The sequence below is a fragment of the Oncorhynchus tshawytscha genome, linkage group LG26, assembly GCF_018296145.1.
Source record: "Oncorhynchus tshawytscha isolate Ot180627B linkage group LG26, Otsh_v2.0, whole genome shotgun sequence".
In the NCBI taxonomy this organism is placed as follows: Eukaryota; Metazoa; Chordata; class Actinopteri; order Salmoniformes; family Salmonidae; genus Oncorhynchus; species Oncorhynchus tshawytscha.
In genome coordinates this window covers 11,116,844-11,588,350 of record NC_056454.1, presented here as the reverse complement: position 1 = coordinate 11,588,350, position 471,507 = coordinate 11,116,844, and the positions used below count along the sequence as shown (strand labels likewise).

The window sequence follows — 471,507 nt, the reverse complement described above, 5'->3', positions numbered from 1 at the left end:
AAAATCACAAAAATGATCAATGGAAATCAAATGTATCAACCCATGGAGGTCTGGATTTGGAGTCACACTACAGGCTGATCCAACTTTGATGTAATGTCCTTAAAACAAGTCAAAATGAGGCTCAGTAGTGTGTGTGGCCTCCACGTGCCTGTATGACCTCCCTACAACGCCTGGGCATGCTCCTGATGAGGTGGCAGATGGTCTCCTGAGGGATCTCCTCCCAGACCTGAACTAAAGCATCCGCCAACTCCTGGACAGTCTGTGGTGCAACGTGGCGTTGGTGGATGGAGCGAGACATGATGTCCCAGATGTACTCAATTGGATTCAGGTCTGGGGAATGGGCGGGCCAGTCCATAGCATCAATGCCTTCCTCTTGCAGGAACTGCTGACACACTCCAGCCACATGAGGTCTAGCATTGTCTTGCATTAGGAGGAACCCAGGGCCAACCGCACCAGCATATGGTCTCACAAGGGGTCTGAGGATCTCATCTCGGTACCTAATGGCAGTCAGGCTACCTCTAGCGAGCACATGGAGGGCTGTGCAGCCCCCCAAAGAAATGCCACCCCACACCATGACTGACCAACCGCCAAACCGGTCATGCTGGAGGATGTTGCAGGCAGCAGAACGTTCTCCACGGCGTCTCCAGACTCTGTCACGTCTGTCACATGTGCTCAGTGTGAACCTGCTTTCATCTGTGAAGAGCACAGGGCGCCAGTGGCGAATTTGCCAATCTTGGTGTTCTCTGGCAAATAAAAAACGTCCTGCATGGTGTTGGGCTGTAAGCACAACCCCCACATGTGGACGTCAGGCCCTCATACCACCCTCATGGAGTCTGTTTCTGACCGTTTGAGCAGACACATGCACATTTGTGGCCTGCTGGATGTCATTTTGCAGGGCTCTGGCAGTGCTCCTCCTGCTCCTCCTTGCACAAAGGCGGAGGTAGCGGTCCTGCTGCTGGGTTGTTGCCGTCCTACGGCCTCCTCCATGTCTCCTGATGTACTGGCCTGTCTCCTGGTAGCGCCTCCTTGCTCTGGACACTACGCTGACAGACACAGCAAACCTTCTTGCCACAGCTCGCATTGATGTGCCATCCTGGATGAGCTGCACTACCCGAGCCACTTGTGTGGGTTGTAGACTCCGTCTCATGCTACCACTAGAGTGAAAGCACCACCAGCATTCAAAAGTGACCAAAACATCAGCCAGGAAGCATAGGAACTGAGAAGTGGTCTGTGGTCACCACCTGCAGAACCACTCCTTTATTGGGGGTGTCTTGCTAATTGCCTATAATTTCCACCTTTTGTCTATTCCATTTGCACAACAGCATGTGAAATTTATTGTCAATCAGTGTTGCTTCCTAAGTGGACAGTTTGATTTCACAGAAGTGTGATTGACTTGGAGTTACATTGTGTTGTTTAAGTGTGCCCTTAATTCTTTTGAGCAGTGTACATATATATATATATATATATATATATATATACATATTTGTTTAAATGTGTGTGTGCATGTGAGAGGTAGGCTATATGGAGGAGATTACTGAGTAGTTTGGTTCATCCAGCTGACCAAATCTTCGCTTGAAGTTATTGAGGGATGATGCCATTTTTGCAATGTGAAGATAAGAATTCCTGAGTATAGTACCTCTGTATCTGATAGAGAATTGACTATGTGAGGTGCGGCAGTGGGGAGGGGGAAGGTTATCACAGTGTCTTGTGGTACATTGATGGATGTCAGACTGAACCTGGAAGAATCCATTGAAGGTTTTAGGTAACTGTCTGGGACGTGTGAGTATTTGTAGATGAAAGTGCAGAATTGGAGTACATTAATGTCACAAGATATTGAGTTTCTTAAACAAAGCTGAGGTTATTTTGTATGATGGTTAATAAGTGTAAGTAGGAAGCATATGTACTGGCCCAGACAATATTACATTAAATGAGATATGGGTAAATGAAGCTATGGTCTAAAGTTAGGAAGCAAGCCTGATGAACCAAAGCACTAATCTTTCTGATAGTACCAACAGATTTCATCACTTTGCTTCAGAACAAGTGACCTTGACAGGCCTGCTCAATCTCCCGCCTTTTGAAGAGACACCAGGTATCTATTAAACACATTTACCTGGTGCCTTTTGAGAGAAACAACATTCAGGTGAAACAACAGCGGGCAGAGTATGTGTCACGTTCGTTGAATGGAGGAGACCAAGGCGCAGCGTGATATGAATACATGTTACTTTAATGACGATGACGAAGAAACACGTAAACAAACTACAAAACGAACGTGAAGCTAAATAATATATATATATATATATATATATATATATATATATATATATATATATATATATATATATATATATATTGTGCAGACACTGGAATCTAACATAGACAATAACCCACGAAATACCCAAAGAAGATGGCTGCCTAAATATGGTTCCCAATCAGAGACAACGATAAACAGCTGCCTCTAATTGAGAACCAATCTAGGCAACCGTAGACATACATAAACACCTAGATGGTAAACAACCCCATAAACCTACAAAACCCCTAGACAGTACAAAAACACATACATCACCCATGTCACACCCTGACCTAACCAAAACAATAAAGAAAACAAAGAATACTAAGGTCAGGGCGTGACAGTATGTTCAGGTACAACACTATATACTGTATTACTTTTACTATTAGATGCACATACTACTTCACAATATCATATTGGAACTATACTGTAAAAATAACTAACCAAAATATATTTTTAGAGGGAGATGGTGCTTGATGCTGCTGTGAACCATCACAAGTATATCTTTGTTGATGAAGCGTGCTTCAACCTGGCCAAAACTCATCGGTCAACGGGCGACCATCCAAGTGCCTGGACAAAGTGGGGGAAACATCTCCATGTGCGCAGCTATCTCTGAAGCTGGGGTGGTAGGACCTGGGCCATTGTGTTTCTAAATGAAATTGAGCAGGCATGTCAAGGTCAAGGGGTCACCTATGTCATTGTCAATGTCAGGAATCCACCATAAAAGCATGGTTTCGGGTCCAGATTTGTGGCCCTATACCTGCCCCATACTCTCCTTTTCTCAACCCTATTGAGGATTTTTTTTTCCAGCATGAAGGTGGAACGTGTACGATCACCATCCCATGAGCATGCCACCCTCTTTCTGGCCATGGATGAGGCCAATGTCAAGCTTGGATTCGCTATGCCAAAAGGTTTTTCCTGCGGTGCATGGACAATGAGGACATTCACTGTGATATGGATGAGAATTTATGGCCAAATGCTCAAGACAGGCTTGATGCAAATGAGTGCGTGCAAAACATTGTGTTATTTTCATTAATTCGATTTTTTGTTACATTTGATTACACACAGTGCACCTATGTTGCAGTTATATGAGAAACATTTTTGTTTGCATGAATTGTTTTAGAGGATGACTTCATTGATCACACCTTTGATTACACATTGGATAGATATTATGTAGAATATTCCTTTCAGCATGTCTAAGTGTTCTGAAACGCGTATCTTGCATTATTTACTATTGGATTAACTGACAGTTAAAACGACTAAATTGACAATATATAATTATATTGTGGATTGATCATTAAACCAATGTTATCATTAGATTTCAAAATCAATGGTTGTGTGGTGAGAAATGTTTACAATCTAAGTGAATGCACAATGACAGGTTTTGACTGAAAGACTGGCTGCGTTACAAGTGAGACCAGTTTGGAGTTTTGTACTAAGAGTTGTGAAAATTTACCACATACTTGTGAAAATAGTACCAAAGCGATATAAAAGAAAACTTGTAAGATCAAATGTTTTAGCAGTCAATGTAAAGCAGAAAAAAATACTACTTCGAGTCTAAGTTAAATATAATCATATTTATTTCCACTACAATGGGACCTGATTGACAGCCTGTAAAGATGAATCAGTTAGTTGGATCCAGACGCAATTTGCGATTGTTGATGAAGTCTGATACTTTTACCACACCGTTGTTCGAGATCCTGTGAGAAACAAAACAGGATACGGAGAAAATAAAAGAATAATTTATCATCTTCAAATCCTATCTATTGAGGTGTCATAAAAGCTTTGTACTCACGCTCTCTTTTGCAGATAGCTGAGAACTCTGTCAATCTGCGACTGTGAGATGTTCTCATTCCCAACTGCCAGGTAGGTGTAGAGAAACCGGAAGGTTTCAAAGGACACACATGCATCTGGAGGCTTGCAGTTGGAATCGCAGTTCATTATGTAGCAGGCCTGAGTCAAGGCATCTTTGACATTCTGTCAAGAGATGGACTAAGAGGTTGACTTTCTTTTGAATATAGTGTACTTTTTTAATTTAACCTTTATTTAACTAGGAAGTCCCATTGAGCTCAGAAGTCCTCTTTTTCAAGGGAGACATACTTCATTGGTAATGTGAGAGATGCACATTCTACAATGAAATTACATAAAAATAATTACATATTGAATGCATTTACATTTAGTAAATATGATTTACCTTTCCAAGATAACTGCAGCATGAAGCAAGAAATTTATTCCATTCAATTTCTTCACCAAACTTTCCCATTGAAAGGATGTGGTTCAAGGTATTCTCTGGCATATTCAAACTTTTCCATATGAGCCCAATCTCCAACTTTCTAACGGTCTCCCTTTCAGATAACTGGGAGATAGATTTTAAAAGGACTCCAGGTTAGTTGGCCTAACCTGTGTTGCTTGATTCGGCATCATGACAATTTGTTAACTGCAAGTGTACTCAAATCATACATCAAGAAAAGACCTGAGATATTATACCTGGGAATGTAGAATTCCCAATATCTCATTTGTCAGTTCCAGTTTGGTTTCAGGATTTGGCTTCACTGAAAAAGGCTGTCCTTTCACCATAGCTGTGAAGTACCTACACAAACAAAATAGTATGGGCTTTGAAACCTCCTCACTGTGTGTTTACAATAAAATGTGGTGCATACAGTGAAATGCTGGAATGCAAAGAAGCATCTGCTTCTTCAAGTGTTTTTTGAACTCACGCAGTGGAATACTCAATAATATCCTCTGGCTGAGCTCTGATGGCATCTTTGGTGAACTGCAGCAAAAAGTCTGGCAACTCTTGTGGAATATGAACACTCATTCCAGTGTGACTGCATCCACTTCCACTTGAATTAGGCCTAGACATGTCTGGGAACACAAAGGGTCCTAAAGGTGTTCTGAGAGAGAGAGAGAGAGAGAGAGAGAGAGAGAGAGAGAGAGAGAGAGAGAAAGAGAGAGAGAGAGAGAGAGAGAGAGAGAGAGAGAGAGAGAGAGAGAGAGAAGAGAGAGAGAGAGAAGAGAGAGAGTGAAGAGAGAGAGAGTGTTAATTTTTGTTGTTTTTCACTTTATATATTCACTTTGTATGTTGTCTAGAGAGCTTTGGCAATGTTAACACATGTTTCCCATGCCAATAAAGCCCTTGAATTGAATTGAATTGAGAGAGAGAGAGAGAGAGAGAGAGAGAGAGAGAGAGAGAGAGAGAGAGAGAGAGAGAGAGAGAGAGAGAGAGAGAGAGAGAGAGAGTGAAGAGAGAGAGAGAGAGAGAGAGAGAGAGAGAGAGAGAGAGAGAGAGAGAAGAGAGAGAGAGAGAGAGAGAGTTTTTTTCTTTTCATTATTCTTATAATTTATGTTCACACCCCTATATCATTTCATTAGGCTGTTATTTAATTTAATTATGTTACATGTGTTTGATTGTTATGTCACCATGTCACCATTCAAATCCTGATGCCCGGATGAATTGGTTTGCCATGCTGTTTTTACATATTTCTATCGAAATGCCAAGTAAATCAAGTGTTTGTTTTTTTTTATCAAGAAGTTCATCCCACTGTTTTTCAAGTTTGCCTTGATAGAAAATGTACAAAATTTTCAAAAAATGTTTTGTTTAGGACTAACCATTAGCTTTAGTGGTAACAATCCAACATGTTTTTCTGCCAGTGAACACAGGCATGTTTTTTTTAACATAGGTATGAATTCCAACATAAATAATAAATAAGATAAAAAAAATAAAAAAACTTACTTAAACTCTTTTAGCTCTATCCCAAGAAAGAAAACACATCTAGTATAGCCTACTCCACTCCGTTTCTGTTTAATATGTTTATTTTTAAACGAATACCTGCCAGGTAGGTAGCCAAGTAACGCCGCTAGCGTGACGTTCTTGTGACGTTTAAGTTTAATTGCGCTGTCTCACGTTGTTGGTGGTCAACAGAAAACACCAGGCTACCACTAGAGGGTAATGTTTGGCTTTCTATCGAGCAGACAGACAACAGCGTGATCACAGTGCCACATTGAATGCGATCCATTTATGATTTTAATAAGCCTAATGAAATATCAACAGCGAACCTTAACCTTAATCTTCTTTCATGTTTGGGGAAAGCTACACAAATACTTCATTCAAATCCACCGGAAACTGCTGACAAGAATCAGGCTACTAAATGTCATAGAATTACTTTTGGGATTGTTCCCATGTGCTCCCATATCGAATTTCCTCCTAATTAGGCCTATTATGACATATCTCTCGATAGAGGGCATCAGCGGGACCAATAATGGTGCATTTGAATAGCAGGACGAGGTCTTGTTAACTCATGGGATGAAGGGAGCGAGAGGGGTTGGACAATCGATTAACAAATCGTTTTTTTCTAGTCATGATCCTTAGCAGGGTGATTTTTAATTTTGTGATTGCCCCCCCCGCTAAAAAAACATAGGTTTGTAGAAAGTAGTTATATTTAATTTACATGGCATCTTGTGTAAACTTTCTCTACAGCGAGCACTTTACTCACCAGCAATTACCTGTTTTGGGAAAGGGGTTTGTTTAGGGGGCGTGTGTTTAGGGGCGAAGGAGGGTGCGGAGGGGTCCGATTCTGAGCTATTGTTAGGAATACACCCCTGATGATACTGCTTGTATCTGCGCGATAAGTGGATTTTACAATCAATAAGAATACAATTAATTTGTTGGAATATACGGATATTAGCCTGCTATTATGCGTTTTTTTCCCTGAAAACGTACAGATGTAAAATCATGTTGATGCTTTTTTTTATATAGCCAGACCAGTACCATTATGCAGATTTCGTGACATCACTAGAATTAACTGCCAAGAAACCGTTCTAATGCAACCACATGCTGATGCCTTGTCTTTGTAGGCTACATCTGCTCCGGCTGTATTATACTCAAGACGTGTGGCGTTTATAATACATCCGTTGTTTTGCCAGTAGAACAACCCATTTGCAATCTTACGGTATCTTCAATTGTGTCACACGCGCCTTGGCTTCCTTTTGTGGCGCCGGGGCTGCGAGAGGAGGAGGTAGAGTTTTAAACAATAGAGCGCAAAATACAGCCCTGCTCCTTGGAGCTTGTAACAAGGACGGGAACCTACGACTGGAAAGCGAACAGCTGTGACAAAGAACTCAAGAACATGAAGAAGCTCGTGCACTGATTTGGTTATAGTAATCACTGGATATATTTTGCGCTACATTGTCTCTGACATCCTCCAGGAGAAAACATGAATTCAGCTGAAGGAGCCGAGGAGGGTCCAAATGATTCCGATACAGATGCGTTTTTCAAAACCGGTAGGATGAAAGTACAGTATTTGAAACCCTTTCCCTCTGTGAAGTGAAACGTTTTGAGACATCCAGTGTTGTTTGGGGTAGGCTATTGTGTTGAACCTATGGCAAATCCATCTCATTCATAGCCACACTTGGTTTCTGTGAGTTCCTCGGCTTAGTTACCAGTCCAAAGAGTGTGGTTTTCACAGTCATTGGTATTCATTTACACTCTGTAAGCATTGAATTGAGGAAATCCGTAAAATTCTGTCATATTTTGTATATGAATGTTCAATTAGGCTGTATTGGGGGTGGAAAGTGTATAAAGGACACTTGCTTTTGTTGGACATTTACCCTCATACACTCTTATTGCAGGACCGTGAACTAATGACTTATACACACACACACACACACACACACACACACACACACACACACACACACACACACACACAGTATGTGTTAGTAAACACTTGGCATCAGGGGACGTGAAGATGATATTATGCCATTCATAAAGTAGAGTATACACACCCTGGACTGCTTAATGGGTGCCTGTATCCGTCAGTGGGGGACTCCCATCACAGTGGAAAGGCAGTTTCTCAGGGACAACCCTAGCCGTCTGACACTGCTCATGTTTAGTGCCTCTACACAATGTGTATCCCTGAGCAGTCTGCCGTGTGTGTGTGTCACACACATTCTGCCTGCTCTACTGGAGAAGGGGGGACACACCCTGCCTCTCCATCTCACTCTAGTCTAGTGCATGGGAATCACACCCAGCTCTGCCGCCACGCACCCACTACGAAGTAGATATGTATCTCCATTTACAGCTTAATTAGTGGGATAAGCGGTTATTAGGGCCGGGCAAAAGAGTAGGTCTACATCCCAAATGGTACCCTATTCCCTAAATAATGCACAAAGTTTTTCCAGGGCCTTGGCTTTGGTCAAATCTAGTGCACTATAGGGAATACACTGGTCAAAGGTAGTGGAATAGGGTGAAGTAGTGCACTATAAAGGGAATAGGGTGCCATATTCTTTTAGTTGTGGCTGTCTGACTGTGTTCCCTCCTTTTTTGTAAGTCAGTTAGAATGAGAGTAGGAGCTCCCTTCCTCTTTCCTCAGAGGGAGGTCATACTGGAAAGGCTCTTACTGTTTTTATGCAAAGCATCCTCATTGTAACTGGAGCATAATCTATCAGGCATCCTCCACTGTAGGTGGAGAGCAGATAAGAACCAGGAAGTGGGACAAAACACAAGCTGGGGGAAAAGTGGCGCCCCGGGCCCAGATACATTCTGCCTTTGGTGTCAAGGTCTGCAGAACCACACTACAGCAGCGCTGGCTTTTTCTTCTTCTACACTAAGATGGAATTGAAATGACTCCCAGATGGCGAGATCTGTAAAAGCCACTGGCGAGGAATATGACTTTGCTGTGGTGGTACAGTGGAGACCAAAAGAGGACATCTGCTCCTGTTTCTCCATCTACGATCTATCATTGATAGTTGTATTGATACAACATGGCAGGCCCTACCCTGGGGGCAGGCAGGCAGGGGGAGAGACCATAAACCATGAAAGGCCCCTTGCCCGGTCCCACTCAACCACAGCACCAACCAGGAGTGGGTGTTTACCGTGCGAGAGAGAGACATTATGTGGCTGAATGAGTAGTAATCCATTCACAACGGCCGGCTGAAAGAGCACTTGAAGTGGGTTTATGTCCCGGGTCTCACAGGAGACTCCAGGCCTGCTTATTCGGGGGCTTAGAGGTAGATTAACCTCGAATGCGAACTTTAATTCACCCCTCTTTGTAAAGTGGATTCTGAGTCGAAGCATTTTCTTGTGTACATGACATAGGTCTTTTCCTCTTCAGGCTCACAAAGTAATCAGAGGGCTGTGTAGAACTGTATTTCTCCCTCCGTCTGCCTTTTTGATTATATGTCATTGGTAGCCATGGCAATCACTTTGCTGGGTAATTTTGGCTGCTGCTCTTGGCTTTTAAGTAGTTCCCTAGCAGAGCGAGGGCCATCATCAGTCCGGATAATAATTTCTGAAGATTGACAGAGGCAAACTCGTGGATTAGTATTTGATTTGCTTTAGCATTTCAGTCTGCCAGAAATAAGTCAAGCTGAGAAAAAAAAACCCAGAGCAGCTGGGTTGAAAGGGGCTACTTTAGCTGATTGGACCTTCCCGACATTGTGAATATGAAGTAGGCTTATTAACCAAATGAATTGATAACACAACTAGACCTACATTTTGTATTTGTGTTATAAAACCCAAATTATATTTACACAGTTCCTTAGTGGCTATTGGGTGTTGTAGAGGGTTAGCTCTATTCATTATTAAAAGCCCTGGCCAGTGTGTTGGTGCTAAATATGAGAGTGGGGTGTAGTGTGTGTGTGTGTGTAGTCACACAGCTTGCTCAAATCTGCTAGGGCAGCTGGTTGACCCTGGTGCCCCCAGGACCTTTTTTCATTTTCCACTTCACCGTGTGATATAGGACCTGCTCCCTCAGGGAGGCAGTGCTTGCATCCCAAATGGCACCCGATTCCCTATATAGTGCACTACCTATGTAGGAAATAGGCTGCCATTTGGGATCCACTCAATGACACAAAGGCAGCCTGGACTGGACGGTTAGGCTTAGGTTCTGATGCTTATTATCTGAGCTGAGTTTGGTGAGGGGCGATGCTTTTTCACTTAATTTAAAAGCTAAGGTTGACCGTTATGCCGCCCTGCACCTTAGAGGCTGCTGTCCTGTATACATAGACTTGGAATCACTGGCCACCTTAATAATGGAACACTAGTCACTTTAATAATGTTTACGTACTGCTTTACTCATCTCATATGTATATACTATATTCTATTCTACTGTATTTTAGTCAATGCCACTCTGCCATTGCTCAATCTAATACTTATACATTTCTTAATTCCATTATTTTACTTTTAGATTTGTGTGTATTGTTGTGAATTGTTAGATACTACTGCACTGTTGGAGCTAGGAACACAAGCATTTTGCTACACCTGCAATAACATCTGCTAAATATGTGTATGTGACCAATAACATTTGATTTGATTTGGATAGCTCCACTTTGTTGGGTAATGTCATGGAACTGCAGATGAGGCACTCCATGCATTCAGTCACCTGATTCATGCGTGGTGCATCACATGCACGTAAAACATCACATAAAAACACCTCAGTGTAATTGGCTCCCCAGTGTCAGGACAAATATTTACGTTAATTCACACGGCTCGCTTTGCTTTGTTATGTTTTCACTTCATTTCCCCCTTGGTAATAGGCCCATACAATTAAACGTAACAGATCATTATTACATGATTGTTACAATGGTAATTTAATGTGTAGTCTACCTCCGTGCAGTGCCTATTTTGCCAGGTCATGCATTGACAATTGAGACAGTATAGACCTACTTACAAAACGGCACATCTGCTCTGACCAAACATAAACAATGCAGGCCAGGGTGTTGTGATCTTGGCACATGAAAGAGAATCTGTGAAAGGGAATGAAACACCGCAAACTGAATGGAGTCATGGTGTCCCTGCAGTCTGAGAGGCAGACCGACAGACAGGCAGGTTCCACCCCACCGTGACTAGCCCTGGCCTGGGTACTGCATCGCCAGGCAACCCCCTCCTCCTGGTAGTGGTACCACACTGACTGACTGGCCTGGGGGGGGGTCTCCGATGCCCCCACTGTCACCCGGAACAATGGGTGTATACTGAACCCTCTCTCCCCGTCCCCTCTCCCCTCGGGCGGCCAGCCAGCCAGCCAGCCAGCCAGCCAGCCAGCCAGAAGCACCAGACTCAGTCTATACTGCACCGCACCACCAGGGTGGCAGATGGCTAATTGGCCGACATAAACCACTAGGATAATAGAGAGAGTGAGAGAAGATTTGTGAGGATTATTGAGTCATGATCTGACGTGGAGGAGGGATAGGCAGAAAGAGGGATGTCCCCCACTCATAAAAGCAGCAGGCTCGTCACTGCTCATGTCGAACCATATGCTGCATGTGTGTTGTTGAGGGCGGTCTGGTTGGTTAGCCTGAGAGGGTAACGGAGGGAGACCTTATTAGCAGATCGCTGCTGCTGGAATATAAAGGCTTTTAGAGAAATTGACAAAGCAGTCGAAGCAGTTCCCTAAGGACAGCATCTGTGTTTATTCTGTCTGATAAAGAGTCTAAAGACATAACAGTAGTTGACGTTTTCTTCTGCCTGATTGTTTATCAGGAGTGGCTGGTTTTAGAGGCTTTCATTTTTGTTTTCCTGCATAATATTTCCTTGTCATATTTAATACATGTGCTACTGCACAATTTTAACCAGTCATTGCAGCAGTCATTTCAGTCTTGTCGTTTCAGTATATCTAATAAAACCTGTGATGATGACAGTAAAGTGTTACATCTCACGGTCACAGAGACTATTATCCATTTCTGCTGGGAATTTACAGGATTGACTAATCCTTAACAAATCTCAACATAATTGGTGCTGTAATATCTCTACATTTGTGTTGAATGAATTAATGTACAGGCTAATCTAGATATGTATGGTTATGGGATTTTATAAAAGGTTTATTACACTTTTAGAGTACACTATTAAGGAATCGGTGTCTGTACTTTAGATGACATGGGTGCTTGGGACTCCACTCTGACCTGTGACGTAAAGGCACCCTACTCCATAGTGCACTAATTTCCAGAAATCTTGGTTGGCGGATTCTGGATTCTCTGCTTATTCTCTCCTGATTCTAGAAGTCTTCAACCGGGATTTTGGGAAAACCAGGGAATTTATTGAAAGTTCCCCAAATTTTGCAAACCTAGCCACAGATATAAAGTGCTCCGCATTAACAGTTGTAACAATGGCAAAGACTGAGGCAGGGAGGCGACAGCAGCGAAGTCCTGTAAGGCAATACTTTGAGAAGTTTAAATGAAAAGGTGCAAACTTTGTGAGCTGGAATTGAGCTACAGTGGCAGTACAAGTGTAATGCTTCACCATTTGAAAGGGAGAAATGCTGAGATCCAAACCATTGCTGGCAGCAGCTCTTCACAAGAAAGAAGGGGCGGAGTTTCGAAAATCACAGTGTTGATGTCAATGGTTTTTCATTTATTTAAATTGAACAAATTCTTATTTACAATGACAGCCTACCGGGGAACAACTGCCTTGTTCAGGGGCAGAACAACAGATTTTTTACCTTGTCAGTTTGGGGATTCGATCCAGCAACCTTTCAGTTAATGGCCCAATGCTCTAACCACTAGGCTACCTGCCGCCCCAATGTCTGGGGTTGGGGGACAGCAGTAAGGTGAGCTCTGTCTGATAGCCATGACTTCGGTAGATGGAACTGCATCGCTCCCTAGCTGTCATATGCAGAACCATATCTGCATTGTGAATTCATGTATCATTTAAATAAACAGTGAAAAAAATGGCTGTTTTTAAACGCTAATATATATTTTTTTGCATTTGTCACATCCCTAATCAGGAATAGGGTTCTATTTGCGATGTAGCCACGGCAACCAGCTTAGACCACCTGCTCACCCCATCTTTGTCGCCTAGTTTAATATATTTTATATCCACTCAAGTGGATAGGCCTATTCCTTTATTTCCCCCCTCTTGTCCATGAACTCTCAAGCATTTTGTAAACTCTAGATGGGAAATATAGCGAGGCCTCTGAGATTGAAGATGGAAAGCATACTTGATAGGGTAAGCTTGAAAAAAGCTTAGGGGTTACAACCAAATAGTTGCCAGCTGTAGTAGCCAACAGATTTTAGCATGATGTGAGAGGCCTAAATAGTGCTGTTTTTAAGAGGGGTAGGTAAGGGGACTGGTCATTTTCTAATCCTATACTGACAATTATGGAAAACCAATGTGTTGCGGTGATCTTTGTACGAACTTGAACCAAGTCACAGAGAAACACAGCAAGCAGAGGTAAAGGTAAATTCACCTCTTTACTTAAAGTCTTGACAAAAACAAGGCAACAGCACAAGAGTGCACTAAAAATAAGACCTAAGCACAGATACAAGCAACATAGGAACCTAATTAGCAAGGCAACCAGGTGAACTAAGAAAGTAATCAAAACCTGGAACATAAGGCAAGGGTGCCCTCCAGCGGTAACCCAAGGGAACAACAACCACATAAACGGAACCTGTGACAGAATGGCCGTGAAAATTTTTTAAAAATCGACCGCCAATCGTTTAATACATCAATTTGAGAAATGTGTCTGTCTGGTTTGAGCTTGCGCTCTTCCTAGCGAATTTGCAACATCGTTCCAGTCTGCAGTTTGCTGAGCAAGTGAGTGTGACAGACATTGCTGTATTTGTGCAAGGTAGAGATGCTATGTTCAGGTATTTTATAAAAGTTTTCTAGATTCAGGGATGCAAACTAGTCACCTTTTGGCGAAATTCTGCATTTTGAATCCAAAATAGGTGACCTACGTGATTCGTGTAGATCCGATGAGAAAAGTTTGGGAGAGGGGACATACAACTGGCTGTAAGCGAATGAGGGATGTGCGTTTGGAGCAATCCTGGCTGTATCCAAGGCTCAGCCAATTGTTCACATAACAACAGAATGCAGCACGCGACTGAAGAGAGAATAGACAACCAATTTGCTAGTTACAGCATCAGCGTGCGCTCTGGAAAGACAGCGGAGAGTGGAATGGCAGTTTGCCAGTTACAGCAGCACATCCCCTGAACGATAAGCAGCACATCCCCTGAATGAAAGTTTGAGGTGAGGGAGAAAGTGTGAGGGAACAAGTATTGTTTGGAATTGTTAAGTGTCTTGCTAGCTGGATCGAATTCTCTGTTAGCTAGCCAGAGAAATGTTGGGCAACATTAGCCAACTTAACTGATCAAATAATTGAGTTTATGGTGTGAAAATTAGCTGGCTAATAAAGTCAGACCGCTAAACGATGGCTAGCTAATGCTACAACATCAGATGAGCTAACATTAGTAACCCTAACCAATTCACTATAGTATCAACTGGTAGCGTATAGGACTCCTTGCCGTTCCTCAAGTTATAAAGCGTTAGTTGCTTACTGGACCCCGACAATCTGTGAGAAACTAGCTAACAAACTAACTACTATCTGTGAACTAATGTTTTCCTTCTACAGTCTGTGGTTAATTTTCAGAATGAGAGAATTCGGTGAAAATGAGGCATTGCTTGTGGATTCAGGGATCAAGTGTAGCTGGAACTGGGCCTGGCTTATGCTGGATGCCACTATAGAGTTGAAAGGAACACCACACACTCTCCCTCTTTCTCACTTTTTCAATATGGTGGATAAAAAGGGGTATGCCAGGTATACTCTCTGCCTGAAAGAGATCAATTATGTGTACAAAGGCAGAAAGTGTACAAGGTAATAATGTGCTGTGTAGCCCAAAGATATTGCTTTTGTTCTGTTGAACTTGACAGTGACTCTTGTGTGTGAGTGAGCAGGTGTTATTACATGTTTTACTCATGTAACGTTATTTTTGTACACATGTAGCCTTGTGCACTTGATTGATGTCTACTATAGTGGCCACTATAATAGAGCAAAACTAGAATTGCTGTTTGTTTCATTCTATTTGTACTTTAAGAAGTTTTTTTTCCCAAGAACAATATTTAGATGTGTGTGGTCACAAGCATTCGGTTATAAAGGTGGTTATGGCTAACTGCAATATCAGTGTATTGTTTTTTTCTCAAGACTTGAGTGTCATTTGCAGTAAAGTCTAGGCAACAAATAACATTGAATTTATTTCTTTACATTTTTTAGCTGTAAGTTAAGTTCACATTAACCACTTTTTATTTTACACACAGAGACTGATCATGTAGATCAGTGGTTCCCAAACTTTTTATAGTCGCGTATCCCGTCAAACCTCCAGCTGCTTACCCCTTCCAGCACCAGGGTCAGCGCACTCTCAAATGTTGTTTTTTGCCATCATTGTAAGCCTGCCACACACACACTATACAATACATTTATTAAACATAAGAATGAGTGTGAGTTTTTGTCACAACCCGGCTCGTGGGAAGTGACAAAGAGCTCTTATAGGACCAGGGCACAGATAATCTATAATTTTGCTCTTTATTTAGCCATTTTACATATAAAAGATTGTTCATCGACAATTGTGAATAACTCACCACAGGTTAATGATAAGGGTGTGCTTGAAAGGATGCACATGATGCTGCAATGTTGGGTTGTATTGGAGAGAGTCTCAGTCTTTTTTTTTTTTTTTTTTGTAACTTAATTATTTTTTTTTAACCCCTTTTCTCCCCAATTTTGTGGTATCCACCAGAGTCTCTGGTGGCGCAGCTGGCGCTGCAGTACAGCGCCCTTAACCACTGTGCCACCCGGGAGGCCCAGAGTCTCAGTCTTAAATCATTTCCCACTCACAGTCTGTGCCTGTATTTAGTTTTCATGCTAGTGAGGGCCGAGAATCCACTCTCACATAGGTACGTGGTTGCAAAGTGTGTCTTAACAGTGCGATTTGCCAAGGCAGGATACTCTGAGCGCAGCCTAATCCAGAAATCTGTCAGTGGCTTCTGATTAAATGAAATTTTCACAGAACCACAATTTTGATGAGGCTCTCTTGTTCAGATATCGGTAAGTGGACTGGAGGCAGGGCATGAAAGGGATAACGAATCCAGTTGTTTGTCATTCGTTTAGGGAAAGTACCTGCGTGATTGCGCACCCAACTCACTCAGGTGCTTCGCTATATCACATTTGACATTGTCTGTAAGCTTGAGTTCATTTGCACACAAAAAATCATACAATGATGGAAAGACCTGTGTGTTGTCCCTGTTAATGCAGACAGAGAAGAGCTCAAACATCTTAATCATAGCCTCAGTTTTGTCCCGCACATTGAATATAGTTGCGGAGTCTTTCAAATTTAAAAAATGTGTCAATACTTTGCCCCTTGATAACCAGCGCACTCCTGTATGTTGTAAAAGCATTACATGGTCGCTGCCCATAACATTGCAAAGTACACAAAATCCACAAGAGTTCAGGGGCCTTGCTTTAACAAAGTTAACCATTTTCACTGTAGTGTCCAAAATGTCTTTCAAGCTGTCAGGCATTCCCTTGGCAGCAAGAGCCTCTCAGTGGATGCTGCAGTGTACCCAAGTGGCGTTGGGAGCAACAGCTTGCACACGTGTTACCACTCCACTATGTCTCCCTGTCATGGCTTTTGCGCCATCAGTGCAGATACCAACACATCTTGACCACCAGTCCATTTGATGTCACAAAGCTGCCCTGTACTTTAAAAATATATTCTCCTGTTGTCCTGGTTTCTAGTGGTTTGCAGAAGAGGATGTCTTCCTTACTTGACCGCCCCATAAATGTAACGGACATATACCAGGAGCTGTGCCAGGCCCGCCACGTCTGTTGACTCATCCAGCTGTAACGCATAGAGCTCCCTGGCTTGTATACGAAGTAGTAATTGTTTCAAAACATCTCCTGCCATGTCGTTGAAACAGTGGTGTTTAATGAAGGTATTGTCTGTATAGTTTTTTGGGCCTTTCCCCCCAGCATTGTACCAGCCATATCCGCGGCAGCAGGAAGAATTAAGTCCTCCACAATAGTATGGGGCTTGCCTGTCCTAGCCACTCTGTAGCTTCTAGCCCCTTCTTATTAATGGTACCTGTTGCTTTTATACATGTCTTACTACTTACTATTTGGCGTACCCCCAATGGCATTGTGTGTACCCCTTTGGGAATGCCAGTTTGGGAATACCTGTGTAGATCATATTCTTTGTTGTATAATTAGTTATAACCTGCATTTCCCACTAGCAGGATTGTTTTTGCATGTTTCAGTGCAACAACAAAAAAGTGGCACCTTTTTGGGCCCTCACTAGTTTGCATCCCTGTAGATTTATCTCCCTATAAGACAACTGACATAAATAGCATACAAAGGATGAATCAGACACTTTATCAATAGCAACAGCTCATGGTGCTCCTGGAATCAGAAGCTTTTTTGACTTAATGGAGGAACGTAGTCAGAGAAATGCTGATGAATGTCTTGCTTGAGCTGTATATGCAACTGGCTGACCTCTGATGCTCACCGGCAATGTGTATTGGAAGAGATTTCTGAATGTCCTTCACCCAGCCTACACCCCTCCAACCAGACATGCTTTATCTACTCATTTGCTAGATGCAGAGTTCAACAGAGTTCAAGTTAAGGTCAAGCAAATCATAGTGAAAGCAGACTGTATTGCAATCATCTCTGATGGGTGTTCGAAAGTTTGTGGGCAAGGAATAATGAACTACATCATCTCCACCCCTCAACCAGTATTCTACAAGAGCACAGACACAAGGGACAACAGATACGCCGGTCTCTACAATGCATATGAGATGAAGGCTGTCATCAATGTCCTTGGACCTTGGAAGGTATTTGCACTGGTGACAGACAATGCTGTGAACATGCTTGGTCTAAAGTGGAGGAGTCCTACGCTCACATCACACCCATTTGCTGTGCTGCTCATGCATTGACTCTGCTCCTCAAGGACACCATGGCACTGAAAACAATGGAGATAGCCAAACATTGGAGAGAGCCAAGCAAATGGTTAGGTATGTGAAGGGTCATCAAGTTATAGCAGCAATCTACCTCACCAAGCAAAGTGAGAAGAATAAGAGCATCACAATGAAGCTGCCCAGCAACACCTGTTGGGGTGGTGTTGTCATCATGTTTGATATGGCAGTCGTGCCAACATCTCATCAGCCACCTGGTGGAAGGGACTTTGTGGATCTGAGCCTCGTTCCCCTTTAGTTTCTAGACTATCATTTTACAGATGTACTTTTAAAGCGTTTTTGGAAGATGTGATGGATCATTCAATATTTACTTTCTTTGGTTGTTCAGTGAAGTCATTCCATGTGAAGAGTCGACTCGTTTGATTCAAGTTCAATTCGTAACTAAATAGTTTTTAGAATTTCTATTGGAAGGATTTAATAATTTGCAATTATGTCTAGGTAAAAAGTAATAGGTTTATGTTTCTGTCTCCCTATGATATGGTAAATATATGCAATGCAAAAAACATCTACCTTTAAACGGTGTTAATATTAATTAGCATATATTTCCGGTTAATTCCCATATATTCCCGTTAATTCCCACGGAACGTTTCGAAAATGTGCAACCCTAAATGGCAGTGGTTAATTGGTGGGCTCAGGGAGTCGGTGGTAACTAATTACATGGGGGTCAAGTACGGCGCTGCCACCTGAAAAAGTCAAATTAGCTACTCATAGCAGTAATGTGAGGATGATAGTTGGATGGCTGGGTCCCAAGTGGCTGCCTGCGTGATAAGGGCCTACAATGGCAGAGTTAAGCAGGGAGAGGAGCCGGCTAGTGTGTGTGTGTGTGTGTGTGGTGCTGCACGTGCGTGCGTATGTGTGTCAGAGAGAGAGATTACACTCTCAAACACCACTCCACATCAGGAGTCCACAGGGAAGGAAAGCATGTAAACCAGAGCATTACTATTGGAGGATTTTCTATTGACTTTCTCTCGGTTCGGACTGGCGCTTACACATGCCCATAGGGAAACCACTCCTTCAACCCTCCGTCCTTCTATCCACCTCTCTCTCTGCCAAGAACAAGGGATTGAAAGGAGTGGTGAGGAGACTCAGCAGAGTCTCAATGTTCTGTTGTTTTGCCTTGTGATGAAGACATTGCTTTTGAGACCCCCTCTGACGCCAGTGTCTATATCTGTCTGCAGGAGTCTCCGGGGGTAATAGCCATGATATAACGAGAAAATGAAAATGGATATGAGAGAGTTAGTCATTTCAAGGGAAAGCTCGAACAGTCTCCTGTTTTATTGTTCTCCTCCTTCAGATCCCCCCCCCCCCTTATCCTCATTCCCTGTCCTGTCCACAGATGTGTGTGTGTGTGTGTGTGTGTGTGTGTGTGTGAGTGCGTTCATGTGCAATTTGTGTGTGCGTGAGTGAGGGGGTATTTGTGTACGTGTGTGTCTGTGTGCCTTAGCCCCTGACCTCCCTCCTCTCTGAGCACTCAGCCCTGACTCACTGTCAGCCACAAGGTCGCATGGGATGGAACTGGAGAGCACTCATGAATTTTTCATCATCTCTTGCTCTGCTCTCCTCCAGTCAACTTACTGTATTCCTCCTCTGCTTTATGCCAGGGTCTGCGTCTCAAATGGCACCCTAAATGGCACCCTATTTCCTGATATAGTGCACTACTTCTGATCGGAGCCTTATGGGCCCTGGTTAAAAGTGGTGCACTACTTAGTGAATAGGGTGCCATTTGGGGCAAAAGGCACCACTGTCTGTCTGCCTCTTATTAAGCCTCTGTATTAAAGATGCCCCTGCAGCATCAGCTCTGTCACCTTGTTCCTCTCTGATGATTAATCTCAGTAACAAAAATGGAGCTGAGGGCTGTTGCACATAAAAGTTGTCCTATTGTCCTATTGTCTTAACGACTGTGTCGAGATGGGCTAACTAAAAGGCCTTATGATGCCAGCAGTTAAGACCTGTTCATAAATAGCCTGTTAAAAAGTGGTGTTCAGCACACAAGATTGGTCTGGTGTCAGCATGCACCCAAAAAGCCCTAGTTATGTCAAATAAGGGGAAGAGAGAGCCAGAGAGACAGAATCACACTGTCAATGGAAAGATGGTTCGCTTAACACTTTTCCAACACAATATTTCACTGTAACTGGAGCAGGGACGATTGAGGAGAAAAAGGATGTGAACAGGGTGTAAGAGGCGCCCAATAGAGATACTACAGGAAGTGATGCCAGTAAAATGCCTTTTTGAGCAACCGCCTCTCCCTCTTACATCTTTGTAAGCTCTCTGATAACTGTAACAGGCGACACACCAATAGTATACGCATCAAGTAGTACACACCATAGCTGTAGCAGCATAGTAACAGCAGTAACAGCATAGTACTTTAGTATCCATGCTGAAGTGCTATGCTGTTACTGTCGTAAATACAGCATTACTACACAGGTAGACGGGCGAACGTAAAGTGTTACCTACAGTGCAGTTCTTTTCACCTACAGAGTTACCCTGAATGTGTCTCTAACACGTGGGAACCCAGGAGAGTATGGCAGAGTATAGTTTAGGCCTAAAATGAGTAACCATGCTTGGGTTGTTCCACCTCAAAAAGCACAAGAAAGAGGATTGTGACACCCACCATGTCAGATTGTTCTGAAATCCTCTCTGTAGTTAGAAACAGATCAGATTAGCATTCCTGAAACATTTTGTTGAAATATAATTTGATCTCTGAGAAAATAAGCTAATTGGTAGCACCCAAATTAGCCATTTCCATTCCATTTCCATTTTTTCTAACAATGAGTTAGAATCCAAAGAAATGGTCAAAAGACACCTATTGACCCCCCACACATCCCACGCCAATCCCACTGTATTTCACAAACTTTAAAGTACTTGTTAAGGAGAGAGTGGTCTGTGCACGGGCAGAAGGCAGGCAGGCTGGGCACTGAAGCTCAAGATTATTTGATTGACAGTTCTGCTTGCCTAGTGATGGAAGCGGGCATTCCTTTACAGACAAGTGAAATGCCTGTTCATATGTCCAGGGAAGGTTTTGTGTTGGCATTTAAGCCGTTGTGTAGCCTACCGTAACAGACAAACAAACATACCACAGCCGAGGTGCTAGAAAGGGTCACATTCCATTATGTCTGAAAAGGTCACCGATACGGATACGGTAGCCTACTGTAATTTCATATTATGAGACAAACACTCCCTCCCACTCAGCAACATAAAGTACCCCATGCTCACAAGACTGGCCCGGAGATGCCTCTGTATCCCAGTGACATCGGTGCCATGAATAGCCTAGGATATTCTACACCCAACAGACCGAAGACTGAACACACACTGGCATCATTAGCAAAGAGGAAGTGCAGACAGGTCAGCGAAATGGAGAGAGAGGGGCAGGCAGAACCATATGTCTTGGTAATCTGCATCTTGCTATGTCCTGTCTTGCATGACTTGCAAATTCACCGAAGTAGCCTAACGCTTCCCTCTCGCCCTCTGGTTTCATTTAAATGACGCAACTTTCCCCAGCCATTGCAGCCTATCGTCTATTTAGGTTATAACATGTAAAAATGTGTTTTGCGATTAACTGCACTGTGATTTTAATTATGTGTGGAGAAGAAAAAATTGAACAAATTGAAGAATCCCAACTTCGTTTAAACTTTTAGCGTTTAAATGTTCACACACATAGCCGAAGTAACATGGAAAGACCCGCTTGTGATGAAGTGTGACTGGCAGTGGAAGCCGACTGATGAAACAAAAACAAAACACAACATCTTTCTCAAAACGTCCCAAAAGGCACCCTATTCACTACAGTGTGCCACTTTTGGTCTGAAGTAGTGCACTATGTAGGGAATAGGGTGCCATTGTGGACACACACACTTAGTTCTTACCGGGCTCCTGTCTGTTTAGTGTATACGGCCCCGGCCCAGGCCCAGACCGACCCAGGCTTATTCAGCCACTCAGCTCAGCTGGTCCACTGCTGTGTATCTTGGCCTGAGCAGGGTCATGTTGATGACTCCCCAGGGCTAGCTGGCCCGGCCTGGCCCGAAACTTGATTACAACGAAAGCCCAACTGACTGCAGTCATTGTTAATGGGCTGACCCTTTCACAGCGACCTTCGCTGTGTGTTTAATGTTAAATAAGCCCTTAGTAGATGTGCTGTTTGCGACATGCTGAGGTGGGCTACGCCTGTGTGTGTGTGTGTGTGTGTCTGTGTGCAGACCACGCTTCTGCTTCTGCTCCTCATCTGCGTGGGGGAGTAATGAAAACGGCATCATGTGGATGACCTCATTGATATGCGTGTTCCTCCGAGGTTCTGGCTTATGTTTTATTAACGTGTAGTGTGGACTGAATTCTCCTGGTTTTGCTCAACACCACCCTAACACATAAACAGCCTGCCATTGAGTGGACAGGGAGAAAGACTCAGCAATAATATGTCTGCTGTCGTTGTTTTCTTTGTGGTTGTATGGTGGAAAACCTCCTCTGGTTTTGTTCTGGTTCAGTGTTGATTCAGTCTGCGATTGTCGATGATAGGATCTCTGTAAGTAACAGTCATGTATTTAAAAAGGCACACACAGACCCTATATGGATTGGCTTGCAGGAGATACCAGCCGTAAGTAAGACTTCCAAATTCTATTAGCAGTTAGAGGTATGTGCTTAGCATGCTGTGAATGACATGCCTCTCAAAGGGCAGAGTAAAAACCCAGGGTTGTATTGGGGGTTAGTTTTAGCAATATCACAGGGTTTAGATTTGCAGGAAGGTAGGGTTACACACACGCAGGGATTACAATGGGTCCCCCACACTGACAAGTTCACTGTACTGGACCCATAATACCCATATATTAGAGCTTACTAGAAACATCTGGAAAAGCCATTCGCCCAGGGAGAGACCAGCTCATCGCATTTAATAAAAAATAAAAAAAGCCTTTAGACTTTGCCCGAGTAGGAAAAAAACGTCTTTCAATGGTACAGAGCTGTTGCTCGCCCAATCATGGCTGCCTGCTCTTAGAATGTTTAAGCGTCCCAAATGACACCCTATTTTAGTGCACTTATAGGGACCTGGTCAAAAGTAGCGCACTATGAAGGGAATTAGGGTGCCATTTGGGTCGCAGTCTGTGAGACGAACAGTGAGGCCACCGATTGGTCCCTCATTCCACTCCAGCGCATTCCACCTATCTCCCTTTGCGAGAGGGAATTGGAAAATAACTCCGTCAGCCGAGTCAGATGTGTGAATGGTGTGTCATGCAGGATCTGTAAAGCAGTTGAAAGATGGCGAGCGCACGCTGCCGAGCGGCCCGGGCCTGATTGCTGTTTTTCATACCGTGGTGTAATGGTCAAGTTCGCCCGGCGTATATAACACAGCTGCTGGATTAATGAACGCACTGGGAGCATTGGCACCAGCGTTGTGCAGCTGCAGTGCCAGGATACACTAACCGTGTGTTAAAAGTCTCAGTGAAGGAGAGAGAGCGGAATATGACCCTTTCTCACTCCACTCCAAGCCTGATCATTGGGCCACTTCAAAGGATCAAAGTGAAGAAGCCCCATTTACTAATTTCAGTCTGGATCATGGTTTGGATGCACACACAGGACTCACATCTGGTGTACTATAGGTGTACTATAGCTATTGAACCGAATGTAATCAATGGCGTGCCACTGTCTCATTCGCATTCTGTCCTCAGTTTGTTTGAGTTACACGCCACACTTGCATGTCTGTTAGTCATTGTCATAGGCACTTGTCAGCGCTGTTTCATGCCACCTGGGTTGATGGTGTGCCAATTTACAGCTCACAGCCTGAAGACGATCCATTAGCTTGATTGAAAAATAAATGGATGTTTAACAAGGGTTTGCTAACAAAAATATAAACGAAAAAATGAAACCATTTCAAAGATTTTACTGAGTTAAAGTTCATGTATAAGGAAATCAGTCAATTGAAATCAATTCGTTAGGCCCTAAACTATGGATTTCACATGACTGGGAATACAGATATGCATCTGTCGGTCGCAGATACCTTCATCAGAAAACCAGTCAGTATATGTTGTGACCACCATTTGCCTCATGCACCGCGACATATCTCCTTCGCGTAGAGCTGATCAGGCTATTGATTGTGGCCTGTGGAATGTTGTCCCTCTCCTCTTCAATGTCTGTGAAAAGTTGCTGGATATTGGCGGGAACTGGAACATGCTGTCATACACATCGATCCAGAGCATCTTAAACATGCTCAATGGGTGATATGTCTGGTAAGTATGCAGTACATGGAAGATTTGGGACATTTTTAGCTTCCAGGAATTGTGTACAAGTCCTTGCGACATTGAGCCGTGCATTATCATGCTGAAACATGAGGTGATGGCTGCAGATGAAGGGCACGACAATTGGCCTCAGTATCTCGGTGTCTCTGTGCATTCAAATTGCTATCGATAAAATGCAATCGTTTTCGATGTCCGTAGCATACGCCTGCCCATACCATAACCACACCGCCACCACTCTGTTCACAACGTTGACATCAGCAAACCGCTTGCCCACATGACGCCATACATGTGGTCTGCAGTTGAATCAGCATGATCATGGACATTGATATTTGAAAAAGTCCTCATCTGTAGAGGGAAACCAGTTAAAAGTAGTTCTGCAATAAGAAAACCAATGTGTTGAGGGAATTTGTCAGTCTGAGGTGGTGAAAGAATAAAGTATTTTGTTTGCTTTAGCCTTGCTGGTTTGTTACATTTTGAGAAAGATGTTGCATTTGTTCCATCAGTCGGCACCTGTCAGGCGGATGGATTATCTTGACAAAGGAGAAATGCTCACTAACATGGATGTAAACAAATGTGTGCACAACATTTGAGAAACGTAAGCTTTTTGTGCATATGGAACATTTCTGGGATCTTTTATTTCAGCTCATGAAACATGGTACCAACACTTCACATGTTGCGTTTATATTTTTGTTCAGTGTACTTATCTCACTTGGAAGCCTCATTCACCTTCATTGTTCTGCAGATTAAGTGTCCTGCCACCTTGCTAAACACAGACTCTAGTCCAACGGAATATGCCTGCAATCCAATCAGAACTAAAACACAACTGATTACAATATGATTGGTTCCATTTCATAGACAAATGCACGAAAATAACTTGTAGTTATATATTTTATGGCATTTGGTCAGGAAACACATAGAATTCTGCTGTTTGTGAAAGTGTGATGATGGTGCTCGGGAAGGCAGCTTTCAAAATATGGCAAGGAGTTAAACTCCACATGTAGGGTTTTTGTGAGGGAAAGATCATGAGCCAAAGTGTCAGAAATGTGAAATGTGTTCATTTGACTTGGATTTTCTCTGTCTGGCTGCTGTTATTCAAAGAAGACATAGTCAGCTTTAGAGTCCGGGGGGCATTGCATGCAGCGGTTTAGACGGCTGGATAGGCTTGGCGTGTGTGTATCCTAGACCTAGACACTTGGAAAAGGCTGCGTTGCCTCTTGACATAAGACATTTTCCTCTCCTTTTACCCCACAATCCCTCCTTATGGAGATGATTATGGAGATCAATCCTATTTGCTTCACCACAAATGCATTTATGCCAGCTATGTCATCTGGCAGGGGATCAGCCTATTTCTCACCATACTGCCAACTATGTGTGGTCAATTTAGATTTTCCTATTCTTTTGAAAAAAAAAAAAAAAATTTTTTTTTTGGGGGAATAACACATTTCTCAACTGGTGTTCTTTTATAAGCTCTGAAGTGCCCTTGCTTACAAATAAATCTGTCAATGTGTAGTCTACTTCCTTCCGGAATTGTATTTAAAAACAGAGCGCAATTAAAGCAAATTTACTCCAGGGTTCTTATTTCGTCATTGCACTAGATTTTATTAACTGAACAAAGAGGGAAAACTTGACCAATGGCTTTTCAGTTGGGTGCATAGTAGAGGTCGACTGATTATGATTTTTTGACGCCGATACCGATTATTGGAGGACCAAAAAAGCCGATACCGATTAATCGGGCCAATTTAAAAAAAAAGAAGTTTTTATTTGTAATAATGACAATTACAACAATACTGAATGAACACTTATTTTAACTTAATATAATATATCAATAAAATCTATTTAGCCTCAAGTAAATAATGAAACATGTTCAATTTGGTTTAAATAATGCAAAAACAAAGTGTTGCAGAAGAAAGTAAAAGTGCAATATGTGCTATGTAAGAAAGCTAATGTTTAAGTTCCTTGCTCAGAACATGAGAACATATGAAAGCTGGTGGTTCCTTTTAACATGAGTCTTCAATATTCCCAGGTAAGAAGTTTTAGGTTGTAGTTATTATAGGAATTATGGGACTATTTCCCTCTATACCATTTGTATTTCATAAACCTTTGACTATTGGGTGTTCTTATAGGCATTTTAGTATTGCCAGTGTAACAGTATAGCTTCCGTCCCTCTCCTCGCTCCTCCCTGGGCTCGAACCAGCAACACAACGACAACAGCCACCATCGAAGCAGCGTTCCCCTTGCTCTGCATGGGTAACAACTACTAGAAGGCTCAGAGCGTGTGACATTTGAAACGCTATTAGCGCGCACTCACTAGCTGTCCATTTCACTTCGGTTACACCATCCTCATCTCGGGAGGTGATAGGCTTGAAGTCATCAACAGCACAATGCTTGATGCACAACGAAGAGCTGCTGGCAAAATGCACAAAAGTGCTGTTTGAATGAATGTTTACGCAACTGCTCCTGCCTACCACCGCTCAGTCAGATACGTAGATACTTGTATGCTCAGTCAGATTATATGCAACACAGGACACGCTAGATACTATCTAGTAATATCATCAACCATGTGTAGTTAACAAGTGATTATAATTGATTGTTTTTTACAAGATAAGTTTAATGCTAGCTAGCAACTTACCTTGGCTTACTGCATTTGCGTAACAGGCAGTCTCCGTGTGGAGTGCAACGAGAGAGAGGCAGGTCTCTTATTGCATTGGACTAGTTAACTGTAAGGTTGCAAGATTGGATCCCCTAGCTGACAAGGTGAAAATCTGTCGTTCTGTCCCTGAACGAGGCAGTTAACCCACCGTTGCTAGGCCGTCATTGAAAATAAGAATGTGTTCTTAACTGACTTGCCTAGTTAAATAAAGGTATAAAAAAGTACAAAAATAATAATTATTAATAATAATAAAATAATAAATCTGCAAATCGGCGGCCAAAAATACAGATTTCCGATTGAAATCGGCCCCAATTAATCGGCCATTCTGATTAATCGGTCGACCTCTAGTGCAGAGTACGTGGGAAATCAACATAATTAACTCTGCTTTTGAACAGTCATAGCAGGACTAACAGCCTTGGTTTGAAATATTGATAGCGATAGCAGCACATGTGAATCGAATCATGCTATGCTACAATGCTATTAAAACAGATGGACAAACAGTGTTATGATGAAAGCTAGATTCATTATTAACAGGACTTGAATGTATTTATTTCAATCATAAAGCAGACAGAAAACTTAGTGTATCAGAAGCAGTCATCCTGTGAGCTGTTTATAGGACAAACTGTTGGCAGTTGGTAGACCATTTGGCGCCAGTGAGTACCTGTTTGTCATGTCTCTGTTAAGGGTCCAGCAGCAGCTGATGTCTAGTTCATGTATGCACATGTCCTCTCTAGTCATCTGGTCTGGAGGCCCACTCCCTTCCTCCGCATCCACTTCAGCCCTGCACATGCAAGGACAACCCCAGCTGCTCCGTCTGAGAAAACTGATACAATTGACTGTAATTCAAATAAACCCAAGAAAATATTGGTTATGGCATTACCTATGGGAAACATGTGCTGATTGTCTAGCTAACTTGTCTAGCAAGTGATTTTACTCCCCTTGGTAGGAAAACAGCAATTCGTTGTCTTAGCGGCTGACCCACTGGCTTTTGATACACTGGTTCTTTTGCCCTCTTACATTTCTACAGTGGTTGTTGTGCCTATTGTCTTCTGGTGGTGTAGTATGTTTTTTTTCCCCCTCGTATTCAATTACTTGGATCTGAGCTGAACACATTAGAATCAAATGCCATTTAATTCACGGCTCATGTGTGGGATTAGCTAGCTAATATGGGGAATTACTGCTGGCAACACAGCTGAGCCTCACTGAGCACACGTTGAGACCCAGGAAGGTATTAGCAGCTCCAATCAGGTCAGATTGAGTTTAATATCCCCATTCCCCAGGTCTCTGTTTTAGTATACCAGGCAGGGATATCTTCACACCCTCTACGTTCCAGGTGCCCAGTGATCTATATGAAATAATAGAAGAAAGATAAATGTTTTCTTTCTCTGCGCACACCGACCAACGTCTTCACTGTGAGGAAGGCAGCCACGAGGGGTTAGCATTTGAAAGGCAAAGAAAAACAGGAACACCTCTGTTTTCTCAAACTGAGAAACATGGTTGCCCTCTCCTCAGGGTAAAAACGACAGACTCTGCTTGGTCTGTGTGTGTGTGAAAAGCACACTCACGTGTTCTTCTGTCATTACAAGTGTTGGGTTTAGCACAAGGGGAGGGAAGACTATTTCACTCTCTACTATTTCAGTCTCTACCTTCTTGTTGTGTCTAGATCCATTTCCCCTTCATCCGCGGTGGATGTCGGCTCAGTGCTCAGTGGATCAACTACTCTGCCTGGCCCACGATACCACGGAGGTTATAAATATGAAGGTTGATTGCCAAGGTGTGAAAGTAGCAAACACAAGCACTACACTATACTCTAGATGTTAAGACAACAGAAACACGACCCCGGGAAAAGTGTTTGTGGCTGCTCTATGGAAGTTCCCCTCAGGCCGCAAGTCCATTGTCCCGTGTGGTGTTTCTTAGCCCCGGCCAGGGACCTAGCTGGTGCTGTCAAGTCATTGCTCTTTACTGCTGCTGACTCAGCCTTCAGAAGGCACTTTCTCTCTCATGCCACTGAAGCCATGCAGGAGGACAGCGGCACAGGGAACGGAACAGGGCTGGGGCTAATGGAATTGGTTCCCTCTGTTGGTGAAATGAGTCATGTATTGATGTTTTTTTTAATGCGACGGCATTTGATGTGAGAGCCACTGAGTCCGAGAGAGGTGTTGTCACAGTTACTGAAAGGCTGGTGTTCATTTGAGGAATATTATCATACAATTGGTATGAAAAGAGGACATGAGAAAAGAGAGGAAAATGTCAGATTTTTCAGATTCTCCTCAGAATCGACACATTTTAGTCTAGTTTTCATTCCAACCCTGCTCTATTTTGCACTCTGCAGTTCAATCGAGTACAAAAAAGACTGAGTGTCAGCGTATGCGCTACTGGTGTTTGAAGTCAGGTGCAGGAGAGCAGAGAGTTGTGAGCAGGCGCACTCTTTATTGGGCAGGAGCACAACAGCGTCAAACCTCCAGCCAAAATGCAAAAGAGAACTGCGCAAAATACAGTCACAAAAAACAAACGTAATAATCCAACCTCCGATGGGTTACACAAGAATACCCAGGGGGGAAATAACCAGCCTGGCGCAACACACTGAACATGTAACAAAACAAACAATTCCACACAAAGACATGGGGGGAACAGAGGGAATACATATGTAGTGTGATTAGAGAATGTAAACCAGGTGTGCGGGGAAACAAGACAAAACAAATGGAACAATGAACAGTGGAACGGCGATGGCTAGAAGACCGGTGATGTCGACCACAGAACACTGTCCGAACAAGGAGAGGAGCCGATTTCGGCGGAAGTTGTGACACTGAGTGCAATATGACATTTTATTAAATATACTGAACAACAATTTAAAAGATTTTACAGAGTTACAGTTCATATAAGGAAATCAGTTAATTTAAATAAATTAATGGATATATGAATATCACATGACTGGGCAGGGGTGCAGCCATGGGTGGGCCTGGGAGGCCATAGGCCTACCCACCTGGGAGCCCATAGGCCTACCCACTTGGGAGCCAGGCCAAGCCAATCAGATTGAGTTTTTCCCCACAAAAGGGCTTTATTACAGACAGAAATGCTCCCCAGTACCACCCTCTCCCCTCTCAGACGAGCTCGCAGGTGAAGAAGCTGGAATTGGAGGTCCTGGGATGGCGGGGTTACATGTGGTCAGCATTTGTGAGGCCGGTTGGACGTACTGCCAAATTCTCTAAAACAATGTTGGAGCCTGGCTTATGGTAGAGCAATTAACATGAAATTATCTGGCAACAGCTCTGGTGGACATTCCTGCAGTCAGCATACCAATTGCACGCTCCCTCAAAACTTGAGACATCTGTGGCGTTGTGTTGTGTGACAAAACTGCACCTTTTAGAGTGGCCTTTTATTGTCCTCTGCACAAGGTGCACCTATGTAGTGATCATGTTGTTTAATCAGCTTCTTGATATGCCACACCTGTAGATCTGTAGGTAGATGTATTATCTTGGCAAAGGAGAAATGATCACTAACAGGGATGTAAACAAAGTTGTGCACAGAATTTGAGAGAAATAAGCAGAAACAATGTTGACGATGTTACGTTTGTATTAATTCCCACTACGTCCGTAGAACAGGAAACGAAGTGAATGATGTTATACTTACTGGATTAAGTTAAATGAACATTCAGACCAGTCTTCCTGATTGAATGTTCGTAAACTACATTTGAGAAAAACTCAGCCTAATCAGGCACCCTGACAGACAAGACGTTTCTTTGTTAATAATCGCTGTGTGTTGATTTGATTCATGAACTTCAGCTGCATGTTGTTTTTGTTTAATAGAAGGAAAAGCTCATTGTTATTGCGGTGGAAACGATGGATGACGTTTCTCATTTTAAGTCGATTATCCAGAAATATAGGCCATGTGAACTCTGAGAGAATGCACCCAAAGATTTGATTTTTTTTTGTTACAACTCTTAACTGCAGCACCAGAGAGAGAGAGAGAGAGAGAGAGTTTAATCACTACCATACACAATACCTCGCCTTCTCCTGCTCTAATGGTTTGTGTTGCATTTTGATTACGTATCTAGATATACCCATAATTGTGAAATTGAATTGTTTTTCCTTCTATCATCCTCTCTGTGTGTGAAATGTTGGGTTTTGGAGGTGTGAAATGCAGGGGGAGGATATGCCCATGGCTTCTTCCCAACTGTCCTGTGTTATTACCTCTAAAAGCCAGAGCTGTTAAGGAGAGGGACTGTGGCGTGAAGTAGAAACAACATACAAAACGCTCGCCTTCGCCTTTGAATGGCAAAGTGTTTGGAAACGAAGGAGAATGACTGGTGAAAAAGACAGATGATTGATGCTTGGGCATCATGGCGGCTACTTGGAAACTCCTCTCAAATGTATAATGCATACGCTGCCTAGCATAAACTCTGTGGATATAATGACGCGTGTGTGGAGATTGTGTGTGACCTACGTCTTTCTCTAAAAGCATGGGCTCCTTGTGTGCTCATTTATGGCAAGCCTAATGACTGGAAATGTCATTCACTGTCATTTCTTGAAAATGGCTCCGGTGATGAATTTCGCCCTGAGGCTGCAGGAGAAACCCAAGACAGTTTAGCATTAGCCTCTGCAGCATGATGCCTGGCAGGAACGACCTCGGGCAGACAATGAGAGATTGAGAAAAGATGATGTGAAATGGCAGGATCCTCCCTGTTACTGTACAGGCTGCTGATTTTAAAATGGAGCAATGTTTAATTTTCTGCCTACAGAGGCAGAGACGAGCCTAAGGCTGTCTTACACAAGCCGCAGGGTTTGTAGTGCTCTCTTTGGCACCAACCTGCCTGTAACTGCAATACAGATCCACTTTGGAGAGGAACTGCAATAAGAGCCTTTCTGTGCTGCTGGTATGGGCTAACCATCCATACTGACCATCCAGATCGACAGCGGTGTAGCGGAGTGAGTCGAGAGTTTCAAGTTCCTCTGTGTCCACATCACTAAGGAATTAACATGGTCTACACTAGAGGTCGACCGATTAATCGGAATGGCCGATTAATTAGGGCCGATTTCAAGTTTTCATAACAATCGGTAATCTGCATTTCTGGACACCGATCATGGCCAATTACATTGCACTCCACCAGGAGACTGCGTGGCAGGCTGACTACCTGTTATGCGAGTGTAGCAAAGAGCCAAGGTAAAGCGCTAGCTAGCATTAAATGTATCTTATAAAAAACAATCAGTCTTCATATAATCACTAGTTAACTACACATGGTTGATGATATTACTAGTTTTCTAGCTGGTCCTGCATTGCATATAATCGATGCGGTGCCTGTTAATTTATCATTGAGTCATAGCCTACTTCGCCAAACAGGTGATTTAACAAGCGCATTCGTGAAAAATCACTGTCGTTGCACCAATGTGTACCTAACCATAAACATCAACACGTTTCTTAAAATCAATACACAAGTATATATTTTTAAATCTGCATATTTAGTTAATATTGCCTGCTAACACAAATTTCTTTTAACTAGGGAAATTGTGTCACTTCTCTTGCGTTCTTTGCACGCAGAGTCAGAGTATGTGCAACAGTTTGGGCCGTCTGGCTCGTTGAACTAATTTTACTAACCGAATGTTACATAATTATGACATAACATTGAAGGTTGTGCAATGTAACAGGAATATTTAGACTTATGGATGCCACCCGTTAGATAAAATACAGATTGAAATACAGGTTGATGATATTACTAGTTTATCTAGCGTGTCCTGCGTTGCATACAATCGATGCGGTATGTATTCGCGAAAAAGGACTGTCCTTGCTCCAATGTGTACCTAACCATAAACATCAATGCCTTTCTTAAAATCAATACACAAGTATATATTTTTAAACCTGCATATTTAGCCAAAAGAAATCCAGGTTAGCAGGCAATATTAACCAGGTGAAATTGTGTCACTTCTCTTGCATTCATTGCACGCAGAGTCAGGGTATATGCAACAGTTTGGGCCGCCTAATTTTCCAGAATTTTACGTAATTATGACATAACATTGAAGATTGTGCAATGTAACAGGAATATTTAGACTTATGGATGCCACCCGTAAGATAAAATACAGAATGGTTCTGTATTTCACTGAAAGAATAAACGTTTTATTTTCGAAATGATAGTTTCCGGATTTGACCATATTAATGACCTAAGGCTCGTATTTCTATGTGTTATTATGTTATAATTAAGTCTGATTTGATATTTGATAGAGCAGTCTGACTGAGCGATGGTAGGCAGCAGCAGGCTCGTAAGCATTCATTCAAACAGCACTTTCGTGCGTTTGCCAGCAGCTCTTAAAGCATTAAAACTTAGCTTAAAGCATTGCGCTGTTTATGACTTCAAGCCTATCAACTCCCGAGATTAGGCTGGTGTAACCGAAGTGAAATGGCTGGCTAGTTAGGGGGGTGTGCTCTAATAGTGTTTCAAAAGTCACTCGCTCTGAGACTTGGAGTAGTTGTTCCCCTTGCTCTGCAAGGGCCGCAGCTTTTGTGGAGCGATGGGTAACGATGCTTTGAGGGTGGCTGTTGTCGATGTGTTCCTGGTTCGAGCCCAGGTAGGGGCGACGAGAGGGATGGAAGCTATACTGTTACATTGGCAATACTAAAGTGCCTATAAGAACATCCGATAGTCAAAGGTACAGTGCCTTGCGAAAGTATTCGGCCCCCTTGAACTATGCGACCTTTTGCCACATTTCAGGCTTCAAACATAAAGATATAAAACTGTATTTTTTTGTGAAGAATCAACAACAAGTGGGACACAATCATGAAGTGGAACGACATTTATTGGATATTTAAAACTTTTTTAACAATTCAAAAACTGAAAAATTGGGCGTGCAAAATGCACCAAGTCTAGAACCAACAGGACACCGAACAGCTTTTACCGCCAAGCCATAAGACTACTAAATAGTTTACCAAATAGCTACCTGGACTATCTGCAGTGACCCTCTTTGCACTAACTCTGGACTCATCACATACACTGCTGCTGCTGTTTAGTGTCTATCCTGTTGCCTAGTCACTTTACCTCTACCTATATGTACATAGCTTCCTCAATTACCTTGTACCCCTGCACATCAACTCACTACTGGTACCCCGTGTATACAGTCAAGTTATCATTACTCGTTGTGTATTTATTTGTTGTGTTATTATTTTTTCTATATGTTTCTCTCTGCATTATTGGGAGGTACCCGTAAGTAAGCATTTCACTGTTAGTCCACACCTGTTGTTTACGAATGTCACGACTTCTACCGAAGTCGGCTCCTCTCCTTGTTCGGGTGGCGTTCGGCGGTCGACGTCACCGGCTTTCTCGCCATCGCTGTTCCATTGTCTCATTGTTCCATTTGTTTTGTCTTGTTCCCTGCACACCTGTTTTACATTCCCTAATCACACTGCATGTATTTATTCCTCTGTTTATACGTTTATTCTTTCAGTGAAATACAGAACCTTTCTGTTTATTCCTCTTTATCCCCCGCCATGTCTTTGTGTGAAATTGTTTTGTTACGTGTTTAGTGTTATGCGCCAGACTGGTTTTTCCCCCGGGTATCCTATTTTGACCTATTGTATGTATTTGTCATACATTTGTGTATTTGTGAGTATTTTCGAGCTGATTGACTTTTACCTGTGGCTGGAGGATTTTGGGCGCAGTTGCGTCTGTCTTTTGTGTTTTTTCCAAATAAAAGTGTGCCTGATCACAACTCACTGCTTTCCTGCACCTGACTTCGTACCAGTAGCACACAACCTTTTATGCTGGGCAACCACTCAATCGCAGACCATCTGAGAGCAATAAGGGCTAGTGCACATCTGAGAGGAAGGAAGGGGAGGGGAGCATGTTTATTTGAACAAGGTCATCAGTGTCTCTCCTCCTCATTACATGATGTTCAGGTTGCTTCCCACCTCTGGCCCTCTCCTGCTGGGCCTGCTGGTTCCTGGCGCTCTTCAGGAAATACTGATGATCGGGGGGGGGGTCTTTGAAACCTGACAGGAGACAGAGAGCAGTGTGCTGCTGATGGCTCATTACCCCAGACCTGCCTGGCTCCTCATACCTGCTCTCTATTGTTGAGTGTCTGGCTCTGGCATATATGCATTACAAGACAAGTCTTTTTTTTGTGGGGATGTGCCAGTTACCTCCACTTAAAGTGAGGTGAAAATAATCCCCTCCCTGCCACCTGAATGTGTCAGTGTGGTAGAGAGGGAGAATGTGAAGGTTCGTGTGAAGGCTCATCAGCCTTCTACTTCCCAACCACATTGACATGCTCCACACTCCACCATCTCACCCAAAGGGTGAAATGTACATGCTAGCATCGTGGTCTGGGTGGGTGTTTTTCTCTATTGAAATGAGGCTTTATTACAGTTTCAAACCTCTGCTATCTAACGGCAGCCATCTGAAAAATGAGGTACGGTACGACAATTGGATTACGGTTGAATGAGGATGGCGTTTGTGCTCCTCTGGTTCTGTATCTGTCTTTGCTTTCCACTGCAGTCGTCTCTAAATGGCCATAACATTGAACGGTGTTCTCTCTGCCATTTTATAAAGACAAACATGGTTTGGATAGGCATGAGTTGTCCTACTACTGTAACTCATCAAGTCGAGATCCATTCTTTCCTCTATTGTGGTTCAACATGTGACATGGACAGTTGACCTCTTTTTAACCTCTCTAGACTGAAGGAAACGTTGCCAGTGTCCCAATGCCCTATATTTGACTCTTTATGAAAAACCTTGCCCTTAGTATAAACGTCTTATTCGGATACCTAGTCAATTCCAATCCCTAGAGCTAAACAAAATATACAGCCATCCTCCCCAGCAGAAAACCATAAACGTCAAACCTGGCTTCCGTATCTCAAGCGTCAAGGTAGACAAACGTCTACGTCAAGGTAGACAAATGTCTAATAAAAGTCCATCTTAATGTTTCCCCCCCCCACGCTTGTATTGTAGCCCAGATGTTTTGTGGAGCTAGCTGTTAGCAGGGGCTGGCACAGCCTGCAGGCCTCGACTTGACTGGAAGTCTTCCTTTCTCTAGATCACAATGCATTGTCTTCACTGAGCAGCTGAGTGGAGGGATGACGTCCTCGTGCCGGGACACACACACACGCTTTCGTCCAGTTTCATACGGTGGTGGTGTAGCCTTCACAACAGCTGTCTGTCTGTCGGTTCAGCTGGACAGTTGAAGACAAAATGTGCACATTTTTAGCATCTCTTCGAATTGTCCTTTATTTAAGGTGTCGAGCGTTGAGTATGTGTATATGATATGGCTGCTTCTGTCGGTTTCCAGTACCTGCCAAACACTACACTCCCACAGAGCCAATCAGATTGATCGCTGCAGTTGAAGTATGTAACCGTGCCACTCACAGACTATGCACAACATCCATCAACTCATATGACATGAGCCACTTGCAGTATGTTCTACAAATGCACGCATTGAAACCAACCCAATGTTTACAACTGCCCGTTATAGCTCAGCATTTCCCAAATGAGCGGTGGGCAGGCTGATATTGGAGACGTCATTAGAGAGTCAGTGAGCTCAGCCAGCCCAGTCTCCATTAATCCCTGCAGACCAGACCTGGGTTGACTGACTGGTGCAGCGGCAGACACACATGCCAGACCGGCAGGCCTGTGCAGCGGAGCGGCCAGACAAGGCCTCTAAACTCTTTTTGATTTAAATCAGTTCCTTAATCCGATGCTCACTGAAACGTGTGTTTGAAACTGGATGAGATGGAGTTTTAAAATGGATCCACTACAGCTGAACAAACACAGACAAGGGGGTTGGCGTTTCTAGCAACAAACAATAGGTTTGAACCTGCACCTAGCTAGAGTGATGTGAGATAACAGTCGATACCGTTCAAAAGTTTGGGGTCACTTAGAAATGTCCTTGTTTTTGAAAGAAAAGCACATTTTTGTCCATTAAAATAACATCAAATTGATCAGAAATACAGTCTAGACATTGTTAATGTTGTAAATGACTATTGTAGCTGGAAATGGCTGTCACGATCGTCGTTGGAAGCATACTCCAAAGCGCAGCGTGATCTGGGTTCCACATATTTATTGAAGTGGAACTTTGAACAAGACAAAATAAAGAAACAACGAAACGTGATGTAAATGAAGTGCTCAAAGGCAACAACACAAAAACAAGATCCCACAAAACACAGTGGGGAAATGGCTGCCTAAATATGATCCCCAATCAGAGACAACGATAAACAGCTGCCTCTGATTGGGAACCATACCAGGCCAACATAGGACTAAACAAACTAGATAGGAACAACCCCCCCAGTCACACCCCGACCAAAATAGAGAATAAAAAGGCTCTCTATGGTCAGGGCGTAACAAGCTGATTTTTTTATGGAATATCTGCATATGCGGACAGAGGCCCATTATCAGCAACCATCACTCCTGTGTTCAAATCCATTTAAACTTTATTTGCCACATGCGCCGAATACAACAAGTGTAGACTTTACCATGTAATGCTTACTTGCAAGCCCTTAACCAACAGTGCAGTTCAAGAAGAAGAAAATATTTACCAAGTAGGCTAAAATAAAAATTAATAATAAAAAGTAACACAATAAGAATAACGAGACTATATACAGGGGGCACCGGTACCGAGTCAGTGTGCAGGGGTACAGGCTAGTTGAGATAATCTGTACATGTAGGTGGGAGCTAAGTGACTATGCATAGGTAACAAACAAACAGTGAGTAGCAGCAGTGTATGGGGGGGGACAATGTAAATTGTCCAGTGGCGATTTTTATGAATTGTTCAGCAATCTAATGGCTTGAGGGTAGAAGCTGTTGAGCAGCCTTTTGGTCCTAGACTTGGCGCTCCAGTACACCTTGCCGTGCGAGAACAGTCTATACCTTGGGTGACTGGAGTCTTTGACAATTGTGATGTGATGGATTCAAACCATGGAATGCAGTGACACCTCTTGCACTGAGATTCAGTGCCTTAGACCGCTGCACCACTCGGGAGCCCTGATGCTCCAGATACTCAACTAGTCTGAAGAAGGCCAGTTTTTTTTAATGCTTCTTTAATCAGCACAACCGTTTTCAGCTGTGCTAACATAATTGCAAAAGGGTTTTCTAATGATCAATTAGCCTTTTTAAAATGATAAACTTGGATTAGCTAACACAACGTGCCATTGGAACACAGGAGGGATGGTTGCTTATAATGGGCCTCTGTACGCCTATGTAGATATTCCATTACAAATCTGCCGTTTCCAGCTACAATGGTCATTTACAACATTAACAATGTCTAGACTGTGTTTCTGATCAATTTGATGTTATTTTAATGGACAAAAATGTGCTTTTCTTTCAAAAACATGGACATTTCCAAGTGTACATTATGGAGGTATTTGGATTAGTGTCTATGCATAGGGTCTATTCTCAATGGGAGTCTGTGATTACGGTTTGAGTAAACAGTGCAAAGTAAGGGAAATATTAAATATATTTGCAGCTGGCCATTTGAATGGAATAATTCTAGTAGAATGAAGCTTTTGCTAAGAACTTAGACCAGGGCTCCCCAATTTGGCCCTCGTGTGATTTTATTTGGCCCCCCAAGTTTTCTGAGCAAAAAATATTTAGAAGAAGGAAACCATGGCACCAATGGTGACTTTAAAACAGTTAGAGTTTAAATGGCTGTGATAGAAGAAAACTGAGGCTGGATCAAGAACGCTGTAGTTATTACTCCACACTACTAACCTAATTGACAGAGTGAAAAGAAGGAAGCCTGTACAGAAGAAAAATATATATTTTTTAAATGCATCTTGTTTGCAACAAGGAACTAAAGTAATACTGCAAAAAAATGTGGCAAAGCATTTCACTTTTTATTCTGTATACAAGTGTTATTTTTGGGCCAAATCCAATACAACACATGACTTAGTACCATGTTCCATATTTTCAAGCATAGTGGTGGCTACATTATGTTATGGTCATGCTTGTAATCGTTAAGGACTGGGGAGTTTTTCAGGATAAAAAAAATGTTATAGAGCTAAGCACAGGCAAAGTCCTAGAGGAAAACCTAGTTTTGTCTGCTTTCCAACATTCACTGCGAGACGAATTCACCTTTCAGCAGGACAATAACCTAAAACACAAGGCCAAATGTAGACTGGAGTTGCTTTTCAAGACGACATTGAATGTCGTGGCTGTAACAAGTGGCCTAGTTACAGTTTTCACTTAAATCAGCTTGAGAATTGATGGCAAGACTTTAAAATGGCTGTAATAATCCACAAACAACATGACAGAACTTGAAGATTTGTTTTAAAGAATTATGTGTAAATATTGTACAATACAGGTTTCATACAAATGTTATCCAACACGATATCTAAACACAAACGGCTTTACATTGAATCAAATGGCCTTGTCCTTGCGATTTTTGTCCTGCTGAAAAACGTAATCTTGTAGACTGTCCTTTTTCAGATTTGATTAGTATGATCTGCAGGGAAACATTTACATGCAAAAGTGCTCCAGCAAGAGAGACAAAGAACTTTTTGACCACATTCATTCTCCTGCTGCTGAAAAATGTCCCTAAACCGGATATGATTAGGGTCAGGGTGTTATCGTGGCAGCTGTTGCTAAGATCCAGTAATTGAACCCCGGGTCTCACCTGCCATTTCCCCTTGCCATATATACAGCCAAACGTGACAACTGAGAGCAATTCAAGACAATCACTTTTCTGGGAACGTTACAGAAATAGGACTTTGTGATTCTGAGGGTGATAACCATAAAGCATGAATGTATCCCACTCCTGAGATCCATGCTGAACTGAGCGTTCATGTAATCAGTCATGACTCCACCCTGAGGTTTTGTAACGTGCCGTTGAAGATGGCCGTGTTGACCAGGCTTCCTACACTATCCTTTCATTATCATTTCCAAGAACTTCATGCAAAACAGGAACCATTATTCAAAACGAGAACACAAAGGCTTGTCAGCAGACATACAGTCCAGTCTTCTGATTGCTCACATAGCAGCCCAAACCATGGTTTATGACACCTTATCTCCTTCACAGGCCAATTTGGAGGGTCACCTCAGGGCTCAGTGTTAGGCCCATTGTCGAGTCACAATAATATTGTATTGAAGAGATGCAGCTGGCAGAGTTTCTCTTCTCCGCTCAGCATTCCTCACTGGACATCTTATCTGATGCACTATTCACCCTCCCCTCACTGCACAACACTGCGTAATTGGGATGAAGGAAATGAAACAGACATTGTTTTAATAGCTGGGGATGGAGTTTGAATGAGTGCAGTTGTTTTTAGATATCTCTGGCTTGTCTCGCTGAGCAGCCCAGGTTCTCTTCGGAATTAATCTTACTCTGCAGTATTCCATTCCGTGCTCAGATCTTACATCATTCAGTCTACTTTCTTGCACTCTCTATTTTTCTCTTATGTGCTGTCTTTTCCCACAGTGGACTGCTGCTCCTTCCTCTCCCTCTACTGCAGAGTAACACCAGCATTTTGAACAGAGCTGATGGCTGGTCTCTAATTAATAGCCTTTTGCTGTGATGTCAGATCACTTGAGTGGGGATAGGATTATCTATCCTACTTCATTATTAAGTGGAAACAACATCAATCTCTTTTGAGGAGCTCTCTTCTGTCCAATAATCTGAAGGAGATGTCTCAGTCCGATCAATGAGCACCACTATCATTCTACCAGGGTGAGGGGGCGTGATCTTCACCTGCCAGTCTTCCCACACACAGGGCAGAGGAGTCAGAGGGTTACAGCCAAATATCAGTCTGTATCCAGAGAGACAGGAACCCAATCGCCTGCCTGGATCACAATAGCCTTCTTAGCTTTCCTCCTCTCAGCTAGGCTCAGGGGCACTTACGGGTGTGAAATGTCCTACTGATTTACACCCGCAATGAATACCTCACTGCACAGGAAGTATGCTCTGATTCCTGTCTGCTCTTGGACTTTATGAATCATAAAGCAAGTGTTGGTGCAGGGGACCGAGCCGGCTGAGGCTGAAATCAAACCCTGCTGCTGATGTTTGCTTTCACTCAAAAGCACTTAATCTCTGAGATTACATCTGCTCAGAGATTTTGTCTTCAACGCAGGTGAACTTTCAGAAGTTTGCAGGGAGTATTTGTGTCAGTTCCAATAAGACTTGTTTTCCTCCATTCTTCTTTTTTTGCTATTCAGCAGAGAGAGGAATGTGCGTCATACTGAAGCCCAAAAGTCCTCTCCTTTAATTGGGTTCATATTTCACTGACCAATGCAACTTTTTCATGATCTTTCGCTCCACCGAATGTGACAAATCTGAATATCTGAGACGATAGAGTCAGACAGTTATGGCATTGCTATCTGGGCTTGTTAAACTTGGCTCTCATTCCAACCACACTGTTTGGGTAATTGAGGCCTTTCTTTCCTCGACATAGAATACTGGCTGAATCACATTGAGAATGAGTTAACGTTTCCTGTGTGTGGAGAAGACTTTGTTCTGCCTCTGGGGTTAAAGCAGCAGCAGATGCAATACAAACAACAACCAGTCATTACACTACAAATACAGATGAGATATTGACGGCACTAAATTACACTTAATAGTATTGCTTTCCTTTAGGGAAGCAATAATGTATTCCTGCCCCATAGAATCCAATCAACCGAGATTGATAGTGTATCAAAGAGAACAGAAACGCATGGATATGTTCCCCCCCTATAAAGCATGTTGTGTAGAGTAATGAATTGAATGCAGGTTTTTTTCAGGCAGGAGGCTCTTGAGTGTAAAATCTGTTCGAAACAGGGCAGCTTTACTCTCTCGCTCGCTCTCTCACTCTCTCAAAACATGCTGTGTCTGGAATTTCCCACTTGGACTGCTGGCATCTCTTGCCACTGCAGGGGAAATGAATGGGTGGCGCTCTATGAATGGTATTCACAGACAGGAGAACCCGAACGGCGCAAGTTTGTTAAACAGGGGTCAATTTTTTATATTCTGCTCGTCTTGTTTCTCTAGCAGGGGGCTTATATATGTAGGTGGATAAGCTCTTTATGTGAGTGATTCCTCGCGAAACCCATGATTTTGGGATATTTTCACAAAATGTAATAAATAGAATAGTCCTTTGGAGGAAGGAACGTTGACATATATTTGACATTTGTATCTAAAAGCATAATTGAGATGAATCAAAGTTGGCATATGTATGACATTTTGGCCTTACCCAGGCCTTCTTTTAAGACTCCATAGTGTTTTATTTGTAGGTGCTACAAAGCAAACAATGGTGTCATATGAAGCTATACAGCTTGCTCTGTAATATGAGTAGTATTTTGATTTCCAAAACCTTTGTTTCTTACATTATTTTCTGATTCATACAACAGGTGGTTTGGAATTCCCATTCTTAGAGCATCTCCTACCCACGATACAGTTGAAGTCTGAAGTTTACATACGCCTTATAGCCAAATATATTTCAACTCAGTTTTTCACAATTCCTGACACTTAATCCTAGTAAAGATTCCCTGTTTTAGGCCAGTTAGGTCCTAAACGACTTGACAAAACTATAGTTTGTTTACAAGAAATTTGTGGAGTGGTTGAAAAACGAGTTTTGATGACTCCAACCTAAGTGTTTGTAAACTTCCGGCTTCAACTGTATAATGAGACAGCGTACACATGGCCAAGGTCATATAAAGTGGCGTCGTTTACATCATTACCTAGCAACACACTACCACTACTGCAGTTGCACTTTGGCCGAAGAGGCAACGTAGGGAATCGAAAACTGAAGCCAGACTCATTCGTAATAATAGAGGACACAAATGGATCGAGATACGCAACGTTGAGTTTCAATGAAGAAACCAAGAACCACAGAAATCCAATGGAAAGCAACAGAGAGAATCATCACGGGTGCATGTATGAAAACCTAGGGAACGGGCTCTGCCCCGTGGAATCGCTAGAAAAATATCTCTCTAAATTACCCGAACATGCCCCAGCCTTTTATTGAAAATTGAACATTTTTGATTTGGCACATGCGATTCTCACGATTCTATATGTATCGCAATTCGATACTGCAATTTCATTGTGATTTGATGTTCCAAACATTGCTCACTATGTCTACTGCAGAGAGACGAGGGAGCATGAGAAAACAACTAGTTTTGATCAGTCAGGGAAATAAAAGTGCGGAAACATGTTGTCTGACTATTTAAAAAGAAGATGGAGAACCAGGTATAGGATGAAAAATACCAGCGTTTGGCGCAGGTACTTCTGACTAACGCTGCCTAATACTACCTACAGTAGCAAAACAGGGATGCTGGCCCATGCTTCCCACGTTTACGCACACTGTATATAGACTTTTCTATTGTGTTTTGACTGTACGTTTGTTTATCCCATGTGTAACTCTGTGTTGTTTGGGTCGCACTGCTTTGCTTTATCTTGGCCAGGTCGCAGTTGTAAATGAGAACTTGTTCTCAACTGGCCTACCTGTTTAAATAAAGGTGAAATAAAAATACAAATACAAAATTGGATCATAACTCTAAAAGTAGTAGATATCCCACTCTGGAACTTTGATATTCCCATTAAGTATATTATGTTCAACAATATATTGAAAAATGTGCCAAATCCAAAATGTTTATAAACAGTACCAGGTCAGCATTTTGGACACATCTACTCATTCAAGGGTTTTTCTTAATTTGTACTATTTTCTACATTGTAGAATAAAAGTGAAGACATCAAAACTATGAAATAACACATATTGAATCATGTAGTCAACAAAAGTGTTAAACAAATCAAAATATATTTTATATTTGAGATTCTTCAAAGTAGTAGGACCTTTGCCTTGATGACAGCATTCTTTGCTTTCTCTCAACCAGCTTCATGAGGTAGTCACCTGGAATGCTTTTCCAACAGTCTTGAAGGAGTTCCCACATATGCTGAGCGCTTGTTGGATGATTTTCCTTCACTCTGCGGTCCAACTCATCCCAAACCATCTCAATTGGTTTGAGGTTGGGTGATTGGAGGCCAGGTCATCTGATGCAGAACTCCATCACTCTCCTTGGTCAAATAGCCCATACACAGCCCAGAGGTGTGTTTTCGGTTATTGTTCTGTTGAAAAACAAATGATCGTCCCACTAAGTGCAAACCAGATGGGATGACGGGTCGCTGCAGAATGCTGTGGTAGCCATGCCGATTAAGTGTGCTTTGAATTCTAAATAAATCACAGACATTGTCAGCAGCAAAGCACCCCCACATCATCACAAATCCTCCTACATGCTTCTCGGTGGGAACCACACATGTGGCAATCATCCATTCACCTACATTGCGTCTCACAAAGACAAGGAACACAGATATTGGTTAATAGAATTAGTTATAAGAAAAGCACAAACATTAAAATTCCTTCCAATGTACATACCACGGGAGTCCTCTTACATTTGGGAACTTCACAGTCATGTTGATCAAACAGCCTACCTTTTCATGGTTATCTGTCCTTCGGTTATGCACATCAATAACAACAAGATCAACAACTAATGCTAGCCAGGGCGAGATGAGATACAAATCTAATGAGGGAACATTAGATAAACCCTCTCAAACTTTTTCATCTAGTTGGCTGTCAAAATTGCACTGATAAACGATGTGGAATAGTAGCCTGTTCATCCTTCTGCAGCTTGCCTGCCAATGCATGCTTGTCCCAACCCACGTTTTGACAACTGAATGGGAACTTCCCTGCCTGCCCGTCCATTTGATCAATGCCAAAATACATTTGATTGATGATTTAGATTTAGGCAACCCTGTTTCCCACTTTCTGGTGTGGGATCTTGTCTATGTATAGTTGCCTGTCTGCACTATTTGTATAGCGGCATGTTTCGTTTGGTTGTTTTGTTAGGTGAGTTTCATTTTAATAAAATTAGGTGGAACTCTACTCACGCTTGGTCTCATCATTATGACGAACGTGACACGAGGCCTATTGCAGAAATTAAACTACCCAACAAATGACCGCAATAGGCTAATCATATTTATTTTAAAACAGGCCTAACTTTGAACCTATCTTGAATTAATGGAGCACACAATTAAAAAGACAGTTCAAACATAATTTAGCCATCGAAAATGTTGCAACAAAATGAAACAAAATATTTGTTTTGCATATTTAAAAAACTGGTTTCGATTCTTCAACCTAGCCTACAATAATACCAACGATATAGGATAGGATAGGCTACAATAATAATGACAAAACAATTTATAATAAATACAAAAATAAATCAATCAAACTTAGAAGATTTGCATCAAACCTGAATAGGTAGTTGCACACAGTCCATTTGGCCACACCAACATTCTTCTCATTTTTGTCCACAACTATATAAAAACGTGTTGGCTTCTTTTCACTATACTCATTCTCATCTACCTTTAGTTTTACTTCAATGAAAAAGGCTAATGTGACGGCCGTGTGGCCTGGAATGATAGTGGGACCACAGTGGGTGCTCTGTTTTATTTCCTCACAAATGGAAACCATGTGCATGTATGCGTCCATTTGTTGACTCACAGTCATTCTGCTTCTGAACTGGGAATGAGGCGAACTATTACACACTATTAGAGAAATGCACAGGCATGAGGGATTCAGTATGTGCCAACGTTAGCACTGATAAAACATTAAAATAATCCCCAATGTTTCCTCTATGATGTTATGGCTGTGGAAAGAAGTATAGCTTCTCATTAGCCTTCATCTTACTGAAATGCTACTGAAAATCTCTCAAGTTGAACACGTGTGTGTGTGTGTGTGTGTGTGTGTGCGTGCATGCATATGCATGTGTGTGTCGACAGTTATGTGTGAATGTGTGTGCTTGAGAGAGAGCCAGGTTCCAACACGGCTGCTGAAAGCGGCGCCGCCAAACACAGACAGCTGTAGTCTGCAGCAGTGTGTGTTGCGGGCGGCCTGCTCCTCATGCCGGAGACTCACTGGGGAGGTGGTAGTGCTGAAAGCTTCAGAGTCACTTGCTGCTGGGGTTAAGGAAATACAGGCCTCTGAATCATCCTTCAGCACGCCCTCAGTCCCTCTGCCTCAATATGTCCCCAGTGCAACATCAGACCTGGGTGTTTGACTAGCTGAATGATATTACTGTCGATTAAGGTAGACATGGCCCTGTCCACGGTGCCATCAATAACCCAGACCTCCAACCAGTAGCAAGGGTCTCGCAGTGAAGGAAAGTCCCCCATTGCATCATGGGGCTGCAGGTCTATAGCTCACCTCCATAACTCTCCTGTCCCCATACTGCCTAATGGAAAGAAGTAAGAGTGCTGATCTAGGCCCAGCTCCTCTCTGTCCATGTCCATCATATTCATTGTGATCTAAAAGGCAAAACGGATCCTAAATCAGCACTTCTACTCTGAGACGGTTGATACATAGGGCCCCAGGTCTGTACTGGCCAGGCTCAATGTCTGCCTATTTTGTACAGCCATTGTGTGACGGTCCAATAGTGCGTTGAACTGGATTTCCTTTGTTAGTTAAGGTCACTGGAACAGAAGCCCTTTGTAAAAGTGGTTAGTTGATAAAGTCTACAGCCCGGGGCATGTTGTTTCTTAGGATGACCGCTTAAACATCTGCACTGCTCAAAGACAAAACACACTTTCTGTAGTACGAAAAATGTGATATTTGGAATAGTTGGCACAGTCCTGTGAGTAAAATTAGTTTTCTCAATAATGAAAAAATGTAAATGGGACAAGGACATCCCAGTACTGTAAAAAAGAAAATTGGCCTGGTCCATGTCCCAAATGGCACCCTATTCAGTGCACTACTTTTGAACAGGGCCCATAGGAAGGCCAATAGGGCTCTGGTCAAAAGTAGTGCGCTATATAGGGAATACGGTGCCATTTGGGACGAGGCTTGGGAACCAGCTGTATGTATGTGTGAGTGTCCTCTCATGCCTTATTACTGCAATCTACAGCCCTGTCTGTCTCCGCTCTTCTGCCTGCTCTGCTAATGCGCTAAACGAGGCCCACCGGCTTGTTGTGTCCCACCGTCCGCTGTGTGTTCTGCTCGCCAGCCAGAAACACATTAAGCTAATTTAGAGAGCCGGGGCGAGAAATAATTCAATCCATCAGCAGGGCGTGCGGTGTCAATTGTTGTAGTCCTATCAGGGAGACACAGACAGAGAGCTGGTGCTGGTGGGCTGGCTGGCTGGCTGGAAGTCCCAGGGGAGGGGAGGGACTCTGGCGTCCTGCCTCTCTCCCTCTCACTCGCTCTATTTATTCTCTCTCCCATTGTCCTCTTATTGATGATGTTTACGTCCCAAATGGCACCCTATTCCCTTTTATGGTGCACTACTTTTGACCAGGACCCATAGGGCTCTGGTCCAATTTGTATTTTTTTTAAAGCAGTGCACTTCATAGGGAATAGGGTGCCATTTGGGACGCCTCTCATGTCCTCCTGTTGGATGGCTGACGTAATGATCCTGGCCATGTCTCCTCCTCTCCTCCCCACAGCCCTTACCTCTGTCTATTGTTTACCCGTCATCTGTCAGTGTCTGGGCTTTCTGCCGCACCAAAAGGACCAGCTATGCCCCCAGATCCCAGCTATCACTCTTATCGCCAGTCCTCTTCTGTTTTACTGCTTCTGGAATATTATTTGATATTTTCCTCCCTCCCGTCACTCCCTCTCCCCCTCCCCTCTCTCCCTCCCTCCCCTCCTCCTCTCTCTCTCTCTCTCCCTCCCTCCCTCCCCTCCCCTCTCTCCCTCCCCTCCCCCTCCCCTCCCTCCCCTCCCCTCCCCCCTCCCTCCCTCCCTCCTCTCTCCCCTCTCTCCCCTCCCTCCCCTCTCTCCCCCTTCCCTTTTGATCTCTCTTACTTTGGGGTCTTTCCAATAATCAAGTCAGTGAGCACTTAGCTCTAAGGCTTGCTATGTCTCTTAGCAACAGCTCAGCCTAGCTCTCTCCTCTGCTGGATGTACAATGGTGTGATGCCTTATGTGAAAGCAACCAAACAACCTGTATGTTTAAAAAAAAAAGAAGATAATTCTTTATAGACAGGTTGGTTGTTTAGCAACAAAACTGACACGTGCGCACCTATGGGGAAAAACAGACGGGGTTGGCTTAGATTGTTGACAACATGTAAACTATATTTCGTCTCCAATGTTTATTGAAAACATAAATACATTTTCACAATGAGCACTTGTCTCTCAAATACATCATTACAGTTGTTGGTTAGCTAGCTAGTGAATTATTTTGCCATATTAGTATAGACGTGACATCAGTCAAAACACATCAAAACAAGACATGGTATAAAGAACAAGATAAACTAGCCGAAACAAGCCACCTACGATTCCCCAGATGGCAGCTTCTTGTCATCGTTGCTAGCTATCTGGCCATTCAGAACCACAACCCACGGCCTTCATTGACTCGTGTGCATCGTTTTCGTGACGTTGTCAGCTAACCCGTCTCTACATTGTATGACTGAGAGTATTTATGCATTGGGTCCATTTTTCATTTTCACCACTAATGGTTAAGGTTAGGATTGGGGGAGGGGAAGCGGATCCTCGATCTGTACCTATGGGAAACTCTGAAAAGAGACTAGTTATGGCTCTGTCTGACAGCACTAAATACACACAGCCTGAGTAGTTTAGGTCTGAGCTGTCTGTCTGCTTTGTGTCTAGACTGCGTCGCAAATGCCACCCTATTCCCCACTTAGTGCGCTGTTTTTTTAAACCAGATCCCTATTGGCCCTGGTCAAAAGTAGTGCGCTATATAGGGCATAGGGTGCCATTTGGGAGGGAACTCTTTGTTCTCCAGTGTGACACATCGGAGTAGAGTGATGCGAAATTAGTTGCAGCCCAGACTGACACAACATTCCCCTGAGGTGCTTTGCTTCATGCTGCTGGATACCATGCACATATGTGTGTGTTTTTGGTGATGATACGCTGAGCTTTGTGTGTGTGTGTGTGTGTGCGTCTTTTTTGGAAATCTGTGTCTGTCAGCGTCTTGTCCGCAGTTCACTTGAACACTTTCATGTTTATTCTTTTTCCACATGGCTTGGTTTACTGCTTCCTCTTTTCCTCAAAAGAGACCTGGTGTAGACGGGCCGATCTCACAGTGTCATTAGAAAGCACTTCCCTTAGTGTAAAGATATTTATTTGTTTCAAAATCAGTCATAATCAGTTAGAGCACTGTCACAAATCCAATGAGGCTGTGTGGCCAAGTGCCTTGCAGATGGGGGATAGCTACACCCGTAGGAGCTGTCTGAGTCAACATGGGCTAGCATCCCTGTGGAATGCTTTCGACATCTTATGTAGTCCTTGCCCTGACGAATTTAGGCTGTTCTGAGGGCAAAGGGTGGGGGGTGCAACTCAATATTAGGAAGGTGTTCTTAATGTTTAGTAAACATAACAAAACAAAAAGGAGAAACCTATATTCAGCAAGGTGAATTGTTGTTTTGATTCTAATCATTGCAGATAGAAATATAATGAATATGTACAATCTTTGAATCCCAAATGGGATCCTATTCCATATTTAGTGCACTACTTGTCATAGGGATCTGGTCAAAAGTAGTGTACCATATAGGGAATAGGGTGCCATTTTTGGATGCATACAATCACTAAAATACACTTTTTTTTTGTGTGTGCTTTTTAACAATTTTTCTCCCCAATTTCGTGATATCCATTTGGGAGTTACAGTCTTGTCCCATCGCTGCAACTCCAGTACGGACTAGGTTGAGAGCCATGCGTCCTCCGAAACATGACCCGCCAAGCTGCACTGCTTCTTGACACACTGCTCACACTGCTCCCGGAAGGCACCAATGTGTCGGAAGAAACACCATACAGCTGGCGACCGAAGTCAGCATGCTTGCGCCCGACCGCCACAAGGAGTTGCTAGAGCGCGATGGGACAAGAACATCCCAGCCGGACAAACCCTCCCCTAACCCAGACGACGCTGGGACAATTGTGCGCCACCTCATGGGTCTCCCGGTCACATTTAATAAACAAATTCATGTAGTTGATGGGTTTGGTTTTCTCATTACATTGTCTGCATCCCAAATGGCACCCTATTCCCTATATAGTGCCTTACTTTGACCAGAACCCTATGGGGGAGGCAGCCATTGTTACACGGTAGTGCCATGTATCACGCACCATTTCATAAGCACAGCACAGACAGGTTATGATGAGAATCCTCAAAGAATGCCTTGGAGGTGTGCTGCTCTCACACGATCTCAGTGGAATAAATCCTAGTGAGTTTATGAGGTCAGGGAGAAGACATTGATGTCAGATATTTCACTCAGTAGAACTGCAGTAACTGCTGGATATTAGGCTTGGGCGGTATCCAGATTGTCATACCCAAAAGTTAGCAATGCTAACAAGTATATGTAAAATCCCGTAGAGAATGCTAACTAAATGCTAAAGAGAACATTATACAGTCTCTGACCAAAGCTATACAAGTAACTCAAAAATGCTACTCACAGTTTGCTTCATGCATAAAACAAATATTATACAGCAAGGTCCAGGAAGGGATTCTCAGCTGTTACCAAGTGAATACTTGAGTTTGGAAGAAGTTAACCACTTGCTAACTAGTTACTAAATTAGCAAACCAAATGCACAACTGCAGAGCATTTTAGCACATTTTACGGTTAACTTAATAGTTATAAGATATTTAGCTGGCAAACATTTAGTTGTGAATTTCATACTGTAATTAGTAGAGGTCGACCGATTATGATTTTTCAACGACGATACCGATTATTGGAGGACCAAAAAAAAGCAGATACCGATATATATTTGTATTTGTCATTATTACAAATATATATAAGGAAGTATAAGTGTGTGTGTGTGTATACATACATACATACATACATACATACATACATACATACATACATTTCCTTTTATACAGTGGGGCAAAAAAGTATTTAGTCTGCCACAAATTGTGCAAGTTCTCCCACTTAAAAAGATGAGGCCTGTAATTTTCATCATAGGTACACTTCAACTATGACAGACAAAATGAGAAAAAAAATCCAGAAAATCACATTGTAGGATTTTTAATGAATTTATTTGCAAACTATTCAACTTCATAGTTGAAGTGTACCTATGATGAAAATTACAGGCCTCTCATCTTTTTAAGTGGGAGAACTTGCACAATTGGTGGCTGACTAAATACTTTTTTGCCCCACTGTATATTTGTGACAATGACAATTACAACAATACTGAATGAACACTTTTATTTTAACTTAATATAATACAAATAAAATCTATTTAGTCTCAAATAAATAATGAAACATGCTCAATTTGGTTTAAATAATGTAAAAACACAGTGTTGGAGAAGAAAGTAAAAGTGCAATATCTGCCATGTAAAAAAGCTAACGTTTAAGTTTCTTCCTCAGAACATATGAAAGCTGGTGGTTCAGTATTCCCAGTTCTTCAATATTCCCAGTTAAGAAGTTTTAGGTTGTAGTTATTAAAGGAATTATGACGCGTCAACTATTTCTCTCTATACCATTTGCATTTCATATAGCTTTGACTATTGGACTTTAGTATTGCCAGCCTAATCTCAGGTGTTGATAGGCTTGAAGTCATAAACAACACAGAAATACGAGCCTTTGGTCATTAATATGGTCAAATCCGGAAACTATCATTTCGAAAATAAAACATTTATTCTTTCAGTGATATAGAACCGTTCCGTATTTTATCAAACGGGTGGCAAACCTAAGTCTAAATATTGCTGTTACATTGCACAACCTTCAATGTTATGTCATAATTATGTAAAATTCGGACAAATTAGTTCGCAACAAGCCAGGCGGCCCAAACTGTCGCATATACCTTGACTCTGCGTGCAAAGAGAAGTGACACAAATTCCCTAGTTAATATTGCCTGCTAACATGAATTTATTTTAACTAAATATGCAGGTTTAGAAATATACTTCTGTGTATTGATTTTAAGAAAGGCATTGATGTTTATGGTTAGGTACATTCGTGCAACGATTGTTCTTTTGTTAAATCATCACTCATTTGGCGAAGTAGGCTGTGATTCAATGATAAATTAACAGGCACCGCATTGATTATATGCAACGCAGGACAAGCTAAATAAACGTGTAATATCATCAACCATGTGTAGTTAACTAGTGATTATGTGAAGATTGATTTGTTTTTTTATAAGATAAGTTTAATGCTAGCCATCAACTTACCTTGGCTCCTTGCAACACTCACGTAACAGGTGGTCAGCCTGCCATGCTCGATTGTTATGAAATCTTGAAATCATCCCTAATTAATCGGTCATGCCGATTAGTAATTATCACCTGGCGCATGCTGCTCAACAGTGAGTGACTCACAAGGCTCCCGTCTCTCGTTGTTCTGTGCTAGTAAACAAACACCATGCGACTGGGGACTACTGGTAAGCTTCATAAGGAAGAAATATGTGACTGGTGAAATGAAGAACGTAATCTTCGTTATCTCCTAACGTATTACACAAGTTGACTGCAGGTATTTACTTAAAAGTAGCTACAAATATTCGCATTTATTTAAAAAAAACTTCTAACAAATAGTTTAACTGTATTGACAGTATTGAAAGCCCATCCTATGGTTAAAAAAAACATTAACCCATCCACCACCAAGTTCAGGAATGGTTAAAAAAATCACAACATTCACTTAAAATTAACCTTACAAATAGCGGTGTTGGGGGATTTGGAAAGCCATAGACAATTAATCAATAATATGATAATACTCATAGGAAAGATTTTAATCTCTTCGGAGGACACATCTTTTTATGTTTTTTCAACTTTTCGGCTACATACAGTGTACATATATTTTTTATGTACTGGAGAACCATTTTGGGTTTAAGTATAACTTATGTATGCGTAAAGCTTTTGGTGAGTTGTTTAATGCTTTAATATTTAATAAATTTTGACCCCCAATTCATATAGGCACATTTAATTTTGTCTGGCTTAGCATTCCAAAGAAGGTTAAATATTTTTTGATCATATGATTTAAAAAACGAGTCATCTGGAGTAGGCAGCACCATTAGTACCATTAGTACCAAGTATGTCAAGGTAGTGTAAACACTGTCTTTTAATGATCCAATAAATAATATGATACACTTGTCATAATTAGGCTTTAGTCCAGAGATGCTAAAAAGTGATCAAAATCTTCAATGAGACTGTGCAGGGATCCAGAAATACATATTCTATGTGCTATGCATTTCACCAGGATTTCCGCATCACAACATTGAAGTGTAAGAGGCCTCCAGTTTTTTAAAAGGACTGGATCTTAATACTTACCACCTGGGTCCTGTTTCAGTAGTAATGAAATCAGACCTTCTTGTTGACAACCTGAAAGTCTAGCAATTTTATAGGAGTAATTCAAACATGCTAATATACTTCTACTGGTACACCATCAAGCCCTGATATTTTTCCAGACTGAAAAGATTGAATTGCCTCAAAAGGTTCCACCTCTGTTTTGCTTTGCTTTCTATTCGTCCTTTGTGCATATGTTAAATATGATGCTGCCCTTACCGCAATATTGCTGTATCGATTTATCCTTTTCCATGTTAGCCATTCAGGCCAGGAAGCTAGTATGTCAATGAAATATTTCCTTGGCAGTCCCCTGTCAGTGACTGGCCACACACACACACACACACACACACACACACACACACACACACACACGAGAGAAAGAATGGGGAGGTTGTCTAACCTGAGGTTAGCTTTCTTTTTAATTCAAAACAAGCATCTCTGCTGCTACTATGATGTTGACAACACCAAACAAGGTTCATTCTGCCATCTGTAAAACTCTATGATTCCTGTTATTTTCACCAGTTACACTGCAGAATACTACTACAGCAACAACTTCACACCAAACTTGCAGTGTCATTCTCTCCTGAGTAACTTTCTACAAGTGTGAAAGGATGGTTCCCTGTCAGAGAATATATCATATCTGTAATCACCACCAATTTCCCCAAAGTAAACTCAATGAATCAAATTTGAATAAGGCTGAAGCAATTAAATGTTGAGAGTGGAAGGTTATAAATGGATTTGAACAATGGGTAATTACAGTTCCTGAAATGAAGGCATCACATTAGGAACATAGCACCTTGACTGCATCCCAAATGGCATCCTATTCCAATATAGTACTCTCCTTTTTACCAGGACCCATATGACTCTGGTCAAAAGTGGTACACAATGTAGGCAATAGACTGCCATTTGACCACTTGAATCTGGAGATGATCCTGCTTCTGTATGCAGTTGAGTTGCATCCAGAAATATCCCACTGTTTCAGTTTTATGCAGTGTCTGAAATGTCTAGTACAAGGTATGGAAAGGATGAGTGGTTAGACATGTATCTCAGTGTGTGTGCACGTGTGTCTGTATGTCTCTCTCTGTCGGTCTGTTTGCATGTGTGTATGTGTACGTCTTGTAAAATGGTTGACAAGACCATTCTGACACCCTCTGACTTCCCTTTCCCACATCTAGATGAGTGAGTGTGGCGCTGAACCGTTGCTGTCGGTGCCCTAACTACAAACATGCCATTGTTCCTTGGCATAGTAAACGCTCTCCTCTGACCTATTTGCCCATTGTTCCACGTGATAAAGACAAGGATCAGTAGCCTAATATCTGTGGAACAATTCCACGATTGTCCGAGCCTCTGCTGGTGCTGCTGCTGACCCCACTGACTGCGTCCCAAATGGTACCCTGTTCCTAATATACAGTGGGGCAAAAAAGTATTGTCAGCCACCAATTGTACAAGTTCTCCCACTTAAAAAGATGAGAGGCCTGTAATTTTCATCATAGGTACACTTCAACTATGACAGACAAAATGAGAAAAAAATCCAGAAAATCACATTGTACGATTTTTAATGAATTTATTTGGAAATTATGGTGGAAAATAAGTATTTGGTCACCTACAAACAAGCAAGATTGTACAGTGGCTTGCGAAAGTATTCACCCCCCTTGGCATTTTTTCTATTTTGTTGCCTTACAACCTGGAATTAAAATATATTTTTTGGGGGGTTGTATCACTTGATTTAAACAACATGCCTACCACTTTGAAGATGCAAAATATGTTTGAGGGTGAATCAAACAAGAAATAAGACAAAAAAAAACATAAAACTTGAGCATGCATAACTATTCACCCCCTCAAAGTCAATACTTTGTGGAGCCACCTTTTGTAGCAATTACAGCTGCAAAGTCTGTTGGGGTATGTCTCTTTAGGCTTGGCACATCTAGCCACTAGAATTTTTGCCCATTCTTCAAGGCAAAACTGCTCCAGCTCCTTCAAGTTGGATGGGTTCTGCTGGTGTACAGCAATCTTTAAGTCATACCACATATTCTCAATTGGATTGAGGTCTGGGCTTTGACTAGGCCATTTCAAGACATTTAAATGTTTCCCCTTAAACCACTCGAGTGTTACTTTGGCAGTATGCTTAGGGTCATTGTCCTGCTGGAAGGTGAACCTCCGTCCCAGTCTCAAATTTCTGGAAGACTGAAACAGGTTTCCCTCAAGAATTTCCCTGTATTTAGCGCCATCCATCATTCCTTCAATTCTGACCAGTTTTCCCAGTCCCTGGCGATGAAAAATATATGGTGTTCTTGGGGTGATGAGCGGTGTTGGGTTTGCGCCAGACAGCATTGTCGTTCATGGCCAAAAAGCTCAATTTTAGTCTCATCTGACCAGAGTACCTTATTCCAAACGTGTTTGCTTATTTTTTTCTTTAAGCAATGGCTTTTTTCAGGCCACTCTTCCGTAAAGCCCAGCTCTGTGGATTGTATGGAATAAAGTGGTCCTATGGACAGATATTCCAATCTCCGCTGTGGAGTTTTGCAGCTCCTTCAGTGTTATCTTTGGTATTTTTGTTGCCTCTCTGATTAATGCCCTCCTTGCCTGGTCCGTGAGTTTTGGTGGGCGGCTTGTTGTGGTGTTATATTCTTTCCATTTTTTAATAATGGATTAAATGTTGCTCCGTGGGATGTTCAAAGTTTCAGATATTTTTTTCTAACCCAACCCTGATCTGTATTTCTCCACAACTTTGTCCCTGGATCTGCCAGAGCCGCCAGTCAGCCAGGATCTCTCTCGCTCTCCGGTAAGCACAGGAAGTTGGCGCAGGTCTCCTACCTGGCTTCGCCATACTCCCTTTCCCCCAAGATTTTTTTGGGCTGACTCTTGGGCTTCCAGCCGCGCCGCCGTGCTGCCTCCTCATACCAGCACCACTCCGCCTTCGCTGCCTCCAGCTCTGCCTTGGGGCGGCGATATTCCCCTTGCTGTGCCCAGGGTCCTTTTCCATCTAGGATTTCCTCCCACGTCCTGATTGCGCTGCTCCTCCTGCCGCTGCCTGTCACCACGCTGCTTGGTCCTGTTTTGGTGGGTGATTCTGTCACGGCAGATTTCCTCCTCTTCCTCTGAAGAGGTGAAACAAGGATCGGACCAATACGCAGCGTGGTAGGTGTCCATGGTTTTTAATAAGAAAAACTAAACATGAGCACAAATACAAAATAATAAAGTGAACTGGCAACGAAACAGTCCCGTGTGGCACAAACACTGACACAGGAAACAATCACCCACAAAATAACCAAAGAACATGGCTGCCTAAATATGGTTCCCAATCAGAGACAACGATAAACACCTGCCTCTGATTGAGAACCAATCCATGCAACTATAGACTTACATAAACACCTAGAATGAACACAACCCCATAAATCTACAAAAACCTCTAGACAGTACAAAAACCCTAGATGAGACAAAAAACATACATCACCCATGTCACACCCTGGCCTAACCAAAATAATAAAGAAAACAAAGATAACTTAAGGCCAGGGTGTGACACCCTGACCTGTTTGGAGAGCTCCTTGTTCTTCATGGTGCCGTTTGCTAGGTGGTGCCCCTTGCTTAGTGGTTTTGCAGACTCGGGGGCCTTTCAGAACAGGTGTATATATACTGAGATCATGTGACAGATCATGTGACACTTATATTGCACACAGGTGGACTTTATTTAACTAATTATGTGACTTCTGAAGGTAATTGGCTACACCAGATCTTATTTAGGGGCTTCATAGCAAAGGGGGTGAACACATATGCACCCACCACTTTTCCGTTTTTAATTTTTTTATAATTTTTTGAAACAAGTTATTTTTTTCATTTAACTTCACCAATTTGGACTATTTTGTGTATGTCCATGACATGAAATCCAAATCCAAATTCATTTATATTACAGGTTGTAATGAAACAAAATAGGAAAAACGCCAACGGAAGGTGAATACTTTTGCAAGGCACTGTAGCTCACTACATTTGACCAGGGCCTATAGGGCTCTGATCAAAAGTAGTGCACTATGTAGGTAATAGGTTACAATCAGGAATCATTTACAGTGACGGTCAGTCAGTGGGAATGGAGAGCAATGGGCCATGAGGCCGAGGTCTTGGGCCAGAAACCTTGAGATAGCCTTCAGCAGGACATTTCCGTAATCTGCTCTCATGAAGTGTGTGTGGGGAGCTTTGTCCCATTCATTTCACATTCATTACTCAGTGAATTGTCTGCTAAAAATGTTATGCCTAGAACCTAAATGGGTTCTTTGGCTGTTCCAATAGGGTAACCCTTTGAATAACTATTTTTGGTTCTAGGTAGAACCCTTTTGTTTCTGTTAGAACCCTTTTGGGTTCAATGTACAACCCTTCCCCTATGGGAACAGCCGAGGACCCCTTTTGGAACCCCTTTTTCTGGGTGTAATTCTGAATCCCAAATGTCACCCTATCCCTAATGCAGTGCACTACATTTGACCAGAGCCCTATGGGCCCTGGTCTAAAGTAGTGCGCCATATCAGGAATAAGGGTGCCATTTGAAACACAGCCTCGGTTTCCTTGGTTTTGGGTCATTGATATAAGCTGCATACAGAGCAGCCGCAACACTGCTCAGCTTCCCATGAATACTTCCTTACTGGTAATTAGTGCTGGTGAAGTGTCTTTTACCTCAGAGTATTCATTAGGGACAAATATTTTGGAACTTATGCACCATGTAAATGAATGCTTCTCACAGTGCAATGGGCCTATATGTGCCTCTTGTTCATCTGTTAGGCATATTCCTTGAGGGCAGATAGGGTCAAAAGTAATGCACTATATTGGGAATAGGGTGCCATTTTGGACAGCCTTGGACCTGGGTTGGTTCCATTGCGCACTCTGTCACAAAGTGTCCAACGTGTCCCCCGGGTCATATAGGCTAATTGGGGATTTCCATGGCTATATCTCAAATGGGACCCTATTCCCCATATGCTGTAGTACACTACTTTTGACCAGTGCTCTGGGCCTACCTATGTGCCTTGTTCAGAATTAGTGCACTAAATAGGGAATAGGGTGCCATTTGGGACACAGATCCGCTCGCAGTCTCCAGTGCAGGATGAAAGACTGTCTTCATCACGACTGACGGATGTGTCAGAATTCATTATGCACTGCTGAGCTTCAGTGGTCTGCCCCCTCAATCTCCAATCAGCCTTTAATTGCAGTACAACAGAAGCACTAGGAGAGAGAGCCACATCACTTCCTAGTTTCCAGTCAGTGTGGGTGTGTTTGTGAGTATGTGTGAGCGTCTTGCGCGTGTGAATTTTGTTCCTGAGGTATAAACATCACATTGGAGGTCCATTGAAGTGTGTGTGTGGTTTGTGTGTGCGTGAGAGTGTGTGTGCATTTGTCTGCGTGCTGGCTGACAGGTCAGGGACATCAGTGTTAATGGTTTAAGCAGGGGTGACACATGACCTCTAACCCTACCGCTGCTGTAACACACTGGGCCTGGCCAGGACGAATCTCTCTCTCTCTCACACACACACACACACACACTTTGAACAATATTACTGTCAGATAACTTTCTTTGTGAGATAGAAAGTGGCTATAACGTAATTTTTGGTGTGGCACTGTGTAGATACGGGAAGGGATGTAGTTCTATTCTTTTGTCAGTCAGTGCAAGTAGATTTGTGTAGAGCTGCTTTCCTTTGTGGAACTGACGCAGTAAACTCACGCACTAAAGACATGTGCGTCCGTGCGTGCACAGATATTTTGTGTTTGTGCGTGTTGGCCCTATGTCCTCCTCTCAGGGGAGATTTGGTCAAGCAGGGGAGTTTGTGCTCTCAGATTTCCCTCCACACTGAGAGGCTGAATGACTGACCTCAGAGATCTGAGAGAGTGTCGACACACTCACGCCTGCTGGCATTCCTTCTCAGTCTGAGACTTCAGAAAAATACACAAACAAACCAGCACCATGATACTCTGAGACCACATCCCAAATGGAACCCTATTCCCTATTTAGTGCACTACTTTGACCAGGGCCCACACAGTAGGTTACCCATAGGGCTCTGGTCAAAAGTAGGGGCTCTGATCAGGGAGGCAGGTAGCCTCAAGGTTAGAGTGTTGGGCCAGAATCCGAAAGGTTGCTGGTTCAAATACTGGAGACGACAAGGTAAAATAACAAATCTGTTGCTGTGCAAGGCATGTAACCCTAATTGCTCCAGGGCAGCTGTACGATGGTGGCCATGACCCCACTCCCTGCCGGTGTCTCAGGGGGATTTAGGACACGCAAAAAAACAAAAACACATTTCCATTACACACGTGTGTGTAAAAGTTCAAATACAAGCACCCCCAAAATTATTATAAGTAGGGCACTATATAGGGAATAGGGAGCCATTTAGGATGTATCCCCTGTCTTAATATCGAGCGCTCTATGGTGCCCCACCATCATCCATTGAAAATGAAGGTCAAATAGAAAAACAAGAAATGTCAATCGTGTGAAGTCTGAATAATTAATTCATTACCTTATGGAGCTTCCTTCTAATCATGCGGGCTACCGGGCTCTCCTCTCTGCTCAGGTAGGGGGACAGTAACTAAAGTGTGCCTGCCATTGTCCCCCCAAAGCCTTTCTGGTTATCAATGTTGTTAGCGTGTCTCCTCTGGCTTGCCCTTGGTGCCTGATTGTGAGGCTGGCGTGGTGGCTGGCATGGCTTGCGCCTTGTTCTGTCCAGTACCACCTCTCATCCTGACACTCTCTGCATCCCAAATTGCAGCCTATTCCTTATTTAGTGCACTAATTTTGACCAGGGCCCATCGGTGCCATTTGGGACACAAACGGATTCAGAGGCTGCTGGTGTTACTGGATTGTGCCCTTGTCTTGCCTTGAGATGTCAGGGGAACTGGTCTGGATCCCAAATCAAACCCTGTCCACTATATAGTGCACTTCTTTTGACCAGCACCCTATGGGTCTCCCTCTTGGCCTGGTCAAAAGTGTTACACTATATAGGGAATAGGGATGCCATTTGGGACGCATCCCTGCCTGGTACTAGAGTGGATCAGTATCTGCTTACCACTGCTGCACCAGGAAGTGACCAGCTCATCACAAAATCACATTACACTGCTCTCTGCTATGCTCTCTCTCTGCTCATTGTGAGGTTTGTCTGAGTGGACAAAACCTGACTGAGCAGAGGCTCAAATCTTTCAAGTACACTGGGCAGTCAGGAGATGTATCCCAAATGGCACCATATTCCCTGGTGGACTACTTTTGAACAGAGGCCTATGTGCCTATGAGATATTTAGGTCGCAGCCTAGGAGTAATTTGAACCTGCCTCCATTGCCTCTGATTTACCTGCTCAAATTGAGCTCCAGGTTAGCATAACTGTTACCCATTCAATTTGGGAAGTGTATTCTTATGTTTGGAAACCTGCACAACCTGTTCTCTGTCTCTGAGAGAGTCTCTACTATTTATTTTATCGCCAGAAGACAGAGACCTTGTGCTTTACCAGTTTGTTTCCTTAGTGATATTTTTTCCCATTGGGACTTCTGTTCTTTCCACTGAAGTGGTGAAGTAGATGTGCTTTTGTCTGTATACTGTTCCAAACATATCTTGTTGTCAATCTGATTGGAGAAATTCAGGAAAGAGCCATTCATATTTGATTTGGGGCATTATGTAATGTTAGAATTTCCTCCCCAGTATCAAATCAGAAGAACCGACTCAAGCCTTTTCTGTTGTTGCTGCATTTCTTCATTCATTGATTCCCGAGGTGAGAGAGTAAAAAGAGTTGAGTTGGTTTAACAGAGTGACCATACGGCCCTAATGAACTTTAAAACATGGCTGTCTGATGACTCAGCTGCCCGGTCCTATGAAGTGGTGCTCAGGAATGTGCAGTGAGACCTGTTTTCTAATTGAAAAGCTGTATTGCTAGGATGTTACCCTGTCGTTACCCTATCTGAAGCTTTCGTTTTTCTGCCTTCCATTTCCTGGTTTAGCAAGCGCTGATGAGGCTCTGTGCTGTTGTTGAACGCATCCCAAATGGCACCCTATTCCCTATGTAGTGCTCTGCTTTTGACCAAAGGCAGTGCACTACATAGGGAAAAGGGTGCCATTAGGGATTGAAGCTCTGGCTGTTGTTAGTCTCCGTTCCCATGCAGTTCCAGCTCCTCTCTTGTCTTCTCCTCCCTGCTCCCCGCCTGGTCCTGCCCCACCAATGAAGAAATATGGCTGTAATATTGAGGAGGCTGACATGATGTTTTCCTAGTACATGCTGTGTAGGAAATTGGCGCGATCAGGAACAATAGAAGCAAGACTTAGTGTAGAGTAGAATAGGCAGTGGAGGCCAAGGACAAAGGAGAGGTGTGTGTGTGTGTGTGTGTGTGTGTGTGTGTGTGTGTGTGTGTGCCTCTTTGTTTGTGCTCATCCATGACACTGGGCAGGGAGGGATGTGATGTCACTGAGTGGTACAGTAGAAAGGGGAAAAGCAACGTGTCTCCTGGTCTAAAGCGTAGCTTCCTCACTAATTCTAAATAGCCTCTGACTGAAGTCACACCACTGAAACAGAACATGAACTATATTTGCTGCCCATTGGTGATATTTATGTACCCTCTACTCCAATGTAAACGGAAAATGATTTTAGGAAAGAAAGGAACAAATCCTAATATGCATGTCTAAAGCAGTGTTTCATGGTGAATCTTGATGTTGACTTTGGAATCTTGGTGTTGGGTCACCAATTAAGAGGTGTCATTTGTTTTCATTACATTTTTTTTTTTGACCTTGCATTTACCCATGTTATTGTAGAGGATAAAAATACCAAGATATGACTACTTTTCCGGTGGAAAATTTGAGCGGGAGTTCCTCAAATGGCCTCCCACTGGAACCTCTCATGGTCAGTTTAAAGGTGCTAACTGTATTGTGTCCATAGCTAGCAGTCCATAGCAAGCAATCTCCCCAAACGACTCATCCTCACCATAGGAAATGACCTTGTGTTCCTGCCAGAAACACAAACACAGAGCCTACATTCCAAATAGCTCCCCTATTCCAAATATAGTGCACTACTTTGGTTCCTATGGAGCCCTATGATTCCTGGTCAATAGTAGTGCTATTTAGTTCAAGTCGGACGTTTACATACACCTTAGCCAAATACATTTAAACTCAGTTTTTCACAATTCCTAACATTTAATCCTCGTAAAAATTGCCTGTTTTAGGTCAGTTAGGATCACCACTTTATTTTAAGAATGTGAAATGTCAGAATAATAAAAGATAATTATTTATTTCAGCTTTTATTTCATCACATTCCCAGTGGGTCAGAAGTTTACATACATTCAATTAGTATTTGGTAGCATTGCCTTTAAATTGTTTAACTAACTATGGCTAGGGGGCAGCATTTTCACATTTGGATGAAAAGCGTGCCCAGTGTGAACTGCCTGCTACTCAGTCCCAGTTAATATATGCATATTTTTAGTAGATTTGGATATAAAACACTCTGAAGTTTCTAAAACTGTTTGAATGATGTCTGTGAGTATAACAGAACTCATATGGCAGGCGAAAACCTGAGAAAAATCTAACAAGGAAGTGGGAAATCTGAGGTTTGTAGTTTTTGAACTCTTGGCTTATTGAATACACAGTGTCTATGGGATCATTTTGCACTCCCTAAGGCTTCCACTAGATGTCAACAGTCTTTAGAAACTTGTTTGAGGCTTCTACTATAAAGGAGGGGCTCATAAGGACTCTTCGAGTCAGTGGTCTGACATGAGAGGTAGCTCGCGTTCCATTGCTTTTCTGAAGACAAATGAATTCTCCGGTTGAAAAATTATTGAAGATTTATGTTAAAAACATCCTAAAGATTGATTCTATACGTTGTTTGACATGTTTCTACGGACTGTAATATGAGTTTTCGTCTGAACTTTTGCCTGGACCTACCCGCGCATCGTGAGTTTAGATTGTGTACTGAACGCGCAAACCAAAAGGAGTTATTTGGACATAAATTATGGACTTTATGGAACAAATCAAACATTTATTGTGGAATTGCGATTCCTGGGAGTGAATATTTATAATGCTATTTCTGACTTATGTTGACATCATTTTCTAGAATTTTCCAATCTGTTTAAAGTCAACTTAGTATATGTCAACTTCTGACCCACTTGAATTGTGATACAGTGAAATAATCTGTCTATAAACAATTGTTGGAAAAATGCACAAAGCAGATGTCCTAACTGACTTGCCCAAATACAGTTTTTGAACAAGAAATTTGTGGAGTGGTTGAAAACGAGTTGTAGTGACTCCAACCTAAGTGTATGTAAACTTCCAACTTCAACTGTATAGGGAATAGGGTGCCATTTGCGACAGAGGACACCTAGTGCCTCCACACTACAGTGATATAAACTGCATAAACACATAGTAGAGAAAAAAAGATCCGGCACATTGTATCTTCTCTCGGATGTATTAGCGCAACTTAAGTGGTTTGGGCTTTCAGAGAGCTTGGTAGAAAACAAGTTGTGTTGCCACAAAAGCTGCAAAAACAGTGTGAGAATTCAAATTGTTTTCTGAATCATTGTGACTTTTCTCAGGGCAGTGTTTTATAGCCATTAAAGGTTTTCATTAGAAATAGAAGCTTCCGGTGCATTAGCGGAGGCTGTGCTTCATGTCTTGAATATAGCATTTACTCCCACAATTCCTGGTATCTAGGGGAGAGAGCAATTGAGCCAATTTAATACATTTACATTTCAGTAATTTCGCAGATGCTCTTATCCAGAGCATTAGTGCAGCCTGATCGGCTCTCTGAAATGTGTCCTCAGTCTTGACTGGCTGAAATATATGTTTTAAGGGGGTCCTGGGTGGTGCATCTGTCAAAAGCATGGCAACGCAGTCCTGAGGCGCCACTACAGCCTGGGGTTCGATCCCAGTCGGTGTCCCAACATGCCTTGATCGGGGTCCCCATAGGATGGCGCACAATTGGCCCAGCGCCGTCCGGGCTAGGGGAGGGTTTGGCCAGTGGGGCTTTCCTTGGCTCATCGTGCTCTAGTGACTCCTTGTGACAGGGCCGGGCTCCTGCAAGCTGACGCCAGTCATCAGTCGAGCAGTGTTTCTTCTGACGCATTGGTGCGGCTGACATCCTGGTTAGAGAGCAGTGTGATAAGTAGGTGGACAGGCGGGTCAGAGGACGCATTAATTAGTGATTTTAATCAATAAATTGAGTACAAGGGAGGAGCGACACTCAGCCCTCCATGGAATGAGTTTGACACTTGTGTTTTACAGGGTCATCCATAGTAGTGCAGTGCTCCTGGAGCACATTAGGGTTAAGTGCCTAAGGGCGCATCAACAGATTTTTCACCTTGTCATGCTCGGGTATTCGAAGCAGCGACCTCTCGGTTACCCAGTGCTCTAACCGCTAGACTAGCTGTCGCCCCTCAGCAGAGCCTTGGAGGAGCAGGATATTAACTCAATATATCCAAGTGTAACCCCAGCTAAATGAATGGTCCAATCATTTTGCTATTTAAGTTCTAGGAGAAATTACAGATATCTCTTGAGTATTTATTAGTAGTGTGTGAGTGTGAGTGTGAGTGTGTGTGTGTGTGTGTGTGTGTGTGTGTGTGTGTGTGTGTGTGTGTGTGTGTGTGAATTCAGATGACCCACAGAGACCATTCTTTATCTGTGGTTGCATCCCAAAGGGCACCTTATTCCCTATCTAGTGCTCTACTTTTGACCAGGACTCTGAGGGCTTTAGTGCACTACATAGGGAATAGGATACCATTTGGGAGGCATACTCTGTCTACACTCACATGTACTGGCTCTGCAATTCTCCATCCAGTGAATGATTTGTATTTCTTGCAATAGGACCCATGGGAGGAATGTCCTGTTTTCCACTTGTTCTGGCTCACATGCTCTATACTGAATACAAATATAAAAGCAACATGTACAGTGTTGGTCCTACGTTTCATGAGCTGAAATAAAAGATCCCTGAATTTTTCCATTTGCACAAAAAATATATTTCACTCAAATCAAATGTTGTGCACAAATGTGTTTATATCCCTGTTAGATAGCATTTCTCAATTGCCAAGATAATTCCTGACTGCAGGAATGTCGACCAGAGCTGTTGCCAGAAAATTGAATGTCAATTTCTCTACCATAAGCCGTCTGCAACGTCGTTTTAGAGATTTGGGCAGTACGTCCAACTGTTGTGTGGGTGTGGGTGAGCGGTTTGCTGATGTCAATGTTGTGAACAGAGTGCCCCATGGTGGCGGTGGGTTTATGGTATGGGCAGGCTATCAGCTACAGACAACGAACACAATTGCATTTTAGCGATAGCAATTTCAATGCACAAATACTTTGACGAGATCCTGAGGCCCATATTTTTTTTACGGTATCTGTGACCAACAGATTAACATCTGTATTCCCAGTCATGTGAAATCTACAGATTAGGGCCTAATGAAATTATTTCAATTGACTGATTTCCTTTATGACCTGTAACTCATTCAAATCTTTGAAATTGTTGCATTTTGCGTTTATATTTTTGTTCAGTACACATGAACATCCCACGTGTTCAGTGTCTGTTACAATCCTACATAGTGAGACAACAATATGAAATAGGGGATGCAGAGATGAGAGGCTCCTGAATGGATGGTTTTGATGTCAATATGAATTATGATGGCTAATGGTACAAACCAACACTATTCTCTATATAGGGGGCCTCTGGTCAAACATAGTGCACTATATAGGGAATGGGGTATGATTTGGGAGGCACCCGCAAAAAAGTTTCTATCCCTGACACCACTTTCCTGTCATTACAGCACATTTGTGTTGTAAATGAGATTATTTCCGGGTTGAATGCAGTATATTGGTTTAATGGCTTCAACAGAGATAGTGGTGCTGTGTAAGTTATTGATTGAAATATAAGTTTAATGAAATATGCATTGGCCAGAGTACAGCGGAAGTGTTATAATTTATTATACGGGTAATGCATTCATCTCAGGCCTTCACAGTGACTTGGGCATACGTCCCAAATGGCGCTCTAGATCCCGTAGGCTCTATTAAAAAGTAGCGTGTCATTTTTTTTTTTTTTTTTTTTTTTTACAGGTCAGGGAATTGTCAGAGCCATCGTTCTTGGTGACAAATAGTGTTGTTAATGTGACTTTGTTACTGTGAAGTGATTGATGAGCGAAGGGTTTATCTCATCAATATGCATAGGTTACATTGTATTTTCACCACACAAAGCCAGTTTTCCTATTCTGCATATTCAGTAGCTGACCTATTCTGTAGGTAGAAGAGCTCTTCGGTTATTAGGATAACCAAACAATCGTTTTGGCGTAGCTAGCTGTGTGTGTGTGTGCGTGGCTTCCAAATGGCAAGGACAAAACATTTCACACACAGGGAGTTTCAGCACTCAACAACATCCCTCCCTGCACTTAAGAGGCCTTCTAAAAGAAACTCGGGCTCTTTCAAGATCTGGGACGGTGATAATGCATTTTCCGAATGTGGACTCTGCCTGCATCCCAAATCGCACGATGTTCCCTATTTAGTGTGCTACGACTAGGACCCATAGGGCTCTGGTAGAAAGTAGTGCACTATATAGGAAATAGCGTGCCATTTGGGACACAGCCTATGAGCGTCTCCCTCTATAGATTACAGAGCTCTCTAAGGTTTACACTGTAACCGCTGTGAGAGAGACACAATGGTTGACTATGACCTCCTCAGCCTCTGGAACAACCATACATCTGCTAGTGATTGCTGTATTGAGATGTGAATATGAGAGATGGAGAGCAGCTCAGCAACACTCTCTGCATGGCCAGTCCTCCTGTGTTCCATGTGCACAGTGCTTCAGATAAGTTCTCAAGACAACACAATGTCAGTTATTCAATCTGTTATCCTGGTTGGAGAATTCCAGATTTTCCTGCTTATTTCCTCCTGATTCCAACCAGGATTTCTGGAAAACCTCCTACTCTTTTCCTATTCTCTATTAACTATGAACTATACAGATGGGGGCCAAAACCAGCTGCCTTTCTTTCCCGCTCGTTGTTCACTAGTCAACTGTTTTGTTAGAGAAAGGGCGACTGATGATTCCACCTCGGACTGATAATTGGCTTGTTGACCAGGCCTAAAGAGAATTACTCCATATTCAATTAGAATCAAAGAGGCTTTTTTACTCTAATTCCTCTCGCCGTTGTAATTAGAATATCCTGCTTCATGTCGCCACATGCGACTGTGATTTATGACTGTATCCTCTTATTGTTGCCAAACTCCTAGAGAAGATTTGTTGTATTGATGCTTTGTGCCCACAGACCCTGTGTTTCTGCCAGCCTAGGGCTGTCCAGGGTCTCTGGTGGACTAGCCTGTAATTAGGAGACAATGGCCGCATCCCAAATGGCGCCCTATTCCCTATGTAGTGCACTACTTTTGACCAGAGCCCTATGGGCCCTAGTCAAAAGTAGTGCACTATATAGTGAATAGGGTGCCATCTGAGTATAGAGAAGAGGGACAGGGAGAGAGTGGTCAACTGTTACACTCACTCAAAGCAACACAGCACCAAATAAACATGAGAAAATGGTCAACCTCGATCTCCCTCTTCAGATGTGGAAATTCGCTGTCAGCACCTAAGTATGAGATTTATTATAATTTTTCAAAAAAAAAAAAAAATGAGTCAGGTAGAGGAACATTTACTGTTTCAGTTGCCCATTAGGACAACATGCAGGGATCATCAACATAATCATTTCAAACCTTGCTTTCAGTTGTGTACGATCCCGTGTCTCTATATTATGATTGGGAATACTTGGGAACAGATTTCTTGAATAAAAATCATTTGGAGCTGATTTCCTTGTGTTTTTACAGTCTTTTTATATCCAACAAGGAAAGTTACCGAAATCTTTTGGTGGGCTCAGAAAACTTGGGAGGCGAAATAAAACCAGCTGCGGGCCTCCAGTTGGGGAACCCTGAAATAATGCATACAGCGCCTTCAGAAAGTATTCACACCCCTTGACTTTTTACACATTTTGTTGTTGTTACAGCCTGAATTTAAAATAGATTCAATTGAAATGTTGTGTCACTGGCCTACACACAGTAACCCATAATGTCAAAGTCAAATTACTTTCTTAGAAATGTTTACAAATTAATAAAAAATGAAAAGCTGAAATGTCATGAGTCTAAGTATTCAGGCTCTTTGTTATGGCAAGCCTAAATAAGTTCAGGATTAAACATGTATTTGCTTAACAAGTCACAAAAGTTGCATGGACTCTGTGTGCAATAACAGTGTTTAACGTGATTTATGAATGACTACCTCATCTCTGTACCCCACACATACAATTATCTGTTAGGTCCTTCAGTCGAGCAGTGAATTTCAAACACAGATTCGACCACAAAGATGGGTAAAGAAATGTATACATTAAATATCCCTTTGAGCTTGGAGAATTTATTAATTACACTTTGGATGGTGTATCAATACACCCAGTCACTATAAAGACAATAGCATCCTTCCTAACTCAGTTGACGGAGAGGAAGGAAACCACTCAGGGATTTCACCATCAACAACCAACTTAGCAGAGCTTGAAGAATCTAAAAGAATAATGTGCAAATATTGTACAATCCAGGTGTGCAAAGCACTTAACAGTTACCCAGAAAGACTGACAGCTGTAATCGCTGCCAAAGGTGATTCTAAGATGTTGGGTAGAATACTTATATAATCAAAATATATGTGTTTTTCACAAATTTTATACAAATGTTAGAATTTTTCTTACGCTTTGAGGATTTTGTGTAGATCGTTCACAAAAAATGACAATCAAATCCATTTGAATCCCACCTTATAACACAACAAAATGTGAAAACAATGTACGGGGTGTGAATACTTTCTGAAGGCACTGCATGTGTCCCACATGGCACCCTATTACCTACATAGTGCTATGAGAGCCCTATGACCAGAGCCCTATGAGTTGTGCACTATAGAGTAGTGCACTATATAGGGAATAGGCTGTCATTGGGGATGCAGACGATATCTTGCTAGTGAAAGCGTAAGGATACAGAACCAGCCTGTCATTATCATAGCGAAGCTCCCCGGTTTCCTTTGACTGTTGTCAGCTAATAACCTCTGGCTGTTTCCTTCCGTGTAAGCTGGAGCAACACCTGTGTGCCTTGTCTTGTTAACTCATTTAACAAGACAAGGGGGCCTCGCTGCTCACATGGTGGAGTGATCACCACTAGCTAGCGAACTATCTCCACAGTCACAGGGCCACAGTCAAAAAAGAAAAAGGTGCTTTTCTCCAGCGAACATCTGTAATTGGGATAGCATGTGGTTTCAGTTCAAAGGAGGGTGTGTGTGTGTGTGTGTGTGTGTGTGTGTGTGTGTGCAGGAGACAAAGCAGCCTGCCTCTCCACCGTTCCTCCAGCTTCTCTAATGTTGATAGTTCTGTCTTGGATGTAATGTTCTTTCTGTGTATCTTGTGTGGCATCACACCCTCTTCCTCTCTCCATCACCAGCAGATTCTGACAACACCATGAAATAGCTGCACTGTCACTGTGCTGATTTAAGTGCTTATGATATTGATATTAAGTAAGAGAAAATGAGCGCTGTCAGTACAACACGGTATGGTCTCATTTGCGTTTGACTCCTATCGCCATGTTGCCTCCCTGTGTCTTTGTGTTGCGTCAGAGTGTGGTTAACAGAAGTGTACTACTTTTGACCAGGGCCCAATAGGGTGCTATTTGGGACACAGGCAGAATCTCTCTCTGTGTTACTGGTGTCAGCAGTGCAGTGCTGGCAAGGGTTCTCTTCTTGTCTCCTTTGCACATAAATAAACTTTGAAACTTGAAGCTCCCCGCCTCTCAAGTAGTGTTTTGGTCTTAAGCTCAGCAACAACAGAGCTCCCCTCAATGTTTCTCCTGAGCAGGACCAGTGCTCAGTCAGACCCAGAGAGCTCTCTCTCTCTCTGCAGAGCCCTACTAGCTGGCAGAAGTCCCTACACCAGATGGCGTGCAGTTTGAGCATTACGTAAAAGCAGGTTGCCACTTGCCAGAGCTTCGGCCCCGTCCGAGTCCAAGGCTTGATCTCCGAGTAAAGTGCACATGATGGGGTTTGATCTGTATTACTGTAATACAGTTAAGTAATTGGCATCACTCTCCGAGAGAGAGAGAGCGAAATGCTGATGCAAGACTACATAGCGCCTGTAGGAAATCTGAAACGTGACTGGTGTGTTGCGAGTGCTTTTTGTGAGTGCTTTCGCCTCCACCTGCGCAGTTTTCTGGGATTGATTGTGCTCAAACAAGCGTCTCTTTTCTCTCACTACGTGGTAGAATCAAACCAGTGATTCATTTGCGGAGGGTCCACACATCAAATTAATTGATTTTTGGCTATTTTATTCATTAGAGGCAACACTTGCAAAAAAACCTTTGAGCTGTTAGTCCTTCGTCAATGATGTAAAAGGTTTGATTACACACTAAGAGGCTGCATGTTCTCTTCCTCAAAATAAGTTTCACAGAATCTCTGCATTTAGCCATGTTGAGAGAAGGCCTACTCTGTTGTCATGGAGACCCCTTGGAGTCAGGGCTGAGTGCCAGTGCGGGCGATGTGATTGGCAGGCATGTATGGCCCACTGCACGGAGGCTGACTGATTGACAGGCAATGTAATGTGAATGACTTAAGAATTGACTTAAGAATGTCTGTGTCCCAAATGGCATCGTATTCCCTATACAGTGCACTACTTTTGACCAGAATCCATCAGTCTTTGGTCTCTGGTCAAAAGTAGTGCACTATATAGGGAATAGGGTGCTATTTTGGAATGCAACCTTAGAATGTTGCGTGGTGGGCGAAGGTAGGTAGGCAGACTGGCTGAGTGGAAGAAGGGAAGGTGTGAAAGACTGTTGGAGGAAAAGAGGCTGCTGTCAGCTCTCCCCTCCATCAGCACATCAGCAGCTCTCCACGTCTCTCAACTGCAATCCATTGTGCCCTCGACTCATGGAATAGGCTACACTATGTCTCACCTCTGTGATTGTAGTCTTAAAATGCGCTCACTTCCCGCAATGCAGTTTTCAGTGTTCTCAAGGCCCCTTTTGTTCATGCGCGACAACAGCAGTTTGAGTGTGACATTTTTCCATTCAACTCGCCTGCGGATTGTGACTCGTGTTTGCTATTCTTATGAAGTGCTGTATGACCTCAAAACCGAAGAATGGCTTATTCCTCACTCCGACACACCACATGACCTCATGCACTGGTGACATCGACAGCCAGGAAAGATTGTCTTTACACAGCTTGTGTCCAAAATGACACCCTATTCCCTATTGGGTACACTAGTTTTTACCAGAGCTCTATGGCTATGTCTCTAGGACTCTGGTCAAAAGTAGTGTACTATATAGGGAATCGGGTGCCATTTGGGGTGCAGACGGAATCACTGAGTGAAGGGCAAAAACGGGTCCCCTTAGGTGCTGTGGAGTGACAGAAAGCTGGACCACGATGGCTCAATCAGTGTTCCATGATGGTGTGGCTTTTTAGACCCTATGTGGGTCCAAAATGGCACCCTATTCCCTATGTAGTGCACTACTTTTGATCAGCGCACCATTTTCCCTTGGCAAAATTAGTGCACTTAAAAAAGGAATAGGCTACCATTTGGGACCTATCCCCTGTGACAGCCTTGTATTGACCAGCCATCAACCACCAGCCCTGCCCAGGCAGTTATCGGGATTTGCATTCACACGGAGGGTTTGCTTCGCATTGTTCACACAGCACGGTGACTCAGCCAACCTGAACTCTGACGTAACTTTGACGTAACGTCACATTACCTATTGATTTCCAGTCAGATGACAGATGAAAGTATCACACAGATATGGAGCGAGAGGAGGATTGGAAGGTGTCACAACATGTCTCTCTGTGTTTTTTTGTTGAGTGGTTCTGGTGCGTATGGGGATGCGGTCGTGAATGTGGATGGACAGGCGTGTGCGTACACGAAAGAGCTTCAGCGCACAGTTACACACACCCAGATCTTTTTACTCTGCCGAACGCCTGTTGCCACGGAAACGGAAGCGCAACCGCTGCAAACTCTACAGGACCTCCTTCACAGATACTGCTGTGTAGACGGTGAACTTGTGGGGCCTAGTTGGCTTGCTGCCAGGTGGTCCCATTTCTTGGGCCTCCTCGTTATTTCCCTGTACTCTAATTGAAGTGACACGTTTGAACATTTGGGAATGTGGGATAGATTCTCAGCGGGTAGCAGAGTGTTTGGTCTGGCTTGTTGCGTGCCCCTGCCATTTAAACACGGGATACCTTAATATATGTCATCACCTGTGTTCACATCTGACATGTGTGTGAAAGTGACTAGGCTGCTTGTGGGGAAACTTGCTGTGTGTGTGTAAGATAATTGGACTGGTGTTTGTGTTTAATTGTAATAAACACTGTGTGTGTGTGTGTGTGTGTGTGTGTGTGTGTTGTAGCTGGGGGGCTGTCTGGCTCTGACCAAGTCACTCTGGCTGTGTCAATCCCTCTTTGTGTTGGGCTGATGGCCACAGCCAGTGACATCGTCTGGGCTGGTTAAAAGGCCAGCGATTTGAGTGTAACAACAGGAGTGTGCTGTCCTGGTTGTCTGTCCTTTCAGCTCCAAGACTTCCTAGTGCTCCCTAGCTGCTCTCCCCACTGATAGGAACTGACAGAGGAATGAGCTAGAGAGGGACCTGTGTGTGTGTGTGTGTGTGTGTTTGTGTGTGTGTGTGTGTCTTTGGTTTTGCTATCCTTGTGGGTACCAGAAGTCCTCACAAAGATAGTAAAACAATTATAATTCGGACAAGTGGGGACATTTCACCGGTCCCTACAAAGAAAAAGGCTATTTTTGGCTTAGGGTTTAGGGTTACAATTAGGGTTAGGGTTTGGGGTTAGGGTTAGATTAAGGGTTAGGGTAATTGTTAGGTTTAGGGGTGAGGGAAAATAGGATTAGGATGCCATTTGGGACGCAGATGTAGTTTCCCCTGTAAAGAATGCTCAGCTTGGGAGAGAGGGAGCAGGAAAACATGGAACAATCGCTGTATAATAACAGCGTGGCAGTGTTACCATGCCATGCCCCCCACGGGACATCCAGCACTGTATAATAGATCAATAGAATGTTGTGGACAGGCAATTGCTCAGAGCTCGCTTTGCTGTGCTCGTCTGAACACAGTGGGAAATGGGTACTGGAGGGAGAACTTGCCTGGTGTAATGTCGTGGTTACAGGAATACTACACACAGAACCTATATTTCAGTATTTTGTTTGTTAGTTCACTTTTAATACAATCCCAACCAATGTTGCATGTCGGCGGTCAAGTTTTCAAGATAGAGCACCTTTTTTAGCGCAGGGCAACAACAAAAGGTTTTGCTCCGTCTCGGGAGGTTATTGAGTGTAGGGTTCCTTTAATTTGGTAGGGGGAAAAAAGAAATCTGCAGGAACTCTCAGTATCTCGTCTTGAATTGAAATCCACATTTGACACGGAAGCATGAAAGATGGATGTGCTCCATCTGTTGAGGAAGCACAGGCTTTAAGAAGGGGGAAGTGAACAGTTAGGGTTTACAAGGGCTCTGCATCTGGAGATGCCATGATGAAGACAGACAGACAGACAGACAGACAGACAGACAGACAGACAGACAGACGGAGATTATACTGATGATGAGAAATGGAAACCATGTGGAGGTGGCCCATCCACCCCTCTCTCGTCAAGTTGGACTACAAAGCTTCCAAACTCCAGCCCTATAATTAATGACAAGCAGAACACTTGGGGTTTTTCACCGTTTTTATGTGGCATTGCCCTTCTGTGGTTCTTTCATTTATTCCATGCTCCTTTATCATTTAATATGACAGGCTGGCAGGGGCTGCTGTAACCACCTCAAGCCCAGGGAACACCTTTAGCTGGTTTTAGAAAACCAGAGCAACTCAAAACAAACATCAACAAACCAACGAAAGATTGCCTGAAACCCTTTATTATTTTGGCGCTCTTCCACATTAATTTGCAGTTACCATTGGTTTAGTGCACAGAAGGAGCTGTGCCTGTTTGGCATAACGATGGCAAGTGAGGGCTCTTTGTGTGTGTGTGTGTGTGTGCGGATTCGAAGGAGCACATGGTAAACGATGTGTATCTATCCGGGCTGCTAGCATGTGCTGCTGGTGGAAGGGCCCTTGTGGAGCTGTGAAAGATTGGCCACAAGCGTGCATTTGTATGTGCTAACGCTGGCCAATGCTCCATGTCGGAGAATGTCATCGGCCCATTTCCATACTCAGGGCTTTCCCTGTGGTGCTCAGAGGTGCTTTACTGCGTCCGGCGTCCGCAACACTCATTACTGTGCCCACACACACACACACAAACACACTCACACACACACACACACACACACACACACACAACACACACACACACACACACACACACAGAATCCCCCCCGCCCACCTCCCATAAACACAGTGCTAATGGCCTAAAGTGCCGCTCCATTTTGATGCACCGCCCTTGAATGTATGACCTCATGCTGTCATTAACGGAGCTCGTCTCTGGCTCTTAAGGGGATCCTTTTCTCTCCTCTCGTTCTCCTCCCGTCTTATAAAACAGCCATGCTTCGGACTCCGATTCTCCCGGGTGGAACAGATTTGAGTCGGTCACGTCGTAAACCCTGTTGATCGTGCGGTCTGTGTCCCAAATTGCGTCCTATGCCCTATAATGCGCAATACTTTCGTAGGGGGGCTGGTTAAAGAATTCTTCACTATGTAGGGAATAGGGATCAACTCCAGCACATGCTGCCACAGTAGAGCACAGTATGTGATGCTAGTCTCCCAAGGACAGAGAGATGGAGAGGGAGATCTCCGGCTGGGCTTCTATGGGGGATTAACCAAACCCTGATTTAATTAGATCATGTGAGTCCCTCCTGTCACACTTACACATGCATCCAGCAGCCCTTTTGTGTGTGTGAGCATGTGTGTGTGTGTGTATTGACGTCAGTGTGCGTGTGTGTGTGTGTGAGAGTGAGCGATTGGCTGTGGGGTGGCCTTTGGGTGAGTTTGGTTGTGGTGGGGCAGGATAGTGATGTGACGACTCACAACTGAACATCTGTTGATGGACAAATCAAAGTGGCATGCTGGCGAGCTGTTTCAGCACTGGAGAAGCAACCAAGACAGGTATTTATGGAGATGAGTTTAGCAGATTAAGGACTTGAATGTCTTGCCTTTGTGTGTGTGTGTGTGTGTGTGTGTGTGTGTGTGTGTCTGCCTGCATTATCTGCTGTATTTGGTCCACCAGTGACTTTAGTTGAGTCTGTCAGAAGCGAGAGCCGCATTTCAGGTCTGTTTATCTGACATTGTCATTCTAGTGTTCGATTGTTTCATTAGGGATTGCTGACAGGCTGACAGTGACAGCTGTCTCCTTGTTTTGGAGCTTCCTAGATAAAAGAGAGAGAGGGCTTTTTTTGTGTCACTTTTGATTAGATATCACTTTTATCTGGGCTGACCAAATGAGGGAGGCTCAAAGCTGCTTACCCCGGTGAAATATGCTCTGGTGTCCTCTTCTGAAAGTTCTGCCATTTACCAGCATTCCTTTTGAAGTATCGTTGAAGGAAAGGCTTTTGAAATGTTGGCCACCGACAAACGTATCCTGCCGACTCATAGTCTGTGTCGCAAATGGCACCCTATTCCCTATTCAGTGCACTTTGGACAAGGGTTCACAGGTCTCTGGTCAAAAGTAGTGCACTTTATAGGGAATTGCGTGCCACTTGGGACATGGTCAATTTGCGACTAAAGTGTTGAGAGAGCATAGGACCTGCACAGCAATTCCAACTATTTCTGAGAGCAACAATACTCATGTTCAAATATTTCCAATTTAATTTCTTTGTAATCACCACTACGTTTGCTACAGTTGAATTGTATTGTTATGTCTAATAGGCTTTTATGATGTCTATACACATCTTTCTTCCTACAAAAGGTTAATAGATACACAGTACGATATAAATAGCCCAGCCACGCCACACAGGGATGGTTGAAATGCAGGTGCGTGATCCTCTGTGGAGCAGTGGCGTTCTCAGGAGACTACAGCTCAAGCAGGGAAGCGTAACACTGGGTTTGTCACAAATGGCGCCCTATTCCCTTTTTATAGTGCACTACTTTTGACCAGGACCCATTGGGTACCCATCTGCATGAATTACCAGCCCAAATCCCCCGTAGACCAGGTTGTATTTCCATTCCCATTAGTTCAAATTAATATACCATGAACAATCACCCTCTCGCCCTGAGATATTCTCTAGTTTCTTGGTGTGGGAGACAATGTGCTCATCTAGGCTACCCGATTCCCTATGTAGTGCACTACTTTCAACCAGAGCTCTATGACACTGCCTGTGGGCCCTGGTCAAAAGTCGGGCACTACAAAGGGAATCGGGTGCCATTTGGGACACCAGCCTTCGACACCTACAGTAGTAGTCAGAGTGCTAGTTTTCTCCATCTCTAGCTAATGAAGTGTGTCTGCTTTTCATGCGTTGACTAGCAATCCATATCAAGGGCTTATTCCAGCCCTGGAGCCCAGCCTAGTGCACACGTGTTACAGCGTGGTCCAGCATCCACCATTGATTCTACTAGTTCGGAGCAAGGTCGCATTGATTAGGCACCAAACTGAAGAAAACAAACTGAACCTGGGAGACTACCTGCATTTGTCCAATAACAAACACAATTTTTCCGTCTTCCGTTGCAAAACGTTTTTCTGCGGTCTGCCATAATGAGTACTACCCAGAAGAGGAAACCCATAGGGTTTCAGCATAAGGTCTCCCTTTCTGCAGGAATCACAGGAGAGGCGGGAAGTCCCTGGACCTATTAGGATCCTCCCTGCAGAGCCATTATTCTTTCCTATGAAGAGCACCCAGCATGTTCTTGTTGTATTGGAGCTCTTTGGGAATGTTTTGAACACACACACTCCCTCCTCTGCACTCATACTCCCCTCTCTGTGTATTCCTCTCTTGTCCATTTCCCCTCCTCTTCTCTGCATAAATGAGGGAGCGAGAGAGATTGTTGATGTCATTATCTCACTTCGGCAACAAAAACATTTCAACATAAAATGCAACAATCGTCTTGTCATTCATGCTTACAGTATAAAGCTTATCTGAAGCGCTCTGCCCAAGGGACTTGCCACCTGATTTCTATGAGATGGAGTCATGCTTTTCAGTTGTTATGACCCGTCGTTTGCATGCCTTTTTTTTCCCTCTGAGCCCGAGTGTGTATTAGCACCAGACGCCTTTCCCTCGCTGTCGCTCAGCCTATGCCAGAGAGCGAGCCCCCCTTCTTTCTCTGTCTCCCTCCCCCATTCCTCTCCCTGCTTCGTTCTATAGTCCTTGCTCTTTCCAGAAGGCTGCCCGATGAAAGGGATTGTGGCATTTCATTTCATTGACATTGTTAGGTTGTTTTGTAAGGCAAATGTGGTTTGTCACATTTCATTAATGGCAGTGTAGTGACAATGCCCCACTGGGCGCAGGCATCATTTTTAACGTCTAGTTTTGTTTTACATTTAGTTGAGTTGTCAACTAACTTGAATGAAATGTTAAATCAACAACAATGTTACCATGTCATTGGATTTAGGTAAAAAAATTCCCTTACATTGATGGCTTCCAGCATATCGAGTAAGTTTTCCAAGTTGATTCAACGCCATCGCGTTTTCTTCAATGACGTGCTAACAACGTTGATTCCGTCAGTGTTTGCCTAGTGGGACACTGCGTGTTGATTTCCCAGGCAACATTTTCTAGCACAAGACACATTTGTACCACCTGAGGAGCAAGCCCTAAATATTCTGTTAAAACACTTAACCAAGTGGTGCATCAATATTGTCTCTCTCTCTCTTGTCCACGGGGTTTTTGTTTCTTAGTTAGGACCTGTGGTAAAATATTGGCTCGTATCTAGGACTCACGGTATTGCAGAAACCAGCGAACCTCAAAGGTGTATATCTTGTTAGTTGACTTGTCAGTCTGGCTGTTAATAAAATCAACATTATATGGGCGCTGTAGTGAAGTGATGACTAGCAGCATTGACCTGTGTGTTTTTTCTCTATTTTTCTTCAGTCTGAATTGGCTTTGCGGCGTGTGAGTGTTCTTCCTCCCGGGGCTCTAAGGCTGGTGGTTAGGGGTTAGCGGGAACCTAAATGGGCAGTCCCCTGGGTGCTGTTGTACTGGGTGGCTGGGTGAGGAGGTCTGACAGGCTGGGCTCTGGTTTAGTCTCCCTGGGCTGAGACGACCAGTGAGTGATTGGCAGCTGTGACATTTGCCTCCGTTCCAGGCAGGCTGGCTGGGCATAGATACAACATCAAGAGCAGCTCTGATCTAAACCTTGGAGACTCTCTGTTGGATGCATGTGCTCCAGCTCACACGTGTGTCCTTGTTAGTAAAGGTCATTTACAGGTGAAGGGACCCATGAGCACCAACAAGTTCATATGAGCATATCAAATGAAGGCTATATTTTGGGGAGATGAACCCTTTTCCATAGGGGTTTGGCATAAGTATTGGCTTTGATTTATGATCAAACCGTTTTGAAATGGGCTCTTAGAAACATCTACAACACATTGTGTTAAAAGGTATTAAAATGAGATGAAAACAAGTGAAGACTAATAGCAACAACAATTATATTTTCTTTTGGAGAAATGATTTGCCTTCTGTAAGTTTAAGAAACATTGCATTGTGCCTTGTAATTCCGTTGCCAAAAAACCCACATATCTTGAAGCTATTCCCTAATTTCTCTCCGTCACGAGGAGGCTAATTGAGACTACATAACTGGAAGTGTGTGCTTTTCTCCACTTCCGAATCCTACAGCAAATAATGACAACTCCATTCAGATGATTAGGTAGCAGCCTACCTGTTGGTTCTTGCTGTTATAGTCTGTCATTCTCATATCACTTTTAGTTCTGTCATTTTTGCCAGATATCTCCTAATGACTTAGCACAGGCTCTAGCTCTACGACTGTAGCCTAGTGGCGGTTTGATGACTTGTGATTGGACGACAGCGACAACAAGCTCCACCAGCCACTCTTGTGGAATGCAAAGAGCACGAGCAGCATAAATTATACCAAAAAAAGTTTATCTCCGTGGGAAGCGAGATGTAGACAGTCTGCCTCGTGAATTCACGTGGAATTGTATGATTGTTTTCGTATCGTTTTAACAGAACTGATAACAAAATGGCAGTTTAAACGTTAAGAAGAATCATCCATTTGTCATATCCCAAACACACATCAAGCCCCGGCCCATCACTCAAGCAGCACAGTTCCTCCTCGCTGTTAGATTCACTATAAGTTCACATGCTGTTCTGTTAGGTCAAATGCAGTCAACAGATTGTTCATAACAAGAATGATGCTGCTTTCCACTTCGCTTTTTAATATAAAGCATTACATTTATATGCTTCCAACAGTTCACCTAAGTGTTTTGGTCTGCAGGTATCTGCCAAAATAAAGAGAACACCAACATAAAGTGTCTTAATAGGGCGTTGGGTCACCACAAGCCACCAGAACAGCTTCAATGCACCGTGGCATAGATTCTACAAGTGTTTGGAACTCTATTGGAGGGATGCGACACCATTCTTCCACAATACAGTCCATAGTTTGGTGTTTTGTTGGTGGTAAAATTCTGTCTCAGGCATATTACAGAATCTCCCATAAGTGTGAGGGTTGAGATCTGGTGTCAGCCATGGCATATGGTTTACATCATTTTCATGCTCATCAAACCATTCAGTGACCACACGTGCCCTGTGGATGGAGGCCTACCGGGGCATAGCCATGGTAGCCAAAATAATGGCCTGCCCAGCATTTTTAAACATTTATTTTTCTATTGAACCTTTATTTAACTAGGCAAGTCAGTTAAGAACAAATTCTTATTTACAATGGTGACCAACCAAAAGGCAAAAAGCCTCATGCGGGGACGGGGGGCTGGGATTAAAAATAAAAAAATATATAAATATAGGACAAAACACACATCACGACAAGAGAGACAACACAACACTACGTAAAGAGAGACCTAAGATAACAACATAGCAAGGCAGCAACATATGACAACACAGCATGGTAGCAACACAACATAACAACAACATGGTAGTAACACAACATGGTAGCAGCACAAAACCTGGTACAAGAATTACTGGGCACAGACAACAGGACAAGGGGCAAGAAAGTAGAGACAACAATACATCACGCAAAGCAGCCACAACTGTCAGTAAGAGTGTCCATGATTGAGACTTTGAATGAAGAGAATGAGATAAAACTGTCCAGATTGACCCTAAGCATGGTGGGATGTTAATTGCTTAATTAACTCAAGGTCAAAGACCACACCTGTGTGGAAGAACCTGCTTTCAATATATTTTATAGCCCTCATTTACTCAAGTGTTTCCATTATTTGGGGGCAATTGCAATTAGATTTTTTTTGCCCATATCGTGCTGCCTTAATATCTGTGATTCACAAGTTTGGACAGCACAGTACAGTAAAGGAAAAATAAGAGTATAGTTCAATACAGCAGGCCTAGAGTTCAGTTCAGTAGAGCACACTAGTACAGTGTACTGTACTGTAATGATGGACTCCAATGGAAAGTTTATATTAGAGAATAAACTTTTCCCAAATAAATAGGTGGCAAAGTTATGGTGCCCCAAAACAAAGAGCGCTATGGAGCTCTTGACTGTGGCCTAACTTGGCTCCCCAAGCCATATCATCATTCACACGGGGACCAACGACCTGCGTGCCCAACAAGAGAGGGTGGCCACATCACTAAGGGGAGAGATAGAGAGGGCCTCCACCATCTTCCCCCCTGCGAAGATATATCTACCCTTCCAAAGGAGAGAATTCCACCCTGCCACCAACCAGAGGGTAAATGCCAGCTTCTCTTGGGACTGTGTGCTATGGCCCAACGTACACCTGGCCCACCATCCCACCCTCAGCCTGCACTATCTTTACGACAATGTACACCTGTACAAAGAGGCAGTTCCAACCTTCACTAGAACGTTAAAGGATGTTGCTCTGGTTGGCCAGTCCACCTCTCCCCACAGGAGCAACAGACCAGCCACCCACTCCCTGAGACAAATCAGACACTCCTTTTAGACCTGCATCCAGTAGCACCTCACAGGGACTAGAGAACAGCCAGCAACACTGCCCCCCCACCAGCCTTCTCTCCCAGGAACTGCATGCAGACACACTGAGCTACTCTATGCCCATGCCATACGCAGTCAAAGAGGCCCCATGCAGAGTTTGGAGCTTCGCCTGCCACACTGCCCTCCATACAACCCTCCTCAATTCCCCCCACAACCTCCCTCCCAGGCAAGTTTTGGTTACCCTCCCTACTCCCACACCCAGGACAGGCCTGGGACACTCCCACTCTTAATGGCAGCCCCAACTCTGCAACAGGAGCCACACCAATGCCTCCTGTGCACACCCAGAAGGGAGCATTGGCAACCACTCCGGCCCCTGCCGTGGCTCCACTCCTTTGGCAGGAGCTTGATCTGGGTGGACTGAGCTCTGCCGACACTGCTCTCCCAGTTCCTGCCCCCAGCCCCTTGCATCCAGCAACTTGAGGGAGGTTTGTTAAATGCTGGGTTCTGCTCTGCTCTCACGTGGTTGGCTAAGGACCTTGGCAAAAGTCTCAGCTCACTCAACAAATAACTGCAGATGACCCTGTGCCTGTTTAAATCTGAGTTTAAATCTCATAGGGGGCTTGGGCAATGCACCTAAATGTGCAAAGTATCAAAAAATCAATAAATGGACACAATTAACATTTGGGAGCAGGACTCTGACATTCTGGTTCTCTCGGGAAACATGGTTAAATAGGTCTGTCTCTGATAAGGACATTGAAGTAAAATATTATAACATACCTAGATGTAACAGATTACAGAAAGGGGGAGGAGTGGCCATATATGTCAAATCTAATTTCATGGCATCCCAATCTTTAAATATTTCAATTCCCAAGAAATTTGAGCTCCTGGTTGTGCATCCAAATAAAATCAAACCAAATCAAATTGATTTATATAGCCCTTCGTACATCAGCTGATATCTCAAAGTGCTGTACAGAAGCCCAGCCTAAAACCCCAAACAGCAAGCAATGCAGGTGTAGAAGCACGGTGGCTAGGAAAAACTCAAATGGCCAAAACCTAGGAAGAAACCTAGAGAGAAACCAGGCTATGTGGGGTGGCCAGTCCTCTTCTGGCTGTGCCGGGTGGAGATTATAACAGAACATGGCCAAGATGTTAAAATGTTCATAAATGACCAGCATGGTCGAATAATAATAAGGCAGAACAGTTGAAACTGGAGCAGCAGCATGGCCAGGTGGACTGGGGACAGCAAGGAGTCATCATGTCAGGTAGTCCTGAGGCATGGTCCTAGGGCTCAGGTCCTCCGAGAGAGAGAAAGAGAGAATTAGAGAGAGCACACTTAAATTCACACAGGACACCGAATAGGACAGGAGAAGTACTTCAGATATAACAAACTGACCCTAGCCCACCGACACATAAACTACTGCAGCATAAATACTGGAGGCTGAGACAGGAGGCTGAGACAGGAGGGGTCAGGAGACACATCCATAAACCAGAATGCACATGTATTTGTTGCTGGGATTTTACTGCCCCCCTGCTGCCGTGGCGGATGCTATTGGTGTTATATCCGAGTGTTTAACACCTTTGTGTCCATGGATTTGGACATTTTAGGGGTTTTGAATTTGGATTGGCTATCCCTGGCATCAGACAAATGTAAGAGTATATGCATTGATTTTAATCTGACTCAATTGATCTTAAAACCCACACGGCTAAATGTGGAAAAACCCTGGTAACTCCTGCTTGATTTACTTAATTCTTACCTACAACCCTATACATATTTGTCTAGTGTGCTCCCTCTCCGGCCTCTCGGTCACCAGGCTGCTTGTTAAGGCGCACACCAGTCACCATTGTTACGCGCACCTGCGCGCCATCAGACTTACCTGGACTCCATCACTTCCCTGATTACCTTCCCGATATATATGTGACTCCCTTTGGTTCCCTCCCCAAGCGTTATTTTGTTTCTGTTTCTTGTCTGCGTGCTGTTAGTGGTTCCTGTTTTGTATTATGTTCCATTTATTTTATTAAAACACTCACTCCCTGAGCTTCCCGACTCTGAGCACACATCGTTACAAGTGGAGTATTTGCATATGATTTCAGTGATCATTTTCCAGTAGTATGTATTACAGATATGAAACAGCCAAAATGCTAATCCTTAAAAAAAGGTACTATCCTCAAGGGTTTTTACATGAAATGTTCTACTCTGATTTACCCACCATCTCCTGTATTTCTGACCCTGACTTGGCTCAAGAAAATGTATCCTCCATATTTATTCTTCTGGCAAATAAACTCACCGCTTTTAAACACTTCAGAGTCAAAGATAGATCAGAAGAAAACCAAGGGTTAGATCTATCTGAAATCAGACCTGGGCCAGAGCATGGAAAACTGACTCTGTAGTGGACTGGCATCTTTATGACAATTGAGAAACAGATGTACTATCTGTCTGACTCCGGCATAATAACTGAGAAGAATGGGATAAGTGATGCTTTTAATCATACTTTTATCATCTCGGCAGGTTTTTTATTTGAGAGAAACGGTGGTTTAATTGACCCTGGTCAGTCAATCGACTGCTCTTCCCTCTGCCAGCCTCTAGCTGACTCAACGGTTAACCCATCAACTTCTCATTTGAACAATTTACTATCTGTGATGTGCGAGATGGTTTGCTTTAAAAATATCCAATGGGGCTTACATGCTTGATCCATTTGTGCTGCAGCTCTCTGCCCCCCTGATTGCTGAATCATTAACCCATATTTTTAACCTGACAAGTATATCTGGCACTATCGCCAAGGTTTGGAAGGCGGCCCATGTACTTCCCCTTCACAAAGGTGGTGACCTAAATAATTTATTGCCCTATTTCTAAACTTTCTTGCCTAGCAAAAATATTTGAATCCTTGATTAATTCTCAGCTAAGATCTTTCTTATCTTTGAAATGTATTCTATATGTACATCAGTCGGGTTTTAGACACGGTCATAGCATTATCTCTCTGCTGCATCCCTAGTTAAAAATGATGTGGTTAACTGTATGGATAAAATGCACCGTTGAGCTGCCAAAGGCGTTCAATACTGTTGATCACTCTGCTAATTCAGCGGCTTTCCTCAATTGGCCTATACAGTGCCTTGCGAAAGTATTCGGCCCCCTTGAACTTTGCGACCTTTTGCCACATTTCAGGCTTCAAACATAAAGATATAAAACTGTATTTTTTTTGTAAAGAATCAACAACAAGTGGGACACAATCATGAAGTGGAACGACATTTATTGGATATTTCAAACTTTTTTAACAAATCAAAAACTGAAAAATTGGGCGTGCAAAATTATTCAGCCCCCTTAAGTTAATACTTTGTAGCGGCACCTTTTGCTGCGATTACAGCTGTAAGTCGCTTGGGGTATGTCTCTATCAGTTTTGCACATCGAGAGACTGACATTTTTTCCCATTCCTCCTGCAGCCTGCAACGTTTTAATTTGTTGGCTTTATGTATGCTATATTTACATAGTTGACAATGGCAATCAAAATCATTTTAAATGTATCATTTTCATTTAGATTTTGTATTAATCACATGACAATGATTTGAGAAACAAATACTTTATTATAAAAGACATGAAACTGTTCCAAGAAAATATGCACATGAAAATCATAACGGGCATGCAGATTGGTAGAAATGGTAAGATAAATTGGCACTCCAAATGAAAAAGGTTGCGGGAACGTAATGGCAGAAGGCCAGCAGCAGGGGGAGGTGGAGTTTTTTTTCCTTCTGGTTAGGCTATCTTGATCTCTGGCTCCCTCTTGAGTCATTTGGTTGTCTTAATTATTCAATCACAGTGTGCTTAAAGCATCAGACAAGCTCAGTAGCCTACGTATAGTTGATTTAATTAAAACACCACCTGTCTACATATGGAAAAACACACGTTTTAAAATGGCGACCATTCAATTGGTCGAAAGAACAGACGTCTCTTGGTAGACCAATATTTTTTTGTCGGGGCAAGCCCTAGTTTACAGTAATAGCAACAGAGCTGGACTGTCGAGGTTGCATGTACCACTCAGATACGCCATATTTTACCATGCTATGACAGAGTGATTGTTAGCAAACTGTAGAGGCCTCTGCTTTGTAAGGATTTCTCAAAGTTTAATTTGACTGCATTGTCATGTTTTATTGCTCCTCTGGTTTGGGTATTTTTTTAGGAATGTGGAGAGTATTCTAACAGCAAGAATAGATTGGCATTAATCCTACTGTGGGGCTCTCGTTTGGTTGTAAGTTCAAGACCTGAACATTTCGCTTTGAGAAAGCACACACATGCTGCTGCCAAAGCATGTCCAAATGACAATGATTTCTTACTTCCATCGAATACTATACTACTTTTGGCTTTAAAAATCATCTTGTTCAAAAGCCGCCCTTGGGAAATGAATATCTGGTATGGTCATATGGTCACTTGGTCCAATTTTTATGGTATTCATTCTTGAATGAACCACGTCTCACAGCCCATATGACATGCAATGTCTGAAAGATTTACCTTGGAGTGATATACTGCAGACTGCAGAATGGAGTATTTAGAAATATATGCTATCATTGACCCAACATGCTGTATAGGTACATTAAACAAAAGTATTTTTGAACTTCAGGCATGTTCTAGAAATCAGTGGCCCGCCCTGTCTCTTTATGTAGCGTTTGATAACACTGCGATTGAACAAAGTTGATTTAGTGGGAATAAATGGGGATGTAATTATGAGGGTTTTACTGTCTTCAACCCAGTGTGTTCTGGGTAAAGGATTAGACACAGAGCTCTTTTGTTCCGTCTTCAGGATCGGATGCAAACCAATTTGGTCTCGCTGTTCTCTGATCATTACCCCATGAAGGGTTTTACAGCAGGGGCTGGGTCGTGTCGCAGGCCGTGCCTGTGTCTGCTCTGTGACCCCCCCCCCCTTAAAATGGGAGCAGGGACCTTTTTTTGTCTGGAAAGTCCATAGTAAATTTAGCAATTTAGCAGCAGCGATATAAAATCCCCACAGTGGTGGGTAATTGTGGTGAGGCTGGGGCTGGGTCTCTAGCTGGATGCTTTATCTCAGAGGGAGGTGGCGGGGCTTGACCTGGTTTCCTTTGTGGATACGTTGCCATGGGAAACCGTTGTCACAGCCAATAGAAGGGTGTTTCTGGAGGAGGGCAGATGAAAGAAAGCAGCAGTGCAGCTAGAAGACAAGGAGATAAGGAGCCTGTCTAGCTCTGCTCAGCCATGTTGACTGTCTGGTTGTGTCCCAAATGGCACCCTATTCCCTATTCACTACTTTTGACCAGGGCCCATAGGGCTCTGGTCATGGGCCCTGGTCAGAAGCTGCGCACTATGTAGGCTAAAAGGTTGACATTTGGGATGCAGCCACAGTCTGTGTGCCCTCTGTTTATTGTCTCAGACAGTTGTCAGGCTAACACCGTGTTTGGTGTAGTAGTTCACTAGTCTATTAAAACATCACATTGTTGAGACTTCACAGTAAGGTGAACGGTGTGGAAAAACATTTATTGGAATTGCCAGTGCATGTAGGCCTAATTGTGTGGTTTTGTTAATATAATTTGAGCGTGCCTAATATAAATATGAAATGCCTGATTTTCTAGGTTAGATTAGGCCATTTTCATGCAAAAGCACCCATGACCACCAACGTGAAGTTTATAGAAATATGTCAAATTGGGTGTCAAATGAAAGCTAAGATTCTTTATTTTTTATTAAGGCATATATACTGTACATTTTCCCACTATTTTCCCTACTAAAAATTAGGAATAAGCAAAGGCATTGATTTCTTAGCAATACATCCAAATCCAATAATGTTGAAATAAAGACCCCTGCCAACTAATATCAACACGTATATTTAGTTTTCTTCTGCCTTCTGTAAGTTTAAGAAACATTGCCTAGTGCCTTGAAATTACATTACCAAAACCCCACATACTTATCTTATCAAATGTCTCTCCCTCATGAGGATGGAGGATATTGAAAGTTCACAGAAGTAACAAGTGAAGGCAGACCTTGTCACGCCCTGACCTTAGAGAGCCTGTTTATTTCTCTATTTGGTTAGGTCAGGGTGTGATTTGGGTGGGCATTCTAGTTTTCTATTTCTTTGTTGGCCGGGTATGGTTCCCAATCAGAGGCAGCTGTCTATCGTTGTCTCTGATTGGGAATCAAACTTAGGCAGCCTGTTTTCCACCTCAGTTTGTGGGATCTTGTTTTTGCATCGTTGCTGTGGAGCCTGCAGAACTTTACGTTCGTTTGTATTTTGTTGTCTTTTGGTGTCATTTGAAAAATAAAGTAAAATGTACGCCTACCTCCTAACAACGGACGTAACAAACCTATCAATTAGGTGGAGTGTTTTTACTGATATCAATTTTGTTTAGGAAATATTACGTGTTTAAAACACGGAATTCAGCCTCCCGGGTGGCGCAGTGGTTAAGGGCGCTGTACTGCAGTGCCAGCTGCGCCACCAGAGACTCTGGGTTCGCACGCAGGCTCTGTCGTAACCGGCCGAGACAGGGAGGTCCGTGGGGCGACGCACTTGGCCTAGCGTCGTCCGGGTTAGGGAGGGTTTGGCTGGTAGGGAAATCCTTGTTTCATCGCGCACCAGCGACTCCTGTGGCGGGCCGGCGCAGTGTGCGCTAACCACGGTTGCCAGGTGCACAACGTTTCCTCCGACACATTGGTGCGGCTGGCTTCCGGGTTGGAGGGAGCTGTGTTAAGAAGCAGTACGGCTTGGTTGGGTTGTGTATCAGAAGAATGCATGACTTTCAACCTTCGTCTCTCCCGAGCCCGTACAGGAGTTGTAGCGATGAGACAAGATAGTAGCTACTAAACAATTGGATACCACGAAATTGGGGAGAAAAAGGGGTAAAAAAAAACACAGAATTCTGTTACCAAAATCCGTAATGGAACTCTCTTCCATTGTTATGTTCAGCTGATAACGGGTTTCCTTCTCTGTCTTCTGGTGGTCAAAGCATAGTGTGAAAAGTCTGGATAACTCCCTCTCTCTTCTCTCTCTCTCCAATTTATGCCACCTTTCCCAGCTCTTACTGAGCCCCCTCTCTCTACATTTACTGTAATCAGCATCCTCCCCCACTGAGCACCGACCGACACCGGACGTCCATTGACGTTGTAAAGTTGTTGAAATTTGGTCAGTCTGCCTTGGCCTTGATTTCGACGTCCACAGACATCGTTTTTTGGTCCGGTCCGAACCAGCCTTTATTTCAACGTTCACAGATGTCTGGACCGACCTTCATTTGGCCCAAACATGGACGTCCATGATTGGTTCAGATTTGGTCTGATCCGGATCAGAGAAAAATAAAGCATAGTGCATTAAAGAAAGTGTAGAGTGTAGTTCAGTACAGTAGACAGTAGAGCACACCAGAGTTGAGTACACTATAATGTACTGCACTGATATTCTACTTTACTCTACTCTACTGAACACTACTGTACTGAATTCTACTGTTCTATACTTTAATGTCCAAACTTAAACAGAGTAACTTATTCCACATTTGGTTCTGTTACAGCCTAAATTCAAAATATGTTACATCTACACACAATACCACATAATGACAAAGTGATAATGTTTGGTTGGTGAAATCTTTGAAAATGTATTAAAAATGAAATACAGAAATATCTGATTTACGTAAGTATTCACATCCCGAGTCAATACTTTGTAGAATCACCTTTGGCTGCGATTACAACTGTGAGTCTTTAAGAGCTTTCCACATCTGGATTTGCCCATTATTCTTTTCAAAATTCTTCAAGCTCTGTCAAATTGGTTGTTGATCATTGCTAGACAACCATTTTCAGGTCTTACCATAGATTTTCAAGTAGATTTAAGTCAAAACTGTAACTCGGCCACTCAGGAAACATTGTTTTAAAGCCACCTTTGGCCTCATGGTGAAATCCCTGAGTGATTTCTTTCCTCTCCGGCAACTCAGTTTGGAAGGACCCCTGTATCTTTGTAGTGACTTGAGTGTATTGATACACCATCCAAAGTCTAAATAATAACTTTACCATCCTCAAAGAGATATTTAACGCCTGCTTTTTTTTCTTCTTTTTTTATCCATCGACCAATAGTTGCCCTTCTTTGCGAGGCATAGGAAAACCTCCCTGGTCTTTGTGATTGAATCTGTGTTTGAAATTCACTGCTCGATGAGAGACCTTACATATAATTGTATGTGTGTGGTAAAGGGATGAGGCAGTCATTCAAAAATCATGTTAAACACTATTATTGTACACAGAGTGAGTCCATGCAACTTATTATGTTACTTGTTTAGCAAATGTGTACTCCTGAACTAAATTAGGCTTGCCATAACAAAGGGGCTTAATAGTTATTGACTCAAGACGTTTTAGCTATAAATGTTTTATTAACTTGTAAAAATTCATATTATGGGGTATTGTGTATAGGCCAGTGACAAAAAAGCTCAATTTAATCCATTTAAACTTTTAAATAACCAAATATGCAAAGGAGGATATTGGATATTTCTGCCTTTGTGTTCTTATTTAGGATACATCACCATGAAGAGAATGACATACATATACATAATTATGCATTTCTGTGTATTACAAATTAGGGGCCGATGATGAAATTCTGTTACCACAATTATTTTACCGGGTGTAAATCCACTACACTTAGTGTAGTTCAATAACCCACATTTTTTTTTCAGTTAAGGTGTCATGTCATAGCTGACATCCTATTCTTTCTGGAGACATCTGAATCTTAATTCAGAGCTGTAACGTCTGCTTCCAACTCACACTCTCAAACACATAGATCCCCTGAACACAACTCACTTTCCAGGCCACTTTCCAGCTCACACTCTCAAACATGTTGATCCCCTGAACGCAACTCACTTTCCAGGCCACTTTCCAGCTCACACTCTCAAACACATAGATCCCCTGAACGCAGCTCACTTTCCAGGCCACTTTCCAGCTCACACTCTCAAACACATAGATCCCCTGAACGCAGCTCACTTTCCAGGCCACTTTCCAGCTCACACTCTCAAACACGTAGATCCTCTGAACGCAGGTCACGCTCCTGATCCCAATCACCTGAATACTGATCACCTGTTCAGACACCTGTATGTCATTATCATACACTAATTAGTTCAGTTTTTTTGCACCCTATCATTGTGAGGTATTGTTTGTTTTGTGACACACTTCTATTCGGAGCGCTGGTTTCCCACCGTAATTTAATCCTCCTGTGTAAGTTTTTGCCTGCCTCGCTAACGACGCCTTTTTGCCTATTCCCTGCCTTATTGCCTGATATCCCGGGCGACGTTACTAGCCTTTTCCCTGCCTGTACTGTTGATTTTTTGGTCCCCCTATGTATTATGACCTTCTGCCTGCCCCTGGACCCAGCTACCTGCCTTCTCCTGTGGTCCTTTACAAATAAACACCTGCTGCACCCTGCGCTTGAAACCAGCTCTCTGTCTCCCACCGTGTGCATTACAAGAGCAATTAACAGAGGTTTTTGGAAAACATGGTCACATAAATAAACTGAGGAGAATTTTTACCGGCATTCTGTTACCAAACTTTCCATCTGTATAGTTCTCCTGTAAATGTGTTATTTCTTAAAAATGTTAAGTGTAAATTGTTCAAAGTAGTCATTGTGCATAGAGTTGTATGGTTTTGTTAAACTTTGAAATCAATGGTTTTTGTTAGGCATACATTTTAAGTGAAAAATCTTAAGCAATTATGTTACGCTGGAATTGCCCATTAGTAATCAATTGATTTACTTCAATCAAATTTTTCTTGTATTTGCACAATTATTGCCTCATGTTGTTTTGTTTTTTTGTATCACAAAAAAAAATCTGATTAGAATCATGCACCTTGCCTTTATAGTCAATGACAGACAGTGAAAATAAAACAAAATTCAATTAAGGCCAATTGAACTATCTTCTGATATTCTGCCCATGATCATGGATCATTATTATTCTGTCCCGCACATAACCCAAGGATGTGCTGAAGTGATATCACTATTATATGACTATGGCAGTCTCAAATGGCACCCTATTCCCTATATAGTGCACTACTTTTGAGCTCTTGTCAAAAGTATGCACTGTGTAGGGAATAGGGTGCCATTTGGACGTAACTTGGATTTTTTAGTTTTACCCCCATAAATCTATGCTATTCAGAAATGATTGGAAGTCTTTGAAAAGTACTCACAGCCAATCAGATTAATATGCCGATTGGCATGTGTATTTTTCTGTTGCTCATTAGAAGGTAGGTGTGTTTCCTGACCGATTCCCCCATGTGACACTAGAAGCGCGGAAGCCTATTTCACTTCCTCAAAATCCGCAGAATGAATCTGATAACTCAAGAAATCTGTAATAAATGTTGAAGTTTTAGTAGCGCAATTTCACATCTAACTAAGGTGTTTGGTGCAGTATTTCTCTAGTAATAACATTTGCGACGTGCTTTCTTCTGTAATCAAAGTCGGAGCTGCTTGGCAGGTCTGTCTCACTGTCTATGCTATTGGATAGAGACCAATCACCGCAGTTGTTCACCCCATGTTAATGGAAAATGGACATCATCAAATCAAAATCCAACCTTCATTTACCCGTTGTGACGCACGGATGTTCCAAACTCTGTTTTGGACGAGACTTACTGTATTTTTGTATTTACACTTTGTAGACTCATGTTGATGCCACATGCTGTTTTCAAATGGATTCGTTGCTTTTTAAGGGTGCCTTTCCAAAGACCCTATTCTGATCTTTTTCCCACTAATTGATTAATCACATCAGATATTTTTTTAAGGCTGATCTAACTGAATTTATCCAATAAGAAACTCTAGTTTTTGTTGCGAAATGTTTTACATTACAAAACATTTTGCTACAGTGTGCACTAATAAATACACCCCTTGTGTGTTGCTATGAAATCAGCTATATATCACTCTTGTCTGTATGAAAACAAGAATCTGTTCGTGTGTTTGTTAATGATTCTAATCAGAGGTGGTACAGGCCACCTATGCACAAACTGCAGTGCCCAGTGATTGACCCTCAGTTCCTTCACTGTCTCAGCATATTCCCTACATAGTGCCCTACTTTTGACCAGGGCCCATAGAGGTCAAAAGTAGTGCGCACTGTAAGGAATAGGGTGCCATTTGCAACACATCCTTAGTCTGTATGACCGATTGGATGTGTCTGCTGCTTTTCCAAGCTCAATCATCATTGTCTCTCCTCCAGTTGTAATTGGTGTGTTTAAGGTAAATGTAATTACTCACTAAGGGAATTTGGAAAGTGTCCAAACACATCCACCCCTTCATTGCTGTCTGTATCAGGCTCCGAGGAAGGCACTTAATCCCAGCAATACATTTAACATGCGTAGGGATGGAGGAAAGGTTTTAGGTTTAAATGCAATCATTCAAAGGGAAGGTTGTAAGCATAAAGAATGCTATGAAGGGTATCAGAAACAGATTGAAGAGACAACAGAGACTCCCTCCCTCCCTCCCCCTCCCTCCCTCCCCCCCTCCCTCCCTCCCTCCCTCCCTCCCTCCCTCCCTCCCTCCCTCCCTCCCCTCCCTCCCTCCCTCCCTCCCTCCCTCCCTCCCTCCCCCCTCCCTCCCTCCCTCCATCCCTCCCTCTATCATTAACTTGTTCTGATGTCCTGTCCTGTTGGTCCCTGTGCCCCCCCAACTGTCAACACTAGGATTAGTGAGGCAACAGATTGCTCTCCTAATGATTTACTCCTAACTTCAAAAGCAGACCGGCTGATGTTTGTGACACTCTGGTGCCGAAAAGCACATGTTTCGGCCTGAAGCAACGATGGTGGTGGCATCTCAAACTTAGCTGCGGTTATTATTGAGTAATAACATCTTTTAAATCAGGTTGAAGTATTTGAAGTATTTTTCTATGATTTGGCATGCGTCCCAAATGGCACACTTTTCCTTTTGAAAAAAGCAGTACTTTTGACCAAGATTACAAAGTAGTGCACTAAATAGAGAATATTCTGGTGAAGATGTAGTGTGCCATGGACAGGTTGTACCTGTGGAGTGCACTTCCGCTGTCTTTACGTAGCGCACCACAGGCCAGGATGAAGAATGTCTCTTGTGTTTTATGGTCACCTGGGTTAGAAGGTGAAGAAATATCGAGAATCTGATATCCAGAGCTGGGTCATCCTCCTTCTCTCCTCCTTTCCTCCCTCCTCCTCTCCACTCTCTGGATCCCAGGACAGATGTTTTTACAGGGTTCTGTGGGATTGGATGTCTGCCTGCCTCTGCTGGCAGTCTGCTCCACTCCAATGGGCTGGGTTAATCGCTCGGGGAGGACAAGGGTCTTCCACTAAACTGAGAAGAAACAGCCTTTGTCAAATTAAAACAAATGGGAATCCATCCTGCCTGGTGCTACGGCCCTCAGCCGTCTGACAGGCCATGTCAGGAACAGGCAGTAAGACATGAAGTCAACTCCATGGGAGGTGAGCTCTTTCTCTCTCTTAGAGGCCTACAGAGTCCTCCTGTCTTCTTCTTCTTGGCTCCTCTGTACTGTTGAGATATCACTCCACTTGGTCTACTCAGGATACTCTGGAATGTTCTTTGGAGACTGTGTTTGGTAAATCATGTTCTTTGAGAACGCGGTGTCTCATAGACACAGCGGGCGATGGTGGACATGTACACTTGTTTTTTGAATCCTGCCACTTTTGGACACTGGGTTTCATAACACAACAGACAGTCGTCCATCTGAAGGAACTGAGAGTCCTGCAGGGAGGGAGGGAGGGAGGGAGAGAGGGAAAAAGACAGAGAGAGAGAGACTTTATTGCTCAAACAATGTGGGGCCATAGGGACAAGTGACCTTTTCTAATAGAAATCAGTGGGAAACCGTGCACACTTTATGATTAGATATCTAGATGTAATGACTCGTTGCGGGGCGGTTTTCTTGGTCATTGATGTCGTGCATATGCTATGCTCTGATTGGGTGCTCTATATTGGACAAGACAAATCATTGCATATTTTGGTCAGATGATTCTGCATATATTGAGTAGTAGACTTTTTCCTGTCTATTTTGTCCAGTTTTAAAAGGGTAATCTGGGATTAGTACAATTTTTGGTTGATTTTGATATCACGGATGGTGTCCTTGCATTGCTGAATTTAATTTCGCTGCTCTATCGATCACGACATACATTCAGTCTGAAACTGCCACCCAAGAAGTTATTTGTTTGACTTCATAATGAAGAGCGCTGTACAAAACAAATTAATTAGGGATTGGATCGTCTAGCAAATTGAACCAATCAGAGTATGAAAGTTGATAACGTCATCATGTAGGCTCTGGCCCAATCGGTTTGTAGGACCAATCAGAACGGTTAGAATATTTTTGCCTTCTAGAAATCATCAGGGAGGGAGGCAAATCCACTCAACGTGGAGAACAAACCTCAGTTGGCCAGGAGCGATGTGGATGGGTAGCCAGGCAATGCATATCAAGCTCTGTCTATGAATTTGAGAATAGTTACATTTCTCCAGCTGCCCCATGCCCCAACTTTTTCCAAATAAAAGTGGTGGGGTGCCTGCTTTGTTGTTTTTCAAATCCCAGAATGCCCATTTAAGCATTAATCAGATGAGAAGCCGCTGTTGTTTGTAGACATGAACTTGAACACACGGATGATTCAGTGCTGCTGTGTGTTTTCCACATCACGCTGTGGTGTTGTGTGGAGAATGCTCTTCATCCTCCAGCTCGTTCATTGTACTAGCTGCTGTGTTATGATCGATGCCCTTGCCTCGCCTCTCCCCCTGTGTTTTTGTGCGGTTGAGTAGATCAAGAGAGAGAGCCTGAAGAAAGTGGCCGGGCACTGGTGTGACTACCAAGTCTGTGTGTGGTGCAAAGTCAATGACAGGAAAGAGTGGTAGAAACTATTGTTATATCCCAGCTAGCACATAATGTTCTGAGAACCATATGTTTCTTAGAGCTTGGTGAGAGCATGGTTGTCCTATGGTTATTTTGCATATAACCTTCCCACAACTTTCTGGGAATGGTGCAGGATAGTTGCCTGGCTTTGGAACATTCTCAGCACATTTAAAGGCCCAGTGCTTTCAAAAACATGATTTTTTTTTGTATTTTATATATACAGTTGAAGTCGGAAGTTTACATATACTTAGATTGGAGTCATTAAAACTTGCTTTTCAACCACTCCACAAATTTCTAGTTTTGGCAAGTCGGTTAGGACATCTAATTTCTTCAACAATTGTTTACAGACAGATCATTTCACTTATAATTCTCTGTATCACAATTCCAGTGGGTCAGAATTTTACATACACTAAGTTGACTGTGCCGCCTTTAAACAGCTTGGAAAACTCCAGAAAATAATATCATGGCTTCAGAAACTTCTGATAAGCTAATTGACATCATTTGAGTCAATTGGAGGTGTACCTGTGGATGTATTTCAAGGCCTACCTTCAAACTCAGTGCCTCTTTGCTTGACAGCATGGGAAAATCAAAAGAAATCAGCCAAGACCTCAGAATACAAATTGAAGACCTCCACAAGTCTGGTTCATCCTTGGGAGCAATTTCCAAATGCCTGAAGGTACAACGTTCATATGTACAAACAATAGTACTCAAGCTCAACCACCAAACACCATGGGACCACGCAGCCATCATATCGCTCAGGATGGAGACGTTCTGTGTCCTAGTGATGAACGTACTTTGGTGCGAAAAGTACAAATCGACCTTGTGAAGATGCTGGAGGAAACAGGTACAAGGGTATCTATGTCCACAGTAAAACGTTTCCTATATCGACATAACCTGAAAGTCCGCTCAGCAAGGAAGAAGCCACTGCTCCAAAACCGCCATAAAAAAGCCAGACTATGGTTTGAGAGTGTACATGAGGACAAAGATCGTACTTTTTGGAGAATTGTCCTTTGGTTTGATGAAACATAAATAGAACTGTTTGGCCATAATGACCATCATTATGTTTGGAGGACAAAGGGGGAGGCTTGCATGCCGAAGAACACCATCCCAACCTTGAAGCACGATAGTGGCAGCATCATGTTGTGGGGGTGCTTTGCTGCAAGAGGGACTGGTGCACTTCACAAAGTAAATGACATCATGAGGCAGGAAAATGATGTGGTTATTTTGAAGCAACATCTCAAGACATCAGTCAGGAAGTTAAAGCTTGGTCACAAATGGGTCTTCCAAATGGACAATGACCCCAGGCATAGTTCCAAAGTTGTGGCAAAATGGCTTAAGGACAACAAAGTCAAGGTATTGGAGTGGCCATCACAAAGCCCTGACCTCAATCGTAAAGACATGTTTTGGGCAGAACTCAAAAAGTGTGTTAGAGCAAGGAGGCCTACAAACCTGGCTCAGTTACACCAGCTCTGTCAGGAGGAATGGGACAAAATTCACCCAACTTAGTGTGGGAAGCTATTCCCTCCGCAAGGCTATCAAACAAGCTAAGCGCCAGTACAGAGACAAAGTAGAATCTCAATTCAACGGCTCAGACACAAGAGGTATGTGGCAGGGTCTACAATCAATCACGGACTACAGGAAGAAACCCAGCCCAGTCACGGACCAGGATGTCTTGCTCCCAGGCAGACTAAATAACTTTTTTGCCCGCTTTGAGGACAATACAGTGCCACTGACACGGCCTGCAACGGAATCATGCGGTCTCTCCTTCACTGCAGCCGAAGTGAGTAAGACATTTAAACGTGTTAACCCTCGCAAGGCTGCAGGCCCAGACGGCATCCCCAGCCGCGCCCTCAGAGCATGCGCAGACCAGCTGGCCGGTGTGTTTACGGACATATTCAACCAATCCCTATACCAGTCTGCTGTTCCCACATGCTTCAAGAGGGCCACCATTGTTCCTGTTCCCAAGAAAGCTAAGGTAACTGAGCTAAACGACTACCGCCCCGTAGCACTCACATCCGTCATCATGAAGTGCTTTGAGAGACTAGTCAAGGACCATATCACCTCCACCCTACCTGACACCCTTGACCCACTCCAATTTGCTTACCGCCCAAATAGGTCCACAGACGATGCAATCTCAACCACACTGCCCTGGCCCATCTGGACAAGAGGAATACCTATGTGAGAGTGCTGTTCATCGACTACAGCTCGGCATTCAACACCATAGTACCCTCCAAGCTCGTCATCAAGCTCGAGACCCTGGGTCTCGACCCCGCCCTGTGCAACTGGGTACTGGACTTCCTGACGGGCCGCCCCCAGGTGGTGAGGGTAGGCAACAACATCTCCTCCCGCTGATCCTCAACACTGGGGCCCCACAAGGGTGCGTTCTGAGCCCCCTCCTGTACTCCCTGTTCACCCACGACTGCGTGGCCATGCACGCCTCCAACTCAATCATCAAGTTTGCGGACGACACAACAGTGGTAGGCTTGATTACCAACAACGACGAGACGGCCTACAGGGAGGAGGTGAGGGCCCTCGGAGTGTGGTGTCAGGAAAATAACCTCACACTCAACGTCAACAAAACTAAGGAGATGATTGTGGACTTCAGGAAACAGCAGAGGGAACACCCCCATCCACATCGATGGAACAGTAGTGGAGAGGGTAGCAAGTTTTAAGTTCCTCGGCATACACATCACAGACAAACTGAATTGGTCCACTCACACAGACAGCATCGTGAGGAAGGCGCAGCAGCGCCTCTTCAACCTCAGGAGGCTGAAGAAATTCGGCTTGTCACCAAAAGCACTCACAAACTTCTACAGATGCACAATCGAGAGCATCCTGGCGGGCTGTATCACCGCCTGGTATGGCAACTGCACCGCCCTCAACCGTAAGGCTCTCCAGAGGGTAGTGAGGTCTGCACAACGCATCACCGGGGCAAACTACCTGCCCTCCAGGACACCTACACCACCCGATGCTACAGGAAGGCCATAAAGATCATCAAGGACATCAACCACCCGAGCCACTGCCTGTTCACCCCGCTGTCATCCAGAAGGCGAGGTCAGTACAGGTGCATCAAAGCTGGGACCGAGAGACTGAAAAACAGCTTCTATCTCAAGGCCATCAGACTGTTAAACAGCCACCACTAACATTGAGTGGCTACTGCCAACACACTGTCAATGACACTGACTCTACTCCAGCCACTTTAATCATGGGAATTGATGGGAAATTATGTAAATATATCACTAGCCACTTTAAACAATGCTACCTTATATAATGTTACTTACCCTACATTGTTCATCTCATATGCATACGTTGATACTGTACTCTATATCATCGACTGCATCCTTATGTAATACATGTATCACTAGCCACTTTAACTATGCCACTTGGTTTACATACTTATCTCATATGTATATACTGTACTCGATATCATCTACTGTATCTTGCCTATGCTGCTCTGTACCATCACTCATTCATATATCCTTATGTACATATTCTTTACCCCCCTACACTGTGTATAAGACAGTAGTTTTTTTTTTGGAATTGTTAGTTAGATTACTTGCTCGTTATTACTGCATTGTCGGAACTAGAAGCACAAGCATTTCGCTACACTCGCATTAACATCTGCTAACCATGTGTATGTGACAAATAAAATTTGATTTGATTTGATTTGATTTGATTTGAACCTTTTCCCAAATGAACTAGGCAAGTCAGTTAATAAGAAACAATTCTTATTTTCAATGACGACTTAGGAACAGTGGGTTAACTGCCTGTTCAGGGGCAGAACGACAGATTTGTACCTTGTCAGCTCGGGGATTTGAACTTACAACCTTTTGGTTAATAGTCCAATGCTCTAACCACTAGGCTACCCTGACGCCCCAATTGGCCAGATGTCTGAATGGCCAGATAGCTAGCAACAATCACAAGAAGCTGTCATCTTGGGAATCATAGGTGGCTTGTTTCAGCTAGTTTCTTGTTCTTTATACCGTGTCTTGTTTTGACTGATGTCACTTCTGTACTAATATGGCTAAAATTTGCAAGCTAGTTTATCAAAAACTATAACGATGTCTTTGAGAGACAACAAGTCTTTCAAATACTTTTAGTGTTTGTTTTAGATGGGTGGGATTTGCAGTTTTGCAAGTATGCTATTGGCTCTGTTGCCGCAGGCAAGGTCAATCAAGCATAGCTACATTTGAAATGATTTAAAATAGAGTTTGAACCCATGTCTGGAGAGAGGAGATTGAAATATCCATGACTATGCTCATTAATACAATGCTGCTGGCCAGCATCCCTTTTAGTACAATGCAGCCAGCCGTGTCAATGAACAGGGTAACCAGGTAAAATGCTGGCAAAGAGAGCTGGCGGGGAACTGGACCTGACTGGAGCGCTGTTCTAAAAACAAGCTTAACGCCATGTAAAATAGGGAAAATCTACTTTACAGTGCTGCACAGTCAACTCGGTGTATATAAACTTCTGACCCTCTGGAATTGTGATACAATGAATTCTAAGTGAAATAATCTGTCTGTAAACAATTGTTGGAAAAATGACTTGTGTCATGCACAAGGTAGATGTCCTAACCGACTTGCCGAAACTATAGTTTGTTAACAAGAAATTTGTGGAGTGGTTGAAAAACGAGTTTTAATGACTCCAACCTAAGTGTATGTAAACGTCCAACTTCAACTGTGTAATCGCTATACATTTGTATCGGTGATGTGTGTGTACTATAGAGTAAGGTGACCGGATTTCTGAAATGAAAACCGGGGACATTTCCAGTTCGGCGGTCAATATATCATTAAAATATCCAATGGTATTATCTATGAAATAACAAAGAGGGACAATTCCAGGCACACTGTGACAGACAGAGAAAACAACTATATTACAGAAGCAATACAGACAAGACAGAACTGTCCTGTCTGAACAGCCATTCAGTGGTCCAGGTAGTCTTGGTAGAATGAGAACATGATGAAAATTTAAAAAACAGGGACAATAGTATATGTGAAATACTTAACAAGATAATAAAAAAAACAAGATGCTGATGAGATTGGTAACTAGATAATATACTTATACCAACCTAATCTGTATATTTCTCAGAAGAATGTATCTTCTAAGGTAACTGAGCTAAACGACTACCGCCCCGTAGCACTCACATCCGTCATCATGAAGTGCTTTGAGAGACTAGTCAAGGACCATATCACCTCCACCCTACCTGACACCCTTGACCCACTCCAATTTGCTTACTGCCCAAATAGGTCCACAGACGATGCAATCTCAACCACACTGCACACTGCCCTAACCCATCTGGACAAGAGGAATACCTATGTGAGAATGCTGTTCATCGACTACAGCTCAGCATTCAACACCATAGTACCCTCCAAGCTCGTCATCAAGCTCGAGACCCTGGGTCTCGACCCCGCCCTGTGCAACTGGGTACTGGACTTCCTGACGGGCCGCCCCCAGGTGGTGAGGGTAGGCAACAACATCTCCTCCCCGCTGATCCTCAACACTGGGGCCCCACAAGGGTGCGTTCTGAGCCCTCTCCTGTACTCCCTGTTCACCCACGACTGCGTGGCCATGCACGCCTCCAACTCAATCATCAAGTTTGGGACGACACAACAGTGGTAGGCTTGATTACCAACAACGACGAGACGGCCTACAGGGAGGAGGTGAGGGCCCTCGGAGTGTGGTGTCAGGAAAATAACCTCACACTCAACGTCAACAAAACTAAGGAGATGATTGTGGACTTCAGGAAACAGCAGAGGGAACACCCCCCATCCACATCGATGGAACAGTAGTGGAGAGGGTAGCAAGTTTTAAGTTCCTCGGCATACACATCACAGACAAACTGAATTGGTCCACTCACACAGACAGCATCGTGAGGAAGGCGCAGCAGCGCCTCTTCAACCTCAGGAGGCTGAAGAAATTCGGCTTGTCACCAAAAGCACTCACAAACTTCTACAGATGCACAATCGAGAGCATCCTGGCGGGCTGTATCACCGCCTGGTATGGCAACTGCACCGCCCTCAACCGTAAGGCTCTCCAGAGGGTAGTGAGGTCTGCACAACGCATCACCGGGGGCAAACTACCTGCCCTCCAGGACACCTACACCACCCGATGCTACAGGAAGGCCATAAAGATCATCAAGGAAATCAACCACCCGAGCCACTGCCTGTTCACCCCGCTGCCATCCAGAAGGCGAGGTCAGTACAGGTGCATCAAAGCTGGGACCGAGAGACTGAAAAACAGCTTCTATCTCAAGGCCATCAGACTGTTAAACAGCCACCACTAACATTGAGTGGCTACTGCCAACACACTGTCAATGACACTGACTCTACTCCAGCCACTTTAATCATGGGAATTGATGGGAAATGATGTAAATATATCACTAGCCACTTTAAACAATGCTACCTTATATAATGTTACTTACCCTACATTGTTCATCTCATATGCATACGTTGATACTGTACTCTATATCATCGACTGCATCCTTATGTAATACATGTATCACTAGCCACTTTAACTATGCCACTTGGTTTACATACTTATCTCATATGTATATACTGTACTCGATATCATCTACTGTATCTTGCCTATGCTGCTCTGTACCATCACTCATTCATATATCCTTATGTACATATTCTTTATCCCCTTACACTGTGTATGACAGTAGTTTTTTTTGGAATTGTTAGTTAGATTACTTGCTCGTTATTACTGCATTGTCGGAACTAGAAGCACAAGCATTTCGCTACACTCGCATTAACATCTGCTAACCATGTGTATGTGACAAATAAAATTTGATTTGATTTGATTTGATTCTTCAGGATTGCTTTGTCTTTGTCCAGCTTCTCCATAAACTCCTGGCAGGGGAGGTTGAAGTTTGTCTTCACAATAAGCATGGTCTCGATGGTAGGTACAGTGCACCTATTTCTTGCTGCTGTCCATATATCATTCATTTGGGAGAACACTCTCTCGACTGGTGCATTACTTCCAGGTAAGCACATGACAACAGACGCTAATCTAGCCAGGTTAGTGTGTGGGATGTCATTCTCTTTGAAGTGGGTAACCACTGTGCTCCAACTCTGACTGAGTGGTGTCTCAGATGTTTTCCATTCTTCAAGCGATCCCCCCTTAAACTTCTTAGGGAGGATGTTCCTCTGGCGGGATCAAATCAGCGGATATTTTAGAACGCCACTGATTGTTTTCGATAAAACTCAAACTTTCATTAAAACACAAATGCAAGGTAGTGAATTAAAGCTACACTCGTTGTGAATCTAGCCACCATGTCAGATTTGTAAAATGCTTTTCGGCGAAAGCATGAGAAGCGAATATCTGATAGCATGCACCCCCCCCCGAATACCAGACCGTCAACAAAACAACAGATTTAGCGGTAGCCGACGCTACCCAAAACGCAGAAATAAAATATAAAACATTCATTACCTTTGACGAGCTTCTTTCTTGGCACTCCTATATGTCACATAAACATCACAATTGGGTCTTTTTCCCGATTAAATCCGTCATTGTATACCCAAAATGTGATTTGCTGACGACCGGTCTGATCCAGAAAAATGCCCCTTTACATGACGCAACGTCACTTTTTAAAATTACAAAAGTTACCTATATACTTTTACAAATCACTTCAAATTGCTTTTCTAAACCAACTTTAGGTATTAATAAACGTTAATAGTCTATTAGATTGATCACGGGGCGATCTGTATTCGATAGCAGCAAGTCTTGAAATCATCGTCCATGTTTTCACTTTCAAAACATCCTGTGGTGAGCCCAAAGAAAGGAAATGCGTCACGTTTCCAAACCAAGGATAAACTAGGCCCAAAATGACAGCATTGGCGACATCGTGTGGAAGCTGTAGGCGTTTACAGGGGCTTGATAAGTATTTTCCTTCGCCTTAGGCAATACATTGACTGGCGGATGGATATTATTATTTTTTTAGTGACCAGTTTTTCGAAGGATTTTGACTCCTAAACACGTTCTGTTATAGCCACAGACACGATTTAACCAGTTTTAGAGACTTCAGAGTGTTTTCTATACACACACACTTATCATATGCATATACTATATTCCTGGCATGAGTAGCAGGACGCTGAAATGTTGCGCGATTTTTAACAAAAAGCTGCGAAAATTCGCAGCCTCCCTAAGAGTTAAGAACTCTTGCAGGCCAGTAACCTTGTCAAACAATGCATCCTAATTTGATGGTCACATTGGGGCATTTTTTCTGCAGTGTGGCTGTTGCCTTCCGGATCTCTTCATGCTGAGGTCGCGTTTTTAGAAGGAGACAATGTAAATATTTTCTATTATCTGTGTGCTTCCTCCATGCTTGGTAGTAATTCACAGCCGTAGTGAAGAATGATTGGGATGTTTTGTGAAAGCTCTCTTTGGACATTGCTCCATTTTCCTCTAGTTCTCTCAGAAGACCTCTGATCAAAACTGGAATGAAGTTCTGCCTCAATTTTGCCTCAATGTTTCTCAGAATTGCAGCTGACTCCACAGCACAGCGGTCCTGGCCTTCAAGCATCTTGATCGTGTCACTGAATACGGTCAGGTTTCCATAGACAAATGCCAGACAAAGTTCAGTAGGTGAACCTTTGAATATTGTTCGCAGGACAACAGGGCATTTGTCTTCAGAAAGAAAAAAGGATTTCAATGGCACATACATTTTCAGGACTCTTTCTAGAGCAGGGAGCATGGACAACCAGCGAACATTGCTGTGTCCTAAAATGCTATGGTACTCCTGGCCAACAAACTCACAACATCTCTTCTGTCTTTCTACTCTGACGGTGAAAATATCCAAATATCTTTGTGAGCAGGTACTCAACATCATGGGGAATCATATCCAAAGCTGTTCTGGCCGTGTTATGAATGATGCGGGCTGGACAACCTAAGCCATTCATCTCCTGCTGCAGAGCATTTTTAACTTTGGTATGGACATTGACCCTCCCCAGCCTATTCAGACCTCCAAAGTTGGTATTTGTGTTGTCGGCAGAGAACACCACAACTTTGTTTTCCAGGTTAATTTTGATGATCACCAGGAGCTCCGCTGCAATTTTCTCTGCTGTTTCTCCTTTCAATTCAACAAAATCAAGCAGTTTTTGTTTCCACAGACGTGCTGCCATCATATATCTTACGATATCTGACTACTATTGGCAGCAGCTTCACATGCCCATGATTTGAATTTGTGTCCCACAAATTCAACCTGGTCTAGGTCCTGTGTTACCAAAGTAGTTACCCATGGTGCTAACATGTTACTCACTATGGCGTCACATTTTGTCCTAGCACATGTGAACTTTGGCTCATAAAGCTTCTGTGTCAGTTGTGCTGGGCAGCGCATAGATCTGTAACTATGATTGTGTTGCATAGTGTGGTATGCAAAGACCCTCCTGCACAGCTAAATCATATTCTTCTTGGGAAGGTTCTACCTTCTTGAAGAATGTGGTGACAGAGGGCATACAAACACGGCCAATCAGAGAGGCTTTATGTTTTGTCGTCTGTTGATGTTCTACCACTCACTGCCGTTCTTCCCCCGCTGCCAATTGAAAAAGAGGAATTACAAAGAGTGCAGTGAACCATTCTATCGTCTTGACCTGAATGTATAAATGGAAATGATCTCATGTTGTCATTAAAATGTCATTTCCGTTTCTGCGAAAGAGCCATTGTACCTCCTCTGTCTGCTCATCTTCACTCTCCTTGTGTCACTCTTCTTACACTCTTAACTTTTTCTACTCCTCCAATCTTTCTCCTTCTCTTTTCTTCACTCGTCTTCCTTCTCTTTCTTCCTTTCCTTCTCTTTACCTTTCCACCTCATTCTCCTTTGCATCACTTCAATTTTTCCGTCTTACTCTCCAATCTTTAATAATAAATAGTACACTATTAGATCAAATACTTCTGGTTCACAGATTCCTATTGCCTCATTTTTGTATTTTATCTCAAAAACATTGTTTGGAATAATACATTGTCAGGCTCTGTAATCATATGTTTACCTTTCCTCCTTCATCTCCTTTACTCTTCTTCCTATCCAATCTTCCTCCTCTCCTTCCTATCCACTCTAACAGAAAACATTATGCTAACGTTATCCATGAACATTTCTAAATATATTTTCACACCACTTATTGCAATGCCAAACCATTTAAATACAAAATAAATATTCCCAAAATTAATTGTGCATTCATTTAATATAATCATATTTTCAAAATAGCCCGTCCACTGCATGTTTACCTGTGAACTTTTTTTAAACCTAGCTACCATGACAGTAGCTAGCTAACATAGCTAGCTAACTTAGTCTACATAGCTAACGTTAGCTAGCATAACCTATTTAAAACCTTACAGAGCAGATCATCTATCTATATAATAAATTGTGACATTATAACATCACTAGCTAGTATCTCAAACAATTGTAACATACCTGGCTTGAAAACACATTTGTGGTGATGTTGTGGATTCACTTGACACTTGTTAGCTTCTGGCCAAGTTTTCCACATTCGTTTTTCTAAACTAGTGCGAGCAAGTAGTTAGTAGAAGAAGAAGAGTGAATGAAGCTGCTATAGCCAGCAGCCCCCTCTGTTGGCCTAAACAAGCACAACGCGATTGAGACATCAACGGGTAGGCTCTGCTGTCCGGTCTTTCTTGCCACGTTAAATATTTTTTCACTTTGCAGTCTTGTTTTCAACGCACAGTTAAAAAATGGGGACTGTCCCCGGAAAACGGGGACATCTGATCACCCTACCACAGAATCCTCTAGCAGAGAATGCTGTCCGGCCTAATTCTCTGTTTTATCGTTGTTTATTGACTTCTAAAAACGTTGGAGGGAAAAAAAAGTTCTCAGGGTCTGGGAATAACTTTAAGAAGAACACTGAGCTTATCTTTCTGTTATCATCATCAACCTGTAGTTATGTGTTCCATTTGTCCAGGAATGTAAATCTCTTAATGAGATTACAGAAGATGAAAGTTGATTATCTGAATCTTGTCCTGATCTGTCTCTCTTCTCCAGGGTCCTTCAGGAATGATGGGATTAAGGCATCTGATGTCCTGCCTGTGCTGAAAGAGAAAGTGGCCTTTGTGTCAGGTGAGTGTGTCTCGCGTCCCAAATGGCACCCTATTCCCTAGTCCTATCAGTCCTGTTCTAAAGTAGTGCACTACATAGGTAAAATAGGGTGCCGTTTGGTTTGCAGCCTGTGATGCTTCATCTTGACTAATCCACTATGGGAAATCATGAAGATATTTTCTGTTCTGGCTGTCAGTGTTCTTGGCAGACCTGTGCTGAGGAAATTCCCATGACAAGCATGATTAGTAGTACATGACAAGCATGTTGACATTTAACCATCGGCAAAACAACTTTCATGTGCGGGAACTTCCTATTACACTATCATCTTCATTAGTGCACAAACCAATTATGTACCAAAGACTTCTTACATTTATTTTGTTTTCTGTTTTTCTGCCGTGCGTAATATGCGGAAGGCTATGTATTGTATAACGGCGCAATCATAATTTTAATTCAGTTTGCATAGGCTCATAAGCCTATGCATATGCATAAGCTCTAATATATGCGTATGGTTGTTTTTTGAATTAATCATCACCTTAGAAAGCAGCTGTCCATTTAGTTGAATTAGGCTTTGAAACAACATCCACAACGTCCATGTTTTAAACTCAGTTTCAACCTGCTGTTGAACTTCTATTCTTCAAATTGATCATCACAGCGAGGGGAGTTTTAAAAGCACAATACTGTTTTGATGTGAATTGTGATTGCATTTGCATTGACATCAGAGGGACAATAGAGCCCTGAGTACCAGGCCATTAGGACCTGATGGTACATAGCAAGTTGTGTACACATGTCCAGAGGGCATAAAGGAGATAACCGTGACTCAACGGTCATGTAGAATTTTACTGCGGTCATGACTGCCGGTGTGGCGGTAATACAATGCAGCCAGCCGTGTGACTAAAAACGGTTTCTGACTCATCTCTCAATGAACAGGGTAACCAGGTAAAATGCTGGCAAAGAGAGCTGGCGGGGAACTGGACCTGACTGGAGCGCTGTTGTAAAAAATAAGCTAAAAGCCATGTAAAATAGAGAAAATCTCATTTAGTCTAATAAACACAAGGCTGTTAACTTAAGGCAGCCTTTGAGCTGTTGAGAATAGATATCTCATCTCTCCCTCTTTCTCGCTCTCTCTTTGTCTGTTGTTCTCCGTCTCACTCTCTCTCCCCTGGGAGATGGGACTACTCTGGCATGCATCTCACTGATGTTTTTTTCTCCCCAAAATACATCAGAGGTTTCCCCAGCAGCAGTAGAGTAATATTGTTGGCCTTATCTCTTTTGACGAGGCCCAGTGTGTGGTACACACATACACACACACAGGAGGGGGGCTTGAGGATGACAGACTGGTGGACATGTCAGAGAGTCGAGGGGAGGGAGAAGCACGGGGAAGCACTGCCATCCGTGGGGGTTGGTGCTTCTAAAAAGTGTCAACAAAGATCTGTCACCACCAAAATCCCTCCATGCCCCCCCTCTCCCTCCATGCCCTCCCTCTGGGGCGCTGCTGCTTTGCCTCCCTGCCTCCATGTCTGCCTTCCTGGTGCTGCTCACAAAGTCCCATGAGCACCGGGGATAAACAAACGTGCACTGTACTTCAACCTCAATCTGGTCATGCATCTCTCCAAACATGGGATGCGTCCCAAATGGCACAATATTCCCTGTTATAGTGCACTACTTTTGACCATGGGCTCTGGACAAAAGTAGTACAGGGAATAGGGTGCCTTTTTGGACAAATACCTACTAAATAAGAGATATGAAGACAGAGCCGTTCTACTCTCATTATGTTGTATATCATGTCATCCTGTAAATGACCTATACAGGCACTTTGAGAGAATGCTGAGAAAATGGAGGGATGTTTTTGGGCCCTGGTCAAGAGTAATGCACTACATAGAGAATAGGGTGCCATTTGGGAAGAACCCTATGTGCACTTAAAGCTCTATCTATCTCTGCCATAGGGCTTTCATAAATCAGGAGATTTCTGCTATCTGTGTTCCTACAGGAGGTCGTGATAAGAGAGGTGGCCCCATACTGACCTTCCCTGCCAGAAGCAACCATGACAGAATAAAACACGAGGAACTGCGGCGGCTGGTGACCTATCTCTCCACTGTGCCCAGGTAAGAACAGAGGATATGTGTCTGATCGAGGATCAGTTTAGCTTTTTAGGTCACAATGAATAAGATTACATGGACAGGTGGGACCTGATCCTAGATCAGCACACCTCCTACTCTGAGACGCTTGATACATGCGGGCAATACGGCCCCTGGACTACCTGACCGTGCTAATGTAAACATGGCTTAATGTATGTGGCTAGCTGGAGGAACATGCTTTATCCATGTACAGTGCCTTCAGAAAGCTTTCATAACCCTTGACTTATTCCACATTTTGTTGTGTTAGTCTGAATTCAAAATGGATTAAATACAAAAATATATACAGTACCAGTCAAAGGTTTGGACACACCTACTCATTCAAGGGTTTTTATTTATTTTTACTATTTTCTACATTGTAGAATAATAGTGAAGACATCCAAACTATGAAATAACATATGGAATCATGTACTAACCAAAAAAGTGTTAAACAAATCCAAAATAGATTTTAGATTCTTCATAGTAGCCACCCTCTGCCTCGATGGCAGCACTTCTTGGCTGCTTTTCCTTTACTCTGCGGCACAACTCATCCCAAACCATCTCAATTGAGTGAGGCCAGGTCATCTCATGCAGCATGGCATCACTTTCCTTCTTGGACAAATAGCCCTTAGACAGCCTGGAGGTGGGAACTACACATGCAGAGATCATCCATGAGGGTAGGTAGCAACACATCTGCCACACTGATCCTCAACACTGGAGCTTCACAGGAGTGCATGCTGAGTCCCCTCCTGTACTTCCTGTTCACCCACGACTGCATGGCCAGGCACGACTCTAACACCATCATTAAGTTTGCAGACGACACAACAGTGTCACCGACAACGACGAGACAGCCTATAGGGAGGAGGTCAGAGACCTGGCCGGGTGATGCCAGAATAACAATCGATTCCTCAACGTAACCAAGACTAAGGAGATGATTGTGGACTACAGGAAAAGGAGGACCGAGCACACCCCCATTCTCATCGACGGGGCTGTAGTGGAGCAGGTTGAGAGGACCCAAGTTCCTTGGTGTCCACGTCAACAACAAGCTAGAATGGTCCAAACACACCAAGACAGTCGTGAAGAGGGCATGACAAAGCCTATACCACCTCAGGAAACTAAAAAATATTTGGCATGGGTCCTCAGATTCTCAAAAGGTTCTACAGCTGGGCCTCCTGGGTGGCGCTGTGGTCTAGGGCACTGCATCACAGCGCTATCTGTGCCACCAGAGACCCTGGGTTCGCGCCCAGGCTCTGTCGCAGCCGGCCGCAACCGGGTGGTCTGGGGGGCGATGCACAATTGGCCTAGCGTCATCTGGGTTAGGGAGGGATATCCTTGTCTCATCGCGCACTAGCGACTCCTGTGGCATGCCCGGCGCAGTGCACGCTAACCATGTCGGCAGGTGCACGGTGTTTCCTCCGACACATTGGTGCGGCTGGCTTCCGGATTGGATCTGTCAATTATGCTTATTCTAGCATCTGGTCCTGAGAAATAGGCCGTTTACTTTGGGAACATTATTTTTCCAAACCTAAAAATAGTGCCCCCTAGCTTCAAGAGGTTATTAAGAAGCAGTGCGGCTTGGTTGGGTTGTGTTTCGGAGGACGCATGGCTTTCAGCCTTCGTCTCTCCCGAGCCCGTACGGTTGTCGCGATGAGACAATATAGTAACTACTAACACAAAATTGTGGAGAAAAGGGGGGTAAAATTCAAAAAAAAAAAAAAGTTTCCACAGCTGCCTGGTACGGCAATTGCTCGGCCTCTGACCACAAGAGGTACCGGAGTGCCAAGTCTCGGACAAAAAAGGCTTCTCAACAGTTTTTACCCCCAAGCCATAACGCTGCTGCTACTCTCTGCTTATCATATATGCATAGTCACTTTAACTATACATTCATGGACATACTACCTCAATTAGCCAGTGCTCCCGCACATTGGCTAACTGGGCTGTCTGCATTGTGTCCCGCCACCCACCACCTGCCAACCCCTCTTTTACGCTACTGCTACTCTCTGTTCATCATATATGCATAGTCACTTTAACCATACTACATACTACCTCAAATCAGCCTGACTAACCGGTGTTTGTATGTAGCCTATACCTGTTGTATTCGGCACACGTGAGAAATAAACTTTGATTTGATTTGAATATCCTGCGGATCTGTTACTATTTTACCCTTCTCGTCTTTTATTTTGTGAATAGCTCTAGATGCCTGTACATGTCTTAGCTGTCAGTGTACCAGCCACAATAATATACCAACCATTAGGATATGAAATCGAGGATGAGTAAACAAAAATAATGTTTTTCCTTATCAGGATTGCTACCCCTCTCGCTTTTGAATCAGAGTTAGACTGATATATCTAACCGATCCAGCCGACTTGTGACTTGGCCTGAGCGGAGTGTTTAATATGAGTTTCTTGAAGAAGCACTATGTCAGCGCCCAGTGATTTAAAATGAGAAAAAACCTTAGCTCATTTGACTCATTTTTATTTACCTTTATTTAACTAGGCAAGTCAGTTAAGAACAAATTCTTATTTTCAATGACAGCCTAGGAACAGTGGGTTAACTGCCTGTTCAGGGGCAGAACGACAGATTTGCACCTTCTCAGCTCGGGGATTTCAACTTGCAACCTTCCGGTTACTAGTCCAACACTCTAACCACTAGGCTACCCTGCCGCCCCAGCATGCCCTAAGCCATTACAGTTCCAGCTGACTATCTTTATTCCACCAGGTCTACTCTGTGCTCGGTCACTATGTGGCATTTCTTATTTTAGATTAAATTGTTGCTGTCATACAAAGCCCAAAAGAAAAACGTCCCGCCCTGTGGGAGCTTGTCACGCCGCCTGTATTAATAAATGTGAACATAAAACACAGACCTCATCCCCCCTCCACTTCCCATTACTGAGTGACTTCCCCAAACGAAGCACTCCCTGACTAACAGGCTGACCACACGCGATGCGAGCGTTGCAAAATAAATGTAGAAATCTTTGTTATTCAATTATTGCACCCACACTGCTCGTGCGCCAATGAGCGTCTGCGTTGCCAAGGGCTAAAATAGAAGTCAGTTCTATTTCTGACGCAGATCGAGTCCTGCCTCTCCCATCTCCTCATTGGTTTATAGAAGCAGGTACCCACGTGCCATCTCCTCATTTGTTATACCCACGTTGACTGAAAGACGAACGGTAAATGCACCTAATTTATGAAAGTTGCCAATCGCATTATAAAGTCAAGAGAAGAAAAAGCCTGGAAGGAGGAGAGATGACTAGAAACTATTCGGTTGACTGTTTTATGTGTGGATTAATTGTCGGGGCAGAGGACCTTGTGCATTTCAGGTGAAATAACAACTGCATGTTTATATCCCAGGACAAATTAGCTAGCAACAGCAAGCTATCCAAATAGGACAAATTAAGGACAAGTGCAAGCTAGCTAAATTGCCATACATGTTTAATGCTTTGACCTGTCCCCAAATTAATATAATTGGTTCAGAGTTGGTTTTGATATTTTAACCTGCGTGTCGTGATCGCGTTTGGTGTGGGGGGACAAGATACATTCATCCACGATGGCGCACGCGCGCAGCGGGTTTGGGTTCCGTGTAACACACAGACTTTAGGGAGTCTAGACATACAGCTTGAACTAACTCGTCATCTATAGATGCTCCGCATATAAACTAAAGTTAAATAACACTTAACTCTCACGTTAGGGGGTGAGTGGCGCTAAAACATGATAGGCCAAACAATGCTATATAAATGCCATAACATCTCACCCATCACATAATCCCAATTTCTGATCTTCTGATCGAAAAGACATAGGCAGGAAATTCAAACACATTCCTGGCCTGTATTTGGCCAATTAGCCCGTTGACACAGCCGTTCTGTATCCTCAGCCAGGGAGCTTGCTTGACAAGAACAGATCGGCCTCTTTTGGGTTGTTAAACGTGCGTGTTGATCCCTCGACTGTCACCTTAAACCGGGCTGGGAAGAGGAATCCATATCGGGTGTTGGCAGCCCTGCATTTCTTACGTCGTAACTCATCATACTCTTTCCGTTGGTCCCTCACCTCCAAAGTAATATCTGGGTAGAAAGACTCCCTGGCTCCGTTATAGTTAAGGAACTTTTGACTAGCCAGCTTGAGGATGAGATCCCTGGTCTGGGGATAGTGCAGCCGTACAATGAAAGGCCTTGGTGGCACGCCCGCTTTGTTGCCTGTGATCTGTTTGCGCGGTCGTTCAGGATGGCCGTTTTGAAGTGTTCACTCTCCGGCAATGCCGGTATCAGCTCCGAGACAAATTCAGTGGGTTTCCCTTTCTCAGTGTCCTCCTGGATCCCAAATATTCGGATATTCTGGCGTCTTGAATGCAACTCGAGCATTTCCAATTGGGCTTTCAGGGTTTTGTTGTAATTTTGAACTTTGTGCACTGTTTCTCTATGTCCTGTAGCCTTTCCTTGTGATCGACTGTCGTCTGCTGAACCTCATGCACCCTGCCCTTAGTTGCCTTCACAGTTTCAGTCAAAGTCCCAATTCTCTCCACCTTCTTGCTTAGTGAGTTTACTGAGTCACTTTGAGTAGGTTCTGTGGGGAACTCTTGGGAGCTAGCATCTTCAGCTAACCCTTCGTGGGTCGGCAATGTTGAAATTGGTTCGTTGTCTATCTTATTCAAATGATCTCTAGAGCCCCCCCCTGCAATTTCTGAGGTTGGTAACTCTAATGAACTTATCCTCTGCAGCAGAGGTAAATCTGGGTCTTGCTTTCCTGTGGCGGTCCTCATGAAAGCCAGTTTCATCATTGCTCTTGATGGTTTTTGCAACTGAAATTTTCCAGTTTGAATGACCTTCATGTCTTAAAGTAATGATGGACCGTCATTTCTCTTTGCTTTTTTAAGCTGTTCTTGCCATGATGTGGGCTTGGTCTTTTAGAGCTATCTTCTGTAAACCCCCCATCTCTTCACACCACAACTGATTGGCTCAAACATATTAAAAAGGAAAGAAATTCCACAAAGGATTTGTAACAAGGCACACCTGTTAATTGAAATGCATTCCAGGTGACTACCTCATGAAACTGGTTGAGAGAATGCCTAGAGTGTGCAAAACTGCCATCAAGGCAAAGGGTGGCTACTTTGAAGAATCTAAAATCTATTTTCATTTGTTAAACACTTGTTTGGTTACTACATGATTAAACATGTGTTATTTCATAATGTTGATGTCTTCACTATTATTCTACAATGTAGAAAACTCCAAATAAAGAAAAACTATTGAATGAGTAGGTGTATCCAAACTTTTGACTGGTACTGTACGTGTGTGTGCCTATGTGTGTGTATGCATATGTGAATATGGCATGCGTGCGTACATGGTTGTGTGTGTGTGTGTGTGTTAGGGTGCTGTCAGCCATTGATCAGGCCTGGCAGTGGGCCCTATGAAGTCAGCTTCAAAGCCTCTGTGTAGCTCTGAACAAAGACCTGCTTAATGAGAGTCTAAATGGCCAGCCAGCCCGGTTGGCTGGCCCGGAGAGCCAGTCAGAGTCCCCTCCGACTCCCCTCTAACTGACCCGCCACTATCACCAACACATGTCGAGCATGGAAATGGATACCCCAAATGGCACTCTATTCCCTATATAGTGGACTTTTTAAAACATAGACTTATGGGACCTGGTCAAAAGTAGTGCACTATGTAGGGAATTGGGTGCCATTTGGGACTTAGCCAGGAGAGGAGTATTAGAGAGTGGGGAGCGGGGGATGGCCACATGGCACACTTCTAGAGCAGTGCTGTCAACCATTAAGAAATGAGAGCCTCTCTCCTGATTCAAATCAAGAGCACTTTTGTGGTTTTGAGTTTCTCTCTCTCGGAGTAGCTTTACATCTCTCCGTCATATCCACAGGAGGTATTGGAGTGAGCTGGGTTTTTCCTTCGGTTCCCTTCTTTAAAAAAATTCCGCACATGAAATTAGACAAAACGATAGAAATGATTTGTTTGTTTTTGAATGTATTTTTTTGTTGCTTTTCAGTATTATGGTTTCATAATGAGTGGTGTGACTATGAACGTCAAGGCTTGTGTTGATACAGTAGCTCCAGATCACGATATCCCAGTGATTTGTTGCTGGTCATCAATGGTATTGATCCCCCATCCCGTACCCCAGGCATTTATTGGAATTCCCCCTCTGCATCCAGGACATTTTTATATCCTCACTATTTATAACTCTCGGATATGCATTCGCTAAGCTATTTGCTGTGATATTTTAGCAACAGTCTGTTTGTTCGGAGCTCTTTGGAATTAGCTGTGCTCTCGTGGGTCAATGAAACTACAAACTGAGACGATGATGTCATTGCCTAATCACTTCAACATGTTCCTTCAATTAAAAGGGAATTAGCAAGTCGATGGTTGCATCCCAAATGGCACCCTGTTCCCTTTATAGTGCACTACTTTTGACCCCTAAGGTCATTAAGGACACATCCCAAGTTCATGAATGCTGCTTTTCACTGAAAATCAGTGTGGCAAAGCTAAAGGCTACATATCCATTGACTTTTCAGCCTATGTGAAAATGAGTGTTTTCATGTAGCACCTAATTTATTCAACACGAAGGAGAAAGTCATCAAATCAGTAGCACTTGCCTTTCATACTAGTATGACTGTGTCATGGCTGTTTTCTGTTGTTCTTGGACCAGTGACCCATTGAGAAGAATAAATTGCAGAAAATAAAAAGGGTTTAATAGGGATGCTGTTGTTGTGGGAATTGCACGGTGCTGGTACAGATTTATTGGTTGCATCTCAAATGGCACCCTATTCCCTGCATAGTGCACTACAGTAGATATAACCAGAGTAACCTCATCCGCTAAGCTGCAGTAAGGTCTAGGGCAGTGTTTTTTTCATTTTTAAAATGTTTTATTTCACCTTCATTTAACCAGGTAGGCTAGTTGAGAACAAGTTCTCATTTGCAACTGCGACCTGGTCAAGATAAAGCATAGCAGTGTGAACAGACAACAACACAGAGTTACACATGGAGTAAACAATAAACAAGTCAATAACACGGTAGGGGAAAAAAGGAGTCTATATACATTGTGTGCAAAAGGCATGAGGAGGTAGGCAATAAATAGGCCATAGGAGCGAATAATTATGATTTGGCAGATTAACACTGGAGTGATAAATGATCAGATGAGCAGGTAGAGTGGAGGATACTGGTGTGCAAAAGAGCAGAAAAGTAAATAAATCAAAACAGTATGGGGATGAGGTAGGTAAATTGGGTGGGCTATTTACAGGGGGACTATGTACAGCTGCAGCGATTGGTTAGCTGCTCAGATAGCAGATGCTTTTTAATTTAAAAAATATATATATTTTATTTTTGCATTTTCCAATTAAGAACATTCAAAACAAAAGTGAAAAGGTATTAGACAACGATAGGACAAAGTGACAGTAACAGACGAGCGTAACAAAAAAAAATATATATAATAATTATATAAAAAAACATACAATAAGAAAAATAATAATAATGAGATATTGGATCACCTGCCGTAGGCTACATATTATTTATTACGTGTGAAACATTATGTGAGGATTATATATAGATTCAATCAATGAGATGTGGAGGGAGATTCTCCATATAGTCAATAAAAGGTTGCCAAATTCTGTAAAATGTCTTTAACTTATTCCTCAAGCAGTAAGTGATTTTCTCCAAAGGGATACAACTATTAACTTCCGATAGCCACATTGCAACTGGCAGGGAGGAATCCAATTTCCATTTCAAGGCAATACATTTCTTGGCAATCGCTAGCAATATTTCTGTTAGCTTTATAGTATGGCTTTGCCTAAGATTGGTGTTAGTAAAGTTACCCAGTAGACAGACCTCCGGGTCTAAAGGGAATGCAACCCCGTGAATTGAGGATATGGTATCGTATACCCCCTGCCAGAAACCGTGTAGTTTTGAACACTGCCAAGTGGAATGGAGGAATGTTCCTTCATCTGAGCCACATCTAAAAACATAGGGAGGAGATATCTGGGTTGAACTTGTGCAGTCTAGATGGGGTGATATAGAGCTGATGGAGGAAATTAAACTGGATCAGTCTGTATCTGGAGTTCAATGTGGATGTAACACCATCCCTGCATAGGTCACTACATAGATCCTCATCAAGATCAATACCCAGATCTTTTTCCCATCTAAGTCGGGGTTTAGCTAGCCCAGGCAGTGTTAGTGCTGACATAAGAGCATTGTATACACGGGAAATGGTCTTGAACAGTGTTTGGTCTGCGTGGCAGAGTTGTTCAATAGGTGACATCTTAGGTAGGTTCCATTGTCCCTTGAGAGTCACCCTAATAAAGTGTCGTAGTTGTAGGTAGATAAAGAAGTCCCTGTTAGACAAGTGGTATTTCTGTTTCAGCTGATCAAAAGACATAAGAACTCCCTACTCGTAACAATGTTCCAGAAGAGTGATCCCCTTATCAGACCATGGTCTAAAGTTACTATTCTGGAAAAACATAGGGATCAATCTATTGTTCCATAAAGGCGTTTTAGGGGAAAGGAATCCCCCTCGTCCGAACAGCTCATGCAGTTTACATCATGCCAGGACAGAATGTATGATTAAAGGGTTGTCTGTGATGGTTTGTATAGATTTTCTGTCCCATTTGTAAAACAATTCTGCCCCAGTGTCATCATTTACCTCAAGCTTTGCAATGTTCAACCATGAGGGAGAGGGACCATTGTCAAACCTCTGAGCCAGAAACCTAGACTGTGCAGCCCAGTAGTACATTCTAAAATTGGGCAGGTTTAAGCCCCCTTGACTGTAATCAAGGGTCAGTTTATCCAGGCCAACCCTAGGGGTTTTGCTGTGCCAGATCTGGTCAGGTTGTCGAGAGATGAAAAAAATGCTGCGGGAACAGGGATAGGGAGAGATTGAAACAGATATAGAAATCTGGGCAGGACATTCATTTTAATTACATTGATTCTACCCAGTAGAGTGAGAGGTAAGTCCATCCATTTACAAAGGTCAACCTCCACCTGTTGCAACAAACTGGCCAGATTGAGTATATAGAGGTTGTTCAGATTACCATCCACCATTATGCCCAAATATGTGAAGCCCATAGGCGACCATCTAAAAGGAAACTTGTGCTTGATGGTATGATGGTCAAAGACAGACAACGGTAAGATTTCGCTTTTATCAAAACTGACCTTATATCCAGAGAAAGAACTATAACACTGTAGTAGGATCTGCAAGTGAGAGAGGGAGTCTTCTGGTTTTGTTAGAAATAAGATAAGGTCGTCCGCAAAGAGTGATAATTTATGGGTATGGGGGCCCACCTCAAAGACATGTATGTCAGGGCACGTTCTAATAGCCTCAGCCAACGGTTCGATGGCGAGGGGAAAGAGGTGGGGGCTAATTGGGAAACCTTGTCTGTTCCCCCTATAAAGAGGGAAAGAGGAGGAAGTAATCCCATTGGTAGCAATCCTAGCTTTAGGAGATTTGTAGAGTGATTTTATCAAATTTACAAACACGGTACCTAAACCGAACTTTTCCAAGACGCGAAAGAGGTATGGCCATTCAACCCTATCAAAGGCCTTTTCAGCGTCGAGGGAGACTGCGACACTAGGTATTTTGTTTTTGTTAGCAAGGTGAATTATATCAAAGAACCTTCTGAGATTATTGGAAGACAATCTATTAATTATGAAGCCAGTCTGATCTGGGTTGACCAACAGGGGAAGACATGACTCCAGTCTCTTAGAAAGCATCTTGGTGACCAGTTAACAATCTGTGTTAAGGAGAGAGATTGGTCTATAGGAGGCGCACTTTAGCGGGTTTTTCCCTTTCTTGTGGATTACAGTAATCACTGCTTGAGAGAAGGACTCTGGAAAGCAGTTGTCTTCTCTGGCTTTTTTAAGTACCTCCATAAGGTAGGGGACCAACAGCTCCCTAAATTCTTTATGGAACTCTGGAGGGAAGCCATCCTCCCCAGGAGATTTATTAGAAGGTAAGGATTTAATGGCCTCCAACAATTCAGGAACTGAGAAGTGTTCACTCAGGCGCTCGCTGTCTTCCCCTGACAGGCATGGGAGGTTGACTGAGGAGAGAAAGGAGTCGATCTCTGATAGATCATCGCTTGATTGGGAAGTGTAGAGGTCTTCATAGTATTTCTTAAAAGTATCATTCATTTCAGTAGGGTTGAAAGATATCTCATTAGTAAGAGTTTCTATGGCATTAATTGTCCTCTTACTTTCCTCTGCTTTCAGTTGCCATGCCAATACTTTGTGAGCTTTCTCTCCAAGCTCTTAATAACGCTGTTTTGATTTAGTGATGGCCCTCTCAGCTTGATATGTGTTCAGAATATTATATTTAAATTTTTTATTTACCAAAAGCATGTATAGATCTTTAGTCGGGCCTCTTTGGTAGGTTTTCTCTAGCTCGGAGATTTCAGATTCAAGGGCACTCAGTTCTGCACCGTGTTTTCTCTTCAGCCCTTTAGTATAGGAAATAATCTGTCCCCTCAGATAGGCCTTCAATGTGTCCCAAAGAATGAAGCTGTCAGGAGCAGAGGGTTTGTTTGTCAAAGTAAAAATATTGATCTGCTCTTTGATGAATGCACAAAATTCAGGTTGCTTTAGGAGTGTAGAATTTAGTCTCCATCTATATGCTCCATTTACCTTGGTAGGAATGGAGATTGATAATACCAGAGGAGAATGGTCACTAAGCAATCTGGGGAGATACTCGACATCTAACACTCTATGAAACAGTTGTGTCGAAAGTAAAAAGTTATCTATGCGTGTGTGTGTCTTGTGTGGGTGTGAATAAAAAGAGTAGTCCCTATCCTGTGGGTGCAACTGTCTCCAGATGTCTAGTAAATTGAGATTTTTCATGAATGACATGGTGAGCTTGCCAGCTTTGGTAAGAAGTGAGGGTTTATCAGAAGACCTATCAAGAACTGTATCTAAGCAAAAATTAAAATCTCCTCCAACCAGTAGCCATCCTGGTGGTGCTTGAGCAACCTGAAGGAAGACATTCTGAATAAACATATGGTCATCAAAGTTAGGAGCATAAATATTCAATAGGGTCCAAGACTCTGAAAACATATGCCCCTGCACCAAAACAAACCTGCCAGAGGGATCAGAGATGGTGTTGTTAACGCAGAAGGGGATGTGTCTACTTATCAAAATTGCAGTTCCTCTTGCTTTGGAGTTAAAAGAGGACGCAAAAACTTGTCCTACTCATTCCCTCTTCAATTTCTTGTGTTCACTGGCTGTAGGATGTGTTTCTTGTAAAAACACAATGTCAGCCTTTAATTTCTTCAGGTATGTATAGACTCTTTTCCTTTTAATCGGGCTGTTAAGACCTTTTACGTTGAATGTGACATATTTTAGTGGATTAAGCATAGGTTGCGTTTCAAATATGTAACTGAATATAAATCTATCATATGCAGATAATTAGGAAATGTTTCAACTTTGGTTTGAGCACAAAAGTGACCTGTGTCACCTTCTTCAGGAAGGAAACAATAAACATAGAAAAAAATAATAAAATCCCACCCACCCCGATTGTCAGACTAAAACAACAACCAAACATGAATACACTTGTAGAGATACGTTGCTGCTCGCTTTCCATCTGGCTCTTACTAGCTAAAGCTTGGCGTAAACTAAAACCTGCGAGCTCTCTAAATTGAAAACAAACGTTGTGAATAGATATTTATGGCTGAATATTTACTGCCCACGGTAAGGGATGCTTGAGTCTCTTTTCGAAAGATTAACATAAATGAGGGGGAAAGCAGTGGGCCTAAGCTCACTTATTGCTTCGCCCAGTAGATATGGACTAAACCAAAATATACTCTCCTGTAAATGTAATAGAACTCACCCCGGAAAGATACGGTTAGTTGAAAATGAACAAATCAATTATAGTGACCGGGAGATACCAGCAGTTCAATCCGGATAAGAGAAAACAAACAAACTGCATTTTATCCCCCAGAGAGACCGTCCTGGCTCAGACGTTGCTCAGTTCTTTGAGAAAAGTGTGCACTTCTCCCGGTGTGTTGAAGAGATGGCTTCGGCCTTTGTACTGAACTTTCATCCGCGCAGGGTGGATGAGGTAGCCGGTGATGTTCTTCTCCTTCAGTGCTTTGGTGGCAGGTCTGAACTGCTTGCTACGTCTGGCGAGATCCGCGCTCATATCTGGGAAAAGGCTGACCCTCTTGCCATCGATGGTGATGTCCCCTTTGGCTCTTGCGAGTTGCAGTATCTTCTCTCTGTCTTGGAAACGGAGGAACCTGATCAGGACGGCTCGTGGGGGCTCATCTGGCCGGGGTTTCGGCGCTGATGTTCTGTGGGCGCGTTCGATTTCCAGCGGCTTGGTGAAGTTGATTATGCCTAGGACCTCTGGGATCCATTGAGTGAAGAAACGGACCAGGTCACGGCCCTCACTGTCCTCTTTCAATCCCACCACATGGATATTACTACGTCTACTCTGGTTCTCTATCTGATCTACCTTGTTTTTGAGGTAGGCATTGTCCTTTTGCAGTTGTATCAAGACCTGGTCATGTCTAGCGATGGTATCGTCAACTGTGCCAATGCGCAACTCTGCCTCAGTCATCCTCAAAAGGAGATCATTCATGGAGGATTTCAGGTCGTCAATGGAAGAATGGAGTTCAGCCGATTTCTTATCAATTTTCAGAGAAAGACCTCTGTTACCATCCTGAATTTCCCGGAGGAGAGTAGCCAGCATGTCGGCAGGCTCGCAAGAGGCTGCTGAGAGCAACAGTCTGGAACTGTCGTCTGAGTTATGAGGGCTAATGCTATTCTTGCTAGCTGTAGCGTTATCGTTATCTTGGGAATCAACAATGTTTTGGTCATCCTTCTTGCCTCTCAGTCGTAGGTCCATGGCTCTTTGGGAAGGTAAGTACTTGACAATTTATCAGCCAATGTTAGAATATTGTTTCAACGTTGTTATTTAGGTAAAAATAGAATAACTTTGAAGAGCTCGGTTTGTCAACGTCTGCTCAGCTCCGCAGCATCACGTGCTCCCCCCAGATAGCAGATGTTTAAAGTTGGTGAGGGAAATAAAAGGCTCCAACTTTAGCAATTTTTGCAATTCGTTCCAGTCACAGGCAGCAGAGAGCTGGAAGGAAAGGCGGCCGAATGAGGTGTTGGCTTTGGGGATGATCAGTGAGATATACAGTGGGGCAAAAAAGTATTTAGTCAGCCACCAATTGTGCAAGTTCTCCCACTTAAAAAGATGAGAGACGCCTGTAATTTTCATCATCATCAGGTACACTTCAACTATGACAGACAAAATGAGAAAAAAAATCTAGAAAATCACATTGTAGGATTTTTAATTTATTTATTTGCAAATTATAGTGGAAAATAAGTATTTGGTCACCTACAAACAAGCAAGATTTCTGGCTCTCACAGACCTGTAACTTCTTCTTTAAGAGGCTCCTCTGTCCTCCACTCGTTTCCTGTATTAATGGCAACTGTTTCAACTTGTTATCAGTATAAAAGACACCTGTCTACAACCTCAAACAGTCACACTCCAAACTCCACTATGGCCAAGACCAAAGGTCAAAGGACACCAGAAACAAAATTGTAGACCTGCACCAGGCTGGGAAGACTGAATCTGCAATAGGTAAGCAGCTTGGTTTGAAGAAATTAACTGTGGGAACAATTATTAGGAAATGGAAGACATACAAGACCACTGATAATCTCCCTCGATCTGGGGCTCCACGCAAGATCTCACCCCGTGGGGTCAAAATGATCACAAGAACGATGAGCAAAAATCCCAGAACCACACGGGGGGACCTAGTGAATGACCTGCAGAGAGCTGGGACCAAAGTGACAAAGCCTACCATCAGTAACACACTACGCCGCCAGGGACTCAAATCCTGCAGTGCCAGACGTGTCCCCCTGCTTAAGCCAGTACATGTCCAGGCCCGTCTGAAGTTTGCTAGAGAGCATTTGGATGATCCAGAAGAAGATTGGGAGAATGTCATATGGTCAGATGAAACCAAAATAGAACTTTTTGGTAAAAACTCAACTCGTCGTGTTTGGAGGGCATAGAATGCTGAGTTGCATCCAAAGAACACCATACCTACTGTGAAGAATGGGGGTGGAAACATCATGCTTTGGGGCTGTTTTTCTGTAAAGGAAAGAATGAAACGGGCCATGTATCGTGAGATTTTGAGGGAAAACCTCCTTCCATCAGCAAGGGCATTGAAGATGAAACGTGGATGGGTCTTTCAGCATGACAATGATCCCAAACACACCGCCCGGGCAACGAAGGAGTGGCTTCGTAAGAAGCATTTCAAGGTCCTGGAGTTGCCTAGCCAGTCTCCAGATCTCAACCCCATAGAAAATCTTTGGAGGGAGTTGAAAGTCAGTGTTGCCCAGCAACAGCCCCAAAACATCACTGCTCTAGAGGAGATCTGCATGGAGGAATGGGCCAAAATACCAGCAACAGTGTGTGAAAACCTTGTGAAGACTTACAGAAAACGTTTGACCTCTGTCATTGCCACCAAAGGGTATATAACAAAGTTTTGATATAAACTTTTGTTATTCACCAAATACTTATTTTCCACCATAATTTGCAAATAAATTCATAAAAAATCTGTGCCAGAGGACCGGACAACATGCCCTCCGATTTGACACACTGAACTCTATCTGCAAAGTAGTTGGTGAACCAGGCAAGGCAGTCGTTAGAAAAACCGAGGCTACTGAGTCTGCCGATAAGAATATGGTGCTTGACAGAGTCGAAAGCCTTGGCCAGGTCGATGAACACCAACTGGTTGATCGCAAACTGAAGAAGACCAACTGGTTGATCGCAATCTATTGGTCTATTTCAGCAGGACTATAATCTAAAACCAAATGTTAAATATCCACTGGAGTTGCTTACCAAGAAGACATGGAATGTTCCTGAGGGGCCTAGTTACAGTTTTGACTTAAATTGGCCTAAAAATCTATGAAAGGACTTGAAAATGACTGTCTGACAATGATCAACATCCAACTTGACAGAGCTAGAAGGAATGGCGGATTGGCCACTGTGGTTGAAAATCCAGCACTTGCAGAAAGAGGTAAGTGAGCGAAAATAGCTCTAAGTAGCAGTAGGAGTATTGTTGTCTGTTCATTTATAGGTAGGGTTGGGGGGGGTATATACACAGTATATATACACAGTTGAGGTCGGAATATTTACATATACCACTCCACAAACTTCTTGTTAACAAACTATAGTTTTGGCAAGTCGGTTAGGACATCTACTTTGTGCATGACACAAGTATTTTTTCCAACAATTGTTTACAGACAGATTATTTCACTCATAATTCACTGTATCACAAGTCCAGTGGGTCAGAAGTTTACATACACTAAGTTGACTGTGCCTTTACAGCTTGGAAATTTTCAGAAAAAGTCATGGCTTTAGAAGCTTCTGATAGGCTAATTGACATAATTTGAGTCAATTGGAGGTGTACCTGTGGATGTATTTCAAGGCCTACCTTCAAACTCAGTGCCTCTTTGCTTGACATCATGGGAAAATCAAAGGAAATCAGCCAAGACCTCAGACAAAAAATTGTAGACCTCCACAAGTCTGGTTCATCCTTGGGAGCAATTTTCAAACGCCTGAAGGTACCACGTTCATCTGTACAAACAATAGTACGCAAGTATAAACACCATGGGACCACACAGCCATCATACTGCTCAGGTAGGAGACACGTTCTGTCTCCTAGAGATGAATGTACTTTGGTGCGAAAAGTGCAAATCAATCCCAGAACAACAGCAAAGGACCTTGTGAAGATGCTGGAGGAAACAGGTACAAAGTATCTATATCCACAGTAAAACGAGTCCTATATTGACATAACATGAAAGTTCGCTCAGCAAGGAAGAAGCCACTGCTCCAAAACCACCACAGAAAAGCCAGACTACGGTTTGCAACTGCATATGGTGACAAAGATCGTACTTTTTGGAGAAATGTCCTCTGGTCTGATGAAACAAAAATAGAACTGTTTGGCCATAATGACCATCATTATGTTTGGAGGTAAAAGGGGGAGGCTTGCAAGCCGAAGAACACCATCCCAACCGTGAAGCACAGGGGTGGCAACATGATGTTGTGGGGGTGCTTTGCTGCAGGAGGGACTGGTGCACGTCACAAAATAATTGGCATCATGCGGAAGAAAATGATGTGGATATATTGAAGCAACATCTCAAGACATCAGGTCAGGAAGTTAAAGCTTTAGTCACAAATGGGTCTTCCAAATGGGCAATGACCCGAAGCATACTTCCAAAGTTGTGGCAAAATGGCTTAAGGACAACAAAGTCAAGGTATTGGAGTGGTCATCTAATGCCCTGACCTCAATCCTATAGAACATTTGTGGGTAGAACTGAAAAAGTGTGTGCGAGCAAGGAGGCCTACAAACCTGACTCAGTTACACCAGCTCTGTGTCACGTCCTGACCTTAGAGCTTTTTATGTCTCTATTTTGGTTTGGTCAGGGTGTGATTTGGGTGGTCATTGGGTGGGCACCAGATGTCCAGTGCTCCCCCACAGCCCAGTTCGACCTGTGCCTGCACTCGAGTGGCCGGGCTAAAGTGAGCATTCAGCCTGGAGGAGTGGTGCCAAGGCTGCGCTCCAGTGCTCCCCCACAGCCCGGTTCATCCGGTACCTCCTCCACGCACCTCCCCTGTAGGTCTCCCCAGGCTGTCTCTGCGTCTCCTTCCTCCAGAGTCGCCTCCGGTCCAGAGCCTCCAGTGTCGCCCTCCGGTCCGGGTCAGCGGCGAGGGTCCCCACTCTAGGGGCGCCACCTAAGTCGGCCAAGCCAGAGGTGGAGCGGGGTCTACGTCCCTCACCAGAGCCGCCACCGCGGAGAAATGCCCACCCAGACCCTCCACTATAGGTTCAGGTTTTGCTGCCGGAGGGGGGGATGGTACTGTCACGCCCTGACCTTAGAGCTTTTTATGTTTCTATTTTGGTTTGGTCAGGGTGTGATTTGGGTGGGCATTCTATGTTCCCTTTTCTATATTTTTGTATTTCTTTGTGTTGGCTGGGTATGTTTCTCAATCAGGGACAGCTGTCTATCGTTGTCTCTAATTGGGAACCATACTTAGGTAGCTTTTCCCACAGGGTTTTTGTGGGTAGTTATTTTCTCTTTTGTGTTTCTGCACCTGACAGGACTGTTCCGGTTTTCGTTCATTCTCTTTGTTATTTTTGTTATTCAGTGTTCAGTTGAAATGAAAGTATGAACACTTACCACGCTGCGCTTTGGTCCACACCTTCTTCAACAGACGATCGTTACACTCTGTCAGGAGGAAGGGGCCAAAATTCTACTTATTGTGAGAAGCTTGTTTAAGGCTACCCAAAGCGTTTGACCCAATTTAAAGGCAATGCTACCAAATACTAATTGAGTGTATGTAAACTTCTGACCCACTGGGAATGTGATGAAAGAAATAAAAGCTGAAATAAATCATTCTCTCTACTATTATTCTCACATTTCACATTCTTAAAATAAAGTGGTGATCCTAACTGACAGAGAATTTTTACTAGGATTAAATGTCAGGAATTGTGAAAAACTGAGTTTAAAAGTACTTGGCTAAGGTGTATGTAAACTTCCGACTTCAACTGTATATATATAAAAAGGGAGGTTAGACATTTTGCAAACAATTATATTGATAGAACCGTAAATCTAGCTGCAATATTAAAGCTGATCTTCAAAACCAATAGGAAACCAAAAATGTACTTTCCCATAACTTCCAAGGAACCAAATGTGCTAGCTGGTGATTCAGTTGCCCTGCTCGCTGGGTAGTCGAAGTGTTCCCATTTTGGACCATTTTATGTGTCTGAAGGTACAAACTCCGCCTACCCGGTGGGCCCGGGGAGCAAATCAAATGCATCTACAGTATACTACTGCTGGCCAGTCAGATAGCTCAGATCACCTATGCCTGCAGCGTCCACGATCCCACAGCGAAGTTGATACTGTGACATTTCAAAACGTTTAAAACCATGACTAGAGAGAGACTTAAATGAATACAGCAAAGAGCTGCTGTTGTTATGAGTAAGTTCATGTTTAACTTTTTCTTCAGCACTGTCAACACTTCATTCAACACTTTAATAAGCCATAAAACGTGATTCTCCCTATCAACTCCGACTACAAAGTGTATCGATTGGCTTGCATTGTTAAAATTGACATTTTCTGGACAAAAAAACATGAATTTGTGCATTAGGCAGAAGTAAAGAAGTGCGACTCCAGTTTCACCATCAGCTGGAAGACAGTGTCTCATCTCAGCGGAGGGAAGGAGACCCGAGGGATGGTGAGAGGCAGCCTCCACTGCTCTCTCTCTCCCTCTCTCCCTCCCTCCTTTTGCTGAGAGACTGACCATTAGATGCAGGCACCATCAGTCCAGTAAAATATGCAATTTATGCTCAAGTAATACAACAAGTGACCAGTGTGATCATACACCTCAATTTTTAAATATATTTTTTGAATGGTCTGAGAAGATCCAAATTAGCAGGGCAATTCAAGCATTGCCAATATGCCTTAATAATGTATTGGGCCTATAGCCTACAGCCTACTGCACAACCCTCATGGCTACATAACTGCTTTTAGTAGGTATTAATGTTGCATAAGCTTACATTTGTTAAGTCATGTTTAAATAAAAATGTTGGCTCAGAAAAGGTTGGTGACCACTGGGGAAGGAGATGCTTCATGTAATAAAATGTGCATCCCAAATGGCACCCTATTCCCTATATATTCCTATGGGCCCTGGTCAAATGTGGTGCACTAAATAGGGAATAAGGATCCATTTGGGATGTAGACATTTTCCCTTGTTTGTCCCCCAGTCTTCCAACACAAACGATGTGGAGAGGATCATATTAATTCCAGAAGTAGGGGAGGCTTGAGGAGGAGGGCATGTGGCGGGCCAAAGCAATTACAGGTTATTTTTATCTTCCAATCACAGTCAAGTGCTTTCAAAGCATCGGGACCTAAGAATAGACCATTAATATCATTTCAGCCTCATAACCTGTTAGAAAAGTGAGGTCTTTCGTTATGGGGGGGTGAAATTTAAATGAGAATCCCAACAAATAAGCCTACTACATCAAAAGAGGACATGCCCAGGAGGAGAGAATGAGATATGTGTGTGATAGTCTTATTTGTATGTTGATCCAGAATGAAAGAGCTTAACGTCGATGACAGGCTTGTCAGAGAGTTAGAATCGTGGGAGCTAATCATCACTCTGAAGGTAGAACGAGGGGGCTAGCTTAAAACAAGTCCAATTGAATAGCGCTTGTCATTTAGCCATAGCAGTTAAATGAGTTCCGGTGGTGTAATGGCTTTAGTATCACCGTGGTTGGCTCAGAGTCCTGGGGAGTCAAGGGACCAATTCAGATCTAACTTGGCTGAAGGACATTAAGTAGGGCGTGTTGGAGGATAGTGTGGAGAGCCCCCCCCTAGCCCGACCCAGGCTCCCTTGGAGTTGGTGTGATGTGTAGGGCATGCTGCGTACTAACGGTTGGTTCTCTCTCCCACCCCCACTCTCGCTCTCCCTCACCTCTCTCTCTTTCATTCTCTCTCTCTCGCTTCACTCTCTCTCTCGCTTCACTCTCTCTCTCTCTCTCTCTCTCTCTCTCTCTCTCTCTCTCTCTCTCTCTCTCTCACTTCTCTCTCTCTCTCTCTCTCTCTCTCTCTCTCTCTCTCTCTCTCGCTTCGCTCTTTCATCTCTATCTCCCAGTGAGGATGTGTGCAAGCGGGGCTTCACAGTGATCATTGATATGCGTGGTTCCAAGTGGGACCTGATCAAGCCTCTACTGAAGACCCTGCAGGAAGCCTTCTCTGCTGAGATCTGCGTGGCGCTCATCATCAAACCGGACAACTTCTGGCAGAAGCAGAAAACCAACTTTGGCAGTGCCAAGTTCACTTTTGAGGTAAGGGAGAGCTCAGAATGGGAAAAAACTGAGCCTTGTTTTAGTTGGCATGTCTGGTTGCCCATTGTTAAAATATTTTATATTTCTCTCGTACATGCATTTTCTCTAGTCAGCATGCCTGTTTTGATGATGATTATGTATTTCATCCGGAGTTGAATAGTAAACATTTTATTGTGATGTTATCACAGGACTATAAGCACTACTTGACAACAGTTGTTAATTTTGGTCTGTCTCTAAAATGGACAGGAAGCACAGAGCCGTATTTTCAAAGGAACTGGTGAGAAAAGATTGCAAAGAATGATTATCCCCCCCCACGATTTTCCCCATATTCTCTGCATGTAATGCTGTACAGAAGTCAGCCATTAGTAGTGTGCTAGGTAGTGTGAGGTTAAGCTTACACCCCTTGGTCCTCCCCTTTCTCATTCCTACCATCCACAGTGAACTGTAGTGCTAATGAGAAACAGAATGTCTGCGTTCCAAATGGCACCCTTGGCCCCGTATGCCTCTGGTCAAAAGTAAAGCGCTATATAGGGAATAGGGTGCCATTTGGGACGCATCCAATGAAGCCTATATATGTTTTGGCTGGGGTAACATCATGCAAACCTCTTGATTGTGTGCTGTTGAGCGAGTCGAGAGCTTCAAGTTCCTCAGTGTCCACATCACTAAGGAATTAACATGGGTCACACACGCCAACACAGTCGCAAAGAATTTTCAGTAGGCTGAAAAGATTTGGCATTGTCCCTCAGATCCTCCAAAAGTTCTACAGCTGCACCATTGAGAGCATCTTGACTAGCTGCATCACCGCTTGGTATGGCAACTGCTTGGTATCTGACCACAAGGCACTACAGAGAGTACAGCGCAGTGCATCGCTGGGGCCGAGCTTCCTGACATCCAGGACCTCTATACCAGGCGGTGTCAGAGGAAGGCCCTAAACATTGTCAAAGACTCCAGCCACCCAAGTCATAGACTGTTCTCTCTGCTATCACACGGAAAGCGGTACTGGTGCACCAAGCGTGGAACCAAATGGACCCTGAATAGCTTCTAACCCCAAGCCATAAGACTGTTAAATAGTTAGCCAAATAGCAACCCAGACTATCTGCATTGACTCCCCTTTGCACTAACTCTTTTGACTCACCACATATGCTGCTGCTACTGTTTATTATAACTTTACCCCTACCTATATGTACATATCTACCTCAATGACCTCGTACCCCTACACATCGACTCGGTACTGATACACATTGTGTATTCATTCCTTGTGTTATCTTTCTGTTATTTTTCTCTATTTTTCTATTTTTCTCTCTCTGCATTGTTGGGAAGGGCCCCCTTAAGTAAGCATTTCACTGTTCGTCTACACCTGTTGTTTACGAAGCAGGTGACAAATAACACTTGATTTGGATTTGACTTGACAGACTAGCATGGTGTCAGTGGAGGGCCTGACTAAGTTGGTGGACCCGTCCCAGCTGACAGACGACTTTGAGGGCTCTTTGGAGTACAACCACGAGGAGTGGATGGATCTTCGCGTGGCCCTGGAGGAGTTCATGGGCTCGGCCGTGCACCTCCTCTCCCGCCTGGAGGACCTCCAGGAGCTGCTGGCCAAGAAGGAGTTCCCGGTGGACGTGGAGGGCTCCCGGCGGCTCATCGACGAGCACACGCAGCTCAAGAAGAAGGTGATGAAGGCTCCCGTGGAGGAGCTGGACAGGGAGGGCCAGAGGCTGCTTCAGTGTATCCGATCTAGCGACGGGTTTTCTGGGAGGAACTGCATCTCGGGTAGCGCTGACTTCCAGAGCGTGGTGCCTAAGATCGCCAGCCTGCTGGACAAGCTGCACTCCACCAGACAGCACCTGCACCAGATGTGGCACGTCCGCAAGCTCAAGCTGGACCAGTGTTTCCAGCTCCGCCTCTTTGAGCAGGACGCAGAGAAGGTGAGTGACCAAGCTCAGAGATCTAGAAACATTCACAATAAAACCATTTCTGAATTGAAAATCTTTATGTCCATTGAAATATTTTATGGACTTTTGTCTTTAACTCGTGGTTACAAATGTGCAAATTTAAGTAAAATTACAAACAAAACACAGATCAGACAATGTGATATAGATGATACCAATGATCTCTGCTAACAGAATAACAAAAATGAACCCACAGTACATTAAATACACTGGTGATTTGACGTTCATAATATAATATGCAGGGCGTTTAGCTAGTAAGACCATTCTAATTGCCAAACGTGTGCCTTGTGTACAGTAAGGTAGACAAATGTCGACATGGAATTTATATTTAAAGGTTGCAAACTGATTGAGAGGTTTTTCGCATATAAATATCCCTGATCCTTGGATGCAAATATTTATCCTAGAGACACATTGTGAAAGTCCTCAGTATGATAGCAATGAACAAACTTCTGGCTAGATGTTATTTAAGGTTGCATCCCAAATGGCCCTCAATCCCCGACTGTATATAGTGCAATACTTTTAACCGGAGCCCTCTGGGCCCTGGTCAAAAGTGTACAGATCGGGTGACATTTGGGACACAGACTTTCACTGTTTATATGCAGGGCCTGAATACATAAACGCTGGCATTTTGTTTATTTATTTGAAACGCATATTAAATGGGATATAATAACAGCCTGTGTTTTTAGAAGGATATGTGCTTTTACAAGATTCTGAAAAAACAGAACAGTTCAGTACCTCATTCCCGAGATGCTATTTTAGGGAATAAACATGTATTTTGCCCACTTTTCCAATTAGTGAGGTATTTTTAAGTGTGTATTAAAAACTATTTATTCTCCCCTGCGCACACATCGCTCTTGACAATGGCAGTAATGTTGTCCAGATGAGCCCAAAGGTATATATAATAATTTCAGAATCATTTTTTAGGTCATTTTTTTGTTTTTTTTAAAGGAAAACCTCATATTGCCTAAATACCCCAAAACTCATTAGGAATAACACAACAACAACAACATGACCTCATGTTAGGACCTATATAACTCTGGCAAGGTCAGAGACACAGGTGAGCCTGCGAGAAAAGGTGGTTGTGTTTAGATGACAATGATGATCACACATTCAAAACAATGTTTTACATTGCCAGGTCATCTGCCGTTTCCCAATGCAACCGGACAAATGAACTCAAACAAATGGCCACACAGCTAGTTTATACAGACAGAAAGGAAGAAAAACGGCATTCTCCTAACCATGCAATATTCCCTCCAAGCCTTCAAGCCCGCACTCTCCCCAACATACCCTACAATGATGAAGTAGTAGGCCAATGCCTGCTGGATTCTAGACAAAGGCCTTCATCTGGATAAGTGCAGTCAGTCCCTTTTCTAATGACAGTGGAGCCTCATGGTTCCTCCTGATGATTAGGCCAGGCCCAGATAAAGATTAATTTCCCTGGGGACAATGCCAATTAAGGCCTGGCACACATACTCTGTCTGTCCCTCCATGTGTCCTCTCCAATTGGTCTGTGATTGCCTGCTAACACTGCACTAACAATGTGTTACGCGACTCACAGTCTAACAGGATAGCTACAGCAGTTCACCTACTGGTCATATTGTAAGCTCAGATTCCATAAGACTATTTTTAATTCTGGTCCGACCGAGCACTTGGACAGTCATAGTAGCGTTTGTGGTTGCACACCTGCACTCCAGCCATTTGAACAGTGACTGTAAACACTGAGCGTATTATAACAGGGCACCTTTGAAGCTCAAGCATTAATACGGGTATTTTTTGAACAATGAAATGAAATTGTCAGTGTGCAACCCCAGTAAAGGCACTACATATCTGTGTGGATCAAGATCAAAGGGAACAATAACAGACAGAGAGGAGGATGGAGGGGAGGATAGACCCATGTTTATTTTGGTCCTCCATAATGACCTCGTGCGCTCTCTTAAGCTTCCACCCCAAGTGGCACCCTATTCCCTACATAGGGGACTTATTTTAACCAGGACCTAGAGGTCGTTTTCAGTAAAACGTCACAATAAGGTGCAGAGCGTTTCATTTGACTGCTGGGGGGGGGGCTAGGAGACCCAAAACTCCCTAAAACCATTGACACCCAAGTGCAGTTTTTAAGGGATTGTCAAATAAATGTTAACTTTGGTTGTAATATTATCAGCATAGTCAGAACTAAAAATGTTTGATTATTCCATGCAAAACAATTTAGCAGCAAATAACTACATGCGTTTCACGATCAGTACACGATCAGTACTCTGAATGATCGGCTATGAAAAGCCAACTGACATTTACTCCTGAGGTGCTGACTGGCTGCACCCTCGACAACTACTGTGATTATTATTATTGGACCATGCTGGTCATTTATGAACATTTGAACATCTTGGCCATGTTCTGTTATAATCTCCACCTGGCACAGCCAGAAGAGGACTGGCCACCCCTCATAGCCTGGTTCCTCTCTGGGTTTCTTCCTAGGTTTTGGCCTTTCTAGGGAGTTTTTCCTAGCCACCGTGCTTCTACACCTGCATTGCTTGCTGTTTGGGGTTTTAGGCTGGGTTTCTGTACAGCACTTTGAGATATCAGCTGATGTAAGAATGGCTATATAAATACATTTGATTTGATTAAACATCAATTGATGGTGTAATTTCTGATACGTGAAGGTAGCCCTACGATATCTCTCAATATTGGCCACCATTAATTTGATATTTTACTGACATAAAATTAAAGGGAACTCTACCTGACAAGTATGAGTGGTTTAGGTCAATTACCCATCCTTTGTGGGCTCTGCTTGACAAGCTACCCGTAGAAACTTTGTACAGTTGACTAAACAGAGTGATAAGTATACCTAATGTACTTTTTTCCAACCAATGTAGGCCTACCTAGTGAAGTTAGCTAACATTATCCCTTTTCAACATAGGATTAAACACGCTTAAAAACAGATTGCTGCCGACAGATGTAGCCGATGTGAAATGGCTAGCTAGTTAGCGGTGGTGCGCGCTAGTGGCGTTTCAATCGGTGACGTCACTTGCTCTGAGACCTTGAAGTAGTGGTTCTCCTTGCTCTGCACGGGCCGCGGCTTTTGTGGAGCGATGGGTAACGATGCTTCGAGGGTGACTTGACGTGTGCAGAGCGTCCCTGGTTCGCGCCCAGGTCGGGGCGAGGGGACGGACGTAAAGTCCTATGCTGTTACACTTGCAAGTAGAAAAAAACATGTTCACTCACCCTACTTGTAGAGAAACGCCAATGGCATCCTCCTCTTTCATGTTGCCTAAACGGTCTATGTCTCTGTCATACAGTACACTCTTTAAATTGTTGTTGTCCTAAGCTACCAGGCTGAAATGCTTGTTCACTAGCCTAACTTCCTTTCATGGGCAACAATGCGCCAGGCCAACTAACAGTCCAGGGGCACAATGTATGAATTTATGGTTGGATCAGAATCTGTGTTATAATAATTGGCCAGTACGGAGAATTAAGTAAAATCACAAGTCCAAATCCCCATCTCCATCCATGGCTAATTTAGGAAAGGGCCTATTTGAGCTAGCTAGCTAACCACCGGAGGACAACAATGCAACGACATGCAACAATTCAATGACGTTTGGTGAGAAGCCAAATCCAAACAGGCTTCCCTTGACACCTTTTTTTTTGATGCGCCAGGACCATTCACAGCTGAGCTCACTCAGTTTAGCTCAATGCTGATTGGCTAGTATTTTATTACTTTTTTATCCAGGGAGGCCAAATGCTCCTGCGAATTGAAGGAAATGTATGAAACACAGAGAGAACAAAGTTAAATTATTTTGTATGTTTTTTTCTTGGTGACATTTTTGCAACCAGTGATCCGGGTCAACAGCATCAATGTAACAGTATAGATTTTATGTCCGTGCCCTCGCCCCGGGCGCGAACCAGGGACGCTCTGCACACGTCAACAGTCACCCTCGAAGCAACGTTACCCATTGCTCCACAAATGCCGCGGCCCTTGCAGAGCAAGGGGAACCACTACTTCAAGGTCCCAGAGCAAGTGACGTCACCGATTGAAACGCCACTAGCGCGCACCACCGCTAACTAGCTAGCAATTTCACATCGGCTACACAAGCACGCACACGGGCATACACACAGAAATCAGTACCATGGAGAGCCACATCATATTTAGATTACATTTATTGGACTACATAGTTGTTGGTATCTTTTAGTTGTCACTGCATAGATGATTAGATGACGTTGAAATGCTGACGTTGAAATAGTGGATGCAGTTTTCTTTGTGACTTGCACTAACTATCCGTGTTTCTAAATCAATAGTTGTTTAGCGATCCAAAAATGGAAACATTAACTTGCTTGACCATGCTGTAGGTCATTTAACTGTTTGTTACATGCAATATGTTTTGTGGACTTCACCGGATAGATGTTGCTCTCTGGTTTTGTGATGAAACAACGGTGTGGTTGAATTTATTCTGCCGCCTGTGTCTTCTTATTGTCTCGGCCATAGGTGTCAAAGCATTTGATTGAATTAACAGGTTAGAGAGCAAAGAGTGCAATTATCACAACACATAGGTTGTAATATTGGCTTTTCCCCCCTGGCATGGCTTCCCCTGTGATGTTACCCACTCACCGCTACTGGTGATAAGACCTATAGGGATTCTGGTGCCATTTGGGACCCAGTCAAAATGAACAATTACTGCTCCTCTCGCCTGGCCTCTACCCCGCAGACTTCCTCTCCCATCATGCACTGGTAAAGATCAACGCCATATGATGGGAAAAAAATCACACTTTTTTTTTTTTAGTCAGGAGAGTTATAGATTAAAATCAATGTTGTTCTCCATAGAGAGAAAAAAAAAGACCTCTTTTGATGCAATCAATATATTTCTTTCAAGGGATATGTCATTTTTACAGAGTACATTTTAGGTTTATGATAAGGAAGAAGTTGTTGTTCATTTTGGATAATGATACACAGATGTAGGATCACTCTTTTGAACACTCTTTCGTTGCCAAGAATTTTCCTGCGCTTGCAGCAGGAAAAGCAAACTTGTAGTGCAAACGGTTCCTTATCGTCAAGTGAACATGATAGGGAGTCATTTATCGGCAACTGCACTGAGCCAGAATTGTCCCCCATAAAAAAAAGGAAACAGTCATTGAGCTAATTATTCTTTAGCTAGCTTCTCTCCGTTTAATTTGTAAATGATTAGATTAAGCTGTCAAGATGTGATTTAATAAGCATGACAAGTTAGAGAATTTCTAAGTATCGTTTCAATCATATGGTCTTTTGAAAATAAAGTTGATTAAATCAAACCCTACTTTGAGGGTAAGGGAAATATGATTCAAAACCAAAATATATGGAGGACCATTTTTTCCTTGCCACTTTTCTGCTTTTCCCATTCTATTTCCTAAAGTTATTGCTTATTGAAAGAAAAGCCATTGTAACTTTTTACTGCAATTGATCATGGTTTAGTAGGATAATAATTACCATAGCACTATCATTTAAAAAATGTCTAAATCAGAGCAAATTGTCTATAGCAACACCTGCTCCGTAATCTGTTATATCAGTACAAACACATCAGACAACTCATGCCTTTTATAAGGGCTTACATTGGAAGGCAGGGCTGAGAGGTCACACTTGCGCCAATGTTTAATTAACAGCTCAATCAAACCTGATTAAATAGATGTATTCTAATGTCGCAGGCTCTTCAGAGCGGGGGTGTAAAGCTGCTGGCCGAGAGGGCTGTCCTAATGTGACCCTATAATCATGCTTGTCACACCACCGTTATTTAATTTTTGATCATGTAGTTGAGCGTACTGGTGCAGGATCTTAATAAAGAGCGATGGCAAGCCTCCCAATGATCATTAGGGTATAATTAACACCAGAGAGAGGACTACAGTATCATGTAAAGCACTGAATGTTTATCTGCCGTGTCCTAGGATGGTCTAGTGGTCTAAGCTGCTGCCTCTGGGTCACATATACTGCTGAAGCATGGGTTCAAATCCAGCCCTTTGCTGTGTCTTTCCTCTCTCTTGATCCTGTCCAATGCACCTGCAAATGAAATAATGTCTGTCTGCTGTGCTGTGATGAGTTACAACAGCTAAACCATCAATGGGAATGTTCAATGATCATTATGATGATTGATTGATTATATATAGTAAGCTATTTATATGCGTGCAAGCCGTGCATTCATTTCTGAATGGGTGTGCCCAGCGGGAATCGAACCCAGAAGCACCATGCCCTAACAACTGAGCCACACAGGACCAGTAACCCAACCAGCAACCTTAACTAACCTTATGTATCTTTGTTTGTTCCCATCATAGATGTTTGACTGGATCAGTCACAATAAGGAAGTGTTCCTGCAGAGCCACACAGAGATCGGAGTCAGCTACCAACACGCCGTGGACCTCCAGACGCAGCACAATCACTTTGCCATGAATTCTATGGTATGTGAGGACTATATAGTGTGTGACGACTATATGGGATGTGGGAACTAAATGGGGTGTGGCAACTAGGTGAGGTGAGAGGACTATGTGGTGTGAGAGGACTATGTGGTGTGAGAGGACACAGTGTATGGGGATGGGGGAATCTAATAATATGGATGACATCAATACTCTGAGTCATGGCTCAGTGATTTCACTTTGTATGAGCGGAGTAAAAGCGGAATTATTGAAAGACAGACTGGTCGATGTTCGAGGAGCGAGTCAAAAAGCCTTTCAATTACTGTATTAGTATTTCAAATAGGGTTGTGAAAGAAACATGCTCGTACAGCTACCAATGATCTAGCGCAGGCCACTGGCGATGGAGCGCTGGAGGAAGTCCATTTTGCATATGAACACACACGTTCAGATTAGTATTGCTCTACTGAAATCGCAGGCTACTTCCTCAATGTTGATTTGATTTCCTCTGCTTCTACTCTACCAGTTACACTGCCATTAAAATTACTGTTAGGATGTTTCCCAAATGGCACCCTGTTACCTACATGGCCCTGGTCATAAGTAGTGAATAGGGTGCCTTTTGAGATACACCTTAGAGTAGGGAATGGCCTCTACTGCAGTTTTGCTCTGACAGAATGAAGACATGTTTGGTGCTATTTGGTTCAGAAATCAAGCCACATACAGTGCTGAGAAAAAGTATTTGCTCCCCTTCTAATATTCTCTACTTTTCCATATTTTTGATACTAAATGTTATCAGATCTTCAACCAAAACCTAATATTAGATCAAGGTGAACAAATAACATAGCAATTACATACTTATTTCATTTATTTCATAAACAAAGTTACAGTATGCAACATCCAATGCCCCTGTGTGAAAAAGTAATTGCACCCTTGCACTCGATAACTGGTTCTGCCACCTTTCGCTGCAAAGACTCCCAACTAAACGTTTCCTGATCAGATCTCTCACGTTGCTGTGGAGGAATTTTGGCCCATTCTTTCATGCAGAAATACTTTAACTCAACGACATTTGTGTGTTTTCAAGCATGAACTGCTCATTTCAAGTCCTGGCACAACGTCTCAATTGGGATTAGATTGGGATGTGTTGCTTTTTAGTCGTGCAGGTCCAGGTCCTGAGGCAGACAAGCATCACCAAAAGCATCACACTACCACCACCATGCTTGACCGTTGGTATAAGGTTCTTACTGTAGAATGCGGTGTTTGGTTTCCACCAGGCATAATGGGCCCCATGTCAATGACTTTCTTTTTCACACAGGGGAGCTGGGTGTTGCATAACTTTGTTAAATTAAATTAATGAAGTAAGTATCAATTTGTTGGTTATTTGTAAACACGCGTTTCCTTTATCTAATATTAGGTTTTGGTTGAAGTTCTGATAATATTCAGTATAAAAAAATGTGCAAAAATAGAGACAACCAGAAAGGGGGCAAATCATTTTTCGCGGCACTGTATGTACCAAACACACCACATGCACATTTGAATGGCATGGAAAGTCCTAGCATTTAGGGGGTAGATCAGCTTTAATATTGTTGATAGATTGTGCCTTCCATCAGTGTTATTGTCTGCATCATTTCCAATCCCTCAATATATATATATATATATATATATAAAGTAGAAGTGTTGTTGTCCATTAGTTTACTCCAATTAGGTGGTAGGGGTGTTAGGGTTAGGGGGAAATATATTAATATAGAGTAAACTAATGGACAACAACGCTTCTACTTCCAGCTTATACATACTAAATACATTATACAGACGCAGTATATTTTTCAATACTTATATAGTTTTGTTTTTTAGTCCCATTCTAGCCTTCTATTGCCATTGTATTTTTTACAATAAAAACATCCCCACTCAGAGGCCGCTTGGCTCTCACTGAAGAACCACTCTCTCTCACTCTCTCTCGTTCTCTCTGTCTCGCTCGCTCCCTCCACACTCTCTCTTGCTCTGCCTCTATCTCTCTGTTTCTCTCTCTCTCTCTCTCTCTCTCTCTCTGCTCATACAGACTCCTAAATCATGCTGTTATTATGTTTTGACGTGTCTTGGCTCAGCGTGTCCAGCATGTAGCTACCATGTCTGAACGTAGTTCACTAAAGCCCTGCTTTAAACCAGCGAGCTGTTTGTTTTTCATGCCTTCATTACCAGTTCTAATCAGGTTTAGCGGTAAATAAAGCCCACGGTGGGTGCATCATGTGAAGCTGATAAATGGTTGGGCCTAAAGCGGCCAGAGATGATTAAACTCCCATAGTGGAGGGATGGGTGGGTGGGTTTTGTGGACTACAGAGCCATATGGCAGCACAGAGGATGTAAATGTCTGTCTACCTGTTTGTGTGCGAGTGTCATAGACATCAGGGGTGGCCTGCTAGAGATTCAGTCAAAGCTGCAGAAATCTGTCATGCTTGTTGTCGCTAAGCTCTACACCATAATTTCATGCCGGACTGGCTCACAGGTCATACAGTATCTCTGTAGCATTGATTGTTTGGCTAATAAGCGATACTACGTTGCTAGGTATAGCTAGACACGCCACAGAGACCTAGATTTCTTCATTTGTTTGTCCACTTCGATTCAGTCATCTCTATGTATGAATAAATCAAATCCAAGTTAATTTGTCACGTGCGCCGAATACAACAGCATTACAGTGAAATGCTTACTGACAGGCTCTAACCAACAGTGCAAAAAAGGTATTAGATGAACAATAGGTAAGTAAAGAAATAAAACAACAGTAAAAAACCAGGCTATACATATAAAAGTTGAGGCTTCGTACAGACACCAGTTAGTCAGGCTGAGTTGAGGTAGTATGTACATGTAGATATGGTTCAAGTGACTATGCATACATGATGAACAGAGAGTAGCAGTAGCGTAAAAGAGGTGTTGGTGGGTGGCGGGACACAATGCAGATAGCCCGGTTAGCCAATGTGCGGGAGCACTGGTTGGTCGGCCCAATTGAGGTAGTATGTACGTGAATGTATAGTTAAAGTGACTTTGCTTATATGATAAACAGAGAGTATCAGCAGCGTAAAAAAAAAAGAGGGGTTGGGAGGGGACACACAATGCAAATAGTCTGGGTAGCCATTTGATTACCTGTTCAGGAGTCTTATGGCTTAGGGGTAAAAACTGTTGAGAAGCCTTTTTGTCCTAGACTTGGCACTCCGGTACCCCTTGCCATGCGGTAGTAGAGAGAACAGTCTATGACTGGGATGGCTGGGGTCTTTGACAATTTTTAGGGCCTTCCTCTGACACCGCCTGGTGTAGAGGTCCTGGATGTACTGGGCCGTACACACTACCCTCTGTAGTGCCTTGCAGTCAGGGGCCGAGCAATTGCCGTACCAGGCAGTGATGCAACCAGTCAGGATGCTCTCGATGTTGCAGCTGTAGAACCTTTTGAGGATCTCAGGACCCATGCCACATTTTTTTAGTTTCCTGAGGGGGGATAGGCTTTGTCGTACACTCTTCACGACTGTCTTGGTGTGTTTGGACCATTCTAGTTTGTTGGAAGATGTGGACACCAAGGAACTTGAAGCTCTCAACCTGCTCCACTACAGCCCCATCGATGAGAATGGGGGCATGCTCGGTCCTCCTTTTCCTGTAGTCCACAATCATCTCCTTAGTCTTGTTTACATTGAGGGATAGGTTGTTATTCTGGCACCACCCGGCCAGGTCTCTGACCTCCTCCCTATAGGCTGTCTCGTCGTTGTCGGTGACACTGTTGTGTCGTCTGCAAACTTAATGATGGTGTTGGAGTCATGCCTGGCCATGCAGTCGTGGATGAACAGGGAGTAGAGGACGGGACTGAGTATGCACCCTTGGGGAGCTCCAGTGTTGAGGATCAGCGTGGCAGAAGTGTTGCCTGTGTTACCTACCCTCATCACCTTGGGGCAGCCCATCAGGAAGTCCAGGATCCAGTTGCAGAGGGAGGTGTTTAGGATCCTTAGCTTAGTGATAAGCTTTGAAGGTACTATGGTGTTGAACGCTGAGCTGTACTCAATGAATAGCATTCTCACATAAGTGTTGCTTTTGTCCAGGTGGGAAAGGTCAGCATGGAGTGCAATAGAGATTGCATCATCTGTGGATCTGTTTGGACAGTATGTAAATTGGAGTGGGTCTAGGGTTTCTGGGATAATGGTGTTGATGTGATCCCTCACCAACCTTTCAAAGCACTTCATGGCTACGGATGTGAGTGCTACTCATTTAGGCAGGTTGCCTTTGTGTTCTTGGGGACTATGGTGGTCTGCTTGAAACATGTTGGTATTACAGACTCAATCAGGGACATGTTGAAAATGTCAGTGAAGACACCTGCCAGTTGGTCAGCACATGTCCTGGTAATCCATCTGGCCCTGCAGCCTTGTGTATGTTGACCTGTTTAAAGATCTTACTTATGTCAGCTACGGAGAGCGTGATCACACAGTCGTCCGGAACAGCGGATGCTCTCCTGCATGCCTCAGTGTTGCTTGCCTCGAAGCGAGCATAGAAGTGGTTTAGCTCGTCTGGTAGGCTCGTGTCACTGGGCAGCTCGCGGCTGTGCTTCCCTTTACAGTCTGTAATAGTTTGCAAGCCCTGCCACATAAGACGAGCGTCGGAGCCGGTGTTCAATCTTAGCCCTGTATTGATGCTTTGCCTGTTTGATGGTTGGTCGCAGGGCTATAAGGAGCAAATAGATCCTGAATTAAATTAAAAACAATATCCTGAATTTAATTCAATATATCCTGAATTAAATTAAATAGATCCTGAATTAAATTATATTGACCCCTCAAACTCAACTCTGGCAATGAATTATCAGGTAGAATGGAAAACCAGCTCCGGACCTCATCGGGTACAAGTTGAATAACCCTGATATAGACCCTGGATCTTTCCCATAATATATGATGTCTTCTCTATGTGTGTCCCTCCCTCCCTCGGTGCAGAATGCCTATGTGAACATCAACCGGATCATGTCGGTGGCGTCGCGGCTGTCGGAGGCGGGCCACTACGCCTCGCAGCAGATCAAACAGATCTCGGCCCAGCTGGACCAGGAGTGGAAGAGCTTTGCCGCCGCCCTGGATGAACGCAGCACCATCCTGGCCATGTCGGCCGTCTTCCACCAGAAGTCGGAACAGGTTGGCAGTAGACAGTAGGCGTACGGGCTGCAACCCTCATACTGTTGTCACTCAGTCACATAGCCCTGAATTCTACCTAACTTGAAGTTTGAGCACGTAATGCAGACATTTGTGTAAAACATGTACTGACATCAAAGGGGACAATTCAAGCGTTGCATCAACGCTTTGACCATCCTTCCAGCCCACAGGCCGTCTGAGAGAGATTGTAGTGTCAGTGTTGTCCTGTATTTCTCTGGCTGTTGCCTGTTGCTGTGTAGAGGTCGTTAAGATAGACCTGCGTTGCCTTGGCAGCAGCTGCTATGATGCAGATTGTTTGGGGCTACAGGTGTGCCTGTCGGCTGTAGACCATGCTGCTTTACAGAGAGCCAGGCAGGCAGGCGGGGTCCAGGGTTTCCTCAGCCTCTCGTAAAGAGGGTCTGCCTGCCTGTCTGCTTCCCTCCCTCCCTGCTTCGCTACCTCCCTTCCTCCCTCCCTGCTTCCCTACCTCCCTTCCTCCCTCCATGCTTCCCTTCCTCCCTCCCTGCCGGCCTCTCTCTATGAAATTTATCCCCGGGCTCTGTTGATTGATCTATCTGTCTCTGTTCTGTTGTGTGAATGTGTCTTTTTGGGCTGTGTTCATACAGTTCCTGGCTGGGGTGGAGGCCTGGTGTAAGATGTGTAGTGAGGGGGGACTGCCCTCGGATATGCAGGACCTGGAGCTGGCCATCCACCACCACCAGACCCTCTACGAACAAGTGACCCAGGCCTACACCGAGGTGAGACACCCTCACAACACAAACCAGGGTTGGGGCGAATTCCATTTCAATCCCGGTCAATTCAGGAAGGACACTAACATTTCAATTATTTTCAATGCTTTTCAATTGGGAATTGGAGAATATGGATTTGGAATTTGGTTTACTGTCTGAATTGATATGGTATTGTCCCCAATCCTGACACTCACCCAGTTAGAGCACTAACTAAACTCAGGTTTATAGTGGCATTCTGTGGCTAGTTTAAGATCCCACCACATAGCTTTTAATGGGAATGACCACAATTGTAATCCCCCTTTTTATATGATATATATACGATGGTTTTTAAAAGACTGTCATAAGTTATCTTAACATTATCATAAGCAATCTAAGCATGGATGTACTCTGCACATAACGTTGAAATGTTGCCCTTAAATGAAGAAGTCCTTAAATCAGACCGTACCAGACACAAAACTCTTTCATGTAAATGTTTCCCTGTACTACAGTTTTATATCAAACATGACCTTTACCCGCCACATTGAATCCAACTGCATTGCACCCTGTGTGACACGTGGCCTGTTATGCATTACGTGGACCACTGTCCTTCCATGTCAGATTTACTCCCCACAGAAGATCCTGTATGATGATAGGTTTGTGGTTGTGTAGCATTTCACTCGATGACTCTGCACTCCACTTACTTTTTTTCCTCCTTGGTTGTTTTATTTTAGTGTCATCTCTGAATAGGTTGCTATAAACGTCTCTGTGGTTTGAACCAAAAAAAGAAAGGCTTTGCTGTTCTCTTCCATATTGTGCCATAGATGAAGAAGAAGAAAAAACTCATCCTAATGCACAAGAAAGTGCATGTCATTTAGCGATTTAGCTTTGACTTTGCTTAATTTAGGATGGTGCATGTGCAGCTAGAACAGAACAGAGGTGATTAGCAAGGAACTGACTTTCAAATCCCTTATTTTCCTCAAACTTTTCTTTCCACATAATGAAACTAAGATTTGACTGACATGACAAGCTTCAAGATTAATTGTGATTACTGTATCTAATGCAGACATAGAGTTTCAAAATCTCTGGGACATTCTCAAAATTCCCAGGTTTTCCCCAAAAAATCCTGAAATCGGGAGGAAATCCAGGAATCCTCCAAATGTGATTTGTGGAGAACCTGGGAATTTTGGGAAAGTTGCAACCCTGTAGTCAAATAGGGGGTGCTTATATTTGTCGTGTTTCAATGCATGTACAAGTGTGAGGTGTAAAATGGGAATGTGTTTTTTGCGTATCCCATCTCCCCCTGAGACAGTGGTGTTACTGCCAGGGATCAGATATTATTGACAGTGACCCTGGAGCCATTAGGGTAAAGTGCTTTGCCCAAGGGCAGATTGACAGATTTTTTTCACCTTGTCAGTTTGGGGATTTGAACTAGCAACCGTTGTTTTGTTTTTGTAAACCTTTATTTGACTATGCAGGTCAGTTAAGAACAAATTCTTATTTACAATGACAGCCTACTGGGGAACAGTGGGTTAACTGCCTTGTTCAGGGGCAGAACAACAGATTTTTACCTTATCAGCTCAGGGATTCGATCCAGCAATCTTTTGGTTACTGGACCAACGCTCTAACCACTAGGCTACCTGCTGTCTCTATTAGTAGCATTAGCCTAGCTCTAGCCTAGCAGTTAGAGCATTGGGCCATTAACCCGGCAGAGTAGCCTAGTGGTTAGCATAATAGGTTGCAAGTTCAAATCCCCGAGCTGACAAGGTGAAAATCTGTCGTTCTGCCCCTGAACAGGCAGTTGTTCCAAGGCTAGGCCGTTGTTCCTAGGCCGTTGTTCCTAGGCCGTTGTTGAAAATAAGAATTTGTTCTTAATGGACTTGCCTAGTTAAATAAAGCAACAAAAAAATATATAATAATAACAAATAAATATCACACCCCTCTCTGTCAAAAGGTCAGTCAGGATGGCAAGGCACTGCTGGATGTCCTCCAGAGACCATTGAGCCCGGGGAACTCGGAGTCTCTGACGGCCACAGCCAACTACTCCAAGGCGGTCCACTGTATCTTGGACGTGGTCCACGAGGTCCTGCACCATCAGAGACGCCTGGAGAGCATCTGGCAGCACCGCAAGGTCCGCCTGCACCAGAGGCTACAGCTCTGTGTGTTCCAACAGGACGTTCAACAGGTAACTAGCCTCGTGTTTATATACACGTGCACACGCCAGAGTATTTGAGCGGTTGGAAATTCCACTCATCGATCTCGGATTGGTCTTTGCACACCGTTCTGGCACTCAACATCTTTTCCCCGCTCTGCAAAAAAATCGCTCAGTGCTCACGGGGGGATGCCGCTCCATTCCTTTTTTTCACATTTCTTTTTTTCATTTGACAAATACTTTTGTGACTATGTACCATTTGGTTTTGAAGTAGAATGTCGTAACATTTCAGCATCATGTCGTAGGCTATTAAACAAGGGCTTACCTACAGTAGGTGATAGGCTGTGGCCACTGTGTTAAAAAACAAATAGCTTATTCTCTAATCTATTCATCATCAGATACTTCCGTTGTAACTGGCTCTGTTGCGCCTCACATTTGACAGTTGCTAGACAACTTTAGCACTGTTACAAACGTAGCTCCACGCCGCTCACATCCCCTGGCAAACCCACACAGGCCATCCGTCCAACAGGAAACAGTAAGATGGCCAGTGTTCGGCCTCCTACTGTACATCACTAACTGTATTGTAAATAGCAAAATGAACATGACGACACAGTGTAAATGAAATGCTGCATCTCGATTCATATGTTGGTGCACCGCCTCTTCAGTCACTTGTCAGGGCTGTGGGAGTTGTAAGGACTTAGATATTTGCCTATAGAAATGCTTTATGGCACACTAGTTTATTAACAGTATGAGGTTAGTAGGTCACGGTGTCAATCTGCTCTGTAGAACATGAGTCATTTATTGTTTTGGTTGAGCCCATTTTAGAGAACACAGTTCCTTGCCCTGATGCTGCAGCAAAATATGAATTTACATATCATAACTCATATGGCTCTGTGTTGATTCCGGGTTTGAAAAAGGAGTCCATATTTCAAATGAGCAGCGTGAAGATAGAGGAGTTTTTCAACAGTTAAGGGGAATGACTTTTCATGAGCAGAATTGTTACTCTAATATTTCTCATCTGGAACGTGCTCAGGAGGACAGTTAGTATCCCTTGTGTTGGCCATTTCGGAGAAGGGATAAGCTGCAGTCTGGGTCTGCGTCCCAAATGGCACCCTATTCCCTATTTAGTGCACTATTTTTGACCAGGGCCTATACAGAATGGCGCTGGCATGTACAGTATAGCGGCCGTTTTACGGGCTCCTGACCAATTCTGCTATTTTGTATGTTTTTTTGCACTAATTGGAAACTTTTTTTTGAACATAATGTTTCCACCATTGTTTCCTATGACGGCAAAGAGCTTCTGGACTTAGAACAGCGATCACTAATCTCGATTTGGATGAAGAATTATACTCGACACTAGGAAGAGGAAAATACGACGATATAGAAGGCGACGTGGGGGCAGCCTGATAAACTACGATATAGAGGCCAACGTGGGGACAGCATTATGAAACTCCGATATAGAGGCCGACGTGGGGGCACCCTGATGAAACTACGATATAGAGGCCAACGTGGGGTCAACTTGATGAAACTACAATATAGAGTCCAACGTGGGGACAGCATGATGAAACTATGATATAGAGGCCGACTTGGGGGCACCCTGGTGAAACTACAATATAGAGGCCAACGTGGGGGCAACTTGATGAAACTACGATATGGAGGCCACCGTGGGAAGACCCTGATGAAATTACGATATAGAGGCCAACATGGGAAGACCCTGATGAAACTACGATATAGAGGCCTTGACCTGTGGGGACAGCCTGATGAAACTATGATACTGAGGCCACATGGGAAGACCCTGATGAAACTATGATATAGAGGCCAACATGGGGACAGCCTGATGAAACTACGATATAGAGGCCGGCGTGGGGGCACCCTGATAAACTATGATTTAGAGGCCAACATGGGGGCAGCATCATGAAACTACGATTTAGAGGCCGACGTGTGGGCACCCTGATGAAATGAATATATAGAGGCTGACTTGGGGACAGCATGATGAAACTACGATATAGAGGCTGATGTGGGGGCTTCCTGATGAAATTACGATATGGAGGCCAACGTGGGGACAGCCTGATGAAACTAGCGAGTGAATAAACCACCTCTACTCTCTGTTCCAGTGGAGAATGTACAATCACTGGAGAACAAACTAGACGAGGTCCGTTGGAGTCAGCTCTAATTCCAGCAACAGCACCGAGCCAAGTCTGGGATACAAATAACTGACCTCTGATCAGCCAAGCCAAACAATGTATAACCAGTCCACCAGGGACACTGGGGCGCTGTTGACTCAAGCCTCACTTACCTCACAAACTTAAGGAATAATTACTAGGCATAATCTTAGAAAATGTTACCAAGGATTCAATAGCCTAAAAAAGCAATACTGTGTAACGTGTGTGTGTTTGTGTGTTTGTGTGTTTGTGTGTGTGTGTGTGTGTGTGTGTGTGTGTGTGTGTGTGTGTGTGTGTGTGTGTGTGTGTGTGTGTGTGTGTGTGTGTGTGTGTGTGTGTGTGTGTGTGTGTGTGCGTGCGTGCGTGGTAGGGTGCGTGTGTATCAGCTTTCTTTGTCAAGTCAGGGAGATTCATAATCACACATCGTCTCTCACACCTTCCTCCTCTTGCAGTGTAACTGACAGTTAGACTTACAGGTTATGTCGTTGTCTTTTGTTTGAATTGTTTACGTATCCGCTGTGCGGGGGAAATGATAATACAAGCGGAACTACGTAGCTAATACTGTTGTAACGGGGATCCTTATTGTAGCAACACACTTTTGGAGGGAAGGCAATCCTGCGCTGCGTTAGCTAAGTTTTCATGTCATCGGGTGTAGATCATAAAGGTTGAAGAGTGTATGTTAGGATGAAGTGTGAATTCATGCCAGGAATAATAAGTGTGAAGTTTGATTTCCTCCCTTCTGTAATAAGCAGCCAATGAGGTATTTTTTCCTTTATTCATGTGTTTAATCTGAACCCGTAATAACGCCGGTTAAACTGTTATGTATGTAAGCACTTCAGAGTTATACAAGCTAATAAGTCACTCGTAAGATAAGGTTGTAAGAGTGTGCTTAACTGTATTTTTCATTTACTTTATAGTTCTCACGGAAGGTGATAATTCTGACTAAAACTACAGAATAAAGCCGCCAGTTAAAATCAAGGAACGGTTGTGCTCGTGGTTACTGAAGGGAGCTACATGCAGTATGGCTCATTTTGGGTGAATACCTCTCACCACTGCTCTCATATCTCCTCCTCTCCCTACCTCTTTTTCACTGTGATAACGAGTCCACTCCCCCCTCAATGAGGCCAGTCTCTACTATTCATCATCCAATGTGCGTCCCAAATGACATCCTATTCCCTTTATACCGTTCTACTTTTGACCACGGCCCATGAGGCTCTGGTCAAAAGTAGTGGACTATATAGGGAATAGAATGCCATTTAGGGATGCACATCCAGTCATTGAAGTGTGTTTATTAGAGAACACATGCCAGAAAGTACTTCACAGGCACAGCCAGTGAAATTAGTGTGATCGGATTTATCATTCCTTGATTAGGGCCTATTCAATATAAAAATGAAGAAAAGACAAGCTCGACTGTCGGTCAGTTTTCATTTCAATCCGATCTGCTTCAGTGTCTATTGTGCTTCCGACGTGTTTTCTGCTGTTCTGATTTGTTCCGTAAACCAACCTACCTTTCTCTCTTTCCCTGAGAGGGTATTGAAATGGCTGTCATTTGGGAAGCAACTCGAGTAATAGAACAATGTACTAGATAGAATACACCACAGTGAAAGCCACACTGGAGAGACGGAAACAGAAACAGTGTAGTGTGCAGTCCAGTGAGTCCACCTGCCCACAGTCAGAGTGGAGCTCATTTATAGGACCCAAACTGAACCCTATTACCGGTTAAGTGCACTAGTTTTGACGAGGGCCCCATAGGGTAATGGCCAAACGTAGTGTACTCTATAAAGAATAGAGTGCCACTTGGGATGCATCCATGGAGAGAGTAGCATGCATTTAGTTAGTTCATATGCTCAGTGTATACTCACAGTGCCCTAGTTTATTTACATTTACTCAAGGGAACCACATCAGGGTAGTTCATTGATATTCATATCATGTCAATGATGTTTACTTGGAGTGGTTTAATGAACACCCTTATCTGTCTGACAGCACCGACTGCTGTCAGCAGCTACAGTATGCATGCCTCTCTCTTTTTCTTTCTCTTTCATTTCAATCCGATCTGCTTCCGTATCCGACGTGTGCTTTCATGTTCTGATTTGTTCCGTAAACCAACCTTTCTCCCTCTCCTCTGAGAAGGTATTGAACCCTGTCTCGCTGCACTGCACACATTCATTTCAACACAAAACGAAGAGAAACAATTCGTGTCTCTAGTTTCATCTGAGAAATAGAACTCCTTCAACCTGTGTGTCTGCCCAGCTAGCACATTTGGTTCCTTGGAAGTTGTGGGACAGTACGTTTTTGGTTTCCCATTGAATCTGTGTCACTCCCTGGCCATAAAGGGGCTTTTTATTCTCTATTTTGGTTAGGCCAGGGTGTGACTAGGGTGGGCGTTCTATGTTCTTTTTTTCTATGTTTTTGTATTTCTGTGTTTTTGGCCGGGTATGGTTCTCAATCAGGGACAGCTGTCTGTCGTTGTCTCTGATTGAGAACCATACTTAGGCCGCCTGTTTTCCCACTATGGGTTGTGGGTAGTTGTTTTCATGGTCTGTGTTTCACAATACAGAACTGTTTTGAGTGTCATTGTTTCACTTTGGTTATTTTGTATTCAGTTTTCAGTTATATTTTATAAAAATGGACACTTACCACGCTGCGTTTTGGTCCGATCCTTCCTATTCCTCATCCGAGGAGGACAACGATCGTTACAATCTGGGAATGAATTCATACGTTTAAAAAAAAAATGTTGCCTGTTCTGGGAACATACATTTTTAGGTTGCAGGGAGGTTCTGAGAAGGTTTTACTATGGTTCCCTGAAAGTTTTCCTGGGAGGTTTAATTAACGTTTTGAGAACAGAAATGATAGGTCATTTGAAGGTAATTCATTAACATTCTAAGAGCATGTAAGACTTTTAATATCACTGCTTGCTTAGTTTGGGTTAGCTGTTTTAAACTCCAAGCAAAGATAGGACACATGGAAATTCATTTGCTTAAGCATTAGTCATTGAAAACACATTTATTTTTTATTGTGGCACAGCATCAGTGAGATTCTAACCTATGATATTCTGTTCTCTCTCCATGGAATTAGTCCACTGCATCACCAGGATGGAGCTAGCATGCCATGTTTTTTAAATTCATACAAATCAAAAATCTCAAATGTTTGTCTATTAGAAACAGACCCCTTTTCAAAGGAAACATGCACTTATTAAGATCGGGTGTGGCCAATTAGTGGGCTCAGCTAACACACCTAAACAAACTTAACAAGATGGAGAGTTTTGTTGATGCTGACAACAGAATTTATATGTTTTTAAATAACATTCTTAGAATGTTCTCTGAACTTTACTCAAGTTTTCTTGTGGTTTTTGTGGAACGTTTTCTTAACGCTCTCGGAACAATGAGAACATGACTTTAAATAGAACCATGAGGAAACCTGTAGGAAACGTTATGGTGAAGTTCTGAAATTCACACAGAAGAACGTTGTTTCTTAACGGTCTCTGAACTATTTGAGAACATTCCTTATGTCAAACCAGTTGGAGGACGTTCCTGGAGCATTACCAAAATGTCATTTAAATGTAACCATGTTTGAACTTTTAGGAAACGTTCTGCTGAAGTACAGAAAAAACTAAATAAAGTTCCTTAAATGTGCTGAGAATGCCAAGTTATTTTATTTTTCATCCTGCAACATTCCCAGAAAGTTGTGGGAAGATTGTATGCAAAATAGCCATAGGACAACCATGCTCTCACCAAGCTCTAAGAAACACATGTTATTACAGAAAGTTACGTGCTAGCTGGGTGTGGAGCTTCAGATCAGAGCGTCAGCGTTTTTGTTCCAAATGGCATCCTATTCCCTATATAATGCACTACTTTTGAACAGAGCCCTATGGGCACTCAGTAGGCAATAGGGTGTCATTTGGGACACACACAGCGTAATACAACAAATGTACGAGATAGAATACACCACGTTGAAAGCCACGCTGGACTTGCTGAAACAGAAACGGTGTACTGTGCAGTCCACTGTGTGTCTGGCCCCTGCCCTCGGCCCTCTGCCCGCAGTCAGAGTTGAGCTCAGTGGTAGGGGGATGACTTTGTTTACAGCCCACTAATTACATATTGTTAGGAACAGATGTCCATGAAGACTGTACTGTACATTTAGTTAGTACACACTGTATACACATGGTTCGCCTAGTTTACAGTGCCTTCGGAAAGCATTTAGACCCCTTGACTTTTTCCACGTTTTGTTACGTTGCAGCCTGAATTTCAAATCATTTCAATTTAGATGTTGTGTCACTGATCTACGCACAATAGGCCATCATGTCAAAGTGGCATTATGTTTTTAGAAATGTTTACAAATGAATTTAAAATACAAAGCTGAAATGCCTTCAGTCAGTAAGTATTCAACCCCTTTATTATGGCACGTTTATATAACTCCAGGAGTAAAAATGTGCTTAACAAGTCAGATAATAAGTTGCGTGGACTAACTATGTGTGCAATAATAGTGTTTAACATGATTTTTGAATGACTACTTCATCTCTGTACCCTACACATACAATTACAGTGGGGCAAAAAAGTATTTAGTCAGCCACCAATTGTGCAAGTTCTCCCACTTAAAAAGAAGAGAGAGGCCTGTAATTTTCATCATAGGTACACTTCAACTATGACCGACAAAATGAGAGAAAAAAAATCCAGAAAATCACATTGTAGGATTTTTAATGAATTTCTGTCTGTCATAGTTGAAGTGTACCTATGATGAAAATTACAGGCATCTCTCATCTTTTTAAGTGGGAGAACTTGCACAATTGGTAGCTGACTAAATACTTTTTTTGCCCCACTGTATCTGTTTGGTCACTCAGTCAAACAGTGAATTTCAAGCACAGATTCAATGACAAACACCAGGGAGGTTTTCTAATGCCTTGCAAAGAAGGGCATCATTAGTAGATACAAATACATTACAAAAAAACTGCCATTGAATGTCCCTTTGAGCATGGTGAGGTTATTAATTGCACTTTGGATGGTGTATCAATACACCCAGTCACTACAAAGATACAGGCGTCCTTCCAAACTCAGTTGCCGTAGAGGAAGGAAACCGCTCAGGGATTTCACCATGAGGCCAGTGGGGATTTTAAACCAGTCACAGAGTTAAATGGCTGTGATAGGAGAAAACTGAGGATGGATCAACAACATTGTAGTTACTCCACAATACTAACCTAATTGACAGAGTGAAAAGAAGGAAGCCTGTACAGAATAAGACCATTTCAAATCATGCATCCTGTTTGCAATAAGGCACTAAAGTCATACTGCAAAACATGTGGCAAAGAAATTAACTTTTTTGTCCTGAATACGAAGCATTATGTTTTTGTTATATCCAACACAATACATCACTGAGTACCACTCTTCATATTTTCAAGCATGGTGGTGACTGATTCATGTTATGGGTATGCTTGTCATCGAGAAGGACCAGGGAGTTTTTTTAGGATCAAAAGAAAAGTAATAGAGCTAAGCACAGGCAAAATCCTAGATGAAAACCTGGTTCATTCTGCTTTCCAACAGACACTGGGAGACTGAATCGCTGAATCCACCTTTCAGCAAGCCAATAACCCAAAACACAATGCCAAATATACACTGGAGTTGCTTACCAAGACGACATTGAATGTTCCTGAGTGGCCTGTTTACAGTATTGACTTAAATCAGCTTGAAAATCTGTGGCAAGACTTGAAAATGGCTCTCTAGCAGTGATCAACAACCAACTTGACAGAGTTGAAAGAAGTTTTAAAAGAATAAGGGGCAAATATTGCACAATCCAGGTGTGCAAAACTCTTAGAGACTTACCCAGAAAGTCTCAGCTGTTATCGCTTCTAAAGGTGATTCTAACATGTATTAACTGAGGGTTGAATACTTATCTAATCAAAATGTGTGAATGTTTTCTTTACCATTAATGCAATTTTAAAAAGTTCAAAGTTCTTTCACTTTGAAATTACAGAGTATTTTGTATATGTTGTTGACAAAAAAAATACAATTAAATCTGTTTCAATCCCACTTTGTAACACAAGAAAATGGGGGGAAAGTCAAGGGGTGTGAATACTTTCTGAAGGCACTGTTCTATTTAAGTGAGAGAATAACTGCATCAATGATTGCGAGTGACTTAATGTGAATCAATAAGAATGAGCTGAGATGATGTCTTGACACCCCTACTTTCTGCAATGTTTCTGTCTCTCACTCAGTTGACAGACTGTATCAGGGCCTGCAGACTCCCATAATCTCTGTTACTCCAGAGATCTCTTTCTCATATGAGTTGGTACAGCTTCTCATTTTCCTGTTCGGATTACCCTGTCAACAGTTTAGCAAGACAAGATGATGCTTTCTCTCTCCGCCCCTCTCCCCCACCCTTTCTCTCTGATTTAGAGGGGTTGGATTAAATGCGGAAGACACATTTCAGTTGAATGAATTCAGTTGTACAACTGACTAGGCATCCCCCTTTCTCTCTGTCTCTCTCTCCCTTTTTTCTTTTGATTTTGAATGCAGGGCGGTCTAATTTAGAGATAATCAAACGTAATCCTTTGTTCTAGGTTTACTGACTAGGCCGGGCTTTTGGTCAGTGATTGAAGCCTCCACAATAGCAGGTCAGGGCTGGGGTTATCAGCAGAGCACATGAGTGACCGCTGCGCCGCACTGCACCACCAAGCAACAGACCGTGTTAATGGGACACATTTCAAGCCTCTGACTCATAGGGTGTGTCCCAAATGGCACCCTATTGCCGATTTAGTGACCTATTCCCAATAGGGCTCTGGTCAAAAGAAGTGCACTAGGTAGGGAATAGTGTGCCATTTTGGGATGTGGAAATACTTTGGGCTTCCAACTGCAAGTGGCTTGTCAGGAGGAAGCAGTGTTGGAGGATACGTGGAGGAAGTTCTGCGCTATCCAAGGTCATCTGCTCTATAACTGTAGCCAGATTTAAGAGGAGTTGGGGAACCTGGGGCTCTCTCTATACTCTCCTCCCTCCACATTTGTGTTAATCTAATGACATTCCTCTCATTTTTCACAAGGTATAGCATATTTTTGGATAGGGGTAAGATATAGTGATGCTCTCACTCAGGTTTATGTGATAGTGGATAACGAATGAAAGGGATAGCACTCAAATGAAATAAACTGTTACTTAGGCAACAGCAAGATGGTGCTTTATGTATCTGCGTATTCGTGAAGGTCAGAAATTCTCCACCCCAATGTGCTATTCACCCAGCTAGCACATTTGATTCCTTGGAAGTTGTGGGAACTTCCAAGGTTTCTCATTGGTTCTGCGAACAAAGCCATATGTTTCCGACCAGTAAAACGGAACTTTTTTTATAACATTCTGAGAACTGAAGTGAACATTTCACCTGTTTTGGGGACAAAGATGTTTAGGTTGCAGGGAGGTTCTGAGAATGTTTTACTATGGTTCCCTGAAGGCTTTCCTGGGATTTTTTGTTAATGTTCTGACAAAGGAAATTATAGGTTATTTGAGTGTAATTAAATAATGTTAACAGAACTTTTAATAAAACCGCTAGAGACTAAGGAGATGATTGTGGACTACGGGAAAAGGAGGACCGAGCACACCCCCATTCTCATCGACGGGGCAGGAAACTAAAAAGATTTGGCATGGGTCCTCAGATCCTCAAAAGGTTCTACAGCTGCAACATCAAGAGCATGGTTGCATCACTGCCTGGTACGGCAATTTCTTGACCTGCGACCGCAAGGCACTACAGAGGGTAGTGTGTACGGCCCAGTACATCACTGGGGCTAAGCTCCCTGCCATCCAGGACCTCTACACCAGGCGGGGTCAGAGGAAGGCCTTAAAAATTGTCAAAGATCCCAGCCACCCCAGTCACAGACTGTTCTCTCTACTACCACATGGCAAGCAGTACCGGAGTGCCAAGTCTAGGATAAAAAGGCTTCTCAACAGTTTTTACCCCCAAGCCAAATCGATTCCTGAACAGGTAATAAAGTGGCTACCCGGACTATTTGCATTGTGTGCCCCCACCGACCCCTCTTTTACACTGCTGCTACTCTCTGTATATCATATATGCATAGTCACTTTAACTATACATTCACTTTGCGACCTTTTGCCACATTTCAGGCTTCAAACATAAAGATATAAAACTGTATTTTTTTGTGAAGAATCAACAACAAGTGGGACACAATCATGAAGTCGAACGACATTTATTGGATATTTCAAACTTTTTTAACAAATCAAAAACTGAAAAATTGGGCGTACAAAATTATTCAGCCCCCTTAAGTTAATACTCTGTAGCGCCACCTTTTGCTGCGATTACAGCTGTAAGTCGCCTGGGGTATGTCTCTATCAGTTTTGCACATCGAGAGACTGACATTTTTTCCCATTCCTCCTTGCAAAACAGCTCGAGCTCAGTGAGGTTGGATGGAGAGCATTTGTGAACAGCAGTTTTCAGTTATTTCCACAGATTCTCGATTGGATTCAGGTCTGGACTTTGACTTGGCCATTCTAACACCTGGATATGTTTATTTTTGAACCATTCCATTGTAGATTTTGCTTTATGTTTTGGATCATTGTCTTGTTGGAAGACAAATCTCCGTCCCAGTCTCAGGTCTTTTGCAGACTCCATCAGGTTTTCTTCCAGAATGGTCCTGTATTTGGCTCCATCCATCTTCCCATCAATTTTAACCATCTTTGCTGTCCCTGCTGAAGAAAAGCAGGCCCAAACCATGATGCTGCCACCACCATGTTTGACAGTGGGGATGGTGTGTTCAGGGTGATGAGCTGTGTTGCTTTTACGCCAAACATAACGTTTTGCATTGTTGCCAAAAAGTTCAATTTTGGTTTCATCTGACCAGAGCACCTTCTTCCACATGTTTGGTGTGTCTCCCAGGTGGCTTGTGGCAAACTTTAAACAACACTTTTTATGGATATCTTTAAGAAATGGCTTTCTTCTTGCCACTCTTCCATAAAGGCCAGATTTGTGCAATATACGACTGATTGTTGTCCTATGGACAGAGTCTCCCACCTCAGCTGTAGATCTCTGCAGTTCATCCAGAGTGATCATGGGCCTCTTGGCTGCATCTCTGATCAGTCTTCTCCTTGTATGAGCTGAAAGTTTAGAGGGACGGCCAGGTCTTGGTAGATTTGCAGTGGTCTGATACTCCTTCCATTTCAATATTATCGCTTGCACAGTGCTCCTTGGGATGTTTAAAGCTTGGGAAATCTTTTTGTATCCAAATCCGGCTTTAAACTTCTTCACAACAGTATCTCGGACCTGCCTGGTGTGTTCCTTGTTCTTCATGATGCTCTCTGCGCTTTTAACGGACCTCTGAGACTATCACAGTGCAGGTGCATTTATACGGAGACTTGATTACACACAGGTGGATTGTATTTATCATCATTAGTCATTTAGGTCAACATTGGATCATTCAGATATCCTCACTGAACTTCTGGAGAGAGTTTGCTGCACTGAAAGTAAAGGGGCTGAATAATTTTGCATGCCCAATTTTTCAGTTTTTGATTTGTTAAATTTTTTTGAAATATCCAATAAATGTCATTCCACTTCATGATTGTGTCCCACTTGTTGTTGATTCTTCACAAAAAAATACAGTTTTATATCTATATGTTTGAAGCCTGAAATGTGGCAAAAGGTCGCAAAGTTCAAGGGGGCCGAATACTTTCGCAAGGCACTGTATATAGCCTCGCTACTGTTATAGCCTCGCTACTGTATATAGCCTCGCTACTGTTATTTTTCACTGTCTTTTTACTGTTGTTTTATTTCTTTACTTACCTATTGTTCTCCTAATACCTTTTTTGCACTGTCGGTTATGGCCTGTCAGTAAGCATTTCACTGTAAGGTCTACACCTGTTGTATTCGGCACACTTGACAAAAAAAACTTTGATTTAATTTATCCAAACAGATGCCATTTCAAAGGAAACAAGAACTCACTAAGATCAGGTACGGCCAATTAGTGTGCGTGGCCAAACCATCTGAACACACTTCAGAAGCTAGAGGATAGAGTTGTCTTTATGCTGAGAACAGAATGTATACTGTATGTTTTTAAATAACATTCTTCGAACCTAATAAATGATAACGTTTTATTGTGGTTTTTATGAAACGTTTTCTTGGCGTTCTTGGAACAATTTGAGAACAAACCTGTTGGAAACATTATGCAAAGTACTGAAATTCCAACAGAAGAGCGTTGTTTCTTTAAGTTCTCGGAGCAAAGGTGAGAACATGACTTTGAATCAAATCATTAGGAAACCTGTAGGAGGCATTATGCTGAAGCACTGAAATTCCCACAGAAGAATGTTGTTTCTTAACGTTCTCTGAACTACTGGAGAACATTCCCACTGCCAAACCAGTTGGAGAAAGTTCCTAGAACGTTATGAAATTTTTATTAAATGTAACCGTATTTAGGGCTGTTACGGTGACCGCCACACCTGCGGTCACAAGTCATGACGGCAGTCAAATAGACCATTCCATTATTGTGGGCCGGCTAAGGAGTATTGGTTTCTCTGAGGGGTCTTTGACCTTGTTTGCTAACTACCTCTCTTAAAGAGTGCAGTGTATAAAGTCAGAACCCTCTGCTGTCTCAGCCACTGCCTGTCACCAAGGGTGTACCACAAGGCTCGACCCTAGGCCCCACGCACTTCTCAATTTACATCAACAACATAGCTCAGGCAGTAGGAAGCTCTCTCATCCATTTATATGCAGATGATACAGTCTTATACTCAACTGGCCCATCCCCGGATTTTGTGTTAAACGCTCTAGAACAAAGCTTTCTTTGTGTCCTACAAGCTTTCTCTGCCCTTAGTCTTGTTCTGAACACCTCTCAAACAAAGGTCATGTGGTTTGGTAAGAAAAATTCCCCTCTCCCCACAGGTGTGATTACTACCTCTGAGAATTTAGAGCTTGAGGTAGTCACCTCATTCAAATACTTGGGAGTATGGCTAGAAGGTATACTGTCCTTCTCTCAGCAAATAAGTTAAATCTAGACTTGGTTTCCTTTATCGCAATCGCTCTTCTTTCACCCCAGCTGCCAAACTAACCCTGATTCAGATGACCATCCTACCCATGCTATATTATGGAGACGTAATTTATAGATTGGCAGGTAAGGGTGCTCTCAAGCGGCTAGATGTTCTTTATGATTCGGCCATCAGATTTGCCACCAATGCTCCTTATAGGACACATCACTGCACTCTATACTCCTCTGTAAACTGGTCATCTCTGTATACCCGTCGCAAGACCCACTGGTTGATGCCTATTTATAAAACCCTCTTGCACGAAACCCAATTTGGCTGTGCCCGTGCGCCATCGTGCATAAATATATTTTGTCCCGACACACCAAACGCGATCACGACACGCAAAATATCAAAACAAACTCTGAACCAATTATATTAATTTGGGACAGGTCTAGAAATATTAAAAGTTTATGGCAATTTAGCTAGTTAGCTTGCACTTGCTAGCTAATTTGTCCTATTTAGCTAGCTTGCTGTTGCTAGCTAATTTGTCCTGGGATATAAACATTGAGTTGTTATTTTACCTGAAATGCACAAGGTCCTCTGCTCCGCCAATTAATCCACACATAAAATGGTCAACCGAATCGTTTCTAGTCATCTCACTTCCTACAAGGCTTTTTTTTCTCTTGACTTTATAATACGATTGGCAACTTTCATAAATTAGGTGCATTACCGTCAATGACCTCGTTCGTCTTTCAGTCACCCACTTTGGGTATAACCAATGAGGAGATGGCACATGGGTACCTGTTTCTATAAACCACTGAGGATATGGCAGAGGCAGGACTCGATCTGCTTCAGAAATAGAACTGACTTCTATTTTAGCTCGTTGGCGCGCGCGAGCAGTGTGGGTGCAATAATTGAATAATATAGATTTCTAAATGTATTTCGCAACGCGAGCGGTGTAGTCAGCCTGGTAAGCCTCACTCCCCCCGTATCTGAGATACCTACTGAGCCCTCATCCTCCACATACAACACCCGTTCTGCCAGTCACATTCTGTTAAAGGTCCCCAAAGCACAAACATCCCTGGGTCGCTCGTCTTTTCAGTTCGCTGCAGCTAGCGACTAGAACGAACTGCAACAAACATGCCAAAAATATCTTAATTAAAAGACTAAATCATGGACACTCTTACTGACAGTTGTGGCTGCTTTGCGTGACATATTGTTGTCTCTACCTTCTTGCCCTTTGTGCTGTTGTCTGTGCCCAACAATGTTTGTACCCTGTTTTGTTCTGCTACCATGTTGTGCTGCTGCCATGTTGTGTTGCTACCATGTTGTTGTCATGTTGTGTTGCTACCATGCTGTGTTGTCATCTGTTGCTGCCATGCTATGTTGTCGTTTTAGGTCTCTTTTTATGTAGTGTTGTCTCTCTTGTCGTGATGTGTGTTTTGTCCTATATTTTTATTTAGTTTATTCTTATTTTTAATCCCAGCCCCCATCCCCGCAGGATGCCTTTTGCCTTTTGGTAGGCCGTTATTGTAAATAAGAATTTGTTCTTAACTGACTTGCCTAGTTAAATAAAGGTTAAAAAATAATAATAATAAATTCCACGTGACCTATTATGTCACGGTAATTAACTTATCCAAGTTCTGATACTGCTGATTGTCATTAGTAGCCTACCAAACTTGCTAACTGCCTGGTACTCAGCACTCTATTGTCCCTCTAATCAATGCAAATGTAATCGAGAATGTAATCAAACACTTCATGAGAGCGCATGAGCTCATGTTTTTGCAACATTTATATAGGCTTTGCAATTGCGTGAGAAAACAGAGTTTTAAAGGCCTCTATCAAAAGAGGAGGATCCCATCAACGTTCTATAGGCTAGGCCTACTATATTTATTTCTCAACTTTCCTAATTTAGCACATTAGAAAGCAGATTGCTTCTCTTTACAGCACAAGTATAGCATGGCTGGCATGAACATTAACAGTGGGAAATCGTCCTCAATTCGCTATTTAAGTGCATAGATGACGTGTATTTTTTTCTCCCTGCCCGTGTTTCGAGACAGGTGCATGATTGAGGTCCATTCTAAATCAAAACTAATTTCACACATATATTATTTAGTATATGTAAAGGACAAAATTAAATCAAGAATAGTCTGATGGGTGACAATATTAGCCTATCACTTGTGAATTATATATTACCACTTGTGAATGATGCCCAGCTTGTGTGCAGTAAGGCAAAAAGCAGCGCGTGCCTCTTTTGGGCAACTTTTTCTAATCATAGTTGCACACCTCATGTAGCCTAGCCCATAGGTCTACATATTTTGATAAGGTTTGTATCATAACTAAAGTGGCCAAATAACTTGTTAAAATTAAGCAAATTAATGCGCTTTACAACGGGTGTAGAGCCTAACTGGCATTCATACAGTACACAGTGCATGAGTTTCAAATTTGGGGTAGATAATTTTCACCGTAGAAATTCACTTTTATAATAAAAGCATTACATGCATAATCACATTCGTGGTCACTTTTGAGAATGGTATTTTCCCACTAATTGATTCCATTTTGGAACATTCGCACTTATAGCCTACTGCCGTGTGTACATTGCTGTGCTTATAAGTGAAGAAATTGCCTGATAGTTTATCAACATTTGAAATCAAATCAAATTGTATTGGTCACATACACGTGTTTAGCAGATGTTATTGCGAGTGTAGTGAAGCTAAACGTTCGGATTTGTTGCATTAGCCTTATTTCTTTTTAAAGTTTTTTGATGCTAGTGGTTGTATTATTTGGGATCTATGCTTGGAATATTTATGTCTCGCACAGGATAGATTAGGTCAACTTTTGCACTATGGGGGATAGTTGACTGACATAGGCTAGTGCATTCGCTGTTCGTTAGGCCTGCTCATCTTGTTGGCTGATGAAAAGTAAATGTGGACAGTTCATTCAACATCTTCAATATGCACCTCAGAATTTGATAAGGACGCTCTCAGTTGCATCCCCGATGTGTCTGTCTTCACTTGTAGCCTGTGAGAAAGACCCAATCAGATGATGGGCATTGGCTAATGGGAATTGAGATATCTGAGAGAGCCATGTGAGTGAGAAGTGCTTCGGAGCACACAACCGGGAGAAGGGAATTATAATTATTATATTCAGGCCAAGGGCACAACGGCAACTGGCCGCAAAAGGCCTGGATTTTTTTAGGGGGCATTACAGCCACACAAAGGGGATGCCACTGGGAAATTTGAGCATTATCAAGTGCTTGTCAAATTGTGAATGAGAGACTGATGAAGTGTGCAAAATGCCTTTTATGCACCTTTTTTAAAATCATCATTAGAATCGCATCATGCAACCTTAGAATGTATTTAAAAATCAAAACATATAGCCCAGCATTTGTATCACATCTAAATTTGCATAAATAACTCAAAATTAAGCATTTTATTTGTTAACCACACAGAATAGCCAACACAGAATAGCCACAAGAAATAGTATTTATATTTTATTCAGATATGTTCAATTGTATTAATATAGAATCATTTAAAATAATGCCACAGAATTCTAAGCAAATCTTGTCTGCTAAATGAGCTAGTGTAGCCCACAGCAATATGGCATAGCCAAAATAAATAATGGATTTATTGTGATGGTGTAGGATACAGTATATTAAATGTAGATGTTCCAAAGGTCTGCATCAGTGGCTTGTAGGCTGTGTGTGTGGAAGCCAGGAGTTGCTAAATGTGTTTATGTTAATTAACTGTCAATTACTGTGAGTCGGGCAGTTATTTGCTTGACAATAACTGTCTGACAGAATTTCATGTCCGCCACAGCCCTAACCATGTTCAAACTTTTAGGAAATGCTCTGTTAAAGTAATGAAATACCAACAAAATACTTTTTTTTGTCAAGTTCCTTTAATGTGCTGAGAATGTTCCAATGCCAAGCAACTATCCTGCACCATTCCCAGAAAGTTGTGGGAAGGTTGTATGTGTCACGACTTCCACCGAAGTTGTTCCCTCTCCTTGTTCAGGCGCGGCGTTCGGCAGTCGACGTCACCGGCTTTCTAGCCGCCACCGATCCATGTTTCATTTTTCCTTTTGTTTTGTCTGTTTACACACCTGGTTCCCATCTCATTAATTATGTTCCTTATTTAACCCTCTGGTTTCCCTTTCTGTTTTGTGTGTGATTGTCTTTCGTGTATTCCGGTGTGTTGGATTTTGAGTCCTGTTTTGTTCCTTGTTTGGAACGGGATTTTGTTCAATCTTTTGATTGAGTAAATCAGTGTTTGTTACTCTTACCTGTGACCTGCGCCTGACTCCTTCGCTATCTTCTAGATAGACTCTGACAGTATGCAAAATAAACGTAGGACAAACACGCTCTCACCAAGCTCTAAAAAACATGCAGTATGGTTCTCAGAACGTTATGTGCTAGCTGGGCATAGTGTAAGTCTAAAAATTATGGTCTTTTCTTTGTGTTTTACTGCCTCTGTCTGCGTCCCAAAGTGCACCCTATTTCCTATACGGTGTCCTACTTTTGACCAGTCCCATAGGGATCTTGTCAAAAGTAGTGCTCTATATATAAGGAATAGGATGCCATTTGGGACGCAGCCTCTGTTTTTATCTTTTCTATGGCCATCATATAACCAGGAACTGAGGACTGCTTTCACTTATACACTGTCAAAAGAAATAAAACGGTGAAAAGAAAAAGCACTTTTGGCAGCCTCTTCTGTACAGTACATTTTTCAAATGCCTCCTTAGGGGCTTGGATCGTATGTGTATACCCGGAACAATTAACAGATTTAGACCAAGATCATGTTAAGCACCACAATGTTCACACAAGTGCTGCTCTTTCCTATGGACCTCGAGTTTTAATCAAGAAAGTAGTCGTCCAGTGGTTTTGCCTGCTGTTTTTTCCAGCTTCATCTGTTTACTTTTATGGTCTTGTTGTCTTTTATGGTTTTGTCCAGGGCATCTTTGTTTTTATGCATCGGGCTTCTGGTGAATCATGTTTTTGCGTACTACTTTTCCAGGAAACTGTCATTTTCATGTACTGTACTTTTCCTCTGATTTGTTAGTGGTGTTGGGCTTCAGCATCACAAACACAGGTTGCGTCCAACTATTGAAGAACTAACAAGCAACGTTTGAAATATGTTCTACCCTCTTGTGGCTTTGAGTCAGTGACTCTTATCACGGACCCCTAGGCTCTGGTCAAAATTAGTGCACTAAATAGTGAATAATAGGGTGTTATTTCAGAGTCCAATATTTCAAGCCCACTTCCTCATCATCATAACTTGCATATCATCTTGGTGTTGAGTGACTGCTGAGACATCACGAGACTGATAGCACATCCCAAATGGCTGGCGCCCTATTCCCTATGTAGTGCACTACTTTTGACCAGCGTCGTATGGGCGACATAGGGAATAATCCAGAAGTGACCCTCCTGTCTGAGGCATGGTATCCTCAGACAGATAATAAATTATATGTATCTCTTCTAATAATCTCTTCTATTCTCAGCCCTTTCCATGTTCGTGTGACAATTTTTTACCATGTTCGAGCCAGGCTACTTTTAGACTCCTGCTTGTTCCTGTGCATGCAGCGACTCTAATCAGTCAGGGGAAAACAAGGGTTGTCTGCTCAGCCACTGACATGTTTATTAAACATTCCTGTACACCACACGCAATCAGAGGACCCTTCCGATCTCCTACTATACACACACACACGCATGCACGCACACACACACACACACACACACACCGGCAATCAAACGCGATCAAGACAGGGAGGCTATACTTGAGGACAACACAGGATAACAAGATAATTGAAGTGGGGCAGGACTGGCAAGCTTTGGTTTCACATTCCCTCAAATGACCATAGAGAGAGTTATTAGAAAAGGGAATAAAAAAAACAGACCTGGGTTCAAATAGTACTTGAAATCTTTCAAATATGTTAAATGTTTGCTCTAGCCTGCCTAGAGTGCCAGATGGGCGGGGTTTATCATTTTGGGACTATTCTATTGGTTCCATTGAACCAGGCAACCTCAATCGAGCACAGAGAAAGTATTTGAAATTATTTAGCATAGTGCTTGAACTCAGGTCTGCCAGAGAATGGTGAAAGCCACTGCCACAGGGTGCTGCTGTGCTCTTCTCTGTTTCAGTCAGACGCTGTTTGCTTACACCCACAGGGACACGCAACACAAATCCACACAGATGATCTCATTTTATGACCTCTCAACTATTCATTAACATCTCGCACTGTAAATTCTGCCTCGCTATTCTGACGATCATGTTTAGTCACGCAACAGTTTCAATTTGAACTCTACAGGGGAGTTATGCGAAGTTCACTGCACTTTTTGTCTACCCTTTGCTATGCACATTTGGCTTCCTTCTCATTGACTGCCATCAAGATATATAACTTAAAGTGAAAGTATTCCCAGGCTAAGTGAAAGCCCAGCATCAGGAGAGAATGATGCTATTGGATATTTCAGAGACCCCCTATAGTTTGGCTGAAACAGTTCACAAAACCTCCTCTTCCTCCTTGAAGATGGACTGCTGTTGTGATATAGGCTGACAGAGTGACAGTGGTGTCTCTTCCCCTGGAACCCAACATGCCAGTCTCTTGTACAGTGTGAGTCTTGTCTCCTTTGGAGCTAGGGGTTGAGGGCAGGAACATGGGCTGTTCAGAACATTGGTTAACATGAGTGTCTTTCTGTGTGTCTTGTGTACAGGTGATGGACTGGATAGAGAACCACGGGGAGGCATTCCTCAGCAAACACACGGGCGTGGGCAAGTCCCTCCACCGCGCCAGGGCACTGCAGAAACGGCACGACGACTTTGAGGAGGTGGCACAGGTGAGAGTACTACTATGTGTGCCAATGAGGACATTTTAATAGTGCTAATGGCTTGCTGTTGGTCATATCCTGGTGGGAATCTCCTCCCCACATTGTTGAGTAGGCCCCGGGGTGAGTTCCCCCTAGGTACAGATCTAGGATCAGCCTCCCCTCTCCCAATCCTAACCTTAACCACTGGTGGGGGAAATACAAAGCTGATCCAAGATGAACGTGTATAGGCAACTTCCCCCTACTCTGTTGAGGCTGTGGATGGCATTTTTAGGTTGAAATGCCTCATCAACTGTAGCCTGGGTGTCAGTCTCTTTAGCAATCTTCAAATATGAACATTCTATCGTTAATGAGCTCGAGGAGATCAGAGGATTTGATCCTTATTCGATAACCCTCGCAGCTATCACCCAATCACAATGTTTGTGCAAGTTAGACTGATAGGAGAATGTTCAAACTTAATTCATACATTTGATTGGACACATTTTAACATTGGGCATTCTGACGTCATACATTTCATTGTGAACATAAATATTGGGCGTGGGGAGAATAGTGGAATCCTTGTTTATTGCACCAGAGAAGCTGTGGCCATTCAAACTTCCCATCCAGTTCATTGTGAACGCTGAAGCCTATTTTATATCCAGCAAGCGAGAGCAAGGTGCTTCTTTCCTCGTGTATATATACAGTAAATACTGTATTAATGTTTAATCGCTCAAAATAAGGGAGCAAAACTGTATTGCTACTTCTGGGACACGCATTGGGCTAGGCTACTGGTTCTAGAGCTGTAAGAGTAATAGAGAGAGGAAGAGAGAGAGAGAGAGGCCAGTGGAGATGTCGGCCCGAGATGCATGAGTTGTGCAAGAAGGGAACAGAGAATTGTACGTTACAAGTGAATTCATAGGCTGGTCTATTAATCCACCGTTCGTATGCTAGCCTATATATTTTAGCCTACCCTACTACAGTGAACTTAGACAACCACCACCTGTGCTATGCAAGCCCGAGACAAAACAGTGTTTTGCTCTGACGCACGTTTTGTGCCAATGAATTCAAGTGGAACGTCGCCAAATGCCTCAGTTTAATTAAATGTGCGATTGAAAAGAATAGTGCCTCTGCCTTTTTAACGAAAGCCCGGATGTTGACGTAGGCAACAGATCGCAAAGCAGGGAATCCGCATTACCCGCTGAGCTCGTTTTTAGGAAATGGGAAGTTCATTTTCTCATCCATAAACACATATCAAGTACACTTTTATGATCACATTTCCTCATTTGAAATATTAGACCTATGGGGACACCTTTAGCCTATATTTAGCAGCCAATCATGAGTGATCATTGTATCCTTTGATCGTCTAGATCAAAGGATATATCTTCCTCTAGAATAAGTCACTTGCTTGGATAATCATTTCATAACCAACTTCTCTAGTAATACCATAGCTGTCTCTCTCTCCCCCCTTCAAACTTTCCTTGTCAATTCATTTGATAGGCAACTTTATTTTAGCATTAGGCTATGCTATAATGTAGCCTAGACCTACTTTCTGATGGACTTGAAGGTGAGCCTATGTTTTGAATACATTTGTTAGTGTGTGTCTGAGATGTGCTGGTGGCTTTGATTGATTTAAGGTCATTTTAGTGTGTGTGCGTGTGTGTGTGCGTGTGTGTGTGTTCGCTAATTCTCTCTATGTCTATTCAGAAAGTTTCCTAAAGTTTCTCTTAATAAGAGAGGAGGGGCAAATAATATAAGCGTATTTTTTGTTTGTTGTTGTTGTATGCAAGTCGTGCTTCTGTGGTTACACAGTGCCCCATGGTGGCATAATGATCATCATATGTGCAAGGAATGAGGACAGGTGCGAGTGTTGCATTTATTTCCTGCTTACTCCCTCTTGATTCTGGGAATTGTTGCAACCCTAAAAGCAGTGCTTGCGAGATAATACAGATGTAAGGTTATAATTTGAGTCAGTTTGCTACTCCAGGAAATCTATCCTGCAGCAACTGGAAATGTGAACAATTAACGGTTATTTTTGGTCAGGGTTGATACAAAGTCGGAAGTCTGATTCAAAGTGGAAATTACAAAGCCTTTTTAAACCTGAAATACTCTACAAGTTTTACATTTCCTTAATTTCAGGAAAGTTCTCTTGCAACAGGTTGATCAAATTAAGATCCTACATCTGTATCGGATACCACCCGGCTTCCCAGCAAGATAGGAAAATGTTAGAATCACCAGGCACATTTCTTCCACTTTGCTAACTTCCTGAGTGTAACCATAGCAGCATGAGCCGTGACTAGTGATAACAGCAGTGCTTAGGGCTGAGTTTTAATGGTAAAAGGATGTGTAATCCGGGTATTACGGCAATATTGTAGCCCCTCCATTGATGGATTGGCTTGATTTGGGTCATACGGTTTGCCACTTTTTCAAGATGGACGACGTGTCTTTCTTCAGGGCCTGCCAAAGTCTGGGCCCTGTTCAAAACTAGTGCACTATATAGGGGAAAGAGTGCCATTTGGGACGCAACCTGAATATCAGACTCCACATTATTTATCCTATTCTCCACCAATTAAATTCTCTCTGGGGAAGTGTAAGAGATGAGGATGTTTAATTCACTCCTACTCCTGCAGAATGGATCAAATGGCTTACTGAATCAAATAAAGAGCTTCATATTGGAATATGTTTGATTTTAGCTCATTAAGATATGTACATATGGCACCATCATCTTTCAAAGACACCTTACCAGATTGGCGCACAAGCCTTTATTTGATATTCTACATAATATACCATCGAGCAATTTATGAGGAATCCTTTTTTTTTATAACACCACATTGAAATGTTATTAAATCAGAGAGATTGTGCTCAGATTAAATCTGCCTCTTTAACTGGCTCAAATATAATGCCATTGTAGATGAAAACCCCCCTAAATAGCCTGGATGACAAAAATAGTGCAGCTCCCTCTCTAATGATTGGCCTCTGATGTATTCCACCAACAAAACATGCGATGGGGGTAATAGGATGAGAGAAAGAGAGAGAGAGAGAGAGAGAGAGAGAGAGAGAGAGAGGGCGAGAAACAGAGAGAGGGCGAGAAACAGAGAGAGTGCGAGAAACAGAAAGAGGGCGAAAGAGAGGGCAAAGCAGAGAGGGCGAAAGAGTGAAAGGGTGAAAAAGAGAGATAGGACGAAAGAGAAAGGAAAATATTTAAAACAGGACACAGTAGAAGTGAGTGTCATGTCTAGGGCTAACACCATGTATTAGAGGATGGACAACTTTGGGCTTGACTACAGTCTAAATCTACTGTTCAGAATTCTACTTTTCCACTTCTGAAGGAAGAGTTGTGCATCACAGTTTATAGCCTCGAGACAAAGTAGTCCTTGGTACATTTGAGTCCACTGTCAACACCGTGCCCAGACAGATAGCCAGACATCCAGGACTTTGAGTTAAATAAGAGTCTCCCTACTCCCTCACAACCTATTTCTCACAATACCTTTGCTCCTCCTCTTTCTCTTCATCTTCAACAGAAGTGTTTCCCTCTTTCATATGGAGAGAGAGAGAAAGAGAGAGAGAGACACAGAGCTTTTGTTTCTGGCATCGTGCTCATAAAAGTCCTGCGTGTGCAACAGATTGAATGAAAGCGGTACAGAGGGAATCCAGCATAGTATTAAAAACGACTAGGGGGGGGAGGGAGGGAGGGACGAATCCACATCAGCCCAGCCAACTCTGTGAGGGGAAAGCCTGCATGGAGTTATTGATTTTCACCTCTCTGGAGGGAGAAGAGAAGACAGACCAAAGACAGAGGAGTTCTTCTGATGGGATGGAATTTGTGTGCTGCCTAGGCCTCCTGCTGCTGTGTGGAATACACCCAACACACCACTTTGGCTCCCAAATGGCACCCTTTTCCCTATATACAGCACTACTTTTGACCAGAGCCCTAAGGACCTTGGTCAAAAGTAGTGCTAAACACAGCAGCGTTGCAGTTCTTGACATACACCGGTGCAGCTGGCACGTAACTACCATACTCCGTTCAAAGGCACTTAAATCTTTTGTCTGGCCCATTCACCCTCTGAATGGCACACATACACAATCCATGTCTCAATTGTCTCAAGGCTTTCAAATCCTTCTTTAACCTGTCTCCTCCCCTTAATCTACAATGATTTAAGTGGATTTAACGAGTGACATCAATAAGGGATTATAGCTTTCACCTGGGTTCATCAGTCTATGTGATGGAAAGAACAGGTGTTCCTAATGTTTTATAGACTCATTGTACACTGAGTGTATATGTGCCATTCAGAGGGTGAATGGGCAAGACAAAATATTTAAGTGTCTTTGAACGTGCCAGGTGCATCGGTTTGTGTCAAGAACTGCAACGATGCTGGGTTTTCAACCGTTTCCAGTTTGTGTCAAGAATGGGTCCACCACCCAAAGCTCTGGTAGTGCACTATATAGGGAATAGGGTACCCTTTGGCCCAGTGAATGTGACTGTTTATAGTGCACTACTTTTTGACCAGAGCTCTGGTTGTGCACTATATAGGGAATAGGGTACCCTTTGGCCCAGTGAATGTGACTGTTTATAGTGCACTACTTTTTGACCAGAGCTCTGGTAGTGCACTATATAGGGAATAGGGTACCCTTTGGCCCAGTGAATGTGACTCACTGCCACGACCTTACAGAAGGTTACCAGGTCCCGAGCCATGGGGCCATCCCATCCCAACCGGATCAGCACGGTGTTACATGCTACGTGTTACCTAGCCATTTATCTGTCCTGCCCTAATGGCTGTTGCTTTACTGACTTGGTCTCCACTGTTGTGTCCATCCAGAGACAACACTTGTCCTCTGCCAGGCTGTGGGATTAGCATGTATGGAAGATAGCCAGGGATTTACCCTACCACTCTGCACCAATGGTTCCACTGTATACGTGTGAATGGAACTGTTTTTGGGGCAGTTTAGTGGAGGCGCCAATCGGAGAGAGAGAGGTCCTGTCCGTCTCTGGCGGTGGAGGAGAGAGCGAGACGTCAGTGTGCAGTAGTCAGTCAAAGCGTGCAGAGACAGAGTGCAGACAAACAGACACAATTCTCTACCAACTCAAGAGGCCTCAGCGTTGCAGTAGTCGGGCCCTGCAGAGAGCAGAGACTTTAGACAGACACAGTTCTTTACCTGCTTGTGTTGTCCTCATCTAATTTGAGCTGCCTGCTTGTCTTCTCTGGGTACCAGAACACTTACACCAACGCAGACAAACTCCTGGAGGCAGCAGAGCAGCTGGCCCAGACTGGGGAATGTGACCCGGAGGAGATCTACAAAGCAGCACGGCACCTGGAGGTCAGGATCCAAGACTTTGTCCGGCGGGTGGAGCAGAGGAAACTGCTGCTGGACATGTCGGTCTCCTTCCACACCCACACCAAAGAGGTAAGACATGTGACCCCCGACCCCTAACCTACATGACCTGTGGGATGGATCACTTTCCACTGTATGTCTGGGAAGTTCTGGGGTTCCCGGACACCTTTTCCTTCTTTATTTATGTATAGTATGGTATGATAGAATGGGTGTGGATGTGGTAGGATGCAGTAGCCTTGTCGGTCTACCTTCAACACCCAAGCTAAAGATGCAAGAGCCCAGATCTAAAGGCCCTTCAGGATGGTTTACTCTCTCTGTCTTCAAGAGCATAATGGGGTCTAGGTGACCTTTGTTTTGAAGTGGATTTTTCTTTTCACTTTATTGAGACTGTACTGAAATCAGACAGGGAGACGGGTAAGGAAGTGGAAGAAACAATGTAGAGGGGTGGCGCCGGGGGTTGAACCCCAGGCTCCGGTGGGGAGTGCAAACGTGTGCGTAAAGTAAGGGTGGTTATCACTAGACCACGGGCTCTGCAATACTACCCCTTCTTTAGGCATGTACAAAATATTACCGTAAGTGGCAGTGGATGTGGTTGGGTTTAAGGTGCAGTAAGTTGGCAAGGGGTCGAGGCTCGAGTTAATGCAGCCTCAGATGCCCGTCTGTGAGTGTCACTGATCACTTCAGATAGACAGACAGGGCAGACATACCAAGATTACTAAGGTATGCAGGGAGTCTTTGCTCTACTTAGCGCAGCCTGATCCATGCCAGTTGTGAGCCAGCCAAGGGCTAAACTGGAGACTTCAGGAAGACGGTGTGGGTTTCCCCCAAATGGCACCCTATTCCCATATAGGGCTCCGGTCAACAAGTAGTGCACTATATAGGGAATAGGGTCCCATTTGGGACAAATCCACTGCCATCATTTTCACAAGAACCTATCACATCATACATACACAGATGGAATTCTCTCGGAGTCTCAAAGGGTTAACAAAATCCATAAAGCAGAGGTTGCACTGTGGTTCCCATGGTAACTGCTCCCCATGACTGATCTGAGCACGCTCAGCATTGAACGTGCTTCTCTGTGCGACTCCTGCTCTAGCTGAAGGATCCTGGCTGTGCTTGTGCTGCATTGGGCATGACACACGCAAACAGCTACCACACACTTACACACAGATTTCACCATAAACCCGAATTAGGATAAAATAGGTTGTGACACAGCAGTTTTAATCCCGGGTTTGGATTACTGTGATAGAATATACAGTACAAACACACACTTAACACACTGATTTCACCATAAACCTGAGTTCAGACATGGGATTAGGATGAAATAGGTTGTGCCACAGCAGTTGTAATTCTGGGCTATTACAATATAGTCTATTACAATATTACAGGATTCCTGGCTTTGTAGTATTGCAATAGACTATACACATAGACATATATGCCATACTTCTAAATGTTAAGCATGTGAGCTAGGAATGTCCTGTGTCTTCTATTCTACAGATGCTTTCATTCATTGTGTTTGTTCATCCATGAGCCAGGAGTAAAATGAGCTGAATGTCAATATCTCATTATCTTATTTAACCCAGAAATGAGGTAAGACATTCCAACAGGTGCAATTGTAAATTACCATAGCAACTACATTTACACTATATTTGTAATACCGAACACTAAAATGCCTGTTTGAAATGAATTTGGGGCAATCAAAAGGCACTGATAACGTTCTCTAAGAGCATACACTGCCTACGGGCCCTGGTCAAATGTAGTGCACTATATAGGGAATAGGGCGCCATTTGGGACAGCCATTTCTCTTTTTGTGTCACAACCATGTGGCGGACAGACAGAGGCTTCCCAACAGTCCTCTCTGTGATTGCTAAATCACGGCTCTGATTGCTTTCCTCGTCTGTTTGATGGTGCAGCTCGACCTAGCACCCAGCCAGCCGCCCAGCAGCCTGCCGAAGACCAGCACGTGGGCGTCCCAAATGGCACCCTATTCCCTATATAGTGCACTACTTTTGACCAGACCCCATGGTAAGGCGGAATGGGGTGCCATTTGGGATGCACACTACAGTATGTCTCCATGTAGACCATTCTCCAGAATGAAAATTGCCCTCTTCCTGCACGGCACAGCAGCCACAAGCATTCCTTCTTGTAAGCTAATTGCTGCTTTCTGTTTTTCTGGTAGAAAGTATATTAAATGCCAATTGATATAAAGACAAAAATATAAGCGCAAGCTCAAGGCCGACGCAGCCGAGGAGACAACGGATTGGGAAAATGAAAAAGATACGTCTTTTCATACTTTACAGAGGGGTAAGGAGTGACAACGCCTTCGTAAAATCAAAAACGCTTGGGCGGAGCGCATCGTTTCGTTTTACGTGAGATGAGAATATACAAAATCGACAAAACTTCCTCTTGACAGGAAACACCAAAGTTAAAAGTTGTCAGTAATTGTCAGTTGAGCCAGTGTTGATTTGCTGGCATTAGCGACACATGAGTGTGTGTGCCCTTGGCAATCTGACCATGTCCTGTCATTAGGCTTTTAAAAAGTAATGCCATCTCCTCTAGTGGGCCACTACTACTGACCAGCCCTATAAAGTGGGATTTGGACTGTGTCCCAAATGTCTCCTTATTCCCTATGTAGTGCACTTTTGATCAGTGCAATTGGGCTCCGGTCAAAAGTTGTACACTATAGGGAATAGGATGCCATTTGGGAAGCAGGATCGGTCTCTACATTAATCATGGATGTGGCCTTGGCTTTCAGGATAACACTCAAACTCTAGGAGTCTTATCTCAGGCCATTCTTGGCATACGTTTGTTTATATCTTCAAGCCAAGCTCTCAAAGCCCCTTAAAGCCAAAACATTTTTCTCTGTTCTATCAGAGTCCAACAACGTTTCATGGTCTGCATCCCAAATACCTATTCCCTACATAGTGCACTACTTTTGACTAGAGGCTTTGGTCAAAAGTAGTCCATTAGGTAGGGAATAAGGTGCTATTTGGGATGCAGCCCTGAGCTGTCCAAGTGGAGGCCACTCCTTGGGGACAAGTGGCCCAGTGGGTCACTGTTAACAGGCATGTTCTGTGTGACCGCTACTTCATATTCAGCTCTGGTGTCCCACGGCATTACCACTTCCCTTTGCTTAACTCCAATAAAAATATCTACTGTTGACTGCCAGAGTGATCCCACAGATCCCATCATCATCCATAAGCAATCTACCATACTGGATCATGTAGCCGGGAGCCAGCCAGTCAATTACTCCAACCAAATAGGCTTTGCAAAAGATTAGGGAGTAGCTGTTGGAAATAGTACAAGGTGGAGACTTAGGCTTTAAAAAAGTAGCAAAGTTTAATATCAGCTGTATACATGCCCCGTAAAATGAGCCATTTTCAAATCATTGCCATTTTGACCACTATATTTCCTCAGTCTGAGCGTTTCCTTTCCCATCAGTGAGACTGCGCCGCTACGATCCTTCATCAATCACTCTCCCTAGTCACCCTCTGCGCCACGCTGTGTGACTCCTAAAGCCACATCCCCACTGTCTCTCATAGATCACCGTAACATCACAAAATCAGGTTCAAGGTACAGTATAGCCATTTGTAGAGGGGAGATGGTAGACACCTTTATTCATTTTCTAGCACACTACTTTTGACCAAGGATATGGGCTATAGTAGTGCACTATATAGGGAATAGGGTGCCATTTGGGATGCATACAGTATGTCACTGGAGAGAGATGACATTCTAGTATCTTGGAAGGTGTTTTTGTGGTTCCTGGAATACAATTTGTCTGTTAGTGTTTTTTTGTTTTGTTATAACTTATCGTATCATTGTACTTGTAAGATACATTGTATCTGTTGATTCAATGATTAGCTTGTTTTCTCCCTCACTGCCATGCTTTCAACCTCACTGCCATGCTTTCTCCCTCACTGCCATGCTTTCTCCCTCACTGCCATGCTTTCTCCCTCACTGCCATGCTTTCAACCTCACTGCCATGCTTTCAACCTCACTGCCATGCTTTTTCTCCCTCACTGCCATGCTTTCTCCCTCACTGCCATGCTTTCAACCTCACTGCCATGCTTTCTCCCTCACTGCCATGCTTTCTCCCTCACTGCCATGCTTTTTCTCCTTCACTGCCATGCTTTCTCCCTCACTGCCATGCTTTCAACCTCACTGCCATGCTTTCTCCCTCACTGCCATGCCTCCCTCACTGCCATGCTTTCTCCTTCACTGCCATGCTTTCTCCCTCACTGCCATGCTTTCTCCCTCACTGCCATGCTTTCAACCTCACTGCCATGCTTTCTCCCTCACTGCCATGCTTTCTCCCTCACTGCCATGCTTTCTCCCTCACTGCCATGCTTTCAACCTCACTGCCATGCTTTCTCCCTCACTGCCATGCTTTCTCCCTCACTGCCATGCTTTCTGCCTCACTGCCATGCTTTTTCTCCCTCACTGCCATGCTTTCTCCCTCACTGCCATGCTTTCTCCCTCACTGCCATGCTTTTTCTCCCTCACTTCCGTGCTCTTGTTGTAGTGCTCTCCACACTTTTTAAAATGTAATTTAACTAGGCAAGTCAGCTAAGAGCCAATTCTTATTTTACAATGACGCCCTACCCCGGCCAAACCCTCCCCTAACCCGGACGACGCCCTATGGGACTCCCGATCACGGCCGGTTGTGTTACAGCCCAGGATCGAACCAGGGTCATGCAGACATGCAGTGCCTTAGACCGTTGCGCCACTTGGGAGTCACTTAGCAATCAGTAAATCCAAGCATCGTTTTATGGCTGACTTCACTACGGTTGAACTGATGTTATTTTCATGGCAAAAATTATTTAACTCTAGATACGAGAAACTTAAACGAGTGAAACGAATTTCCAACATATGCATGCACGTGCGTGCGCACACACACACACACACACACACACGCACACAGACATACACACAGACTTCTCTGAGAGTGTGAAAAGGGCAGTGCAGCATCACGATTACCATAATGTCCTATGAATATGCATTTGAGGAACAGCAGGCCTAGCAGACCACAGCTATGCCCACAAAGGGTTTGTGTAAATTAAGAACATCAACAGTGCATCGCAGTAGAGCTCTAACCAACGACTAACAGTGAGAGAGCACTGCATCCCAAATGGCACCCTATTCCCTATATAGTGCACTACTTTTGACCAGAACCTTAAGGGACCTGGTCAAAAGTAGTCCACCATATAGGGAATAGGGTGCCATTTGGGACGTGCACAACGTCTTGCCAAGCTAGCGTGTGGACGGATGCTGAAAAGATGACAAAGCAGATGCTGAACTTTGCGCTTCATTTCCCCCTTAACACAATCAAACATCTCCTGCCAATTTACTCGGATTATGCTTCAGGTGTTGTGTGTAATTGTATTTCAAGCTCCTGTTCCCTAACTGAAATATTAAAGTGCCGGTTAATCTTTCTCTGTGAAAAATCACGATAGCTTGAAGAATGGAAGTCTATTTTAGGTGCGTTTGGGGAGCAGTTTGCTAATTGTGGAGATGGAAATGCATTTTCTTCCCCGCTGTCAAACAATTCTAAAGAATTCTAAAGAGCAAGATGTGCTGCGTATGTATTGTGCATATGAAGAAAAGACCTGAAGTTAGTCTATTTTGACTAAGCAATTGCATTACTTTGACATAGTGGTTCAGTTGTCCTCAACATTGCACATGTTGTATCTGTTGACACGCTTTCCCACAAGGTGTGGGTATGTTGTGTACTGTAGTGTTAAATCTCTCTCTCTCTCTCTGTCTCTGTCTCTCTCGCTCTCACTCTTTCTCCATCCAACCCTCTTCCCTTTCGCCATCCAACCCTCCTCTCCCCCCTCTTCCTCCAACCCTCCTCCCTCCCGTCTCTCCAACCTTTCTCCCTTCCTCTCTCTCATTTTCAATTCAAGTCAAGGGCTTTATTGGCATGGGAAACATATGTTAACATTGCCAAAGCAAATGAAGTAGATAATAAACAAAAGTGAAATAAACAATAAAAGTGAACAGTAAGCATGACACTCACAGACGTTCTGAAAGAATAAAGACATGTTAAATGTCATATTATGTCCATATACAGTGTTGCAACGATGTGCAAATAGTTAAAGTACGAAAGGGAAAATAAATAAACATAAATATGAGATGTATTTACAATGGTGCTTGTTCTTCACTGGTTGCCCTTTTCTTGTGGCAACAGGTCACAAATCTTGCTGCTGTGATGGCACACTGTGGCATTTCACCCAGTAGATATAGGAGTTCATCAAAATTGGGTTTGTTTTCGAATTCATTGTGGATCTGTGTAATCTGAGGGAAATATGTGTCTCTCTAATATGGTCATACGTTTGGCAGGAGCTCAGTTTCCACCTCACTTTGTGGGCAGTGTGCACATAGCCTGTCTTCTCTTGAGAGCCAGGTCTGCCTACGGCGGCCTTTCTCAATAGCAAGGCTATGCTCACTGAGTCTGTACATCGTCAAAGTTTTCCTTAAGTTTGGGTCAGTCACAGTGATCAGGTATTCGGCCACTGTGTACTCTCTGTTTAGGGCCAAATAGCATTCTAGTTTGGTCTGTTCTCTTGTTAATTCTTTCCAGTGTGTCAAGTAAGCATCTTTTTATTTTCTCATGATTTGATTGGGTCTAGTTGTGTTGCTGTCTCGCTCTCTCATCCCTCTCTCTCACCTTCCCTCCCTCCAGTTGTGGACATGGATGGAGGATCTCCAGAAGGAGCTGTTGGAGGAGGTGTGTTCAGACTCGGTGGAGTCGGTCCAGGAGCTCATCAAGCAGTTCCAGCAGCAGCAGACGGCCACGCTGGAGGCTACGCTCAACGTCATCAAGGAGGGAGAGGACCTCATCCAGCAGCTCAGGTCAGTGCGGATCTTGGATCAGTTGAGCCTTTTAACCACTACTGGTTCAGGTTTGGATTGGGGAAGGGAATGCTGATCCTAGAAACTTCCCCCCGGAATGTGTTACAGCCCAGCAGGGGGCTGTGGGACTGATCATACATCATCTGAGTATGGGTGCTGATCTAAGAATGTTGGAATTGACTCCCATTCAACTCATGAGTTGAAAATCAGATTTAATTGGCCAAAACCCACAGGAAGTATAATTTTAATTTGAGTTTGACTGACCGGAAGTAGAATTGAATTCAGTGCAATTCAAAGAAATTCCACCCAGTCATAGAACATGAGAGTTTAATTGAATCTGACAGGTCACACTTTCAGATAACAAAGAATAAAGCACTTTTTCTACCTTTATTTAACCTGGCAAGTCAGTTAAGAACAAATTCTTATTTTGATTGACGGCCTAGGAACAGTGGGTTAACTGCTTTGTTCAGGGGCAGAATGACAGATTTGTACCTTGTCAGCTCAGGGATTCAATCGTGCAACCTTTGGGTTACTGGTCTAACGCTCTAACCACTAGTTTACCTGCCACCCCAGGTAGCCTTGGATGTTTTATGTACAAGATGTACTGTATATTTGTATAGACTACACCTAATATAGAATAGAATAGGCATTTGAATTTCATTGAATTTCACTGAATTGTATTGTATTTCCTTTCATTCAAATTCAAATTGCAATTCTGTATTCGGTTTACTACTTCAATTCAAATTCGATTCATATTCAGGAATTGAATTGGAATTTATGAGGCATTCTCAAATCAGTTCTGAATTAAGCCCAACCCTGGTGTAAGAGTACATGGACAGGGGGAACCTGATCCTAAATGATCACTCTGAGAAACTTTATGAATGGCCCAGATCTAGGAACAGTTTTGCCTTACACATCGTAATGAAGAAGATTACACGGACAAAGGGGTCCTAGATCAGCACTCAATTTATGAAATACTGTACTGTATTGTCAAGAGTGATGGAAATATAACGCCATCTCACTGCAGTCATCAAAACACACTCACTTGTTTTATGGGCCTCGGGTCCTTGCGTAGGAGAGAGGGTCAAGGGGGTCAGACCGTTAGACTTCCGCACAATAAGTTCAATACTACATGGTGACCGGTGTTACATGGTGATAGGTGTTCCCGAGTGGCACAGCTGTCTAAGGCACTACAGACCCTGGTTCAATCCCGGGCTGTACCACAAAGTGCCGTGACCGGGTCCACTCCAAGGGCAGGTGCGTTAAAGTGCCTTTACAATGAGGAGAATTGGGTTATTCCGTTGCTGACATATTTTAAAATCTCCCTTATTGAACACTAACACCATGACAAGAACACTCCGTTGCTCCCATTTTGCTTATATTTTTGCGCTGTCCCAAATTGCACCCTATTCCCTATATGGTGCACTACTTTTGAACAGACTCCTAGTGCCGCATTTCCATGGAGACCCCCCCCCATGTTAATGTGAACTCTAGCGTAATTGTGTTTCCAATCGGTGTGTGACACTAAGAACTTGGGGAGAGAGCAGAATCAACAACATCTGCATCATTAAGAGAGTTGCTTTGTGAGAAGGTGTTCAAGTTCACAGTTGGCCCTTGTTATGTAAATGACATCAGTAATGTACCAATGGCCTGGAATTGGCTGCAAGTCAGAGCAGGTCAGCCGGAGCCATGGCCCAGTGAGACACGGGAGCAGTCTCGCGCAGATGGAAACAGAAAAGTCTGAGCCTTTTGGGTAAATCCTGAATGGAAATGCGCCACTAGGAGCCCTGGTCTAAAGGTAGTGCGCAATAAAGGGAATAGGTTGCCATTTGAGTTGCTCCCTTAGTACTACCCATCTCACAGCTCAGGGTTTCTCTCTCTCTCTCTCTCTCTCTCATGTACTTTATTGACATGAAAAGTTAGCAACTTACATTGTCAACACAAGCAAAGCAATAACCCCAGAAATAATAACAATCCCTCCCTCCCCCTCTCTCACCCCCTCTCAATTCAATTCAAGGGATTTATTGGCATTGGAAACATATCTTAACATTGCCAAAGCAAGTGAAGTAGATAATAAACTAAAGTGAAATAAACAATAAAAATGAACCGTTGAACATGACACACAGAATTTCCAAAAGAACAAAGACATTTCAAATGTCATATTATGTCTATATATGTTGTTATAACGATGGGAAAATAGTTAAAGTACAAAAGGGAAAATAAATAAACATAAATATGGGATGTATTTACAATGGTGTTTGTTCTTCACTGGTTGCCCTTTTCTTGTGGCAACAGGTCACAAATCTTGCTGCTCTCTCTCTCCCCCTCCAGGGACGCTGCCATGTCCACCAACAAGATGCCCCACAACAGCTCCATCGCCCACATCGAGAGTGTCCTGCAGCAGCTGGACGAGGCCCAGGGCCAGATGGAGGAGCTGTTCCATGAGAGGAAGATCAAGCTGGACATCTTCCTGCAGCTACGCATTTTTGAGCAGTACACCATCGAGGTGAGAGGCACCAGAGGCCGGGGGTGGGGGTCAAGGGAAAGGAGCGGGAGAGGGGGGATGGTCTGTGCGTGGGGGTGGCTGGGTGTGTGCCAACGGCGGTGCTGTTTAAGATCAGGGAGGACGATTATTTTTTTTATGAGCATGGCCTTATTTTTATTACACATTTTTCCCGATACCCATCATAAGGTTGCTACAACCTAGCCTACAAATTAAAGTTTACGACGGAGGTGCACAGGTCAGGAGAAAAATGTGAGTAATCAAGTTGACAGACAGTGACACATTCAATACCGCCTTGCTCGCTCTTGCCTGCATCTAGCTGATCTAGGGTGTAAACACTAGTCCAAACAGTTGCAAACCGAGAGTTTCTAATGGACAAATTCAGGTAGGTTTATCCCCGTTTCGTTCTGTTTTCTTCCATTTAAGAAACGTTTTTCAACAGAATCGGCGGAATGAATACACCCCTGATCCTCGCATCGTTCACTTTCATAGCAGCCACCAACAAACATGATCACTTTGCTCGTTGTATAATTCCTTCTCGCATCTATGCGCTCTCCTCCTCTCAGCTTTTCCCTTCATTTGTGGACTTCATTGTACAACACAACAGGCAAAAAAAACTATCCAAGCCAAACTTTCATTTAATTTCATAAACACTAACCCCAACACACAGCCTACATCGTTACCACCATATTAGCTAACATCATAGTCAACATAGCAACTAGAACTAATGCATTAGTAGACCCGCTACAATCATGCAGGACAGTGTACAGCATGTAGTTTAGCAGATACACTGGTGGGTACTGGTGGCAATAAATTAAAACAAGCAAAAGTTTACCTTGACTTGGAAGAGTTCCAGTGTTGGATAGCCATAGTCATCTAGCTAACCTAGATTCCCTCTCTGTTTTCAGCCGGTTGTATGAGTAGGTCGAAACTAACTAGCTGCATTCGCTTGATAAATCAGTGAAAGTGGAAAAAAATGTCAATTAACTATAAACTCAGCAAAAAAAATAAACGTCCTCTCACTGTCAACTGCGTTTATTTTCAGCAAACTTAACGTGTGTAAGTATTTGTATGAGCATAGCAAGATTCAACAACTGAGACATGGCTGGTGGCATTGTCATGCTGGAGGGTCATGTCAGGATGAGCCTGCAGGAAGGGTACCACATGAGGGAAGAGGATGTCTTCTCTGTAATGCACAGCGTTGAGATTGCCTGCAATGACAACAAGCTCAGTCCGATGATGCTGTGACACACCACCCAGACCATGACGGACCCTCCACCTCCAAATCGATCCCGCGCCAGAGTACAGGCCTCGGTATAACGCTCATTCCTTCGACGATAAATGTGAATCCGACCATCACCCCTGGTGAGACAAAACCGTGACTCGTCCTCGCAGTGGCATTGGCCTGTCACTGCGAGGACGATCAGCTGTCTGTCCTGTCTCCCTGTAGCACTGTCTTAGACATTGCAATGTATTGCCCTGGCCACATCTGCAGTCCTCATGCCTCCTTGCAGAATGCCTAAGGCACGTTCACACAGATGAGCAGAGACCTTGGGCATCTTTCTTTTGGTGTTTTTCAGAGTCAGTAGAAAGGCGTCTTTAGTGTCCTAAGTTTTCATAACTGTGACCTTAATTGCCTACCTTCTGTAAGCTGTTAGTGTCTTAAGGACCGTTCCACAGGTGCATGTTCATTAATTGTTTATGGTTCATTGAACAAGCATGGGAAGCAGTGTTTAAACCCTTTACAATGAAGATCTGTGAAGTTATTTGGATTTTTACGAATTATCTTTGAAAGACAGGGTCATGGTTTATTTTTTTGCTGAGTTTAGCTAGCCCCTTCTCTCTTTCTCACTCTCGCTCTCTTGTTTCTCCTTCATTGTTGAAGAAGAAATTAAGTTGTTCAATTTTCTAGCTAGCTGTAGCTTATGCTATAAGTACTATATTTATTAGCTGATCCTTTGATTGGGTGGACAACAAGAATTCTAATAGGTTGGAGGGCATCCTCTGGAAGTTGTCATAATTACTGTGTAAGTTTACAGAAGGGGGTGAGAACCATGAGCCTCCTAGGTTTTGTATTGAAGTCAATGTACCCAGAGGAGGACAGAAGCTAGCTGTCCTCTGGCTACACCATGGTGCTACCCTACAGAGTGCTGTTGAGGCTACTGTAGATCTTCATTGCAAAACAGTGTGTTTTAATCAATTATTTGGTGACATGAGTATATTTAGTATAGTTTTATCTGAAAATTATAACTTTTAAATGTTTCAATATTTTTGAAATTCACTGAGGATGGTCCTCCCCTTTCTCTTATGAGGAGCCTCCACTGGTGTCTACGTGTGTGTACGTGCATACGTACGTGTGTGTGCTTGTTTAAATGTGTGTGTGTGTGCATGCGTTTGTGTGGATGCGCATGAGAATGTGTTTGTGTGTTTGTGAGATGGCATCTGCTGGCCACACAGTAATCTAATGATATTAGCATAAGGCTTGGAGAGACCTAATGTCAGTTGACTTTGATAGATAACTGTCTATGTAGTCCCTGATGAGGACTGGGCCTCCACTGAACTGCAGTGTGGAGCAGTGTTGCTCTTTAGTATGTCCTAGGCTGAGATGTGCCGTGACTTACCAATGGGTGTATCTAGGCTCTTACAGTTTCAGAAAAACATGGCATTATACCACAGTGAATAAAATAAAGACTACCAGTGGAACTGAATTGACTACAGTAGTAATTCACTTGGGGGGGATTATTACCCAATGCTGTCATGAAGAACAATAATACTGGGATATAGCTACTATCCATGTAATGTACTGTATGTCCAGTGGAATAGCTTTGTTTGGTATAGCTTCATCTTTCACAGTATCATCTGAGCTGCACATAACGACTTAATTCCATAATCGATAACACTCGGTCTCAGTGTGAGTACCTTGGCCCATCCAGGTGCAACACTAACATCATTAACCTTGCCTGGCTGACCTCCCTGCAGGTGACGGCGGAGCTGGACTCGTGGAACGAGGACCTGCTGCGCCAGGTGAACGACTTCAACTCGGAGGACCTGAACCTGGCCGAGCAGCGGCTGCAGCGCCACACGGAGCGCAAGCTGGCCATGAACAACATGACCTTCGAGGTGATGCAGCAGGGACAGGACCTGCACCAGTACATCATGGAAGTCCAGGCCTCAGGTGAGAGATACTGAGACCAGACTGGAGCCGGTTACAAGGGAGGGAGGGAGAGTACATCATTTGAATAGTGGAAACCCTGTTACCGAGATTTACCGGGATTTACCATCCAAAACCACTCCCTTTTCCAAGGTTAAGTAACTGCGAGAAGCCAGTAAATTATAATAAATTATTTATATGAACATTATGACATGAAATGGAACTGTTAAATTATGCGATGTCTAAATCTGGCCTCTCTAAGGCCTCTGCATGATGAATCATCAACACTCAGGGTGGGGACAGACAGCCCATCTCAGTATGGAGCGCAGTTCACAATGCATGTAGACCTATCATCTCATCATGGTAACTTTTTTTTCTTGTGACAGATAGGCCTGCATTTTCTTCAGCATAGTCTATGCTACAGTAATATAAAGACCGAATGCGCGTCTATTTTACCCACCTCTTATCTGTCTTTCGGGTCACCTTGTTTTTTAATCGTAAAGGCTTTACCTTTTTAAATTGAAGCTGCAGAGTTTTAAAACAGGCTATCAATCGAATATCGTTGCTTTAAATCAGTGCACGCGTGAAAACTCTCGCAGTCTTTCTCTCTCTCCAGCCACTCCATTCTAATTGCATCCAAAATAGATAATCCTGTTCTATATTGATATATAAATATAGCCCTGTATATAGATGTTCTAGCCTACCTCTTTAATACATACAGTAATACATCCAATGCAGTATTATCCTTATATGTATCTAATTAATGATGGGTTGTGCATAATAAGCGTCGAACTTATGACCTCTGTCTCTTGCCCAATACACACGCAACTGTGCTCCGCTGGCCTCTCATTACTAAACGCTCCTTAGCTCTTGGAGTCCCATGCAGGAAAAGCTAGACTAGAATAGCTTGCTGGACATTTTTTTTTATTTGTGCTTTTTTTTTTACGCCAATAGACTATTCGAAGAGAGACGCAAACTCTTGTTGGCTGAATGTTAAATAAAGCAGCCAAATAGAAATCACGGGTAGTTTGAAAGAAGAGCGAACGAGCGATGGCGGTAGGATATAGGAGTTATTTATTCAGACCCATAAGCATTCAATCTTTGTGAAGAGAAGTGAAAGCCTTCTGCATCTCATTTTTGTCCTATATTATTCAAGGATGTCATTAGAATGATAAGACAAGGAATAAACTAAACTTATTTCATTCAACTGTTGAAAGCGAGGAAGGAATGAAGCAACAATAGAGAGAGGAAGAGGAGGTAGGCTAATAGCATTAGGGGAATATGCGTATGTATGTGTCAGCCTACTGTATATGTGTCAGCCGACATAAGGTATATATGCGTCAGCCTACTAATTATACAAATAGGCCCTAATTAAATTTCTAAATGACAATCAAATTAGCTAGTTTATACTTGGAACTTTGTAGGCTGCATGTGCTGCACCAGAATCACATGTTCTCTCCCCGCTTTATCATGGTTTCAACAGTCCGTATGATACAATACAGTACAGTAATACAGTTCACACTGAAACAGATTCGCCTACTGGAGCTGGTTTAATTTATTTACCCAAGAGAGCATATAGCTAGCTACATCTATGGGCTTTTTTTCTGTTGTGCGTAATGTGCTGTAGCCTATATCGTGTTTGTGTTGGATAACAGCACAATAATTTGTTTTTTGGGGGGGCTTGGGATCATTAAACGACTTTAATGTAGGGCTCATCATTTCTTTTTTTATGGATGGCTCATCAGGCTCAGGTTGCATCAGGGTAGATCAAAGCTCTAATCAAATCCAGACATATGCCTATTTACAGTATATATACTTTCTAATGCTTATAACACTTCCCGGTGTTATGTTTATGTCTTGGGTGGCTGGAGTCTTTGACCATTTTTAAGGCCTTCCTTCTTTTTTTAGGTTGAAGCATTTCTCCTTTAACTTTCTTTTTTCTTTTTGTATTTTGTATTTTTTTTTACTCCATTTACAAACTTTTACATACGAACAAGAACTTACAGACGCACACAAACATTGATTACATCTCATCTGCCCAGAATCACAAGCTCACACCCCCATCCCTAGTGCCTGGCCACACCCCCATCCCGAGTGCCTGGCCACACCCCCATCCCGAGTGCCTGGCCACACCCCCATCCCTAGTGCCTGCATGATTGTTTGCCACTAGGCCTTAAATTGTATCAATTTGTTTTTCTCGGTCGCCCATGCTATTTCAATATTTTAATAATAAATCACTGGATTTTTCCATTCTGTTGATGGTGGGTTGATTGATTTCCAAGTTTTTAGTATATACATATTTCAAGTTTTAAGTATAAATTTTTTCAGGATGAGTGATGAGAAGAGAATCGTCCAGTCCATTGGGTATCTCACTACACCCCCATATGCCATGTCTTGAAATATGAAGATTAAAAGTATGTTTACAGTGTAATACTTCTGACAGCCACCTTTTTAGCTGAGGTCCAGCCTTTTCTAACACAGGTGCATTTTTTGTCTTGAAGGCCCAAAAACAGTCCCATTTCTTCCCTTGAGGCTCCCATTATTAGCCAAACAATGATCATTCTGCACAACAACTAAAAAAACGATTTAGACATGCCGGCTGGGCTAAAAATGAAAAAGCCCATCTGAAATTTGCCAGTCTGTTTCTGGCTGTAAGACTCCTATTGTGTCTGCGGGTTCAGAGATTGGGACAGGAGCATTGATGTGACTGAGAATGTGCTGCCCTGCCAACTGAGAGAGAGCAGAGGTCACCTGACTTGGGCCAAGTGGAAGGAGTTGATAGGGAGGATGGGGTGGAGGGAGGCAGCATCAGAGGTGCTGGGTCGAATCTGGAGTTAACCATCTGGAGAGAGAGGAGTCAGGAATTAGGTTAAAAAAGCATGGCTTTCATTCTCCCTCAGCACAATCCTCTTACCCTCCCCACTGCACTGCATGGGGCTTAATACGAGGCCTGAGCTGCATCGCAAATTGTACTCTATTCCCTATATAATACACTACTTTTGACCAGAGCCCTATGAGCCCGGGTCAAAAGTAGTGCACTTTATATGTAATGGAGTGCCATTTGGGATGCAGCCACACCACCTCCCCATAGCCCCCTCACACACACCAGAGGGGTGAGGAGCATCCACCGTGCCAGCCATCACTCTGTGCCAAGAGGGGGGAGGAAGGGGAGGGAGGGGGGTGGAGCTGAAATCTGGGCCACCCTCGTGTGCCCTTCATGGACTGTGTGGACTGTGACATCCCCCTCAGTCGGGACCAATGGAGACTTAAGCCCTCCAAAGGTTTGTGCTGGGCTCTTGACAATATTTCAGGATGGGAGGTTAAAATAGCCAGCTGTACTAGTGTCACATTTTATAGTGTGCATTTACAGTATGGACAGTTTCATTGCAGGTTTTTGGAGTGGTGCTCCTCCTAGCTCAGGTCAAACGTTGTGCATCATAGGGAATAGGGTTCCATTTGGGATAGACCTTGATAACCCCGGGGTTTAGGGGTAATCACAGTCATTATTTAATTAGACATTGAAGGGAAGTGTTGTCTTTTAAAGTAGGGTGGTTTAATTTGTTAATTGAGAAGGAACACGGCAGGTTGAAATGGATTAGGACTGGTGGACTAGCGCCACCTAGTGCTACAGTTTATAACACATCCTTCATATATACCAAGTCTGCAGCCACTTCTATTGCCCAGTGGTAGGGTGAACACTCAAACAAATCCAATAAAATTTGGTCTTAGCGTTCAGGCTCTGCTGACAGGAAGAAAAGCAGAACCTTTAAAACCCGACAACCCGAATAGGCTAACTTATGGAATGTAACTATTTGTGACTGTATGGTTTCATGTGGTCGTGACAGTAGTTTCGTGTGGTGGTACAGGCATTGAGCTGACTGGGGAAAAAGAGGTGGATCTGGCCACTCAGGTCCAGGAGCTGCTGGAGTTCCTCCATGAGAAGCAGCATGAGCTGGACGTCAGCGCTGACCAGACCCAGAAGAGACTGCAGGAGTGTCTGCAGCTCCGACACCTGCAGTCAGAGGTCAAACAGGTGGGTGGGAGTACGCACGCACACACATACACACGCTCATATTGTGCAGTGCCGTCAGAAAGTATTTATACCCCTTGACGTATTCCACATTTTGCAGTGTTACAGCCTGAATTCTAAGTGGGTTAAATACATGTTTTTCTCACCCATCTATACACAACAGTGGAGGCTGCTGAGGGGAGGACACCTCATAATAATGGCTGGAACGGAGCGAATGGAAGGGCATCAAACACCTGGAAACCAGGTGTTTGATACCATTCCTCCCCAATTAAGGTGCCACCATCCTCCTGTGATACACGATACCCTATAATGACAAAGTGAAAACATGTTTTTGGAAATGTTTGCAAGTTTATTGAAAATGAAATGCAGGAATTTCTCACACCCTTGACTCAAATGTTAAAATCACCTTTGGCAGCGATTACAGCTGTGAGTCTTTCTGGGTAAGTCTCTAAGAGCTTTGCACACCTGGAATGTACAACATTTCTTCAAGCTCTGTCAAGTTGGTTGATGATCTTTGCTAGACCGCCATTTTCAAGTCCTGCCATATATTTTCAAGCCGATTTAAGTTAAAACTGTAACTAGGCCACTTCAGGAACATTCAATGTCATCTTGGTAAGCAACTCCAGTGTATATTTGGCCTTGTGTTTTAGGCTATAGTCTTGCTGAAAGGTGCATTTGTCTCCTACTCTCTGTTGGAAAGTAGACTCCCTGGTCCTTGCTGAAGACAAGAACACCCATAACAAAAATATGAAGAGTGGTACTCAGTGACATGTTGTATTGGATTTTCCCAAAACATAAAACTTTTTTTCGCAGGACATAAAGTACATTTCTTTGCCATATTTTGTTGCAGTTTTACTTTAGTGCCTTATTGCAAACAGGATGCATGTTTTGGAATATTTTTATTTTTTACTCTGTCATTTAGGTTAGTATTGTGTATTATCTACAATGTTGTTGATCCATCCTCAGTTTTCTCCTATCACAGCCACAGCCATTAAACTCTGTAACTGTTTTAAAGTTACCATTGGCCTCAGGGTGAAATCCCTGAGTGGTTTCCTTCCTCTCCGGCAACTGAGTTAGGAAGGATGCTTGTATCTTTGTAGTGACCGGGTGTATTGATCCACTATCCAAAGTGTAATTAATTACTTCACCATGCTCAAAGGGATATTCAGTGTCTGCTTTTGTTTTATTTTTTACCCATCTACCAATAGGTTCGCTTCTTTGTGAGGCATTGGAAAACCTCCCTGGTCTTTGTGGTTGAATCTGTTGGTGCAAGTCACAGCTCGAATGAGGGACCTTACAGATAACGATATGTGTAGGGTACAGAGATGAGGTAGTTATTCAAAAATCCTGTTAACCCCTGTTATTGTACACATGCCATGTATCCATGCCATTTATCATGCGACTTGTTGAGCAAATGTTTACTCCTGAACATATTTAGGCTTGCTATAGCAAAGGGGTTGAATACATATTGACTCAAGACATTTAAGCTCTTCATTTTTTATGAATTTGTAAACATTTCAAAAAACATAATTCCACTTTGACGTCATGGGGTATTGTGTGTATACCAGTGACACAAAATCTCAATTTAATGAATTTAAAATTCAGGCTGTAACACAACAAAATGTGGAAAAGGTCAAGGGGTGTGAATACTTTCTGATGCCACTGTATATGCACTCACAAACACACTATGGCTAATTAGGGTGAACTGGACTGGTGAGAGTCCATAGCTGTTTCCAGCGCGCGCGCGCGCACACACACACACACACACACACAATGGGAGAACGCAGCAGGATACACCCTACATCAAACAGTCGGTGTGAGTGCATGGCTGCCAGCAGTGGTTCAATGTTTGGCTTGTATCAGCTGCTTGGTGAAGGCTGCTTTTCACTCAAACATGTTTCTAACTACTTTTCTGCTTGTAGGGTAAAATGTCAACTCAATGTATGCCAGTGCCATTGAAAAACACTAAACTTGAATTGCATTTTCTTCAGCTGTTGTGGTTATTTAATCATCCTCTGACAGGCTAGTAAAGTATCATCTGTGTCACTCCGAAGTTGCGCACCAAATGGTACCTTATTCCTGACATAGTACATGACTTTTGACCAGGGCAAAGGTAGGGCACAATGTAGGGAATAGGGTGCCATTTGGGATGCCAGTCTGAGAGAGCAGCTCGTTGAGGACATTTTAATCTGAATGTCAGTTTGACAGAGAGCACATTCAGTATTCACTATTCAAGAAATACAAACTGTGGAAATACAGATGGATGATTAAAATATGCTGGATCGCTCTCTCAGACTGAATTCAACCAGGCCATCCACATAGCAAATCACTTCTTATAGTCAATATTAAATCTACTATTTAATTATTCAGCCTCAATATCAAATGAAATTGATATATATTGGATAATATTTCCAGACGAAACACGTCTCAACCAAAAAAATGCTGCAGTTTCCGTAAATCATGAATTGTGTTTGTCGCAGTTGTAGTGACACGCGTACACTGACTATGAAAAACATTAAGAACACCTTAACATGACATAGACTGACAAGGTGAATCTAGGTGAAAGCCATGATCCCTTATTGATGTCACCACTTCAGTTATTATCGGTGAAGGGGAGGAGACAGGTTAAAGAAGGATTTTTAAGCCTTGAGACGATTGATACATGGATTGCGCAACTCAGTATTAGGAAGGTGTTCCCAGATGGCTGCTAACTTCCCTCACACCATCCTCGGTGTCTCGCCTCGCGCTAGCCGCATTCTGCACTATTCTCATTTGGGCTGTAGTAATTGAGGGCCAAAACTGCTGTCACCGGGGACTTGGGAGTGAAGAGGCTCCACTTTGCATGATGCACTCTAATGGAAGGAAGGCAGGAAATGAGCCTGATTATCGCAGAGTATCTCTGAAGGAGGCTTCTGGGACTGTGCTCAGCCCAGGTATTGTGGTGGTGGTGGAGGAAGGAGGAGAAGGTGTAGCAATGGGCAGGGCTAAGAGAGCGGGAGAGTGAGACAGAGATATGAAGAAGAAGAGAGAGGAGAGATAGAGAGACCGGGAGATAGAGGGAGAGAAGGAGACAGAAAGAAAGAGAGAGGGGAAGGGACAGACAGAAACGTACAGAGACAGACCGACAGAAAGAGAGAGCGAGAGAAATAAAGAAAGAAAGAGGGTGGTAGAGATTAGCCATCCTAAGTATCCCCCTGACCTGGGGGTCTCTGAGTTTTAGGAAGCTAGAGAGGAAAAACAATCCATGTTTCTAATCCCTCGTGGGATTCCTAAATGAACAAAAGGGAACATATGTAATATCTAATAGTTAAATGCCCGTGAAGAAAATACTACTGCTAATCCTAGTTTATTCCTTTGTTTATGTTGAACTATGACAAAAATGTGTGCTTTTATGAAGCTAAACTGTTCTGAAGCGCTTTGTGCCTCTAGTTGTATTTCATGCTTGATTTTGGGATTAAATTGGATATGTATTACATAAGCTCTGTCTAAATGACTTTGTGTATTTCTAAATCCATCCTTAGGTTTTCAACTGCTGTTTACAGTTAACCATGTCTGAGTATCTTCATGCTCATAAAGAAAGTGACATTATGGGTACTGTATTATGTTACGTGACGCCAACCAATAATCCAGAGTTCTTCTAGCCACATTGACCATAGCTTCCTGTGAGCTGATGTTTGCCCAGAACGTTTGCCCACCAGTGGTGGCTGGTGGCACTTTAAGTCGGAGTACAGGCTCATATAATAGTAATAGCTGGAACAGAATAATTGGAATGGTCTGAAAAACACAGGAACAACATGTTTCCATGTGTTTGATACCATTCTATTCACCAAATTCCAGCCATTATTAGGAGCTGTCCTACCCTCACCAGCCTCCTCTGGCCCAGGCCTAACTGTACTCCTACTCTGTGTGTCCTGTGCAGGTCCTGGGCTGGATCCGGAATGGGGATTCCATGCTGAATGCCAGCATGGTGAATGCCAGCTCGCTGTCAGAGGCAGAGCAACTCCAGAGGGAGCATGAACAGTTCCAGCTGGCCATCGAGGTAACCGCTTCCCCCCGCCAAACCAGACTGACAAGGCTAATCACTTCAATGTGCGCTGTCATGAAACTACATACACACGCATGGGTGCACGCACACACACATACACAAACATACACATATATTTGGTGTAAACTCCATACACGCTTAGTCACACACACACACACACAAACATTCTCTCTCAACACCAGTGCGCACTGCTTGTTTTCGTTCAGCTCTTTAAATAGCTGCTGGTCTGAGCATGACGGCAAACGCTCACACACACACACAGGATGGGGCTGCCCGGTAAAGTCCTGTATCAGCACACACAGGCTCTGCCATGGCTCTCACTCTGAGAACTGGAGCCTGGTACCGGAGGCCCAGTGGCCTGTTCCAGTGCATTCTTTTGTGCGATCATGCATGTGTGTGTCCTGAATCCCATCCAGCACAGCTCTGAATCCATTTGTGGGAATGAAAATAAGCTCTTCAACCTTATTTCCAACCGGCCGGTAGAGCATGTTTTGACATTTACATACATTGTATCCTTTTGGGTTGCCGCAGTTCAGTGTTGTGGCTCTTTAACTTTGCCTACTCAGAGGTCTGTAAGAAAACAAAAAATCAGTGACCAAAGATATGGGATAAATGGTAGGAATGCAGTAGGTGAGGGATTCATATTGTACCATTCCTGTTAGTAGAGACCTTGAAGAGTAGGAATGTGAAAATAAATAGTTAACATGTAAAAAGGATCAAAAGCAAGAATTTGGTAAACATGTGCTCAACCAGCCGGTTGAGACACTACATGTATCAATCGTCGAACATCTTTCCAAAATCATGGGCATTATTTCCACTAGATGATGGATCATTGCTGTGGGGACTTGCTTCCATTCAGCCACAAAAGCATTAGTGAGGTCGGATATTGATGTTGTCCGATTAGGCCTGGCTCGCAGCCGGCGATCCAATTCATCCCAAAGGTGTTCGATGGGGTTGAGGTCAGGGCTCTGTGCAGGTCAGTCAAGTTCTTCCACACCGATCTCGACAAACCATGTCTGTATGGACCTTGCTTTGTGCACGGGGGCATTGTCATGCTGAAACAGGAAAGAGCCTTCCCCAAAACTGTTATCACAAAGTTGGAAGCACAGAATCATCTAGAATGTCATTGTATGCTGTTGTTATGATTTTCCTTCACTGGAACTAAGGGGCCTAGCCCGAACCATGAAAAACAGCCCCAGACCATTATTCCTCCTCCACCAAACTTTACAGTTGGCACTATGCATTGGGGCAGGTAGTGTTCTCCTGGCATCCGCCAAACACAGATTCTTCCGTCGGACTGCCAAATGGTGAAGCGTGATTCCTCACTCCAGAGTCCAATGGCGGCAAGCTTTACACCACTCCAGCCGACCCTTGGCTTTGCGCATGGGCATCCTAGGCTTGTGTGCGGCTGCTCGGCCATGGAAACCCATTTCATGAATCTCCCGACGAACATTTCTTGTGCACCTGTCAGCAACGGGTGTGGCTGAAATAGCTGAATCCACTCATTTGAAAGGGTGTCACCATACTTTTGGTCATGTAGTGTATCATATTAGATGCTAAATGGATATTGTTAAGGTAACTGCATTGGCAGAGCGTTCTACACTACAGGAACCAACAACTGTTATTTGGTATAATACTCCTCTGAGATGGATGCTTTAGGAAAGGTGTATGGCTCTTGTTCCTGTCATTCCCTGAGGAGTTACCCTCCATTAGCTGTGGACCAGTTGCCTGGTGTGCATCCCAAATGGCACCCTATTCCCTATATACTGTAGTGCACCACTTTTGACCAAAGCCCTATGGGCCCAGGGCGAACGCAGTGCACTATAAAGGGAATAGGGTGGCATTTAGGGCGCAAGCATACTCCATGGTATAGTGTAGGAAGGCCTATAGTGTTGGGTAACAGGAGTCATCCAGCGAGGAAAGTCCATGTTTGTTATGTAACGGTACATTGCCTTGTTGTACCGATTCAATAAATATTTCAAATGGAATTTTCAAACTCAATTCAAAAGACATACTCAATTGATCGCATTCTGTTTGGAGACAATTCCTGAACTTTGCTTTGTTTTTGACAATACACAAATCATCATATTTTTGATTAAAAGTAATAACTAAAAGTTAAATACTGTATTCCTTCTTGTGTAAGTGCAGTAATGTTGAATGGCTCTTGACTGCATCCTTTCCGTTTCTCCTGCGTTGGTTATCTCTGGTGAATTTATAGTTGTCAACCAGGCCTGGATCTGGCAGGGAAAGCACAACATGGTAGTTTGCCTGTCAGGGTTGAATTCCGTAAGATTGAGTACACTTGTAAAAACGTGCATTCGGTGTCTCTTAAATTTAGATGTATTTTTTCCTTTGTGATAATGCTGACTAGCCAAGCAACAGAAACAGGCAGCCGTTTGACACGGTTACAACTGAATCTTTCCTTCCTAGAGGACATACGTATGTGAGATGATGAAAAAATAGGAGAGGAAGTCGGCAGACTAGGGTACATCACAAATGGCACCCTATTTCCCATACCGTGCACTACTATTGACCAGGCCCAGTTTCCCAAAAGCATCTTATGGCTAAGTTCATAATTAGGACCATCGTAGGAGCGTCATTAAATCTTTTCGAGCCGTACATTTTTGGGAAACAGCTCGAAAAAGTTGAAACTTGAAAAACGCTTGTTATTTAGCACCTGCCTCAGACAACGTAGAACAGCTGTTAGATGCTTTTTTTTGCCCCTCTCTCTGCCAAACATAGAATCAAGACATTCGTCTGTCTCTCTGTGACCGCTGAAAACTTCGGAAGTTGACAACAGATACAAAGTTGCCAACGTCTTTGCCATTGTTAAACATGCGGAGGGATGAAAACATGCTTCAAATGAAAACCGAGATGACTACGTTAAAAGATTAATACAGTAGGCCTATAGGAAATCATATTGAAGTCATGCAAATTGTAGCCTTCTGTCTCAATATATTTCATGGTGTGTAACAACATGCGCAACGATATGCCAAATATGTGATTTAGAGCATCATTATTGGGTAAGCGTTAGAATAAGCCACCTCTGTATTTGCAGCCATAGGTGATAATATCTCTCTAGGAGCTGATCCTTCATCAGTATTATGAAGTAATTAAGGCAAGATTTGAACGTGGAAAGCTGATCCGAGAGCAGCGCTACCCTTTCTTTTGAACCTATCAGTTTCGACATGCTCCAATGACGCACTTAGTGAATGTTCTCTCAGCCCCCCCCCCCAAAAAACATCATTGTAGAAGAAAAATGTAAACATGAAACTATCTCAAGTCTTAGCACATGTTAAAAACATTTTTTTTTTAAAAGCACATGTTCAAAAACTTCATATTTACCATGTACATTACAATTAAGACACGATCATGTAACATTGACCCCTCACTTACCCTGACCCTAAACAACCATCTCTCTCTCTGTCCCCTCAGTCCCTGTTTCATGCCAATTCCCTCCAGAAGACCCACCAGAGTGCCCTGCAGGTGCAGCAGAAGGCTGAGGTCATGCTCCAGGCGGGCCACTTTGACCCGGACGGCATACGGGCCTGCGCCGAGAAGGTGGCCATGCACTGGCAGCAGCTCATGCTCAAGATGGAGGATCGACTCAAGCTGGTCAACGCTTCTGTGGCCTTCTACAAGACCTCAGAGCAGGTGTGTGTCCACCCCACCCACACGCAGTGCTCCCTGAATTGTTTTTAGTTTTAGCTGAATCACTCAAAAACCGCCTCAAGCATTTCCCATCCATTAAGACAAATGGTGGTGGAGGCCTGGAGGGCCTACTTGAGAGGCGTTCTCTCTTTAATCACATCATCCTGTCTCTAGCTATATCCTCAATAAACAAGAAAAAAATATGAATTCCCACTCCTTTAATAAAATAAAAAGACACAGAGGACGATTTGGTTTTGTGTTTGGTTAAACTGGGCGGCAGGTAGCCTAGTGGTTAGAGCTTTGGGCTAGTAACTGAAAGGTTGCTAGATCGAATCCTCAAGCTGAGAAGGTCAAAATCTTGCCGTTCTGTCCCCGAACAAGGCAGTTATCCCACTGTTCCTAGGCCGTCATTGTAAATAAGTATTTGTTCTTAACTGACTTGCCTCGTTAAATAAAGGTACATTATTATTTTTATTTTTTTTAAACTCAAAGACGGAAAAGGCTGCATAACGGCTGTACTTCTGGTTCCTTGGCACCTCGAAACTGTGTGTGACCTATTGTGAGGACTAACTGAGACGACTGTGCCCTCCTCAGGTATGCAGTGTGCTGGAGAGTCTGGAGCAAGAGTACAGGCGAGATGAGGACTGGTGTGGTGGCCATGACAAGCTGGGAGCCATGGCTGAGACGGACCATGTCATCCCCCTCATCAGCAAACACCTGGAGCAGAAGGAAGCCTTCCTCAAGGTACAGCAGAGAAGAATGGTTCCGTCTCAAATGGCGCCCTTTTCCCTGTGCCTCATTTGTCTGTGCCGGTATATCATGATCTTCTGCAAAGAAAATAACAAACAAACACAGACAATTAGTATATAGTACGAGTAATTAAGTAGCGAGCTAGCATTCCCATTTAGCTACAATGTTAACAAAAAACAGATGAACGTAGCTAGCTAACCGTCACCACCGCCTAATGTGTGGGCTGTATCTGCCTACTGTTCTAGAGTGTAAATTCATTACACTTTGTGAAACTAATAGGGTAGGGAAAAATCATTGGGAAAGGGAAGAAATATTGCCCTACCAAGTAACCCTACACCCATTAATAAAGCCTCACACGCTATTCCACTACTTGGCCCTATCTGATCCTACAGGGCGGGACACTATCGTTCAACACACCTTGTAACTCTTCTGCAGTAAAACCTCATACACCCAAGTACCTCTCTGCAGCTGCCACCTGAAGAAACAAAATCGCAACGTGACAATTTCAATGATTTTACTGAGTTACAGTTCATATAAGGAAATCAGTCAATTTCAATCAATTCATTAGGCCATAATCTATGGATTTCACATTACTGGGGAGGGGCGCAACCATGGGTGGGCTATGCCCTCCCACTTGGGAGTAAGGCCCACCCACTGGGGAGCCAGGCCTAGCCAATCAGAATGAGTTTTTGGCCACAAAATAGCTTTATTTACAGACAGATATACTACTCAGGTTCATCAGCTGTCCAGGTGGCTGGTCTCAGATGATCCCGCAGGGGAAAAAGCCTGATGTGGAGGTCCTGGGCTGGCATGGTTACAAGTGGTCTGCGGTTGTAAGGCCGGTTGGACGTACTGCCAAATTCTCTAAAACGACGTTGGAGGCAGCTTATGGTAGAGAAATTAACATGAAATTCTCTGGCAACAGCTCTGGTGGACATTCCTGCAATCAGCATGCCAATTGTGCACTCCCTCAAAACTTGAGACATCTATGGCATTGTGTTGTTGTCTGACAAAATTGCACATTTTGGAGTATCCTTTTATTGTCCCCAGCACACGGTGCACAAGTGTAATTATCATGCTGTTTATTCAGCTTCTTGAAATGCTACACCTGTCAGGTGGATGGATTATCTTACCAAAGGTGAAATGCTGACTAACAGGGATTTAAATAAATTTGTGCACAACATTTTAGAGAAATAACTTTTGAGGGGGAATTTCTGGGACCCTTTACATGTTGCATTTATATTTTGTTAAGTACATTTTCTGTGTTGATAACCATGGCTAAGAAGCCAACCTTACTGAAGCACATGTTATTCCTGTCACTCTCTATTGCCCTTTGCCTACTCACAGGGAGCCCTTTAGGATCCCTCACGATGTACCATCTTCCTCTACTACTTTCTTCAATGCCTCAGCATACAACATCTTCTGTACTACTCTGACCCTGGCAACCTCGATCTATCTTTCTCTCACCGGACACTTCTGATCTCCAGCAACATGGGTACCCCTACAATTAACACACACAGCATTTTCCAATGATACTACACATTCCTTTGACTCATGCCCTCTTGCACACTTCTCACATTTAGGAATTTCCCTCCTACACACTGCTGCTACATGATCATAAGCTTGGCACCTAAAACACTGTAATGGGTTCGGGACAAAAGCTCTCACGGGATAACTGAAACCTCCTAACTTGACTGTCGGGTAAAGACTCTGCATCAAAACTCAGCAGGACAGATGGTGTCTTCTGTGTTTCACCATGCTCTCCACCGTGTCTGCGTCACAGCAAACGGCGGGTGTCACAAACACCGGCAATCTTCCATTTCAGTTGATCCTCCTCAACATTTAAATGCCACCCCAGTTATCACTCCTTTCAACAGCAACCCACTCCATATCAAAGCAAGTCACAGGTCCTGTCCTGAGGCGCATTGTGCTGAGCACCCGCTCCCTCTGGACGGAAGACACACAAAAAAGCAATCACGAGTCCACTTCGAGTTACTTTCACCAATTCAACAGTCCCCAACCTCTTCTCCACCCAACCTGACACCACATATGGATCAGCCAGAAGGCAATCCATTCTCTCCAAAAATCTCACTCCTACTGCACCGGAATCATCTTTGTCATCATCAGGGCGAGTCTTGAACTCTGTGGTCTTCACCACACCTGCCACCGTAGGTAATTCATCTTTACTCTCGTCAGGTTCAATTTCTGACCTACCGGAGTATGTTTTTTTCTTTTTGTACTTGCCAATCTTTCTCAGCACTCTGCTTCCCTCTACACTCCGCTCCTTTCCTTCTTCGTAGCTGTCCATTTCCACACCTCCGCGCTCCTTCCGCTCTTTCATCCGCTGTAGTATGAAACTGTTCAAACAGTTATTGTGTCTTAAAGTTGCCACCATGTTGCATTAACTCATAAAGCTCTACCAGCTGCCATTACTCCGGCTGGTTCTTCTCAGCCATAACGTGGCCTTATATTTTCATTACTTTTTTGAAGTGTTTCTGACGCCTCCCTGGGGAGGGTGAAGTTGCCCCTGGAATCTGATATTGGGTCAGTTCCGCATTTCCCCCACTAATGGTTAAGGGTAGGATTGAGGGAGAGGAATTTGATCCTATATCTGTACCTAGGAAAATGCAGGAAAGATCAGCTTCCCCATATGGGAGAAATGCAAAGCTGACCCAAGATCAGCTAGGGGCAACTTCACCCTACTCCCCCCAGCTCCTAAGAATCACCCAGGGGGATGGGAACACATTTCCCAAAACAGTCATGAGTGATGCATGGAAAGTAGTGCACTATAGGGAATTGGGTGCCATTTGGGACGTAACCCATGTTCTATTGATCATTCATTTGCTGCATATTCACAGACCCTGAACTGATGCTGTTCTGTCTGTCTGATTCTTTTCAGTAGAGCTCATCGTTATTCTGCAACACGTAGCTGTTTGGTTACATATTTATTTTCCCATTACAGAGCTGGAATACATGTCCACCTCTTGCAGGACATGTTGTGGATGCCAGTTTACTTGTTGTCAAACAAAAACAAATAACCATGTTGACAGTGATGTATCCACAGCGCATTTAAAAAGTATTCCGACCGCCTCAGTTTTTCCACGTTTTATTACGTTACTGCCTTACTCTACAATATATATATTTTTAAATCCCTCATCAATCTACACACAATACCCCATAATGACAAGGCAAAAACAGGTTATTACATTTAAATAAGTAGTCAGACCTTTACTCAGTACTTTGTTGAAACGCCTTTGGCAGGGATTACGACCTCAAGTCTTCTTGAGTATGACGCTACAAGCTTGGCACACTTGTATTTGAGGAGTTCCTCCCATTCTTCTCTGCAGATCCTCTTAAGCTCTGTCAGGTTGGATGGAAACCTATTTTCAGGTTTCTCCAGAGATATTAGGACGGGATCAAGTCCGGGCTCTGGCTGGGCCACTCAAGGACATTCAGAAACTTGTCCTGAAGCCACTCCTGCGTTGTCTTTCCTGTGTGCTTAGGGTCGTTGTCCTGTTGGAAGGTGAACCTTCACCCCAGTCTGAGGTCCTGAGCACTCTGGAGCAGGCATCTCTCTGTACTTTGCTCTGGTCATCTTTCCCTCGATCCTGACTAGTTTCACAGTCCCTGCCACTGAAAAACATCCCCACAGCATGATGCTGCCACCACCATGCTTCACCATAGAGATAGGGCCAGGTTTCCTCCAGACTTGACGCTTGGGATTCAGGCCAAAGAGTTCAATCTTGGTTTAATCAGACCAGAGAAACTTGTTTCTCATGGTCTGAGAGTCTTTAGGTGCCTTTTAGGAAACTCCAAGCGGGCTGTCAAGAGGAACTCTGGAGCTCTGTCAGACCAAGGGCTCTCTCTCCCGATTGCTCAGTTTGGCTGAGTGGCCAGCTCTAGGAAGAGTCTTGGTGGTTCCAAACTTCTTACATTTAAGAATGATGGAGGCCACTGTGTTTTTGGTGACCTTCAGTACCCAGTAATCTGTGCCTCAACACAATCCTGTCTCGGAGCTCTACGGACAATTTGTTCAACCTAATGGCTTGGTTTTTGCTCTGACATGCACTGTCAACTGTGGGACCGTATATAGACAGGTGTGTGCCTTTCCAAATCATGTCCCATCAATTTAATTTACCACAGGTGGACTCCAGTCAAGTTGTAGAAACATTTTAAGGTTGATCAATGGAAACAGGATGCACCTGAGCTAAATTTGGAGTCTTATAGCAAAAGGTCTGAATACTCATGTAAATAAGGTTTTTCATTTATTTTTATAATTAGCAAAAATGTGTGTGAAGATTGATGAGGACATTTCAGAATAAGGCTTTAACGTAACAAAATGTGGAAAAAGTCTAGGTGTCTGAATACTTACCGAATGAACAGTATGTTGTCTTAAGATAGATACACATGCAATATCCTAATCTCTCATTGTATTTTGGATGGTAGTTGTGGATACATTGTCCATTGCAAGGAACCTGTTCGACAATGTATTTTCTTGTGCCACAGGCTTGCACACTGGCCAGGAGAAATGCTGAGGTGTTCCTGAAGTACATCCACAGGAATAATGTGGGTATACCTGGTGCGTCAGGCCATGCCAGAGGACCTGAGCAGCAGGTTAAAGGTCAGTCACAACAGCCTTATTGGACTAGCATGGTGTTTGTCCCAAATGGCACCCTATTCCCTACATAGCAGCTAATAGTAATAATATTTCATTTGTAGAGAGCATTTCCCACACTCAATGCACACCTACTTTGGACCAGGGCTGGCGAAAAGTAGTGCACTATATGGAATAATAAGGTATCATTTGGGACGAACAAAATTGACTTCTGAGCACGAGTCCTTATAACTCTTTTCAGGCTCCTCTTCTTTAGGAAATGTACATACTTATTTTCACATTCAGTTTACTTTCAGTTAAACTTACTTTCTTATGTTTCTATATTGACTAGTGAGGTTTTGTTTGAAACTCTGGAGTATTCACCACTGTTAGTTATTACTGCACTGTTGGAGCTAGGAGCACAAGCATTTCACTACACCTGCAATAACATATACGAAATATGTGTATGCAACCAATAAAATGTGATTTGAAGATCTGCTAACTTCTTTCTGTGCTCCCGGGCCTCCCTCTCCTCTTTAGCCATCCTCAACGAGCTACTCCAGAGGGAGAACCGGGTTCTGCACTTTTGGACCATGAAGAAACGCCGGCTGGATCAGTGCCAGCAGTACGTGGTGTTTGAACGCAGCGCCAAACAGGTGAGCTCTCCTAAACGCAGCCCAAGCACTCCGAGTGCTGTGTTTTTACTGCATGTCCATAACATCTGGCCTCCTGGACTGGACCCAGCCAGGAATACGTGGGGGTTTTATTTGCTTTCGATGGCCAGCACAGCCAACGTTGAAAGATAGAGGTTATGCAGAGAGGAAGAGAAGAATATGGAATGAGGGAGCTCTTCACTTCACTAATTTCCCCCCATGTCTCTCTCCACAGGCTTTAGACTGGATCCAGGAAACAGGAGAGTATTACCTCTCCACTCACACCTCCCCTGGAGAGAGCGGCGAGAGGAGTCAGGAACTACTGAAGGAGTATGAGGAATTCCGAGTCTCCGCCAAGGTATGGAGCTGGTGCCGGGAAGCAGATATAGTCTGCATCCCAAATCTGCTTCCCAAATGGTACTCTATTCCCTATGTAGGGCACTACTTTTGATCAGAGCTCTGGTCAAAAGAAGTGCCCTACATAGGGAACAGGGTACCATTTGGGACACAACCCTAGAGCTACTGTTCGGAGTCTGCTCTGACTCCCTCACTTACTGCTGACCCTCTACCTGCATATCATTAGCTAAACACTTACACTAAACACTAAACACTTCTCTTTTAGTCCTCATTTGGACTAATCTTCCGAGAGTCCTTAAACATTAAAATACAATTTATAATACGAACACATTTTCACATATAAACACACTGTTACAAACAGACATGATACACTAACATATTGACCTGTTAAATAATACCTGTTAAACCTGTTAAGAAGATATTGATTCTTCATCTGCTATAGTCCAACACAACATTTCTATGTGTTATATTTAAATGGTTTTAAAGTATTGTTTAAATTTATATATTGAGTGGTTTCTGGTTTGCTCAGTTAAATTATTCAATTTCTCTATTGCTCTAAATCAAAATGTTATTTTGCCTATTTCTCCTTTCTGTCTGGATAACACATAGATGGTGGACAATCTATTCCTAGTATTTACTGAATGTCTGTCTCTTACCAACTGAATACCATTGTGAATAGAGTTTGGCCGTTTTAAATGGTGCATATTATGAAATAAAATAAGCATGTTTTTTTCAATTATCTTGTTGATTGATGACCAACCAAGAGCATTGCGCATGACTACAACAAAATAACCATATCTCCACCTTAAAACAATGCTTGCTGCTTTGTTCTGTGCAATTTGCAGCCTCCTAATTTCACTTGCTGATGCATTTCCCCGCGAATGCATTATCAGTGGTTCAGGCAGCAAACAGGTGTTAAGAGATCTCTCCTGAGGGATGTCTGCACTCTCTCAAGCGTCAGCCTAGACATTGACGGGGAGTGTGGAGGCTACAGATTATTGAAAGACTCACACGCAATCATGCTTACATGCACACACACACATGTTGTAATACACACACATATATGCAAACTCACCTATGTGTACACACACACACACACACACACGCACACACACACACACACTCATCTCTCTGTGGGCTTCCTACAGCAAACCAAGGAGAAGGTGAAGCTCCTCATTCAGTTGGCAGACAGCTTCGTCGAGAAGGGACATGTGCACGTCATTGAGCTGAAGAAGTGGGTCACCACAGTGGACAAGCGCTACCGAGACTTTTCCCTCCGGATGGGGAAGTATCGCTCCAGCCTGGAGAAATCACTGGGCATCAGCTCTGAGGTAAGGCCCCCTGGAGGGCCCCTGTAAGGCCCCTATAGAGTTTAGGGCTAACCCCACCTGCTGTGAATGCTCATTCATCAACATAACATAACAGTCCCTGTCAACTAATTAGGCTTAGTCTTTCTCTTGCTAATGAGTGTGTTTTCAAAGGACATATGAAACGAAACAAATTTTGTCCAACATATGATATTTATAATTTGTGCTCCCTTCAATGTAAAGATATAACAACAGCAGCAGATGAAGGACTAACTCCCTTAGAGGTCACCTCCCCAGTAGAAAGGTCCTGCAAATACACTTACAGTTGAAGTCGGAAGTTTTACATACACCTTAGCCAAATACATTTAAACTCAGTTTTTCACAATTCCTGACATTTAATCCTAGTAAATATTCCCTGTCTTAGGTCAGTTAGGATCACCACTTTATTTTAAGAATGTGAAATATTAGAATAATAGTAGAGAGAATTATTTATTTCAGCTTTTATTTCTTTCATCGCATTCCCAGTGGGTCAGAAGTTTACATACACTCAATTAGTATTTGGTAGCATTGCCTTTAAATTGTTTAACTTGTATCAAACGTTACGGGTAGCCTTCCACAAGCTTCCCACAATAAGTTGGGTGAATTTTGGCCCATTCCTCCTGACAGAGCTGGTGTAACTGAGTCAGGTTTGTAGGCCTCCTTGCTCCCACACGCTTTTTCAGTTCAGCCCACAAATTTTCTATGGGATTGTGGTCAGGGCTTTGTGATGTCCACTCCAATACCTTGACTTTGTTGTCCTTAAGCCATTTTGCCACAACTTTGGAAGTATGCTTGGGGTCATTGTCCATTTGGAAAACCCATTTGTGACCAAGCCTTAACTTCCTGTCTGACGTCTTTTCGATGTTGCTTCAATATATCCACACATTTTCTTACCTCATGATGCCACCTATTTTGTGAAGTGCACCAGTCCCTCCTGCAGCAAAGCACCCCCACAACATCATGCTGCCACCCCTGTGCTTCATGGTTGGGATGGTGTTCTTGGGCTTGCAAGCCTTGTCCTTTTTCCTCCAAACATAACGATGGTCATTATGGCCAAACAGTTCTATTTTTGTTTCATCAGACCAGAGGAAATTTTTTCAAAAACGATGATCTTTGTCCCCATGTGCAGTTGCAAACCGTAGTCTGTTTTTTTTTATGGCAGTTTTGGAGCAGTGGCTTCTTCCTTGCTGAGCGGCCTTTCACGTTATGTCGATATAGGACTTGTTTTACTGTAGATATAGATACTTTTGTACCTGTTTCCTCCAGCATCTTCACAAGGTCCTTTGCTGTTGTTCTGTGATTGATTAGAACTTTTCGCACCAAAGTACGTTCATCTCTAGGAGACAGAACACGTATCCTTCCTGAGCTCTATGATGGCTGCGTGGTCCCGTGGTGTTTATACTTGCGTACTATTGTTTGTACAGATGAACATGGTACCTTCAGGCATTTGGAAATTGCTCCCAAGGATGAAACAGACTTGTGGTGGTCTACAATTTTTTTTCTGAGGTCTTGACTGATTTCTTTTGATTTTCCCATGATGTCAAGCAATGAGGCACTGAGTTTGAAGGTAGGCCTTGAAATACATCCACAGGTACACCTCCAATTGACTCAAATGATGTCAATTAGCCTATCAGAAGCTTCTAAAGCCATGACATCATTTTCTAGAATTTTCCAAGCTGTTTAAAGGCACAGTCAACTTAGTGTATGTAAACTTCTGACCCACTGGAATTGTGATATAATGAATTATAAGTGAAATAATCTGTCTGTAAACAATTGTTGGGAAAATTACTTGTTTCATGCACAAAGTAGATGTCCTAACCGACTTGCCAAAACTATAGTTTGTTAACAAGAAATTTGTGGAGTGGTGTACCTAAGTGTATGTAAACTTCCGACTTCAACTGTAAGTGTGACTGTCTCACAAAGAAACGGCTTCCAGTGAGCTCAATACAATACCTTTACTATAGCTAGTATCTCTACTGCCTTGGGTCGAGGAAAACCGGGGGCAAGACCTAACACATCTCAGTTTGAAGCCCTGTCCTCATCTCGACACGCAGGCATTGATTTCTCCTCTACTTGAAAGAGAGTTTTTTTTTCTCAAAAAGTCTATTTGATGTCAGAGTGCTGGATGCTGAGTCATCAAGGACCATGTTGAAGGGAATATAACATGACTCTAATTATGCGTCCCAAAGGGCACCCTATTCCCTATGTTATGGCACTACTTTGACCAGGGTCCATAAGGCTCTGGTCAAAAGTAGTGCACTACATAGGGAATAGGGTGCCATTTGGGGTGTGTGCTGAGAGCTCCCTCTGTCTCTGGTAGGATAATAAGGACTTGGAGCTGGACATCATCCCAGCCAGCCTGACTGATCCTGGGGAGGTGAAGCTCCGCGACCCCAACCACGAGGTCAACGAGGAGAAGAGGAAGTCAGCCAGGAAGAAAGAGTGAGTACACACTGCAGACAGAGAGAAATAGGGAAGAATCGCTGGAGGAAGCAGGTGTTGCGAAGTACTCAAGTCTATGGAAGTACTATGGCTTTTCATAAGGTGTATAGGCCTATGTTTAACATTTCATGATGTGCTGGGGGCTGGTCAAGTGGTAGTGCTGCCGTCTGCCCACACCAGAACACATATGCTCTTTGAAGAAGTGGTTAGATCCCCATTCCGACACTCACTTTTTCTGCTGTATCCCTCGTTTATATACAGTTCATTCCGACCCCTTGACTTTTTCCACATTTTGTTACGTTACAGCCTTATGGTAAAATTGATTCAATTAAATGTTTTCCTTATCAGTCTACCCACAATACCCTATAATGACAAAATGAAAACAGGTTTTTAGAAATGATTGCAAATGTATAAAAAAATACAAAACAGAAATACCTTATTTACGTAAGTATTCAGACCTTTTGCTATGAGACTCAAAATTGAGCTCAGGTGTATCCTATTTACATTGATCATCCTTGAGAGGTTTCTACAACTTGATTGGACATGATTTGGAAAGGCACACACCTGTCTATAGAAGGTCCCACAGTTGACAGTGCATGTCAGAGCAAAAACCAAGCCATGAGGTTGAAGGAATAGTCCGTAGAGCTCTGAGACAGGATTGTGTCGAGAGATCTGGGGAACAGATCTGGGGAAGGGTCTGGGGAAGGGTCTGGGCACAGATCTGGGGAAGGGTACCAAAAAATGTCTGCAGCATTGAAGGTCCCCAAGAACACCGTAGCCTCCATTATTCTTAAATGGAAGAAGTTTGGAACCACCAAGACTCTTCTCAGAGCTGGCCGCCCGGCCAAACAAAGCAACCGGAGGAGAAGGGCTGGGGCAAACGTATACCTTCTTAATTGGCTCAAACGCATTAAGAAGGAAAAAAAATCCACAACTTAACTTTTAATTAGGCATACCTGTTCATTGAATGCATTAAAGGTGACTACCTCATGAAGCTGGTTGAAAGGATGCCAAGAGTGTGCAAAGATGTCATCAAGGCAAAGGGTGGCTCCTTTGAAGAATCTAAAATCTATTTTGATTTGTTTAACACTTTTTTTGGTTACTACATGATTCCATATGTGTTCTTTCATAGTTTTGATGTCTTCACTGTTATTCTACAATGTAGAAAATGGTCAAAATAAAGAAAAACCCTTGAATGAGTAAGTGCGCCCAAATGTTTGACTGGTACTGGTTGGTGATAATATTGCATGTGTTTATTTATCCAGGTTCATAATGGCTGAACTCCTTCAGACTGAGAAGGCCTATGTCAGGGACTTGCATGAATGTTTAGAGGTAAGCTTATTCCTCTTCCATTTTCGCTTGGCAATGAAACTCTTCTTTTCAGGGTTGTATTGGCCTTGTCACGGACTCATAGAAGTGGTTCTTGGGGTGTTTTAATGAATATAATAAGTCAGATTTGTTCTTTGTTTTTCCACCTACACAGTCATTGGTCGTCATAGACACAAATATTTCAATTACAGTAACATTTTAGTTATCCAGAGCAACTAACAGCCAGTGCATTCAACACATTTTTCTGAGGAAAAAAACACATTACAGTTATAAACCTTCTTCGAAAAGGTTGCCAGGATGAAAAAAACAAGCCCAAGATGTTTTGTGAGGATTGGTTGTAGGACATGATAGGATGTAATTTGCTGTGTGTCTTTCTCATCTCCTCGTCCTGTCTAGGCGTACCTGTGGGAGATGACGAGTGGGGTGGAGGAGATCCCGCCTGGCATCGTCAACAAGGAGCACATCATCTTCGGCAACATCCAGGAGATTTATGACTTCCATAACAGGTAGGAGTCTCTTTCAAATTGAGGATGTGTCCCAAATGGCACCCTATGCCCTATATAGTGCACTTCTTTTGACCAGGGTCAGGGTCAAAGGTAGGGCACTATATAGGGAACAGGGTGTCATCTGGGACACATCCTTAATTTGAAAGAGATTCCAACTTGTTATATCAGTTAGCTTTGTTGTTGTGTTTCAGGTGCAAATCATTGCATGAGAGACCAATTCAAATCACTTCTATTTCATGTGATTTTGGTTGAGGAAATACATATTCTATGATAAGCAGTGAATAGTATCATGGTTAATTAACCCTCTCTTTTCTGTCTAATTGCAGCATTTTCCTCAAAGAGCTAGTGAACTATGAACAGCTACCTGAAGATGTGGGCCATTGTTTTGTCACATGGGTAAGACTCCTGTTTTCACACAATGGGTCATGTTCATTAGAGCACACACAGGAAAACGTTGTGAAACAGAAAATGAAAATGAGTCTTTCTTATTGGTCACGTCCAGGTAGTCCCATCCAGTTTCGTGCCTAGTGAATACGACCATAGTGTTTAGTTTTTTGCTTACACCACCCACAGGGCACTTCTGACTTGTGGCTTCATGATTACATGTGAACATTGTTTACTGTCTTGCAATTAGTTTATACAACATCTGTAATCAATCAATCGTATTTTATAAAGCCCTTTTTTCCCCATAAACAGGCATACAGTAGCATTCATTTTTTTATTTAACGAGGCAAGTCAGTTAAGAACAAATTCTTATTTTCAATGACAGCCTAGGAACAGTGGGTTAACTGACTTGTTCATGGGCAGAACGACAGATTTTTACCTTATCGGCTCGGAGATTCGATCTTGCAACCTTTCAGTTGCTAGTCCAACGCTCTAACCACTAGGCTACCTGCCGCCCCATGATAACCTCTTGTAAAGCTGCTTGGTTTAAGCATTGGCAGTGAACGTTGCTTACCGTAGTTTTATATATATATATGGAAAAATATATGCACGTAAGAAAATATATGTTCAGTCATTTGAATTTGACTGGATTTTCCCATTCTGTTTTGCAGGCTGATAAATTCCACATGTATGTAAATTACTGTAAAAACAAACCAGATTCCAGCCAACTCATATTGGAGCATGCTGGAAGCTTCTTCGATGTAAGTGAATGAGTTTTCCTCTTATACCTGTAGGTGGTGCCAATTAGCCATTTATTTCAACCCTAAAACACAGGAATCATCATTTTCTGCTTGCTACCATCAGTCTCTTTGCATGACAGTGCACAGCCATCCTCAGTCTTATGACTTCTGTTCCAAATGGAACTCTATTCCCTTTACAGTGCACTACATATGAACAGTCACCATAGGGAATAGGGTGCCATTTCTGACGAACACATGATGATAGGCATCACATTAGGGTATCTCAATCTCAACATCAATATCAATATGCTTTAATAATCATGATGTCGTCAATTCTGTGTGCAGGAAATCCAGCAGCGACACGGATTGGCCAACTCACTCTCCTCCTACCTTATCAAGCCAGTGCAGAGGATCACTAAGTATCAGCTTCTCCTCAAGGTAGGGAACATGATGGGACAAAAGATTTCTGTCCCAAATGGCACCCAATTACCTATATAGTGCACTACCTTTGGCTAGAGCCCTATGAGCCCTGGTCAAAAGTAGTGCACTACAGTCATTACTGAAATGATTGGCGACATTGGTAAAGATTATTTTTAAAAGAAGGAAATTGTATTATTTTATATGAATACAATTGCTTTTTTTTCTCAACAAGATAAGAATAAAAAAATGATTGGCACCCCTGTTTTCAATACTCCAGCACCCTCCCCTGGCGAGGATAACGAGACAGCTTTTTTCTAAAATGTTTTTAGAAAAAAGATCCTTAATATCCTTCATCTGCTCTTATGGACGTCCCTTGTGAATTCAAACCACCGGTTTTCAATGAGTTTCAAGTCCGGAGACCGAGATGGCCATTGTAAAATGTTGATAACTGGGTAAAGTTCATGATGCCATTGACCTTAACATGGTCCCCAGGACCAGTGGATGCAAAATACTCCCATAACATCAAAGATCACCACAATATTTTAGAGTAGGTATGAGGTTTTTTCCATCCTTTTGACACTAGTGCTGAGCGATTAGTGATTTGAGGTCCGATTTTTAAAAAATCACAGTTTTCGATTATTCGATATTTCTTTAAAACATTAAATGCACTATGCATTGTGGGTTGAATGCTGTAACACAGATTTTTTAAATAAAAGTCCCATGATGGTAGTGACTGCCCATTACTGCTTATCATTTATTCACATTACTTTACAAATTAATTAAAGCTGAAATGTCTTGAGTCAATAAGTATTCAACCCCTCAAGGGTTATTTGAAGCCTAAATACGTTCAGGAGTAAACATTTGCTTAACAAGTCTCGTAATAAGATGAATGGACTCACTGTGTGCAATAAGTGTTTTGAGCATGGTGAAGTAATTAATTACACTTTGGATGGTGTATCAATACAACCAGTCACTATAAAGATAAAGGCGTCCTTCCTAACTCAGTTGCCAGAGAGGAAGGAAACCACTCTGTGATTTCATCATGAGGCCAATACAAAAACTGTTATAGAGTTGTTGGCTAGAGATCCAAGTAGGCACATTTGCTATTTAACGCAACAGTTTTTGTGACAAAACTATTGTAGAGTTGAAAATGCGAAGCACATTGAACTTTAGACTTTTATTCGGTACATGAAAACTTAAAGCTGCAATATGTAACTTTTTGGGCGACCTGACCAAATCCACATAGAAATGTGAGTGATAGATTTGTCATTCTGATTGAAAGTAAGTCTAAGAAGCGGTAAATCTGTTATGTGTGTGCTATTTAGTTTTTGAGTCTTTTAATTTCGGTTTTGTTCACCAGCTTCAAATAGCTGAAAATGCAATATTTTCATTTATGGAAAATATATTTCACAGTGATTTCGATGGTACAGTGATTCTTTGCACTATACTTGCTTGTTTTGTCACGTGAACTGATTAGCAACTAGGGAATGGCGAAAAAGTACATTTTGTGTGCACTGTCATCACGCACAGAACTTAATCAGCAACAAGTCCGTTTGGTGGAAATAGCACTGGTGGAAAAATGCCTACTATTTTCTTGGAGATTTTTTTTATGTTCAATTAAAAATCTGTCACCAATTAGATGGAAACCTAGCTGTTGTAGTTAATTGACACATTTTCTGTGCTTAACTACAACTCCCTACTACATCGCACAGTTCTGGCTTGATCTGATTTATCTCTGGAGAAACTGTGCATGGTGCACATTGAGCACTCAATGGAATTCAAATAATTGAATCAATTTTGATCAATTAGTTGTTTAAAAAAACAAAAATACAAACATTTTGGTTAATCACTCAGCACTATTCGACGCCAAACCCACTACTGGTGTGTGTGGCCAAAGAGCTTTACTTTCATGTCATCTGACCTTAGCACCAGTTACAATCCAAGTGCCAATGCCATTTAGCAAACTTCAGGCATTTGTTGGATTAAATGGAAATAGAACTCTTTAGCCACGCACACCAGTGGTGGGTTTGGCGTCGAAAGAAGGATGCAAAGAACCTCATACCTACTGTAAAATATGGTAGCGGATCCTTGATGTTATGGGACTATTTTGCTTCCACTGGTCCTGGGGCCCTTGTTAAGGTCAACGGGATCATGAACATTACCCAGTACCAGGACACTTTCGCCAAAAACCTGGGTTGTCTCTGCCAGTAGGCTGAAACTTGGCCACAAGTGGATCTTCCAGCATGACAGTAAGCCCATCAAAATCCACAAAGAAATGGTTAATTGACCACAAAATCAGATTTTTGCAATGGCCATCTCAGTCTCCGGACTTAAAACCCATTGAAAACCTGAGGAGGAACGGTCTAAGATTGCTCTCAAGCTCATAAAACATTTTTGAAAAAGGCTCAGTGCCGTTATCCGCACAGGGGAGGGTCCTATAGTATCTTAAACATGGGTGTCAATACTGTCATTGTAACGGCCGTTGGTGGAAGAAGGTGGGGACCAAGGTGCAGCGTGGTAAGTGTTCATCTTGTTTATTTAACTGAACACAGAGTAACCAAAACAACAACGAGAACAACCGAAACAGTTCTGTCTGGTGCAGACACAAAACCAGAAAACAACAACCCAGTGGGAAAACGCTACCTAAGTATGGTTCTCAATCAGAGACAACGATAGACAGCTGCCTCTGATTGAGAACCACACCCGGCCAAACAACAAAGAAATCCAAAACATAGAAAATGAACATAGAATGCCCACCCTAGTCCTAACCAAAATAGAGAATAAAAGCCTCTCTATGGCCAGGGTGTCACAGTCATTCGACCGCTATCTTTTGGAGAGAAAAATATATTACTTGTTAAACATAATATTTTTCTCTGAGCGATTGTATTTGTATAAAATCTATAAATAGCATACAATATACAGTGTAGCTCATTATTTGTAATATTTATATTATACAGTGGGGTGGCAGCATAGCCTAGTGGTTAGAGCATTGGACTAGAAACCGAAAGGTTGCAAGTTCAAATCCCCGAGCTGACAAGGTACAAATCTGTCGTTCTGCCCCTGAACAACCCACTGTTCCTAGGCCGTCATTGAAAATAAGAATTTGTTCTTAACTGACTTGCCTAGTTAAATAATAAAACAGTCTCTTTTGCACATCTTTATCAAGGTTGCCAATATAGTGCACATAGGGACTAGTAGAATAGGGTGCAATTTGGGACAAGGAGGAAACCTGGGATCCATTGTTATCCATCCCACTTCCCCCAGGAAATACGAAACATCCTGAAGCATTCTGGAGCACTTCTCTACCTCTCTCTATCCCTCCCTCCCACCTACATATGCACCCACCCTGCCTCCCTCTCTCTATTTCCCTCTCTCCCTCTATCCCCCCTCCCACCTACATATGCACCCACCCTGCCTCGCTCTCTATTTCCCTCTCTCCCTCCTCTCACTCTTTTTCACTCTCTCTCTCTCTCCCTCCATCCATCCCTCTCTCCCCTCTCTCTCCTTCCCTGCAGCCCTCCCTTACTCTCTATCAGTATGTTTACGTTGAGCTTTCTCATAGGGCCACGCTCATTAATGGCTTCCCATGAGTCGGTTGATTCCCTTGCCTGTGTGTGGGCCCTTAGCTCTGTGTTAAAATGTCCATAGCAGCACTTAGTGATGTGTCCGCTTGTACAGAGCGTCATCACACAGTATCTTAGGAGGCATCCCAAATGGCATCCTATTCCATATGTTATATAGTGCACTTATGCCATTTAGGACGCAAGCCAGTATCTTACATACAGAGATCCCCCTTTACAATGCCTGGCATAAGAAATAGCACTGAAACCATTTCCAGACGTGTCTTCTCCAAATGACTGTTCCTAATAAAACAGTATCCAGCTGGGGAAATGATTGTCCTGTGTTTAACATGCATGCCAAGGAACTGTAGACTTAGGAACCCCATCAATGCACTGGAACTGATGAAAACGGTCCAAATGTCATGTTTCAGGAGCTGCTGACCTGCTGTGAGGAGGGGAAGGGGGAGATTAAGGACGGCCTGGAGGTGATGCTTAGTGTCCCCAAGAGGGCCAACGACGCCATGCACGTCGCCATGCTGGAAGGTACAGCAGGAGGGAGGCCTGTGTGCTTGCATTCCATTTAACACGTCTCCAATTCTCTTAGAAAGTGTGTTCCATCACTTCATGTGGAGGTAAACTAACTAACCGTATCTGTCCCTTTAAGGGACAATTGTGAAATGTACAGTAAGACCTGCACTGCATGGAATAACACTATCTAGTAGGCAAGTATAGAGCTGTAAGGTTGTTGTTTCTCTGTCAGCGTTGGGGACAATTGGTCTGACAATTCCAATTGCCGAAATTTCAAATTCCATAATTGCAAAAAAAATGTGCTTCTATTTCAATGACTAAATTGAAGTTCTTACTTGACTTCAAGTCAAATTGGCCCCAACTCTGCGGTCTGTAGTGCGTTGCTGTATTTAAAGAGCCATGTGATCTCCGACAGGTTTCGATGAGAATCTGGACGTGCAGGGAGAGCTGTTCATACAGGACACGTTCCAGGTGTGGGATCCCAAGTCTCTGATCCGGAAGGGCCGGGATCGCCATCTCTTCCTGTTCGAGATCTCCCTGGTGTTCAGCAAGGAGATCAAGGACTCGGCCGGCCGCACCAAATATGCCTTCAAGAACAAACTGCTGGTAGGACTGGACTCCTTTCCTGGACCCTTTTTCTCCTTTCCTTGTCCTTCTTTTCTGTCTTCTCCTCTCCTTTTCTCTCCTCTCCTCGCCTATTCTTGTCTCTTTTCTCCTCTCCTCTTTTCTCCTCACCTTTTTTCTCCTCTTTTCTCCTCACCTCTTTTCTCCTCACCTCTTTTCTCCTCTCCTCTCCTCGCCTCTTTTCTCCTCTCCTCACCTCTTTTCTTCTCTTTTCTCCTCTCCTCGCCTCTTTTCTCCTCTCCTCGCCTCTTTTCTTCTCTTTTCTCCTCTCCTCGCCTCTTTTCTTCTCTTTTCTCCTCTCCTCACCTCTTTTCTTCTCTTTTCTCCTCTCCTCGCCTCTTTTCTCCTCTCCTCGCCTCTTTTCTTCTCTTTTCTCCTCTCCTCACCTCTTTTCTTCTCTTTTCTCCTCTCCTCGCCTCTTTTCTCCTCTCCTCGCCTCTTTTCTTCTCTTTTCTCCTCTCCTCACCTCTTTTCTTCTCTTTTCTCCTCTCCTCGCCTCTTTTCTCCTCTCCTCGCCTCTTTTCTCCTCTCCTCGCCTCTTTTCTCCTCTTTTCTCCTCTCCTCGCCTTTTTCTCCTCTTTTCTCCTCTCCTCGCCTCTTTTCTCCTCTTTTCTCCTCTCCTCGCCTCTTTTCTCCTCTCCTCGCCTCTTTTCTCCTCTCCTCGCCTCTTTTCTCCTCTCCTCCTCGCCTCTTTTCTTCTCTTTTCTTCTCTCCTCGCCTCTTTTCTCCTCTCCTCGCCTCTTTTCTTCTCTTTTCTCCTCTCCTCGCCTCTTTTCTTCTCTTTTTCTTCTCTCCTCGCCTCTTTTCTCCTCTCCTCGCCTCTTTTCTCCTCTTTTCTCCTCTCCTCGCCTCTTTTCTCCTCTTTTCTCCTCTCCACGCCTCTTTTCTCCTCTCCTCGCCTCTTTTCTCCTCTTTTCTCCTCTCCTCGCCTCTTTTCTCCTCTCCTCACCTCTTTTCTCCTCTTTTCTCCTTTCCTCGCCTCTTTTCTCCTCTCCTCGCCTATTTTCTCCTCTTTTCTCCTCTCCTCGCCTCTTTTCTCCTCTCCTCGCCAATTTCTCCTCTCCTCGCCTCTCCTCTCCTTGTCTCTTTCGTCCTCTCCCCTCCTCTCCTACCTGCTCTACAGCTAAAGTTCAAGTCAGAGGTCCCTTTGAAAGGAATGAAGCTGCACTTGACTCACTCTGAGGAATGAGACTGGTCACGTATAGTCATTTGGAGTTGCAGCTTTTCAAGGGCATTTTCACAAGACAGTGCTGGTGTTTTCATGTAGATATTGTGTCATCCAGCTGGCCAAGCTGTGAACCTAATAATACTATCACGATGTGATGCCTTGCGTATGTCCTGGGGAGTCCTGGTGAGTTGGATCAGAAAGGCAGGTGCTTTTAACCAGTGGAGATGTTTGCTCCACACTGTGGGCCAAGAGGTTAGCCAACCCATTCCCTTTGATCTGCATCCAGCCTTGGATGAGATGTAAAGCCCCCATCGTGTGCGCGTGCCTGTGTGCCTGTGCGCCTGTGCGCGTGCCCACCTGCGCGTGCGCCTGCGTTGGATGAGTGCGCAGAGTATTTATGCTATTGTGGGCTACGATTCGTACGACGCTCAAATGTAGATATTCTTGCCGCCTTATCTCAATAATGTCACTCTCAATTGAGTGCCTGCTAAATGACTAAGATGTAGATTATGTGTAAGCAGGACTGGACTACGGTATACATGTTAATTGCCCGCTTGTGTAATAGGCTACAGTATTTCAGGGTGTTTTTAGAGGAAGCTGTGGAGGGAGAACACAAAGAGGCAGGTGTTGAATACATGAAAACCCGAGCAGATGGAGTGGTCTCAGTCCTGAATTAAAGCATGAATTATGAATGCATATGTGCGTGTCCAATAGCAGCTGTTCCAGGTTGCTTCCCACATGGCACCCTATTTGCCTTTATAGAGAGAGCCCTATGGGCCATGGTCATAATTAGTGCACTATATAGGGAATAGGGTGCCATTTGGGACACGCGACCAGCCAGGACCCAAGGACTACAGTCCACAGGGACAAAGAGGAAAGTTGGATGGGATTTACTATGACCGTATCTTAATGTACCTCTTAAATGCCATGTCCTTATCATAAAGGGAACGTTGCTATTGGGGGGTTTTAAATGATATTCAATGGTATACTGAACACATGATTTGGGATGCTCCAATTCATAAAAAGCATTTGAAAACAGTGTTTAAGAACTTGTTGTTCTCCATCTCCAGACATCAGAACTGGGCGTGACAGAGCACATTGAAGGGGACCCCTGTAAGTTTGCCCTGTGGGCTGGAAGGACCCCCTCATCTGATAACAAGACTGTCCTCAAGGTAGGTCCACAAAGGCATCTACTGATTCCTAAAGATAGTTTAGGGCAGCTTTCCCTTTTAGATCATAATGAATATGATTATACAGGGGGGACCTGATCCTAGATCAGCACTCCTACTCTGAGACGCTTTGTGAATAAGGGGCCCAGGTCTCTTAAAGCTGCCTTCTACTGATCTTCAAGATTTTTCAGGACATTGAGGGACATTAAAGGCCATATAATATAGACTGCCTAAGGACTAGGCCTATAAGGGCCATGCCTTGCAGAAGGCATCATTTACACAGCAACAGCTTCAGGGTTACAGTGCAGTTTTTCTCCTTTATACGCCAACACCTTCTCGTGAACTTCAAGTGACAGAGGCCAGAGGATCCAAAGAGTTCAATGTGATGTGGTGTGTCTCACTCTCCTCTCCAGGCGTCCAGCATTGAAGCAAAGCAGGAATGGATCAAGAACATCCGGGAGGTGATCCAGGAGAGGATCATCCACCTCAAGGGGGCGCTGAAGGAGCCCATCCACATGCCCAAAACCCCTGCCAAGCCACGCAACAACAGCAAAAGGTGAGCAGGCCCATCACTCTACCATGGCAGGCACCCACATAAGCAACACCTGGAAGAATAAACAATAATCAAATAAACAATAACCATATTTGATAGATCAGTACGGCTCATTATATTTGATTTGGTCCATCTTTTAAATTCGGATGGCTAAAGATACGATACACATCCCCTTCAACAAACCAACATCAAGACAGACAGTGATGACACATCCCTTTTAACTCTCTGTCTGTCTGTCTGTCTGTCTGTCTGTCTGTCTGTCTGTCTGTCTGTGTGTCTGTCTGTCTGTCTGTCTGTCTGTCTGTGTGTCTGTGTGTCTGTGTGTGTGTCCGTCCAGGGATGCTGGTGAGGATATCGACAGCCAGGGTGACGGCAGCAGCCAGCCAGACACCGTCTCCATCGCCTCCAGGACCTCCCAGAACACTGTGGACAGTGATAAGGTAGGAGGACGTCAGGAACATCTCTTCTATTCCCAATAGGGCTACACAAGATATTACCATCACACATATTTCACAATTGTGGGATGTGTATTGCATCAAACAAACAAAAAGTTACAGTGATATCGGTCACCTACAGTGCCTTCAGAAAGTATTCACACTCTTTTTCCACATTTTGGAAAATTATTGACTCAGGGGTGTGAATAGAAATGTATTTAATTTTCATGTCTAAACATGTTTTCACTTTTTTTTTTAAATGGGGTATTGTGTGTAGAATTTTGAATTCAGGCTAGAACACAACAAAATGTGTTATAAGTCAAGGGGTTTGAATACTGAAGGCACTGTGCATTGCAGACATTGCATTACATAAACCAATGGTGACTTGCCGCGTCTTCGACTGCACAGTCGGGAATACAATTGCTAAATCATGTGATGCGGTTAGCTGATATGTTAAACACTTATCGTAGCATCATGACACCTGGCATGCATTTTCAATGTGGTCAGTCTGGCCAATTGACTCCTCCCTAGCTCTGCCCCCTGTAGGTCACATGATGGAGAGGTAATTTACAAACAGGGTTTCCCTGGCCTCTCTTATGTTCGCAGCAGGGGCTGTGGCCTGTCATTAGAGATTAGACTCCCCATGTAGATGCTACTAGGTTAGACAACAATCATGTGAAGCTATGAAAAGGGTGTTAAGGTTATGTGTGGGCATGTGCCCTCACTCAGCATATGAAGGACCATATGAAATCAAAGTAAGGCTCATTTCAAACTATTTTGCAGCTAAATGGTTTCTCTTGAGCTAGAAGACACTGTATTGTTGGAGTGGGAGTAGCCAGCAAATCTGATGCCTTACGCTTGCTAACAGCAGCACTACAGGGTCGGACAGGCCATTTGCTTCAATTAAGACGCTGCGGAGCTGTCGCGAGATATGGCTTGGAAAATATACATCAATCCAGGGATGGGGAAATGTGTTGTACACCATATTGTCCCTTTATCCCAACTGTTAGTGGTGTTACGTTTGATACCGGAGCTTCAAGGCATGAGTCGAAATCACTACCTCGAAGCAAGTATGCCGATGCCTGTATCACTTTGTCAGAAGCTCATGATCAATGACGTCCGAAGCTTCGTTTCGTCCAACATCCACCTGATTTGGTTTGGTAGAAGACGAAAAGTCTATCTATAATAATTTGGCTTTTCTAAATTATTTTGACCAGCAGCTGCCACTAGTGTTATACTGTGTTGAACAAAGCCTTGAGTAATGAACCCATTTCTGACATAATTGACTGGAAAACCTCAATGCCTCAGGAAGCTTATTTTCCCCATCACTACCGACTGTTCCACAGAGAAGATTGAACGACTGGTTTTTAAGTGCCTGTCATTCAATCTTCCCAGTCTCACAGTTGGGACAATTCGGAGTACAGCACATTTCTCGTCCCTCGATTGAGGTAAGCTTTCCAAGCCATATCTCACACCAGCTCCTCTGTCTTAATTTAAACAGTCTTTATGACCCTGTAGTGATATGACCCTGTAGTGCAGCTGAAGGCAAGCACAAGGTGTTGAATCAGATTGCTAGTGTGTGAGTTAAGCTGGGCCATGTTCAGTAGTCAAATGTTCCGGATAGAAATGAAATAAATAGGGCTGACATGATTCCTTGTTCTGTGTATCAAAAAGACATGGTTGTTCTACCTCCTATTTCTATCTGAGCGTTCCACAACACAGCACTCTGTTGAACGTGACCCTGATGGGCGTTCTGTTGTGAAGCTGTCTCTGGTCGTGCCTGTTTGTTGTCTTGTCTTTTGGATGGAAGATCTCGCTTTGACCCTCCCCGCGGTCCCTGGTCAAAAGTATCGCACTAAATAGGGAATATGTTGCCATTTTGGATGCAAGCCAGAGAGGGAGGCCTGACCAGGCTTTTGTGATGCCCTATGGCCTTTTCATACAGTCCACCCACATGCCATGCTTTGCCCCAGTGCTAAATGTCACTCTGCCACACACAACAGACAGACAAGGCTCTAGAATGGAGTGACATGGCCTTGTTGGGCTGGTGATGAATGGGCCTGATGTGAGGGACGTTTATGGAACAGCCGTGTGTGTGTGTGTGTGTGTGTGTGTTTGTTTGTGTATGTCCTTCCTGGGCTTCTTCTCGTGTGTTTTTTCCATTCACTCTTGCCTAGTTTTTATCTCTGGAACCCAAACACAATTTCTACTCTCTGTTGTTTGCAGCCCTTCCTGACAGTTAGGACTGCTTTTGTCTTGGAGGTTGTCTCAACTGAAGAACAATATTATTTCATTCAGTCTTGAGGTGGGAGTGTTGTCTTGTTGCTCTTCTTGGAAGGCTCAGTGCTGGAGCTCCCTTATAGTTTATTGCAAGACCGATAAGCTAAATTCCGATGTTGCTTATGCTGTTGTGAATAGGTAGGGGAAGGCTGGATAGTACAAATCACAGTTCATAACGCCAAACCTGAACTAATTTGAGCGGCTAAGTATCACTGACTGACTGTCATGAGTTTTTTTTTCTTTTCTCTCTGTTGTTATGTCGCAAGCCGAGCCATGTCAATTCTTCCACAGACTTGGTTTTGAGGTCTTTCCAAGCCCTTCCAATGCCTTCGTCTGATCCAAGCTGAAAGTTTGCCACTCTGCACTGACACATGCAGACTCCTGTCTCGCACCCACTGCTATGGCCCAGTGGCTGTGGCTTCCACTGAGGGAGGATTTGTTTTCACCCTGCATGGAGCTGGAAGAGCTCGTCTGCGATCCAAATGGCACCCTATTCCCTATAGTGCACTACTTTTGTACAGAGCCCTATGGGATTCCCTATGGGCCCTGGTCAAAAGTAGCGCAGTACATAGGGAATAGGCTGACATTTGGGACGCACGCCTAGGCTGCATCCTGGGCTTGTCTTGCTGCCGTCTGTCTCCAACTTGTATTTTTCAGCGGTGTCTACTTTCCCCTAATAGATCCACCCACCCCATGGCTCCATGGAGTATTATAGAGTATTAAGTCCAACAACAACACTTTTTTTTGTAAATTTTTGGCTTGTAGATTGATACATGATGAAAACAGTTTTCTAAAATTTTACTTATTTTGGGTGTAAAACAGGGGCGTGCTTATTCACGAGGAACAAAATGGAAGCAAATGGGCCGAAACTGGGAAGGAATTACCTGAACATTGTCCAGTAGGAAAGGCTGTTTTTGTTTTCCTTTGCAAAACATTTTACTACGGTATGCACTTATGAATATGACCCATAGTTCACAAGGGTTTTTGGCCTCTGTCCCTCATGCTGCACATCTCATGGATGTGTTGCTGTGCTCTGCTCATTCACTAAGGCAAGGCTGTATGCCTCTCTCCATTAAAAGTTGACCCCCCCCCACCCCTGTCTCACCATATAATGAAGCTATTCTCCCATCGCCACGGCTGCATCCATAAGTCACAAGACGACCCTCACGCTCCTCCGATGGGAGAGGAGGGTTCTCTCTCTATTCTAACGTTCTCTTTCCCTCACTCACACGCTCTCTCTCTCTCCATCTTTCCCTCTCTCGCTCTTTCTCTTTTTCTTTCTCTCTACTTTTCTGTCTCTCTCTCTCTCTTTCCCTCTCCCTCCATCTGAAGGCTTTGGGCCAAGTTGGGCTTAGCGGTGTCCCTCCCTCCCTCCCTCCCTCAAGCAAGCAAGCAAACACACATGTTCCCTAATACACATACTGTCAGAGTGTAGATCATCACAGCAGCTTGGGATATCCAGTGTTCCACAGGCTTACTATGAGTAGTAGAGACGGGTCATAATAACAAACACTACTGTACAGCCTGCCTGTCTGGCTCAACCAATCAGAAGGCAGAGCTACTTGAACTGAGCTTAACTCACAGCAGCGCAGAGAGAGTGAAAGCAGAGCAAGAGACACCATGCCAAAGTGGATGAGCTTTAAACTTTTCAAGGAGAGCAGTCGCGTAAGTAATAGACCCTAGCTTCTCTACCGAAGTACCTTGGATCTTTTAAAGACCTGTGACGTTTAGAGAAGGTTTTGTCTAGGCTACGGGTCGTTTTGTCTAGGCTACGAGTCCTGCCAGATGTTGTCAGGCACTTGTCTGCTGTGCAATTTTAAATCATACCAAATGAATTAGTTGAATCTATTGATTTAATGTTTAGCCTGATCAGGATCTTTAAGATTGTAATTCTACTGTCAATGTATTCAAACTGTCCAAACTGTACATTACAGGTATGTATAGCTTCTCCACATATTCACCATAATAGAGAAAATGTATATCTCACCACATAGGCATATCATTCATGGGAATCATATTGGAGTCACATGAAATGTGTTAATGTGGCTAACATCAGATGGTTGTAATGTTATGCCGGAGCACTGAGAAGAAGCACATTGCTGTGTTGAAAGGGAGTTCCCTCCCTCATGTCCCAGCAGTAGAGCAGATTAATGGTTAAACTGTGAGGGTTGGCTGGGCCAGTCGACAAAGGAAGCAGGCTATTAAAACTGCCTCAATGAGACAGTACTTACTGACTCACTGTGCAGTTCTGAACATAGAATTATGGATATTGGCAGCCTAGCAACATGACAAAAAAAAACATCCATCTTGGTCAGGAAAAGTTTAATTCTAGAAACTGATCAAAATGTTGAATTATAGGATATGTTTGGCTCTGGCTAAAGACATGGTTGCAGTAGATTAACCCTATAGTGGCTTGTCTTGTCTACTGTTTGACTGAGTGTATGCGTAGACCTGGGTTCAAATACTTTTAAAAATCATTTCAAATCCTGTATCTGTGCTTGATTAAGCTTGCCTGTTGCAATGGAACCGATTTGAAAAGTTCCTAGTGTAAACCCTGCACACCTGGCATTCCAGGCAGGCTAAAGCAAACGCTCCAGATTTGAAATAGCATTTTAACCCAGGTCTGTGTTCGTATAGTCTAAGAAAATGAGGATGGAGGCTGTGTTGAGATGAGTATGCAGCAGACGGGTATGTCTTTATGACTGAAACACAAGGCAGGCTCGTCTGGCATTCAAAATTAGGTCATACTATGGCCCGCTAGTGATTTTATTTGGCCCCCCAAGTTTACTGAGCAAAAATGTACTGTAAACCAGGGATAGGTATCTAGATTCAGCCGCAGGCCATTGTTTGATTTATTTATTTATAGTATTTTTTTACCCCGTTTTCTCCCCAATTTTGTGATGGACTCGGGAGAGGTGAAGGTCGAGAGCCATGCGTCGTCTAAAAAACACGACCCTGCCAAGCCGCATTGCTTCTTGACACACTGCTCGCTTAACCCGGAAGCCAGCCGCACCAATGTGTCGGAGGAAACACCGTCCAACTGGCGACTATGTCAGCGTGCATGCGCCCAGCCCACCACAGGAGTCGCTAGAGTGCAATGGGACAAGGACATCCCGGCCGGCCAAACCCTTCCCTAACTCGGACGACGCTGGGCCAATTGTGCGCCCCCTCATGGGTCTCCCGGACTCTGCCGGCTGCTACACAGCCCGGGATCGAACCAGGATCTGTAGTGACGCCACTAGCAATGCGATGCAGTGCCTTAGACCGCTGCGCCACTTGGGAAGCCGCACCGCATGCCGATTTTTGACGTCGTGGATGGTCGGGGGACCAGAACAAGCCCAGAACAAGCCCAAAAAGGGATTGTATTTTAAAATAACAATAATTTCATGCCTTGAAAATAACAATCACAAATGTCAATATTTTGTGGGAGTACTTGGGAATAGTAAACTGGGTGATTTGATAGTATTTTTATAACTTCCCAGAATGCACCAGGCGGCCCTTTGATTACTCATGGGCAACGAACACAATGGGCATTAATAAGATTCCTGTTGCGTTTACGCACTGAAGGTAGGTGAGGAGTCAAACCAGGAGAGCAGAGATGTCAGTGTAGCGTATATATTTTAATCAGGGCATGTCCAAAAACACGGTACAGTACAATACCCAAAAGCAACGTCCAAGGCAATGGTAACTAACAGTATAAAAACACAACGCACCTTACTAAAATAACCACACGCGAAATACACTGAGAAAAGCCTCCACAAGCAACAAGAAAATAATCCCGGACAAACCTAAGCTGGGAAACAGGGGTAAATATACACACAGAAATGAAAGCAAAGGAAAACCCGGTGTGAATGAACCAAAGACAAAACAAACGGAAAAGGAAACATGGATCGGTGATGGCTAGTAGGCCGGCGACGCTGACCGCACCGCCCGAACAGGGAGAGGAACGGAAGTCGTGACAATTCTAATGGAGTTTACCCATCTCCTCAAAAGTATCTCTTGTTGAATCAACAAATCACACCACATACTTTACTTTCTGCTTTGATCCTATGGGTTCATACGCAATGGTCGCCAGTCCACCCACTATACCGTCATTGACTTAAATGCGGATGCCCGTTCTATTCTATTCTATTTCTACGGCAGCACATACAGTGAGGAGAGGAGATTTATTTGTTTTATTTTTGCTATTCTAACAGTTATTATGGAGACCGCGTCATCCACAATTCTATGACCGTCACAGCCCTACTCAACGCTACTAAAAAAGCCTTGACCACTCCAGCAGTGCTGAGTATTGCATTTTACCCCCCATGTATATTCTTTCTACTCTAATTGTCTGAAGTTCCAATTCAGTTAAGTTTGAATATATTTAGTCTGTCAATTGAACATCATTTGTAGGCTTATGTGTTACATTTGTTCTTCATGGACTCCCAGCCTTGCTTCTGAATCATAATAAATATTAATCAAAACACCCACGAGGAAAAGCAATCTCCATCACCAAGACTGTGGCCGGTGGCCATCCTAACCAGGGTTGTATTCGTGAGGCAACAAATGGAAGAAAATGGAATAGGGAAGTGAACTTGTCCAATACGAAACTCTTCCATTGCAAAATGTTTTTGTGGTGGTGTGTCCTAATGAATACGACCCCGAGTGAGCATTATTTGACGTGTGTACCTTGAGAGAGGCTCGACCACATCTCTGGCTGGCCTGGAGATCTCTTAGCAACGGGCCCCGTCTCCCCCCTGGTGGAGGTGACCTGAGACCTGATACCGTGCAGATGGTGTCGAGGGGAGATGAGGGTGTGTCCCAAATGGCATCCTATTCCCTACACAGAGGGGCTCTGGTCAAAAGTAGTGCACTATATAGGGAATAGGGTGCCATTTGGGACAATACCGAGATGAGACGACACCGGCCACATCTGCTGCTTGCTGCAGCTTAGACCCAACAGCTGCTGACATTTCATGGACAAAACTGTGCTGGGGGACAGAGGGCTCATGCCATGTCAGCTCCATTGTACCGTAAAGCCTCCATCCACGTCCCAAATTACACCCTATTCAGTGCACTACTTTTAACCAGTTCCCTTAGGAAATAGGGTGCTATTTGCATTCAGAAGACCTTGATTTAATTAACTTTTAGAACTCATTGTCAAAACGTTGCACATGGAACATGGAGATGTTGAGCATTGCTCTTATGATTATTTATTGTGAATGTTCGCACTGATTCTTATCATACTATAGAGAAGTTGCTTGGCTTGCAATGACCTCCCTTTGAACAATATTGCAGAATAGTCACTGGCACAGTAGTTGATTATCACAGTTTGATTTGCTGAGTGTTTATCATTCAGCTAATTAACAAATGAAACATGGACGTCACTCGCATTGCTGTGATCATTTGGTGGGTTATAATTATTTATCTGTTTCTCCTCTGTCTTCACCCAAACTCCTATGACTAGGTGACATAATTCAAAAAATGGCAGCTCCTTTTAATATTAAGGCCGAAACGTTAGTCTTGGATCGGTTCTGCCACAGCCCTGGAAACTCAGACACTTTACAATTTCCTGTTCCCCTTAGTCGGCACGGCTCTGACATCCACGCTATTTTGACCCAGACTGGGTTCTCTCTCTCACCCTCACTCACTCACTCACTCACTGTCTTACTCACTCACTCACTCACTCACTCACTCACTCACTCACTCACTCACTGTCTCACTCACTCACTCACTCACTCACTGTCTCACTCACTCACTCACTCTCTCACTCACTCACTGTCTCACTCACTCACTGTCTCACTCACTCACTGTCTCACTGTCTCACTCACTGTCTCACTCACTGTCTCACTCACTGACTCACTCACTGTCTCACTCACTGACTCACTCACTGTCTCACTCACTCACTGTCTCACTCACTCACTGTCTCACTCACTGACTCACTCACTGTCTCACTCACTGACTCACTCACTGTCTCACTCACTCACTGTCTCACTCACTGTCTCACTCTGCATCTCAACACACTGAGCCAAATGTTGTCCTCAGTGGGTTATTTATGGAGATTGAGCGAACATTTAAAGAGTCCTGTATTTATGCTTTTGACTTGGGTCTCAATGTTTTGGGCTTTTCCAAATGGGTTAATGTCTCAAACAAAAGTTGGTTTTATTTGCCATAAAAATGAAGTGGAGTTTAAATATAATGCTTTAACCCCTACTCCTTGGGCCCGTCTCAAATGGCACCCTATAATTCCCTATGTAGTGCACTACTTTTGAACAGAGCTGTATGGGCCCTGGTAAAAAGTAGTGCATGAAATAGGGAATATGGTGCCATGTGGGACTCAGCCCTTGTTTTTTGTGACTCTTGAAAACAGAGGGCACACCCTTATTGTTTTGGAAGATTCGTCACTGACACCCACACGGTTCTACCACAGTGTCTTATCCCTGGCTCATAACACGTTGCTATTTTTCCAGGTGGCTTTGCTGGAGAGGTTAAAATAGGAACTGTTGGATGCCATCATGAAATGTTTGTTTTTATTTAGTCTCTTTTACAATGGCCATGAAACAGTCTCCCTCAATGTATTTCACATGAATCTGGCCTTGTGTCCTTCTATGTATGCATACTGTGAATCCCCCTTAACTGTCCAGCTCCAATCATATTTTATTATGGTCACCACAATAATTAGGCTGAGTTACTGGCAGTTGTTATTCTACTAATTGGACAGAATTAATCATGTGGAGGTCTGTTGTGCTGCTCGCCAGTATAAAACCATGGGATGTATTAACGAACAAGTATTTATCACTATAGTAACAAGGGATTCTTCTGCAGGCTGTTTGTTTTTGTCAAATTAACTCCTTTGGGGACAGTTTCAATGTAAGACACCACTTAATGAGAGGTCAGTTCACTGATGTTCCGTTGGCTTTGGAACACAGGGAGGTTGTTGTTTTATTTAGGAGAGAGGGTGAAACACAGATCCTGCAGCTAGCTGTCTCCTATAAAATATGTTGAGGGAATCTTATTATTATTGCATTATTCACATGTTGTGAAACACTGATCTTGGGTCAGTTCGTATTTCCCCCACTAATGGTTAAGGTTAGGATTGGTGTGAGAGGACGCTGATCCTAGATCTGTACCCAGGGGAAACTTCAGGCTGGATCCTGTAAGGACAGACACTGAGGTGGTGCTGTGGCCTGCATGGCCTGCCTGCCTGTTGAGAGTAAACATACATGACATACATAGACAGGAAGAGGAGAGGCCCAGGCTGTCTGAGCCCCACTTGCACTCATGAATTATACAGCTGGGACCAGATGGCCAACCATGCAGCTCGCAGAGTTACCCCTTACCAGATAGCCATCCAGGAGTTACCTCAGAGTTACCTCTGACCAGATGGCCAACCATGTACATTGCAGATTTACCTCTGACCAGATGGCCAACAATGTACGTTGCAGATTTACCTCTGACCAGATGCCAACAATGTACGTTGCAGAGTTACCTCTGACCAGATGGCCATCCAGGAGTTACCTCAGAGTTACCTCTGACCAGATGGCCAACCATGTACGTTGCAGAGTTACCTCTGCTTTCAGGGCCAATGGGGCAGGGGTAAAGTAAGCCGGGTCCGGTACAGCGTCCCGGTAAAACGTGAGCCTATCACAGTAATTAAAACAAAGCAAAGAGAACTATAGGCAATTGCACCATAGTTTAACATTAGCCTGCTGAAGGTCAGCTGTATGAAAATGACCGAATTGACTTGACACTCCAAATTGCACTCTTTCCATTCATCAAATTGCGGGTGCACAGTGCACTGTTTGGATGCTGTAATTATTTAGTGAGTGGACGAACATGCGCGGGTAGCCAACAGGAGCGCTTTTTGAAGTGATTGTTTGACAATCGGATGAAAACATCAAGACTGGTTGTGTTTATGCCTTGTTAAAAATGTAATACATGATGAAAGTTCCATGGCAAACCTTTACTGTGCCGACAGAGATCATATTAAATTAATAGGGATTCTATATCTATATATATGAAACCCATTAAAAAAATGTACTAGGTCCCGTAGCGGTAAGAAATCAAATCTACTTCCACCCCTGGGGAGTAGGGTAGAGGTGCCCCTAGATGTTGATCCTGGGTCAGTTTTGCATTTCCCAACTCATGGTTAAGGTTAGAAACTGATCCTAGATCTCTACCGATGGTCAACTTTGACCCAGAGCTTTCTGTTGACTCTGTGAACTCTGTCCTATTATGCACAGGGTGTGAACTGTTGATGATGGTAGCGTTCGGACATGACTCATGCCTCTTATCAATGCTGTGGGCATATTAGTCAGCCTATTGAACTGAGAGGTGTGTATTAGATTCTGCAGTCAGGCAGATATACCACTGAACTCTGCGGGCCGGTTTCCCGGACACAAATTAAGCCTCTTCCTGGACTAAAACCCTATTTCAATAAAGAATTTACATTGAGCATGGCAATGTGTTTTTTGTTGTTGTTGTTATAGACAATGTAATAGACTAAGCGTTTTGCCCTCAAACAGTCTTGTTTGCCATGTCCATGTAACTTAACTGTGGCTTACAGTGACAATTCTAATAATAGTGAGCTCTTTAATGAAGCACATGTTTTGGCTCCGTGATCCTCAGTGGTCAGAAATGGGGGGGACAATGTAGCGAGTGATGCATAGCCTGATGATGCTTCCAGAAAGCTGTGGGTGGTCTGTCTTGATATACAGTGAGTTCCGAAAGTATTGGGACAATTACACATTTATTGTTGTTTTGGCTCTGTACTCCAGCATTTTGTATTTGAAATTATACGAGTGCAGACTGTCAGCTGTAGTTTGAAGGCATTTTCATCCATATCAGGTGAATGGTCCCCCCCCATTTTAGGGGACCAAAAGTATTGGGACAAATTCACTTGGGTATTAAAGTAGTAAAAAGTTTAGTATTTGGTCCGTCGATCTTCCTCATTCATCATTATTCACGATTCATTCAGGATTATCCATAATAATGTAGAAGAGTCTAGAATCTATTCTTATTTGCATTAAAAGTGACTTCAAAATAACACTATTTTCCATTCATTTCTTTTGGGCACAAAATAATCTGAAACGCAACCAAAATGAACAGAATATGCGTCCAACAAGTTTGTCGAGTCACAAGTTTGATGTAGTCATTTGTGTGCTATGGACATGGGACCAGAGTAGAGCGTCTGAGCAGATGAGGAAGTGTTGAGTCGACTGTAAGTGACAGCCTGAGGATTGATCCTATCCTATTTTCATTTCCCAAGGTGCAAGGTGGGAGATTTACTGACTTCCAATTGGCTCCTAGCTTGATGATGATTGTGAAACCAGAGATAATCTTCCTCAGCCGGAGAACATGAATAATCATAGAAGACTGTGGATTTCCTCATAACTGGGAGCCTGCAGTCATTTATGACTCTCATCGATCAAACCGGTATAGTGCCACAACCGCTCCCTCGTGTAGAGTTCCCATAGGCATGCGTACCAAATGACACCCTATTCCCTATATAGTGCACTACTTTTGACCCAGACCTCTTATGGGCCCTGGTCAAACGGGGTCGCTATTTTTGAGACTCAGCCATAATCACCAGACGACTATGAGATATAGTCTGTAAGCGTCCGTTTATTACCACACTTCACTCACATAGTCATATAATACCATCCAGTTGAGTCATTTAGTGGGTGTAAATATGAGCAGGTTGAATCTTGCCTTGAAGGCTGAACTGAGCGATTTCCACTAGATGTGCCAGCTGCAAAGTCACAAATGTACTATATTGTAAACATTTATGAAAACTAAAATGTGCTTTTTGGTCTTTAAGGTTAGGTTTAGGCATTAGGGTTAGATTTAAAGTCTGATTTTAAGACTTTGTGGCTGTGCCAGCTAGTGATCACTCTGCAGAGCTGCCTCCAGAACAAGATTTGTGACAAACACGGCTAACCTGCTATAAATATGACGGCATGACTTCTCTTTCTAGAAACTAAGCTGATCTCTGATACTGATAATGAGTTCATGACCAGGTCAACTGTGTTGAACTGATACATTCTCCTACATATTTATTTGGACAGAGAAGCTCAAATATTTAATTTGGCGTGTTACTCCAGCATTTTGGATTTGAGATCAAATGTTTTATGAGGTGACAGTACAGAATGTCACCTTTTATTTGACGTTATTATTGTACATATCTGTTTTGCCGTTTTATCGTAGAAATGAAATCACTTTATGTATCTAGTCCCCCCACTTGAAGGTATAAGTATTTGGACAAGTTCACTTACAGTGTATATTGTCAAAGGTTTAGTATTTGGTCCCATATTCCTAATATTAAATGACTACATCAAGCTTGTGACTCTACACATTTGTTGGATGCATTTTCAATTTGTTTTGGTTGTGTTTCTGCTATGTTGTATAAATGAATGGTAAGTAATGTATCGTATCATTTTGGAGTCACTTTTATTGTAAAGAAGAATGGAATATGTTTCTGAACACTACATTCTAGTGGATGCTATCATGATTACGGATAATCATTAATGAATTGTGAATAATGATGAGTTAGAAAGTTAGAGGATTAAATGATCTTTGTGCATCTAACTTCCTCACTCATCATTGTTCAAGATTCATTCATAATTATCTGTAATCATTATCATAAGCTGTCCCACATGACACCCTATTCCCTGCAAAGCTCACAGCTCAGGTCCCAGTGTAGGTCAAGCAGGTAGCCTAGTGGTTAGTGTTGGGCCAGTAACCGAAAGGTTGCTGGATCGAATCCCCGAGCTGACAAGGTGACAAAGGAAAATCTGTCATTCTGCCCCTGAACAAGGCACTTAACCCACTGTTCCCCTTTAGGCCGTCATTGTAAATAATAATTTGTTCTTAGCTGACTTGTCTAGTTAAATAAGAAAATTAAAAAGCCCTGTTGTGGTTATGACGGTATTCACATATTAGTTTAATGGAGTGCTATGGGCATATGCATAAAAACAATGTGAGCTCTTTCCTTTTCTCTGCCATGATAATAGTATTATTTGTGCGAAAAACCCGCCTTGTTTTAAAGACTATATAACTCACTGTTCTCTCTCTCTCTCTCTCTCAGCTCTCCGGGGGCTGTGAGTTGACGGTGGTGTTGCAGGACTTCACAGCAGGTTGTTCCAGCGAGCTCAGCCTTCAGACGGGTCAGACGGTGGAGTTGCTGGAGAGGCCCAGTGACCGCCCCGGCTGGTGTCTGGTGCGGACCACCGACCGTAGCCCCCCTCAGGAGGGCCTGGTGCCCAGCTCGGCCCTCTGTATCTCCCACTCCCGCAGCAGCGTGGAGATGGAGTGCTTCTTCCCCACAGGGAAAGGTAAGGGCATCAACAATTTTACAGTTGAATAAAGAAGGACAGATTTACTAGTAGATCTTTATAGAATGAAGGTGACATTTGGTCAACCAAATGTGATGGCTTGTTCAATAGAACAAAATCTTACAATTGTCTTGGTCCTCTGTTGTTTTTGTTTGGCAGCATGGTAATGTCACTTCTTTGTATCTCTCATTCAATGTCAGAGCTGTGGAAAGATTTGATATGAATAAACCCGCAGCAAATGTTTACCATTTTTTCACCTGCTACGGGCACTGCTGGATTTTTCAGAACTTGGAAGCATTTTGTTCCCAGACAACACAACATGTCTTAGTCCTACCTGTAGAGGGAGGTGTTGGTTGTCACTAGGATTCGAGGCAGGTTGGCCATTTGACAGCTAGGGGAACATTTTGCCTCTGAGGAACCCTTGGCATTTTACCTCGGTACAATATCCGTCTCCACTTACGTCACTCAGAAAGGTTTTGGGTATAATGATGGCAATTCTCTCAAACGGTTTTCACTTCAACATGCTGCTCACACTCTGTGATAGTAGCTAATGCCTCTCTGCTTTCCGGGACAAACGTAAAAGAGGTTCCGTTACGACTTTCATGGAGGCTCTCTCTAGCGTGGTCTAATGTTGTGTATATGGAATTGTAATTAGATTTTGGTGTAGCGTTGAAAAGGGGGTAGTTTTGACACTTGTCCTGTAACTTTAATTTACGTAGAGGTATCCATTGTCCGAATTAAACTTTTGTGTCAAACAGAGAGAGAGCGTACCACAGAAGTTTATAGAGTTGAACTTAGGGGTCACTATGTGTCACATTTAGCCCAACAATGAGCACCATTATGCTCTTTCGAACACAGCCCATCCATAGCAACTTAACAAAGGAGCACAGTGGTTGCCGTAGGGATTTCTTCTAGTTATAAAATTTCTACTTGTCACATGCTTCGTAAACAACAGGTGTAAGTGAAATGCTTACTTACGGGTCCTTTTCCAACAATGCAGAGTTAAAGATCTAGAAGTTGCCCTAATGCCGATTGAGTCTGCTTTTTTAAAAACATTTGTAACAGAGACTGTGTGGTTTCTAGGAGTCCATGTTGTGAAATGACTGGCTATTGTTAGCCGCCTCAGTGGATATCTGACGAACCTCTTGTTATTGTCCATAGGACATTCCTTTGTGACCTGTCCCGAATTTCATTTGTTTTGCTGATTTGGACCTAAAACATCCCTTGTTCCTATTCTGAGATGCTGTGGACACCCTTGCTTCTGTGAAAAGGGATTATTTTGGGAATATAGTTTATGGTAGTGTTGGTTGATTGAGTAGCACAGTGATACCACAAGGCTTAAGATAATAAAGTTTGCTGAGCACTGTTAGGTTCTTCATATCCATTACATCCAAGTTAGTCATTTTGCATGTACAGTGCCTTCCGAAAGTATTCACACCCCTTGACATTTTCTACATTTTGTTGCGTTACAGCCTTAATTCAAAATGGATTAAACATATTTATTTTCAAACCCATCTGCACACAATACCCCATCATTTAGGTAATTTGGTATTTTATTAGGATCCCCATTAGCTGTTGCAAAAGCAGTAGCTACTCTTCCTGGGGTTGACATGAAACATGACATAATACAAAACATTAATAGACAAGAACAGCTCTAGGACAGAACTACATATTTTTTAAAGGCACAGGCACACGTAGCTTACATATCAATACATATACACACACACACGCTATCTAGGTATAGGGGAGAGGCGTTGTGCCGTGAGGTGTTGCTTTATCTGTTTCTTGAAACCAGGTTTGCTGTTCATTCGAGCAATATGAGATGGAACGGAGTTCCGTGCAATAATGGCTTTATATAATACTGTACGTTTTCTTGTATTTGTTTTGGATTTGGGGACTGTGATAAGACCCCTGTTGGCATGTCTGGTGGGGTACGTGTGTGTGTCAGTGCTGTGTGTAAGTTGACTATGCAAGCAATTTGGGACTTTCAACACATTAATGTTTCTTATTAAAATAAGTGATGCAGTCAGTCTCTCCTCAACTCTTAGCCAAGAGAGACTGGCATGCATAGTATTTATATCAGCCCTCTGATTACAATGAAACGCAAGACATGCCGCTCTGTTCTCAGCCAACTGCAGCTTAAAACCTCTTTGATCTACCCATCCCGGATCCGGGAGCATTGTCATCAACTGACACTAATTAGCATAACGCAACGGACATAAATATTACTCGAAAATATTCATATTTATGAAATCACAAGTGACATATATTGAAACACAGCTTAGCCTTTTGTTAATCACCCTGTCATCTCAGATTTTGAAATTATGCTTTACAGCCAAAGCAAGACAAGCATTTGTGTAAGTTTATCGATAGCCTAGTATAGCATTATGCCTAGCTAGCAGCAGGCAACCTGGTCACAAAAATCAGAAAAGCAATCCAATTAAATCGTTTACCTTTGCTGAGCTTTGAATGTTTTCACTTACGAGACTCCCAGTTAGATAGCAAATGTTCCTTTTTTCCAAAAATATTATTTTTGTAGCCGAAATAACTCCGTTAGTTCTTCACGTTTGGCTGAGAATTCGACCGGAACGACAACCCCGAAAAATATTCAGAATTTGCTCCATAATATCGACAGAAACATGGCAAATGCTGTTTATAATCAATCCTCAAGGTGTTTTTCAAATATCTATTCGATAATATATCAACCGGGACAGGTGGCTTCTTAGTAGGAAAGAGAGAAACAATGGCCACATTTGTCTTTTATGCACAAAACACTCTTGAAAGCCTCCAGCTGACCACTGACGCAATGTTGACGTTCAGGCTCATTTTTCAAAATAAAAGCCTGAAACTATGTATTGTGACACTAGACACATTAGGGAAGCCATAGAAAAATGAATCTGATTGATATCTCATTCACTGCTCAATAGGGACGCATAGGAACTCAGAGCTTTCTAAATAAGAGTCCCTTCCTGATTGGATTTTTCTGAGGCTTTCGCCTGCAATATCAGTTCTGTTATACTCACAGACAATATTTTTACAGTTTTGGAAATTTTAGAGTGTTTTCTATCATAAGCTGTCAATTATATGCATGTTCTAGCATCTTGTCCTGACAAAATAGCCCATTTACTTTGGGAACATTATTTTTCCAAAAATGAAAATAGTGCCCCCTAGATTCAACAGGTTATAACTAGGTCTTTCCTTGCAGCACTTGACCACATGACTGGACAATAATCAAGATAAGACAAAACTAGAGCCTGTAGGGCTTGCTTTTTGAAGTGTGGTGTCAAAAAAGCAGAGCATCTCTTTATTACATACCTCTTCCCATCTTTACAACCATTGAATCTATATGTATTGACCATGACAGTTTACAATCTAAGGTAACACCAAGTAATTTAGTCTCCTCAACTTGTTCAACAGCCACAACATTCATTACCAGATTCAGCTAAGGTCTAGAACTTAGAAGGATGTGTACCAAATACAATGCTCTTAGTTTTAGAGATGTTCAGGACCAGATTACTACTGGCCATCCATTCCAAAACAGACTGCAACTCTTTGTTAAGGGATTCGGTGACTTCATAGCTGTGGTTGCTGATGCGTATATGGTTGATTCATCAGCATACATGGACACACATGCTTTGTTTAATGCCAGTGGCAGGTCATTGATAAAAATAGAAAAGAGTAGAGGGCCTAGAGAGCTGCCCTGCAGTACACCACACTTTACATGTTTGACAATAGTGAAGCTTCCATTAAAGAAAACCCTTTGAGTTCTATTAGAGGTTGAAAAACCATAACACATACAGTTGAAGTCGGAAGTTTACATATACCTTAGACAAATACATTTAAACTCAGTTTTTCACAATTCCTGCCATTTAATCCAAGTAAAAAGTTCCTGTCTTAGGTCAGTTAGGATCACCCCTTTATTTTAAGAATGTGAAATGTCAGAATAATAGTAGAGAGAATGATTTATGTCTGCTTTTATTTATTTCATCACATTCCCAGTGGGTCAGAAGTTTACATACACTCAATTAGTATTTGGTAGCATTGCCTTTAAATTATTTAACTTGGGTCAAATGTTTCAGGGTAGCCTTCCACAAGCTTCCCACAATAAGTTGGGTGAATTTTGGCCCATTCCTCCTGACAGAGTTCCGAAAAGTACGATCTTTGCCCCCATGTGCAGTTGCAAACCATAGTCTGGCTTTTTTATGGCGGTTTTGGAGCAGTGGCTTCTTCATTGTTAAGGGGCCTTTCAGGTTATGTCAATATAGGACTCGTTTTACTGTGGATATAGATACTTTTGTAGCTGTTTCCTGCAGCATCTTCACAAGGTCACTTTTTGCACCAAAGTACGTTCATCTCTAGGAGACAGAACGCGTCTCCTTCCTGAGCGATATGATGGCTGCATGGTCCCATGGTGTTTATACTTGCGTACTATTGTTTGTACAGATGAACGTGGTACCTTCAGGCGTTTGAAAATTGTTCCCAAGGATGAACCAGACTTGTGGAGGTCCACAATATTTTTCTGAGGTCTTGGCTGATTTCTTTTGATTTTCCCATGATGTCAAGCAAAGAGGCACTGAGTTTGAAGCTAGGCCTTGAAACGCATCCAAAGGTACACCTCCAATTGACTCAAATGATGTCAATTAGCAGAAGCTTCTAAAGCCGTGACATCATTTTCTGGAATTTTCCAAGCTATTTAAAGGCACAGTGAACTTAGTGTATGTTAGTGTTTGTTAACTTTTGATCAACTGGAATTGTGATACAGTGAATTATAAGTGAAATAATCTGTAAACAGTTGTTGGAAAAAATACTTGTGTTGTGCACAAAGTAGATGTCCTAACCAACTTGCCAAAGTTATAGTTTGTTAACAAGACATTTGTGGAGTGGTTGAAAAACGAGTTTTAATGACTCCAACCTAATGTGTATGTAAACTTCCAACTTCAATTGTATATTTTTTCAACAACAGGTTATGGTCTATAGTATCAAAGGCTGCACTGAAATCTAACTGTACAGCTCCCACAATCTTCTTATTAACAATTTCTTTCAACCAATCATCAGTCATTTGTGTCAGTGCAGTACATGTTGAGTTATCTTCTCTATGAGCATGCTGAAAGTCTGTTAATTTGTTCACAGAGAAATAGCATTGTATTTGGTCAAACACCATTTTTTTCCCCCAACAGTTTGCTAAGAGCTGGCAGCAAGCTGATAGGTCTGCTGTTAGAATCAGTAAAGGCTGCTTCACCACTCTTGGGTAGTGGAATGATTTTGGCTTCCTTCCAGGCCTGAGGACAAAGACTTTTCTCTAGGCTCAGATTAAAGACATGACAGATAGGAGTTGCTATAGAGCCGGTTACCATGCTCAGTAGCTTTCCATCTGTTGTCAATGCCAGGAGGTTTGTCATTATTGATTGATGGATAACAATATTTATTCCACATTAACTTTACAAAATTCAAACTTGCAAATGCTTTTATTTCATTATTATTATTTTTTATGCATGAACGCGATGGCTCACTGTTTGTTGTTGGCATTTCCTGCCTAAGTTTGTCAATAAAGTAATCATTAAAATAATTGGCAACATCAAATGGTTTTGTGACGAATAAGCCATCTGATTCGATGAAAGATGGGAGTTGAATTTGTTTTCCTGCCCGTCATGTTCCATCATTCTTTATATCATTGATCTTAGCTTCATAATACAATTTCTTGTTCATTTTGTTGAGTTTAGTCACATAATTTCTCAATTTGCAGTAAGTCAGCCAGTCATATTATCCACTCCTTTTGCCCCATCTCTTTCAACCATACAGTTTTTAAAATCCTCATCAATCCATGGAGCCTTAACAGTTCTAATAGTCTGTTTCTTAACAGGTGCATTTTTATCAACAATCATAAATTCCTCAGGTGCTACATCTGGATGCTCCTCATTAATCACATCAGACCAACAAATATTTTTAACATCATCCACATAAGAGTCACAGCAAAATCTTTTGTATGATCTCTTATACACTATTTTGGGCCCAGCTTTTGGAACTTTTGCTTTCCTGGATGTAGCCACTATATTGTGATCACTGCATCCAAAGTTCTACAGTATTAATATAAATGTGGATGATCTTGTTCCTGTTGTGTTTGTAAACACCCTGGTAGGTTGGTTAATAACCTGAACCAGATTACAGGCACTGGTTACAGTGAGAAGCTTCCTCTTGAGCGGACAGCTTGATGAAATCCAGTCAATATTCAGGTCCCCAAGAAAGTAGACCTCTCCGTTTACATCACATACACTATCAAGTATTTCACACACATTATTTAGATACTGTTAGCACTTGGTGGCCTATAGCAACACCCCGAACAAAAAGGCTTTAGATGTGCCAAGTGAAACTGCAACCACAACACTTCAATAAAAATTCACATGAGATCTTCTATAGGCATTATAAGGATATGGCTCTGAATATATATATATATATATATATATATATATATATATATATATACAGCAACACCTCCCCATAAGCATTTGTACAACTGACTTTCTGTCTCTTCTATAGATGTTATATCCTTGTATTGCTACTACTGTATCATCAAAGTGAGTCTCAGAAATTCCTAATATATACATTTTATCTGATGTTAGCAAGTTATTGATTTCATGAACCTTATTTCTAAGGCTGCATATATTAATATGGGCTATTTTCAGCCCTTTCCTGGGTAGCTTATCAGAGATAGACAGACATAATATGGAAAAGAGCACACAAAGCATGAGGAAACAATATACATTCAGCAGTCCATTAATCAATTGCTGTGTGTGTGCGCTCTGCAGGGTTGAAGCTACAAACCCATAGGCTTGGTTCTCTCATCCCTTCCAGGCTTGAGGGAGGGAGGGAGGGAGGGAGGGTGGGTAGACAATGAGCCTGTCATAGCGGATGTAAGCAATATCCACTCCAAAGTGAAAACATGTTTTTAGAAAATGTTGCACATTTATTGAAAATGAAATCCAGAAATATCTCATTTACATACTGTGCATTGGAAAGTTTTCAGACCCCTTGACTTTTTCCACATTTTGTTACGTTTAAAGCCTTAATCTAAAATATATATATATATTTTTTAATCCCTCCTCAATCTACACATAATACCCGACAATGACAAAGAAAAATCATGTTTTTAGAAATGTTTGCAAAAAAAAAAATCACATTTACATAAGTATTCAGACCCTTTACTCAATACTTTGTTGAAGCACCTTTGGCAGGGATTGAGTCCTCTTCGAGTCAGCTTCGATTCCTCTTGGGTATGACGCTACGTGCTTGGCACACCTGTATTTGAGGAGTTTCTCCCATTCTTCACTGCATATCCTCTCAGCCTTTGTCAGGTTGGATGGGGAGCTTCGCTGCACTGCTATTTTGAGATGTTCGTTCGGGTTCGAGTCTGGGCTCTGGCTGGGCCACTCAAGGACATTGAGACTTGTCCCAAAGTCACTCCTGCGTTGTCTTTGCTGTGTGCTTAGTGTCGTTGTCTGAAGTCCTGAGCGCTCTGGAACAGATTTTAATCAAGGATCTCTCTGTACTTTGCGCTGTTCATCTTTCCCTCGATCCTGACTAGTCTCCCAGTCCCTGCTGGAGAAAATCATCTCCACAGCATGATGCTGCCACCACCATGCTTCACCATAGGGATGTTGCCAAGTTTCCTCCAGACGTGACGCTTGGCATTCAGGCCAAAGCATTCAATCTTGGTTTCATCAGACCAGAGAATCTTGTTTCTCCTGGTCTGAGATCCTTTAGGGGACTTTTGGCAAACTCCATGTGGGCTGTCGTGCCTTTTACTGAGTCCATCTGGCTACTCTACCATAAAAGCCTGATTGGTGGAGTGCTGCAGAGATGGTTGTCCTTCTGGAAGGTTCTCCCATCTCCACAGAGGAATGCTGGGGCTCTGTCAGAGTGACCATCGGGTTCTTGGTTACCTCCCTTCTTGGGTACCGCCACTGTATTTTTGGGGACCTTCAATACTGAAGACATTTTGGTACCCTTCCCCAGATCTGTGCCTTGACACACTCTTGTCTTGGAGCTCTACAGCGGTTCCTTCGACCTCATGGCTTTGTTTTTGCTCTGACATGCACTGTCAACTGTGGTACCTTATATAGACAGGTCTGTGCCTTTCCAAATCATGTCCAATCAACTGAATTTACCACAGGTGCTCCAATCAAGTTGTAGAAACATCTCAAGGATGATCAATGGGAACAGGATGCACCTGAGATCAATTTGGAGTCTCATAGCAAAGAGTCTGAATACTTATGTAAATAAGGTATTTCTGTTTTTTTAAATATACATTTGAGATCTTCAGTTCCTTGGTAGTTTCTCACATGGAATAGCCTTAATTTCTCTGAACAAGAATAGACTGACTAGTTTCACAAGAAAATTATTTGTTTCTGGTCATTTTGAGCCTGTAATCGAACCTATAAATGCTTACACTCCAGATACTCAACTAGTCTAAAGAAGGCCAGTTTTACTGCTTCGGGTAACAGGACAACATTTTTCAGCTGTGCTAACATAATTGCAAAAGGTTTTTCTCATGATCAATTAGCCTTTTAAAATGATATACTTGGATTAGCTAACACAACGTGCCATTGGAACACAGGAGTGATGGTTGCTGATAATGGACCTCTGTATGCCAATGTAGATATTCCATAAAAAATCTGCCGTTTCCAGCTACAATAGTCATTTACAACATTAACAATGTCTACACTGTATTTCAGTTTATTTCTGATCAATTTGATGTTATTTTAATGGACAAAAAAGTGCTTTTCTTTAAAAAACATGGTCATTTCTAAGTGACCCTAAACTTTTGAACGGTAGTGTATGTCTGGTTTGAACTTTTTCACCACAATAAGGAAATTCCCATTCTTGTGGCCTGGTTGTTTTTCCCACACTCACACATTTTCTCTTTAATTTTCTCTGAAACATTCTCACATTTATAATAGAACATGCTCCTTCTGCCCATGATCTTGTCAGAGAAATACCAGTTCCCCATGGGTTTGTGACATACTGAACAAACAAACAAGTAATCTCTCATCACCCACCTCATGTAGGGTTGTGTGTTTTTGCACAGCTATCTATGGCTGTACAAAGTTCAAGGAAGTAAGCAAGATCAATGATAAGCTGGTGGTGGTGGTGTTGTCGTCTCACCAGTGCATGTCATTAATGATCATGTAACTCAGACATTCTCGTCATAGTTTCAGGGAAGAATGATCCTAACCCTAATAATGTATTAATATTTGATCCAGATTTTTTTGTTTGTTGTTAGTGACAGTTGGTGAGCGCAAGAGTTAGAATTAGTTAGAGCTATTTAGAGGAAGTGTGAGTTCGTTAAATGAAGGTCAATGAAATGAAGGCCACCGAAGCGAGGCGTCCGGTCTCTGTGTATGTGTGGTCGGTTGCTCGCCATGTTCTGTTCAATAAGACACACATTAACTCTTGTTTGTTTCAGGGATCAACTAATTTGCCTATCCACTGCATACTGCTGGCTAAGACTTTCCTCAGAGAAGAGCTGGCCTTGTTTTTCCATGGCAGCATGCAAAACTAAGAGCTGTCGTATGCTCACAGCTATACAATATGGAAATTTGCACAGCAAGAAGAAAATACTCCAGTGTGAAAAGGGTAATGTAGAAATGCAGGGCAGATATTTCCGGAGGAGGGGTTCAGGTGCCTAAGTGTTGATATTTACAGTGCCTTGCGAAAGTATTCGGCCCCCTTGAACTTTGCGACCTTTTGCCACATTTCAGGCTTCAAACATAAAGATATAAAACTGTATTTTTTGTGTGAAGAATCAACAACAAGTGGGACACAATCATGAAGTGGAACGACATTTATTGGATATTTCAAACTTTTTTAACAAATCAGAAACTGAAAAATTGGGGGTGCAAAATTATTCAGCCCCTTTACTTTCAGTGCAGCAAACTCTCTCCAGAAGTTCAGTGAGGATCTCTGAATGATCCAATGACCTAAATGACTGATGATAAATACAATCCACCTGCGTGTAATCAAGTCTCCGTATAAATGCACCTGCACTGTGATAGTCTCAGAGGTCCGTTAAAAGCGCAGAGAGCATCATGAAGAACAAGGAACACACCAGGCAGGTCCGAGATACTGTTGTGAAAAAGTTTAAAGCCGGATTTGGATACATAAAGATTTCCCAAGCTTTAAACATCCCAAGGAGCACTGTGCAAGCGATAATATTGAAATGGAAGGAGTATCAGACCACTGCAAATCTACCAAGACCTGGCCGTCCCTCTAAACTTTCAGCTCATACAAGGAGAAGACTGATCAGAGATGCAGCCAAGAGGCCCATGATCACTCTGGATGAACTGCAGAGATCTACAGCTGAGGTGGGAGACTCTGTCCATAGGACAACAATCAGTCGTATATTGCACAAATCTGGCCTTTATGGAAGAGTGGCAAGAAGAAAGCCATTTCTTAAAGATATCCATAAAAAGTGTCGTTTAAAGTTTGCCACAAGCCACCTGGGAGACACATCAAACATGTGGAAGAAGGTGCTCTGGTCAGATGAAACCAAAATTGAACTTTTTGGCAACAATGCAAAACGTTATGTTTGGCGTAAAAGCAACACAGCTCATCACCCTGAACACACCATCCCCACTGTCAAACATGGTGGTGGCAGCATCATGGTTTGGGCCTGCTTTTCTTCAGCAGGGACAGGGAAGATGGTTAAAATTGATGGGAAGATGGATGGAGCCAAATACAGGACCATTCTGGAAGAAAACCTGATGGAGTCTGCAAAAGACCTGAGACTGGGACGGAGATTTGTCTTCCAACAAGACAATGATCCAAAACATAAAGCAAAATCTACAATGGAATGGTTCAAAAATAAACATATCCAGGTGTTAGAATGGCCAAGTCAAAGTCCAGATCTGAATCCAATCGAGAATCTGTGGAAAGAACTGAAAACTGCTGTTCACAAATGCTCTCCATCCAACCTCACTGAGCTCGAGCTGTTTTGCAAGGAGGAATGGGAAAAAATGTCAGTCTCTCGATGTGCAAAACTGATAGAGACATACCCCAAGCGACTTACAGCTGTAATCGCAGCAAAAGGTGGCGCTACAAAGTATTAACTTAAGGGGGCTGAATAATTTTGCACGCCCAATTTTTCAGTTTTTGATTTTGAGTTTGAAATATCCAATAAATGTCGTTCCACTTCATGATTGTGTCCCACTTGTTGTTGATTCTTCACAAAAAAATACAGTTTTATATCTTTGTTTGAAGCCTGAAATGTTCAAGGGGGCCGAATACCTTCGCAAGGCACTGTATTTACAGTGTTCAGTAGTGATAGCCCGGCAAAGATATCCACAAGATAAACGGGTCGACGACAGACTTGCTTCTTAAACAAAATCAACTGCAATAAGCCTGAAACAGGCTTAGCCTGTAGCTTCCATAGCTATTACAGGTTGGGGGGGTGCTTGGCTCAAGCAGCCTCCCCACTTGATTTCTAAAGCAGAACTGAATTTCTCTCCAAAAAGAGCCCATATACAGTTTAAGAAAGTACACTTCCTGGAACATACCAATCAACATCAAACAAGTCAACATCAAACAAATCTGACTAATACAAATGTAGCTGGCTTTCTCATAATTACCACATGACATATATTTGGTCTAAAACCGAATTGACCACTTCCATGTGCACTTTCAATGAAGCACACGTTGAACAACATGAATCATGAATGGTTACATGAATGGAACTGGCAAATGGCAGAAACCCAGTAATGTACTGTATGGCGGTGCACGAATGCGTGCGCACCCCTGACGCACAACCCAAATGACAGGGACAGACACATGGAAGTATGAACAAAGGAAAGCATAAACAAATAAAATAAACCGTTTCTAGCTTGTGGCTGTTACGATTATTCTGTGCACATGAAACAACCTTCCACTGTTGAGTAGGCTAGAGACAGGTAATGTACCACATTGTTTGGAACAGATTATACAAAACGTCCTCTACCTACGTACAATGTTCCCACTGAACTGGGCATGAACTATAAACTGGAGCTTACTGCAAAGGTGCAAAATAATAATATAGTCATGTGCAGTATAATGCTTCTAGAAAGAAATGGCAAAATGCACAAGGGAAATAGAAAACACTTTTTAAATATAATGGTAGATTAGACAGTGATTAGACTGTGTGTGTGTGTTCGTCACACACACGTCACCTTATGAAAAGGCAATGCCGGCAAAATAAATGCCGTAGGGGCACAGTCATGGTCCACATTTCAGAAACTGGTCATTCACTGGGTAGCAAAATAGAAGGTCCATGGGGGAGGAGTTGAAGTGCTGTCACCATTATTACATTTTTTTAGCAACTTGTCTCAGCAGCATACATATTTGATGCAAAGAGGGTAGAAATGGCTTGTTTGGTCGATATTACTTCCCAAGCAGACAGACCCAGCGCCAATATAAAATGACTAAGGGGACAGTTGAAATCAGTGAGGGGGCCAAAAAATGTGGGGTTCTTGCATTGGAATTAAATTGAATTCTGCTTATATCCTGCTATACCACAATTAGCGTAAAGTTCAAACCCTGAGATTGCGAGACCATTGAGTGCTTTTGAAGTGACAGGTTGGCGTGACATCTCTGTAGCCCATCTCCACTGTATCAGCACAATGGACAGAGCCCTACACACTAAAAGCAAGGCCTATTTGGCAATGAAAATGTAGGCTGGCAAAATAAGTAACTTTGCCATTCCATTAACCCTAGGTTTTTGCTGAAAGTGACGCCACTGGCTATAACACCAAGATTTTGATCAAAACCTACCAGCTTGATTGTTTCTTACCTTTTTCAGAATAGTTGCAGCTTCCTTGATGCTCTGTTGAACTTCCTGAGTAATCAATCATTCCATTCTCACCAAAACCTTCTTGTAAGATCGCCCTGAAATGCCAGTTGGATTAGTTGTGCTTTCCTTGGATGTAGCATGATTCATCTGTGCTGACTGAACACGTTTGTCAAAGTGGAAAATGAGTTCTTGCCAGGTGCCTATATCATTAACAAGTATCGACACCTCAGTTCCCATACCACTTCAAACGTGTTTATCTTTCCACATTGCAGTGCATTTCAAATGCTACTTGCTTGATGCGTGCCTAGAGAATCCATTGGTTCTATCAATAGCAATGCTTCCAGTTAAAATACCCACCTTGGGTGAAGGCCTTGTCTGCATTAGGATTCTAGGCTGGCTCCTCTGTTCTAAGATCGTCAGGAACAGTCGGTGGTGGAGGGGGCTGTTGAGCCATTTATCTTGGCGGTGCTTGTGAAAGGGGGGTATGTTCTGCACGCGTAGCTTGCTGGAGCTAGGCAGCGGCATCGCTGCTGGGCTTGGCGGCAGCCTCGGTGCTTCGATTTTAATATCCATCGTGGCAGTGGCAGATTAGCTGGTTAGAGCTATACAGGCTAATAACACTAACGCCTTTTGCAGCTAGCAGAGAAGCTAAACTCTAGCGGTGGGGCGTGAGGCAGAGTTGAGTGAAGCAGCTTCAACTGTAAGTTGAAGCAGCTTCATACTTATAAATCAAAATCAATTATTACAAGCTGAGGCGTTTCACATTATTCATGTAGCTTACCACAGATGAGCAGTGTTCTTTTCAGCTTTTTATGGAAACCCAAGGGAGTCGTAGCCTACCTAACCGCCCAGTGGCTTTCAAAAGCCCCCCCTACACACAAACACGCTCTGTCCGTGGTGCTGATACAACGCGATACAGATTTCGTGACAACCTGTCACTCAATCATTGCAACATTTGGGCTATTTTTATATAGGGACATAAAACTAAAACTGAGGTGGCACAAGTTTTAATTGAGGGGGATATGTCCCCTTTTGCCCCCTCATGGATCCAGGCCTGCAGGCAGAGCTGTTTTATCAAAACAAAAATATCCTGGTGCATTCAGACACAGCCAGTGGTGTAAAGTACTTAAGAAAAAATACTTTAAAGTACTACACTGAAAAAAAATATAAATTCAACATGTAAAGTGTTGGTCCCATGTTTCATGAGCTGAAATATAAGACCCTAGAAATGTTCCATATGCATAAAAAGCTTATTTCGCTCCAATTTTGTGCACAAATTGGTTTACATTCCTGTTAGTGATTATTTCTCCTTTGCCAAAATTATCCATCCACCTGACAGGTGTGGCATATCAAGAAGCTGATTAAACAGCATGATCATTACACAGGTGCACCTTATAAAAGGCCACTCTAAAATGTGCAGTTTTGTCACACAACACAATGCCACAGATGTCTCAAGTTTTGAGGGAGCATTCAATTGGCATGCTGACTGTAGGAATGTCCACCAGAACTGTTGCCAGAGAATTTAATGAACATTTCTCTACCATAAGCGGCCTCCGTCATTTTAGAGAATTTGGCAGTATGTTCAACCGGCCTCACAACCTCAGACCACGTGTATGGTGTTGTGGGGGCGAGCGGTTTGCTGATGTCAACATTGTGAACAGAGTGCCCCATGGTGGTGCTGGTATATGGGGCTCAGCCAGGACTGTTACTTTTGCAACTAAATATAAACATTTTAACACTGTGATTAAATTTGAAGTTGGGAAAATAGATAGCAAAAATGCAGAAGGGTGTTAAATGCCTGTAAACAGTTTGGGGGGCATTTTTTTCCCCCACAGATTTAATCATTTAATATTAGGCCTACTGATTATTTCTCACTATCTACTTGCGAGTCTGCGAGATACTCATTGACAGACCGCGAGCTACCAGACATGCGGTTTTCTTCCCATGTTCAACCTTTGGTAGTAGGCTGATGGAAGGCTACTTAGAGTCAGAGTCGGCGGTACAGCGAAGCCTAATCAGACATGCCTGTGCTCATCATGGTTCTTAAAGACAAAGTGAAAAGATGCAAGGAATTTGTTTGTGGAGAACGCTGCTTAAATTGAGATTAAATTGCAATTGTGTGTCACTTGTCTACACACCACATCCCATAATGTCAAAATGGAATTATGTTTTTTGATTTTTTTTTACAAATGAATTTTAAATTAAAATCTAAAACGTCTTGAGTAAATAAGTATTCAACCCCTTTGTTATGCAAGCCTAAATAAGTTCAGGAGTAAAAATGTGCTTTGCAAGTCACATACTAAGTTGCATGGACTAGCTCTGTGTGCAACATTTTGAATGACTACCTCATCTCTGTACCCCACACCTACAATTATCTGTAAGATCCCTCAGTCAAAGACCAGGAAGATTTTCCAGTGCCTCCAAGAGAAGGACAGCTATTGGTAGATGGGTTTAAAAAAATAAGCTGACATTGAATATCCCCTTGAGCATGGTAAAGTTATTAATTACACTTTGGAGGGTGTATCAATACACCCAGTCACTACAAAGATACAGCTGTCCTTCCTAACTCAGTTGCCAGAGAGGAAGGAAACTGCCAATGGTGACTTTAAAACAGTTACAGAGTTTAATGGCTGTGATAGGAGAACTGGATATACAATATTGTAGTAGTTATTCCCCAATACTAACCTAAATGATCGTAAAAATAAGGAATAAAAAATATTACGAAACATGCATCCTGTTTGCAAACACATCAATGTGTACCACTCTTAATATTTTATCAGCAAGGACTAGGGAGTTTTTTAGGATCCAAATCAATTGAATACAGCTCAGCACACTGGTTCAGTCTGCTTTCCAATAGACATTTGGAGACAATTCACATTTTAGCAGGACAATAACCTAAAACACAAGCCTTGGTCATTGAGGTGATCAAGAACCCAATGGTCACTGTGACAGAGCTCCGGAGTTCCTCTGTGGATATGGGAGAACCTTCCAGAAGGACAACCATCTCAGCAGCACTCCACCAATCAGGCCTTTATGGTAGTGGCCAGCTGGAAGCCACTCGTCAGTAAAAGGCACATGCCAGCCCGCTTGGAGTTTGCCAAAAGGCACCTAAAGGACTTTCAGACATTGAGAAACAACATTGAAAGAAACAAGGCCTGGTTACAGTTTTGACTTAAATCCGCTTCATAATTTATGGCAAGACCTGAAAATGGCTGTCTAGCAATGATCAACAACAACTTTGACAGGTGTGCAAAGCTTTTAGAGACTTACCCAGAAAGACTCACAGCTGTAATCACTGCTAAAGGTCCTTCTAAAAACTATTGACTGCGTGTGAATACTTATGTAACAGAGATATTTCTGTATTTCATTTTCAATAAAATAATTTGTGAAAATCTCAGTTTGCGCCATTTCTCAGGTGCATATGAGTAGGTCTGAACACAGTTCGCCACCGCCAACTTTTCAGTTCATAGGTACCTTTAAAAAAAGGAAATTGTCTCTCACATAGAAGTCGAAGTCAGCAATGGTCAATGGTCAGTTGGATTTGTGTAGAACTGTCAGCAGCAGACTGACTCTTGACTTGGGTCAGCTTTCCACCACTCCCTGTGCAGTCCAAGGGCACAAGAGCAATGGTCGGGGAAACATTGCCCCCCTGCGGCATATCCAGCCCCTTTTGCTGTAGCGTCGCCTTCAGGCCAAGCGCAGATGCACTCACAGGCCTCTCCGATTCCCCTGTACGGACAGGGACAGGAAAGGACCCGGTCAGCTCAGTCACAAGTTCCCCCTCAACATCGCCCCCAACACGATCAGGAGAGGAGTGGGCAGGAGGCAGATTGACATTCCGGACGATGTCCTCACCAGGGCCTGACTGGCGCTGCAGCTCCGACTCACACCCACGCCACGGCTTGATGGCTGACGGTCCTTTGTGCTTCGAAGCAGCAGTAAAACTCGTTGAGCTGGTTAGGTAGAAGGGGATCACCCAATGCATAGGTGTTCTTTTGTTGGTAATTTGTGATCTTCTGAAGACTCCTCCAGACAGACGAGCAGTCGTTAGTGGAGAGTTGTTGTTCTAGCCTCTCCTTATATGGTGCTTTAGCGGCTTTAATCCCCTTATTCAGATTCTTTCACTACTCTGCAATGGTCCATGTTGCCACTCCTATGTGTCTCTTCCTTGGCAGAGCGTAGGCCTCTCAGCTCTGCATGGAGCCAGGGTTTTTCGTTGTTGAATGTGACAAAAGTACTGGTTGGAATGCAGTTTTCCCCATAGACACCAATGTACGATGTTACCCTGCCTGTGTAGTCAGGTAAACTCAGCAAAAAAAGAAAAGTCTCTTTCCCAGGACCCTGCCTTTCAAAGATAATTCATAAAAATCCAAATAACGTCACAGATCTTCATTGTAAAGGGTTTAAACACTGTTTCCCATGCTTGTTCAATTAACCATAAACAATGAATGAACATGCACCTGTGGAACGGTCGTTAAGACACTAACAGCTTACAGATGGTAGGCAATTAAGGTCACAGTTATGAAAACTTAGGACACTAAAGATGCCTTTCTACTGACTGAAAAACGCCAAAAGCAGGGTCCCTGCTCATCTGTGTGAATGTGCCTTAGGCATGCTGCAAGGAGGCATGAGAACTGCAGATGTGGCCAGGGCAATAGATTGCAATGTCCGTACTTTGAAACGCCTAAGACAACACTACAAGGAGACAGGACGGACAGCTTATCGTCCTTGCAGTGGCAGACCATGTGTAACAACACCTGCACAGGATTGGTACGTGGTACAGGATGGCAACAACAACTGCCCGAGTTACACCAGGAACGCACAATCCTTCCATCAGTGCTCAGACCGTCCGCAATAGGCTGAGAGAGGCTGGACTGAGGGCTTGAAGGCCTGATGTAAGGCAGGTCCTCACCAGACATCACCGGCAACAACGTCGCCTATGGGCAAAAACCCACCGTCGCTGGTCCAGACAGGACTGGCAAAAAGTGCTCTTCACTGACGAGTCTCGGTTTTGTCTCACCAGGAGTGATGGTCGGATTCGCGTTTATCGTCAAAGGAATGAGCATTACACCGAGGCCTGTACTCTGGAGCGGGATCGATTTGGAGGTGGAGGGTCACAGTGTGTCACATCATCGGACTGAGCTTGTTGTCATTGTAGGCAATCTCAACACTGTGCATTACAGGGAAGACATCCTCCCTCATGTGGTACCCTTCCTACAGGCTCATCCTGACATGACCCTCCAGCATGAAAAATCCACCAGGCATACTGCTCTTTCTGTACGTGATTTCCTGCAAGACAAGAATGTCAGTGTTCTGCCATGGCCAGCGAGCCCAGATCTCATTCTCATTGAGCATGTTTGGGACCTGTTGGATCGGAGGGTGAGGGCTAGGGCCATTCCCCCCAGAAATGTCCTGGAACTTGCAGGTGCCTTGGTGGAAGAGTTGGGTAACATCTCACACCAAGAACTGGCAAATCTGGAGCAGTCCATGATGAGGCGATGCACTGCAGTACTTAATGTAGCTGGTGGCCACACCAGATACTGACTGTTACTTTTGATTTTGACCCACCCTTTGTTCAGGGACACATTATTCCATTTCTGTTAGTCACATGTCTGTGGAACTTGTTCGTGTTATGTCTCAGTTGTTGAATCTTATGTTCATACAAATATTTATACATGTTAAGTTTGCTGAAAATAAATGCACTTGACAGTGAGAGGACATTTTGTTTTTTGCTGAGTTTATGTTGATATTGTCTTCCTTGAAAATGTCCCATTTGGTGGTCTATTTCTTCACTGCTCTAGTACCAGTTCTACCTGTTCATCTTGAAACACCCTTGTCCTGTCTGTGCTCTATCTGGCTGTGTGGGGCTCAGTCTGTGTCTTCCCTGAAGCACTGCTCTGTCTTTCTGTGTCCCCAACAGCCACATAGCCCAGATATTCTCCATAACAATCACACAGCTCCTTACCTGCAGTGTCCTAGTTCTCAGTACAGCACCAAGGGCACTTTGTCTGTCTGCAACACAACCTGTCCTTATTTATCCTCTATAGGATTTGATACACACAAGGTGCTTCTCACATAAGCTTTTTCAGAAGCTTTACTTGGAGACTTAGAGAGGGCATAGTGGGAAAGGACTTATTTTCAGGGCGTAACATGGCAATTAACATAATGAAACCTGGCTGTCTTTCCTCAGTAGCATAAGAAGTAATAATTTGGGTGCTCATATCTGCTTGTCAAGAATGTGCCCGCACATGACATTTGACAGCCATTCCCACCCATGAAGCCTGTTTTAACTACTGGTAGACTGGGTGCAGTTAAAGGCACAGTGCAGTCAAAAACTTGATTTTTCTGTGTTTTATATACACTACCAGACCGACGTTTTAGAACACCTACTCATTCAAGGGTTTTTATTTATTTGTACTATTTTCTACATTTTAGAATAATAGTTGACATCAGAGTGTGCAAAGCTGTCATCAAGGTAAAGGGGGGATATTTATAAAATATATTTTGATTTAACACTTTTTTTGGTTACTACATGATTCCATGTGTGTTATTTCATAGTTTTGATGTCTTCGCTATTATTCTACAATGTAGAAAATAGTCAAAATAAAGAAAAGGCCTTGAATGAGTAGGTGTTCTAAAACTTTTGACCGGTAGTGCATTTCCACTCTAGTATGAGGTTGAAATAATACTGTGAAATTGTTTAAATTGTGTTAATGCTCTTTTAGTGCAAGGGCTGATTGAAAAGACCGCCTGAAATGTCAGCCTGTTTTGGTGGGATGGAGTTGTGGCCTGCCTGGTGACATTCACCAATGAGAAAGGGCGTTCCAAACGCTCTGCAAATAAGAGCTAATTTTCAGTTCTCCTGCCCACATAGATCCCTCCCAGACAGTCCGAGCAAAATACTTGTTTGAGAAATTGTCCTTTGCTAAAAAATCTATTTTGGTTTCTTTTTGACACTTTTAAAACAATCACAGTCAGGTATTTCATTTTGACCCAGAACTGAATTGATATTGAGATAAAACAGCTGCATTGGACCTATATACAATATACTATAAACAATCTGAGTGTTGTCTTTATGTTTGCTAGGACCATACCGATAGGGCTAGTGGTGCCTTTGTCAAAGTGACCTATTACGTTCACCTTTTCACTCTAACCCAAGCTGCTCTCTGTGAATCAGAGGTAGTGAGTGAGTGCCTGGGAGTGTAGGGTGCGCCTGCCCTGTTCCCTCCTCCCTCCCGGTCCGTCCCTCCCCTCAGTGGAGGCAAGTGGAACAGGCTGAACTTGAAGCGGCTCGTGGCTGGTTGACTGGACTGCAGTACAGGTGCATGTTGCATCCATCTCCCCTCTCTCCCTATCATTCGTCTCCCGGAGCCATGCGCTTCCTTTAGCTGGCCAGGATGAAAAGTGGGAGGCATTGTTGCTCCTGTTGTGGTTGGTTTCTTGCTAAGTGTTGCTGCTGCGGTTACAAAGTGACAGGTGCGTACCTTTTTACTGCTGGCTGAAGTACAACTCCAAAGGTAAGTTACATCCCTGGCTGATGTCCAGACAGTAGCGCAGCTTAACGATATGGAAGATCTTTCCCGTGAGAAGCTCAGCTGTGAGAAAACACAGAATCTGTTCTCTGATCGTAACCCTGACAGGAGCCCTATGCGTGTAAGTCTGTGGTTTAGAACGGAGATCCTGAATATTGTTAAGCAATTATTTTATCTGGACATCAGCCAGGGAGGTTACTTACCATTTGAATTTGTATTTGCTACCAACATTTGTGAGAGAATGCTTGTGTCTGACTTTCCGTGCTGTAGCTGGTTGACACTATTACGTCTCTCCTGTTTTAATATTGCATGGCTTTACCTTGCCAGTGTTTACTTGTTTGCGGATGTTTCAGGGATCTATTGTGTAGAATCTTAGTGGGACAACGCAGCACTCTATCACTCGCGTGCGTTCAAACCGGAATCTTTCCTCCTCGTCTATTCCCTTTCTTTTCCTTTGCTGTCGTTTTTCACTAAGGCTTGGGTGTCTTCTTGCTGTGTAGAGTGCACAGAGGCAAAGTTTATCTCTTAACGCTTTTTAGTGTGACCGGAGCTACTCACTCAAACATTTGTGAGAGAAAGCTTGTGTCTGACTTCACATCCTTCATAGTAGCTGGCTGACAGCCTGAAAACAAAATCTCTCCCGTTTTAATATTGCATTTGCATTTCTCTAGTGTTTACTTGTCTGCTGATGTTTTAAGGCTTGGTGCTGTGGAGTGGACAGAGGCAAAGTGCCTCTCTGCTGAGCACTAATGTGACCTTAAGTACTGCCTCATTATATATTAACTCCGGCAGCATCTCTGGGCCGTGTACAATAAGAGAGATAGCAGTTGCAATGGTGAACACTCAATGAGAGCTGCACTGGCGCCAACAGCTATTGTACGCTGTTGTATCATTATGCTGTCTCCATGCAAGAGGATGCAGAGATTCAGAGGGCTGGGGATGAAGCTGTGTCAACAATACGTTAGGTTCTGGATCAGCAGAGTAGGCTCCCATTCATAAACATTGAACGCGTCACTAAGAATTGCATAACATGCGAGGTGTTCGTTAATAAGTCTTACAAATGTCATGGATTTTCATTTTCAACATTTCTGTTATGGTATGTCTCTCAAGAATGTGGGATAATATACGTGGAAGTCATGTTTTTCAACTCTCTAACCTAGATTATTTTTGAGGGTAGATAGTAACACTGCTGGTGTCTTTGAAGACCAAATTAGCCACAAATCTTCTTTCATGTGAAGCATTACAACAAGTTTCTTTGAAGATGACTCTTAGGGGGAACTTTAGGGAGGGCTGTCTGAATGTGGATGGGATGGCTTTCTCCTTTAATTGTTGCCCAGCGAGTTAACTAGCAGGAATGTTTTCCTCTTTGCATCAAATGTCTGGCTTATTACTGCTCTTGTTCTTGTTGTTGTTTTTACATCCTTTAGGGGCTCACCTTTTGCCCGTTCAGCAAATGGACACCGACATGCTGGTAATGTAACCCACACTTAGGAGGTAGCTAGTAGAGAGATTTGAAAACTCTTCGGATATGCGTGGAATGTGAGTGTTACACAATATAAGAATGCCACAAAGTGCGTGACAATGATGGACTGATGAGGAAATAAAACCTGTCTGTGAATAGAAATACCAAAACTCTGGCGTAGTACCCGTAACACCCGGTCAGGAAAAGCAGGACCCTCAGTTTCACGCATGCAAGGAATTCAACTTTCTGTTTCCTGGAAGTCAGATGAGTAGAGTAGACGCAAAAAAATACCTCACGGAGAAACAACTGATAACAAGTTTCTGCTGATTTATTCCATTGCTGACAGGGCATGTCAGTCACAGGATACGTCCCAATTGGCACCCTATGTAGTGCCCTACTATTGAAGACAGCCCTATGGGCCCTGGTCAAAAGTGGTGCCCCACATAGGCAATAGAGTGCCTTCAGTTTAGCCTTTTAAAAGGCCATTTGGGATGAAGTTTCCAGAAGAGAAGATGCGGTTGTGGCAAGTAGAATAACACATGCAAGTTGCTGGAATGTTCTGTGAACAGTTGTACTTCGATAATTAGCCATGTATTTATTTTTATTTATCCGTTATTTTACCAGGTAAGTTGACTGAGAACACGTTCTCATTTGCAGCAACGACCTGGGGAATAGTTACAGGGGAGAGGAGGGGGATGAATGAGCCAATTGTAAACTGGGGTTATTAGGTGACCGTGATGGTTTGAGGGACAGATTGGGGAATTTAGCCAGGACACCGGGGTTAACACCCCTACTCTTACGATAAGCGCCATGGGCTCTTTAATGACCTCAGAGAGCCATATGGTGACTAAAGCTGTGGAGGATTCTCAGGCTAATTCAACACTTTCCTGAACAGACACTGCTCATAGCCCCAGAGATTCTCTTCAATTTAATTAATGTATATTAATGAATACGTCCACCTGTGGGACATTCCATACTGTACACGTCCTTAAATGTGGGCATACTGTACTAAGAACCTGTGTTACTGCATATTTGACACCACATATCAGGACAGGTAGTCACTAAAAAAAACTAGAAAACAGACAGGCTGTCATGGAGGAGATTGTGTGTAGACTAGAGCAGTACACTGTCAGCCGTTGTTCTTATGTGCGTGAGAATGGGGAATTAGGTGTATTGAGAGTGATAGCAGCCTGAAGGCTGTGTTGTTGAGTTGTGGCCAGAAGCAATGGAGCAGCCTCTGAGAGTGTGACAAGAAGCCTGAGGCAGTATGTATCAAGTGCTTCATTCGGAGTGGTGATCTAGGATCAGCTCCCCCCACTCCATGTAATCTTATTCATTGTGATCTAAAAGGCTAAACTGATCCTAAATCAGACATTGGATACGTACTGCCCCTGAGGTGCTCTCCTCCTCTTCCACCACCTCTTTCTCCTCCATGCCCCTCCAGCCCTGTGCACTGAGGTGAAGACTGGCCTGCCTGCCTGCTTCACACGCAAGCGGGTTGCTAGGGGACCATGGATCCTCAACAGAAAACATCTCAGGCATTTTTACCGCTCACATGTTCCAGCTGCCGGCCTGCTCCAGTACGTGTCCATGTTTTCCCCATTCTATTGTCAACCCTGGCTCAATTAGAAATCACTTCAAGTCTTTGTGATACAGCATGCCAGTGGAGAAACCATTTCTGGCTATTGTTGGGAAAATGGTTATCTCTCTGCTTTTTCTCTTTTGTGCATTCTGAAGCTGAGACTAGGTAATTGACTCGAGGGTCGTTCCACCTCAAAAAGCACAAGAAAGAGGATTTTGACACCCACAATCTCTGATGATTCTGAAATTGTTTCTGTTGGAAACATTTAAGATTAGCATTCATGCGACATTATTTTGTTGTAATATCATTTGATAACTGCGCAATGAAGCTAAATGATTGCACCCAAATAGGCCATTTTAAATGTATAGGATTCATATAATATTCAATAAATATAGTACCTAACATCCAAACTTTTTTGTAACCCCACACCAATCCCACCCCAACAACGAATATATAGTATCAGTTCCCTATGTCTGACGTAGTATGGAGCTGCGGCTCAGAGTATTGTTTCTTCATGCTATGTAATGTATTACCAGTGAATTTGGTAAAGTGTTATCCCCCGTTCAGAGAAATTTGTCATTGAAATGGTACCATCCTACATCCTGCTATTACCAGGTTCTGGCCACTAGATGGTGCCGTTCCGGGTTATTTATTTTTTTAAACCCACCCCCCCTCCTCTCAATGTTAAAGGGATAGTTCACCCAAATTACAAAATGACATGTTGGTTTCCTTACCCTGTAAGCACTCCATGGACAGAGCATGACAGCAATATATGCGTTGGATTTGTTGTCCACTGTTTCAAATACTAATTAATTAGCATTTGTGGCACAAATCCATTGCAAGTCAATGGTACCTATATTTCACACTTCATGTACAAATCATGCTGAAGTATCTAAAAATGTGTTTTGTACCTCAATGATGTTACTTATAGATCATTTGGGTATGAAGCACGAAAATGATAATATATGTACCATTGACTTGCATTGGATTTGTGCCACTAATGCTAAACAGTTAGCATTTGAAACAGTGGCCAGGTAAACAAAACCAAAGCATGTGTTGCTGTCATACCTTGTCCATAAATAAGGAAATCAATATGTAATTTTGTGATTTGGGGGAACTATGCCTTTCACATTGGGGGTTGGGAATTAATTTTAAAAATTAAAAATCATAATCACCTAATAGTAGGAACAGCACCATCTAGTGGTCAGAAAATGTTAATATCAGGATATAGGATGAGCCAAACCTAATAACTTCAATGACTAATTTCTCTGAACAGCGTAAAAAAAAAAATCACCAAATTCTCTGAGAATACATTACATGGGATTAAGAAACAATACTCAGAGCTGCAGCTCCATAGTACTTGTCAGACATAGAGAACTGATACTGTATACTCATTGTTAGGGTGGGATTGGCGTGTGTGTGTGTGTGTAAGAATATTCTATGAATCCTATAAATTAAAATGGCCAATTTGGGTGCAATGCATTATCATTCATTTCTCAGAGATCAAATTATATTTCAACAAAAAAATGTTGCAGGGATGCTAATCTGATCTGTGTGTAACTACAGAGAGGATTTCAGAACAATCTTGAGACGGTGGGTGTCATGGCTTGCTGAAATGACATGGAGCGACTCTCAAGGTCATTCCACAGGTTGCCATTGTGTGAGACTGGCTCTATATCACATAACTTAATCACAGTCGGTGACACAGAAATATGACACTCTGTTTGCTCTATGCGATAATACCTCACACAAGCATTTCAAACAGGCAGACAGTTTAACTAGAGCAGTGGTCCCAAAGCATAAAAACCCTCCAGAAAATATAGTTATAACAAAACATTTTGATGGGTCTTAAACTAAATTCACCATCAAAGCAGGTCAAAGAAACACCTACAAACCTTTTGATTTCGTGTTGAGGAGTCCTATTTTATCAACATAATTATAACCCTGATGACTGTTTAACTCCAATATCTCATTGCGCAATGTTTATATAGGGTTGGAAATAATCTACCCCCTTTGTGGTAAGAAGGGATTATTCTTGGTGGCTTTTTCTAGTGAAAGCAAAAGGTGTGTGATAAAGTGCTGATTCTGCGAAAGCACTAGGTAGCAGTGAGACAGCCGAGTGAGGAATGAGAATATCTCTCTCTTAGTGCGGCCATTAAGCGGTTGAGGTGGGAAATGAAGGCGCTTAAGAGGACCATGTGTCCCCAATGGCACCCTCTTCCCGATATGGTGCACCACTTTTGATCAGAGCCCTATGATCTTCCGTATGGGCCCTGGTCTATAAAGGAGAATAGGGGTGCCTTTTGGGACACAGCCCTCGTGTACAAAGAGCAGGGCCTATTGGCCGGCCAAGGGAGCCACTATTTTTGTAGCACGTGACCATGAGAGCGCCTGCTGTCGTCAGCAAGCCTCAGTGTGACGCGCTGCTCTCCGAAGTGCTTTTCAAGCAGGCAATCATGTGTGGCGTCACAAGGCCAGCTCAACAAGCCACTGTCCAGTCACAGTGAGATTGTTACCACAGACAGCCTGCAGCGAATGTTCCCGAATCTGCGTCTCAAATGGCACCCTATTCCCTACATAGTCTACTACTTTTGACCTGGGCTCTGGTCTAAAGTAGTGCACTATAGAGGGACTATGCTGCCATTTACTATGTAGGGAATTAGGCTGCCATTTGGGAAGCATCCCAAATATCTTTGAAGTGGAGTAGAAACCCTCATGTATGGCGGTTATTGAACAGAGGAGGCCAAGCCTGGAGCACTATGCTCCACAGCAGCTATGCAGGTCATAGCTGTAAGTGTACACAAGTGTCCCATGCAGCCAAGTGTTGGAGTGCTCTCTCTCTCTGACAAAGGCCCATGGAGAAGGCCTGTCTGAAAAGCAGTGTTCATGTTATCAAAGAGCCATTTCATCAGTTGACTCCACATGGAGAGGAGGGGCTGTGGGTCACCTCAGTTAAAGGGATATTTCAGGATTTTGGTAAATTAATGCCCTTTATCAACTGTGCTTTCCCAGAGCCAGGTGAATTTGTGGATACCAAGTCAAATTCTTCGGAAACAACAGTGAAATGCTTACTTACGGGTACTTTGCCAACAAGGCAGAGTTAAAGATATATATTTTTTCAATTATAAAAAGTTAAGAGGTAGTATGCTTGCTGTACCCAAAGACTTTCAGTCTTTGTGCTAAGCTAGTTAGCATTGGCTTGCAAACGGATCACTAACTTCCTTCATACTGGACGCAGATACATAAAAATGTTATCTACGAGTTCATCTGACTCTGGAGATGTAGATAAATGGTCTCATTGCCAAAGTCCTGAACTATCCCTTTAAAAGGCCTATTCCTTCAGACTGCCCTTCTTTCTCTCTCCTCCTCTCTCTCTTTCAGCCCTGTTGTTGACGGTCCCCACAGGGAGAGATTGTGGCTGGGACTATGATATGGCTGTGATACCCCTATGGGCTGCTGAGCTAATCTACTTAATAATATCTAACTACAGGCTTTGTCCACATGATTCTTCACAAGCTCACTTCCCCATAATGAGTCACCTAGCACAGAAGCAACAAGTCAGCAGCAACACAGGCTACGCTATCCCACTCTGCAATTTCCTGTCAATACAGTGTATTCGGAAAGTATTCAGACCCGTTGACTTTTTCCACATTTTCTTACATTACAGCCTTACTCTAAAATGGATTAAATAAAACAAATCCTCATAAATCTGCACACAACACCCCATAATGACAAATCGAAAACAGGTTTATCGAAATGTTGGCAAAAAACAGAAATACTTCATTTACGTAAGTATTCAGACCCTTTGCTATGAGACTCAGTTGAGCTCAGGTGCATCCTGTTTCCATTGATCATCCTTGAGATGTCTATACAACTTGGAGTCCACCTGTGGTAAATTCAATTGATTGGACATGATTTCGAAGTACACACAACTGTTTATATAAGTTCCCACAATTGACAGTGCATGTCAGAGCAAAAACCAAGCCATGAGGTCGAAGGAATTGTCTGTAGAGCTCCGAGACAGGATTGTGTCGAGGCACAGATCTGGGGAAGGGTACCAAAACATTTCTGCAGCATTCAAGGTCCCCAAGAACACAGTGGTCTCCATCATTCTTAAATGGAAGAAGTTTGGAACCACCAAGACTCTTCCTAAAGCTGGCCGCCCAGACAAACTGAGCAATCGGGGGAGAAGGGCCTTGATCAGGCAGGTGAGCAAGAACCCGATGGTCACTCTGACAGAGCTCCAGAGGTCCTCTGTGGAGATGGGAGAACCTTCCAGAAGGACAACCATCTCTGCAGCACTCCACCAATTAGGCCTTTATGGTAGAGTGGCCAGGCGGAAGCCACTCCTCAGTAAAAGGCACATGACAGCCCGTTTGGAGTTTGCCAAAAGGCACCTAAAGGACTCAGACCATGAGAAACAATATTCTCTGGTCTGCTGAAACCAAGATTTAACTATTTGTCCTGAATGCCAAGTGTCACGTCTGGTGGAAACCTGGCACCATTCCTACAGTGAAGCATGGTGGTGGTGGCAGCATCATGCTGTGGGTATTATTTTCAGCGGCAGGGACTGGGAGAGTAGTCAGGATCAAGGGAAAGATGAACAGAGCAAAGTACAAAGAGATCCTTGATGAAAACCTGCTTCAGAGCCCTCAGGACTTCAGAAGATTCACCTTCCAGGACAACGACCCTATGCACAATGCAGGAGTGGCTTCAGGACAAGTCTCTGAATGTCCTTGAGCGGCCCAGCCAGAGCCCAGACTTGAACCCGATCGAACTTCTCTGGAGAGCTCTGAAAATAGCTGTGCAGCGATATTCCCCATCCAACCTGACAGAGCTTGAGAGGATCATGTGGAGAAGAATGGGAGAAACCCCCCAAATACAGGTGTGCCAAGCTTGTAGCGTCATACCCAAGAAGACACAAGGCTGTAATCACAGAGTAAAGCGTCTAATACTACAGTTTTTAGTTTTTTAATACAAAACCTGTTTTTGCTATGGAGTATTGTCTGTAGAAAACAATTGAATCCATTTTAGAATAAGGCTGTAAAATAACAAAATATGGAAAAAGTCAAGGGGTCTGAATACTTTCTGAAGGCACTGAATAAGTCCCAAATGGCAACCGCGAGAAGTGTTATTCTCCCTCTTTTGTTTGCCACAATATGATTGACTGGAGCAGCACATACAGTGGGGCAAAAAAGTATTTAGTCAGCCACCAATTGTGCAAGTTCTCCCACTTAAAAGATGAGAGGCCTGTAATTTGCATCATAGGTACACTTCAACTATGACAGACAAAATGAGAAAACAAATCCAGAAAATCACATTGTAGGATTTTTTATTAATTTATTTGCAAATTATGGTGGAAAATAAGTATTTGGTCACCTACAAACAAGCAAGATTTCTGGCTCTCACAGACCTGTAACTTCTTCTTTAAGAGGCTCCTCTGTCCTCCACTTGTTACCTGTATTAATGGCACCTGTTTGAACTTGTTATCAGTATAAAAGACACCTGTCCACAACCTGAAACAGTCACACTCCAAACTCCACTATGGCCAAGACCAAAGAGCTGTCAAAGGACACCAGAAACAAAATTGTAGACCTGCACCAGGCTGGGAAGACTGAATCTGCAATAGGTAAGCAGCTTGGTTTGAAGAAATCAACTGTGGGAGCAATTATTAGGAAATGGAAGACATACAAGACCACTGATAATCTCCCTCGATCTGGGGCTCCACACAAGATCTCACCCCGTGGGGTCAAAATGATCACAAGAACAGTGAGCAAAAATCCCAGAACCACACAGGGGGACCTAGTGAATGACCTACAGAGAGCTGGGACCAAAGTAACAAAGCCTACCATCAGTAACACACTACGCCGCCAGGGACTTAAATCCTGCAGTGCCAGACGTGTCCCCCTGCTTAAGCCAGTACATGTCCAGGCCCGTCTGAAGTTTGCTAGAGAGTATTTGGATGATCCAGAAGAAGATTGGGAGAATGTCATATGGTCAGATGAAACCAAAATATAACTTTTTGGTAAAAACTCAACTCGTCGTGTTTGGAGGACAAAGAATGCTGAGTTGCATCCAAAGAACACCATACCTACTCTGAAGCATGGGGGTGGAAACATCATGCTTTGGGGCTGTTTTTCTGCAAAGGGACCAGGATGCCTGATCCGTGTAAAGTAAAGAATGAATGGGGCCATGCAACGTGAGATTTTGAGTGAAAAACTCCTTCCATCAGCAAGGGCATTGAAAATGAAACGTGGCTGGGTCTTTCAGCATGACAATGATCCCAAACACATCGCCCGTGCAAAGGAGGAAGGAAGTGGCTTCATGAGAAGCATTTCAAGGTCCTGGAGTGGCCTAGGCAGTCTCCAGATCTCAACCCCATAGAAAATCTTTGGAGGGAGTTGAAAGTCCGTGTTGCCCAGCAACAGCCCCAAAACATCACTGCTCTAGAGGAGATCTACAATGGAGGAATGTGTGAAACAGTGTGTGAAAACCTTGTGAAGACTTACAGAAAATGTTTGACCTCTGTCATTGCCAACAAAGGGTATATAACAAAGTATTGAGATAAACTTTTGTTATTGACTTATTTTCCACCATAATTTGCAAATAAATTCATTAAAAATCCTACAATGTGATTTTTCTGGATTTTGGAGGAGTTTGACAAATACATCATTCAGGAGCTTTTGCTCTAATCACTCTCTGGCGCCAGTCGGATCTATGTGAGGACCTCTGCTCTCTTTTGGGTCTATGTATCCTTCCATAGAGGAATTTTGTAACAGAGTGCAGAGGCAAATGTCCTCGCCCTGTAGACCAGAGCTAGTCTGGATCCAACAGCACATACAGTTCCTTCAGAAAGTGTTCAACCCCTTCACTTTTTCCACATTTCTTTTTGTGTTTCTGCCTGAATTTTAAATCGATTCAATTGAGATTTGGTCTCACTAATCTACACACGATATCCCATTATGTCAAAGTGGAATTTTGTTTTGATAAATTATTACAAATTAATAAAAAATGAAATGTCTTGAGTCAATAAGTATTCAACCCCTTTGTTATGGCAAGCCTAAAAAAGTTCAGGAGTAAAAATGTGCTTAACAAATCACATAATAAGTTGCATGGACTCATTCTGTGTGCAATAATAGTGGTTAACATGATTTTTGAATGTGGCAAAGAAATGTACTTTTTGTCCTGAATACAAAGCATTATGTTTGGGGCAAACACAGCACATCACTGAGTAGCACTCTATATTTTCAAGCGTGGTGGTGGCTGCATCGTGTTATGGGTTTGCTTGTCATCTTCAAGGACTAGGGAGTTTTTTGGGATTAAAAAAACGGAATAGAGCTAAGCACAGGCAAAATCCTAGAAGAAACCCCGGTTCAGTCTGCTTTACAACAGACACTGGAAGGCAAATTCACCATTCAGCAGGACAGTAACCTAAAACACAAGGCCAAATCTACACTGGAGTTGCTAACCAAGATGACATTGAATGTTCCTGAGTGGTCTAGTTACAGTTTTGACTTAAATTGGCTTTGAAATCTTTGGCAAGACTTGAAAATGGCTGTCTAGCAATGATACATTTCTGAGAAATGTCTGAATTTTTCTTCCCCTTTGACATTAGAGTATTTTGTGTAGATTGTTGATAATAAATAACAATTGAAGCCATTTTAATCCGACTTTGTAACGCAATAAAATGTGGAAAAATACTAGGGGGTTGAATATTTTCCGAAGGCACTGTATGTCTTCAACTTGGTTAAATAGTTAGTAATCGCCTAAACTAGTCCACCTTTTAGCAATTATGAAGCAAGCTGCAGTTTATTAACATAAAAGTCAGAAAAGCAACTGTCCAGTAAACGTTTCCACTATCTTTTTACTGGCTTAAAACAAACATGAGCATCAAATATTTACAGAGAAAAGTGCATAATTATCAGCTAACACACTGGAAATATATCTTTGAGGGGGAAACATAACATTTGTCACAGGCCCTGTTTGTAGAAATAATATCAACGGTCAAAAGGAGGTGTGTTGTGTTCTGAAACCGAGGCTTGAAATGAGCACACTGTGTGACTTGCATCCCTATACAGTATTAGGCTCCATTGAGTATTGTTGGTATACACATGGCTGCATTCCTACACTGTATTACATTGGGCAATGTTAATAAACAAATGACTGTGTACTGTTCACCCTGTGCTTTTGGGAAGGTTGGTATTTCTTAGTGGATGTCAGACTGCAAGGGATAACTAAGGCATAGTTCGTACAGAAAGCTAGCACTGTGTATGGACAGAGTCTGCATCCAACATGGCACCTTATTTCCTATGTAGTGCTCTACATTGGCCAGGGCCCATAGGGCTCTGGTCAAAAGTAGTACACTATAGGGAATAGGATGCCATTTGGGACGCACGCAAAGCCAACGAGAGAGTGCTGGTGTGTGACTCAGAGGCTCATGCTGTGTATTTGGGTACTATAAAGGTGTGTGTATGACAGAATGCTGTCAAGGTGGAATTCTGAAGACTAAAATGTGGTTTGTCTCGTCTCCTTCCAGAGAACTACTCGGTCAGTGGGACCGAGGGAGCGAAGACCGAGTCGGTGGCCAGCCTGCAGCCCCAAGCATCCCAGAGCTCCATCCATTCAAGCTCTCCGGGACCGAAGCGCTCTGGGAACACCCTGAAGAAGTGGCTGACCAGCCCTGTGCGCCGCCTCAGCCACGGCAGCAGCATCAAGAAGTTACCCAACAAGCACAAGAAGAGGGATGGCCGCAAGAGCATCGACCTGGGGCCGCCCGAGAGCACACTGCACGGCGAGAGCGTAGACGAGGTAACGAGTGTCCTGACTCCTCTCCACAGCATCTCTCGCTCTCTCTTTCCAACTCTCTCGCAGGACGCGAGCGCAGACGAGGTAACAATCACCGTCTCTTCTGCATCCTCTTCAGCCTCCTCTCTCTTTCCACTCTCTCCATCCAGCGCGTCTCTGTACATACAGTGATGGGTTTCTAAGGGACGTGTCCATCACGGTCCTTCAGGGACCGCTTATGGTGGACTTGTGCTTCTTTCAGGCTCTTTTAGTTTTTACAAAGGGTTAAGTGATTGGATCAAATTTAGAAGTACAGCTCAGGCAACGCCAGTTTAACCCATTGTTATCCAAACCAATGGGATTCTCCTCTAGATCCGACTGTTGAACTTCTCTTGAACCTGTAGGAAAAGGTCCGTTACAAGGATTGCTTATCTAAAGCAAATCAAAATCTCTTGACCCTCCCATGTATGGAGGAGCAGTTTCCCAAGGATACAGTATGAGCTGTTATCTTATGACATCCTAGCCCAATTACCATGCGACAATTCTACAGGGTGCATAGGCAATGTTGGTTTAATCACAAGTCATGAACAATGGGCATCACAGTGTAAATTGGAGCCTTCAAGCAATTTTAGTCAGTGCACTAGTGTATATCTTTCCATTTTAAATGTACGGATTGCGGCGCAATGTTGTGCTGTACTATAACCACTGCTAAATGTTTTAGATGCCTCCCACAAGGAGAGAAAAGTGAGAGAAATGCATAATCACCATATGTTATTAGACAGCTACAGTATAATTTCACAGTACCTTGAAAAGTAGACTCCTTGTTCTCACTCCTAGCGGAGCCCCATGATTTTTTAATTTTTTTTTATTTTAACTTCAAGGAATGGTCACAGAAGTGTCCCACATGATTTGATCTCGCCGATCAGTGGGACTGTGATTAGGGCCACGTCCCTAATGGCACCCTATTATTGCACCATAATAGGGAATTGGGTGCCATTTGGGATGCAGCCCCAGGCCTGAAGTGACTTCCTACTGGGTGGCTGTGTGGCTCCCAGTGTGATTCTGAGACAGAGAGGGACTGTGGTGGAGCAGGGCACCCCAGTGAACCCCGGGACAATGGCCCACATTAACTCCCCCTGCTCCCCCCCCCTGACTCGACCCTTTCTATCTCTACAGAGGGGCAGAAAGGAGGGCCCCCTGTCCAAGCCCTCCTCTGGAATGCAGAGCGGAGGAGAGGAGGAGCCCGAGGATGACTCTCACACCCCCCTGCCGCCCCCCATGGAGATCATCAAGGACCCCTCGTCCCAGGAGGAGAAGGTATGACATGACACCCTCTCTCTCTGACACCGTAGTACCTCTTCTAGATACGTCCAAAATGGCACCCTGTTATGCTCTGGTCAAAAGTATTGCACTATGTAGGGAATAGGGTGCCCTTTGGAACGCAACCTTAGCAACAACGAGAAAATAGAACAAAAAAATGTCAAAAGGAATATCTTCCCTTCGGGTTAATGGACTTGTGTTCAAGCACCTTATTGGTCGCAGAGAATCTGTTATGTCATTCAGCACGGGCTCATAAGACGTGTCCACCTGCAGCCCCCTCCCCTCTGCTGTCTATGTGTACAGTACAACACTATGCCACAAACTACCAGATGTGTCTACAGCGGAGTCTGTGTCTGCTGTGCCCTGATGAATGTGAGGCATTATGTACACTGGCTTGGTTTACAGCCGGAAGAGCTGCTGCACTGTGTTTGACCTAACTAACACACTGTTGCACTGTGTCACGTTCACTCTCTCACTTGACTCTATATACAAGATCACGCCACACGGACTGTGTCCCGAATGGCATCCTATTCCCTTTGTAGTGCACCGCTTTTGACCAAGGCATCTGGTCAAAACTAGTGCACTATAATTTGGGACGCAATCTTTGTCACTAAGTTGTCTCTAGCCTACTGCTTACTGATCTAGCTCGTGTATAATTCCAATAGCACCTCACATTTCTCCACTAAAGCTTGCCTTTTGTAGCTGCTCAAAGGTCCTGACTAATAACTACCTTTATCTCCCTGTCCCTGTTCCCTTTCTCCTCCTCCCTGCTACTAACACTCCCTTCCTCCCAAACCGTGCCTTTACAGTCCTCCGCATTGCATACTGCGCGTCAGGGCTCCGCCGATGTCCCCAGTGCTGCGGATCTTGTCAGTGCAATAGAAAAGTTGGTCCAAACTAAGATGGTAAGTGCTAAGGTGAATGCAATACAAAATGGCATTGGGCAATTTCTACGCTGTCTTTGCACACTGCTAACAGTCGGTGACAATCTCTTAACCATCTCTAAACTAACCCCCTGTTTCTCTTGACATCATCTACTCACTCCAACTTCCGCTTCTCAAAGGCCACTAAGCAACCATGTCATGCTGACTGGGGGCCACCATTTTGAGATGCACATCAGATGTTCATGTTATCGCGCCGGACAGTTAACACACAGCTTCCTCTCTCAATGTGGTTGATAGAACAGAGGTTGCGTCTCAAATAGCACCCTATTCCCTGCCTAGTGCACTACTTTTGACCAGGGCCCATAGGGCATAGAGAATAGGGTGCCATTTGAGGCTCAGCCTCTCTTGCCACAAACAGATCAGATAAAGATTAAGATTAAGTAGTATGGCGTCAGGTGAGAGATCATGTGATACGTTTCCGAGTATCTAATGCACAGTAGCTTCCTTGTGAATGTTTGTAAAATTATTATTTCAAAAAAAATGTTGACCCCTTTTTCTCCCCAATTTCGTGGTATCTAATTGGTAGTTACAGTCTTGTCTCATCGCTGCAGCTCCCATACAGACTGGGGAGAGGCAAAGGTCCTCCGAAACACATCCCGACCAAGCCGCACTGCTTCTTGACACAATGCCCACTTAACCCGGAAGCCAGCTGCCCCAATGTGTCGGAGGAAACACCGTATACCTGGCAACCGTGTCAGTGTGCACTGTGCCTGGCCCGCCACAGGACATCCTGCTGGCCAAACCCTCCCGTAACCCGGACGACGCTGGGTCAATTGTGCACTGTCCCATGGGTCTCCCGGTCGCGACAGAGCCTGGACTCGAACCCAGAATCTCTAGTGGCACAGCTAGCACTGCGATGCAGTGCCTTAGACCGCTGCGCTACTCGGGAGGCCAAATGTTTGTTAATTTGACAATGTTTTTGATAACTCTCTTTCAGCTTTGTGCACGTGGAGCCATTTCCAAAAGAGCACAATACAATCGAACACTGTTTTTGAGACGCATAGACTTATTATGTAGCTCATTAAAGCAGAGTGATCTCATCAGTTCCCTCTCCCTGAGTCACAGCAGTGGACTGTGTGACTATAACCTCTGACCTCTGGCTTCATATCCTCTCTCTCTTCCCCCTTGTTAGAATCTGGAGCCAGGTGTCTATCCCAGCTTCACCAATTTGACTCCTCCAGAACAGACCAGCCCAGCCCTGCCCAGGAACCCTGAACTGGAGCAGAAGGCCAAAGCTCTGCGTGGACGCATGTATGAGACATGTAGATAAACCTCTGGCTGACTCCCAATTCCCAAAGTGTCCCATTTTTTCCCATTTGCACACTCCCCATCATGGATTTAACAATGGTGGAAACTTCCTCCAGCCAGTGATTACACCAATGCAATGGGTTTAAGTCCATGAAGGGGAGTGTTCAAGTGCACACTTTGAGAGAAAGTGGCACACAAACTAGGGCCCTTGCCTCTCTTGACACTCCCAAGTTAAAGTCCCTTTGTTTGTAGCATGACTATGTATAGAGGTGGTTCACTCTGCAGAGAAATGATGCCTCCTGTGTGTATTCGGGTCACTGAACACACTTGTCCTTTTCCTCAGGTTTGTCCTCAATGAGCTGGTACAGACGGAGAAGGACTATGTCAAGGATTTGGGCATTGTAGTGGAGGTGAGTTGAGAACAATCTCGTCCTAGCAGGGGACTATTCAGCCTCAAAAGTGCAGAAGGAGCGTGAGAGAGAGAGGCAACAGTGGTGTCCTAGTAACAGTGGAGAATGTGACCAGTCACTGCTCTAGTTTTAGAAGTCGTAAATCTCCAAGTGTGCGTCCCAAATGGCACCCCATTCCCTATTTAGTGCACTATATTTGACCAAAGCCCTATGGGCCACTATATAGGGATTTGGGTGCCATTTGGAACACATACAAGTGTTTGGTGCTGGAATAGCAGCCAGGCTGTGTCCTTGTTGTCGTCCTATTTGCATTGTGTCCTTTGGTATTTATGTCAAAGTCACAGAGAAGCTCCCTGACTTATGACCATATTTATGTGCAGTTCAGAAAACATCATTTGAGTATGGTTTTGTCTTACATAGGGAGATACGGGCATAGGGGTTTTCTCACGTCCAGGATCTGTGTCCCAAATGACAACATATTCCCTATATAGTGCACTATAGGCCCTGGTCAAATGTAGTGCACTAATTACGGAATATGGTGCCGTTTGGGATGCAGTCCAGGAATTCAACCATATGTAGTAATCCTATACTCTTTTTCCACCACATGATAGTTTTACACTGCTGATTATTGTCAGACTCTCATGTTTCCCTTGACGAGTCATATCAAGGTCACGACCTGAATTCGGTCTGATTATTATTTTTTTCCCCCCTTGTAGGAGTTCATGAAGAAGATGGAGGAGAAGGGAGTACCTGAAGATATGAAAGGAAAAGACAAAATGGTTTTTGGGAATATTCACCAGATCTACGACTGGCACAGAGAGTAAGTCGTTTACCAGTCTGCTGATTGTGACCACAATGGGACTCTGTTGCTATCAATTGATCAAATCACTTTTTGCAAAGGAGAATATGTGTAATTCACTTGAGGGTTCATATAAATGATCATAATATAACATAACATATTTGGTAGTTGAATAACATTTGGGGAAATCGGATCTAGACTTTATTTTCCTTATTTATTATTATTATCATTAAATATCCTGCCGAAAAGACTCCATGAGTATTGTTAAGCTATGTCGAATGGCAGGAAATGAGCTTCAAAACAACATGTTTGTCAATTTTCCTTGTTCCCTCAAATTAAACAAAATCAAGCTGGTGGTGTATTTAATATAGCCATCTCAGTAAGCAATCATAAAAACATGTAAAGGAGGGGATTTTTCAAATGTGATAAAGGTAGTGCTGGGGATAAATGTTGGGAACCCCTGGTAGAAGACCAAACTTAGGCGTGTAGTAAAATATACCACTGTTTTGGCTTGTCTCATAACCATACACTGTGATTGAGAGAATGTTTCCTCCCACAGTTTTTTTGTCGGTGAGCTGGAGAAATGTCTTGAAGACAACGAGCACCTTCCTGAGCTTTTCATAAAACATGTACGTGTCTCATTTGTTGTTCGGATGAGATGATGGGTGTTGTAGAACTTCAAGTTAGACACATTTAACAGACTTACTGGGGTTTAAAAGTATTTTTCAGACATTTTCAACCATATAACTGGAAAATAAATATACTAATACTGTGGCTCCTTTTGAACAGGAGAGGCGACTACACATGTATGTGGTTTACTGCCAGAACAAGCCCAAGTCTGAATTTATCGTCGCTGAGTACGACACATTTTTCGAGGTGAGCCATACCACACTTCTGAGAATTCTTGAGCAGCCTGAGAAGGGCTTTGTATAAAATATATATATGTTTTGCATAATTGAATAAGCCAAATCCTATTTGCATCTAATTCTACTTTAGGGCCTACAGCAAGAGATCAGTTCAAGACTGGGCATAAGTGACTTTCTCATAAAGCCAATTCAGAGAATCACCAAGTATCAGCTACTTCTAAAGGTAAGGCTAACATTCTCAACTCCAGCATACAAGGAACCCTGTAATATGCAAGTCTTAGATATACTCGATTTACACCAAACGTTCCATTATTTTATTGTTCGCCATATTAATTACTTAACTCTTTTTATTTGTATCTTCCTTCAGGACTTCTTGAAGTATAGTTCCAAAGCAGGACTAGATTGCCAAGAGTTGGAGGTAACAGAAACGATTTGCGATTGAAGCTATAGAGTATGTGTTGTTTAGGGATACCCAAAAATACCTGTTTTTTTTCTGAAATCCCATTTGGAAGATTCATGAAATCTGTAGGGGAAAATTCAGAAATCTTCCTGATTTCAGGAAACTTTCAACCAGGATTTCTGGAAAGCTTAGGCTTTTTTGGGAAAGTTACTGGAAGTTGTAACCTTAGTTGTTGTGTTGTGTATCCGTCAGCGTGGCTATATCTACTTCAATGCTCACACCATTCTTAATGTGTTTTACAGAAAGCAGTTGGTTTAATGTCCCAGGTCCCCAAGCTGTGCAATGACATGATGAATCTTGGCAGACTACAAGGCTATGAGGTGCTGTATAGTTTCATGTCATGTATTTATTCAGCCAGGATATTCCACTCAGTAGCAATTGCCACTGTTTCCCAGGGAGTCAATAAAGGTGTATACATTAAATAGAAAACAGCACGATATGATGTGATTTGTTATGTCATACGTGTACAGGAAGTTAAGTTAGCGCTGTGATGTTAGGTTTGTTTCAATCCCATGCTCAAAATGTACTAATGAAGCTGTATTACCTGTCTTATTGGACGACCAGGCCAGGGCTCAGTCTGTTTGTTCCTCCACAGCCATCGTGAAAGTCACTTTGACGACACTCACGACTAAATGAAATCTCTGACCTCCAAGATAAGCAAAGATTTGCCTTGCCTGCTGTAACCGTGGGGAGATGAAAGCACTGTTTGACAAGGGCCTGGGCTACGTCCCAAATGGCACCCTATTCCCAATATAGTGCACTACATTTGACCAGAGCACTATATGGGTGCCGTTTGAGACGCAACCCTGGTCTCGGACCAAGCGCAAGTGTCTGCTGTTAGCTTTATGACCTGGTGAGGAGAGAAGGGGCTGATGGACCGTGTAATACACCTGTGTTGACAGACAGACTGGGGGATGGCTGACTCTGCTTTATTCTCCAGTGTTGATAGACGTTGAGTCAAATCAAATCAAATCAAAACTTTATTGGTCACATGCGCCGAATACAACAAGTGTAGACCTTACCGTGAAACGCTTACTTACTTACTTACAAGCCTTTAACCAACAGTGCAGTTCAAAAAGAGTTAAGGAAATATTTACTAAATAAACTAAAGTAAAAAATGTTTTAAAAAGTAACACAATAAAATTACAATAACGAGGCTATATACAGGGAGTACCGAGTCAGTGTGCGGGGGTACAGGTTGGTTGAGGTAATGTACATTTAGGTAGGGGTGAAGGGACTATGCATAGCTAATAAACAGCGAGTAGCAGCAGTGTACAAAACAAATGGGGGGGTCAATGTAAATAGTTGTGTGGCCATTTGATTAATTGTTCTGCAGTCTTATGGCTTGGGGGTAGAAGCCATTTAGGAGCCTTTTGGTCCTAGACTTGACGCTCCGGCACCGCTTGCTGTGCGGAAGCAGAGGATGGCAGGAAGCTTGGCCCCAGTGATGTACTGGGCCGTATGCACTATCCTCTGTAGCGCCTTACGGTCAGATGCCGAGCAGTTGCCATACCAGGCGGTGATGCAGCCAGTCAGGATGCTCACGGTGGTGCAGCTGTAGAACTTTTTGAGGATCTGAGAACCCATGTAAAATCTTTTCAGTCTCCTGAGGGGGGAAAAGGTTTTGTCGTGCCCTCTTCACGGCTGTCTTGGTGTGTTTGGACCATGATAGTTTGTTGGTGATGTGGACACCAAAGGACCTTGAAACGCTCGACCCGCTCCTCTACAGCCAACGTCGATGCCCTCCTTTTCCTGTCCACGATCAGCTCCTTTGTCTTGCTTACATTGAGGGAGAGGTTGTTGTCCTGGCACCACACTGCCAGTTCAATGACCTCCTCCCCTATAGGCTGTCTCATCGTTGTCGGTGATCAGGCCTACCAGTCATAACTGAACCTGTGTGTGTGTGTGTTTGCGCGTGTGTGTTCCTGTTCCGTCCCCCAGGGTAAGCTGACCAGCCAGGGTAAGCTGCTGCAGCAGGAAACATTCTTCGTGACAGAGCAGGATACGGGCGTTCTGTCGCGCAGCAAGGAGCGCAGGGTCTTCCTGTTTGAGCAGATCGTCATCTTCAGCGAGCTCCTCCGCAAGGGCTCATCCACGCCGGGCTACCAGTTCAAGAAGAGCATCAAGGTGAATTACGCCAACCACGACCACAATCAATAAGATCAGGGCCCACATTCACAAAGCGTCTCAGATTGCTGACCCCTCTTATTCATTATGATTAAAAGGCCAAACTGGTCCTAGATCAGCAACTTCTAATGGAGCTGTTTCTGAAAAAATGTCCTAGTTCCTACTTTTGCGTTGATAATGACTTGTGCATTGATGGGTTAGCATGCTTGTGTTTCATTGTAACAGGTGAGCTACCTGGGCTTGGAGGAGCATGTGGAAAATGACCCGTGTAAGTTTGTGCTGTCGTGTCGAGGGTCGGCCGAGCGCTTCACCCTGCAGGCAGCCAACCTGGACATCAAGCAGGTGTGGGTCCAACATGTCAGCCAGGTCCTTGATGCCCAGAGCAACTTCCTGTCTGGTGAGAGAATGTCCTGCCTGACAAATCAAATCAAAGTTTATTTGTCACGTACAGTGAAATGCATACTTACAGGTTCTAACCAATAGTGCAAAATTGTATTAGGTGAACAATAGGTAGGTAAAGAAATAAAACAACAGTAAAAAGACCGGCTATAAAAGAAGCGAGGCTACATACAGACACAGGTTAGTCAGGCTGATTGAGGTAGTATGTACATGAATGTTTAGCTAAAGTGACTATGCATATATGATGAACAGAGAGTAGCAGCAGCGTAAAAGTGGGTTTGGTTGGGGGGGGCACACAATGCAAATAGTCCAGGTAGCCATTTGATTACCTGTTCAGGAGTCTTATGGCTTGGGGGTAAAAACTGTTGAGAAGCCTTTTTGTCCTAGACGTGGCACTCTGGTACCGCTTGCCATCAAACACCTCTACTGTCATTAGCCAGCTCTAGGGTTGCAAGATTCTAATAAGATTCCCAGAATAATTTCAAGAAATCCAAGTAGGAGGATTCCAGAATTCATGCTCATTCACTTCTGATTCAGGTAAACTTCCAACCAAGAATTCTGGAAAACCTGGAAAATTTGGGAAATGTACTTGAATTTTGCAACCCTAGCTATATCAAAAATGGTTTAATCATTAACTACAGCCTCAACACAGAGTAGTTTTCACCTCTATCATGGTCCTCATCTGTCTGACACGGAATACACAGGTATTATGTGGATTATCTGCCATTAACTAGTGTGTGTAACAATTGACTATCTCCACAGCCCTGCAGTCTCCTATTGAGTACCAGAAGGAGAAGGGTAGTTCTCACTCCCTCACCAGAAACCCATCGGGCAGCCGGCCCCCTAGTTGTAACAGTAGGCCCCTCTCCTCCTCCTCTGTGGGGGCAGAGAAGCCCCCCCTGGCGGGACCGGGACGGACCCCCACCCCTCTCGGGCTATCTACCTCCAACGGTAGCCCCTGCTTCGACCCCACGAAACACAGCGAAAGCTACGAGTCCACCAGGGTGAGTCCAGTCTAGTTAAATCTAGTCCAGACCAGATCACTCCAGTCTAGACCACACCAGTCCAGATCACTCCAGTCTAGTCCAGTTCTGTCCAATTCCAATTGCCAGGACACACCCAGGTCTTAGTGTTACCCCCCCTCTCAAAACTCTAGCACTGCAGAACTAAGGAGGTTGGAACATTGCAGGTGTGAATTCAGGCTATTATTAGTTCTGATGGCTGGCCTAGTTTTACTGCGTTTCAGCAGGTGACGACGTGTTCAAACTTGCTGACAAGAAGAACTGAAGTCAGAGTTAAGGAATTGACTCAATGTACTGTACTGTATGTGATGACTCAGGCCCTTTTGAAAGGTTTGTTATTTGAATGTGTATACAGGTTTGTATCAGTGCTGTGATTTCCACTGTTGTAATATAATCATCCTCCTTCCTGTACCCCCCCACCCCACCCAGCAGCATGGCGGCGGATGTAACGGCATGTCCTCCACAATGATGGTGACACAGGACTACAGTGCACTGAAGGAGAATGAGATCTGTGTGATCCAGGGCGAGATGGTGCAGATCATGGCCACCAACCAGCAGAACATGTACCTAGTTTACCGGTCTGCCAACAGCCAGTCTCCTGCAGCCGAGGGCTGGATCCCAGGCCACATCCTGGGACCCCTCACTAAAACGCTCAAAGACAGTGCTGCTGACGCAAGCATCAAGTAAGTGTCCCGTAAGCCCTGCCACCACACCCACGGAGCTGCTCTGATTGGATGAGGTGAAAGTTGTCTGCTCCAATCCCTACCCCCAACCCCCTTAATGGGAACTAACTCGGAAATGTTGGACTACACAGGGGTCATGTTTTTATCCCTTTTTTTGTTTGTTAATATATGTAAAGGCTTCTTAAATAATTATCTGAAAAGAGCTAAAGGACTGTAGAGAATCATGGCTTCATTTGTAGAGAAGACGCACAGAGAAAATCTTACGTCAATGTGGAATTGACTGGTCTGGACTTTCATTTCTGTTTCTAACATCGTTTTTTTCTTTGCACGTTTAAAAAAGAGAGAGAGAAAAAGGAAAAGAACGGCCTGATGGACTGAAGCCTATTTCTCAAAGTGGAGAAAGTTTGTTATTGTCTATGGCAATTTGTACAGATTGTGTTTTTATTTTATTTTTAGAACTTTTATTTTGTTACTATCAGATATGTTGGCGGTTTACTGTAAGCGTTAATTTGGTTTGTTTACTGATGCACTCTCTTCAGTACATTCCTGTATGAAGTATTTTGCACTATTTAAGAGAATCCATTATTAATGAAGGCAGGTTGTGCAATATAATGATAGTCACAATGTTAATCATTGTGCTTGTAGTGTAACTAGACATTTGAAATGCATTTGAAATATGTAAAAGACCATTTTGACGTAAGCATGCATTTTGCAAGGCAACAGAAGTGGAACTTGTTTGCGTTCGAAGAACATCAGTGACGTTGTTTTATATCGCTAACTCTGCAGTCAAACTGTACCTTTCTCCGCTGACCATTGCTCTTACAGCATTAGACCTAGATTCCATTCTTATCTCACATTGAGGATCAAATGAATAGTGAAATCAGTTACCAGTTATTTTCTAATGTTGATTTTCATGTGTAAAGATCTCTATCAAGTTTAATTGTGGCTTGCCATCCATTTCTTCCCAATGATGGACCATTTCTAAATCATGGGCTTTATTAAAGTGATCATCATTCTCATGGACCTGGTCCCGGTGGTGTATAAATACATTGACAAAACACAAAACACCACTTCTGGGATCTACATAAAGGAGTGAAGACATTAGGAGTAGTTCAACAGCACTTCATTCACTTTCTATATGATTTGTTTATTTTTTTACCCGTTTTGTTGACGTAGTCCGATTTTATTATTAGTAGACAACATTATTTTCAATTTTGTACTAACCCCACCGGTCTTCGAGAAAAGTTGGTTGTGTACAAAGCAGCTTCGTTGAAAATCTCATGACAACGTAGAGCCATTGAATGGTTGGTCAGACGCAAACAAACTATGCTGCTTTGACACAAATTGTGTATCCACGATGGTGTAAGAGAATCAAGGTATGGTAGCGTATGGAGAAGTCACATTTAAATAGCTTGTCCGTCTCGTGTGTCTAAATTACCTAATACACTGTGATACAAATATGAACATTAGCATTTTGTTTTTCTGTTACAAAGAAGGTACATTTCTGTCTCTCTTTCTTTTGCTTTCTCTTGATCTCAATCTCACTCGGATTTTCTTTTCTTTCAATAAAGTTGGCTAGCCCTCACTCAATCCCCCCCCCCTGCACCTCCTCTCCCCTCACTGTGAATAAGCCTGGATTTGACTGGTACATTTCTTGGCACAACAGGAAATCTCTTTCATGGAATACCCTGCGCTCGAGAAAGCGGACAGAAAAGGATATCAATGGCAAGGGTGGTGACGCAAGGGTTGAGAATGGACTCCGTAAGCCCAAGGAGATTCTCAGCACCAAGGTCACTGTCGAAGTGAGTAAGCAGTCTAACAGCGGAGATGGAGTTCTATGACCCTGGCTGCCAATCCCTTCACCTGTGTCCCGTGATGTTAATAATCTCCCAACACTTAAACATGATCATCTAACTGCACTCACTGTCTGCTCTCACTTTGGTTTGACTCCCCCTTATGCATGAAACTAACGAGTCAAGTGACTTCTTGTCTGTGAATTGTGGTGGTTTTGGTCTTTGATTAAGCTAACTTTTGTTTTTGTTCAAATGAACCACTTTTTTGTTTTTGTTTACATTAATGCCACTGTGAAACCACCATTTTGATAACATATGTCCTGGAACCCATGAAGCTATCTCCTAAATGAAAGTCCTCATTCCAGAGTATGGGTTTAGCATGACGGTATTATAAGCTGTTCAATTAAAACACACTGAAACTGGATCTCACTATACAGTGAATTCGGAAATTATTCAGACCGCTTCCCTTTTACCACATTTTGTTATGTGATTCTAAAATGGATTAAATAAAAATAAATGTCTGCATCAATCTACACACAATACCGTATAATGACAAAGAGAAAAACTTTTTTAAATTTTTTATCTTTGCAAATGTATATAAAAAAACATACCTTAAGTATTCAGACCCTTTGCTATGGGACTCAAAATTGAGCTCAGGTGCATCCTGTTTCCATTGATCATCCTTGAGATGTTTCTACAACTTTATTGGTAAATTCAGTTGATTGGACATGATTTGGAAAGGCATACACCTGTCTATATACTGTAAGGTCCCACAGTTGACAGTGCATGTCAGCGCAAAAACCCAGCCATGAGGTCGAATGAATTGTCCGTGGAGCTTCGAGACAGGATTGTGTTGAGGCACAGATCTGGGGAAGGATACCAAAAAATGTATGCAGCAATGAAGGTCGCCAAGAACAGTGGCCTCTATCATTCTTAAATGGAAGAAGTTTGGAATCACCAAGACTCTTCCTAGAGCTGGCTGCCCGGTCATACTGAGCAATCGGGGGAGAAGGGCCTTGGTCAGGGAGGTGACCATAAACCAGATGGTCACTCTGACAGAGCGCCAGACTTCCTTTGTGGAGATGGGAGAACCTTCCAGACAGACAACCATCTCTGCAGCACTCCACCAATCAGGCATTTATGGTAGAGTGGCCAGACGGAGTCACTCTTCAGTAAAAGGCACATGACAGCCCGCTTGGAGTTTGCCAAAAGGCACCTCAAGGACTCTCAGACCATGAGAAACAAGATTCTTTAGACTGATGAAACCAAGATTGAACTCTTTGGCCTGAATGCCAAACATCATGTCTGGAAGAAACCTGGCACCATCCCTACTGTGAAGCATGGTGGTGGCAGCATCATGCTGTGGGGATGTTTTTCAGCACCAGGGACTGGGAGACTAGTCAGGGAAGAGGGAAAGGTGAACAGTGCAATGTACAGAGAGATCCTTGATGAAAACCTGGTCCAGAGCGCTCAGGACCTCAGACTGGGGGCGAAGGTTCACCTTCCAACAGGACAACAACCCTAAGCACACATCCAAGATAACGCAGGAGTAGCTTCGGGACAAGTCTCTGAATGCCCTTTAGTGGCCCAGCCGGAGCCCATACTTAAACCTGATCGAACATCTCTGGAGAGACCTGAAAAAAGCTGTACGGCGACGCTCCCCACCCAACCTGACAGAGATTTGAGAAACTCCCCAAATACAGGTGTGCCAAGCTTGTAGCGTCATACCCAAGAAGACTCGAGGCTGTAATTGTTGTCAAAGGTGCTTCAACAAAGTACTGAGTAAAGGGTCTGAAATACTTATGTAAATGTGATATTTCTTTGTGCAAACATTTCTAAAAACCTGTTTTTGCTTTGTCATTATGGGGTGTTGTGTGTAGATTGATGAGAAAAAAATACAATAATACATTTTAGAATAAGGCTGTAACGTAACAAGATGCGGAAATAATCAAGGTGTCTGAATACTGAATACAAATGCACTGTACATTCCATTATCTTTCTGTATCAATGTACAGTATTAGTGCATTTCAAAGTAAACCCATATCAATTCCAAATGATGCTATGCTAAGTCTGCCAATCCAGCTATCATTTTAAGCATGTTAGAGTACATTGTTTTAATTTGACAATTATTACCGTTATTAATTATTATCACACAAAGTTTGCTTGCAAGTTTGTCCTCGTCATGGGTTGTTTTAATATTTATGGCACTATCCCTACACTCCCAACATCAAATGTGAACTGAAAAAGAGACCTGCACATAGAATCACAGTTCTGCTTTAGTGTGTTGTTAATTATCTTGTTAGATTGCATTGTTTCAGGTGTCAGCTCTATAATTTCTATGATTTAATGTAGCTACATTTTCCAGCTCATCCAATATGTACATATTCATACATTTACCTCCAATAGGCTCGGTCGTTCCCAAGCAACTCTAAGTTGCAGATTCACTCTTTCTTTTCGTACATTCAAGCCTTCCCACATACTACATGCTGGATTGGACCTCTAGCCCTTATCCCCATAGGCCATCCAAGATAAAACTATTAGTTACCTTGCACTGTAGGTGTATGTATCCAATCCTTTCAGATATACAGGAATGCTTGGGGAGTATGGGATGAATTTGAAATTCAGCACAAGACATATTCTCTGTCTTTAGCACTATATTTACTAGTAAACCCAAATCCCATACACAGTTAAGTGATAATGCCCCTAGAAGCCTGTGTTTGGAGAATATATTGGCACGTGTGCCACAAATAGCTACCTTGCTGTTATTCTAGCTGCACTTTTTGATGTGACTGTAAATTAGCTGTTGTTGTCTCCCTAGCAAGCAAGGGATAAGAACGTTGGAACATTTAGAACAAACGACTGGGTCGCGTCTCTAGCAAACAAACTGATAGAACAAACGAACGATCAGCCGGTTTGGGTAGCAACCCTAGATTTGTGTCAGGACTATGTCTTGTGCAAGGATGAACCTAAATCCCATACACAGTTAAGTGATAATGCCCCTGGAAGCCTGTGTTTGGAGAATATATTGGCACGGGTGCCAATATATCCTTTTCTCTGGCATTATCACTTTTATACAACAGGTTACCAACATATTCAAATAATGATTGACATATTTTCATAAAAAATGTTACTTTGAAGAATTTATTCATACTATTTCATCCTTGCACAAGACATAGTCCTGACACAAATCTAGGGTTGCTACCCAAACCGGCTGGTCGTTCGTTTGTTCTATCAGTTTGTTTGCTAGAGACGCGACCCAGTTGTTCAGTCTTTTTGTTCTGTATGTACAGTATGGACGCGACCCAGTCGTTCGTTCTAAATGTTCCATTGCCATACTGGCTGGCAACGTTCTTATCCATTGCTTGCAAGGAAGACAACAACAGCTAATTTACAGTCACATCAAAAAGTCTCCAACATTGTTTCAATATTCAAATTTGATCTCCCGCTGTCCAATATTTATATACACCCAAAACAATGAGCTAATGAGGCGAGATTTTGCCTGGCATAGAAAATGTGCTCTCTCGTCAGGACACTGTTGTTCAAAGGAGCTAGCCAACAACACAGCTAACACAATCACTTCAAATAGAAGCTGGAAACACTGCAAACTAGCTGCACTTCGTTTTCTTGTACCTTTTTTCAGGTGACATTTCTTTGTATATATCCATAAAAATAATGCCAGCCGATTCATGATTTCGATTGGCTGAGAAACGCTGCCTGTCTCGTCCCGACTCCCATTCATTACAATGGGACAGCTGGAGATCGAATTTGAATATTGAAACAGTGTTGCAAATGTCGGAGAAACCGACAGCAAGTTTTATACATATCTCCGCTGTTGACAACGAAATGTTAGTCTAAAAGAAATGTGAGATAATCTCTAGATGCTTTTTATAGTGGAGATCAGGTTTATAAATTGCTTGGCTGGGCTGATGGGACCAGTGGATTGCACAGTCTGATGGAACAGAGTAAATAGGCATTTTAAGTCATAGATTTAGTCCGGTGGTAACTTGTGGAATAGACACCAGCTGTAATGCGGTTTTAACCAATCCGCATTCAGGATTAGACCCACTCGTTGTATAATAGCCTACAAAGAATCCTTGGCCCACATTCAGAAAGCTTCTCTGAGTGGAAGTGCTGACTGAGCTAGTATCAGTTTGACTTTTCGATCATAATGAATAAGATTGTATGGACAGATCCTACATCGGCACTCATACTCTGAGACACTTTGTGAATACGGGCCCTGACCATGCCTCTAGCTTGGGGACCCAGGGCCTTTGTAACCTCTCTAATTTTGCTTTCTCTCATCCCACACCGCAGGAGTCAAACAGCTCAGAGGAGTCAGATTGCGATGATGAACTCCCCAAAACTAGCATGGAGGTAGTAGTACACGCTGATCTGCCGTCATGCATGCTGCCCAGTTGAGTTTCTGTAGCTAACCCAGTGAGCACAAGAAGTTGAAAATGTCTTTTCAACATATTTTTCAACCAAAAAGACGTATTTGTAACGTCTTTTCAACGTCTTTTGCTCGTAGGGAAGTCTACATATTAGCAAGAGGAAACTACACAGAGCATCTTAGGGGTTTCCACTGTGGTCAGGAGCATTCTTCCAAAACACCAGGTTCCACATATTGTTGCACTAGCTACAGAGGTTTCATCCATAGAAATATAATCACTAGAACAGACATCCCCTTCCAAGTCGATGGTTATGCAATGGGTGGACTGGCGGCCATTTTGAAAATGTACCCTGAACAGGAACCAATTTTTGTTCCTGCTCCTTATCTGATAGCATTTTCTGGATCCAGCCTCAATGAGGCCATGGGTGGAGTTTGTAAATGCATTAGTCACTGATTGGTGCACACTATTAATATATCAGATAAGCACCTGAGGTGTAATCATTAGTCAAACGTATTGCAACAGAAACCGTTTACTCCAAACGGAAGATGTTTTTCAACGAAAAAAATCATTTATATTGGACAAAGTCAGGTAGGTCCCTCACCGTTTTGTTCCGTTTGGCTCTGTTTGGTTCCTAGTGATTACTCCCCTGAAACACATGAGCAAAAGAAAAAACATTTCAAATGCATCTTTTTGGTTGAAAAGACGTTGAAAATATGTATTTTCAATGTCTTGTGCTCACCTGCATAATCGTAACTCCTCTACAGCCTGTGGACCCCCAGGAACAGTAGCTGCTGCATGAGCAACAACTAATTGGATCCTAATAAACTAAACCAGCCTGCTCCCCTCTAAAGCTCGCTTGGTCCTGTGCGGCTCAGTTGGTAGAGCATGGCGGGTTCAATTCCTTCACAGGCAACCAATATTAAAAATAGATACACGCACAACCAACAGTAAGTTGCTAAATAGTCTGCTAAATGGCACATATTACTATTGAAAATGCTCTAAGTTCCTCCTCAGTTCCAGTTCGTGGTCATTGTATTGGAAAAGCATCCTCCTTTGCCTTTAACAGACTTGACCTATCAGCAGGTGTGTTAGTCTGTTGTAAAGATGTCCATCCTTTTTGATTTTCAATACAATTGTTCCTATTTCATGTCATTATATCCCTAAAGCAGTTTTAGTGATATTTTTGTAGGTGCTGCATGTTCCACTTGTCTGACCTCAAGCATCCACACATTCTCTTCTTGTGTAGCAGTGTGGTTTCCATGGAGCATTACTGCAACCTAGTGTTCCTACCTTGGAATAGGTTCATGAATGTGAAAAAAAGCCTCTCACAAACCCCTTGAAGCATGTTACTACTCCTGACCCATCTTCTTTTGGATCCCCTGGTGCTTGCATCCCATGCTGTTTTTTATTGAGAACAATATTTCTATTATGCGTTTTGTTCAAATGGGTTTTTGAAGATTTTTAAAGGCATAGTATGCCTGAATATCACAAATAAATGTGGGGTACGATGCCCTTGTACAGTAGCCTATATTGCAAATCATGTTTAAATGGTAGTACACAACTTTAACACAGAACTCTCTGAGGTATGTATGTATTCACTCACTGTAAAACAGTGTGTATTCCAAACAAGAACATTAGTTCATTCATATTGCCTAACAGCCGTACCTTTTCTTTGCAGATAATGAACCCCAATTTTATACAAGAAGGTAAGATGAACTATCGGAACATAAGCCCCTGCATTTCAATGCTTAAGAGTGAAATCAATCACTTAATTACTGATACGTCATGGATCCTGAGTCTGGTTGTCGATTCCCTAATAGTGCACTACTTTTGACCAGAGCTCCATGGGCCCTGGTCAAAAGTAGTGCTCTATCTAGTGTGTCATTTAGGATGTAGTGTATATTTGCTGTTAGAATGTGGTGTGGTTAGCTGACACTGTGTGTGAATGTATTTAGTGGCTCCAGAATTCCTGATACCACTAGCTGATGTGACATGTGCATTTGGGGAGACGGTGGTCTTGTGCTGTAAAGTGTGTGGACGTCCCAAACCCAACATCACTCTGAAAGGACCCGATCAGAGCCCGGTTGTCAACAACTGTCGGTTCACTATCAACATTAGGTAAATGGACTATAAGGTTTCTAGTTAGAAGTTCTAGATCTGATCTCCAACCCTGTTCCTGGAGCGCTACCCTCCTGTACAGTCTTGTCTCATAGACTAGACGTAACATAGTAAAGATACTCAAATCAGTATGATACTGTATGTTACGTTTGGTGTGGTTACTTAATGCAAAAAAACTAAAAAGGTGGTTGGTCGAGGGTATAACACGAATGTGCAGCAACCAAAAGGTTGAGCGTTCGAAACTCGTCGTCAATTTTAGCTAACTAGCAACTTTGCAACTACTTCGCATGTTAGCTAACCCTTGCCCAACCCTAACTCATCCCTTTAACCTAACTCCTTACCATAACACTTTAACTGAACCTTAACCCCTAGACTAGCTAATGTTAGCGTTGGCCACCTAGCTAATGTTAGCCACAACAAATTGCAATTCGCAACATATAATACAAAATGGATGATGGACTTCCACAGATGAATATACAGTGCCTTCAGAAAGTATTCACACTCCTTGACTTTTTCCAAATTTTGTTGTGCTAGAGTCTGAATTTAAAAATGATTAAATTTTGATTTCTTTGGGTCACTGACATACACACAATACCCCATAATGTCAACGTGGAATTATGTTATTTTTTGAAACATTTTTACAAATTAAGTAAAAATGAAAAGCTGCAATGTCTTGAGTCAATAAGTATTCAACCCCTTTGTTATGGCAAGCCTAAATAAGTTCAAATGTGCTTAACAAGTCACATAATAAGTTGTATGGACTCACTCTGTGTGCAATAATAGTGTTTTGCATGATTTTGGAATGACTACCTCATCTCTGTACCCCACACATACAATTATCTGTAAGGTCCCTCAGTCGAGCAGTGAATTTTAAACACAGATTCGACCACAAAGACCAGAGAGGTATTCCAATGCCTTGCAAAGAAGGGCACCTGTTGGTAGATGGGTAAAAAATGGATGGTGTATCAATACTCCCAGTTACTACAAAGATACAGGCATCGTTCCTAACTTAGTTGCCAGAGAGGAAGGAAACCTCTCAGGGATTTCACCATGAGGCCAGTGGTGACTTTAAAACAGTTAGTGTTGAATGGCTGAAAACTGAGGATGGATCAACAACATTGTAGTTACAGTGCATTCGGAAAGTATTCAGAAACCATGACTTTTTCCACATTTTGTTACATTAAAATGGATGAATCTAAAATGCTCATCAATCTACACACAATACCACATAATGACAAAGCCAAAAAAAAAAACTCGAAATTGAGATCAGTTGCATCCTGTTACTATTGATCATCCTTGATGTTTCTACAGCTTGATTGGAGTGCACCTGTGGTAAGTTCAATGGATTGAACATGATTTGGAAAGGCACACACCTGTCTGTATAAGGTCCCACAGTTGACCGTGTATGTCAGACCAAAAACCAAGCAATGAGGTCGAAGGAATTGTCCGTAGAGCTCTGAGACAGAATTGTGTCGAGGCACAAATCTGGGGAAGGGTACCAAAACATTTCTGCAGCATTGAAGATCCACAAGATCAGTGGCCTTCCATCATTCTTAAATGGATCAAGTTTAGAACCACCAAGACTCTTCCTAGAGCTGTCCGCTCGGCCAAACTGAGCAATTCGGGGAGAAGAGCCTTGGTCAGGAAGGTGACCCAAAAAAAACAATTGAATCAATTTTAAAATAAGGCCGTAAGGTAACAAAATGTGGATAATGTCAAGGGGCGGAATTCTTTCCGAATGCACTGTACTCCACAATACTTACCTAATTGACAGAGTGAAAAGAAGGAAGCCTGTACAGAATAGAAAATATTCCAAAACATGCAACCTTTTAGAGCTGGGTAGCATGGCCAGGCGTTCTAAGGCTCCATGTTAAGACTCCAGTCTTTACGGAGGCTTGGGTTCAATCCCATCACTGCCATCTTTAGTGAGGTTCTTTGCGCAAGTCTTCAATATCTACCAGCATTTCGCTACATCCGCAATAACATCTGCCAAATATGTGTATGTGACCGATAAAATTAGATTGGATTTGTTTGCAACAAGTGTGGTGGAATTATTGTAATCAAAAGGAGACTTACATTTCTTCAAAACAATAAAACATTTCATTTAATATATTTAATCACTGTCTCAACGTCAACAGTGATGTGGCGACTCTGGGATGCTGGCCTTCTAGTCAAAGTTGCAAAAAAAATCCATATCTAGGACTAACCAATAAAAATAAATGATTAACATGGAACACAGACACTGGATAGAGGAACTCTGCCTAGAAGGCCAGCATCCCGGAGTCGCCTCTTCACTGTTGATGTTGAGACTGGTGTTTTGCAGGTACTATTTAATGAAGCTGCCAGTTGAGGACTTGTGAGGCGTCTGCTTCTCAAACTAGACACTAATGTACTTGTCCTCTTGCTCAGTTGTGCGCCGGGGCCTCGCACTCCTCTTTCTATTTTGGTTAGAACCAGTTTGCGCTATTCTGTGAAGTGAGTAGTACACAGCGTTGTACGAGATCTTAAGTTTCTTGGCAATTTCTCACATGGAATAGCCTTCATTTCTCAGAACAAGAATAGACTGACGAGTTTCAGAAGAAAGGTCTTTGTTTCTGGCCATTTTGAGCCTGTAATCGAATCCACAAATGCTGATGCTCCAGATACTCAACTTGTCTAAAGAAGGCCAGTTTTATTGCTTCTTTAAATCAGGACACCAGTTTTCAGCTGTGCTAACATAATTGCAAAAGGGTTCTCTAATGATCAATTAGTCTTTTAAAATTATAAACTTGGATTAGCTAAGACAACATGCCATTGGAACAAAGGAGTGATGGTTGCTGATAATGGGCCTCTATGTAGATATTCCATTAAAAATCAGTAATTTCCAGCTACAATGGTAATTTACAACATGAACAATGTCTACACTGTATTTCTGATCAATTTTATGTTATTTTAATGGACAAAAAAGTGTTTTTCTTTCAAAAACAAGGACATTCTAAGTGACCCCAAATTTTTGAACGTTAGTGTGTATCTTCATAGACAGTGAAAAGCTCATATTTAATGCATAATTAAGTGCATGCAACAATGGAGTTTAATAAAATAAGCTTTAGTTATCTATCACACTCCAATGGATCAGCATGGTGGAAATGACTATTTCCATCCCAGAAACTAAAATTAGCATATCTTGTTGGACAAATCCAGGTAGTGGCTCTTGTTTAAGTAAAATGTATTCCGTTGTTGCCTAATGAACATGACCCAAGACAAGCATCATGATTCCACTATTTATAAGGCAATGCCTATAGACCAAATAGATTAAGATCAGTTTCACTCTCCGCATCAGAGTTCACCCTCTCCATTCACCAGGGCATGTTGAGAATAGTGTCAACATCTTTAGTTCATAACAGCAATCAAAACAATCAATCCATAATACATTAATTGCTTCACTCGTATAGTTAATGACATACTAAACACAAATCAGTCCTTCAGTTTAAAAAAATAATCAAAACCCATTTAATTATCCAACCCAAATTTACAATGACATTGCTCAGTGATTTAAATGAGTCCCGTCACCCGTCAAAAACCCTCAATTTAACGCACATCAACACTGGCAGAATGTACATTTACATTAACATACAGTATAATTATGCTATAATTTTAATTCTAGTTTTAACTTATCATGATTATAATTACAGATCAGTGACCTAATGCATTATTAATCTAAATTTACTATACATTTTATGTAGTGTGTAGACCTCTACAATCAACCTGACCCCTCCAGGCACTGATTCTTCTGGCATCTTCTTCATTGCCTTCCTCCGATAGCTTTACAGTTCAAAGTGGATGACCCATGAGAATGTCCCAATTTCAATGTCTCACCTGAGCCGCCACCACCTTTACCACCCATTATGTCTTGTCCATTTGTCAACCAGTATACCAGCAACATAAGAGACGTTTGGAACAGATTTCTCCCCATGCTCCCACCACGTGGACACCTGTCACACTCCTGAGAGAAAAGCAGTTGATGGCTCCAATTGGACGCTGCACACAGGGTTCAGGACTAAGGTCTCTCGGTAGAAGTGGTGCGGATAGGGCCGTATTGCACGCTTTTCCCCCCACTTTTCTTCAGTCAATTAGGGGTTTTGAGGTACACCTACGGTTCGGCCGCATTATCTCTTCCATGCATTAAAGACACAGACTCATGTCACCCTTCATGATAACCTCAAGAGAGAACAGATCAGAACAATAGTTTAGTTCAGTTCATTTTTGATTCAGGGAAATCCAGACAAGCAATTGACTATATGATCAATTATTCTTAATACCAATGTCTAAACATGTGTCAAAGAGAATAACAACCCTTTCAATTGAATTATTTATTTTCAAATGGGCTTATACTCCCCGTCACACTGGCAACTTCATCGCAGAGCCACAGGATCAGGATGTTAGACCGATAACCCACCGGGAGAAATCCCAACAATCCAGCAGACCTAATCTGGTGAGATTTGTATCAAAACAGAACAGAACAAACAACACAACAATACACCCCTTCACATATCACTCCAGGTGTGTAAACTTCAATCCAAAACCTCAGAGGACTGTTACTTCCCCCATTTTGACACACAACTCCCCATGTGAGTAATGTGTAAAAAAACAACACTACTACTGGTCAAAATAGAACTATAGAAACACTAACCCTTAACTCCATAAAGAACAAAAGGTATACCCATAAGGTCATAGGAACATAGACTTAAGACAGCCTACCCTTAGTCAAAGGCAACACCCTCTCCTTCTTCACATTGGTCCAAATCACAAATATGACTAAGAATGATAAACTATATCATAATTATCAATATTACAAATAACCTTCAAATCAGTATTACAAATTACCTTAAATTAATTATCCAAATGGCTTTCCAGTGAGAGTGATCAAACCACACAGGAAAGTCAGGAGAGAGGTCTTACAAACTCTCCAAAGAAGTGTTTCTTACTATATTAGATGAATTAATAAGAAACAGACAAACATTTCATATCCCAGGTTTCCAGTAAATGTCTTACGAAAATAATTCACATGTTCATTTAAAACTCTGAAAAGGAAAACTTCAGAAAAATGAAATGTCTGTGTGTGCCCCTTTTAAGATAACATGGCACTAAACCCAAATGAAATAGTACACTTACAATAAAATCAAAACATAGTATTTTAAAAACACCAACAAAGTCATAACAAGTGTGTTGTGTGTGTGTGTGGGTATTTGCAAACCTTAAGGTAAAAACACAAATGGCCAGGCCTTATTAAATTTGGTAGTTTTTGGCCTCAATCTCACTCACTGCTCTCCCAAAGACCACAGACCCCGGAAACATTTCAAGGAGACAATGAAACCCCCAGGCACCTTCAGACACTGCAACATGTATCTCGCCACCGAGTCAAACGATTCACTCCCATATTATATTATATGACTGGTCTCTTTTTTTCCATAACAAGGTAAAATGATCCTGGTGTCATTACTCGACCAATGTCCAACAACATACAGTTGAAGTCGGAAGTTTACATGCACCTTAGCCAAATACATTTAAACTCAGTTTTTCACAATTCCTGACATTTAATCCTAGGAAAAAATATGTTTTAGGTCAGTTAGGATCACCACTTTATTTTAAGAATGTGAAATGTCAGAATAATAGTAGAGAGAATGATTTATTTCAGCTTTTATTTCTTTCATCACATTCCCAGTGGGTCAGACATTTACATACACTCAATTAGTATTTGGTAGCATTGCCTTTAAATTGTTTAACTTGGGTCAAACATTTAGGGTAGCCTTCCACAAGCTTCCCACAATAAGTTGCGTGAATTTTGGCCCATTCCTCCTGACAGAGCTGGTGTAACTGAGTCAGGTTTGTAGGCCTCCTTGCTCGCACACACTTTTTCAGTTCTGCCCACACATTTTCTATAGGATTGAGGTCACACACAGATGTCACACACAGATGAGCATTCTAACAACCTCTTATTCTGTTGAGTAAAACAACCATTTGATGCAATAACAGCATTATAACATAATCTTGCAATTTTGCTCTCACACAAGGCACTAAAGTAATACTGCAAAACATTTGACAAAGCAATTCACTTTTTGTCCTGAATACAATGTTATGTTCGGGGCAAATCTAATACAACACATTACTGAGTACCATTCTACATATATTCAAGCATAGTGTTGGCTACATCATATTATGGGTATGCTTGTAATCGTTAAGGACTAGAGTGTTTTTCAGGATACAAAAATAAATTGAATGGAGCTAAGCACTGGCAAAATCCTAGAGGAAAATCTGGTGCAGTCTCCTTTCCACCGGGCACTGGGAGATGAATTCACCTTTCAGCAGGGCAACAACCTAAAAAAGGCCAAATCTACACTGGAGTTGCTTACCAAGGACAGTGAATGTTCCTGAGTGGCGGAGTTAAAGTTTTGACTTAAATCTAGATGAAAATGGTTGCCTAGCAATGATCAACAACCAATATGACAGAGCTTGAAGAATTTAAAAAAATAATAATGGGAAAATGTTGCACAATCCAGGTGTGAAAAGCTTTGAGACTTACCCAGAAAGACTCTGCAGTCGTTGCCAAAGTTGCTTCTACAAAGTATTGATTCAGGGGTGTTAATACTTATGTAAATGCTATATTTCTGTTTTTAATTTTCAAGTAAATTAGCAAACATTTCTAAAAACATGTTTTCACATTGTTGTTATGAAGTATTGTGTGTAGATGGTTGAGAGAAAACAGTTTAATCAATTTTAAATTCAGGCTGTAACACAACAAAATGTGGAAAAAGTCCAGGGTTAAATACTTTCTGAAGGTACTGTATACCGTACAAATATAACATATCATACTAAAAGCAGTGTCTCGGATTTACGTACAGAAGATGACAATGCAGGTTGTCCTGTAGGTTTTCACTCCAACCCTAATCTATGGCACCTAATTCTAATAATTAGCGGTTTGATAAACTGAATCAGGTTATTCAGAGCGAAAACTTACAGGAGGGTAGCTCTCCTTATTTTGTAATGAATTTTTTTACAATTCGCAATTTGTAGATATCGCTCTAAAACTAAACAGAAATCGACAATGCTTTAGGCTAGAAACAAGTAGTAAAATGCCCGAGGAAGATGCGACTCTGATGCACGAGAATGGTTTGTCTCTATGACATTCAGAAGCTTAGCTACAACCTTCTAAAGTCGAGGAGTCAAAGAAATCGGACTTTGCTTGGAAAGGGATCTTATACAATGTGTGACTGTCACTATCAATTGATCTATTCACTTTCTGTAAAAGAGAATATGTATAATTAAATTGAGGGTTCATATAAATGATCATATAACATATTTGGTAGTGGAATAACGTTTGGGGAAATCAGATCTAAACTTTATTTTCCTTATCCATTATTATTATTATCATTAAATAGCCTACCTAAAAGATGCCATGAGTCTTGCTAGACTATGTAAAATTGCAGGAAATTAGTTTCAAAACAACAACATTTTATTAGGACCTCCAGTTTGACATTTTTCAAATGTGATATAGGGGGCCCTGGGGAAACAAGTTTGGAACCCCTGGTCTAGATGAACGCAGGTATTTAGCGACATCCTGTGGAGCCTAATGGAGGATGGCTCACAGTAATGGCTCAAATAAATTAAGTGGAACGTGTCCAATTCGTGGAAACCATATGTTTGATAGTTCCATTCCAGTGGTACCCCACTATATAGGGAAAAGTTCCAATCTATTGTCTGAGTATTGCTTAAAGGTAATGCCTGTAGCCTAATCCTATTGTCCATTCATTGAGTAGACTAAACCTGTTGTTGGAGGACTAGCATGAACATTAGATGGAGCTCAGTAAAAGAAGCAATCAGCTAAAGCATACATCAACGTTCTGTCCCAAATGGCACCCAATTCCCTATGTTGTGCACTACTTTTGACCAGGACTTATAGGGTTACGGTCTATTTTAGTAGTGCACTATGTAAGGAATAGAGTGCCATTTGGGATTGAACTCAAATGTAACATAGGTCAAGCTCCATTTTCAGCAACCAATCCAACCTGGCCTCTTCTTCTCTGTCTGTCTCCAGGGATACGGGTGACATTCTGCTGAAGATCTGTAACCTAATGCCCCAGGACACTGGCATCTACACCTGTATGGCTGTCAACGACCATGGCACTGCCTCCTCCTCTGCCTCTATCAAAGTCCAAGGTAAGAGGAAAGGAAGAGAGGGGGGTTATGGATGATGGATATAGCGAGGAATGAGGTAGGAGTTGAGGTTCTCTATGACCATGGAGACTACTGATGTTGGGCTGATGTCTGTTCTCAGGTATCCCAACAGCACCTGCGAGGCCCGTGGCCCAGGAGGCCTGTAGCAATGCGGTGACTGTCCACTGGCTCCCCCCTGCCAGCTCAGCTAGCTGTGCCGTGTCCAGCTACACAGTAGAGTACAGGCAGGAAGGTACAGTAGACCCATCTCTGTTTCAGTATGATATGTTAGATAAAGGAATAATGACAGACACCAATGTCAGGTTCAATAGCCTTGTTTGTGCCTTGTACGAATGGCTACCACTGGAGTCCGGGGAACAGTCCGGCTAGTCGATTGCCTATCAACTAGACTCCGTAACATCATCCTTTTCAATAGAAAGTGCAAACATAAAGGCATAACATTAAATTCTTAACAGTCAGGTCATAACAATAGAAAAAGCATTACATTTTCTTTTTTACTTCAGTTGTCATCTTCCTTTTTTAATTTCAATTTAATTATTTAAGAACAAATATAGATTTTAATTAACCGAGGGCAAGTTAACAGTCCCTTGCTTACAGAGTAAGCCTGTCCGGTGGCTTGCACAGCCGACCCACCCGTGAGTAAGTATTGGCTCTGAAGGGTAGGATTAGGGGCACGAGCTGGAGAGCTTGGTGGGGTAGAAGCCTCACCTTCAGTTGGCCCATGTCTCAATTCTGCACCCCTTACCCTTAGGCCTGGACTGTGATCCAGCTCATCTAGGTGAGTGTATGGCGTGTTCTGGTTTGTCTGCTCTGCTACGCGCAGATCCACCCGATTGCGACGATAGAGGGAGCCACCAACATCCACCAGGTAAGAACGTGGTGCAACTCTCTGCAGGCATGTGCCCAGCCTCCAAAGTCCTGTGTGGTCTCCCGGCAGCGGTTTCATCCTTATCGTTTCACCCACCTCCAGCTCTGGTAGGTCCCGAGCAGTCCGGTCGTAGAAGCACTTAGCGAGCTGCTTTCTGTGACGCAGTTTGTCCGTGATGCCAACCATGACGCAGGGCTCAAGTAGCTTGTTAGCTACGGGGATGGTAGTCTTTAGACGTCTGGACAGAAGGCGTTGTGCTGGGCTGCTGTCCATGTTTTCAGTGGGTGTGTTCCTCCACTGTAAGATCGCTTTCCATGGGTCGTTGCTGTCGCGCAAGGCCCTGCTTAACAGGTTTTGTGCAATCTTGACAGCTGATTCTGCCTTGCCATTTGCTTTTGGGTGTCTTGGAGAGGAGGTCACGTGGTCAAACTCCCATTCTGAGGCGAAACGCTTGAACTGTGCAGTGAATTGTGGGCCATTGTCCGTGATTACCTTGTCAGGCTGACCTTGCCTTGTAAACTGCGCCTTGCAGCGCTTTATGACCGTCTCTGCAGACAAGTCAGGGAGCAGTTCAATTTCCCAAAAGTCAGAGTAGTGATCAACGATGAGAAGATAGTCCTTTTGTCTGTGGCTGAATAAGTCCATGCTGACGATTTGCCAGGCCCTTGTGGGCAGTTCGTGTGACATCATGGTTTCCTTTTGCTGTTCATGAGCGTACTCGTTGCATGTGGTACAGTTGCTGACAAAGTCTTTAATTTCTGCTTGCATGTTTGGCCAGTATAATGTTTCACGAGCCTGGCGGTAGCATGCATCACCTCCAACGTGACTGGAATGTATGCGGGTAAGCATCTCTGGACGTAGTGATTTGGGAATAATGACCTTCTGACCTCTGAACAAGACGCCATTTTGCACGCTGATCTCATCTCGAAAGGTCCAGTATTCTCTCACTGTGAAAGGTGTCTCCTCTTTCAGGTATGGCCAACCTGCGAGAGCCATGGACTTCAGTGACTGTAGGCGTTCGTCCTTGTCAGTGTGTTGCCTTATCTGGGCTAGGCGGTGATCTGTGACGTTTAAGTAGTCTGCCTGATTGATCTGTTGAACAACTTGTTGTTCCTGCCGTAGCGAACAGATGGCCTGCCGCTGATAGACAGTGCCTCTGCCTGTACATTGTGTTGTTGCCCTGCTCAGTGTGTCGCTAATGTACATCTCTGGTCCTGGCTTGTAAATGACCTTCAGGCTGTAGTTTTGCAGAGTCAGGAGCATGCTTTGAAGCCTCTTGGGCGCGTTGAGGAGAGGTTTACTGAATATGGCAATGAGTGGTTTGTGGTCAGTTTCAGCGATGACCAGGTCTCGCCCATATAAGTAGTGATGGAATCGCTGGCAGGAGAAGACGATGCTGAGGCACTCTTTCTCAATTTGTGCATAGTTTTGTTCGGTGGGGGTGAGTGCTCTTGGGCTGGCCTTCCTGCATAAGGCAGCATCCAAGTCCCCTTTGGCTGGAGTCGCTCTGGATTGTGACAGGCTTCATGACGTCGTAGTAGCGCAACACTGGCATGGATGAAGCCAGAGATTTCATCTCCTGCACTGCGGCCTCGTGCTTGGGTAGCCAGTGCCATGGTGTGTCTTTGTCCAGCAACCGGCGCAGAGGCTCACAGACTGCTGATAGGTGTGGCATGAACTTTGCAAAGCCGATGAGACGCTGTACTCCTTTTGCATCAGACGGGTTTGGCATGTCGAGGATCGCTCTGACCTTGTCTGGGTCCGGCTTCAGGCCTTTTGCCGAGAGAATGTGGCCATGGAAGTGGACGTCTTTCACCTTGAACTGCAGCTTCTTCAGGCCAAGGCGAAGCTTAACTGATCGGCAGCGCTCCATCAGTGCCAGGAGCTTCACATCGTGGTCGCGTACTGCTTCTTCATCTGTGTCACCACAGCCTACGATCAGGACATCATCTGCGATGGGTTCAATGCCCTTGAGCCCAGCCAGTAACTCGTGCTGCTTACGTTGGTATATCTCAGGCGCCACCGAGACACCAAACGGGAGCTTGAGCCAGCGTTTCCGACCCCAGGAGGTCCAGAAGGTAGTCATGAGGCTGCTTTCTTCATCCAGCTTGCATTGAAGGAATGCATCTCGGGCATCCACCAAGGTGAAAATCCTGGCCTTGGGAAGCTTATAGAGGACATCCTCTAGTGTCGGCATGATGTAGTGGGATCGTTTCAGTGCTTGGTTCAGATGCTTTGGGTCGATGCAGAACCTCAGCTTCTCTGTTTTTTTCACTATGACCATATTGCTGATCCAGTCAGTTGGTTCAGTCACAGATGTCATGTGGCCATCGGCCTCATACTTGTCCAGCTGGGCCTTCACAGCCACTTTCATTGCAATGGGCACATTGCGAGGAGCACACTGGACTGGAGTGATGCTCTCATCCACTTCAAAGTGTACCTCCCCAGGCACAGATTCAACGGGCATGTTGAATGCATCGTCATATCTGCTAAGTAGTTGTTCTTTGGACAGGGGTCCATGCTGGACATGATCCACAATGTGCAGGTCATTTGGTACAGTGAACTGCATCAGTCCCAGGCGTTCGCATGTAGAGCCTGAGAGGAGAGGATGTTGACTGGTTTTTACAATCTCAAACTCCAGCTTGTGTTTGCGTCCCCGAATAACACATTCGGTCTCAAAGGTGCCCATAGAGCTCATTAGCTCTCCTGAGTAGAGCTTTAGTCTAGTATCGCTGGGCAATAGATGTGTGTCAGGTGCCAGATTGATTTTGTCTTTGTAGCTAGTTGTGTACTGACTCACCCTCTTCCTGTTTACAGCTTCCGAAAACGAACCGCTCATAAATTACGTTTCTGGCGGGTTTGAAGTAATTCTCCAATGCATCCAATATAGCCTTTGCATCACACTGTTGACGTGCTGTGAGGGTGAGATTGTGTCGGTAGATATGCCTGCATTCGCTGCCCATTAAAATCCTCAGAGTTGCCGCTTGTACCTCGTTGGGTTTCTCATGTAGACCGGTCGCCAGCGCATAGTCCTCGAATTCATCCCTGAAGTTGTCCCAATTAGTATTCCAGTCCCCTGTGAGAACCATGGGATTTGGTGGCGGAATGTTCGCTGCCATAGCAATGGAATATGAGATTTCTTTGCCTTCAGTCATCGACGTAGGTAGTGATGCTAGCTAGGCAGCTAACAACGAGTTGATCAGTGTTGTGAGTAGGAAACGGTGTGTGTTCGCATATGGAACGTAACTGCGCCTATACTGTACTTAGCTACAAAAATAACAAACGTGTGTTTTCCGAGCCACTTCTGATACCATGTTTCAGTATGATATGTTAGATAAAGGAATAACGACAGACACCAATGTCAGGTTCAATAGCCTTGTTTGTGCCTTGTACGAATGGCTACCACTGGAGTCCGGGGAACAGTCCGGCTAGTCGATTGCCTATCAACTAGACTCCGTAACAATCTCTTCTGGCTCTGGGTGAAGTTGCACCAAGATACAGATTTAGGATCAGCCTCACCTCCCCAATGCTAACCCTAACCATTAGTAGGGGAAATGCAAAACTGACCCAAGATCACCATCTAGGCCCAACTTCACCTACAATTCACAAGCTACCGACAGTCACCTGAGATCATTGAGCTAGAACTTGTTGACCTCTTCATTCTCTTCCCTGCAGACTCCCTACTGTGGCAGCAGTCAGTGGTCTCTATGGTAGATGTGTGTGTTAAGATTGAAGATCTCATCCCTGGGGGGCACTACCAGTTCCGGGTCAGTGCCAGTAACCCCTGGGGGGTCAGTCCACCCAGCGAGCCCTCCAACATGGTGACCCTGCCCAGCGGGAGTGAGTCAAACCCTCCACCTTCACACTACAAGCAGGGAGGGAGTTAAGCTATATCTAGACTATGGATACGTCCTAAATGGCACCCTATTCCCTATATTGTGCACTACTTTTGACCAGGGCCCAGGTTCCTGCTCCTAGAATCCATACTAAATGGCACCCCATTCCCTATACAGTGCACTGCTTTTGACCAGAGCCCTATGGTCAAATGTAGGGCACCATAAAGGGAATAGGGTGCCATTTAGGAAGCATTGTCTTGGCATTTCACCCTCATCACAAAAACCAGTCATGGCAGATCGAGAGGTCCTTGAAGAAAGAAACGTTACTGTACGAATGTAGCGACAATGTAAATATTGACTAATAAAATATTCCATTTGTTTTCTCTCTATTCTAAGCTTCTACATATGATGGAATGGGCATTCAGTGGAAAGACAACTTTGAATCGAGTTTCACAGAAATTTGTGAGATTGGACGGTAAAGTACACCCCCCCGCTGTTTTAAAGCAGCCTATCATAATAATTTGTTGTATTTTATTGGGATTTTTCATTAAAATTCTCATAACAAAGGCTCACAGCAGCAGTTTACATCAATGAAATGTTTTACCTGTTACAACTACCCTCCTACTCCTCTCCCTTCTCCAGGGGTCGATTCTCCATAGTGAGAAAGTGTCTGAACAAGGCTAGCAAGAAGGAGGTGGCTGTGAAGTACATCACTAAGAAGATGCAAAAGAAGGAGCAGGTGGACCACGAGGCAGACATCTTGAGCCACGTCCAGCATCCTCAGCTGGTGGCTCTGACTGACACCTACGAGTCCCCCACCTCCCTCATGTTGGTCTTCGAGCTGTAAGGACATTTCTGCTGTGGACTTGGGCTGTTTCTCAATTTCCCTTGATTCCTTGCATCATCTCTTGCTCGCCTCCTTCTCAAAATGCATTGGAGAAGAAGGTCCGGGTGCAGGGACTTTGGACCTTATCCTCCAATACGATTGAGGAGGCGGCAAAGAGAGAGGAATCGAGAAAAGATTAATTGAGAAAGAGGGATAGATTATTGTACAGCCTGGTGTTTCAGTCTCTTTTTGCTTTTAGCCAACTCCTCGCTGTGTTGCCAACTGCCAACACTAACATGTGAAGCTCATGGAATGAAATTCATAGAAGAGAACCCAGTATAGGACCCTGGCTAGGGATTATAGTTTACACTTGGCTTTGTTAGTGTAAATGAACATAGTCATTGTTTGCATCCCAAATGGCACCCTATTCCCTACATTGGTCAAAATCAGTGCACTGTGTAGGGAATAGGGTGCCATTTGGGACGCACAATCGTGTCATAGTGTGGTCTGTATACATTTTTGTCTCGTGTTGCTCCCAGGCTGGAGGGTGGGAGGCTGTTGGACTACCTGGTGGCCCATGATGAGCTGATGGAGGAGAAGGTGGCCTTCTTTGTGAAGGACACCTTAGAGGCCTTGCAGCACCTCCACACCTGCAGAGTTGCCCATCTAGACCTTAAGGTGAACACAAAGCACACATCAGTACCAATGCTAAGAACATATATTAAAGTGACATTACACTTTAGTTTGACAGATGTTTTCAGACCTCTAAAGTAGTCTGTCAAGATGAAACCACGTCCCACGACGCCCCAAATGAATGGAAATTAGTTAACTTTTGTGGTCTAAAAGCACCTGAGAAACTTTCAGTGAAATGTCCCTTTTAACCTGATCTTGGTCAAACCCATTAACAAACGCATTCATATCGTGTCTCTAGCCTGAGAACCTCCTGGTGGATCTCCACGTGCCTGTTCCTTCTATCAAGCTCATAGATTTTGGAGATGCGGTCCAGGTGTCTCGCCACCGTTATGTCCATCTTCTCCTGGGCAACCCAGAGTTTGCGGCTCCTGAGCTGATCCAGGGCACAGCGGTGTCCCTGAGCACTGACGTTTGGAGCGCCGGGGTCCTGGCCTACGTCATGCTGAGCGGTGTCTCACCCTTCCTGGACGAGAGCCTGGAGGAGACGTGCGTCAATATCTGCAAGCTGGACTTCTGCTTCCCAGAGGACTACTTCCAGGGAGTGAGCCAGGCGGCCAGGGACTTCATCAGCTCTACCCTGCTGCAGGACCCCCGGAAGAGGCCCATTGCCACCGTCTGTCTTCAGCACCCCTGGGTGAGTGCCCACAGTGGAGACTACTCCAAGACCCCACTGGACACGGGTCGTCTGGCATCCTTCATCGACAGACGGAGACAACTACACGACGTGCGCCCTGTCACCAACATCAAGGGACTGTTGACCAGCAGCATGGGACACACCCTATAATTACCCCGTGAACAGCCAATTAACACAAAGGTGAAACGAAAAACACTCTGTTAGTAGTACTCTGGGGGTGTATTCACTAGGCATTTAACAGAACCAAACCGAAGTAAACTGAACCAAACGGGGATGGACCTACCTGAATTTGTCCAATAGAAACTTGTTTTCGTTGCTACTGTTTGGACTAATTATTACACCCCAGGACTCCGCCATTGAAACATGGTTTTCCATCTCTGGATACTAGATAATACCTGTAGCTTGTCAACAAACATGTTGTGTGAATATCATTACTGTGTTCAAGATGCCAGAAGACAAGACATTGGCATTTGATTGATCGAGATGTTTCAGAGCTATAGTATGAAGCCCTACCCCTCTTATGGTGTCCATGTATTGGAAATGCCAAAATTGTAATATATTATCCTTGGAAATGATTAACTAACTATCAGAGAAAGATCTATGAACGATAATAGAACTGTTGAATGTAATTTATTGTAGAATGTGGTCAGCCTTTGTAGAAGTGCTATTGTCTGTGAAGAAATATTCAGCGTTGATCCCTTAAGTGTGAAGATATAGTACGACGGTTATTTTTCCAGCGGTGCGGTTTGAGATATGAATGAAAGAATCCAACACGATTAACTTCTCACATCACTTTTGTACATCATTCTTGTTTGTCGGTAAACGTCTGTCACCTCCAAGCTCACTTTGAATGCATTTTGTTGGTTCCCCATTCATAGGTCTCAGGTTTAGTTGTGATTTGAATGGTCAAAGCTGGAAGGACAGGCTGCAAATTTCAATCCGAATAGGGCAGTGACCAAACAACGAATTGCATATTTCTCTTTCTTAGACCCAAATCGTTTACAACAAATCTGAGGTCTTCACATTAGCTCTCATCGCTCATGTAGTTGAGGTGAGTCGGACTGCCCTGCGACTTCAAAATCAGTGTCACCCTCGGCCCAAGAGGAATTTGTGTCTAATAGTTCAAACGGCCAGTGCAGTCAAAAACGTGACTTTCCTTAGTTCTATATTTCCACACTATGAGGTTGGAATAATACTGTGAAAATAATGATAATGGCCTTTTAGTGTTAGAGCTGTTAGAAAAGACCACCTGAAATTTCAGCCTGTTTTGTTGGGATGGAATTTTGTCCCACCTGGTGAGAATCTCTTTATTAGACCAATAAGAGAGTTCCAAACCTCTCAACCAATAACAGCTAGTTTATAGTTTTCCCCTCCCCACTCAGACCACTCCCAGACAGTCCTAGCAAAGTTCTTATTTGAGAAATTGTTCTTTGCTAGGAAGCTATTTTGGGTTTCTTTTTGATAATTTTAATTGAAAACAATCACAGTAAGGCACTTAATTTTTACCCAGAATTTATTTGATATTGAATTTTTTTTTAAACAGCTGCATTGGACCTTTGAGGTGTTGGTTTCCCAAACTCAGAGACTGGGGTTCAGATCCCACCTGTGACACTTAGTACTGGTCACCCATTTACTCAATATGATTGTTTACTTGTGCAATTAGCCCTCGGGGTCTAGAACACTGATTGAACACTTAATGTAGTATTGCCCCAATAGTGTAGGATTTGAAAACCCAGACCTTAATTACTTAATTTCTGGATGTATTGTTTATTTAAATATGAGAACTGGTATAACTTGATTGATTTTAAATCGTTATGTATTTATTCAAATTATGAAAGGATGCTTCTAACATTTTGTAACAGCGGACGCAGAGACCCATCATTCATTCGTCATGTGTGCTTCCCAAATGGCACCCTATTCCCTACAAAGTGAACTAGTTTTGACCAGGGCCTATAGCACTGGTCAAGCAGTGCACTATATAGGAATAGGGTGCCATTTGTGAAGCACATTAAGCATTCCTATAGGTAGGTTGTACAGTACAGTATGTAGACTCTCTCACAAAAATCAATCTTCGTCATCAAATATTTAAATGTTATGCTGATGACATTTTTCTCATACCTACAGGCAAGGCAATTGAATGGCAACTCATAAACAACCATAAAACTATAACCATGTGTACATGCCTAACCAAATACAAAGCTGGTAGTATGCTCCATTTTACAGTGCTTCAAACCTACTACTGAGCAAATTGGTGAATCAGTTCTGCTTCACATTAGCAAGATGTGATACTATTGCTACCTAAAACTAAGTGGTAAAATGCTTAAGATTACAGTGCCTTTTGAAAGTATTCATACCCCTTGACTTTTCCCACATTTTGTTGTTACAGCCTGAATTTAAAATTGATTAAATTGAGATTTTGTGTCACTAGCCTCCACGTCAAAGTGGAATTATTATGTTAGAAATTAATTTTAAAAAATTAAAGCAGAAATGTCTTGAGTCAATAAGAATTCAACCCCTTTGTAATAGCAAGCCTAAATAATTTAACAAGTCACATAAGTTGAATGGGCTCTGTGTGCACTAAGTGTTTAACATGGTTTTTGAATGACTACCTCGTCTCTGTACCCCACATACAATTGTCTGTAAGGTCACTCAGTCGAACAGTGCATTTCAATCACAAAGAGCAGGGAGGTTTTCTAATGCCTCACAAAGGGCACCTATTGGTATATGGGTACAAATAAAAAACAAAACAGACATTGAATATCACGGTGAAGTTAATAATTATACGTTGGATGGTGTATCAATACACCCAGTCACTACAAAGACACAGACATTCCTAACTCAGTTGCAGGAGAGGAAGGAAACCACTCAGGGATTTGACCATGAGGCCAATGATGACTTTAAAACAGCAATGATCATTCAACCAATTTGACCAAGCTTGAAGAATTTTGAAAATCACTGAACAAAAACGAAACATGTAAAGTGTTGGTTTCATGAACTGAAATAAAAGATCCCAGAAATGTTCCATGCGCACAAAAAGCTTATTTCTCTAAAATGTTGTGCACACATTTGTTTACGTCCTTGTTAATGAGCATTTCTCCGTTGCCAAGATAATCCATCCACGTGACAGGTGTGGCATATTAAAAAGCTAATTAAACAGCATGATCATTACACAAGTGCACCTTGTACTGGCGACAATAAAAGGCCACTAAAATGTGCAGTTTTGTCACACAACACAATGCCACAGATTTCTAAACTTTTGAGGGAGCGTACAATTGGAATGCTGACAGCAGGAATGTCCACCAGAGCTGTTGCTAGATAATTGAATGTTAGTTTCTCTACCATATGCTGCCTCCAACATTGTTTTTGAGAATTTGGCAGTACGTCCAAACATTCTCACAACCGCAGACCACATGTAACCACGCCAGCCCAGGACCTCCACATCCAGCTTCTTCACCTGCGGAATCGTCTGAGACCAACCACCCGGACAGCTGATGAAACTGAGGAGTATTTGTGTCTGTTAAAAATCTCTTTTGTGGGGAAGAACTCCTTCTGATTGACTGGGCCTGGCTCCCCAGTGGGTGGTCCTATGCCCTCCCAGGCCCACCCATGGCTGTGCCCCTGCCCAGTCATGTGAAATCCATAGATTAGGGCCTAATAAATATTTCAATGGACTGATTTCCTTACATGAACTGTAACTCAGTAAAATTGTTGAAATTGTTACATGTTGGGTTTATATTTTTGTAAAGTATAATAATGGGCAAATGTTGCACAATCCAATGTGGAAAGATAGAGACTTGTATTTGATTTACTGACCTTTATTTTACAGGGTGTCATATTGAGACCAAGTCCATTTTTCCAAATGAGCCCTGCACAATACAAAACACACACATCATAAAGGACAACAGGCATTCAAGCCTGAGCCTCCCCTGCAACACATTCCACATCTGTGGAGCATAAAAACCAAAGCAGCTATTCCCTAAATCAGAAGCCACCCTTGGAATCTCTAGCACTATCCAATCTTCTGCTCTTCTACGGTATTCTATTGTTTTAACCTTGACGAGTGTTTCTTTCTTACAAATAGAGAGGCCCAACCCTCCTTTTGATACAATACGCAAGGGTGAGTTATAAGATTTAAAATCGGCAGTAATGAATCTACGGGCACTATGGAAAACAGCATCTAGAGGTTTAAGTGTGGAAGCTGCATCTAAAACAGACATAAAAGTGGCATGGACAACTTTCTATTATCAACAGACTACACATGCTCTATTTCTGTAGAATAATCCAATTTTGATCTCCAATTGACCATCTAGCCAGACACCGAGATATTTATAAAGAGGGAGGGAACAAAACAATTTGTGTTCAGGCTAGTAACTTCAAGGTTACTTAAGACTGGAAAACCTAGAAAATAGCATGCATTTTGTTTTGTTTGCATTAGGTACCAACTTAAGATCCAAGAGTGACTAAGTGCTTGGAAATCCCGAATGCTAATGTGAAAAGGCTATGTTTACAGATGGTGCAACAGAATACCATACTGTATCATCGGCATAAAAATTTCACATTTTTCACAGTATTTCTAATGTTATTTATATACAGCGTGAATAATAATGGCTCCAGAATCAAACCCTGGGGTACCCCTTTATGCACTTCAAGGAATTGAGATTTAACCTGGCCACAATAGTCCACAAACAAGGCAGTACAATTGATTTTCCAATGTAAAGCATTGACAATATTATTTAAAAACGAATGTTGTTGCAGTAATGGTACTGTGCCCTGATCTAAACCCCAATGTGATGTACACTACCTGTCAAACGTTTTAGAACACCTACTCATTCAAGGGTTTTTCTTTATTTTTTACTATTTTCTACATTGTAGAATAATAGTGAAGACATCAAAACTCTGAAATAACACATATGGAATCATTTAGTAACCAAAAAAAAGTGTTAAACAAATCAAAATGTATTTTATGTTTGAGATTCTTCAAATAGCCACCCTTTTCCTTGATGACAGCTTTGGAAACGCTTGGCATTCTCTCAACCAGCTTCATGAGCTAGTCACCTGGAATGCATTTCAATTAACAGGTGTGCCTTGTTAAGTTAACTTGTGGAATTTCTTTCCTTCTTAATGAGTTTGAGCCAGTCAGTTGTGTTGTGACATGGTAGGGGTGGTATAAAGAAGATAGCCCTTTTTGGTAAAAGACCAAGGCCATATTATGGCAAGATCAGCTCAAATAAGCAGAGAGAAATGACAGTCCATCATCATTACTTTAAGACATGAAGGTCAGTCAATCTGGAAAATTTCAAGAACTTTGAAAGTTTCTTCAAGTGCAGTTGCAAAAACCATCAAGTGCTATGATGAAACTGGCTCTCATGAGGACCGCCACAGGATTGGAAAACCCATCTGTGGCATTGTGTTGTGTGACAAAACTGCACATTTTAGACCTTCTATTGTCCCCAGCACAATGTGCACCTGTGTAATGATCATGCTGTTTAATCAGCTTCTTGATATGCCAAACCTGTCGGGTGGATGGATTATCTTGGCAAAGGAGAAATGCTCACTAACAGGGATGTAAACAACTATGTGTATAAAATTTGAGAGAAATGAGCTTTTTGTTAACATGGAAAAATTCTGGGATCCTTTATTTCAGCTCATGAAACATGGAAACATGAAACACTACATGTTGATTTAGACTCAACATGAGTTTACTGACCGCGTAGCCTCATAGTAGATGTGGTTACCAAGCCTTGCAGGTCTGGCCTTGGTGTACCTCATCCTAGGCTTGAATTGCTGTTTTGTATTCTAGGGCCTCTAGTGAGTAGTCTGGACCCTGGTTTTATGGATACACAATGTATCGTTTTTCCTGTACAGTGCAGTATTTGTAGGTAGTGTCCAGTGGCTCCATTTTAAGTCGTTTCAGGCCAAGATCCATTTTTTGGCATAGGTGCACACTGGCATTGGGCTGATTAAATGTGTAAAATGTGCAATTGGCTCATCATCATTAGGTTAATCCAGGTCTTTAACAGGTATGCCTGACCATCATTGTTTACATTGTGTCTTGGAAGTAAGTAATCACCTATAGGCCTACAGTGTATTGCATTGCAGTGAACAGGGAGTGGGTGGATATTTGGGTTTTTAGACCACAGTCCCCCATGAAATAACACCATATCTAGATTCTACAGACCCTACTGAGAAAATTCCAACCCTTCTACTTCCGCACCTAGAATAGTTTTCTCTCTATAAGCCAATATGTAATTTATAGGCACATCGTGTATTGTATTGGGACCAATGGAGTGGGTTGGAGTAGAAAGTGTTACTGGGCATGTAGACCTCTGTCCCCCATGAAATAAAAACAATATATAGATTCTATAGACCCTAGTGAGTAGTCCCAACCCCACTTTTACTTCAGCACCTAGAATAGTTTTCTTTCTATAAGCCAGTATGTATTTCATATACAGTGTTTTGCATTGGGGGTATTTATTTGGCAGAAATGTAATGGACATGTCACTTAAATATGAACAAATAAAAATTGTTCGTGTTTAGACAGAAAAAAAGCATATATCATGACTAAATAAATACATGTTAATGACACGTTTATAATATTAAATTGTGGACCTTTATTTTGAAAATTCCGTGACCCGGAAACACTTTTTTAAGCGTCTGGCGAGATGCCGCTTGACGAGTGAGAACGCTATCTAGCCTACTGATATTTGCAAGCGGAGTTAAAACATTGAAAATGGAAAACGTCTGTCTTGAAAGTTTAATCTTAAAGTTGCATGATGTTCAGGCAGTGAAATTCGGAACGTTCACGCTGAAGAGTGGAATAACCTCGCCGATTTATTTTGATCTCAGAGTTATTGTTTCTTACCCAACTCTCATGAACCAGGTTGGTAAACACGTGTTTTCCATGAGTATTGGAAACAGCAATGTCGGCGTTCCCAAACTCGGTCATGGGGACCCTAATGGGGTGTACGTTTTGTTTTTTGCTCTAGCACTATACAGCAGATTCAAATGACCAAAGCTTGATTACTAGGGCCAAAAACAAAACGTGTACTCCTTGGGGTCCCGAGGACCGAGTTTGGAAAACGCTGACCTACGTCTGTTCGGAGGTAATCAAATCAAAATGTATGTTACGAGCTCATTAGTTGGAGTTGACTAAGTGTTTTGATGGGTTTGTTTGCCTTTAGGTGTCAAGTCTTCTTTATCAACGCGCCAAAGATGAGGGCTTAAAATACAGCTCTGTGTGTGGAGTCCCATACACTGCTCTGCCCTTGGCTACAATCATCTGCTCCAATCACGAGCTGCCAATGCTCATCCGAAGAAAAGAAGCCAAAGACTATGGTGCGATTTCATGATGGTCAAATTTGATTGTTCTCTTTGAGTGTTTTTTATTTTAAGCATCCCATCAGTTCAGTCTACAGTTGGAGCTAGCAAGTGTTAGAGCATTTCATCAGTCTAAATAGATTCCAGATCTCTCTTATCAGACATCCATCAAGGCCACAATATGTTCCATCTCTTTATCCTAGGAACTAAGAAGATTATAGAGGGGACTATTCACCCTGGAGACACGTGTCTGATCATCGAGGATGTAGTGACCAGCGGCAGCAGCGTCATGGAGACGGCTCTGGTGCTCCAGGCGGAGGGTATAAGGGTGACGGATGCCATCGTGTTGATGGACAGGGAGCAGGGCGGCGGGGCCATGCTGGCCAAGAGGGGCATCACGCTCCACTCCGTCATCTCCATCTCCAAACTCCTCAACACCCTGTTTCAGGCAGAGCGCATCGACTCGCTCACGGCCCAGAGCGTGTGCAGGTTCATCCAGGAGAACAACACCTACAAGCCCTCTGGTGAGGAGGAGAAGAACGGCTCGCCTGCAGCCAAAAAGCCCTGCAAGCCGGCGGAGCTGAGCTATGGAGACAGGGCCCAGCTCCAGAATACACACCCTCTGGCCGCCCAGCTCCTCAGACTGATGGAAGAAAAGAAGACCAACCTATGTGTGTCGGCGGACATGACGGGCTGTGAGGAGCTGCTGCAGCTAGCCGACTCTCTGGGGCCTCAGATGTGTGTGTTGAAGACCCACGTGGACATCCTTCAGGACTTCAGCCCAGCCTTCACCCAGTCACTCAAGGACCTGGGCCTCAAACACAACTTCCTCATCTTTGAGGACCGCAAGTTTGCCGACATCGGGAACACGGTCAAGCACCAGTATGAAGGTGATTAGTGGGCGCACTCGTTTTGCATTGCTGTGTGCCCCTCGGTGGGTGGTGATTTCACTTTAAATGTGCAAACTCTTCCCACCCAGGGCCCCAGGCTATGCAAAACTAACGCGCCCCGTGTTAAAATAGACACATTGTCCAACTCCAGCAAATATGGGGCATTGTTGTACAGCAGTTGTCCCCTTAACCTTTTGAAACATGCTTTTCAATCCTAATTAATATATGGTTGCTATTATTTCTAAGTCTTCTGACTGTTGTGTGTTGTCGTCTATTTCTCAGGTGGGCTCTACCAGATCTCCTCGTGGTCTCACATCGTTAATGCCCATGCGGTACCAGGCCCTGGGGTGGTGAAGGGGCTCAGTGCGGTGGGCCGCCCGCTGGACCGCGGCTGTGTCCTCATAGGTCAGATGAGCTCCCAGGGTTCCCTAGCAACAGGGGACTACACGCAGGCTGTGGTGAGCAAAGCGCTCCAGCAAGAATTTCCTTAGAATGTTCTGTCCCTCTCTAACCTCCCACAGCTCTCTGCAATGTGTTACAAATCAGGACACAGTGTCATTTTGCAGGGTCACCGTGAAAGCCGGTTTTACATTCTAGTATGTTTTAATAGGGGTGTTTGCATCGGACAGTTAACTGTAGTAATAGTTGGATTCCTTAATGTAATCCTTAATCTCTGTCATGTGATTTTTTTGTCTCTGTCATTCCATAGGTGAAAATGGCAGAGGAGCATTCTGAATTTGTTTTTGGGTTCATCTCTGGCGCCAAGATCAGCAACAAGCCTGAGTTTGTACACATGACTCCAGGGGTGCAGATGCAGTCAGGAGGTACCACACTCTATACCTGTTAACCACTGCATCCATCCTGTCCAGTGTTCTGTCATTTTCAGAATGTCCTGTTGTATGCTCTCCTTGCCACTAGATGGCGCTGGTGTCCAATAAATGAAGACTGGGTCACTTATCTTGGTTGTCTGTATTGGCTCCCTATTACCAATCAGTGCACTACTTTTGACTAGAGCCCTATGGGCAAAAGTAATGCACTATGTTGAGAATAGAGTGCCATTTTGAATGCAGCCCTTGTTTTCATAGTTTTTTTTTTTTTTCCTCTTCAGCAACAAACTAGGGTGGTGTTTTCTTTAGCACCACACTGTTCATTGATCATAATCTTCATCCTTTCTGTTTCAGGAGATGGTCTGGGCCAGCAGTACTCCAGTCCTGATGATGTGATTTGTAAAAGAGGCTCTGACATCATCATCGTGGGCCGTGGTATCCTGGGGGCCTCTGATAGGGTGAAGGCTGCTGCAGAGTACAGAGAGGCAGGCTGGAACGCATACACCAAGAGACTCAACACATCTATACAAGGAGACGCTAAAGACTAGGGCTACATCCTAAGTGGCACCGTATTCCATATATATTGCACTACTTTTGACCAGAGCCCTATGGGCCTTGGTCAAAAGTAGTGCACTATGTAGCGCATAGGGTGCCATTTGGATGCTGACAAGACTAGAGCAGACACCACATGGCTAATGTGAAACATGATTATTCCCTCCAACCAGCTGCTGAGACCTTTCTCTTAGCCACAACTAGTTACAAAACTTGCTAAATCAACTGAACTGCGACAATGCTAATTTTAACCTTTGGCGACAGGGATATGTTTCAGTTTTTTTCCCATAGTGTTATTTTTATATAATCTAATTTGCCATTTTTTAAATGATTTGTGTTGACCAGTTATATGGAATTGTGAAATGAATTAAATAAATAAATTTGCCGTAATTATCAGTGTTCTTTGAAGTCTAAACATTTTATCATGGGTGTTTTCTACAGATGAACAGATACAAGACTGTCAAAAGATTCATTTTACAAAATAAACCTTGGCATTGTGTATTAATTCATTGACATTGCAACAATCAATTGACTTGTGTTGACAACAATGTATTGGTGAACCAGTGAAGTCTTTATCCCTCTGATGATTATTTGTGATGTGCCATCCAGGTGTAGGGTTTGCTGTATACCCTAGCCACTAATAAACCGTGGATATGCTGAGCTTGTTTAATTTTATATGGTATCTCAATCAATCAAACGTATTTATGAAGCCCTTTTTAAACCAGCCGATGTCACAAAGTGCTGTACAGAAACCCAGCCTAAAACCCCCAAACAGCAAGCAATGCAGGTGTGGAAGCATCTGCATCTACTTTTTACTTTGTGAAATCAAGCATAGTCTGCCAGTCTTTTCGCAAGGCAAGCTCTGATGACGAGGTAAGGAACTAATTTGCAAGCCACATGATATGAAAATATGTGTAAATGACATGATGGGGAACAGAGCAGGGGGGCAGGCAGGTGGGTTTTCTCCTACCTTCAACACAGGTGAATGAAGACACCTTTGAATGTCCCATTCTCCACCGGTTCAGCTTGAGCACAAAGGTCAGCAAACCCTGCCATCTCATCGATTGGACCGAGCGCAAAGCACGGTTGGTTTGCATAGAGAGGGAGGGTTGGCATAATAAAGAGCTAAACTCGTCTACGTCTGCTCTCCCTCCCCTCGGCTGTTATGTCAATATTGGACCTGAGCAACGCACCGTGCGACAGGTGTCCACTGGAGAATCCTCTCTCTTTTTAAAACCAACCTGAAAAAAAGAGGGAGAGAGAAGATAAATGGAAGGATGGCCTACCATGCCAGGAGTATATATAGGCTACCTACAACGTGCCCGACGCATTCAGTGTTGCCTATAAGATGTACATAATGCGCAGGTATTACTGCTAGTGCGTTTTTAAAATGTCTTCTCACTTTTGTTTCTCCCGACAATAGATAGACAATGGTAAGTTTATGTCGGGAAAAAAATGTGTATTTTGGATTAAATTGTGAATGACAATTTTACAGACAGGTAGGCTACATTTTTTTGTATTGGCATCAATGTTAACCTTTGCACCTTTCCAGGTGTGTGGACGCAGCGAGAAATGGCGAGTATAACGTCGTCTGCAACTGCTTTTCCAAGACGGGATCATCATATTTCCTTTGATTTTCTGTATTTGCCTCACGTTGAGCCACACGCACAATACCTGAAGATGAAGTTTTGTTCGTTCGGCTCGCGTTAAGCAGGTACAGATTTTCTACAAAACAGAAGAGCCAAGTTCATACTGCGACATGAAGTCGTTCTCATTGATGCTGCTGTATTTTCCTGTCACAAATACAGACTTCGAACCCCGATTTTTTTTGCCAACTGGACAAGTTTTTAAAAAAAATAGTATTCTCTTGATTTATATGGATAAAGTTATGTTACCATTTTTTTGTTTTTGTTTTTAGACTCTTGCTCACCACTAAATGCTATAGTTCTCTCCATGGATTTTTACTATGACTAGTTATTAGACTTATATTGCCTAGTTATTTCCTTTTATTAAATACCATTAGGTTTTTTCTTTATGGACATGCTGTAATGATGATATCCAACCAGTTAGCGCCAATAGTGTCATCATTATGTCAGAGTGCACCGGGAATCAGGGAGCTGGTCATTTCTTAATTGTAGTTATCTTAATCATTAACCAGCCAAGTAACAGCCATCTGATATGGACCATCTGCTGGCGGGATCCTCAGCTGGCTGGGATCTGTACCTCTGAAGAGGCAAGGCTACTCTGTTAAATGAGCTATGAAATTCATAGGTGTCTGGACATTTATTCCAGTAAATGCAGAATGTAGCCTATAACAAACAGCTCATCATAAAAACACCACGTCATTCTCCATTGCTCATGCACTGTAAAACATTTTGCATTTCAGTTAAGCACAGAGACATCATACACCATAGGCATATCACTGCTTTGCATATGTTTCAGAAACATCTATTTTCCACCTCTGACAGTATCATTTGTAGTGCCAGTTACCCCACCACACACACACCACTTCGATGAGATGATTAACACATGTACCTCAAGTATCTGTATAGTTCCATTCTACTTTGAGCATAACTGCAGGTAGACATTTGCATATCCAGTTTTCATTGTATGAAAGAGCCAATAAACAGCCTGGTAAAGGCTTTCCCATGTAATAATTTCTGCTCTCATGTTTCCCTACAAAGTTCCAGTAAATATTTGTTAAAAGTCAGTGTAAGGAAACCTCACAGCCCGTATTCTCATGCTAGTGACAGTTTATGCTGCAGTTACACCCTAAACCTCCAACATGACACTTCCTCAACTTACTCTACAGAGCAGTTATTGGCTCTGTAAAATATGTACACACAATATTATTTTGTCATTCCCTGGTGTCTCAGGCAAGTCTTCAATCTTTCAGTCTTTCATGGAGCAATATATGTTCTTATCATTTCATATCTGTTCTGTTTTATGGATAAACATGACTGGGACAAAATTACTTAACGAAAATTATTATTTGCCCTGTCTCAGCAACCTATAAAACTGTGTGTGATTCTCTCACAGATGCAAACAAATTGTGACTATTTCAATTCATTCTGACTATACAGATATAAAATCAGCCTTCTCTTATCCTATTACATCATCTTGAGAGAATTATGTGTAAAATCAAATAAGCTCAGTTTTTTCCCCCCATGGGCTATTATTCTTTAGGTCTGTGGCTATCATAACACCCAGACAATTGTGTGTGTCTGTAGAAAAGCATGATTGCATTTGTGGTGCCTGTTCAACTGCTACCTGTTGCCTAAGTGGAGGACAAGTGTTGCCCTGTGGGCTGTGTGCTGTTTCAAATGACAGTTAAAGAGGTTGCTAATGAAATATGAAAATGCCTGGGGGTTGTTTCTCTTGTAACTGCCTGGCTTTACCTAAGCAGTGGAGCACAGAGGCTGGGAGAAGGAGGGGGAGAATCCAGGGCTCTGCAGCACCTCTCTGGGTGTGTCTGAAATGGCATCCTATTCCCTATATAGGGGACTACTTTTGTAGTCCACTATATAGGGAATAGAGTGCCATTTCGGAGGCACCCTGTCTTGGCCTCGGGTAAATCCTGCCTGTCTGTTGCGGTTCACTCTGATGCAGAGCCAGAGCCATTCACAGAGCAGATGTCACCTGCCTGAGCTGTCATGGCCTGTTCAAATTTGTCCTTAGGAGGATTTGTTTCTATAGCAGCAGAGAGGGGAAAAACACACAGGGAGCAGGTCATTTGGTGGTGGTCTGCGTCTGCTCTCTCACTGACTATTCAGGTAGCACCAACTCACGTTGAAGCAGAACACAAGACCTGTCCATTTACAACCTTATAGCAAAAAAAAGAGATATTTCTGATTCACATTGGACAATAAAGTTGTATTGTATGCCACTTATCTTCAGTTGAGTTGTGTCTCCTCAAGGCGATATTCTGAAGAAAGGTGCTGTAAGTGAATATTTGCACATGTTGGGATCAGTGTCTGATCAGGTATGTGTATGGATATGTCCTTGGTTCAAACATACACAAAACATTTCCATGACATAGACTGATCAGGTGAATCCAGGTGAAAGGCATGATGCCTTGTGGATGTCACCTGTTAAATCCACTTCATTCAGTGTAGAAGGGGAGGAGACAGGTTAAAGAAGGCTTTTTAAAGCATTGAGACAATTGAGATATGGATTGTGCATGTGTGGCACTCAGAGGGTGAATGGGCAAGTCAAAAGATGTAAGTGGCTTTGAACGGGGTAGAGTAGTCGGTGCCAGGTGCAATTGTTTGAGTCAAGAACTGCAACGCTGCTGTTTCCCCCCGCTCAACAGTTTCCGATGTGTATCAAGAATTGTCCACCACCCAAAGGACATCCAGCCACCTTGACACAACTGTGGGAAGCATTGGAGTCGACATGGGCCAGCATCCCTGTGGAATGCTTTTGACACCTTGTAGACTCCATGCTCCGGCTAATTGAGGCTGTTCTGAGGGCAAAAGGGGTACAACTCAATGTATATTCTATAGCATTATCCATCATATTTTCTTGTTGAGTGGCTCACTTGAAAAAGAGACCTGGGTCTCAATGTTGACTCTGTGTATAAATACAAATCGAATAAATACAAAATCAATTTGAAGGGTAACCTGAAACTATGAATTTGTGGGCAATAGCAGCATCACTTCCTGACAATACATCAATGCTTACGCAACCTCCCTGACTAAGTCAGATAGGCACAGGCTGGAGGGCTTAGTTACCATGGAGAAACTGGATCCTGAGAAACAGTCTGCCTCACTTACACCACACAGTTATCACACGTACACATGTTGCCCTATAGAGGGGCATTGATTTAAAAATTTAATGAAGGGGGATAATTGTGATAGCTAAAGTTGTCTCTAGCCTGGTTCATCTCACATCACTCTATGGTTTATTAGCCGAAACGTGTAAGATACAATGAATGGATACGAGAAAATGCTGTGAGGGAGAAAAAAAACAGATGTTCAAACAATGTTGTTTGCTCTGGTTGCTGCCTGGTTGACTGGTTCTTCCAACCTGCACCTCCGCCAATTGTTTGCAGGTTGGCTACTCAGGATGGCAAACATAGTGCCAGCATTGCTAAATGAAGTGGTCAACCTGTCAAAGTGCAGTGGACCATAGATTGACATTTCTATGCGTTCTCTCTTTTTATCCAACACAAATAATATATTAAATAGTATCTATAATATCTGAAATAAAATATAAAGGTATTTGTAGCCAGAGTCAAATTAATATAGACTTGCCAACACTTTTCCAATGCACAATAAGTAAATATTCATTGTTATTGTGAAAAGCATCTGATATGATCATATTTCACAGGTTCCATTTCATTTATAAACATAGAAATGGTACAACCGATCATTTAAACGTTTCATGAGCAACATCCCCTCTATCAGAGACCCGTGAGACCAGAGCAGAAGAATAGACTAGCCTACTACTTTCCTACTACTGCTGTAAAGGAGATAAAGATTCAAAGTAGAGTTCTGAGTTCTGAGCCTTTACTGTAGGCCCTATGTGTCAGATGCAAATAGGGAGAGCTGAATTTCCAAGTGAAATTAGGCTTCAGCTGATGAGCTGACAAATCTAATCTATCCAATGGGGGATCAAAGGCCAGCAGATGGGTGACTACTGCTCTGTCACCATGTCCACCTGCCCCAGGGCAAACAAGGCCACACAGGTAAGACAGAACAATGAACCCACCCCACTCAAAGGGGCTGCTGTACACACAAGAAATGAAGCATATAGGCACACACACGTGGCCACACACGGAGACAACAGAAAAGGGTATAACTACCATAAAAACACATTTACAGAGGACCCATCCAAGTCTGAAGTCTGATTACTTTCAATTTCCATCAGCAAATATATTTAAGTCTACCACAGGTTTGGGGTCAATTCCATTTCAATCCAGTCAATTCAGGAAGTAAACTGAAATTCAAAATGTCCAAGTCTCATTCCCAATCGGCACCCTATCCCTTAGTGCGCTACTTTTTAAAAGTAGTGCACTTTACAGGGAATAGGGTGGCATTTGGGACGCCACCCAAGAGTTAGGCCAACAACCTTCTAAAGCACTCACCTAGTGAATTTGTTCATAAAAATACAATAATATTATGCATACTGTATTCACAGACTTCTCTTCCTATTATAACATCACCTGACCTGACCATATGTCTCTATGATATGTTGCCTCACTTCAAATGTGTCATCGTCATATTTACAGCCTATTATCACCAGTCGCTGTAATGAACTGTTGTGCCACGAGATGTCACTGCAGGCAGGTATTATTGCAAGTTGACTGACATGACTAGGTTCCATTTGTATTATTATACTAAGAATCCAGATCATGAAGTAACACTGCAATATCCAAGCGCCTCCTTAAATAAAATATGATACACATTTATAAGTCAACCATCCATATTGATGAGAAGATCCACAGATCCACATTCCACTTTGCATTCATAAGCTCCACAAAGGCACAGAAACTATTTGGACCCATTGACAACTCAGCAACTGAAAAACACTGACGTCATAGAACAATCTGCATTGTAAATGGATGAGAACTGAGTGCTACCAGGAACATGTCAGAATCCTTTCTCACGTTCCTTTCAATTAATATGACGAGAATAGATTTAGCGTGAACAACAATAGGTATCAAAAGGGTTATACATTTAAAATGCTCTCTTTCAACCATATGAAGTATAAACATGATCCAACATGAAAGAATATGAATTATTCCTGAAAAGAAAATCTGTCTGTTTCTCATTTTGTTTCCAATGAGAGATGACAGTGGTGCCATGTTGGGTGCTGTGCGGTGGCATGGGTAGAGGCAACCACACATTGGTGCCCTTGTACCCACCTCTGGGGTTAATCTCCAAGAATTCTGCCATTATCCCCAATTTCCAATCAAACTGTCGTGTCAGTGTGTTGCTATTGTGGTCGGGTTCATCAGGCAGGCACAGGCTCTGGGTGCAATTTTGATGAGTCAGTGGATCTAAGCTTCCCACAATAGGCCTCTGGAGCCTCCACAATGGTGTGGACTAATGCACGCTTTCAGCCTGCCGCTGCTGAGTATGCAAGGCTTGTGCGAAAGCGGCAGTAAACGAGGGGCTTGGTAGTATAAAAACAGAAGTGAGGGCCTAGGATTCGACATTGTTACACTGGATCTGTTCCACCTCAGTACTCTCTGTAAGTATTCACACTACCTAGGTAGAATGTGAACATCTGATTCCTGTGCATCGGCCTGCAAACCAGTGGGATTGATTACATCCAGTATGGGAGATATATATTTGATATTTGTATCTGATATTTCCCCAGTGCAAACTGAGAGCTCAACTCATTCAACATGAGTTGTTTGGTGCTTCGCACCTTGCTCAGGAATCAATGTTCACTTTCATGTATAGCTAGCTACCAGAGAACCCAGAGTGAAGCTCTCCATTTTAGCCTAGTTTCCTCATCTCTGGTCTTCCTTGTCCCCCTTTGGTAGAGAGCAACCTCACGGTGGAAGTAGCAGCCATGAACACTCAGCAGATGGAGCAGATGGGCCAGTTCAAGATCACTGTCTGGGAGGAGGAGAACTTCCAGGGAAAGCGTTGTGAGTTCCTGCTGGAGTGTCAGAACATCATGGAGAGGGGATTCCAAAAGATCCGCTCCATCAAGGTCGAGAACGGACCGTAAGTCTCTCTTTGGATGTCTACACCAGCCTAAAACAGAGGAGCTGTACTACATTACTGGTAGAGTAGTAATGTAGTGTTACTATATTAGATCCATGGTTGTTGTTTGGTCAATCAATGGTATTGAGGATTTTTAGCTCATAGGTTGTGTTATGAGTAGAAAGTGAGAAATATGGTCATTGTAACACTCATTTCTAGCCTTAGTTCCTCTCAGAAGCTAATGTATACTTGAATATTATATTCTACAATTGCAGTTGTACTGTACTGTTGTGAACCTGCCCTCAGTTGATAAGCAAAGCTTGGTATGACAATGCTACGTTTTGTTATCATTATCATGTCCACTCAACACTTGATAGCCTGATTTGGGCAATCTGTGTGCAATATAGTTTATGGTATCATTTTCACATGGGTTGGACCAAATGTTATAGCTGAACGCAATACATGAGCTAATCGATTTGTGCGCGTTATTAACCTTAAATGTAGCTCGTTGTTTTGTTTCTGTCAGTCAGTCTAAGTAGACTACTGTTGTAATCTCCATTGAGTCCCAGCTGCCGGCCTTGTGTTCTGTTCAAGCGGCTGACTGGCGATCTGATAATGGTCCAAAGGCGCAGCATGTGGTGTTTGCTTTGGCCCTTTGTCCTGTAATCAACACAGCGCTCTGTGCCATGGGGCGTTGCACTTTTGTGAACTAACCTGGCACTCCATTTTCTCTCTCTCTCTCTTTCTTTCTTTCTTTCTCTCTTTCTTTCTGATTCCCTCTTTCCCCCTGCCTGTCATTTAGCTGGGTGGGTTTTGAGTACCCTGAGTTCCAGGGCCAGCAGTTCATCCTTGAGAAGGGAGACTACCCCCGCTACGAGGCTTGGAGCGGAAACAGCAGTTACAGGACCGAGCACATGCTTTCCTTCAGACCTATTAAGTGTGCTGTAAGTGTGCTCCCACACAAATGTCATTTCAAGGATAAAGAAAATGCCCATCTACAGCATATTTCAGAATGAAGCACAGTAATAGTAATAAATGTTTTAGGTTAAGGTTAATATATTCACAGATGATTCTTGTGTTTATATTTGATCATGGTACAATCATACCACAATTCTCAAATCCATCCATTTTGGATTTTCCCAAAAATCTCTAAAATATGATGAGGCCATATGAAAACGAATCAAGGCTCCTGCACCTCTATCAACAGAACCACAGTGACAGCAAGGTGACTCTGTATGAGTGTGAAGACTTCCAGGGGCGCAAGTTCGAGATGTGCGATGACTACCCCTCTCTACAGGCTATGGGCTGGTGCAGCAAGGAGGTGCCCTCAATTAAAGTCAACTCCGGAGCGTGAGTCTTTTCTTATTCCTGTAACCTATGTATGCTTCCGTTACAAACACTCTAGGCTCTGATACGTAGACTACATTGACAAAGTCATAATCACCTAAGACGATTGGTTTTGTACATTTCATAACAGCTTAGGACGGCTTAGGACGGTCACATGTTACCTACATAGCAGCCTCATATAGTTTGTGTGATAAGAGTCCCATTAGAAAAATGATCAAGTGAAAAACATGTGCCCTTCTCTTCACAGCTGGGTGGCCTATCAGTTCCCCGGTTACCGTGGCTACCAGTACATCCTGGAGAGAGACAGACACCAGGGAGAGTACAGACACTACAATGAGTACAGCACCCAGGCTCACACCAACCAGGTCCAGTCTATCCGCAGAATCCAGCACTAAGTCCACTTGACACTATCCTCCAGCGGCTACCATGTACTGACCATGACATATATTAAAAATAGGCAATAAAGGCTTTATTCAAACTACAGAAACAGAGTGCTTGTGGCAATTCCTTGCTTTAAAAAAAACTGACTCTTGATCAGGACATATTGCTAGCTATCTAGCTGTTTAAAAGCCCGTGGTAGAGTCTTAACAACCCATTGCCACAGCGGCTAGCTGTATACTCCAACACAAGTGAATCACAAAGGCATTTCATGACCTGACAAATACATCAATACATAAACCAGGGTAAATACCACCTTTCTGTTAGGATAGGATGTATATTGTTCTTGTCAGATTGTATCTTATTTCCAATAAACAAAAGCAAGAGATCACTATTGTTTCCACCATTTGTTATTGCAATGTTGTGTTTTGTCGTAGCCTACCATGAAGCCTATACAAAAAAAGAGGGGTTGGGGGCTAAACTGGGGCGTCAAAGGACCACCTTTCTTTTACTGTGACAACAATCAAAAGAGCCATAAAACTTTACCAAACGAAATCGACAATATATGCCACATACATGCCCCTGGAGGCAATGGATCGACCCCCAGTTACGACACTCACTTTCTCTGACATATCCCTCTCTGCCCTAAAGGTAGGCTATCAATAAAACTTGAAAATACCTTTCAAATATGTTTTTTATAAAAGAACAAAGAAATAAACAATATGTTTCTGTGCTTACGCCTTGAAATAACATACACTACATGCCCAAAAGTATATAGACACCCCTTCAAATGAGTGGATTCGGCTATTTCAGCCACACCCATTGCTGACAGGTGTATAAAATCGAGCACACAGCCATACAATCTCCATAGACAAACAGAGGCAGTAGAATGTCCCATACTAAAGCGCTCAGTGACATTCAATGTGGCACATTCATAGGATGCCACCTTTCCAACAAGTCAGTTCATCAAATGTCTGCCCTGCTAGAGCTGCCTCAGTCAACTGTAAAGGCTGTTATTGTGAAGTGGAAACATGTAGGAGCAACAACGGCTTGTGTGGTAGGCCACACAAGCTCACAGAAATGGATCGCCAAGTCCTGAAGTGCAGAGCACATAAAACTAATCTGTCCTTGGTTGCAACACTCACTACTGAGTTCCTAAATGCCTCTGGAATCAACGTCAGTAGAAGACCTGTTCGCCGGGAGCATCATGAAATGGGTTTCCATGGCCAAGCAGCCGCACATAAGCCTAAAATCACCACGAGCAATGCCAAGCGCAGGTTGGAGTGGTGTAAAGCTCTCCACCATTGGACTCTGAAGAAGTGGAAATTCTCTGGAGCGATGAATCACGCTTCACCATCTGGCAGTCCGACAGAAGAATCTGGGCTTGGCAGATGCCAGGAGAACGCTACCTGCCCCAATGCATAGTGCCAACTGTAAAGTTTGGTGAAGGAGGAATAATGGTCTGGGGCTGTTTTTCAGGGTTTGGGCTAAGGCCCCTTTAGTTCCAGTAAAGGGAAACCGTAATGCTACAGCATACAATGACATTCTAAACGATTCTGTGCTTCCAACTTTGTGGCAACAGTTTGGGGAAGGCCCTTTCCTGTTTCAGCATGACAATACCCCTGTGCACACAGCAAGGTCCATACAAAAATGGTTGGTCTAGATCAGTGTGGAAGAACTTGACTGGCCTGCACAGAGTCCTGACCTCAACCCCATCGAACACCTTTGGGATGAATTGGAATGCAGACTGTGAGCCAGGCCTAATTGCCCAACATCAGTGCCCGACCTCACCAATGCTCTTGTGGCTGAATAGAAGCAAGTTCCCGCAGCTATTTTCCAACTTCTAGTGGAAAGACTTCCCAGAAGAGTGGAGGCTTTTATTGCAGCAAAGGGGGGGACCAACTCCATATTAATGCCCATGATTAATGCCCATATGAATGAATGAAGGCAGAAGGCTCTTAATCTGAAATGAAGTAGGCTTCTCTCCAAACCTGGCCCAAGGCGACTAACATGCAGCCAGACAATGTGAGTTGTCCAAGGTGCTGACCACTGCAGCCATGGCAAACTAATTTAAGACCAAATAAATGATTTAAATTGGGGGATAGCCCCGCTATGTTAGGGTCAGGCTATCGTTGAGACTGCCATTGCATGATAAGGCTAACACATTTGCCAAGTTGAGTATAATATATGCATGTTTTCTTGAACCGGATTACGTTTTAAATCACACTTGCTACATCCTTATTGAATGTTTGTTTGCTGTGTCGTCTGACAGTTCAGGTCCAGGACATTCAATTCCGCGTTAGCCTACACACCCAGAGACTTGCTCATGAACCGCAGACCGGTAAAAGACACAGGCCCACACCCAGTCCAGGATCTTTTAATAAATGTTCAACTATACACACCTTTCCCAAATACACATTTCTATCCCGACTGATTAAAACGGCCGCACAGTGCAGAGGAGCTTGGCAGTCGTTTCGGATGGTGGGGGAATAGGTTAGGTCAGTGTTGCTTGTGTTTCAATCCCGAAAAACTGGTAAGTCCAACGATGAGTAAGAGAAGATATAAATAGTTTTTAGGTAGCCTAGCACTCTCTTTGCCTGTGAACGAGTTGGGAATTATTTTAAATGCAGGAGGCACTGCACTTGTCTTGGCTTCTCACCATCGTTTTACTGTGCGCACATAGGAATGGTCTCATTTTGTAATCAGATGTATACAATTATATAGGTATTTCTGTGGGATTGCTTTACAGTCAATAGACTTTATCTAAAGTGTTATTGAAGGGTGGAATCCTAATTTGAGATTCGTGCATAACTACCACCACTGACAATATGATTTATGCGCACATGTGTCAAATTATGATTCGAAGAGTTTTAGAGCCTATCGTTTGTTTGAATTGACAAATATTTATTTGAAACTATAAGGACACTATAAGGACATCAAAACTGGAACTATAACTTGGAACACACCAGAACGGGACAATAATATTTCATTCAAACCTTTCGAAAATGATCTAGCATTCGAGGCTTGTTTTAAGTTGCCTGCGACCTGTTTAAAGACTCAGGCAGCTAAAGCAAGTCTGGGACGCCAGACACAACTCTTCTGAGAGCAGCGGCAGCGGAACGCGTGGAGAGAGAGGCGTGGTGGGGACGTGGAATATTATCGCCTACTCCATGAGTCATATAATAGCCTTGCTTAGCAGTCACATACATACTCTCTGGTCTCATATCGTTTGCTCCTATTATCTTTGCCCTAGACAACTATGACTTGATAACACATTTTCGTGAAAATATTACATTTGCATCAATACATGTTGATTTACAAGAAATGTAATATGTTGTGTTTATTATGTGCATTTAATTATTGTCCGGTGTTGTGATTAGAAATACGTATTATGAAGTTGGTAAAAGTAGCATAAAACGTCTACAAAATCTATAATTTGCTGTACATTTTGCATGTCCATGGCATATGACAGCTAATAAAGTGTTTGCCTTAAATACTGTCATTCCCTTTTTCCACTTACCCACTGCATATTTTCACAGCTGATCTCATTAATGTTATCTGCCCACAGTGTATTTTTCTTCATATTCCTTAGGCTAGGACTAGGCCACGTTTATATGGATACAGTTATTGTATTTCAAGGAAAATCTTAATAAAGAAAATGCATTGTCATTATTCTAAAAATACTTATTATTATTTCTTATTAGTATACCGAGCCTCAGTATTATTAGGCCTATTCATGATAATGGGTATGGCTCTGAGTATGATTAAGATTCCTTATATTATTATTACTAGGCCTATTGTTGTTATTATTATTTGTAGGCCTATTGTTGTTATTGTTATGCTATTATTAGGCTAATGGGCTTTTGTGGATCATGGATGGGGTCTTGGGAGGTAGCTTGGACGCTCGTCCTTGCAGGATTGCTTTTGATTAAAAGAGAATTGTTCTCTCGTGGCTTTACATCGATAAACATAATTTAAGATATTGTTTTAGATTTAGCCTCATTACACTCCGATTGTATATAGCCTTATGCCTATAAACATACGGTCGGTGATACATTTTTCTTGTTTTCCCAGGTGCATTGAGGCGTGTTTTTAAGGTCAATATTATTTTCATACATGAAATAGGCCTCTGTGTTTGCAAAGAGGTAAAGAGGCGGAAAAGAGAGGGGATCTGAACTGGTTTTCCATGTCAAACACTTCAATTCTCCATAGAAACTCTGATCTTAACGCGGAAACTTTATTAAACCCTGATGGTGGATTGATAAGACCGAATTTCTCTCGGATCTTTTTATTGTGGAGACCGGGGAGAGATGACAGAGGCAAATTGCTCTTTTAATTAAAGCAATGCACCAGAGGAAATTGCTGTCTGAATATTGTCTCCGAGATGGGGTTTGTGACAGTTGCCTGGAAACTTCAATCTGTCCCACATTTATTCCAGATCACAGTTATGAGATAAAGTTTAATAAAAATCTTTGCCCGAATGAAATCCAACCCTTTCTTGAACAACAGCTACAATGAGACAGAACTGCGGAGGAAACCTTATGTTTAACATGTATCTCTCAGGTTCGTGCTTTTGTACGTGACATTGAAAATATTATTTATTTATAGGCTATTCAGATGAGGGAAATCGTCTTTATTCCTTCGGTAGTGATTCTGCTTCTAGCTAGCGATTGCTCTGCCTTTTCAATCTGTAACCTGTCTCCTCTTTTGTCGGAAATCGGATATCCTCTTTCCTGAACGCGTTTCCTGGCTTCAGCCGTAAAGCTTGGAGGAAAAAAAATACAAATATTAGAAAACCGAGCATTAGTTAGAGACTAGATTATAAAATGAAACCATAGCTTTTTAAGGCTTTTATAATATTTTCAATCTGAAGATAGATATTTCAACGTGGAATAAGGATATATTTTGCAATGAAAACTTATTTTACATTAATATATGCTATATTTTCAAATAATATTGGTTTAATAACATATTTATTTGTGTTAATGACCGGTCTATTGCAGATCCAACAGAAAATCTGTTGAAAGAAAGCAAAGGTGCATCCTGGAGTCCCATAAACACAGGAGTGCAAAAAGGTAAGAAATTGTTTAAATTTTGTATTTATTATATGCATCCCAACCCAACATTGTAGTTATTCAGAGCATTTTTAAGAATTAATATAAGCGTTTACCTTTTAATAATTGTAATAATCTACCGTCCATAGAAACACTGCCATTGATTTGATTAGAGATAATTAATCACATGAAAGAAAATGATAACACGCTTGAAAAAGGGTTCTACAAGAGTGGACAATAAATACGTAATTGGGTTGTTTGTGAACTAGGCACATTTTTTTTGACAAATCATTTTCTTTCTTGCTTTTGTAATTGTAAGACATAGACATCGAGGAAATTGAACCAAATTATTGTCCAACTACTGCTAGGTTATCGACATGTTAATTTTATGCGTAATTGTACACTTATTTTGGAAATAAAGTTAAATACATTTTTCAAATAGCCTATCAAAGGATGAAAGCTTATTTTCCTGTATTGTCACCGTCACACATGTGTACTATTATGTGTTATTTTGATTAGGCAGTGGACAGATTCAGCTATGGCAGTTTCTCCTCGAACTCCTGTCAGACAGCGCCAACATGTCCTGCATCGCCTGGGAAGGGACGAATGGAGAATTCAAGCTAATTGAACCAGATGAGGTGGCCCGGCGATGGGGCGAGCGCAAAAGCAAGCCCAACATGAACTACGACAAACTCAGCCGCGCATTGCGGTACTACTATGACAAAAACATCATGACAAAGGTCCATGGGAAGCGATATGCTTACAAATTCGACTTTCACGGGTTGGCTCAGGTTTGTCAACCCTCATCAACAGAGCAAGCTCTTTATAAATTCCAGAGTAATTTTGCCCCCATTCCCTTTTCGGGGATTTCAAAGCTAAACCTGGTTGGTCCAGGCGTCGGTTCGTCTGGATTCTCTTATTGGCCGGGGTCGCCACCGACTCTCTACCACAGTCACAACCTCCAACCCCCGGGACCGTTTGGTTCTGTGTCTGCCTCGCACATCAGCTGCGTCAACAACATCAACAACCTGAATAATATCAATAACCACTACAATTGACTCCTATTAACTCTACCAATAACGTTGTTAAAAAAGGCCTAATCATAATTCACAATGGTAGCTGAAGGCGCGCGCCTTTTTAAATTAGGTCTCTGAATTATGATTTTTCCTCTTGTGGACCAACATTTTTTTTAAATCCTCAATAAATGGGTCTATGGGAAAATCATGAATCATTTATGGAAAGTTTAAAATTTAAACACATGCTTTTTTTTTAAAGATATGAAGCCTATATCAAACAAAATCTAGATTAAGAACCATTGTCTTGTCTATGTTTCTCTCGTTGATAAGACATTACGAAAACGATCTCGAACGTTGCAGATATAAATACTACAAATAGACCAGACGTAATTTCCTTATTCTACATGTCAGAGATGCATGTTTTCGCTACCCGGACGTTGCAAAACGATGCGTCCTGCTGAACGCATTCCTGGTGTCTGCAAGAGATTGTCTGGCTTCTAGCGCCTCCAGGTGGCTATTAATTCGGCATATAAATACTGATTTGATCTCAAATAAACTTGCAGTGTACTTTTCAATGTAGAGATATTACTGCGACTCTAAAAACATTATGGAGATACAGATATATCGTCACTTTAAATAGCCTTCGTTATGTAGATGTAGCCTACACAGGCAGTTTACAATGCAATGTAGTGCGTAATCTAGTGTCTACTAGATTACGACAACAAACGGGGTTGCCTTTTCGTTTTCATACGTTTTCTTTATAGACTATTTTTACATTTGACACACAGATTCGACATTTTTATGCACGGAAAAAAATACATAGATTGTTCGATTAACACTTAAAACCTCTTAGAAATGATCTTTGAAATTGTAGGCTAATTTTTCCGAAAAGCTATATCCACCAATTTTTTCACATTTGTGTTTTTCATCGGAAATGATTGCTTATGGGTACCTTAATTGATGTGTAAAATAGTACTGTTCACAGATTTTCTTGTGTATGATTATTATACTTTTTTTGCAAAATGTTATACATCCATTGTTTAGCTGGAATGGAATGTTCATATCCTGTCAAATGGAAAATGTAGGCCAGTTGTTTTAGATACAGATCTCATATTACTGTATGAAAAAAAAAAGTTGATTTAAAAAATATGTATGTTGTGCCCTAAATGTATAATTTGTACATTTATTTATACACATTTTTGTTACTTGTTACTATTGACTCTGTAAAACCTAGCAGTACTACCTATTTCCCTGAGAGTGAGGCGCATATGTAGCATTTTGAAAAACACGTAATTATTTGTCTCTGAAATGAAACCATCAAGTGATAGATTTTAAACAAATACATATCTGTCATTGAACAACCCCATGCCATGATTAGATATAGTGGAGAAAAAACCCACTAACCTCTTTCATAATTTGTTTAAACAATAAAAGCTAATTTACCAACATTTCTGAAAATGGGTAGGTCTATATAACGTTTTGGAATTAAACTCTTCAAGTGTACCTATTCCATTACATCTTATTCGTTCTCTTGTTGTTAGCCTACTGTAGCCTATAAAATGAACATGTTATTGAATAAATCGAGTGTAATTTGTACAGTGGTTGATTGTCATTTGTTAAGGTTTAGGCATGCATGCTATTAGGCCTATTGTAGCTTAGATTTGTGACATTTTGTGAACTTAGCATGTTATTTTACATGCATTTTATTTTTGCAGAATTATCACAGAATGTATGGAAATGTGCACAAGACCATCATTATCCTCATTAGAATTTGCAGATGATTTTTCCAAGTGCGCAACACATCTTTCGCTCTCAGCTTGGTTGAGGATCTTATGTTGACGTATAATTAAGCCTACATTATTTTAAGCCACACAGGGGCGCGGCGTCATACTGTTTCCATATCATTTATATAACATTTAAATGATCTACATTTAAAAACATGACCCACTGTTCCATGTGCTATTCTGGTTTGAGGGAGAAACGTTTTGTGTTACTTTAAATCTAGACAAAAATGAAGTTGTGCTATTTCAAAATATTTTTTCACCTTCATTGCTGTGGATCAGGTCATTGGACACATTTACAGTGCCTTCAGAAAGCATTCACACCCCTTGACTTTTTCCACATTTTGTTTTGTTACAAAGTAGGATTATGATGGATTCAATTGTCATTTTTTCATTGTCAAAAAACAACCCAAAATACTCTGTAACATAAAAAATAAAAAAATAAAATGAAAACACTACTGTATGTCTTGATTAGATAAGTATTCAACCCCCTGAGTCAATACATTTTAGAATCATATTTGGCAGATGTGAGTCTTTCTGGGCGAGTCTCTAAGAGCTTTCCTCACCTGGATTGCATAACATTTGCCCATTATTCTTTTCAAAATTCTTCAATCTCTGTCAAATTGACCATTGATAGACAACCATTTTCAGGTCTTGCTATTGATTTTTAAGCAGATTTAAGTCAAAACTGTAACTCGGCCAGTAAGGAAAATTCACTGTCTTCGAGGTAATCAACTCCTGTCTAGATTTGGCCTTGTGTTTTAGGTTATTGTCCTGCTGAAAGCTGAATTAATCTCCCAGTGTCTGATAGAAAGCATACTGAATCAGATTTTCCTCTAGGATTTGCTTGTGCTTGTGCTTAGATTCATTCCATTAATTTTTTTATCCAGAAAAACTCCCCAGTCCTTAACGATTACAAGCATACCCATAACACGATACAGCCACTATTATGCTTGAAAATATGGAGTGGTACTCAGTAATGTATTATATTGGATTTGCCCCAAACATATCACTTTGTATTCAGGACAAAAAATGAATTGCTTTGCCACATTATTTTGCATTATTACCTTAGTGTCTTGTTGCAAACAGGATGCCTGTTTTGGAAGATTTTTTTTCTGTACAGGCTCCATTCTTTTCACTCTGTCATTTAGGTGGATTAACTACAGTATATTGATGGTATGGGTCAACATGCCTTCCATGTCAGATTGCCTGTATCTGGTAAAGAATTACTTCACATAAGCTTGTATGTAACCTAAACCTACATCTAGACATGCAGTGCTGTCAGTGGTTTGAGATCCAAAGAAACAACTATTCACTCGTTGTCTGTGGAGCCCATTTGAAGTCATAGATGGAGAATGCCTCCCGCATGGTTGCATATTGTGAGGCGGCTGATAAGAACATGGCAGTGTATGTGTGTGTGACCTGCATATCAATAGAGCCATCTATTGATGTCAGGCAGGCAGCGCTTGAAACACCAGACCCATTTCAAATACCCGGTCTCCTCTCCCTCTGTCTGCACATTGACAGACCAACAGAGGCCAAGGCATGATCTCAGTTTCTCTCTATTCTTGTTCTCACACTATAGAACACTTAAAGGAAATGTCCCTATAACAATGACATTCACTTTCAAAAGATTAAAAAAGGAGCACAAGCAAGATATGTATACCGATCTAAACTGTTTAAAGCTATGCTAAAACCTGCAAAAAAAATTAATAGACAGTACCAGTCAAAAGTTTGGATACACCAACTCATTCCAGGGGTTTTCTTTATTTAGATTCTTCAAAGCCACTATTTTTGTTGAGGACATCTTTGCACACTCTTGGCATTCTCTCAACCAGCTTCAAGAGGTAGTCACCTGGAAAGAAAATCAGTTGTGTTGTGACACGGTAGGGGTTGTATACAGAAGACGTTTTTTAATAAGGCTAAGTCCATATTATGGCAATAACAGCTCAAATAAGTAAAGATAAATTACAGTCTACCATTACTTTTAGACAGGTCAGTCAACCCGGATAATTTCTATAACTTTGAAAGTGTCTTCAAGTGCAGTCGCAAAAACCATCAAGCGCTATGATGAAACTGTCTCTCATGAGGACCGCCACAGGAAGGGAAGACGCAGAGTTACCTCTGCTGCAGAGGATAAGTTCATTAGAGTTACCAGCCTCCAAAATGGCAGCCCAAATAAATGAGTTACAGAGTTCAAGTAACAGACACATGTCAAAATCAACTGTTCAGAGGAGACTATGTGAATCAGGCCTTCATGGTCATATTGCTGCAAAGAAACCACTACTAAAGGACAACAATAATAAGAAGAGACTTGATTGAGCCAAGAAACACAAGCAATGGAATTTAGACCTGTGGTAAATCTGTCATTTGGACTGATGAATCCAAATTTGAGATTTTTTGGTTCTAACCGCTGTGTCTTTGTGTGGTTCCCACCGTGAAGCATGGAGGTGTGATGGTGTGGGGGTACTTTGCTGGTGACACTGTCAGTTATTTCTTTAGAATTCAAGGCACACTTAATCAGCATGGCTACCACAGTATTCTGCAGTGATATGCCATCCTACGAAGCAGCCACCTGGCCAGGCTCCTTAGACGTGCACATCACACACCACTCCCGAGTATATTACTAGCCAATGTCCTGTCTCTTGACAACAAGGTAGACAAAATTTGAGCCAGGGTTGCCTTCCAGAGAGACATCAGAGATTGTAACATCCTATGTTTCACGGAAACATGGCTCTTTTGGGATATGCTGTCGGAATTGTTCAGCCACCGGGCTTCTCCATGCATCGCGCCGACAGAGCTAAACACCTCTCTGGGAAAAGGAAGGGTGGGGGTGTATGCTTTATGATTAACGACTCATGGTGTAATCATAACAACATACAGGAACCCAAGTCCTTCTGCTCACCCGATCTAGAATTCCTTACAATCAAGAGCCGGCCATTTTACATACCAAGAGAATTCTCGTTATTTCAAATCAAAGTTTATTTGTCACGTGCGCCGAATACAACAGGTGTAGACCTTACTTATAGGCTCTAACCAATAGTGCAAAAACGGTGTTAGGTGAACAATAGGTAAGTAAAGAAATAAAACAACAGTAAAAAGACAGGCTATATACAGTAGCATGGCTATAAAAGTAGCAAGGCTACATACAGACACCGGTTAGTCAGGCTGATTGAGGTAGTATGTCCATGTAGGTATGGTTAAAGTGACTATGCATATATGATGAACAGAGAGTAGCAGTAGCGTAAAAGAGGGGTTGGCGGGTGGTGGGTGGCGGGTGGCGGGACACAATGCAGATAGTACAGTTAGCAAATGTGCGGGAGCACTGGTTGGTCGGCCCAATTGAGGAAGTATGTACATGAATGTATAGTTAAAGTGACTATGCATATATGATAAACAGAGAGTAGCAGCAGCGTAAAAAGAGGGGTGGGGGGGGCACACAATGCAAATAGTCCGGGTAGCCATTTTATTACCTGTTCTGGAGTCTTATGGCTTGGGGGTAAAAACTTTTGAGAGGCCTTTTTGTCCTAGACTTGGCACTCAGGTACCGCTTGCCATGCGGTAGTAGAGAGAACAGTCTATGACTGGGGTGGCTGGGGTCTTTGACAATTTTTAGGGCCTTCCTCTGACACCGCCTGGTGTAGAGGTCCTGGATGGCAGGCAGCTTAGCCCCAGTGATGTACTGGGCCGTACGCACTACCCTCTGTAGTGGCTTGCAGTCAGAGGCCGAGCAATTGCCATACCAGGCGGTGATGCAACCAGTTAGGCAGGATGCTCTCGATGTTGCAGCTGTAGAACCTTTTGAGGATCTCAGGACTCATGCCAAATCTTTTTAGTTCCCTGAGGGGGAATAGGCTTTGTCGTGCCCTCTTCATGACTGTCTTGGTGTGTTTGGACTCTAGTTTGTTGTTGATGTGGACACCAAGGAACTTGAAGCTCTCAACCTGCTCCACTACAGCCCCATCGATGAGAATGGGGGTGTGCTCGGTCCTCCTTTTCCTGTAGTCCACAATAATCTCCTTAGTTTTAGTTATGTTGAGGGATAGGTTGTTATTCTGGCATCACCTGGCCAGGTCTCTGACTTTCTCCCTATAGGCTGTCTCGTTGTTGTTGGTGGTCAGGCCTACCACTGCTGTGTCGTCTGCAAAATTAATGATGGTGTTGGAGTCATGCCTGGCCATGCAGTTGTGGGTGAACAGGGAGTACAGGAGGGGACTGAGCACGCACCCCTGGGGAGCTCCAGTGTTGAGGATCAGCGTGGCAGATGTGTTGCTACCTACCCTCACCACCTGGGGGCGGCCCTTCAGGAAGTCCAGGATCCAGTTGCAGAGGGAGGTGTTTAGTCCCAGGATCCTTAGCTTAGAGATGAGCTTTGAGGGTACTATGGTGTTGAACGCTGAGCTGTAGTCAATGAATAGCATTCTCACATAAGTGTTCCTTTTGTCCAGGTGGGAAAGGGCAGTGTGGAGTGCAATAGGGATTGCATCATCTGTGGATCTGTTTGGGCTGTGATTGGTTGGGCGCCCGTAATTGAGTTTTGATCATCCATAAGGTGCAGTACAAGAACAGGGACACAGATAAATGTGTAGGTTGTTGAAATTCAGGGATCACTATTCTTAGTCAGTTGGTCATTCACTGTTTTATTTCTAGAAGTGTTAGTCGTCGTACATATTCAGCAGAGGGAGTCACCTTTCTCTCTCAATGGTAAACTTGACTCTGTGTCCTCAGCTACCATTCACAACTACGCGTTCTACCACCCACAGCGTGATATTTTACCTGAACCCATTCACTGTTAACTGGGCTAAAGTGGATTAAGCTTAGTCAATATAGCTGCAGTTGAGTGGTGTCCTATACTGTAGCTAGTCGAGTTGACTGCAAGTACATGCAGGATCAGGTATAATCTTGTTGAACAGATTAGGAGTGGCAGTTATAGTAAGTGAAAATAATAGGCCATAATCCCTCATGTTCCTTGTTCCACTTTAGTTTCCATTTAGTTTAACTTTGCTTTTAAGTCATACCTCTACCATAGTGGCACAAAGACCAAAAGATGGGCTTTCACGACAGTCAATACAACATTTAAGATAAATATAAACCTAATAGATATAAATCAACATTAATACATCCATCTAAACATGACATGAATGATTTTACTATTCATAGACATGATGCTCATGCACAGATTCTTTGACCTTGTATTACATCATCGGAGTGAAAATGTTGCATTCTAGCATTTTCCATCATTAATCTGGAGGCAGCTCTGCAGAGTGGTCACTATCTGGCACAGCAACAATGTCATAAAATCTGATTTTAAACCTAACCTTAACCTTAACCACACTTCTAACCCTAATGCCTAACACTAATACAGCCATTTTTGACTTTGCAGCTGGCCTATCTAAAGGGAGATTTGCGAAAATGTTACAGTGGTCTTGTCTGAAATAATCCCAGATTAGAAGGGGTGTAGTTGAAGCAATGACTGGTCAGCTTGTCGGATTCTGTCTCAGTGTAAAGATGTATGATCTTAATTTCGATCACTCTTTTGCTGCTGAGAATTGCAAACTTGTAGTGTTTTTGAGTTTTAAAAAGGCTTCTAAAGTTTGTAAATTCCACTTTGAAAATTCAGACTTAATTTGCCCTAATGAAAATTGTACCAACCCCTACAAAAAATGTCAGTTAATTATAATTATATTATTTTCCTGCTGAATCAAACTGGCTCAAATTAAGATCCTACATCTCTATGTAATAGAGATCTAAAGAGTAGCTAACTTTGTCCAACAACAGTGTTATAGAGAACAACAGTGTTGTAGAGAACAACAGTGTTGTAGAGAATGGCGGGTCAGTGCTATCAATGGTGCAGCTGTAGAACTTTTTGAGGATCTGAGGGCCCATGACAAATTTGTTCAGCCTCCTCCTGAGGGGTAAGAGGCATTGTCGTGCCCTCTTCATGACTGTGTTGGTGTGTGTCTACCAGGCCTACCACCGTCGTGTTGTTGGCAAACTTAATGATGGTGTTGGAGTCGTGTGCGGCCACTCAGGCATGGGTGAAAAAGGGAGTACAGGAGGGGACTAAGCACGCACCCCTGCGGGGCCCTTGTGTTGAGGGTCAGTGTGGATGATGTGTTGTGGCCTACCCTCACCACACGGGGAAGAACAAGATCCAGTTGCAGAGGGAGGTGTTCAGTCACAGGGTCCTTAGCTGAGTGATGAGCTTGGCGGTTACTATGGAGTTGAACGCTGAACTGTATTCAATGAATTTGTCAGGTCAAAGGGAATTTATGGAAGTGTTGACTAATGTTGCATTTCTCTCAGAAATCCATTTTGTTATGAGGATGGGAATGAAAACAGAAAAGAGCTGGTTAATACCAAAAACAGACTGAACCTCCAAGCTATTCCTCAGCACCACTACAATGACATTCTGCATAATTGGTTTTCTAATCCATTAGACATTACCTAGCTCAATATGATAGATAAAGAAGCTTTGAAAAACTTAATGTGGCCTATATCCTCCCACGGTACCAGGCCTATATCCGCCCACAGTACATGGGTCATCTCACACTCAGACATTGTGGATGAGTGTTCCTATTGATTCCACAGTGGGCTCTGTCTGCAGTGTTGCTCTTCGGCCAATGCTTGATGTGACAATGTGGCCAATAGTCATTCAGTAATCCACTGGTTACTATAGAGACGAAGAAGAGGAGAGGAATGCGCCAGCCGTCCATCAGACCCGGGCTGCATCTCAAATGGCACCCTATTCGATTATACATTCCTAGGACCCGACAAAGCTCTGACTGCAGCCTACCCCGTCGTCACACAGACACTTCTATCAGACTGCAGCAAATTCCAACCAATCAACTGGAGGAGCCTTTGGCCCACGTGTTCTAGTTCTGGGGAATTCCTCTTGTATCAATGTTAACCACATTGTCTCATGAAGATACAATCCGACCTTTCAGAGTAAAGTTGGTCATTGTCATACTGATCACATAAGTTATTGTCATGACCAAAATGTATTTCCAAAATGAAATGTGTATCTTTATAGACCAAATATGTTAACAGGGTTTCTAGTAGCCGCAAATATCCATAACGCATCAGTGTTTCACTCTCTTGAAATGCGTAAAGTCCTTTGATTATTTAAAGACTATCCAACCACCCCCTAATGTTATGATACTGTTAACTGTATGGCCTGCATATTTATTCTAATATATATTGCATAAAAAGGATGCAAATAGCCAACAGATGAAGGCGAAAGGCTTAGGAAGTGAAAGTGGATGAGAGGCCCTTCACGTCATCACTGCCTCAGCAACAGCTTTACTTCCAGAACACACACACACACACTCTCTCTCTCTCTCTCTCTCTCTCTCTCTCTCTCTCTCATTTCACTCATACAACAATATAGCCTATTATTAAAATACAGTATGTTTACAATATCAACAATATTATTTTACACGTTCCAAATTACACTTGATATATTCACACAGTTTAAGGGGGCACGTTTGTCATGATGACAAGGTGAATGTGCTCTCTACTGAAATGGCTCAACAGAATCATTCAGATTGTCCAAAGCACAGCATATGACAATCTCGTATAACTGACGAATGTGTCCTTTCATATTTGGAAAAGGACAAAGTAGAAGTAGAAACTGATGCTGTTGCGGCATTGCTCATCTCCACAGTGGGAATCCCGTTGACATGGGTGTCTTGATTAGAGGTCAGCTGGTGAACCCACAGTTCATAAACAAATGAGAAGCACATGGCTAGAAGATATCCAGCTTTTGTCAAATTAATCTAATATTTGACATTTCATAGCAGATTAGGAGAATTTATGCAGCAGGTTAGGAGAATTAGGTTAAGTTTAGGAAAAAAGTAAGGGTTAGCTCAAATGCAAAACTATAAATGTTTACGTTAATTTGACAAAAGCTGAATCCCTTTTATCCAGGACCACTTTTCATTCTAGATTACATGGTTTCTTTGAAGACGAGATCGTTTTTATTAATTTGTTGTCAGTGTTAGTAGAGTAGGCCTAGACTACCATCGTATTAAAAAATATTATCCTCTCCAGTCATATAAAGTGTAGTAGAATTGCATTAAATGTTTATCAAAGGCTACATTTCCCCCCTGCAAAGGAAAGAAATGTCTCTGGTATAGCCTATAAACCTATGCCACTACGTGCTTATTATTAGCCTAAATTACCACTATCCAATCTACTCCTCAGGCTTACATTAATCTGCCAATGCGATGCTAGACGCATGCATGCAATCCTTTGATATAATGGGTGAAAAAATTGCTTCCCCAAAACATGAAACTCAAGCGACACATGCTAATAACTAGACTACAAGCTAGCTAATTTTGGCTAACTTAGTGTTGTTGTAACCTTGTATTGACTGCTGTCTGTGTTGAGGTCTTGACGGGCCAAAAAGGTTCATTCTCTTTTCTGACAGTTCTTGAGTCTTATCTCGTTGATGTCACCAATGTGGTTTCATGATTGGGGGAATCTGCCAGAGCAGCCAAGTACTCCACAGAAAATAACAGAGGTGATGAATCAACTAGTTTTAGGCACTGTTATCATGCAGTTTGGGGTAGCCACTCAGCTGTTGTTGTCAGAAGAATGAATGTGGTGGTCTTCCAACATGGCCACCAGGAGGCGTTCTACATCAACCGCAAGCCTACTATATCTTCTGGTGGAAGAACGAAATTGTATGAATTTAAATGAAAATATGTAAGGAAAGATTCAAATGTATTGTTTACATTGTTTATAAGCTTGTTTGGCTGGTAGCTTATTCTTAAGATGTTTGTGGCTGATGGTGAACCATGATGTGCAGTCTTTAGGGTGTCTAAATAATGTGGAAATTGAGAAAGTTGAGGTGACTAAACTGCTTGGAGTAAAGCTGGATTGTACTGTCATGGTCAAAACATATTGATACAACAGCAGGTACGATGGGGAGAAGTCTGTTCATAATAAAGCGTTACATTCTTAACAGCATTATCAACAAGGCAGGTCCTATAGGCCCTAGCTTTGTCGCACCTGGACTACTGTTCAGTTATGTGGTCAGGTGCCACAAAGAGGGACTTAGGAAAATTGCAATTGGCTCAGAACAGGGCAGCACGGCTGGACCTTGGATGTACACAGAGAGCTAAAATTCTGAATATGCATGTCAATCTCTCCTGGCTGAAAGTGGAGGAGAGATTGACTTCATCACTACTTGTATTTGTGAGAGGTATTGACATGTTGAATGCATCGAGCTGTCTATTTCAACTACTGGTACACAGCTCGGACACCCATGCATACCCCACAAGACATGCCACCAGAGGTCTCTTCACAGTCCCCAAGTCCAGAACAGACTTTTTATATGTTGGTAACCATTTTATAAAATAAATAAGGCACCCGAGGCAGTGCTGTATCATGAAGACAGTCACAGGTAAATGGGTTGCCCCGCGTGCCTTGTTGCTTAAATACATTATATTGGCTTGGCCTTCTTTCAGACTGTGCAAATAGCTGCAAATCTTCTCCAATGTTTCAATGCAGAGCAACCTGATCTCAGAGCATTTCGTATTTCTTAAATCTGAGACCCTCCATTTAGTATGATATGTTACATTTCGTTTGGTATGTATTAATTTGTGGATGTCCATCACCCATTGCGTATGCTATATTATGAATACAATTTGTATTATATGTTACAAATTTGCTGAATGTACAATATGTAATGAATTTGAAAAACGTATGATATGTTACGAAGTCTAGCTAGGTGGCTAATGTTAGCGAGCTTGCTAAGATTAGCTAGACTAGGGGTTAGCGGTTAGGAGTTATGGTTAAATTTAGGAGTTTAGGTTAAAGGGTTAAGGTTAGGGGAAGGGATAGCTAAAAGGGTTAAGGTTAGGGTTAGGTGAAGGGATAGCTAAAAGGGTTAAGGTTAGGGTTAGGTGAAGGGTTAGCTAAAAGGGTTAAGTTTGGGGTTAGGGGAAGGTTTAGCTAACATGCTAAGTAGGTGCAAAGTAGCTAATTAGCTAAAATGCTCAGGTTGCCCATGATGAGATTTAAGCTCGCAACATTTGGGTTTCTAGACGTTTGTGTTATACGTCCACCCATCCACCTCGACCAAACACCCTCCTTTTATTTTTGCCTTAAGTAGCCATCTGTAACCTCACAAAATGCAACATATCCTACTAAATGGAGTGTTCTGATGTACGTACAGAATAATACAAAATGCTCTGAGACCAGGGTGATTGGATAGATGCACCTACAATGCTGAAAAGCAGCTGCCAGCTCGTGCACCATTACAAGTTTACAAATAGGGCACATTACATTCAGAAACCAGTGTAACTGATATGTTTTGCTTCAACAAGTACATCAACAAAATGGCTCAATAAAAAAATAATACAAAAAAACAATATTTTTTGCCAATGAAGGCAATCTGTTATAATTTCATGTAAATCAGTTTTTAATTGGCACAAATGACGATAAATAATCTCTTTAGTTATACATTCCATTCCATCATGTCCAAAGGGCTAGAATAGGCTTCAACGGGAGCGAGTAAAGAAAGGCTATTCAGTACATTGGATTGCTCAGCATCTTGACCTATAACATGCTGCTATTCTTGCCCACATCAGATCTACATAACTGAACACCCAGATAATTATAAAAGTACACTAGATTACCCATATATTGATGTATTTTCAGACATTTCTATTATCCACAGTGTCCCTGTGACAAGCCTACAGTTTTTGCAAAAGTTTACAAAGGAGATATGCCTACTTTTAGAATACTTCAGTTGTTCCGTAGGCTACTACAGTTTTCTTTAACACTGGTACAAGTCAACATGAATAGTTTAGAAACGAATAGACTGGATTCTCCAATCTAGTAGGCCTTGGCCTTGAAAACGGTTAAATATTGTATTCAAACCACGACTCCATTGGTTTTGTGAAACATTCATCAGAGTTCTCCTTTGATTAAATGGTCCAAGTCTTTGTTCCTAGACTTTCCTTCATCTTTTATCTCTTGAAACACCTCTGTGAAAAAGTAATGGTGTGCATTTAACTGCAACATTTTGGCACTCGTGTTATTGATGACGCTCATAGAACTATCCTAGAAATGATCGTCATTGGCCACAATCATGAAGGGTTTCAGAGGGTAAGATATCTCGCAACCCATGTACGAGTAGGATAAATTGAGACCGAGCAGGAAGACACTATGGACTTCGGATGCGCTATCGAGATCATCGGGTATCGATACCTTACAGAGGTCCCTGGTCCTGCCAGCCTTGGAGAAGGGTTTGATCGACATTTCGGAACCATATAATGACCTCACTGTAAGTGAGCTTCACTTTATAGCATCTCAGGCATGTAAATTCTCCCAGACAGCGCAACAGCTCCCCGGTCGATGCCTGGATAATCACACACCTCGGTGAGAGGAGGTCTACTTTGCTAGGTTGCTTTTGGACAGCTAAGCGTTCCACATTCTTAGAGGGGACCTGGGGTTGATTGGGTTGAAGACTTTGGGTAGTAACCATCGGCACTGGTACAGTGAGTGGTCCTTTCTTACCATCCGTACTCGATTGCTGGGATTTCTTGTTATTTTCATTATTAAGCTGATTTACGTGGCTGTTGTTCACCTGTGAGGCGTTTGGGATGACTTTCTTGCGACTCTTTTTCTTGGTCGATTCGAAAACCATTTTCATAAATGTGATAGCTGAGACAAGCATGGACTGCTTTTTTACGCCCCCCGTTTTAATTGCATGGTCCCCCCCTCATCCAGAATAGCCTCATTCTTTGATGTAGGGTATATGGAGAGCACCGTTCCCATCCTATAATCTTCTCTTGACAGCTACGGCCTGGAGAGATGACGTTCCTCCCCTGCAGAGAATTCGCTCCGGGATACGGTGGCGGTTAAGTCAGAGCACAGACTTAAGTCCATTGACTATGCGGATCCATATCGTAGACGGTGGAAATGCTGCTAGGAGTCAAGTGGATATTGATGGGTGAAATTCCAGAAGGTGATGCTCGCCTCTTACATCACCACTCTGTAGAACACACTTCCCCACAAACACTCAACAGTAAACAGACAGAACTTTACACTGAGTGAGGAATTTAGAGACAGTCAAAAGCAGCAGGGATAATTCTGTAAACAAGGACTAGTTGTTCAAATCTGAAGAATTAGCCAACCCCCATACATAGGGTAAAACTGTCAGCTGATTGGACCAATGAGAGAGATAATCAGTGACCACATTACATTTTATTGGATATAATTTTCGAGAACAAGCTTCCATTGATAGATAACCCAATCAGTAGATGACTTAATCCTATCAAACACCTCATTAAGAAGACTTTAAACATCTAGACTTACATGGCGCAAAGCAATAGGAATAATTTGAGCAAATTAAAAGTATTGAAAGGGCCTATAGGGGAAGGCATACTTTTAGGGGAATTTAGGGCTTTTAAAGTAAGTACATTATATAATGTACAACCAGTGTTGGGAAAGCTACTCTGAAAATATAAAATCAGCAAAAAAAGAAACCATCTCACTGTTAACTGCATTTATTTTCAGCATACTTAACATGTGTAAATATTTTTCTATGAACATAACAATATTCAACAGCTGAGACATAATTTGAACAAGTTCCACAGACATGTGACTAACAGAAATGGAATAATGTCAGTATCTGGTGTGGCCACCAGTTGCATTAAGTACTGCAGTGCATCTCCTCCTCATGGACTGCACCAGATTTGCCAGTTCTTGCTGTGAGACTTTACCCCACTCTTCCACCAATGCACCTGCAAGTTCCCAGACATTTCTGGGGGGAATGGCCCTAGCTCTCACCCTCCGATCCAACAGGTCCCAGACGTGCTCAATGGGATTGAGGTCCAGGCTCTTCTCTGGTCATGGCAGAACACTGACATTCCTGTCTTGCAGGAAATCATTCACAGAACAAGCAGTATGTCTGGGGGTATTGTCATGATGGAGGGTCATGTCAGGATGTGCCTGCAGGAAGGGTATCACATGAGGGAAGAGGATGTCTTCTCTGTAACGCACAGCGCTGAGATTGCCTGCAATGACAACAAGGTCAGTCCAATGATGCTGTGACACTCCGCTCCAGACCATGACGGACCCTCCACCTCCAAATCGATCCCACTCCAGAGTACAGGCCTCGGTGTAATGCTCCTTCCTTCAATGATAAACACGAATCCGACCATCACCCCTGGTGACACAAACACACAACTCGTCAGTGAAGAGCACTTTTTGCCAGTCCTGTCTGGTCCAGTGAAGGTGGGTTTGGGCCCATAGGCGACGTTGTTGCCGGTGATGTCTGGTGAGGACCTGCCTTACAACAGGCCTACAAGCCCTCAGTCCAGCCTCTCTCAGCCTATTGCAGACAGTCTGAGCACTGATAGAGGAATTGTGCATTCCTGATGTAACTCGGGCAGTTGTTGTTGCCATCCTGTACCTGTCCCGCAGGTGTGATGTTCAGATGTACCGATCCTGCGCAGGTGTTGTTAAACGTGGTCTGCCACTGCGAGGACGATCAGCTGTCTATCCTGTCTCCCTGTAGCACTGTCTTAGACGTCTCACAGTACGGACATTGCAATTTATTGCCCTGGCCACATCTGCAGTCCTCATGCCTCCTTGCAGCATGCCTAAGGCACGTTCACGCAGATGAGCAGAGACCCTGGGCATCTTTCTTTTGGTGTTTTTCAGAGTCAGTAGAAAGGCCTCTTTAATGTCCTAAGTTTTCATAACTGTGACCTTAATTGCCTACCTTCTGTAAGCTGTTAGTGTCTTAACAACTGTTCCACAGGTGCATGTTCATTATTTGCTGATGATTAATTGAACAAGCAAGGGAAACAGTCTTTAAACCCTTTACAAATGAAGATCTGTAAAGTTATTTGGATTTTTACAAATGATCTGAAATTACCTGAAAAAGAGACGTTTATTTTTTTGCTGAGTTAAGTTTACCAAGCTACATTAAAGCTACACTTAAAAAAAATATAGCTTACTTAACTCAAGGTAATTTGAAAAAGGATTTCACTACATCCAAACCACTGTACATTGTGTACAGTACATCTAAATCTGAAATATCATAGACTACTAATTTCAAGAACATATCACTCTGGAGTCAGATGCTAACACAATGTGTAATTGCCTATTAAACCCAAAGTCTTTCAAGTGAGAATTAGACAAAAAGTAGTGTGTATTTCCAGTAGTTAGCTACACCACTACATGGAAAAAAGTAATTAACTACTGAAAACACTTCCAACATTTTTATTCAGTTAAACTACCACCAAGCTACTGCAAAATGTAGTTAAATTACTAGTTGAACTAAATGTAGTTCACTACTCCCCAACACTGTATATAACTTAAAATGAACTGCAACAGTAAAGTTGTTCTCTAATAGGGAGGTGGTTATGGGTTTAACGGTAAAAAATACATTTAAAAAATTGAATTTATTTTGTCACGTACACAGTTTACAGCAGGTATAAAGGTGCAGTGAAATGCTTACACGCTAGCTCTCCAACATTGCAGTTCCATAATCAATATCAATAAAAAAAATAAAAGTATCAACAACAACAAAAAATAACAACATGTAATTAGAAGAAGATAGTATGCATCGTCATAAACTGATACGTACACAATAGGATATACAGCACTGGAGGTTGGTGGCAACTTCATTGGGAAGGACATGCTTGTGGTAATGACTGAAGAGGAATCCGTGGAATGGTATCAAATACATCAAACACATGGTTTCCATGTGTTTGATGCCATTCCATTTGCTCAGTTCCGGCCATTATTATGAGCCGTCCTCCCCTCAGCAGTCTCCTGTGGTATACAGTATAGATTGTGAATGTGCTATGTCAAGTATGACTGTATTTACAAATGTAAAGTAGATAGTGTCTTGGTAACGCAGTTGAATAAATAGTATGTAATTGAACAGCAACGTTGACTGTGTGTGTGTGTGTGAGAGAGAGAGAGAGAGAGAGAGAGAGGGAGAGAGGGAGACAGAGAGAGAGAGAGAGAGAGGGAATGTTGTGTGTGTGCGTGCGCTTGTGTATGTGTATTTAGCTGCACTGCATCTCAGTGCAAGAGTCGTCACTATAGTATCTGGTTCGAATCCAGGCTGTATCACAACCGGCCGTGATTGGGATTCCCATAGGGCAGCGTACTATGACAAGTAGGCCATCATTGTAAATAAGAATTGTTCTTAACTAACTTGCCTAGTTAACTAAATTTGTCAAGCAAATAACTGCCGGTCTCACGGTAATTGACCGTTAATTAACATAAACACATTTAGCATCTTCTGGTTTCCACGCATAGCCTACAAGCCACTGATGCAGAGCTTTAGAACATCTCCAATTTAAAAAGTTTAATAAATCCATGTAATACCAACCTACACCATCACAATAAATCTATTACTTATGTTAGATAGATCTAAAGAAACATGATATGAAGATTTCAGATTTCTCTTTCAGTTGAAAAGAATTGCATACTCTGAGTTGTCCTTATGTTAGACCCTGATCTGGCTTTGCCATATAACTGTCGGCTACACTAGGTAATTTAGCAGACAAGATTTGCTTAGAATTTCGTGGCATTATTTTATATTATTTTGTAGTATGAAGAATATAATTGAACATAACTGAATGAAATAGAAAGGATATTTTCTGGGGCCTCCCGGGTGGCGCAGTGGTTAAGGGCGCTGTACTGCAGCGCCAGCTGTGCCATCAGAGTCCCTGGGTTCGCGCCCAGGCTCTGTCGTAACCGGCCGTGACCGGGTTAGGGAGGGCTTGGTCAGTAGGGGTGTCCTTGTCTCATCGTGCACCAGTGACTCCTGTGGCGGGCTGGGTGCAGCGTGTGCAAACCGAGGTGGCAAGGTGCACGGTGTTTCCTCCGGCGCATTGGTGCGGCTGGCTTCCGGGTTGGATGCGCGCTGTGTTAAGAAGCAGTGCGGCTTGGTTGAGTTGTGTATCGGAGGACCTTTGTTTCTCCTGAGCCCGTACAGGAGCGATGAGACAAGATAGTAGCTACTACAACAATTAGATACCATGAAAAAGGGGTAAAAAAATTAAATTAAATTAAAAGAAAGGATATTTTCTCCAAACGATTTGAGGGGGTGTGCATCTGTGTTGAGCGGTTAACAAAGATACACGAACTGCCATATGCTTAATTTAGAGTTATTTATGTAACTTGTGATAGATAGAAATGAAATGATAGAAATCCAGGCTGTATTAATACATTCTAAGACTGCATGATGCGACTCTAATGATGATTTGAAGACAGTTGCATGAAAGGCATGAGCTCTGCTTTGTTTTTTTTTTGCACAGGCTGTACACAATTCATCAGTCTCTCATTCACAATTTGACAAACACTTGATAATGCCTCAAATTTCCCGGCTGCATCCCCTTTGTCTGGCAGTGAAAAAAGACATGCCTTTTTCGGCCAATGGCAGGGTAATGTGCGGAGGCCGGCTAGCCTAGCCTTGTAATAATTTTATTTTACAGCCTCCCGAAGCACCTCTCACTCACATGGCTCTCCATCACGTGATTTGGCCTTTCTCACAGGCTACAAGTGAAGACAGACACATCGGGGATGCACCTGCGCGCATCCTTATCCAATTCCGAGGTGCATATTGAAGATATTGGAAGAACTGCCCACATTTACTTTTTATGGTGAAAATGATCTTCCCCAAACTTGAAACTCAAGGTGCTGTGTATGTATGCCAGTTAGGCTCTACAGCCCTTGTAAAGTGGATTAATGTGTCTAATTTTAAGAAGGTATTTGGACACTTTAGTTCTGATACAAACCTTATCAAAACATATAGTCCTATGGGCTAGGCTACATGAGGTGTGAGACTATGATTTGAAAATGTCACAAAAGAAAGCATGGGCTGTTTGCCTTAATAAGCTGGGTGTCATTCACAAGTGATAATACATAATTCACAAGTGATAGGCTAATATTGTCACACTATTCTTGATTTAATCTTGTCTTTACATATACAAAATAATATGTGTAAATGTATTTTGATTTAGAATGGACCATTATCATGCATCTGTCTCAAAACAAGGGCAGCGAGAAAAAAATACATGTTATCTATGCACTTGAATGGTGAATGGAGGACGCTTTCCCAAGGTTAATTTTATTGCCAGGCAGGTAGGCTATACTCCTGTTTTAAAGAGAAGCAATGTGCTTAAAATTTGGAAAGTTGATATATAAATATAGTAGTCTCAGCCTATAGAAAGCTGATGGGACCCTCACTCTGTTTTCTCATACAATTGCATAGCCTATAGAAATGTTAAGCAACATGAGCTCATGGACTCAATTACATTGGCATTTATGTCAGAGTGATTAGAGGGACAATAGGGTGCTGAGTACCAGGCAGTTAGCAACTTTGGTAGGCTACTAATGACCATCAGCAGCATCAGAGCTTGGAGATGCCTAATTACAGTGACTAAAGGGTCACGTGGAATTTGACTGCCCTCATGACTCATGACCGCCAGTGTGGCGGTAATACGGTCACAAGAAAGCTCAATTAAATATTTTCAACCAATGTAATAATGGGCAGTTATTTACAAATAGTTACACAGCTTTTATAAAAAATAAAAAGAGATGAGCCAAGCATGTTTACCTGTATAATGGAATAGGTTATAAGACCTCGACGATTAATTTAATTTGGTCCGTTCTACCAACTCAACATTGCCCATTTTAAACAGGGTTAAATATCTAGTTGTAGTAATGTTCAGCTTCAGTCCACTGTGTCACTGTCAGAAGATAATGTGCTTTAGTCAGAATTTCTTTTCTCATCTCTTCGGTCTCAGCTAGCTAGCCAGTAGCTACTAAAGTTACTAGCCAGCCATGCTAGCTAGCTACAGTAACAAACCTCATCAAATATAATAATATTGTTAATTATATTAACATCCATAGCTTTCCCATTCCCTAAATATACTGTTAAATAACTCTGACTGACACCCAATAGATTAAGGATGCTGAGCGCTAACGCTAGCTTATTAGCATTAGCTCTTATGCTGAGAGAAACTAGCTAGTTAGCTACCACCAACCCTGCCCAAACCTGTGGCTAACTCTGCTGCTGCTGCACTTTGACTTTCTAGCTATTCTACCCACTACACCTCATTCACTGCTGCCTGCTCCGGCTCAATATGCTTGCTTATTTTGCGTCTCTTACAGAAGACATTGCGAATACTGACTGACAGGAGTTCTTCTCTGAGTTCTTCATTGACATCTAACCAGTACTGTAGGTGTGGGGAGGGGGAAAAATGGACATGTGCGGTCCAATGCTTTGTGAAATCTTGACCAATTACAGCAGGCACCGCGTCACTCCAGTGGCTTCTTGTAATGCCTGCTACTGCCTAGCAGTATATTGCTGTTTTTATTCAGTTTCTATAACCAATCACATATTTTGGGGGACAAAAATATGTATCGTACCATCAGAAGATTTGGGGCTGGATCTAAAACAAGCCCAGGCCTAATGATGCCACTGCTGTGATACCGCTTGCCAGATATTGTAGGGGTCGTATGTGGCCACACAGTCATGGGTGTACAGGGAGTACAGGAAGGGGCTGAGGAGGGTTGGTCTACCCGTCAGGAAGTCCAGGATCCAGTTGCAGACAGAGGTGTTCATACCCAGGGCCCTGAGCTTAATGACGAGCTTGGCGGCGACTATGGTGTTGAAAGCTGACCTGTAGTCTATGAACAGCATTTTCTCACATAGGTATTCCACTTTTCCAGATGGAATAGGATAGTGTGCAGTGCAATGGTGATTGCGTCTTCTGTGGATCTGTGGTGTTGGTATGCAAACTGTAATGGGTCCAGGGTGTCAGGTAAGACCCGCAACTGCATCGTCCAAAACAGCAGAGTTCTCCAGAGGGTGGTGCGATCATCACAACGCATTACTGGGGGCACACTGCTGCCCTCCAGGACATCTACAGCACCCGGTGTCACAGGAAAGCCAAGAAGATCATGAAGGAGCTCAGCTACCCGAGCCCCGGGCCTGCTCACCCCGCTACCATCTAGATGGCAGAGACAGTACAGTTGCATCAAAGCTGGGACCGAGAGACTGGAAAACAGCTAGGCTAGCCGGCCTCCGCACATTACCCTGCCCTGAACTTCAGTCGCTGTTACTAGCTGTGTACCACCCAGTACTCAACTAGGTGACCTAAACTGGGACATGCTTAACACCCCGGCCATCCTACAAACTAAGCTTGATGCCCTCAATCTCACACAAATGATCAATGAACCTACCAGGTACAACCCCAAATCAGTAAACACGGGCACCCTCATAGATGTCATCCTAACTAATTCGCCCTCCAAATACACCTCTGCTGTTTTCAATCAAGATCTCAGCGATCACTGCCTCATTGACTGCATTCGTAATGGGTCTGCGACCAAACGACCACCCCTCATCACTGTCAAATGCTCCCTGAAACACTTCTGCGAGCAGGCCTTTCTAATCGACCTGGCCCAGGTATCCTGGAAGGATATTGACTTAATCCCGTCAGTCGAGGATGCCTGGTTGTTCTTTAAAAGTAATTTCCTCACCATCTTAAATAAACATGCCCCTTTAAAAAAATGTAGAACTAAGAACAGATATAGCCCTTGGTTCACTCCAGACCTGACTGCCCTTGACCAGCACAAAACCATCCTGTGGCGGACTGCAATAGCATCGAATAGACCCGTGATATGCAACTGTGGAGGTTTGCAGCTCCTTCAGGGTTATCTTTGGTCTCTTTGTTGCCTCTCTGATTAATGCCCTCCTTGGCTGGTCTGTGAGTTTTGGTGGGAGGCCCTCCCTTGGCAGGTTTATTGTGGTGCCTTATTCTTTAAATATTTTAATAAGGGATTTAATGGTGCTCCGTGGGATGTTCAAAGTTTTGGATATTTGTACTATTTTGTGTATGTCCATTACATGAAATCCAAGTCCTAAGGGTGGCCAGTCCTCTTCTGGCTGTGACGGGTGGAGATTATAAGATTGCATGGCCATTAAGACCAGAAGGGTCAAATAATAATCACAGTGGTTATAGAGGGTGCAGGTCAGCACCTCAGGAGTAAATGTCAGATTGATTTTCATACCCGAGCATTCAGAGGACGAGACACCCGGTGCGGTAGAGAGAGCGAGAGAGATAGAGACAGAGAGAGAGAAGGTCAAAACAGCAGGTCTGGGACAAGGTAGCACGACCGGTGAACAGGTCAGGGTTCCATAGCCGCAGGCAGAATAGCAGAAACTGGATCAGCAGGACGACATGGTAGCACGTCCGGTGAACAGGTCAGGGTTCCGTAGCCGCCGGCAGAACAGCAGAAACTGGATCAGCAGCAGGACCAGATGGATAGCCCGGAGTCCTCAGGCCAGGTAGTCCTGAGGCTTGGTCCTAGGGCTCAGGTCCTCTGGGAGGGGAGAGCGAGAGAGTGAGAGAATTACAGGGAACATACAGTACCTAAGATCACGTAGGACACCAAATATTAGTATTACACCAGATAGGTGTAGAGCGACATCGTTGATATATAAAGAGAAAAGAGTCGGTCCGAGAATTGAACCCTGTGGCACCCCCATAGAGACTGCCAGAGGTCTGGACAACAGGCCCTCCAATTTTACACACTGAACTGCGAAGTAGTTGGTGAACCAGGCGAGGCAGTCATTTGAGAAACCAAGGCTATTGAGTCTGCCGATAAGAATACGGTGATTGACAGAGTCGAAAGCCTTGGCCAGGTCGATGAAGACGGCTGCACAATCTTTTATCGATGGCGGTTATGATATCGTTTAGTACCTTTAGCGTGGCTGAGGTGCACCCGTGACCAGCTCGGAAACTGGATTGCACAGCGGAGAAGGTACGGTGGGATTCGAAATGGTCAGTGATCTGTTTATTAACTTGGCTTTCAAAGACTTTAGAAAGGCAGGCAGGATGGATATAGGTCTGTAACAGTTTGGGTCTAGAGTGTCACCCCCTTTGACGAGGGGGGTGACTGCGGCAGCTTTCCAATCTTTAGGGATCTTGGACGAAACGAAAGAGAGGTTGAACAGACTGGTAATAGACTGGCAACAATGGCGGCGGATCATTTTAGAAAGAGAGGGTCCAGATTGTCTATCCCAGCTGATTTATAAGGGTCCAGGTTTTGCAGCTCTTTCAGATCATCTGCGTTCTGGATTTGGGTGAAGGAGAAGCTGGGGAGGCTTTGGCAAGTAGCTGCGAGGGGTGTTGGCCGGAGTTGGGGTAGCCAGGAGGAAGCAATGTCCAGCTGTAGAGAAATGCTTATTGAAATGTTTGATTATCATGGATTTATCGGTGGTGACCGTGTCGCCTAGCCTCAGTGCAGTGGGCAGCTGGGAGGAGGTGCTCTTTTTCTCCATGGACTTTACAGTGTCCCAAAACTTTTTGGAACCAGAGCTACAGGAGGCACATTTTGAAAAAGCTAGCCTTTGCTTTCCTAACTGACTGTATTGGTTCCTGACTTCCCTGAACAGTTGCATATCACGGGTCTATTCGATGCTATTGCAGTCCGCCACAGGATGGTTTTGTGCTGGTCAAGGGCAGTCAGGTCTGGAGTGAACCAAGGGCTATATCTGTTCTTAGTTCTACATTTTTTTAAAGGGGCATGCTTATTTAAGATGGTGAGGAAATTACTTTTAAAGAACAACCAGGCATCCTCGACTGACGGGATTAAGTCAATATCCTTCCAGGATACCTGGGCCAGGTCGATTAGAAAGGCCTGCTCGCAGAAGTGTTTTAGGGAGCGTTTGACAGTGATGAGGGATGGTCGTTTGACCGTGGACCCATAACGGATGCAGGCAATAAGGCAGTGATCGCTGAGATCCTGATTGAAAACAGCAGAGGTGTATTTGGAGGGCAAGTTGGTCAGGATAATATCTATGAGGGTGCCCATGTTTATGGATTTGGGGTTGTACCTGGTGGTTTCCTTGGTCATTTGTCTGAGATTGAGGGCATCTAGCTTAGATTGTAGGACTGCCAGGGTGTTAAGCATGTCCCAGTTTAGGTCACCTAACAAAATCAAATAAAATCAAATAAAATCACATTTATTTGTCACATACACATGGTTAGCAGATGTTAATGCGAGTGTAGCGAAATGCTTGTGCTTCTAGTTCCGACAATGCAGTAATAACTAACGAGTAATCTAACTAACAATTCCAAAACTATTACCTTATACACACAAGTGTGAAGGGATAAAGAATATGTACATAACGATATATTAATGAGTGATGGTACAGAGCGGAATAGGCAAGATGCAGTAGATGGTATCGAGTACAGTATATACATATGAGATGAGTATGTAAACAAAGTGGCATAGTTTAAAGTGGCTAGTGATACATGTATTACATAAAGATGCAGTAGATGATATAGAGTACAGTATATACGTATACATATGAGATGAATAATGTAGGGTATGTAAACATTATATTAAGTAGCATTGTTTAAAGTGGCTAGTGATATGTTTTACATCAATTCCCATCAATTCCCATTATTAAAGTGGCTGGAGTTGAGTCAGTGTGTTGGCAGCAGCCACTCAATGTTAGTGGTGGCTGTTTAACAGTCTGATGGCCTTGAGATAGAAGCTGTTTTTCAGTCTCTCGGTCCCAGCTTTGATGCACCTGTGCTGACCTCACCTTCTGGATGATAGCGGGGTGAACAGGCAGTCGCTCGGGTGGTTGTTGTCCTTGATGATCTTTATGGCCTTCCTGTGACATCGGGTGGTGTAGGTGTCCTGGAGGGCAGGTAGTTTGCCCCCGGTGATGCGTTGTGCAGACCTCACTACCCTCTGGAGAGCCTTACGGTTGTGGGCAGAGCAGTTGCCGTACCAGGCGGTGATACAGCCCGACGGGATGCTCTCGATTGTGCATCTGTAGAAGTTTGTGAGTGCTTTTGGTGACAAGCCAAATTTCTTCAGCCTCCTGAGGTTGAAGAGGCGCTGCTGCGCCTTCTTCACGATGCTGTCTGTGTGGGTGGACCAATTCAGTTTGTCTGTGATGTGTACGCCGAGGAACTTAAAACTTACTACCCTCTCCACTACTGTCCCATCAATGTGGATAGGGGGGTGTTCCCTCTGCTATTTCCTGAAGTCCACAATCATCTCCTTAGTTTTGTTGACGTTGAGTGTGAGGTTATTTTCCTGACACCACACTCCGAGGGCCCTTACCTCCTCCCTGTAGGCCGTCTCGTCGTTGTTGGTAATCAAGCCTACCACTGTTGTGTCGTCCGCAAACTTGATGATTGAGTTGGAGGCGTGCGTGGCCACGCAGTCGTGGGTGAACAGGGAGTACAGGAGAGGGCTCAGAACGCACCCTTGTGGGGCCCCAGTGTTGAGGATCAGCGGGGTGGGGATGTTGTTACCTACCCTCCCCACCTGGCGCGGCCCGTCAGGAAGTCCAGTACCCAGTTTCACAGGGCGGGGTTGAGACCCAGGGTCTCGAGCTTGATGACGAGCTTGGAGGGTACTATGGTGTTGAATGCCGAGCTGTAGTCGATGAACAGCATTCTCACATAGGTATTCCTCTTGTCCAGATGGGTTAGGGCAGTGTGCAGTGTGGTTGAGATTGCATCGTCTGTGGACCTATTTGGGCGGTAAGCAAATTGGAGTGGGTCTAGGGTGTCAGGTAGGGTGGAGGTGATATGGTCCTTGACTAGTCTCTCAAAGCACTTCATGATGACGGAAGTGAGTGCTACGGGGCGGTAGTCGTTTAGCTCAGTTACCTTAGCTTTCTTGGGAACAGGAACAATAGTGGCCCTCTTGAAGCATGTGGGAACAGCAGACTGGGATAAGGATTGATTGAATATGTCCGTAAACACACCAGCCAGCTGGTCTGCGCATGCTCTGAGGGCGCGGCTGGGGATGCAGCCTTGCGAGGGTTAACACGTTTAAATGTTTTACTCACCTCGGCTGCAGTGAAGGAGAGTCCGCATGTTTTGGTTGCGGGCCGTGTCAGTGGCACTGTATTGTCCTCAAAGCGGGCAAAAAAGTTATTTAGTCTGCCTGGGAGCAAGACATCCTGGTCCGTGACTGGGCTGGTTTTCTTTTTGTAATCCATGATTGACTGTAGACTCTACCACATACCTCTTGTGTCTGAGCCGTTGAATTGCGATTCTACTTTGTCTCTATACTGACGCTTAGCTTGTTTGATTGCCTTGCGGAGGGAATAGCTACACTGCTTGTATTCGGTCATGTTTCCGGTCACCTTGCCCTAATTAAAAGCAGTGGTTCGCGCATTCAGTTTCACGCGAATGCTGCCATCCATCCATGGTTTCTGGTTTGGGAATGTTTTAATCGTTGCTATGGGAACGACATCTTCAACGCACGTTCTAATGAACTCGCTCACTTAATCAGCGTATTCGTCAATGTGGTTGTTTGACGCAATACGAAACATATCCCAGTCCACGTGATGGAAGCAGTCTTGGAGCGTGGAATCAGATTGGTCGGACCAGCGTTGAACAGACCTCAACGCGGGAGCTTCTTGTTTTAGCTTCTGTCTGTAGGCAGGGAGCAACAAAATGGAGTCGTGGTCAGCTTTTCCAAAAGGAGGGCGGGGTAGGGCTTTATATGCGTCACGGAAGTTAGAATAGCAATGATCCAAGGTTTTACCAGCCCTGGTTGCGCAATCGATATGCTGATACAATTTAGAGAGTCTTGTTTTCAAATTAGCCTTGTTAAAATCCCCAGCTACAATGAATGCAGCCTCAGGATATGTGGATACCAGTTTGCAAATAGTCAAATAAAGTTCGTTCAGAGCCATCGATGTGTCTGCTTGGGGGGGAATATATACGGCTGTGATTATAATCAAAGAGAACAAACTCTGAAGATAGATGGGAGGCAATCAATTCACATATGGTGTCCAGGGCACAGCTGGGAGCTGAGGGGGGTCTATAACAGGTGGCAACAGTGGGAGACTTATTTCTGGAGAGATTCATTTTTTAAATTAGAAGCTCAAACTGTTTGGGCATAGACCTGGAAAGTAAGACAGAACTTTGCAAGCTATCTCTGCAGTAGATTGCAACTCCTCCCCCTTTGGCAGTTCTATGTTGTCGGAAAATGCTGTAGTTGGGTATGGAAATCTCAGAATTTTTGGTGGCCTTCCTAAGCCAGGGTTCAGACACGGCAAGTACATTAGGGTTGGCGGAGTGTGCTAAAACAGTGAGTAAAACAAACTTAGGGAGGAGGCTTCTGATGTTAACATGCATGAAACCAAGGCTTTTTCAATTACAGAAGTCAACAAATGAGAGTGCCTGAGGACACGCAGGGCCTGGGTTAACCTCCACATCACTCGAGGAACAGAGGAGAAGTAGGATGAGGGTACAGCTAAAGGCTAGCAAAACTGGTCGTCTTGTGCGTTGGGGATAGAGAATAAAAGGAGCAGATTTCTGGGCGTTGTAGAATAGATTCAGGGAATACTGTGCAGACAAGGGTTTGGTGGGGTGCGGGTACAGTGGAGGTAAGCCCAGGCACTGAGTGATGATAAGGGAGGTTGCATCTCTGGACACGCTGGTTATACTGGGTGAGGTCACCGCATGTGTGGGAGGTGGGACAAAGGAGGTATCTAAGGCATGTACAGTGGGACTAGGGGCTCCGCAGTAAACTAAAACAATGATAATTATCCTAAACAACAGTATACAAGGCATATTGACATTTGAGAGAGACATAAAGCGAGGCATGAAGCAATCACAGGTGTTGATTGTGAGAGCTAGCTAAGTCAACAACTGGTAAGACAACAACAGCTAATCAGCTAAGACAACAACAACAGGTAAAATGGCGATGAATAGGCAGAGAGGGTGCGTTAACTACACACAGGGCCTGAATTCGGGGCTAGGGCCAACAGAGGTAAAGGTAAACAAAGTGGAGTACCGTGATAAATGAACAGTCCAGCAGGCATCAGCTATGTAGTCAAGTGATCATAGGGTCCAGTGTACAGCAATAGATGGAACAGGGAAGCCGCGGGGTAGTCGTTGCTACGCTATCACGCGGGAGACACAGCATTTAAAGTTAGCAGTCCAGGGTAAGAAGTTCGTCGTCCGGTAAAGGAATTACGTCCGCGGACCAGTCGTGGTAGTACAGCAGGGTGCCGTGTCGACGAAGGGACCAGGCCAGATGGCAAAGGAGATATTGTAGTTGTGGTAATCTCCTTTGCTAGCCGGGAGAGGCGCATGGCTCAGGGCTAGCTTCGGGGCTGGGTCACTCAGTGGCAGCTAGCTAGCTGTGATGATCAATGGTCCAAGGTTTACGGCTGGAATCTGGCGTTGTAGTGGAGAAAAACAGTCCGAGGCTGGCAGGTATTATCCAGGCTAAAAAAACGGCTGGTGCCTGTGCAGAGGGTAAAGGCTGCTAGCAGTGGCTAACAATGACTAAATAGCTAGCTAGCTAATTAGCTGGCTACCTTCTGATGAAAGTTTTGGCTATAGGTTCTAAAAAAAGAGCGGATCCGTGTCACATTGAGTGAGGCGGGTTACCGGAAGGTATATTTAATTTAAAAATGAAGTTCGTTCAAGAGAAAAAGAGTTCGAAAAACAAATTGAAATATATACAAAAAAGACGAAAAATACAAAAAGTAAACGAGAGGACAACAAACCACGTCTGCACTGCTACGCCATCTTGGATGGATTCGGTTTTAATTGTATTTGGTCAAAGGAACACACAGGACACTGGTTTGCAAACCTGTTCTAGGAGTGTTGTCAACTTCCTACAATAATTATTTATATTAGCAAAAGAGTTCTTCATGGTTTTTCATGGTACAGTAAAGATGTATAAACTCACTGCATGTGAGTAAATCTTGATTTTATAATACCCTCACTGGCAATCTATTCCCTTTAGAGTGCCGAAGGGCCTTGGCCAAAAGTAGTGACCTATAAAGGGAATAGGGTGCTATTTGGAATGTGAGCAAAGGGAGGAAAGTGACAGTGTTGCAGAAGGGGCAGATTTGATAGTGTTTAAAATATTTGGTTTTGCGCTGGCACTGGACGTGGGAATATGCAAAGTGATTCCCGTGAAAGTTTGATTCAGTCTCATACTCATACTGTCAGTCTGCTGTAGAGAGATGACTGCTGTCAGGAAAAGGGGGGAGGGGGGTAGAGAGAGAGAGAGCAAAAGAGAGGGAGGGATGGAGAGGGAGAGAGAGAGAGATAGCGAAAGAAGGAAAGAGAGAGAGGGAAAGAGAGGGAGGGGGAGTGAGTGAGTGGGTGTGAGAGTAGAGAGAAGTGACAGGCTTCACATCACATCTGTTCACTAACAACAATTGGAGTTGGGTGGAGGAAATGGCTTGTGTCCAAATCCACCAGATGTAGAATATCGGTTGGAAGAATTCAGTTTCACACAAGTAAAAAGCAACTTGCACCACAATACTATTCATGCCAACCAATAGCACATAATAGGAAAATAGGGAAGTTGCACAGACAAAATGAAATGAACATCAACGTTTATTTTACATGTATATTGTGGTCATTGTAATTTTGATTAGTTCTCAATCAAGTTTACATTGTTATTTAAGCGTCTTGATTAACTCAATGGTTGAACACTTGCTGTGCTGAACCACTGAAAAGCTTACTTTCCATTCTCAAAGTTGCATTCTTCCACCTTGTGGTCATTTAGTGCTAGTGATAGTGCAGAGTACCACCTGTGTTCCAAAATGTCATAATAAAAGTGTCTATTCCTATTTTCAGTTTTTACGACAATGTAACAAAACTTTACATTATGTTTTAATTGCATTTACTAATTTAGAAAGAGAGGGTCATGTCATTTTGAAAATTGTTATTATACAGTGCAAACTTTTAATTGTAGGGTTACACAGATTCAATTGAGTATTTTTTGTATTCTTGTAGTGCATCAGTAACTAATATGTCACAAGTGCTGGCCTGGCTGTTATTCTTGTAGTGCATCAGGAACTAATATGTCACAAGTGCTAGTTGTTTCTGAACTATTGAAAACGAACACCAGGGTGCAGGCTCGTCCCTCAGTCAGACGTACAGTGAATGTGTCCCAATAGTGAATATATGCCTTTGGAGGCAGCGTGTTGATCTATTCTGTCAGCAAGTCTTCACCACTTCAAGCAAGCATTTTAATTAGTCCAGACGGTGAAATGGTAGACCCCAATGCCTCTATCAGGGTAATATTGTCCATCATGACAGAATCCTCCTTTCAACCCATCTGCCACTGCCAGGAGTCTAGTCACACAACCAATGGAAACGACCTGCCTATACCAACTAGTACTACAGGAAAAGCTCTTTCTCTGCTAAATACATGAACTTAATTGTTCTTCATTTAATGTTTAGACACAACCATTTATATGGCAAGGCAAGTGCTCGTAAAAGCTTGAGAATGAAACTATTCACAAATAGTTAGATACATCTGTGAATCCATTATTAGATACATTAAATAAATAAATCACAGACAGTTACAATGCTATGGTATAGGACAAGTAGTAAGAAATAATACAATACATTTAATTGGACTACCACACTGAAATCATTCAGCACTCATTCCCAGAAAGATGAAGCCTCTCACTTTCCCACTAGCCTATACCCTCAGCCCATTCTCTCTACAAGAAGAATCTGTCTGGCTGTTGTCGTGAAGCACATCAAAAGCAAACAGAGGGATCAGGTATCCTGTCTTATCGAGGCCTTGTCCATCAAGGCCTTCAGCAGGGGCTTTGCACAGCACTGTGGCCAGAGGCATGAGGGAGGGAGGGAGGGGGAAGGGGGTGGCAGGCAGGCAAGCTAGATCACAGGTCCTTCCATGGGGGAGTTGCCTGCCTGCCACTGCAGCTGGCCATAGACAGCCTGATAAGACACACAGCAGCACAACAAAAGCCCTGTTTATAGCTGGCTCTGACATGTGTCTGTTGTCCTGAACTTGTCCACATTTGTTGACAGGTGTAGACAATCAAAGATGCATTGTGATCTGATTGTGATTAGATCATCCTAACCACCTATGGAGGTGGTAGAAGACGTATCTTGTACGGATATCCTTGAAGTGTAAACAAATCCTGAAAGCAAAATCATTTACATTCGGCCAACGTCAATGTTGTCCTGCCATCCAAAAATGTATCACACCAGCCTGTTGAGGGATAATTATGGACAATGATACCTCTACAATTCTTCTAAAACATTCATAGACGCTAACTACCTTTCGCGCCTATTGACAAGTATTGTCTGGTTTTGTTGAGAGCCCCGGCGCTCGTTCGGAACGTTAAAACGCATTGCTTGCTGTACAGTGTACAGCATCTTTCATATTTCCAATAATAAAAAAAGGTTAAATTATTACACACATTTATAGGGTTAGGGTTCCCACACGGCCATATTTCCGTGTTTACAGCACTTGTTTACGGAAAACAGAGGGAAGTCAGAGGTGTACCTGTGCTAATTAGCTATTAATCCTGTGTTTAAACAGAAGTGACAACACAAATGTGTTGACACTGAAAAATACTGTCGGCCGCAACTGTGTTAAAACCGGCTAAAACAGTGTACAGTAAGTGTATATTTTGCACTTGGGAAATAATTGTCATGTGATATGAAAGTAAAGGGCTTTATGTTTCTAGAACCGTACTGCAATTGAGAATCAATTCACATGTAGATGGATTATTTGCAATTGGCGACCTGTCATTTAAGGCAGCCCCACAGTTTTAGCAAATATTTGCCTGTTTTGCGTGTTATTTTGGCATTAATACGTGTCACATACCAGTTTGCATATGAAAATAAATATGTATCATTAGGTTAATAAAGCCGCATACAAACATGGTCTCTTTTTTTGTATTCTTGAGAAAGGCAGCTCCAAAATGCAGGTGTTTCAGCCTAGCTCAGTGCTTTCTGTGGTGGGGCGAGCCAGCAGAAAATATGGCGCATTGTTCTGTCACTCATGGGGACACTGCATTACCACCAAGTCTAACGGTAGACCTCGAAAATTCTAGCCCTTTGGGTGCTGAAATGGAGTTACATTAGAAGTGCCCATCCAAGAAGGCTCAAGGTCATTGACCTCAGATAAAAGTACGTCAAATCACATTATATGTACAATAACTTTGATTGGACTGATTATGTCAACATCATATTTTCAAAATCTAAGCTAGCAGTCATCATCATGAATCAAGTCAACAATCTACTGGCAAATTCTTTTTAATTCTTGTCATATGAAGAGAAATATGGAAGACAAATTATAGATAAAACGTATCGGTGCTCATCGGCCACTGGGTATAAACATTACACAATGAGTTGGAAATCACAAATTCAACAAGGAGTGGTTTGGAAGGAATCAGTGACAGTGGCTGTGTGGTCCCAAATCTGGGAATAAGGGGCTCTTTTCCACGTTTAAAATGATAAACAGTCAACATTGGCCATGCTGTAAATAAAGCATGATTTGTGCCGTGCTCAAAACAACTGTTAACTCGGAACTGCGAAAGCTTGACTTCAGTGAGTTCAAGACAACTGGGAAGTCAGGAATAAATGAGCTCCGACTGGGAAAATAAGTTTTGAACGGTCATCCAACTCGGAATTGTAAATCCGGCCTCTTGCTAGAGCTACGACTTGAATATCAATGACGTCATCATGATTAAACCTTGTTTTTTTCTGAGTTCCCAGTTGTTTTGAAAGCACCATAAATCCAGAGAATGTCAGACTTTGATGACAAAATATGCCCACGAAGAACCTTCCTGTTCAAGTGAGCACAGTACAACAAAGTGAGTCCAAAAATGTATTGTATGCTGCAGCATAAATTATGTAATATGCCATGGAGCTAAGAAATATACTGTAGCTAAGAAAGTAATACTATGTGTATGGTGTGGTAAGATGTTAGTTGCCCATGTGCCTCACCCTAATAATTTGGTCTATTTACCCCTCTTAATTTTGTTCGCTGTTCTGACTTGGTGGTGCACATGTAGCCTACAAACTGTCTTATAGAAATGGAATCATCGAATATTGTAAGAGCTTTCATTGTCTAATTATATGTCCCCTTTATTTATACTACAGTTCTGACTTGATGTACAGGGAGAACACTGTAAGAATGGCCCATGTTCTGAATTCTATACCTGTACATTCCAAAAGTGCTGAAAAAAATAATTATATTCACTACGTCTGTCCTAGCTCACTCATTAATCTCTTAATCGAAATTACGGATTACCTCCTTTCCTCTTGTCGTCCCCTTATGCCATAGTTTGTACATCTCAATCGTCATTAAAAAACACATTTGTTTAAGCAAGTCAGCGACGTCAGCAATCTTTTTTTAAAGGCATTAAATCAATGAACTGTTTCATTGCCAGACAAGGCTCCGCTGATAGCCAGGTGTAGCAGTGGTAAGATGTTGGGACTGCTGTTGGGACAGCTTTATGTCCCTTTATGGCCCTAACAGTTTGTGGGCACCGTTTGTCACCATTTTATGCACTTAATGTATTGTTTAGTGTTGTGTAGTGGCTTTGCTGGCAAGCACCCCCCCCAATAAGATTTACATGCTAAAATTGCCACTGATTATTAGGCTGTTTTGGCTGCAAGTGCCAATTCATCTCTAAAAAGAACAAGGTCCTTGGACTATAAGGAGGTATGTTAGGCTCCTTTAGTCCGTTATTGGACTACAATTCATCCAGAAGTAAGTTAATGGTCGTCATTAGAAAGCAAGTTATTAATTCCACAGTCCAATCAGAATTAAACCAAGCATTTAAAGTTGCGATTTAGTGAAAAAGGGTTCTCCCGTTTCCACGTCCAATGTCAGCTTAAAACCAATATTTGAAAACATAAACCTAAACAGGGCCGTGCACAGACCTTTCAGGGGAAAGGTGATCAAAATTAACAAATCCCCCTGGTTTAAAAAATAGTGACCTGGGTAGCTCTGAGGTAGCGAAGCACATTATGTACACTGCTCAAAAAAATAAAGGGAAAAAACTAAAGCATCCGCCAACTCCTGGACAGTCTGTGGTGCAACGTGGCGTTGGTGGATGGAGCGAGACATAATGTCCCAGATGTGCTCAATTGGATTCAGGTCTGGGGAATGGGCGGGCCAGTAGCATTAATGCCTTCCTCTTGCAGGAACTGCTGACACACTCCAGCCACATGAGGTCTAGCATTGTCTTGCATTAGGAGGAACCCAGGGCCAGCCGCACCAGCATATGGTCTCACAAGGGGCCTGAGCATCTCATCTCGGTACCTAATGGCAGTCAGGCTACCTCTGGCGAGCACATGGAGGGCTGTGTGGTCCCCCAAAGATATGCCACCCCACACCATGACTGACCCACCGCCAAACCGGTCATGCTGGAGGATGTTGCAGGCAGCAGAACGTTCTCCACAGCGTCTCCAGACTGTCACGTCTGTCACATGTGCTCAGTGTGAACCTGCTTTCATTTGTGAAGAGCACAGGGCGCCAGTGGCGAATTTGCCAATTTAGGTGTTCTCAGGCAAATGCCAAACGTCCTGTATGGTGTTGGGCTGTAAGCACAACCCCCACCTGTGGACGTCGGGCCCTCATACCACCCTCATGGAGTCTGTTTCTGACCGTTTGAGCAGACACATGCACATTTGTGGCCTGCTGGAGGTCATTTTGCAGGGCTCTGGCAGTGCTCCTCCTGCTCCTCTTTGCACAAATGCGGACGTAGCGTTCCTGCTGCTGGGTTGTTGCCCTCCTACGTCCTCCTCCACGTCTCCTGATGTACTGGCCTGTCTCCTGGTAGCGCCTCCATGCTCTGGACACTACGCTGACAGACACAGCAAACCTTCTTGCCACAGCTCGCATTGATGTGCCATCCTGGATGGGCTGCACTACCTGAGCCACTTGTGTGGGTTGTAGACTCCGTCTCATGCTACCACTAGAGTGAAAGCACCGCCAGCATTCAAAAGTGACCAAAACATCAGCCAGGAAGCATAGGAACTGAGAAGTGGTCTGGTCACCACCTGCAGAACCACTCCTTTATTGGGGGTGTCTTGCTAATTGCCTATAATTTCCACCTGTTTTCTATTCCATTTGCACAACAGCATGTGAAATTTATTGTCAATCAGTGTTGCTTCCTAAGTGGACAGTTTGATTTCACAGAAGTGTGATTGACTTGGAGCTACATTGTGTTGTTTAAGTGTTCCCTTTATTTTTTTGAGCAGTGTATAATAAAGCATTGCATGCATATCATCACATTTGCGCAGTGGCATAAAGCAGTAGAGTAGAGGTGCTTACAGACACTATACTTGCTTGTTTTGTCACATAAATTAGCCGAACTGTTAGCCGAACTGTTAGAATTGTTGCAACCAGGAAATGCCGGGCACTCACAGTATTGTTTCTGTTCAACACTATTATTAATCTAGAGTTAATTCCTATTAGTGTTATGCAAAATAATTGTTACAGTAAGTGATTTTGGGTGTTGTTTTAACACTATATGGTGTAAAGCCTAATTTGCATATTTCCTATGGTGCCTTTTCTTTCCCCGAGGTGATTTTAGAGTTACCACCCATTAGTGCATTTGTTAGTGACAAAGACATGGTTGTTGAATTGTTTCCTTTTAAAGGCCTGTGCTTTCACCAAATGAGTACCTAGGTGAACGTTATTGTTAAAACTTCATGACAATGCATTACACTTATACACTTAGGCCTTACTTTGATGACCTAGGTTTACCCTAACACAGTGGTGTTAGGAAAATCCTGGTTTACATGTTACACAGGCTACGTCAGGCCTGCAAGTTACATTATGCTGCTGGCAAAGCGATTTGTAATTCCTTTTGGAATCCAGCCAGAGTTAGGATATCCAACATTTGGAGTTTGTATTCACCCGCAACCTGCTTTCAGCAATCTACCAGGGTTTAGAAAAATGTATGTTGTTTATCTTTGTGTAGCATAAGATTAATCATAAGATTAATCCTCCTTCAGAAAGTATTCACACCCCTTAACTTTTTTTTCAATTGTTTTTGTCTAACAGCCTAAATTGAAAATATTTTAAATGTCCCCCAAAAATTCAATGGACTACACACAGACATTTATCCAAGTTAATTCAAAATGAAAAGCTGAAATGTCTCGAGTCAATAATTATTCATGCCTAAATACTGTAAGTTCAGGAGGAAAAATGTGCTTAACAAGTCACCTAAGTTACATGGATTTCACTCTGTGTGCAATAATAGTGTTTAACATGATTTTTGAATAACTACCTCATCTCTATACCCCACACATACAATTATCTGTATGGTCCCGCATTCGAGCAGTGAATTATAAACACAGATTCAACCACCAAGACCAGGGAGGTTTTCCAATGCCTCGGAAAGAAGGGCACCTATTGGTAGATGGGGCAAATAAAAAAAGCAGACATTGAATAGCCCTTAGAGCATGGTAAAGTTATTAATTACACTTTGTATGGGGAATCAATACATCCAGTCACTACAAAGATACAGGAGTACTTCCGAACACAGTTGCTGGAGATGTATTTCACCATAAGGTCAATGGTGACTTTAAAACATTATCCGTGATAGAAAACTGAGGATGAATCAACAACATTGTAGTTACTCCACAATAATTAACCTAATTGAAAAGAGGAAAAAGAAGTAGGCCTGTACAGAATAAAAATATTCAAAAAATGGCATACTGTTTGCAACAAGGCACTAAATTAATACTGCAAAATATGTGATTAAGCAATTCACTTTTTGTCCTGAATACAAGTGTTATGTTTGGTGGATATCCAATACAACACATTACTGAGTACCACTCTCCATATTTTCAAGCGTAGTGATGGCTGCATCATGTTATGGGTATGCTTGTAATCGTTAAGAACTGGGGAGTTTTTCAGGATAAACATAAACGGAATGGAGGAAAGCACAGGTAAAGTCCTAGAGGAAAACCTGCTTCAGTCTGCTTTCCACCAGACACAAGGATACAAATTTCCCTTTCAGCAGGAAAATAACCTAACTCTAGCAGAGTTACACTGTAAAATCAACACTGGCCAATTTGCTGTGTAGGGACTGGGAAAAATGTAGCCTTTTGGAAACACATTTCATGCAATTGTCATGTCAAATGACTGGAGACTCTCCTGTGAGGATCCAAAGATCAGGACAGTGGATCAGCGTCTATAGAGCCCTCTCACCTGCAAAGAAGGGTTGATGTGGTTTTTTTTTTACATCTCATGTCGATTGTAAATTGTAATGCAGCAGACGACTCCTTTCTGGTGTCTAGTATGGTATTAGGGTCACTGTGAGCATATTTCCCAAATGTATCCATGTGTTGCTTCTCTTTCTCTCTCGCTTTCTCTCTTTTTCTCACTCCATCTTATGTTACAAGTGTCATATTGTGTTAGTCCGCTAGGGACTTGTTGTCATCGTATTAAGTTTCTAATCAATAACCTATGTGTGTAACCTAAATAATCAAATCAATTTGTGTGGTACGGGATCATTACTAAGACTCGGGTTTGTGCAGATTCATCAAGTATGTGACGTTCAGAATGAGACTGATATGAGGAAATTATGAATTAGTGTCTGGTATCAAAATCTATATTATTGAGTTCATTCGGGAGACGGTAACTCGGTAAACCACTTCTCTCGTGGTGCCCCAAATTTGATTGTGACATGATTCATTTAATCGAGTAACAATTAAACATACATAGTTTGATTCGATAAATAACAGTCATCAGATTAATTTATAGTCACATCACGACGAAGCCTTTGGCAGAAACTTTTTTAATACCGCACAAATGATCGAAATGACAGGCTACTTCGACACTGACAAACTGAGAATCAATATAAACGACCTCATCTTGAATCCATCAATAGCTTTCAATTTCTCTGACTCACCCAATGATCCGCCGATGCACTCATGCCAAAAGGCTACCAATCTGGTGTTGCCAAATTGTTTCTTCACCAACAAGAGGGGTGTGAATAGTTTGTGTCATGAACAGTGCTTGTGTTGTGCCCATAGAAATAGATAAGGAGCGCGAGACATTCCCCACCCATACCGAAAAATAAAATATGGCAATATATGTATATAGGCATGTATGGTGGAAACATATACACTACATATAGAAAAGTATGTGGACACTCCTTCAAATTGGTGGATTTGTCTATTTCAGCCACACCCGTTGCTGACAGGTATATAAAATCGAGCACACCGCCATGCAATCTCCATAGACAAACATTGACACTAGAACTGCCTTATTGAACATCTCAATGACTTTCAACGTGGCACTGTCATAGGATTCCAACATGTGAGTTAGTCAAATTTCTGCCCTGCTAGAGCTGACCCGGTCAACTGTAAGTGCTATTGTGCTAGTGAAAACATCTAGGAGCAACAACAACTCAGCTGTGAATTGGTAGGCCACACAAGCACAAGTACGTAGTGTGTAAAAATTGCCAGTCCTTGGTTGCAACACTCACTACCTCTGGAAGTAACATCATCACAAGAACAGTTTGTTAGGAGCTTCATGAAATGGGTTTTCATGGGCGAACAGCCACACACAAAAGTAAGATAACCATGCACCATTTACATTTTTTATTTACCCTTTATTAAACTAGGCAAGTCAGTTAAGGACAAATTCTTATTTGCAATGACAGCCTACCCCTGCCAAACCCTAACTCTGACGACGCTGGGCCAATTGTGCGCCGCCCGATGGGACTCCTAATCACAGCCAGTTGTGATACAGCCTAAGATGCAGTGCCTTAAGCCACTGCGCAAACTCAGGAGCCCCAAAGCATGTGTGGTGTAAAGCTGGCTGCCTTTGGACTCTGGAGCAGTGGAAACGTATTCTCTGGAGTGATGAATCACGCTTCACCATCTGGCAGTCCGACGGACCAATCCGGGTTAGGCGGATCCCAGGAGAACGCTACCTGCTCCAATGCATAGTGCCAAGTGTAAAGCTTGGTGGAGAAGGAATAATGGTCTGGGGGCGGGCTTTTCATGATTTGGGCTAGGCCCTTTAGTTCCAGTGAAGAGAAATCTTAACACTACAGCATACAACGACATTCTAGATGATTCTGTGCTTCCAACTTTGTGGCAACAGTTTGGGGAAGGCCCTTTCCTGTTTCAGCATGACAATGCCCCCATGCACAAAGTGAGGACCATTCAGAAATGGTTTGTCTATATCGGTATGGAAGAACTTGACTGGCCTCTACAGAGCCCTGACCTCAACCTCATTGAACACTTTTGGGATGAATTGGAACGCCGACTGCGAGCCAGTCCTAATCGCCCAACATAAGTGCCCAACCTCACTAAGGCTCTTGTGGCTGAATGGGAGCAAGTCCTCACAGCAATGTTCCAACATCTAGTGGAAAGCCCTTCCAGAAGAGTGGATGGTGTTCTAGCAGCAAAGGGAGGAACAATTCCATATTAATGCCCCTGATTTTGGAATGAGCTGTTCGACGAGCAGGTGTCCACATACAGGTCATGCAGTATATGTTATTAAAATATATGATGTTATATTTTTAAATATATGTCACATTCTTTGATATATATGGCGATATATTACTTTTCGTATAGGAAATTTTGGAAGGAGGGCCTGAGTGAAAAATTCAACCTGGTCTCAGTGCATTTCCTATTGTTCTGTACGTAAAGTATGTTATGTATTAATTTGTGGTTGTCCATCATATGTTACGCATTTGCAAAACGTACAATATTTTACGAGTGTTGTAAATGTACACTATATTACATTTTCCAAAACGTATGATATGTTACGAATTCCAATTCATTGTGACTAACGTTTGCTAGGTGGCTAACGCTAACATTAGCTAGCTGGCTGATGTGCATTAGGGCCTAAGTGTCATTGTATTTTGTACACACATCCAGATACTTTTTTAAGGATCAGAAAGATTATCTGAATATTTATTTGTACGGCTGTGGACAGGTCGAGGATATCGGAACATAGTCCATTATGCTCAGTCTTAAATCATTGGATAAGAAAAGTAAGTTGTAATGATGAGACCATAAAACTATTGACTATAAAAGTGCGCTGTTTTCTGTCGGTTTACATAATTTGTGTCATGAGGGGAGAGTCGAGGCAGGTTGGATTAATTTGTATATAGGGAGGGACCAGAGAATCTGATCACAGTACGGACGCAGTGTGCAGCAATAGACACATTTTATTATGTAGACGCAACAAATCTCAATCAGATAGTGATCCGATCATCTTGATCGGATGACGACAACCACATGTTATTGCAAGGTGAAACCACGGCTAGAGAGAAGGGACATGAGAAACACAGCACATACACTCCCACACATGTGCATGTGCACGCAAGCTCGCACGCACGCACACACGCCAACACACTCCCACCACATCAGACATCACAGACGTTCACATTTGTTCTATATTTCCCATCTTTGAGTAGGAAAAATTGTTTGGGCCATCATAGAGGAGTTTCGTGCAACACAAGAACTGAAAGACTGCAGTGTTCAGGAGTATTTCAGATTCTCATTGAGAAAAACGCCAACCAGTCTACAAAGCTTTCAAGGTCAAGGGCCAGAATTCCATAGCAGGGCTTGCGTCCCAAATTACAAAATGTACCCTATGTAGCGCCCTGGGCCCAGGTCAAAAGTACTGTACTACATAGGAAATAGTGTTTCATTTGGGACTAACCCTAAATAGTACAGTAATAGAGAAATGTTTGTTTGTGGCCTGGGGATAAAACAGAGATTAAACACATCAATGAAATCAAGCATTCTTTCTATAGAGCAGCAGGTGATCTAAGGCTGCCATTTAGGGAAGCGCAGAGCAGATCTCAGTTAAAAGGCCCGGACGTGCTTATCGACATAAGCGGTCATGGCAAAATGTCTCGAATTTGAGGAAATTAGCTTTAAAACTGCAAAAACAAATCTTCACCCCATGGCAAAATGTATAGAATTGATGGAAATGAGTTGTAAAACTGCAACATGTTCTCTACAACCCAAGGCAAAATGTTTAGAATTGCAGCAAATAAACTTTAAAACTTTAAATGCTTCTTTCCATTGTCAGGAGAGGGGCCACTAACCAAGTCTCACTTAGGGTTCCCAGAAGGCTAGGGGCAGCACTGCACACACAAACAAGCACACATGTACACACACAAACATCTCTCATAGTGGACATGAAGGGGGGGGTTCTTTTTTAATTATGATTCTTTAAAAAATTAGATGTATCACCTACACATGAAGGTGATTCATATGACTATAATATAGATCCCTTGTAACAAAATAGTGCATTGACTATATTGTTTGAAAATATATTACTTGGTTAGATAAGTGCTTGATAAAGCAACCGCTTGGTAAGATAAATACTAGCCCCTTTAGAGTGAACCTGAACAATGAGCGTTCAGCCATCTCAGTCGAGGTATGCAGACAGGATGACCAAATGAATTCCATCTGGATAACTATTTACGTGATTCTGTCTCATTGATCATGTGATTCATTCTAAACTCAACTTTTGACTCTCTTTGGTCAAAGAAACATTGAGAATACAAAATAACAGTCATTTACAGATGTCCTTCTTCATTCTCCTATAGCCGTTACCCTTTATCATATAGCTTATAAAAACAAAACAGCGATAACATTTTCATGAACAAGAAACGAATGGAAAAATGTGCATCCCAAATGTCACCCTGTTCCCTTTATAGTGCAGTACTTTTGACTAGAGCACTGTTCAAAACTAATGCACAATATAGAGAATAGGGTGTGATTTGTGACATAGACATTGAAAAAGAGAAGAGATGGGAGAGCAATGTGAAGAATAGTGGTTCTCCTGCTGATAGATGTGTTCTGTCCTGGGAGATATCTGACTAAATAGAGTGTTTGATTGGGACATTACAGCTCTGTCGGCTCTCCTCAAAACAATCCATTCACAACACACACTTATCTTCCAGCTAATACTTCACCTGGTTTTGTGAAATATTTATTTTTCAAAAGTTTTTTAAAATAAATTCTGAGGCACGATATAATGTGAATAGTATGACAGCAGTAATAGAGACCATTTTGGTGCTTTCTGAACCTTTTTCATACTTTGTATCAGACGAGTATGAGTCCTAATTATCAAAACCACAATAACCTGCAGCAAAAAATGCTTGTGTTGTCTGGCGTGTCATGATAAACATTACCTGTGCCTAACAGTCAGTGCAGTACCCTTAATGCCTGACAGGTGGCGGCCTTGCCCGTTTTCTGTGACCTGTGAGTGTCGACTACTGTGTATCAGTCGACAATGCTAGTCCTGTATGGTAAGACAGGGTTGTCCTTATTGTTCAGGCCCTGCCATGACAAACACACAGAGCCCTGATTACATTTAACAAGAAGCGCGTCATGAAAGGCAGAACCCAGCAGATAAATACATTACACACAACTCCTGTTGTCATCAGCCTGGTCTTTGATGGGCCAGCCCTCTCCTTCCCAAAAATAAACCCTCTTCCTCCCCGGCCCTGGGAATCACACTCGGACATCCAATTGGCTGGAAAGATTCTCAGCGCTTGATTTCAGGGCAGATAAATACATTTGTATGATCATCACTTGGTTGCCTGTTGTTTTTATGACAGGAGTGAACGGCAGAGTGGGGCCTGTCTTAACCCCGTGTTCACAGTGGGACGATTCCTTCACCCCAGGCCCACATTCTAGCACCTTTGATGTTCAGAGATGTTTTACCATTCAGAGAGCTGTCTCACACTTCTTTCCGAGGGAAGAAATCCATGTGATAAACTACTTTAAGTAGATCCATATTGTCGCTTGTGTACCGTGTTCACCTCTTGGCTACAAAACAGCAGATTGGTAATTTAACTTGGCTATTTTAAAGAAAATAACGAATAACACCCAAATTGCATCACATGTATAACTCAATGAAAACACATCTTAGTAGCCAAGCAAATGTCCTTGAATACGTATTGTAGAGTAGTTATGACACACATATAGGTGCGCTGTTACACAATGAGAAAATTCATTGATATGACTGTGCGTGGTACTGCGTGGTACTGGGTCAAAGAGATAAACCCAATGGCTACATCCCAAACGGCACCCTTATTCCCTATGCAGCACACTACTTTGAACAGAGCCCTCTGGGTTCAAAGTAGTGCACTATATAGGGAACAGGGTGCCATTCGGGATGTAGCCATTGGGTTTATCTCTTTGAACCAAAAGCCAGCAGTAAGGGAGAGCTCCAAGGTCAACTGGTAGGTGCATTCTTATCGACAGGTGGTTGTAGAGGTCTGCTATCATTGCATCCCTCCTACCGACCCTCTCCTCCTAGCCTGAGAGGGACCTCTTGTTTCCCGGACCTCTCACCGGGCCTTGCACTGCTCCAGACACCTTGGCCAAGATCAACAGCACATGTTGAAAAGGCCTAGCAGTGCCTAGCTCTGCTCTGTTCCATGCAGTTGATGATGTAATTCCATCTCACTATAGCACAACACTATGACTTGTCAAATTAAAGAGAAAAGAGAGAAAGAAGTATTCCCTCTGGAAGTAATAAGGTCACTGTTTCTGTCTTGGGGAAAGCGTCTTTGAGAGGCGGTGGTCTCCGGAGAGAGATGTTCCACCTGTTGATGAACAGAAGAACATCATTATAAGATATCAGAACAGACCCTGTTCTGCTCCCTGATCTGGCATTATGGGCAAAAAGAAGACAGATTTGACAAATATATTAAAGAAAACACTCACCCCCTCATAGATGTTTGCAATCATCTATGTGAGATATCAGATACAGGGTCAAAATATACTTATGAACATAATTGGTTTTGAGTTTATCTTGGAGACTGATTTTGCCCAGTTCCACTGCTGTATACTGGTACTGTCTGAGCATCTCCTTGTGTAACCTCCAACAGAGGGCAACAAAGGATACCAAATCTCTCTCTCTGCGCCCCCCCCTCCCCCTCTCCCTCTCTCTCTCTCTCTCTGCTGTAGATGGTGTTCTCTTTCTCTTACTGAATCTGAATCTCTCTCTCTCTCTCTCTCTCTCTAACTCTCCCTAACTCTCTCTAACTCTCTCTCAACCTTCTCTCCCTCTCACCATGACATCAACTCCCAGGCCTCCCTAGTGAATTACCAAAGTCTTCACCCCGGGAAGAAAGAAGTCATCCAAAGAAAATAAACAGAATCATCCTATTACTGGAATAGTGGCTGTGACATCCACAGGCTCCATATTGGATCCTTCCAACAGGTGTCGGAAATGAATTATAGTAAATGTTATGTTCATTTGTTTTATATAGCCCTGTTAAATGCTAAGTGGCCTTTTCAACATCCAATCAATAAATCCTAAAAGCTATTGGTTTTAGCATCTGTACTGAACATGGTTATTATTCCACCATGGGCTAATAGATCACACTGCTACTGCTAATATTGCAGTTGTTCTTTCAAAGGGACCCAGGGGAGCATTTAGGCTAACCCCTGAGCCTCCATCTCCGAAGCCGCTATCATCCCACATCAGCCTCCCCTTGAAGTGGTTTTATAAGACATGACGAGGGAGCTCAGGCCCAAAGTGATCAGCCAGAGAGCAACATCTGAAACCCATTTCCCGCAATAAAAGGGATTATCAGATCTAAACATCACTTGTTTCCACGATATGGGCTTAGACATTCGCCTCACACACAAACATCCCCATAAACAGTGACAGAACATTTCCAAATGTATTTGTTTATAGAAAAATCAAAGTCAGAGGTACAGAAGTGAGAGAAGGGTGGCCACGGGTCAGAAAATAAACCAGCCGATGACAGGGCATAATGTGTGAACGCTGTCACAACGGCCACACCTGTGCTGACGAGGGACTCCAGACACGGGCATTTGGGAGTGTGTGTGGGTGTATGTCAGGGTTGCGGTCAACTCCATTTAAATTCCAGACAATTCAGGAAGTTCACTGAAATTCCAATTCTAATTCTCTTTAAAAAATTATAATTGGATTGGAATTTGGTTTACTTTTTGAATTGATTGGAATTTAGATTTCATTGACCCCAACCCTGGTGTGTGGGGGTTTGTGTTGGGGGGAGTGTTGTCTTGTCTGAGATTGTAAATAAAACAAAAAACTGGGATTTTGTAGCCTCTTTGCTCTGGGAGACCTGTACACATTGATCTCTCGTCACTGAAGGCAACATCCCGTACCACAAAAACAGATTTACCTGCACTCTGGTTTACCTGTATCAAATCAAATTTACCTGAAGCCGAATGCAAACCTACAAACTGGAATGCCTTATCAGTCAGTATGGGCTGGACAATGTGTGTAAAAGATACACGTTTAAATCTGAATTTTCCGAAGTTCTCCCTAGTCACCATACTCATTAGTAGCTGCAACGTGAGATTCCCGTGTGATCCCAGATGACAGAGTACCTTTAGGGAGATATGGTGTGAATTTGGTAAATTCAATTAAAGTTGGATATAAATGTTTCTTTTCACACATTGTATAGCCCATACCAACTGGTAAAGCATTCCAGATTATAGCCCAGCTAGTACATTTGGTTCCTTGGAAGGTGAGAAAGTACTTATTTGGTTTCCTATTGTGTCTGGGAATGGAACCATACATTTACTGACCGGTAAACTGAACGTTTTTTTAAACGTTCTGAGAATGGAAGTGAAAATGTAGCCTCTTCTGGGAACGTACATGTTTAGGTTGAATGTTTTACTATGGTTCCCTGAAAGTTCTCCTGTGAGTTTTTATTAATGTTTTGAAAATGGAAATGCTAGATTAAAAGAAGAGAAGAGACTCTGAGAAGAGTCTCTAAATGTTGTGAAATGTTTTGAACTAAATGTAAAGGTTTTTGAATAACTTCCTTTAAAACTTTCACTTGAATGTTTCAATAAGATTTTCAAAAACACTGCTAGCTTAGTTTAATTGTTTTGAACGCCAAGTACCAATAGGATGCATGAAATTCATTTGCTTAGGCATTGATAATAAATAGATTACATTTTTTTTATTGCGGTACAGCGTCAGTGATATTTGAACGTTTGATCTTTTGTTCTCTTTCCATGAAATTAGTCCCCTGCGCCAACATGATGGAGCTAGCATGACAATGTAAAATACAAAGCTGTTCATTTTAGTCGATTCAAACAGAACCCATATCAAAGGGAAACACTTTATAATAACACCATGTAATAAAGCATTTAGAACATGCACTGTAGAACAAAGGGGAGGAATGTTCATTTGGTCAGTGGCGATTAAGGAGAGTGAGGACAAGTGTGGCGGCTGATTAGCAATGGGTAGCAGCTGATGCTTGTTGAGGAGCTATGTTCAAGGCAACTAGTTAAAGTGTTGCAAACAGGCGTTGGAGCTGATTGGCAATTCGTAGCAGCTGGTGCTTGTTGAGTTGCTAGGGTGCTGGGTTCAAGGCAACTAGTTAAAAGTGTTGCATTCAAGTCTGGTGCTCTCTCCTGAATTTCTGTACATTTTTAACACTATTTCACAAATTTAAGGACCAGATATTGAAACGGGTTTAGAATATTTGGTGAGGAATGGAATGGAGGCAAAAATGACGTTTCAGGAGAGGAATTAGAATGGACCAGATGAGCCAAGGGCTGCAGATGAAGGATCCAGGGGGTGGACTCAGTAGAGTTTGGCTTATAGTCACAGGTAGACATCATTAGTAGACGTGGTAGGTTGGCTGCTGTGGGGATGGCAATCCCCAAAAAGAGAACTCCAAGTTAGTCGGACACTGGAGAGGAAGTGAGCTGTTCTGGACTTCAGGTGCTGAATGACTGGCAATATAGTTGAGGTAGTCCAGGCATATGGATGAGACTAACAATTGACACCAGAAGAGCAAGCAGAAGCGACGATGGCAAGGAATAAACTTGAGAGGGACCAGGCTCAGCTGGGGAGACAATGCTCTTTTGGCTGGTTGGGTTGGATTCAGTGTGTGAGGTGGATGGTTTCCATGAAATGAGGTAGGGACTGGAGGACTGTGCTTGAGTTAATGCAGGTTTTGAGAGATGAGCATGTTGTGGGCTGTCCTGATGTTGTTGATGTCAGAGCGGATGTAGGAACAATAAACTTGAGAGGACCAGCCTCCGAGGAGTTGTACAGTGTGGTCTGGGATGCCGTGTCAAGGTGCCATGGAGGCAGCTCAGATGCTGAAGGAGTGTCCAGAGAATTGGTCGGCAAGATAGTCGGACTGGGATAATATTTGTCTTAGATGGGAATGGAACCATTTGCGAGAGGCGAGGAGCCAGATCAGAATAATGGATCAGATGTAGAGGCATGTTGAGATTGACTGAGCTTTAGGAAGTAGGTGAGTAGTTCGTAAGGGCTGAGGGTAGATGGTAGCTAGAATAGGTAGACTTGTGTGCTTGTGCCAAACTGATCGATTTCCTGTGTTTGATTGTGAAGATGAGGGTATCTTTGGAGGACAGTGATGTCAGACATGATGTGATAATAAAGGGGTGGCAGGTAGCCTAGTGGTTAGAGTGTTGGACTAGTAACCGAAAGGTTGCAAGATTGAATCCCCGAGTTGACAAGGTAAAAATCTGTCATTCTGCCTCTGAACAAGGCAGTTAACCCACTGTTCCTTGGCCATTTTTGAAAATAAGAATTTGTTCTTAACTGACTTGCCTAGTTAAATAAAGGTGAAATAACATATATTTAAAAAATAATGGAAGTAGGTAGACAATCGGGATGTAACATTTGAACATCACAGGGAGCAAAAGGATGTCAATAGAATAATAAATCCCAGCTTGGAGAGACTGTAATGGTGACGTAACCTGATCTCAGCATCTGGATGTAGGCAGACGGAGGGGGGTGGCGGACTTCCGCAAGGCTAGAATACGGACAGCTGTTGAAGACTTGAACAGAGGCAGTTGGTTCACTGATCTAGGAGAGCGTTGAAGCTGGGAAGACCAGGGGCCGAACCCCTGCAGGAGCAGTTGGTGTATAACTGTCTGGGATGTGGGAGTTAATTGCTGGTATGAATGGAAGGTGAGACGCTGCAGGGGTGGAAGTCATGGGTCAGTGAAAACAGTAGAGGTCGAAGGAGAGGGACACCCTGCTGGTGGAGAGGCGACAGTGCAGCTGTCGAGAGCACTCCGGTACAAGCTGACATTGCATTGCGGGAGCCTGGAGGCAGTGACAGACAAAAACAGGAAATGGTAGCCATAGAGCTTGACTGGACCAAGTGTCAGGGGACTCATCTGAAGGTAACCCATACAAATGAATGGAAGTATGGAGGTACATTTGTGGCAACAAAAATAAGGGGTTAAATATGTGTCCCAAAATATTTCCTGAGCTATCTTATATCACCTAGATAAGACAGACACTTCAAAACCTTATTCCTTGGGATTCATTTTTTTACTGTCTTTTTTTTAAACATTTAGGACTGTGTTATTCAGTGTTACTTAGTAGATAGACACTCTTATCCAGAGCGACTTACAGTGTATACATTTCCATACTTTTTTCCCATACTGGTCCCCCGTGGGAATCAAACCTACAACCCTGGTGTTGCAAGAGCCATGGTCTACCAACTGATCCACACAGGAAAATACTGTCAGAGGCAGAGGTATTCCATCACCTTTAGCCTTTTGCAACATGGCAATCCAACTATTAGCTTCCATTCCCACCCTCTGGTAGATAAAACAGAATAGACAAGCATGATATCAATTTGAGGGAGGAGAAAATCAAGCTCCTTTACAAACATTCATTGGAAACTTCCAATCTGAGGCTACCAAACTAAAGTTAAACCCCTCAATGTACACGGTCTTGACAGTTCTGATTCAAGCATTTCTGATTGTCGGCTGTACATAAAAAAGACCACACAGTGATTCATAGTAGGCTAAGCATTTTATCAACTGTCATCCTACAACTAGTAGATACCAGAATGATAATACCTTGGGAGATTATTTGAAGAGATGAACCAAAGTAAAACCACTCAGGAGTCAAAGAGCAGATCAGAGGTTCAGGATAAACTCTGTGAGACCTCTGGTAGCTAAGTCATATGAAACAGATTTGATTCAGATGGCCAGAGAAGATCTGCAGAGGCCAACTGATGTCTCTGGGAGTGCAACACTTGATGGTGAATGGCAGAAATGCCAAAATCTAATTAGTAAAGCAGAACTGATTCCAGTTCATTTTTAGGGCATGCGGCCTAAAGCTCATTACCTAAATTAGGCAGGAGGCCTTTTCTAGGTATGCGGACAGATCTTCTCCTTCTTTGTGTGTGTGTGTATGTGTGTGTGTGTGTGTGTGTGTGTGTGTGTGTGTGGGTGTGGTGATGGGGGGGTCTGTCTACAGGCATAATGTAATAGGATAAAGCCCCAGCTATTCATGATAATACAGTAGGAATATGAAGACAGGCATACATTGGAGGACAGTTCACAAGGTTTCAATGATGTCCTAAAGATTTTTTTTTTTTAACACAATAAATTATTCAGGAGAAGTGATTATCTGCGGAGTTCAACATTCACAATTCAATATCTCTCCGCTCATGAAGTAAGATATTTAATTTATTTTTTAATGAGTCCAAGACACTGATTGTGTTACAACAAATTGTGAGCTTAATCTAAGTGTGAATTGAAATCTACATCAGACAGCCTCCCATAAAATGTCAAAATATGGATTAAATTCAGATGTTTTATGTGTATTTGCTAAACAAAGTTTAATTTGTTTAATTAATCTTTAATCTGAACCTAGAGGAAAGTCTTTGTCCTCAGGCCTGGAGGGAAGCTAAAGTCATTCCTCTACCCAAGAGTGGTAAAGCGACGTTTACTTGTTCTAACAGCAGACTCTATCAGCTTGCTGCCACACCTTATTTTGTATTGACCAAATCCAATGCTACTTGATAATAATAAGATTGTTGGAGCTGTACTGTTAGATTTCAGTGCAGCCTTTGACCATATATAACCTGTTGTTGAGACAACTTATGTGTTATGGTTTTTCAACGTCTGCCATATTGTGGATTCAGAGCTATCTATCTAATAGAACTCAAAGGGTTTTCTTTAATGGTAGCTCCTCTAATGTAAAGAGTGGTGTACCGCAGGGCAGCTCTCTAGGCCCTCTACCCTTTTCTATTTTTACTAAAGACCTGCCACTGCCATTAAATAAAGCATTTGTGTCCATGTATGCTGATGATTCAACCATATAGTGCATTCAGAATGTACTCAGACACATGGACTTTTTCCACATTTTGCTATGTTACAGCCTTAATATGAAATTGCTTAAATAAAAAAAATGGCATCAATGTACACAATGACAAATCAAAAATATTTTGTAGACATTTTTGCACATTACAAATAAAAAACAGAAATACCTTATTTACATAAGTATTCAGACCTTTTGCTATGAGACTCAAAATTTAGCTCAGGTGCATATACATCCTTGAAATCTTTCCACAACTTGGAGTACACCTATGGTAAATTCAGTTGATTGGACATGATTTGAAAAGGCACACACCTGTCTATATAAGGTCTCACAGTTTACAGTGCATGTCAAGAGAAAAAACAAAGCCATGAGTTGGACAGAATTGTCCGTAGAGCTCTGAGACAGGATTGTGTCGAGGCACAGATCTGGGGAAGGGTACCAAAAATGTCTGCAGCATTAAAGGTCACCAAGAACACAGTGGCCTCCATCATTCTTAAATGGAAGAAGTTTGGAATCACCAAGACTATTCCTAGAGCTGGCCACCCAGCCAAACTGAGCAATCAATGGACAAGGGTCTTGGTCAGGGAGGTGATCAAGAACCCAATGGTCAGTCTGACAGCGCTCCAGAGTTCCTCTGTGGAGATGGAAAAACCTTCCATAAGGATAACCATGTCTGCAGCACTCTACCAATCAGGCCTTTATGGTAGAGAGGCCAGACGAAAACCACTCCTCAGTAAAAGGCACATGACAGCCCACTTGGAGTTTGCCAAAGGGCACCTAAAGACTCTCAGACCATGAGAAACAAGATTCTCTGGTCTGATGAAACCAAGATTGAACTCTTTGGCCTGAATGCCAAGCATCACGTCTTGAGGAAACCTGGCACCATCCCTACGGTGAAGAATGGTGGTGGCAGCATCATACAGTCGAGACATTTTTCAGCGGCAGGGACTGGGAGATTAGTCAGGACCGAGGGAAAGATTAAAGGAGATCCTTGATTAAAACCTTCTCCAGAGCGCTCATGACCTCAGACTGGGGCGAAGGACAACGACCCCAAGAACGCAGGAGTGGCTTCGGGACAAGTCTCTGAATGTCCTTGAGTGGCCCAGCCAGAGCCCAAACTTGAACCCGATAGAACATCTCTGGAGAGACAGGAAAATAGCTGCACAACAATGCCCCCCATCCAACCTGACAGAGCTTGAGCGGATCTACAGCGAAGAATGGGAGAAACTCCCCAAATACAGGTATGCCAAGCTTGTAGCGTCATGCCCAAGAAGACTCAATGTTGACAGCATTGCCAAAGGTGCTTCAACAAAGTACTGAGTAAAGAGTCTGAATACTTATGTAAATGTACATTTCTAAAAACCTGTTTATGCGTTTGTCATCATTGGGTATTGTGTGAAGATTGACAAGGGGAAAAACTCTTTATTCCATTTTAGAATAAAGCTGTAACGTAACAAAATGTGGAAAAAGTCCAGGGGTCTGAATACTTTATGAACGCTCTGTATACGCATCAGCAACAATTGCTATTGAAGTCACTGAAACCCTTAATAAAGAGTTGCAGTCTGTTTTGGAATGGGTGGCCAGTAATAAACTGGTGCTGAACATCTTTAAAACTAAGAGCATTGTATTTGTTACAAATCATTCCCTAAGTTCTGGACCTCGGCTGAATCTGGAAATGCATGGTGTGGCTGTTGAACAAGTTGAGGTGACTCAATTACTTGGTGTTCCCTTAGATTGTAAACTGTCATGGTCAAAACATATAGATTCAACGGTTGTAAAGATGGGGAGAGGTCGAGCCATAATAAAGAGATGCTCTGCTTTTTGACGCCACACTACACAAAGCAAGTCTTGCAGGCTCTAGTTTATCTTATTTTGATTAGAAAGACATAGTTAAGCTGCAGCTGGCCCAGAAAAGGGCGGCATGTCTTGCTCTTCATTGTAATCAGTGTCACGCCCTGGTCTTAGTATTTTGTGTTTTCTTTATTATTTTGGTTAGGCCAGGGTGTGACATGGGTTTTTCTATGTGTTGTGTTTTGTCTTGGGGTTTTTGTAGGTATTGGGATTGTGGTTTAGTGGGGTTGTCTAGAAAAGTCCATGATTGCCTGGAGTGGTTCTCAATCAGAGGCAGGTGTTTATCGTTGTCTCTGATTGGGAACCATATTTAGGCAGCCATATTCTTTGAGTGTTTTGTGGGTGATTGTTCCTGTCTCAGTGTTTGTTTGCACCAGATAAGGCGGTTTAGGTTTTCACGTTACGTGTATTGTTCGTGTTTATCTTGTATTAAACATGTATCGAAATAACCACGCTGCATTTTGGTCCGCCTCTCCTTCACCGGAAGAAAGCCTTAACAATCAGAGGGCTAACATTAATACTATGCATGCCAGTCTGTTTTGTCTAAGAGTTGAGGAAAGACTAGCTTACACACAGCGCTGACACACACACTTACCCCACCAGACATGCCACCAGGGGTCTTTTCATAGTCCCCATGTCCATCTTATAAAGCGCAGGTTAACAGCAAACCTAGTTTAAAAAAAACAAATAAAGTAACACCTCACTGCACAACGCCTCTCCCTCACGTGACCTTGTTTTTGTGTGTATGCACTGACATGCATGTGTAACTGATGGATGCACACACACTACATGTTCATGTTTTTAAATGTATGTCATTTGTTTAGTATTTTGTCTGTGTTCTGTCTTTTTCGTTTTATGTTGGATCCCAGTAAGACTAGCTGTCGCAATTGGCGTTGGCTAATGGGGATCCTAATAAATCAAATCAAAAAGGCATGTGAATAACTGGTCAGGGCCACCAACAGCCCAAACCACTTAGCTGGGTGTTTTTGTTTGGAAGTTAATGATTTAATTTGAGTTGTCAGGGACCCAACACATATTTGGAGGATCATTTTGTTTCATTTAGTCTCCCACTTGATTCCAAGAACCCCCCCTCTGCAAACATTACTGAACATGGAGAAACAGTGCTGTTGATGTAAGTCCTAGTGCCAGTGCTGGTCTCTAAACTGGTCCATACCATGGGGTTAAATTGGCAGTCTGGGGTTCAAACAACAACAAATAGGTCAGCCCGACATTTTTTTTGGTAAAGAGCTGATGGGATGGAGAAATGTAACCACTCTCAAGTTAATAGACGGCGCTATGGATTCAAGGACTGACCAGCCATAAGATCAAAATGATAGTTTTAACCATGCTTTTAATCCAAACAGTGTAGTTAAACAAGCTTGTGTTTTGGGTTCCGATGGGATAAAAGCTCATGGAGGTATCTATCATTTTTTTCCCCCATTCCAAAATCAAAGGCTATATATAATTAATTTAAAAGTCCAAAAATGGATGAATCAATTCCAGATTTCCCCATTAAGTGTGTAGTTAGGTAGTGTGATGTGAGAGCCCCAGCGGGGATACCCATCCGTCTGTGTTTGCCAGCTGTCTGTCTGACCACCAGGGCCCTGGGGCCCTGGGCTTGTCCCACTGTCTCTGGTGGAGACCGCTCCTCAACGCCTGTAAAAAAGGTGTAATCTTGAAAGAATGCCAATTCAGAAAGGAACAGTGCTGGGGAAAGTAACGCAGACAGACTTTAATCACTGCCTTAAAGAGTTTTATTCTAGACAGGGTCTCTGCATTAGGTCCAAACTAAATTTGGTCAATGATGTGTTAAAAAGAGTTCATCTAAACATTCCACTCTATTTAGTGATACTTAATTGCCCCCCATATGGACAACATAACTGTATTAATATACACGTATAGTGTTGTGTTTATAAAGAATACACAGCCTTCTGTCTATCATTCCAAGGTCATCGTTATCGGTTCATGGGATTGGTACATACATTATTATTTTTTTACTCTTAAATTAATAATATATACTGCAGCTATTGATTTGTGAATGATGTAATGTATAAATGCCTCGTGAGCTTCGTTCAAGTGCCTTTCTTATTCTTTGAATCCCGGATTGCCCCTTCAATCAATTGACTGTGTCTATATGTTAGGATCTGGCCCACAGCTTGCTCCCATTGCATTGAGCTTTGTTTGCGGCATGCTTCTCCCAGAAAATGTGTTAAGGGAATGCATTATGCAGATTGGAGGTGTTGTATGGTTTATCAGCCGGATGATTTGTGTGTGGTCTCTCAATGACACAGAGACTTTAACACACTGAGCGCCTACAACATGTGATCTATAGAATGTTGAGCTCCAAGGCTTGGGGTGCATCCCAAATGGTAACCTAATTCCCTTAAAATGGCACCCTATCCCCTATGTGCCTGTCCAAAAGTAATGCACTATAAGGTAATAGGGTGGTATTTGGAACACAGCCTTGCTACTGGTTCTAGTTATTAAAGAGAAACTGGATTCTAATGAAATTGTCTTCATTAAATAGGCCCCTATGTTCATCAAAAAGGGATATTTCATGATGAAACCCTCATATTAAACACTAGGTTTTATGGTTTATATTTAGGATAATGTTTTACAGCTCAGTCTATTTTGAATTTTAAAATCATCTAATTTAATTATTGTATATATTTCACGTGATAAGGTCACATAAAGGACCAGAGATAATTACAGACACCGGTGCTAATCTGAAGTTCCAAAAAGACCATCTGTCATCTGATAAAATAAAATAACTTGAAAGTTACCACATTTTTGGTAGTTTACTGGGAAACCTTGAAAGTTTCCAACAATATAACTTCCCTTTGCAACCCTAACTCTGACCTGTGAGCTGACCATCTCAACATCTAGCTATTATGGTTTTCATCTAGAGATCTCTGCTGTCATTGATCCCAAAATCAATAAACCGAGAAATAATTTACAGTAGTACTGCACACACTCTTGTTTTCTGACATCTGTTGTCTGTGTAGTAGATTTCTGTTGAGATCATGAGGCCTATCTGTACCTCAGCCCCGTCCTGAGGGTGTGCTTCCTGTTCTGTCCTATAGGGGAAGTAGATCTCCAGTCTCAGTAGATCTCCCTGCCGCCACAGCTGGTTACCCACCTGTTAGCCAGATGTCATAGAGGAGAAAATGAGTTTGAGTTCGTAGTTTCGTGGAACTTTTTTTTTTCACAATTATTTCTTATGCTGGCCAGTTACATTATTTCTCTTTCCCTGTCCAGAGTATGTTTACACAAGCACATATTAACGTAGAAGAAGGTAAGGTGTTGGAAAGCTCCACCTGATGACAGGACAGCAGGCAATGGGGAATCCCGACCACGTCACCCACTCCTTAGGCAGCACGGTCATGCCATATGAAACTGAGTTCTGCGATGAAATATTTGATTTTAAGACCTCTTTTATATGCTTCAGCACATAACTGCATGCTGTTGAATGGTGTAGTTAGAGTGCTTCTTGTTTGGGTAGACGGGGGTGGTAGGCAGAATGTCAATGCTCTACTTTATTTAGTGTATGTTAGTGATTCAGAGGTCAAAAACGTCATAACATTTTAGTGCTGACTTGCAAATGGAGATACATCATTTAAAATTGTCTAACCTGCATGACAAGCTGTATACAAATGCTTAGGGTAACAATGTGGTGTCTTCAATCGTGTCTTAACTACAGGTAAAATGTGTTTTGGTTCTAGGTGGTTGCAGTGTAAAGCAGGGCCTTGGCTTAATTATCCCCTGTGTTCTGAGTAAATCTGCACACACTTAGATCTGGCTTTGAAGGCAGGCCTGCTAATCCCCAACCTGTCAGCTGGAGAGAGAGAGAGAGCTCTATTTCCGGCTGGCGCTAAGGATGCGCAAGTGTCAAACGCACGTCAGTTTACAATTTCATCATGTAAAAACTGGTGCCACTAACGCCAGGTTCATCACCGCCATTTTAATGTGCAATGAACACAACTAGTCATGGTGTTTTCATCTGATTGTCAAACAAATCAACTCAAAAAGTTGGTTACCTTCACACGTTCATCTAAAATAATTCCAGCATCCGAACAGGGCCATGTTCACCCACCAACTTTCCTTAAATTCAGAAGTGATTGAAACTATTTCACAGGAAAAAGCTTTGGAGCGAGCGAAACAGCGTCCCTCTGTCTTTGTATATGTAGCCCATGTATCTGATGCTGTCTGGCCAAAACGATTATGACTTGCCAAAATATTTTAGCCCAGACAACATCACATACATGGGCTACACACACATGTCCTCTACCTCGACGACGATGGCAGTATTATCAGCAGCACTTGTCTTTTTACTAAATAAATTTGTATTGTATCCTCCTAGAGTCTAAGGGACAGTTCTGGGTTTCTACTAAGCTAACATATGGAATTGTTTTAAATTGGTCATACCAAGGATCATTTAGCTAATTGATTTGACATTTTATGACACCTGTACTGTAGGTATAACATTTGATGAAACATTGAATTTGTCCTTACTGCTATTAGCCCTTAGAAACGCATTGAATTTGGCCTTACTGCTATTAGCCCATAGAAATACATTGAACAACAGATTCATACATGGAAAAACAGATAGTCCAAAATTAAAATGGCCAAAATGTTTGTCCTATATCTGAGAGATATAACAAAAGCTCCTGATTTTTTTATATTTGTTTTACAGTGGAATTACCTTTTGGCTCCCGAGTGGCGCAGCATTCTACGGCACTGCATCTCAGTGCTAGAGGCGTCACTACAGACCCTGGTCCGATTCCAGGCTGTATCACAACCGGCCATAATTGTCCTATAGGGTGGTGCACAATTGGCCCAGTGTCCTCCGGGTTTTGCTGGGGTAGGCCGACATTGTAAATAAGAATTTGTTTTTAACTGACTTGCATAGATAAATAAAGGTTAAATAAATAGATGGAAATGCCCTACTCAAGTCCATTCATTTTTCGGCCTGGTACTGAGTTTACCTTCAATTCAAGTGGAGGCGGTGGAAGTCCCTCAGGAGTGAAGGGGTCCAAAATGTCCCCCACCGCTACCCAGCACCTCTCCTCCGGACTGTACCCTTCACAGTCCACGAGGTACTATAGGCCCCTCACCCGGCGTCTCGAGTCCAGAATGGCACGTACTGTGTATGCCTGGGACCCCTCGATGTCCAGAGGGGGCGGAGGGACCTCAGGCGCCTCACCTTCTTGTAGGGGACCAGCCACCACCGGCCTGAGGAGAGACACATGAAACGAGGGGTTAATACGATAATAAGTAGGAAGTTGTAACCTATAACACATCTTGTTTATCCTCCTCAGGACTTTAAAATGCCCCACACACTGTGGCCCCAGTTCCGGCAGGGCAGGCAGAGGGGCAGGTTTTCGCTTCGCCGGACCAAGCTTTTTCGAGAAAAAAGAGCAAGGGCGGAGCTTTGGTGGCGCGCCCCAGCGCTGTGACAGCACGGCTCCTACCCCAGCCTCAGACTTGTCCATCTCCACTATGAACCCTAAAGAGGGGTCCGGATGCGCCAACACGGGCGCATTGGTGAACAGCTCCTTCAGACAACTGAAAGCTCTGCCCGCCTCTGCTGACCAGCGCAAGCGCACCGGTCCTCCCTTCAGTAGTTAGGTAATGGGAGCAGTCACCTGACCAAAACCCCGGATAAACCTCCGGTAGTAATTGGCAAACTCTAAAAACCACTGCACCTCTTTTACCGTGGTCGGAGTCGGCCAATTACGCTCGGCGGGAAACAGCATGTTTGGAGAACACGCATTTCTCAGCCTTGACATACAGGTCATGCTCCAGCAGTCGCCCAAGTACCTTATGTACCAGAGACACGTGCGCGGCACGTGTGGCAGAATAGATCAGGATGTCATCGAAGTACACTACCACTCCCTGCCCGTGCAGGTCTCGAAGAATCTCGTCTACGAAAGATTGGAAAACGGCTGGAGCATTCTTCAACCCATATGGCATGACGAGGTACTCATAATGGCCAGATGTAGTACGAAATGCGGTCTTCCACTCATCTCCCCCGGATACGCACCAGGTTATACGCACTCCTCAGGTCCAGTTTTGTGAAGAAACATGCCCCGTGAAATGATTCCACCACCGTAGCGATGAGAGGTAGTGTGTAACTAAACCCCACTGTGATTGAATTTAGACCTCTATAATCAATGCACGGACGCAGACCTCCCTCCTTCTTCTTCCCAAAAAAAGAAGCTTGAGGAGACGGGTGACGTGGAGGGCCGAATGTACCCCTGCCCCAGAGATTCAGTGATGTATGTCTCCATAGCCACTGTCTCCTCCTGGGACAACGGTTACACGTGACTCATAGGAAGTGCAGCTTTCTCCAGGAGGTTTATCGCGCAGTCCCCTCGTCGATGGGGTGGTAATTGGGTCGCCATCTTCTTACAGAAGGCGATAGCCAAATCGGCATATTCAGAGGGAATGCGCACAGTGGAAACGTGGTCTGGACTCTCCACCGTAGTCGCACCTACGTAAACTCCTATACACCTGCCTGAACACTCCTCTGACCAGCCTCGAAGAGCCCCCTGTCTCCATGGAATCACCTGATTGTGATGAGCTAGCCAGGGAATTCCCAGCACCACTGGAAACGCAGGTGAATCGGTAAGGAAGAGACTAATCTGCTCCTTATGATCCCCCTGCGTTACCATGTCCAGTGGAACCGTGGCCTCCCTGACCAGCCCTGACCCTGATGGTCGGCTATCTAAGGTGTGCACGGGGAAAGGTTGGTCTAACGACACCAGTGGAATCCCTAGCCTTAGCGCGAGCCCACGATCCATGAAGTTCCAAGCTGCGCCTGAATCGACTAGCGCCTTATGCTGTAGAGAGGGAGAAACCCCAGGGAAAGAAGTTAGCACAAACATATGGCCGACAGGAAGCTCTGGGTGAGTCTGGTGCTGACTCACCTGGGGTGAACGAGTAGTGCTCCGCCTGCCTTCCCGACTCCCAGACGAGCTCCTCCAGCACCGGTCGGCAGTGTGTCCTCGCCAACCACAACTGGTGCAGGAGGAAACTCCTCCTCCGGTCCCCCTCGATGCAGCCCCCCCTAACTCCATGGTGATGGGAGCAGGAGGGCCTCGAGGTGGAATTGACAGGGCCCATTCTGGACGCCCACGGGCAGCCAGCAGGTTGTCCAGACGAATGGACATGTCTATCAGTTCATCCAGGGAGATGGTGGTGTCCCGACACGCTAGCTCCCTGTGGACGTCGTCCCTGAGGCTACAAGGGTAGTGGTCCATCAAAGCCCTGTCGTTCCACCCCACCCCTGCGGCCAAGGTCCGGAACTCCAGTGCAAAGTCCTGCCCGCTCCTCGTCTCCTGTCGCAGGTGGAACAGCCGTTCACCGGGGTAGTGATCCCTCGCCGAGTCTGGGTCATTAAACAATGCGTTGGCCCACTCCAGGGCTCGCCCCGTCAGAGAGGAGACGAGGACGCTCAAGCTCTCTTCCCCTGAGGGAGTCGGAAGGACGGTAGCTAGGTACAACTCCAGTTGTAGGAGAAACCCCTGACACCCAGCCGCCATCCCATCGCACTCCCTGGGGAGCGCAAGACGCAGGGCACCGGAGCCGGACACTGAAGCAGGGGTAGGCGGTGCTGGTGGAGGGGGCGCTGGAGAAGAGGTGGGAAGGCCACTCCTCTCCCATCGGTCAATCCTCTCCATTATCTGATCCGTAGCTGACCCAATCCGGTGAAGAATGGGGGTGTGATGGTGGACCCTCTCCTCCATCGATGGGAGAGTTGGTGCGGCTGCTCCTGCTGATTCCATAGTAAGGTGCGGGATTCTGTCACGGATGACTAGGAGTGGAAGATAGGAATCAGGCACAGAGAGCAGAGGGTTCAAGGAAAAATGGCAATTTATTCCGGCACAAAATGGTTATGCCCAAACACAGGGCGGAAAACACTGACCAACCCAAAACACAGGGTAAATCGGTCCGGAGCACAACAACACCTCCAACTCAAAACGTGAACACAAAATAATCTCGCGCAAACTAGAGTGGGCTTCACAAGCTTAAATTGGGGAGCAAATCAAGAAAACACAAATAGGAACAGGTGCAACTAATAAGACTAAACTAACAGAAAAGGAAAAAGGGATTGGTGGCGGCTAGTAGGCCGGTGATGACGACCGCCGAGCACCGCCCGAACAGGCAGGGGAACCAACTTCGGCGGGAGTCGTGACAGATGTGCCTTTTTCGCCAGTGAATCTCGTATTTAGAAACGATTGGCTTCCCCTCATTTAGTTTCATTTGATTTTAAAAAATCAAGCATAGTCCACCCTCCCATTAATCAAGACTGGTTTAGTAGCATTGCATATGTGCATCTTTTTATTCTGGCCATTAACCAAAAGTAGCCTATGAATAACGTTTTTATTTTAATGGTCTACTGTAGGGATTATCAACTAGATTCACCCGTGCGATGATTTTATCTTGAGCAGATGGACAGGGGAACCCTGGTCTACTGAGTGTGCTTTGAAATATTTTGGATGTTTTTGGCCGTATGCTTTTCCCTTATTCACAATTTACATGCTTGCATTTCGCTTGTTCAAGAAAGCTACACATCCCCATTTTCAAAAAGCACCCCTCGTTTGATTACCATGATTATTACACACCCAGGGGAGAAATTATGGTGCCTTTAACCGTATTTACATTAGCCTATTTAAAACAAGTTTTTGTTTGGTTTTTATTAGAACTGTCTTTTTAGCCCTTATCAATAGCCTAATGAATTTAATTTCATATATTTACTACGTTTGGCATGTCCATGTCCAGACTGCAATTTACAGTAGGCCTAGCCCCTATATCAGTATGAATGCTGTATAGCCTATGTTTAATGCATTTCCATATTAAAGAAATGCAATTAGAACAATGTAGACTGCAAACATGTTCCACACACAGTATTTAACCAATATATGGCAGGCAATTTAGGCAAACTAGGCATAACGGATTAACATTCGAATTAGAGTTGATCACAATGCAATACATAAAAGACCTTAATACACCGCTTGAAGCAACCGCATATTTAGCCATGGATCATGTTCTCATTGGCCAGTGATGGGCCAAGCCTCGACACATGCACCACTTGTTTATTCATCAAAACCCAGCCTTTTTGTGCAACCGCCAGCTACTGTACCCATAATTCTGGTTGTGAAAATAGCAACAACAAAAAAATCGGACACACCCCCGAACCTATAACGCTACCGCCAGGACTAGGATTTACCATTGGATTAGGTTTGTTAAAATAGAGCCCATAGAGACAGGGAAACTACCTACAATAGATTCGAATCGAAACCCCAAACAATACATTCACACACTTCTGTGATCAACATCAGTGTTGAATTCCATCGGGCTCTCGACACAAGAATGCGCCTCCATATTTTGACTGTTAGGAGAAAAAGAAGAAGGAAAAAAACAGAGTGGCAGCTATTGGAAGTATTTCTGCAGATGGTGAACTGAACATGTGCATGTTTTCTTGTGTATTTTTGGATTTCACTAGATTCTCAGATATTAAATGCACAAATGAATGAGTGCATGGCAGTTTTTTATTTATGCAACCACAAAATGGTACACAAATAAAGAGCAGAAATGTCCAAACGAAAGTATAGGTCTTTAATATTTGTAAAGGAAGCCACAGAGAGGGTGTTCCCGTTGGAGCAGGGGCCAGCAGCCCAGCAGTGGTGGCTGGAGTCTATAGGTTGTTTGATCCCTGAGCCGGATTCCCTGGAAACACTGAACGTTCTCTTCAACCAGAGAGTTCAGATGCTCTGGTTCGCCGGCTGGAAGCATTACAGTCAAGTCAGCAGTGGACTGGCCCTGATTCTCCTCAGCTGCACACTGCTCTACCACGGGAACCGCTCAAGAACCACTTGAGAACCACTCGAGAACCTCGACATGTGTCATAGCCACAATTTACCGAGAGCTGTGTTGTGAAACAGATATACGATACCATAGTACTTACAAAGTTATTTTGGAAATGGTAAGAAGTCCTAGGCCCGCTGCCATTGGGAAGATCTCACATCCGACAGATGATTAGGCGATACAGGCTGATACACAGATGGCATTGGGGAAAGGTGACTGGAAGGTGGGGAGCTTCAAAAGGAAATGGATGCTCACTATTTAGGCCTTGCCTCTGATTATCTAAAAGGGTCAAAGGTTCGTGTTGGAGAGTAGGGCATGGCATGGAGAGAATACACATAGTTATAGTAGAGTTCATAACATGAATTCCCCCACCACCCAAACGAAGACAAGATGCAGAGGGTCTGTTGCTAATGTCTTAATGGGTCCAATGAGAAAGCCCAAGAGAACAATGGTGGATGGAATTAGAGAGTTTTAGAAAAAAAGAAAAAATAATTTAAGGGCCACATTACATTTTAAGACAGTAAGAAACCAGGACAGACCATGGACACGTCCCAAATAGCACCCTATTCCCTTTATAGTGCACTACCAGAGCCTATTTAAGGAACCATAAGGGAACAGGTTGCCATTTGGGACCCCACCATTAAAAAAATCTTTACACAGACAATACAGGACTACACTCTTAGAAAAAAAGGTCCCCATAAAATAACGCCTTGAAGAACCCCTTTTGGTTCCAGGTAGAACCCTTTTGGGTTCCATGTAGGACAATTTACACAGAGCGTTTTACATGGAACCCAATAGGGTTCGACGTGGAACCAAAAGGGGTTCTACTTGGAACAAAAAAGCCTTCTCCTATGGGGAAAGCCGAGGAATCCTTTTGGAACCTTTTTTCTAAGAGTTTTAAAACTAAGTTATACACTGAATATCACTGACAATCACCTTGAATTATGGGTCCAACATTGAAAAGAAGATACGATCACGATTTGATATAGCCATTAAAGAAAGGGGATCATAGGCTGGTCATAGGTACTGGCAAGGTGCTTTGGCCATCTGTAAACTTGTGGAGTGTAATCATCTGTGTGTGTGACCACAGCAGAGCTTTCACTGATGGCGGTGGACTGGGCCCTGACATTCCCATGGAGTCATCCTGATGTGCATCGCTCATCACCATGTGTGAAGTAGCACATGGGAACCACATCATGGGCCGGCCCTGCCCAGTTATCCCACAGCTCCTAGTCACACACCAGATAGGAATCCAACAGGCAGGCCCCTCCCTAGCAATGACCATTAAATACACAGAAACAGGCCTGGCATATGGAACCATGCAGGACAGTCACATCGGATTTGTCAAAAACACATTTTCAGAATCGGGTTGATGTGATTGTGGTGTGTGTCTGTATGGGAAAGCAGTATAATTTAAACAATTAAAGAGTGTGCTCTTATTACAGTACTTATAATACATTTTTCATATTGTCTAATGCATTCTGTCACTCTCGGAACTATTCTAGATTGAGATTATTGTGTGTGTCTCATGGAAAGACAGTGCTTTCATTGAGTGAAAGCTGAAAATGTGACACTTCATTTATCATGGAAACTCTGGGGGTGTTGTGGAACGAAACACCGCAGGCATCCCAAGTGGCACTCTATTCCCTACCTACGGTAAATAGTGCCATTTGGGACACAGCCCATGCTGCCATCCCATCAATGTGACACAGTGTTTGTCAATCTCTGTCATGGTCATTAGTGCTGGTGTGGCCCAGAGTCATATATTTAGATAATATGTGGTTCTGGTTTGGTCTATCCTAGAACCATACCGTGTTAAAACCTTCCATATCATTCCATATAGACCCGAAATAGAACACAGGCCCCTTGATGCTTATCACCCAGGACAATTTCTGTTGTTCAGTCAATGTCAACAAACTGGGAAAAAAAAGAGGAAATCAATTTAGGTTTACCTGAATAAAAACAACACAATCCAAAACAAACTGTTTTTCCTTCTCTCTCTCAAACAAGATAACATCTTCCATGGCTAATTTTAGAAATGAATACAAACTATACCTATGGTAAAACAGAAGGTATTACTATACTTTCTATATTTTAATTGAGAAAACCACTCTGAAAAATTGTGTCCGTGCCCAATGGGTGGAAGGCCTGTAGAATGCCATTGTGAAGAACTATTTTGACACTTAAAGGAACCGTGGAGCCGTTTGCTGGTTATAAACAATTTATGTCAGTTTTGCTACCCATAATTAAAGTAGTAAATACTTCATTATTGCAACGGGGTGTTAGTTACTTTATGAGGCAATAACATCCATTCTCTGGTATCTGGTTGTCTCTGTAGCTGGCAGCTCTCCAGGAACAAAGATGTAATGCATTGACGGCAATAAAACATTTGTTGACTTATTTTTATTTAAAAAATACTTTGTATAGCATTTGTATCTGTCATGTGTGAATATTTATGTATGTTTTCTATAATGTATATCTTTATCTTTTCCCACTTGCCACAACTGAAGTTCCTTCTAGGAAAAATAAAGTCATGATATTCTATTTTATTCTAAGAGTATGCAATTGGCACTAAAATGTTACATGATTAGCATAAGACAAATAACATTTAACAATCTGAAAATATGAATTGATTTGCCATCATATTGCCCTGGACTTGTAGCCAAAATAATCCCCCTGTCTACAAACATACCCAGGATGACAATTACATCATCTTTTCTCTGAGCCGACCGTGAGGAACTTCTGTTTACTAAATGTCTTCCCTATTTCATCATATCCATTTTTTTTTAAATAACAAAGCCAGACTGAGGAGGTTGCATCGCTGTGATTAAGTAGAAAATGGCGGCAGGGTACACAGTACAATGGCCATGTCAAGCCATGTTTCAACTGCTCCCTGATTCAGCCACCACTGGCGGAGCACAGAGCTGAAGATGAAAGTCTGTGTTTTGTGATTCATATCTCACTGATGTGGTTCAAGATGGTCTGCTAGGTTTACATGGCCCGCTCGTAAATTGGCACCAGAGTGTATGCAGAGTGTGGCAGTCTGTGGCGGGTGACTTTAAAGGGGTGGATTATCATCTGGATACAATTGTGTCATTTACAGCTTACTTCTGTCTGTAAGTGTGGGGATGCTAAATACCCCGACGATAACGACTGAAATATCCCCCCATTATCCTTCAAACTCAAACCAATCACTGAAGCCACACAAGTCGTGACTGCAGGAAATGGGGTGCCTGCAGTCCAAGTGAGTTGGACTTACTTTGATCTCTGACCTCTTGTCTGTGAGTGGTTCAGGAGCAATGACTAACCACTGGGGCACACAGACAGTTACCGTAACTCAGCTCACTCCTTCCAGTAATGTTTTAATTGGACAAACAGTCATCTATGTTTAACTATGTTTGGTAAGTCCTTGAAAACAGAGCAAGTAAGAGATCACTTGTTGGTATTACTAAAATATCAGAGGAATCCATTGCAATCTACTTCCCATTCCAACAAACCTTGGAGAAATCACAACATCAGACAAATCTACTTCTGCAAAGACTGTTCTATTCACCAGCCTTCACATATTTTCAAAATTCCCTATGAAAACTAAAACCTGAAGTATTTGTCCCACAAATGCCTGCAGATTGCCCCTCAAGAGAATTTCATGAATTTTAATTTAGCCAATTCTATGAGGAAGGTGATGATGACTCAATTATTTGATTTACCGCAGACCAGCTCATTTGAATTTTAACTCCATTTCGGGTCTTTTGAGTACAATATGTCTAAAGGTTTCAAGTCACACCTGAGAATTTAGTTAAGTACCCATTACCTCATCACAATATACTTTAAATAGGTCTTTGTCATTTCCCCCCCTTACAGAATCTTATATCCTGTCTTTAATTACTAATTAAATAGCTTATTTTCTCTTTATCCTCAGAGGGTGGCAACTGTTCATTCTCTGTCCCTGCGAATAACATCACCCTGTTATTTAGCTTCAAGTTGTCTCATCCCTCACCATCAGACGGGACACGCTTATTACACTTTAGCTTGTGGTCATAACTTAGCCTGAAATCAAAGGCCTAACTGCACGCAGACTAATTGACTCCCCTGCACGATGTTTGGCATCTTACCTCCAAGGATCTCAACCAGTAATTGTCTGAGTTAACAGTTTACCCCTGTCACAGCACTCTGTAATCTAGATATGTAGATTGGAGGGGATGTCATGATGGATGGAAAACAAATCAAGCATTGTGTGACAGAGGCGGAGCTAATTGTGTGGTGTGATTCCATCCGTGTGGCCTGCAGGTGCCTGATCGGGAAGTCAGTTCAACTGAAACCTGGAATCTTAGTCATCTATTCTTAAGTGTAGATATCAGCTGAATTATTCAAAACGATTCAGCAAAAATGATCAGCAAAAAGACAGGCATGCTAGGACAGCCTCACTCTCAAAAACAACCATGTCAAACCTGCCATCTAGCTGTTTCATTTGTTAAGCGTTGCTACCATTTGAGCATTTGAACTGCAGGCGGAAGTCCTGGCACCGTCACCCACTAGCAGCATGTGCACATTGGTTTAATTAGTACATTGCCTGTGCTGTGAGGAGGACTGGGTTGTTTTCTTTCTTTCTTTCTTTCCATTCCAGTTCCAGTAGCAGGGCTGCTAACTGATTGACAACATCCCCCTGACATGTTGTATGGGATGGCCGGCCTTGTTTTGATGTAGAGATCACGTCCCCGGAATGAAGACCCGTTACGGGGTCGATTGAAACAACTCCTGCTGAGACTGAGGCTGTCCTAATATGGACACCGTACACAGTACACCGTACGCCACTGTGGCTTACATATAGTACTGACGTGATATGTACTCAGACGTCCAATGAATCTGAAGGTCATTCTGTAGAAAGCCCCTGCCTCTTTTCTATGATGACTTTTTGGACAAACATGGGTATACAGTGATGACATGTACATTTTAAGTGTGAAATGTATCAGGTCATATCTAGTAGTCGTTTGCTAATAGTTCCCAGGGCATTTTGAAATCTGTCCAAAGATAGCCTTTGTTTAATAAGAACTTCCCCCACCTCGCATACTGTATATCCGCAGATATAATGACTGACAATGTCATTTGTTCTTGTTTTCAGGAGCAGCACCCTGCACACTGAGATGTGCTCCTTGTGCTCTGAGAAACCGAACAGTGTATTTTATGCATTAATGAGCAAGAATGCCAGTTTGAAAATCCACACACGGTGTCACACCCATCTTTATCACCAGATGTAGAGGTCTCTTATGCATTTGAAACACAATTGTAAGCATCACGACAGGCCATTGGAATGTGGAACACACAGGGACATCAATCCTCATTGGTTTTCAAACCCACATGAACACCAAGGAAACAGAAATAGTATTCACTAAACAAACCTTATAGCTGATACCGACATTTCATTAGCTTGGTCCCAGATCTGTTTGTGCTATAATGTCAACTTCTTGTCACATGTTTGACATGGTCGCACAAACATATCTGGGACCAGGTTAGCGTTTCATTACCCTACAGCACCCCTGAACATGTAACTTCAGGTTTCCCTTGTAAAAGAGGTCTTCTGAACTCAGTGGGACTTCCTGGTAAGATAAGTGTGAAATGTAAAAATATCTATGTTTTTGGACATATCAAAGAAGTGGAAAGGCAACTTGACCATTGCTTCTTCCCAATGACTTGGCTTCCACTGGAGAACATCTGAACATGTGATAGATATTATATCCCTTCTTCTTTATATAGCCCTGTTGGCCTCAAACCTGAGAGCATCTGAACTCTGGGAGAAACCACAGAGCCCTATGAGCCCATTGCATCCATCATCCTCAAGTTACCAAATATGAGGAGATCACTGACCTCAGGGCCAGATGTTCATGCAGCCAGGCAGAGCTTAGGGCTCACGGCCTGCTGTGGTTGCCACTATTGATGAGACCATCTGCGAATGAAGCCATTTTTAGAAATGGATTAGGACAGTTTACATTAGCTAACGGATTAGCATTGGACCGTTAAAGTATGTGCTTATTGCCAAAACGATATGATGTAAACTTGTGAAGAGTTCATCTGGATAATGGCTTTGGTTACTATAAAGATATTATGTAACAGCTACTGTACAGTTGGGTCCGAAATGATTGGATCCCTTCATAAAGACGAGGAAAAAATACTATCAAATGAACAATACAAATACTGAGCTATATTGTATATTACATTACTTTTTTATCAATTATATTACTTTATACTAATACATTGCTCAAATAAAGATTTTGTTTAACAAGTAATAGCCAATTGCAAACTGGGGATGATTAGGTGCCATGATTTATCCAGGAATTTATCCAGGACACCAGGGTTAACACCCCTACTCTTACAATAAGTGCCATGGGCCTTTTAGTGACCATAGAGAGTCAGGACACCTGCTTAACGTCCCATCCGAAAGACAGCACCCTACACAAGGCAACGTCCCCAATCACTGCCCTGGGGTATTGGGATATTTTATTTTGACCAGAGGAAAGGGTGCCTCCTACTGGCCCTCCAACAGGGACCAACCCTGCTTAGCTTCAGAAGTGAGCCAGCAGTGGGATGCATTGGGATTATCATAGAGATGTTTCTCTTGAAATGACTAAACACTTAACTGTCCAAATCTCACTTTTAAAAGTTCCTATTCTGTTGACTCATACCCAAATATTGTTGTTGACTCATCCTATACTTGTATTTGTGACCAAAGCATAAATTGGAGAAAAATAAAAAAACTTAAAAACCCCTACCTCAAACTTGTATCTCAAACAGACCATTTAAAAAATGCTTGCTATGTCCTCATAGACTAGAGGATGATGTGGCCAATCAGCAGTCTACTCGCATGAATATGTTTAATGACCAGTATACGCTCACACCATTCTCTTGTTTGGTTATGCTCACACCATTCCAACACAGAAAAGCACATTATTAACATAAGTATTTCATTTTTGGGGGGAAGGAAAACTATTTTACTCATATTGTAATTAATAATAGGTGATATTTCATAAAAATCTAGAAACACTGGACAGTTACTTTAACCTCTACGGGATCGGTGTCTAAAACGTTGCACATACACTGCTGCCACCTAGTGGCCAAAATCTAAATAGCCCCTGGGCTGGAATAATGCATTATGGCCTTTATCTTGCATTTCAAAGATGATGGTACACAAAAACACAGCATTTTTTTCTTCTTTGTATTATCTTTTAAATCTAATGTGTTATATTCTCCTACATTAATTTCACATTTCCACAAACTTCAAAGTGTTTTCTTTCAAATGGTATCAAGAATATTCCTGTCTGGGTGGCAGGGAGCCTAGTGGTTAGAGTGTTGGACTAGTAACCAAAAGGTTGCAAGATTGATTCCCTGAGCTGACAAGGTAAAAATCTGTCATTCTCCCCCTGAACAAGGCAGTTAACCCACTGTTCCTAGGCCGTCATTGAAAATAAAAATTTGTTCTTAACTGACTTGCCTAGTTAAATAAAAGTACAATACATTTTTTTGAATCCTTGCTAGTTAGATTTGGGTATGTCATTTTAGGCAAAAATGGAAAAAAAGGGTTGGATCCTTAAGTTAAACAGTAGAAATACATATGATGCATCGTGCATGAGTCAGAAAGGAGGAAATACCACACCTGAATGTCCTTCCTTCATTTGCTGCAAAGGTGCACAGAGAATGTACTGACTATTTGTTATTTATTTATTTATTTACGTACATGCCTGTTTATTGTCATCTACTCACAACCCTATCAGATTACTTCCATTGATTCAGACCAGAACATGAAACTTCCTGCCAGATTTGACCTTGACTACCCAACCAATTAAAATACTCAGTATCAACCACACCTCATACAATACCAGACTACTGTCTTCAGAGATAACAGTGACTCCCTCCTGAAATATATAACAAAATTAGAAATTAGAATATTACGAGAGCATGGGACTATAAAGTTAGATCTGCAAAAAGATGATTCTGGGATAGTTGCCTTTAAAGTTCCGATATTCCCAATATCTGGTATTATTTTGAATTTAACAACATGAATTGGAGTATTTAGAGTACTATATAGGTAGAGAATATTGTACAGAACAAGGATATGTCAATAACTACATTTTTACAAATGCAGCAACTGTTGCTAGTCTGGCTGCACTGTTTGACATGGCTGTAAGTTAGCCGCAGTTGCCAAGCTAGCGAGCATAGTTGCCAGCCACTATGGCAATAGGACATTTAGAACGAACGACTGGGTCGCGTCCATAGATACACAACAAAAAGACTGAACAACTGGGTCGCTTCTCTGGCAACCGAACCGATAGAACTAATGACCAGCCGGTTTGGGTAGCAACCCTAGATTTGTGTTGGGACTTTATCGTGTGGAAGGATGAAATAGTATGAATAAATTATTCAAAATAATGTTTTTTATTGAAAATATGTATATCATTATTTTTTACATGTTGGTAAAAGTGATAATGTCCTTGAAGCCGGTGTATAAAGGGCCACTCACTGTAAGACCCTCAATGCGTGTCTCCTGCTGCACACCTTTCACCTTTTCTAATAAAGCATTCCTAATATGGACACCGTATTCCTATCCAGTATTTCACCTGATATCACGTTTCACTTAGTCTCGGACCTAACAACACCCCGTGCCAATATATCCTCCAAACACCGGCTTCTCTGGCATTATCAGTTAATTATATAACATATAATTGTATATGGTTATATGTAACATTAGATAACTGTAGCTATTGAAGTTGTGGTATGTATCTCATGGTGTCCCATGAACTTTGATACAGAACACAACTTCTTTGCAGGTATAAGGTAAACACTTGTATTACCTCTCATGTGAGGTATACTGCTTTGCTAAGACATATCCCTGCGACCACCTACTGTATCACCTGAGACCAGTGGTGAAAAGTAACTGAGTAAAAATACTTTGAAATGTAACTTTTTTTAGGTATCGGTACTTTACTTTACTATTGAACTTTTACGCCACTACATTCCTATAGAAAATATGTACTTTTTACTTACATGTAGTCTTTTAGATAAAAAACAAAGCAAAATTGTGCCGTCTGGTTTGCTTAATATAAGGAATTTGATGTATGGCATTGACTTTTACTTTTTTAGTTTCGAATCAAATCAAATTGTGTTTCTCTCATGCGCCGAATACAACAGGTGTAGCTCTTACAGTGAAATGCTTACTTAAGCCCTTAACCGACAATGCAGTTTAAAAAAATAACACAATAAAATATATACACAAAATAATAATAATAATGAAAAAAAAAGAAAAAAGAAATGCAACTAATAATTAAGGAGCAACAATAAAATAACAGTAGTGAGGCTATATACAGGTGGTTCCGGTACAGAGTCAATGTGCGGGGGCACCGGTTAGTCGAGGTAATTGAGGTAATGCGTACATGTACGTAGGTAGAGGTAAAATGACTGTGCATGGATAATAAACAGAAAGTAGCAGCAGCTTAAAAATGGGGGAAATAGTCCAGGTAGCCATTTGATGAACTGTTCAAGATCTAATGGCTTGGGGGTGGAAGCTGTTAAGAAGCCTTTTTGACCTAGACTTGCCACTCCGGTACCGCTTGTCATGCGGTAACAGAAAGAACAGTCTATGACTAGGGTGGCTGGAGTCCTTGGCAATTTTGTGGGCCTTCCTCTGACACTGCCTGGTATAGAGGTCCTGGATAGCAGGAAGCTTGGCCCCAGTGAGGTACTGGGCCGTACGCAGTACCCTCTGTAAGTGCCTTGTGTTTGGATGCCGGGTTGTTGCCATACCAGGCGGTGATGCAACCAGTCAGGATGCTCTCGATGGTGCAGCTGGAGAACTTTTTGAGGCTCTGAGGACCCCATGCCAAATCTTTTCAGTCTCTTGGGGGGGAATAGACGTTGCCGTGCCCTCTTCACAACTGTCTTGGTGAGTTTGGACCATGATAGTTTGTTAGTGATGTGGACAGCAAGGAACTTGAAGCACTCAACCTGCTCCACTACAGCCCTGTCGATGAGAATGGGGGTGTACTCGGCCCTCCTTTTTCTGTGGTCGACAATCATCTCCAGTTTTCATCGGTTTTACTCAAGTGTGACAATTTAGTACTTTTTCCATCACTGTACTTAAGTACACTTGAAACCAGATACTTTTAGACCTTTACTCAAGTAGTATTTCACTGGGTGATTTTCATTTTTACTTGAGTAATTTTCTATTAAGGTATCTTTACATTTACTCAAGTATGAAAATGTAGTTGTTCTTCCACTACTGCCTGGGGCACATTTGTAAGGGAGCATTCTAATTGTTTTATGCAGCACAGCAGCTCCCTCTCATGCAAAAAGCACAAACCTTAACATTGACATTACCTCCAAAACATTAACTTGAATAACTGTATACTCTGTAAGGTTTTCTTATTCTTTCTATGTTGATAGGTTACTGTTGTGACATAAACAGGTTGGAAATAAATTACAGGAAACCCTTTCAAATCTCAAGATGGTGTTTTCTGTTTCTGCACAGAGCTAAATTGTCTCTTTTCCTCTCAAACTGTGTACTGTAACTCCAAGGTTAGGATTACTCTATCGCTCTTCCTCTCTCTTTCTTTCTTTCTCTCTCACAGGCCCTCACTCCCTCACCCTCTCTCACCCTCTCTCACCCTCTCTCACCCTCTCTCTCTCCCCTCCCCTCTTCTCTCTCTCTCTCTCTCTCTCCCCTCACCCCCCTCTCCCTCTCTCCCCTCTTACTCTCTCTCTCTCTCTCTTTCTCTCCCTCTCTTTCTCTCTCTACCTCTTCTACTCGGAAAGTCCCCCTGCTCGGGAGCGATGGAGTAGAGGCACGCCACTTGCAGCTGCACGACCACATGAGAGGGCTCACTGGAGGAATACGGAGATAATGAGAACCTCAGTGCTGTCAGCCGAGGCCAGCTGCTCTAGCCAGATTAAAGACCTGCGTTTATTGCTCGTCTAACTGATGTGCTCTGCACTGCCGCACCGCTCTGTTCTGCTCCACGCTGTGTGACTCTCTCTGCCCTCTGTCCCCACGCCGGCTAAGCTGGCCACTCACTAAAGGGCCACTCACTGTAAGATCCTCAATGCGTGTCTCCTGCTGCACACCGTTCACCTTTTCTAATAAAGCAGTCCTAATATGGACACCGTATTCCTATACAGTATTTTACCTGATATCCCGTTTCACTGCAGCAGCAGGACCACAAGTAAACTCCATCACTCAAAGGAAAGAGGGAAGAGCACACCACCAGTGCAGGTCTTTCTTGTGGGATTCCTAAGGTTTCCTCACAACTCATTTGACAATGCATTACTACTGATTAAAATCATCAAAGGCTCGGATGTGTTTTCGGGCTCCACATCACATTTCACAGAGGTCTCTTTTTAGTCGGGGCAAGGCTCATGCTCTCCTTGGTTTATGGCTGTCTCATGCATGCAGCATGCCATTATTGTCTCCTTCTTACTGAACTTCCAAAGAATGTGTAATGAGTGACTCACTTGTCTTCATTTGAAACCACCAACCTGGCAACAATGCCACAGAAAGGAGAGGGAGAGGGATTCCTGCTTGGAGAAGATTGGACAATTACCTGTCTCTGGCAGACATTTGCTGTGTAATAGTTTTCAGTAGAACACACAATCCCTTCTTCACTAAAGTGCCTAAGAGAAACTGTCACTTTTATGTTGAGCGCCAACAATTAAACATTCAGTCGGGGTGAATAAGAGTGAAGGGTCTTTTCTTGATACAAATACAGCAATTTAATTAAATATCAGAGCTGACTTTGACTCCATAGCCCCCCAAGTCAAATGTCAATTGAAGCTAAGTGTCTTCCATCAGTCAGATGACACAGAAGCCTTCCAGGTGCTCAGTTGTGGTTTCCACATCGAGATGAAGAGTATACCTATGACACTGGCTGTTTGTAGCGCCTGCAAGGTACCCCTTTACTGGTTCTTGTGTTCTGTTTGTCTGTGTAAGAGAGCACCCTGATGTCGTAAGCCTTATAAAAGTTGCCTGTTCCAGATGTCCCCCTGTACTGTTTCAAAAGGGCGGGTGTCACTATCTAGGCCGACTGCGCAAGAAAAATAGCACATCAGAGAGAAGACATCTCCTCAGTCCCCCTCCTCCTCCTCCCACCCCCAACCCCCCTACCTCTCCAAAAGGTACAGCATCAAGATTTTCAAAAAGTTGGTGGGTTAAAATATAATGCTGCCAATAAGACGAAGTAGAATGCCGATGTCACATGTCCAAGATTATGTGATTTAATTCAGGGGTTGTGGTTGGTGCAGGCAGAGAAGAAGAGGCGAGGTGAGAGGGTTTACTCTGCCCAAATGTTTTCCATGAAAATAAGACTACGAAGTGAGGTATTTTTATATGGAGGTCAATAAGAGAGAGTTTAACAAAAAATGGAATTGATCATTTGCTACATGAGGCTTAATTGATTGTATAGAAGTTTCGGAATGGTTGTTATGACTGCACTGATATAAGTGGGCGCATGTGGCATTTCTCCAACTTGGAAAATAAATACGTTACTGTATATCAGAGTTGTGCCTGTTGTTCATGCCAATATCTGTCACAACTTCCGCTGAAGTCGGTCCCCCTCCTTGTTGGGCGGTGTTCGGCGGTCGACGTCACCGGTCTTCGCCGATCCACTTTTTATTTTCCATTTGTTTTGTCTTTGTTTTCTACACACCTGGTTTTTATTCCCCAATTACATGTTTTATTATTTAACCCTCTGTTTCCCACACGTTTGTGTGCATGTTTATTGATTGTTCATGCCAGTACTTGTCGGCTGGTTATGTTTGCCGGGTTATGTATTTACGCCCGTTATTTTCGAGTGACCGGTATTTCTCCGCACTTTGAATATTGTCTGTATACTGGTGCTGTCGTGGAATTAAATACCTTGTACACTCATCTGTGCTCTCCTGCACCTGATTCACTGTACCAGTCACCCACCGCCTGACAATATCTGCCCTATCATTGCCTAGAATGATCCCACATGATCTTGCCTTCTCCCGCCTGCCTTCCATCTTTGATGACATGAATTTCGATTGTTAGAGTGGTCACTCGACTATCTTGTCAATATTTTTGATCATCTTTGGTGTGGGTAATGTCTGACGCACACATCAGCAGGCAGGTTTCAACTTTAGGGAACAGTCAAGCGTTGGCACTGCCCTTCAGACATGTTCTAATCTGTCTCACCCAAGTAATTTCTAGTGCTGCTGAATCTTATCTGATTACTTTTCTGACCTATTAAATAAAACAAGAAGATGTTGTGGTAGAGGACACACTTACTAGCGTGTCATTTGTCATGGACTTCACAGGGCACCTGTGAGACTTCGGGTGAAAGTGGAGCACATTCCTGTCCAGGACATTTCTGGTTAACTACAGGGGACAGCTAATGTATGCAGCTGATTCAACTTGTTCACAGCATACTTGTATAGTGTACCACAAGCAGTACTAGATATATTTCCCGGGCAGGATCCGCAGGGTGGAAGGACGGAAAAATGTCTGGAATGATCTCTGAGCTCAGTTCTACAGGTCTCTGCAGAGAATATTGAACTTTTGTTTAAGGTAGCCAAAAGGCCCTGGGGCTTTGTATTTTTCTGAACAAAAAGCAGTTACTGATTAACTGACAGGTAACTGCCAAAATAAAGGAAACACCAACACAAAGTGTATTAATAGGGCATTGGGCCACCACGAGCCGCCAGCACAGCTTCAATGCACCTTGGCATAGATTCCATAAGTGTCTGGAACTCTTTTGGAGAGATGCAACCCCATCCTTCCACAAGAAATTCCATAATTTGGTGTTTTGTTGATGGTGGTGGAAAACGCTGTCTCAGGCGCCGCTCCAGAATCTCTCATAAGTATCAATTGGGTTGAGATCTGGTGACTGAGACACACACACATTCATATTCATCATATCCAACACCACCCCAACATCAACATATGTGGAAATTGCACGTTTCTATGTTTTGTAGTAAAAAGATAGAGGAAGATAAGTGTTTCCAATGACATCGTCAGTGTACATCGTGTGATTTTAATCAATTATGAGTAGGCATTGCCTACTAATTGTCTACGAATTGGTTGGTGATGTAATTTGAAACACTTATCTTCTATCATTTGTACTACAAAACATAGAAACGCACCATTTTCACATATGTTGATTTTGGGGTGGTGTTGGAGATGATGAATATGACCTTTATTTTTAATTTTAATTTCCCTTTAAACCCCCTATGCTCCTTTGAGACCTCTCTTTAGAAATCTGTGAGATCTCTTCTTCTAGCCATGGTCACCATAATAATAGGCAACTGAGTAATTTTATGCATAACCCCAAGCATGATGGGATGTTAATTGCTTAATTAACTCAAGAACCACACCTGTGTGGAAACGCCTGCCTTCAATATACTTTTTCATTTACTCAAGTGTTTCCTTTATTTTGGCAGTTACCTGTTTATCTAGCCTTTCTAGCCTATCTAGCCGGATGCCATGTCCCTTTATCAATGCTTTACTGATAAATATAATAAATACCATTTGATATTTTTCTTAGGTTAAGACAGCCATCTGTTTGGCCATGCAATGGAGTAGATGGTAAAGATTTATACAGAAATTGCTAGAATTTCTTTAATATATATTTTTTTAAACACACAAAAATCTTTAAAGTACAACAATTGTCACATTGTCCTGTATCTGTGATACCTATTCCCAGCTCTACTTCTCTGGAATATTCTCTAGAAGCTTTAAATTATAGTCTTACTATGGGACACTGTTTTTACTTCGACAGTTCAGGTCTAAAACAGTCTATAAACTCCTGAAGTCCTCCATTTATTCACAAGTGCTTGGCTCTGTTGTTGTTCCACCATCGCTCTTCATACCAGTCAATAAAACCACTTTACTATCCACAGCTCTGCGATTTAATATTAGGTAACCATAAACCATGGCTTGTGGCTTGGTGGGTCAGCAACTGAAAAAAAGCACACACCAAAAAAAAATCTGAATAGCCTGAGATTAAAGGATAACGTAGCTTGTCCGTTTTATGTTATTAACTGCTGAAATGGCTAATTATACTCTTTAGAACTTTTGAATGGTTGGTTGATGATGCAGCAATTGAACTAATTTAGTGCAGATAACTTTGATCAGAACTGTAGGGCCCAGAGTCAGTGGTGGGAGTGTGCCAGGACTTAGGAGGTAATTCCAGGGGCACAGGCAGGGACATTTGATTTCCATGATGACCAAGTGTAAACATTTTGAAATAGTATATCTAAAATTCTCCAGGAGACCTCTCATGGAGGCAAGGGGGGCCGCTACACCAATACTCACAGCTGTCTCTGTTCGGGAGAATGCAAAACAGATGACCAAAATATGCATCCTAGCACAGATAAAAGACCGTTTCCTAATGGTGTTTTAAGTACATTCCATTGTTTAAGGGCAATCGTGGATGATACTGTCCTAAAATCAACCTAAAACAATTCTCAGCCCTTGAGGAGAAGCCAAAGATGTTGATGGATAAAATAGAATCTGTATAGAAATTTCACCCGTTGGGAAAAGTGATCACATAGCCATGCTGATAAAGAAAAAAATGCTATTTAAATGTTTTCCTAACTCCGTTAGCGAGGTTGGGAAAATGCATGCTTCCCCAATTCATTTCTCCAATTCACTCAAGAGTTCCAAGGCATTAGGTATGTTTCAAACACGCTCTCTTTAAATAACTTACGCTTAACTAACAAAATATTCCCCAAAAACTTTGCACAGCCTCCATTAGATCATGTTCAGCCCCCACTCAAGTATGGCCTAAGTACATGATGTTTTATGAAAGATGCAACAAGTGACTCAAGGAGCCCTTTTTTAAACAGAACTCGTGAAGTATTTAAGAAGTCACAATAGGAGAGGGCGCACTTAAATAGAGAACAGGTTTGCTCTAATGACAGATGGGGGACCTTGGGAGGTGGAGTGGGCCGGCTGTGAGTCGAAGACTCTCCCTCATGGGGACCTAGCTGGACCCATGGCTTTCTGGCTTCTACCCATTTATGGCACTCGTGGCGAGGAAATATTTAACCCCGTTGATCAATATTTCAGTGGATTGCTCTGTGTCACTCTCCATCTCCTGCATTGTAAAAGACATGGCCATAGAGCCTAAGCTAGTGTAATGTGGGAACAGTCACTTGGGTGAGCAGGCTTCATAACTCCCTTTTCGCAGAGCCTTCAAGAAAATCCAACTAAATCCACTCGTGGTGTCGGCTTAGGTCTCTCGGAACATGTTGCGAATGGTGTTAAAAGCAAGCACTTGCTGGCTTGCTCTCAATATTTCATGAATACGGCCCACAAATTATCCTTCTTTCCTCGTCAACAGCATTCATGCTGGTACAGGCCATTAAAAAGTAATAAAGATCAAACTGTAATGTTAGCACAGATCAAGTATTTTGTGAAGAAGCTGACAGAATGAGGTATGAGGTCCTACGAGATAAAGTCTGTGTCCGAAATCTGGTTTACTTAAACTGCATACTGTGTACTAATCGTACTACATACTATTTAGCATGTACTGTTTAGTAAAAAGTATGCAGTATGTTACGGACGAAACATGCTACTGTTGGTGCACTCAAGACAACTGGGAATTCAGAAACAAAATCGTGACCTAGGTGATCTTCAGGTCGTAGAAATCAGAACTCTAGGATGAAACCCGAGTTTCAATATGATTTTTCCATGTTGAGTTCCCTGTTGTCTTGAACCCACCATCAGTTACAGGTTCATATGAACCAGAAAGGTTCATCTGTAGCCCCACCCAGTGACCGTTCTTGTGGTTGTTTTGAGCTAACGTTAGCTAAGTAGCTAGCATTTGGAACAAAGTATTTGGTGTAGACTTCAGTGTACCGTAGGCCTACGCATGTACACTGCTCAAAAAAATAAAGGAAACACTTAAACAACACAATGTAACTCCAAGTCAATCACACTTCTGTGAAATCAAACTGTCCACTTAGGAAGCAACACTGATTGACAATAAATTTCACATGCTGTTGTGCAAATGGAATAGACAACAGGTGGAAATTATAGGCAATTAGCAGGACACCCCCAATAAAGGAGTGGTTCTGCAGGTGGTGACCACAGATCATTTCTCAGTTCCTATGCTTCCTGGCTGATGTTTTGGTCACTTTTGAATGCTGGCGGGGATTTTACTCTAGTGGTAGCATGAGACGGAGTCTACAACCCATACAAGTGGCTCAGGTAGTGCAGCCCATCCAGGATGGCACATCAATGCGAGCTGTGGCAAGAAGGTTTGCTGTGTCTGTCAGCCTAGTGTCCAGAGCATGGAGGCGCTACCAGGAGACAGGCCAGTACAGCAGGAGACGTGGAGAAGGCCGTAGGAGGGCAACAACCCAGCAGCAGGACCGCTACCTCCGCCTTTGCGCAAGAGGGGCAGGAGGAGCACTGCCAGAGCCCTGCAAAATGACCTCCAGCAGGCCACAAATGTGCATGTGTCTGCTCAAACGGTCAAAAACAGACTCCATGAGGGTGGTATGAGGGCCCGACATCCACAGGTGGGGGTTGTGCTTACAGCTCAACACCGTGCAGGACGTTTGGCATTTGCCAGAGAACACCAAGATTGGCAAATTCGCCACTGGCGCCCTATGCTCTTCACAGATGAAGGCAGGTTCACACTGAGCACATATGACAGACGTGACAGTCTGGAGACGCCGTGGAGAACGTTCTGCTGCCTGCAACATTCTCCAGCATGACCGGTTTGGCGGTGGGTCAGTCACTCTCCACTCACTGGACCCTTTTGATCACTCGACTAAGCATGTCTCTCCTTAATGTCAATATGTCTTGCCCATTGCTGTTCTGGTTAGTGTTTATTGGCTTATTTCACTGTAGAGCATCTAGTCCTGCTCACTATACCTTATCCAACCTATTAGTTCCACCACCCACACATGCAATGACATCTCCTGGTTTCAATGATGTTTCTAGAGACAATATCTCTCTCTTCATCACTCAATACCTAGGTTTACCTCCACTGTATTCACATCCTACCATACCTTTGTCTGTACATTATACCTTGATGCTATTTTATCGCCCCCAGAAAACACCTTTTACTCTCTGTTCCAGACGTTCTAGACGACCAATTCTCATTGCTTTTAGCCGCACCCTTATTCTACTCCTCCTATGTTCCTCTGGCGATGTAGAGGTGAATCCAGGCCCTGCAGTGCCTAGCTCCACTCCTATTCCCCAGGCGCTCTCTTTTGACGACTTCTGTAACCGTAACAGCCTTGGTTTCATGCATGTTAACATTAGAAGCCTCCTCCCTAAGTTTGTTCTATTCACTGCTTTAGCACACTCTGCCAACCCGGATGTTCTAGCTGTGTCTGAATCCTGGCTTAGGAAGACCACCAAAAATTCAGAAATTTTAATTCCAAACTACAACATTTTCAGACAAGATAGAACTGCCAAAGGGGGCGGTGTTGCAATCTACTGCAAAGATAGCCTGCAGAGTTCTGTCCTACTATCCAGGTCTGTACCCAAACAATTTGAACTTCTACTTTTAAAAATCCACCTCTCTAAAAACAAGTCTCTCACCGTTGCCGCCTGCTATAGACCACCCTCTGCCCCCAGCTGTGCTCTGGACACCATATGTGAACTGATTGCCCCCCATCTATCTTCAGAGCTTGTGCTGCTAGGCGACCTAAACTGGAACATGCTTAACACCCCAGCCATCCTACAATCTAAACTTGATGCCCTCAATCTCACACAAATTATCAATGAACCTACCAGGTGCCTCCCCAAAGCCTTAAACACGGGCACCCTCATAGATATCATCCTAACCAACTTCCCCTCTAAATACACCTCTGCTGTCTTCAACCAAGATCTCAGTGATCACTGCCTCATTGCCTGCATCCGTAATGGGTCAGCGGTCAAACGACCTCCACTCATCACTGTAAAACGCTCCCTGAAACACTTCAGCGAGCAGGCCTTTCTAATCGACCTGGAAGGATATTGATCTCATCCCGTCAGTAGAGGATGCCTGGATATTTTTTTTAAATGCCTTCCTAACCATCTTAAATAAACATGCCCCATTCAAGAAATTTAGAACCAGGAACAGATATAGCCCTTGGTTCTCCCCAGACCTGACTGCCCTTAACCAACGCAAAAACATCCTATGGCGTTCTGCATTAGCATCGAACAGCCCCCGTGATATGCAGCTGTTCAGGGAAGCTAGAAACCATTATACACAGGCAGTTAGAAAAGCCAAGGCTAGCTTTTTCAAGCAGAAATTTGCTTCCTGCAACACTAACTCAAAAAAGTTCTGGGACACTGTAAAGTCCATGGAGAATAAGAACACCTCCTCCCAGCTGCGCACTGCACTGAAGATAGGAAACACTGTCACCACTGATAAATCCACCATAATTGAGAATTTCAATAAGCATTTTTCTACGGCTGGCCATGCTTTCCACCTGGCTACTCCTACCCCGGTCAACAGCACTGCACCCCCAACAGCAACTCGCCCAAGCCGCCCCCATTTCTCCTTCTCCCAAATCCATTCAGCTGATGTTCTGAAAGAGCTGCAAAATCTGGACCCCTACAAATCAGCCGGGCTAGACAATCTGGACCCTTTCTTTCTAAAATTATCTGCCGAAATTGTTCCCACCCCTATTACTAGCCTGTTCAACCTCTCTTTTGTGTCGTCTGAGATTCCCAAAGATTGGAAAGCAGCTGCGGTCATCCCCCTCTTCAAAGGGGGGGACACTCTTGACCCAAACTGCTACAGACCTATATCTATCCCACCATGCCTTTCTAAGGTCTTCGAAAGCCAAGTCAACAAACAGATTACCGACCATTTCGAATCTCACCATACCTTCTCTGCTATGCAATCTGGTTTCAGAGCTGGTCATGGGTGCACCTCAGCCACGCTCAAGGTCCTAAACGATATCTTAACCGCCATCGATAAGAAACATTACTGTGCAGCCGTATTCATTGATCTGGCCAAGGCTTTCGACTCTGTCAATCACCACATCCTCATCGGCAGACTCGACAGCCTTGGTTTCTCAAATGATTGCCTCGCCTGGTTCATCAACTACTTCTCTGATAGAGTTCAGTGTGTCAAATCGGAGGGTCTGCTGTCCGGACCTCTGGCAGTCTCTATGGGGGTGCCACAGGGTTCAATTCTTGGACTGACTCTCTTCTCTGTATACATCAATGAGGTCGCTCTTGCTGCTGGTGAGTCTCTGATCCACCTCTACGCAGACGACACCATTCTGTATACTTCCGGCCCTTCTTTGGACACTGTGTTAACAACCCTCCAGGCAAGCTTCAATGCCATACAACTCTCCTTCCATGGCCTCCAATTGCTCTTAAATACAAGTAAAACTAAATGCATGCTCTTCAACCGATCGCTACCTGCACCTACCCGCCTGTCCAACATCACTACTCTGGACGGCTATGACTTAGAATACGTGGACAACTACAAATACTTAGGTGTCTGGTTAGACTGTAAGCTCTCCTTCCAGACCCATATCAAACATCTCCAATCCAAAGTTAAATCTAGAATTGGCTTCCTATTTCGCAACAAAGCATGCTGCCAAACATACCCTTGTAAAACTGACCATCCTACCAATCCTCGACTTTGGCGATGTCATTTACAAAATAGCCTCCAATATCCTACTCAACAAATTGGATGCAGTCTATCACAGTGCAATCCGTTTTGTCACCAAAGCCCCATATACTACCCACCATTGCGACCTGTACGCTCTCGTTGGCTGGCCCTCGCTTCATACTCGTCGCCAAACCCACTGGCTCCATGTCATCTACAAGACCCTGCTAGGTAAAGTCCCCCTTATCTCAGCTCGCTGGTCACCATAGCATCTCCCACCTGTAGCACACGCTCCAGCAGGTATATCTCTCTAGTCACCCCCAAAACCAATTCTTTCTTTGGCCGCCTCTCCTTCCAGTTCTCTGCTGCCAATGACTGGAACGAACTACAAAAATCTCTGAAACTGGAAACACTTATCTCCCTCACTAGCTTTAAGCACCAACTGTCAGAGCAGCTCACAGATTACTGCACCTGTACATAGCCCACCTATAATTTAGCCCAAACATCTACCTCTATCCCAACTGTATTTTATTTATTTATTTATTTAGCTCCTTTGCACCCCATTATTTTTATTTCTACTTTGCACATTCTTCCATTGCAAAACTACCATTCCAGTGTTTTACTTGCTATATTGTATTTACTTTGCCACCATGGCCTTTTTTGCCTTTACCTCCCTTCTCACCTCATTTGCTCACATTGTATATAGACTTGTTTATACTGTATTATTGACTGTATGTTTGTTTTACTCCATGTGTAACTCTGTGTCGTTGTATCTGTCAAACCGCTATGCTTTATCTTGGCCAGGTCGCAATTGTAAATGAGAACTTGTTCTCAACTTGCCTACCTGGTTAAATAAAGGTAAAATAAAATGAATAAATAAATAAAATGGTGTGGGGTGGCATTTCTTTGGGGGGCCGCACAGCCCTCCATGTGCTCGCCAGAGGTAGCCTGACTGCCATTAGGTACCGAGATGAGATCCTCAGACCCCTTGTGAGACCATATGCTGGTGCGGTTGGCCCTGGGTTCCTCCTAATGCAAGACAATGCTAGACCTCATGTGGCTGGAGTGTGTCAGCAGTTCCTGCAAGAGGAAGGCATTGATGCTATAGACTGGCCCGCCCGTTCCCCAGACCTGAATCCAATTGAGCACATCTGGGACATCATGTCTCGCTCCATCCACCAACGCCACGTTGCACCACAGACTGTCCAGGAGTTGGCGGATGCTTTAGTCCAGGTCTGGGAGGAGATCCCTCAGGAGACCATCCACCACCTCATCAGGAGCATGCCCAGGCGTTGTAGGGACGTCATACAGGCACATGGAGGCCACACACGCTACTGAGCCTCATTTTGACTTGTTTTAAGGACATTACATCAAAGTTGGATCAGCCTGTAGTGTGGTTTTCCACTTTAATTTTGAGTGTGACTCCAAATCCAGACCTCCATGGGTTGATAAATTTGATTTTCATTGATCATTTTTGTGTGATTTTGTTGTCCGCACATTCAACTATGTAAAGAAAAAAGTATTTAATAAGAATATTTCATTCATTCAGATCCCAGGATGTGTTATTTTAGTGTTCCCTTTATTTTTTTGAGCAGTGTATCAATTGAAGAGTCACCCGAAGATTGAGAGGAATGGGAGATGCAGAGTAGAGGAACGCAGAGGTTAGAGGGACCAAAATGATGATGACTGGCTGCTACTCTGAACTGTGAGTGGTGAGCTTTCTGGAGCCCAGACCTGCTGAGGCATCACCCAAGTGGGTACCATACATTGTGAAGGAGAAGTCCAGTGGCTACAGGACTCAGTCTAGTTCCCAGAGTAGCTAGCCCTCTACAAGATCTTCACCAGACTCCATCTTCATCAACCATCTCCCTGACCACTTTCCTCTGATCAAGCCATTACTTGGCACTCTCCATCTTTGGAGACTGCATGAACTCAAAGACTCGGCGTCTATTGATTCACCTAGCCTAGGCTACTCATGTTGTTGTTAGTGTTAGTTTTTTTGCTTTTGATGAGCTTTGAGATTGTTTTGAAAAGTGCTATAGAAACTGAACAAAAACATAAACGCAACATGTGAAGTGTTGGTCCCAAATTTCATGAGATGAAATAAAAGATCCCAGAAATGATCCATATGCACAAAAAGCTTATTTCTCTCAGATGTTCTTCACAAATGTGACAATCATTCCACGTGTGGCATATCAAGATTAAACAGCATGATCATTACACAGGTGCACCTTGTGCCAGGGGAACAATGAAAGGCCACTCTAAAATGTGTAGTTTGGTCACACAAACACAATGCCACAGATGTTACACATCTTGAGGGAGCGTGGAAATGGCATGCTGACTGCAGGAATGTCCACCAGAACTGTTGGCAGAGAATTGAATATTCATTTATCCACCATCGTTTTAGAGAATTTGGTAGTACGTCCTCACAACCGCAGAACACGTGTATGGCGGTGGGGTTATGGTATGGGCAGCCATAAGTTACAGGCAACCAGGGTTGAGGAGTAACGTATAACATGTAATCAGTTAGTTACATGATTACAAAAAAAACGGTAACAGTTACCAGCAAAAATATTGTAATCAGATTACAAATAGTTTTGAAAAACTAGATGATTACTTTGAGGATTACTTAAATATTCAGAAATTATGTTTTGCGAAAAAAAATCTTTAACACTTCTCTGTTTTCTTAATGACATTCAAATCAGCATTGAAAAAAGGTTTCTCGCCTGGGCGAGTCTGACCACAAGTCAGAGACCACTATGATGACACACCAAATGTGTTTGATGGATCGCGGGAAAAGCGCAGGAAAAGGCTTTTGTTGAAGAAATGCTTGGAGGTAAGGATGACAGCAGTGGTGTAGTCTACGGCGACACAGATATCACTTATTATTGATATCTACATAGCGCATTGATGTGAATCACACTGCTGCTCTCTCATTTAGCTATTTGCGCCTTATGGATTGTTGTTGTTGTGGATGTTTGTTCAGAAATCTTAAAGTGTATTTGAAGCCAATAATGGTTGAATTCATTAAGTTTAAGCTGCCTATCAATCATTATATTTGATACCAGTGGACAGCCAGTGAAAAATGAGCTCTTGCAGCAGCTGCATAGTGCAGATCCCAGCCTAATTCATGCTAATAAAAAAAAATTCCATAGGCCTAATCGACACATGCTCAAACGTTCACGCTTTTGATTGACTTTAAGGGCCATTCTGTAGTTGCTACATCCATTTTTTGACTCATAAATGATATATACTGTATATATATGCATTGATTCTTGAATAATATAACTTATAAATGCCTCATGATCTTAGTTTTTAAAAATGTTTTATTTAACCAGGCAAGCCAGTTAAGATCAAATTCTTATTTACAATGATGGCCTACTCCAGCCCAACCTGGACGACGTAATCGTATTATTATATGTAGTAGAATGCGATGGGTTAGAAGAATGCTGCATAATCAACCCATGAAATCCATATAAGGCCAGCTATGCAAACCTTTACATTGATTTATCCTGCAATAGATGTTGTTCAATTGGTTACATACATTTTTGTCTTCTTCTAATGCCTCTTAAGGGGAAAGCAATCTAAAAGTAACTGAATGTAATCAGATTATGTACCTGGGTTTGGGTAATCCAAAAGTTATGTTACTGCTTAAAATTTTGGACAGGTAACTGTTAACTGTAACAGATTACATTTAGAAAGTAACCAACCCAACCCTGCAGACAACGAACACAATGGCATTTTATAGATTTGAATGCACAGAGATATCGTGACTAGATCTCGAGGCCCATTATTGTGCCATTAATCCACTGCCATCGACTCGTGTTTCAGCATGATAATGCACTGTCCCATATCGCAAGGATCTGTACACAATTCCTGTAAACTGAAAATGTCCCAGTTCTTCCATGGCCTGCATACACACCAGACATGTCACACATTGAGTATGTTAGGGATGCTCTGAATCGATGTGTACGACAGTGTGTTCCAGTTCCCTCCAATATCCAGCAACTTCGCACAGCCATTGAAGAGAACTGGGACAACATTCCGTAGGCCACTGATCAACGCCTAACCAACTCTATGCAAAGAAAATGTGTCACGCAGCATGAGGCAAATGGTGGTCACACCAGATACTTAATGGTTTTCTGATGCTACTTTTTGGGGGGGTAAATCTGTGACCAACAGATGCATATCTGTATTCCCAGTTATGTGAAATCCATAGATTAGGGCCTAATGAATTTAATTCAATTGAGTGATTCCCTTACATGAACTGTAACTAAGGAAAATCTTTAAAATTGTTGCTTGTTGCGTTTATATTTTACTTCAGTATATACCAAATATGGTTTAGGAGAGCAAAAAGCTCTAACTAAGGCCAAGAGGTCGACACGTAAGCTTCAATAAAAGTTATATTAAGAGCGGTGTACCATACAACAAGATAGCTCAGATGTGAGAGAACATTTTTGAATGTTGAAATGTTGAAAGTAAAACACACCAACAGTAGATGTACTGGTATAAAATAGCAATGTTTACTACAAACAAGAAACACCTTTCAATTAGAAAACAGAAATTCACTTTAGTAAAAAAACAAACATAAAATACATAAAATGACTTAATTATGGCCTCTAAAATGTCTCCCTGGCAGTCACGTCCTTCTCCCACCTACACATCTGCACCCTTCTGGGAGGGAGTATTCAGACCCCTTGACTTTTTTCACATTGTGTTACGTTACAGTCTTATTCTAAAATGATAATTTTATTATTATGATAATCTTATTCTAAAATAATTTCTAATCAATTGAATTTACCACAGGTGGACTGCAATCAGGTTGTAGAAACATCTCAAGGATGGAAACAGGATGCAGCTGAGCTCAATTTTGAGTCTCATAGCAAAGGGTCTGAATACTTATGGAACTAAGATATTTCCCTTTTTAATTTTTAATACATTGGCTCAAATTTATGTGTGCAAATTGCTGAGGATTTTTAAAAATGTAATCCATTTTAGAATAAGGCTGTACTGTAGCAAAATGCGGAGAAAAAAATTAAGGTGTCTGAATACTTTCTGAAGTAAATATATATATATATATATATATATATATATATATATATATATAAAGTGGGTGAAACAGTATGTAAACATTATTAAAGTGATCAGTGTTCTATGACTTTATGGACATACTGTATGCCAGCAGTCTCTAAGGAGCAGGGTAGAGTACCGGGTTGTAGCTGGCAAGAACAGTGACTAAGGTTCAGGGCGGGGCACTGGGCGGAGGCCGGCTAGTGGTGCCTTTTTAACAGTTCAATGGCCTGGAGATAGAAGCTGTTTCTCAGTCTCTCTCTAGCTTTGATACTTCTGTACTGTCTCTGCCTTCTAGATGGTAGCGGGGTGAACAGGCCATGGCGAGGTCCTCGATGATCTTCTTGGTCTTCAAGTTTCAAGTTTTAATGTCATGTGCACAAGTACAGTGAAATGCCTTTTTTTGCATGCTCCAAATCCTTCTCCTGTGACACCAGGTGCTGTAGATGTCCTAGAGGGCAGGCAATGTGCCCCGGGTGGTGTGATGGGCTGACCGCACCACCTTCTGGAGAGACCTGCAGCTGCGGTCAGTGCAATTGCCGTATCAGGCGGTGATACTGCCCGACATGATGCTCTGTCAGCGATCAATGGCTTTTGGTTTGAATAAGTTCTAATCATCACAGTGGGAACAACATCCTCTATGCACTTCCTGATGAACCTAGTCACCGAGTCAGTGTATACATTGATACTATTCTCAGAGGAACCCGGAACATTTCCCAGTCTGCTTGCAAAACAATCTTGAGGCATATGTGGATTCCGAATGGTCAGACCAACGTTGAACAGTCCTTACCAGGGGAGCTACCTGTTTAGGTTTCTGCCTATAGGTGAGGAGGAGCAGAATTAATCTGATTTGCCGACGGGAGGGCAGGGGAGGGCCTTGTAGCCATCCTGGAAGGGAGAGTAGACATGATCCATGGTCCATGTTGCACGTGTAGCACAGATGTGTTGGTAGAATTTCGGTAGCGTTTTCCTCCTATTTACCTAATCAATCACTGCAAACCACCTCCAGGATACTGGTGCTGACTGAAAAATATGAAAAAGGATAGCTTTCAGCATCAAACATACTATATGTAAAGGACTGTAAAAGGTATTATGCCAATTGCAATACCTTTCTCTTGAATACTTTCAGTATTTCAGTTCTGCCCACAAAAGGTCAGGGCTTTGTGATGGCCACTCCAATATCTCGACTTTGTTGTCCTTAAGCCATTTTGCCACAACTTTGGAAATATGCTTGCTGTCATTGTCCATTTGGGAGACCCATTTGTGACCAAGCTTTAACTTCCCAACTGATGTCTTGAGTTGTTGCTTCAATATATCCACATAATTTTCTGTCCTCATGATACCATCTATTTTGTGAAGTGCACCAGTCCCTCCTGTAGCAAAGCACCCCCACAACATGATGCTTCCACCCCATGCTTCACGGCTGGGATGGTTTTCTTCGGCTTGCAAGCTTCCACCTTTTTCCTCCAAACATAACGATGGTCATTATGGCCTAACAGTTCTATTTTTGTTTCATCAGACCAGGGGACATTTCTCCAAAAAGTACGATCTTTGTCCCCATGTGTAGTTACAAACAGTAGTCTGGCTTTTTTATGGCGGTTTTTGAGCAGTGGCTTCTTCCTTGCTGAGCGGCCTTTCAGGTTATATTGATATAGGACTCGTTTTACTGTGGATATAGATACTTTTGTACCTGTTTTCTCCAGCATATTCACAAGGTCCTTTGCTGTTTTTCTGGGAATGATTTGCACTTTTCGTACCAAAATACGTTCATCTCTAGGAGACAGAACGCGTCTCCATCCTAAGCCGTATGACGGCTGCGTGGTCCCATGGTGTTCATACTTGTGTACTATTGTTTGTACAGATGAACATGGTACCTACAGGCATTTGGAAATTGCTCCCAAGGATGAACCAGACTTGTGGAGGTCTACAATTTATTAGGTATTGGCTGATTTCTTTTGATTTTCCCATGATGTCAAGCAAAGAGGCACTGAGTTTGAAGGTAGGCCTTGAAATACATCCACAGGTACACCTCCAACTGATTCAAATGATGTCAATTAGCCTATCAGAAGCTTCTAAAGCCATGCCATACTTTTCTGGAATTTTCCAAGCTGTTTAAAGGCACAGTCAACTTAGTGTATGTAAACTTCTGACCCACTGGAATTGTGATATAGTGAATTATAAGTGAAATAATTTGTCTGTAAAAAAATTTGGAAAAATTACTTGTGTCATGCACAAAGTACATGTCCTAACCGACTTGCCAAAACTATAGCTCCAACTCTAACTATAACTCCAAACATAAGTATATGTAAACTTCCGACTTCAACTGTACGTGAGTGAGATATTATCATTTTGATTTTAGATTTTTTTTAGCATGAGCATTTTCCATAAAATACTGTATGTCAAATTTGTCCTTACAATTTGTTCAGTTCCAAGCAGTCAACATCAATACTGATGAAAATCTTGTTTCATACTTGGTGTCCCAAGTGGCGCAGAGGTCTAAGGCACTGCTTCACAGTCCTGTCTGCGTCACTACATATCCTGGTTTGATTCCAGGCTGTGTCGCAGCTGTCTCATCAGGTAGTGCACAGTTGTCTGGGTTTAGGGGAGGGTTTGGCCCAGCTGGGATGTCCTTGTCCCATCATGCTCTAGCAACTCCTGTGGCAGGCTGGGCGCATGCACGCCAACGCAGTGTTTCCTCTGACACATCAGTGCTTCAAGTGAAGTGGGCATTGTGTCAAAGAAGTAATGTTTCTTGGTGGGGTTCTTGTTCCGGAGGACGCACAGCTCTTGACCTTTGCCGCTCCCGAGTCTGTACAGGACTTAAAGTGATGGGACAAGACTGTAACTACCAATTGAATACCATGAGAAAGGGGTGAAAAGAAAACCTTGTTTCGTGTATATTTGTTCAATATAAACATGATTTATTCCACCTATGTCTTGATTATAATTGATTTTTGTTCTATAAAAGAAAAAAGCTTTTATTGATTAATGTGATCTAGCAGAGGTAAATGGCAAACATTAACCACGTAAGCTGACTATATTGCTTGTAACTGACATAAGTCAGCATCTACGTATTAAGTATGAAGTATTTGTATATAAATGGTTATGGCTGTGTTGTTTTAAAGACTCAGTCAGTCATTGGGTGAATAACAAAAACATGAACACCAAACAAGGGTTAATTGCTGTGATAAGAGAAAACTGAGGATGGATCAAAAACATTGTAGTTACTCCACAATACTAGTCTAAATGACAGAGTGAAAGAAAGAAGCATGCACAGAATTAAACATATTCCAAAACATGCATCCTGTTTTTAACAAAGCACTAAATGAATATTGCAACTCACTCTTTGTCCTGAATACAAAGCATTATGTTTGGGGAAAATACTAAATCCAATATAAAACATTACCGAGTTCCACCCTCCATAGTGGTGGCTACATCATGTTTTTCAGGATAATAAAGAAACGGAATGGAGCTAAAACATGGTCAGATTGCTTTCCACCAGACACTGGGAGATGAACTCACTGTTCAGCAGGACAATAAACTAAAACACAAAACCAAATCTACACTGAAGTTGCTTACCAAGGTGACATTGAACGTTCCTGAGTGGGCGAGTTACAGTTTTGACTTACAGTACCTTTGGAAAGTATTCATACCCCTTGAGATTTTCCACATTTTATTATGGTATAGCTTTATTCTAAAATCGATTAAGTTGTTTTTTTCTCATCAATCTACACACAATACCCGGTAATGACAAAGCAAAAGCAGGTTTTTAGAAATGTTTTCTAATTTATAAAAAAATATATATATATGTATATCACATTTAGATAAGTATTCAGACTCTTTACTCAGTACTTTGTTGAAACACATTTGGAAGACAATACAGCATATTTTCTTCTTGGGTATGACACTACAAGCTTGGCACACCTGCATTTGGGGAGTTTCACTCATTCTTCTCTGCAGATCCTCTCAAGCTCTGTCAGGTTGGATGGAGAGCGTTGCTGCACAGCTATTTTCAGGTCTCTACAGAGATGTTCGATCGGGTTCAAGTTCGGGCTCTGGCTGGGTCACTCAAGGACATTCAGAGACTTGTCCCAAAGCCACTCCTACGTTGCTTTGGCTGTGTGCTTAGGATCATTGTCCTGTTGGAAGGTGAAACTTCACCCCAGTCTGAAGACCTGCTCACTCTGGAGCAGGTTTTCATTAAGGATCTCTGTACTTCGCTCTGTTCATCTTTGCCTCGATCCTGATTAGTCTTCCAGTCCCTGCTGCTGAAAAACATCCCCACAGCATGATCCTGCCACCACCATACTTCACCGTAGGGATGGTGCCAGGTTTCCTCCTTTGGCAGTCAAGCCAAAGAGTTCAATCTTAATTTCATCAGACCAGAGAATCTTGAGTCTTTAGGTGCCTTTTGGCAAACTCCAAGCAGGCTGTGATGTGTCTTTTACTGAGAAGTGTCTTCCGTCTGGCCGTTCTACCATAAAGGCATGATTGTTGGAGTGCTGCAGACATGGTTGTCCTTCTGGAAAGTTCTCCCATCTCCACAGAGGAACTCTAGAGCTCTGTCAGAGTGACCCCGGGCTCTTGGTCACCTCCCTGACCAAGGCCCTTCTACCCCGATTGCTCAGTTTGGCCGGGCGGCCAGCTCAAGGAGGAGTCTTGGTGGTTCCAAATTTCTTCCATTTAAGAATGATGGAGGACACTGTGTTGTTGGGGACCTTCAATAGAGCAGAAATGTTTTGGTACCCTTCTCCAGATCTGTGCCTTGACACAATCCTGTCTCAGAGCTCTACAGACAATTCCTTCAACCTCATGGCTTGGTTTTTGCTCTGACATGCACTGTCAACTGTGGGACCTTATATAGACAGGTTTGTGTCTTTAGAATCATGTCCAATCAATTGAATTTACCACCGGTGGACTCCAATCAAGTTGTAGAAACATCTCAAGGATGATCAATGGAAACATGATGCAACTAAGCTTAATTTTGAATCTCACAGCAAAGGGTCTGAATACTTATGTAAATAATATAAATAAGGTTTTCACTTTGTTGTTATTGGGTATTGTGTGTAGATTGCTGGGGTTTTCATGAATTTAAATCCGTTTTAGAATAAGGCTGTAATGTAACAAAATGTGGAAAAAGTGAAGGCGTCTGAATATTTCCGAAGACACTGTAAATCTACTTGGAAATTTGTGGCAAGACCTGAAAATGGTTTTGAATAATGGGCAAATGTTGCACAATCTAGGTGTGGAAATCTCTTAGAGACTTACCCAGAAAGACTTACAGCTGTAATCACTGCCAAAGGTGCTTCTACAAAGTATTGACTCAGTGGTGTGAATACTTATGTAAATTACATATTTCATTTCAATAAATGTGCAAACATGTCTAAAAATATGTTTTCAGTTTGTCATCATGGAGTATTGTGTGTAGATGCGTGAGAAAAAAATAAATATTTAATACATTTTGAATTCAGGCTGTAACTCAACAAATTGTGGAATAAGTCAAGGGGTATGAATACATTCTGAAGGCACTGAATATATCCCTGGGAAATACTGGTAACTGGGTTATTTACCATAATCTCTGGGCCCATATTCACAATTCATCCAATAATTTGAGTGCTGATCTATCATGAAAAATAAGACAGGGTGGACAATATCAAGCGTCTCAAAGTAGGAATTATATTGTGTGTTTTCACAAATTGAACTATACATTTTTGCAAAAAATGCTTCAAAAATGCTTCATTTTTTACAGGTATTCTAAACTCTGCATTGCTGACTGGATTTATATATCTGGATGACATATAGACATTCTCTCTTTTAGGAGAGTATATACTGTATATATATATATATATATTTTTTTTTTAAACAAACATGGTTGAAGAATATGTGGAGTGAACCTGCAATCTTCAGCACTGTAGCCAGATCATTAGCCCTCTGCATCACCAGGGGAAAACAGTGGTCTTCCAGGTTTGTGTTTGTCCTAACATGTTCAATCAGCACACAGAACACAATTTCTGAGTCATTGAAATGTTCCTATCCCTTTCATATGCTGTGTACATGTAACACTGTGTGATGATTTAAAAAAAAAAATCACATACAAATGCATGCAAAACATATACAAATGCATGCAATGCCCATTCTGAAAAATTATGATACATAATAAATATACAAAAACAAATTCAGGTTTAATGTAATAATCTTTTAATTGATTTAAAGGTCCAATGCTGACATTTTTAAAATCTCAATATCAAATCATTTCTGGGTAACAATTCATTACCTTACTCTGATTGTTTTCAATTAAAATTGTATTGTTCTTTTTTTAACGCAAGGGCAAAGAGCTAAATCATAAATCCTGCAAAATCAGGTCTATCCCCTGGTGGTGCAGAGTGTTAGTCATCTTGCTGCAGATCTGAAGATTGCTGGTTCAAACGCACATATTATTTAACAACGTTTCTGTTTTTTAACTATGAAATTGAGCCTCACATATAATCTACTAAAAGAGAGGATTTATTTTATTTTGTCCAGATGTATAAATCCAGTCAGAAATGCAGAATTTACTATAACTGTAAAAAATAAAACATTGTGTAAATATTGACTGTTTAACCTTTTTTTAAGTAGATTGTGTGAACAGCAATGGAATATTATGTTAAACCTAAAACAAATGTGCTATAAATGTCATAAAAACGGACTAATTTGGAAATTGTGGAACATTGCACAACATTGTGGGAATGTTCTGTGCAACCTTTGTGAATATCATAATACTATTCTTGCAACATCCCAGACAACTCACATGACATAATGAAATGTTGTGAGAGCCTTTAAAGAACTTAGACCAGGTGTTCCATCAACATTTTTAAAACATTAAGGGAATGTCATGTGCAACCTAACTTAAACATTGTATTAATGTCATCACAACTGAGCATATTTTGTGTTTTGGGAACCTATCTCTTGTAATGTAACCAGACTGTTCCCACAACCTAATTAAATGTTCTGGGAATCTTTAAAGAACTCATGAAGGCTGTTCTGTCAACATTCTTGCATCAAAATACTGTTTTGTGCAACCTCGTACAAACATTATCTGAATGTCAGCACAAAGTGGTGACAAAGTGGGAACATATCTCTTGTTATGTCCCACACTTTTAGTACAACCTAAAACAAATGTGTTAGGAACTTTTAAAGAAAAAAATGTGTTCTGGAATGTTCTTGTAACCTCAGGTGAATGTTTTGGGAACATATCTTTTGTGATGTCCCAACAATGTTCCCACCAGACTGTTCCCACATCCTTTCTTGCAACAGCAGGTTCATGTTTTATACAAACAAACTAATTAGCACGACTGCACAGTTTCACTATGAGAACGTTTGCTGCAACCTAATGAATGTCCTGGGAACTTTCACGGAACTAATTTTGGTTTGCTGGGAAAATGTTACTCGTACGTTGTGCTATTGCATTACCTGGAAACCTCATGAGAACTTGGGGATGTCGGTGGTTGTGTGGAGGTTGTTACAGATGTTGTGCACAACATTTGAGTAAATGTTAGGAGAATGTTCCAAGGATATTTAATAAAAACATATATACATAATAATTATCCAAAACATTTTTTGAATGTTATTGGGATGTTATGATCCTAATGTTAAATTAAACCCTAACTAGAACTTAATGGGAATCTTAGCTAATGTTTTGGAAATGCTCCAAATTTGCCGGGTAAAACAACCTAAGGGGAAAAACATTTCTCAAAACCCAAGCAGAATTAGAAGTAAGGATTAGGATGTTTTCACCAAACAGGATGATAGTCCGGAGTATTATCATATTAACCATAGAACAAATCCAATAATAAAGGTGCATCAAAGTGATGTATCACGGTGTAATCTCAGGGAGAAATAGGGCCTTGATGGGATTAAGCGTCTATATGTGTTCTAGTTCTCGTCTGATCTGACCTGAGCTGTTACATCTCTGCTGACTGTGGCATCTTTCAGACCACTGGTCAGCTACAGTAGGCAACAGTCTATAATCACCTATAACAGAATCAGGCGGATTCACACAACTGCCCATCTCGTGAATGTCTTTGAACATCGCCCGCTCAGGCATTACGATTACATAAAGTATTATAGCATGTTTGGCCAAACTAATATGATCAACTGCTTGGTGTTAAACAGAATGCATGAGCAAACTGGATACCCCCATTCAAACCCTGAGTTCAGACATCCCAGCAAACAGGAGATGTCCTGAGAACGTTTGGCGACGATCCCATTAGGTCCCTTAAGGGTTTCGGTGCAACGTTATCCCACTGACATTCTGAGAGCGTTCTCAGGAGGACCTTTGTCTAGTTCCCTGTAAGTTCCCAGGACCTTTTAGAACCTTTTTAGGACGCTCATTTTAATAGTCCTTAGGACATCGCATAATGGCCCCAAGGGAACATTCTCTAAGGGACCTTTTTATAGTTCCCGGTTTGACCTGGGGACATTTTTAGGACATTCTTGGGACGTTGTGTCTTGGACCCCTGAAGGTCACCTGAACGTTCTTGGGATGTTGTGTCATGGTCCCCTGGAGGTTTTTGTCACGTGATGGTCCTAGGTGTCCCACACCATTAGAAGTAAGGTAATGAAATGGTAGTGAGAGTTTTAAGGTAAGTGGTACGCTGTTCAGCTAACATAGTGTAAAACATCTTAAATCAATGAGAACTACATTTTACATGATCAAGACTGACTTTTCTATTTGACCCCACCTGGGATTTGAACTCCTCACTTCTGGATTTAGGCATGCTGTTCTTTCTGCTGCACCACAAAGTCTGTAGAAGTTTGGTTCCCTACACATTCATTACCTACAATACATCTCTGCCGTCTGCATTGCTATTTTAGATATCAGTTAATCTCACTATTCTCTCACCAATTTAATTGACCATTTCCAGCACTTTGAGTTTGGGCTTTCAGTATAATTGTCTAATGTTGGTGAGGCACATTATTCTCTTTTAATGTTACTCCTGAATCACTACGATAAATATAATATTTTTAACAGCACTGAGATTTACTTTGAAGTGCAAAGTATAGGAATAGGCCTACATGTGAAATCAGTCATTGAGACAGACATGGTGGCGTAGCAGGAAGATTAGAATACTGTGAACAAGAGGTTGTGAGTTCAAATTCCAGGTGTTAAATAATACTTACTATAAATATACACAATGTAATCATGTTTGTCAAATATGTAAGTTGTTAAACACTGTATTTTAAAAGCACTGTGGGTGTCCCTAACATTGCCAAAAGACCAAGAGCTGTGACTGGATCAGTGGTCCACCAATCTTTGATGGACTTGGCAAGAGTAACAAGGGGTAATGTGTAATGAAACTAGGGTGCACGTGCCTTGGGGAGGGAGAACGTTTCTTTGCGGCCATCAGGTGACGTCCCTGGGACCAATCGGGAACGAGACACAACCTCCAGGTTGAGGCAACATCCTAAAACTGTTTGCAGGGGTTGACTTTCAATTATGGATTGTTCATATGGTCCATTCTTATGGTCCATTTACAAGATTTTTGCAGATTCAGCAAGGATTTCTGGAAAACCTGTGAATTTGGGGAAATCTACTGGAATTTTGCAACCCTAATCTGTGATTAGCCATTGTGTCACTGGAATAGCCAGTGTGGCATTCCGTTACGAACCAATATGGGTCTCTAGAGGAGGTGGCCCGTGGCCCCGTACAGCCACACAGACAGGACTACACACTGACCGCCCATAGGAAGGGTGTCTGTAAACAATGGGTCTGGTAATCACCAAGCCCTTTCCCCAGATTAATGGTACTGATAGCAAGGATCAGAGTGAACACTACTGCCCCTTGATCTCCTCCTTCACTGTAGCCACAGTACCGTACATTGGTATGGCGTCCATATTAGGACAGCTTTAGTCTCAGCAGGAGTTTACTGAGTCTGTCCTAATATGGACACCGTACCTGTGCTCAGATATGGTGGGTAGGCCATGCACTGGATGTCTAAACATGAGAGAAACTGTTACATTTTCTGAAGGATTCTAGTAAACCAATCATGTATGTTCATAATTTGTCAGTCTTCAGCAGAGCTTGCTCATTTCAGACATGTCAAAGAGATCAGTAATCCTAGCCCGTAACAGAGCTCACATGTGGTCTTCGTGTACAAAATAATGATATCTAATTAAAAGAGAAATTAGAAGAACAAGTTTGAAATGGGTCTCTTGTGATAATAATTCCTCCTTAGTGTATGGGCAAACAAGCATGAATGACTCATGTAATACGTTCAATAGACATGCTATGGTTATTGACTATGGACGTCAACAAAGAAAATCACAATGACTCATTTCTTCTCGCAATAAAAACTCGCTCAGAAGTTCACGTGTTGTGTGTACTCTCTCAGTTTGGTACCTTGCTTGTATGGACTGGTCCCCCAGATCTGCTTTACGCGATCCACCCTTCGGGAAATATGCACAGAGAACTTTTATTTCCCATCAGTCTTTGGCAGTGCACTGCCTGTTTCCCATCTGCTAGCTCTGAGGCCTGCTCTCCTCGGCCCTTCTTTATGACTTCTGGCTTTTCCTGCTGTCGTTTACACCACAAGGAGCAACGCTTGTTTGCGGAGAGTAATGTACTAGCATTTTCGGTTGCTTACATTTTTGGTCACCTAAATTTGCCGACTCTTTAAATATATGGTTGGTGACACAGTTCATGTTTTTTAATTCAGAGCATGTACGTTCTATACGCCAAGGTCAGACATCGGGCAACAGTGTTTTCTGATGTTTAAAAACACGGATTAAAATACTATTGAATGTTTTTCTGCTATTTCACTGGAAAATGCTCGAGAGGGTGAACTATTGGATAGTGAATTTGTGCAAAGTTGAGAATGTGTTTACTGTAGGTCCAGTGTGTTATCAATGAATTATTGCAGCATCAGAAGGTTTTCATTTCTATAAAAGAGGTGTAATACCACACCTGCCAGTTCATGCAATGGGATCAAAAATCAAAATCTCAATCACCAACATAATGTTCGGTACTAATGTTACGTACTTAGAATAACTTAGAATAACTGGGATATACACTCAAGACCAATAGGAGATACTATTCTAATGAACTGCACAAGTCCAGACCTGGATTCATGCACCAGTTAGTGCCAATGATTGATTGCTGTCCATTTCTTTGTCATTTGATATTTACCAAGTATTTATCTGGATGATTATACCTATTCATGATTCAAAATGTCAACGTCACAGGTTATTTTATTTTTTTAAAGAATGAGAGACAAAAGGGAATTATCAAAGGGAAGCTTAAAATCATCTTCTACGTGTACTGTTTGTACATTTTCTGCCTGTTTATATAAGGCTAAAATGATCCGCTCGCTGCAATTTAGCTGCTGATGAGGCTCACCGTAGACTGACAGAAGGCCTGGGGATATCTCTGTCCGGATTGCCAAACATACATGTCAAACATCAACCTAGGGTTTTGAGGCACAACATGTTCTCACAGTGCAAGCGGTCCTCACCAAGGCAAAAAAAAAAAAAAAAAAAATCACTGAAAGTTGTATTGGATGCCAAGCTACTACTACAGCTCAGGAAAGAGGGAGAGCTTTTCTTCTCAGCTTGTACGTTTAGATACGAAAAGGTCTGTATGACTTTGCACATTAATAGTGCACATCTATTTACTTTGAAAGCATATCTCTCACATTCTTACACTTGACTTGGTAACTTCATCCTACACGAGGGAACTGAGAATGCATCACTAAGCCAGGATGCCACAGCGGTGCTGCACGCAAACGTCTATGGAAGGCAAACAAGTCGTGATGATGTGCATTTCCGGTAAACTTGCTGACTCATGACAAGATATATTTGGACACTTTATTTTTTAAATAAATGTACTTTTCTCATTTTTCCATCACATTAAATTCCCTTTTATACTTTAGTTCTTTATTGCTTCACAAATATTAAGTGATCCACAAAAATAAAATAACTTAGAAAATAACCATGACCATCGAACATGAAAAAGAATACATTTATAACAAATTGCATATAGCTATGTTATATCCCCAAAATACACCTTCTCCAGAACCAAATGCATGTGCAAACTACGAATCTGCATCAAAATAACCTGTGCCAATATACCAGTAACACATTTTCAGTTTTTTAAACACAGACACAATGTGTTTGCTCATAATAATTTACCCTGAATGACAAGGTATTTGATGAAATGCATTTTGATATATTCTATGGGGAAATAATCTTTTTCAGAATAAAACACACAACACAGACAAACAACGGACCTATTGGCAAGCAAGGATATATACAACCATATATTTGCATTGAATTTTAACGATTTATCTGTACAAATTCTAATGGTGGTTTTACGATAGATTTCTAACATTTAAACTTAATTGAGTCAAACCTATGAGATAATTGTAGTGCTTTATTACATGGACTATATCGTAACAGTTAGTAGTGTGAAGGTAGGGCTATAGATTACCAGAGTTTGCAACTACTAACTGTACCAAGAGCAGCACAGACCAATTGGCCCAGTCTTTTCATTGTCAGCTCCACCATTGCCCTCAGGCTGTCCATTCTGTATAACTACTCATGTCTCTATCACTTGACCCTCTGTCTTCACAACTCCATCCTTGCAATCGAACGCCCGCAACCGTCAACATAGTCCACATTTCCTTTCTTTTTTTACCAGTATGGATAGATATACTTTTTTTGAGGCACATGGTAGCCATTTTGCAGATTGACATATTGAATTGGCACATTTTGTAACCTGAAACATTACTAAACAGCCCATATGAGTTAACATCATTAACGTGTGGCTCTGAGTATAAAGCAAGAGCAGACATAACATTCTGGAACAACCTCTTTCTTTCATATATCTGCTGTTAGTTTTTCTTCTTCTTCTTAAAATACCGGAATCAGAGATATTTTTTTTTTTTTTTTTTTTTTTTACATCTGTAGATAACAAAATCAGCCATTTGTCATTTTCAGAAACCTAGTTTAAATTCATGAGTGCTCAGTTATTAATATTGTCCGTAGTATTTCACTATCTTTTAATCTAAAAACACTTTCTGAGATGAAGGGCAGTGCAGCTCCAGATGCTCTGAACTATGGTGGTTGGACACATGCTGTGCACACTCTGATTGTACACCTCTTTGAACTGGCTATATTCCAGTCTTGTTTTCGTGCGTTCCATTCTACTAATGGAAATGGCAGTCCACTGCAAAGGGAATGGGTGTTTTGCAGTCTTTCCCTGTTTTAGAAAAGGTATATTATTGAATTCCTGCATTTCTTCATTTGCAGACACTGACCCACTCTGTTATTCGACACTCTTCGCAGACCACGTAACAGCACCAGTGGAACTTGCAGTTGCATCGTTCACTGCGGGTCTGCTGTAAGATGTTATGTCCTCGCCCGCAGCAGAGGCTTTCACAGTTGTCCATCTCTGGACTCGTCTTGTTACAGATCCTCCCTTGCGTTCCGGCCGAGTCGGACCGCAGATCCCTCTCGCAGAAGTCCGGGGACTTCTCAAAGTAAACCAGCTCGTTGAGGTTGGATCTGCGTCTGTGTGTGGGGTGGTGGGCATGCTCCAGCTGGCCCGTGTTCCTGTTGTGGGCTTTGATGAGGGTGGCGATGTGGAAACGCTCCTTGAGCAGCGAGCCTACCACCCTGAACTCTGGTGTGACTTGCCAGCAGGTCTTCAGTTGGCAACTTCCTGATGTCCCGTGGCATTTGCATTTCCGTCTCATGTGGTCCATCACCACCTGCACAGAGAGGAACAGGGAACTGCATGTTAACATCCTCCTTCATCCCATTCTGCAGTAGGACACACGTTCCCTCATCAAATTAGGCAAATGAACTAGACTGTGATTAGACTCCTCTTTCATTCCACAGCTGTTAACATTTATCACATAATTGTCACTACAATAATTGGCTTAAGTGTTCTACAGTAATGTTCTATAGAAATACACTTTATTTCAACTATTTCTCACTCTAAGGCGGTGGAACTCCCTTCCACTTGATCCTGGCCCCTGCTCCTAACATGGGCTGTGTGTGGGTGCTTCATATTGCTGAGTGACCAATTAGGCATCAAAAGTATGTAGGTAGCACTAGCCTACTATTGAGATGTTTTGCCTGGAATAACTGACTCGAAGAAGCTGTGCTGAAGTAGTGCTCTTTCAGGACAATGCCAAGTTCACATCCCCAATGAGGATGTCCCTCCCACACTCCCAGACCTCCCATTTTCTCAACAATGCACTCATCTGTCAGCCTGAGTTATAAACTTTTAGATCCAATTACCAACAGGAAAAGGGGCCACCCTCAGCACTGACAGATGCTCCTACACCCACCCCTATCAACAGCGCAAAGAACAAACACACACCTTCAGCACTCCCACATTCTACTCTCTCCTAGGCCTCTACGTAGCTGCCCTGGGACACACACACACACACACACACACACACACACACACACACACGAAGACGTTCAAAACCTTTGAGAGAAGTCAAGTTTAGTCTGTCGATTGCTAAAGGATTCCGTTTCTACTAACACAGTGTGTGAGTGAGTCAGAGCTAAAACGAGCTGAGATGAAGCTGCACTTTTTCATGTACTGGCTTCTCTTTCTTTGTTTTGAGATAGAATCTGATGAAGAGTGAGGAGACCCTGAAACGTGTTTTCCTTCGGTCGCAACGAGTCGAAACCCACTGTATTATTCAGCTGTGTTCTGATCCATTCAACAGAGCGCTCTGACGGTTTGAGCCGAGGGCTCGTCGCAGCCACTCTAAGACTAAAGGTCATTTTGAACAGTTGCCAAAAGCAGATATACTTTGTGGAGGAGCATGAATTCTTTAAGGCTTGGGTTTGCGCGCTGCGGGTTTCCATTCCAGGGCCTCTCGTATGTGTTCCCATTGAATAGAGAGAAAGTGATATTCTGTGTGAATTGGTAGAGTGGGAGAGTGATAAATGGACCCACTTGAGTCATCCATTAGGAATGACGGGGAAAGACAAACAACACTCTTGATCTCACTGGGGCCGAAGCTAACAACTATCGATCACAACCCAATCACAGACCACCATCACAAACCTGGGGAAATACTTTCAGGCCTTTTAAGCTTCGTTTTTACATCAGACCAACTTACTTCCCTGAACTGCATCCTTCTGGCTATATATACACCCTGTAATTACGCAACAGTAACCCACTTAACCCTTTAGATACACACTGAACTGGCCGGTCTAATTGTCTCCCCTACTGTAGTTGTTTTCATGAATTCTCATAATCAACTGTATAGCTAGTAGGTTTTTTATTTACTACAACAACAAAAAATCTAGACGAAGCAATATCCTGAAGCCTGTAAGCGGGGGACACAAAAATGACACACTCAAACGAGAGACGACTGAAACCAAAACTGGCATAAAACCTCAGAGCTGTCACAGTTTAGGAAATGGGACCTGCCTGCTCTTACCATAAGTGGCCTGTTCTGACATGACTGCGGTGATGATGATCAGATCAGGAAGATTGTTCCCTTTCCTCCAAGCCGTGGTGCACCAGGGTGCACCTGGGGGCATGAGCTGAGTCGACGTGGGTGTGCCTGTGGCACCGGGAGGAAGAGTGTGTGAGCCGCTGCCGAGCTGAGCTCTCCTGGAAGTGACTGCCTGACGAGAGACGCTGATATGGCAGTGATTTATGGTGCCCTTTTGGAAGCGGAACTGACTGGGTTATAGAATCTCACTCATAGGCCCAGAGGCTAGACAGGCCTGGAGGGGAGAACAGAGAGCAGAGTACAGGAACTATCTGATGGTCGTGTCTGTGTCTGCCATCCACTGATTAGCATCTCCTAGGTTGCGCCCCAAATGGCGACCTATTCCCTATGTAGTGCACTACTTTTGACTAGAGCCCTATGATCTATGGGATATACAGTATATATAGGGAATACGGTGCCATTTTGAATGCAACCATAGACTCATTACACTGCTAATACTGCCTGTCTTGTACAGGTCTCACTCTACAGTGTATTCACACAATACTCCCTCATGTTCACAAAGCATATTATACATGGTAACTGTCAGATATAAACAAACAATACTTACAATATTTAGCGAAGACTGGTACCTCGGTATTACAACTGTATCGTCTTAGAAAAAAACTGCATACAAGGATTCTTTGGCTGTCCCCATAGGATAACCCTTTAAAGAAACCCTTTTGGGTTCCAGGTAGAACCTCTTTTGGGTTCCATGTAGAATCCTTTCCATATTAGGTCCTACACGGAACCTAAAAGGATTCTTCAAAGTGTTCTCCCGTGGGGACAGCCGAAGAACCCCTTTTCTTGATTTGAATACCCTCTTATACTGTATGAGGAGAAGTTCATGTTTAACTACACATGGTCATATCCTCCAAGGCCTCTGTCTCAGCACTTTGACTGTCAGTCTCAATGAAAACTGTGGACTACATATGTAGGTCTTATAAACTAACATTGTAGTTATGCAAAGGGGGGGAAAAAAGCTTCTATAGAAGTAATTGCCCTCAAATTCATTGGCAGACCACCGTTAAAAACACACATCTGGGCTGTTTTAATTGGGGAAGAGCGAGACAGACTCCTCTATAAACCAGCCCCAGACTGAGATCAAATAAGACATATTGGTAGCAGATTAGGACCACAGGCAATACTAGGTATTACATGGTGTACAGAGCACTTAAACACTTCGCTATGTTTGCATCCCAAATGGCTTCCTATTGCCTATTTAGTGGCGTTTGGGACGCAAACCATGTTCCTTCCTCTATCAATGATGTGTCTGTTTTATATTGCCATCGTGCTTAATCCCCTATTCCTCTCATCCTTATTGTGTCATAATAATTTTAATTGAATAGTCTTTTAAAATGTTAGGCCTAAATGACTTCTGTTGACTGTCTTGTTTGTGGATTGTTACTGGTATGTTGTCTATCTTCATTGAGATTTAGAGTACTATAATGACTCAATGTTTAGCAAATATGACGTTAATTTATGAACTTAGCTACATCCTGTGGGTTATGACTTAGATATTTGTGGGAGATAAATCTGTCCTGGAATGTCAAACGTCCGTTTTTTTTAACGAACAACGCAACATTGCACACCGCTTTATGTAGTTCATTTCGAAGACATGCAATAACAACCATAAAGGGACACAAAGCCAAGAATTCAAAGAATATAAACAAACCCACAACGCATTAAGTTTCAGCATCAAGTAAGTCATTTAAACACGTCATCAAAAGAACGATTCAAACGTGGCCACACAATAACCGACAGTGAACAATGATTTCATCTTAAAGTAACAATCTAATGAAAACCGTTCACTGCACAACAAGCACATGCAGTCTTACTCTCAGTTAATTGTACACGACAGTCACAGATCCAATTTGGGCCTTTTAATAAAACGTCATTACATCGATAGCTTCCACATGCTGTGCCTTAAACAGTGTTGAGCATTTGTTGTGGCGGTGCCCCTGTGAGACCCTAGACCAGGGTGGTGAAACTGATCCACTGCCGGCCCAGTGGAATGCTCCCTCTCCTTAGATGCTACAACTCTCTAATGGAGATCCAACAGGCCACCGTAAAGGCTTCATAAAGGCCAGACCAAGCAGTCACAAGGCCCTGTCAATGTGTAATAAGCTCTGCTACATATGAGCGAGAGAGAGACCTCATTAAATCGAAATATACAACATAAAAGCAGAGCGCTAATATCTACTTCCAGGCACACTGCTCGTAGCTGGGAATACAGACATGCTAGGTGAAATAATGCCATCATTTGTTGGGGCTGTGCAGGTCAAATTGAGTGATTCCAATGAAAATGTAAGTGAAATGAATTTTACTACCCTTGCAAATGTTTCCATGTTATCGACAGACACCGTAAACATTTAATCATGCAGAGGGAATCTCGAAAACCATGTTCCAATCAATCATCAGTAATTATACACAACACACTGCTGTACACTAAACATTTGCTTAAAATTAACTCCGAGAAAATTGTTGGAATGAGAGGGATGTGCTTTGGTTAAAAAATTGATTGATTTTTTATCTGGGACTTTTCTCCCCTGATCAACTTCTCTGAAATCTGTATTTGGGGGGGGGTGGGGGGACGACGACGAATCTCTTTCTACTTTCCGTCGTGTTTGATGTCTAAAATCTTTCGCTGTGTTTAAACATCTGTTTCCAAAGAGCCAACAGCCACTAATTAGAGCTTTTAACAAGACTGAACGTCGTGACAACCAGAGGGTGGGCATGAGGCGACATGTATACCCCACTAAAACCGCCACATTCCTCTATAAAAGACAGCTCCTTTTTAAGGGGAGGGGTTGGGGGAGGTGGAGGAGGATGGAGGTATTATTTGAGACCTCACCTGTCAGTGTTTTCATTTTGATTTGGGGGGGGGGGCTTTCTGCTCTGTTTGAAGTTATCAAGGTGCTGCTCTGGCTGTGTTCTCCTAATGATGCATAACTCCATGAGTCATACTGTACCTCTGATGTCTCTGTACACTGCTTTAGTATATTTAATTTGCACCTTCAGTTGTTTTCTCCTCCGAGCTTAGAACTCATTAAAGCATTGATATATGAAGTGTGCTAAGAGAACTGCACTCCACATACCCAGAGCATTGTGCAGCCTGACCTGAGTGACGACTAGCAGATGCACAGACTGCAGCTTTGAACGCAACTCTGGTCAAATCTGTATCAAAACACAGGTCAGATAATGTACATTGAGTTCATTAAAACTGCTCACAATAAACTGCATATACATTCCAGCGAAATATAATTGTGCCATACTGAAATACATTTGATGATAAACTTCCTTAATTACACAGTTAATTACACAGTTGCAACTGTTGGACAGGGTAATTGGATATCAGCTTGGATAGCTTTTGTTTCAACCAATGCGCATGTTAATAGTTCCGGTTTTCTTGGCTCTCCTTCAAGAAACTGTCTCCAAAAGCGGTTTTGTCAGTTTCAAAGCATTTCCCAGTAGCAGCAGGTACGTTTCTAGCACAACCAGCTATTGTTGCCAAATAGGCCTCTTGTCAAAAACAGAGCTTCAATGTGCCCAAACTATGAATCTTCCCTGCAACTTATCACCCTGATTGTCAAATAGATCAAAAAGTCAGTAGCTAGCTACGCCTCTCTATCTTCCCTATGTTGATATACTTTTGTCATAACACTGCAACTTCCTAAAACAAAGGGGTGTAACAATGATCATATATCATCGGTCTTGTCATCCAACTAACAACATTAGCCTTGTGGTACGTAACATAGAAACTCTGAAATTCTTAAGAGGATTAACTTGACTGTTGAATTAGAAATGACGTTCGTTTTTTTTAATGTATGTCATCTGATTTTATAGTATATCACTGGCCAAGAAGCAAATCATTTTATGGCTCATTCTGCCTATGCTATGGACACACAGATGGGTCACTGTGTTGGGCAGAGCATGGCTTTATTGCCGGCCTTGCTGCACATGAAAAGCAGGACAATCCTCTGAGTCTCTCTCTCTCTCTTTCCTTGGCTGAGTAACTCCACATTTGTGTTTTGTCTGAATAATCAAGGAAACCCGAAGTAAACGGATGAAAAGATACAAGACCAAATTACTCAGGAGGAAGCGCTGAACAATGTGGAATTTACTGCTACTTTTGGGTATGGCAGCAGTGCTGCCTGGGAGTGATCATCTACAGTAACAATAGGTAGTAGTAGTAGTAGTAGTAGTAATAGTAGCAGCAGCAGCAGCAGCAGTAGTAACAGGAGCAGGAGCAGGAGTAGTAGTAATAGTAATACTAGTAATAGTAGTAGTAATAGTTATAGTAGTAGTTGTATTAATAGTAATATTAATAGTAGTAGTAGTAATAGTAGTAGTAGTAGTAGTAGTAATAGTAGCAGCAGCAGCAGTAGTAACAGGAGCAGGAGCAGGAGCAGGAGCAGGAGCAGGAGCAGGAGCAGGAGCAGGAGCAGGAGCAGGAGCAGGAGTAGTAGTAATAGTAATAATAGTAATAGTAGTAGTAATAGTTTTGTAGTAGTTATATTAATAGTAATATTAATAGTAGTAGTAGTAGTAGTAGTAGTAGTAGTAGTAGTAGTAGTAGTAATAACAATATTAATAGTAGTAGTAGTAGTAGTAGTAGTGGTAGCAGTAGTGGAAGGAGTAGCAGTAGGAGTAGTAGTAGTAGTAGTGGTAGCAGTAGGGGAAGGAGCAGTAGCACTAGGAGTAGGAGTAGCAGTAGCAGTAGTAGTAGTAGTTGCAGGAGCAGGAGCAGTAGCAGTAGTGGTAGTAGTAGTAGTAGTAGTAGTAGCAGTAGTAGTAGCAGTAGTAGTAGTAGTAGTAGTAGTAGTAGTAGAAGCAGTAGTAGTAGCAGTAGTAGTAGTAGTAGTAGTAGTAGTAGAAGCAGTAGCAGTAGTAGTCGCAGTGGTAGTAGTAGTAGCAGTAGCAGTGGTAGTAGCAGTAGCAGTAGCAGTAGCAGTAGCAGTAGTAGTAGCAGTAGTAGTAGTAGTAGTAGTAGTAGAAGCAGTAGGAGAAGGAGTGGTACGTAGTAACTGTAGTATATCAATATTTCTATTGTTAACTCATTCCTATTGGAGCACTTTCTCTTCTCTGCTTATTTCATAAAACATACTTGACTAACCCTAAACCAATCCCATGCTCCTGCTACTCTTCCTGTCATCTGGAGCAACACAAATCTGACTCATATTATCCAATTAGTCTAACACCAGACCAATAACACCATGGCAACCCCAAGCATCTGTCCATGAAATCAACTATATGCTGGGAAAATACCTGTGGAATAGCATACTAATGTTATTCACTTGATCACTTATGGTATCACAACATCAGCCAAATTAAACTAGAGTTAAGGATAACCATGTTTTTTTAGACGGAAACTGTCAATGTTTACGTTCTAATTCCAAACCACTGCTATATGGCCATCATAACCAAGCTTCTTTATTAGCCAAATGCTACACTGCCCATAGGAACACATAAGTAGATTAAACTGAGCATGCACAAATTGCAAGATCACATAGACAGGAGAACTGCCTATGTTGTCCACATAATTAGGCATCTTGCTTTGAAACGTAATAATGATAGGAAAATGTATATGGTGAGGGGTGGTGCAGACACCTTCATTGCCAATAAATGTCAGCTGTGACATTTATTTCATATCAATCCATTAACGATTTCCTATATTGATATCTGAAAAACCATACTAAAAGTATGAGTACTTTCAAACAACATACGCAGCTGCTTCCATGGTTGTTATTGTAGGCTACAACTGCCTGATTACGAACTAAGTGGGAGAGGAAGCCTGGCTCAAAAGAACACAGATGCAAGGCAATTGCATCATGTGGAGAAATCAGTGAGTAATCTGTATTGATAGGTCACTACTGACAACCAAGCCAATAAAATCAGAGCATGTGCCTCAAAATGACGTTATCGTTAGGACTCGAGTCGTAATCCTCTCATTTTGTACCTGCATTAATGTGTCTTTTCCATAAAAAAAACTCCTCAGTGAACTAAGAGTGTGTCCCAAATGGTGATCTAAGTGCACTGCTTTTAACCATAGCCCTATGGGCCCCCACAAACTAAGTCCTCGATACTCAACAGATGGTCCACAGGCCGGATCCAGACCCAGAGAACGGGGTCAATACGGACCGCGGATCCCGGCTAAAAAATAAAAAATAAATTGGAACTCAGTCGGACGTTGACGCTCGGTATCATATGAAAACACATTATACATGGCGAAATGGGCACAATTGCAGGAAATTTGCAATTTCTCTCTACCAACAAGAGGGGTGTGAACGGTTTGAAAAGTTTGGGATCGCATGGGTTGCAAGGTGGGGGTTTGTTACTGCGCATTCAGACCTTGCCACCTAGCAAATTTGTGTGACCGGACCTTCTCAAATAGTATTTTCTCTAGAGAGAAGAGAGCTGTACTGTAAACCCCTCTACACAGTCATAACTCCCACCACCCCCAAACAGCGCCCTTCAGTAGCTGAAACGCCTCCTCTCACCTGCCTGCCAACTCTGTTGTTGTGGAGCCTCATCCTGGCATGGATGTCCTTGTAGGTCTCGCGCGAATCCAGGAAGTCCCGAGAGAACTTCTCCCCAAAGTCCACATCGGGGCTGCAGCCTCCCCACTCCCAGGAGTCCTGAGACCCGGGCAGATCTGCAGGGAAGTGCTCCATGACACCGTGCACCATGCCCTTCCCGCGGTGTATGGCCTCCAGTTGCAGCCGGTTCAGTTTGACGCGGAAGGCCTCCTCGTCGCCTCTCCGCTTCTCATCACAGCCGCACGCCTTCAGCTTCCCCATGGAGCAGGCGTTGGACACGGCGTGGACCACGCCCGCCGCTGCGATGGCGTATGCAAAAGCACTCTCACGGAAACCTGGGGGGAGAAAAAACAAGGGGTCATGTTTAAGATCAAGATAGGATCCTGCTGTACACCGTTTGATTCCTACTGCATATACAGTACAGTGTTGTAGATGACTATCTGTTGAGCTGAGTGAGGAGAGGTCCAATGAGCCTGCAGTACCAGTATGAACCCCCGCCGTGCCTCACAACAGAGGCAGAGAAACATCTGGGACAATAGCAATTAATCCCAAACACTTGCATGTCTCCAGGCTCAGAGGCTGAAAGTGAACAGACCCCCACCATCAACCATCCTTTCAACACAAGGATCTGACAGTGATCATAAGCAGGGATGGAAGTGGCCGATGATGGTGCAGAATATATGAGCACCGTATTGTTAATCCCCTTTAAAGCTCTGGCTTTATTGAGCTCTCCGGCATGTTTACAATTAGCCTGGCTACTGTTGGCAGCCGTTTGATCTGCCTGCCATTTCAAATGGGGGAAGGGGGGTGATTCTGATTCAAGTTAAGCACGGGTAAATGGAAGGCATTTCCCTTTTTATGCATTTTTCTCTCTATGCATATTCTGACCTTGAACCTAAGCATGAGAGCAGCGTGCTATTCAACCGTTATTCGTTGGAGGCGGAGATCAAAGAAATGAAGGTGTAGCAGTGGTGTGTCCACAGATATACTGTATTCTGACCTTGATTTCATTCTCTCATAATTCCACCACCTTAACGCACAAAGATCCCATGAATAAGGTCGAGGGAGCCTGCCGGTTCCAAAAAGCATCTTCTTTATTATTTCGCGATAGAAATAACAGCATTCTCCATGTACTGTAATTTATAAATTGATAAGAGCTATTGATAAGAGCTAGGTAAATTTGTAATCTCTTTGGAGAAGGGGATTGTAAATACACATACTGTACAGTGCCTTCAGAAAGTGTTCATACCCCTTGACTTATTCCACATTTTGTTGTGTTACAGCCTGAATTCAAAATGGATTAAATATATTTTTTTGCTCACCCATCTACACACAATACCCCATGATGACAAAGTGAATGTGTTTCTAGACATCTAAATGTTTATAAGTATTCTCACCCCTGAGTCAATACATGTTAGATTCACATTTTGCAGCTATTACAGATGTGAGTCTTTCTGGGTAAATCTCTAAGAGCTTTGCACACCTAGAATGTACAATATTTGCACATTATTCGTAAAAATAAATGTCAGCCATTTTCAAGTCTTGCCATAGATTTTCAAGACGATTCAAGTCAAATTGTAACTAGGCCACTAGCTTATGTTTCTTATGCCTAGGGCAGGGACCTGTCCCACATAATGTATATACATATGTAATAATTCCACACATCTTTGACAGTGGATCCACACGTGTGTAAGGTGATTCTGAGGGTTTCTCTACAGTTGTGCTAGAGAATCTTAACATTGTTACACCAAAGTTAATGGGCCTAGACTTTCTCTGTCCAGTGCTCCCCATTTACAGGGTAACAGGGTAACATACAGAGTATCTGTCTATACTGTACTCTCCTTAGTGCCCGTCAGACTTAATAGCCTGCAACCATGACTCGCTGAGTTCCTGTAAAACCATCCCTTCTCAGAATAACTCACTGAAAAGAAATGTTGTCTTATTAAACAAACATGTTTAGAATATGTCAAATAAATTGTTAAATTCAAGACTTTAAAGGAGCAATCCACAGTTGAGACATCCATTTTTGGACTTAATTAGTGATATGTACCCATTGTTTCTTGAATAATATAACTAAGCCTTGTGTGCTTAGTTAAACTGGCATACCCGATCAGAACCCAAAGAATAGGCTTGTTTTGCTTAAATGTTTGTAAACAAATGAAATGTTAATAAACACTATAGCCTCAAAACATGGTTAAAACTATAACTGTTGTCATGGATGGTCAGTCCTTGCATCCATACCTCTGTCTATGAACTTGAGAATGGTTGCATTTCTCCAGACCCAACCTTCAGATTTTTACCGAAACAGGGGCAGGATAAACGATTTGAGATTGTTTCAACTGCTGATTTGCCCTTTAAAGCTTACAGTTTGATTCCAAATCTTACAGCCAAACAGCCAAATTTGTCACCATTGTAGAGATGCTCAGTTCGGCCTCCCGAGTGGTGCAGCAGTCTAAGGCACTGCATCGCAGTGCTTGATGCGTCACTACAGACCTGAGTTCTTCGACTTTCCCGAGGCCTTCGCCTCTCCCGAGTCCGTATGGGAGTTGCAGTGATGGGACAAGACTGTAACTACCAATTGGAGATCATGAAATTGATTAATGAAAAACTGTACTGCACTGTTCAATCAGATGTGAGCCGGTAATGTCTGAAATTTACAAATTTACAAAACATGTTAAAAAAAAATGCTACCATGGCTAAAAGAAAAGCATCCAAAGGGTTTAGGCAGGGCTTCCAAAACTTTTTTGGTCCACGACCCCATTTTGATTCCCCATAAAAAAAAGATGGAATCAACGGCCTATGTTTACTTTTTTAATTGGGGGCTATGACAGTCTATTACAAATCAGTCTGACAGTACTTTTGACAGTATTGAAATGCATCAGAAAGGTATTGGGAAGTATTCAGGTAATAATTTTGCATGATCTTCTAGTATGATCTTGTATGATCTTCTTTGATCTTCGCCCCCCAGGGTCTGATTTAGTGCCTGGTTTCTTCTAATGAGGTTTGTGGCGATTGTAGAGGGAAACAGAGAGTCTTATCTTTCAGTGATTGTCATAATATTTTGGATCGTAGCCCTTTCATGCAGTCGATGACCAAAAGTGCCATCTTTGGCCTCATGGGTGGATTTCATAATGAATAAAGATATTTATTTTTTTAACTACAAAAATCTGATTTTTTCTTTGTCAAATGGTTTTGTTATATTTCAGTCTTCTGTGATGTATATAAAGTGTAATATTGGGATGCAAACCAAAAATTTAAAACATTTCAACTCCATATCTGACATCTGACGTTTTTGGAAATGCTGGTTTAGATACATAAGATATAGTCAATGATGTTTCATTGATCATCCCCTATTCACGCACATGTACACGCACGTACACACGCATGCAGGCACGCACACACAGAGTACTTTTTCTCCCTCTCCATCTTGCCATGATTCCATGGGGGGCGGAGGACAGCACTTAGATGCAGTCCAGAGACACAGACATGAAAATGCTGTTTTAGATTTCCTCCCAAGCAGGCTGAGGCGAGAGACCTGGAACAAATCAGTCTAACAAATAATTTAAAATGAGAGGCACGCCCGGCTGAACTGATGGCTGAGGAAGTGGGAAAATTAATTAAAGATTAAAGAAAACTGTCACTTTGTCTTACAGAAACCAACTAAACAGGTTTATGTATTGCCACTGAGAGTTGGGAAAGTGCTGAGAGCAAATTCACAGCACTTGCACTGGCAGAGAGTAAAAGCACTAGCCAGGCTTCGAGAAGGCTCACTTTATGTGTCTCATTGGCTTTTTAGCTTAGCTTTAATTCCGGTTAATGTAGAAATATGGCCCTATAAAGTATGTCAGAATTAATCAACAAGCAGATATATGTTTGAGGTAAAGAGGATATGACATCCGTTTCCTGTAGTAAAATGAGATATCCAAACAAACAATTAGTTAGGGCATGCATAATATGCTGCATTTGTAAAAACCCCACTCATAAAAGCATTGAAATAAACAAAGACTCACATTACTTAATAGTTTTATTTCTGCCATCGGGCTACTTACTTACTGTATGTAAAACGTAGTACAAGAAAATATATTTTCATGTATCTGCAACTATGCAACAAAATATTCATTCAGTATGCATTTCTTAGCGGATGAATCACCTCATTTAAAAGTGTCTGTTAATATCTATCATTTAGAGTTTCTATGCCTCAGGAAAAACATACCCGTCCATAACCAAGTGCCAGAAAACCAACAACTCTTCCAATAATGATAATGACAAACAGCTTTGTGAGTCAGTGTGCGAAGTGAATGAGTAAAGGGGACCTGTGGTAGAAATCCCAAATGGTACCCTAGTCCTTTTATAGTGCAATACCTTTCATAAGAAGGGCATTCTATAGAGAATAGGGTGCCATTTGGGATGCAGGCGTGGTAATCAGAAGCACCCTTTTCAACTAAGGGGGTTCCCTACCCCGTACTTTCTGTAAGGTGACTCACCTCGTTTGAAAACCACACTATCGTATGGGATCTTGTTCCTGGTCTCCAGGCTGGAGCAGTTCCACCTGTGTCCTCTGAACTGATGTTGGCACTCATGGATGGCGATCTGGATCCCTTGGATGGCCGAGGCGGTGACGTCGGGGTTTCTCATGCACACCTCCAGTTGTCTGCGGTTCAGTCCAGGCAGGGTCAAGCAAACGGTGTTGGCGTTGAGAATGGGGTCAATATTGGGGATTTTCAGCCCTAGAATCTCATTGGAATCTACCCTGGAACACAGAAGGTTTGATGTTAAGGTGTGCCTGTTCTGTAGTACATGATTGATACTTCTGTGCCCCGTAAATCATGTGTAACAACCGTCATTCACAAGACAGGAGTCAGGTGTTTAACAGTATTACACTTCTGAGAGTTTATGGTTGTAAATTGTTTCTGACAATATTGACTCAGGAAGCGTTTGAAGGTCTGAAAGCGGTACATTGTACAGTGGAGGAAATAAAAAATATCTGTTTTATTATTATTGTGTTATACATTCTTAAATATATTGCCTCCTGCACACACACACACACACACACACACACACACACACACACACACACACACACACACACACACACACACACACACACACACACACACACACACACACACACACACACACACACACACACACACACATTAAATTCCATTTGTGCAATCATTCATATTTGCTGAGTTGTTACTGTAATCATAGTATTGACCAATAAAACATGTATAAATATGTACCAATCAAACACCAATAAAACAAATAACAGATTGCATTTTCCCAACCCATTTTGACCATGTCTCAAAGCACTCTGTGACAACAAACTTGAAATCTTGCAGTCTGGTGTTGAATGAAGGGGCATGTCACAACAGAGGATGGAACCACATGTTGGCAAGAATAAAAAAATAAACACTTATCCCACAAGTGTGGGATAACTTTTCAAGTCAATAAAAAAAATCCCAGAAAAGTACTTGGGAACATTTATGGGATACAGCATCCTGATCTTTAAACAGGTATGCGTAAATACATATTTCATAACCCTTTCATTCAATCTTGGGGTATTACAGCATCCAAAGTAGCTACCTACACTGACACCCAACATGGAAGGAACAAAAGCCTGTTTTATCTGCAATATTATACTTATTATGTGATTATAACAAACTGAACCCCTCTTAATGTTAGACAAACAGGATTTGCAGAGCTAAAACTTGTTTTGAGTTATTTATTGGACAGTACTATAATTGCACAATATGATTTGCAAACAAAAGCAATACCTACAATGAACCTGATTGCGCCTTCATAGATTAGCCTGGGTTAACTGTAGCTAGGTTATGTCATTAAAACACACCTGAATGATGTAGCAACTGTATAAATACTTCCGATACAAACTTTATATAAACACTGGCACAATTATTTATTTTTATTAACTTATGTATGAGTACATCTTGAAGATGAATAACTACGCCGGTGAAAGTAGAAGGCATCCAGCTACTATTCAAATAAATGTTCAGGTAAAATATTAAAGTAAGTAAATTAAACTTCTCAACTCACCTTTGATTGAGCAGAGTGATAGCCATCAGAAGACATATTAGGCGGCAGAATGAGAAATCCATTGTATGGCTCGTTTTTGACCAAAGATACGTGCAGAGATAGAGCGCGTATAACAAGTTTTATGTCCCTCTAAAATCTGACAGCTTTATCAAAGGCTCGTCCACTCCAGAGTTCCCGGCGATGGAGTTTGAGGATGACAGGTCCTGGGTTCAAGTGTGTATCTGATTTGAGATCTGACAAAAGGCAGACAAAGTGCTGGATGTATCCTAACTACTGCAGGACAAGTGATTTAAAGAACGAAAAAGTTTGACTGCACTTTCTTATAACTTATTGAATGAAGATAAATTGGAAGTGAGTTGACTGAACACTCTTTCATGCTATCTCACATCTGCGCAAATGTACGATAGCTCCGCCAAGATATAGGCATTGGAATCCATCCGAAAGCAGTGGGTGTACTAACGCGCACTATCTTGAGTCTCGTTGACTTGTGATGTTTTTCTTATAGCCTACTGATAGCATTCTAAACTACAACACTTAGCACTTTGCCAGCCCACTTCGACGTCACTCAGAGCAAAGAAAAGCGGCAGAAGAGCGCAAGTGTCTTGTTAAGGGATATGGAGATTCCCAGATAAGAGGTCTAAATGGGGCCGTCTGGGACAGCGGCAAATACTTTTAGTCCTCTTTTCTTATGATGATGATGATGAGATTGAGAAGGATGATACAACAAAAAGTTCATTGACTTACTTTCAGTCAGAGAATGAGTTGACATGGGAGTGATCGGGCTGCACTTTTATGAATAACAATCAATAATACTATTAATACATATGATGACATTGTAACTTTTCTTCCTGACTAGAGTTACTTTATAGTTGTTCAACCCTAATTTGAATGTCCATTGATTTATTTTCCTAAGAGCAGTATTTTCTAAATACGAAGTTGTTCCAAGCCATGTGATTACGCATATTATTAGGCTTTGAAGAGAGCGTGTGGGATGAAGAAATGAAACCATATAACCTTTAGCCACCGCCACCGCCATCAGTGTAAAGTACCATTCTGACAATGTGAAGTCACAACCTGAGTTCACATGGTCTGAACCTCTCTACTTGACTGGGAGTAGATACATGGCAATTGTCCCACTGTCTGCTTCATACTACTGCAAATAACCACGACTGTGAGCCATTACGACTGAGTCAACTGTTCTGCTTAAATGACTCACGTATTACTTTCCTCAGGTCACATACATTACAATATACACATTTCCTCTCAGAGAATTAAATAGCAAAATGTTAGAAGCTCAAGAAAAAATAAATACTGCTTCCATCTGGTGTGCTGTGGGGTTTTGCCAAGAAGATCTGCAGTCAAGACTCTCAGGACTCTCACACAAGGAGCCTAATTGTTTCCCATTGTTCACTGGGGAATCCATATGCTGTTCATTTAAATTGATCGGTCCCAAGTCAACCAAGGGTAGGCCAGTTCTAACTTACAAAAAAATGTGTTGCTTTTCTCAAATGATTCATGGCAATTAGCTTCCTCAAGTCATTTGAGTTAAAACGTTGTGTGCTTTACAGTGTCCTGTCCAGGGACGAACCATGGCTATTTCCTACCAATAGCATGTATCTAAAGGCTTATACAGTAGATTATATCATTATATTATTATTCTATAACTTCCGTTGACACTATATTCATATTTCAGGATAGGCACTATGAATTCACCGATATGAAAATTCACCAATATACTTTCTTGTCAGTTATAATTACATTCCAACTTTTCTGTCCACCTACCATTCTCTTGAAGTTAAGTAGTTGTGCTTGTATTTGTGTCCCTCATTACAAATTTACGACCAGTCTCTTTTGGGAGAAGCCCCTTGTGTTCAGAGGCTCAGAGGAGAGGGGGGAAATCTGTCATGAATTTGAGTGAAAGGTTGTACTGCATTGTTGCTCAAATAGCAGAAGGGATGCTATAGTAACTCTTGCTATCAAATGAACATCCCTTTTCTAAGAATTTTCTCCCTTCCAGTCGAAAAATGGACAGACGGTGAAAAAAACGATCATATTAGAATAGAATAGAATAACTTGATTTTTCCCAGAGGGAATTTCAGTTCCTGTATTGTGAAAACGCTGCTTCATTACTTTTGTACTACATTACAACTATTCACAGTATTAAACACATTTAGTGAATATATATAGAAGAATAAGCCATTCTACTAGTTGGAGAATACCCATCTACACTACTGTACATCTCCATAGTAACATCCACTACAGAAATGGAGTGATTATGGTACAGTAAAAATTCTGCAGAATTTCTATTAAAAAAAATAAGAAAGAGACTTACAGTAGTGTGCAGGGACACTTCAAAGCTGGGAATGAACTTTTTAAGTTCATGAAAAGCCAAGACATTATAGTTATAATCATGTTTATTGAAACTGCACTGTTCAACAGATACATGGTGCAATAGAAAGTTTAGGCCGATCTTGTTGTTGCTTTGTATCTATGTTGCAATCTTCTGGGAGGAAGAACAGTATGGTTTTCAATTAACTAGTCATTGTGGGACTGAAAATAGTTTGGGGATGAGTGGAACTTTATTTTGGACGGTCTTAACAACTCACAGAAGGTACACTAATCTGTCGCCTCGGGGAGGGTTTAAACTTTTTATGGGCTTTTGAAAAATGTGGCTTGTTTTGTTTTGATTATAGCAAAGAGAGTCAGAAGTGTGGTGAAATGATGCAGAAAGAGTGTGGCGTCTATGCAGTGTATTTATCTGGAAAGGACATGCTGGAGGTCAGGCTGAAATAGGGTGTGTCGCAAATCACGGTCCTATGGGCCTTGGTCAAAAACAGTACACAATATAGGGAATAGGGTACGATTTGGGATGTAGATTGCCGATCTCTACCTCTCTCTAATGTCTGACATGCATAAGAGCACAGGAAGATATAAGTGCAGTCCTTCATGTGACATTGCCTTTTGCCTTTTGTTGTTCCCATGTTACGATGGGAAGATATAATCTGCTTTCCCAATGGCACCCTATAACATTTATAGTGCACTACTTTAAACCAAGGTACCAAAAGTAGTGCATTATATAGGAAAAAGGGTTCTATTTGGGTTGTACCCATACTGACTGTAGAATGTGTGAATACCTACAGTTGAAATCGGAAGTTTACATACACCTTAGCCAAATACATTAAAACTCAGTTTTTCACAATTCCTGACATATAATCCTAGTAAAAATTCCCTGACTTAGGTCAGATGGGATCACCACTTTATTTTAAGAATGTGAAATGTGATAATAATAGTAGAGAGAATTATTTATTTCAGCTTTTATTTCTTTCATCACATTCCCAGTGGGTCCGAAGTTTACATACACTCAATTAGTATTTGGTAGCATTGCCTTTAAACTGTTTAACTTGGGTCAAACATTTCGGGTAGCCTTACACAAGTTTCCCACAATAATCTTGTGAAGTGCAACAGTCCCTCCTGCAACAAAGCACCCCCACAACATGATGCTGCCACCCCCGTGCTTCACGGTTGGGATGATGTTCTTCAGCTTGCAAGCCTCCCCCTTTTTCCTCCAAACATAACGATGGTCATTATGGCCTAACAGTTTTTTGTTTCATCAGACCAGAGGACATTTCTCCAAAAAGTATGATCTTTGTCCCCATGTGCAGTTGCAAACTGTAGTCTGGCTTTTTTATGGCGGTTTTGGAGCAGGGGCTTCATACTTGCTGAGCGGCCTTTCAGGTTATGTCGATAGAGGACTGGTTTTACTGTGGATATAGATACTTTTGTACCTGTGTCCTCCAGCATCTTCACAAGGTCCTTTGCTGTTGTTCTGGGATTGATTTGCACTTTTCACACCAAAGTACGTTCATCTCTAGGAGACAGAACATGTCTCCTACCTGAGAGGTATGACAGCTGTGTGGTCCCATGGTGTTTATACTTGCGTACTATTGTTTGTACAGATGAAGGTGGAACCTTCAGGCGTTTGGAAATTGCTCCCAAGGATGAACCAGACTTGTGGAGGTCTACAATTTATTTTCTGAGGTTTTGGTTGATTTCTTTTGATTTTCCTATGATGTCAAGCAAAGAGGCACTGAGTTTGAAGGTAGGCCTTGAAATACATCCACAGGTACACCTCCAATTGACTCAAATTATGTCAATTAGCCTATCAGAAGCTTCTAAAGCCATGACATAATTTTCTGGAATTTTCCAAGCTGTTTAAAGCCACAGTCAACTTAGTACATGTAAACTTCTGACCCCACTGGAATTGTGATACAGTGAATTATAAGTAAAATAATTTGTCTGTAAACAATTGTTGGAAAAATTACTTGTGTCATGCACGAAGTACATGTCCTAACCGACTTGCCAAAACTATAGTTTGTTAACAAGAAATTTGTGGAGTGGTTGAAAAACGAGTTTTAATGACTCCAACCTAAGTGTATGTAACCTTCCGACTTCAACTGTATCGAAATACATAGAGCTCATGGTGTTACAGTCTTTACATCCGTGAGTTACAAAAAGACTGGGGACACAATGGACTTTGGGAAAGTGTCTGTTGTGAAAACCGAGGCTCCCTCTTCTGGGACAGTAGAGTAAAACAGAATATAACCTAAGCCATTTTGGGATATCTTTCATCCAGAATGCAGTCCACAAATTAGAAAAGTGAAATGTTCTTGGGGAAAAAAGTAACGATTTCCACTATTCTATTTCGTTCTCTTCTATTATTTGTTTATTCAATTCTATTCTGCTCTTTTCTGAAGCCTTGTGTCTGGGTATCCTCAAGCTATTCAAAGGCATCCCAAGACCAGGTAGTTGTTTGTGGTTTGAACATAGCATTGAATGTGGTATTAATTACTGGAGGGCAACAAGCAGGGAATCCTCTGTGCTGGGGTTTACCTACCAGCTGGCTCAGGCACTCTACAACCCATTGAGGAAAATCTGAGCATCACTTATTTTCTTTACAGCTTGAATTAATCCCGGGTTTCCCTAATTTGACATAATTACACTATGTTTGCGTGCTATTGTTATTGTGCAAAAACATCTGCGTGAGCAATGCTGGTGATACAACCAGAGAAGTATGTAGGGTCGAAAACATAAGAGGTACAATAATGTTGATGTTTATTGCTGTGCAATTACGCAAAGAATTGCAGTATAGTAGCTGGCTAAATGCATAAGTATTGTAACTGAAATGACAAACACATGTGCGCACGCACAGTCACTCCAAGCTTTGCTCTGTTGTTGAACAGTGGGAGCTCTCTCTCTCTCTCTGCTGTAGACAGTTGTCTCTCTATCTCTCCCTCGCTTTCTCTCTCTCTCTCTCTTTCTGCTATAGACAGTGGGCTGTGCTGACCCGACCATCTGGACTCTGTCTCTCTCCACGGCTTCCTGTGAATCATCCACCAACGTCTTGTTTATCAAGACAAGGATCACATCAAAATAAGGATTGGCACTTTTACAACTTTAGGTAAACTGCACATAAAGTGCAGAAAGTTACCGGAGGAAGGAGAAAGGAGTTGCTCGAGGCATTATTGATAAACAATTTGAGGAGAGAAATGGGTTGGAGATGGAGATCTGAAGAGATGCTATGCATGGCCTTCCTTCAAAACGACCTCTAAGTGGAGTGGTCTCAGGTCACAGAGATGAAGATAAGGATGAGAGAGAAAGCAGGGAGTTCAGTCTGTTGAAGCACCTGGCCCACCAGGACAGTGGTTGCGTGTCTCAAATGCCATCCTATCCCCTGCACTACTTTTTAACCAGGGCCCATAGGGCTCCTAAGGTCAATGTAGTGCACCATATAGAGAGTCAGGGTTCCATTTGGGAGTGAGTGCACTGAGCTGACCAGGCAAAAACAGATTACTGTGGCTTGCCAGTGGCCTTGAACAGCAAACTATACTGTGGAGTATTTGAAAGCCCCATAACAGTCAACAAGAAGCTCCAAACCCAGAAGTGTTAGTGTTGTAAGTCAACCCTCTTGCAATTAACCAGCTGTTTCATGACACAACATTTCAAGGAATTGTCTTTGAAGCATGGTACAGCTGGGGAGAGAAAAAAAAACACCCTGTTCAAAGATCGCCATCTTGTGTTAAAAGATCATACTGTCCTCTGAGCTGGCACTGCATCTTGCTGCTGATTTAGTTTTTTTTTTTTTTTTTTTTTTTTTTTACATGGAAAGGGGGAACCTGATCCTAGTTAAGCCCACCTACTCTGAGATGCTTGATACATACAGCCCCGGGACTCTCTCAAATTGAACCATATATAATAAACACTCAACAAGAGGGCTGTGTTCAAACAGAGAAAACAACATTTGATTGGGGACATAGGCTAAACAGCATTAGGAAATTCCCGTCTGGAGTGTTGGCAAACAAAAGTGTTTATTGACAATGGAGGGACTGTCCTGAAGCCTGTTTTCTGTTGAACTGGAATTGCCAAGTCAACCTCAAACAGCAGGTTCCTCAATCACTCCCCGACCAAGCAGCAATTTTTTTTGTTCACCGTGAAGGATAACAAGGTCTACTTGTACTACATAGAGAGTTCCTCCCGGACAAAGTAATGATACACTGAAGGTAATTGCGTTACTCAAGTACTGTATTGCCACCTACCTCGGTGGGCCCCTCTCAGTCAGTCCACCAGGCAGACAACAGCTGAACTTCCAGCTCCAGCGGCATGTCTCTCTCGTAAATATCATTGCTTCATCCAAACACTGTGCTCACACATGACTAGAACAGAGGTTTTACACTATGTGGGTTATAATTAGACTGATTACGATCAGATCAAGCCTCACACAACGCTTGGGAATGGAGTCGAGAGCGTCTCGGTGAAGATCAAGAGAGGTTCACAGAACATTATGGGTGTTATATTACCTGTGACAGTTACTCTTGCTCTTACTCTCTCCTTTGTTCCTGGTCAAGATTCAAGCTGACTGACAACAGAGAACGATCTCCCCAAGGAAAGGAGCAAGCAAGAAGAGATTCACATCTAAGTCATCTAAGTTGTTCTCATGTCAACAGTTACACTCTGTGACAAACCTTCATCCCATATCGCACCCTATTCCCCATTTACTGCATTACTTTTGACCAGAGCTGTGTGGCCCCTGGTCAAAAGTAGGGCTGTAAATAGGGAATAGGTTGCCATTTGGGACATTGCCAAACGTTCCAGTATCTAGAATATGCACCTTTAATGAGAACCTCTAAGCTCAGTGACTAGACCACCGGGAGTTCATTCATCATTGCCCTTATGATAGTCAGACATTACCCCAGGAGGAGTCATATTGGTCTGATTGATCCAAGGAAATGTGTCTGCCTCATGACATATAGCCACATAGAGTGGCAGGCCTTCATTAACGTCTCTGTGTGTTTTACAATCAACGGGCAAAGGCAGACACATATCCGAATACACCACATTCCTCAGGGCACTGTTCAGGGGGAGACGTGGAAAAGTACACCTCTCCATTGAAAGACGGCAGGCAGGCAGAGAGGCAGCCACATTAATACCAGGGCTTCTATAAATCTATCCACTGTCTATGCAGTTCCTCTGGCTCTACCGACGCTGAACCGTGGCAGCTCGAGGAGAGAGCGCTCCTAGCGCTTTCCCTGTCTGTGGCCTACCTCTGTGTTAAACACTGCTGGCTCCACTGAAACGTGAATTCCTGGAAAAAATGAACTTGTGTCAACTTGCAAGGCTCAAACTAATACAGCAGGATTTTTTTTTTTTTTTTTACATCATAAATAACTCAAAACAACACATTTTTTTGTTGGGGGAAGCAGAAGTGTTGAAAATATACAGTATCTTCCAGAAATATATCTTCCAGAATGGTCATTGGAAGGGAGTGAGGTGAAACCATCCACCCTGACCCAGCATGAAGACAATTAATATGAATAACACTGACACAATGTGTTGAAGGTCAACGGAAGGCAAAAGTGACATACGTTTCTATAAATCTACTCGTTTATAAAGGGTTATGCATTCAAATCTCTGCTTTGTCTTGGTCTAACAAAAAAAGGCACTAAAACGAGACAAAAAAAAAGACATTTGAATTCATTGCTACACAGACCAGAAAACAAAAAATACAAATAAATGAAAACTAGAGTGAACAGTTTACTTTTTATTTGTATAGTAAATGCAGAAACTCAATTGCCAATTTATTTAAATTTATATAAATACTGTAACTGGAAAGTAACTAAATGGACATGAAATGAACTTTGTAGAATAATACAAGTTTAATCAATGAACAACTAAGTATGAGAATGTCAAAATGATGTCTAAGAATCCAAACAAATGCTGGGGAATGATCTTTAAATCATTCAACATTCCATGACAAAATCCTGTTTTCTAAACTTGTGTCTTGCTTTGAATCCAGAAAGCAACAAAACAACCTTCTTCCATTTTGACAAGGGCTGTTTAAACATACATACAGTAACAGTAAAACGCTCCTGGCAGCCCAACAAGTCCAAAAGTTGTTCTATGGGGAATGGATAGGCCAAGACCTTGCTTAGTCATGCATATATCTCACATATGAAATGTCACATTTGGTCTGATTTCATAATTTGGTCGACTACAACCCAAACTTAATAACATGGTAAAGTGACCATTTCTACTGCTAAACATAACTGTATGTAAAGAATGCCTAATATTTTAGTAAATCTCAGTCAGAATAGTTCAGTTTTACCAAGTCTTTCTCCCTTAAAGTGATATTCTTTTTGTACAAAAACTGTATTTAGATTAAATTAAACACAAAATGTTGCTGATTCCACAGATAGAGCTAGTAGCTCTGAGAATAGAGTGATCCTGTGCAGTGTGTAGTCACTGTCATGGTAACAATATGAACTATGAACTCTGGCCAGAAATCATCTGGTCATAAACCATGGTATATTGGCAATAAATTATAGCGATGTGATCTCTCATCGTACTCTCTCTTTGTTTTGCCAATGGTTTCTTGTCTTACAGATCCCTGAAAGGTAAGTAGCAACAAAAAAACGTACTCTAAAAGAAGGGTACGACACAGTACATTTCAATAACTTATAGCTATGCACATCAACAGAAAATGTACAGCGTGTTTGGGTACCAACACAACTCATGAGGAATCGTTATTATTATTAATCACAGTGAATGTTTTATTCACCCCCCCAAAAAAAAAAAAAACAAGCAAGGAGATCTTATTTGCCTATTCTAAAGAATTTAGGGAGAGAGTAAAAATAAATGGTCTTTCTAACTCCCAACTCACTTCAGCAAGTTGACTTATCAAAGAGACCAATGTATGGATTCATTGTCAGCATTGTATGTGATTGTGACTGGCTATTCTGCACAACATGACTATACCTAACAAAGCTTAACGTAACAAATGCTTTAATTGAAAGTGCATTACAAAAGCCCTTTATGTTAAACAGATAAACATAATATCATACTTTCTCGATACTGCACCATACAACAAAGAAAAGAAAAAAAAATCTGAACATATTTTTCCATTTGCAAACTACTCAAACAAACAAAACCAGAAATGTAACAAATGGCTTACATAGATAGCTCCAACATCCAAAGTGCTTTTCAGAGAGACGGTAGGCACGTTCCTCACCTTATCACTATGAGTAGTCTTGTCATAAAAATGTTCATAAATAATAGTCTCGGATGTCAGTTCAGCTCCTCACCATGAAACAAGATGGGGTTCGGTTCGTCTTCCAAAAACACAACCCCACATTTCCCTTTTTTATACATTTTGTGCTAGATACAAAAAACCTGTATTCCATGTTGAGCATGTCCATTTACCTTTCACATGAAGGACATTTATGTTACATAGGAAAATATTTTATCACCATGACTGTATTTTCCACATGCACAAGTCATTATGTTTTCTTTACAATAGTCACCCCTCGTAGATACATGGTTAACTGACGATGCAAAGTTTTTCCCTAATGGTGGGTTGTAGGCCCCATGTTCTTAGTGGGTCCTAGCATTGGGTTTGAGGCTAGAAACAGTTGTTATGCTATTTTCTGGGTCAATGGCTAATTCTAAAGACCTGTGGTGGGTGGTTCACTGTGCAAACGTGTTTGGGAACCACTGCTTTAGAGGCTAACAGCTCTGTACAGATGACTGAGAATAGTACCAAACTTTCTGATTGTCTTATATGACATGGGACCCAGCATTCTGCTCTAGAAAGTTCTGGGAGCTGAAATGTAACTTTTAAAAAGAGCCTAAGTTCAGGGTCATAGAGCTCTATGTGGTGAGCACTGAAGTAGTGGCCATTCTGGACCGTTCTACAGCTTGAGAGGAGAGTTCCTCCAGCTGTCTGTCCAAGATGATCCTAGATAAGACATTCATCTTTCAGCGTGCTCCTGAAGTGAACTGTGGGAGCCTGATCTCAGTGCATCATTCCTGTGAGGCTGAAGAGGCCTGAAACCAACCAAGTTCCTCTGTGGTAATGCTAGTGACAGAGACTGAGCTCTTTCCTCACCGAGCACTTCTTACACTGCACCACGCAGCACCAGTGGAAGCGGCAGAGACAGTTCTCCTCGAACACTACCGTCTCATCTCGGTAGCCACGCTCACAGCACAGCAGGTCACAGCCGCTCACGTCCATGGCTGTGCTGTTGCACATGCGGCCCCGCGTGCCCAGCGAGCCTGTCTTCCTGTTGGGTGAGCAGAAGTCGGGCGATTCGGCCGAGTAGATCAGGTCCTGTTTGTCCGGAGGCTTGATGTTCTGGCCCACAGGAATCAGGGTCTTGCCATCGTTGCCTCCCATCACCTTGGAAGCTCCATTAAACCTCTCCAGCAGGCGATCACCCACCTCCCGAAAGTGAGGCATCTTTTTCCAACAGGTTCGGAGTGTGCAAGACCCGGACAGGCCATGACATTTACATTCAGTCCTCATATAATTCCTCACCGCCTGTAGTTAAGACACAGAGATAGATAGGTGAGATAAAAGCAGACACCATACAGAAGGAATTTACCCTCCCCCTCCTGCCTCTGGCCTTCACAGAGCTCCCAGACCTTGACAACAGAACAGAACAGAGATCATTCAGTTATACTTGTGCTAATTAACCCTGGCTGCATGCACTGCTCTAACCTCTCAGTAGCTCTTTAAGATCACATTGTTGTTTCTACATTTGGGCTCCCTTTGCTTCTTGTATGTTATTTTTCCAAAGATGTCCTCCTGAGACTATAATTGGCCCAACTACACAGCCACTCCTCCCCATTTACCTGTCTCTGACCCCTTGGAAAGGTTTTGGCTTGTGTGACAGTGTAACATACTGTGATGAAGCAATACTGACAAGGGTGAGCAAGTCCCAGGAAATTCAGAGTAATAACCTGTAATTACCTTCTCAAAAGAGCAGACAACCTCCAAACTGAGTCAGTGTTTCCCCTATATTCATTTAGCAGCGATGGACCACCGCTGCTAAATTCTTTCCACCGCTTCTGCCGAGACTCACTTTTAAATCAATAGTTGTTTGTTCAATGACTGGAAGTATATGGGAACAGCTAGCATGTTCTTGCACTAAGGCTAGTAGCAATGCACCCCCCACACACACACACCCTTGCCACCATAGCTGAAAAAATACTATGGGATCAATGTTGCAATGTTCCTCTCTCCCTGTCAACAAGAAAGTCATTGTATTTCAATATTTCACTTTGTCTATATACATGTACTTAGTCCTTCATGAAGAGCTGGAAAAAAATCACAGTTTTATAAGGAGAAATATTAGCAGCTACTTGGCTTAAAGGTTTGAAAACAAACTGTGTGGCACACACTTGTTTCCTTGTTCAGAAACATGATTTTTGTTCAACTATCAGTTTACAGTGTTATAGAACTATTGTAGTGTGGTGCGTACTGGCGGCAGAGAAGTCAGGGGCAGGTGAGCGAAAACTGATTTACAACGGTGTTGTTTAATATCCATAAACCACCGTCAACAGAACAATACAATAAATGGGTCAAACAAAACCCGGTAAATACCAGCATACCGCGCATAAGCACTACAAGAAACAATTACCGACAAGGACATGGGGGGGAACAGAGGGTTAAATACACAACATGTAATTGATGGAATTGGAACCAGGTGTGATGGAAGACAAGACAAAACCAATGGAAAATGGAAAGTGGATCAGCGATGGCTAGGAGGTCGGTGACTTCGAAGTTTAGAGTCCAACTATGGCTAGAGGCTGTCTTGGATGATGCATTGGATGAAAGGAGGAACATTCAGCTAGACAATTAAGACTTTCAGCATCTGAACCTAATTTTCACCATTGTTAAAAAAAAAAAAAGTAAGCATCAGGTGAACATAATCTAAAACATTTCTGAAGTATAATTTCCTGTACTTCTGCTTATATCAGCACAGGTCAAGTAAAACATATGAGATTAAGTGTGTTTGGAGTGAATGATAAAAAAGTTAGCTCACCGCTTGGGGTGGTCTAGTGCTCCATAAGCTACTGCCTCTGGGGCACATTAACATTGTGCAACTGCAAGGATGGGTTCGAATACGACCCACTGTTCTTTCCTACCTATATATATCCACTGTAATAAAGCATGAAGAAATACGAAAGGAGTGGGACTGTATCATCCGTTATTTAAAAAATGTAAGTTTCACTCTACCAGTCGTCCTGCTTCGTTGTTGTGGAGATCGATCAACGTCCTGATGTCACTCTTGCCCTTTTTCCTCTTGGCATCCATGAACTGCTTGGACTTCTCGTAGCCAAACTCCACGTCGTCTCCGCAGCCGCCCCACTCCCACTTGACTCCTTCGACAGAGGTGGTGGTGGAGAAGGAGGCAGGCCGGGGGGGAGCCCTGCTCCTGGTCGCCTCACAGCCACACTGCAGCAGCTCCCCCATACTGCAGGCCTGCGTTACCGCGTGGGTCACCCCAGCCGCCGTGATGGCGTACACAAACGCTGTCTCCCGGATGTCTGAAAGATCATACAGACACAGACACACACAAACACACACACGCACACACACACGCACACACACAGGGGTGTCATCAGAGGAGTGAACAAAGAGTGACCCAGGGCACCTAGTGCTTTTCCAATTTTTATTTGATTTATTTTGTATTTAACCTTTATTTAACTAGGCAAGTCAGCTAAGAACAAATTCTTATTTACAATGACGGCCTGCAAATGAGTGGGCCGCCAGTGTTTTGTGTTAATGCAGGCACTAGTGTTATTGTGTTTCAATCCAGAGTGTGACACTACAGACTTGTGGCGAGAAGAACCAACAACCTCTGCAGCATTCAAGACTGTTGCTTTGTGTGAAGGTGTTAAAGTTCACAGTTAGCCATTGATATGTTAATCCTAGCAGAACAGTAGCCACGGCCTTGCCTTGGCTCCAAGTCAGAGCAGGTCCGCTGGAGCCAAGGCCCAGTGAGACATGGGTGCCGGCCCGCGTAGATGGAAACAGAAAGGTTGGATCCTTTCGGGTAAAACACTGGGGTAAATCCTCAATACCCCTGGTATCTCAGACACAGCTGCAGGGCTATTACTGTAGAAGAGGGGGCTTACCCCCCTGGCCCAGAGGGATGTACAGCTGCAACTGCAGATTCCCCTGTTCTTTGTTACTTTGGAAAAGATCCAGGTGTATTTTAGGCCAGTTGTCGACAACATCTCTATTCACTGTTTCTAGCTGCTATATTTCCAGGAACTGGGGGAAGGGAGGTAGGTAGTTAGCAGTCCATTGTGTCGAAGCTAAAATGAATGACTTATTTTCTGGAGCTGGAAGACATGAGCGTGCAGTCACCGCTCTGCCCTGTTGCCAATTCCATATCGCATGATTCAGTGAATGGGATTCATTAAATCTAGTGAAACAGAATCGGTGCCGTGCGAGGGCCCTGCAGACCAGCACCCTGTGATATGAATACCAGCTGTCTGTCTGCACACCCAGTGATGGCTCCATACAGGCCTGTTCTGTGTGTGTGGCGTCTCCCTGCCAGCCCCAGCACCAGCTCAGCCCGAACCTTGCCCCAGCCTCAGCCCATCCCAGCCCCAGCCTGAGCCCAGTCCAGCCCCAGCCTAGCTCAGCTTTGAAAGTCACCTGAACAGCCCCAGCCCAGCTCCAGCCCTAGAACATCCCACCTGAACACACCTCATCCTGATTCCTCCTCAGTCCTCCCTACATACTTCTCCAATAAAGCCCCTCCCTGCCTGCCTGTCATATGCATTGTGCAGGCCATTCCCTATCACACACCATCACTGTTTGTTCTCAGGTTCAACCAGCTGTATAGATCTGGGGGGAAAACAAACGTTCTCCTCCCAGGCCAATTGAGTGTACAGAAGGGGTAGAGCTGACTAACTCAATAACTTCTGTTGAGACTCCTCTTAGACAGGCCAGTCACGTCAGCTGCTGTTGCAGGAGGTTTCATATAGCCTGTGTCTCAAATAGCACCCTATTCCCTTTAAAGCGCACTACTTTTGACCAGGGCCCATAAGGCTCTGGTCAAAAGTAATGCACTGCATAGGGAATAGGGTGCCATTTTAGAAGCGTCCATGGAGGGATTGAAGGGAGACGTCGAACAGTCACACCTGTTTACTGTTTCAGCAGGAGAGGTGGAACTAGAGAAAACAACTACAGACAATTGTTTAGAACCCCCCCCCGAATCTCTAAGGGGTTCAATGTCTAGACAAGTTACAGTGTTGTTTCAGTTAAGAGCTATGTCCCTTAGCTTCGCTCGTCTTTAGCTACTACACCAACGTGTAATGCCATCATCATATCTATATTGGTTATCTATATTGGATAGAAGACGTTCAATTCATAACGTTAAACAAAACTTTATTACAAACACAATCAAAAAGTGTGCCGGTTCAGTTGTACAATGTGACCGACCCTCTTGACTGAGATGATAAAAAACCCATGACTACGAGAGAGAGGAGATTATGAAAATGTATATCTCTTGATTTGAACACCCTTTTATCATTTCCTCCAAGACACAAATTCCAAACTTCTCCAGCAGCCTATGCCTGGGCTTGCCTGGGAGATCACTTGGTGCCAGAAGGGGCTTCACGAGGAATTAGCTAATCTTTTTTTAATACTCAATCTTTGAGTCAATGATGCATGGGTTCAGGTAAAAAAAATAAAAAAAATATGGAGGGAACCCAGGGCCCCTCTCTGTAGCAGTACATGTGACAAAGCCTGACGAGTGCGAATACTTTTTATTGATTGATTTTGCTTCCATGTGTCACAGTCAAGTCGTGTACAGCACATATCTCATAGAAAACCTGAAATCCATTCTATTAAGTCATAGAACAGTGAGCACACCAAGTAATCCCTAAAGATGCACAAAATAGACGAATACACTTACTCCAAAACTATACACATTCCACCTTAAAAATTATGCATAGCCTTATATTGCATAGCTTTTACTATAATCTGATAATTGACTCAACGCAGCTGCTCTGTTGATCTCTGAATGGCGAAAACACATATTTCTTTCATCGTGCAGAGTCCAAGGCCATAAGCCCCTCTCAAGCCCTCAACTTCGAGCCAGAGGAATGTTCAAGAGTATTCTGACTGTAGCTGGACATTGGTGTTCACTGGATGCACACTACTGTGCCTTAACACAGGTGTGAAATAAATTATTATATTGAAAATACATGAAAAATCAGTAAGGTTAACAACTGTCTGCCCCAGTGGAGCAGTGAGAGGTTGATATAGTACACAACTTTAAGTGTTGGTGGTATGGATAATGCATGAATGTTCATTTATATTTGTACAATTTATCCCATGTCCAACTGGGATCATTTAATTGACATTATTATGACATTATGTCACAATGTCTCATCTCATTCAGAGAGGAATGTGTGCAATGTTAAATAAGTATGTTTTTAAATCATTTGTTTTTATATATAGAGTACCAGTAAGAAGTTTGGCCACACCTACTCATTCAAAGGTTTTTATTTGTTTTTACTATTTTCTTTATTTTAGAACAATAGTGAAGACATCAAAACTATGAAAGTAATGTAGTAACCAAAAAATTGTTAAACAAATCAAATTATAATTTTATATTTGAGATTCTTCAAAGTAGCCATCCTTTGGCTTGATGACAACTTTGCACACTCTTAGCATTCTCTCAACCAGCTTCATGAGGTAGTCACCTGGAATGCATTTCAATTAGCAGGTGTGCCTGGTTAAAAGTTATTTTGCAGAATTTCTTTCCTCCACAATGTGTTTGAGCCAATCAGTTGTGTTGTGACAAGGTAGGGGTGGTATACAGAAGATAGCCCTATTTGGTGAAAGTCCATATTATGGCAAGAACATCTCAAATAAGCAAAGAGAAACGACAGGCCATCATTACTTTAAGACATGAAGGTCTGTCAATGCGGAAAATTTCAAGAACTTCGAAAGTTTCTTCAAGTGCAGTCGCAAAAACCATCAAGCGCTATGATGAAACTGGCTCTCATGAGAACCGCTACAGGAAAGGGAGGGAAGTCCCAGAGTTACCCCTGCTGCAGAGGATAAGTTCATTAGAGTAACTGCACCTCAGCATGTAGCCAAAATAAATGCTTTGAATTCGTGCAAAGAAACCATTACTAAGGGACACCAATAATAAGAAGAGACTTGCTTGGGCCAAGAAACAAGGGCAATAAACATTAGACTGGTGGAAATCTGTCCTTTGGTCTGATGAGTCCAAATTTGTGTTTTTTTGGTTCCAACCGCCATGTCTTTGTGAGCGGATGATCTCCGCATGTGTGGTTCCCACCGTGAAACATGGAGGAGGAGGTGTGATGGTGTTTTGCTGGTGATACTGTCTGTGATTTATTTTGAATTCAATGCACACTTAACCAGCATGTCTACCACAGAATTCTGCAGTAACGCCATCCCATCTGGTTTGTGCTTAGTGTGACTATAATTTGTTTTTCAACAGGACAATGACCCAACAAACCTCCAGGCTGTGTAAGGGCTATTTGACCAAGAAGGAGAGTGATGGAGTGCTGCATCAGATGACCTGGCCTCCACAATCCCCCGACCTCAACCAAATTGAGATGGTTTGGGATGAGTCGGACCGCAGAGTGAAGGAAAAGCAGCCAACAAGGGCTCAGCATACAGTGGTTGTTCCACTAAAAGTTTTGCGATTAGGCTTCGGGACTTAGAGGTCATTTGTGGTTTAGTGTGGTACCCTGCGTCACCACTTCATTGCTCCAGGCCAGCGCAAGGGGGAGTTAGAGCACTGATCATGCTTTTGGGTCCTACTGTGTCTCTAACTGATAATGAATAGGTGGCTTAAATCTAAATAGAAACTGATAATTGTGCACAACTTCAGTAATTACTTACTAAAACTGTTGTTACACTAAGGTTTTTATAATTTTATTTTGTTAGGATTATTTTGGTTTTACTGTAGTACTGTAGGCCACTCACGACCGGTCACGTTATACAGCGCCTGAGTAGCGCAACGGTCTAAGACACTGAATACCAGTGCAAGCTGTGTTGCTACATACCCATGCCGTCCTCGACTGGGAAACCCATGAGATGATTGTCGGTTTTTGGTTTCTCTCCCTCTAAAAACATGTCTCAACCCATGTTCAAGAATGGTCTTTTTCTCCCTCATTTTACGTTATTTGAAAATGAAATAATCTCCAAAATATTGTTTTTTTTTAAACAAAGCAATTATTATTAATTTAGTAGAATTATATAAAATCCCGTTGGATATTCTCACAGATATTTTATTAACCCTGTTATTAGCAGGACAATACACACTGCTCAAAAAAATAAAGGGAACACTAAGATAACACATCCTAGATCTGAATGAATTATATATTCTTATTAAATACTTTTTTATTTACATAGTTGAATGCGCTGACAACAAAATCACACAACAATGATCAATGGAAATCAAATTTATCAACCCATGGAGGTCTGGATTTGGACTCACACTCAAAACTAAAGTGGAAAACCACACTACAGGCTGATCCAACTTTGATGTAATGTCCTTAAAACAAGTCAAAATGAGGCTCAGTAGTGTGTGTGGCCTCCACGTGCCTGTAAGACCTCCCTACAATGCCTGGGCATGCTCCTGATGAGGTGGCGGATGGTCTCCTGAGGGATCTCCTCCCAGACCTGGACTAAAGCATCCGCCAACTCCTGGACAGTCTGTGGTGCAATGTGGCATTGGTGGATGGAGCGAGACATGATGTCCCAGATGTGCTCAATTGGATTCAGGTCTGGGGAACGGGCGGGCCAGTCTATAGCATCAATGCCTTTCTCTTGCAGGAACTGCTGACACACTCCAGCCACATGAGGTCTAGCACCGTCTTGAATTAGGCGGAACCCAGGGCCAACCGCACCATCATATGGTCTCACAAGGGGTCTGAGGATCTCATCTCCGTACCTAATGGCAGTCAGGCTACCTCTGGCGAGCACAAGGAGGGCTATGCGGCCCCCCAAATAAATGCCACCCCACACCATGACTGACCCACCGCCAAAAAGGTCATGCTGGAGGATGTTGCAGGCAGCAAAACGTTCTCCACGGCGTCTCCAGACTCTGTCACGTCTGCCACATGTGCTCAGTGTGAACCTGCTTTCATCTGTGAAGAGCACAGGGTGCCAGTGGCGAATTTGCCAATCTTGGTGTTCTCTGGCAAATGCCAATCGTGCTGCACAGTGTTGGGCTGTAAGCACAACCCCCACCTGTGGACGTCGGGCCCTCATACCACCCTCATGGAGTCTGTTTCTGACCATTTGAGCAGACACATGCACATTTGTGGCCTGCTGAAGGTCGTTTTGCAGGGCTCTGGCAGTGCTCCTCCTGCTCCTCCTTGCACAAAGGCGGGGGTAGCGGTCCTGCTGCTGGGTTGTTGCCCTCCTACGGCCTCCTCCACGTCTCCTGATGTACTGGCCTGTCTCCTGGTAGCGCCTCCATGCTCTGGACACTACGCTGACAGACACAGCAAACCTTCTTGCCACAGCTCGCATTGATGTGCCATCCTGGATGAGCTGCACTACCTGAGCCACTTGTGTGGGTTGTAGACTCCGTCTCATGCTACCACTAGAGTGAAAGCACCGCCAGCATTCAAAAGTGACCAGAACATCAGCCAGGAAGCATAGGAACTGAGAAGTGGTCTGTGGTCACCACCTGCAGAACCACTCCTTTATTGGGGGTGTCTTGCTAATTGCCTATAATTTCCACCCGTTGTCTATTCCATTTGCACAACAGCATGTGAAATTTATTGTCAATCAGTGCTGCTTCCTAAGTGGACAGTTTGATTTCACAGAAGTGTGATTGACTTGGAGTTACATTGTGTTGTTTAAGTGTTCCCTTTATTTTTTGAGCAGTGTATATATTGTTCATGGCTCCCGAGTGGCGGACAATGGGATTGCCTTGCAGTTCTCCAGTTGTATCCACTGAAAGCTCACAAGGTTCAAGGTACGAGGGCAGGGGGCATGGGATGGGACGCAGAGCCGTGCACAGAAGACTGACCTAGCCCATGGGGAAGGGAGGAGGAGGAAGGGGGACGGGGGGTGGACCCCATTCATTGTCATTAATAAAATAATGCTAAAAATAGTTTTTCAAAATGCCGATGTATATTTAGTTATTGATCTATAACAAATTACTATGGGAATAAATATCACTGAATTACAGAAATATCCTCCAATCCTTAATATGTAATTATTGGCGGAGAGTCATGTCATATTTTTCGACATACTGTAGGCCTACCAAAGGTGACATGAGTCTAACTAGTGTTGAGTAATGTGCTGTTAAAAGTGGTGTAGGTCTTATTTATTTAAAGAGCATATTGGAGTTAGTGTAACCTTTATTTAACTAGGCAAGTCAGTTAAGAACAAATTCTTATTTACAAGGACAGCCTGCTCCTTCTTCTTCGACATCAGGGGATTGAACCCCGGTCTCCCGCACAAAACAGGGATTCTTTAGCTAAATAGCCCAGTATTGTACTCCCGACCGCCACGTTGTACATCGCCATATTTTCCATTCCATCCTAACGGAAACACAGAGGGTGTTACATTTTTTCTTGGAATAGAAACACCATAATATTAATTAAATTAATTTAAGCAAGTACCAGTGAAACGTTTTGAAACACCTACTCATTCCAGGGTTTTCTTTATTTTTTACTAGTATCTATCATAGTTTTGATGTCTTCAACATTATTCTACAATGGAGAAAATAGTAAAAATAAAGTGTTCTAAAACTTTTGACCGGTAGTGTATATTTAGTCTCCCACCTGCCTTTTGGCGAACACCAAACGTGTTTGCTTATTTTTTTTCTTGAAGAAATGTTTTTTTTTCTGGACACTCTTCCGTAAAGCCCAGCTCTGTGGAGTGTACGGCTTAAAGTGGTCCTACGGACAGATACTCCAATCTCCACTGTGGAGGTTTGCAGCTCCTTTCAGGGTTATCTTTGGTCTCTTTGTTGCCTCTCTGGTAAATGCCCTCCTTGCCTGGTCTGTGAGTTTTGGTGGGCGGCCCTCTCTTGGCAGGTTTGTTGTGGTGCCATATTCTTTACATTTTTTAATAATGGATTTAATGGTGCTCTGTGGGATGTTCAAAGTTTCTGATATTGTTTTATAACCCAACCCTGATCTGTACTTCTCCACAACTTTGTCCCTGACCTGTTTGGAGAGCTACTTGGTCTTCATGGTGCTGCTTGCTTGGTGGTGTCCCTTGCTTAATGGTGTTGCAGACTCTGGGGCCTTTCAAAACAGGTGTATATATACTGAGATCACGTGACAGATCATTGGACACTTAGATTGCACACAGGTGGACTTTATTTATCTAATTATGTGACTTCTGAAGGTAATTGGTTGCACCAGATATTATTTAGGGGCTTCATAGCAAAGGGGGTGAATACATATGCAAGCACTACTTTTCCGTTAAAAAAATGTAAATAATTTTTTGAAACAAGTAATTTTTTCATTTCACTTCACCAATTTGGACTATTTTGTGTATGTCCATTACATGAAATTCAAATAAAAATCAATTGAAAATACAGGTTGTAATGCAACAAAATTGGAAAAACACCAAGGGGGATGAATACTTTTGAAAGGCACTGTGTTACCACTCATTTTGACATCTTCGGGAGATGAGAATCGTAGGCTGAACAATAACAGGCTACGGACCTAGAAAGCCGGAGCTTATTCAGAAGTCCCATTGTGTTACGACTGGTTGTAAATATATGGTGTAGGCTAGGTTCCATAAGGCTAGGTCCCGAGTTGGGGTGTTCCTCTTCGAGATCCATGTAAATATATGGTGTAGGGTAGGTTCCGTAAGGATAGGTCCAGAGTAGGGGTGTTCCTCTGCGAGATCCATGAGTGTCACTACAGTGTAGGATAGGTTCCGTGAAGGACAGGTCCCTAGTGGGGGAATTCTGAAAGAGGGACGAAAGTCTCAGCCACAGTGGCCATGAAGTCGAAGGGTGTGTGTGTGTGTGTACGTTTGAAGATGATTCATGTGTAGTAGCAGTAGCAGTAAAGAGAGATTGGTTTATGCCTTAGTGGTGCGGGGAAATGTGACAGATTAGGTGAATTGACAGACACAAAAGTATCATCCAGCACCAAAAGGTGGAGTATGGTGTAGTGACCAAACTATTGATAGCCTAAGCTGTTACTACTCAACACTGTTGGGGGGTGACGCTGATTCAGTTATAATGGATATGGCTTTTAGAAGCCAGTGTAACTGTATAGCTTCCGTCTCACTCCTCGCCCCTACCTGGGTTCGAACCAGGGACCCTCTGCACACATCGACAACAGCCACCCTTGAAGCATCGTTACCCATCGCTCAACAAAAGCCGCGGCCCTTGCAGGGCAAGGTCTACGTCAAGGTCTCAAAGCGAGTGACGTCCCCGATTGAAACACTATTAGCGCACACACCACTAACTAGCTAGCCATTTCACATCGGTTACACCAGGAGACTCCCGGAGTGGGATGGGTAGAAAGGCAAAATGTTACCAAAGCATTAGAAGTGCAAAAAAAAGGCATATGACCAGCACCAAGAACCAAATAAATGGTGGGAAAAATTTGCCAAATTGGACAAAATTGCTACACATTATTCCGTAGATAGAAAGTTTAAAACCAGCCAAGAATGCAATCGTAGTGTGGAATATTGAAATCAGAGAACAGTCCAAACTACAATATGCAGGCATCCTAACCATGGCATTTTATCAGCAGCGGATAAAACTGGAAAAAGGGAAAAATAGTGACCTGCAAGGTCAAATGGAGCAGGCAGTGGACAAGAATGAGACAACAAATAAGAAACTAGGCGTATCCGAAGGGAGTGCGCATAGATTAGATCAGGGGTGTCCAACCCTGTTCCTGGAGAGCTACCTTTCTGTATGTTTTCGCGCAAACCCCAGTTGTAACTAACCTGGTTCAGTTTATCAACCAGCTGATTATTAGAATCAGGTGTGATAGATTAGGGTTGGAGTGAAAACCTACAGGATGGTAACTATCCAGGAACGGTTTGGAGAGCCCTGGATTAGATTAACAAAAGCAGGAATTGGCTGTTGCGCTAGAAAAGAGTCAAAACCTAAACCAGGAATTAGAGGGTGCCCTTGAGGATAGACAAAAACAAATAAAACAACTCATGGTTGCGCTTCAACAGTATTACAAATACGTGTGGAGGAGTATATGTAATTGCACCTCATCCGCCGTTCACCACATGCTACAAGGTGAAAGGTCACAGGTACAGTAAAAGAGGCAAAAGAGCGATATGGGATGCGAGAGGCAGAGGACAGGCAAATTACGAGTCTGGATTATAGTAGTACCGGACTGGATAGTGATTAGCATTATCCAGGTAATCATAGAGATGTGCACCCAGTACGAACACACAAGACCCCGGTTACATATTATCCGTGACAAATAGTACCAGGGGAGGACAACCCTGTTCCTGATGACGCACATCCTCAAGTACGGATCCAAATTCAGCATCACCATCAGCCAATGAGCGAATTGGGTAGTATTATGAAAGAGGCACCAGATCCAGTAAGGGAGGGACAGGAATTTATCAGTTGCCGGAGGAAACAGTGTAGAATTTTTGGGTTCCATGCTGGTGATTACAATCATATTGTACGCTCGCTTTTGCCAAGGGCCATGTTATCAGCACTCGCACGGGGATATCGAAGCATGTGACCCAGCCGACAGCAAATTATGAAATTGAGGGATTCTTAACTAGTTGGGAATGTATTGTTTAGACGGATGCGAGTGAAATTAGTAACTGAAAGAAGGAGTACGCGATTACGTGGATCGGATGGATGATGCGTTATGTCTTGTCATGGTTCCTCCTGGCACCAGAGGGCGGTAGAGTCCGCCCTAGAGACTTTTATTGGACTCAGGTGTGTCTTATTATTTTAATGATGTCCCTGTTTAAAAAAGGTGTGTTTTCTGTGGTCGTTACGTGAGTGAGTTTGTGAGACTTAGTGTTTGTTGGCTTTTCAAGTGTACTGTGATCCCGTGGCTTCTGTTTCTCTGTGAAGTATTATGTTTATCCTTAACCACTGATTCCTTGTCTGGTCTCTTCTCTGCACCTGGGTCCAACCGTACCACGTCACAGTACTAATCTGACAATGGGGGACGTTACAGGGAATTGGAAGAGCAGAATTTAATATGACTGGGATGGCGATTTGTGAGGCTAATAAATTAAGGAATTGGGTAATCAAGTCTCTGGGGAACGATACCACTCTGTGTATATTGTTACAGGGGATAGCTCGTAGGAGAGGAATGACATCTGTGCACAATATAGAGAACACTATGATGTTTAACTGAACATCACACATACCCATATCATGGTGAGAGTAGCAGAGATAGTGTTGTCATTTCAGACACTATTGTCAACTTTCAGTGAGGCGTTTGTCAAAGAAGGTACAACGCTTGAAAGAATAGCTACAGATCCCTGTATACAGTAGGCCATCTAACCGGAAGGGAAGTTCACTGAGGTAGTATCATCACATCTCCTGCAGAGTGTGATTAAGAAACATGTGACTCAGAGTTTTGTAAGGTTGGATACTCTTCCAACTCCACTAATATCTCCCACATTTCTAACAGCCAGCAAACACTTTACATTTCTCCCAGAAGATTGAGACCGAGTGACGGTAAACAGAAAGTGTCAGAAGGTGGCTGCTTATCAACCATTGGGACCGAAAGTTAGCACAGTAACGAGGGTGTTCACAAAGGGGTGGGTGTGGATCGGCCTTGGGATGAGCGATGTGTACCTAACTGGAGCACAGGAAAGTATTATCCACGGTAACGACTGTAGCAGAATATAGGAGGTCATTGAAGATGTCGGTGGCTAGGGAACCAGGTATGAGTTGGGAGATAGGTAGGGAGTATCTGAAAGGTTCAGTCCTAGATCTATCTGTGCATTGTTGGGATATCATCTTCTGAAGGCATTGATGTTGAAACGTATATACAGTGCTGATTTACCTCAGGATGAGATAAAGTTGATTAGGGCCGTGTATCTCGTGTATCTCGTGAAGGAGTTTGGGAGCGAAGTGAAAATGACATGGCTTGGGAACACCTCTTGTAACCTGTGGCCTGACAGTTGGAAGTCTGGGTGAGGCATGAGGAGATTTTTTAGGGCCTTCATTTTAGAGGAACCCGGCAGAAAATGATCCCAACTGCATAGAGTCAAGTGAAGAGCGAGTGGGAATCGTCATGTTATCAAACTTCAGTTTGTCTTTGCATATATAATTATGTAAGGCATAGCACATTATGAATACTTGTTATGTTTTGTGTTTCTTTCTGCTTTTCAAGTCTTGTGCTATCACTCTCTTAGGAACCAGAAGGAGGAAGTGGAGAAAGTAAAAAGGTCCATCTGAAATGGAGGAAGTCAAAAGCTTCAGCTGAAATGTTATTCTCAGTTGAACGACGAGAGATGGAAATAGCAGGGAGGAGGTGGTGTAAACGGAGGTGTAAACATAATAATCAACTGTGAATGTTAACCATGAATGTTAACCATGTTTAAATTCCTGTTCATTTATAAGTAATTCCAAGTTTAAATTAGTTGAACAGTATGGAATTAATGTGCAAAAGGGGGGACTGTTGGGTACTACATTCTAAACTTGAAATATGAAATATCCCTATTCATGTTATCATATTAGAACCGAGGGTATAGAAATCTACTGAGTGAGAGAGGGGAATGCAGAAAGTGCACATGTTGTCAGAACATGTTATTGTTATATATCAGGTATCCTATGGAGAGGGCCAGAGTCTGGTTCCAGTCAACAGGACAGTCGTGAGTTGGTGAGGAGTGAGGAATTTGGGCCAAGGTCAGGTCAGATGAAGTGAGAAAGAACACGCATCACTAAATTCTGTCTAGCAACAGAGATGCATTGGCTGTCCAGATGTGTAAGGGAGGAGACACGGCAAAGGAAGAAGGTATAAATATATGGGCTTGTGTAAATATGTCTTTGTCTTTCAGCTGTTTGAACCATTGGGTGAATAAACTTGGTTTGAGCTTTGACTAGTTGTCTGTTAGTTTTTCACTCCATTTTTCAGAACATAACACTCTCAACCAGCTTCATGAGGAATGCTTTTCCAACAGTCTTGAAGATGTTCCCACATATGCTGAGCCCTAGTTGGCTGCTATTCCTCCACCTCATCCCAAACCATCTCAATTAGGTTGAGGTTGGGTGATTGTGGAGGCCAGGTCATCTGATGCAGCTCTCCATCACTCTCCTTCTTGGTCAAATAGCCCTTACACATTCTGGAGGTGTGTTGGATCATTGTCCTGTTGAAAAACAAATGATTGTCACAATAAGTGAAAACCAGATGGGAAGGTGTATCACTGCAGAATACTATGGTGGCCATGCTGGCCATGCTGGTTATGCCTTGAATTCTAAATAAAGCAGACACTGTCACCAGAAAAGCACCACACCATCACACCTTCTCCTCCATGCTTCACGGTGGGAACCACACATGCGGAGATCATCTGTTCACCTGCTCTGCATCTCACAAAGACACGGGGGTTGGAACCAAAAAATCTCACATTTGGACAAAGGACGGATATCCACCGGTCATTGCTCGTGTTTCTTGGCCCAAGCAAGACTCTTCTTATTATTGGTGTCCTTTAGTAGTGGCTTCTTTGCAGCAATTCAAACATGAAGGCCTGATTCTCTGAACAGTTGATCTTGAGATGTGTCTGTTAATTGAACTCTGTGAAGCATTTATTTGAAGCTGCAATCTGAGGTGCAGTTAACCCGATTGAATTTATCCTCTGCAGCAGAGGTAACTCTGGGTCTTCCTTTCCTGTGGTGGTCCTCATGAGAGCCAGTTTCATCATAGCGCTTGATGGTTTTTGCGACTGCACTTGAAGAAACTTTCAAAGTTCTTGAAATGTTCTGCATTGACAGACCTTCATGTCTTAAAGTAATGATGGCCTGTTGTTTCTCTTTGCTTATTTGAGATGTTCTTGCCATAATATGGACTTGTTATTTTACCAAATAGGGCTATCTTTTTTATACCACCCCTACCTTGTCACAACACAACTGATTGGCTCAAACGTATTAAGGGAAGAAATTCCACAAATTAACTTTTAACAAGGCACACCTGTTAATTGAAATGCATTCCAGGTGACTACCTCATGAAGCTGGTTGATAGAATGTCAAGAGTGTGCAAAGCTGTCATCATGGCAAAGGGTGGCTACTTTGAAAAATCTCAAATATATTTTGATGTTTAACACTTTTTTGGTTACTACATGATTCCATGTGTGTTCTTTCATAGTTTTGATGTCTTCACTATTATTCTACAATGTAGAAAATAGCACAAATAAAGAAAAACCTTCTTTATTAATGAGTAGGTGTGGCCAAACTTTTGACTGGTACTGTATATCAGTGGAGGCTCCTCAGAGGAAGGGGAGGACCATCAGCAAATTTCATAAAAATATAATACATATCCTTTTTTGATAAAACTATACAAAATCTATTAATGTCACCAAATAATTTATTAAAACACATAATGTTTTGCAATGAAGGTCTACAGTAGCCTCAACAGCACTCTGTAGGGTAGCAACATGGTGTAGCTGGAGGACAAATTGCTTCCGTCCATCTCTGGGCACAATGACTTCAATACAAAACCTAGGCGGCTCATGGTTCTCACCCCCTTCCATAGACCTACACAGTAGTTATATCAACTCCAACCTCCAACATATCAGAGCTCTTGCAGCATGAACTGACATGTTGTCCACCCAATCGAAGGATCAAAGAATTAATCTAGTACTGAAAGCATAAGCTACAGCCAGCTAGCACTGCACTGCATCAAATGTGGTGAGTAGTTGACTCAAAGAGAGAGAAAGACAATAGTTGAACAGTTTTGAACAAATTCATTGATTCAAAAATGGAGGAGCAAGAGAGAGAGAGGGAGATTTGGTCATTTTTGTCACTTTCACTTAATTAGCTAGCAAATGCAGCTAGCTAGTTTAACCTACTCAAACACCCAGTTCAAACATAGATGAATGCTATGTTAGCTAGCTGGCTATGACTATCCAACACTGGAACTCTTCCAAGTCAAGGTAAAGTGCATTCGGAAAGTATTCAGATCCCTTCCCTTTTCCCACATTTTGTTACGTTACAGCCTTATTCTAAAATGGATAAAATAAAAACATGTCCATATCAATCGACACACAACACCCCATAATGATAAAGCGGAAAAAGTTTTTTATTTTAGCAACAACAACTAAAACTATATATACCTTGTTTGCAATAGTATTCAAACCCTCGAAATTGAGCTCAGATGCATTCTTTCCATTGAATATCCTTGAGATGTTTCCACAACTTGATTGGAGTCCACCTGTGGTAAATTCAATTGATTGGACATGATTTGGAAAGGCACACACCTGTCTATATAAGGTCCCACAGTTGGCAGTGCACGTCAGAGCAAAAACCAAGCCATGAGGTCGAAGGAATTGTCCATAAAGCTCAGAGACAGGATTGTGTCGAGGCACAGATCTGAGGAAGGATACCAAAAAATGTCTGCAGAATTTAAGGTCCCCAAGAACACAGTGGCCTCCATCACTCTTAAATGGAAGATGTTTGGAACCACCAATACTCTTCCTAGAGCTGGCCGCCCTGCCAAACGGAGCAATCAGGGAGAAGGGGCCTTGGTCAGGGAGGTGACCAAGAACCCGATGGTCACTCTGACAGAGCTCCAGAGTTCCTCTATGGAGATGGGAGAACCTTCCAGAAGAACAATCATCTCTGCAGCACTCCACAAATCAGACCTTTATGGTAGAGGCCATAAAGGCCAGGCCTTACTCAGTATAAGGTACATGACACCCCACTTGGAGTTTGCCAAAAGGTACCTAAAGGATTTTCAGACCATGAGAAACAAGATTCTCTGGTCTGATGACACCAAGATTGAACTCTGGAGGAAACCTGGCACCATCCCTATGGTGAAGCATGGTGGTGGCAGCATCATGCTGTGGGGATGCTTTTCAGAGGCAGGGACTGGGAGACTAGTCAGGTTCAAGTTGAAAGACGAAAATCTGCTCCTGAGCGCTCAGGACCTCAGACTGGGGTGAAGGTTCACTTCCCAACAGGACAACGACCCAAAACACACAGCAAAGACAATGCAGGAGTGGCTTCGGGACAAGTCTCTGAATGCCCTTGAGTGACCCAGCCAGAGCCTGGACTTGAAACCGATCAAACATCTCTGGAGAGACCTAAAAATAGCTGTGCAGCGACACTCCCCATCCAACCTCACAGAGATTGAGAGGGTCTGCAGAGAAAAATGGGAGAAACTACCGAATATAGGTGTGCCAAGCTTGTAGCGTCATAATCACTGCCAAAGTCATTTTGACAAAGTACTGAGTAAATGGTCTGAATACTTATGCAAATGTGACTGTGTTTTTTATTGTTAATATATTTGCAACATTTTCAAAAAAACTGTTTTTTCTTTGTCATTATGGGGTATTCTGAGTAGATTGATGAAGAAAGAAAACTATTTAATCCATTTTAGAATAAGGCCATAACGTAACAAAATGGGGAAAAGTCAAGGGGTCTGAAGACTTTCCAAACGTACTCAAAAGTTTGGACACTTACTCATTCAAGGGTTTTTCCCTTATTTAATTTATTTTTTCTTCTAAATGGTAGAATACATCAAAACTATGAAAAAACATGTGGAATCATGTAGTAACAAAAAAGTGTTAAACAAATCAAAATATATTTTATATTTGAGATTCTTCAAAGTGGCCAAATGGACAATGACCCAACAAACCTCCAGGCTGTGTAAGGGCTATTTGACCAAGAAGGACAGTGATGGAGTGCTGCATCAGGTGACCTGACCTCCACAATCACCCGACCTCAACCTAATTGAGATGGTTTGGGATGAGGTGGATCGCAGAGTTAAGGAAAAGCAGCCAACAAGGGCTCAGTATATGTGGGAACTTCTTCAAGACTGTTGGAAAAGCATTCCAGGTGAAGCTGGTTGAGAGAATGCCAAGCATGTGCAAAGCTGTCATCAAGGCAATGAGTACTAATAATAATAATAAGTATGCATCCCAAATTACACCTTTTCCCCAAAGGTATTGTCCTATATAGGGAATATGATGCCATTTTGGACTCAGACTAATTGTGTCACATTCATAAGGAAGGACTACTGAAGGACCTAGAATGTGTGGTGGTTGTTTTCTCTCCAGGAGTCTGGAGAAAACATCTCCGCCAAGCCAGGCGATGCAAAGCTCCCAAATGATGATTGACAGAGAAGCAGACAGAAGCAGGAACATTCTGACAAATTAATATTGAGTTGCATTCCTGAGGTGGCAATGGAAATTACATTCAGACTATATTATGATTATTATATCTAATCACAACCACATATTGTCTCTGAGCACGTCTAACTACTCAATTATAACCATGAGACAACATGTCGAAGCAGCCAGCAGGGATCACAGTTAACCTCTGGCATTGAGAAGCCAACACAACAACAGCTTTGGATTATACATTTAAATCTAGAAAATATAGCTTCAAGTTATTTTTGCAAAGGGAGAAAAATGTAAGCTACTTCGTGCAGCAGCCCCAGCCCACCGCGCGCATGTGAGAAAGTGAACCTGTCTTTGCAGATCTCCCTGCACTGACAAATGGTCATTAGTGGTACATCTTGATAATTGTGCTGAATGCTTCAAAACAGAGGAGCACTTAAGCCTTACCTAAAGACATGGAGGAATTTACGATTAATTACCATTTTTACCTAGCAGTTTCACAGAGTTCTCTAGTTCTCAGTGAAAGGAGTTGCTAATGTTGTAGCCTAATCCTGACAGCAACATCTCGTCACTCAATTTACACTCAACTAAAGCCACAAAGATGCTACTCAGATCAGACTGTCTATGAACTGATCAGTCCAATAAGTGGTCACATACCACACCACAGGCACTCTGCCCTCTGCTGGCCTTCAGCAACAAAACAGGAAAGTTACAAACCAGAGTTTACAGGAAGATGACATATGTAATCTAGCACTTTAGGAGGTATCATCTTAATACCCAGATCTTCCTCATTGTGCGACCAAAATGATGTTAAAACACCCGCAGAATACTTAGCTTTGCCACAGGAGATTACAGGCTTCGTCTGGAATTGCTTATATGGCTTGACTACGGCATGAGATATGTTTAACTCAGAATGTAGTCTTAAGAACTAAGTAGAGGTTCTTTGAGACAGAAAATCTTTAAGTGAAAGTTAGAATAGGCATTTCTGGTTATCAGATGACTGACGATGAAGAACAGGAATTTTGTCAGTGCCGGCGGTACGTTAGTACTCTAATTTGTTTTGAAGATGAACGACATCCTCTAAAGGCCATGTATGAGCTAAATAGTTAAGAAGATAAAAACCAATAAAGGATACACTGTATTGGATCTAAACGGTGGCTTGTTGACAAAAACACTTCCTTGTTGGTACACACAGAATGGTCTCTATGAACCACAAACTGAAAGGTGAAAAAGGGCGAGACACCGTACAAAAAGCAGGACAATAATTGCATAGTAGCAGGACCCAACAGTTTTATTTCTGACTTCAAAAGAGCACAGTTGATGTTAGAGATCAATGGTTATGAGAAGCAATTTAGGAGATCAATTTGGAGTGTGCAATTGAATGCAAAAGAGGAGCAGTCAAGTGTAAATCTGCCTTGTTAACATACAACAGATGGCCTTGTTCTCCACTGTACTTGGGATCAGACCTGAAATTGAAGTGAGGCCATTGGCTGTGCTCTCAAAGGGTCAAGGGGTCACATCCTAAGTGATACACTTTTGAACCATGAGAAAGGCACTTAGATGATCAGTCTCCATGTCAGGCAGCATGTGTGTTGAGGTATTAGAAAAACTTTGGGGGTAATTATTAAAGGTTCCTATTTATTTCCATTACGACAAGTCCTCACTCACCTTGTTGGAGTATTTTGCCAAAGTACTTGTTCTGACTGGTGCAGTTCCAGCGGCGAAAGCGAAACTGGTACTGGCACTCCCGCACACCCAGCTTGGCACCCTTGGCGACCTCGTGGACGATCTCTGGCTGGGTCTGGCAAAGCTCGGCCTGCTTGCCCGCTAATCGCTTGGTCTTCCTGCAGATACTGTTGGGATCCATAACCAGAGGGCTCCCCACTGCCCTACAGGGAAGCACACAACACATAGACTGTGACTACAACTCCTGTGTCATGCTACAGTGGCATAACATTATTATGAGGTCTTGTTACATTTCAGAAAGTATCTTACCTAGAAGTAGCACTACATTTAAATGAATGTGTTCTTCTATCAGGCAGTTTGGTTACTTGACACCACATAGTTGTGCAAAAAAAGACATTTCAGGTGTGGAGAGAAATAGTAAAGCTGTGCTGATCGTCAGGGAACATAGGAAAGAGAGAGAAAGTTGCATCTTAATTGCTGTGTTTCTTACATCGCGTTGACAGATGTATGTTTACACTTAGGTAAATTGTTTATTTCAATTCCTAATGGGAGTACGGGCCTCAGGTCCAACACTGTGAACTCTCGCCAGTACTTCCCATGACAGTTGCTATGACATAATGTGAGAACAGCCCTATCCCCCTGTTCCCTCTATTCAATAACTCTGCATCTGACTCCAGTTCAGCTGATGTGATCCGTAAACCTCGAGTCCATTTTTATCATTATGTGGGAGTAAGGAGTGAGTGAGAATACCTCATTGCTTTTCACTCACCCCTGTCACAGCTAATCTTTCTAAGTAATAACATTCATCTGCCTCATGAGTTTGTTTTAAGAAGTCAAACAAGCGCTCTTTCCAATCCCTAGCATGGCGGTCTGATAAGAAGCATGAGACACAGGATATTTGCTCTTAAAATGTAATGCATCCCATCTCCGGTAAGTCAATTACTTTATTGAAATAGAAACCATTTATATATCAATGTCTGAAATGTCACTGTATATCTGTGATTCAATCAAAATACCAATTATTTGTACAGTTCGATGTACCTTTTTTAGTTATAGCGTAATGGAAAACTACAAACTGAACTGCCAACATGCTGTACACTTGTCCTTGAAAGACTGAAAAATAGCATAATGGCTGCACAGATTAAGCAAATAGAAATTCCTAAAAGCCTAAAAGTGGGGAGTGAAAAGCAACTTAATGCCCACAATGTGAGTTATCTTCGCGGAAGTGTGAGAACTTGACTCCGACAGTCCAGCGTCAACAACTTCTGGGATCCAGACATCCTTCAATGTATTGACAACGTCTCCACAGAAACGAATTACAGGGGAATTACATCTCAAGCACGCTCTAGTATTCCTACACAGATCTGACTCCAATGAATCCACACCCCTGTGTAATTAAGATCTGCAGATGCAGTACTTAGCAAGACACCCCAGGTCTTTACAACCCCTAATTATCTGATGTGTCACGGCCTTCAAATCTGTGTGAATCTGTGTGCGAGGATCACAGCTTTGAAATTGGCTCGACGAGCTGCTCACAAAAATAAGGGACCAGGATTTACTGCAGTAGGTGTAGACTCGTAAAAAATAGCAGCCCATGTTGGACAGAGTTTCTTCTCTAAGTCCTGTGTCATTGTTCAAGGCAAAGGCAAACCCTCCTAGCACAATTCAAAAGAAACGCTTGAATATCACATGAGCAGCTGATGCAGCTTGAACAATGGCAGGGCCGTGCCTAGCTTTTCGGGGGCCCTAGGCAAAATGTTGTTGTGTGCCCCCCCCCATTTTTCCATGGGGCGGAGAAAATGTTGCTATTTTATAACAAACTTCATGCAATTCTGCTCATTTTGCCATTGGTCAAGTTTTAATAGCTGGTTAAACTAATTTACCAATCTACAAAAATTTTGCTGACATAGGCTAATTGAGTGATTGTCAGTGACTGACATAACAAGGGAAAAACTGCTGCATAACCAAATTTCCAAATTGCACCTTGTGTAGTCTACTATTCTAACTCTCAACAGTAAGTTGAGACTCAGACTGAGTTCAACATTTTTTGTAAAATAATATTAATCAATACAAAAATTTTGTCGGGCCACCTAATAGCAAGTGTGGGGCCGGCCCGGAACGCTGGCATTGACCAAGTCTGAGTATGGTCGAGAAATATGTAGATGAAGACATTTGTCTGTCTTGACCACCATACTGTGTTCCAGTGTTAATCCAAACCAGCACTACCCTGAACAGGACCCTAAGAGGAACATAATGCTATTAGTGTTGAATATAAAGGATAGGGCTCTTTATAAGCACACATAAAAGGAACTACAAAATCAAGCAATCATTCTTCCCTGTCCATGCAATGTGTCTGTATTCCTTTGATTTATCAGTCACGGTAAAGCCCCTGGACATGATAACGTTGAAACAGAGTCCAATCATAACACAAATGAGGATGTATCGCCATCGATGCAATCAAGAGCCCTCTAAGCAGCGTCTCACATTAAATAGCATAGAGATGACCAGAGACCAAAATAGAGCGGGAAACACTGATAAGGGGACAAGTATCCAAATAATCAGTCTCAATGTAGGCCGACGTGATCCGTTGGAGATAAGCCGTTCTTCTAGCTGCATGTGTACCTCAAGTTACATTATGAATTGCACGGCCGTAGATACGTGTCCCTTTTTTCACTTTGCAAACGAGTGAATTTCATCCTCCTTAATCCTCTAAGTATGCTGGATATGAAGTCAGTCACGACAAGGCTGGATCGCTAGCTGGAGAGTGGCTTGGGTTCAGCTCTGTGGTCCGTGGCTCAGAGCCATGGCCCAATCATCGCTAGAACTCGACACTAAATCAAGTGACTGGAGCCCGGGGTCCTGCATGACACCGATGCACCGCTGCTGTCTGTCACATGTTTGTCTTGCAATAAGTGAGGATAGCATGAGGCCTACGTGTGCACTGAAAAATCCCAACGTCTGGAAATCGGCAGAGGCCACATACTCTGCGGTTAAACAGTGTACATAGTATCCCTGGCCAAGCCTCGTCATTGAATCTTTATCTGATCCCATCTCTCTGGCCTGGATTGGAAATCATGCAATTTTCCAGAAATATGTATTGCTTTGAAATGGGAGTGAGAACAATAAATATCTAGTATAATGAAGTGCTTCTCTGCAGGTGATGCAGAGCTGTAGACTGGTCCGGGACCCATTCCAAGCCGGGTGAATGGGAATGGCACACGCTATATGCATACCTGTGGGCCACACTCCTGGCTGCCTGCCAGACTTATGACCCACACTTACCCAGGAGGATCAGGAGGTTACTTGTCCTGAAACCTGCAAAGGCATTCCACACTCGCTGGTCTCACTGCTCTTTGTCCAAATGATTAGAGCCTAATCAAGGAAGCTCTGAAAGAATGGGTTTATCTCTGGACGTTTCATCTTCCCCACAAATTACATCCTGTCTGTCTGGTCACGCTGACAATCATTTGCTTCAAAAGACAAGGGGTAGAGAGACAGGGGTGTGATGGCATGCCCAGCTCTCAACAGAAAGCATCTTTGTCCTGTCAAACTGCAGGACCTCCAGGTGTGCTCACCTGAGTGCTCCAATTTTGTCTTAGAGGAGAGATGTTCACAGTTCAGCAGTACTAATAGCTGGCCATTATCGAGATTGGATGAGATGCAAACGTGAAATGGTTTGATTTATCTAAACATCCCCCTTCAGATGTGCCATGTCTCAAATGAATGTATTATACTTTAATAACACATCTGGCTCTGTCTTTTCAAGTCTCATACATCTCAGAGTGCTGAACAAAGAATTGTTTTATGATGACATATAGGCACTGCCTCAAGGTCCACCTAAAATTCCAACTCTGACAGCACTAATATCTTCTCTTTTTTTGTTTTTACTACAAAGGCAGACCTCCAAAAGTTGCAGCTGCATCTTTCTGTCGAGCCAAGGCATAACATTAGGGTCTTTCGTTTTTAATTCGTTTTTATTTTTTATTTACTTAACCACATTTTATAGATTCGTTTGTTATCAACAATAAAAATGCTGTATCGAAAAAATATTGTGTGGTAAACTAACAAATGTTGGGAGACTGACAGGGATTGTTTTGTCAATCGTTACAATTTATTTGAGTAAGGTTGCAATACGGTGAGAGGTTAAGCAGAATCTTTAATTGGCAAGTAATTGCAGACAAAGCTTCACAATGCGGTCAAGGTCATCAAACGTGTTACCACGTTATTACACTTGTCAATACGAGGCTATTTGAATAGTGGTTGTATCAATAGAGTCGGATCCAGAATTGAATTTTAGTGCAATATGCAGAACATGGACAAAACATCAAAGACATGGACACGCGTGCATAACCTAGCCTACAAAACATCAGATGACATAAACGCTTTATTCTGAGAAAGCTCATTTCCATTTGCAACTACACTGGAAGCACATGTTAATTGTATGTAGCATGACTTACCACCATAACCCAATGATATTGACCGGACATAGGAGAATGAAAAACAGGGCAAGTTGAGTCCGAGATAATAGAATCGTCATGATGAGAGTATCCTACCAAAAAAAAAAAGTTACGTTCAAAAATTAGAGCCGTCAATTAATGTGTTGTTGTTTTCTTGGGACGTCCTGCAAAATTGGTGATCTGCAGGATTTAGAACCTCCACGAAACGCGCATAAAATCCATTGAACTCCTCTTTGGGTGCATCACTAACGTTCGATTACTCGGTCAAGAGGGAAGAAACTTCCGTGGTGAAATGTGTTAACCTCTTCATAGTCCTTTCTCTGGCAGACAGATTCAAAGCTCAAATGCCAGAGGAAGAAGTGACAAGCACGTCTTAACTAAAACACACAAATTCCAATAGCACAGCGATTTTAATCTGGCAGCAAGGATACTACAGCCCGGGGGTGGTGGGATGCAGCCAGACCTTGGGCAGAAAAGTAAACCCAATGACCCAGCAGATTCCGCGTGGACAATTAATGTTGACGTTATTACGCAAAAGTAATCAATTGTATTGGCCTTGGTAACATTGGTTGGATTAGTTGGTTGCTCGGCATCGAAATGGTTGTTCATTTTCGATTCACGGGTAGTAGTCAAAGCGCACAAGTTTACCCAGGTGTCTACGCGCTCGTGCACCCCCCTTCCCCCCACACCCGTATTCAAGTGGGAACGTATTTTCCTTGGATAAGAAATGCGCTCATCTCCAACCCGGTATGACGTTGCTTCGGGGCAAGTGAAATCCTTACTGTCGCTCAGAAAAACTGGATAATTACTTGGACGAGCCTGTGTGCACAAGGGTATTTTGTGAAATGGGAGAAAGAGAGAAACATTTCCCTTGCGTGTTTACAGTAAAGAAATAAGAGCTCACGGGAATGGAGGAATTCATCTCAGGTGTTGCAAATAGGCATACCTCTGCCATATTTGCCCATATCTGTTGATAACGTAAACATGCACACTTTTGGCGAAACTATGTATGCCCTCACCT

General features: G+C 42.7%; 7 protein-coding genes and 1 pseudogene across 9 annotated transcripts; 4 read left to right on the top strand and 4 right to left on the bottom strand.

Moving 5' to 3' along the window:
- Positions 1–3,862: 3,862 nt before the first annotated feature.
- On the bottom strand, positions 3,863–5,175 carry LOC112224912 (ropporin-1-like). The gene is made up of 5 exons (XM_024388511.1): positions 5,005–5,175; positions 4,775–4,877; positions 4,482–4,643; positions 4,083–4,264; positions 3,863–3,987 (listed from the first exon to the last, which is right to left on the bottom strand). Exons 1-5 carry the CDS (start codon positions 5,148–5,150, stop codon positions 3,912–3,914), a joined length of 669 nt encoding a protein of 222 aa, XP_024244279.1. The 5' UTR covers positions 5,151–5,175; the 3' UTR covers positions 3,863–3,911.
- A 2,006-nt stretch (positions 5,176–7,181) lies between these two features.
- On the top strand, positions 7,182–295,367 carry LOC112225162 (kalirin). Of its 2 annotated transcripts, XM_024388841.2 has the most exons (61): positions 7,188–7,567; positions 105,812–105,886; positions 107,853–107,967; positions 127,623–127,815; positions 129,228–129,740; positions 136,050–136,172; positions 141,074–141,265; positions 141,889–142,020; positions 143,942–144,172; positions 163,949–164,071; positions 169,247–169,438; positions 176,052–176,221; positions 178,553–178,727; positions 181,704–181,899; positions 185,742–185,908; positions 189,825–189,944; positions 193,386–193,604; positions 194,196–194,345; positions 198,858–198,972; positions 199,486–199,601; positions 199,834–199,956; positions 201,104–201,286; positions 203,622–203,743; positions 205,009–205,075; positions 205,469–205,578; positions 205,905–205,974; positions 206,634–206,723; positions 207,048–207,140; positions 211,114–211,225; positions 211,626–211,816; positions 214,073–214,174; positions 214,585–214,727; positions 215,062–215,164; positions 228,507–228,753; positions 260,680–260,951; positions 262,104–262,244; positions 263,057–263,152; positions 264,324–264,442; positions 264,783–264,849; positions 265,566–265,669; positions 266,208–266,277; positions 266,438–266,524; positions 266,645–266,737; positions 266,882–266,932; positions 267,217–267,294; positions 268,916–269,101; positions 269,327–269,498; positions 270,263–270,504; positions 270,952–271,205; positions 272,872–273,007; positions 277,313–277,372; positions 279,068–279,095; positions 279,345–279,507; positions 287,579–287,700; positions 287,819–287,950; positions 288,470–288,586; positions 292,262–292,426; positions 292,819–292,897; positions 293,065–293,265; positions 293,788–293,926; positions 294,180–295,367. In XM_024388841.2, the coding sequence occupies exons 1-61, from the start codon at positions 7,501–7,503 to the stop codon at positions 294,723–294,725; spliced, it is 9,060 nt and encodes a 3,019-aa protein (XP_024244609.1). In that variant the 5' UTR covers positions 7,188–7,500; the 3' UTR covers positions 294,726–295,367. The 2 variants fall into 2 exon arrangements, with proteins under 2 accessions (XP_042162382.1, XP_024244609.1); XM_042306448.1 differs by lacking the exon at positions 288,470–288,586 and having other exon boundaries at positions 7,182–7,567; positions 260,680–261,032.
- Positions 295,368–301,217: 5,850 nt separating this feature from the next.
- On the top strand, positions 301,218–304,821 carry LOC112225161 (uridine 5'-monophosphate synthase). Its single transcript, XM_024388840.2, has 6 exons — positions 301,218–301,455; positions 301,757–301,910; positions 302,096–302,782; positions 303,065–303,240; positions 303,492–303,606; positions 303,964–304,821. Exons 1-6 carry the CDS (start codon positions 301,306–301,308, stop codon positions 304,155–304,157), a joined length of 1,476 nt encoding a protein of 491 aa, XP_024244608.1. The 5' UTR covers positions 301,218–301,305; the 3' UTR covers positions 304,158–304,821.
- Positions 304,822–311,256: 6,435 nt separating this feature from the next.
- On the top strand, positions 311,257–313,938 carry LOC112225160 (beta-crystallin A2). The gene is made up of 5 exons (XM_024388839.2): positions 311,257–311,358; positions 311,657–311,843; positions 312,625–312,766; positions 313,030–313,172; positions 313,417–313,938. Exons 2-5 carry the CDS (start codon positions 311,686–311,688, stop codon positions 313,562–313,564), a joined length of 591 nt encoding a protein of 196 aa, XP_024244607.1. The 5' UTR covers positions 311,257–311,358; positions 311,657–311,685; the 3' UTR covers positions 313,565–313,938.
- A 2,180-nt stretch (positions 313,939–316,118) lies between these two features.
- Positions 316,119–321,211, top strand: LOC112225159 (protein FEV). The gene is made up of 3 exons (XM_024388838.2): positions 316,119–318,110; positions 318,551–318,622; positions 319,121–321,211. Exons 1-3 carry the CDS (start codon positions 318,062–318,064, stop codon positions 319,657–319,659), a joined length of 660 nt encoding a protein of 219 aa, XP_024244606.1. The 5' UTR covers positions 316,119–318,061; the 3' UTR covers positions 319,660–321,211.
- Positions 321,212–332,318: 11,107 nt separating this feature from the next.
- Positions 332,319–333,188, bottom strand: LOC112224991 (annotated as a pseudogene).
- Positions 333,189–418,478: 85,290 nt separating this feature from the next.
- On the bottom strand, positions 418,479–435,242 carry wnt10a (wingless-type MMTV integration site family, member 10a). The gene is made up of 4 exons (XM_042306914.1): positions 434,742–435,242; positions 433,172–433,437; positions 428,649–429,022; positions 418,479–420,396 (listed from the first exon to the last, which is right to left on the bottom strand). Exons 1-4 carry the CDS (start codon positions 434,801–434,803, stop codon positions 419,926–419,928), a joined length of 1,173 nt encoding a protein of 390 aa, XP_042162848.1. The 5' UTR covers positions 434,804–435,242; the 3' UTR covers positions 418,479–419,925.
- Positions 435,243–442,657: 7,415 nt separating this feature from the next.
- Positions 442,658–471,171, bottom strand: LOC112225157 (protein Wnt-6). 2 transcript variants are annotated; one of them, XM_042306945.1, is made up of 5 exons: positions 470,487–471,171; positions 466,339–466,457; positions 466,012–466,232; positions 447,313–447,623; positions 442,658–445,611 (listed from the first exon to the last, which is right to left on the bottom strand). In XM_042306945.1, the coding sequence occupies exons 2-5, from the start codon at positions 466,404–466,406 to the stop codon at positions 445,150–445,152; spliced, it is 1,062 nt and encodes a 353-aa protein (XP_042162879.1). In that variant the 5' UTR covers positions 466,407–466,457; positions 470,487–471,171; the 3' UTR covers positions 442,658–445,149. The 2 variants fall into 2 exon arrangements, with proteins under 2 accessions (XP_042162879.1, XP_024244605.1); XM_024388837.2 differs by lacking the exon at positions 466,339–466,457.
- Positions 471,172–471,507: the final 336 nt, after the last annotated feature.

Excerpts from the sequence above, each read along its gene's own strand:
- wnt10a (XM_042306914.1), bottom strand. The coding sequence starts at position 434,803 with ATGGATTTCTCATTCTGCCGCCTAATATGTCTTCTGATGGCTATCACT. Across the intron at positions 429,023-433,171 it reads TAGTGTGGTTTTCAAACGAG|GTTTCCGTGAGAGTGCTTTT; the intron begins GTGAGTCACCTT and ends TTCTCCCCCCAG. Across the intron at positions 420,397-428,648 it reads ACAACAGAGTTGGCAGGCAG|GTGGTGATGGACCACATGAG; the intron begins GTGAGAGGAGGC and ends CTCTCTGTGCAG.
- LOC112225157 (XM_024388837.2), bottom strand. The coding sequence starts at position 470,566 with ATGACGATTCTATTATCTCGGACTCAACTTGCCCTGTTTTTCATTCTC. Across the intron at positions 466,233-470,486 it reads AATATCATTGGGTTATGGTG|GGCAGTGGGGAGCCCTCTGG; the intron begins GTAAGTCATGCT and ends GCTTCCCTGTAG. Across the intron at positions 445,612-447,312 it reads ACAACGAAGCAGGACGACTG|GCGGTGAGGAATTATATGAG; the intron begins GTAGAGTGAAAC and ends TCTTAACTACAG.
- LOC112225159 (XM_024388838.2), top strand. The coding sequence starts at position 318,062 with ATGAGACAGAACTGCGGAGGAAACCTTATGTTTAACATGTATCTCTCA. Across the intron at positions 318,111-318,550 it reads GTTTAACATGTATCTCTCAG|ATCCAACAGAAAATCTGTTG; the intron begins GTTCGTGCTTTT and ends GGTCTATTGCAG. Across the intron at positions 318,623-319,120 it reads AAACACAGGAGTGCAAAAAG|GCAGTGGACAGATTCAGCTA; the intron begins GTAAGAAATTGT and ends TATTTTGATTAG.
- LOC112225160 (XM_024388839.2), top strand. The coding sequence starts at position 311,686 with ATGAACACTCAGCAGATGGAGCAGATGGGCCAGTTCAAGATCACTGTC. Across the intron at positions 311,844-312,624 it reads ATCAAGGTCGAGAACGGACC|CTGGGTGGGTTTTGAGTACC; the intron begins GTAAGTCTCTCT and ends CCTGTCATTTAG. Across the intron at positions 313,173-313,416 it reads ATTAAAGTCAACTCCGGAGC|CTGGGTGGCCTATCAGTTCC; the intron begins GTGAGTCTTTTC and ends TTCTCTTCACAG.
- LOC112225161 (XM_024388840.2), top strand. The coding sequence starts at position 301,306 with ATGGAAAACGTCTGTCTTGAAAGTTTAATCTTAAAGTTGCATGATGTT. Across the intron at positions 301,456-301,756 it reads ACCCAACTCTCATGAACCAG|GTGTCAAGTCTTCTTTATCA; the intron begins GTTGGTAAACAC and ends GTTTGCCTTTAG. Across the intron at positions 302,783-303,064 it reads GGTCAAGCACCAGTATGAAG|GTGGGCTCTACCAGATCTCC; the intron begins GTGATTAGTGGG and ends TCTATTTCTCAG.
- LOC112225162 (XM_024388841.2), top strand. The coding sequence starts at position 7,501 with ATGAATTCAGCTGAAGGAGCCGAGGAGGGTCCAAATGATTCCGATACA. Across the intron at positions 266,278-266,437 it reads CTGAGCTTTTCATAAAACAT|GAGAGGCGACTACACATGTA; the intron begins GTACGTGTCTCA and ends CCTTTTGAACAG. Across the intron at positions 292,898-293,064 it reads GAAATTTGTGAGATTGGACG|GGGTCGATTCTCCATAGTGA; the intron begins GTAAAGTACACC and ends TCCCTTCTCCAG.
- LOC112224912 (XM_024388511.1), bottom strand. The coding sequence starts at position 5,150 with ATGTCTAGGCCTAATTCAAGTGGAAGTGGATGCAGTCACACTGGAATG. Across the intron at positions 4,878-5,004 it reads ATTATTGAGTATTCCACTGC|GTACTTCACAGCTATGGTGA; the intron begins GTGAGTTCAAAA and ends TTGTTTGTGTAG. Across the intron at positions 3,988-4,082 it reads AGCTATCTGCAAAAGAGAGC|GATCTCGAACAACGGTGTGG; the intron begins GTGAGTACAAAG and ends TGTTTCTCACAG.